Source organism: Mesoplodon densirostris, chromosome 17 (genome assembly GCF_025265405.1).
Source record: "Mesoplodon densirostris isolate mMesDen1 chromosome 17, mMesDen1 primary haplotype, whole genome shotgun sequence".
NCBI lineage: Eukaryota > Metazoa > Chordata > Mammalia > Artiodactyla > Ziphiidae > Mesoplodon > Mesoplodon densirostris.
In genome coordinates, this window is record NC_082677.1 from 44,302,433 (window position 1) to 44,879,148 (window position 576,716).

The 576,716-nt window shown below is 34.7% G+C and overlaps 2 pseudogenes; both read left to right on the plus strand.

Annotated features, from left to right (window-relative positions):
- Nucleotides 1-329,315: 329,315 nt before the first annotated feature.
- Nucleotides 329,316-329,901, plus strand: LOC132477429 (heterogeneous nuclear ribonucleoprotein H3-like; annotated as a pseudogene).
- A 549-nt stretch (nucleotides 329,902-330,450) lies between these two features.
- On the plus strand, nucleotides 330,451-331,284 carry LOC132477762 (transcription factor TFIIIB component B'' homolog; annotated as a pseudogene).
- The last annotated feature ends 245,432 nt before the right edge of the window (nucleotides 331,285-576,716 follow it).

Consider the following 576,716-nt stretch of genomic DNA (forward strand, 5'->3'; position numbering starts at 1 on the left):
TTTCTCTTTTACTGCATTTTTGCCCCTGCCCTGTTCACTCTCCATCCAGCACTAAATGTTTTTGTTTTTGTTTTTAAATGTAAGTCAGGTTATATTATTCTTTAGCTAAAGTCTGCTTGATAACTTTCTATTGCCTTGAGAGTAACATCCATATTGCCTAGAAGTACCTGCATGATTTGCACATTTTTCTGTATTTCTATCTCATCTCTCACCACTATCTCCTTTGTTTTCTACATTCCAGGCATAGGGGCCTTCATTCAGTGATTTGAAAATCAAGTTCTTCCCTACCTTGGGGTCAGCACACAACAGTCTTCTACCTTGAATGTGCTTCCTCTAACCTCTTCACCTAATTAACCATGTTCAGATCTTAGCTTGTATATCATCTTCTCAGGACATACTTCCTTTCAACTCTGAACTACATTATGTCCCCACATTCTATGCTCTCTGAAAACCATAAACCTCTTTGTCCCAGTCATATGACATACATCTATTTATTTGTTGTTCATAAAATATCTGTATTTCCAACTAGAATATGAGCTTACTGATGTCAATAATTATGTCTATCTCATTTAATGCTGTATCCCCAATACCTGGTACAGTAGCTGGCACGTGGTAGACCTTCAGTAAATAATATTTTTAATTCCTAAATGAATGAGTGCTCATTCTATCACTGTTAGATAATGTAGATAAGGAGAGAATATAATAGCTAAACTCATTTCAACACCTTGAGTTCCCATTCATTCTACCACTCACTATAAATTAATACTTTTATATTCTGTTTTATATACTTCATGCTTTATTAACTTCTTAAACTGAAACAGTGTCTGGGGCATGGTCAACTTTGGGTCAGTAACAGAAACAATTTTCTCAGCCTCAAGACTCAGACTATGGACAATGGTAAATTTCCCAAGTTAGATGTAACCATGTGTGGACTATTCTCAATGGCCAGCTGTCCTTCTAGGAAGAAAGTCAGTCTTCTCATTGAACATTTATTAGAAACTCTACAGTATATTATAGATGTAGTAGAAATTTCTTTGATGGTTTGGGTATATAAATATTACCTAATAGACCACTTCTACAGTGATACATACTCCCGATTCAACAAAGAACATTTAAAACCTTGTTAGAACGCAACATTTCACAGTTCTTCAATCTAACTAAAAGGGATTTTCCCACAGCCCCTTAGGCAGAAAGAAAAACTTGCTAACAAAGAAATTAGCATTAAAATTTTGTGCTTTCTCTCTGACTCTGGGAGCTAAATGAGAATAGAGTGACATCTACTAACTAATGAGAGAAAGGGTCAGAAATCTAAACTGTATAACCAGTCAGTTAACAGTCAAGATAATATTTACCTGTCTTTGTGAAAAAAACCTTCCAGGCTATATGCAAGGACTCAAAGCATATTTCATTTGTGCATCTTATCTAAGGAGAATACTTGGAAAAGGATACTGGCACAAATTAATTCTTCCTGAAACTACAGATTGAGGAAAATAAAGTTGTAAATAACAAAACTTTATTATATATATGTATATATATATATGTGTGTGTGTGTGTGTGTGTGTGTGTATAGTGTGTATGTACATATAAATTAAAATTCTATGTCTATGGAATGTATAATATAATCATTAAATAAGGATTCTTAAATAAAAATGACACACTGGGGAAAAGAATATACTATTAAAATACACTAAACAAAAGTAGATATTTCCAGAGATTTCAACCACAGTTACACAACTGAATTCCTTTTGGAGCTTCTAAAAATTTTACCTGTCCTACTAGATATACTAAAACTGAATCTCTTAGGGTTGGGCCATGGATGTGTGATTTGTCATCTTAACTTCTCCACTGTACCACCAATCTGCTTTTTTAACAGACTTTGTCACCTGTGTAAATGGACATAAATCCACACTTAGAAACCACATCTCTAGGTGGTTTCTGTTCTCTCACTGATGCTAACTAGTTGTCTTGTTTTTCCAAGTTGCTCCCTGGTGATTATCTGTGTCTTCCCTCCTCTCCAGCTGTGTGCTGTCTGGTGGCCCTTGCCCCTCTCATTCTTCAACCACTTATATAAATTCACAGTCCACTTTCCTATAGTTCAGCATGTCTCTGGGTGAGATTCAGAAATATATTTGATATCGTCCAGAGCTATCATTCTCTATAAGTAGGTGTAATGAAAGTTATTGACTTAGATGTCAAAAGTCCTATATTAAGATTTAAGTTTTAAGACTAAAGCGACTTTAGACTATATTCTAAATCACATAAGGGAAGTGGAAACAAAGAGGCAAGAATAATCCAACTATCTTGGCAAACTAGAAAGCACCCTACAACAGATTTATACCCACTTTCATACTTTTCCACCTTGAGAACAGAAGTAGCTAAGAGTTATTTTGTGCTCTCTCTGTGCCAAGCTAAGGTTTACTAGATGTCCAGTTAAATTTGCATTTCAGATATACAACCAATATATATTTTAATATAAGTGTGTCCCAAATATTTCATGGGACATAACTAAAATATTTTTTGTTGTTTATCTGAAATGCAATTTTAATTGTGTCATATATTTTTATCTGCTAAATCTGGCAACCCTATGTCAAGCTCTATTACAAAGCAATACAAGGAAGCAGAGAGAAAACAGAAATAAGTTCTATTCTAGAAGGGTCTATGGTCAGAAAAATCAATCTGCATGTCTATTCTGATTATAGTGGTGATGGATGATGGAATTTTCAGATGTGTGTCTGGTTAATAGGAGGCACATTGCTGTGCCTAAAATTATTTTAATATAAGGGATTTGGAAGGTTAAAGTAGAGAAAGGAAACAAGCAATTGGCAAAGAAGAGATTTTTATAATTATGTCTGGAGAGTCAAAATTAAACTAAGACGAAATACACCTTAGCCTTTAAAGATGCTCCTGCATCTATTAGGTCTATGTCATTGTGTATGAGGCCTGCTCCAAGTGATTGGTTATATATTTGAAAGTTTAAAACTTAGAATAAAACTCTCTCTATCGGGAAAGGAATCCATATGGGTCAAAGTAGCTAATACATTTTTACTAATTAATTTTCATTTTCAGTTCTTCAAACTATTGCCCTCTTCAAGGGAAATGATAGAAATAAAGGCAGAGACTACTCTAGTCATGATGCTGGAGTCGCATTCAGGCATCTTTAGCAAGGTACCATGCTTTCCGTCTCCCTATTTTGTTATTTGACTATCAACACATAAATAAAGGATTTCTTTTTAAAACAATATATACTGGCTTACAAAGGATTAACATTTACAGAGGAGATCCTAAGGCTATCAGGGCTCAGAAATTTAGGTTTAAATTTGAAAAACAACACTGTCAAATATCAACTCAGCAGAATCCCTTGTGTACATCCCAATAAAACATTCAATGAATGGTACTGGTTTAAAAATACCTGCTTTTTTTTGTCCCGGCATAAAAACACAAGGGAAAGGAAGTTCAATTTTTTTTCCCCTGATGCTAAAACTCTAAAGCTTCAGGAAATTTCTTTATTACTTAGTACTATATGTTCTAATCAAGCATAAAGCAGGAAAGTGACTACTATCAAAGGACCCATAAAGAGTTTATGATGTTTCAGAATCAGACAACATAAAAAAGGACATATTCAAATTAGAAACACTATTATAAAGTGTGATTCTATAAGGAATCTCCATAACAGTCTTAATAATGTGATTAAAGAGACAAAGTAATAACAATATACACAAGTACTAATTAGAACATTGAAACTACTACGCCTCATGTGGGAGGCAAGTCATAAAATTCAAAGAATATTTGTAAGAAACGCTATCAGACTGGCTTTTAAGTTTTTAGTGCCTGAGGCTGATTTTGTGAACTTGTATGAGTTGAAAATGTTTAAGAGAATTCAATTGGCCTAATAATGCATACTTGTTTCAGAATCTTATTATAATACAAAAAAATAATTTAGAGAGATATACTTTTTCTCCACTTGGTTCAATGGCACAGTTTATGCAAAGTCTAAAAATTAAACCAAATTCCACAATATTACAAACAATGAAACTTCACTTTAAAAATATCTATATATACTATTACTACATGGCCATGAATTCTCAAAGGCTAGAGGTGATGAGAAATAAGAGAAGTTATATAATTAAAACTTGGTTAGAACAACACATTTATTGTATTATCAATTTTTAAATTTTTATTTGAAAACTATATCAAAAGTATTTAAGTACATAACATAAAATAAAGAAAATGAAGTTGAAAATATTTGAGAAATTCTGAGCAAGAAACAACAAAAATACAGAGCTAGGATTCATATGTAGTCATTTCTTAATATGGGGCCATAACTTAGGCTATCTGCTTTCTTGCAGTTAGTTTAAAGAGAAACATAATCAATGAAATCAGTTTCACCAATATTAGTTGATATGCTGAGAAAAAGAGGGAATTCCTTAATCAGGTAAAATTTTATTTTCAATAAACATTATACTCTTCTCTAGGAGGCTCAAATTTCACATAGTAAAGATTTTTAAAACCTGGAAAAAAACTGACCTATATTAACTTTACTTCTTGTTTAAGTTAACAGACTTCTTAGTGAAAGGGATTTTTTTTTTACCCTAAAACACCTATTAACAATATTCAGAAAAGACTTTCCTCAAAGGGCATTTGGAAAACCTGAATTAAATTATTCACAATTACCAGAAGGAGAAACAAACTAGTTACTCAAAAAAAGGACAAATTATCTGCCGTGAAAGGCAGAAATTTCTCGTGTGTATTTTTATAAAGATGATAAAATAACATACAGACAGCCCCTGACTTATAATGGTTCAATTTACGAATTTTTTTTTTCTTTTTTTTTTCTTTTTGCGGTATGCGGGCCTCTCACTGTTGTGGCCTCTCCCGTTGTGGAGCACAGGCTCCGGATGCGCAGGCCCAGCGGCCATGGCTCACGGGCCCAGCCGCGAGCGGCATATGGGATCCTCCCAGACCGGGGCACGAACCCGTATCCCCTGCATCGGCAGGCGGACTCTTAACCACTGCGCCACCAGGGAGGCCCAATTTACGAATTTTTTTAACTTTATAAATGGTGGGAAATCTATACACGTTCAGTAGAAACCATGTTCTGCATTCTGAATTTTGATCCTTTCCCAGACTGGTGATATGTAGTATGATACTCTCTCCTGATGCTGGGCAGTGGCTGCAAGTCACAGTGCCCCCGTCAGCCACGTGATTGTGAGGGTAAACAACCAATACTCTTACAGCCACTCTGTACCCATGCAACCTTTCTGTTTTTCACTTTCAGTAGGTTATTCAATAAGTTACATGAGATACTCAACAGCCTCTTTTAAAATAGGATTTGTGTTAGATGATTTTTTCCCAACTGTGGACTAATGTTCTCAGCATGTTTAAGGTAGGCAAGCTAAGCTATGACATTAGGCGGGTTAGGTGTATTAAGTGCATTTTCAACTCACAATATTTTCAACTGATTATGGGTGTATTGGGCTGTAAATCTACCTTAACTGAAGGAAGATCTGTACTTAAAGATAGTCTCAAGAAGTCAATTCTAGAGTACAGTCAAGTGGTTTTATAAGGGATGTTATACTGTAATTCTCAAGAAGCCAATTCTAGAGTACAGTGAAGTGGTTTTATAAGGGATGTTATACTGTAATTCTCACAGTATTTACAATTATAGCAAAGAGTTTCACAGAGCTCTTTTAATAAGAGCTTTCAAAATAGTCAATAATATAAAGGTTGAGTGCAAGTCATCAAAAACAATATTAAGAGAAGCAAAATAATGAAGTCTATGTTGTAAGGTTTCTGTTGGTCTTGAACAAGGTGGAGAAAAACAACTGTATGGTACACATCGATTTAAAGGCTGGACTGAATGTCCATCAGGCTGACCTCTATATACTGTGTTTCTCTAAACCACAGAGATAAATAAAAGTGATCTGTGCCCTCATCAGCTACTGCATGCAGCTGGTTAATAACAGATCTATATGCTTTAAAGTCAGCTCATCTGGAGATAGGGCTAATATTTCATAAAATTTGAGGAGTCTGATAAAAATATTCTTCTGAAAAAAAAGACCCCAATTGACATTCAGACTTCATAACTTACTCTATGTTGCTCATCACTAGGGCTCTGGTGATGATTAAATGGAGTCGATGGCTGTGCCTGGAAGGGAGCAAATGCTATGGATGTTTTTCTAATGATGATGCTGATGATGATGGTGATAATGACAGTGGTGGTGGTGGTGGTAATGGCAGTAGAGAAAAAAATAACCTGAAATACAGACAAGATTTCAAACAAAAATAATATTCTAAATATCTTGTCAATTTCATACAAAAAGGTAGAAGGTTTTTTCATGGACATGTAGGTGAGTAGTTTGCCATGGCACAGTGGTGACCTTGTATGTCTCCATAAAGGCCAGATAGGCAAAGCTCAACAGCAATCTCACCCAAGACTTGGTGGATGCCCTCTGATTCTCCCAGGAACCTGGCAAGATAGGCAGTCTTGTGAGAAGCTATCACAAGGACCATTTTACATCTACCTCTATATCTCGTGCGAGACTCCCTCTCTTACAGTATACTGCTATGAAGCACTTTAAGGTATGGGAATTTATATCTCCCTTATAAAACCACTTCACTGTAGTCTCGAATTAGCTTCTTGGTGACAGAGCAAACCACTGTCTCATGGTACCAACTATCTGGTCCCTCTGGTTCAATGTCATCCCATCCCCAGTGACATAGGTCATGGACACCATGTTGATCTTGCTTATACTCTCTGTGTAAGTGATAAACTATCTCAGGACATTTAGTCAAGTCATCCCCTTACAGGCTGGATATATAGAAGACTGGGAAAGCCACCCAGCATCTTCATTAGTCACTTCTGCTTAGGGACTACTTGATCTCTTGACAAGACAAAGATTTCACCCCAACTTAGGACAGCTGTGTAACAAGATGAAAATTCTGCAGTATATTGAATGGAATGAAAGAATGTTGTCTCTATAAATGACACAGCATATATTTATAACTATTACCTGAAAAACAACTCACATCATTATGTTGATGGAATAATGATAGAAACAATATGATAATAAAACAATATTTTCAAAATGCCCTCTGCTAAATCTTTAACATACATTTGTTATTTCATCATCTGCATAAACCCAGGAGTTATTATTAAATGACATTTAAAAAAATAACAGGGTCAGACAGCTAGCAACTCACTTGCAGTCTGTGAACCCAAGCTATCAGACTTTATTGTTTTGAGATTGAGCAATATATTTCATCATCTCCCAGAATGTGTAAAGCAGTTTTACTGGAACTTAATTGAAGAGACCATTTACTAAAATAAATTCATAATTATGAAAGGACAAAAAATTGAATACTAAAACATACTGCTAAGTTTGGGATTAATTGAAGCATTTAAACACAATTATTAAACTCTTGGACTTCATTAAAAATGGACAGATATATACCATATGTCCTTATTTATCATTCACTTCTCCACATATTCTGGTCTTCTGGTCTGAAGAAGCATACACCACAGAAAACATAAAAGGATCAAACTAGGATTTTCAAACAGAGTCTTTATTTAAATTATAACTTTGGTGTACTCTTAAATGACCATCTGCCTTATATACTAATTAGACCTGTACCATTTAAAATATAAAACTTAAGGACATTATTGGAAAAACAAATTTATGGTTTGAAAATTTGAGATCACAGTACTTTTTTAGTTTGAGAAATATTTTATCATACTAATAATGCTATTTTAAATCTGCACTATAGAAAATGTTAGGACAGAAAATAAATTGATACGTAAAAAGAATGTGTTAAATGCAGTTTTATTTTTCAAGTATAAATTTTAGTTCAAACAAACTAAATAGATATATCTGGAAATAGGGATTTATGTGGAAAACATTCTTCTGCAAAGAATTTTATTTCCAATACACAGTGAGTGCATAGGGGTATATCATTAGAAGCATATATTGTGGAAAATTTTGAAGGCATAATACCATATAAATGTAGTGCTATTTAAGTTATCTATTTATTTCTGGGTTAGCTTTGATAGTTCATGTCTTTCAAGTCATTTAAATATGTTAAGTGTATAGTTATAATATCATAATATTCCCTTATTATTGTTTTTAATATCAGTAAGATACTTACTGGTATCACCCCCACTTCCCTATCTGATTTTTTGTGTATATCCTTTCTTATGTCTATAGGTTTATCAGTTTTATTGATTATTTTAAAGAACCAGCTTTGATTCCATAGAATTTTCTTTATTGTTTATTTTCTATTTTATTTATATTCATATTTTTATTTACTTCATTCTGTTTATATTGGGTTTAATGCAACTTCCTTTTTGTTTTAGTTTCTTAAAGTGGATGTTATGACCATTAAATTATAATACTTTTAATATAAAGACTTAATATCTACAAATTTCTCTCTTATTCTCTATCACTTTACACTGAAATGCTGTTATTAAGTGAGTACATACTTAGAACTGTTATGTCTCTTGAAGAATTGGTGATCTTATCATTATGAAATAACCCACTTTATCCCAGATACTATTTATTAACTGAAGTCCACTTTGCCTGATATTATCACCATTCAAAATTTCCTTGAGTTATTATTTTTATGGCAGTTTTTCTTCATTTTTACTTTTAATGTATATCTTTATATATAAAGTGAGTCTCTCATAAGCTGCATACAGTTATTTCTAATGTATCAATCCAACCTTATATTTACTGCCTTATAATTACAGCATTTAGACCATTTACATTTTCTGGAATTGCTGATACGGTTTTTTTAAAATTAATTTTAATTATTTATTTTTTATAGAGCAAGTTCTTATTAGTTATCTATTTTATACATATTAGTGTATATATGTCAATCCCAATCTCCCAGTTCATCCCACCACAACCCCTCTCCGCACTGCCACTTTCCCCCTAGGTGTCCACATGTTTGTTCTCTACATCTGTGTTTCTATTTCGGCCTTGCAAAGCAGGTCATCTGTACCATCTTTCTAGATTCCACACATATGCGTTAATATACAATACCTGTTTTTCTCTTTCTGACTTACTTCACTCTGTATGACAGTCTCTAGATCCATCTAACTCTCTCCAAATTACCCAATTCCATTCCTTTTTATGGCTGAGAAATATTTCATTGCACACATGTACCACATCTTCTTTATCCATTTGTCTGTCGGACATTTAGGTAGCTTCCATGACCTGGCTATTGTAAATAGTGCTTCAATGAACATAGGGGTGCATGTGTCTTTTGGAATTATGGTTTTCTCTGGTTATATGCCCTCTAGTGGGATTGCTGGCTCATATAGTGATTCTATTTTTAGTTTTTTAAGGAACCTCCCTACTGTTCTCCATAGTGGCTATATGAATTTACATTCCCACCAACAGTGCAAGAGGGTTCTCCTTTCTCCACACCCTCTCCAGCATTTATTATTTGTAGACTTTTTGATGATGGCCATTCTAAACAGTGTGAGTGATACCTCACTGCAGTTTTCATTTACTTTTCTCTAATAATTAGTGCTGTTGAGCAGCTTTTCATGTGCTTCTTGGCAATCTGTATGTCTTCTTTGGAGGAATGTCTATTTAGGTCTTCTGCCCATTTTTTGATTGGGTTTTTTTTTTTAAACATTGAGCTGCATGAGATATTTGTATATTTTGGAGATTAATCCTTCCTCCATTGATTTGTTTGCAAATATGTTCTCCCATTCTGAGGGTTATCTTTTCATCTTGTTTGTAGTCTCCTTTGCTGTGCAAAAGCTTTTAAGTTTCATTATGTCCTGTTTATTTTGGTTTTTATTTCCATTACTCTAGGAGGTGGGTCAAAAAAGATCTTTCTGTGATTTATGTCAAAGAGTGTTCTTCCTATGTTTTCCTCTAAGAGTTTTATAGTGTCTGGTCTTATATTTTAGTCTTTAATCCATTTTGAGTTTGTTTTTGTGTATGGTGTTAGGGAGTGTTCTAATTTCATTCTTTTACATGCACCTGTCCAGTTGTCCCAGCACCACTTATTGAAGACTGTCTTTTCTACATTGTATATCCTTGCCTCTTTTATCATAGATTAGTTGACCATATATGTGTGCGCTTAGCTCTGGGCCTTCTATCCTGTTCCATTGATCTAAATTTCTGTTTTTGTGCCAGTGCCATGTTGCCTTGATTACTGTAGCTTTGTAATATAGTCTGAAGTCAGGGAGTCTGATTCCTCTAGCTCCATTTTTTTCCCCTGAAGACTGCTTTGGATATTCAGGGTCTTTTTTGTCTCCATACAAATTTTAAAATTTTTTGTTCTATTTCTGTAAAAAATGTCATTGATAATTTGATAGGGATTGCATTGAATCTGTAGGTTGCTTTGTGTATTATAGTAATTTTCACAATATTCCAATCCAAGAACATGGTATATCTCTCCATCTGTTTGTGTCATCTTTGATTTCATTCATCAGTGTCTTACAGTTTTCTGAATACAGATCTTTTACATCCTTAGGTAGGTTTATTCTGAAGTATTTTATTCTTTTTGATGCAATGGTGAATAGGATTGTTTCCTTTATTTCTCTTTCTGATCTTTCATTGTTATTGTATAGGAATGCAAGAGATTTCTGTGTATTAATTTTGTAACCTGCTACATTACCACATTCATTGATTAGGTCTAGTAATTTTCTAGTGGCATCTTTAGGATTCTCTATGTATAGTATCATGTCATCTACATAGAGTGACTGTTTTACTTCTTCTTTTCCAATCTAGATTCTTTTATTTCTTTTTTTTTCTCTAATTGTCATGGCTAGGACTTCCAAAACTCTGTTGAATAATAGTGGCGAGAGTGGACAACCTTGTCTTTTTTCTGATCTGACAGGAAATGCTTTCACTTTTTCACCATTGAGAATGATATTTGCTATGGGTTTGTCATATATGCTCTTTATTATTTTGAGGTAGGTTCCCTTTATGCCCACGTTCTGGAGAGTTTTTATCATAAATTGGTGTTGAACTTCTCAAAAGCTTTTTCTGTACCTACTGAGATGATCATATGGTTTGTATTCTTCAGTTTGTTAATATGGTGTATCACATTGATTGATTTGCATATATTGAAGAATCCTTGCATCCTTGAGATAAATCCCACTTGGTCATGGAGTATGATCCTTTTAATGTGTTATTAGATTCTGTGTGCTAGAATTTTCTTGAGGATTTTTGCATCTATATTCTTCAGTGATATTGGTCTGTAATTTTCTTTTTTTTTAGTATCTGTGTCTGGTTTTGGTATCAAGATTGTGGTGGCCTCATAGAATGAGTTTGGGAGTGCTCCTTCCTCTGCAATTTTTTGGAAGAGTTTGAGAAGGATGGGTGTTATCTCTTCTCTAAATGTTTGATAGAATTCACCTGTGAAGCCACCTGTCTTGGGCTTTTGTTTGTTGGAAGATTTTTATTCACAGTTTCAGTTTCATTACTTGTGATTGGTTTGTTCATATTTTCTATTTCTTCCTGGTTCAGTCTTGGAAAGTTATACCTTTCTAAGAATTTGTCCATTTATTCCAGGTTGTCCATTTTATTGACATGGATTTGCTTGTAGTAGTCTCTTATGATGCTTTGTATTTCTGTGGTGTCCATTGTAACTTTACCATTTTCATTTCTAACTTTTTTGATTTGAGTCCTCTCCCTCTTTTTCTTGATGAGTCTGGCTAAAGGTTTATCAATTTTGTTTATCTTCTCAAAGAGCCAGCTTTTAGTTTTATTGATCTTTGCTATTGTTTTCTTTGTTTCTATTGCATTTATTTCTGCTCTTATCTTTATGATTTCTTTCCTTCTACTAACTTTGGTTTCTTTGTTCTTCTTTCTCTAGTTGCTTTAGGTGTAAATTTAGATTGTTTATGTGAGGTTTGTCTTGTTTCTTGAGGAAGGATTGTATTGCAATAAACTTCCTTCTTAGAGCTGTTGTGCTGCATCCCATAGGTTTTGGATCATCATGTTTTGTTGTAATTTGTCTTGAGGTATGTTTTGATTTCCTCTTTGACTTCTTCAGTGACCTCTTGGTTATTTAGTAATGCATTGTTTAGCCTCCATGTGTTTGTGGTTTTTACGTTTTTTTCCCTGTAGTTGATTTCTAATCTCATAGCGTTGTGTTCAGAAAAGATGCTTGATATGATTTCAATTTCTTAAATTTACCGAGGCTTGATTTGTGACACAAGATGTGATTTATCCTGGAGAATGTTCCATGTGCACTTGAGAAGAAAGTGTAATCTTCTGTTTTTGAATGGCATGTCCTATAAATATTATTGAATCTATCTGGTCTATTGTGTCATTTCAAGCTTGTGTTTCCTTATTAATTATCTATGTGGATGATCTTTCCATTGGTGTAAGTGAGGTGTTAAGTCCTCCACAATTTTTGTGTTACTGTCAATTTCCTCTTTTATAGCTGTTAAGCATATGCCTTATGTATTGAATTTGCTCCTATGTTGGGTGCATATATATTAATAATTGTTATATCTTCTTCTTGGATTGATCCCTTGATTTTTATGTATGTAGTGTCTTGTTTTGTCTCTTGTAACATTCTTTTTCTTTAAGTCTACTTTGCCTGATATGAATATTGATACTCCAGCTTTCATTTGATTTCCATTTATAGGAAATATCCTTTTCCATCCCCTCACTTTCAGTCTGTATGTGTCTCTAGGTCGAAAGTGGGTCTCATGTAGATAGCATATATATGAGTTTTGTTTTTGTATCCATTCAGTGAGCCTGTGTCTTTTGGTTGGAGCATTTAATCCATTCACTTTTAAGGTAATTATCAATATGTATGTTCCTATTACCACCTTCTTAACTGTTATTGGTGAGTTTTATTCTAGGTCCTTTTCTTCTCTTGTATTTCCCACTTAGAGAAGTTCCTTTAGCATTTGTTGTAGAGCTGGTTTGGTGATGCTGAATTCTCTTAGCTTTTGCTGGTCTGTAAAGCTTTTGATTTCTCCATTGAATCTGAATGAGATCCTTGATGGATAGAGTAACCTTGGTTGTAGGTTTTTCCCTTTCATCACTTCAAATATATTGTGCCACTCCCTTCTTGCTTGTAAAGTTTCTGCTGAGAAATATGCTGTTAACCTTAGGGGAGTTCCCTTGTATGTTATGTGTTATTTTTCCCTTGTTGCTTTCAGTAATTTTTCTTTGTCTTTAATTTTTGTCAATTTGATTGCTATGTGTCTTGGTGTGTTTCTCCTTGGGTTTATCCCACCTGGGACTCTCTGCACTTCCTGGACTTGGGTGGTTATTCTCTTTCCCATGTTAGGGAAGTTTTCAACTATATATCTTCAAATATTTTCTCAGGTTCTTTCTCTCTCTCTTCTCCTTCTGGAACCCTTATCATGTGCATGTTGTTGCATTTAATGTTGTCCCAGAGGTCTCTTAGGCTGTCTTCATTTCTTTTCATTCTTTTTTCTTGGTTTGTTCAATGGCAGTGAATTCCACCATCCTGTCTTCCAGGTCACTTATCAGTTCTTCTGCCTCAGTTATTCTGTTATTGGTTCCGTCTAGTGTATTTTTTCATTTCAGTTATTATATTGTTCATCTTTGTTTTTCCTTTAATTCTTCTAGGTCTTTGTTAAACATTTCTTCCATCTTCTCAATCTTTGCCTCTATTCTTTTTCCGTGGTCCTAGATCATCTTCACTATCATTATTCTGAATTATTTTTCTAGAAGGTTGCCTATCTCCACTTCATTTAGTTGTTTTTCTGGAGTTTTATCTTGTTCCTTCATCTGTACATAGTCCTCTGCCTTTTCATTTTGTCTTTCTGTGAATGTGGTTTCATTCCACAGGCTGCAGAATTGTAGTTCTTCTTGCTTCTGCTCTCTGCCCTCTGGTGGATGAGGCTATCTAAGAGGCTTGTGCAAGCTTCCTGATGGGTGGGCCTCATGGTGGGTAGATCTGGGTGTTTTTCTGGTGAGCAGAGTTCCTTAAAACTTAATCCACTTGTCTGCTGGTGGGTGGGGCTGCATTTCCTTCCTGTTGGTTGTTTGGCCTGAGGTGAACCAGCACTGGTGGCTACCCAGCTCTTTGGTGGGGCTAATGGTGGTGGACTGTGGGAGGGCTCCCACCAAGGAGTACTTCCCAGAACTTCTGCTGCCAGTGTTCTTGTCCCCATGGTAAGCCACAGCCACCCCCTTCCTCTGCAGGAGACCTTACAACACTAGCAGGTAGGTCTGGTTCAGTCTCCTATGGGGTCACTGCTCCATCCCCTGTGTTCTTATATGCATACTACTTTGTGTGTGCCCTCCAAGTGTGGAGTCTCTGTTTCCCCCTGTCCTGTCAGAGTCCTGAAATCAAATACCCCTAGACTTCAAAATCTGATTCTCTAGGAATTCATCCTCCCATTGCTGGACCCCCAGGATGAGAAGCCTGACATGGGGCTCAGAACTTTCACTCTAGTGGGTGGACTTCTGTGGTATAAGTGTTCTCCAGTTTGTGAGTCACCCACCCAGCATTTATGGGATTTGATTTTATTGTGATTATGCCTCTCCTACCAACTCATTGCAGCTTCTCCTTTGTCTTTGGGTGTGAGGTATCTTTTTTGGTGAGTTCCAGTGTCTTCCTGTTGATGATTGTTCAGCAATTATTTGTGATTCTGGTGCTCTTGCAAGAGGGAGTGAGAGCATGTCCTTCCACTCTGCCATCTTGAACCAATCTCAGGGTTGGGTTTCAATACACATTCTTGTCCTTTTTTGTTGTTGTGGTATCTATTTTTGTTTCCTTTGCTTTCTTTTTCTGTATTCCTGTTGATTAATTGATCTTTTTTTATGGTTGTATGTTTTTTTCAAATTACCTTTTTAGTTATACACCTTGTTTTATTTTTTTAGTGGTTATTATACTGTTTGTGAAACACGTCTTTAATTTATCCCAATCTACCTTCAAATAATAAATCAGCATTGTCTAAAAATATTAAAAAGTACACTCTTATTTTTCCCTTCTCATTATCCTTGTGCTTTTCTGTCACATATGTCCCTTCTACATATGTGATTAACGTTACAGTACATTTTTATTAATTTTACCTTAAGCAGCCAATTATTTGTAAAAGAGAGTTAAAAATAAAGAATTGTATTTTATGTTTCTCACATATTTACCATTTTGACACTGTTTATTATTTTACACATATTCAAATTTCTATTTACCATCTATTTACCATTTCTTAGAATGCAGTTTTGCTAGTAATTAATGCTCTCACCTCTTGCTGGTTTGGAATGATTTTTATGTCATCTTCATTTTTGTAAGATATTTCCAGTGAATACAGGCATAACTCATTTTATTACACTTCCCTTTATTTCACTTTGCAGATACTGCATTTTTCACATACTGAATGTTTTTGCCAACCCTGCATCAAGCAAGTCTATCGCCGCCATTTTTCCAATTACATTTGCTCACTTCATGTATCTGTGTTGCATTTTGTTAATTCTCACAGTACTTCAAACTTTTTTCATTGTTATTATATTTGTTATGGTGATATGTGATCAGTGATCTTTGAAGTTACTACTAAGACTAGCTGAAGGCTCAGATGATGGTTGACAATTTTTAGCAATAAATAATTTTTAATTAAGGTATGTACATTTTTAGACATAATGCTATTGCACACTTTATAGAGTACAGTGTAGTGTAAACATAACTTTTACATGCACTGGAAAACCCAAAAAACTGTGTGATTAACTTAATTGTGATATTTGCTTTATTATGTTGGTCTAGAACTGAACCCACAATATCTCTGAGGTATTTAATTTTACAATGACAAGGTTATGCTTTGTTTTGTTTTTCAGTACTGCAAAGACTGTCCTTGGACATATATGTATAATTTCTGATAAAACATTTGCTGTAATTTTGTTTGTTTGTTTCTCTGTGTGTGGCATTTCCTTTTGTTCTGGCTCTTTTGAAATCTATCTCTTCATCAATGTGTTGTTAGCAATTTGCCATGTGCTTTGGTATGTCTTTAATTATATGATCCTTCTGCTTCAGGTTTGTTAGGCTCCTTGGATCTCTAAAGATATGTTGCCTTTTGAATCCTAGATTTGGAATTGACACAGCATCACTCCTGCCACTTTTTAGTAAGTGAAAGGGTTGTTATTTAAACCCAGCTTTATCAGACATGTAAAGTTCATTAAAAGAAGACACCAAGATTAAAAGTTAAAAGAAAATTTAAATATTCATGTTTGTGCATTTAATAGCAAGTTATTTAATCCTCTTACTGTACTCATCTTTGAAATATGGATGTTTGTTCCAAGAGGTTCAGGAAGTAATAATATTAAATGTTAAAAATAGATATTTAGTTAATATTTACTAAATGTGTTTTTGTAATTCCTTTGTATTATTCCATTACATTATTGAGAATGTCTCTGTAAAATTGTAAATATAGGATTCTTTAGTTTAAGGCAGACATACCACATATTTATTGAGGATTCTTCCATTAAAAAAATATCAGAAACAACCCTGGTATAGATGTGAGACACAAAGTGAAGAGCAAATTAGTCCTGACATCTGCTTTCATGGAGATTACAGCTGTAAGCACATATTGATTGAATAATTACTTAAGTAATTTTGATAAGAACTTTAAAGAAAATCATGAGAGCACAAATCAGGGGACATATGACGAAGTCTGGAAATTAGAAAAGTTTCCCTGAGGAAGTGATATCTCTGATAAAATTTATTGGGCAAGTAAGAGGTAATCTGGCAAAGTGAGGAGAGATAAACAACTTTGTGCAATCCTTAAAATAAGACAGAGGAATGGCACAAATAAGGTCAATGTGAGTGGTCAGCCAAGAGGGAAAGAGAGACTGATTAACAAGTATTCTGCAGAAATAGACAGAAACCAGATCATATGAAACATTGTAAAGGAATAAAATATTTTGATTTTTATATTAAGATATGTGAAGACTATTAACAAAGAAAGAGAAGCAACCTGAGTACATCTGAATTAAAAAAAATAATAATCTTTGGCTGCAACGTAACTGAGAGATGGAAAGGGTCAAGGACCTTTTTACCAGAAAAATTTTTCCATGCATTATCATTTTTGATGTCATTCTACCTAATATATTTATTATAGTATATATTCTAATATATAGTTTATATAGTATTGTATTATACTTTATTATATTATTATATTTTCATTATATTTAACATATATTAAAATATTTATATTTAATGTTTTGAATGGGAAGTTTGATTTCATTTATTTTTAACTTTAAGTATTTATGTGTCACTTTAAAATTCTAATTTTATGAAAATAATCATATTTCAATGAGTAAAATACCATCACCTCATATTATAACATGCCTCTTTGAAGCTTCATATGAAATTATATTTGGATTTAGAAGAATTGGCTCTATGCCTGTGAAAACCAGGAGAGGAAATATTCTGTCACCCTTATAGAGTCACCAAGGCAGTACATAACTTGCCAAGAGATCAATTTCGTTAATGAAAAATATGTAAGCTATTCTTAAAACAAATGATCATGGTATATCCTTCAACTTATGAGTTTCATATTAAAAAGTAAATCTTGCTGTGAAATAAACCCGCCTTGTCACAAAGTAAAATTTGAATATATTTTCATATGTATCTAATTTGTTACATTCAATTATCATAAGAAACCTCAAGGATTCCCGTAGTTATCCAATAACCCAGATAACAGCCAAAGGAATAAAGACAATCTTTAAAAGATTCAAAGCCATTCCTAACATTTCTGTAATTATTTTTAGCATAATAGATTATAAGGTCATCTCAAAATTGTAAAGTTTTACCTACTGCTACTAATGAAAATCAGAAAAGTTAAGTAACTTGTCTAAAGTTACAAAGATTTAAGGATCTGGTGTAAGATTACAAAGGTTTTGCCAAAGCAAAATTTCAGGTAACATGCCACTTCCCGGACAATAACAATTCCTTGTGATTAGAAAGCTATTGCATTTTATATTGCCTGCTTGGAGATTCATAAGGATTAGACTGTTAAGAGCTTGGATAAGTTCTAAAGTTATAATACCTGTTTAACTTTATGTTAACACATTTGTTTTATTTTGTTTAAGCTTTAAACAAAATTATTTGACAATTAATTTCAGTTTTTTTAATAACATCTATCAGATTGTCCATTGTGTGGGAGAAAAAGTTCTGTTAAATGCACTGCAGGAAAATTGATTTATTATTTATCCATAATTTATGGAACAAATGGAACACTAGTCTCAAGATTTATCTTACCAAACTATAATAATAATAGCTTAAAAGACTAATAGATAATTTGTAATTTCTTACATGGATTTTGAGTAATTAAACAAGAATAAAATAACCTGCAGGGCAGAGATCATTTCTTTTTTACCTCCTTTAACACCTGGTAAACTGCCAGGCTCTTAAATGGAACTCAAAGATTATTTTTCATTATGAATTTAAAATTTGGCAAAGCATTAAAACCCAAATAGGACCTGTTTCTGTTTTATTTCTATAATTATTTTAATTAATACCATTAACTCTCAGATTTCTTTAGTATTCATTACTTGCCTCAACTATAAAAAGTAGTATTTCTAACATAAGATTCTGTTATATTTAGTGGTGCATTTTAATATTAATCCCCAAGTTCAAGGGTGCTGCATGTCACCAGATGTGGATCTATATTTTTATTTGTGTGTGCTTTCCATACTGTAAGAAATAAAATATAAATGAGTTTAGCCTTCTTGCTCCTTTATTACTTAACCTCCACTCAAGCAATATTATACTGAATAAAATGTCCTGGACCAGGAATCAGGAAGTGGGGGTTCTATATCTGATTCTGCCCTATGTAATTATGTTATATAAATCAAGTTAATTCTGTTTCTGGAATCACTGTTTCTTCTTCTGCAATTGGGGTTAATGTTGCTCTGCTTAACTTACATTGTTGTAAGACAGCAAATGAGACAATGACTAATGAAAAAGAAAGTAATGTACCAATATCTTTACAAATGGAAAGTGTTATTATATGTTTGTATTTTCAGGATGCTTATTATTTGTGAATTGTGGTTGTTTCTATAAAAATTATTTTTTAAAGCATGTTCTCCAGAAGTTGTGCATTTCTAACAGATGCTTTTAGGGTAACATTTACAAGATGGCTTTTAAGACTTTGGGATGGAGAAGTGGATTAATGTGAAAAGAGCACCAGGGGTTGAGTGGGAGTGGGGAGGTGAGTCGGATTTCTCCCCACTGCAGGCTGGCTTGTCCTCCAAACACACACTTCAGAATGTTGCTGCCCATTATCTGACAGTTTGCATGGAGCTGAGGTTATAGTCCTATTCGTTCACCCCCATGACAAACATGGGTGTGTCTGGAGAGGGTGCACAGATGACCGCACACTGGGCACCTGCCTAGATGCGGGCCTAGCAAAGGTGCACAGGTGTCATGAGGTGCTTTGAGTGCCACACCCCCCAGGCAGCCCTGGGCACTTCTCCCCCACTTACTGTAGTTTCCTCTAATGACAGGTACATCCCTGTGGCCTCCACCACAATGGGGCTGCCAATGGAATTCCAGGAGATATGTTTGGGCTGCTTGCTGGGGAGGGGAGGCAGCACCATGAGTCAGTCTCTCCCCTGCATGACCTCCTCTTCATAGTCCATGGCCTTCACCATTTGAAAGGTTGACCAGACAACTTCCTGCCTGGCCAACTGTTCCCCCCAATCCCACAAATCTCTACCTGCCCCACATGGGTCCAACCCTGCTGGTCTTACCTCTCATCCCTAACCCCCTTAGTGGGCCACTTTTCTTTTCTTGGCTGTACCTGCTATGCCTGGCTACAAGCCGCCACATTTCCAACTCAGCCCACAAGCGCCCCCCCAAACAGGGGACCATCTAGACTACCCCCAGTCAGGTCAGGCCCTTTCTATATATGCTGCCCAGGATGTAGACCCTGGGAGGGCAAAACCTGCCTTGCTGCTTTAGGCTCCAGCCCTGGCAACCTTGTCACAGCCCTCCTAGCCCTCTTCTCTTTATTACTCAGCTTCTGCAACAGGGATCCTGCTACCAGAGGCCAGACAAGTCCCTGAAATCACACACCACATCCAGAGAGCAGCTCCCAAGCCTTGAGGCAGCCCTGGGGCCAGCATTGGCTGGTGGTTCATATTGGAAAAGTAAAGAAAATTTTCTGTTTCCTGTTCTATAAATATACATTTTTCACTTGATATCTTATCAAATGTTTGTGTTTGAAACATATTAAACATCTAGTATTGCTGTTTTCTACTTGGCTTTAGCAAACAAACAATAAAAGAATAAACTCTAAAATAATTAAAGTATTTCTAAGATAAAATTTTATATATCTTTTACCAATCAGCTTCTTTCACCTTGCTTTGATTAAATATATTGAAACATGTTTCTTACTTGTCTGCTTATAAGATTTCCCATCAGGTTTGTCTTTCTAAAAGGAAGAAAATTTGTGAGATGAAACCCGGATGAGCAGAAAAGGAAATCTACTAATTCTAATAATTCTATAAAATTTTTAAAGAGGTTAAAAATTTATTTTTATAAAATTTTTAAAGAGGTTAAATTTTTTTTAAATAAAAGGAAGAAATTCCCCTTAAATCCTTTTATACTTTATATGTCCTTCATCAGTTTCTTCTTCTCATCCCTAGATCCTCCCCCAAATTATTTTACCCAGTGTCTCAAAAGGACCAAAATTAGTTGTTGTTTTTTTTTTTGATATTTGTTCTTCTATTTTATTTCTCCACTTCTGCTTTAATGAATAATATCAACATTCTCAGAAATTGGGACACTTTTGAATTCATAAGAGAAACTACCTATTTGCAAAGGATCCGAGCACTGTCATAAAGTTTGTTCCATAATGATGTGTCAGTGTGTCATTTACATGATTCACATGGGGTTGGATGGCTGTTATTGAGGATTTCACCCTGGCAGTCTAGAATGGGGAAACTCATTTTAGGCGAGTTATAGCTCACATGACTAACATGTGAATTTCTTATTCATGTTAGCAAAGAATAACATGGAGGATGTGTAAGCACAAAATAAATTAGGTTATAACAAAACTCAGAGAGGAAATTGACTAATTTTAAATGCCATTGATATGCATATGGTAATTCTTGGCACAGGTCTTTAAATATTAATAGGTTACCAGCTTCCTTAAGAGATTAATGTATTACAAATCCTCCTGCTTTTAGACTGTTTCAAGGTTCCTTTTTTCTATTAGCAAGAGAAGATTTTAATAAAGCAAGATGCAAACTTTCTACTGGTGCTCTGAGCCAAGTAAAATACCATTAGCACAGTAGAGCCTTTTTCTAGATACTTCTACTTGTTTTCTGGAAAGGGTAAATTTGTCTAGTTCCACCTATTGCCTTCACCGTGCTTCCCCTATCTTTCCTAGAGTTTGTTGCAGGATTTGATTCACTCTTTGTCTCCAGGCATATTATGTAAATAGCAATTGTCTGTAATGATAAGTAATCAAATTCCATCTTTTACAGGGAAAGTTCATCAAAGGCATTTCTCTCTTCCTTTGAGTAATATATAAAGCTTTTTTTTTCTTCCATCTTGGGAAACATGTACAGATACAAGTGTTAGAATCAATAATGAATTTGATGAGAAATGACAGAATTATAACAATGATGAGTTTGTTTTTACCATCTGTTACAGACGTGCCTGAGTTCATCTTCTGCTTCAACCGTCAATTTTTAATGTTATTTTTATTCTCTATTTCTTAAACATTAAAAATTAAATGAAGAAACTCTGTAATGACAGAATTTACTCATTATTTAGCTTGTTTAATTATACCAAAATAAAACTGTAAGCAAGAATATCATAAATTATCCTATCAGTTTTAGGATTTGTGAATAAAACTTTTCTTATTCAATTTTAGGAACTTCTTTTAAATAGGATGGCATGTTAGTCAGTTAATAAATATTTACTTACAATGTGTCAGACACTGCCCTACATATCAGGAAGTTGAACAAGATAGAGCTTATAAGTTCCTTATAATGGTAAATAGAGAAAATGACAAATTTATGGACTGAGTATCTACTGCTTTATAGAACCACAACCTTCTTTGGGGGCTCTCTTCTAACTTCTGTGTTGACTGAGAAAAATTAAATACAAATGTCCTTCTTCGAGTATTGAAAACAATCTAGTTACAGCTTGCCCTATCAACTCCCAGTAAAGTCAAAGTGGGCATGTGACCTGAGCTTGGCCAGTTGGGTCCTTAGCACTCAAACCTTGAGTGAACAACAAAGGGAAAGACAAAGCAGCAGCGATTCATTCACCCAATGCCTGCACCTTGACTGAGCTGTTCCTTACTCTCTCCATCTGAACTCTCTGGAGGCTCTCTGGATCCTTCTCGTATTGAGGCCTGCTTTAACCAGCCTTTCTATCCATCCCGTGTGTTCCTTATTTCTTTCCAATAAATTCAGTTTTGCTTAAGTTGACTCAAAATTTTTTTTTTTTACTTTTTGTAATTGAAGCACAAAACTTCCATTTTTTTCTAATTGAGAACAGAAAATAGATAGAAAAATTAAAATATTCCAGACTTTCTTATTACCAATGAGTGAAGACTTTAAAATGTCTCCCTCTCAGTTCCTACCAGCACTTGTACTAGAAATATCATATTTCTCACTATGTTTTTATCATACATTTATGAGCAAAACATTTCCACTCCAGTCCATAGTCATATTTGGGTGCTTTGAGCTTCCATAGTATAAAATAGAAAAAAATTTAATTGCTTCAAAGTAGCAGGCCTCGAACAAGCTTGATCAATTTAGAAGAAAATAAAGAGTGATCCCCCAGGAATACAAAATGTTTATGAAACAAAAAATAAAACTACTTGAAAGTAGCAGAATGTGTTTAAGCAGGTGATGGAGTATTTCCTATTGAAGGAATGAGACTATGACACATAAAAATTGTGAGTTTGTGGCTTTTTATACCTGAAGGTGCTTTCACTTCCATCAGATCTTTCAGAGAAACCCACAATTTCCTAGATTTAGGTGGTGAGGACAGGGTTCTGAATTAGCAGACCTGATGGAAAAACCCTGGGAATGGGATCAAAACCCTAAGTATAAACTCTGCCCAGCTCCTTAACTGAACCCCAAACTATGAATGTGTGGACAGCACAGTCGGGAGAAAGGAGTCTATATCTGGAAAATCTAACTGCCCCAGGGACACTTGTTAGTTTGCATCTCTTTGGTTAGGTAGGATCCCCCACCTTCTGTGTTAGCTTAGCCAGCAGAATGACGGAAGTTAGAAAAGACTTCAAAGCATATATTATGAGTATCTTCAAAGAAACATTAGAAATCATATTTAAATTATTAAAAGAAATATGGTTTAACAGCTTTTACAAACCATAAACTTCTTCCATTTTAAGTGGATATTTTGATGATGTCTAGTGAATTTATAATTACACAACCATCACCACAATCTAGTTATAGATCACTTCCATCACACCACAGAGTTCACTCTGTCTTTTGCAGTCAATCATCCTGCCCATTCCCTGTCCTAGACAAATAATCTGCTCTCATTTTCTGGAAATTTGCCTTCCCTAGAAATTTCATATAAATGAAATTATTCATTTTGTAGTTTTTTTGTCTGGCTATTATTTTACTTAAAATATCATTGAGATTCTTTCATGTTTTAGCATTTCTGATTTTATACCACATTTTGTTTATCCATTTACCAGTTGATGGACATTTAGATTGTTTTCTGGTTTTGACTATTATAAATAATGCTGTTATACTCATTCATATTCAAGAATTTGTGGCCAAATATTTTCTTTTCTTTTGAAGGGAGGAATTCTTGGATTGTATGTTGCTATACAATATTTTTAACTTTTTCAGAAAAGGCCAAATGGTAGTCCAAGGTGGTTGTACTATTTTACATCCTCACCTGATTCTCCACATCTTTGCCACCATCTGTTACCATCAGCTCTCGATTATAACCATTTTATTAGATGTGTAATGGTATCTCACTGTTGTTGTAATTTGAATTTCCCTAGTGACTAAGGATGTTGAACATTTCCCATGTGCTTATTAGCTACTGACTTATGTATAGACAAAATATCTATATATTATCAACTAATAATTTAAACATAAAATCAAGGAAGCTTTCATTTTACAATAGCATCAAACAAATAAAATAATTGGGAATAAATGTAACAAAAGAAGTGTAAGATATGTACCCTGGAAACAACAAAACATTGTTGAGAGAAAGTAAAGAAAATCTAAAGAAACTGAGAGACATACCATGTTCATGGGTTGGAAAACTCTGTATTACTAAGATGACAGCTGTCTCTCAAATTGATCTATGGGACTCAATGTAATATCTGTCAAAGTCCCAGCAGGATTTATGTAGAACTTTTCAAGATGATCCCAAAATTGGTATGGAAGTGCACAGGAACAAGAGTAGCTAGTATTAGTTTTTAAAAGATGAATAAAATTATAAAACTTACATTATTCTATTTCAAAGCTGATTATAAAACTACAGTATTCAAAACACTGATGTATTAGCATAATGATAGATCTATATTCTGTATGCAAATCCTCTGTCAGATACATGATTTTCTATTGTTTCCTTCCAATCTGTGGCTTGCTTTGTCTTCTCATTTTCAAAGGTAAATAGATAGATAAATTGATTTTTGTATATTAATCTTGTATCCTGACACATTTGAAGAAGGCAGATGTCACTGCCTTGTTCCTGACCTTAGAAGGAAATCATTCATTTGCATGATCAAGTATGATTTAGGTGTAATTTTTTCATAAGTATCATGTCAGAATGATGAAGTTCCTTTCTTTTCCTAGTTTATTGAGAGTTTTTATCATAAATGGATATTTAATTTTACCAAAACTTTTTGTGTCTATTGGGGTGGTCAGGGTTTTTTTCTCCCTATATTCTCTCAAGGTGGTTTACTGTATTAATTTTGGATGTTAAAACAAACTTACTTTCCTAAGATACTTGCTAATTTTTATTAAAATCTACTAATATTTTGTCAAGTATTTTTGTGTTTGTGTTCATAAGGGATATTGCTCTGTTTTTTATGTTTTGATGTAGTTTTTATTGTGATATTTTTTCCTGGCTTTGGTAATACTGGTCTCATAAAATATATTGGTAAACAGTGTCTCAATATATTTTTTAAGCACTGTTATTATTTCTTTCTTAAATATTTGATAGAATTCACCAGTGAAGTCATCTGAGCCTGGAGTTTTTATTCAATATCTGCATTGTTTATAGGTTTATTCCCTTTTTTTAATTTCTTGAGTCAATTTTTATATCTTTCTAAGAATTTTGCCATTTATCAAATTTGTTTGCATAAAGAGGTTCATAATAATCTATTAATTTTTTAAAATTTCCATCAGGTTGGTAGTGATGTATGTTCTTTAACTGGATATATTGATAATTTGTGTCTTCTATTTTTCTTCATCAAATTAAGATTTTTCAATTTTGTTGATTTTTTCAGTAACTTGATTTTACTGATTTACTGCATTCTTTTTCTATTTTCTCTTTTATTGGTTTATGCCATATAGTAGTTATCTGCTACATGATAGCTTCATTACATATTTTCTCCACATTGCATATACCATCTACAAGATTATCTTCAAACAGAAATTAAAATTCAAATGTAAACTTCAAACTTTCATTTCAATATTTGAATTTTAATGATTATTTGGATAAAATTTTTGTTAAGATAGAATTCAAATAATTAAGTTGATCAGTACTGTCTGGCAGCATAATTGCTGCCTTCCCTCTTCAACCAAGCTTTTTCATCATTCTTTGACCCCTACTAACACTAAATTTATTTCTAGTTAAAAAATTGAAATTCTTTGCTTAATATTATTTTTCCTATGTTATACAATAAACACAATAAAGTCATAAAGTATTCATATATTGCTTTAATGGATATGATTTTTAAAGTGCTTTCTACAGAGGAAGCGTACAGTGATATTTTATTTATTGATAGAATAATGAATATAATTGAAATGGGAAGATAAGAAAATCACACTAATGACATCAAAGAAAAATTTTATACAATATTGGAAATTAGAAACAAGTTTGAAATTTTAGATTATTTTTTATAAAAAGAAAGTAAAAAGTGTCAAGTGGCAGCACTGCCAATCCAATCATGTCCAATTGTTCTTTGTTGTTCCTGATACCACACGTTATTCACTTTGACACCAAAACTCACTCTGGTGTTATAATGACTCTGGGCCCAACCAAATTTCTGTTGTTAAGAATGTGAAGTAGCAATAAGACAACTGGACAATGATCAGTTAAATGGCATTTTTCTATATGTCAAGAATTGTGAGACTTGTCACTTAAATCTTAGTTACAGAAAAAAAATAAATCATTGACAGATACTACAGCTCTATAGGGAAATTGGATCACAAGACAGAAGAGATTCACATAAATTAATTGAGTCATATAATACAAATAGTCCAGAATTGACTAAGATAATACAAATAGTCCAAGAGAAAATCATACCTATAAGAGATTTCAACCATTCATTTGAAAGAAAAGGACTCTTCTATTGAAAAGAAAATATATTATAGATTGGGCAGGGAGAAAGGTGATCACTGAATAATAGAATACCTTGACCAAGAAGCTATCTATATATCTTCTTTGGAGAAATGTCTACTTAGGTCTTCCACCTACTTTTTTAATATCTTTATTGGAATATAATTGCTTTACAATGGTGTTCCCCACATTTTTGGATTCAGTTGTTTGTTTTTTTGATATTAAGCTGCATGAACTGCTTGTGTATTTTGGAGACTAATCTCGTCAGGTGCTCTGTTTGCAAATATTTTCTCCCATCCTGAGGGCTGTCTTTTCATCTTGTTTATGGTTTCTTTCACTGTGAAGAAGCTTTTAAGTTTCATTAGGTGCCATTTGTTTATTTTTGTTTTTTTTCCATTTCTCTAGGAGGTGGGTCAATAAAAGACCTTGTGGTGATTTATGTCATAGAGTGTTCTGCCTATGTTTTCCTTGAAGAGTTTTATCGTGTCTGATCTTACATTTAGGTCTTTTATCCATTTTGAGTTTATTTTTCTGTATGGTGTTAGGGAGTGTTTTAATTTCATTCTTTTATATGGAGCTGTCCAATATTCCCAGCACCATTTATTGAAGAGACTGTCTTTTCTCCATTGTAAATTCTTGCCCCCATTATCAAAGATAAGGTGACCATATGTGCATGGGTTTATCTCTGCGCTTTGTATCCTGTTCCATTGATCTATATTTCTGTTTCTGTGCCAGTACCATACTGTCTTGATTACTGTAGCTTTGTAGTATAGTCTGAAGTCAGGGAACCTGATTCCTCCAGCTCTGTTTTTCTTTATCAAAATTGCTTTGGCTATTCGGGGTGTTTTGTGTTCCATACAAATTGTGAAATGTTTTGTTCTAGTTCTGTAAAAAATTCCATTGGTAGTTTGATAGGGATTGCACTGAATCTGTAGATTGCTATGTGTAGTATAGTCATTTTCACAATGTTGAAATTCTTCCCATCCAAGAACATGGTTTATCTCTCCTTGTGTTTGTATCATCTTTAATTTCTTCAGTAGTTGTTCTGTAGGAGTTGTTCCACATGTAGTTGTATTTCTGATATATTTGTGGGGAGGAAGGTGATCTCCACATCTTACTCCTCTGCCATCTTGAAGGTCTCACAGCTCCTCCTTTATTGACACAAAATCACAGCTAGAATACTTTATATTCTCACGGACAATCATGACCAAGATTCAAATAAATAAGTTAATAAGTAAATAACTATGTATGTAATCAATTTTAGATTTTTTCCAATGTTAGATTGGAATATATTAGCATATACATATGTATATACTTATATACATATTTATATAGTTTGAATATATGTATAGTTAGAATGTGTTTTTCATGTGTTTATGTTACTATATAAATTCACTTTCCATCCATTCTCAAGAGGATATCATTCCCTAAGGAGAAAGAGAAATGTTATTTCTTGTTTTGAGATATTATGTAAGGTAAAATCTACATCCCATCATAAATTTTAATGGATTTTCTTCTATACCCTATGCATAATTTGTACAAATTGCCAATTTCAATACATTACTACAAATCTATAGATTTATACAATACACAGTAGACTTCCATGCCTGTAAGTGTTCTCTGGCATCTGGATTTCACTCTGTGAATGGCCAGAGAATCATCAGCACCACTCCCCTTCTTGGCTTTCCCCAGAACAGCCCTCATGCAATGACTAAGGGAATTTACTCTATAAATACACAGCTTTCTTGCACCTCAAGTGGGATAACTCTCAAAGATTTATTCTGCAGTGACTCCCAGAGTCCATCAGTATGATTGTTTTTTAGCTAGCTACAATAATAAATATCTTGATAATGCACACTATTCTAAGCTAAGAGTCCCCTTCAAGAGCAGAGGACTGGGGCTTCCCTTGTGGTGCAGTGGTTAAGAATCCACCTGCCAATGCAGGGGACATGGTTTTGAGCCCTGCACCTGGAAGATCCCACATGCCACGGAGCAGCTTGAGCCCACGTGCTGCAACTAATGAAGCCCATGCACCCAGAGCCCATGCTCCAGAACAAGAGAATCCACTGCAATGAGAAGCCCAAGAACCACAAGGAAGAGTAGCCTGCACTGCCACAACTAAAGAAAGCTTGCACGCAGCAATGAAGACCCAACACAGCCAAAAAAAAAAAAAAAAAAAAAAGAAAAAAAAGAACACAGGACTTATTCCTCCAGTTGCTTGGACATTTGTCAGCTGGAATTCCTCAGCTCTCAGCCATCTGGAGAATTTGTCCTTGGATAAAGATTGGTGCTTCTCTCAATGTTAATCCCTTCTTTGTGGCAACTGTATCCAATAGTAGAAAATACAGACATTGAAGACTCATTTTATTGCACTCAAGTCAGAAAAATCTAAAGGATGACAATATTACTCTTCCTTTAAAATTTCCTGCATATCAATCTCCACCCAGGGCCTCTTTTCCAGAACAGGCATTCTCTAAGTTTGGAGACAAGAGTAGTCTGAGAGAGAAGATGCTGAGGTGGGATATTGCAACTGATTAGCTCCCAGCCACCTGTTAATGAGGACTTCATTCTTTGTTATAGGAGGGAGATAGATATCCCCTAAGACAATTTCAAAATGTACCATAGAACCTTCACTGATGGTGAAGTAGAGTAGTATAGCAGTGGAAAGAACTGTGCTAATGAGGGCAATGTATTAGGTCTTCATTAAGCAAAGGAAGAATTGTAATTATAAGGACAATGGGATAGGATAACGTTGGCCATTGATGCTTTGGAAAAATACTTTAAGAAAGGCTGTAAGGACTTCCGGGTAAGATGGCGGAAGAGTAAGACGCGGAGATCACCTTCCTCCCCACAGATACACCAGAAATACAGCTACGCGTGCAACAACTCCTACAGAACACCTACTGAACGCTGGCAGAAGACCCCAGTCCTCCCAAAAGGCAAGAAACTCCCCAAATACCTGGGTAGGGCAAAGCAGAGAGATTCCCGCAGAGATGAGCGGTGCCGAGCGGCACTCACCAGCCCGAGAGGCTTGTCTGCTCCCTCGCCAGGGCGGGCGGCGCTGGAGCTGAGGCTCGGGCTTCGGTCAGAGCGCAGGGAGAGGACTGGGACTGGCGGCGAGAACTCAGCCTGAAGGGGGCTAATGTGCCACAGCTAGCCGGGAGGGAGTCCGGGAAAACTCTGGAGCTGCCGAAGAGGCAGGAGACTTTTTCTTCCCTCTTGGTTTCCTGGTGCGCGAGGAGAGGGAATTAAGAGCGCCGCGTAAAGGAGCTCCAGAGACGGGCGCGAGTCGCGGCTGAAAGCGCGGAGCCCAGAGACGGGCGTGGGACGCTGGGGCTGCTGCTGCCGCCGCCAAGAAGCCTGTGTGCGAGCGCAGGACACTGTCCACACCGCCCTTCCGGGAGCCTGTGCAGCCTGCCACTGCCGGGGTCCCGGGATCCAGGGGCGGCTTCCCTGGGAGAACGCACGGCGCGCCTCGGGCTGGTGCAACGTCACGCCGACCTCTGCCGCTGCAGGCTCGCCCCGCACTCCGTGCCCCTCCCTCCCGCCCGGCCTGAGTGAGCCAGAGTCCCCGAAGAGGCTGCTCCTTTAACCCTGTCCTGTCTGAGCGAAGAACAGACGCCCTCCGGCGACCTACACGCAGAGGCGGGGCCAAATCCAAAGCTGAGGCCCAGGAGCTGTGAGAACAAAGAAGAGAAAGGGAAACCTCTCCCAGCAGCCTCAGAAGCAGCGGATTAAAGCTCCACAATCAACTTCATGTACCCTGCATCTGTGGAATACATAAATAGACAACAAATCATCCCAAATTGAGGAGCCAGGAGTCAGTGCTGTGCCTCTGAGGTGGGAGAGCGAACTTCAGGACACTGGTCCACAAGAGACCTCCCAGCTCCACATAATATCAAACGGCGAAAATCTTCCAGAGACCTCCATCTCAACACCAGCACCCAGCTTCACTCAACGACCAGCAAGCTACAGTGCTGGACACCCTATGCCAAACAACTAGCAAGACAGGAACACAACACCACCCATTAGCAGAGAGGCTGCCTCAAATCATAAAAAGTCCGCAAACACCCCAAAACACACCACCAGACGTGGACCTGCCCACCAGAAAGACAAGATCCAGCCTCATCCACCAGAACACAGGCAGTAGTCCCCTCCACCAAGAAGCCTACACAACCCACTAAACCAACCTTAGCCACTGGGGACAGACACCAAAAATAACGGGAACTACAAACCTGCAGCCTGCAAAGAGGAGACCCCAAACACAGTAACATAAGCAAAATGAGAAGACAGAAAAACACACAGCAGGAGAAGGAGCAAGATAAAAACCCACCAGACCTAACAAATGAAGAGGTAATAGGCAGTCTATCTGAAAAAGAATTCAGAATAATGATGGTAAAGATGATCCAAAATCTTGGAAATAGAATAGACAAAATGCAAGAAACAGTTAACAAGGACCTAGAAGAACTAAAGACGAATCAAGCATCGATTAAAAACACAATAAATGAAATAAAAAATACTCTAGATGGGATCAATAGCAGAATAACTGAGGCAGAAGAACGGATAAGTGAGGTGGAAGATAAAATAGTGGAAATAACTGCTGCACAGCAAAATAAAGAAAAAAGAATGAAAAGAACAGAGGACAGTCTCAGAGACCTCTGGGACAACATTAAACGCACCAACATTCGAATTATAGGGGTTCCAGAAGAAGAAGAGAAAAAGAAAGGGACTGAGAAAATATTTGAAGAGATTATAGTTGAAAACTTCCCTAATATGGGAAAGGAAATAGTTAATCAAGTCCAGGAGGCACAGAGAGTCCCATACAGAATAAATCCAAGGAGAAATACACCAAGACACATATTAATCAAACTGTCAAAAATTAAACACAAAGAAATCATATTAAAAGCAGCAAGGCAAAAACAACAAATAACACACAAGGGAATCGCCATCAGGATAACAGCTGAACTCTCAGCAGAAACTCTACAAGCCAGAAGGGAGTGGCAGGACATACTTAAAGTGATGAAGGAGAAAAACCTGCAACCAAGATTACTCTACCCAGCAAGGATCTCATTCAGATTTGATGGAGAAATTAAAACCTTTACAGACAAGAAAAGCTGAGAGAGTTCAGCACCACCAAACCAGCTTTACAACAAATGCTAAAGGAACTTCTCTAGGCAAGAAACACAACAGAAGGAAAAGAACTACAATAACGAACCCAAAACAATTAAGAAAATGGGAATAGGAACATACATATCAATAATTACCTTAAATGTAAATGGACTAAATGCTCCCACCAAAAGACACAGACTGGCTGAATGGATACAAAAACAAGACCCATATATATGCTGTCTACAAGAGACCCACTTCAGACCTAGAGATACATACAGACTGAAAGTAAGGGGATGGAAAAAGATATTCCATGCAAATGGAAACCAAAAGAAAGCTGGAGTAGCAATTCTCATATCAGACAAAATAGACTTTAAAATAAAGACTACTAGAAGAGACAAAGAAGGACACTACATAATGATCAAGGGATCAATCCAAGAAGAAGATATAACAATTGTAAATATTTATGCACCAAACATAGGAGCACCTCAATACATAAGGGAAATATTAACAGCCATAAAAGGAGAAATCGACAGTAACACAATCATAGTAGGGGACTTTAACACCCCACTTTCACCAATGGACAGGTCATCCAAAATGAAAATAAATAAGGAAACACAAGCTTTAAATGATACATTAAACAAGATGGACTTAATTGATATTTATAGGACATTCCATCCAAAAACAACAGAATACACATTTTTCTCAAGTGCTCATGGAACATTCTCCAGGATAGATCATATCTTGGGTCACAAATCAAGCCTTGGTAAATTTAAGAAAATTGAAATTGTATCAAGTATCTTTTCCGACCACAATGCTATGAGACTAGATATCAATTACAGGAAAAGAGCTGTAAAACATACAAACACATGGAGGCTAAACAATACACTACTTAATAACGAAGTGATCACTGAAGAAATCGAAATTAAAAAATACCTAGAAACAAATGACAATGGAGACACGACGACCCAAAACCTATGGGATGCAGCAAAAGCAGTTCTAAGAGGGAAGTTTATGGCAATACAATCCCACCTTAAGAAACAGGAAATATCTCGAATAAACAACCTAACCTTGCACCTAAAGCAATTAGAGAAAGAAGAACAAAAACATCCCAAAGTTAGCAGAAGGAAAGAAATCATAAAAATCAGATCAGAAATAAATGAAAAAGAAATGAAGGAAACGATAGCAAAGATCAATAAAACTAAAAGCTGGTTCTTTGAGAAGATAAACAAAATTGATAAACCATTAGCCAGACTCATCAAGAAAAAAAGGGAGAAGACTCAAATCAATAGAATTAGAAATGAAAAAGGAGAAGTAACAACTGACACTGCAGAAATACAAAAGATCATGAGAGATTACTATAAGCAACTCTATGCCAATAAAATGGACAACCTGGAAGAAATGGACAAATTCTTAGAAATGCACAACCTGCCAAGACTGAATCAGGAAGAAATAGAAAATATGAACAGACCAATCACAAGCACTGAAATTGAAACTGTGATTAAAAATCTTCCAACAAACAAAAGCCCAGGACCAGATGGCTTCACAGGCGAATTCTATCAAGCATTTAGAGAAGAGCTAACACCTATCCTTCTCAAACTCTTCCAAAATATAGCAGAGGGAGGAACACTCCCAAACTCATTCTACGAGGCCACCATCACCTTGATACCAAAACCAGACAAGGATGTCACAAAGAAAGAAAACTACAGGCCAATATCACTGATGAACATAGATGCAAAAATCCTCAACAAAATACTAGCAAACAGAATCCAACAGCACATTAAAAGGATCATACACCATGATCAAGTGGGGTTTATTCCAGGAATGCAAGGATTCTTCAATATACGCAAATCAATCAATGTGATACACCATATTAACAAGTTGAAGGAGAAAAACCATATGATCATCTCAATAGATGCAGAGAAAGCTTTTGACAAAATTCAACACCCATTTATGATAAAAACCCTGCAGAAAGTAGGCATAGAGGGAACTTTCCTCAACATAATAAAGGCCATATATGACAAACCCACAGCCAGCATCGTCCTCAATGGTGAAAAACTGAAAACATTTCCACTAAGATCAGGAACAAGACAAGGTTGCCCACTCTCACCACTCTTATTCAACATAGTTTTGGAAGTTTTAGCCACAGCAATCAGAGAAGAAAAGGAAATAAAAGGAATCCAAATTGGAAAAGAAGAAGTAAAGCTGTCACTGTTTGCAGATGACATGATACTATACATAGAGAATCCTAAAGATGCTACCAGAAAACTAGTAGAGCTAATCAATGAATTTGGTAAAGTTGCAGGATACAAAATTAATGCACAGAAATCTCTGGCATTCCTATATACTAATGATGAAAAATCTGAAAGTGAAATCAAGGAAACACTCCCATTTACCATTGCAACAAAAAGAATAAAATATCTAGGAATAAACCTACCTAAGGAGACAAAAGACCTGTATGCAGAAAATTATAAGACACTGATGAAAGAAATTAAAGATGATACAAATAGATGGAGAGATGTACCATGTTCTTGGATTGGAAGAATCAACATTGTGAAAATGACTCTACTACCCAAAGCAATCTACAGATTCAATGCAATCCCTATCAAACTACCAATGGCATTTTTCACAGAACTAGAACAAAAAATTTCACAATTTGTATGGAAACACAAAAGACCCCGAATAGCCAAAGCAATCTTGAGAACGAAAAATGGAGCTGGAGGAATCAGGCTCCCTGACTTCAGACTATACTACAAAGCTACAGTAATCAAGACAGTATGGTACTGGCACAAAAACAGAAAGATAGATCAATGGAACAGGATAGAAAGCGCAGAGATAAACCCACAGACATATGGTCACCTTATCTTTGATAAAGGAGGCAGGAATGTACAGTGGAGAAAGGACAGTCTCTTCAATAAGTGGTGCTGGGAAAACTGGACAGGGACATGTAAAAGTATGAGATTAGATCACTCCCTAACACCATACACAAAAATTAGCTCAAAATGGATTAAAGACCTAAATGTAAGGCCAGACACTATCAAACTCCTAGAGGAAAACATAGGCAGAACACTCTATGACATAAATCACAGCAAGATCCTTTTTGACCCACCTCCTAGAGAAATGGAAATAAAGACAAAAATAAACACATGGGACCTAATGAAACTTCAAAGCTTTTGCACAGCAAAGGAAACCATAAACAAGACCAAAAGACAACCCTCAGAATGGGAGAAAATATTTGCAAATGAAGCAACTGACAAAGGATTAATCTCCAAAATTTATAAGCAGCTCATGCAGCTCAATAGCAAAAAAACAAACAACCCAATCCAAAAATGGGCAGAAGACCTAAATAGACATTTCTCCACAGAAGATATACAGACAGCCAACAAACACATGAAAGGATGCTCAACATCTTTACTCATTAGAGAAATGCAAATCAAAACTACAATGAGATATCATCTCACACCAGTCAGAATGGCCATCATCAAAAAATCTAGAAACAATAAATGCTGGAGAGGGTGTGGAAAAAAGGGAACACTCTTGCACTGCTGGTGGGAATGTGAATTGGTACAGCCACTATGGAGAACAGTATGGAGGTTCCTTAAAAAACTACAAATAGAACTACCATATGACCCAGCAATCCCACTACTGGGCATATACCCTGAGAAAACCATAATTCAAAAAGAGACATGTACCAAAATGTTCATAGCAGCCCTATTTACAATAGCCCGGAGATGGAAACAACCTAAGTGTCCATCATCGGATGAATGGATAAAGAAGATGTGGCACATATATACAATGGAATATTACTCAGCCATAAAAAGAAATGAAATTGAGCTATTTGTAATGAGGTGGATGGACCTAGAGTCTGTCATACAGAGTGAAGTAAGTCAGAAAGAGAAAGACAAATACTGTATGCTGACACATATATATGGAATTTAAGAAAAAAATGTCATCAAGAACATAGGGGTAAGACAGGAATAAAGACACAGACCTACTAGAGCATGGACTTGAGGATATGGGGAGGGGGAAGGGTAAGCTGTGACAAAGTGAAAGAGCGGCATGGATATATATACACTACCAAATGTAAGGTAGGTAGCTAGTGGGAAGCAGCCGCATAGCACAGGGAGATCAGCTCGGTTCTTTGTGACCGCCTGGAGGGGTGGGATAGGGAGGGTGGGAGGGAGACGCAAAAGGGAGGGGATATGGGAACATATGTATATGTATAACTGATTAAATTTGTAAAATTAAAAAAAAAAAAAAAAAAAAAAGACATCCTGCCAGAGGAGAGAAGATTTGCTTTCATGTGTGGACACTGGGGCTTGTGGGCATGACCCAAAAGGAGGTCAGAGCTGTCTGCACATTACTCTTGTTTAGTGCCATTGTGAACTTGTTGATAGGATGTTTTTTAATTGTTCTCAAGTCAGCCAGTATATGAATATTTTGTTTCTGAGTCAGTAAGGAACAGAATTTTCATCACATGTTTCTTTAGGATTTCCTCTCTTTTCTTCACCTATAAGTGTCTAATAAAATATTTTGTTTGGTAAAAAAAAAAAAAAAAAAAAGAAAAAGAAAGGCTGTAAGTGATTAATTGGCAATTAAAAGCCAAGTATGATAGCCAGAGAGCCTCATTAGTAGTAAATAAAAAGATGCTCATTGTCTTCAGTCAAGGGAAGCGGGAGCTGAGGGACAAGCCAGAGACTTAATCATTGATGTAGAAAAACTCCAAAGAAAGTTAAAATCTCAATCTAGGCAGATTGGTTATGCCAAGATCAGGTCCTGCTTAGGAAGAATGGGGCTAAGTAATAGGATGAGGACATCTAGGTTGGCATTGCACTTTGGAATATGGTGGAACAAGGTATTAGAGGCAGAGAGAAGTGATTATGTTAAAGTGGATTTCATGTAAGGCTGCGAAACTCATGAAATGCCTTTGTTCCATGAGAGTGCTTAGAGGACATACTGCTTACTGAAGGAAAAACAACATATTGATGAGAAGGGCAACACTATCACTAGGAAGCTCAGTAAAGGCTTCCCTCTCTAGGCTATGGTTGACCAGAAAAGATGCTGATATAGAACTGGGTTCATTAGTAACAATGGGAATAATGGGACCCAAAACAAGAGAGGTCGAGTTTTGGTACTTGAAGATCAGAAGTCATGTCATTTGCCTACTCACTCTTCATATCTTTTATTATAAATATAAAGTCCTTTCCAGCTAACTATCTTAACCTAGGTATCTATCTTAACCTTAAGAATTCCATTTACTATTAGCCATCATCATAGATTCTTACAAGTTAACCTCCCTTCTTTCCATCCTTGCCCTTGCTCATTAAGGCCGTTATGATGATTATTTCCAGTTCACTCTGAAGATAGTGGTGCTGCCACCCAGCCTTTGCTATTCCAGAATTCTATGTTAACAGTAGGAAATCCAGTTCCAAGACAGTATACTCTGCTCTCAGCCTCATCCTATAGAGCACAACTACTACTGATCTCAACGACAATGCTAGAGTCCTCTCACTAGTACATTTCTTAACACTTTAGTGAGGGGAGTAAGTCCTGTGATCACCCAACGGACACAGACACATGCTATTTTCCTGGGTCTTAATAGATTCATTCTAGCGTGCATACTTAACACTGCTTTTTGGTCCCTTCCTCAACCCTGTACCAAGGGAGACATGACATCTCCATTTCACTTAATGTGGGTCAACAATTTTTCCCAAACTTTCAGGAGGCAACCCAAGAATATATTAGGACTAGCTCCAGGTGCCCTTGGCAGGATGTTAAATCCTGAGCCATGGGAGCATGCTCTGATATCAACAAACTGTCCTTCATCCAGGTTTAAATTTGGCCCTCCAGACTAGCAATCTCAAGATCTATTTGAAAGCATACTCTGTGAGTTCCTGCCAGTACACATTATCCAGATTTCTGTAGCTCCTTTATGAACATTCTTCCTTTTCTTAGTAGAACATGCTGAGAATTGACCCAATAAATATGAGATGATGCTCATTATTTCTAGAAATTAGAGATGTATGTTTCAACATATTAAAAAGATGCATCTTTTACCTGACTAGTTCACAAAGTGAAAAAAATGGAGACATAACAGTATTGAAAAGAGTGTGGAAAAAAAGGATACATATTGTCATTCACACAACTTAGTGGTTGCAATTTTTTTTGCAGTTTCTTTAAAGACCCAATGTGCAGGTTCCATCAAGTTTTAAAATGCACATAGTTTATTGATTCATTATTTCTAGGTGTATATTTCTCACAAGAAGTTGAACATGTGCCCAAAGACATATGCAATGATCTTCATTGCTAGAGTGACTGTAAAATCCAATAAATGAAAAGAATCTCAGTGTTCATTAATAGGTAAACAGTTAACCAGATAGAATAAAAGAAAAGAAAGGAGAAAGGATGAAAAGGAAGAAGAAAGGAAGGAAAGAAGGAAGGAAGGGAGAGAGGGAAACAAAAATTAAAACAGTGGGCTTCCCTGGTGGTGCAGTGGTTGAGAGTCCACCTGCTGATGCAGGAGACATGGGTTCATGCCCTGGTCCGGGAGGATCCCACATGCCACATAGCGACTGGGCCCGTGAGACATGGCCACTGAGCCTGTGCGTCTGGAGCCTTGCTCTACAACAGGAGAGACAACAACAGCAAGAGTCCCGCATACCGCAAAAAAAAAAAAAAAAAAGAAAAAAGAAAAAGTAAAACAGTATCATTCTTCTCACTAAATTTTCTTTTCCTTTAGAATATATATCTCAAGTTTTCTTTTGCTGTGCCATAATTTTCAGGATTTGTTATCATTGCTATTGTTGTTTATAAAATGTGTAAATTTTCCTTATTTTTTTTATACTCCGGAATAGTTTATGTAACAATGGAATTACCTGATCTATTATAGATCATTAAAATACCCTGGGAAACTTCCTGTCTTATGGTTTTTCTGCTTTTGTTTTTGTTTCTGCCTGGTAATCTTTTATGTATTTCCAGTTCTTCTCTGGAAGTTTTCTGTTGAGACATTCTAACATTACTGAGGTAGTATTGTGGTAAAATATATTTTCTTGGATGTTTTCAAGGCTTTCAAATTTATATGCATAAAGTTGTTTAATATTGTCATTTTTTAAATGTTTATTTTTTGATGACAATTTTTCCTTTGTTATTTAAAATTTTTGTTTTGCTGTTTTTGCATTCTCCCTTGAAGCTTTCAGTGAAGTTGGCTAGGATTTTGACTGTTTATTCAATAGTTTTCCAAAAGTGCTTTATAATTATTTTAGTTAGCATTGTTTTCAAATCATTAGTTTTGATTTTTTTATTAATTTATAATTTCTTCTTTTATTTTCCACTACTGATCTGTTATAAATTGAGTTTTTTGTTTAACCATTTTTCTCCTTTTGAATTGTAGAAGTATAGATTACTGTGAATCATTTCTAGACATTGATTTAGCAATGTCCTATAGATTCTCCCACATATGGCATTTTTATTTATTTTTTTCTAGATATTTTCAAATTTCATTTTTGTAACAATAATTTTTTACTAGTATTTTTTAAATTTCCAATTCAAAGGAGATTTTTGTTGTTGTGGAGGTTGTTAATCAGTAGTTTCAGAAATGAATTTTAATTTTTATTACATTGTGATTAAATAGTGCTGGTTGTAAAATTTATATCTAGGGGATTATAGTTTCTCTTTTACTTAATATACTTTCAGTTTTTGTGAATATTCTGTGTGCAATTGAAAAGATATGTTTAACAGAGCCTGGGTTCAGAGTTAGATAAGTATCACTATTGATATCTACCATATTGATTATGCTGTTGGGTCTTTTACATCCTTATTAATATGTTGACAACTCAATCCATTTTGTTCTGAGAGAGGTGAGTTAACACCTCATATAATTATTGTGTTTGTGTATTTCTCCTTGCCTATCTGGTACTTTCTGTTACATGAATTGTATTGGTATGTTTTCTTCATGAATTGTAGCTTTTACCACTGTAAAATATCTTTCTTTGTCTTGTTTAATTATTTTTTGAGAGAGTTGTATTTTATCCTATGTCAAGATCATTATCTTATTTTATTTTAATTTTCATTTCCTGAATATCCTTGCACATCCTTTTATTTCTTTACTCTTATAGATTTTGTGATTTGTTTCATTTTATCTATGTCTTATCATGTAATATGAAGTATAAGATGGGGTTGGATTTTGCTTTGTTAGCAACCTATAAATATTTTTTTCTTTATTGGTAAGAAAAGACCACTTATATTCATTAATAAGAACAATTTGTTGGCTTGAATTAACTGTCCCTCTTTTTGGTTGTCATTGTATCCATTTGTATTTATAGTTTTTTTTTTTCAAAATTATAATTCTACTAATTAGCATTATAGATAGTGCTTTTAATATTTCATATATCCACACTACGTACAATATTTAAACCTGTTATCAATTTATTCCCCACTTTCTCTTTTTCCTCATTTATTTTAAAGTAATATTTTACTCCCAAGCTAATTCCTATGAGACAATCAGCAGTCTTTTTTCAGTTTTATTGAAGTATAATTGACAAATAAAAAATGTGTATTAAAAAATTCCAAAATTCTGCTACTTTTACCCCTGTAATTTAGTTTACATACAATTCAAATATCCTGCCAGATATTTTGTTGAACTTTGCTCTAGGTATTTTCTTGGTTGTCTGAAGTTCATTCCTAGGGAGTGGCTCAAGAAGCACTCAAGAGAAAAATCCTTTAATTTTGACATGTTCATAACTTACTAAATATTGGTCTCTGGCCTTTATACTTAAAGTCAGTTTGGCTAAAATAAAAATCTTAGCTCATATTTCCATTTCTTGACTACTTTAAATATGTTATTCCATTATGTTTTGAAATGAAGTGTTGTTATAAGGATTTTTTTCTTTATAAGAGATGTAGATGTTTGCCTTAGTTGATATATAAAATCTAATCAGTTTAAGTTTTGTCCTAGGGCAATTTTCCTGTACACAGTATGCCCTATCAATATGAACGGTCTATTCCCCCACCCTTCCTTCTCCTCTTCCTCCCTCTCCTTCTCCTCCTCTCCCTCCAGAAAAATATACTAACATACACAAACAGACACACACACAGACATTTTAATTTTTTTTCTTTTTAATTGCTTTACATTTTCCTTCTTTACATGAATTCTATGTTCCTCTTAATTTATTCATTTATTAATCTGTTGATTTTTTTATTCTTGTTCTCTATGTTTTGTTTCCTTTATATTTGCCATAATGTCTATTCACTTTTGTATTCTATCTAGTTTAATCCTTATGAAATGATTTACTTTCATTTTGTTATTAATCTGTCTTTTACATATCCTATCTTTGTTTATCCATCTTATTTTTTGAGCTTTTGTCTTTGTGATTGATCAAAATTTTCTTGTAGCTTCAATAATTTTCTTAATTTCTTTTAGCTCATTATGAATTCATCTGCTTTATATTTATATTTTTCTCTCATGTATTTATTGATTTAAGACTCAGTTCATTTACATGTATTTCCTTAACATATCCTTGCATGAAGTTTCACCATAGTATTTTTAGGTGCCTATCTTGAAATGAGATTGGTTTTTCTGTACTTTTAGGTAAACATTTCTACATACCTTTGGTTTGAGCCCCTGTATTCTTCCCAATTTAACTCTTCAAGTCCTCCCTCCTATGTAATTTGTTTACAATTTGGAAAATAAGATTCTAAGATCTGACTTCAGTGGACACACCTTCATCATTATCTGAATATCTCTATACTTTAGGTCCAATGTTGCCACTTTGCCTCATTTGCATACTATGTTCAGTAGTTTTTACTTAAGTTTACTCTCTCTCCTCCTGAATAGGAATTACAGTAGCTCTCAATGTCTCAGGCTTCATCTTCCTATGGCTTCTGTGTGGGTACCTATGATCTGTTCTACTTGCTCACAATTTGCTAATTATGATACTTTGGAATTGTCAGACATAGTTTTTTTTTTATTTCCTAATTTTGTGAGAACAAGAATGTGAATATTATTCTGTGGCAGAATAAACAAGATTTTACAAACTTTGTAACTTTTAATGTAGCAATTACATGTTTTTGTTTTTTTACCCTTATGAGGATGTATATTTCTATGATTTAGCCTGCAATCTTCATCAGGCTAGATTTAGGTAAATATGTATTCTGTGCTTTCATCCAGGTCTGTGATAGTAGTATGAAGAGTTATTTTTAAGGGGGTGTTAGCAGGATGTTCTCAGAAATCACCCTCAGGATTAACTACCATACACATGTGCTAGTATATACACTTTTGGCTTCAGCTCATCTAACAGCACACCTAAGTAAACTATAATAATGTCCTCCTTTCTCAACTTTTGTTAGTAAATTGTAAGATAATTTATTTATTGGTGCAAACAGCAATTATATAGTTAAGGCAATTATCTAGGTATAATGCTTTAAATATTAAGAGTATAAATATCTCAAAAGAGAGCAATAAATTATTCTTATTTTAATATATAAAATATTTTAATACAAATACACACATATATATTTTTAACAAAAGCCAAACTTTAAGGATGTATAGTAAGCACTTAACTACAAAAAAAAGGTAGCACATAATTCCTCAGTTTTAATTTCCAACATATTATGCATTCATAATGTGAAATAGAATGGAAGAAGAAAGGTATTTGCATTGAAAAAAGTAGATCATTCGAAACCTAGAAAGTTTATATTTAGTAAAGAATTAACAAAGTAGAGTAATAAAAAATTCTATCCCAACATGAATTAAGATTATTTTAGTCTATAGTTTTTGCTGTCTGATTTTTTTTTCCCAGATCAGTAACTTAGAACTAATTTTCCCTTGGATTCTGGCCAAATTGACAAGACATTTCATTTAAAAAAAAAGCATTGGGGGGACCTTCAAGATTATGGAGGAGCAAGATGTGGAGATCATCTTCCTTCCCACAAACACATCAGAAATATATCTACATGTGGAACAACTCCTACAGAACACCTACTGAACACTGGCAGAAGACCTCTGTCTTACCAAAAGGCAAGAAGCTCCCCACGTACTAGGGTAGGGAAAAAGAAAAAAGAAAAAAGAGTCAAAAGAATAGGGATGGGGTCTGCATCTCTGGGAGGGAGCTGTCAACGAGGAAACATTTCCACACACTAGGACGCCCCTTCACTGGCAGGGATGGGGGGTTAGTGGTGGGGAGCTTTGGAGCCATGGAGGACAGTGCAGGAACAAGGGTAGATATGGTAAAGTGGAGAGATTCCTGAACAGAAGTTTGGTGACTACTAGCACTCACCATCCTGAGAGGCTTGTCTGCTCACCTGCCAGGGCAGGTGCGGGCTGGGAGCTGAGTTTCAGAGTTATTATCAGAGGGAGATGACTGGGGTTGGCTGCATGAAAACAACCTGAAGGGAGCTAGTGCACGACAGCCAGCCAGGAGGGAGTCCAGGAAAAAGGCTGGAACTGCCTAAGAGTCAAGAGACCATTGTTTCAGGGTGCCCGAGGAGAGGAGATTCAGAGCACAACCTAAACAAGCTTCAGATATGGGCGTGAGCTGTGGCTATCAGCAAAGACACCAGAGACAGGCATGAAATGCTAACGCTGCTGCTGCAGCCACCAAGAATCTTGTGTGCAACCACAGGTCACTATCCACACCTCCCCTGCTGGGAGCCTGTGCAGCCCGCCAGTACCAGGATCCTGTGATGGAAGAAAAAGTTCCTAAGGAGAACACATGGCATGCCTCAGGTTGTTGCAACATCACGTCAGCATCTGCTGCCACAGGCACGCCCTGCATTATGTACACTTCCCTCCCCCCGGGACTGATGAGCCAGAGCTCCCTAATCAGCCACTGCTTTAACCTCCTCCTGTCTGGGTGAAGAATAGACGCCAGAGGGCGACCTACATGCAGAGGTGGTGCCAAACCCAAAGCTGAACCCCAAGAGCTGTGTGAACAAAAAAGAGAAAGGGAAATTTCCCCATGCAGCTTCAAGAGCAGCAGATTAAATCTCCACATTCAACTTGATGTACCCTGCATCTGTGGAATCCCTAAATAGACAATGAATCATCCAAAAATTGAGGGAGTGGACTTTGGGAGCAACTGTAGACTTGGAGTTTGCAGTATGTGATGAACTAGTTTCTGATTTTTACCTTTATCTTCATTTAGTTTTTAAGCACTTGTTATAATTGGTGCATTTGTTTATTGGTTTTGTTGCTCTCTTTCTTTTTATTACATTCTTTAATTTTAATAAGTTATTTATCTATTATTTTAATAACTTTATTTTATTTTATTTCTTTTGTTCTTGCTTTTCTTCTGAGTGATGTGGCTGGCAGGGTCTTGGTGCTCTGGTCAGGTATTAGGCCTGATCCACAGGAGGGAGAGATGATTTCAGGACATTGTACCACCAGAGACTTCCCGGCCCCATGTATTGTCAATCACCAAGAGCACTCCCAAAGATCTCCATTTCAATGCTAAGACCAAGCTCCACTGAACAACTAGAAAGCTCCTGTGCAGGACAACCCATGCCAAAATCTAGCAAGACAGGAAAAAAGTCCCACCCATTAACAGAAAGGCTGCCCAAAACCATAAGAAGTTCATAGACACCCCAGAACACCCCACCATGGGCGGTACTGCATACCAGAAAGACAAGATCCAGACTCATCCACAAGAACACAGGCATCAGTCCCCCCCACCAGGAAGCCTACACAACCCCCTGAACAAACCTTATACACTGGAGAGAGACATCAAAAACAATAGGAACTATGAACCTGCAGACTGAGAAAAGAAGGTCCCTAATAGAGTAAGTTAAGCAAAAAGAAAAGACAGAGAAATACACAACAGATGAAGGAGCAGGTAAAAACCCATCAGATTAAACAAATGAAGAGGAAATAGGCAGTCTACTTGAAAAAGAATTCAGAGTAATGATAGTAAAGATGATCCAAAATCTTGGAAATACAATGGAGAAAATACAAGAAACATTTACCAAGGACCTAAAAGAACTAAAAAGCAAACAAACAATGATGAACAAAACAATAAATGAAATTAAAATTCTCTAGAAGGAATCAATAGCAGAATAACTGAGGCAGAAGAATGGATAAGTGACCTGGAAGATAAAATAGTGGAAATAAATACCACAAAGCAGAATAATGAAAAAAAAATGAAAAGAATTGAGGACAATCTCAGAGACCTTTGGGAAACTTTAAACATACCAACCTTCGAATTATAGGGGTCCCAGAAGAAGAAGTGAAAAAAAAAAAAGGACTGAGAAAATATTTCAAGAGATTATGGTCAAAAACTTCCCTAATATGGGAAACGAAAGAGTCAATCAAGTCCAGGAAGCACACAGAGTAACATACAGGATAAATCCAAGGAAAAAAATGCTAAGTCACATATTAATCAAACTATCAAAAATTGAATACAAAGAAAAAATATTAAAAGCAGCAAGGGAAAAGCAACAAATAATATAGAAGGGAATCCCCATAAGGTTAACAGCTGATCTTTCAGCAAAAACTCTGAAAGTCAAAAGGGAGTGGCAGGACATTTAAAGTGATGAAAGTAAAAAAATCAAACCAAGAATACTCTACCCAGCAAGGGTCTCATTCAGATACGATAGAGAAATTTAAAACTTTAGAGACAAGCAAAAGCTAAGATTATCCAGCACCACCAAAACAGCATTACAACAAATGCCAAAGGAACTTCTCTAGGTAGGAAACACAAAAGAAGGAAAAGACCTACAATAACAAACCCAAAACAATTAAGAAAATGGTAATAGGAGCATACATATTGATAATTACCTTAAATGTAAATGGATTTAATGCTCCAACCAAAAGACAAAAAATGACTGAATTGGTACAAAACAAGACCTGTATATATGCTATCTACAAGAGACCCACTTCAGACCTAGGACACAAACAGACTGAAAGTGAGGGGATGGAAAAATATATTCCATGCAAATGGAAATCAAAAGAAAGCTGGAGTAGCAATTCTCATATCAGAAAAAAATAGACCTTAAAATAAAGACTCTTACAAGAGACAGAGAAAGACACTACATAAAGATCAAGGGATCAATCCAAAAAGAAAATATAACAATTATAAATATTTATGCACTCATCATAGGAGTACCTCAATGCATAAGGAAAATGCTAAGAGCCATAAATGGGGAAATAAACAGCAAAAAAATAATAGTAGGGGGCTTTAACACCTACATTCACCAATAAACAGATCATCCCAAATGAAAATAAGTAAGGAAACACAAGCTTTAAATGACATATAACAAGAAGGACTTAATTGATATTTATAGAACATTCCATCCAAAAACAACAGAATACACTTTCTTCTCAAGTGCTCATGGAACATTCTGAAAGATAAATCATATCTAGGGTCACAAATCAAGCCTTGGTAAATTTAAGAAAATTGAAATTGTATCAAGTATCATTTCCTACCACAATGCTATGAGACTAGATATCAATTACAGGAAAAAAAATCTGTAAAAATACAAACACATAGGGCCTAAGCAATACACTACTTAATCACAAAGAGATCACTGAAGAAATCAAAAAATACCTAGAAACAAATGACAATGAAACATGATGGCCCAAAACCTATGGGGTGCAGCAAAAGCAGTTCTAAGAGGGAAGTTTATAGCAATATAATTGTACCTCAAGAAACAAGAAATGTCTCAAATAAACAACCTAACATTATACCTAGAGCAATTAGAGAAAGAAGAAAACAAAAAAACCAAGTTAGCAGGAGGAAAGTAATCATAAAAATCAGATCAGAAATAAATGAAAAAGAAACGAAGGAAACAATAGCAAAGATCAATAAAACTAAAAGGTGGTTCTTTGAGAAGATTAACAAAATTGATAAACCATTAGCCAGGCTTATCAAGAGAAAAAGGGACATGGGGAGGTGGAAGGGTAATTTGGGACGAAGTGAGAGAGTGACATGGACATATATAAACTACAAAATGTAAAATCGAGTTAGTGGGAAGCAGCCACATTGCACAGGGAGATCAGCTCGGTGCATTGTAATTACCTAGAGGGGTGGCATAGAGAGGGTGGAAGGCAGACGCAAGAGGGAGGAGATAGGGGGATACATGTATATGTATAGCTAATTCACTTTGTTATAAAGCAGAAATTAATACACCATTGTAAAGCAACTATACTCCAATAAAGGTGTTAAAAAAGAAACAGAAAAAAGGGAGAAGACTCAAATGAACAGAATTAAAAATGAAAAAGAAGTAACAATTGACACAGCAGAACTAGAAAGGATCATGAGGGATTACTGCACACAACTTTAAGCCAATAAAATGGACAACCTGGAAAAAATGGACAAATTTTTAGAAAAGCACAACCTTCTCAGACTGAACCAGGAAAAACTAGAAAATATAAACAGACCAATCACAAACACCGAAATTAAAACTGTGATCAAAAATCTTCCAACAAACAAAAGTCCAACACCAGATGACTTCACAGGCGAATTCTATCAAACATTTAGAGAAAAACTAACACCTATCCTTCTCAAAATCTTCCAAAATATAGCAGAGGGAGGAAAACATCCAAACTCATTCTTTGAGGCCACCATCACCCTGATACCAGAACCAGACAAAGATGTCACAAAAAGAGAAAACTCCGGGGCAATATAATTGATGGACATAGATGCAAAAATCCTCAAGAAAATACTAGCAAACAGAATCCAACAGCACATTAAAAGGATCGTACACCATGATCAAAAGGGGTTTATCCCAGGAATGCATGGATTCTTCAATATAAAGAAATCAATCAGTGTGATACACTATATTAACAAATAGAAGGATAAAACAATATGATCATCTCAATAGATTTAGAAAAAGCTTTCAACAAAATTCATCACCCATTTGTCATAAAAATTCTCCAGAAAGTAGGCATAGAGGGAACCTACCTCAACATAGTAAATGCCATATATGACAAACCAGCAGCCAACATCATTCTCAATGGTGAAAAACTGAAACCATTTCCTCTAAGATCAGAAACAAGACAAGGTTGCTCACTCTCACCACTATTTTGCAACATAGTTTTAGAACTTTTAGCCATAGTGTTCAGAGAAGAAAAAGAAATAAAGGAATCCAAGTCAGAAAAGAAATTAAACTGTCACTGTTTGCAGATGACATGATATTATACATAGAGAATCCTAAAGATTCTATGAGATAACTACTAGAGCTAATCAATGAATTTGGTAGAGTAGAAGGATACAAAATTAATGCACAGATATCTTTTTCATTCCTATACACTAATGATGAAAAATCTGAAAGAGAAATTAAGGAAACAATCCCTTTTACCATTTCAATGAAAAGAATAAGATACTTAGGAAAAAACCTACATAAGGAAACAAAAGACCTGTACACAGAAAACTATAAGACACTGATGAAAGAAATGAAAGATGATACAAACAGATGGAGAGATATACCATGTTCTTGGGTTGGAAGAATTACCTTTGTGAAAATGACTATACTACCCAAAGCAATCTACAGATTCAATTCAATCTGTATTAAACTAGCAATTGCATTTTTCACAGAAGGACAACAAAAAATTTCACAATTTGTATGGAAACACAAAAGGCCCCGAATAGCAAAAGCAAACTTGAGAAAGAAAAATGGAGCTGGAGGAATCAGGCTCCCTGACTTCAGACTATACTACAAAGCTACAGTAATCAAGACAGTATAGTAATGCCACAAAAAAAGAAATATAGATCAATGGAACAGGATAGAAAACCCAGAGATAAACCCATGCACATATGGTCACTTTATCTTTGATAAAGGAGGCAAGAGTATACAATGGAGAAAAAACAACCTCTTCAATAAGTGGTGCTGGGAAAACTGGACAGCTACATGCAAAAGAATGAAATTAGAACACTCCCTAACACCATAAACAAAATCAAATTCAAAATTGATTAGAGACCTAAATGTAAGGCCAGACACTATAAAACTCTTCAAGGAAAACATAGGCAGAACACTCTATGACATAAATCACGGCATGATCCTTTTTGAGCCACCTCCTAGAGAAATAGAAATAAAAATAAAAATAAACAAATGGGATCTAGTGAAACTTAAAGGCCTTGTACAACAAAGGGAACCATAAACAAGGCCAAAAGGCCACCCTCAGAATGGGAGAAAATATTTGTAAATGAAGCAACTGACAAAGGATTAATCTCCAAAATATACAAGCAGCTCATGCAGCTCAATATCAAAAAAACAAACAACCGAATCCAAAAATGGGCAAAAAACCAAAATAGACATTTCTCCAAAGAAGATATACAGATTTCCAACAAACTCATGAAAGGATGCTCAACATCACTATTCATTAGAAAAATGAAAATCAAAACCACAATGAGGTACCACCTCACACCTGTCAGAATGGGCATCATAAAAACAAACAATAAATGCTGGAGAAGGTGTGGAGAAAAGGGAACCCTCTTGCACTTTTGGTGGGAATGTAAATTGATACAGCCACTGTGAGAACTGTATGAACATTCCTTAAAAATCTAAAAATAGAATTACCATATGACACAGCAATCCCACTACTGGGCATATACTGAGAAAACCATAATTCAAAAAGAGTCATGTACCACAATGTTCATTGCCACACTATTTACAATAGCCAGGACATGGAAGCAACCTAAGTATCCATCAACATATGAATGGATAAAGAAGATGTGGCATGTATATACAATGGAATATTGCTCAGCCATAAAAAAATGAAATTGAGTTATTTGTAGTGAGGTGGATGGATCTAGAGTCTGTCATACAGAGTGAAGTAAGTCAGAAAGAGAAAAGTACCGTATGCTAAGACATATATATGGAATTAAAAAAAAAACGGTTTTGATGAACCTAGGGGCAGGACAGTAAAAAAGACACAGACGTAGAGAACGGGCTTGAGGATGAGAGGAGGAAGAAGGGTAAGCTGGGACAAAGTGAGAGAGTGGCCTGGACATATATACTCTGCCAAATATGAAATAGATGACTGGTGGGACATATATACAGTACCAAATGTAAAATAGATAACTAGTGGGAAGATAGCACAGGGAGATCAGCTCGGTGCTTTGTGACCACCTAGAGGGGTGGGATAGGGAATTTGGGAGGGAGCCACAAGAGGGAGGGGATATATGGGGATATATGTACATGTATAGTTGATTCACTTTGTTATACAGCAGTAACTAACACAACATTGTAAAGCAATTATAGTCCAATAAATATGTTTAAAAAAAGAGCATTACTGTTCATAATACCATATCAAAAAGACTGATTTGCACACCATTTATTATAGGCTAAAAAAATGTTAAAGTTGCACAGTCCATACAGTTGCCTCAGGTAAAACTTTGCCAGAATCATTCGTTCAACTGATAATAAATCAAGCCAGCATTTGTAAAGAAGAACATATATGTATATGTGTATATACATATATATATATATGTATATACATACATATATTTAACATAATTCTGTAAATGAACCTGAGCTAAAATAATTTTAACTAAGAATACTATAATAACTTTTAAATTTCAAATTGTGTGTAATTTTAACACTTTTGTTTTAAAAATAAAATATTAAAAGTAAAATAACATATTTTGAAAGTTTTTATTGTATAAAATACACATAACATGCGATTACCATTTTAACCATTTTTAAGTGTATGGTTCAGAGGGATTAAGTGCATTCATTGTGTTGTGTAACCATCATCATCCATCTCCAGAACTTTTTCATCATCCCTAACTGAAACTATCTGCCCATTGAATGATAACTACACGTTATCTCTGTCCCTCAGTCCCTGGGAACTATTGTTTTACTTTCTGTCTCTATGAATTTGCATATTCTATGTGTTTCTTATAAGTAGAATCATATAATTTTTAACTTTTGCGTCTGGTCTTTTTCATTTAGCATAACAGTTTCAAAGGTCATCCATGTTGTAGCATGTATCAGGATTTCATTCCATTTTAAAAGCTGAATAATATTTCTTATATCTATATACAGCATTTTGTTTATCTATTAGCCTGTTGATGGGCATTTAGGCTGTTTGTACCTTTTGAGTAGTGGGATTGGCTGCTCTAAATATTGGTGTACAAGTATCCATTTAATTCCCAGATTTCAAGTATTTTTGATACATATCTAGAAGTGGAATTGCTGAGTTATATGGGAACTCTATGTTTAACTTTCTGAGGAAAAGCTACACTTTTTAAATATATACATATATTTAAATTTTTATTTTATATTGGAGTATAGTTGATTAACAATGTTGTGTTAGTTTCAGATGTACAGCAAAGTGATTCAGTTATACATATACATGTATCTATTTTTTTCAAATTCTTAAAAATATATTTTCAAATATAGTTGTGTCATCATATTTTTACTTTAATGGCTAGGATATATTATCAATAAGTTAATTGAATGAAAATAATGTACAGAGTTTTAGAATTAAATTATGTTTATTGTTTACAGAAAAACAAATTAAGTATTTAAATGTTCAATCATATTGTTTTCCCTCATCCTGCCTGGCCAAATTGCCACTAGGGTCTTTGAAAGTGGACATAATTTCATGTACAAATCATGATAAACAAAAATGAAAAAATCTGCTGTTATTTCACCCAAAATATATACAGGCCTATTTTTAAAATTTTTTAATCTCTAATGACAACCTAATTCATCTTTAGGATTTTGTTATTACAAATAATACCACATTTAATATTCTTACAGAAATGTATTTGTCATGTGTGATTATTTTTCTAGATGAAAAATGATGAGGAAAATTCATGGGTAAGGGTTCTATGTACTCCAAATTTTGCTAAGTTTTTATAAATTTATGTTTTTTCATTAGAATTTTTTTTCTATATAGTATCATGCTAAGAGAAGCCTTTAATGATCCAAGATTATGAAAATAGTTTGTATAATTTCTCTTATATTTTAAAGTTATAAACTTTAATATAGCTGAAATTTATTTTTTCATGGTTCTGGGTAGGAATCAAACAATTTATATTTTCCAAATGGCTTCAGAATATATTGATGAAAAATTTAGTCTATAGGATATTAGAAATATCTTTTAACCAGCTTCACTTGACCTAAATTGATATGTAGTAAAACTTATTGAAAATCATGTTATGTGAGTCTCGGTTTCTTATTTTGGATGCAGATAAATTCTATGATTGTTCCTTAATGTCTGAATATGGTTAAACAAATTGAGTTTAAGTAAGCTCAAGTAAGATAAGCATGGTAAAAATTATTTGTGTGGGAAAATTGAAAGTTATAGAATCAGAACATAAGTTTTACTGTAAAATACAAAATGAATGAATTCATTTTGAGAGAAGGTTTTAAATTCAACCAAATAAGGTTAGTTACTTTAACAGGCCAATAGAGTATATTATTAATTCTTGTTCTCAAATATATATATTTGTGAAATTAATGTATATTAACATTTATTAATGTATACCAAATCTAAAGAAATATTCGTTAAATACATGCCATTTAAAAGTTCCCAAAAAAGTATAAATATAGGCTGACCATTGAAGTTGTTCATTAATCTTCCAAATTATAATTTAGCACATTATCAAGGTTTTAACTCATGTGTTTTTTCATTCATTCAATTTATAAACACTTTTTGATTTATACATATATATACACACAGAGGAGGCACATAATGGGATATAAAAATGAATATTAACCAATAATCCTTTTAGGAAAATTAGAATCTTCTTTAATAGCTCATCATATTTCCATAGTTTAATAATAATCAAAGAACAGCTAATAAATTTACATGTAAGACAAGGTCATACTCCTCAAGGTATATCATACTTACTTACAATATGAACAGTTGGGGAAATATAAATCACTGTTTTCAAATTTTCTCTTTCAGAAGAATTTCATAAATTATGTAATTAATTTATGCATTTTAGAGATCATGATCTAGGATATTTTCCCATTTTTGTCTCCTATGTATGAAACTTTATTTCTTGGATAATTAACTACTTTTAAAATGATATCATGTTCATAGGATCGTATGCCTTCATATGCTGAAATAAAACCAATGCTTGGGTACCCATTAACTTAAGTATCATCTTCTCTTTGTGTTGTCCCTTTTGTACTGTTGAAAAAATGATGATATAATGGAGTTCATCATCAGCCTAAATCAACTTATAGATGGAAGTTAATGACAGAAAAATAATATATCACAGAGTTCTTTGTGTGTTATTACCTTAATGCAAAAAATAAATTGCATTGTAGTTTTCAGTTTCAATGATGTTGGTTATGATTTCTCTGAGTAAGCATAACATTGTTAAGTAAACTTGATTCATAGCAGAAGCCAGACAATAGCTGTCAACTTAAAGCATCCATTGAATCTTTCTATCTGCCACTAATATTCTAGCCATCCTTAAGATGATTCTTACATCTCAGCTTTCAGAAAATTAGTGATTACATCTTCATACCCTTTCTCTTCATCTTTATAGGATGGACGGAATTACTTAATAGGTCTTGTTCTGCCCTTTGAATTCCATGTCTGAATTCTCTTCTGAACTATCTAAGAGTCTTAAAAATAAATTCTCAATGAAGTCATAGCTCACATTTCTCTTTGAACTTTTATACAAATGTCACAATGCCTTATTACATAAAATTAATTCAAAACATAATGTACGTGTACTCTTACCCTTTAGTTAGCTTTCAACTTCAGTGATTCCTTAATGCCATTGTTATGAATTTCAGAGACATAGAAAAATGGAATAACAAAATTACTAATAAATATATATATATATAGTTTTTTCTGAAAAATAAGTAATATATCATTTTTGAAAAAAAAGATAAAATAGGCTTTGATTATAGTTTTATGCTTTCAATAGTACTATTTCAAAGATAATTAGTCCAGCTTTGTGATAGAAAGCATATAATCAAGTAATAAAGCAAAATTTGACACCAAGTAATTGAGTTCTGGAAATAAAATGGTGGTAAGATGAAATCCATAATGTTTAATGGCATTACCATATTATATGTGTAAAACATATTTTTATTTCTTAGGTGCAAGTTATATATCTTTGAAATTATGCAGACAAAATATTATCCAAATTACCTGAAACAAATAATGATAAAAACAGATTGTGCTATAATAAAAAAAGAGAACAAATAGAAAGCTCACAGACCTTTACTTGTGGATGTGACTTCAGTAATATTATCAGCCAATTGTGTCATTTTAAAATGGGAAAAATATACCCCCCAAAAAGAAAATAAGTCAGAATGCCATAGGAACTAGACCTAAGAACTCATATTCTTTATCATATTATCAAATTACTAAGCCAATATCATTCAAGAGAAAAGATCATTTATTTTTCTTTGGCAATTCATTCAATTCCCTTTTGTTGTTCTCTTTTGCTATAATTAAATACACCATACACCATGACTATAATATGAAAACAATAAATTTTTACCTGTAAATTTTGAAGCTAGTTTTGTTTTGTGTTTTATACCCTATGAATATTATTGACACTAGGTTCATATTTAATTAGGATATCTCTATATGAAAGTTTCACCTGCAGAAATAACATTTAAAGGAAAGAGAAGGAAAAGTAATTAGAAATGAGAATAAAATTTGGTAGTGAGAAATGACAGAAAATCAATATGAAAGGGTAGAAGAATAAAGCAGGATGTATAGAGTGTGTACAAAAGAGAAATGGATAATTATACTTCCAACTGAAACAATGATTTTTAAATGCAATATGTACACAACTAAATACTTTTAAATCTCAATGTGCTTTCAAGGGAAAACATCTTTGTGAGTTAGATAGTTGATACATTTCCCCAGTCTTAAAGTTTGTTATCAATGTCCAGCTGGTTGGAATATTAGCCCAAATCTCATTTTCATCAGTGATCACTCCTACGGTAATGTTGTATATTTTTCTCTAGTCTACAACTTCTCTACACACATTGAAGAAAAGAGGTGTTCTACTCGAGATGGAGATAATAGCAGCAACCCCTCATTTTCTAACTTTCTCTACCACTTCAAATTATTGGCCTGATATATATTTTTTTACATAAAGTAAGAGCTGGAAAAGCAGCTTATTTAACAAACCAAAACAAAACAATCAGGGTCTTATTTCTTTTTAAAAAATATTTATTTATTTTATTTAGGCTGCGTTGGGTCTTCCTTGCTGTGCATGGGCTTTTCTCTACTTGTGGTGAGCTGGGGTTACTCTGCGTTGAGGTGCATGAGCTTCTTATTGTGGTGGCTTCCCTTGTTGCAGAGCATGAGCTCTAGGCATACAGGCTTCAGTAATTGTTGCACGTGGGCTCAGTACTTGTGGCTCGTGGGCTCTAGAGTGCAGACTCAGTAGTTGTGGTGCATGAGCTTAGCTGCTCTGCAGCATGTGGGACCTTCCCAGACCAGGGATTGAACCCGTGTCCCCTGCATTGGCAAGTGGATTCTTTTTTTTTTTTTTTGTGGTACGCGGGCCTCTCACTGCTGTGGCCTCTCCTGCCACCGAGCACAGGCTCCAGACATGAAGGTTCAGCGGCCATGGCTCACGGGCCCAGGTGCTCCATGGCATGCAGGATCTTCCCGGACCGGGGCACGAACCCATGTCCCCTGCATTGGCAGGCGGACTCCCAACCACTGTGCCACCAGGGAAGACCAGCAAGTGGATTCTTAACCACTGCACCACCAAAGAAATCCCAATCAGGGCCTAATTACAACAGGAGAAATAACTGGGCCAGAATATTGAACAAAACCCCATTAAATTCTATTTTCTGTGGTCTATTCATGAGGAGAATCTGGAGAGTATTTCAGATGGCTAAACTGAATGCTATCCATGTCACCAATGTTTACTGAGGAACTATTATCTGCAGGTCATTGTTCTAGGCCCTGGATTTGCAGAGGTGAGTAAAACAGATTTAGTCTTTCTCCTCCCTATGATGGAAATGTAATTTTAAATAAAACACATTGATTAACTTCACACTTGTGGTAAGTGTCATGAGATCATATTAGAGAGAAAACTAGCCAAATTTGGGAACTGAGAAACAGTATACCAATAGGATCAACATCTCTAAGGACAAAGATGAATTCACAGTAAGGATCTATAAAGAAAAAGAAATATGAGGGACTAAGAGAACAGAGAGGATTTTAGAACAAATAGCAAAGAACTTATGTCAAGCTTTCTTGTCAGTGTATCTTGTCATGTTATCATTGACTACTGTTAGATTAAATAATAAGATATTCAATATTTCTGGTGCCCTAAGCTGGATACCATGTCAAAGTCCAGTTTTTCAGTCGCCTACTCCACTTGCATTTAAGGTCAAAAACAAATTACTTTAAAGTTGTTGTCCTTGTTGATGCCTGTGTTACTACAAATAATGAATCCTATTTTAAAAGTATACTTTAGGGGATCAAATTATGTCAGCATTATTAGCTTTCAAGAAAGAAAAACATATGAAAAGTTAAATATGTCTTATAGATCTTTTAACAAGTAATGCTTTATGTTGGACCTGTTCACTATTGACAGGTAAGAAAGAATGATTAATCAATTTGAAGGGAGAAAAAAAGGAAAAACAAAAACAAAACAGTCTGCCTATTCTAGAGTTACACATTTTCTACCTTATAAATTATTTGGATTAAAGTTCACTAGCATGAAGTTGGTGAGTGTCTTTGAAATGCCTGCGTACTTCTCTGAAACCTTTCATCTGTAAGATCTTTGAGAATAATATAATTGTATGAATGTACACAGAAGGGTCACTGAAAACTTCCAATCCATTCCTAAAAGAATGTCTAGGGATTATCTTTCCTTATCCAACAGAGGCAAGACTTTTAAGTCTTTGGATAAGATAGAAGACTTGGAAGCTACATTAATTTAGGGGTTTCAGATTTTCAGTAATCTGATTAAAACAATGGAATAAAACAACTTTCATTTTTCTAATGGATCCTGCAAGAAAGAAAATAATCACTTCCCTCATATGGTTTTTCCAGCTATGGTTGAAGGAAAAAAAAAAAGACACACAGCAAACTTGTTGCTGGATCCAAATCTTGGGCTTCTCTGGATTTGGATGATAGTCATGTGCTTACCTTTGCTTTTACTTTTTGTTATCTTTCCCCTTTCATATTTATTGATACAAAAAGTTGGCTAAGTTTAAATCAGGTCTAGACTTATTGATTGCAACTTCACATTTAATTGTATTTCTGTTATATAGTAATAACAGGAAAGCATTCTGAGATGTTTGCATGAAGGGTGTCATGCATAGCAAATATAAATGATGGATGGATGATGTTTTTAAAAGTATTAGCTAACCTCTTACTAAACCACTTAAAATATTTTTTAAAAAATCTTGGGATCTGGGGAGACAAAGAACATTGGAGGGAAACAAATGCTATATTGATTATTTTTAAAAGTTAGAAAGAGTGACCTCAAATAACTTGAGAGAATGACATCAATACTTAATTAAAAAAAATGGAGCAGACATTCAGAGAGGAAATGTTAAGTCCAGGGGCAATAAAATCAAGAACAATAAAAAAGATGACTCTTCAGGTAAAAATTATGACAGGTTATCAATATTAATTCCCAATAGAATTGGAGAAAAAACTAGCAGGTAGAAGAAAGAAAACACCCTGTATATGTGCATACAATTCTGTTAATAAATGAGGTCTAGAAAGACTGATGATTTTATTAAGTATTCTCAAAGTCATATTCAAGTACACTTATTCTTATACTAACCAGTACTTTTTTTTATTAAGAAAAAATTTATTGTGGAAAAATATTCATTAACATAAAATTTGCCATTTTAACCATTTTTAATGTACAACTCAGGGGCACTGAGTACATTCACAGTGTTGTGTAACCCTCACCACGTTCCATCTACAGAATCTTTCATCATCTCAAACTGAAACTCTGTACCTGTTAAACAATAACTTTCCATCATCCTCTTCCTATAGCCTCTGGTAACCACTATTTAACCTTCTGCATCTATAAATGTGCCTATTCTGGGTACCTCATACAAGTCGAAGCATATGATAATTGTTCTTCTGTGTCTGGCTTATTTCACTTAGCATAGTGTCTTCAGGGTTCATCCATGTTGTAGCATGTTGTCAGTAGTCCCTTCCTTTTAAGGCTGAATAATATTCCATTTTACCTATGGACTACATTTTGTTTATCTCTCCATCTGTCCATGGACATTTGGGTTGTTTCCATCTCTTGGCTGTTGTGGATAATTCTGCCATAAACAGAGGTGTACGAATACCTGTTTGAGTCGCTGCTTTCAATTCTTTTGGTGCATACCCAGAAGTGGACTTGATGGATCATAATCACAGGGTATTTTTGGTTTTGGGGGGTATTTTGGGCATACAACAGCACACCACATGGCTTGCAGGATTTAGTTCCCTGACCAGGGATTAAACCCACGCCCTCAGCAGGGATAGTGTGGAGTCTTAACCACTGGACTGCCAGGGAATTCCCCATAATCACAGTTTTTTGTTTTGTTTTCTTAAATTAAAAAAAAGTTTTTTGGCTATGTTGGGTCTTCATTGCTCTGCGTGGGCTTTCTCTAGTTGTGGTGAGCGGGGGCTACTCTTAGTTGTGGTGCATAGGCTTCTCATTGTGGTGGCTACTCTTTTTGGAGAGCACGGGCTCTAGGTGTACAGGGTTCAGTAGTTGTGGCACGCAGGCTCAGTTGCTGTGGCTCACAGGCTCCACGACATGTGGGATCTTCCGGGAACAGGGCTTGAACCCATGTCCCCTGCATTGTCAGGTGGATTCTTAACCACTTGCCACCAGGGAAGCCCAGTCACAGTTTTTTAAACATGCTCATGTAAAGTCTTTGTTTCATCAAGTTAACCATTTTGCAGCATCATTCTTTTTTTCATCTCCAAGAGTTTGTGAAAACTGTACCTCCCTGTAAGGAAAGTAGTGTGTGTGCAACATCAGGTTTTTGTTTGTTGGGTTTTGGTTGTTTTCGTTTTTGGTTTTAGTTTTTTTTGTTTTTTGTTTTTTGTTTTTTTTTTTGTCACACCACGGGGCATTCAGGATCTTCCCTAACCAGATATCAAACCTGAGCCCCTTTTTCTGTTTTTGTTTTTTTAACATCTTTATTGGAGTATAATTGCTTGACAATGTTGTGTTAGTTTCTGATGTATAACAAAGTGAATCAGCTATAAGCATACATATATCACCATACACGCTCCCTTTGTGTCTCCCTCTCACCTTCTTTATCTCACCCCTGTAGTTGGTTGCAAAGCACCGAGCTGATCACCCTGTGCTATGCAGCTGCTTCCCACTAGATAACTATTTTACATTTGGTAGTGTATATATGTCAATGTTACTCTCTCACTTCATCCCAGCTTACCTTTCCCCATCCCAGTGTCCTCAAGTTCATTTTCTACATGTGTCTCTTTATTCCTGTCCTGCCCCTAGGTTCATCAGAACGTTTTTTGTTTGTTTGTTTGATTCCATATATATGTGTTAGCATACGGAATTAGTTTTTCCCTTTCTGACTTACTTCATACTGTATGACAGACTCTAGGTCCATCTACCTCACTACTAATTTCATTTCTTTTTATGACTGAGTTTTATTCCATTGTATATATATGCCATATCTTCTTTATCCATTCATCTGTCGAGGGACACTTTGTTTGCTTCTATGTCCTGGCTATTGTAAATACGGCTGCAATGAATATTGCAGTACATGGCTCTTTTTAAATTATGGTTTTCTCAGGGTATATGCCCAGTAGTGGGATTGCTGGGTCATATGGTAGTTCTATTTTTAGGTTTTTTGTCTGTTTGTTTGTTTGTTTTTTGTGGAACATGGGCCTCTCACTGTTGGGGCCTCTCCCGTTGTGGAGCACAGTCTCCATATGCACAGGCTCAGTGGCCATGGCTCACGGGCCCCGCCACTCCACAGCATGTGGGATCTTCCCAGACCGGCGCCCGAACCCGTGTCCCCTGCATCGGCAGGCAGACTCTCAACCACTGCACCACAAGGGAAGCCCTAGTTTTAGTTTTTTAAGAAACCTCCATACTGTTCTCCATACTGGCTGTATCAATTTACATTCTCACCAACAGTGAAAGAGGATTCCCTTCTCTCCACAACCTCTCCAGTATTTATTGTTTGTAGATTTTCTAATGATGACCATTCTGACTAGTGTGAGGTGATACCATATTGTAGTTTTGATTTGCATTTCTCTAATGATTAGGGATGTTGAGCATCATTTCATGTGTTTGTTGGCAATCTGTATATCTTCTTTGGAGAACTATCTATTTAGGTTTTCTGCCCATTTTTGGATAGGGGTGTTTGTTTTTTGATATTGAGCTGCATAAGCTGCTTATATATTTTGGAGATTAATCCTTTGTCAGATTCTTCATTTGCAAATATTTTCTCCCATTCTGAGGGTTGTCTTTTGGTCTTGTTTATGGTTTCCTTTGCTGTGCAAAAGCTTTTAAGTTTCATTGGGTCCCATGTGTTTATTTTTGTTTTTATTTCCATTTCTCTAGGAGGTGGGTCAAAAAGAATCTTGCTGTGATTTATGTCATAGAGTGTTCTGCCTATTTTTTCCTTGAAGAGTTTTAGAGTATCTGGCCTTATATTTAGGTCTTTGATTCATTTTGAGTTTGTTTTTGTGTATGGTGTTAGGAAGTGTTCTAATTTCATTCTTTTACATGTAGCTTTCCTGTTTTCCCAGCACCACTTACTGAAGAGGCTGTTTTTTTCTCCATTGTGTACTCTTGCCTCCTTTATCAAACATAAGGTGACCCTAGATGCATGGGTTTATCTCTGGACTTTCTATCCTGTTCCATTGATCTATATTTCTGTTTGTGACTCAGTACCATACTGTCTTGATTACTGTAGCTTTGTCGTATAGTCTGAAGCCCAGGTGCCTGATTCTTCCAGCTCCACTTTTCTTTCTCAAGATTGCTTTGGCTATTTGGGGTCTTTTGTGTTTCCATACAAGTTATGAAATTTTTTGTTCTACTTCTGTGAAAAATGCAATTGGTAGTTTCATAGGGATTGTATTGAATCTGTATATTGCTTCAGGTAGTATAGTCATTTTCACAAGATTGATTCTTCCAACCCAAGAACATGGTATATCTTTCCATTTGTTTGTATCATCTTTAATTTATTTCATCAGTGTCTTATAGTTTTTTGAATACAGGTCTTTTTCTCCTTAGGTAGGTGTATTCCTAGGTATTCTTTCTGTTGCAATGGTAAATGAGAGTGTTTCCTTAATTTCTCTTTCAGATTTTTCATCATTAGTATATAGGAATGCAAGAGATTTCTGTGCATTAATTTTGTATTTTGCTACTTTACCCAATTCATTGATTAGCTCTAGCAGTTTTCTGGTAGGATTTTTAGGATTATCTATGTATAGTATCATGTCATCTGCAAACAGTGACAGTTTTACTTCTTTTCTGATTTGTATTCCTTTTATTTCTTTTTCTTTTCTGATTGCTGTGGCTAAAACCTCCAAAATTATGTTGAATAATAGTGGTGAGGGTGGGCAACCTTGTCTTGTTCCTTGTCTTAGAGGAAATGGTTTCAGTTTTTCACCACTGAGAAGGATGTTGGCAGTGGGTTTGTCATATATGGCCTTTACTATGTTGAGGTAGGTTCCCTCTATGATCACTTTCTGGAGAGTTTTTATCATAAATGGGTGTTGAATTTGTGAACGTTTCTTCTGGAACTATTGAGATGATTATATTGGTTTTATCCTTCAGTTTGTTAATGTGTTGTATCCATTCTTTGATTTACGTATACTGAAAAATCTTGCATTTCTGGGATAAACCTCACTTGATCATGGTGTATGATCCTTTTAATGTGCTGTTGGATTCTGTTTGCTAGTGTTTTGTTGAGGATTTTTGCATCTATGTTCATCAGAGATATTGGCCTGTAGTTTTCTTTTTTTATGGCATCTTTGTCTGGTTTTAGTGTCAGGGTGATGGTGGCCTCATAGAATGAGTTTGGGAGTGTTCCTCCCTCTGATATATTTTAGAAGAATTTGAGAAGGATAGGTGTTAGCTCTTCTCTAAATGTTTGGTAGAATTCTCCTAAGTCATCTGGTCCTGGCTTTTCATTTCTTGGAAAATTTTTAATCACAGTTTCAGCTTTAGTGCTTTTGATCGGTCTTTTTTATTTTTATTTTTTCCCGGTTTAGTCTCATAAGGTGTGCTTTTCTAAGAATGTGTGCATTTATTCCAGGTTGTCATTTTATTGGCCTATAGTTGATTGTAGTAATTTCTCATGATCCTTTGTATTTCTGCAGTGTCTGTTGTTACTTCTCCTTTTTCATTTCTAATTCTATTGATTTGAGTCTTCTCCCATTTTTTCTTGAGGAGTCTGGTTAAAAGTTTATCAATTTTCTTTATAATCTCAAATAACCAGCTTTTACTTTTATTGATGTTTGCTATTGTTTCCTTCATTTCTTTTTTCATTTATTTATGATCTTATATTTATGATTTTGTTCCTTCTGTTAACTTTGGGGTTTTTGGCTCTTCTCTCTCTAGTTGTTTTAGCTGTAATGTTAGGTTGTTTATTTGAGATGTTTCTTGTTTCTTGAGGTAGGATTGTATTGCTGTAAACTTCCCTCTTAGAACTGCTCTTGCTGCATCCCATAGGTTTTGGATCATCGTGTTTTCATTATCATTTGTTTCTAGGTGTTTTTTGATTACCTCTTTTAATTCTTCAGTGATCTCGTGGTTATTAAGTAATGTATTGTTTAGCCTCCATGTGTCTGTATTTTTTACAGTTTTTTTTCTTGTAAATGATACCTAGTCTCATAACATTGTCGTCGGGAAAGATACTTGATACAATTTCAATTTTCTTAAATTTACCAAGACTTGATTTGTGACCCAATATATGGTCTGTCCTGGAGAATGTTCCATGAAACACTTGAGAAGAAAATGTATTCTGTTGTTCTCAGATTCAATGCCCTATAAATATCATTAAATCCATCTTGTTTAATGTGTCATTTAAAGCTTGTGTTTCCTTATTTATTTTCATTTTGGATGTGTCCATTGGTGAAATTGGGGTGTTAAACACCCCTATTATTTTTGTGTTATCATCAATTTCCTCTTTTATGGCTGTTAGCATTTGCCTTTTGTATTGAGGTGCTCCTATGTTGAGTGCATAAATATTTACAAGTGTTATATCTTCTCCTTGGATTGCTCCCTTTATCGTTATGTAGTGTCCTTCTTTGTCGCTTGTAATAGTCTTTATTTTAAAGTCTATTTTGTCTAATATGAGAATTGCTACTCTTGCTGTCTTTTAATTTCCATTTGTATGTAATAACATTTTCCATTCCCTCACTTTCAGTCTGTATGTGTCTCTAAGTCTGAAGTGTGTCTCTTGTAGATATATATACAGGTCTTGTTTTTGTATCTATTCAGTTAGTGTATGTCTTGTGGTTGGAGCATTTAATCCATTTACATCTAAGGTAATTATCAATAGGTATATTCCTATTACCATTTTCTTAATTTTGGGGGCTTTGTTATTGTAGGTCTATTCCTTCTCTTGTGTCTCCTTCCTAGAGAAGTTCCTTTAGCATTTGTTGTTAAGCTGGTTTGGTGGTGTTGAATTCTCTTAGCTTTCACTTCTCTGCAAAGTTTTTAATTTCTCTGTCAAATCTTGATGAGATCCTTGCTGGGTAGAGTAATCTTGGTTGTAGTTTTTTTTCCCTTTCATCACTTTGAATATGTCTTGCCAGTCCCTTATGGCTTGCAGGGATTCTGCTGAAAGATCAGCTGTTAGCTTTATGGGTATTCCATTGTATGTTATTTGTTGCTTCTCCCTTGCTGGTTTTAATATTTTTCTTTGTATTTAATTTTTGATAGTTTCATTAATATGTGTTTCAGCCTATTTCTCTTTGGGTTTTTTCCTGTATGGTACTGTCTGCTTCCTGGACTTGATTGACTATTTCCTTTCCCATATTAAGGAAGTTTTTGACCATAATCTCTTCAAATATTTTCTCAGACCCTTTCTTTTTTTCTTCTTCTTCCTGGACACCTATATTTCAAATGCCTGTGTGTTTAATGTTTTCCCAGAAGTCTTGGAGACTCTCCTCATTTCTTTTCATTCTTTTTTTCTTTATTCTGCTGCCTGGCAGTTATTTACACATTTTATCTTCCAACTAACTTATCCGTTCTTCTGCCTCAGTTATTCTGCTATTGATTCCTTCTAGAGTATTTTTAATTTCAGTAATTGTGTTTTTCATCACAGTTTGTGTGTGCTTTAGTTATTCTAGATCATTGTTAAACGTTTCTTATATTTTCTCCATTCTGTTTCTGAGATTTGGGATCACCTTTACTATCATTACTCTGAATTCTTTTTAAGGCAAGCTGCCTATTTTGTCTTCATTTATTTGGTCTTGTAGGTTTTTACCTTGCTCCTTCATCTGTAACATATTTTTGGGTCATTTCATTTTTCTTTTTTTTTCTTTTTTTTTTTTTTGATGTGTGGTGCTGGATTCCTGTCTTACTATAACCAGTAATTTTCATTTATACTTTTAGCTTTAATTCTTATGTGCCCTATTGAACTGTAAAGATTCTAAGCAGAGTAGAGAGCTCTTGAGAGAAAATATATGAAAATAATATGTGTCATACAATATTAAATTTCACCATCTCCATCTCTGTTGAGGGGCACTAGGATATAAAGTTATGCTTGTACATATTGGACCCATGAAACCTTGGTTAAATTTTGGCCCTTCTAATATTCTAGATACATAACCATAAGCAATCTACTTAATTTTTATAACTTCAGTGTGTCATCCATATAAAAGGGGTTGTAATACATTCTCCTCGATTTTTGTGAGTACAGTAAGTCCCCTACATATGAATGAGTTCCATTCCTAGAGAGCTTTCTTAAGTCCAATTTGTTTGTAAGTCCAGCAAATTTAGCCTAGGTAGCCAACTAACACAATTGGCTATGTAGTATTGTACTGTAATAGGTTTATAATACTTTTCACACAAATAATACATTAAAAAACACAAACAATAAAGAAAACATTTTAATCTTACAGTATAGTACCTTGAAAAGTACAGTAATACAGTACAACAGCTAGCATACAAGGGCTGACATCGAGTGAACAGGCAAGACGAGTTACTGACTGGAGGAGGGAGAGAGGTGGAAGATGGTAGAGCTGAAGGATCATCAGCAATAGGAGATGAAGGGCAAGCTGCAATTTCACTCACTCCTGACATTGGTGGCACATGTTCTGGTTGCTTGCTGGATTCAATTCTATTTACCCTCTTGAAAAACTATCCAGTGATGTCTGGACAGTATCACGTTCCCACCTTTGAAAGTTTGCAACTTGAAGGTTCATATGTAGGCAAATTACTGTATTGTATGTAAACTGTCTAAATTATAATAAGTACTATATCATTGTAGTTTTGTAAAAAATAACTCATTTAAAATAATTGTAAACCTTCCTATCACCTTAAGAACTGCTGTTCAATAATGAATTTTAGTGAAGAAACTGCTTAGTTCCAAGTACTCTGCTGGGCACCAGGAGTGCAATAGTTAGTTAAAGAGATCAAGATTTAAACTAACAGGAATTTGGCTTAGTGGTGGAGTCAAACTTAAAATTACAGCAACAAGGATAACAACAACTCAGTTAAATAAACAACTCAAATAAATAAATAAAATTTGAGCTTCTGTTGACTCTGAAAAATATTTATATGAATTTCGTTTTTAAAGTCATGCTCTTTCTTTTCCTGTCACCTGCTTTCTTACAGGTTCTGGCTCTTTGATCTTTATAGGATAATCCATTTTTTACAATAGCTACCTCCTCAATCTCCCACACAATCTTTTTTCTCCACAAGGCTGGGACACTAGTGCCTTAAGGGTACATGACCCATGTCCCCATCCTCAAGTATCGCTTGATATTGAAAGTTTTGACATTTGATAAATGTGGTATTCACAACTCACTGTCCTTCCTTTTTTGCCTTTTTATCATTTAACATAATTTACTCTTTAATATCCTCCCCCCAACTAAAATGAAAGCTCCACAAGGATTTTCTCTCTGTAATTTATTTATTTTGCTGTTCTATCCCAAGTATTAACACGTACCAGGATCATACTGGAGCCTAATAAGTGTTTAATACATATTTTGTAATCAGTGAATAAAGACTAGATATGAATGAATGTAAACCAAAACCAAAGATGGTAACAAGACTAAGAAAAATAAAATAAATATTTTTTTTACAACTTGCATATATTTCCCCTCTTCTCTTTTTATCAATTTCCTTTCCTCTTTATTCCTGTTGACTTTCTTCCTCTGATGTTTACCCCTTCTCTGCTACATATTCAGTAAATAGTGGATGATGATTGGAAAAAAGGATAATGGGAAAGAAAGAAACAAACAAACGAAGAAACTAAGAAAAAAGAAAGAAGAAAGAAAGAAAAAAAACAGAAGGAGGGGAGGACGGAAGGAAGTGAGGGAGGGAGGGAAGTAATCCCTGAGGAAACTGGAAAAAGTGCAGAGGTTCTAGGGCCCCCATGAAATGACCAGAAGCTGGAGAAGTAAGGAGGCTGAAGCATATGCAGGCCTTCCAGACCCTCTGAAGGAGTTAGAACTTTTCTTAAGGATAATAGAAGACATAGAAGGGTTCTTTTGGAAGAACAGCATGATCAGAACTGTGTTTGTATCACTCTAAACTACTAACATTTGTCCCACTTTTGAACTCCCTGTTTTTTCACTGTACTCACAGCAATTCCATTTTATTGTGAACAAAAATGCACACAGCAACCCGCACATCATATCTTTGGGTTTAGACACCAGCTCCTTCCCTTAGACAAGGTTTCCTTATTAGCCTTCTCTAGTGCAGGCTTTTCCTTCCTTCGATATCGCTGTAGGGAGCAGGGATGATATTCTCCAACCTCCCCACTGCTGTTTCTCCTCTTCCCTCTGCTATAAACCCTCTTCTCTTTTCCTGTGAGCAACCTGAAGTCTTCCACAGTGTTCTTCCCTTAATCTTCATGCTGCTGTCTATTAATTTCACAGCAATATTCTTGATATCTTCTTTGCCAACTAAAAATTGGCATTGCCACCTATCTCTACAGGGATTAAATCATGAGCTGCTGAAGCTGCTAACTTTCGACACCTCCTGAAACGGCTTCAGGGTGGAGATCATGAATGAGGAACTCTGTGCTCTGGGAAAAACTGGTAGAACAGGCCTTTAGATAGTTATCTATTTTCAGGAGATTTTATGAGTTCAATTCTTGCATCTCTTCATATCTAGAAAAGCACTAAAATCATTAACGGTGACATCTGCTCCTCATGACTAGCAGCCAGCCTCTGCCAAAATGTGTGCTTGACTACACGTCCCCCCTTCACTAAAGTCATGCATAACGTTGACCTTCCCTCTACCTCTTTGGAGCAGTTTCTCAGAGCTTTCTGAAATGCTGTCTCCTGTCTATAATCCTCATTTTACCCCAAATAAAACTTAACTCACAACTCTCATGTTGTACTTTTTTTTTCAGTTGGTATCCTTATTAATTAAGGATATGATACATATTTCATAGTAAATCATCAAATCTTATTACCAATCTGGAGAGGTCCAATGTTTATGTGAACAGCTTCTCCAACCTCATGGTCAAAGTGATCTTTATCAAACATAAATCAGAATATATTACACTACTCCTTAGAATCTTTCACAATCTTATTTTTCTCTCCTACATTAAAAACTGTATACTCTGTAGTCTGTAACAGTCATTCTCAACTGGGTAATTTTTCCCCCAGGGAATATTTAGCAAGACCTGGAGACATTTTTGACTGTCACAGCTGGAAGAGTGCCACTATCTATCCAATCTATCCAGCAGCCCAGGGATGCTGCTAAACGTCCTAAAATACACATGGCCATAATTCACAACAAATCATTATCTGGTCCAACATGACTATAGTGGTAAGGTTGAGATCTTCTGGCCTAAAAAGTCTCCAGTAACTTGGAGCCTTCCTATCAATCAGAGTCTTTACTGTTCTGCTCACTCACTTAGTCCACTTAAGCCACACCAGCCTCCTTTCTGGTTCTCTATATTGCTATGCTTTTTCCTACCTGCTGGGCTTTGGTCATTATTGTTGCCTAGAACAGTTGCTTCTGTCACATTTCAGATGGAGAGAAGTGCACTGTGGTACCTATACAAATAGCATGAATGGGCCAGGGCTCAGGTGTGAGTCTAGAGCATTAATTCAGGACATTATTAGGTATGGTAAAGAGTTGAGATTTTTACATAAGGATAATAGAAACCAGGGATCAAATGTAAGCAGGTGGATAGCATAAAGAAATTTCTGTTTTGATATAACAATAATATTTCTAGGAAATAACAGTTATTGTTTATATTTCAAGATTCAGAATTTGGGTATTTTGAAAAAGCATGTGTATCATATAACATTCCAATAATCCCATGGCAAAGTGAATATAACTATTCACATTTACAGATTAAAAAAAATAGTTGAGCCTATTTCTTCAGGGTCACACAAGCTTTGAAGTAGGGTAGGCAGGATTGAGTCACAAAACTAGTCTGATTCCATATTTAGTGCTCTTACCACTAAAGAGCTGAACCTGAGAAAGAATGAGACAGGTAAGATGAGATAGTAATTCTGTGTAACAGTCTAGGGCTGGGGCAGATTGAGAGGTACTGGGAATATGAATCCAGAGAATGAAGAGAGATAGAGAATCAGATGGATTTAAGAGAAAAGTCAGAACATGCAATTGAATACTGAATATGAGGGTGAGGGAATAGGAAAATTCACAACTGAATTGGTTTCAGGCTGGGGTAACAGGGTATATGGTGATATTATCCTTTATTTTTTCTTATTATTGAAAATGACAATGAGGGGAATGATGAATGGTTAATGAAGATAATAATTTTTGTTTTGTGACTATGGAGCAGTTCAATAGCTATATATTGGTTCAGGAGAGAGGTAAGTCCTCTGAGTTAGAGATTAGTTAACAGCTTATAGATGGTAATAGATACAAGGACTTGGATGACATCCATCTGGGGCACTGTGTAGACAGAAGGAGAGGTTATAATCCAGAGAAACACCAACAAGTATGAAAGAAGAGGCAGATAACTCTGCAAAAGGGTGACCAAGAAGAGGCAGCTAGAGTAGCAGGAAAAATTTAGACAAGTCTAATATCTTGGATGTGAAAGAAAGAGAATTTCAAAAAGAGAAACAGGCGAGCAATGTTTAGTGTTGTTAGAGCTCAAGTATGATCAGGACTGAAATATTAAAATTTGATTAAGACCTGGTCCTCAGTGAGAATCTAGGTGAAAATAGTTCTTGTGGAGTAGTGGGAACAGAAGAGATATTATAGTAAGCTGAAGTAAAAATAAATAAATAAATAAAAAGTGAAGATAAATATATGCAGAATGAGGATAGAATAGGAAGGGATCTGTCTGTAATGAAGAAAAGTGTCTTAAGTAATATGGATAATAAAACTTTATCAGAAGAAAAGGAGAGGTTGAAGGCATGGAGGAGAGAGAGAGAGAACAGATCCATGTTCTAACGCAACTGGAGTACAGATAACAAGATCAAGCTGAGGAGAGCACAGATTTTTCTGCTTCATCTGGAAATAAACGAGGGAAGGCAAATGCAGATGACTGAATCAGTGGAATTACTTATAGGATTTTAAGGTGTGCTTCTCTGTATGTCATATATTTTCAGTGCTGTGGGTGTTGAAACCATCTACTGAGAGCAAGAGTAATGTGGGAAGGTAAGGCAGAGGAATCTAAGAAATGGAGAAAGTGTCTGAAACAGCCGTAGCAGATGGAAGATAGAGCAGACTAAAGACTATAATAGTTGGTTCTGTGGGATGGTAGAGCATGCACTGGAGAAGATGCTGATGTGTGGGGATCTTCAATTTTCTCTAGCAAGGCTTCAACCCCTGAGTATAGGCCAACACAAGGCAGAAATTTGGATCTTTTCAAAGTTGAGAAGATGTGAGAAAATAAGACTGAAAAAGTAATGGAACAAGTTGTTGACATTTAGAGAAGATTTGAATATAAGCTGAAGATGGAATCAAGATCTTGTTGAGGTCCAAAAGTAGTTAAATGAAAAAGCTAGAAGGATAATAGGATATGGTTAAGTACTGAAATGTTTGAATATAGCATTTTTGAGATTAAAGAAATCTGGTGGATGACTAGGTTCCTGTATGGTCATGAGTAGAAGGAAAGAGTAGAGTGGATAATAAAATCAAATAAATGTAAGACCGGGTGTAGAAAGGTTATCCATCCATTGGTTCCTGACTTCACTCTGGATGACAGCAGGACTTGTGTAGAATATCAGCCAGATGCCAGGGATTTCTAGATATTAGCACTGCCTGTGACTCGACCTCTCTCTTTACTATATCAATCACCTCCTCTCCTTTGTATTTTATAATCATTTTATACATAGTTTATTTCATTTAACTACATATATTCAAATGTTTTCAACAAGAAAAGGTCCTACTTTTTCACTAGTTTGACTGAGAACACATTTATATCACAAAATTCTTTAAAATGGTGTAAATTTTTAGACAGCTATAACTGAGAAATTATCATTGGCTTAATTATATATGTAATTAAACATATATATATATCAAACCATCTTGGCACTAGTGAAGAATACTGATGATAAGTTGCTTATGTAGAAGGAGGTGTGATAGAACACAGATGTTTTGAAATCCATATAGTTTATCATGAATCCCAGTTTCACAGTAACTATAATTTAAAAAAAAAGTAGCTATCAATACTTTTCTTTCTCTATAAAATGAACATTCAATGTTTACACATTGGAGATAATATTTATTAAGTGAAAACCTGCATTAAAAATTCTATCCCCCTGAATAGAAAACAGGATATATATCAAATATTTGTTTTCAACAATTAATATTTATTGCAGAAAAAAAAGAACCAAAGGGAGACAAAGCGATCTTTAATAAACAGGTGAGTGCAAAAAGATTTGAAAATCAATGAGATAAAATTACCTTCCTCTTAAAATGAATTAAGTTAAAATCAATTTATTGCCAAACCATGGACTATAATTTAACCATTACCTTCAGGATTCAGAGGACCCAGGCATTAGCTCTGACAGATTACAGAACTCAGAGACTTTGGCAGATGTCACCAAGGGCTTGGTGTACTTATTGATGGGGAAGACATAAAATGAGGATGATCCTAGGCATTCTCATCAATGTAAATGTGTTTTAGAAGAATTTCAGATGATGTTGTCAATCCTGGGTTGAAAAATAGGTTTTATCTTTTCTTTTCAAATAACATTATTGAGAGATAAGCTTGTACAATAAACTTCATGTATTGAAACCGTACAATTCTACATTTTGACAAAGGTACACATCTGTGGAACCATTGCCAGGATAAAGATAATGAACATACCCATTGTTCCCAAAAGTTTCTTTGTGTCCCTTAATAATCCTTCCTCCATCCTCTTCCCACCAACAGTTCTTTATAACCCTTGAACTACTTTCTGGTACCGTAAATTAATTTGCATTTTCCAGAGTTTCATAAAAATGGCGTCACACAGTGTATACTCATTTTGTCTGAACTTTTAAAAAAATCTGTATAAAAACCCATCAATATAATTTACCATGTTAACAAGCTAAATAAAGACAAAAACTGAAAACAACCCAAAAGTCCACCAATAGGTGAAAATGAACAATTTGTGATCTATCTACAGAATGAAATATTACTTGACAAGAAAATGGAATGAACTAATGATACATGCTACAAAATGGATGAATCTCAAAATAATTGTGCTTAGTGAAAGAAAAAGTCAATTATATAACACATGACTTCTTTTGATAAAATTCTAGAAATATTTGCAAATAATAAATCTGTTAATAATCTACTATTCAGAACGTGTTCTGAGTTTTTCCATGGTAAATGTTAATGACATTTTATTTTATATTATGTCAAGAAAAATCCCAATTATTCCTATTTTCCTGAGTGTTTTTGAATTAAGCATATATTTTGAAATTTGTCACTTTTAGTAGTTATTAGTATTATAATTTTTTTAAATGAACATTTATTTGGCAACTTTGCATCATTCATAAACTTCCAGAGTCTATTCTGGAATCTATTTATTAAGATATTGCTGAATTTTGTTTCCTATTATTTTACTTAAGAACTTTACATTTAATTTTCTGTGATTTTCTATTTTTGTTGAATCTTTGTCAGTTTTTACGTGTGATATTGTGATTTATAATAAGAAATATATATTTGATCCTCTTCCCATTCCTGGCACAGAGCTTCTATTTTCCTAAATGATAAGAGCTATGGGAGCATCATTTGTTATGATATCTCATCTTTTGTCCTCAGATTCTGAAATAGGTATTTGTTAGTTTGAAAGTCACAGACAATTTATCTCTCTATAGTTAGATTAGGAGAAAAATGAAAAACCCACTGGTATACGGTAACAGAAAGAATTCAGTATTTTCTAGGGTCTGGCATTTCATGAGATATTCAATTATTGTGCATTTCCATTGTTTGTCCATGGTAGAACACATGGCAGAGAATTGAGAATGGACATGACTGAACAGGTTATGCTTATGTTCCATAACTGTGATGCTTGCTGCTTGCAGGGCTCTTGTTGCCACAGTAGTTGGCTGTGTCTCACTCATAAGTCATTCATATATATGTAGGTGAATAAATATATATAAATATATATATATATACATATATATGTAGACAATGAGTCTATGATTCCATTAACTATAGTGGTTAATTATTACTTTAATTGTGTAGAATTTTCATCCATCTCTCCATTTGGAACTAACATTCTTCACCCAGATACCATCCACATAGTTACTGTTGAAACTGATATATTAAGAGTATAGTGGTGCGCACACGACCCAGGCTTAGCTAGCTCCTACCGGGAAGTGTACAGATGAAATTGTGACATATAACAGTCTCTCTAGCTGAATTATAAATTTTGAAGCTACAAGAGACCAGATTTATTTAATGTAGTGTGGAAAACCAGAGGAAGTGGGCTTGTTGAGAGACGAAAATTGAAGGGCATATACAAGAGCATCAGAAAAGAAAAAAATAGAGTCCTAATGATACTTGAAACAATGGATCCAGTTTTATGAGTTCCTATAGAATACCTGACATCAAATTACATAAAACCCATCAATTTCTTCTCTGAAATTGTGTTTATTTACTTGGAATCATCAGAACAATAACTGACCTACTATTAAATATCATTTAAGCCAATATTCTTGAAGAAGGATTGGTGATGTAGATATAAAATCACAAAACGAACCCTCCATTGTTTTTCAAAAAAGGGATACAGTAACAAGATAGATACAGAAAAAAAATATTTCAGTAACACTCAAACTAAGGGAAACTGAGTTGTATATGAAAAAAATATCAGATTATAGGAATCAATTCATTTCCTATATCACTCTTCAAACATGGTGGAGGGAGTGAAAAGAAAGTAAACACACAAAAAATTCGTAACTTTCTCTTAGAGTAAAGATGAAATGCATACTCAAGGGTACAATCATTTCAACCTGGCTATTTTAGCCAGTTATCTAAGTACGTGGTCTTATTACATATGATTATACTTTTATGGAATAAGATATATGTGGCACATAGTTATTTTTAATGTATCTGATGGAAATAAAACAATTATCTTTTTGCCAAGATAAAGTGGTATATTTAAACCAATGCCTAGAAATGCCTGCTAGTCTGGAGATCACAATTATGCAGAAATGTTTTTTTTTCTAACAGAATAATGTTTTAGATAAATATAGGTCACCTTGAAATATATACATACCTTTCAATATTTTAAAGTAAAATGAGTTTCCTCTTGAAATAAAAATAAATTACTTAATGTTTTAACAGATTAATAGTGTAAATAAAACAGAAGGAAAAGAAACACAACTTATACATTCAAGGTGATGCTTCAATAGTCATACTTTCTCCCTTACCATAAATTGTTTAATAAATTTGCATTGAATGCAGAGTTATCCAGGTATATTCAAGGGGTCAATATGTCATTTTGGCTAGTTGCAATTTAGAAAACTTGGGAGAATTTATGAACTCTTTCAAACTATGAAGGAAGTATGTATTAATGTAGATAATTTGTGTCCAATTATATATATTTTTAAAAAAGGATAATTTGTTTCTGAGAAAATACTCATAAGAAGGAGTAACTCACTTAATTTGTAGTATCTGGTCAAATTAACTGTTTTAAATTCTATGTATCATCCAGTTTATTCACTAAGGATGTTGGCCTTTCAATCTTTGGATGTCTTCTGAAATAATTTTGTCCAGTCAATTATGCAACATTTGGTCATGCAAGGAAAAAGAGCCCTATAAAATAACAAACCATGCAAAGGAAATACTGATGAGCTGCTTCTATATTGCTTTCTCCCACTGATGTTATACTAGTAATTTTGTCTCTGTGTTTAAGATGGTTAACCTGGCACTTATTATGATAACAACATATGCGAATAAAAGAATAAATTACGAAGTGCGTGATTCCTATTGATGTAAGCATTTGTTCCCTATCAGGAATGTGCCTGGTAACAACAGTCAAACAATGCTCTTTACCTTCCAAATTGAATGCTGTACACTGCCTGACTTTAGATATAATTACTTCACATAATTGTTTCTGTCAAGAATAAATGAAGCCTTAAAAGAGCAATGCAATCATTATAAGTAGAGCATCTTAAGATATATATTACACTGGGCCTTTTACCCTTAGTGTTTTCTGGCTTGATATTAATGACTAAAGATTCTTAAAGCATGCATCTTCAGGCACCAAAAACAGATATCTGAGTGCCTGAGCTATTCATGGGTAATTTTAAAAACACTCTTGTTGCTCAGTGAAAACCTAGTAAAAGCAATATTTGTTTGCAGTTAATTTGTTCAGCCCGAGTGGAAACATGTTGACGGTGCAGGGATAGAATAGAATGTGGAGGCAACATCCATATTTTTAACACCAAGTAGTGTGTATTTTGCACTGATAAAAGAAGTGGTTTCTTCCCATCATTGAGCTTTACCTTAGAATATCTGGTTTGCAAAGTGTACTTATATATCCTCCTCTTAGATTTAAATGTGTTGAATGGAAAAATGCATAAGATAGCTTACATGCAAGTATAAACCTGAGACATTTAATTAATTAACCCAGTAACACATGGAACTGCTCCTGCAGAGGTGAGATTCAAAGATCATCAAAATTTATCACTCTTGAAGGCATTTTACCACTCTATTTGCTCTAAAGCAGGAAAGAGACCAAACTTAAAAATTTCTGGGTCTCTACATCTGCATCTCTATTCCTGCATAGAGAAGGGACATGTGGACATGGGGGGTGGGGGAAGGGAGGATGGGATGAATTGGGAGATTGGGATTGATATATATACACTACCATGTGGAAAACAGATAGCTAGTGGGAACCTGCTGTATAACGCAGGGAGCTCAGCTCGGTGCTCTGTGGAGACCTAGATGGGTGGGACGTTGCAGGGGAGATACATGAGATGGGATATATGTATATATATAGCTGATTCACTTCGTTGTACAGCATAAACTAATACTACATTGTAAAGCAATTATACCTCAATAAAAAAAAAACTAGGTCTCCAAAACATTTCTATGTCATTAATTATAAACATATATTATATATACACATATGTATATATATAAATTACATTTTTCAGAAAAATCTGTGGATTATCTGTCATTAATTCCTTACCTTATTCAATTAAAAAAAACACTGGGAACCCTGGCCTCATGAAGTTTTCACTCTATTATGAAAAATAAGTATTGGGAAATATATGTGTAAAATTTAATTAAGTGTCATGGAATAAAATAGAGGGTGCTCTGAATGTTCTATAAAAATGGTTGGGAGGGGCTTGCTGAAACTACTTGATTTCTTAGGAAACGGGAGATGGGGAAGAAAAAGGAGCTTCTTAAAATTTCAAAGGTCAGCCTTGAGTAAATGCTTGAAAATTTAATAATTGATGAGTGTAATTTATATCAAGCCAGAGAGCTAGATAGATAACACTTTGAAGTCCCTATGACCCACAGTCAACTATTCCAATAGTCTTGTGACCACTTCTGTGATAAATTCCCATCTCTCCTCCAGAAAAATCTCATACTAGATTCAAAATTTCATCATTATCCTCTCCTCACACCCCAGCCCCACAAAAGGAATCCAAGCTGAAGAACTTTATCTCAGACATGATGCACACATTTCCTCATACTCATACAAACACACGCACCTAAAATTATCTGCATCACCTATAGTTTTTATTTATCCTCTCAGAATTTATAGTCACAAGTGATGCCTAAAGTGTGGATTTTTAACGCTTAGGAAATATCAGTGTAAGGTAGTAGATAAATGCTTTCTAAATGAAAAAAGCTTATTTTTCTAACCTCTTTTCATTACTTGATTCTGTTGATCTTTTCCTCCTTGAAAAATTCTACTCTACTTGTGCTTTTGTACCGCTATTTTCTCTTTCCTCTGTTTCTTAAGTTCTCTTTCCCTGGATGCCCTTCCTCTGGTTTCCTAAAAGTTATAAATGTTCAGTGATTTGTCTGTGGCCCTCTCCTCCCTTAACTCTCTCCACTGGTGATCTCATTCATTCCAGTAGGTTCAAGAGTTTCCTGTATACGAATGACAGTATAGAGATGAGGGGACAGTGGTATAATGAAAGGCACTTAAGTTTGGCATTATCTTATGGTATAAATTCCAGTACTACTACTTCCTAAAAGTTTTTTTTTCATATCTCTAAGTATCAATTTTCTCATTAATAAAATATATATCACATTATGGTATATGAATATAGTAAAATCCTTGTATGGATTTTCGGAGAACCTAAAATGACACCTAGTGGGCATTCAAGGAAGGATTTGTCTTACTACTAAATCCAGCCCACCCTTAACCCAGAACCCTTATGGATTCCAGATGTCTATATCCAGTTGCATTACTTACTTTTTGCCTAACTTTAAAACTTCATTCCTCTAAACCTTAATGTTATCTCTAGCCATTCTGAAATATGTACAGTTTCCAGATCACAGTGTAGACTCTTAAGCCTCTGTTTTTCTGACTAGAATATTTATATTCTCACACTCACTCTACTCCCACAGATTTATAACTCAAATCAAATGTCACCTTCCCTGAATCATCCTCATTTTGGTTAAGATCTAAATCACTGTGTTTCTTTAAAAGTTATATTGTTCAACACTGCCAATATTTACTTAGAAGTTTTTATTTCCCCTTTATTTGCTTATGTTACCTTCAATGTTTAGATCTTGAGTTAGTTTTCCCATTCTAGGAACATAATAGTTATAAAAAATGTGTTTTAATGAATTAACTAATGAATAAACAATAAATGTGCCATTTTTTTCTTAAAAAAAGTACAGTGTGGGTAAGCTTCAAGATGGCAGAGGAGTAAGATGTGGAGATCACATTCTTCCCCACAAATACATCAAAAATACATTTACACGTGGAAAAACTCCTATAGAACACTTAATGAACACTGGCAGAGGACCTCAGACTTCCCAAAATGCCAGAAAATACACATGTACCTGGGTAAGGCAACAGAAAAAAGAAAAAACAGAAACAAAAGAATAGGGATGGTATCTAGACGTCTGAGACAGAGCTGTGAAGGTGGAAAAGTTTCCACACACTAGGAAGCTCCTTCATTGGTGGGGACAGGGAGTGGGTGGCAGGGAAGCTTTGGAGCCATGGAGGAGAGTGCAGTAACATGGGTGCAGAGGGCAAAGCAGAGAGATTCCCACACAGAGGATTGGTGCCAACCAGCACTCAGTAGCTTGAGAGGCTTGTCTGCTCACCCACCAGGACAGGTGGGAGCTGGGAGCTGAGGCTTGGGCTTCAGAGGTCAGATCCCAGGGAGAGGATGGGGGCTGGCTGTGTGAACATAGCTTAAAGCGGGTTAGTGTGCCACAGATAGCCAGGAGGGAGTCTGGGGAAAAATATGGACCTGCCTAAGAAGCAAGAGACCATTGTTTCAAGGTGTGCAAGGAGAGGGGATTCCTTTCCTGTCTGCCCACAGAAGGAAGAGCACCACTTAACTGAGCTCCAGAGATGGGTGTGAGCCACAGGTATCTCCTCAGACACCAGAAACAGGCATGAAGCACTAATGCTGCTGCTGGAGCCCCCAAATATCCTGTGTGCAAACACAGGTCACTCTCCACACCACCAGGGAGCCTGTGCAGTCCACCACTGTCAGGATTCTGTGATCCAGGGACAACTTACCAGGGAGAACACCCAACATGTTTCAGGCTGTTGCAATGTCATGCTGGCCTCTGCCTCCACAGGCTCATCCTGCATTCCAATTATAACTACAGTACCCCTCCCTCTCCCTGGCCTGAGTGAGCCAGAGCCCTCTAATCAGCAGCTGATTTAAAATCCTCCTGTCTGGGTGGGGAACAGATGCCAGAGGGCAACCTACACAGAGAGGTGGGGCCAAAAGCAAAGCTGAACCCCAGGAGCTGTGCAAACGAAAAAGAGAAAGGGAAATTTCTCTGTGAAGCCTCAAGAGCAGCGGATAAAACCCCCACAGTCAACTTGATATACCCTGCATCTGTGGAACACCTGAATAGACAACGAATCATCCCAAAATTAAGGCAGCGGACTTTTGGAGCAACTGTAGACTTGGGGTTTGCTGTCTGTGACTGACTTGTTTCTGAATTTTATATTTATCTTAGTATAGTTTTTGGCGTGTGTTATCATTGGTGACTTTGTTTCTTGCTTCATGGTTCTCTCTTTTTAATTATTATTACTTTTTTATTTTAATAAATTTATTTTTATACTATTATTTTCTTTCTTATTTTTGCCTTTTTCTTCTGAGCTGTGTGGCTGACAGGGTTTGGTGCTCCAGTCTGGTGTCAGGCCTGAGCCTCTGAAGTAGGAGAGCCGAGTTCAGTACATTGGACCACCAGAGACCTCTCAGCCCCACATAAAACCAATCAGCCAGAGCTCTCCCAGAGACCTCCATTTCAGAGCTAAGACCCAGTTCTACCCAACGACCAGCAAGCTCCAGTGCTAGAAGTCCCATGCAAAACAACTAGCAAGACAGGAACACAAACCCAGCCAATAGCAGAGAGGATAACTAAAAACATACTAAATTCACAGACACCCCAAAACACACCACTGGATTTGGAGCAGCCCACGAGGAAGACAATATCCAGCCCCACCCACCAGAACAAAGACACTAATCACCTCTACCAAGAAGCCTACAAAAGCCACTGAACTAACCTTACTCACTGGGGGCAGACACCAAAAACAGCAGGAACTATGAAAATGCAGCCTGCAAAGGGAGATCCCAAATGCAGTAGTTAAGCAAAATGAGAAGACAAAGAAATATGCAGCAGATGAAGTAGAAAGGTAAAAACCCATGAGACAAAACAAACGAAGAGGAAATTGGCAGTCAACCTGAAAAAGATTTTCAGAGTAATGATAGTAAAGATGATCCAAAATCTTGGAAATAGAATGGAGAAACTACAAGAAAGGTTTAACAAGGACCTAGAAGAACTAAGGAGCAAAGAAAAAAATGATGAACAACATAATAAATGAAACAAAATTTCTCTAGAAGGAATCAATAGCAGAATAACTGAGGCAGAAGAACGGATAAGTGTCCTGGAAGATAAAATATTGGAAATAAGTACGGCAGAGTGGAATAAAGAAAAAAGAATGAAAAGAATTGAGGACAGTCTCAGAGACTTCTGGGACAACAAAATACATTCGAATTATAGGAGTCCAAGAAGAAGAGAAAAAGAAAGGGTCTGAGAAAATATTTGAAGAGATTATAGGTGAAAACTTCCCTAATATGAGAAAGGAAATAGTCAATAAAGTCCAAGAAGTGCAGGGAGTCCCATACAGAAAAAATCCAAGAGGACACACACCAAGACACATAGTAATCAAACTATCAAGAATTAAATACAAAGAAAAATATTAAAAACAGCAAGGGAAAAGAAACAAATAACATAAAAGGGAATCCCCATAAGCTTAACAGCTGACGGCTCAGCAGAAACTCGGCAAGCCAGAAGGGAGTGGCAGGATATACTTAAAGAAATGAAAGGGGAAAACCTATAACCAGGATTACTCTACCATGCAAGAATCTCATTCAGACTCGACAGAGAAATTAAAACATTTACAGACAAGTAAGAGCTAAGAAAATTCAGCACCACAAAAACAGCTTTACACTAAATGCTAAAGGAACTTTTTTAGGCAGGAAACACAAGAAAAGGAAAAGACCTACAATAACAAACCCAAAACAATTAAGAAAATTGTAATAGGAACATACATATTGATAATTATTTTAAATGTAAATGGATTAAATGCACCAACCAAAAGACATAGATTGGCTGAATGGATACAAAAGCAAGACTTATATATATCTTGTCTATAACATACCCACTTCAGACCTAGGGACACATACAGACTGAAAGTGAGGGGATGGAAAAAGATATTCCATGCAAATGGAAATCAAAAGAAAGATGGATTAGCAATTCTCATATCAGACAAAATTGACTTTAAAATAAAGACTATTATAAGAGACAAAGAAGGACACTACATGATGATCAAGTTATCAATCCAAGAAGAATATATAACAATTGTAAAAATTTATGTACCCAACCAAGGAGCACCTCAAAACATAAGCCAAGTGCTAACAGCCATAAAGAGGAAAATGACAGTAACACAATACTAGTAGGGGACTTTAACACCTCACTTCCACTAAAGGACAGAACATCCCAAATGAATAAGGAAATACAAGCTTTAAATGTCACATTAGACAAGATGGACTTAATTAATACTTAAAGGACTTTCCTTCCAAAAACAACAGAATAAACTTTCTTCTCAACTGTGCATGGATATTCTCCATGATAGATCATATCTTGGGTCACAAATCAAGCCTTAGTAAATTTAAGAAAATTGAAATTGTATCAAATATTATTTTCGACCACAAAGGTATGAGACTAGATATCAGTACAGGAAAAAAATACTTAGAAATACAAACACATAGAGACTAAACTATACGCTACTAAATAACCAAGAGATCACTGAAGAAATCAAAGAGGAAATCAAAATATACCTAGAAACAAATGACAATGAAAACACGATGACCCAAAACCTATGGGATGCAGCAAAAGCAGTTCTAAGAGGGAAGTTTATAGCAATACCTACCTCAAGAAACAAGAAACATCTCAGATAAGCAACCTAACCATATATCTAAAGCAATTAGAGAAAGAAGAACAAAAAAAATCCAAAGTTAGCCAAAGGAAAGAAATCATAAAGATTATATCAGAAATAATTGAAAAAGAAACAAAAGAAACAATAGCAAAGATCAGTAAAACTAAAAGCTGGTTCTTTGAGAAGATAAACAAAATTGATAAACCATTAACCAGACTCATCAAGAAAAAAAGGAGATGACTCAAATCAAAAGAATTAGAAATGAAAAAGGAGAGGTAACAACTTGACACTACAGAAATACAAAGTATCATGCGAGATTACTACAAGCAACTGTATGCCAATAAAATGGACAACCTGGAAGAATGGACAAATACTCAGAAAAGTACAACCTTCCAAGACTGAACCAGGAAGAAATAGGAAATATAAACAGACCAATCACAAATACTGAAATTGAAACTGTGATTGAAATCTTCAAACAAACAAAAGCCCAGGACCAGATGGCTTCAGAGGTGAATTCTATCAAACATTTAGAGAAGAGCTAACATTGATCCTTCTCAAACTCTTCCAAAATATAGCAAATGGAGAAACACACCCAAACTCATTCTATGAGGCCAGCATAAGCCTGATACCAAAACCAGACAAAGATATCAAAAAAATAAAACTACAGCCCAATATTACTGATGAAAATACATGCAAAAATCATCAACAAAATACTAGCAAATAGAATCCAAGAGCACAGTAAAAGGGTCATACACCATGATCAAGTGGGGTTTATCTCAGAAATGCAAGGATTCTTCAAAATATGCAAATCAATCAATGTGATGCACCATATTAACAAATGGAATGATAAAAAACATATGATCATCTCAATAGATGCAGAAAAAGCTTTGGACAAAATTCAACACCCATTTATAATAAAAAACTCTCTAGAAAGTAGTCATAGAGGAAACCGACCTCATCATAATGAAAGCCATATATGACAAACCCACAGCCAACATTGTTCTCAATTTTGAAAAACTGAAGGCATTTCCACTAAGATCAGGAACAAGACAAGGTTGCCCACTCTCACAACTATTATTCAACATAGTTTTGGAAGTTTTAGTTACAGCAATCATAGAAGAAAAAGAAATAAAAGTAATCCAAATCAGAAAAGAAGAAGTAAAACTGTCACTGTTTGCAGAAGACATGCTACTGTACATAGAGAATCCTAAAAATCCTACCAGAAAACTACTAGAACTAATCAATGAATTGTGTAAAGCAGCAGTTTACAAAATTAGTGTACAGAAAACTCTTGCATTCCTATACACTAATGATGAAAATTGTGAAAGATAAATTAAGAAAACACTCTCATTTACCATTGCAACAAAAAGAATAAAATACCTAGGAATAAACCTACCTAAGGAGAAAAAGACATGTATGCAGAAAACTATAAGACACTGATGAAATAAATTAAAGATGACACAAACAGATGGAAAGATATACCATGTTCTTGGTTGGAAGAATTAACCTTGTGAAAATGACTATATTACCCAAAGCAATCTACAGATTCAGTGCAATCCCTGTGAAACTACCAATTACATTTTTCACAGAACTAGAACAAAAAAATTCACAATTTGTATGGAAACACAAAAGGCCCCGAATAGTGAAAACAATCTTGAGAAAGAAAAACAGAGCTGAAGGAATCAGGATCCTTGACTTCAGACTATACTGCAAATCTACAGTAATAAATACAGTATGGTACTGCCACAAGAACAGAAATATAGATCAATAGAACAGGATAGAAAGCCCAGAGATAAACCCATGCACATGTGGTCACCTTATGTTTGATAAAGGAGGCAAGAGTATCCAATGGAGAAAAGACAACCTCTTCAGTAAGTGGTGCTGGGAAAACTGAACAGCTACATGTTAAATAATGAAATTAGAACACTCCTAACACCATACAATAAAAAAAAAAAGAAACTCAAAATGAATTAAAGACCTAAATGTAAGGCCAGATGCTATAAAACTCTTCAAGGAAAACATAGGCAGAACATTCTATGACATAAATCACAGCAAGACCTTTTTGACCGACCTCCTAGAGAAATGGAAATAAAAACAAATTGGACCTAACAAAACTTAAAAGCTTTTGCACAGCAAAGGAAACCAGAAACAAGATGAAAAGTCCACCGTCAGAATGGGAGAAAATATTTGCAAATGTAGAATCTGATAAAGGATTAATCTCTGAAATATACAAGCAGCTCATGCAGCTCAATATCAAAAAGCAAACAACCTAATCCAAAAGTGGGCAGAAGACCTAAATAGACATTTCTCCAAAGAAGATGTACAGATTGCCAGCAAACACGTGAAAGGATTCTCAACATCATTAATCATTAGAGAAATGCAAGTCAAAACTACAATGAGGTATCACCCACACATTTCAAAATGGACATCATCAAAAAATCTACAAACAATAAATGCTGGAGAAGGTGTAGAGAAAAGGGAACACTCTTGCACAGTTGTTGGGAATGTAACTTGATACAGCCACTATGGAGAACAGTATGGAGGTTCCTTAAAAAAACTTAAAATAGAGCTACCATATGATCCAGCAAACCCACTACTGGACATATACCCTGAGAAAACCACAATTCAAAAAGAGTCATGTACCACAATGTTCATTGCCGCACTATTTACAATAGCCAGTACATGGAAACAGCCTAAGTGTCCATCAACAGATGAATGGATAAAGAAGATGTGGCCAATATTTACAATGGAATAATACTCAGCCATATAAAGAAACGAAACTGAGTTATTTGTAGTGATGTGGATGGACCTAGAGTCTGTCACACAGAATGAAGTAAGTCAGAAAGAGAAAAATAAATTCCATATGCTAACACATATATATGGAAAAAAATTGATTCTGATAAAACTAGGGGCAGGACAGGAATAATGATTCAGAGGTAGAGAATGGACTTGAGGTCATGGGGTGGGAGAAGGGTTAGCTGGGGTGAAGTGAGAGAGTAACATTGACATATATACACTATGAAATGTTAAATAGATAGCTAGTGGGAAGCAGCTGCATGGCACAGGGAGGTCAGCTTGGTGTTTTTTGGGCACCTGGAGGGGTGGGATAGGGGGAGTGAGAGGGAGACACAAGAGGGAGGGGATATGGGTATATATGTATACATGTGGCTGATTCACTTTGTTGTATGGTAGAAACTATCACATCATTGTAAGGCAATTATACTCCAATAAAGATGTTAAAAAAATACCATATCATTTCTGTGTTTGTATCTTCTCATGATGTTAGAGCATTTTTTCATTTCTTTGCTTTATTTTTACCGGTAATTTGAGTGTATGGGCCCTGAAACCAGAATAACTAGAAGCAGACCACAGCTCTGCCATTGAATGTATGTGTGACCCTTGTCAAGTTATGCAGCATGTCTGTGCCTCAGTTTCCTTATATATAGACTCTGAATAATAAGCTCATGGATGTGTTTTGTAAACTTTCTGTAATATTTTTTGGGAAGGATCTAGGACATTCAGTGTTCAGTATTTATTATTATCATTACTATCTTCAATACTGCTGCTAACAAAGAAGATGCTAAAAGTGATGCTGTCCTCAAAATCTTACTTTTCACCCAAATGCAAAATAAATAGATCTAGTAATTTGATAAATTCTTGTCTACAGAACAAAGGACTTACATGTTTACATACAGCTATTGCCCGTATATTTGGGGTATCATTCAAAACTCCATAATAAAGGAGAATATCTTGAAAATATATCAAGTACTATAAAATTCCAGTCTAAGAATTTTCTCTCATGAAAGAGACTCCATGTGTCATAATGTCTCCCAATTTCTTCAAGTGACAACATGCCAGAAAAAAATCAATAAGAATGTTTTCAATACATTTAATTAAAACTTAATCTGAGAATTTCTAGTACTTTTATGGGCAGATTGTTATATCTACATATGAAGTATAGTGAGCCTACAGAAAAATACTCTAGATTCATAGTCATAGTTCTTGAATTTTTGAGCCTTTAAACAAGCAAATTATTTAATTCCATCAATGTAAATTATCATAGGTGATGATCATAATAATCTCCAAATTAATCTTTAGGAATATATAGCACAATTGCCCAGGGATTTATTTAGGAAATAAGCAAAGGGTTATACACTCAGTTGCTTTGAAAGGTAAATATAATTTTGGAAACTAAGGTGAGGCATGTGCTTAACTCTATATTATACTTGACCATTGAAACACCTGAGATATTTCAGATACACAGAATAGGGAGAAGCCCACTGTTCATTCCTTAGGTAAGGTAAAATCTTTCCAAGGTATCATTCTTGAAAATATAGTTGACATATGATTTTTTACAAATAAATTATCTTATGAAAAAAGTACTATTTTCTCAAATCCAAATTTAGACATGTAGACATTGTGCTTTGTTTTATTCTTAGAAGAAAGCCAAATGGCCATGCTGTAGCTGGGAATATAGTACCATAAACAGGACATGCTGATAATCTTTGTATGTGACATGTTTACAACCACTGACTTGCATACTAATGTTTGTTTCTAAATTTAATTAGAATGACTGGCATATAATATAAAGTCATAAAGATAGGAACTCCTGAATATTGTTTCCATCTAACCTCTTAGTAAATCTGCCCTCTATGTTTTGAATTGTCATTGTGTAAATATAGTCAAGATACAATTTTATCTTAGTATAAAATATAAATGACCCTGACTTTTAACAAATGACAACCATTATGTGAAATTTGCAGAATTAACAAAACTACTTATTAGATAGAAGATGAGGTGGTCTTTTTACAGAGTTGAGCTGTTAACTGTGTGTTAATAAGATAATATTAATGCTAATTTTGGAGCATTTCAAGAGGAAAGAGTTAGCAATCACCTTTTCATTTTAAAAACAATAGTAGTGCTACTTGGTCTTAGAATATGATAATTTTTGAATGCCAGAGGATGAGTCATTCGTAATTTAACATTTTAATCATTTCAAGGTGATTTGCTTTTACTGTGAGAAACCCTGTGTTGGCACTTTCCCCACATGTTTCCTAGGCATAATCTCATATTAGTTGTAATTTTCTCTGCAACATAAGACTTAATTATGCTAAAGAAAAATGCTTCTTTTTAAATAAAAGGTGTAAAATACCACAGGTATCCAGTTTGAGCTAATACTCAGATTGGAAACTCATTACCCCTAAAAATGTCAGTTCTGATGAAGCATTTTAAAAGATTGCAAGAATCAAATTCAAAATGTCTTTACTAAGCTGTTTTATGGTAGCATGTACCATTGGAAATGTGATGAGTCTTCATGTAAAAATGCTGATTTGAATTAAATTTAGAATGTATGTCATCCTCAATTAGCCTTTCCTTCATCAAAATGATCTCACAAACACGGAGAATGAATCTTTATTTCCTCCTTTGCACATGGGAGGTCATTTGTCAGATTTAATATACTTCTACCTATGTCTTCCTACATGCTTGGAGTTCAAGATGGATGACCATAGACTTTCAGAAAAAGTTTCTAGCTTAAAACTTAAATTTAATTTTAATATAATGCCAAAACTATTCATATTGAGGCTAAAATTAAAATAACATTTACTAAAATAACATTGATTTATTTCCATTTGAGAGGATAAAACAACTTTTTAATCCATGTGCCCCTCCTATAAGGGCAAGTTCATATACTAGTAATTATTGAGATAATCCAAGGCAAGAAACATTATATAGTAATTTTTTCTTGAATCATTCAGATACTTTTATGACCTAGATTTGAATTAATATTACTGTCTGTGATATTATAGAAATGCAGTCACTTGTTTTATGGTTGTTTGTTTAAAATCAATTAACCTAAGGAATTTTAAAAATTAATGTCCCAATAGTTGGACAATTACAGTGACCTTATAATATAGATATCAATTTAGAGATAATGAAGCCCATGAAAAATGCAATTTTCTTAGACTGTTGGTAGAAGATTCATACACTGAATGATTTCCAAAGGAACCCCCAATACATGATTATGACTGTCCTTTAAAGAAAGTAATATCCATTGATTAACAGGCTATTTGCAGAGCCCATTCTTGTGATTATAACTAAGAACTTTACTTCTGCTGTGGAACATCTGTACCTTGGCAAACAGTTAAAAATAGCTATGCTGGTTGGCTTGAAGGGGAAAACATTACTTCCTTTTGCAAGGCCTCATCAGTGTCTTGGTTTTTATGCTTAATAGGATTTCAAGGTTAGAATGTAGAACAGCATAATAGGAAAACCTTGTTCCCAACTTTGACAATAAAAATGGTGGCTGCAAAATTTGATTTTATACAATAGCTTCTATTCATCTCTTATATAAGTAGTTACAAGATAATCCTACATACTGCATATTTATGAAACTTTCAGTTCTCTAACGCCAGTAAAAATTTGTAAGAAATTTTAGCATGTTACAACACAATACTTTGAAAAGTTCAATGGAAGATTCAAAGGAAATAAAAATAAAATACTTTGTTTTCTCTATGGGGATAACAAAAGGGTATATAGAACAGTATATATATAAAGTTTTATCATTCTCTTTAGAAAATATGCTTTATAAATATGATGGTAAGAACAATTATTTCTCAATAGGCATTTTGATTGGATTAGGATTATAATGTTCAGAGTAATTCCTTTTCTAATTTCAAGTGAAATAGTTAGAAAAGAATCCCAAAGTCTCTGCTCTAACAAGTAATGTATTAAAATCTATCAAACTCCAGTTGCATTTTAAGCTTCTGTTTGAAATTAATGAAAATATAAATATTGTGTTATAATTTATATTTCATAGTAATAATATTAATATATATTAATGTTAACATAATTTACAGAGAGTGCAATTGTAGTAATTCCATGTTTAACTATTAAACTACTTTATAGGGTTTTTTTTTGTTTTGTTAATCTTATCAGTTACTAATTTTATACTGTAACCAATTTAGATACTCACATGCATCAGCTTAATATATAAAAGTTAATTAGGGAAAATCTTTAGTAGAATATGAACATCACATTTTGGAAAACAAAAGGTGGCCTGTGGTGAATGTTGCAATAGAGGATTAAGGTAAAATTTGAAGATAAATTATCTTGGTGTCATTGTTTCTTGGATTTGAAAAAAATGTATTTGAGTATAACATGTAATACAAAAATGGCATTGTATTTTCTTGTATTATTTCAAACATAATACTTTCTTTTGAATTATATCACATATAATAGAAAGGAAGACTTTCTATATAGTAGATAATTATATACTTAAGTGTGAAATATTCCATTAGACTTCTTAAATAAAAATTTCTGGGTTCTAGAGTTTGAAATAAATTCAAGTACTTTCCTTTCAATATAAATATGAGAGGATCCCATCAAATAGCTCATAATCCACAACCTCACCATCAGGAGAAATCAATATTGCCTCAATATTAGAAAGTGTTTTTAGATAAATACAAAGGAAGATCATGAAGATACTTGGTAGAGGGAACTCTTTGAAAGATGAAATGAAAAAAATGATAAATAAAATGTGTTAATTATAACTTTTTAATTCCTTATGATTATTATGGTAACAGGGACTGTCTCAGTCTTGTCCAATCCCACAGCCATTTTTTAGAGTCTCTGCTTTCATGGAATTCATGAAAGGAGGCAGCTGACACATAAAATAATCAGTAAGTGAGATAACTTCAGTAGTAGGAAGTACTACTGTGAAAATAAAACCTTATAAGAAGGTAGAGGATGGGTGTCGATGGTAGGCAGAGAAGGCCTATGTGGAAGTTACCATTAAGCCAAGGCGGAAAGTGGTCAAAAACGAACCCAGGTAAAAATTGCTGACTGGCAACCCTGGCACAGGACCCTGGGATAGAGAGGTCCTGAGAGCAAGGAGGTGGATATGGGGGAGGCACAGAGGGAAGGCCAGTGTGGCCAGAAGAGAACAGGAGAAAGAAGATGAGGTAAGAGGCAAGCAGGGCTCAAACAGCAGTGATGATAACAGTAACAGCTCTTCTAACTTGCACAGAACATTTGATAAGTGCCAGCCTTGATTTTCATGTTTAACATGCTGATTTTGTTGGGCTTTATCTCTAAGGTAACACTTTTAGTTTATATTCAAATTGAGATGGGAAAAAGCAATGTCTTTACGGGATATCCTTTAAAGTTAACTCTTATGAGGTAAATTGTGCTACAAAGCAGAGGAAATAGAGGAAAACATGGTTTGAGGGAGTTTTTCTTTTGTTAAGGATGATTTATTTTAAGGTACATTTAAATGAAAATGGGTGAAAAAAAAGAAAAAAAAAGCCTAGTGAAGGAAAGGCATAACTCAGTTTCTTTACTATTAAAATGGAGAAAATAAAAATCATGGTTGTGAAAATTGAGTAAAATTTGTGCATGTGTATGTGTATTACCTGGCTTATAGTAAATAATCAGTAGCTATGAAGATGATGATGACAATGAGGATGATGATGATAAAGAAGGAGGAGAAGGAATATCTGAGGAGGAAAAAGGAAGAAATTACCATCACAAATCCTTGGATAAAAGTGAGAGTACAATTTATTGTCACTATACATTTTGGTCTGAAGAGAAGGGAAGGCAAATATGAGTAAAAATATCATGAATTTGATTAATTTGAACATGTAAAGTTGAGCTAGCGCTCACTTACTTGTTTCTGTTTTTATGAAAGCATAGTTTTCAGATTCAAAGACCCTATTGAATGAGGGAACAAGGTGACTGAGATGTGAACAAAGGAGAATGCTGAACTATCATCTCACAATGTGGGGAATGGAAACAAGGGAGATCGGAAATGTTGAGCACTTTTGTCTCATTATTATTAAGGTATTTAAGGCTTAGGCCTCTCTTTAGTAAAAGTAACTCATTAGGTGTAATTGACTTAAGTTATGTCAAGTGGCTGCAAAAATACTTAAAAGAATCCTGTGTGACTTAGAGAATGGACTTGAGGACACAGGGAGGGGGAAGGGTAAGTTGGGACGAAGTGAGGGAGTGGCATGGACTTATATATACTACCAAAAGTAAAAGAGATAGCTAGTGGGAAGATGCCACATAGCACAGGGAGATCAGTTTGGTGCTTTGTGACCACATAGAGGGGTGGGATAGGGAGGGTAGGAGGGAGATGCAAGAAGGGGTAGATATGGGGATATATGTATATGTATAGCTGATTCACTTTGTTATAAAGCAGAAACGAACACACCATTGTAAAGCAATTATACTCCAATAGAGATGCTGAAAATAAATAAAGAGGAAAAGAAAAAAGAATCCTGTGTGTTAGGGTTCCAGAAAGAGTAAACATAGACAATCAACCAAAACAAACAAACAAACAAACAGAAACCAAAAAAAAAACCAGATAATTAAAAAGACAAATTGTGAAAATTAGTCAAATAATCTAAAAATTCTTTCAGGATTATGTTCCTCAAAATATTTGCTTTATATTGGTATCTCACTTCCTGTTCCACATCTATAGCATCAAAGTATAAGCGTCTATTTTATAACCTTAATAAAATGCATTTTGTTAGATAGAAGAAAAACATCTCCATTGATTGTATGCCTCTTAGGTCTCAGAAATCAAAATCTAGACAGAACATGCCTCTGACTTCATTAATAATAAAAGAACAAAAACTGAAAAAGTCAAGTGATATGATTACTGCATAGTCATATTATCTTCAACTAAAGTGCAAATACAAAATGTTTGGTTTTGCTGTAAGTTTCTAAGTCTCCTGACTTAAAAATATAATCACATATGAAATGAATATCATCAGAGCTTCTAGCAAAAGAGGGACAGGAGCTTAAACTATATGATATACAATTAAGAACTTGTCCTTTTAAAAAACCTGCCATAAAAATAAAACAAACAAAAAAATGAATCACATAATGTAAAACAGAATGTAGTTACTTCTGACTGATCTAGGAAAAAAAGCAGATTAAACTATACAGAAAGTACAACATTTCTAAAATAGTCTTGATTCCCTCAAATCTGATTTGCAGTTTGGCAATATATGATAATATATGAATTACTGAAAGTAAATGCAGAGGTCTGAGCCATTGAAAATTAGGCTCTTGAAGATAACTTTTAGAAACTATGAATGTGATATATTTATCAAATATCTTGCTAAAAACTTTCATTGTAGTCAATATACTAAAATATAATAGCAGTTTAGAGAAATGACAATTAAGAATAAAAAATGAGAGACTACCACCAATAGCTTTCTTTTAAGATTTGTTTGGATAAAACAACAAAATAACTTGAAAATCATAGTTTCCTCCTGCCTGCCAGGTATCTTTTTGGTCACTGCTACTTCACTAACATATCTTCTTTTTCTTACCTTCTACTGTGTTTAGATTTCTCTAAATGAGAGTACTAGAGCTAGATTTGAAGACGGTGGTAAAGCTGAGGCCGTCTTTCTGTAGCTATTTGTTCTAAAAAACGACATCATGTAGTGGTGGGTGAAGAGTGGTCAGACTGTTCCAATTATGAGTAACAGACTCTTAATGAAAAAAGCAGTTGTGTCAAGAATGGATTTAGCAGCATTGTAACATCAGTGCTGGTGGTAACAGAAGCAACTGCCTGGAGTATATGACATAGATGAAGAAAATGAGAATCAACTTAAAAGGATAGCCAGTGTGTATTCAACAAAATTTGCTAAATAAAAACCATGTAGAGAAAACTCTGCCAAGTGATTTATATTTATAATCCTTGATACACATAATGATCCTCTTTTGCAGTTATTATTGCCATCATTTTACTGATTTGGAAACTGAGACAAAGAATGATTAAGTAATGTCTCCAAAAGTCACCCAGTTAGTAAGTGGCATATGTATAATTCACCCTCATGTCTGTCTAATTCCAAAGGATACATTTTTTTACCAATAAGATACACAGATTTCAGGGGACACCCAATTATGGAGGTTGAGGAGGAGAGGAAGATGGTGAGCAAGGGAAGAATTGATGTGTATAGTGAAAATGCCTGAATGTCTTAGACTTATTCCACTCAAATTCTTGTCCAATGCTTTCTACCTTTGCCATTTAGGTAACTTAACTATTAATTCAGCTTCCACATCTGAAGAAAGTGAACAGTTATTTCTATAGAATTATTGTAAGAGTTAAACAAAATCACATACATGTATTTCCTAGATCCGAGGAGGAACACATATTGGTTCCTTTTCCATCTCCCCACTGCTCAAGAGCAAATATTAGCAAGTTGCTATGTCATTTTTAAGAGTATAGGATATATATTGCTGGCAAGTCAATGTACACAATGTTAAACATATCTGTTTAGTAAACTTATATTGGGATGCTTCTTTGTTATCTTTTCATAATCACCTCAACACTTGTTAGCTTAACAAAACAATGTTGCAAACTTGTGTAAGTCTTCTGATTGCCAAAATAAATAGAGTGGTAGTGGAGGGGATAAAAGGAAAATAATTTTAATTTATCAAACCCAAAGCAAGAGCAACAAAAAAAAAATCCCAAAAACAAAAAACAAAATACCAATGATATTAATTTCAATGCAGATGAATTAGTATAGCTTACTACTATTATAAATGAACACCAAATGATATTTGGCTTTAATAATGAATAAATGTAGACACTGAAATTAATAAAGTTAAAAACAAATATATTGTCTTCACTCTAATTTCTAATGAAAATTTATAGATTATAATTTAAAAGAAATGTCGTTTTACCTGCAGGAGGGTTGAGTGGGGGTAGGAAGTAGATTTACACATCAGACTAATATGAGTAGTTGTTTCAAGTTATGTACTGCTGGGTGCTTTGTCTTGTTTTTCATCAGATCATAAACATGGTTATGAAAATTAGCTTTACCTTTCCACTTCCATATCTGCCTAAACATTAACCAAAGCCACTTTAGTTTTAGGTTATAGAGGATTTTTCAGTATAAAACAGCTAAAAATTCCAGCTTTGGAATCCAATAAATCTGGATTTTATTCCTGGCTCCAACACTGATTAGTTTCATGACATTGGGAAACTAATTTAAACTCTATGATTCTCAGATTCTTCTCTGTAAATGGAGATGATAGCTCTGCCTCCCAATATGCCATAGATTAACTGAGGTCATATGTATACATCACTTAATATTAATATATTTATAAAGTATAGTAATATTAAGATTCAAATTTTTGCAATGCTCTAAAAAATTTATTTTACTATGTCCTTTTCTACTGATTCTCTAGAGGAGGATTTATTAGAGTTTATAGAGGAAAGGATTACTTTTATTTCTTAGATTTCCAAAATTGGAGGATAATGGAATAGCTATGGGGAAGTTAGTGTTGATTTCAATTACTCTTCTTAACATGATTAAGAGGGTGATAATATATGGTTAGGTGAAATCCTGGTGGCTTCTGTCCAGGGAGTAACATTGAAGGGAACTTTCTGATCATATGCTTGACAACCTTTGCTCTGGTGAGTTTTTTTTTTCTTTGCGGTACGCAGGCCTCTCACTGCTGTGGCCTCTCCTGTTGGGGAGCACAGGCTCTGGATGCTCAGGCTCAGTGGCCATGGCTCATGGGCCCAGCCGCTCTGCGGCATATGGGATCCTCCCGGACCGGGGCATGAACCCGTGTCCCCCTACACCAGCAGGTGGACTCCCAACCACTGCGCCACCAGGGAAGCCCAGCTCTGGTGAGTTTTTAAAATGATAAATAAACAGAATTGTAATACCAGATATAGAATATTTATTTTTACTAGAGACATCCATTGTTCACAATCTAACTTATTACAATAATACAAAATCTAGTACAATTTAGGTTATCCAAATCTTACTGCTAAGCAGTTATCAATACTTTCCCTTATTTCATGGCAATAATCACTTACATTCAATTAACATTTATTTTGATACTCACATTTGCCATTAAGACATTTTTGTGACCCACCTAAATGCATTACACAACTTAAAAATGACCCTTATTTTCACATGAAAAAGTTAATGTTAAGCCATTTAAAGATATTCAATAAGTTGTATCTTTCCCTTCTAGTGTTGTCAATTTCTTTTTATGTTTTTTAATGATATAGTTTAAATCTTGATTTTCCAATGCTATGGCATCCGAAATACCTATTGGTTAGATCACTGATAAATACTGATTAGCTAGACAGCAGTCCTTGCTAAAGCAGTCAGTGTCAATCATAGTTGAAACTAACATTAAGAAATCTAGGGTTCCTTACTTATTTTGCAAGTCTTCATAAGAACAACTCTTTTGTCATCACTGATACACAGAGAGAAGAAAGGCGAGAGAAAGAGGAAGTAAGAGTAAAAGAGGAAGAAGTGAATGAAAAATGAAGAAAAATATAGATACCTACAGCCAACTCCCAGTTCTCCAGAGGAGACAGAATACAGCTTGCAGTCAATATATATTCATGAGTTACCTGGTTGGTGAATTTGGAAGGCACAGGCAGATACATTCAGTTCCACTCTTGCCTGTCCCATTTTTTTCTAGAGCTACCCGACAGAGAACTGGTAGCATCCTCCTTTGAACTGTGCCCCTGAGTGGGGAAGCCTAATGGAGGGCTTCCTCTCGCTGGCCTGAAACGCTGAGTACTTCAAAAATTATCACTGTTTCCTGCCCAAACTTGGGCAGGAAAACTCAACAGTAGATTTCTAGAGCAGGGTTATTTTCTACAGGATTAATGTATTTTCATTGAAAATAGAACTGATGGCTTAAAAAGAGCACCTGCTTGAGATGTAGAAGAATTGTTTCTTAGTCCACTCTCTTCTAAAGTAACTGTGTGCTCTTAAATATTTCACCTAATCTCTCTGGACCTCACTTTTTTCAACTACACATTGAATTTACTAGATTCATTCTATATAATTCAATAGACCTCTCAAATGACACACTTAATTTTAAATGTTACATATGTACTCATTTGATACATTTCAAAATAGGTGAATAAATAATATGGAATCTCATTATACTATTAATAAAGAAGTATTCCAGCATATGAGAATGCAAAAGTATATAAATTCTGTAATAATCAATTTTTCTATGATTGAGACTGCATGTAAGTGGTGAATTCTATATTGCATACAAGAATGCAAGAATACATAAATGCTATAATAATCCATTTTTCTATAATTGAGACTGCATGTAAGTGGTGAATCCTATATTAACATTTTAACAGAATGTATTTAACTAGCTCCTTTAAGATACTTTCTACTTTCAAAAATCCAGATATATAAATAAACTATTGAGCTAAGTAAATAAGAAAAAGAAAAAAGAAAAAAGCCCCCAAAGATGGAATTTCTCTCTGGCCTAAATTTAGCTTGAATTTATGTACTACTGAATGTCTTGGGGTTATGTATTACTGTCCACAGTGTACCCTACTTTGTGACAGTGACATATAAATTGTAACTAAGAAATGATCCTTAAGAGGAAAATCTATTGTATCCAGGATGCATTTTATGTAGTCAGTCTAAATGAGGAGGCAGTTGATTATCATGTCAAAAGCAGAGAAGTAGGTATACCACTTCTGATTACCAACAGGTAGAACCACTATGATAGCCTCAGAGAAAAAAATCTTTGTTTGAATGAATGAATGAGGTAAATATTTAACTTTTATAAGGTAACACTTTTTCTACATAACTTCCACGGAAAGTAAAATTGTGTAAAATTAAGACATATGTGATTGACTTAAGAGTTAATAGACTTAAGATTCACCAGCAGAGTTAATATTCAAATGGCTACATTGTCTCCAAGGCAATATCAAAAAGGAAGAGGAGATTTTATTGATCTGGGAAATGGCACCAGGTTATGCTTATTGTATATAATAAAGACTATTGATTTTGTTAAGCAGAAAAGTGGCACTTTAAAATACCCATTTTAGATCAACTGCAACTGAATGGTCCTTTCTGCCAGACTAGAATTTTTCAGAATTATTTTTATTGGAGCAAAATGTATAATTTGTCAGGAACATCCTTTATATCAACAGAATGGGAGTTCATTGTTATAATGAAGGTTTTCCTCTAACATCTAAATTGAAATTGCAATCTATTAAACTAAGTTTAAATTGTAGGCAATGTTCTCACTGTAATAATAGGACATTATACTAAAAAATAATGTCTTTAGCTTACACCACCTAAGGAGTTTGAAGGGGAAGAGATTTCTTCCTAAACAAATATGGATATGTTCAAAAGTTGATGATGATACTTGAACAGAAAGCCAATACACATTATTTCGGTAAATTGTAATTATTTCAGTGAGTAATAAACCCCAAGCTGTAGGTTTAGAAGTTACTGAAAACCACCACCGAATCACTGTTTATTGATGTTTTATAATGTGCTGATGGATGTGACTGAGTTTACTACCACTTTTATACAATATTTTGAAATAACAGTAATATTTTTTGTGTAGTTCTATAAACTACTTAGTGTAAGATACTCAATATGGTCACTAGAATGTAAATATTTTGCTTTTATTTATTTGTTTTATAATTCACAGATTTATTATAAGTTGTTAGTAGCTAGATTAGCAACTTAGTTTCACTTAATTCACCAAATATGTGGTTATCTCTGAAAATGATCTCAAATTCTGCCAGGGGACACAGTTACACTACACTGTGCAGACGCACTGACAATGTGGCTGAGATCTAGCTAATAGAATGTGAGAAAATATGCCAATTTCTGTGCTGGGCCACCAAATATTTCCCTAGGTACTTACCCCTGTTCCCTTTTCAGTTGGCTGCAATGAAGATGTCCAAGGTAAAAGTGAAAGACAAATGTTGAAGATGGCATAATATTTACCTTCCTAAATTCCTGATTGATGACATGAAGGAGAACTTCCCTGCCCTGTTATCTTTTCTGCTCATTCAGAACAATTATAACAGCAAGGAATAAACTGATTATGTTTGAGCTATTTAGATTTGACCTATTATTTGTAAGAATAGCTAGCACTATCTTTACTAATACAGAATGTTCCACCTTAAATAGGATATTGCTATAAAAACAATCCAAAATTATGAATGTTGACGTGTCTTATGCCTTGAAAGTCAGGCAGTATATAACAAGGAAACAGATATAGTAGACTGGAAAGCTTGAGTGGTTTGTTATACTCTTGCAAAATATGTGCCAAAATTGATGCTATCAACAATTTGAAAGAAAGATAAGTGTTTGCCATGTCTGTGGCTCTAGAGGAATGTGTTGGAAAAAGCCAGAATGGTACTATGCATTGTTTATACTTTATACTTTCTTCAACATATTACAAGAAGAAATGGCTAAAAAGGGAACAAAAATCTTCATTCACCTCTTCAGCTTGGGCACCCAACTAGACTTATTCCTCAGCCACACCTGCAGTTAGGTATAGACATATGACTGACTTCTACCTTGAAGAATATGCACAGAAGTGATGTGTACCACTTCGAGACCTGGCTCATAAAACATCCCTGGCATACTCTCCTATAGTCTTTTTTTCTGTCTGATAGCCTGACCATTGGTAGATCACCATTAAGTTTTAGAAGTCACAGTTAGAGATGAAAGAATATCTCTTATCCTGGGTTTCTGCATAGTTTTGTGGAAAAGAGCCTCTCTTCTGACCTCTAACTCTATCTGCCCAGGATGTTCCATGAGCAAAAGGAACTTCTAATGTTTATAAACAATAAAGACTTATGAACCAGGATTTTTAAGCACTCAGCATTAATCTAGTACCCATGTTCCTTGTTTTTCCTCTTTTGAAAAATACTATAAAAATATGATAGAAAAGAAATTTTTTAAATAAAAATAATAGGACTCAAGTCTAACACCTTTATCTGGTGATTAACTTTCTACTTCAATTAAGAAAGAAGCTATAAAGAAAAACTGATACAAGTACTGAAGCAGTCGTAAAATGCCAAATATTTTTGTCTTTATATATACCTGCAATTCGGAATTTGGGGGAAATGCTGAAATAAATAAGAAATGTGATGTATGGAAAGATGTACAATTTGACTTCCTTTAGATTTGAATCTCATTTTTTTAACCTCTAGAACACATTGAGTAGAAGTTCTTCCCCAAATTTTAAATTAAAAAATTTTCTATTAGTTTGTTATTTCTCATTTTTTGTTGTTATATAATACCTTTTGCAATTTTATATGGAAATTCCACCTAGGAATCTATTTTATTGCATTTATAGGAAGTTACAAACATTATTGCTTGCTAAAATGCATTTCTTATTCTCAGTCCAGTTTGAATAGATTAGTTCCATGATTATGCCAGCTAAGCTAGTTACGTCCTCCTGAACTTCGATGGCAATTTGTAATATCACTTTATACTTTCTGCTGTATATCATAGTTATTTGTATAGATCTCTTTATTAATATTATAGAAACTCTGAATGTTTTCACTCTTTGTTCATCCTTTATCTTCAAACCTCTACAACATATTAAAATTATAAATTTTGCTTTACTCAATAAAATAATATATGTTAATGAACACATTTATTCCTTTATGAGGCCTCTTTCAGGTCCCTCTACCAGGGAGCTAAAACTTTGAGAATATCATTGCAGAACAATCACAAAGGATAAGTTCTGTGTAATGATTGGTTGCACCACAGCTATTAACATGGCTTACCTTGGCCTGAGTTTTCTATCTAATGTAAAGTTTGCATGTCTGTTACTACTTATTGTTCCCATTTCCTAGGTTTGGCAGCCACCAGCTCCCTGTGGTCTGTCCGGTCTAAATTCCCACTTGGTTAAATGCAATATGCAAAATGGAAGTATATTTCAATTTACTAAGCATAAGGGCCATTTATAACAACACAAAACTGTTTAAAATAATATTTGTGTATGTAAAGAATTAGCAAAAAATAATTTAATATGTTTATTTTCCCTGTATCTAACAAATCTGATATTCCTTTGATTTTAGATGTAATAAGTTCAATTCTCAAGGAGTTAATAGCTTTAAAAACAAACAAACAAACAAAAACCCATGAGTCTTTTCAGAAAAGAACCATAAACCTAAACAAGATAAATAGAATTAGCCCTTGTTTTTTCTAAGAGGATGCATTTAGAGTCAGATAGGCGGGATGTACAAAAGGAAAATAACTTTTCTGAGGAATGGGACTGTATGAAAATCTGTCTCTGAGGATCACATGGTATGTATAGGGCTATCACAAACATAATTTATGTCTGTAATATGTAATATATGTAATTTTACATTATATATATTATGAGTTAAGCATATATTTCTACACTAATGTCTTTCATAATTATCAGTAGAAACTGTAAGCATATATTCATTATGATTCTCAGAGAAATAAAAATGAATAAATATATTTGCCTTTTTATAGCTCAACATTTGACAATTATAAGGCAATAGCTATGCTTTTCTTTCTAAAATCCTTTTCTAAAGTTAAGAAATAACGGTTAATGGGTCTCTTTTTTTAAATAAAGCTGGTGAGGGAAGTATATAAAGGAAAGGAGGAAGGAGAGGAAACTGGGGGTTATGAAGAGGCATTCATCACTCTGGCACCAATGTTAGTAGATGAAAACAGTTGATCCCTTTCTAGGTTACAGGAGAAAGAACATATTGTGCAATGTCCTGGGCTGAATATATTGTTGGCATTCAACCAATTAATAATAACAAGAATGAAAACATCTCTGTCTGCGATAAGAATAAGGCTTCCAATATTAGTCACAGTCTGCTTGGCTTTACGCTGGCTTAGATAAATGTAGTAAAGACAAGGAAAACATCCCACTCCACACTTTTTGGCTAATTTAATATCTTTGCTAAGTGCTTAGGTAGTACGGCAACAGACACAAAGAAAAATGCATGAATTGATTGCACTGATAGATAAATAGAGTCCATTTTAGCACAAAGAAAAACCCTTATAATTATATGTGAATACCTGGTTTCTTGCCATCCATCACACGTGCAAGTTTAGAAAGTATTTTTGTAATGAATTAGAAATAAGTAATATTTCATAATGCTCACGATGTATTATACATATCCTGCCATAAATGGCTTTGTCTGTACTGACAATTATAAGATTCAGAAATGGTTCAACTCTTTTCAAAGACATTTCCACATATCTCTCTGCCAAAAAGTTTTGAAAAACTTAGCATTTTTAAAACACTTGACTCATCCAAATTTTACAAGTGTTTCATAAAACTTTCCTGCAGCAACTACTGAAGTCCTACACAAGTTGTTAGCAAATAGAAATCCAATGATAGGTATTTATTCCATCAGTTTAGGAGATACAGACCACACTTAAATGTTTTATGCCTCTATTTTAGCTAGATAATACCACTAAAAATAAGCTAATATGGCAAAGTATGCATTTTAAATAGAATTTTGTTTAATGAAAAAAGCAACCATATGTATTTTAGTTTATACTCAGACCTTATCACTGAGCTAAGAGCAGAATCAAATAATTACACATTGTGGTTCCTGATTTTATAAGAAATAAAACAAAAACAAGGAGAGAGAGAAGAGAGGAGAGAGGAAGGAGTGAGAGAAAGACTAAATAAGGGAGGGAAGGTAGACAGAGAGTGGAGACTAAGCATGTGCTGAGATGTTTGATTAATTCTACCCTGATTTGATCAGCATGAGAGGCATCGATCAGGTACACCAAGTGCACCAGAGTCAAATGATGAGTGGAATAAATAAGGAACAAACCTATAGTCTAAAGCAAGATTGATATTTTATTATTATTCTGGAGCAGGGAGTGAATACCTTTAAAATTGTGAAATAAAAAGAGTAATCTTGAGAATATATAAAGTTAGGGAACAGGACTAAATGTTTTCTCTATGTCTGGCTGTAGCCTCTCAAGTTTGTCCTACAGAATAAGGGAAAGTAAAGAGCCATTTTACCACAAATGTTTGTGTTTATTTCTTAAATATTCCCACCCAAGTTCCAAAGTAAATGAAGCCAAATGGCAGTGACTGTGATGTTGAAAAACAAGAAAACAGCAGATTATAACTAAGAAAATTTGTTTAGTACAAGTAAGACAATTTGCTTGCTACCTTTTCCCTTAAACTTCTAGCTACCATTGGAGCAATGAGGTAGGATTCATGAAGTCCTATTTTTAATATGTTCATTTCTTATGAGGAATAGATAAGGACAATTTGCTTATTTTTATTCCATTTCACAAGGATTTGGAGAAATATTTAAAAGATTAGTTGAAAAAAATTTTATTTATAAATTTGTCTTCATCTTTAGGAAGTAATTACTAAAATGACACAAAATAATTAATGAAGCTGGTGCATAAAATTATTGATGAATCTAAATTGCCTTGTATCCTTATAACTCCTTGTGTCAGGTAAACATTTGACAATAAAAATGAATAAAGTACATTTGGACAATTAGAAAATAATGAAAAACATTAGAGAATGACATTTGATAAAGGCAAATAAAGGAATATTGTCCTTGAAAAAATAAGCATTTATAGATCAGCTGCCCCTGCTGTGATATATCATAGATTATTAAGAAAATTGTGCACCAGTGTATTGAATCACTTGCAATTAGTTTGGGGGCAAAAGGAAAATGGACTATACCTAATTAATGATGACAATGAAAGATGTTGCTTCAATGGAAGATCTTTATAAATTATAAATGAGATAAAACATATAAAACTAAGAAAATAACTTTACATTTATCATAGATGTTTAAGCCCAGCAAGGAAGCAATTATAGAAAGACTACTATTGAAAGAAAAAATACATTGAACAAAGAGAAAAAATGTATAACATAGAATGAGCTATGAAGAACATGTGAAAGCAATGCATCATGGAGTTGCACAAGTATAGTGTCAATGACCAGATGTGCTTTACCCATGGCCTTTAGAGTAACACAGAGCTGAGTTTAGAATCCCACTTTTTATTTAATAGAAGCAGGAAAGTCTGAAAACATATTGGTTTAAACAATGCATACATATTAAAAGGGGAACATGAGAGATAGTCCAATAACCATCTATCTTAATTATGGTTAATTAATTATAACTGTTATAACCATTTAAAATACTATTTAAAATTGTAAAACTTAAATAAGAAAGGCTAGAGAAGGTATTTTATGTAAATGTAATTAAAAATAACCTCTTTAAAATATTTTAAAATTTGTCTTATTTATGCCCATACATTAAAGGTATTTCTTACAATAAAATTAAGATGTATTTTTAATTATTTTTCTTGATACTAAAAAAATCTTCTGATTCAATGGATAACAGTCTTCTTTTAATCCTTTCCATGCACAAAAGTTGGTCTTTTTCAAATGATTATTATTTTTCCTTTGTAATATCTACATGCTGATTTCAAAATTGTATTTGTTTATTTGTTTTAGGTCATAAGTTTTAGAAGTAATATTTAAAAAGGTCTTTATGAAAAATTTACAAAGGAATGGCAAAAAGCAACAGTACATTATATCTATTTTGTTTTGTTTGTTATAACATATTGCATTAATCAAGGCTTCATTCGGATAAATTGAAACTGGTTCAATTTCCCCTTGTCATAAGGAAGAATATAAATGTCACACAATTGTATAATTGATTTTGTGATTCAAAAGGGGCTCTTTGGTAGAGATAATCTATCAAGGCTGATGAAATTGGTAAATGAATATTTCCATGGAATTTGGAGATTTTTCTCCTTGAAATATTGAATTTACAAATGTTCAATGGTAAAATGATCAAAGATTTTTCTCACAAAATATGTTCCTCAAAGCTTTCCTCATATTTACAATTTTTAATTCAATTCAATTCTTCAACTTTATCTTAATATTTGGTTTTCTTTCATTTTTAAAAAAATGAACCATGACGGAAGGACATTGATATGGATATATTAAATAAAGAGAACATTGCTAATAAATTAGTTAAGCTTCACTATTAATCCTTCAAAACCTATACAGATTGCCCATTTGGGTTGTAGCTTACACATTCTTGAGAAAAAGAATACTTGCTGTCAGGAAATTGAAATAATAACATTATTGAAATTTATTTATGTGTCACATGCCTTATTACAATAATATATTAATCAAGAACTCTCATATACATGAAATTTCTTCTGGTTTATCAATCTCATTTTGTTTCTATAGCCATATATAGTTTCACTGTGTCTATAATAATAATATTGGGAAAATAATAACCTTCCAGGCATCAGATGGAGTCTCTTGTGATGTCACATTCACTCTGACATTTATACTGACTTCATTTATGACAGACTGAAGGTGATGAACAGGTCCAAGCAAGAGGTCACCTTGTGTCAAGACTGTTATACAATCTGTCAAATGCAGTGACTGTGAGTCTGCTAATGAGAAATTAACTAGACAGAATGTTGTTATTTGACTGTTTTCATGCACTCCAGACCTGTTAAACAATGCTAATCAGGTGTTTATTAAGTGAAACCATTATGCCAAACTTGCTGCAAAACTCACTATATGTCAGAGAGGTTGTAACATATTATTCATCCATTTTAGAGTTAGATTAATAAGAGTCATTCACTGAACTTTTCTTTTCTTAGCCTTTGGCTACACCTTGGAATCAAGGTTATACTTTTATTTCAATTTTTCTTTAAATGGACACACTTAATTCCACAAAACTCTTTTTTTGGGGGGGCTAGACTGTGTCTCTTGGTGAAAAGTTCTGTTCATTTACTATTACATTGAAAACTAACTTTTTTCATAAGGAGAGTAAAAGAAAGAAAATGTCATTTTAAGCAAAATTGATCAAACTAATAAAATTTTTGAAAATGGAATAAGATAATAAAATTATTATTATATAGAATGACACATTTTAGGCTTATAGCAGACACTTCAGTTTTTTGGGGTCTTCACTTTACAAATGAGTTAGAAATAAGGAGGCAGTTGCAAATAATTCCTGAATTGGGTACAACGGTACTTGAAGATGTATAAGGACTACTTCTAATCTAATATTTTATGAGCTAGCAGCTCCTTTACATAAAGTACATTAATTATGAGCACCCTTGTAAATGAATACAAAATGGATAAAATATTTCCTACCCTAACTTGATAGTATCTTCCTGTTTTCTAAGACCAGTGTTAATATTTACTTATTCCATATGAACCTGCTAGATCTTATTGCACATGAACCTTCTAGTTATTTATGTACTCTCTGAATTTTACCATTATCTTTTCATTTTATGAGAATGAAAATAGCCTTTAAATCAGAAGATCTGAGTTTACATGTAGAAGCATCAACCTACCAGTCATATGACCTTGAACAAGCCATGTTATCTATCAATTGTCAAATTTTAATCAAAATATTTTCTCTGCATGATTTTTGAGTGAAACAAAGTAAATTGATATATAATGCAAAATTTAATTTAAAAGCATTTTAAAGTTAAAGCTAAAATAAAGGTTCATATTAGTATCTAACATAAATGTTTTAAATGTGTGTGAAAGCATTTTATAATCACTTATGCTTGAACAATATCATTTTAAAAACTGACATTATGATCATACTCCTCCTCTTTGTCACTATCCTCTGCATCTCACACATTCTATGTGCTTAGGTATTTCTATCCAACTAGATCTTAAGCTAAAATAAAAACTACATGTTCAGCACCTTTAAAAAATTGTCTATAAAAATCACCTGAAGTAATAATGTATTATTTACAGAAGGAAATAAATAATATTTTATTGGTTGTATACATATAGAGGATATTTAGTGTCCAATTTTGCAGCCTCAGCTTCATTTTTTCAGGCCATTGATACCTCCTGAAGAAAATCCACAATTTCTAGGAAATTTGCAAAGACTCTTTCAATTTCAAAATTAGAATTAGATGTTCTTTCTGTGGATTCCCATAACATTGTACTTCTTTTATCAAGCACTTTGAATATCTCACTAAATATAAGTTCTGTGAGAAGTAAGGACTCTATATACATTTAGCCTCGAACAAGAGCTGGAACATAGTATGAGTTCAATATAAATATTCTTCAATTTGCTGACTTAAAGAGTGGTTGATGCCCAATTTTTATAGCTGTTGGAAAAAAATCTTTAAACAGTTTAGACTGAGAAAAAAACAAAAAACAAGTTAAAAATGTGGACAAAGGTTTCTTTTAGTTTGGCTTTTATGTGTCCTTTTGCCTGATAATGATGGATGGAGATTGTCCCTATTCATGCTTCCATGCTCTCCAATAATTTGGACACTGAAGCAAATTATGGATTGTGTAAATAATCATAAACATGTAAGAACAGCCTCAAAATAATTTAAATTTTAGAATGGATATTTTTAGAGAGCCATGGAGTTCCAAAGGCAAATTAAATATGAAGGTTTATGTAGCCTAGCTTCCAAACTGTGTTAAAGTTATTCATTCTATAGAAGCTGCTACAAACGGATGCTCATTTTCTATTTGAATATTTCTAGTACCAAGATACTCATTCCTTTGAAATTAATTGTATCTCAAATAATTTTATTCATAAGTTTCGTTTCTGCTATCTGACACAAACTAAGGATTTAAATTGTTCTCCATGAGAGCACTTCCATACTTGATCACAGCACTGTTAACTTGTTTTCTTAAAACTTTAGCTTTTTCAATCACTCTACAACATTGTACATTTTTAGACCCTTTCAATATCATCACTGTATATATCTGAAGCAAGAGTCCTATTTCTTTCCTATCATTAACCTTGTTATATTTAAGGATATAATTACTGTTGACCTTAGAATCATAATATTTCTGCTTCTACTAGCTTAAGATTATTTTATGAAGTTTATGGTATTCTTTTGAATTCATGTAAATTCTTTGCTCTCTCTTCCATCTTTAGAATATATCTTTTCAAAAATCTAATCTTATTACATGGGAGAGCACTCCAAAATTTGTCTTCATTATGTGTTAACTCCTTTGCTTAAAAAAATCTCATTTATTCCTCAGCCTTAACCTTCAAAGAAGGTAATGTTTCCTCAAATGAGCACTATTTGAGGTAGTTGATGAATCTTAGAAGCCATGTTATATCTAAACAAACACATCAACCAAACAACAAACCAAAAAAATAATAACTAAATATACAAACCCCAAACAATAGTGATCTTCAATATGACTTCCCTCAACAAGGGAGTAGTGTAGAATCTGAAATACTTTGAGAGGGAGAAGAAAGAAGTTCTCCTAGTTTATTTTCATTATAAGACATTTGCATGAAAATTGTTTATTCTTGGATGTTCTGCTTTGCTTGGTTTATGTGGCTTTTGCTAAATGGATATAGTTGAATTATTTGGGCTAATACATCTATAAGGGAAAGCTATTGTACCATTACTCTCCACTGCATTTTATAAGTTAAAATGCAGAAAAAAAATGTAGAGTCACATGGCTAGATTTGCATTAGCCAAACACCTGCACAACTGTGACTAGTGTATGGACTTCTTTGGAGGAAGGACTCTGAGTCATGCACTTTTGTGAATGAACACATACCTACCCCAAAACAATTTCAATGAATGAAGACATAAATGAATCCAGGAAATCTGAATAAATTAGGAGAATGAAGGAAAAAAAGAGCACAGATTTGATAATTAAGTGAACACTGGAGGGGAATAATAATAGCTTCCATTTATTATTGTTCTATGACTTGTGAGGCTCTTTTCATACACATCCTTTATGTCATTTATAAAAAAAACCCCTAAAACTAGGCAAGTTGTATATTAATGTCTCTACGTTTCAGATGAGGAAACTTTGGCTTAGGGAATTCACACAGTGAGAAAAAGTTAAGCCAGATTCAAAACCAATAGTCTTTGCTCTAAGATCTAAACTGTTTATATTCCCAATACCTTTCTCCACTGAAAAAATTGGTAAATAGTGCATTTTGGAATCTGTTTTCATTATAGGCACAGGAATTGGGTATTTTAAAGGAATCTAACTGATGATATTTCAACATTTACAAATTGTGTGTTTTAGTAAGTGATAATTCTTTATAAATGATATCTATATGGTTGAAGCCTCTCATTATTATTACATATGAACACAGAATTCACAGCTGTTTCATCCTATTTGAGTATTTTCTATGGATTTACATTCATGAATATGCTCCAGTCATGTATGATGATATACGTCTGAGGTAAATGTTAAACATGTCTTGAGGAAGACAGCTTCTACCATTGCCATATTTTAGTACTGAGCACCATGTCATCAATTTCCAGCCGTAAGAAAAGTTTAATAAAAAGCATCTAATTTACTTGGGTTAATATCCATGTTCTTGCCTTGGATTCTGGCCATGATAAACCATAAGCATTTTTATGCATCTCTTTCTTTTCTCATTTCTTATTACATCCTGTGATAATAATTCCAGCTGCTTTCCATTATGTTTGGTTTGTTTTACCTGGATTTTGTTTTTCCATTTGATTCTAATCTCACTGTAAAGACTTCATGGCCTTGCCAGTAAGACACATGCTTGCTTTATTTTGCCCCTCTATGTGTGTGTACATACACACTTATATACACATGTGTGTGTAAAACAAAAAAAGATGCAGCTTTTAATACCTTATAGGTTTTACTATATGCTATTTCTTCTAAAGGTATCTTTAACATGAATAAGGTGTGAAAACAGGACATCTGAATTGAAATTTTTAAATTACTATTCAAAATTTTACAGTCATGGGTGATAAATCTTAACTGTCTTATTGTGTATTATAAAATCAAATAACTTTATACAGATGCTCTCACACTCTTTGTAGCATTTTTATGTTTCTGTCCTATAAATACAGGAGTGGGATGCTTTCTATTTTAGGTGATTCCCATCCAAAAAAAATTGAAATTCAGACATTATATCAACATATTTTAATTTTAGAACTTTGGGAAAATATATAATTATGTGAGCATAGGACCCATAGCAATGTTCAGGGCCCAGGCAATTGAAAGTTACTGACGATTAAGCTTTTTAACTTCACAGTAAATCAGTCTTGTGATGTTTTAAAGTTTTCTCCTTGTATTAAGGTTGTGGCATTATGATGTAATGGAAAATACATGGGATTTAAAGTCTGATATTCTTGAGTAAAAATTGCAATCCTCACAGTTGCAAACTGTATGAAGTTATAACTCTCAAATCCTGTTCCCTTCCATTATAGTAACACCCATCTGATATAGTCTTTTTGAAAGGTAATTAAAATAATATATCTAAATATCATAACTCAAAGCAGTTATATGTATATATATTAGTTATACATTATATAAATATATATATATAAATATATATATATATATATATATATATATATATATATATTAGTTCTTTCACTTTCAACAACTTTTGTCAACTCAGGAGAATTGTCCCTTATAAATAAAAGGTTAAACTATCTAACAAAATGTTTATAGAAATGTGGATACTTTCACACTATAGAATATTGTTGTTCAATATTAAAGTCATTTTATTTTTCCTATTCCCCTGAGCTCTTAACTCAATTGAACTTAAACAATGATGAAGAATTAAAGGTTGTTTTTCACATATTTCAGCATTGTTCCTTTGTTTTTCCTAACATTTAATGAATGTAAATGTGTTGCTTACACGATAGGTCTCTTTGCTACTTATCTTGCATTTGTTTCAAAGTGAATATAAACAAGGCACTTTTTTTGTCTTTTCTTTTTTTCTTAATAGATCTTTATTGGAGTATAATTGCTTCACAATACTGTGTTAGTTTCTGTTGCACAACAAAGCAAATCAGCCACATGCATACACATGTCCCCATATCCCCTCCCTCTTAAGCCTAACTCCCATCCTCCCTATCCCACCCCTCTAGGTTATCTCCCTGTGCTATGCGACTGCTTCCCACCAGCCAGCTACTTTACATTCGATAGTGTATATATGTCGATGCTACTCTCACTTAGCCCCAGCTACGCCCTCCCACCCCATGTCCTCAAGTCCATTCTCTATGTCTACCTCTTTATTCCTGCCTGCAACTAGGTTCATCAGCACCTTTATTTTATTATTATTATTATTATTATTATTATTTTTTTGCGGTACACGGGCCTCTCACTGTTGTGGCCTCTCCCGTTGCGGAGCACAGGCTCCAGACGCACAGGCTCAGTGGCCATGACTCACGAGCCCAGCCACTCCATGGCATGTGGGATCTTCCCGGACTGGGGCACGAACCTGTGTCCCCTGCATTGGCAGGCGGACTCTCAACCACTCCGCCACCAGGGAAGCCCATCAATACCATTTTTTTTTAATTCCATATATATGTGTTAGCACACGGTATTTGTTTTTTTCTTTCTGACTTACTTCACTCTGTATGGCAGACTCATAAAACAGAGGAAAACACAGGAAAAACACCCTTTGACATAAACCACAGCAATATCTTTTTTGACCCACCTCCTAGAGTAATGGAAATAAAAACAACAACAAAAAGAACCAAATGGGATGTAATTAAACTTAAAATCTTTTGCACAGCAAAGGAAACCATAAACAAGACAAAAGGACAACATTCAGAATGGGAGAAAATATTTGCAAATGAAACAACAAAGGATAAATCTCCAACATATACAAACAGATCATTGAGCTCAATATCAAAAAAAACCCAAACAATCCAGTTAAAAAATGGGCACTTTCTTTTAAGTTAGTAGAAACTCAGTGACCATACAGATCCTCTGAGTATAGAACAAGGAGAGAAAGAGGCTTTTGATTGTTTAAGGGAAAAGTTGACAGAAATTTAGAAAACCCAAACTGACAAGATATTAGAGTTTTATACCCTGAAGCAAAAATATTAAAAATATTTCCCTTTACATATAAGCCCACAAATATGGCACAGGAGATAAACTAACTATATGTAGTCTTCCTTTTGATTTACAGCTTCTATTACCTTTATTGTTAGTTTATCTTGATGTTGAGTTTTTATTTTCAAATGTATAAGCACATGTTAATTATTTTTTGTAGAAGTAAAATTGTAGCCACTTGCTTGTGATTCAACCTATATTTTCTAGAGGAGTTAAAATTGATATTAGCACATTATGATATTAGTGTTTCCAAATTCAGATATTTTTGTAACATGGTAGGAAATAAAATAATTTATAGATTTTCATGCAGTAGAGTATTTAACAATGTAGACATTCAAGTTTCAAATTGAATATCAATTTTTTTTACCTGATTCTGAAAATTTTATCAATGTTATAGTCACTTGAATTTGTCAACATGTAACCTGCTATACATACTATTCTATTTATTTTAACTATCAATTTATTCAAATTATTAATTTATATCATCATACAGGGCAGAGGTTTAGACATAAAAATATGAACATTAGTATAATCAAGAATAAATTTAAAACATTTTAATGATTTCATTATTTTTTTTAATTTATACTAACATTACTGAGAAATTACTGAGGGCTGTATGGAGGGGAAAAAAAGACCAACTTAAAATCTTGCATTTTTTGCTGAAAACATATCTACCTGCATAGTTTCCATTTGTAACCTTCTGAAAAAGCTTCCAGTAATGTAGTTATCAATGCAAATAACAAATGTTAAAAAAGTTGGATGAAAGCCAAATCCATCAAATACTCCCTCCAAAAGATAACTTCCCATTGTCCATCCCAGATGACAGTGCCTTGAACATCTTTAACTTTTCCATCAGAACCATTTAGCATTACTATGCTCCTGAGCAGCTGGAACATCACTACCATTGTCAGAACCAGGCAAACAAATTTATGATGATGTTCCTGGGAATATGGAACTAATGCAAAGGGGATTTCTCTGTAGTTCTTCATTAACATTTTATTCATTACAACAAGGGAGTTTTAAGAGTTTCCTTTTAAGCAAATTAGGTCACTGGATAAAAAACACACAGCATGGAAACACAGTGTATTACTACATAGAACAAAAGATCTGGTTAATAAATTATGATAATGGGATTAGTCACTTGCTCGTGTTGAAAGGCACATTTAAATATTTTGGAATTAACTTATACAGAGGATGATTTCTTTCATGTATTTATGTTTTCCTTGTCTATGTTTTTCATGATTGTTTTTAGCCATTATTTCTCTGAGTGTATGTAGAGCTCTTTAGATATTTTGAATCATTTAAAATGAGAAAAATCATTTAAGTAGGCAGAGTTATGTGTTTTAATCCTTAAGTAAGAATAACCAAAAGGTTGAGGAAAGCAATACAAGTAGATTGAGAAACATGGTCTAAGTGATGGTCTTCTTCATGAGAAATCTTTTTGTTTTTCACATAAATATTAAAAGATTTGTTAAAGATGGTTTTCCCCAAAAACAAACATGTCAGTTTTCTGTGTATCTTCCTTGATCAAGATATAGTTTTATTTTTTCATCATTTTTGAAAGTTCTTTGAAATGTTGGACATTCTAGGTGAGAGCTTTGACATTTTTTCTTAAGTTCCTATTTAGATGTTCCAAAATGCTCTGCTGTCTCCAACATTGTTTCAGTATTTATTTACCAAGTAGATTAAGAGACTTAGGAGAAAATAGAGGAGGATGGGGGGGGTGCTTCTAATTCACATAAAGCACTACCTTAGATTGGGTTCCCCAGAACTAGACCCTGAGATAAGAGCTAAAAAGCATGTGATATATTCAAGGCCTGCTATTGGGAGAAAAGGAGTGAAAAAAGCAGGATAGAACAGGTGAAGGAGCTGAGCGGGGGTGGGGACTCCACATGTGAATTTCATCCCACAGTTAGTCTCACCCTGAAGCAAGGAGACCCTGTATTTTACACCACCTTGTCCATCAGTTATTGTATGCAGGCTGGGGAGGATGGTGTCTAAGCTCTCAAGAAGAGCTGTTCTTGTTCAGCCTGAGGTCGAATTTACAGAGACAGGGCCAGGTCAAGGCTGCCATTAACAGCCAACACTCATAGCAGATGGTGTATGGTATACTGTCCATCTGATACCCTGGGAATCTAAAGAGGGCGCCAACATAGCAACTACAACTACCACTGAAATATTAAACCAAAATGTCTAGTGATATTGTATTTCCATAATGCTTTATAACATGCAAGGTGTTTTTATGTTCATTATGTTATTAGACACTGATAATACTACATGTATGGTATATACTATTACCATATTTGATATATGAATATGCTATAAGTCAAAGATGAATTCACCCCCCTCATTTTACATGACATTAAATTTGAATAGGACTCAATCATATGTCACTATTATTGTTGTCTATTTTGTTTGCATAATATCTTTCACTGATTTTTAAGAATGAAAAAAATTGAGGTAATATGAAATCATAGAACTTGTCCAAAGTTACAGAGATAATAAGTAAAACTAAGGTTCGTATTCACTTATTATTGAAACATTATGATGTTTCAATAAGTAATATTTGTACATTATTAAGTTTTTATACTTATACATAATATTAGAAATCACAAATTTCAGAGAAAATTTAACATACTCTAACATATTTTCTCTTTGTAAAATATTAAATTATATAACAAAATGCCAGTTACACACACAAAAAAAGATGTTTATATTACAAAGTGAGCAAAGGAAATGATCATATTACCCAGTCTGGCAGAGGAAAGGCAAACAATTAGGAAAGCCTTCCTTGGTGAAGTGATGCTAGGAAAACAAGAACTTGCAAAGCAAAATTTTGGAGGATGAAAGAAGAATAAGCATTCCTAGTACCTTATATTATGCCCAACACATAGATGACTTCAATATATATATTTGAATGAATGAGTCACTAATTTAGACAAGCAAGCCAGAAAACCAAAACTCAGATGACAAATACCATGAAGCATGTATGTGAAGGAAAAAGGGTGAGGTTGAGGTGAGAATGAAGAGGTAGGTAAGGGTCAGACCATGATGGTTTTGTGAGAGGATTAAGGTGTTTCCTGTGTTTTGAAGCAATGGAAACATTGAAGTTCTCTAAGGGAGGGAGTATCATTTTAGGGTTTGCTTATATTGTATAGATCAATCTGGTGGCTTTCTAGAGATTAACATAGACAATGGGACTAGAGACAAGGCTATCAGTGATGAAGATGAACCACAATCCTGGTATATATGGCCTGAATGAGGACAGTGACAGATGAGTTAGAAATGAGTGGATATAAATGATAAATGTTTGGAATCAAAATGACTAATTTTAATTCAAATGCAAACCATCATTGATGGAGCTACAATGTTGATTGACTAGTGATCTGAGTCTTTGGAAAGGTGGCATCTCTACATCTATGGATCTTGATTTAGTGTTTACATCAATGTTCCCCAGTTTTAATATGATGGGAGAGGCACAGAGTGGGAGGACCCAAGATTAATGATCTAGGTTAATGAGTTGCATACCTAAATGCATGGGGTTCTGCTATTTGACTGTAAACATGTAGAGACTGAAAGGATACAAGAATGTTGATTCCAGCTTCGAAGGTCATAGACATTAAATGCCTGTGAGAGATACTTGCAAAATCATAAATATTCTGGAATGAATTGAATGAATATGCATGTAAACTTATGTTAAGTGCCACATAAAATTTAAATGATTTTTAAAATATGAAAAAAAATGAACAATTCCTTAATGCCTGTTTCTCTAGACAAGTGATGGAAAACATATAGACCAGTGCTATACATTTCTCAAATATAGAGCATTAATCACAGCTCTGTCCCACTCTACTAGAACAAGGACTCACAATCTCCAATCCAAGGTTTTGGGAAACTCCTAATAATCACTTAGAGTGGAAACGTGATTTGAACCTGGTTTGACATTCGTGGTCTTGCTACATCAAGTTTTTTGAAAACAAAGGAAAACAATTATATAATACTATTTTTTCTTGGAGAAATATATTAATACATATACTTTTGATTTCCATAGGCAAAGATGCACACATTATATATGTAGTATATATATGTATGTGTGTATAAATATGTATTATATATATATACACACACACACAGAGAAATGGGAAATATGTGTTTTTGAATATATGTATATATACATATTGTGTATGCACATATATATCAGAATATATCCTCTAAAAATAAATAATAAACATGATTAGAATACCCCAGTGCAGAATCATTTCACAATGAAAGCACAGACCTTGTACAACAAATAAGGCAGACGGAAGCTAGTATGGAAACAATCTAGGAGTAATAATTCTGCTGGGATTACATATTGTTTCAATAATTTTCTCATTCTTTCTCCCCTCCCCTGCTGTTTTCCCTGACACCTATCATCTCAAACACCCTAAAATACAGCCACTCATATGGTAGAAACCCCACAAAATAATGCAAGCATACAAAATAGATAGCAGGGCCATAGGCCCATCAGTTATGCTCCTCCTATCTCTTAAATAAATCGACCTTACCTTTGAGTGAAAAAAAAAATAAATCCCTTGAACTCAGTCTATTCTTGAGAACTAGAGCAAATGAAACTTAGAATATTACTAAGATAACAAAAGCTAACACTGCTTTCTGTAATCTCAGTTTTCTACTTTCATATAAATGGACTTTTCATCTTAATTGTCTGAATTGACTGAGCCAAAGACAAAGAACCAAATTCACAGGCCAGGCTCCTATCAGCTTTATTAGAAAATGGACTTTATTGTCCAGCACAAAAAAGATTTGTTGAAGTGAAAGAGTGGAAAAAAGTTCCCAACACAGTAAGATAAAGTCACATCCAGAAAAATGTTACACAGCCTTATCATAAACAGAGTGGGCCAGGTAAGAAATAGAAATCCAGAAACACATTTTATGGAGGAGCTGATCATCAGAGACTAAGCACATACCTTTTTCATACAGTGTCTTCTTCTCCTGTCCTATATGCTAAATTTAAATTTTAGCCTCTTTATTTCTACAACCTTTATATTTGTTGTTTAGAAAAGAAGTGGCCTGTACTAAGTTTAAATATTTCTACCCTCAGATACATTATATTCACAAAAATTATATAGAATACATACTTAAGAAAACACTTCCCATTAATAATACACAAAAAATATTAAAGTTATAATAGATGAGATATCATAAAAGTATTTATTTTATACAAATAACTATATGTAATATAGGGTAAAATAATCCTCAAATTCTTATTTTAATCTGAATTTTTAATTATTTAAAAATGCATACTTTTTTCTCAATTCAAAAATTGAGACCTACAACATCAGTTATTAGGAATTTTAATAGTCATTATGTGGATTTTCAGTGATAGAATTTCCCTGTTTATTTTATTTTGTTTAAAGTTTAAGAGATTTCAACCAATTTATGCAAGCTCAAGTGAAGAGGGGGATTTATATTCTTTAATAAATGAAAATCTGTGGAAATACTGGATTCAAGAACTCAACAGATGTTACATATTACCTTTTTCCTCCTCCCTCCCTTTCTCCTTTTCCCTACTCTTCCACCTCTTTACCTCCCTCTCCATAGTTTTGTTCTGCTTTCTCCTTGCTGGCTTAACTCAGAGAAGCTCAGAAAGTTAAGAGCTTCTCTTTTTTCTTCAGAAAATATACAGGCTTAACTCTATTTCAGTCACGTCTCCATATATGAACCAATCGCTTTGGCAAAATGAAGGTGATTGATGAGTTAGCCATACATAGGGTTTGTACCAGCTTCTGAAACCAAGTGTAGAATGAGCTCCACTCAACTTTCATGGCCAGGAACTGGGGAATTAGAGGTTTCCCATGGCATATCTGACAGCTATAATGAAATCAAGATATTGGGAAGGCAGGCAAATAGCATAGGTCTCCAACAAGGTTCAGAAAGTTTGGAGTGTAGTGGAAAGGTATTTTCAACACCACTAAAAGCAAAAACAAAGGCACAATAATGAGAAAGTGTGAAGATTTAGGGAAAATAACAAGTGATAAGTAAACCTTAATGGATGAAAACTTGACTATGCATATGGAAACTGGGCAAGGGATTTAGCTACTCAGAGAGACCAAAATAAATGTTTGATAGACTAAGTCATAAAGCACCATGAATGCCAGGCTAAAGATTTGAGAGTGTGAAGCCATTCAAGCTTTATAAGAAGGGACAGCCTTGATCTAAATTTTCCCTTAGGGAAGTGGATTTTCAGTGGTAGGCTAACTAGGTTGTAGCTGAAATTACTAGAGACAGGGATATAAATTAAGTAACATTAAGCTAAAGTAAGTAGAGATCTGGGGTTATGATTGGGATGGACTGTGAGAAATGCAAGAAAAGTAAACATTATTAGTAACAGAATAAATATGGAGATGGGTAAACAAGAGAAATAGGGAGCTGAAAGTGATCAAAGATTTAAAACTTTATCATTAGTAAAACAGTGGAAACATCAGTCTAAAATATGAAAATACTGAATCACTATTCTGTACACCTGAAATTTATACAATATTGTAAATCAAATATACTTCGATTAAAAGAAAATGTAAAACAAGCAAAAATATTGATAATGTGTTCAGCAATGTCTGAGTACATCTCTATTTATTCATTCAACGGAACTTCCAATTGTGTTTTAAATGGCAGGGGAAATAAAAGTCCTATTCAAGATCATTAGAATAAGTAATGATGCATGCAAGAGAACATGGAGCATGTTGGCCTTCAAAGCTACCTACAAGAAACTTATTCTTTTTGGTAAACTCAGGAAAAAATATGTAGAATATATATATACACTAGCAACACTAATATTAACATTTCTTTCTTTTTTTAAAAAATATACATTAGCTTCTTTCTTTCTTTCTATCTTTCTTTCTTTCTATCTATCTTTATTTCTTTCTTTTTAACATCTTTGTTGGAGTATAATTGCTTTACAATGGTGTGTTAGTTTCTCCTTTATAACAAACTGAATAAGCTATACATATACATATATACCCATATCTCTTCCCTCTTGTGTCTCCCTCCCACCCTCCCTATCCCACTGCTCTAGGTGGTCACAAAGCACCGAGCTGATCTCCCTGTGCTATGTGGCTGCTTCCCACTAGCTACCTATTTTATGTTTAGTAGTGTGTATATGTCCATACCACTCTCTCACTTCATCCCAGCTTAACCTTACCCTTCCCCATGTCCTCAAGTCCATTCTCTATGTCTGCATTTTTATTCCTGTCCTACCCTAGATTCTTCAAAACGTTTTTACTCATTTTTTTTTTAGATTCCACATATATGTGTTGGCATACAGAATTTTTTTTCTCTTTCTGACTTACTTCACTCTGTATGACAGACTCTAATCCATCCACCTCACTACCAACAACTCAATTTCGTTTCTTTTTGTGGCTGAGTAATATTCCATTGTATATATGTGCCACATCTTCTTTATCCATTCATCTGTCAATGGACACTTAGGTTGCTTACATGTCCTGGCTATTGTAAATAGAGCTGCAAGGAACATTGTCATACATGACCCTTTTTGAATTATGGTTTCTCAGGGTATATGCCCAGGAGTGGGATTGCTGGGTCCTATGATAGTTCTACTTTTAGTTTTTTGAGGAACCTCCATACTCTTCTCCATAGTGGCTGTATCAATTTACATTCCCACCAACAGTGCAGAAGGCTATTTTTTTCCACACCCGCTCCAGCATTTATTGTTTGTAGATTTTTTGATGATGGCCATTCTGACTGGTGTGGGGTGATACCCCACTGTAGTTTTGATTTGCATTTCTCTAATGATTAGTGACGCTGAGCATCCTTTCATGTGTTTGTTGGCAGTCTGTATATCTTCTTTGGAGAAATGTTTAGTTAGGTCTTCTGCTCATTATTGTATTGGGTTGTTTGTTTTTTTGATATTGAGCTTCATGAGTTGTTTGTAAATTTTGGAGATTAATCCTTTGTCAGTTTCTTCATTTGCAAATATTTTCTCCCATTCTGACAGTGGTCTTTTCATCTTGTTTATGGTTTCCTTTGCTATGTAAAAAAGTTTAAGTTTCATTAGGTCCCATTAGTTTATTTTTGTTTTTATTTCCATTTCTTTGGAGGTGGGTCAAAAAGGATCTTGCTGTGATTTTTCTCACAGAGTGTTCTGCCTAAGTTTGCCTCAAAGACTTTTAAAGTGTCTGGCCTTACACTTAGGTCTTTTATCCATTTTGAGTTTTTTTGTGTGTATGGTGTTAGGGAGTTTTCTAATTTCATTCTATTACATGAAGCCCTCCAGTTTTCCCAGCACCACTTATTGAAGAGGCTGTCTTTTCTCCATTGTAGATTTTTGCCTCCCTTATAAAAAATAAGGTGACCATATGTACGTGGGTTATCTCTGGGCTTTCTATCCTGTTCCATTGATCTATGTTTCTTTTTCTTTTTTTTTTTTTTTTTTTTGGCCAGTACCATACTGTCTTGATTACTGTAACTTTGTAGTATAGTCTGAAGTCAGGGAGCCTGATTCCATCAGCTCCGTTTTTCTATCTCAAGATTGATTTGGCTATTTGTAATCTTTTGTGTTTCCATACAAACTATGAATTTGTTTATTCTAGTTCTGTGAAAAATACCATTGGTAGTTTGATAGGGATTACATTGAATCTGTAGATTGCTTTGGATAGCAGAGTCATTTTCACAATGTTGATTCTTCCAATCCAAGAACATGGTATATCTCTCTATCTGTTTGTATCACCTTTACTTTCTTTCATCAGTGTCTTATATTATAGTTTTCTGCATACAGGTCTTTTGTCTCCCTAGGTAGGTTTGTTCCTAGGTATTTTATTGTCTTTGCTGCAATGGTAAATGGGAGTGTTTCCTTAATTTCTCTACAAGAGTTTTCATTATTAGTATATTGGAATGCAAGAGATTTCTGTGTGTTCACTTTGTAAACTGCTACTTTACCAAATTCATTGATTAGCTCTAGTAGTTTTCTGGTAGCATCTTTAGGATTCTCTACATATAGTATCATGTCATCTGCAAACAGTGACAGTTTTACTTCTTCTTTTCTTGTTTGGATTCCTTTTATTTCTTTTCTTCTCTGATTGCTGTGGCTAAAACTTCCAAAGCTATTTTGAATAGTAGTGGTAGGAGTGGGCAAATTTGTTTTGTTCCTGATCTTAGAGGAAATGATTTCAGTTTTTCACCTTTGAGAATGGTGTTAGCTGTGGGTTTGTCATATATAGCCTTTATTATGTTGAGATAAGTTCCCTCTATGACTACTTTCTAGAGGGTTTTCATCATAAATGGGTGTTGAACTTTTTCCAAAGCTTTTTCTGCATCTATTGAGATGATCATATGTTTTTTTTTCTTCAATTTGTTAACATGGTGTATCACATTGGTTGATTTCTGTATACTGAAGAATCCTTCTATTACTGTGATAAACCAAGCTTGATTATGGTGTATGATCCTTTTAATGTGCTGTTGGATTCTGTTTGCTGGTATTTAGTTGAGGATTTTTGCATCTCTGTTCATCAGTGATATTACCCTGTAGTTTTCCTTTTTTGTGGGATCTTTGTCTGGCTGATGGTGGCCGTGTAGAATGAGTTTGGGAAGGTTCCTCCCTCTGCTATATTTTGGAAGATTTTGAGAAGGACATGTCTTAGCTCTTCTCTAAATGTTTGATAGAATTTGCCTGTGAAGCCATCTGGTTCTGGGCTTTTGTTTGTTGGAAGATTTTTAATCACAGTTTCCATTTCAGTGCTTGTGATTGGTCGGTTCATATTTTCTATTTCTTCCTGATTCAGTCTTGGTAGGTTGTGCATTTCTAAGAATTTGTCCATTTCTTCCAGGTTGTCCATTTTATTGGCATAGAGTTTCTTATAGTAATCCATCATGATCTTTAGAATTTCTGCAGTGTCAGTTGTTACTTCTCCTTTCTCATTTCTAATTCTATTGATTTGAGTCTTCTCCCTTTTTTTCTTGATGAGTCTTGCTAATGGTTTATCAATTTTTTTATCTTCTCAAAGAGCCATCTTTTATTCTTATTGATCTTTGCTATCATTTCCTTCATTTCTTTTTCATTTATTATTGATCTGATCTTTATGATTTCTTTCTTTCTGCTAAATTTGGGGTTTTTTGTTCTTCTTTCTCTAATTGCTTTAGGTGTAAGGTTAGGTTGTTTATTTGAGATGTTTCCTGTTTCTTGAGGTAGGATTGTATTGTTTAAACTTCCCTCTTAGAACTGTTGTTGCTGCATCCCATAGGTTTTGGATCACTGTGTTTTCATTGTCATTTGTTTCTAGATATTTTTTGATTTCCTCTTTGATTTCTTCAGTGATCTCTTGGTTATTTAGTATTGTATTGTTGAGTCTCCATGTGTTTTTATTTTTTACAGATTTTTTTCCTGTAATTGATATTTAGTCTCATAGCATTGTGTACAGAAAAGGTACTTCATACAATTTCAATTTTCTTAAATTTACCAAGGTTTGATTTGTGAACTGAGATATGGTCTCTCATGGAGAATGTTCCATGAGCCCTTGAGAAGAAAATGTATTCTGTTGTTTTTGGTTGGAATGTCTTATAAATATCAATTAAGTCCATCTTGTTTAATGTGTCATTTAAAGCTTGTGTTTCCTTATTTATTTTCATTTTCGATCACCAGTCTATTGGTGAAAGTGGGTTGTTAAAGTCCCTACTATTATCATATCAATGTCGATTTCCCCTTTTATGGCTGTTTGTTAGCATTTGCCTTATGTACTGTGGTGTTCCTATGTTGGGTGCATAAATATTTACAATTATTATATCTTCTTCTTGGATTGATCTCTTGATCATTATGTAGTGTCCTTCTTTGTCTCTTGTAATAGTCTTTATTTTAAAGTCTATTTTGTCTGATATGAGAATTGCTACTCCTGCTTTCTTTTGATTTCCATTTGCATGAAATATCTTTTACCATCCCCTCACTTTCAGTCTGTATGTGTCTCTAGGTCTATAGTGGTCTCTAATAGACAGCATATATATGGGCCTTGTTCTTGTATCCATTCAGCCAGTCTATATCTTTTGATTGGAGCATTGAATCCATTTACATTTAAAGTAGTTATTGATATGTATGTTCCTATTACCATTTTCTTAATTGTTTTGAGTTTGTCATTGTAAGCCTTTTCATTCTCTTGTGTTTCCTTCCTAGAGAATTTCCTTTAACATCTGTTGTAGAGCTGGTTTGTTGGTGCTATATTCTTTTAGCCTTTGCTTCTCTGTAAAGATTTTATTTTCTCCATTGCATTTTAATGGGATGCTTGCTGGGTAGAATAATCTTGGTTCTAAGTTTTTCCCTTCATCACTTTAAATATGTCCTGCCACTCCCTTCTGGCTTGCAGAGTTTCTGATGAAGGATCAGCTGTTAAACTTATGGGGATTCCTTTGTATGTTAATTGTTGCTTTTCCTTTGCTGCTTTTAATAATTTTTTTTTATATTTAAGTTCTTGATAGTTTGATTAATGTGTCTTGGCCTGTTTCTCCTTGCATTTATCCAGTATGGGACTCTCTGCACTTCCTGGACTTGATTGCCTATTTCCTTACCCATATTAGGAAAGTTTTTCAACTATAATCTCTTCAAATATTATCTCAGTCCCTTTTTATTCTCCACCTCTTCTGGACACCTATAGTGTGAATGTTGGTGCATTTAATGTTGTCCCAGAAGTCTCTGAGATTGTGCTCACTTCTTTTCATTCTTTTTTCTTTATTCTTCTCTGCAGTAGTTATTTCCACTATTTTATCTTCCAGGTCACTTATCTGTTCTTCTGCCTCAGTCATTGTACTATTGGTTCCTTCTAGAGAATTTTTAATTTCATTTATTGTGTTGTTCATCTTTCTTTGTTTGCTGTTTAGTTCTTCTAGGTCCTTGTTAAGCATTTCTTGTATTTTCTCCATTCTATTTCCAAGATTTTGGATCATCTTTACTATCATTACTCTGATTTCTTTTTCAGGTAGACTGCCTATGTCCTCTTCATTTGTTTGGTGGTGTGTTTTTACCTTGCTCCTTCATCTGCTATGTGTTTCTCTGTCTTCTCATTTTGCTTAACCTACTGTGTTTGGGGTCTCCTTTTCACAGGCTGCAGGTTTGTATTTCCCATTGTTTTTGGTGTCTGCTCCCAGTGACTAATGTTGGTTCCGTGGGTTGTGTAGTCTTCCTGGTGGAGGGGACTGTTGCCTGTTTTCTGGTGGATGAAGCTAGACCTTGTCTTTCTGGTGGGCAGGACTGCATCCAGTGATTTGTTTTGAGGTGGCTCTGGGCTTTTTATGACTTTAGTTAGCCTCTCTGCTAATGGGTGAGTTTGCGTTCCTGTCTTGCTAGTTGTTTGGCATAGGGTGTCCATCACTGTAGCTTGCTGGTCGTTGAGTGGAGCTGGGTCTTAGCTTTGAGATGGAAGTCTCTCACAGAGCTTTCACCATTTGTTATTACATTGGGTCGGGAGGTCTCTCGTGGACTAATGTTTTGAACTCGGCTCTCTCACCTCGGAGGCTTACTCCTGACACCTGGCCAGAGCACTAAGAGCCTGTCAGTCAGCCACATGTCTCAGAAGAAGAGGGAGAAAAAGAAAGAAAGAAGGAGAGAAAGAAAGAAAGAAAGATAAATAAAATAAAATAGTTATTAAGATAGAAAAAATTATTAAAAATAAAAAGTAATGAAAAAAAGAGAGAAAGAAAGAAGAGAGCAACCAAACCAAAAACAAATCCATCAAGGATAACAAGCAGTAAAATCTATACTTAAAAAAGAAAACAAAAGAAAACATAGAAACGGACAGTCAGAACCTTAGGACAAATGGCAAAAGCAAAGCTATACAGACAAAATCACACAAAGAAGCATGCACATACACACAAAAAGGAGCAAAAGGAAAAAATATATATATATATATTATATATATATATATATAATTTAAGAAGGAACAAAGCATGAAATCAATAAACAAATCTACCAATAATAATAAGCCCTAAATACTAAACAAAGATAAACATAAAATCAGAACCAAATAAGATGCAGAAAGCAAACCTCAAGTCTATAGTGGCTCGCAAAGTCCACGCCTCAATTTTGGGATGATTTATTGTCTATTCAGATATTCCACAGACACAGGGTACAAGTTGACTGTGGAGATTTAATCTGCTGCTCCTGATACTGTTGGGAGAAATTTCCCTTTCTCTTCTTTGTTCGCACAACTCCTGTGGTTCAGCTTTGGATTTGGCCCTGCCTCTGTGCATAGGCCCCCTGAGGGCATCTGTTCCACACCCAGAGAGGACGGGTTTAAGCAAGAGGCTTATTAGGGGGTTCTGGTTCAGTCAGGCCTGGGGAAGGGACCGGTATGGAATGCGGGGTGAGCCTGCAGCAGAGGCCGTTATGACGTTGCAACAGCCTGAGGTGTGCCGTGTGATCTTCCAGGAAAGTTGTCCCTGGATCAGAGGACCCTGGCAGTGGCTGGCTTCACAGGCTCCTGGGAGGGGAGGTGTTGATAGTGACCTGTGCTTGTGCACAGGCTTCTTGATGGCTGCAGCAGAAGCCTTAACATTTCATGCCCCCCTCTGTTGTCCACACTGATAGCCGGGGCTCGCACCCATCTCTGGAGCTTGTATAGGTGGTGCTCTGAATCCCTTCTCCTTGCTCAACTCAAAACAATAGTCTCTTGCCTCTCCAGCAGGTCCAAACTTTTTCCTGGACTCCCTCCCTGCTAGCTGTGGCTCACTAACCCCCTTCAGGCTATGTTCACTCAGCCAACCCCAGTCCTCTCCCTGGGATCTGAACTCCAAAGCCCGAGCCTCAGCACCTAGCTGCTGCCTGCCCCCATGGGTGAGCAGACAAACCTTTCAAGCTGGTGAGTACTGGTCGGCACCAATCCTCTGTCCGGGAATCTCTCCACTTTGCCCTCTTCACCCCTGTTGCTGTGCTCTCCTCCATGGCTCCAAAGCTTCCCCCCACGCCGCCCAACCCCTGTCTCTGCCAATGAATGGGCTTCCTACTGTGTGGAAACTTTTCCTCCTTCACAGCTCCCTCAGAGGTGCAGGTCCCATCCCTATTCTTTTTTCTCTGTTTTTCCTTCTTTCTTTTGCCCTATCCAGGTACATGGGGAGTTTCTTGCCTTTTAGGAAGTCTGAGGTCTTCTGTCAGTGTTCAGTAGGTGTTCTGTAGGAGTTGTTCCACATGTAGATGTAGTTTTGTTGAATTTGTGGGGAGGAAGGTGATCTCCACGTCTTACTCCTCTGTCATCTTGAAGACACCCCCAATTTTAACATTTCTAATACATAAACTTAATTCCATCAAGACTGTCTTCTGAAACCATAAACCACTTTCAATACTGAATTACTAACACTGTGGCTTTTTGGAGCAATATGAATTTTAATTTATGATATGTGTGTGAAATTATGTTGCTCAATAAATCTTTGATGATTTTAAAATTCACATTTAGATTAAAATGAAAGTATCACATAACAGAATAAAGACATTTTGCTTTCTTCTTCTTGCCTGAAATCTACTAAAAAAAGTAAGATTACATAACATACAAATAGCCCATTGTACAAATATATTCCATATATGATATCAATAAGATCAATAAAATGTCCAAGGATAAACCAAATAAAAAGGTTTAAGACTTCTATGGCAAAAACTATGCATCTTTAATGTCAGAAAATCAAAGAAGACTGAATGAATGGTGAGATAAACCCCAACAATGTATAAGAGAATTCAAAATTTTATTAATGAGAATTCTTGATTAATTAATCTATTACATCAATGTCATTCCAATCTAAATCCAGGAGTTTATATATATACATATATATGACTCAAAATTATATTTGAAAGTAAATTTGAAACAAATTAAAAATATAAATGTATATCATATTTCAAACAGGTGACAAACATAGAAATTAAAATATGACAATTAAGAATAGACATTAATAATGAGAAACATAGAGCATAGACTTTGATATATGGGTAGTGGGAATTTAGTATATAATAAAGGTGCTCTTTCCAACCAACTATAAAACACTGAACAATGAATAATGTTGAATTAATAGGGTATTTATTTAAGAAAATAAATAATAATCTCAAACCTTACCTCATTTTTCTCACAGTAATGAATTCTAAATGTTTTAAAAATGAACTTTAAAAATAAAAATGAATATTAAAACAAAACAAAACTACAAATTTTTAGAAGATATAGAGTAGAATATATGCATAATCTTGGGGTGAGGGTTGCCTTTTTAGGTATCCTCAACCCCTTCAAAATGAGAAAAATACATAACAGAAAATATTGATGAAATGAGGACATCAACACAAACCTGATTGATAAATAAATAAATACGAAGCAATAAGAGAAGTAAGAGCAACATTTTACTCTTGGCCTTTTTGCTGTTCCTCCCATTAAGTACACTGTAGTTAGGACAACTGTTCTTCTCAGACTACAATTCTAGAACGTTGTTCCCTCAGATATTTTCTGGGCTAACTTTCTTATTTCAATCTTTTCTCTGTTCTAAGTTTGCCTCCAGAAGGTGGTCTGTGTATACCCTATCTAAAATATTATCATCTCTGTATTTTTTTCTTTTTATCCCTGACCCAATTATTATTTTCTGACTGGAACTGAAGTCTACTTGTATTATTACATAATTTTTCATGTCTTGAGACCTTCCATATTCAAATTCAGGGTTCACTAAAGCATGGATATTATGTTGTTCTCCACCATATCACAGGATCCTAGAATTCCTGGCATAGAATAGGCACTCTGAATATTTATTGAATGAATAAAAAGAGAAATGATTAGAAAATAATGACAGATGAGAATATCTAACAAAAATCACATGTGCAATTTTGTGCTTAACAAATATTCCCTTTTGTTTCTTTTTTTCCATCTAGAAAGTTTGTCTAGTAGGTGAGTAAGACAAATACACAAATAACTGAAAAATATATTCCTTCATTGTATCAAGTTATATTTACTTCAATGTTATAATTTCTATGTAATATGATATTGCAATAACTCATATTATAAAAAGGTGTTCAGTGCACTGCTTTGTATTCCTTGGTCATAAGGAAAAAGAAATAAAATCAGTTTAATTGAGAATAAAAACCAGAATACCTGAACTTTTTCTAACAGTAATTTACATAAGATTTCTTTCTTTCTCTCTTTTTCTTTCTTTTTTTCTAACTTTGAGTTTATTGTGCATCTCAAAAGAACAATATGGAAACTGTGGGAATGAGAAAGAAACTCTATTCTTAAATTCTATGTGCCATTAGGAGGTACCATACTACCCCACATGTTCTAGGCAAGAAACTTAAAAGGATAACTATTCACAAATGAATCTTTATTTCTCTTACTAATTAATAAACCCCATGCTGTGAATACATGGTGATAACGTACTACTAAGAAAAATCAATAAATTTACACTGAGGGACAAATTAATTGGTGTTGCAGAATAGAAAATGATGTATTGTGCATTGATCCTTCAGCAATCTTTTAACTAAAAAGAAGAGAAGAGAAATCTAATTACTTTAGCAGGTACCTGAAAATGATAAGATTAAAACAAGCTAATTATATTTTCCTGAATAATGACTTAACTTTGATGAAAGTAAGTTGAGGAAAGAAATACTGTGATCAGGCAAAGAAATGTTAGATTTCACTAATTATAGCATAATCCTGATTCATTTAACTGTCCTTAACCTATTTTAAAGAAGCCAAAATAAAAAGAGCAAACATTTTTGAACAGAAATATATAGGACATTTCTGCATAGTATGCAAGATAAACTGAAATTCCAAAGATATTTGTAAATGTGACTCTGAAATTAAAATGTATCAGGTAAAATGGCAAAAAAAAATTTACCTTTTTTTCCTAACAGCAATAGTTTAAAAGTAATTTTCTATATAAATGTTTACTTACTTCAGACAATGTTAGAGAAATAAAACTGCATAAGATGATCAAGTTTTTTTTTTTTTTTTTTTTTTTTTTTGCTGTACGCGGGCCTCTCACTGCTGTGGCCTCTCCCGTTGCGGAGCACAGGCTCCGGACACACAGGCTCCGCGGCCATGGCTCGCGGGCCCAGCCGCTCCGCGGCATGTGGGATCTTCCGGGATCGGGGCACGAACCCGTGTCCCCTGCATCGGCAGGCGGACTCTCAACCACTGCGCCACCAGGGAAGCACGATGATCAAGTTTTGAAGATTCATTTATGTAAATACTACTTCAGATTAAGATTTATAGACATATCACCAAATCTGGAAATATTTAGTTATATTAATGCTTTTTAATTTGCATTTTCTCTCATATGAATATTTTTAAATGAATACTGAAAGCTGCATAGCTATAGAATTTGACCCATGTTGGTTCATTTAAAAGCCTGTTTTTTCCATTATTACTTAACTATCCTTTTTTTCCTCCCATCAAAATTCAATATGTGAAAAGTTCAACTTAAATCCATCTCTATTCCTCCCATCTATAACATTCAGTAATACAAATACTACTACTAATAATAATGTCACCTAATTTTCAGACTCTTTAAGTGGATTAGAGTCAGTATGAGTATTCACCTGGCATGCAGAAGGTGCTTATAAATTGTACTGGTTGGTGTAATTAGTAGAATTATTAAGTTACATACCAACTCCAGTTCTTGAGAATGGTCAGTATACTTCTCACAGTCAGAAAATGTGCAGGGAATTTGGAATACTTCCTACCTCATTCATCATGGATCTCTCTTGGGGCTTTTCACAACTCCTAACTTTTTTAAATCTGAGAGAACACCTGCATGGATCCCAGAAAAGGTAATGGGGTTAAAGGCAATATACAAAGCCTCTTCTCATGTATGGTTGGGGAGAAACTCAGATCAACTTAAAGCAGTGGTAAAACCTAAGTCCTTTACAAATTTCCATAACGCAACAAAGGAATGTTATGGAAAAAATTCAGAGAAAAGTCAAAATTAAAGGAAGTAATAAGATGAAAAACTCCAAACTAGACCAAATCACAGAAACAAATCAAAACAACAACAAAAGCCTCAGAGGAAATAACCAGATTAAATAAACGCTGAAGGATAGGATTAAATTCTGTATAAAAGGCACATATTTGTAATGCAAACTACATAATACAGAAGACCATGGATGCACAGTTCACACTTGAAAAATGTTTATAGAATTCAAATAGCCTAAGAAAAATGATAAATATATAAAAATTATGAGGAAAGAATAGATCTCAATGACAGAAAGTAAAAGTCTATCTGGGTAAAATAATATTTCTGATAAGAAAAGTAAGAATAAATAGAAAAAGAGCAAATCTATAACAAAAGAAAATATTCCTGAGCTTAAAAGTGTCCCAAGAATTCACGAAAATGGAACTATTTAACTTTGGCAAAATCAATGAAAATGATTCACATCTAGAAACTACTAAGCCTGTACGGGATTCTAAGATCAGAGGAGAAAAGATCTGCAAAACGCCTAATACAAAACATATAAAATAACCCAAATTCAAGCCAACTTTATATTTCTATGAAAACTCAATTCTAAAAAATAAAGAACAAAAACAAGTTTTATAATCCAATAGTCTTACTAAATAGCTTCAGATATTCTAAAGTTCATAAAATATAGTGATATAAACCTTACTGCCATTTGAGTTATTTTTTTCTGCTCTCTGCAACGAAGGTTTACCAGCTTTAAATTTCTGGAAATTTTGTTAATTTTTACTATTCATGTGGTATCACATTTAGATCTCTAGTACTACTATAATATTTATGCAATCAAAATAAAATGTTCTCAGCTAAAATAAATCATATGAGTTTATTATACATTAATCTAAGCTCTGAAATTTTTTAAAAGCTTGTGCAATGGTTTAAATTTGCAACTCAGCAAGACAAGTTGAATTTCATTTTCGCTACAGTATAATTTTTTTAAGAGAGTTAAATGATATAAGCTTTCATATCTATTACATGGTGTGAATTTAAGGAAGGTCTCTAGGGAGAGATTATATACATGCCAAAATTGTGAGTTCTTACCAGGATAAACTGCTAGGAGTTCAACTTGCATAAGGATAAAGTTAATCTCTAGGCAAAAAAAGGAGTTTGTCACTGATGAGTGAAGCCTGGGACACTGGTACTATTTTTCCCAAATAAGAGGTGAAGTGAAGGTAGCCCTCAATTTGGTATAGGGAAGCCTGCTCTGTTCATAACATTCAACAATCACTGGTTGAGTACTTGGATATAGTAGAGGTGCTGGATATGCCAAGATAAAGAGCATCATTTCTTGCTCTCTGGGAGTTTATAGTCCAGTAGTGAGGGAAGACAATAGAAAGAAAATTAAAATCCTAGGTAGAGAGTGTGTGCTACAGCAGAGTTATTCACAGATTATTATGAGAGCCAGTAGATGTGGTCCCCAAACTGCGAGTGAGAGTCTCTGAGGATGACAGATCACGGAAGTTGGCTTACCTCCCTCTGGCTCTGAACCCTATGCTGTCAATTTTCTTATGTTATGGTATATGAACTGGATCACATGATCCAAATTTGGAGCAGAGAGAGTGAATATATATATATATATATATATATATATATATATATATATATATATATATATAATTACCTTAGTTTTGTCTCTGTTTTTTTATTCATTTATTTGTTCACTAATTGCCTTGAAAAAACAAATACTACTGGACTTCCCTGGTGGTCCAGTGGTTAAGATTCCATGCTTCCAATGCAGGGGGCATGGGTTCAATCCCTGTTTGGGGAAGTTCTGCATGCCACACGGCATGGCCAAAAAACGAACAAACAAAAAACAACTACTTGATTGAGGTATGATTGACACTCAAAAACTGTACAGATTTAATGTATGCAATGAGTTTGAAGATAAATACATACCCATGAAATCATCACCATAATCTATGCTATAAACATATGCACCATGTCCTATTTATTTACTTTATTATGATGATGATGATGATGACAATGATGATGATAATTGACTATTATTGTTTGCTGTGGGTAGAATTTAAATTTGGGGTCTACACACTAACTGGCAGAACGAATTTCTATATGATACATTTTGTTTTTCTCCTCATTTCCCCTTGGTAGTAATTTTAAAACTATATGTTCCCTGGAAGTTATGTGTAATATTTTAAGTACATTTTGTAATAAGACAGGGAAAAAATAGTACTTTAATAGTTACTATTATTGCTAAAGTGCCTAACCATATTATCTTATAACAAGACCAAAAATTTTACATCTGCACTAGAACAATACCTGAATATGAACAGTTCTGAGACTTTAGAACCAAAATTTAAAAGAAGATTAGCAATCTTAGACAAAGACTAAAAATATATATAAATAGAGGAGATCAATTAAGATGGTGAAGGAGAAAGACAGCACTTACTTCCTCCCATGATAACATCAAAATTACATCTACACGTGGAACAGTCCTCACTGAAAACTAACTGGAAACTAGCAGAAAGACTCCTGTAAAACCAAGGCTGTAAGAATGATCCACACATATAATCAGGTAGGAAGAGAAGAGAAGTGACAAGTTCAGGACCTGGGCTTCTGGGAGGGGGCTCAGAGGAAAAAGGAGATTACATGGGCAGAGACTGTCCTTGGGGAGGGAGTTTGGACCAAAGATAGGGCACCCCAGCTCTGGGGTCCTACACAGGAAAGAGGAGCACCCTCGGGTGGTTGGAGGACTGCTGAGACTAACAGGAAGGCTGTTGGACTCCACTTGTGAGGAGCATGTGTGTGCTGACCTGCCCCTAGGCAGGGTGGAGAGAGCAGATTGAAGACTATGCTAGTGGTTGTAGGTTTCTCCCAACTGCCTCAGCATGCACACCAGCCCAAGCCAAGTGAATGTTCCAGGCCCACTTGCTCCACATCACAGCATGGCACTGGATATAAGACTGCCATGACCAAGGAGAAAATTCAGCTGTGGAACACAGAGGTGACCTGATGCCAGAGTGACACCTGGGTGGAGTGGTGAAGGCCATTGTTGGCATTTATTCAAGCAGTGCATCAGAAGCACCCACCCCAGAATTCTGACAGCAGTCAGTCAACCCACAGTCAACAGCTCACCCCACAATACATGCCAAGAGTCCATGCATGTCCTGCCTGCATTGAGATGCAGATCCACAATGGGGGAAGGGCAGCAGAGGCTGTGGGGAGTGATTGGCTGTGAGAGACAAAGGGGACTTGGACCCAAAGCTGCATCTGATCAGGGTAAGGGAAAGAATTTCTGGTGCCTGCACAGGCAGTGTATCAGAGGCAGCTTGGATATCTGTCTGTGGCTGGCATGAGCTAAGAGGCCACATATGCCCCCTTGCTTCAGCACGCTCCACCTCTGGGGCAAGGGTCCTGGTGTTGGGAGAGGGAAAGCACACACTTGAAGGGAAGAGAGCCAGCTTGAGGCTAAATCTCAGGGCTTCTGCTCCAGCAACTCGGGATCAGACACCACCCCTGATAGGGCAGCAATGGTCACCGAGCAGAGAGGAAGCCCTGCTTCATGCCAGCTCCAGCTCTAGCCACTCCACATCCAGTCCCACCTCCTACCAAGGTGATAGCTGCCAGTACACCCTGATAAAAGATGTGACCTGAATACACATCAAATCCAATTCTCCCACCAAAGGCATTGGGCACACGCAATCTGTATAGGGATGCTCCCTCATAAGGACAACCCTTCAAGACTGCAATAGGTAACTGTTTTACCTAAATTCATTGAGGAAAGAAAGTTAAGTAAAATGAAAAGCAGAGGAATTAGTCTCAATTGAAAGGCAAGAGAAAAACCCTGAAAAAATAAAGAAACAGAAATAGCAATTTATCAGATAAAGAATTCAAAGAATTAGTAATAAGAATATTAACTGAATTAAGGAAAAGAATAGATGAACATAGTGAGAATTTTAACAAGAAAGTAGAAAATATAAAGACTCAATCAGAAATTAAGAAAGTGATCTAGAAGCTAGAATACTGAAAATTACCCAATCAAAACAGCAAAAAAAAAAAAAAAAAACCAAATTAAAAAAAATGAGAACAGTTTAAAAGATCTCTGGGAAAACATTACGTGTGCAAATATTTGCATTTATAGGAGTCCGAGAAGGAGAGGAGAGAGAGAAAGGGACTAAAAATGTATTTGAAAATGTGTTTGAGAAAATTATGGCTGAAAGCTTCACAAACCTGAAAAAGGAAACAGATATCCAGGTACAGGAAGCACAGAGAGGCCAAACAGACCCACATCAAGGTGTATCATAATTAAAATGGCAAATGTTATAGATAGAGAGCATTCTAAAGGCAGCAAAAGAAAAACAAAGAGTCATATACAAGGGAATCCAATAAGGCTATCATCCGTTTTTCTACAGAAACTTTGCAAACCAGAAGGGAGCAGCATGACATATTCAAAGTAGTGAAAGGGAAAACATTCAAACTAGGACACTCTACCCAGCAAGATTAGCAGTTAGAATTGAAGAAGAGATAAAGAACTTCTCAGACAAACAAAAAATTAAACAGTTCATTATAACCTACCCCCCAAAATTGTTAGAGGGTCTTCTCTAAGTGGAAAAAAGTAATCTATAGGAAAGGGAACATCTCAGTAGGAAAAGCAAATATATAGTAAAGTCTGAGGATCAAGCACTTAAATAAGCTAGTAAGAAGGATTAAAAGTTAAAAAATTGTAAAAGTAACTATAACTACAAAACAATTAAGGGATAAACATAAAGATGTAAAATATGACATCAAAAGCAAAAAAATGTGTGGGAGGGGAGTAAAAATGTCTATCTTTTGGAATGTGTTTGAACTTAAAATGTGTTTGAATGAGTACCAGTTTTCAAAAAAAAATAGATATATTTATAGGTCAACATATATGAGCCCCATGGTAACCACAAGTAAAAAATCTACAACAGACACACAAAAGCTAAAAAGAAAGTAACAACAAGCAAACTACTAAAGGAAATTATCAAATCACAAGGAAAGAAGCAGAAAGAAGAAAAATAAAGAGAGAAGAACTACAAAAACTACTGGAAAACAAGGAATAAAATGGCAATAAGTACATACCTATCAATGATTACTTTAAAAGTTAATCGACTAAATTCTCTAATCAAAAGACGTAGGGTGGCTGACTGGAGTTAATTTTTAAAAAGAGAGAGAGAGACAACACCCATCTATATGCTGCATACAAGAGATTCACTTCAGAGCTATAGACACAAACAGCCTAAAAGTAAGGGGGTGGAAATATATATTTTATGTAAATAGAACTGACAAGAAAGCAATACTTAGACAAAATAGACTTTAAAATAATGGCTATAACAAAAGGCAAAGAAGAGCATATTATAATGATAAAGGGATCAATAAAAAAGAGGATATTGCACTCATTAATATATATGCACCCAATAGAGTAGCATCTAAATATATAAAGCAAATACAACAGGCATAGAGGGAAAAAATGACAATAACAAAATAATAATATGGTATTTTAACAAACCACTTATCAACAAACAGATCATCCAGACAGAAAATCAATAAGGCAACAGTGATTTTAAGGACATAATAGATCAGTTATACTTAAAAGATATCTAGAGGATATTATAACCAAAAGCAGCAAAATACAAATTGTTTTCAAGTGCACATGGTATGTTCTCTAGGATGGATCACATGCTAGGCCAGAAGAGAGGTCTCAACAAATTTAAGAGGGTAGAGATTATATCAAGTATTTTTTTCAGACTGCAACGGTATGAAATCAGAATCAATTACAGAAAGAAAAAATGAGAAAAGAACAAACATGTGGAGACTAAATATCCTGCTGCTAAAGTAACAAAGGGTGAATTAAGAAATCAAAGAGGAAACCAGAAAATAACTAGAGAGAAATGAAAATGGAAATAAACTCTCCAAAATCTATAAGATGCAGCAAAAGCAGTTCTAAGAGGGAAGTTTATAGCAATACAGGCCTTCCTCAAGAAACAAGAAAAATCTCAAGCAACTTAAGCTACCATGTGAAAGAATTAGAAAAAGAAGAACAAATAAAGCCCAAAGTCAGGAGAAAGAAGGAAATACTACAGACCCAAGAGGAAATAAATAAAACAGAGACCAAAAAAAAAAAAAATAAAAAAAAATAATAGAAAAGATCAGTGAAACTAAGAGCTGAGAGCTGGTTTTTTGAAAAGATAAACAAAATTGATAAAACTTTAGCTTGGCTCACCAAGAAGAAAAGAGAAAGAACCCAAATAAACAAAATAGGAAATGAGAGAGGAGAAATAACAACTGATACCACAGAGATAAAAAAAAGAAAATCATAAGAGGGTACTATAATAGTTACATGCCAAAAAATTGGACAACCAAGGAGAAATGCACAAATTTCTAGAAGCATACAACCTGCCAAGATTGAATAAGAAGAAACAGACAATTTGAAGAGACCAATCACTAGTAGTGAAATTCAATTTGTAATAAAAAATAACTCCTAGCAAACAAAAGTCCAAGACTGGACAGCTTCACCGAGAAGTTCTACCAAACATAGAGAGAAGAACTAACACCTATACTTTTCAAACTATTCCAAAAAATTGAAGAGGATGGAACATCCCCAAATACATTCTACAAGGCCACCATTGCTTTGATACCAAAACTAGACAAAAAATTGAAAATTACAGGCCAATAACTCTAATAAATTTAGATGCAAAATTCCTCAACAAAATATTAGCAAATGAAATCCAACAATATATAAAAAGGATCATATGATATTATCAAGTGACATTTATTCCAGGGATACAAGAATTGTTCAGTGTTTGCAAATCAATCAGTGTGATATACTACATTAATTAAAGAGGGATAAAAATACCTGATTATCTCAATAGACACAGAAAAAGGATTTGACAAAATTCAATATCCATTCATGATAAAAATCTCTTATCAAAGTGGGTATACAGGGAACATACCTCAAAATAATAAAGTTCATTTATGACAAACCCTCAACTAACATCATGCTAAATGGTGAAAAGCTGAAAGCCTTTCCTCTAAATTCAGGAACAAGACAAGTATGCCCACTTTCAACAATTCTATTTAACATAGTATTGGAAGCCTTAGCCACAGCAGTCAGATAAGAAAAAGAAATAAAACGCATCCACATTGGAAGAGAGAAAATAAAACTGTCACTATTTGCAGGTGACATGATCCTAGGTATAGAAAATCCTAAAGTCTTCCAAAAAACTATTAGAACAAATGAATTTAGTAAAGTTGCAGGATACAACATTAATACACAGAAACATGTTGCTTTTCTACACACCAATAATGAACTATCAGAAAGAAAAAACCAAGAAAAAACAATCTCATTTAAAATCTCATCATAAGGAACAAAATACAAAGACATAAACTTAACCAAGCAGGTGAAATACCTATACTCTGAAAACTGTAAAACATTGAAGAAGGAAATTGAAGATGATACAAAGAAATTGAAATATATCTCGTACTCTTGGATTGAAAGAACTAATATTTTTAAAATGGCCAAACTACTCAAAGCAATCTACAGATTTAATGCAATCCTTATCAAAACACCCATGACATTTTTAACAAAACTAGAACAAATAATCCCAAAGTTTACATGGAACAAGAAAAGACCCCAAGTTGCCAAAACAATCTTGAGAAAAAAGAATAAAGCTGGAGGCATCACCCTCCCTGACTTCAGACTATACTACAGAGCTAAATAATCAAAACAGCACAGTACTGGCACAAAAACAGACACATAGATCAATGGAACAGAATAGACAGCACAGAAATAATCCCACACAACTATGGTCAATTATTCTACAACAAAAGAGGCAAGAATATACAATGAAGAAAAGACAGTCTCTTCAATAAGTGGTGTTCAGAAAATTGGACAGCTACATGTAAAAGAATGAGATTACAACGTTTCCTCACACCATATACAAAAATAAAATCAAAATGGATTAAACACCTAAATGTAATACTCAAAATTGTAAAACTCCTAGATGCAAACATAGGCAGAACACTCTTTGACATAAATCATAACAATATTTTTTATCTATCTCCCAGGCAACAGAAATAAGAACAAAAATAAATAAATGGGACCCAATTAAACCTAAAAGCTTTTGCACAACAAAGGAAACCATTGAAGAAACAAAAAGATATTCTACTAAATTGGAGAAAATATAAGCAAATGATATGACTGACAAGGGGTTAATATCTGAAATATAAAAACAGCTCATACAACTTAATATCAAAAAAAACAACAACAATAAAAAATTGGTGGAAGACCTGAATGGATATTTTTCTAAAGAAGACATCCAGATGGCTAACAGACACATGAAAAGGTGCTCCACACCACTAATTATTTGAGAAATGCAAATCAAAACAAGAATGAGATACCACCTCATACCTGTCAAAATGGCTATCATCAAAAAGTCTATAAATGACTAGAGAGGATGTGGAGAAAAGGGGACCCTTGTATACTGTTGGTGGGAAAGTGTATTGGTGCAGTCACTATGGAAAACTGTATAACAGTTCCTCATAAAATAAAAACAGAACTACCATATGATCCAGCAATTCCAATCCTGGGCATATATCTGGAAAAATGAAACCACTAGTTCAAAAAGATTCATGTTCTCCAAAGTTCATAGCATCATTATTTACAATAGCCATATATGTAAGCAAACCAAGTGTTTATCAATAGACAAATGATAAAGAAGATGTGGAATACATATATAATGGAATATTACTCAGTTATAAAAAATGAAGAATGAATTATCCCATTACCTCACACTGGGAAGTAATTTTGATACTGTGGTTTGCAGGATATCATTCAAGACAGGAAAAGAAATTCTAGTAAATAATAAGTGCCTATTATAGTAAGGAAACATTGCTAACTGTGACCTCCTCCTGATGGAAGGGTCTAGTATAATCAATCTGCTAAAGACTGGCAGTGTAGAACTATGTCAGGAACTCTGGGCTTCTCAATGTTTGGAACTCATCAATGAGTCTAGTGAACTCACCCTTGGCCATGAAATATTTGTGTTCATTTATATATATATATTTATATTTTTATTATATATATATATATATATATTATATATATATATATATATATATATATATATATATATATATATATATATATACACATATATGAAGAGATGAAAAACAATGAGCATTCCTTAAAGAGAACTTAAAATATTTTGAAATTCCATTACCTTTCATACTAGTTTGAAACTCTCTTTTGCTGAAGTCTTATGGAAAACATGTTTATTATTAATATAATATTATTTTGCAAAGATCTTTTATTTTGATTAGAGAAAGATCTTTCAAAATCTTTTGTAATTTTAATATAATGTAATGTTCAAATACTTGAGAAAGTATGTCAGAATATAATAAATTTATAATAATTAAAGTCCCACCTGAATCTTCCCTACTGTAGCCATTAGGTGGCAAGTATCAGCAGCAGACCCTGTTAAAAATGTGGATTCTCCACCACTGCCCCTTTGTGATTCTCATTTATTTGGTCTCAGATGGGCTCTGTCACGGTCAGCTAGTATGCAACTGTTTGTTTCTGAGTTAGGTGGCCCACAGTGTACACCTTGAGAAGTGATGCTAAGAAGAGCCTCAACAACCCTTTGAGAGGGCTTTTATTTTTTACATTGTGTACATTTATACAGTGGTAAAAAGATGTAAGATTTATACGAATTAAAGATTGGAATCTAGAGTTTTAAATATGATGATCATAGTACAAATGAGCAAATATTATTCAGCATCACTTAGATTTGATATTTGGATCTTTTATTTTACATAGAGTCTTCTGGGATCAACAGTTGCTCATATTTTTCAAAATGATTTACAAACTATATTTAGTATAGGCTAATACTCTATTGTATTTTTTGTGTGTCACTTGCTCTTAGCTTTGTTTTATTTTCACGCTTTTGATGACATCTTAATTGCCAGCATGGACTCACAAAAGTACACATAATGAAAATATGTATTTGATCATGACTGAGTTATTAACATAACTAGATTTTGTGTGCTGTAAAACTTTTTGCTGCAACATAACACAGGTGACTTTCTTTGTCTGCTTTCATTCCTCAGTCTCTGTAATAACAATCAGTTTTTCTGCAAGTGGAAATGCCTTTTAGTTTGTTTAATTCTGTACTGCAATATTGCACCACATTGAAATATATGAAATTTTTGTTTAAGATGAATAGGTGATAAAATGTTTTACAAGGTTTATTTTTTCCATTGCTACCATAATGATTTGTTGCAAAAATAAACAATGAAAAACATCATCATCAACACTAAGAAAGCACCATAAGGTTAACATGTTTGCTTTTACTGTGATATACTGTATATAATTTGGCATTATAAAGTAAAAAGTAAATGAAAACTAAAATAATGAAGAATTTTCTCCACTCTCATGGAGAACCCAAACAAAGCAGAACATAACTTTCACAGCACCTTTGCTAAAATCACTTACCTTGTTTTCAAATTAATTTTCCAGAATAGCTTTGAAAACAACTAAGAAAGATAAGCTTGAATATATAGACTTTCATTTTGCTTCTTATGAATATTCTTCTAATGCCTTTTTTCATAAAAACAAATATTTGGAAGTATGTATTTACATTTCAAATCTGCATTGTAGAGTTCTATTTTTTCATAGTATAATTATTTTCAGAAATCTGAGCTTTTGTCCACAAGGTGAAACAGAACAAAGAAGTCAAATTAGAATCTGACAATAAGTATTTCTGGCATAAGAGAGATAACTGAAGTAAACAAATTTTTAAACATAAATGAGTGACTGACTAGACAATGATTGCCAGAAGTAAGTGAATTAATACTTAGTGCCATTAATCCTCTTGTGAGACAGCTCCAGGCTCCTTTCTTCCATGTCACCAGAGTTCCCACAGCATTAATATCCAGTTACCTTCAGTATCAACTTGCTTGACAGCACACATTTTGCTTTTTCTTATATCTTCCCTCTCCAAATTTCCCACTTCTCTACCAGTTTTTCCTAAACCTCATCTTATACCTGCTTCTAGAAAACCCAAACAAAGGATGAGAAGAATAGAAGCTGAAAAGATGAAGAAGTATGCAAACCATATGCCTTTGCAAAAGGCATAGAATTGAAAAAAGAAAATGATTCAAAATTCAAGTAATTCAATATAACTGGTAATGAAGAAGCTAGAGAATTTGGGTGCAGACCAAATAATGATATGCTTCATATTTCATACTTAAGAATTTTGGTTTTATGTGAAAGTCAACTTACTAATTTTAATAAAATATAATTATATTTATATTTTCCAAATTATGAAAAACTTATTGATATATTTTGGGGTATCAAAACAGAATGCTTTCAAATTCCCTTCTCTTGTAATGCTACACTTCCTTCTCTTCTACTAATCATGAGTGTGATACAGTTGCCTCTTTTTTCTTTTCTGCTTGCCCTCTCTGCTACACTAATAGTTGGTCTCAGTGGTTAGTTGGCAGATATACATGTCTATGGCTCAACAGTGTCAATATAGAAAGAAGATATGAAGCATATAATCACAGGCAGAGTATTTGTTTCCATTGTTAAATAACACGCCATTTCACCATATCCAAATATTTGGGACCTTCCACATATTCTTCCTTAGTTGTATCATTATTTGGAAACTTGTCAAGTACAAAAGCATGTTGAAATTGAGGGAAAACACATTTCTAAAATAGGCTTTATTGTGGTTCATTGTTTTTTAGGCAGAGAAAACAACTTTGAAAGGAATTATAGTTCCAATTCAATACAATGCAGCAAACATGGAAAGGTAAAAAGTGGAAAAATGGATAAATCTTGATCATAGCTTTCTAAGACTTCATAATTGTGTGTGTGTGTCAGGGGGTGATATACAGTCTAAAATGGAAGAGGAATATTTTCAATATAAACAGAGTGAAATGAAATAGTGTTTATTTATCATACAGAAATAAAGAGTTGAAATTTCCTCTGAGCTACTGGAGAGGGTATAAGGCAAAAAGTGAGGAGCACCTATTGTTTTTGTTTGTCTAAAAGATGAATACAGAGTCCTTCCTCAAGGAACATGCCTACTCTTTATTCAAGAACTCTGGATTGTGAAGTGACTCAAGTGCAGTGTCTGAAGTCTTCTGTTTGCCAAAACTGGAAGACGTTTTATATTTTTCCTTTTATTTTGGTTGTTATGTAAATCATATGAGGCCTTGGTACTCTGCTTGTTGGATTTATTTCTGGGAACCCCATAATTCATTGGCCATAACCAAAAATCTCAGTATCAATTTATTCCCAGCAATGTGACTGTTAAAATCTGTCCTATGTCACTTAATCTCTGACAACCAGGTTCTTCCATTAAGTTAAAGAAACCATATCAATTCCAGCTTATCAGGTAAGTTTCCTCTGGCATGCAAAAACAACAATAAACTTCTAGAAGTTTTCTCTCCAATCGTCACATCAGGAATTTACTTCTATCCAAAATCTTGACAATGAAAAAAATAAATAAATAAAGTCTTTGAATAATAAACCAGCATTAAAGCCCAAATTCTGGAGCCTGTACAGACTAGTGAAGGAAGAAATCTTCTAAATGAGCATAACTGCAAGTGTATATAATTATTAAGTTATTTAAAAAGACAGGATGGGATAGAGCTATACATAGATTCTTGGGCAATAGCCAGTGTTGTATGATGATTAGTTTTAAGAAAGATGGGGAAGGGATCTATAGTTTGAACACTTTGGAATGGCCTGGGGTCTCAGAATATCCATTTATCTTGTGAATTCTTACCTAAAGACATGCACCAAGGATGATATATATTTTTTAAATAATAGAAAGATCAGGATAACCCATACTAAGAATGATTGTTATTTGCCTTTTCTGTCAGCCTATTTATACCAAAAACTGGATTCAAAAACAAAGCACCCATGGACACAAAGATTAGCATCATTAATTCAACAAATCTTTATTGAGTTCCTATCACATGCCAGACCCTGGTCCAAGCTTTAATGATGCAGCAATGAAAGTAATAAAAAACACAAAACAAAAAAGAAGGTTGTTCTCACAGAAATTATATGCTGGTAGTTAAGGATAATGTGAAAAACACAAATATTTCATGGCCAAGGGTGAGTTCACTAGACTCATTGATGAGTTCCAAACATTGAGAAGCCCAGAGTTCCTGACATAGTTCTACACTGCCAGTCTTTAGCAGATTGATTATACTAGACCCTTCCATCAGGAGGAGGTCACAGTTAGCAATGTTTCCTTACTATAATAGGCACTTATTATTTACTAGAATTTCTTTTCCTGTCTTGAATGATATCCTGCAAACCACAGTATCAAAATTACTTCCCAGTGTGAGGTAATGGGATAATTCCTTTGTAATTCACTGGTCTTAGCATGCACTTGATTATCTAATGGTTATCTTGGCTATTTTAGAATCAAAGGACCTTGCAGAAGAGTAGAAAAGCCTATTCAATAGAGCTACTGTTAAGGATGAAAAATTTCTTATGAGGATGAAGTGTTCTTATAACATATGATATATGCTTTGTGACAGAGTAAAATGTATGATGTTTATTTGTTCCAGATACAGATAACAAGGGGTGAAAGTGTGGGTGATGTCTCTCATGATTATATCTAGTTACAAGCTTTGAGACTTATTTGAGTGTTCCAGGGAGGAAGAATTTGATGGGCCCAATAATAATTCCACTGAACTCGGGATTTCTTGAAACTGGCCTAAGGTCAATTTGTGCTCCTCATACCACTGGTAAAATAAACAAAAAATAAAGTTATTATGATGGCTCAGAAACATTCTGTCTATCAAAGGGAAATAATGTTAATGCTACACAGTGAATTTCAGAAAGATTATGAATTTCAACTAATGTGTTCTTTGGAATATTTCACTCTATAATCATGAAAGAAAAGGCAGTCTATCACAATTCAGTTACCTTCAATTGATCAAACATTATAATTTGTACATGTCACCTCTCATTAATTCACATATTGGCTTTGACTATTTTATTATAAAGAGCTTACCCACCACAATGTTCCCACCACAGATTTAACGTTGCATTCATCCATTCACCCATTCCACAAACATTTCTTTGTACTGATTACCAAGATAAAGTTCTGATTTCTACAAAGATTCAAAAAATAAATTCCTGCCCTCAGTAAACTTACAAATTTTAGTTATAAGAAGGGTGAATTAGAAAACAGTTACAATAAAATGTGGTAATAGATATATTAGAAGATGGGGCTCAGTGGATAATCTGATGGGTAGCAGGCAGGAATGGAAGATGCCATCATAAAGAAGTGATCTTGAGTTGTATTGAAAAATTTATTGAAGATCAAGCACAAGACTTCTTGCAGAGAATCTCTGCCTAGGAGAAACATCATCTCCAAAGACACAGAGGTAAGAGAACATGGCATAATCTGGAGATTGTAAAAGCATACATTGGCTAGAGAGGAGGGTGTAGAGAGATAATATTAATACACACTCCTGTGTGTATGACACAGTGCTCAAAAAATGAATATGTGGACTAGAGAAGAAGGCAAATTTGAAGTCCCTGAAGATTACCTTTCTTTCTATATTTAATGTTATTCTTGTGAATTAAGGCCACATCTTCGGGAAAACTCTGTGTGACTGACAGATACTACCTATAAAAACAGAATACACTTTAAATTATGAACAGACACTCAAAATTAACAATGCAAATTTATCAAATTAACTCTCAAATAAGAAAATGCAGGGTTCTCAAGGATGGAGACATACAGCAGATAGTTTAATTCAGGGAAGAGAAAGGAAGACATTAGGAATGTTCTACTGAATAAACTATATTCCTGAAGGCCAATAAGACTGAAGTGTGCCTGAGTAGTAGGTAGCAGTGAGCTCTGAATATCTAGAAATTGAGGACAAAGATGGAATAAGACACAAAGAAAGGATTGGGTTTCTTTATTATTGGATTTGAACCTGATTGTAACTAGTCCCCAAAATATGTGTTTGTTTTATATGTTTATTTTCCCAGAGCTATTGTGACAAAAGTCATCTATGGTGCCATGAACAAGCAAACAGATAATCTGCACTCATTTAGGAGAAAGTACTTTGCGATACGTGACTTTCTAATGATCTGTATTTTTGCAATTTTATTTTATATAAATATTTAATTTTTCTTAAAATGTTCTTACATTTTTAATTTCATATTTCTTAACACAAGAACTGCACAAATCCATAAATTTGAACTTCACCTTGAGAATTTTATGAGTTTCAGGGCCTATATTTATCATTTTACCCCAATGGACTAGTGATTAATCAATGCACACTTATCACTTTTATTAAGTCACTTCCGATTCTCTTGGAGGGAAAGCTTTTATTTGTAAGTAGTAACTGTTTTTCTCTTAAAAACCACACAGCATTCCTTGAATAAATTAAATTATAATCTTTATCAATCCCCACATTATCTATTGTAAACTGGCCAACAGAATTAGTCACAGCATTAATGTTCTTGGTTCTTCCTGATATGCTGCAATGCCCCCATAGAGGAAATGCTTTCTCCTTCCTACATCATGGCCTTGGTCACAAACTGGCATTGCTTTTGCAATGCATATGATTAGCCTAAGAAATGCCAGCTTTTGTAACCAATAGACCCCCAAAATGTACATCTCAAACAGTAGTTTATTTTTTTTTCTCATATAACAATTCAAATGGTGTGTTCAGGACAAGTAAGCAGGTTTCCTACATGCGTGATTCATGCACCTGTGGCTCCAGCACTCTCAGGGAATTAATATAAGCAGAGGGAGGTGATCAAGGAAACTCCCCCTGGCCAGGGAAGTTGCCTTACAATGCCTGCCCAGAAGCATTTCATTATTACTAACAGACAGAGACTTCTTTGGGTCCACAACTTTCTCTTTCCTGAAAAATAGTTTTAGTTGTATTTTTTTGTCCCTGGTTGACATTTGAGAGTATAGAGGGACTGGAGAGTATAATGTTGGGAGTAGATAACAAATCTTTAACTTAACTTAAGAGAACCCATATTCAGATCTCTTGGAGAAAACTGTGATGCTTGACACTGAACTGCATTCATAAAATCAATGCAATTTTTGATTGTGTACTTTGGAGAAAGGATGAGTATTTCCTGTCTATGGAAAGTATAGTTTGTGCAGATATTTGTGAGCAACTGTGACAGAGATTGTTAAATCTCTATCAAGATCAGCATTTCTCCCTTCTTCATGGAACACAGTTACATTACATTTTCCAGTTCCCCTGTATTAAATGTGGCCATGATGTTGCCAGTGAAATATGAGTGGAAGAAATTTGTGTCTATGTTGGCCAAAAATTTGGAAGAGTCACAAGATGAAATGATACTAAGTTTTCTAAAAAATTATATGGAGGAAAGCTTCTCACCCATCAGCTACACCAACTTTAACTATGTAACTGGAAAATAAAATTCCATTGTATTAAGTCACTCAGATTTGGTGACTTATAAATGCTAGCTTACCTAAAGTAAAACATGTACCAATAACAGACATGGAAACGTAACTCTAAGAAGTTGTAAAGGAGATTACTAGTGAAGTGTATTAAGAATTAGGCTAAGAGTTAGGGTCCAAGTTGGATAGAAAGGGAAAAAATATTCACTATCTCATTTTTACATTTCTTCAGTGAGTTCTATTAACTAAATTGTATAACAAAGTCTTTAACATAGCCATTAAAACTTTCCTGATTCATACTTCTTGGAATTCAGTGGTTAGGACTCCATGCTTGCAATACAAGGGGTGTGGGGTCAATCCCTGGTTGGGGAACTAGGATCCCACATGCCCTGCAGTGTGGCCAAAAAATAAAATTTAAAATAAAAAAAGCTTTCCTGATTTGACTCCTGCTTAACTCTACAGTCTCTTCCTGCCTCACAATTTTATTAGTTATAATCTGACCACACTAGATTTTATTTTCAATTACTTGAATGTGACATGGTCTTCTCACACCATATATTACAGCATTAAGAGACATTTTCTTGCCTGAAATGTAATATATTTAATTTCCCCAATCACTACTCAAACTTCGGGTTCTAACTTAATGTTACTTCCTCCAGGAATGTAATAATAATCCCCAGGTTATTAGACTAGAGCAGATCCCTATGATATAAGATATCACAGATCCCTATGATATAAGATATCACAGCACCTGCTTTGCATTCTTCCATTTAAAAAGTACTTACTAACTTTCTCCCATGCACCAGGCATAGTGTTTGTGTTTGGGGATACTTGAGGATATGATGTAACAGATATGGTGCCCACTTTCCTGGGACTTATGAGAAGGTAATGTTAAAAGACTCATACAAAAATATATTAATTTTAGACAGATATTTTGATCTGAAGGAAAGTTACAAGAGAACTTGTAAACTAAATTGGCATTTAAAGATGTTTTCACAGAGGAAATATTAATGGAGATGAAATTAGGATGAGGAATATTTAAGTAACGTGGTACAGTGCAGGTAAGAGTCTATCTCCTTGTGGCACATCTATTTTGCTTGTCTAGCACCTGTGTTCCTGAGCTGGGATTGATAATAAAATACATGAGATACAATAGATTTCACCCAACACCAATTTATTTTGCTTTAAGAGAGATAACAGGGTAGGCAAACATACAAATTTCATGACAAAGGCATAGTAGCGGCCTCATGACACTCAGGAACTCTACACTGGAGATACTTACAGTGCCAAAGAGTAAGAATAGGTGAGTGCAAGCCACCTCATGATAGGGGATCAATAAGTCATGAGTCCCATTGGATTTTATGTTCTACTAGTCCTATATCCCTCGGAGATAATGTGAATAGAATCCATTCTCCAGTGCAGATGCATCTCATTAATAACAGGTACTGGTTTTGCAATAAATTACAAGTAAGGTACAGGTGCTTACTTCTGTACATAGTATTCTTAATCAGATTCTCATTTATCAAGGATCCCGTTTCTTGTCTATTGATGCCTTGATTTAATGTTACATTGAAGGTTAGCTCAAGAGTCATATCCTCAGGCTTCCATGAAGCTAGAGAAATGGCCTCAAAACCAGTTGTCAGGGCTTCCCTGGTGGCGCAGTGTTTGAGAGTCTGCCTGCCAATGCAGGGGACACGGGTTCGTGCCCCGGTCCAGGAAGATCCCACATGCCGCGGAGCAGCTGGGCCCGTGAGCCATGGCTGCTGAGCCTGCGTGTCCGGAGCCTGTGCTCCGCAACGGGAGAGGCCACAACAGTGAGAGGCCTGTGTACCAAAAAAAAAAAAAAAAACAGTTGTTAGCACTTGACTTCTACCCTGACAGAGTCTGCCGACAATATGGGAAGACCTTGGTATTGGCGGAAGGTGTGGGAAGCATACATGTTATATATTTCTAGAAATCAGAATGAATTCCTAGAGCCCAGATGGCAAAGTGGAATAAGTGAAGTGGCACAAGAGAAGACTAAAAAGATAAATATGGTTGTGATCACAAAAGTCATCCTCGCCTGTGTTAAGGAATTTATTCAATGAAAAATGGAAATTCACTGAAGGATATAATGTGTGTGGTGTCTAATGGTCAGCTTTGATTTTGAAAATTTAAGTCCAGCTGCGGCATAGGTACTTAGATGAAGAGGGGAAATGCCAGGCTACAGGGACAATCTAAGCAAATGTTATTGTTAGGTAAGACTATGGTTATGGATGTGGTGATGGAGAGATGTGTAAATTTAGGAGATAGTTAAAAGGTAAAATTGACAGGACTTGCTGAGATATTGGGTATTGAATAGAAGAGGTATGTGTTAGGAGTTAGTTCTAATTGGATATTTTGTGTTGTCACTCACTGGTTTAGAAGAGCACCAGAAAACCAGTGTTGGGACGAAAATCATGGTTTTTGTCTTAGACTTGTTAGGTTTGAGATGTCTTTGAGAAATCCAAGTAGAAATATCCATTAGCCAGGAGATATCCATTTCTGGAGCTCAGAGGAATACTATGTAATGAGACTATGGCTTTGGAAGCTATGAACCCATAGATAATAATTGAAACCATGGGCATGGATGAAATTGCCTAGAGAGTATCTAGAAGAGAGGAAAATATGGAATAAAATCAAGCTTCAAAGATCTTCACTATGTACTGGTCAGGTTACAGAGAATGAATCTGCAAAGAAATGTGCAATGTTGTAGTCATGAAGAATTAGGGAAACCTGTAGAGTATAGTGTCAAAGTAACCAAGAGAAGAGACTACTTTACAAAAAAAATAGTTGAAGCATGAGTAATATACTCAGGATTTAGAGTTATGGAAGTAATCAGTGGCCCTAGTGAGAACTGATTCAATGGAGTGATACAGTAGAAGCCAGTTTTGTCTAGAGGCTGGTGAGCGAAAGAGTAACTATAGCCAACTCTTCAGAGTAGTTTGGCTATACAGGGGGGAAAAAGCAGGAAGCTGGAAGAGTATAACACAACAAGATATAACCTTTTTTATTATTAATTAATTTATTTATTTTTGCTGTGTTGGGTCTTCGTTTCTGTGCGAGGGATTTCTCTAGTTGTGGCAAGGGGGGGCCACTCCTCATCATGGTGCACGGGCCTCTCATCATCACGGCCTCCAATATATAACTCTTTAAATGATAAATATAATGGATTTGTGAAGTTCTTGAGCAGGAAAGAGGAGCTAAAAGAACATTTAAAGTTCATTAAAAGACTGAGAGTAAGTTTCTATTTGACTAGAGACCACTCTGGATGGTCCTAAGAGTCTATTTCCTACACTCTTTGGTTTCTTAACAGAGATTTGGCTCAGTTGATCTAAGCCAGTCTGCAGAGAGTCAGGGCCTTGAACTGATTTCATCATTCCTGGCAGGCATGATAAGCACAATAAATCTATAAGATCCTTAGTGGTGTTTCTGGGTATGGATACTCCTTGATGATAGATATCTTTTATTCAAGTGTCCTCTAACCTCTTAGGCTCATCTATAAGTATATAAAACAATGGAGTAAGGGAGGGAGAGAGGCTGGTCCCTTCTGGGATTGCCCCTCCCTTCATCACATTCCATCTCCAGGCTGCTGGTTAAGGCAGGCCTCCTCTGCTGGAATCTTGGCCCTGACATGTAGAATATCTATGCCTTGCTTATGCTATGGAGTAATGGAACTTCACAGGACTGTGTGCATCCTGCTACTTCTGTGCATATACGTTTTTTTTTTCCCCTAATAAATTCTATGTTCTATTCATAGCACTAGAGTTATGTATCTGTGACCCTCTCACAGGACAGTATTTCAGAATTTAACTGCAGCAGATAAAATAGTCAAATCATCTGCCTATGACTAAATCTTATAAAGTCTTCAAGTCTTTCTGAGGATTGAGAAAATGAAAAATTTTACATGTTTAGCCAAAAAACAACCAAAAAGTCAATCAAGCAAAATCGGTTCCATTGACCACTTGCTGCCTACAAATTACCCACAGGGAAAAAAAAAAAATCTCAAGATATTCTAGAACACCTTAACCACATCTGTAACATAATTTATATACTTTCACAAAGTCTGTATGCAAGTTTGTATAAGGCTCCACCAACTTTAAATTTTTCTTTCTTCTGGGTTAGTAAAATTACCTAAGTTCCTTTTAGTTCTAGAAGGATACCTTTTTGGTTGCTAATAACATATATAAGAAATCATAAGGATTCATTAACATTTAAGAGAAAATACCTGACTTATTTTTATTGTATTTTCCCCTCTTTTATCAGAAGCTCTAGAAAGGTGGGTGATAACATGTTATTGAAGTAATGTATAATATCATTTTTTGTCAGAGCAATACTGGTAGCCATTGAATGTTTCCACAGTCATAGCCATTGAGTGGAAACATGAATTTCCTTAATATGTCCCAAATATTTAACTATAAGCAATGAAATATGTTCCTTTTGATCAAATGCCAACTATGTATTTAGGAATTTGTTATGAAAGCTGTTAATTGGTATATGATCAGACAGAAATTGCTTTTAAAATAATCCTTGACATTTCTGTCATAAATCATCATGTCACATTCAGCTCTATCATGGTAGTTTATAAGAAAAGAGCATAAACATGATGCAATTTGTCAATAAAATCTAACACAGTAGAGTACCATATGATATGCCATAAGATTGAAGAAGGAAATCCACAACTTCAGGTTAAAGAGTGATGGCCAATTGCCATAAGAACTTAACCTGACTTTTCTGTGACAATAACTATTCTAATGCTGAATTAAATGAAAACATACTTTAGTAAATATTTTACTTTCTTCAAGTGGAATAAATAGAAGGCTTTTTCTCTCTTCCCCAAAATAAGAAAATTTAATTGCATATATCTTATTAATCAAAATATCATTCTAAAATAGACATTGAGAATACAGTGTGTACAGAAACGCATAAAGTGTTTTATGCTAGACGCCTGATGACAAAATATGTTTCTCAAGGATGTTTGATTTTATCTAATTTTATAGGTGTGCTCATGGGGATGTGGGGAGGTCAATTATCACACGGACTTACAGAAAGAATTATTTCAATCCTTTCATAGTTGAAGGTAAAATGTTGTATGTTTTATCTATTTGTCTAGCTTTACTGAATATATTATTCTGTCCTTCTCTTTCTGGCTTAAATGAAGAGCTAACCTCAAATTGTATAAAGAATACTGGCTTGTGAATGCACCAGATGTTTGATGCAATATGTAAAACCTGTCACGCAAAGTAGGAGAAAAGTTACTTTTAAAAGAATATTTGAGTATATAACTCTGATTCATCTGCTTTTTTTCAGATCATACACAGACTTCTATATAAATTATAAAAGGTGGTTCCATAGATGAAAGCTGTTTGTAATTTGTAGAGACCATTTTCTTGTCAACTTTCTCATAGCAGTTTCATTATTAGGCAAACCAATTAAGTGTGCCCAGAGTAAGCCACATATGCTAAGTACACAATTTGTATAAAATTCTAATCTGTTCATTACCTTTATACCAGTAAATTTTTCCCTGACTTGGGGTAGTGGGTTCATTTTTTTAATAAGAATTTTGTGTTAAAAATGGCATGTTGAAATGCCTGACATGAGAATTCTCAAACTGTCTTAACTAGATTTCAGCACTTAATAAGCTGTAAACTGCTGAAGCTATTTGCAGATGAAGTCTCATTTTTGTCCATCAGCAGGGGGCTGGAAGCATAATTAATTGAGTGAAAGTAAAAAGACGGACAGCACGGTTACATTTATGCAAATATTGCAGCAGAACATCTAACGAAAGAGAAAAATAGCTTGAAACCAATTGGTTTGGTTTTGGACCAAAATCCACAGGGTCCATTTAAACATTGCAGACTGTGCATCTGACAGTTAAGGCTTGTAGTGTTTTTTAATACTAGCTGTGATGGTAGGAATAGCAGGCAAAAAGTTGAAGTCCAGAGAGACAATTCTATTTCTGTTTCATCTTTTTTACCTCTCATGAATGTTAAAATATCCTTGCAAAAAATCAAATATCAAATGATGCATGTGTGTGCAACCATATGCCAGGCTCTGCTGTTTGTTTCTTTTATTCATATCCCAGGCATATGTATCCTTGCACACCAAAGGTTCCACTTAATTAAAGTTAGTTAAAAGCGTAGACCACAGAGATCAGGACAGCTGCTTGAGATATTAACCTGGTTGCTGTTTGGAGACAGCATAAAGCCTTTCCTGGTATTCTGTCTCCTATCACATATTTTGGTGGGGCTTTTCCCAGTAGCTGTTTGCCTCAGAAGACTACTGACTTTTCCTTAAATGGTTGGGAAACATTAGCTTCTCCAATGATCAAAGGAAATTTCAAATTGAAATTTTGCATATTACTCATTTATATGGTTTTCCTCATGACTGTAAGGACGTGCATGACTAACTTAGTGATTGATTTTGAACTCTTTGTTTGTGTGTTTGATTTGTTGGCTATTCAGCAAGACACTGCTTCCCACAGAGAAATTCCTTAAGATCTCTTTTGTTTTTTCTTCTCATACTTCTGTTCTTAGGGCAGGTCTCATTTGGGTAGCTGAGGTTTAATTATTTCCTTTATTTCTCTTTTTTCAATGCTACAGAAGTTGGATTTGTTAGCAAAACAAGAATGGGTTCTATGTGTGTGTCATAGAATTCTGCGTGTGCCTCTCTTTGGAGAATTAGAAAAACACAACTTTTAGAAACATTTCAAAATATCATTTTCTTCAGTTAGAAATATCACTAATCTTTCTATTAAAAGTTTTATGAAAAAACGTTTAATCCTAAAAATGAATAGAATACAAAATTTTTTGAGGCTTATCAGGAGATGGTGCTAAATATAAAAACAAATTAAAACCCCAAAAAAACTAACACAAAAAAATGTCCATGGCATGTTGCTAGTGAATTATTGTAAAATATTTTTTAAATAACCTAAATTCAAAGGTTGGTAAGAGTTAAAATATGAGAGCATAGAAAACTTCAAGTAAGTGAATTCACATGGAGGCCATCCAGATTTAACAGAACTTCCTATATTATTTTTGTCTTATGAAATTCTACTCCTTATTATAAAATGTATTGCTATATAATTCTGTTTCATTTAAGGTAAGACATTAAGCCCATGGTGAAAATATTTTTTATATATTGACATATTTTTCATAAAAATATTTTTAATTAATCCTCAGAAGTTTAATTTCAAATATGGAATATGACTGCATAATTTCCAGTGTTATCAACCACTTTAAATTTCTAAAAATTATGACCCTTTATAAGCATATAGCTATTGTATACGTTGTTTTTTGCAATCTAAACACTGAAAATATTTTAGGATTTATATTCTGAAGAATGACACTGCACAATATTTATCAATAATCCCTTTCAAATGCTAACATAAACTGTTGTAAGTTTTAATATGATCATGCTTAGCAAAAACAAGTGCATTATATGTATACATAAAATAAATATATATATACATATATAAAAACTATTTACTATATATATATATATATATATATATATATATATATATATATATATATAACTGAATATAAAATAGATACAGGGCTTCCCTGGTGGTGCAGTGGTTGAGAGTCCACTTGCCGATGCAAGGGACACGGGTTCGTGCCCCGGTCCGGGAAAATCTCACATTCCATGGAGCAGCTAGGTCATTGAGCCATGGCTGCTGAGCCTGTGCATCCGGAGCCGGTCTCCACAACGGGAAAAGCCACAACAGTGAGAGGCCTGCGTATCATCAAAAAAAAAAAAAAGATACAATCGTGAGAAGTTTTTGCTTGCTTTATTTCATTATGTAAGTGGGGAATCAGGAAAATATTTCTAAGGAAAGAATCCTCAGTTTAAGACAAATATTTATCCAAACAAAAACAATTTTTCGAGCAGAAGCAAAAGAACTTCAATCCTGCAGCCTGTGGAACAAAAATCACATTCACAGAAAGATAGACAAGATGAAAAGGAAGAGGGCTATGTACCAGATGAAGGAACAAGATAAAACCCTTGAAAAACAACTAAATGAAGTGGAGATAGGCAAACTTCCAGAAAAAGAATTGAGAATAATGATAGTGAAGACGATTTAGTACCATGGAAAAAGAATGGAGGCAAAGATCAAGAAGATGTAGAAATGTTTAACAAAGACCTAGAAGAATTAAAGAGCAAACACCTAGAAGAATTAAAGAACAAACAAACAGAGATGAACAATACAATAACAGAAATGAAAAATACAGTAGAAGGAATCAATAGCAGAATAACTGAGGCAGAAGAATGGATAAGTGACCTGGAACACAGAATGGTGGAATTCACTTCCGTGGAACAGAATGAAGAAAAGAGAATGAAAAGAAATGAAGACAGCCTAAGGGACCTCTGGGACAACATTAAATGCAACAACATTCACATTATACAGGTCCCAGAAGGAGAAGAGAGAGAGAAAGTCACTGAGAAAATATTTGAAAAGATTATAGTCGAAAAATTCCCTAACATGGGAAAGGAAATAAACACCCAAGTCCAGGAAGCACAGAGAGTCTCAGGAAGGATAAACACAAGGAGAAACACACCAAAACACATAGTAAGCAAACTGAAAAAAAATTAAAGACAAAGAAAAATTATTGAAAGCATCAAGGGAAAAATGACAAATAACATACAAGGGAACTCCCATAAGGTTAACAGCTGATTTCTCAGCAGAAATTCTACAAGCCAGAAGGGAGTGGCATGATATACTTAAACTGATGAAAGGGAAGAATCTACAACCAAGATTACCCTACCTGGCAAGGATCTCATTCAGATTCTACAGAGAAATTAAAACCTTTACAGACAAACAAAAGCTAAAAGAATTCAGCACCACCAATCAAGCTCTAAAACAAATGGTTAAGGAACTTCTCTAAGCAGGAAACACAAGAGAAGAAAGGGACCTACACAAACAAACACAAAAAAATTAAGAAAATGGTAATAGGAAGATACATATAGATAATTACCTTAAATGTAAATGGATTAAATGCTCCAACCAAAAGACACAGACCAAGTGAATGGATACAAAAACAAGACCATATATATGCTGTCTACAAGAGACCCATTTGAGACTTAGGGACACATACAGACTGAAAGTAAGTGGATGGAAAAAGATATCCCATGCAAATGGAAATCAAAAGAAAGCTGGAGTAGCAATATTCATATCAGATAAAATTGATTTAAAATAAAGAAAGAAGAGACAAGGATGGACACTACATAATGATCAAGGGATTACTCCAAGAAGAACATATAACAATTATAAATATATATGCACCCAACATAAGAGCACCTCAATACATAAGGCAACTGCTAACAGCTCTAAAAGAGGAAATTGACAGTAACATAGTAATAGTTGGGGACTTTAACACCTCAATTACACCAATGGACAGATCATCCAAACAGAAAATTAATAAAGAAACACAAGCTTTAAATGACACAATAGACAAGATAGATTTAATTGATATTTATAGGACAGTCCATCAAAAAACAGCAGATTACTCTTTCTTCTCAAGTGCACATGGAACATTCTCCAGGATAGACCACATCTTGGGTCACAAATCAAACCTCAGTAAAATTAAGAAAATTGAAATCATATCAAGCATCTTTTCAGACCACGATGCTGAGATTAGAAATCAATTACAAGGGGGAAAAAAACTTAAGAAACACAAACACATGGAGGCCAAACAATATGTTATTAAATAACGAAGAGATCACTGAAGAAATCAAAGAGGAAATCAAAAAATACCTTGGGAAAAATTACAATGAAAACACGACAACTTGAAACCTATGGAATTCACCAAAAGCAGTTCTAAGAGGGAAGTTTATAGCAATACAAGCCTACCTCAAGAAACAGGAAAAATCTCAAATAAACAATCTACACTTACACCTAAAGTAACTAGATAAGGAAGAGCAAACAAAATCCAAAGTTAGTAGAAGGAAAGAAATCATAATGATCAGAGCACAAATAAATGAAATAAAAACAAAGAAAACAATAGCAAATATCAATAAAAGTAAAAGCTGTTTCTTTGAGAAGATAAATAATTTGAAAAACCATTAGCCAGACTCATCAAGAAAAAGAGTTTCTTTTAAAGCAATAAAATTAGAAGTTACAACAGACACCACAGAAATAAAAGGCATCCTTAGAGACTACTACAAGTAACTCTATGCCAATAAAATGGACAGCCTGGGAGAAATAGACAAATCATTAGACAGTTGTAACCTTCCAAGACTGAACCAGGAAGAAATAGAAAATATGAACAGACCAATCGTAAGCACTGAAATTGAAACTGTGATTTAAAATCTTCCAACAAACAGAAGCCCAGGTCCAGATGGTTTCAGAGGTGAATGCTATCAAACATCTAGAGAAGAGCTAACACACATCCTTCTCAAACTCTTCCAAAAAATTGCAGAGGAAGGAACACTCTCAAACTCATTCTATGAGGCCACCATCACCCTGATACCAAAACCAGACAAAGATACTACAAAGATACTACAAAAAAAGAAAATTACAGACCAATATCACTGATGAACATAGATACAAAAATCCTCAGAAAAATACTAGCAAACAGAATCCAATAACACATAAAAAGGATCATACACCATGAACAAGTGGAATTTATCCCAGGGATGCAAGGGTTCTTCAATATATGCAAATCAATCAATGTGATACACCATATTAACAAATTGAAGAAGAAAAACCATATGATCATCTCAATAGATGCAGAAAAAGCTTTTGACAAAATTCTACAACTATTATGACAAAAACTCTCCAGAAAGTAGGCAGAGAGGGAACCTACCTCAACTTAATAAAGGCCATATATGACAAACCCACAGCAAACATCATTCTCAATGGTGAAAAACTGAAAGCATTTCCTCCAAGATCAGGAACAAGACAAGGATGTCCACTATTGCCACTATTATTCAACATAGTTTGGAAGTCCTAGCCATAGTAATCAGAGAAGAAGAAATAAAAGGAATACAAACTGGTAAAGAAGAGTGAAACAGTCACTGTTTGCAGACGACATGATACTATACATTGAGAATCCTAAAAATCCCACCAGAAAACTACCAGAGCTAATCAGTGAATTTGATAAAGTTGCAGGATACAAGATTAACGCCCAGAAATCTCTTGTATTCCTATACACTAATGATGAAATATCTGAAAGAGAAATTCGGGAAACACTCCCGTTTACCACTGCAACAAAAAGAATAAAATACCTAGGCATACACCTACCTAGGGAGACAAAACACCTGTATGCAGAAAACTATAAGACACTGATGAAAGAAACTAAAGATGATACAAAGAGATAGAGAGATATACCATGCTCTTGGATTGGAAGAATCAATATTGTGAAAATGACTATACTACCCAAAGCAATCTACAGATTCAATGCAATTCTTATCAAATTAACAATGGCATTTTTTACAGAACAAGACCAGAAAATCTTAAAATTTGTATGGAGACAAAAAAGACCCTGAATAGCCAAAGCAGTCTTGATGGAAAAAAATGGAGCTGGAGGAATCAGACTCCCTGACTTCAGACTATACTACAAAGCTACAGTAATCAAGACAATATGGTACTGGTACAAAAACAGAAATATAGATCAATGGACCAGAATGGAAAACCCAGAGATAAACCTACACACCTATGGTCACCTTATTTTTGATAAAGGAGGCAAGAATATACAATGGAGAAAAGAGAGCCCCTTCAATAAGTGGTGCTGGGAAAATTGGACAGCTAAAGTAAAAGAATGAAATTAGAACACTCCCTAACACTATACACAAAAATAAACTCAAAATGGATTAGAGATCTAAATGTAAGACCAGACACTATAAAACTCTTAAAGGAAAGCTCAAGAATAACACTCTTTGAAATAAATCACAGCAAGATCTTTTTTGATCCACCTCCTAGAGTAATGGAAATAAAAACAAAAATAAACAAATGGGACCTAATGAAACTTAAAAGCTTTTACAAAGCAAAGCAAACCACAGACAAGATGAAAAGACACCCCTCAGAATGGGAGAGAATATTTTCAGATGAATCAATGGACAAAGGAGTAATCTCCAAAATATATAATCAGCCAATGCAGCTCAATATTTAATAAAACAAAAAACCCAATCAAAAGTGGGCAGAAGACCTAAATTGACATTTCTCCAAAGAAGACATACAGATGGCCAAGAAGCATATGAAAAGCTGCTCAACATCACTAACTATTAGAGAAAGCTAATCCAAACTACAATGAGGTATCACCTCACACTGGTTAGAATGAGCATCATCAGAAAACCTACAAAGAATAAATGCTGGAGAGGGTGTGGAGAAAAGGGAACGTTCTTGCCCTGTTGGTGGGAATGTAACCTGATACAGCCACTATGGAGAACAATATGGAGGTTCCTTAAAAAACTATAAATAGAATCACCATATGACCCAGCAATCCCACTACTGGGCACATACCCAGAGAAAACCATAATTCAAAAAGACACATGCACCCCAATGTTTATTGCAGCACTATTTACAATAGCCAGGTCATGGAAGCAACCTAAATGCCCATCGACAGACAAATGGATAAAGGAGATATGGCACATATATACAATGGAATATGACTCAGCCATTAAAAGTAACGAAATTGGGTCATTTGTAGAGACATGGATGGATCTGGAGACTGTCATACAGAATGAAGTAAGTCAGAAAGAGAAAAACAAATATCACATATTAACGCATATATGTGGAACCTAGAAAAATGGTACAGATGAACTGATTTGAAGGGCAGAAATAGAGGCACAGATATAGAGAACAAGTGTATGGACACCAAGAGGGGGAAGTGGTCGAGGGTGGGGGTGGTTGTGGGATGAATTGGGAGATTAGGATTGACATATATACACTAATATGTATTGAATGGATAACTAATAAGAACCTGCTGTATAAAAAAATAAATAAAATTCTAAAATTAAAAAAAAGAATTTTTCACTATCCTTATTATCATGCTTTTATATACATTTTGTAAGTGAAATTCTCTTCATAAAGCACAAGTTTGTTGTTGTTGTTTAGTGTAGGCTTTACGTCAATAATAATTTTATCTTTATTCTGGTAAAGGAGAGCTGACTTTGATTTATTAAGACACTCCTGAATTTAACATCATCAAAATGTTTGAGCTGCATTCTTTAGAATAGCCCTTTCCATTAATGCAGAGTTTTAATGTTTCATAATGTGAATGTTTCATTACACACACACGCACACACACAAACACACAAACATAAGTTGTCTATGTTGATTTAGAACTATTCTTTGGTTGAGAAATGAAAAGCACTATGCTTGTTTGTTTCCAAAGGATAAATACTCTTTCTCACCTGAAAATATTAGAAAGGATCATCTACTTTGTTATTATTTTAACATTTTTATTTACATTTCTATGTGTTCTGAATTAAATTACACAAAAATTCTTCTCTTGATTATAAAAGAGAAATTATAATATCAAATGAGAATTTTATGCTAAATAAATTCAGAAGACATTTATCTTAAAACTATAAACCTAAACATTTGAAGAGAAAATATGTATTTTGTCTGCTAACTAGTTCAAACAATAAACAATTTTATGCTAAACTAAAGTAATGAAAGCCATATCTTTTGTTCCTTGTTTTCAAATATGACAGAATTTGAAAAGATAAAGAAAAAAGGTATACAGTTTTAGAATCTCTAGGTAGTAATTACTTAGCATATATGTTACTCTTGACTCATAGTAAATTTTCTAGCTAAGGAAAAGGAAACAAAAGTAAAGAAAAAAGTTAAGCAACATCTGTCTTTTAGTACACATCCCTCTGGAATAAGTACCAGTTAAGACTACTAAAGAAGAATGGCAATAAAATTTCTGCTGGTTGTGAGTTAGTCAAGCTTGTAACCCCCTTTTCTTGGAAACCTCATGAAAAATGAACATGATAAACACAAAACCACTTCTAACAGAGTTGTTTCCCAAATTTACTCTACCAAGTTAGAGTATGAAATGAAATAGACAGTATAGGATTTAATACTACACTTATGGGAACAATTAGATTTCTGCTAGTATTTACTTTATTTAAGCTAGAGTGTTTCCAGAAGCAAATCTGAATGAAAGGTCCAAGCACTAAGGAAGAATTTTTTTTTTTTGCTTTTTTACTTATATTATTCAGCTTATTCAACCATCTCTAATTGATTTGTTCAAACATTGTCATTAATAGGGGAGCGACTGTAAAACTTAAGAATAAAAATATGTCACATAAGTCTCCAAATTTGCTTTCCCAGGGAGTTAAAGAGTGTAGACATAGTAATCCATTTTATAGTGTTTATAATGTCTCAGATATAGAAAGAATTGTCTATACTTCAGAAAGAATAAATCCTTTTTATTGGAAAGTGTGAGTCAATGACTACAAAAATTTAACATTCCTTTTTTTTTCTGGTAGAAACGTATAATGGAACAAGGGAAGAGCAAAACATATTTGCATATTGATCAGTTTCTTTTTTTAATACAAGAGAAATATGTCTTAAATAAATAAAATAATAATGATACTAAGATGAAATTCTTACACATTTAGCACACATCAAACTTTGTGTGTTCTAAGTTTATTTTCTCATTTAATAGTAGTTTTACAAATGAGAAAACTGAAGCAGAAACAGGTTAAGTTATTAGGTTTAAGGTAACATACCTAAGAGGAGGAAGAGGCAGGATTTGAACTCAGATCTGTTGGACCTCAAACTTAAAGCTCTTAAATATATTAAGAGCTACCAATGTCATGTTTCTAATGGAAAATTAAATATCATCATTTTGTTTGGGCATATAGGGCAGTTTCCTATATTTTAGATATTTTTAAGAAGTTCTTATTTCTTCTTCCCTACTGACCAAAATTATGCTGTAAGGATATTGGCCATTGGAGTTTTGCTCTGACCATGGTACATATTAGATGAATGGTTTTGAGTAAAGATTAATATTCGATTTTCATAGAGGTTATGACACTTTAGGGAAACTAAAATGGCTACATATATATTGATTAGAGTCTCTCAGTATAGAAGCATATTTTACTTTTATAGGTGTTTGACTAGAGTGAGGCAGGCAGAAACCAAGATGCATGCCTTCATTGAACTTGTGGTCTAATGTTAGAAGGCAGAAAGTGTTATTGAAATCCATGCATCCAAAGAGACAGGAATCTAAATCCAGAGTCGCAGATTCTCCAACCATAAGGAAACATACTAAGAGGTAGATCCTAAAAAACACTAGGTCCCACCTTTTGTAGAGCATATTAATGATTTGTTACTCTTTATACCAATATGCCACTCATGCTTTCAAGGAACTGGCTAAAGACAGGAAGAATTCATGATATATAAATACTGGAATATCTGACCAACAAGAAAACCAAAAATCACATAGTCAGGTTACACAGAAACACAAAATCCAAAGGCAGGGCAAGTATTAAAAAAAAAAGTAAAAAATTACAGATGGACAATGCAGAAGTCGAGGAGTTCACACTAGTCATTTGAGTGAAAGACACTGATGGTTCTCTAATTGATGGTTTAAAGTTAAATATCACCTCCAAGCAACTTTCTTTTCTTTTCTTTAATTAGAAACCAATTTCAGTTATGAAACCTAGAGCTAACAAGTAATACAAAGTGAATGGGTACAAATAGCCAAAAGGAAAAAGGAAAATATTTTGACAAATAGTATATCTTGATCCATGTTATAGTTACTAAATTTTCTCGCCCGTGGGAAAAAAAATCTGGATTATTTGTAAAACTTAGTTGGAAAAGTCATCGTGAGTAATAGTAATATTACCAAACTCCTATTGGATTTTGAAATCTAATTCTTGATTATCACTGCATCCATGTGATGTGATATCACTATGTGATATTAACAAATTTACTACTGAAGGAATTAAGTGAGAGTTTTCTTGGTGGCACAGTGGTTAAGAATCCACCTGCCAATTCAGGGGACATGGGTTCGAGCCCTGGTCCAGGAAGATCACACATGTCATGGAGCAATTAAGCTTGTGTGCCACAACTATTGACCCCGTGAGCCTAGACCCTGTGCTCCACAACAAGAGAAGCCACCGCAATGAGAAACCCGTGCACCACAACGAAGAGTAGCCCCTGCTCACCAAAACTAGAGAAAGCCTGTGCAGCAACAAAGACCCAACAAAGCCAAAAATAAAATTAAATAAATAAATACATTTATTTTAAAAAAATAATTAAGTGAGTTAAAATCATTCAGTATAGATATAAACTACACTAACTTAATTTCTACATTGTCATACCTTATCAAAAAATTAAATACAGAGAAAAGAAATATTTCTTCATAAATAAATATAAAAATCTTTAATTGGCAAATGCAAAGAGGCTAATCAGTCCCAGGTTTGAAATTCTTCTGCATGTATATTGGTTACTTTTGGTAAGGATTATTTGAAAACAAAGTTGAAAGCCAAGATTTCACTAATGCATTGGAACTTAGTCTACATTTTTCTACACATAGTAAAGAAAAAATGGTTTCTGTTCTGTGATGAGTTTCTCCATTTTCTTTCCCTTTCATTTCTAGCCCTATTCCCTAAGAAAATCAGTTTCCAGAAATCCTATTTCCAAACTATCTGCAGTGAAGAATCTGTTCAACTGTGACATACTAACATGAGACTGAAATCAGGATAGTGAGCAAATTGGAAGTATGATCACATGTTTCTATATTAGTATTTCTGGAAAGAATCTTGGATGAGGAAACTGAGACCCATGAACTTCCTAGAGAGTGAGGTCTGGGACTCAGAACCATCTCTCTCTATTTCTAGGCCAAGGCTGTATCATGGGAGCCTGAGTGGAGCAAAAGAAAACGACATCTTAAGCTTAACTCCAAGAAAGTCAGAAGAAATTCTAAGATAATATTCAGCAAATGAAAGGGAATATATACAGTAGAAATAGAGAAAAATATGTGTTTTAATTGGATCAAGATAATAGGATTTAGAGGTATATAATTGAAGTGGGAGTTTGTGACACATGTATATATGTATATATATTAATATAAATAATATCATATATAAATATATCATATATAAATAATATCATACCACAGAAGATTAAACATGCTTTTTGAAAATGTCTTCTTGTTTTAAGAACTGTCCTTTATTTTTTAATTTATTTACTTTTTTAATTGAAGTATAGTTGATTTACAATGTCATGTTAGTTTCAGGCATACAGCACAATGATTCAGTTATAAGATAGATATAGACAGATAGATATATACATACATAGATTCCTTTTTAGATTCTTTTCCCTTATAGGTTATTACAAAATATTTAGTTCCCTTTGCTATACAGTAGGTCCTTGTTGGTTATCTATTTTATATATAGTAGTGTGTATATGTTAATCTCAACAACTGTTCTTTAAATTGGATTGTTTTCATTAATTGCATTGAAGAATGCATAGCAGAAAACCTCCATATCAAGTCTTCATATATGACATACTGTCAGTTCAGACCTGGTACCTTTTGGCAGTAAGTTAAATATGGTAGAATGATTCAAACTTGAGTATTTAATACCTACTTTAACTGAATAAGATTAGCTTTCTAGACTTACCCTTTCCATATAGAATAAATACGTCCTAAACTGCTAAATAATTCAGTAGAATTTAATGAAATAAAAGCAAATGCTTCATTATAGTTTTATAGTTAGAGTGGTGTGCTTTTGTACAAAATAAAAAATTACGCTTAGTCCACTCACAGACAATGAATTGTTGTCTTTGGAAAAGCAGTAAAAGATTCAACATGAAAAGAACAACACATCTGGTGCTAAGCTCAGTTGCCTAAGTGAGTATGCAAGAAATTATTATACAAGGGAAATATACTGTACATTCATGGTAAGTGCAGTATATCAAAGGTCACTGGTGTAAAGGACTGAGAAGGTATATGATTAAGATGATTTCACATTAACTGTGAAGTTGATTGTTTAGAAATCCCTCACTTACTTTCTATAATTTCTGTTGAATAATCTGGAGACCAACTGATAATTCCATGATACTATAATACTAGTTTTAATTTTCTGACTGTCTTATTCTAGCTTAAATGCTCTCCATGTGTTTACATATTAATAATATTGTTCAGATTCCAAAACGGGCTGAAATGGAAAAAAAATTTTCCCTCCCAGCACCTGTTGATGTGTCCCAAAGAAGTAAAAACAAAATTTAAAAACAGAATAAAGCAGAAAACAAGATATGATAATATAATAATGAATTTATATAAACCATTTAAGATTCCATTATTTGATGGAACTACTGATTACTATTGGTACAATGGACACTTTAACAACTAAAACTGGCTGAATGCTACTAGATGCCTGACAATGTGTTGTACACTTTATATAGATTATATTATACAAACAATAATAATCCAAGGAGGATATATTTCTTCTATCAGTCTCATTTTGTAGGAGATTGAAAGTGAGTTATAAACAGCAAATTACAAAGGTTATTCATATTATAAAAAACAGACCAAACTCTTATCTATTGCACTAATCTTTATTAAATTTTAATACCCTGCACAATTTTATATTTGCTTCTTTTCAACATAAGGCATGAAATGGAAGTTGTAGAACTTGTCCTGAAGTACATACATTTAAGAGATGGATGTAAATAATCTAGAGCAGTGTTGTCCAATAAAACTTTGCAAGTGATGGAAAATTTTGGCCCTGTCTGATATGGTAACCACTAGCCACATGTGGCTATTGAGAACTTGAAATATTTCAAATAAGACTGAAAAACTTACCTTTAAATTCTATTAAAGTTTAATTAATTTTAATGCAAATAGCCACATGTATTATATTATACAGCACTGATCTAGAGAAGTAACAATTAGGCTATATACCTATTCTAATAAGTAAAATAACCTTTGGATTAGTGAGAATATTCTATTTCCTCTGCAACCTTAAAAATAGAAAATTGAGTAAAAGGACCACATATGATTTATTGTAGTAAAATACTCTTGACATTTCAAGATGATAAGTCATTACTGAGTAAAAAAGTATTATTTTCCATTAACAAACTAAAGATTGTCATTTTTGACACTATCATTTTTTTTCCTGCTAAATATGCTCAAATTTAATAAAACCTGAAGCACTCCCATGTAAATGACATAGTGCATTTTAAAGTACTTTTTAAAATGGGCTCCAACTTAAATTTAAAATTTGTATTTCATAATGAGGATTTAGGATGAGGTAAAGACAATATTCATAAGAACTGTATTATTTATATGACATGGTGGATACATATGTTTATATAGATAGTTTGTGATGACACATTTGGGTTTGAAGAATAGGCAACTTTAAAAGGGATAAAAGAAAGTTGACAAATTATATGGGTATTATCCCTTTTTTGGGGGGGCATGCTACATTTAGGCTGTCCAAATATTCTTTTTAAAGAAGAGAAAAGTTGGCTTCTCTATATGCTTTACTTAATGTGTTATTATTAGCTAACATAAGCCCTTTCATGTGTAGTATCATGTAATTCCACTCTTTCCATATTCTATGTCAAAATGGCTTATGGATGTGTCACAAAACATACTATTATATAATAGAAAATAACAATAAAGTTACCTTCTGCAATCTTTTTTCCATGATAAACAACATGTTATTTTGCTCTATTTAGAAGCTTACTTGGTGTCTTGCTTTTTGGTAGTTTAATTTGGTAGTTATATTCTATTTACTTTCTAGGATTCAAATTATATATGGTATATCTATGAAAATAAATGGTTAACATAGTTTCTCTGTGCACAATTTTATTATCATTCGTAGTTCAAATTTTAATATGAAAATTTTGAGTAGCAACAGTAAATAAGGAATAGGTAGGGTCCAGTGGAAACATTTAATCTAGAGTTAAGAGGACATAATTCATGGTGACTAGAGAAAACACCATATATTTCCAACCTTTTCCTTTCTTTAAGAATTCAATAACTTGAGCCCAGGCTGCTGGACAGAAAATGTTAATCATACAGAAGCATAACAATTGTGAGAGTGAATAACAAGATTTAAAATCGATAGAAGAACATTTGTTCTCGCCCTTCCTATGAACAAAAGAGGTCCCCTGATATCATAGCTGCAGAGGTCAAGCAAGATTAAAAATGTGGAACAAATCTTTAAAAAAAAGCAAAGTCACCAAAAACAAAGTATTTGAAAAATATTAAAAATATACTAGCTTATTTTAGAGTATTCTGATAATTTTCTTCCTTCATTTTGATGAAAAATTGAGAAAGTCAAGAAAAACTACATATAACTAAAACCTTGACTCTCAATGTAACTTTAAGGGCATACACAATCCATGTAAATATTTTATGAACAATTTAATACACACAAGAGAAAATAGTAGTTATACCTTGTTGATACTTATGTTTCCCAAACTGAAACTGAGCAAACTGCCAACAAGACACAGGTGCATCAAAGATGAACAGGTGAAAGAAATAAAATACTGTTGTGGAGAAAATATTATCTTTGTCCATTATGCATTTACATTAGGACACATTGGCACATCTGTTATGTATTTTCTAAAGATATAGGTTTATATGAACAAGTTTTATTAAGTTATAATTCCAAATCTATATTTTCCCCAGACCTATGTATATGACACCAAAATTATAATATCTGAGTTATGGCGATAAATACATTTCAATGAACTGCACTGAAAAGTTTACTAGGAATCTGATTCAACTGTGAATTCATTCCAAGATCCTTAAGTTGAATATTTAGAATAGAAAACATTATCATGTGGTTTTGAAATAATATTGTCATGTTGTTATTATTTTGGGTTTGAGTCTAACCACTAACCACTCTGACTGATAACTCTTCTAATTCATTTTTACAAACCCTAAAGGAGGAGTGCTATGTGGACAAACTGGACTTGTGTCCATTGGGTATACAGCAAACCTTGAAAGCAATTAGAAATGAGATTTAAGTTTTAAAAAGTAAAATATTATTGTACTTACTGTCTGTTTGTTTTAAAAATTATTTCAGTTCTTACCCTCAAGTACCCAGCAACCTCATTTTGTAAGAAAAAATTATACATATAGGCAAAATTTAAAAAAAAAAGTACTTTACTCATGTGGTAGAATTGAAAAGGAGCTATACTTAAATCTAAAGGTAAAGACTTTTATTATTGGGTCTGTCAACTTTGGGCTTCTTGACCTTGAGAGTGTCTTTTAATTTCTCCATGTACAGATTTGAATTAGTTGATTTCTAAGAACCACTTCAGCTATGTATACACACATACACAAACTCATACATATATTCTCATATACATATGCATACTTTTATATGTAAACTATATTTTAATTTTAAATACAATTTTAATTAGAGTTAACTTTCTTTCTATAAAAAGGTGTTTATTGCAGAAAATTGGGTTAAAACAGACATAAGAGGGCTTCCCTGGTGGTGCAGTGGTTGAGAGTCTGCCTGCTGATGCAGGGGACATGGGTTCATGCCCCGGTCCGGGAAGATCCCACATGCTGCAGAGTGGCTGGGCCCGTGAGCCATGGCCACTGAGCCTTTGCGTCCGGAGCCTGTGCTCCACAACGGAGAGGCCACAACAGTGAGAGGCCTGCATACCGCAAAAAAAAAAAAAAAAAAAAAAAAAAAAAAAAAAAATACATAAGAAAAATAAGTTTTAAATATAATAACACTTTGAAATGATAATTGTATGTATATATTAGTCATATTTCTGCACAACACATCCATATATCTTTAAAAGTTTATATCATTATATCACTAGTAAGAAGACTGAATCAGTAATCAAAAACCTCCCACAAAACAAAAGTCCAGAATCAGAAGGCTTCACTGGTGAATTCTACCAAACATTCAAAGAATTGCTCCCAATCCTTCTAAAACTCTCCCAAAAATAGAAGAGGAGGGAACACTTCTAAACTCATTTTATGTGGCTAGTATCACTTTGATACCAAAACCAAACAAGGACACTATAAGAAAAGAAAATTACAGGCCAATATCCCTCATAAACATAGATGCAAAAATCTTCAACAAAAAATTAACAAAATAAATTCAACAATACATTAAAAGAATCATATGCCATGATTAAGTGGAATTTATTCCAGGGATGCAAGGATGGTTCAACACCCACAAATCAAGCAACGTGATATACCACTTTAAAGTAATAAAGGATAAAACCCACATGATCATCTCAATAGACACAGAAAAAGTGTTTGACAAAATTCAATATCCATTTGTGATTAAAAAACTCTCAACAAGGTGGGTATAAAAGGAAACACACCTCAACATAATAAGGGCCATATATGATAAGCCTGCAGCTAACACCATACTCAGTGGTGAAAAGCTGAAAGCTTTTCCCCTAAGACCAGGAAAAAGACAAAGAAGCCCACTTTGCCACATTGTTTAAAATAGTATTGGAATTCCTAGCCAGAGTGATTGGGCAAAATAAAAAATAAAAAAATAACAGAAAGAAATTAAAAGGCAATCAATTTGGAAAAGGGGAAGTAAAACTGCCATGGTTTGCAGATAACATATTATCAATATGTATAGAAAACCCTAAAGATTCCACCAAAAAATTCAGTAAAGTTGCAGAATATAAAATCAATATACAAAAATCTGTTGTGATTCTATACACTCATAATGAACTATCCAAAATAGAAATTAAGAAAACAATTTCATTTACAATTGCATCAAAAATGATAAAATATCTAGGAATAAATTTAACTAAGGAGGTGAAAGACCTGCACACTGAAAACTATAAGACACTGATAAAATAAATAGAAGGAAACACAAAAAAATGGGAAGATACCCCATGCTCAGGGACTGGAAGAATTAACATTGCTAAAATATCCATACTACCCAAACCAGTCTACAGATTCAGTGCAATCCCTATCAAAATACCAATGGCATTTTCCTTAGAAATAGAACAAAGAATCCTAAAATTTCTATGGAATCAAAATGACCCTGAATAGCCAAAGTAATCTTGAGAAAGAAGAACAAAGCTGGAGGCATCTTGCTTCATGATTTCAAACTATATTACAAAGCTATAGTAATCAAAACAGTATGGTACTCACACAGAAACAGTCAGATTAATGGAACAGAATAGGGGCCCCAGATATAAACCCATACACCTATGGTTTTATTAAAACAAAGGAACCAATAATATACAATGGGGAAAGGACAGTCTCTTCAATAACTGGTGTTAGGAAAACTGGACAATCATATATAAAATAATGCAACTAGACAACTATCTCATACCACTCACAAAAATTAACTCAAAATTGATTAAATACTTGAATGTAAGACCTGAAATCATAAAACTCCTAGAAGGAAACAGGTAGTAAGCTCCTTGATGTAGGACTTACCAATATTTTTTTTTGGATATGACTCCAAAAACAAAGACAACAGAAACAAAAATAAACAGATGGGACTACATTAAACTAAAATATTTCTGTACAGCAAAGGAAATTATCAGCAAAATGAAAAGGCAGCCTACTGAATGGGAGAAAATATTTGCACAACATATATCTGATAAGGAGTTAATATCCAAAATATATAAAGAACTCAAAGAGCTCCATAGCAAAAAAAAAAAAAAAAAAAAATCTAATTGAAAAATGGGCAGACGATCTGATAGACATTTTTCCAAAGAAGATCTTCATATGGCCAATAGGTACTTGAAAAAGTGCTAAAGATCATTAATCATGAGGGAAATGCAAATCAAATACCACAATGAAATAGTACCTCACACCTGTTAGAATGTTTATTTTCAAAAAGACAAGACATGACAAGTGTTGGTGAGGATGTGGAGAAAAGGGTACCCTTGTGCACTGTCAGTGCGAATGTAAAACTGGTGCAGCCACTATGGAAAACAGTATGGATGTTCCTCAAAAACTTAAAAATAGAAATATCATAAGATCCAGCAATTCCACTTCTGGGTATTTATCCTAAGAAAATAATAACACTAATTCCAAAAGATATATGCACCCCACCATGTGCACTGTAGCATTATTTATGATATCAAAGATATGGAAAAGACCTGTGTTCATCAAGAAGTGAATGGATAAAAAAGATGCAGTGTATACATATATACAACATGGAGGGACCTTGAGTGTATTATGCTAAGTGAAATAAGTCAGAGAAAGTCAAATACCATATGCTCTCACTTATGTGTGGAATTAAAAACAAAAACAAATACAAAAAACAACCTAAAAAGCTCATAGATACAGGGAATAGATTGGTGGTTGCCAGAGGCAGTGGAGTGGAGGGTGGATGAAATGGGTGAAGGGAATCAAAAGTACAAACTTCAAGTTATACGATAAATGCAATAGGAATATAATGCGCAACACAGTGGTTATAGTTAACAATGTGGTATTGCATATTTGAAAGTTGCTAAGAGAATAAATCTTAAAAGCTCCCACTGCCAGAAAAAAAAATGCTGCAACTATGTAACATGTATGGTGATAGATGCTAACTAGAGTTATTGTGGTGATCATTCTGAAATATATACAAATATCAATTCATTACTTTATACACCTGAAACTAATATGTTATTTGTAAATTATACTTCAATAAAAATGAAGTTGACTACAATGTTGACTTTTTCATTTGACTTTCTAAGTCATTTACACTTTCTATATTTTTATGAATTCTTCCAGAATATAATTTTTGATAATGTCAGTTTATTCCATCATATAGATTTAAGCAATACTGATACGACTCTGATTTAATGAATTCCCTATTGATTATCTTCCAGTAGATAAGAATCACTTTCCTATAACTCTACTTAGTTTGATTTTATTCCTTCTCTCCAACCACAAGGTTCCAGATGTTTCTGAGCTCAGGCACATTCTAAAACCCTATATCATCTCAATATATTTATTTCAGTGCTTATACCAGACAAAGTAATTTCCTGTCACATAATACCAAAATAGTAATTATAATAATTATAACAGCTTCCTGACACTGACACTAGCTATAGTTATCTGGCCATGCTTGAGTATCTGACCCAATGTGGGACAATAAGCTCTTGTACAGACTGGGTTCTGGACCAAGAAAGGACTGTGTGAGTCTCACAGGAAAGAAGCTCTGAAGCTGAGACATGCAAAACTCCCACCCTTATGTGTGAAGGGAAATGGTTTGCAAGGAGAGAAAGGGAGATGAAGGGAATGGAAAGAGACTTTTGTTGACAGCCAAGAGTCTGGCTTCAGATTTTGTTGACTCTCAGGTGTATTCCTGTTCATGGTTGTGAAATATCCTTGTGCTTTTATTTCAGCTGGAACAGGGTGGGGCTGGGGAAGTATGGAGGAAAGGGGGATGGTGTGGGGGGAGGAAGGTGGTGGTAAGTGGGTAGAAATGAGGAGAGGAAGATTTGTGTATGATAAAACATTTATGTGCATCTACAGATACTGTGTATATATAAAAAATGAATAAAACTACTTTGTCCAATTTTGGTCAAGATGGGACTATGTGATCCAAGGAGGAAAAGATGAATTTAGAGCCAAACTTTACAAAATGAATTGCATATGATATTTTAAATAATAAGACACAGGGAACTCTACTCAATATCTTGTAATAACCTATAATGGAAAAGAATCTAAAAAAGAATATATATGCATGTGTGCATGTGTGTGTGTGTGTGTGTGTGTTACTAGTAGGAGGTAGAACTAGAATTAATTCAAAAGAGTTCTTAAAAGTACCAACAGGTTATCTTCTATATCATACTTTCAGAAGATGTCCCTCTAAGAAACTGATGGAAAATTCTCCAATCAGTACAGAATTTCCCACTGGTAGAAGATTATTTCTGAACTATAAACACATCAAGTCACATGTAGACAAAGACAAAAACATGGAGTTCTACTTATGATAGAAACTGTCAATGGAAAAAAGTTGAAATATTTCCTCCTATATGAATTTTTAAGAATTGATTTTAGAAAAAATATATATAATAAGATAGGGATATTGAATTATAATAAATAAATAAATAATAGTAGTAGCTACATGCAAAATTATCTGAAATTAAATTACCAATTTCAAAAATTACATTTACAATTTTTAAGTAATAGAGAGAAACAAATCACTCAAAAACAATAACAATTTATTTCCAACATACAGACTTATAGAAGAGGAAACACTGAGTTTTTGACACTACATTTAGATAGTTTGTGGAAGGATATTTTTATAACTTGTTCCAAACAATAAAACATCTCAAGAAAACTAAATAGAGACTATGCATTTATATATTTTCATTGATTTTACTTAGCACAAGAAGGGTGTGGTTCAGCAAATTTAAAAAAATATTTTTGAAATACAGTTGATTTACAATGTCACAATATATATATATATATATATATATATATATATATATATATATATATATATATATTCTTTTTTAGGTTCTTTTCCACTGTAGGTTATTACAAGATATTGAGTAGAGTTCCCTGTGCTATACAGGAGGTCCTTGTTGGTTATCTATTTTATATATAGTAGTGTGTAAATTTTAATCCCAGACTCTGAATTTATCTCTCTCCTCCTTTCCCCTTTGGTAACCATAAGTTTGTTTTTTATGTCTATGAGCCTATTTCTATTTTGTAAATAAGTTCAGCAATTTTAGAATAAGTCACTCTAACCATTGTCAGATAACCATGTTCCTATTTTTCTAATTATTAAATACACATTTGAACAGAGCACATTTTATTTCACAGATTTGGTGTTCCAATGAGATTATAGATTTTATAATAAAAATCATCACTGTGCTTCAGAAAAGAAAGTCCATTAATGTAACGAATATAGTAAATCAGGTGTCTTAGAAAATTTACCTTTCCTTGTTGGACACACAGGGGCTGCCCCCATGTCCATATTATTGGATTTTGCATTTACAGTCGTAGCTGAATGAATACATTTGAGGGGATATTTTGCCTAGGATAAACTAATCAAATGTTTTTCCTTGCAATTTGGTATTTCAAATACAGTTAAGTTAAATACAGTGTTTTAAAACATCAGTCTTTTAAATTTTTAGACAGGGACTACAGTAAGAAATATATAACACAATAGACCTTGTACATGTAGCTATATATTAAGAAAAACAAGTTTTACAAAACAGTAATTATTCTGGTTATTATATGTTTTCCTATTTTCTATTCTATTCTATGATTTTTTTAAACTTTTTATTTTATATTGGAGTATAGCTGATTAACAATGTTGTGACAGCTTCAGGCGCACAACAAAGAGACTCAGCCATACATATACATGTTCCCATTCTCCCCCAAACTCCCCTCCCATCCAGGCTGCCACATAACGTTGAGCAGAGTTCCCTGTGTTGGTTATCCATTTTAAATATAGTAGTGTGTACATATCTATCCCAAACTCCCTAACTATCCCTCCCCCCCACGCTTCCTCCCTGGTAAACATAAGTTCATTCCCTAAGTCTGTGAGTCTGTTTCTGTTTTGTAAATAAGTTCATCTGTATCGTTTCTTTTTAGATTCTGCATATAAGCGATATCATAGGATATTTCGCTTTCTCTGTCTGACATACTTCACTCGGTATTACAATCTCTAGCTCCATCCATGTTGCTGCAAATGGCATTATTTCATTCTTTCTAATGGCTGAGTAATATTGCATTTTATATATGTACTACATCTGTATCCATTCCTCTGTCGATGGACACTTAAGTTGCTTTCATGTCTTGGCTATTGTAAATAGTGCTGCAATGAATATTGGGAAGCATGTATCCTTTCGGACCATGTTTTTCTCCGGATATATGCCCAGGAGTGGGGTTGCAGGGTCATATGGTAGCTCTATTTTTAGTTTTTTAAGGAACCTCCATACTGTTTTCCATGGTGGCTGTACCAATTTACATTTCCACTAACAGTGTAGACGGGTTCCCTTCTCTCCACACCCTCTCCAGCAGTTTTTGATGATGCATTTTTTTGATGATAGCCATTTTGACTGGTATGAGGATCACCTCATACCATCTCATTGTAATTTTGATTGGCATATCTCTAATAATTTGTGATGTTGAACATCTTTTCATGTGCCTCTTGGCCATCTGTATGTCTTCTTTGGAGAGGCGACCGAGAAAGGATTAACCTGCAAAATTTACAAACAGCTCATGCAGCTTAATATCAATAAAACAAAACAACCCAATCAAAAAATGGGCAGAAGACTTAAATAGATATTTCTCCAAAGAAGACATATAGTTGTATTATATTAAGTACTGATAATGACCCACTAAGCAGAATTCAGGAACCACTAATGGACATAAACCAAAACACAGCTTTGGAAAGAGCTCTATGAATTTTTGCTGCTGAAACCCTGCTCATCCTTGGCTCCTTCACTTCTTAAATCTTGGTTGCTCAACTCTTCCTGCATTTGTAAAATAGTCTGGTATACTTCCAAAAAGTTTCACTTTTAATTTATGACAAACAGAGTCTGCTTTCCCCACCCACAAGTCAGATCACAAATCAGATCGTAACTCTTCTCAGGACGCTTATTAATTTTCCTCAATTTCCTCTTTCTTTTGAATCTGCCAAAGGTGTCTATAAGCGGAGAAATTCAAATAAAATAAAGGAGGGTAGTAATAATCTCTCACTCTTAGGGCTGACTTTTGGTGTACCATATTAAGAGTTAGGAGAAGAAGAGGAATGCTTGGATCACTGGCTTTTACTGAACTGTAGAGTTTTAGATTGAAAAATGTGCTGTTAGAAATGTATTTTATTTGATAACAATTAGATTTAATAAATTGTTAAGCTGCCTCTGTGCTTTAAGATATGGCAGTTTAAGGGTTAAAAATAGTTCCTGGGGAGTGACAATCACTTTGGACCCGTTTACATTTGTTGACACCAACATTATTTTATATATTAATTCTTACCAATTTTACAAATGTGTATTACATTCTTACTACTAAAACTTTAAAAAACATAAATTTAAAACATCTGATACATTATATAGGTACATAATAAAGATTACATCTAGCATTTGTTAAAAAGTATATATGGATTCACATCAAGGGTGTGAACATACTATGAACACACTAGAGCTTGAGAGAAGAGGCTACAGAGAAGGAAACATATGTTTTACTTCCATACAATTATCATGTAAAACTAAAAAGGAAAATAAATTTGTTATAAACAACGATTCTTCTTTAAGTTTCTTAATTGATTATCCTCTTTTAAAAGTTCAGCCTGTCCTCTTAAAATTTGGTCTTCAATATAAGATGGATCTCTGAGAGTTATTGCCAAGTTCTGAGATCATTCACCCTAACCAATTTCTCTTTATCAACTTTAAGAATCTTTAAAGTCAGTAGTCAATCAAAAGTCAATAAAGGGGCTTCCCTGGTGGCGCAGTGGTTGAGAATCTGCCTGCTAATGCAGGGGACACGGGTTCGAGCTCTGGTCAGGGAGGATCCCACATGCCCCAGAGCAACTAGGTTCGTGAGCCACAACTACTGAGCCTGTGCGTCTGGAGCCTGAGCTCTGCAACAAGAGAGGTCGCAATAGTGAGAGGCCCGCACACCGTGATGAAGAGTGGCCCCGCTTGCCACAACTAAAGAAAGCCCTCGCACAGAAACACAGCAAAAATAAATAAATTAATTAATAAACTCCTACCCCCAACATCTAAAAAAAAAAAAAAAGTCAATAAAGATTAGCATGCATCTACATGAAGTCAGGAAGATCAAATGAAACCCCAAATCCTTATTCAATCTTGTCAATATATAATCCTGTGCTCAATATGCAAAGGTCATTCTCAGGGAAATCAAATCTTCCCTTGTCTTCAAAGGTCAGAACCATAATTTCTATTTCAGAAAAATAGTTGATTAAAATAAAAATATTGGGTTTTTTTCAGGACAGTCAAATGAAATAATCTTCCAGTTGTATTTCATCCTATTAACAATGTGTATACATATATGGGCTGAATGAGGATCTTGTCAAATTAAACACATTATTTGGGCTATCTTAAATAGAATTTGCCATTTTGTGAGATGCCATTTCCAAGGTCATGAAAAGCTAAACTGATCATAGAATAGATTGCTATATATGGCACTCTGAAAAATTCTAAGCGGTGAAAAACAATTTTTGAGTTCTACATTTGTAACATCTTTATCTTTCACAACCATTATGTGTCAATGATTACTGACCTTTACTTAATGTTGGCTCTATCATTTTGGGAAGCCTAAGCAGTGGTAGCAAATAGACTCAATAGGTATAATGACTCAAACACAATTGATGATCCTTCTTGCTTTCATAATAGTACAAGTACATGTTCCCAATCTGTAGTGACCCCTTACAAAGATTCCAGTGTCTTTATTTCTTCTGTTTTATAGCTTTACTCTTCCTAATGTCATCTACATCCATTCAGAGGAAGGGAAAAACGGCATGAGGTGGCACAGCCACTCCTTATATGTCTTGGTCTAGAAATGCTACAAACCACTTACTTTCACATTCTTTTACCTAGAAATTGCCACACCTAATCACAAGACAGAAGGAACATGCAATCTTGCAGTAAGCAAGATGAATATATCTTGAGCAGTTTGCAGTATCTGCCATAAACACACATTAAAATTTTTTTTCTCAAGTAGAGTTTTTTGTTGATATTAGTTTTGAAAATAAAGATATTATAATATCTTAAATTTACCACTGTGAGATAATTTTTAAATGTGGCAAGTTCCAGTAAGGCTTAATAACAAAAGAAGTAAACACAGGTTTGTGCCTACTTCAATTGTGATTAGAATTTCACCCTTTTAGGGATTGGTGATTCTTTTCTGTTTTTATTTGTTCAGAGAGTAAACAATTATATTATTAATGTTCAATCTAATATGCATCTCTTATTGCCTAGGATGAAACACTTTCAAGTTATTTTTGCTGTAAAGAAGACCAGACTGTATTGACTTCTTACAGCTTAATTAAATGGCAAAACCTTACCACGATAAAGGGAAAATCGACCATGTACCTATAATCCAAAAAGTTGCCTATCCAGATAAATACATATATTCAAAAAAGTAGAATCTTGATTTTCACTTTTAAAATTTGAAATATTTTCCCATTTCTTTTTTGATGTGCTCCGTACATCAAAATATTTTTGAAATTTGTGAACAGAACTTCCCTCATCTAGATATAATTTCAGAAATATCCCCTTCGTGAGTGAAACACTTTTTTAAAAAAAACTTACTTGATTGATAAAAGATAACTGCAGTGGATATTTCAAATAAAATGTTTAATTAAAAAAACACAACAAAGATATTATGGGCATTTAAGGTGTGAGGCTTCATGCTGTATTCCATTTGGTTCAGAGTGTAGTTTTCATGATTTATTGACAGCTGCCATAGATGGTTCTTTATTTTCAACTCATCCCAACCTAGTCAAACAATACAACCCTCTTGCTTTTTCAATATTTTCCTAATATCTCAGCTCATTTAATTCTATTGATCCACTGAAGAGTACAATGGCACTGAAACTGGAATTAATAACACCTCCCTTTCCTAGTGCTAAGAGCTTTCCTATTGAGTTTGTGGACCATCACACGAAATCATAAAAGGAGACTAAAAAGTAGAGTGACCTTTATTGGTTACTGTTGTACTGAAAAATTCAGCAAACCTCAGAACATCATTTTCAATTTTATGGCACTGTTTTCTTAAATAATAAGAGAAGGGGGAAAAAAAGGAACAACTGACCCTTGCTCAGCATTTACTTAAGCAGAATTGGCATTAATAGAGTATTCTGTCAAAAATTCAAGCTCAAGAAAATGTATGGCTTTGTCCACAGCAGCAGCTATCTTAGCCGATTGCACTGTCACTGCTTCACACAAAGCGCATTGCAACACCATTAGTGGCCATAAATAATGCACAAGCTCTTATGCAGTACTCAGCTAAGTGCATGGAAACCTTGGGCTCCTGTTGTCAGAAATTCAATGGATTAGTACCTAGATTTATTTTAAGTCTGTAAAGCACTTTGTTCTTGACAGCGTTCAAAGTAGAAAGACTGCTATCCTGAATGTGCATCTTAATACTGTCATTCCTGTCTTGTAAGAGTAGATGATATATGGGCTGCAATATTTCGTTTTAATATTTAAAGTTTTCACTGTGCAGATGCAAAGAAATATATTAATAGTTATCTGCTGTTACTTTATTGAGCTGGAAAGAACAAAGATAACCTGTAAAGTTTCACATGGAGGCTAGTAAAATGGAGGCGTTACAATTATTTAGTAAAACAGATACAAATTATAAATGTTATATATCACCTTCAGAAAATAAGGGCATTTGGACATTGGATTTCTTCTTTCTGAATGAATATTGTATATTCGAAATAATGTTTAGGGGAAATTTCAGCACATGTTAACCTAATTAGCTGTTATTCACAGTTATATAGCTCCTTCAACTGCATGACTATTGTTTCTTTTTTGAAGGCTAAGTGATTTTACATGGTTAACATTTTGCTTAGCAAGGGATATTCTAAAATGTTACTCAGAATTTCTTCTCTATAACTCCAGAGATTGAGGGCAGTTCCTGCCTGTAGGTAAGTTCAGGATTTAAGCCTGATAATCTCCCATGCATTGAAAGGATAAAAGACACTCTTGTATAGATTAAAAACAGTTTTCTATTGATATTGGGGATGTAATAGAAGTACGGAGATATCTCATGTGAAGGTCAATCTTTCTCAATTCTGTGAAGACATACAATCTTATGTTAAAAGAATAACAGTTACCTTTACACTCAGCCTACATGGTCCATGAATTTTAATACAATTTGTTGAAATGTCACTCAGTGAATTAACTATTCATTATCGAGTCCTCAGATTTTAAAGTTAAATATGTAACAAATGACTATAATTGCATACATTAAACACATTTATTAAGCTACATGCATGATGTCATGTCAAGCAAATCCTATTTGACCATATCTGACTCTTTGATTAAAATCTGATTTTTTAAACACCCGTTCCCCAAACTTATGAACACTCATTTTATTCTACTTACGAAGTTCATTGTTGAATAAAAAGGAAATATGTTTATGTTCCATTATTTCAGAGACAGTTCATCAAACATACTGCTGAGAGGTTTGTGATTTGCTGCTCATAAAGACAATATGATGAAAAGGACAGTTGAAACGAGGTTTTGAGATGTATTGAATATACACTTAAATGGAAAGATCATATTCTTCAGAATAAAAGGGACTTAAAAAATTTATGTTGAGGAGATAAAGTCTTCAACCTAGTAAATTCTTTTACTCCATGCAGTTTACAAAGCTAAAAGTTCAAAGACCAACAAATAATTTGCATATTCTGATCAATAGGTGGCGCTTTCCCCCTTTCTCATAGGCTTGAACACAGAATTCTGGTAGAGTACAACTTTTTATAAAGTGTTGTGAATTTTCAATACTACCTATAAAATACCAAATACTTCAACTAGTTGAAAGTTAATTTTTTAATCTTTGCAAGTTTACAAGGATTTACATTATTGCAGGCTTTTTGAAATTATCTTTTGATGCATCATCAAATTTTGCTACCAGTAATCATATTTAAAGAGAGAGCTCTCCATTATTTTTACTATTCAGAGATTCATAAAATAGCACTCAGTTTCTTTAATCTTTGAATTATTTCCTATTTGTCCAAGTAGAAAACTTCTGGAAAGTAGCATATGGAATACCTGATATATAAGGTATCTTAAAATATTGCTGTCATGATAAATATACTTTATTTATGATTTATAGGACATTTGTCAAAAATGAAACATGAATTTATATGTTCATAAAATGCATCTTAAATATGTAGTGAAAATAATAAACATAAGCAAAAAATTCAGCAAGAGATACACTGTAAAAGACACAAATCTTTATATATTGATAGTGTATAAGAATTTGATTTCTTTACACTGGTTCTTATTTAAGTAAACCTAAGTATTATAAGCCATCCAAAGATTTTGTCAATGGTAGTTAAGAGTTTTTTATAATTTGAAATAGGGAGGGATTTATAAAAAATATTTCAGACAACATTTATCTAAATTTATGTTAAAAATCATGTCTCTGAATTGCTTTCCTTTCAATAAACCATCAAGTCATGTATAAATATATAGCAACTAGCTTATAATATCTAGATAATATACTGTAAAAATGTAGTCTCACTTTTATTATGTAAAAGATGATCACCAGTGACAAGTAGTTTAAGATAGGAGCAATGTGACCACTTTCTGATTAAAATGACAACATTCAAGTTTTAAAAATATTATATCTTGATTAAACACAAATGTTTGAGTGAAATAAAGGCACTAGATATTCTTAATGCATACTAAAATTATGACTAGATCTTTTTCAGATTTTATTCCTATTTTTACCTGTCTCTGTTCTTATTTCATCCATTTGTCTTCACTACCTTTCCTTCTTCAGTTCAATAGTGTACTTGTTTTGATATACTGAGATCAGAAATTCTTACCTTACAAAATACTCTGACAAGCATATAACCAGTCAGAAAATTAAAATAAAGTTTGCATAGATACTTTTTTCTAAGTAGTGTGACCCCTTTTGACATTATTGAGCTAAACTAGGTTTATGTGAATTGTATAACAAAAATAAACTTTTTATTTTCCCCACATATATATACAGTGTAACACTTCCTCTCTAACTACAGCAAAAAAAAAAAAAAACCAAAAACAAAAACACATTTTACAACTAAATTAGGTTTCTAACAGATTAGTTTAAGTTTTCTCCTCTAAAGAAATGTTATCATATAAGTGACTGGAAACAGTTTTTCTTTTGATATGTCCTTAGCTGTATTCCCTTCCTGCGAGTGACTGTTCCCAGAACCCTATGAGGGACTGTGAATGAGGACCCAACCACTCCCCTTCCATCCACCTAAGTGTCCTTGGTTATTTTAGAGTTCCCTTACCTCTCTATGCCTCATCCTCTCTCCCTTCCTCAAGGTAGAGTGAGGTAATATCAAATTGAAAACAAGTTTATCTTTGCTTTCTCCTAGAATTTAAGTCTTTTCTAGAAGAAATTACATTCTGGAATTGATGTTATTTTATGGTAAAGATGCAGGAAGTTTTGTTGATATGAGGCACTACATTTTAGGTATCTTAATAAAGTTTCCTGAAGCTCTTTTGGGAGAAGAACATATCAGACTGTAGAGCACAGCTTTGGGAGGTTCATTATACAGAGGCTAGACTTTAAATAACATTGCTTTTTGTGTAATTTTGGGTTGTGCTTCTATACAGCTGGATGTTATTAGGCAACAGTATAAGATAGATCAAGCAAAAATTCTATACTCTCCAAATTTAAAAGGATCACTGTAACACTGATAAATGACAAGTATCAATAGTATAAGCTTAAACAGTCCTGAAGAGACAAAAACTGATACGATAGGCACAGCTCTGCATTATCAAGACAGCAATGATGAAGTATAACACTTTAGAGATTTTACTAACAGTTTAAGAGTTCTGGCACACTATAGCCGGTATAATGAGGCTTCTAAACTTTCAGCTCACAGAACTTGCATTTGAAGAGATAAAATACTTTACAAACTCTATTTCATTAATCTTTGCAGTATCTCTGTGAAGAATTATGAACACCAATCAACAGACTACAGAGTGACAGCACTGAAATACTGAATGAATTGCCAGTCCTCTCAAGACTTGAAGATTCTCCTTAAAATGAAAAGGTTGTTTTTTTTTTCCTTGTTGTTGTTTGTTAGTTTTTTTTTAAACTACCAGTCCTCTAAGACAAAGTTAATACGTTAAATCCTGTAAAGTATCAACATCTTGTACCTTCCTGGGCAGATGGAAAAGTAGAGAAGGTCTAAAATCTCAGCATTTGGAATTTAATAATAGGTTAAATCAATATTTTAATGCCAAAATACTTGAATACACAAAAGCGTAGTTTTTAAAGAGGCAGTGTGTGTAACTGTGACTCTCTTTTAGGCCTACACTGTAGTCTGCATTAACACCAGATAAGAATTTCAATCTTGCAGCAAATCTGTCTAATCATATTATTAAATATCCCATTCGAGTGACTTCAACAGCACATGGTTTGCACTGTATTATTAACAGCTCTTCAAAGGGCAAAAAACATCACCACCATCAATAAATAGCTATTGACCACTTATTGTGTATATCTTGAGTTTTTGAAAGATCATATTATTTCCAATTTGTTAAGCTAATCTTTTATAGAATTTTTTCATGTTGAGAAACAAAACTCATATCATATCCATAGAGCAAGTATTAATCCAGGGGATCCAGAATATTTAAAAGCAATTTTAATAAATGAATTTAAGAAATTATTCTACTGTTCATGACAATAGTGTATGTAAAAAAAGAAAGTATAGAAGCAGTCAAGAATTAAGAAATACCACCAATATCTGTCAATATGAATTCTCCCATTTCTCTCCACGAAAGTCCATATAATTAAAAAGCTTAATTTATTCTATTCTCTCTATGTATTGATTCTGCCAAGTCTCTCCTTCTCCACTACTACCATACCACTCCAAGAAGGATCATCCTATACAGTTTTACAGTTTTTCATTATGCAACTCTAAAGAGAACTATTCACTTTGCAGTCTATGAGAATGGCGCCACCTATAGGTGAGCTGTACAAGAACAGCACAATCGCACACAGCAGCCCTGCTTCCAAGTCACCATCCTCTCTCATCGGGACTACTGCAATTGTTTCCCATTTCATCTGCTTCCATTATTACTTCCTCCAATCACTGTCTACAGTGAAGCTAAAGTGATAATTTTGTGTGTGTGGTACGCGGGGCTCTCACTACTGTGGCCTCTCCCGTTGTGGAGCACAGACTCTGGACACGCAGGCCCAGTGGCCACGGATCACGGGCCCAGCCGCTCCGCGGGTGGGATCCTCCTGGACCGGGGCACGAACCCGTGTCCCCTGAATCGGCAGGCGGACTCTCAACCACTGTGCCACCAGGGAAGCCCCTAAAGTGATACTTTAAAAGTGTACAATATACCATAATATTTTCCTATTTAAAACACTTCAAATAGCTTTCCATTGCATTTCATACGCAATTAAAGTTCCTTACTTTTGTATTTGCTGTCTCCCTGCCTTAAGTTCACTTGCCATGTTTAACTCTCAACTCAATTCAAATGCCCCCTCATCAAAGTAGCATTATCTGACCACTCATTTTTAATTAGCAGCTCTTTCCTCTTCAATTTATTCTGCCTGAACAACAGTTTTGTTTTCTTTGTGGTACTTCTTGGAATTAAAAATTCATCTTCTATTTGTTCATTTACTTTGGCGGGCAGGGTGTCTATCTTATTCTTTAAACACTAGGTTTAAGGAAAAGAATGGGAAATATTCCTTTGTGAGCAATTGACAATGCCTGACACACTGAATGACTTCATATGTATTTTTGAATGAATAAGTGAATGAGTGCAATATTTAAAATTATGTATGTTAATATTGTGCATTATCAAAATGTATTAAATTTTATGTATGGTGACTGATAAAATTTGTTTCAACTGAGGAAGAAATTAAATTATTGCCATTACAAGAATAGCAAAGTTTGAATAAAAATATAAAAGGAACTATCAGGAGAAACATATGAAGTAATATAATTGTCCTTGTATACATACCATGGAAAATTCACCAATTTTCTCTAAGCTTCAGTTTTCTCATATGGAAAATGAGAAAGAGTAAATAATCACTTTTTTTTTTTCAGTTACCAAACTCGATGATTTTATGATCTTGGGCAATTATTTAGACTCTGTCTCAGTTTGCTCACAGATCTAATATAGGTAACTGTTTTGTAACTCACATACCATTGGCAAAAGTAAAAGGAAAATGATTTACATACACTAAATTGTTACATAAACATAATGGGTTACCAACGTTATTCTCTGCGTAAGGGCAAATTGAGCCCATAGTGGAAGTAATTCCATTAATGTTAGTGAAACTCTCATTTATGTAGTCCATCAAGATTTACAGAGTACTTTTATATTTACCATTGCTTCTATAGATTTCCACATCCTATGCATGAGACACAGAAACTGTTATTATCCCCATTTCACAGATCACAAAACTGAGTTTCAGTAATACTAGTTTCCTGCCCAAAGTCACTCAGATAGTAAAACTCTGGTTTGTGACTTGAATTCATGACACTTTTGAGTCCATATCTAGAAATCTTTCTATTGGGGTACTAAAGTTCTAAACAGCAAATCAGTTGATTCCTTTGAATGGCCAAGATACAGAAGTATGGCATTGTATGCTCAGCCTACAAAGAATGTGTTAATCTTATAAAAGAATGAAATGATACTATGATCTTACAAAATATAGATTACATTATAATAAACATTGAATATAGTACTAAATTTGCACTGCAACTAGACAGATGAGTTCTTAAGGTCACTTATCTTTCAAAAACTGTCAATTGCTAAAGTAGTCTTCATATCAGTAAAAGTAAACTGAATTATATTGAATACTTAATATAAAAAGTGCATATAGCACCCTCTGTCAATTACTTAATCTCATTTTAAATAATAATTCTGTGTATTTGACACCTGTCAAAAATTTAGTAGACAGACTTCTTTTTTCAATCTATTACACCTTCTAAGAATCTAATCAATGTGTCCAATTTACTATTCATAATTTGCATAGCATACTATGGCTTTATTCCATATTTATCTTCTAGTTTCTCATCACCAATTTTCAGCATTCATCAGAAAGATTAATGAAAATCCTATTACTTCAACCATACATTTGGGTATATAATAATGCATTTATTAATTTTTACAAAATTAAAAACAAAACTAAGGAGGCTTTCTTAATTTGAAAAAATAATCAAAATGAGAAAAATATGTGTTTGATTTTACTGGGAATATTGTAGTAGTAATTGTACAAATTTGCCACATAATGCACCTTAAAAAGGAGAAGAATCTTTATAATAATATAAACATAACATTCTGAGGTTTGTATCAGATCCAGGCACACAAATTTTAGGCCACTGTTCAAAAATGAATATGCCCAATGCTTTGTTCAAATAACAGGAAAAAGGTACCACAAAAGGTATTTATAATACTTGTTTCCTTTTGTCCCTGGTATCTCCATTCCTTCCCCAGCCCCTCTCCCTCCCCTTGCCTCTCTCAATTTGTCATGGTGTTTTTTGCTATTTAGTATTGTTCTAAGGAAAGAACAATTAAAATTTTAAATTATTAACATGGATTTTACCTTTCATCTTTATATTGGTCAATGACAGTTTTAGATGGAAATATCAGGGTATTTCACTCATACGTGGAATTATTGAAATGACCCTATTCTTATATCCTGGCTCATCCCTAGGAGTGCCTCAAGCTGTGCAAAAAGAGACAAATACAAGCCAGACTCAGGAGGTTTGGAAGGAGAAAGAGATGTTTCCCATTACTGGGTCCAAACCCCGCCATTCCTCATGCACCATTGTCCCACTTCACTTAAAAAGCACCATTTCAAGGATAAAATTACTAAGTATTTCCAGACATAAATACAGAATATTAGACCCTAGTTGTGAAGCCTTTTTGACCAACTGTACTGGTTGCATACCCCTGAAGTAGCCTTGGCTCTTATGCTCAGTAAGTAGATAGATACTATCATCCCCATAGAACCAAAGGAAAATATTGTGACATAATGAAATTTAATAATTGGCCCAATGTCTCAAAACTAGATACTAATATTCTCAGAGGATTATTTTCATCTTAAGTATGAACAATGTCTACGTACATGAATCATTGCATTAGATTTAACCTAAATACATTTAACTAATTTTTCTATCTGTAGTATATTGCATGTGCACCCACACATGTGTGTATGTGTATATATATGCGTATGTGTGTATGTATACACACACACTATCTCCAACTAAAGTATAAGTAAATTTGTATATAATTTTGCATAAATATAATCTGTAAATACACAAGTAGGTGTATATATGTTTACACACACACACACACACACATACACCGGAAATATCCTGTAATAAATTGGCTGAATGTCTTCACAATTTATGTATAAATTTTATTCTTGTAAATATATTGATTGGGAATAATCTTTAGAAGTTTCAGAAGAGAATATTTCCCTTTAAAGAAGTCATGTTATCAATACTTTATGCAGTATGCTTCTATTGCAGCTAAATAACATAATAATTAAATTTAAAGTTTTATATATGTAAAACTTAAAGCTTCTGTCATTTTTCTTCCTGACTATTTAATATTACATAGCCTTCACACTATTATATTTCAGGGTATGGTAAAATTTCTATATGTATACATTCATACATTTAAAAAATATATATAATCTTACCAAAGTTATAGAATGTACATATTCATTTTAATAAATTTAAAATTTCAACATGTCTGTACGATAAGGAAATCAAGAGATATTTTTCTTTTAGTTATGATTTGTATTTGGAACAGATACATTCAATGCTATGTATATTAATAACTTTTATGCTGGAACAAGACTTAAGCATTCAAGGAAAAGTTTTCAATGTTTTAGAATCTAAGAACTGAAATTTACGTTATTATGCTTAAAAGGTACACTTGGAAATCTGTGAAACCTTAGAAAATGCATACTTTAATATAGAATGAATTAAAACAGCAACCATAAACAAGACCAAAAGACAACCATCATAATGGGAGAAAATATTTGCAAATGAAGCAACTGACAAAGGATTAATGTCCAAAATTTATAAGCAGCTCATGCAGCTCAATAGCAAAAAGAACAAACAACACAATCCAAAAATGGGCAGAAGACCTAAATAGACATTTCTCCAAAAACATATACAGACTGCCAACAAACACATGAAAGAATGCTCAACATCATTAATCATTAGAGAAATGAAAGTCAAAACTACAATAAGATATCATCTCACACCAGTCAGAATGGCCATCATCAAAAAATCTAGAGACAATAAATGCTGGAGAGGGTGTGGAGAAAAGGGAACACTCTTGTACTGCTGGTGGGAATGTGAATTGGTACAGCCACTATGGAGAACAGTATGGAGGTTCCTTAAAAAACTACAAATAGAGCTTCCATATGACCCAGCAATCCCACTACAGGGCATATACCCTGAGAAAACCATAATTCAAAAAGAGTCATGTACCACAATGTTCATTGCAGCTCCATTTACAATAGCCCAGAGATGGAAACAACCTAAGTGTCCATCATCCAATGAATGGATAAAGAAGATGTGGCACTATATACAATGGAATATTACTCAGCCATAAAAAGAAATGAAATTGAGCTATTTGTAATGAGGTGGATAGACCTAGAATCTGTCATACAGAATGAAGGAAGTCAGAAAGAGAAAGACAAATACCATATGCTAACACATATATATGGAATTTAAGAAAAAAAATGTCATGAAGAACCTAGGGGTAAAACAGGAATAAAGACACAGACCTACTTGAGAATGGACTTGAGGATAAGGGTAGGGGGAAGGGTTAGCTGTGACAAAGCGAGAGAGAGGCATGGACATATATATACTACCAAACTTAAGGTAGATAGCTAGTGGGAGCAGCCCCATAACACAGGGAGATCAGCTCAGTGCTTTGTGACCGACTGGAGGGGTGGAATAGGGAGGGTGGAAGGGAGGGAGACGCAAGAGGGAAGGGATATGGGAACAGATGTATATGTATAACTGCTTCACTTTGTTATAAATCAGAAACTAAAAAAAATAAATAAAAAAAAAACCTAGTATGTCTAGTGTGCTGACTTTCATAATAGCTGGAGGCAAATGAACAGATTTCATGTTTTTGAAAAATATATATATATAATAGTAAAAAACAAAAAAACAAAAAAAAAAAACAATAACATGTAGCCTTTGCTTTGCAACTTCACCATCATAGACCAAAACTGTCCCACCATGGACTTGTTTCATTGAAGTTCCCAGTTAAGGATATGTTTTATTCTTATAAATGAGTTGTTTGGGGGGAGATTCCTAACGGAATTCAGTCTTGTACTGCATAACACATCTGAGGATCTGTGTTATTCCTACATTACAGTACACACTGTCAGGTCTAATTGCTTAATTATATTCTGACAGAATAGAATGTGGAGAGGGAGAGAACCTGTTCAGTACATTCCTGCTAATGTCAGGAATCTGATGTCAGGCCTCTCTCTGTTGCAGCCTCTCCTGTTGCGGAGCACAGGCTCTGGACGTGCAGGCCCAGTGGCCATGGCTCACGGACCCAGCCACTCTGCGGCATGTGGGATCCTCCCGGACCAGGGCATGAGCCCGCGTCCCCTGCATCTGCAGGTGGATTCTCAACCACCGCGCCACAAGGGAAGCCCCCTCGTAAACAATTTTGAATTCCAAAGGACATACTTCTCTTTGTATAAAAACTAATATTTTATTAAGAAATCAATGACATATATTCAACTACGTAAAAGCATATATAAAATATGCAAAGACATCCCTGACATAAGGAAACCCATTTTATGAAATTTCATATGTGATATACTGATGATGCTTGGATTATAAATATATATGTATAAATATTACATGTTTGTTTATTCTTCTCTAAGTGGAATTATTTAGAAACTTTGAAAAAATGGTCTTAAAATTATATAGAGTTCTAGTTCCTTTTTCTTCCCTGCTGAAAGAAATTGTAAAATGTACATCAAATGAATTTTTCCCCAAAGTGAAATGATACATATTTTTGAGTAAACAGGTTTCTTAGAAAAAATGCTCAGTGTCATCTCACTTGGTCAAATGGGGACAAAGTTACACCTACTAATCTTGATGTTTCAATAATATAATTAGCAACTATTTGCACAACCACATTTCCTATTTCACTAGTGGTGAAGGAGTGAAAGAAAACACATTCTGCACTTTCTAAGCTTTCCAAAAAGAGATTTATAGCATTGATAGATTTATGGTTCTTGCATATTAAACATTAACTTTGGAGCTGAGAGTTTGTTTATCAGCTCTAAATCTTTGTTGATATTTTAAAATATATTTTCAGTTTAAATTAAAAGAAAAATTAAAGATTTGTCTTCACGTAAAGTCATTCTTTATGCTGATGAAAGTGTCTTCATAACTTATCCCAAAATATTTCAAAGACATGTTAATAACTAGATTCCCAAGTATTACTTGTTAAAAGCTAAAGAAACAATGCATTATTTAGTATTGTTAAACTAATAAAATTGCAAGAAGTTTAAAGTCAGCTTATAGCTCCATATTTATTTTAAATTAGAAATGTAACATATCAAAATATCCCTGAGTATTTCAGTTCAACTCACAGTTTTAAAACTGGCATATAGTAAAGAAATGATACTCATTGTATGGAGTATTCGATCCACTGAAGAATATTGATAAAGGAAAGAATACCAATATATTGGAAATGCTACTAAAGTGAGGGGTTTTACAGTATCAGTGTGTGGTAATAACTATATTTTCCTTGGTATGGTTTAGTCTGTCTTGAATAATTGTTATATTTTTAAACCATGGTTCCTGTGATGACCTCTTGACCCAAACATAAAAATTTAGAAGATTATAATATCATAATGCAATAATACATTCATATTTTAAAATGCATTATTTACTAATTCCATAACTGGCAACAACTATACAACATAAGTTTAATATTGTACCTACTGTACTCTGTTATTGTTAGGAAGTTTTTAAAGAAGAAAAAAGTAAAAACTGATGAAAAAACTTCTTTGTTTAAATACAAAACTACTCTAATTTTTCATTGCTATAGACAATGCTTGTGTTCCCCTCAAATTTGTATGTTGTAATCTAATTGCCAGTATGGTGGTATTTCGAGGTAGGACCTTTGGGAGGTGAGTAGGTCAGTCATAAGGGCAGAGCCCTCATGAATGGTAGTCGTGCCTTAGAAAGGAGATTCCAGAGAGGTTCCTCACCTCTTCCACCCTATGAGGACCCCATGAAAAAACAGCCACCTATGAACCAAGAAGCAGGCTCTCCCCAGACACTGAATCTGCTGGCACCTTGGTCTGTACTTCCCAATCTCTAGAACTATGAGAAATAAATATATTGTTTTTAAGCCACCCAGTCAATGATATTTTGTTATTGTAGCTTGAATGGACTATAAGAAATTGACACTGAGAAGTGGAGGTGTTGCTATAACAAATACCTAAAAATGTTGAAGCTATAATGGGTAGAAGCTGGAAGAGTTTTGAGATGTGTATTGGAAAAAGCTACATTGCCTTGAATGAACCACAATGGTTGATTCTGATGAGGGCTCAGCAAGAGGAAAGGAGAACTGTAGAGAAAACCTCGGTCTTCTTAGAAAATTCCTAACTAATAATGAATGGAATGTTGGTAGAAATGTGGATGGTAAAGGCCATGCTGATGAACCTCAGATGAAAATGAGAAACATGCTATTGGAAACTGGAGGAAAGGCAGTCCTTGTGATACAGTGCCATAGAACTTAACTGGATTGTGTCTGTGTCTTAATGTTAAATCCTAATTCACCTAACTTCTACTCAAGCAACACTCTTTCTAGGAAGCCACCCGTGACCTTGCAGTCTGATAGGGAAACCCATATTCTATGTATTAATAGCATTTATCACTATGTAATGTACAACTGATTTATTTGCATGCTCCATCTGTGCTATATTGTAAACTACTTAGTTCAAAACCTAAGATTGGGAAGAATAATAAGTATGTAAGATAATAAGATAAAAAAAAAGATGGTCATGAGCTCAACATTCTTGTAAGAATGGAAATAAATTTAAAAATGAAATAAAAAGGAATAAATGTGTAACTGCTCTCTCTCTCAAAGAAAGGTTATAAGTATACAGGCTGAAAACAGTCTAACCAGATACGTTTCAATCAGCGAAACCAGTTGCCACAACATTCTGAACCGTTTTTAATACCACGTCTTGTCTATATTATGGGATTTAATAAATTCGTTTTCGAGGGCAAGTTAAAGTTAAATGTATTTAGATATGGACTAATTACTTTTTTAAAAAATGTATATGGGGCTTCCCTGGTGGCACAGTGGTTGAGAGTCCACTTGCCGATGCAGGGGACACGGGTTCGTGCCCTGGTCCGGGAAGATCCCACATGATGAGGAGCGGCTGGGCCCGTGAGCCATGGCTGCTGAGCCTACGCTTCCAGAGCCTATGCTCCGCAACAGGAGAGGCCACAACAGTGAGAGGCCCGTGTATCAAAAAAAAAAAAAAAAAAAAAAAAAGTATATGGACAACTCAATAATAAGAAGGAGTACTACAAAAATAGGGAGAACTCTGAATACAACTTTAATTGGAAAATAGAGGAAGGAACTGGAGATCTTGAAGCCAGAAATGGGAAAACATGAACATATTTTCTAATGAATTAAAAGCCCAATATATATAATGAATTGATGTAATTTCTAGAGCTTCAGAAAGCAAACACAAAAAACTTTATGAAAGTTCAAAAAATGAAATTAAGAACCTTTAAAGACTAGGTTGGGGAACTAATATTTTTCACATTTCTGCATAGCCAAAACTTTCTGAGCAAAGAGCTTTGGCACCTGAGTTAGAGGATGATTGAAAGTCAGAGATTGTGTATTGCTCTGGAGAGATTTAAAGCATCCTTGCCCCCAGGCCCATTTTTTTCCATTCCAGGGTGGTGAAGGAAAGCTGGAAAGATGTTCTCTTCCCCCTTTACATTCCAGAGCAAAGCTCTCCCTTTCACTCTCCTGAGGGTCAGAGGACCCGATAAGCTAGCCACCCTATACAAGCTTTGAGTTTCATAAGTTTGGGGTTCCTTTCCTATTTCCACCCTTGTTCATGCAGGTGATATCAAGCCCTCATCATGTTGTTCCCTGGAGAATTAGAGGAACTGGTGTCGCTAAGATTGTTTTCTGAGTTTTCTTCTCTTGTAAAAAAGTCTGCTGTTCCTCTAAGCTAATTTGTTAGCTTGAAGACAGAATGACATGTCAGATCCTTCACACTTGCAGATGTGATAAAAGAATCCTTTATAAATTGTCTAAATATTTTAGTCAGTCAGTATTTGCTGTATGTTATCTATGGGCATATATGTTGGGAAAATAAAGAAGAATATGATATAGCCCTGGCCTCAAGATGTCCACACTCTAGCCAGGTAAACAGACATGCAGAGAGCTAAGTATATCACAATATCATGTGTCTCTATTAGAAGAATATATAAAATGTACTAAGGGATTAGAATAATCAATAAAAACAATGCATTTTTAAAAGAAGTTGAGGAATTCAATGGACATATAACACATTATAAAAAAGAATTATGTTTTGGTTAAGAAGTTGAATAGATATACCTTAAATTTTCTACATGTTCTGAGAATCTAGGATTAAATGATTCATTGTAAAAGCAAAGAGGGATGAAATGCTTGTTAATGGGTCTATTCAGAGCTAACTCATCCATCAGGTACTCACTGAGTACATTTGTATGTCATTATATGGTTAGACAAGTTTTTCCCTCTGCCAAAAGAACACATTGGCTCCCACTCTTATTGGCCCCTTGAAGCGGCTTGGATTAGGTTAACCCTATTACAAAATTCATCACACAATGCTATAATGGCTTACTTATTTGTGTCGTTCTACATTGGACTCTAAACTTTGAGGCCATGGAATATACCTTTTCCATCCCAATTCACCCAGTGCTAAGTAAAGTGCATGGTGAGCTGTGGCTGATACCTCTTATTGTCCCACTGTATTCATTTTCCTTTTTACACACTTAGTAATACATTTACAAATATTTAACTGGGCACATGGATTCTCAGCTCAACACTTTATTTCCTAGTTTCTTTCACAGTTAAGTACATCTACGTAATTAAGCTCTTATCTTGTGTTGTGAGTAAGTATTATGACTGAAATTTCTGAATATTACACTTAACATGATCAAGGATACATTTCCTTCTTTTCCTCTCCTTCTCTTACAGGCTGAATGCAGATGTGGTCAAACATTTCACTTTTGTAAGGACTGAGGTAAGAGGGCACATGGAGATTCACATACCACATGTATAAATATTTAAAAAATACATGTCAAGATAACAGTTACATAAAGTATGCTCTATCCTTCTAACTAGAGGATTTCACCTTCCTAACAACCTGGAAAACCCAGTTTAAATATAGAATTTTCAGAATCATCTAAGTTTTGTGTGAGAACTTGGGAATACTAGAAAACCTGGCACTTAGCCGAAGGCCCATGACTGATTACCACTCTCTTCCAGCCTCACGTTCTATTCTGCACAGTGAGATCAACTGCAAACAAGCATGGGTACTTCCGATCCCAAGTCCAAGCTCCATCTATACTCCAAGTAAATGGGCATCCTTTGGGTTCATGGGTACCCACACTGATGTCATCTCAACCTTCAGAAGCACAGTCATGACCTGGAGGCAAGGGATTTGGGGACAGGGAATTCTGAGGTCCCTGGTACTCTGACTGTAGTCTAAAAGTAGAGCACAGATTTCAGGCCAGCATATACCCCTGTTCTTCGGTTTACCTCTGTATGCTGAGAAGCACAGAGTGATGAAGTCCAGAGCAGGACCCTCTGAAGCATGGAACCCAAGGAAGTTGTCCCTCTTGCCCAGGTCTCAGGATGACACTGGGCAAGTGTCAGTGATAATGAGCCAATTTCTACCCCTCAGATAAGTACAGCACTCTCTAGCTGCACAGGCCAATATGGCAGACATTAGTCCAAGTTGAATGTCTAGTCCAAATTGACATGAGCTGTAAGGATAAAATATATAACCAGTTTTGAAGATATTGGATGAAAAAATAGTTAAGTATCTCATTAATAATTGGTTTTTATTACATGTTAAATTATAATATCTTAAATATACTGGGATAAATAAAATACCCTATTAATTTTATCTCTCTACTTTAAAAAAATATGGTTCCTAGAAAATGTTAAAATGTATTTGCTTTTGTTTATGGCTTGCATTATATTTCTAATGGGCACTGCTGCTCAAAAGAATGGTGTGTTGACAATATGAATAGAACCTGAGTCTCTGGGCAATCTTGTGGAGCAAAATCTACTATTTGCCAGGAATTTCCCATCTTCCTCTCTCTATTATTACTTAGAGAAATAAGCCACTGTCTTGTTTGACATTATATTCTTGGAGCTCTTTGTTGTATCAGTTGAAGCCACATACTAACTAATGGAACTTAATATTGAGTTTCATGATGGTAAGCAGACCTCTTAGAGAATAAGAAAATATTTAACATGGAAGTTTCTATGGGGGAATAGTGAAGCAATAACAGGAAAAGTTTAACAATAAATGTTTGTTTATTAGTGTGATATACACATTAGTAAATTTATACTTTTCTACTATCCCACCCCAATATACTCTATAACTTAGAAACATATGTTCTTGTATGTACTGTCTTTAGGTGTAATGTGGATCTACACAATGTACTAGAAGTAACATCACTCTTTATTATATGATGATATTAGGTGTCTTATGTTGTTTTTTAAGCAACTTCCATCAATACTCACAAATAATTATCAACAATACTATTCTGAAAATATTACTATATTATTCCAAAATCACGATAGTGTAATTTTAGTGGAACTAGTCTGTTTTGTCATCTTTATTTTAAATCAAAGGGATTTCAAAAGTGCATGAGATTTACAATTTTTTTGTGGTTATCTAGTAGCTTTTATGGCATTTCTTCACATAGAGCATTTGAGAAAAACAAAACCAAAAAAAAAAAAGTTAAGACAAAGTTTTAAAAGATAGTTCTAAATTATCTATTATTTGACTGGAGTATTATTTTTTAATACTTGAGCATTGGAACAGTCTGTGTAAAATAGGTGCACTTAGATTACTTCTTTTGTGGTTGATATGGATTTACTTGATAAAAGTATGCAATTATATTTTTCAATACCCTTCAAAATTCTTGATTTATACAGGACTTTTTTTTAATACTGAAGAGTTGTAAAGACTATAAAAGTGTTAGTGGTGTAAAATTCTTTAAATTTAAATAAATAGACTACTTGATATGACTTTTAGAAAAGTTGCTGAATAGAAAATTTTACTAATATTAAAAATGTATGAATTCTAAACATTCTTTGTGCTGCTGTAAACATGTAAAACAAACAATGTTTAAATTAAAATAAACATAGAATTTGTTTTCAATTGTTTAGGTTTTATTTTTTCAGATAAACTGTAAGTAATTACTGAAATTTTAAATTTTTTGAAATTGTCTTTAAAAATGTGAGCGATGTCACTAGGCACACAGCCAATGTACCTGATGTGATTAATTTGAACTCTTTTGGCTTTTTACTTCACTAAACATGATGATGAATCTTTTAAAAAAATCCAGTGAAATCTGCTGCCAACAAACTAAGAAATTCTTACAGTCTTAGAGAAGAAAGACAAAGGTATCCTTTGAGAACTGTGAATGATATTATTAAAGAAAATGAACCAATAGAACCTGAATATGTTCTTGAAAAATCAACAGACTCAACATTGGTATTTCTTAAAAGATTGCTAGCTAAAGTATCACTGGAAAGTAATGATGTAAACAGACAAACAAAAAGAGCATTGTGCTTTCATTTCTTATCACAAATAGTAAATAGAAAATGCATAATTTCTTTAAATTTCCTTACAAAATTCTTTCTATAGTGCTTTAGCTTCACAAAAGAATGTTTTTGTGTCTTATTTGAGTCACTGATATAGATTTATCATTATTACTATTCTTTAAAATGGCAAAATTCTATTGGCATTAATTTCAATTTTGATTAACAAATTTTTGGTTGTCTCCAATCCTAAAAAAAATTCTTATCCACACTCTGCTTCTTTCCTTGTCTCTCTCCTCCTTGCCTCTCTCTGTATATGACTATGCTAGCCAGAATATGTACAAGTAAAAAAGTTTTGAATAGAAACATCACTGAAGGGTAATAATCCTAGATTCTTAAAATAGTGTTGTAAATTTTACAAATTCTCTATGCACTTTTAATTTCATAAACCCTCAGGAAATTCCTTTTGATTTTATGGGAACTGTATGTGAGCTCATTATCTAAATCTGATTCAAAACTATTTCTAAAATCAAATGTCTAAACAGAAGCCAAAAATTATTCATACACCATGAAGAAGAAAATAAAAATTAAATCTAAGGTGACTTCAATGTGAGCCAAATGGCATAATGAACCTATAAAATGAACCTAGTGAAATGCAGTCAGGCTTGTAGATGTGTTTACCAAAAAGGAATGTTCTGCCTTCATATTTATTATGGTTATTCACTGATTTAAGACACTTATATACTGAAACTCAGTAAGCATCTTTAATTTACATAAACCACAGCATAAAAAAACCTACTATAAGAATGAATTCTAAAAGCAGTAGTTTATTGTACCAGCCTCAGAAATTAGAAAAAGAGAGATGTTATTGAGCCTAAGGAATATTTAATAAAGAGTATTATTGATATATATTTCCTTAAGAGTTAATAATACTGCAGTGGGATTCATAAATGCCATCTACCTACATTTCATTTCTTGAAATCAATGAACTGAATCATCTGAGTAAAATTTCAATAACATATTTAAGAACCAAATAAGCATCATTTTTTACTTCTATTAAGTTGAAAGGAAAAAGGAGGGTCTAGTTTACTTGTAGGGAGTTTGTTCTAAGTAAGATTTTACTTTTCAGACTGTTGGGCTAATGATTAATGTCACATACTGTACATCTTCGTCTAGAAACTATGGTGCCTATTAAATGTAATTACCTTTCCCCATGGCTTTAAATTGATGGCAGATTCAAAATGAAGGTGGCTTCTATTAAATTTAATTACTTCCCCCTGAAGCTTACTTGGCAAAAATGTGACTAGTAATGAAAGTGGATTCTATAAAAAAAGCTGCATGGTCAAGTTGTGGTTATTAAATTAGCAACGTTGCTAATGAAAACAATGTGAAACAATACATGAAATGGGATATTTTATCATTCATGTGTATTTTTGTGATGACCGGTAAATTAAGTTCTCAGTTTTTTGATCACTTGTTTCAACTTTCAACCAACAGACGATAACATATCGGTTGATTATATTAATAATTATGGAAAAATGCCAACTTTCAAAAGCAAATTCATCTAGTGTTTCCATGTACACAAAATAGTGACATTTTTATCGTTTTAATTCAATGGATATTTTAAATCAGCATGGTGTAATATGAGAGGAAAAGGCAAAGAGTTTGAAAAGCAAATTCTGTTCTTACTGACAATGTATTTAGTTCTTTCTTGCTGAGCTGATTACCTAATCTGTAAGATAGAGCTAATAATATATCTTATATACATAAGGGAAATATTAAGAAAATTAGAGAAAAAGGTATTATCTATTATTGCTTTGCAAATAATCTTGCCTATTTTTTTATTATTATTATTTTTGGGCTGTATTGAGTCTTCATTGCTACGCAAGGGCTTTCTGTAGTTGTGGCAAGTGGAGGCTACTCTTTGCTGTGGTGCTCAGGCTTCTCACTGCAGTGGCCTCTCTTGTTGTGGAGCACAGGCTCCAGGCATGCAGGCTTCAGTAGTTGCTACACATGGGCTTAGTAGTTGTGGCACATGGGCTCTAGAGCACAGGCTCAGTAGTTGTGGCACACAGGCTTAGTTGCCCCGCTGCATGTGGGATCTTCCTGGACCAGGGATCGAACCCATGTCCCCTGCATTGGCAAGCGGATTCTTAAGCACTGCACCACCAAGGAAGTCCCTAACCTTGCCTTTTTTTTTTTAAACCATTGTTTTTGGATTAGCTTATTTTAGGTGGTTATTTTTCTGAATCTAAATCTATCATTATTTTTCTGAATCTAAATCTCTCTCTCAACTTCTCATATATTCATTCATCATTCAGTGTCCAATTTACTACATATTCACAATGTGCCAGCCACGTGTGAGGGGTACAAGTATACAATATCTATAGAATTCTATAGTCAAGTGAGTGTGATGTAAAGACAAAAGACAATAAATATCTGTCACTATGGGAAGAACCTTCAATGGCTCCAGAGCCACTCTCCTGATCCATGGGAAATATTCACATCCTTTGACTCATCATTTGATAGAATGTACTCTAGCCAAACTTAGCATCTACCCACTCATTTAGCCACAGTGCAGGCCCACAATTTCTCACTATTCTTGAGGTAGGGAGACAGTAACATCCATCCTTCTCCCTGGGTATGGGGGATGCTCTCAGCAGAACTTCTCAAGGAAGTTCTGATATCTAATTATCCCACTTTCATCACACAAATATATTTTATACTATGCTATGATACTTTAAAAAGTTATATGTTATTTATATTTGACTTAGTTATTAACTTGTTCTCAGATATTTCCTTTTTATGTTCTAAATATCTGTTTCTGTCTCACACTTATTTTTGCATCTGTTTTCTATTATGTGCTCATGAAATTTTTCATTTTAATGTGTGTTTAAAATGTTATAGTAATAAGCATTATAAATAGTGGGAGCATAAACATAACTAGATAATATAGGCTCATAAGAGGATAAGAGAAGCTTCTCTGATGCAGTAAAATCTGAGGGGAAATGAAAAAGAAGAATGCATAAGAGTTTGCCAAGTGAAAAGCACAGGGAAGAGCACATCACCCAGAAGGAACAGTACATGTAAAGACCCAGAGACACAAAGGAGTATCACTTATTGGGAGAACCTGGCTTGAACATAGAATAAAATTTAGAGGAGTGAAAGTTACACAAATAGGTCAATTTTGCAACTGAAATTTAGTGTGACTGAAAGATTTTTCTGCCCAACGTCCTCAGATTTGCTCCAGTAAATCTTCCTCTATATCAACAAAATTTTCAAAATTAACTGACATTTTCAGGACTGCACTTTCATTCTTTTATATAAAGTACTATATCCAATGAGCTTGCTTGTATGTTTAATAATAAAGTTAATATGCAGGAAATTCTATGTTATTATGTATTCAATGAGCATGAGTAGTATTTCTGTTTGATTATCCCACCTTGAATTTCTAGCAAAATGTTTTAAATCTGGTATCAGATAGCTTCTCAGTGTTTATTAGTACATTTCTAGACAATACTGATGAAATGTGGTAAATATTGAGAGTAAACATTTCACATAATACACTGACAGGTACCCTGCATTAGTTTTCTCTGTAACAAATCACCACTAACTTTAACCATTTTGTAATATATACTTGTATCAAATCATGTTATTCACCTTAAACTTACACAATATTATATGTCAATTATACATCAATAAAGCTGGGAATTTAAAAAAGAAAAAGACATACACAAATTACCACAAACTAAGTGGCTTAAAACGACACCAATTTAAATGTGTTATCTTACCTTTCTGGAGGTCAGAAGCCTTATCTCATGTATCAAGGGCTTAAACTCAACTTGTCCACAGAGCTGCTTTCCTTTCTGGAGGCTGTAGGGGAGATTCTATTTCCTGCCTTTTCCAGCTTCTACCAGCTATTCCTTGGAATGACTCCATCTTCAAATCCAACACTGCATCTCCCTGAACACTCTCCTGTGGTAATGACTCTATCTGATTCGCTTCTTCTGCTTTACTCTTCTACTTTTAATAATCCCACTTTTAAGAATGCACTGGGCCCTCTTTGGTAATTCAGGGTATTCTATTTTTTTAAGGTTAGCTGATTAACAAAATTAATTGCATCTGCTACGTTAATTCCCCTTTTCCATGTAACCTAAAAGTTTTAGCTTCCAGGTTCAAAAGTTGCCGGGAATTGGATGTGAGCATTTGGGGTGGGGGGAGGGGTAGAGTTCTGCCTACCACAAACAAAAATGGTAAAACCATTTGTTTGATTTGCAATTTGATCTCTACCTCTATGATGGCCATATCAGCCAAGATATGCTGCCATCCCAAAGAAACACCAAAAATAGAAGCTTATTTCATTCTAACACTGTATCATTCTATGACTCATTCTGACAAAGCAGTTATTATTTCATTCTTTGCTTGTTGCCGTGGCGAGAATAAAAAAGTACTTGGGAGATGAGAGAGTTTCTCACGCCAGGGAATGAAAACTCTGTCTCAGAAGTGACACACATTATGCCTGCTCAAAATTCATTCATCAAAACTATAAAAAATTCTCCACCCATGGAAGGAGACAAGGAAATGCAATCTTAACCAGGTGGCCACAGGGCAGAGAGCTGAAAATGTCTGGTGTGTATTACTAATGACAAACATTTCGCTCCTGATTCCTATAACCTATATCCAAAGAAGAAAATTACCAGTGTGTTGGTAGATGATTTTGGAAGCACAATAAAAATATTATATTAAATGTGATTGTTCAATTCTAACTGTCTTATAATCTAAATCAATTGATGAAGACAATTATTTTTATTAAGTAGAGAAATACCCTGGTTTACCACAAACTGTAGAGAACAGAGAAATAAAATTTAAATGCCAGAGAAAGAACCTCAAAACAGTTGCTTCTTAAATACTTTTAAAAAGTAAAATTCCATTTCAGAAGTTATTTTGTTGTGATTAATACATGTTAAATGCAGTTATCTGTAGCTAACAGGAATTTGACTGGGTCGTTACATTGCATACTTGGAGAAACTTTTGCATGTAAAACAAGTCAGCTGAGGCAATTTAATTAGGCAAGTTGAGTCTAATTTAACAATCTGATATTTTGCTAAATTTGAATTATTGTAGAGAAATTGAAAATGTTCCTTAAAAAAGGATTAGGGGATAAAATTTTAAATGCATTGAATGAGATTAAAAGTACATTTTTTTTCCTCTGTGTTGATGTAGTCTGCTTTACTTTGTTCTTTAGATTTTCATTGGATACAAATCCTGGCTTTAGGTTTTGAAATCTATTTTGAGAGATTAGATATCTCATGTTACTTTCCACATTGAAACAAATAAAATCCTGAAAGAGTAGTAAGAAATAATTAAATATAAATAAAATTCATTTCTAGTTTGGCACACACATGCACAAAAGTAAAATCTATTCTGAGCCCCCGAATGTGTAACCTGGAACCCTGCAAGTTAAAAAAGAACCAAATCCATTTTTTAATCTTGAAGATTCACCCTGAGGCTACCTGCTGAATGCAGGAGACCTTCAGCTTCTGTTTTGAAGACTATTTTAAAGACCATAGGGAACAGGAAATAAATCTCTAGGCACACATAGCATGGAAAATCTTAACAGGAGACATCTGTGTAAAACTAGCACATCAAAGGGCTACATCCTCTGAATAATGATTAATTAAAGATAACTATTTTTACTAAAAAGAACAGCAAGAAAATGCACCATTTTTAATTCTGGAACAAGGTGGAAAGGGACAAATCTCTGGAAAATCTGTAGCCACAGATGGCTTTCATACATATTTGTTTTATGAAATTATAATAGTTATATGTGTCTAAAACCTTGAGAGAGAATTTAGAAATGTGACTGGTATAAGCAAATGTATATCCTTTGGGGGAAAGTTAACATCAACTCAAGTTTCCAAAAATAATGTTTCTAGGGAAACGATCAGTTCACAGTCAAACATCAAAAAACATGAGAGAAAATAAGGCTCTCAGAGTCAAAACCAGCATAAGCAGACATACATTATTACTGAAATTATTAGACAAAAAGTAAAATTTTATAAATGTATATATCAGTTACATATAACATATACATATATAGAGTTGAAATAAATATAATAAAGTCTTGAAAATAAGAGCAGAAAACCAGCACATTTAAAAACCATTCAACATAACCCCAAAATGGATAATTTTTTAATTGAAATGTAAAACTCTAGGTTTGCATCAGCAAGCAGATTAATCACACCTAAGGAGAATTTTAGAAACCTAGAGGAATAAATGTAAAATATGTAATGTGGAAGACAGAGTAAGAGAGAATAACTAAGTCCACGTAATGGTGTGCTAAGACCAGCTCTGATTCACTTATGAAAGCTGACTGTGCATATCTTTTTCCAACTCTGGATTTAAGAACATCACTGTGGTAGCTTGAAACTGACCATAAGGAGAATATTCACACCATGGAAATGTGCAAATGCTACAATCAGGGTTATTATTTTGAAAAACCAATTGTTAAACATTTACCAACACATCAAAAGGTCCATAACAAATTCCAAACCATCTAATACAAAGAAGAAGGAAAATAACAGTATCCAGAGACAATGGATTATAACTTTCCATTATTGTTAAAAGATATCAACCCTGGAAGGCCCAGCCATTCTAAAGCAGGAAACATAAAAAGAAACCCATGCCTAGATAAAGTATAGTGAAGACACTGAAGACAAATAGAATATCTTAAAAGTAGAGAGAATAAAAAGCAAACTACCTGAAAGGAATGGAGATTATACACATTGCTGAAATCTTATCAGCAACAATAAGAGAAGAAAGAGAATTCATACCTGTAAAGAAGTTAGAGATAATTATCAACTTGGAATTTTATACCCAGTAAAAATATTGTTTAAGAATGAGGCTTAGCTGATACAGCCACTATGGAGAACAGTATGGAGGTTTCTTAAAAAACTAAAAATAGAACTACCATATGACCTAGCAATCCCACTACTGGGTATACACCCTGAGAAAACCATAATTCAAAAAGAGTCATGTACCACAATGTTCACTGCAGCTCTATTTACAATAGCCAGGACATGGAAGCAACCTAAGTGTCCATTGACAGATGAACGGATAAAGAAGATGTGACACATGTATACAATGGAATATTACTCAGCCATAAAAAGAAATAAAATTGAGTTTTTTGTAGTTAGGTGGATGGACCTAGAGTCTGTCATACAGTGTGAAATAAGTCAGAAAGAGAAAAACAAATACCATATGCTAACACACACACACACACACACACACACACACACACACACACACACACACATATATATATATATATATATATATATATATATATATATGGATTCTAAAAAAAAGGGAAAAAATGGTTCTGAAGAACCTAGGGGCAGGACAAGAATAAAGATGCAGACGTAGAGAATGGACTTCAGGACATGGGATGGGTGAAGGGTAAGCTGGGAAGAAGTGAGAGAGAGGCATGGACATATATACACTACCAAATGTAAAATAGATAGCTAGTGGGAAGAAGCCACATGGCACAGGGAGATCAGCACGGTGCTTTGTGTCCACCTAGAGGGGTGGGATAGGGAGGGTGGGAGGGAGATGCAAGAGGGAGGAGAAATGGGAATATATGTATATGTATAGCTGATTCACTTTGTTATAGCACAAACTAACACACCATTGTAAAGCAACTATACTACAATAAAGATGTTAAAAAAATGAATGAGGGTTAAGTGAAGATATTATCATCCAGGAAAATATAAAAATAAAGGAATAAGGAAATTCAAAGGGAAACATATAAGCAGAAAGTAAAATTTCAGAGTCTCACATTGAAATTTCACATGTTTAAACAAAAAAATGGTCATAGAAAAAAGTGATAACTGGATACTTTTGGTAAAGCTATTTAACTATGCTTTTACTTATTTAATTATTATAGACTTTTTCTAAGAAATTCACCTATACCAAAGGGGGAGCCAGCAAATATTTCCAATGACTCTCCATGCAGATATATTTTTTTCCTTTTCTGTTTGAGCTATTGAGCTATTTTAAAGGGTGTCCAATTCAACCTCCCACTTAACTCAGACAACAGACTAAAATCATCAAAGAAATGTCTAGTCCATTCTTATCTCTTTAGGTTAAGACTTTTTAAAATCTTAATTGATATCCTCAATCCAGTCAAAACTTTTGTTGGTTTGGGACTGGATTGCAGTTTTGGTAGTCAATTATTAGTTTATCCTTGTTTCTAGAGCATGACTATTCTTTGTTCCTTCAGCCTGGAAAGGCAATAATGTAACAGAGAAGAACAAACCTGACTCCACATTGGATTTATTCCTTTAACTTTAAACTTTGTACTCTATTGCATGTGCCTAGTCATCCTGGCTCTGCATCCTTGTAAAAAAAAGTCATCTATATCCTGAAATATACATTACAGCCCTTTCTCAAGGCTCTGTCTCCCAGGCTTGACCTCCATTCCTATAGAGATAAATAGTGGTAGAACAGAAGATAACATTTATCTTGTTGGAGGTCTTCAGGAACTCTGTGACCAGATAGATGGGTAGCTGCAAGAACAGAGGATTATCACATCCCCTCAGGGGTTTGGCAGTCACAAAGTCGTCTGCAACAACCAGCCACACTACCTCCCCTTTTAGTATAAAAGAAGCCTGAATTCTAACTCTGGGTAAGATGGGTTTTGGGGACACTAGTCCAATATCTCCTCAATCTGCTGACTTTCCTGAATAAAATTGCTATTACATGCCTCAAAACCTCATCTCTTGATTTATCGGCCTGTCATGTGATGAGCATCAGGTGTTTGTAACAATAAGAGACTCTTCTATCTTTCAAAAGTTTTTAGTTGCACCACGCAGCTTCAAAACACAAATGTCTTGATGTATAGATACACTACATATTTCATAATCATCCAGTTTTACCTCTGCAAGCCAGAGAGAATACAAAATCTCTACTGATTTCCTCTTTCCTCAACAAAAAACTTCTGTTAAAGAGCAAGCCTAGATTCTAAGTCTCCATCTACACCCAGAATCAGGAAGTTCCTCCAAGGGAAATGTGGCAAGGGCACCTTGCACAAGAATGCATGATTGAAGCCACAGCTTAATTATTTTTCTTTGTTATCCCTCCTTTTTATAATTGATAGTTGTATTATTTTCTCTGAATCCTCTTCACTGGCCAAAAGTTGCAAGATAGAGGCTACTCCCAGGCCAATGAGCTTTATATTCTGTGTAAAAAGAGGAAAGGGATGTAAAAAAACTCCACTGCATTTAACTACAAAAAAAAAAAGTTTTTGTTTGGTTAAAAAAAATGTTTTTCATCATATTAATGAAGAACCTCAGTCCATTCAACTCACCTTCTAGGACTTTAATCTTTTTTGTTGAAGTTCTCCACCCACCCCAACTTTATCCCTCACCATGGATCTTTGTTTTTTAAACACCAGTGAACTTTATAAGATTTTTGCTCTAATTTTCAGTTTTCTTTCTACCTAGCATTTTAACCCTCAGCATAGCCTTAGAATACAGAGAATATCTTGTGGAGGAAAGGAACAGACCTTTGAGTACACTTGGTTCTCTAGTTTGTCACTTTAGCCCCAAGTGACCACTAAAAAATCCTGTTGGTTTTGCTTTCCCCTAAAGAGATTCCACCTGGACCAGGTCATGCTTAATTTTTATTTTAAACCAGAAGAGGTAACTGTGTCCTCACTTTGGAATGAATCTCCCTTCTGTGGATTATTAGTCCATCTAGTTCTCAGCCTCATTTCTCTGTGATGCTTTTAAAATTTTTGTGATTAATAGTGATTTTTTCTAATTGTTTTCAGCAGGAACATTGGGCTGCCACATCCTACCATAAATAACCAGGAAGCACAAGCACATTTAATTATTAATACTATTCTTTAGAATGTACAGGCACATTATGTATAGTCTTGTTTTTGAAATATCACAAATTAAACAGGTTACAGATGAGCAAGTGAAATATACAAATCCCTAAAAAACAAACAAGCAAAACCTATCAAATAATTTGTCAATAAAGCAAAGCTGAGGTCATTGCTTCTTAGAGTAGAAGAAACCGCTAGCTTAGAGTTTTAGTGCCTTTTTGGAAGTGGCAAGATAAGGGTAGGATATTTACAGTCTAGTATAAGGTCAATTTTTTAACTAGGGGTTTGATCGAGATTGGGAAATATTTTTTAGATGATCGTAGAATTGTGCATAGAATGAAGTAAGGGGGTTTTGATGAAGTGTTTTGAAGAACTCTTGAAGCATTGTCTCTGAATTCCTTTGAACAATCTATTGCTCTGGTAAGGATCTTTGATGAGGACTTGTTCTATTGTAAGATAAATAGATTTTCAGGAAATTCCTAAAATAAATGATAATGTTTTCTGTAACTTATAAATATAATTGTTTCTGTAATAGTCATACCAATATCATATCAATAATTAATGAAGACAGTTGAATATTAAAGTCATATAAAGACATTCTCTTGGTCCTTAATGTTATTAAGATGTGAGATTTTACTTCCTAAGAAAGAGAAACCAATGGTGACATTCCAAAGAATCATTTTTGTAGGATGATAACAAGAATTTAGGTATATGTCAATAAGAAAGGGAACGATTATTTTCAAGAATTTTTAAATTATTTTCTATTTTCACAACAAAGGGGAAAGAAACTGATAATACCAAAATGTTTAGAAGTGTTGAAATATATTTTTGTTATTTATTTTGGTTTGGAATCCTATTCCCTTGAGAAATTGCATTTGCCCTTGATTATTAAGGATATACTAAATATAACTTTGTGCTTACTGAAGGCACTTTTCCCTCAGGGAGGGTATATGAAGAGTGTCTTAGAATGACCACTGATCCTTCACCTCACCTTCAGATAGAATAGATTTGTCATCTCAAAATCATTTACAAGATCTTCCTTAGAACAATAACAAAAACAAAAAGCAGCCACTGAGTTTACAGAATAGAATCTCTTGAGGAGGGAGGTGGAGAACCCCCTGGAAGAATGGGTTGCATGATTTTGGTGTTTTAATGAGTCTTCACACAGTCCTGGATGGATGTGGAGCTAGAGGTAAAAGACTTTTTGTTTTTCCTTGATTTTAAAGTAAAACTTGTCAAAGCATTGGATGTGGATCTCAAAGGGAGAAAGGGATGCTTTTAAGGTTCCAAATAGTAGCTAATTCTAACTTAGACATCCTCTGGTTGAGAAACTCTCTAGAAGATAGTTACAGTGGGAATGGATAGAGCTGAACACCGAAAGCTGAAATCCTAAAACTTTTGACCATGTTTAATATTGAGGGAGTAAGATCATTCTCCCAGAGAGAAAAATTCCTGTAAGGTGTTCTGGTATCTGGAGGGAAAAAAACTGAATCATAGCAGTTCAATAGCAACAACTGATGCTTTAGTTCCAAATCAGAATTAAAACACCACAGCAACTATGTAAGACAAACTACACAGAAATATAAAGAATATGTTAAGATTTCTGTTTTTTAATTTTTTATTTTAAAAATTATGAATCCATTTCGGTGTTAAACTTTTAGTGGACTAATTGACCTGGCAAGCTTTCTAAAGTCTTATTTCATGTCAGTTGTTGCATTTATAATGGAAGGTTTGAGAGAAGAGCCAGATTTCCACAAGGCAGAAGAGTTAAAGGAACTATCCTCATGGGTTTGTTGTACGACAGAATATTTCAAAAATATTTCCACAATTAAATGGATTTGCTACTTAATCATCCAGTTTTAACTGAACTAACCCAAGCACAATGGACAAATGGGTTAAACAGGATTTCTACATGATATGGGTTGATGATAGTCCCAATGATTTAAGCCTAGGAGGGCAACAGGATCACAGAAGATTTGACAGTTTACTGTCCAGTGTTCTCTTTATCTGTCTCATTCTGAGTAAAAGCATTTGTGACATAACCGTATCTAACAAGTTGTTCAAAATAATTCAGAATTATCAGGAATACCAACTAAAAAGTAGATCTACCATATGCATTAATAGCCTTGCCTGAAGTGTATATTTTCCCTCGAGATATTAATTATTGATAATATTAAGCCATTATTATTAGGAAGACATCTTACCAATTCATACATATGAGAGTGCTTTCCTAGAAATATCATATATTACTATAAAAGTTCATATATATACTTTATACAACAACAAATATACACATAATATATTGGAGGTATCTAAAAGTGTGGATACCTATTTAGAATATTTAGACAATATAGAAAAGCATAAAATTTCTCATTTCCAGCCTCTAGGTTAGTGGTATAGACTAGATAAATGGATCAGAGCCACAGCTGGCAGTATTACCTTTAATTTGCATGTTACTGGATTCAAAATGCTTTACATACACTATCCTTCAAATAATTGTTATTGATATCACTTCCCTATCACCACCAGGACCATTACTACCACTATCACCACCAGCAAAATATGTATGGGATATTGTAAAATGTCTAAAGTAATACAGATAAATGACATACACAGGGTTTTAGACTAAGTCTCTCCAGCTTCGATCCTCATTATTTTCAACAACACCAGCCAGTGCCTTAGCTGTCGTGCCAAGACCCAGGTGTCCTCAGGAAATCCTTTAAGCAGTGCTATGATGGTGGGAGGAAGTAAGTCTATTACAATTAACTTGACTTTCTCTCTGGTCATTTTTACTAGCATAATTCACTTTGATATTAGATTGTAATTTTCACATTACTAATGCTGAAATTAAGGGTACTGTTTCTGATAGTATGTAGTAACTTAATTCTTTCCAAGTCCTACTCCTCCTATATACACTAGAAATAATTTCCTTGCAAAAATTAAATGAATGGATAAAAAAAGTGTTTGCTAGGCACACATTTCTCAGTATTTAGAAACTGAAAACCTAAAGATATTGATAAGAAAATGAATACTGCACACATCTCTAATGAGGTTTTCTAAGAAATATAATCTCAGAAAACAATGCCATTGAAGGTGCTTAATTTTATCATGAAATAAGCCAAAACTTAATAATGTATTATTAAGTAAACTACCCTATACTTCTCTTCTTTATATGGTACTTATATTACATATTCTGACTGCCACTCGTAAAGTAATTACGCGTATTTTCTCTTCTATCTCTACTGACAGAAGTTTTCAGTTAAATTCAATTGGACAATAAAGCAAAAAAAAAAAAATAATATATATCAAATGTTTGAAAATACCCTCTAAGTTTAAATACTCAATTTAGAAAAGCATAAAATTTCTCATTTCCATGCAAACATTTTCAGGCTGCAAATGGATATTAAAGATGCTTATTTTAGAAATATTCAACTAAGGTCGAAAAATATCGGCAGTTTTCAAAGATAAGAAATGGATGTAAATCTTTGAAGCACGTTGTTAGAAAGTCATTAAAACTAACAAAACAGGTGGCTACATCATCCTGAAATTCAGTTCATTTGCAAATCTTCGATAAAATGTTTTTTACATAAACCTTTACGTTCTCTTTAAAACTAATATCAGAGAAACTATCTGCTTTTACTAGATTATATATTAAAATGGGAGATGTAGAAAATCAGTAAATGAGGTTACATTACTAATTAGCATACTGTCTCCACCACCTATAATACACTACAAAAAATGTGGCTTCCATTTTATCACATAGATGAAACAGTTATCTTTCAGGGTTTGAAATTTCTGTGATCTTTATGCTTAATAAGCTCAGTAAAAGGCATTCAAATTACATAACTTTTGTCTTGGAAGTTAAATTGGGAAATATTGCATTCTCTGAGATGATAAACTCCGCAGAAGATAAATTATCATGAGAAATAGTTTTAATTGATTTACCATAATAAAAGTTATGTGACTTTGAAGTGCAAATGACACATTAAAATGAATCTACAGTATGTTGATAATAAAGTGGCTTCTTTGTTAATGGAATTACTGACACTGCAGATGCTTTCAGGAGTGATGTCTTCTACTGTTAATCAAGAGACATCAATGTAAAATGAATACACTGTTTATTTAAATCCCAGCCCACCTTTCTCACTTATTGCTTCAGAGTAGCTCAATACTAAGGTCCGAATGTTGGAGATTCTGGTCATAATATAGAGTCAATAGTATTTTAGCTGTTCCATTTCTGCTTTTTCCTGTACATCTTAATGCATGCTCAAGTTCTCCCTGTGTATGTAACTCAGAAAGACTATCAGAGCAGAGGCATGTGACAAAGTCCAAGATGAAGTTCATGTTTAGATGCTTATATACATATAAACTAATAAAATTTTTTTTCTCACACATAAACGTTTACAACATATGTTCCCAAAGTTTCTGAACAATAAGATTCAAAGGAAGTTTGTGAATGTTTTAGAGGTTTCTTTCTTTGTTTGTTGTTTTTTTTTAAGACAGGAATAAAACATTTCAAATTTGCCTGATAGTTCAATAAAACAAGGTAAAGTAACTGCATTTCATAATCTGTGACTCTTCTTCAATTATCTTCTACAAAAAATCCATTTTTCACTGAACTGTAGGAATAGTTTGAACCCTATTGTTTGCTTATTTGACAATCACTGTATTAGTCATAGAATTTATCAGTTATCAGTCTATGATTCTACTTAATCAGTAACAGTCTCTACAAGTAACATTTAGTACCCTTGACCTCTGATTTGTAACTGAAGAGCAAATTAAAGTCCCCTGTCATTCTCATCTTCTGTGATGTGGTTTGGCTGGAGAGGTGTGGAAAGAGATGAGACAAAAATGCAGGACTACAATACATTATGGTTGTTTCAGTGCTGGGCTTACTGAGTGTTACTGGAACAACATAGGATACACAAGATTAAACATAAGTTTATTTGCTCCAGGAAATTCTGAAGAACATTATACAGTGATATAAAAGGGGTTAATATCAATAGGAATTATAAATATGAGAGCCATAAAATTTAAAAAGATACATTAAATACCTAACTCTGACATTCACATTCCTCTGTCTCAATAATTAGCACAACCTTTCTTATTTACTAAATTCTTTAGACTAAATTTAACATAAGGTGTTCACTTACCCTACTTTACATATATTAGTAATGAATTATATGATTCTATGTTTAAAGGCTTAATGGCAAGCAAGAGAAAAATACAAATTTTGCAAGTAACATTGTTATTTGAACAATAATTTAACATGCTATGTGAACAGATTTTAAGACAAATAAGCCAGATGAAAGTAGTAATGCTTATATAATTGTAAAATAGCTATAAAGAAAAAAACATTTTAAAAATGTGTTATTTTAAATGTGATTTGTAAAACTAAGTAACAATAATTTTAGGAGATTTATTTTTAAACAAAATAATATGACTTTTAGTAATAGTATTTGACTAAAACTGGAATACTCTTCAAATGCAGGAAAAAGCAAATATTTGATATTGCAATTTAGCAGAAATTGTTTATATGAGTATTGTTTGATTTTTTTAAAATTCTGTTAATAAAGATTGTTGATAATTCTATCATCTTGACAGAATTTATTCTTTGAATACTTATTCTTTAATCCCAGAAAATACTGAGCTGTGGTTAAAAACGTAGAGGCAAACATCAGAAATTTTCCAGAGTGCATTCATTTACCAATTTGCAACAGTTGTGCATTCTTTACCCTTTCAATCTGGAAAGCTTCTGATTTTTTACTGGCTGTTTAAACAAAAATAGATGTTTATCTCTTTAAAATTTTGCCAGGAAGCTGTCACTTTCCCATTTACTCAAGCAATGTTGTGACAGAATGTGTCAGCTTCTCACAAAAATGAAGAGATATAGACCTGTATTTACTTTAGCTGAAAAATAAGTAGTCATCAATTCAGAGAAAAATGTTTTCCCATCTGAAAAGATGAAGTAAATAGGAGTGGTTGAGAGAAGTATTTCCTAATACTTAAAAGGCAGATGTTAACCAAACATACAACACTGATTCATTTTTGGTTATCATCCTGGAATGGATAATCTCATGGTATGTAGGAGCTGGTACTTCACCATGTGTCTTTTTGCGGTATGTGATTTTGTTTTAAAAATGATAAATTTGTTTGCAGTTAACCTTCCTACATTCTCTCCTATGCAAGCTAAAAGCTTTGGAAATTTCAATGAAGACAAGAAAAAAATCATCTTTAAGAAACTGCTTTTAGAATCATGTTAGATTCAAAACAAATGTAATTGGCAGAGATTGGCCCAAAACTCTATACTTCCTTAGGGTACTTGAATTGATAGTAATGATCTTACCAGATATTGAACATTAAATATACATTTCAGTATATATATATTTTTCCATTAAAATATTCTTTTATTTTTGTTTAAAATTTCATAGGATAAAGTTTCATTAAATATAGTACTGAATGCACTGAAATTAACAAAATTGACACTGAACAGAAGGAGATATGCAGTGATATAAACTTTTACTCAGAAGTGATTAGAGTGGTGCAATTAAATCGAAAGCAACCATCTTTAATAGAACAGAGGGAACAAACTAGCCTACCAGAAAAATGTAAAGTTAGGCCCTTTAGAGTATAACTATCTGTCTCTGGCTAGACGTTTGACTCCTGTAGATTACTTAACTACAAGATACTTAAATTCTTTTATTCTGTTTCCAATCTGCTAAAGGAGCAAAATGAAACCTATTTAATAGAATTTGTGTGAGAATTCTGTAAATCTAAAAATATCTTAAATCTTGTTTACTTTTAATATATAAAAATGTTGTTTACTTGAAATTCAAATTTAACAGGTCATCCTGTATTATATTTGACAGTCCTATCCTTCCACAGTCTTTTCAATTATCTTTATATAAATGTTTGATGAAATCATCATTTATTGGGGATATAACTATAACCCTGTATTCACAAATAAGCCTTACATTTGCAATGATTATTTTGTGTGCAATATTCTGTTTTCTCTGAAACTCTATTTTGTGTAGATTTTAAACCTAATTTACAGCCAAACTTTCCTTAATAGACTAAATCTTCTCAGTTCCTTCATATGCCTCAAGTAGTCCATCATATTTCTTTCTTAGAGATGAGCCTCCTTTACCATTTTTGATGCACAGCATACAGTATAACTACTTCCTTCATTATCACCCTAGCAGTTATTCTGCCACTTTCTTGAAATAGATCCTCTTTTTACTGTTTTTACTGATTTACTTCCTCATTTGGGGGGAGCACCTCTTCCAGTAGCTTTCTAATTTAGGGTGCATAGGAAGGACATATTTCTGAGATCTTAAATGTCTGAAAATGGTATTTAGCTAACCTTACATTTAATAAAGAGATCACCTTGCTATGTAACTACAGGCTTGAAATATTTTCTCTATCAACTATAGGTCTTCTTCCATAGTTAGGGACCAGAGAAGAATGCATTCCTGCAAGACAAAACTTCACTGAGTGAGATTTTTGAGTTTTTGTTGTTTTTTATTTGTTTTTTAAGTGAGTACATTTCCAGTCTCTGCAGAGCTTGGGCAGCAGGAAGATAAATACTCACTCTTTGAGGTATGAGAAGACAGACCAAGAAGACAAGTAGCTAGAAATTTATGAGGCATTGCATAGAAACAAACAGACAAAAGAAAGGGATAGCCCCCAAAATGCATATAAACTGTACCCAAATACTTGGCTGAACACCACACTCTGCAGGTACACAGGAAAATTCTAGAGTGCCAGAATGAAAATACAATAGACTAAAACAAGCAGAAGGCAAGAACTGAGCAGATATCACCTACAATATACTGTGGAAGAAAAATAGAGTCTACAGTTTGAGTCTAGGAAGTCAAAGCCTGCCAGAACAAAAAGTTGAGAATCCTATGAAAAGGATAGCAGCCTCTGAGTCACTATTACACTTTATCTATATTGTCCACTTTACCACCAATATTTTACAGTGATCCAAAGAAATGGAAGCAAGACCTGTATTCAGGGTAAAAAGCAGTCTACAGAAACTGATTCCAAGTAAGTCATCACAGATATTGGACATAACAAATCAAGGCTTCAAAACAGCTTTTACAAGAATATTCAAATAATTTAAGAGGAAAGAAAGGCCATAGTGAGGGGAGATACAAAGGATCTAAACAGAGATATAGAAACTATAAAAAATAGAAATGCTAAAGCTGATCAGTTCGATAACTGAAATAAAATACTTATTAGATTGTTTCAACAGAGATTGGAAACAATAGAAGGAATTAGTATTTTAAGATAGATCAAAAGAAATTTTTTAACCTGGAGAACAGAGAGAAAAGATTTAAGGATACTAAAATGAGTCTGAGAGACCCATGTGAAAATATCAGGTAATTAAAAAAAAAAAAAAAAAAGCAAGTGAACTTTGATTCTCAGAATGAAAGAAGACAGAAAAGAAGAGAGAAAAAAATTGAAAAAATAATGACAAAATTTTTCCTAAATAATTAAACCCTAAACAAAATAAAAACAAAGAAAACCACTCCTGGGTACAGCTGAAAACCAATGATAGGATCATCTTGAAAGTAGCTAGAGATAAACACTTCATATATGGAGGAAAACACTTTATATACAGGAGAAAACAATATGATTAATGGCTGATTCTTATTACAAACAACTATAACATGATATCCTATAAACTGAAAGAAAAATATATAAAATCTGCCAAAAAAACTTTCTTTATCCAGCACATTTATTTTTTAAAATAATGAAAATGATATAAAGACATATTCATATAAACAAAAAGCTGAAAGAATTAATCATTAGCAGACCTACAGTCTCCTATAGTGTTATAGGAATTGCTAAAGTAAGTTCTCCAAGCTGACGAAAATGACCCCAGATGACAAGATGAATGTGAATAAAAAGGACTTAAAGGTTGGAAATGGTAGGTGAGAAAACACATACATACTTTTGTCTTTTCCTTAAAGCCACATTATTGTTTAAAGTAAAAAAAAATATAGCAGTATATTGTTATGCCTATAACATTTATGAAGATACTAGCAATAGAATAAGGGTATAAATGGAAATATATCATTGCAAGCACATTTCCAACATTTTAGCAGAAGTAATTCAAAATTAACTGTAAGGAAATTGAAACAAATTTAAAAAGCATATTTTAATCCCCAAAACAATCACAAAAAATATATTTTCTATAGAAGAAAAGTACAGTATACAGTTTGAGTAGGAAGTCAAAGCCTGCCAGAACAAAAAACTGAGAATTCGTTGAAAAGGATAACAGAATCTGAGTCACATTCTATCAACTAGAATGCCGATAAGGAATTTAAAAAGTGTGTTACATATTTTGATTAACACAAAATAAAGAAAGAAGAAACAGGAGCAATAAAAAAAAACAAAAAACTGAAGGCAAAAGGGAAAACATATATCAAAATGTCAGGCATAAATACAACAGTATCATTGACTGCATTAAATGTAAATGGACTAGACATTCCATTCAAAAGGCTGAGATGAGGTTTGAAATAAACAAGAACATAATATGCTGTCTACAAGATACACACTTCTTAAGTGTGTATACATACTTAAGTAAGTTGAATGTAAACAGGGGGAAAATACCAAACAAAGAAAAAAAGCATAAAACATGTGGACTGGTTAAATAAATATCAGAAAAATAAATCTTAAATACAAAGAATATGATTAGAAGCAGAACACTTAATCATGATACAATTTCTACATATCCCAAAGATATGATAATTATAAATATAGATATACCTTACATCTGAGCTTTAAACTATGTAAAACAAAAACTAATGGAACTCGAGGGAGACATATAATTAGAGTTGGAAATTTTAACATATTTGGCTCAGTAATTGTTAGAAAAACTATGCCAAAAAAAAATCTACAGGAATATACAATACATCTTCACCTAATTGCCACATAAATTGCATGATATACATTATTTTTAAGTGCACATGGGATATTAATCAATATAGATCATATTTTAGTCCATAAATAAGTTTTAATAAATTTAAAAAGATAGAAATAATGTGAAATATGTTCTCTGAGCAAAGCATAATTAATTTTGAGATCAGCAACAATTTGAAAAGGACTCTAAATATTTATACATTAATCAAGACCCTCTAAACAACTCATGAGTCAAATAAAAAAGGCCAAGGAAAATTAGACAAAATCTTGAATGGTATAAAAACCCAGAACATATGAAAATTTGTGGTATTAAGCTGAAGAAATTCTTAGAGAGTAATTTACAAACTTAAATGTTTTTACTAGAAAGAAAATAGTCTAAAACCACAAATCTAGCTTACACCTCAGGAGTCTAGAAAAAGAAGAGCAATTTAAGACTAAAGTAAGTATGAGGAAAGAAAAATATAAACAGTGGAAATCAATTAAATAGAAAAGTGATCAGCAATAAAGAGATAAGCAATAAAGAGAATTACTAAAACCCAAAGCTGTTTATTTGAAAATATCAACAAAATTAAAACACCATTGGCTACACAGACCAAGAAATGAGAGAGAGAGAAGGCCTTGCTATTCATAAACTACCCAATTTGTGGCATTTTATTATAGCAACCCAAACAAACTAAGAGAGTCGACACTGCAGAAGCTATTCATTTTCAAATGAGTTCTCTGTGTTATTAAATATAAGAAACAGTGGCATAGAATGATGCTTCCCAGCCAGTTTTGGGATTGACCCTAAAGGGTCAAACACATTTTCACAGCAGTCACAAAAACTCTTTCAGCTTAGTTCCAGCCAGCTGTTTAATGAGGACAGCTATAAACTTCAGACTACATAAATGCGGTGCATTAGCCTTCTTCAGTATCTTAGTATATTCATGTCCTCCATAAATCTTCTGTTCCAAGCTGTTCAAATTACCTTCCAAAGAGAAAATATGAGTTGTCCAGCTTAGAACAGTTCATGGATAATGATGACTCTTGTAAAATGAGTGTTTGAAAGTGTAGTGAAAGAATATAGAGAGATTTTGAGACGAAGTCAAATGTAAAGCCACTCAGTGGAGAATAAACATTTCATAATGCCATCATATTGCTACAGTGAAAGTAAACTTGATTTGGAAACAATGTTAACTGGATCTTTTCAGTTTTTCTACATCTATTCAGCAAATTTTTTCAGGTGTTCTGAATTGACAGTCTGGGAAACCTCCCAAAGATTATTTGGGAGAAAGAGTGAAGATAAAGGAAACCCAAACATACAGGCTCTAATACCCCATTCAAGCTTCGAATATAGGAAAGTTTTTTAATACAGTAAACTGAAATTTATTATAAAATTACTTCTAAATATGGGTTCTGGGTCCAAAAAAATGAAAAATATTGTTACTTATCCTCAAGAAAATATTTTTCTGAAGTTCTAATTTTTGTATATCTAAATATTAGGAATAAGATCTTATTATCTCCCAATTTTGTTGATACCAATGTACAAAGAATCAAATAGCTTATTAGATGTTTATAAAGTCTTCCTTTCTAGTTTTCACATCTTTGCAGTTTGATTTGTTTTTTTTTTAAACAGGATTTCTGAAGGTGGTTTTTGTAATTGCTTTTTCTACTGTGCTTTATCTTTCAACTTTATGCCCTGTCGGCTAGTCCTCTTAATTTAAGTACTACACTACATTTTATATATCTCCTTTGATTTGAATTTAATGAATATATTTAGAACACTTTATTGGTTTGAAGAATAGAAGTATCAGTTAATTTTAAACCAGTCAAAGGAGAGATATAATCATAAGCAAATATTACAATAAATATATTCAAATGAAGAAATTACAATCTATTTTAACATGCTGTGGAAATAAAAAGGCTTATTTTTGAGCAGTAGAATGCTAGCATCCATTATATTACAATTTTTACATTGTTCTACTTTACTCTCAGTACATTTGTATAAAGCAATTATGAAGCGTGTCTGGAAGTTCTGTAAAAATAAGCAAAACTAAATTTCCAAGAGCATCAGAAAGACCAATTGTGTATCTGCTTTTAATAAATACTGATCTTACCTCTGAGGGTAATCTATAATGTCTTAAAATTTTACTGAATATATATTTATGTACATACATTCATGAAAACATGATTATATTTTATTCAAATTAAATAAAATAATTACCAACAGTTGTCATTATGCAATTTTCCATCAGAGAAAAAGGGTGTTCATAGAAAGGTACTTAGTAATCAAAGTGGTTACTACATTTTCAAATGAGTAGAAAGTGAGGTATGGCAGACTAAGTTAAAGGAATAAGTAAATGTTTAAGCAAGTAGAAAAAAAATGTCTTGATGCTTGGCTTAAAATCTAAGACTGTGATTATAAGAGCAAGCTAGTTCAAAGATTCAAATAGCTATGTCATATAAATGAGTTGTACTGTGTCAAGCTCACAGGATTTAAGCTGCAGTTCATTCCCTTTACCACACATAGATGTGCTCTTAGCCTACCATCCTATCCATTACACTCTCCTGCCTTTTAAGCAATTCAAGTTCAGCAATATACTTAGAACAGACAGATCTCAGATATAGAGAGCTCATGCCCTGGACTCACAAATCACAATACCCAAGGATAATTTGTAAATATAAACTCTTGAAATTGAATGCATTTTAGGTTAGGGGTAATCTATTAGAATTATACAAATAATCTAAGTGCTTGTGAAAACATATGGTTGTATGCCAACCTCACAGAGGTTCCAATTTGCTCTCTAGGTCACCCCAAAGAAATTCTCCCTATGGAATTTTGCCTTTAGAGAGACAAAGTGAATTGATTCTGTTGAAATATTCATTAAATTAAAAGGCTTCATTTACTATTCTAAAAGCAATTAATCAGTTCTTCTCATTCTGCATAGTACAGTATTAGCTACCACTCCACAAAAGGGCATTACTGCTCTAGGGAAAATGCAATGTACTGAAAAAAAAAAATTGATAAGATCAGTTAAGAAAGTTAGTTACAGACATAAAAACTTAAATTTTTATGGGAATATAGAAAACTTTGCAACAGCCTGATTAATAAAATTGCTTGCAGATAGCAATTGAAAATAAAAATAAATAAGAAAAAGAAAACATGGCTTTTATGGATACCATTGAAGAGTTTAAGATTTATTAGATATAATATAAATCCAAGCATAGGGAAAAGCAACTTCATAAAAAAAAAAGTAAATATTTACTTTGATCAAGAAAGTTCCCCCAAATATTTGTAACAATGATAACAGCAAGTACTCTTGATCATGAGGAAATGCCTATTTCTGTAAAATTTCTTTACGTTCACATATTCATAATCATTCTGGTAGCAATGTCTGGAGCCCATCAACCTTAGGTCGCCAGTTGAATACAGCCTAGATCAACAGTTAATGATGTTGTAAACCGAAGACATATTTCTTTGACAGCATTTCAGTGCAATATATGTAAATTATTGTATGATATATAATGAAAAATTAATGCACTTTTGCTAACTTAAGCAGAAACTCTCAATACAAAATTATAATTTTAAAATTTTCAATAAAGAAAAGATGTATCTACGGAAATATGTAAAAGTTTATATATATATATATATATTTATAAAATAGAACTGGGCCAAAGGAAAGCAAAAATGATACAAAAGAGTCTTACCTTAAAATATGTGAATCTAAATTAATTATCTTTGATCTTATAATAAAGAAAAGTTTACTAAAGTTACTTTTAAGAAGAATGTCCAGATGCCACAGTTCCAGAATAACTCTTACCACAGAGAATAGTTGAACAAGTGAGTCACCAGCCAGTGTGCTGTCCTCTATGATCTATTTTTTTTGTAAATATCCAAAGGGTACTTATCCTACCTTAAAACCTACAAACATGTCTTGCACATCTAATCAATTTCTTTGAGGTAGATGAATAATGATGTTAAATGTACACCAGTAAATTTCATACATTTAGAAATTTTGAAGCCTCTACAATAAGTTTACTTCCAAAAAGACTTTCAAAACATTAGTTAACATAGAATTACAAAGGAAAATTTAAGATGGTGAAAGAACTGACTTTAAAAAGTAAATTAAAATAGACATTTCAAGATGAAATCAGTGTCCGTCTATTAAGAGCTTTCTAAATCAGATGAAATAGTGGGTGTGTAGGTACATGTTGAGAGGCAGTGGCCCAGAGTGAACCCTCCAAAATGCCTTCATGGAAATCCAAGTTCTATCATGTGCCAGCGGCATAATCCTGGGTGGCTTACTAAACTCTCAGGATCTCAGTTTTCACAGCTGTGTGATGGGGATAATAATAGCATTTATCTTGTGAGAATGAAAAGGGGTGTCTTTAATGTGCTGAGCACAGTGCTTGTCATGCAAGAAGCACAAACCAGTGTTAAATTTTTATTGCTCATATTATTGCTTAAGGTTTTAAAAATACTATGTGAGATATTAAAATAGAAATAAGCACAAGACAGCTTTATAATACTGTCTGTATAGGCAAAAATATATAGACCATGGTTAGAAAAAGCTATAATGGAAGAATGAAACTATTTTCCAACACAAAGATTTTGTACCCAGCTCTCAATTATAATAGCCAAAAGAGTCAAGCCAAGAGTCGCTAAATGAACTATCATCAATTAAATGCTGACCTAGCTCTAATTATCTAGGTGGGATCATGTTCATTATCCTACTTCAACTTTATTAACCTATGACATGGGCATTATGGTTCCCACCTTGCAGAAAACTAAGGCTTAAATTGCTTAGGAGACTTGTTGAAGATCATAAATTTAGAAGTAGCAAGCCTAGGATTAATAGAGAAATTTATATCATCTACATCACAATAATTCCAGCTATTCCTCAGGGTAACAGAATGTCACCAGTACTTAGGGAATCATTTGAAATATGTAGTTATAACTCTTAGAATATTACAAATTCCATGTTCTCTCCCAGTTTTTGCACATGTATTTTCCATTGCCTGAAATATCACTCTGCTCCCAGCAGGGCTGCTGAGACTGGAATGAGGCAAGTAAAGCACTTGCCCAGGTACAAATCTTAATGGAATTCCAAAAAAACCTTCGGACTAATAATATTTTAATGAGATTTTTTCAAAAATCAAAATTAATGCAAAACTCTGTGATAAAACATATCAAAATTTTAGAGACAGGATAAACTGGTCCATATAGGAGCTTGAGGAAAAAGGGAAAAATCAGTCATATGGTATAATTTCTGTCCTTTCAGCAGGTCTCAGCTTAAACATTACTTACAGTCAGAAACACTATCAGACTGGTGTAGATGCTGTACTTCCAAGCTTTCATTGCATCCTATGCTTACCTCTCCAACAGAACTTATCCACTCTATGATAATGTATTAGTTGTCTATTGCTGCATAAAAAAAAAAAAAAAAACTTCGAGTTTCAGTGTCTTAAAACAGCAAACTTTTATCATCTCACAGTCACTGTGCGTCAGGAGTTTAGGAGTAGTCTACTTAAGTTTTGGCTCAAAGCAGCTGAGGCTGGAGGATCTGCTTCCAAAATGGCTTACTCACATTGCTATTGGCAGAAGGCTTCATGTCCTTCCTACATGGATCTCTCGAGTTGCTTGAACGTTCTCTTGACATAGTCATTATCTTCCCTAGAGTAGCAAACACAGAAAGAAAGCAAGAATGAAGCTGTTGGGCCTTTTATCATCAACTTTCCAAAGTCTCATACCATCACTTCTACAGTTGACCCTTGAACAACAGGAATTTGAACTGCACAGATCCACCTATGTGCAGATTTTTTTACGTTCTGTTTGTTTTGTTTTGTTTTGTTTTAATTGAAGGTTTACAATGTTGTGTTAGTTTCTGGTGTACAACAAAGTGATTCAGATTAGATAGATAGAGAGATAGATAGATAGATAGATAGTTTTTAATATTCTTCTCCATTATGGTTTACCACAGAATATTGAATATAGTTCTCTGTGCTATACAGTAGGACTTTGTTGTTTATCCATTCTATACATAATAGTTTACATCTGTTAGTCCCAAACTCCCAATCCAACTCTCCCTGGCAACCACAAGTCTGGTCTCTATGTCTATGAGTCTGTTTCTGTCTCATAGATAAATTCATTTGTGTCATAGTTTAGCTTCCACATGTAAGTGATATCATATGGTATTTGTCTCTCATTCTGACATACTTTGCCCTACATAGTACAGGACTACACAGTCTAAGGTTGGTTGAATCCACAGATGTGGAACAGCAGACTTGAAGGGCCAAACTGTGAAGTTATACACAGATTTTCAACTGTGCAGAGGATCGGAGGACCTAACCCTCACATTATTCAAAGGTCAATTGTACTTTATTTTATTGTTTGGAAATGAGTACAAATGTAGCCCAAACTCAAGTGTTAGAGAATTTGTCTTTACCTCTTCTCACCACAAAGAGCTACCTGTTACTTGGTTATCTCTGATGCTAGACTATAAATTCTGTGAAAAGAGAGACCATGGCTGAATTGTTTGCCACTTGATCTCCTGGTCACTACACTGTGTTGACATATACTGGGTACTCAATAAATAATGTTTTAATCATTAATGGAATTTATGAAAACACCTCACCAATGATAACATGTAAAATAATTTGATAAAAAAGCCACAAAATTATTAATGAAATGACATGAGAATGGTGAAGCTTCCTAGGAAGAATAAATACTATCATCCTTGATATAAGATAATAGGAATATGACAAAAGTTTTGACATCATAAATGAAAGAGATACCTAAAAAAATATAAACTCTCACCAAATTTGAATATTGAAATAAATTCTTAGGCTTAAAAGATAATTTGAAGGAGGAAAAGTCAACTGAAGTACTGTTATTTTCCAATGTGAGTTTCAACCCAAACTTCAAAGAAAAATCTCATTTGACTGGAATTAAAATTCTTCAAAGATGTGACTGAGAACTGTTTATATCTATAATTATATATATGATACATATGATATTTATATTATATATAATATATATGCCTGGCACTTAAGTCATACTTTTTCTATTGTATCATGTTGTTATATAATAGAATTAAAAAATAGAGACCCAAGAAGATTTTCCAAATTTATGAAAACACACTTGCTAAGATGGAAAATTAGATTTTATTTTTCCTTTTTATTAAGTTTTTATGATTTTTGAATATTCAGTGTTTACAAACTGTATGGATAGTTTGTTGGAATAGTTTGGTTGTGCTATTTTTTAAATCTTTATTTCATAATGTATATTACTCAATGTTGACAATTTAAATTTTTAAAGTTGTGATAGAAAATGCTATTGATTCATACAGTTTTCACATTTGAAGACATTACTATGAAGATTATTTGAATTGGGGATAGCAGTTAATTAATAATTGAATCTGTGCTCACAAGTAAATGATTTTCTATTATAGATCAACATTTCTCTAATAATGGTCTGTGGATTCCCTGGTACCCCTGAGAGGGGGAGGAGGACATATGAGACCCTTTCAGGTAGTCTTGGAGGACAAAACTGTTTTCATAATAATATTATAATGTTATTTGCCTTTTTACCATGTTGATATTTGTGCAGATGATGCCAAAACAATGGTGGATTAAATTGCTGGCTCCTTAGTATGAATCAAGGCAGTGACACCAAACTCTAATAATACTTACTATTTTCTTCATTGCCACAAACTTGCAGGAAAGGAAAATCAAGTTGTACCTAATAATTTCTTAATAGAGTAGTAAATATTCTTAATTTTATTAAATCCTCTTGAATTACATCTTTCTAATATTCTGTGTGATAAAATGAGAAGTACCCTTAAAATACTTTTGCTGCATTCCAAAGTATGATTATTGTTTTGAGGAAAAAAGCAGCTGTTTAATTGTCTGAGTTATTAGCCTAACTAGCCACTTTTATTATAGAACACTATTGTTAATTGAAAGAGAAACTGAGAAGGAATCTATAGGTATTCAGACTTGGGTATTTAATAGTTTTTTGACAATGAACAAGAAGAATCTGCTATTCATGGAAAACAAATGATAGTATTTATTGCCTATGAAAAATTTCAAGTTTTTAAGTGAAAATAGAAATTTGAGAAACTTGTACCTGTTTGTTACCTAGAGCTTAACAGATTCAGAACTGTGATGAGATTACTGTTGTTATTAATAAATAGTATTTCTCTACATTATATTATAAGATGTTTCAACATTTGGAAATGTTGAATGTTCCAAATGTTTCAACATTTGGAAGGTATGCATAACTCTATAAACCAATATTTTCCAAAACACCAATGCATAGTTTACAAATTATGCTTGAGCAAATATCTGTTCAAAGTACAAAACAGACCCATAGATTTCAATGTAAGTATATAAAGTTCATTAATATTGTTTCAGATTCCAGATCTCAACCAACTTTTAATAAATTACCATTTATGAGTTTGATGTAGTTTGGTGTAGTGTCAAAGAAGAATACTTACAATTTTCAGAAAAGACAATTAAAATAAGTCAAATTTCCCCATATATATATCATGTTGCTTGAAATTAAACAAGTTGGTAATTCCAGAATTGGAACTACCAATTTGAATTATATACATACCAATTACTATATATATATATATATATATATATATATCAGTGTGAGGTAGGATTCTCTTTATATACTTCAACCAAAAAAAAAAAAGAGAGAGAGAGAGAGAAAGAGAGAGAACTCAATATGTTGAAAGTAAAAGGACATGCCAAATTCCAGTTGTCTTGTATTAAGACAGATTTTACAAGGGATTTACCAAAGAATACTATTTTTCTCACCAATTTTTTTAGAAATATTATTTCCCATTAAACTATGTTATTTATATTCACACCTAGTTGGTTTACTTCTCTTTAAAAATAATAAATATATATTTTTAAATTTCAGTTTTAGTTTCTATTATGGTAAATATATATATATATATATATATATATATATATATGCTATGTGGTTTACATAAATATATGTAAACCACATAAACAAAAGCTCTTCAAGGTCCTTGATAAATTTTAAATGTATAAAGGGGTCCTCAGACCAAAAGCTTGAGAACTGCTTCCAAAGATTATTTAAAACAGGACCAATTTTTTCACAACAAAAAATAGAATTGAAGGGAGGAAATATGCTGCAAAAGGCTAACTTTAAAATACTCCTACATATTAGCTAGAACAAACTGTGGCTTAAGTCACAGTTGCAAGTAAATGTAAGAAGCTGTGTAGAGTCAAGGTCAAAGGTACTTGAAGTAACTCAAGAATAAATGATTGGTGTTTGATATAATTTATTTACTGACACTGAAATGTCATCCCTGATCATAATGCTTCATCTCTGTCTAGTGTTCCTAGCTTTGTGAGAATATATTTAGGGTGCTCTAAATGCACGCAAGAATATGCATATACTATTTTAAGTAGATCTAATAAAGTGATATAAAGAAAAACAATAATTTAATATTTCAGAATGAAGCTTGTCTTAATGATTCATATTAACATAAATGATGTGGTACTTCCAATTGAATTTTATTATCACATAGTTTTGAACTTAATTTCCCAAAACTTCATATTGCTTCCTTTTGCCCTAGAGCACTGACCTAATAAAAATGTGATCACCTTACAGGTAGAAATATATTACTTTACCAGTGATTCTTTATGTGAACACATAGCACAGGAGAAGATAATTTGTATATTAAAGAGTGAAATTAATTAACATAAAACAAAGACTAAATAAAATTTACTACTACAGTGAAATACTACAACATTTGGGTCTGCCAATGGGACCCAAACTTTGGGTCTCATTGGAGAATGAGATTGATAGTTTTGCTTAAATTAAACCCTGAGCCTTAAGACAATCTCTAACTTACATTAGAGTGTACTTAAAAGTAAAGAGTATAAATTCTATACTTGTGAGAAACATAGGAAAATCTGAATGAATCTGGAAACAAGTTGGCATAATACATTTTGATACCCCACTCCTCCTGTCTCCATTAGACAAAAATTACCTATCTGAGTGATAGGAAAAATATCTGTTAGGTGAAAATTTTACCAATCTCATGGAACTTCTGAAAAATATATAAAATTATTCTAAAGAATGAACTAAAATAAAATAAGAAATTATTTGAACAAATTTTCTAATATTGTATCTATATTTAAAAATAAAGTAAAATAGTCAAGGTAAACAGCTAGACATCATGTGTCCTTAACGTACCTTTATACTGAGAGCTTAAAAATTAATATTGATCTAATTTATCCTGATTTTGATACCATACATATGATATCAACTCTTCAGTTTGCTCTGAAAATAGAGCATCTAGGTACATTTCAAAATTTCAATACACTATATTTGAAATTTTATAACATTAATTTTATGATACTCGTTCCATTATAATTATCTGAAACATTTATTAATGTGTTATAAATAATTTGATTACAGGTCCATTCCCAAATGTTATTTTTTGTTTATTTTATTACCTTCTACAAATATCACAGGTATTTGAAGTATTTCTTATATATTTATATTTATCTTGAAAGAAAAAGCAATAAATTGTGGTCAGATATAAGGCATTAATAGGTATCATAATCCAAAGCATTTATAGAAGCCATACTGTTTACATACTCCAACACAAATCTGCTTTAGCCAGGCTTCCCACTCCCTCCTCCAAATACCATATTCTTTCTTGCTTCATGATTTGTTAATTTATTATTTTCCTCCAGTGAGTGTTTCTTCCCTTCTTTGATTTTTCACGTCAAGCTGCAATCCCTGTTAAAGATTTTCTTGATTATTTGTGGGTGAAGTGATCTTTCCTTTCTTTTTACATTCTTTTTATTCCTTTGTGTTCTAGTTATCTGCACATATGTCCCATATATTAAGGATGTTTGAATTCCTAAAGGTCATAGATAAAACTTTATTTTTGAATCCTTCTTTCAGAATACAGATAGCATTAATGGCCACAATTGTTCACACTTACTTGCATTTAAACCTTTCATTAGTGCCCTCCCATATTGACTCTGGACTTGGACATGTGACTTAACTTTGACCAATGGGGCAGTAGCCAATAAAGTAGTTTGAGCATACCAGATTCCTGCTACCTCCATAAAAACATGTCTATGTAGCCTGACAGAGGGATGTGTGAGCAGAGCCAAGAACTCTGTTCTACAGCATGCCTACTCCCAAATCCATCAGCTCCCAAGTAGCAGCCAGTGGACCCCAACTTATATGAGTGAGCACTGCCAAGACCAGGATAGTCCAACTTGAATTACTGAACTGCAATTTTGTGATTCAAATAAATGTTATTGTTTTGAGCCACTAAGTGTTGACATAGTGTTTTACACAGAATTATTATGCAGTTAGACAACTGATACACTATTCCTGGAGCCAAATCACAGCAGCCTCACAGTACTTTGCACATGTTCAAAACTTAATGAGAATTGAATGAATGCATTCTATATTATGCTTAAAGTTGGCTCCAACACATTCACAAATTGGTTGGCAATAATAAGCAAAGGGAGCTGGCTTCTTACTTAGTAATATGCTAAGTAAGATGTGTAGAGTTACATTTCTATCCACTTACTCCCTGTCACAAATATATGGAATAGGTGTTAAAAAACTTATTTTATGGATATTAAAATTGAGACTTAGAGAGATAATGTAGCTCATTGACTTAGTACATAGAATTTAAAAAGGGATTAAATGATAGCGTGCCAATGTGATGGTAAAGTTTATGATTGTTATTGTTAGAATTATAGCACAGGCTCCTGGGAGGAAGTGGATATTAAATACATAATAATTTTTTAACTACTTTTTAGATACTCTGTAACTGGCATTTTTTAAATGACACTTCTCTTCTTTGGAATGGAATTTGATGATATGAAAGGGAATAAGTCTACCTGTAAGTACTTTTACACTTTTATCTTGCTTCTCACATCATCCTACAATTTTTTTCTATTGTTCAACAAATTCTTTATCAATTGCTTACTCTATGTTCAGTACCATACTAGGTACTAAGTAGATGGTTGTGGACAAAACAGATACTGGTCCATACAGGCTATGAGTCAGTAGTATACATCATTTCAATGATAGAAGTTTGAAATCAGTCATGAGGGTGAATTTCCATTACAGCATTTGGCAAATACTACAAATTGAGGCAATTTCTTTTCTTTTCTTTTTTCTTTTTTCTTGTGACGTTATTGTTAAACATTTATCAGCATGCATTTAGTAGACTTTGACCCATATAAAGAAGGAAATTTGGGCTTAAATTGCATTCAAAAACTTACATACAATGATTATAAAAAAATAACTCAGTTAATGAAAAAATTTCAGATGAGGAGCAAAAATAAATATAATAGTTATAACAGACACAAATAATACATAAGGACACTCCTACAACACAAAGAAATAGAAAGAAGGATGTGAAAATATAATCAGGCAAATGAGATATACAGGCAAGCATCAAACTAAATATATGTTAAGGTATAAACTAGTGCTAGAAATGAGGACAGTTACTTCATACTGATAAAAGAGGAAATTGACTGTGTATTTAAAAACAATTCTGGAGGAAGACCTTTAAGATGGCAGAGGAGTAAGATGTGAGATCAACTTCCTCCACACAAATATATCAAAAATATATCTACATGTGGAACAACTCCTACAGAGCACCTCCTGAATGCTGGCAGAAGACCTCAGACTTCCAAAAAGTTAGAAAATCTCCACGTAACTGGGTAGGGCAAAAGAAAAAAGAAAAAAAGAGAGAGAAGAGAGAGAGAGACAAAGGAATTGGGATGGGATCTGTGCCTCTGGGAGGGAGCTGTGAAGGGGGAAAAGTTTCCACACACTAGGAAACCCCCTCACTGGCTGGAATGGGGGGGAACTTCGAAGCCCCAGAGGAGAGGACAGCATGAGGGGTGTGGAGGGCAAAGCAGAGAGATTCACACACAGAGGATCGGTGCCGACCAGCACTCACCAGCCTGAGAAGCTTGTTTACTCACCTGTCGGGGTGGGTGGGGGCTGGGTGCTGAGGTTCAGGCCTCGGAGGTCAGAACCCAGGGAGAGGACTGGGGTTGGCTGCATGAAGACATGCTGAGGAGGCTAATGCACTACAGATAGCCGGGAGGGAGTCTGGGAAAAGTTTGGACCTGCTGGAGAAGCAAGAGACCATTGTTGCAGGATGTGCAAGGAGAGGGGTGGGCCCTCCATAGGAACTTCTTGCTCCATACACTCACAGACAGCAGGGCACGGCCTACAAGAGCTCCAGAGGTGGGCATGAACGGTGGCTGTTATCTCGGTCCCCAGAGGAGGAGGCGATGGCTGCTGCTGCTGCCACAAAGGATCCTGTGAGCAAACACAGGATCACTGCCCATCCGGGAGCCTGTGCAGCCCACCACTGCTGAGGCTCCTGCGATCTGGGGCCAACTTCCCCAGAAGAAAGCACAGTGTGCCTAAGGCTGTTGCAACTTGTCAGCCTCAGCCACGGGCACTTCCCGCACATCCAAATTGTGATTGTTGTATCCCTCCCTCTCCGTGGCCTGAGTGAGCAAGTGAGCCCTAATCAGCTATTGCTTTCACCCTCTCTTGCCTGGGTGGGGAACGCATGCCTGAGGGTGACCCACATGCAGAGGTGCGGCCAAAACCAAAGCTGAACCCCAGGAGTTGTGACACCAAAGAAGAGGAAGGGTAATCATTCCGTACAGCTACACGAGCAGCAGATTAAATCCCCGCAACTGGCTTGGTAGACTCTGCATCTGCAGACTATCTGAATAGATAACGAGTGTTCCCACAGTTGAGGCTGTGGACCCTGGGAACAACTGCAGATGCTGGGGACAAGTACACCCTGGAGTAGGGCCAGATCAGAGTCTGAGCTGGTCCCACAGTGCCCACAGTGGGTCCAGAGACCTACCTAGAAGTATTGAAGAACTTGCTGGGTAGGTAAGGATTGGCAGTGGCTCACTCTGGGGGCAAGGAAATTTACAGCTGAGGCCACAAGAAAATATTATTATCATTACTACTTTTGCTTTGTCTTCTTCTGTTGTTGTTCTTTTTTTATTATTCTTTTTATTTTAATTTTATTTACTTTTCTTTTTTATGCTTCTATTTTTAATATATTTTTACTTTATTTTTTTCTTAGTTCTACTGTATTTTTTCATTATATTGTGTTTTGAACTTGTTTTGTTTTGGTTTTGGTTTCAGTTTTCCTTTGTTTTTATATATTTTTAACTATATTTTATATTTTTACTTTTTTGCTGTTTTGTACTTTTTTTTTTTTTTTTTTTCTTTTTGCGGTATGTGGGCCTCTCACTGTTGTGGCCTCTCCCGTTGCGGAGCACAGGCTCCGGATGCGCAGGCCCAGCGGCCATGGCTCACGGGCCCAGCCGCTCTGCGGCATATGGGATCCTCCCAGACCAGGACACGAACCCGTATCCCCTGCATCGGCAGGCGGACTCTTAACCACTTGCGCCACCAGGGAGGCCCTGTTTTGTACTTTTTTCCTTTTGTTTTCATCTTTCTTTTGTTTTTATACCTTTTTGGATTGTTTTTGTGTGTTTGCTTTATGCTTTATTTCCTTTTTTAGTTGCTTTCTGTGATTTGCTTTTGTTTTTTTTTGTTACTTTAGTTTTTAGTGTTAGTTTTGGTTTGGGGGTTTGTTTATTGGTTTGGTTACTCTCTCCTTTTTTTGTTTTCTCTCTTTTTTCTTTTTTTTTTCTTTTCTTTTTGTGAGAGAGTGTGTGTGTTTCTTTGTGTAATTTTGTCTGTTTAGTTTTGCTTTTATCATTTGTCTTGCAGTTTTGTCTGTTCATTTTCTTTTTTTTTTTCTCCTTTTCTCCCATGCTGTGTGGCTTGTGGGGTCTTGGTGCTCCAGCTTGGGGTCAGGCCTGAGCCTCCAAAATGGGAGAGCCAAGTTGAGGATGTTGGACCAAAGAGAACTCCCAGCACCATGAAATATTAACAGGTCAGAGATCTCCCAGAGATCTCATCTCAACACTAAGACCTGGCTCCACCTATACAAGCTCCGGTGCTGGATGCCTCATGCCAAACAACTAGTAAGACAGGAGCTCAAACACACCCCTTAGCAGACAGACTGCCTAAGATCATACTAAGCTCTCAGACACCCCAAAACACACCACCGGATGTGGCCCTGCCCATCAGAGGAACAAGATCCAGCTCCACCCAGCAGAACACAGGCATGAGTCCCCCTCACCCAGAAGCCTACACAAGCCACTGGACCAGCCTCACCCACTGGAGGCAGACAGCAGAAGAAAAAGTAACAACTACCCTGCAGCCTGTGGAAAGGAGACCCCAAACACAGTAAGTTAAACAAAATGAGAAGACAGAGAAATATGCAGCAGATGAAGGAGCAAGGTAAAAACCCACAAGACCAAACAAATGAAGAAGAAATAGGCAGTCTACCTGAAAAAGAATTCAGAGTAATGATAGTAAAGATAATCCAAACTCAGAAATAGAATGGGGAAAATACAAGAAACGTTTAACAAGGACCTAGAAGAACTAAAAAGAAAATCAACAGTGATAAACAACAGAATAATTGAAATTAACAATATTCTAGAAGGAATCAATAGCAGAATAACTGAAGCAGAAGAACCGATAAGTGAGCTGGAAGATAGAATGGTGAAAATAACGGCCATGGAGCAGAATAAAGAAAAAATAAGAAAAAGAATGAAAAGAATTGAAGACAGTCTCAGAGACCTCTGGGACAACATTAAATGCACCAACCTTCAAATTATAGGGGGTCCCAGAAGGAGAAGAGAAAGAGAATGGGTCTGAGAAAATATTTGAAGAGATTATAGTCAAAAACTTCCCTAACATGGGAAAGGAAATAATCAATAAACTCCAGGAAGTACAAAGAGTCCTGGATTATCTCCAGGATACATCCAAGGAGAAACATGCAAGACATGTATTAATCAAACTATCAAAAATTAAATACAAAGAAAAAATATTAAAAGCAACAAGGGAAAAGCAACAAACATCATACAAGGGAATACCCATAAGGTTGTCAGCTGATTTTTCAGCAGAAACTCTGCAAACCAGAAGGGAGTGGCAGTATATATTTAAAATGATGAAAGGGAAACACCTACAACCAAGATTACTCTACCGGGCAAGGATCTCATTCAGATTCAACAGAGAAATCAAAAGCATTACAGACAAGAAAAAGCTAAGAGAATTCAGCACCACAAAACCAGCTTTCAAACAATTGGTAAAGGAACTTCTCTAAGCAGAAAACACAAGAGAAGAAAAAGACCTACAAAAACAAATCCAAAACAATTAAGAAATGGTAATAGGAAGACACATATTGATAATTACCTTAAATGTGAATAGATTAAATGCTCCAACCAAAAGACACAGACCGAGTGAATGGATACAAAAAGACCATATATATGCTGTCTACAAAAGACCCACTTCAGACCTATGGACACATACAGACTGGAAGTGAGGGGATGGAACAATGTTCCATGCAAATGGAAAAAAAAGAAAGGTGAAGTAGTAGAACACATATCAGATAAAGATTTTAAAATAAAGAATGTTACAAGAGACAAGGAGAACACTACATAATGATCAAGGGACCAATCCAAGAAAAAAGGTATAACAATTATAAATATATATGCACCCAAAATAAGAGCCTCAATATATAAGGCAAATGCTAACAGTTATAAAAGGGGAAATTGACAGTAACACAATAATAGTGGGGGACTTTGACACCTTACTTACACCAATGGACAGGTAATCCAGACAGAAAATTAATAAGGAAACACAGCTTTAAATGAGACAATGGACCAGATAGATTTAATTAATATTTATAGAACATTCCATCCAAAAACAGCAGATTCTACTTTCTTCTACACATGGAACATTCTTCAAGACAGATCACATCAAGCCTTGGTAAATTTAAGAAAACTGAAATCATAACAAGCATCTTTTCTGACCACAACACTATGAGATTAGAAATCAGTTACAGGAAAAAAAAAACTGTAAAAAACACAAACACATGGAGGCTAAACAATATGCTAAATACTAAATAACCAAGAGATCACTGAAGAAATCAAAGAGGAGATAAATAAACACCTAGAGACAAATGGCAATGAAAACATGACAACCCAAAACCTATGGGATGCAGCAAAAGCAGTTCTAAGAGGGAAGTTTATAGCAATACAATCTTACCTCAGGAAACAAAAAGAATCTCAAATAAACCATCTAACAGTACACCTAAAGGAACTAAAGAAAAAAGAACAAACAAAACCCAAAGTGATTAGAAGGAATGGAAGCATTAGCATCAGAGCAGAAATAAATGACATAGAAACAAAGAAAACAGTAACAAAGATCAATAAAACTAAAAGCTGGTTCTTTTGAGGAGATAAACAAAATTCATAAACTATTAGCCAGACTCATCAAGAAAAAGAGGGAGAGGTCTCAAATCAATAAAATTAGAAATGAAAAAATAGAAGTTACAACAGACACCACAGAAACACAAAGCATCATAAGAGACTACTATAAGCAACACCATGCAAATAGAATGGGCAACCTGGAAGAATTGGACAAATTCTCAGAAAGGTATAACCTTCCAAGACTGAACCAGGAAGAAATAGAAAATATGAACAAACCAATCACAAGTAATGAAATTGAAACTGTGATTAAAAATCTTCCAGCAAACCAAAGTCCAGGAACAGATGGCTTCACAGGTGAATTGTATCAAACATTTAGAGAAGAGCTAACACCCATCCTTCTCAAACTCTTCCACGAAATTGCAGAGGAAGGAAACTACCCAAATTCATTCTACAAGGCCACCATCACCCTGATACCAAAACCAGACAAAGATATTACAAAAAAAGAAGATTGCAGATGAATATCACTGATGAATATAAATGCAAAAATTCTCAACAAAATACTAGCAAATGAATCCAACAACATGTTAAAAGGATCATGCACCATGATCAAGTGGGATTTATCCCAGGGCTGCAAGGATTCTTCAATATATGCAAATCAATCAATATGATACACCACATTAACAAACTGAAGAATAAAACCTATGTTATCATCTCAATAGATGTAGAAAAGCTTTGGACAAAATTTAATATCCATTTATGATAAAAACTCTCCAGAAAGTGGGCATAGAGGAAACCTACCTCAACATAATAAAGGCCATATATGACAAACCCACAGCAAATATCATTCTCAATGGTGAAAAACTGAAAGTGTTTCCTCTAAGATCAGGAAAAAGACAAGGATGTCTCACCACTATTATTTTTTTATTATATTTTATTTTTTTTATTTTACAAATTTAATCAGTTATACATATACATATGTTCCCATATCACCTCCCTTTTGCGTCTCCCTCCCACCCTCCCTACCCCACCCCTCCAGGCAGTCACAAAGAACTGAGCTGATCTCCCTGTGCTATGCGGCTGCTTCCCACTAGCTATCTACCTTACGTTTGGTAGTGTATATATGTCCATGCCGCTCCTTCACTTTGTCACAGCTTACCCTTCCCCCTCCCCATATCCTCAAGTCCATGCTCTAGTAGGTCTGTGTCTTTATTCCTGTCTTACTCCTAGGTTCTTGATGACATTTTTTTTCTTAAATTCCATATATATGTGTCAGCATACAGTATTTGTCTTTCTCTTTCTGACTTACTTCACTCTGTATGACAGACTCTAGGTCCATCCACCTCATTACAAATAGCTCAATTTCGTTTCTTTTTATGGCTGAGTAATATTCCATTGTATATATGTGCCACATCTTCTTTACCCATTCATCCGATGATGGACACTTAGGTTGTTTCCATCTCCGGGCTATTGTAAATAGGGCTGCTATGAACATTTTGGTACATGTCTCTTTTTGAATTATGGTTTTCTCAGGGTATATGCCCAGTAGTGGGATTGCTGGGTCATATGGTAGTTCTATTTGTAGTTTTTTAAGGAACCTCCATACCGTTCTCCATAGTGGCTGTACCAATTGACATTCCCACCAGCAGTGCAAGAGTGTTCCCTTTTTTCCACACCCTCTCCAGCATTTATTGTTTCTAGATTTTTTGATGATGGACATTCTGACTGGTGTGAGATGATATCTCATTGTAGTTTTGATTTGCATTTCTCTAATGAGTAAAGATGTTGAGCATCCTTTCATGTGTTTGTTGGCAGTCTGTATATCTTCTGTGGAGAAATGTCTATTTAGGTCTTCTGCCCATTTTTGGATTGGGTTGTTTGTTTTTTTGATATTGAGCTGCATGAGCTGCTTATAAATTTTGGAGATTAATCCTTTGTCAGTTGCTTCATTTGCAAATATTTTCTCCCATTCTGAGGGTTGTCTTTTGGTCTTGTTTATGGTTTCCTTTGCTGTGCAAAAGCTTTTAAGTTTCATTAGGTCCCATGTGTTTATTTTTGTCTTTATTTCCATTTCTCTAGGAGGTGGGTCAAAAAGGATCTTGCTGTGATTTATGTCATAGAGTGTTCTGCCTATGTTTTCCTCTAGGAGTTTGATAGTGTCTGGCCTTACATTTAGGTCTTTAATCCATTTTGAGCTTATTTTTGTGTATGGTGTTAGGGAGTGATCTAATCTCATACTTTTACATGTCCCTGTCCAGTTTTCCCAGCACCACTTATTGAAGAGACTGTCCTTTCTCCACTGTACATTCCTGCCTCCTTTATCAAAGATAAGGTGACCATATGTCCGTGGGTTTATCTCTGGGCTTTCTATCCTGTTCCATTGATCTATCTTTCTGTTTTTGTGCCAGTACCATACTGTCTTGATTACTGTAGCTTTGTAGTATAGTCTGAAGTCAGGGAACCTGATTCCTCCAGGTCCATTTTTCGTTCTCAAGATTGCTTTGGCTATTCGGGGTCTTTTGTGTTTCCATACAAATTGTGAAATTTTTTGTTCTAGTTCTTTGAAAAATGCCATTGGTAGTTTGATAGGGATTGCATTGAATCTGTAGATTGCTTTGGGTAGTAGAGTCATTTTCACAATGTTGATTCTTCCAATCCAAGAACATGGTACATCTCTCCATCTATTTGTATCATCTTCAATTTCTTTCATCAGTGTCTTATAATTTTCTGCATACAGGTCTTTTGTCTCCTTAGGTAGGTTTATTCCTAGATATTTTATTCTTTTTGTTGCAATGGTAAATGGGAGTGTTTCCTTGATTTCACTTTCAGATTTTTCATCATTAGTATATAGGAATGCCAGAGATTTCTGTGCATTAATTTTGTATCCTGCAACTTTACCAAATTCATTGATTAGCTCTAGTAGTTTTCTGGTAGCATCTTTAGGATTCTCTATGTATAGTATCATGTCATCTGCAAACAGTGACAGCTTTACTTCTTCTTTTCCCATTTGGATTCCTTTTATTTCCTTTTCTTCTCTGATTGCTGTGGCTAAAACTTCCAAAACTATGTTGAATAAGAGTGGTGAGAGTGGGCAACCTTGTCTTGTTCCTGATCTTAGTGGAAATGGTTTCAATTTTTCACCATTGAGGACGATGCTGACTGTGGGTTTGTCATATATGGCCTTTATTATGTTGAGGAAAGTTCCCTCTATGCCTACTTTCTGCAGGGTTTTTATCATAAATGGCTGTTGAATTTTGTCAAAAGCTTTCTCTGCATCTATTGAGATGATCATATGGTTTTTCTCCTTCAGTTTGTTAATATGGTGTATCACGTTGATTGATTTGCCTATATTGAAGAATCCTTGCATTCCTGGAATAAACCCCACTTGATCATGGTGTATGATCCTTTTAATGTGCTGTTGGATTATGTTTGCTAGTATTTTGTTGAGGATTTTTGCATCTATGTTCATCAGTGATATTGGCCTGTAGTTTTCTTTCTTTGTGACATCCTTGTCTTGTTTTGGTATCAAGGTGATGGTGGCCTCGTAGAATGAGTTTGGGAGTGTTCCTCCCTCTGCTATATTTTGGAAGAGTTTGAGAAGGATAGGTGTTAGCTCTTCTCTAAATGCTTGATAGAATTCGCCTGTGAAGCCATCTGGTCCTGGGCTTTTGTTTGTTGGAAGATTTTTTATCACAGTTTCAATTTCAGTGCTTGTGATTGGTCTGTTCATATTTTCTATTTCTTCCTGATTCAGTCTTGGCAGGTTGTGCATTTCTAAGAATTTGTCCATTTATTCCAGGTTGTCCATTTTATTGGCATAGAGTTGCTTATAGTAATCTCTCATGATCTTTTGTATTTCTGCAGTGTCAGTTGTTACTTCTCCTTTTTCATTTCTAATTCTATTGATTTGAGTCTTCTCCCTTTTTTTCTTGATGAGTCTGGCTAATGGTTTATCAATTTTGTTTATCTTCTCAAAGAACCAGCTTTTAGTTTTATTGATCTTTGCTATCGTTTCCTTCATTTCTTTTTCATTTATTTCTGATCTGATTTTTATGATTTCTTTCCTTCTGCTAACTTTGGGATGTTTATGTTCTTCTTTCTCTAATTGCTTTAGGTGCAAGGTTAGGTTGTTTATTCGAGATGTTTCCTGTTTCTTAAGGTGGGATTGTATTGCCATAAACTTCCCTCTTAGAACTGCTTTTGCTGCATCCCATAGGTTTTAGGTCATCGTGTCTCCATTGTCATTTGTTTCTAGGTATTTTTTAATTTCCTCTTTGATTTCTTCAGTGATCACTTCGTTATTAAGTAGTGTATTGTTTAGCCTCCATGTGTTTGTATGTTTTACAGCTCTTTTCCTGTAATTGATATCTAGTCTCATAGCATTGTGGTCGGAAAAGATACTTGATACAATTTCAATTTTCTTAAATTTACCAAGGCTTGATTTGTGACCCAAGATATGATCTATCCTGGAGAATGTTCCATGAGCACTTGAGAAAAATGTGTATTCTGTTGTTTTTGGATGGAATGTCCTATAAATATCAATTAAGTCCATCTTGTTTAATGTATCATTTAAAGCTTGTGTTTCCTTATTTATTTTCATTTTGGATGACCTGTCCATTGGTGAAAGTGGGGTGTTAAAGTCCCCTACTATGATTGTGTTACTGTCGATTTCTCCTTTTATGGCTGTTAATATTTCCCTTTTGTATTGAGGTGCTCCTATGTTTGGTGCATAAATATTTACAATTGTTATATCTTCTTCTTGGATTGATCCCTTGATCATTATGTAGTGTCCTTCTTTGTCTCTTCTAGTAGTCTTTATTTTAAAGTCTATTTTTTCTAATATGAGAATTGCTACTCCAGCTTTCTTTTGGTTTCCATTTGCATGGAATATCTTTTTCCATCCCCTTACTTTCAGTCTGTATGTGTCTCTAGGTCTGAAGTGGGTCTCTTGTAGACAGCATATATATGGGTCTTGTTTTTGTATCCATTCAGCCACTCTGTGTCTTTTGGTGGGAGCATTTAGTCCATTTACATTTAAGGTAATTATTGATATGTATGTTCCTATTCCCATTTTCTTAATTCTTTTGGGTTCGTTATTGTAGTTCTTTTCCTTCTGTTGTGTTTCTTGCCTAGAGAAGTTCCTTTAGCATTTGTTGTAAAGCTGGTTTGGTGGTGCTGAACTCTCTCAGCTTTTGCTTCTCTGTAAACATTTTAATTTCTCCATCAAATCTGAATGAGATCCTTGTTGGGTAGAGTAATCTTGGTTGCAGGTTTTTCTCCTTCATCACTTTAATTATGTCCTGCCACTCCCTTCTGGCTTGTAGAGTTTCTACTGAGAGATCAGCTGTTATCCTGATGGGGATTCCCTTGTGTGTTATTTGTTGTTTTTCCCTTGCTGCTTTTAATATGATTTCTTTGTGTTTAATTTTTGACAGTTTGATTAATATGTGTCTTGGTGTATTTCTCCTTGGATTTATTCTGTATGGGACTCTCTGTGCCTCCTGGACTTGATTAACTATTTCCTTTCCCATATTAGGGAAGTTTTCAACTATAATCTCTTCAAATATTTTCTCAGTCCCTTTCTTTTTCTCTTCTTCTTCTGGAACCCCTATAATTCGAATGTTGGTGCGTTTAATGTTGTCCCAGAGGTCTCTGAGACTGTCCTCTGTTCTTTTCATTCTTTTTTCTTTATTTTGCTGTGCAGCAGTTATTTCCACTATTTTATCTTCCACCTCACTTATCCGTTCTTCTGCCTCAGTTATTCTGCTATTGATCCCATCTAGAGTATTTTTTATTTCATTTATTGTGTTTTTAATCGATGCTTGATTCATCTTTAGTTCTTCTAGGTCCTTGTTAACTGTTTCTTGCATTTTGTCTATTCTATTTCCAAGATTTTGGATCATCTTTACCATCATTATTCTGAATTCTTTTTCAGGTAGACTGCCTATTACCTCTTCATTTGTTAGGTCTGGTGAGTTTTTATCTTGCTCCTTCTCCTGCTGTGTGTTTGTCTGTCTTCTCATTTTGCTTATGTTACTGTGTTTGGAGTCTCCTTTTTGCAGGCTGCAGGTTCGTAGTTCCCGTTGTTTTTGGTGTCTGTCCCCAGTGGCTAAGGTTGGTTTAGTGGGTTGTGTAGGCTTCTTGGTGGAGGGGACTACTGCCTGTGTTCTGGTGGATGAGGCTGGATCTTGTCTTTCTGGTGGGCAGGTCCACGTCTGGTGGTGTGTTTTGGGGTGTCTGCGGACTTTTTATGATTTTAGGCCGCCTCTCTGCTAATGGGTGGCGTTGTGTTCCTGTCTTGCTAGTTGTTTGGCATAGGGTGTCCAGCACTATAGCTTGCTGGTCGTTGAGTGAAGCTGGGTGCTGCTGTTGAGATGGAGATCTCTGGAAGATTTTCGCCGTTTGATATTGTGTGGAGCTGGGAGGTCTCTTGTGGACCAGTGTCCTGAAGTTTGCTCTCCCACCTCAGAGGCACAGCACTGACTCCTGGCTCCTCAATTTGGGATGATTTGTTGTCTGTTCATGTATTCCACAGATGCAGTGTACATCAAGTTGATTGTGGAGCTTTAATCCGCTGCTTCTGAGGCTGCTGGGAGAGGTTTCCCTTTCTCTTCTTTGTTCTCACAGCTCCTGGGTCTCAGCTTTGGATTTGGCCCCGCCTCTGCATGTAGGTCGCCTGAGGGCGTCTGTTCTTCGCTCAGACAGGACAGGGTTAAAGGAGCAGCCTCTTCGGGGACTCTGGCTCACTCAGGCCGGGCGGGAGGGAGGGGCACGGAGTGCGGGGCGAGCCTGCAGCGGCAGAGGTCGGCGTGGCGTTGCACCAGCCCGAGGCGTGCCGTGCGTTCTCCCAGGGAAGCCGCCCCTGGATCCCGGGACCCCGGCAGTGGCAGGCTGCACAGGCTCCCGGAAGGGCGGTGTGGACAGTGACCTGCGCTCGCACACAGGCTTCTTGGCGGCGGTGGCAGCAGCAGCCCCAGCATCCCACGCCCGTCTCTGGGCTCCGCGCTTTCAGCCGACTCGCGCCCGTCTCTGGAGCTCCTTTATGCGGCGCTCTTAATCCCCTCTCCTCACGCACCAGGAAACCAAGAGGGAAGAAAAAGTCTCCTGCCTCTTCGGCAGCTCCAGAGTTTTCCCGGATTCCCTCCCGGCTAGCTGTGGCACATTAGCCCCCTTCAGGCTGAGTTCTCTCCGCCAGCCCCAGTCCTCTCCCTGCGCTCTGACCGAAGCCCGAGCCTCAGCTCCAGCGCCGCCCGCCCCGGCGGGGGAGCAGACAATCCTCTCTGGCTGGTGAGTGCCGCTCGGCACCGCTCCTCTGTGCAGGAATCTCTCCGCTTTGCCCTACCCAGGTATGTGGGGAGTTTCTTGCCTTTTGGGATGTCTGGGGTCTTCTGCCAGCGTTCAGTAGGTGTTCTGTAGGAGTTGTTCCACGTGTAGCTGTATTTCTGGTGTATCCGTGGGTAGGAAGGTGATCTCCGCGCCTTACTCTTCCGCCATCTTACCCGGAACCACCTCACCACTATTATTGAACATAATTTTGGAAGCCCTAGCCACTGCAATCAGAGAAGAAAAAAGATATAAAAGGAATCCAAATTGGAAAAGAAGAAGTAAAACTGTCACTCTTTGCAGATGACAAGATACTATACATAGAAAATCCTAAAGATGCCACCAGAAAACTACTAGAGCTAATCCATGAATTTGGTAATGTTTCAGGATACAAAGTTAACACACAAAAATCTCTTGCTTGCCTATACACTGACAAGGAAAGATCAGAAAGATAAATTAAGGAAACAATCCCCTTCACCACTGCAAAAAAAAAAAAAAAAGAATAAAATACCTAGGAATAAACTTACCTAAGGAGGCAAAAGACCTGTACACAGAAAACTATAAGACACTGATGAAAGAAATCAAAGATGACACCAACAGATGGAGAGATATACCATGTTCTTGGACTGGAAGAATCAATATTGTGAAATTTTCTATACTACCTAAAACAATCTACAGATCCAATGCACTCCCTATCAAATTACCAATGGAATTTTTCACAGAACTAGAACAAAAACTCTTAAAATTTGTATGGAGACACAAACGACCCTGAATAACTAAAGCAATCTTGAGAAAGAAAAATGGAGCTCGAGGAATCAGACTCCCTGACTTCAGACTGTACTGCAAAACTACAATAATCAAGACAATATGGTACTGGCACAAAAACAAAACTATGGATCAATGGAACAGCATGGAAAGCCCAGAGATAAACCTGCACCTATGGTCAACTAATGTGTGACAAAGGAGACAAGGATATACAATGGAGAAAAGACAGTCTCTTCAGTAATTGGTGCTGGGAAAACTGGGCAGTTACATGTAAAAAAATGAAATTAGAATACTCCCTAACACCATACACAAAAACAAACTCAAAATGGATTAAAGACCTAAATGTAAGACTGGACACTATAAAACTCTTAGAGGAAAACATAGGAAGAACACTCTTTGACATAAATCACAGCAAGATCTTTTTTGACCCACCTCCTAAAGTAGTGGAAATAAAAACAAAAATAAACAAATGGGACCTAATGAAACTCAAAAGCTTTTGCATAGCAAAGGAAAACATAAGCAAGACAAAAAGACAACCCTCAGAATTGGAGAAAGTAGTTGCAAAGGAAGCAACTGAAAAAGGATTAATCTCCAAAATATACAAGCAGCTCCTGCAGCTCAATATCAAAAAAAAAAAAAAAATCCAAAAATGGGCAGAAGACCTAAATAGACATGTCTCCACAGAAGACATACCGATGGCCAAGAAGTACATGGAAAGCTGCTCAACATCACTAATTAGTAGAGAAATGCAAATCAAATCTAAAATGAGGTATCAGCTCACACCAGTTAAAATGGGTATCATCAGAAAATCTACAAAGAATAAATGCCAGAGAGTGTGTGGATAAAAGGGAATCCTCTTTGCACTGTTGGTGGGAATGTAACTTGATACAGCCACTATGGAGAACAGTATGGAGGTTCCTTAAAAACCTAAAAATGGAATTACCATATGACCCAGCAATCCCACTACTGGGCATATACCCAGAGAAAACCATAATTTAAAAAGACACATGCTTGGGGCTTCCCTGGTGGTGCAGTGGTTGAGAATCTGCCTGCCGATGCAGGGAACATGGGTTCGAGCCCTGGCCTGGGAAGATCCCACATGCCACGGAGCAACTGGGCCCGTGAGCCACAACTACTGAGCTTGCACGTCTGGAGCCTGTGCTCTGCAACAAGAGAGGCCACGACAATGAAAGGCTGGTGCACCGCGATGAAGAGTGGCCCCCGCTTGCCACACTAGAGAAAGCCCTTGAACAGAAACGAAGACCCAACGCAGCCAAAAATAAATAAATAAATTTATATTAAAGAAAAAAGACACCGCAGTGTTTATTGCAGCACTATTCCAAGTCATGGAAGCAACCTAAATGTGTATGGACAGACGAATGGATAAAGAAGATATTGTACATATATACAATGGAATATTACCCAGCCATAAAAAGGAATAAAACTGGATCATTTGTAGAGATGTGGATGGACCTATGGACTGTCATACAGAGTGAAGCAAGTCAGAAAGAGAAAAACAAATATCATATATTAACCCATATATGTGGAATCTAGAAAAATAGTAGAGGTGAACCAATTTACAAGGCAGAAATAGAGACACAGTTGTAGAGAACAAATGTATGGACACTATGGGGGGAAGGGGAGGTGGTATGAATTGGGACATTGGGACTGACATATATACACTAATAGGTATAAAATAGATAACTAATGAGAACACACTGTATAGCACAGGGAACTCCACTGCACTGTACCATAGAAACTAACAGAACATTGTATAACAACTATGCCCCAGTAAAAACAAACAAAGAAACAAAAACAATTCTGAACTTTGGTGTACCTACTATAAAGCCTCATAAAATGTGAAGCAAAACCCAAACTAAAGAATATTATTAAGGAGATGTTTTAAAGCCATAATGATGGTATGGTATTTTAATATAAATTTCTTATTTATTTGTATATAAATCAGGCTAAAAATTGGCAAATAAGATTTTCAAAATGAGCAAGCATATTTATGGGATATGAGAATTCAGCCAAAATAATTCAAGAACGCCCCTTGATTCAAGTGAAAATGAAATTCATATACCATTGTAGATTGAGATTTCAGAAATAAATATTACCAGTGACAAGTGTTCATAATTAGAGAAATTCCCTGAAGCACTTTCTATCAGTAAATTTTTAAGCTTACATAAAAAAATGGACAAACTTCAGAACACTATACCTTCCTAAAATTAACTTATGAAATTTTAAAATGTTGAATTGATAATTTACTATCTTTATATATACCCTTAACAGCCAAAGTTTCTTACAAGCACTGTCAAAGTTTTAAGTTGTAGACAGTGTCAAATTTAAACACATTCTTTCATATAATGCAGGGATAAAATTGCCCCCCAATTTGTTTTATGACACTAGTATACCCTTGATACAAAATTAGAGGATACTATGTAAATTAATAAAATCTGTCATAAACATACATACAAAAATCCAACTTAAATATTAGCAAACAGGATTATCAAACAAAATAACATGGCATGACCAATTTTGGTTTATCTAGAAATATAACAGAATATCTAATTGAAAATCTATTAATGAAATCTGCTACATTACCAAATTAAATAACTACCTCAGAATATACAGAAAATGTATTTGAAATAATTTAAAACATATTCATACCTCATTACAAACTATGAGTAAAAAGAATCTTCTTAATCTGACAGAAGGAATTAACAAACAAATGCATATATTCCTTAGAGTAAAACAATGTAAGAGTTGTCTTTACAGTCAAGAAGAAAGAGCTTTATTCAACAATGCACTATAAATCCTAGATAACTCAACAAAATAAGGAAAATATATAAAATGTAAAATAATTGGAAAGGGTGGAAGAAGATATCATTGTTCATAAATAATGGTTGTCTTCATGAAATAATCAAAGAAAATAGACAAATTAAGAAATTAATGAGAGTTCAACCAATGGATGTAATAACAATATACAAAAATAAATTTAATACCTATGCATCAAGAATAAATTAGGAAACATACACTTTCTTTCTTTTTTTTTTTTTTTTTTGCGGTACGTGGGCCTCTCACTGTTGTGGCCTCTCCCGTCGTGGAGCACAGGCTCCGGACACGCAGGCCCAGCGGCCATGGCTCAGCGGCCATGGCTTACGGGCCCAGCTGCCCCGCGGCATGCGGGATCCTCCCGGACCGGGGCACGAACCCGTGTCCCCTGCATCGGCAGGCGGACTCTCAACCACTGTGCCACCAGGGAAGCCCCATACACTTTCTTGTGTCCTTATTAATTCAATGTAATTTTGGTACAGGAATTGACAGATTGGCAGAAGATAATAGAGCCACAGAAACCCCATTCACTTAGGCCTGGTAGAAAGAAAAGAGTTAACAGCAGGTTAGAAAAGGAAAGAAAGAAAAGGGCTGAGATTCATCATCAAACTCATGAGGCCGATGCTCCCAGAAAGGAAAGAAGGAAAGTGATCTTATCAAATTTCTTCATAAACAGTTTAATGAACAGTCTTTTGGCAAACACAGGAAAAATATTAGCTCATGAGGGAGGAAATGTTATTTTTTAATCTGTCTAGGTGACTTATGGGCAATCAGTTTGGAATATACGGAATTGGAGGCCTTGGATCCCTAGGAAGTGTAACTTTTTGAGTATAAAATGGAGCTGTTCCATGACTGATACAGCTCATCTTTGTAAGTGACATGACTGCCAACCACTTTGAGAGACCTCATAAATAATCATGGTCACAAGAACCATTCACATATCAGTTGCTTGTTTCACTTGAGTTACTGAATTATTGGTGTTTTTAGAATTATTTGTAAAGCTTCATCCTGGGTCAGATCTATGATTTAAGTAAGTCTGATTTGACAATGATCCTTTTTGTGTTTGCCCATAGGGACACCTGATAAATCAAAAACTTAGTGTTACAGATCAGTGGGAAAATAATACACTAGTCAATTATCTTAGTTATCCATGTGAACTAAATAACTTTGGAATCTTGTTTCAAGCCATAGGCAAAAATAAATTCCATATGGACTATAAGACCTAAATGTAAAACTAAGCTTTAAAACTTTTGTACAAATAACAGGAGAATATCTTGATAACCTCAGGAGATAAAGAAATTCTTAAACAAGATATAAAATGTACAAGCAATTAAAAAGATTGATAAACTTGATTGTTTTGAAATTAGAACTTCTTAATGATAAAATCATACAAAAAAAAGATCAGAGACAGATATTCACAATGCATAAAATAAAATACTGGTATCTGAATTTATGATGAACTCCCATAAATAATTTAAATAAGGGCTTTCCTGGTGGCACAGTGGTTGAGAGTCCACCTGCCAATGCAGGGGACACGGGTTCGTGCCCCGATCCAAGAAGATCCCACATGCTGCAGACCGGCTAGGCCCGTGAGCCATGGCCACTGAGCCTGCGCATCTGGAGCCTGTGCTCCACAACAGGAGAGGCCACAACAGTGAGAGGCCCGTGTACAGCAAAAAATATAATAATAATAATAATAATAATAATTTAAATAAGATAGACATTCTAATAGTAAAAATAAATAAAGTACATGATATTGTAATGAAAAAGTACAAAAAGCTCAGTCTTATAGTAAGTGTGGAAATTCAAGTTAACCACAATAAATATACTATTTCAGATTCATCAGATTGGTAAATTTTTAAAAGTATGACAATGTCTTGTTGATAAATCTGAAGAATGATAGAAAACTTTATGCACTGTTGGTTTGTAGTTGTAAATTGATTTAAAAACAACCTTGGAAAGTAATCTAGAAATAGCTAGTAAAGGTTAAAATTTATGTACTTTAGGGCTCAGCAATTATTAGGTATAAATACTAGAGAAACTCTTGTATACAAAGAAACTTATATAAGAATGTTCTTTGGAGCATTGAATTTAATATCAAAATGTGGTAATACCCTAAATGTCTACAAACAGAATATAAATAGATTGACAAATTGTGATATATTTATACAATAAAAAGCAATTTGGAAAATGGAAATGAATGACTAATGATACATGTATCAACATAATTTAATCTCACAGCTTTTTTTTTGGCAAATTAAAGTTGCAGAAAGAAATACACCATAAGTTACTATTATAGAAAAATGTGTATATTTGGGGGCTCAGAGACATGTGGTGATAGTATAAAAATCTCCATAAAATTTATAAATGTCAATTTCAGAATCAAGATAATGTCCTGATGAGCTGTCTTGATGACCACCAGTCTGAATGAGCTATCCTTAGTGAGTTTTGTTGCTCAAGGTCAGCTGTGAGAGCTGTCTGAGAATTTGCCCTTCTTTGCACAGCAGGTAAGCTAGACATTCTACCAATCTACCTGAAGAAACATTACAAAAAATGGCTTTGAAATTCTGCATTTTCCTGTGGATTAATCTCCATGAAAATATTGGATAGCACTCTAGTGAACTTTTAACAAGGAAAGGGGCAAGCAAACTTCAAAGTTGATCTTTCTCTCCCTCTCTTCCTTTCTTCCTCCTTCTTTTCTTTTCCCTTCTATTCTCCCCTCCTTTTCTTCCCCCAACTCTGTCTTTCTGTCTCTTGTGTTTTCTTTCCCACATAAACATACGTATGTATTCACAGACACACACAATCCCATTCATTTACTACTGAGTATGCACTGTGTGCAAGGTATCCTGCAAAGGAACTCAGACAACTTATTTTGGGATTATAGGCAAGAATATACTGATGATTTACATGTAGACTTTGCCATCAAGAAGCTTAAAGTATACTAAAAATGATTTTAATGCACAGAAATAATTTTAGTTAGAATATAATTCAGTTTAGAATGTTTCATACTTAAGAATTACTAACCTTTACCCAATGCTTATTATTTGTCAGGCTCTGCTCCAATATTTTACTGTATATTATCTCATTTAGTCCTTACCTCAATTATGTAAGGTGGAGAGATACTATTATTCTTTATACTTTTCCATCTGAAGAAACTGGGACTCTGATATTTGAGCTGTTTGTCCAAGATTGTATCTCTAATTGATAGCATACTTAGAAGTTTACCCAAGCAGCCCGACTCCATAGCTTTTGGGTGCACTTTGCTAAAAGTCAGCTTCAAGGATAATGGGGTACTTTTGTAGGAGGAAATAACATTGGGTTCAGTTTCAAATGATGGATTATCCTACCATATATGAAATAGTCTTAAATATCAACACCTATATTACTACTAAAATATGACTATTGAATTAGTTTTAAGATATTTTGCAACTATTTGTTCTTACACATACTTATAATATAATCATACTGAACTTGAATAGTATTTGGGTTGGCCTAAAAGTCCATTTGAGTTTTTTCTGTAACATCTTATAGAGGAACCTGAATGAACTTTTTGGCCAACCCATAAATACCACTATGAACTTATTTATTTCCTTTTAAAAATATGCATTAAAAAGACTTGAAAGCAATGACTACCTTATAGTAATAAACATCATCAACACCCAGATTATTGTCTCTAAATACCAGGGAACCAGAACTCCTTGAGAAGTGGCCGATTTTAGTTCTGGGGCTGGAAGAATACAAGACTTCTAAATATTGTTGCTCAAGAAAGCATGGAAAACATTCAAAAACCAATTGGTTATACAAAAAGATACAGAATTCAACATGAAGAGCTCACTCTAGCCAAAGATGAGACAATTTAAGCATTAAAAACTGATGATTACAAGTGATGGAAACAATGATTAATAAACCCCAGGAGTTTATATATATGCTTTTTAAAAAAGACAGAAAGGAAACAAAAAAGGCAACAACAACTGAACATAACTTGGGAACAAACTCCTTATGCTAAGACACCGAATAGAAAGAACAAAAACATCTATCTTATCTTATTTTTTTAAATTAATTTATTTATTTATGGCTGCGTTGGGTCTTCGTTGCTGCACAGGCTTTCTCTAGTTGCGGCGAGCAGGGGCTGCTCTTCGCTGTGGTGCGCAGGCTTCTCATTGCGGTGGCTTCTCTTGTTGCGGAGTACCGGCTCTAGGTGCGCACACAGGCTCAGTAGTTGTGGCACATGGGCTTAGTTGCTCCGTGGCATGTGAGATCTTCCTGGACCAGGGCTCAAACCCGTGTCCCCTGTATTGACAGGCGGATTCTTAACCACTGCGCCACCAGGGAAGCTGCCCTATCTTATCTTTTCTGAGTGAACTGCATTTCAGAGTTACCTAATAGCTCTAGATGATAAAGGAAAATTCTCTTTAGAGAGGAATGTTGAAGTAAACAAGTATCTATTTTGCAAACTTTAAAGAAATAATTAACACAGTCAATGAGCATAAATAGTTACAACCAATAAATAAAAGGTTTATAGTAGAGAATTTTAGGCTGGGAGTATGAGGGGCAATTTTATGTGTCAATTTGACTAGATCAGAGAGTGCTCAGACATTTGCTCGACCATTATTCTGGGTGTGTCTATGAGGATGTTTCCAGATGAGATTAACATTTGTTTTGTTTTTTTTTAACATCTTTATTGGAGTATAATTCCTTTCTAAGGGTGTGTTAGTTTCTGCAGTGAATCAGCTATACATATACATCAGTAGATTTAGACTGAATAAGATAGATTACCCTCACTAATGTGGATGAGCCTCAATTAAACAATTGAAAGTTTGAATAGAACAAAAAAGCTGAACCTCCCACGAGTAAGAAGAACTCCTGCTTGACCGCCTTGGAGCTGGGACGTCAGTTTTTCTTCCTGCCTTTGTACTCTATCTGAAACATCAGTTCTTCCAGGGCCTCAAGCCTTCCAGCACTTATACTGGGACTACATCATTGGTTCACCTGGCTCTCCAGTTTGCGAACTGCAAATATTAGGACTCATCAACCTCTATAACTGTGGGAACCAAGTTCTTATAATAAATAAATAAATAAATAAATAAATAAATAAATAAATAAATCTGTATAGAAAACCACGACTAATACAGATTTCGGTACTGGGAGAGATTGTAGAAGAACAATGTTAAGGCTGATTTTTCTGAATTGGTTCTATGGTTTCTGGAAGTGGCTCTCTAACCTGATGAAATTTACATACACTAATGAGTTTATTTTCAGTTGTAAAGAGAGCACTGATAGTCCATAGTGTGATCTGGTAATAAATAGAGTGTGACAAAATATCACCACTGTATACTACGAATCAAACTTTTATAAGAAGGAAGGATCTGTATATGATACTCTCAAACATTTTTGGCAAAATAATGAATATAATAAGATTGGCTGGTTGCTCCTAAAATCACTGGTGACTCAAATTCTTAGCTCAAGTACTGCATAAGTGACTGGAATGCTATTATGTGCCCTAAAGGAGACCTCCTTGGATTTTGGAGGCAGCATACTCCTTGTTTGTTTGTGTTATTCTTGCTCATTTAACAAATCACCCAAAATAGATGCTAGTTTTGAGTGAGGTCCAGAAGAAGAGAGAGCTCTGAAACAATTCCAGGCTATTGTGCAAACTGCCCTGATACTTGAGCCATAAGATTCAGCAGATACAACGGTGCTTAAAGTGTCAGTGGCAGATCTGAAGCCTCTGGCAGTACCCTTCAGGTGAATCACAGTGGAAGTCCTTAAAATTTTAGAAAAGAGTCCTGTCATTTTTTCTGTAGATAACTACTTTCTTTTTGAGAAATAGCTCTTGGCTTACCACTGGGCCTTAGTGGAATGCTTACCCATGAGCCAGCAAGTTACCATATGAAGTGAGCTACCCATAAGGAACTAGGTGTTATATGACTCACCAAGCCATAAAGTTGGGTGTACATGGTAGCAGTCAATCATCAAATAATGAGGTATAAATGAAATCTGGCCCAAACAGTCCCTAAAGGCACAAGTAAATTACATGAAGTGGCCCAAATGCCCATGGTCCCCACTCCTGCTAAACTACTTTCTCTCTCCTAGCCTGTGCCTATGGCCTCATAGGGAGTTCCCTACAATCAACTGATAGAGAAAGAAAAGACTTGAATGACTTTAATAATAAGGTGGAAAGATGACCCGTTATGTAGATACCAGTCAGTACCCTTCCCCAGTGACCCTCATCATCACCGAATAGTCCTATGAACAAAGTGGCCATAATGGCAGGGATGGAGGTTATACATGGATTCAGCAACATGACTTCCACTCCCCAAGGCTGACATAACTACAGCTACCACTGAGTGCCTAATCTGCCAACATTAGAGCTCAGCACTGAGTCTCTGATAGTGCACTACTTACCTGGGTGATTAGCCAGCAACTTGGTGACCAGTCGATTACACTGGACTGCTTCCATCATGGAGAGAACAGTAATCTTGAAGCCATGCAGGACCTTGTGGGGCCCTCCCAAATAAAAAGGCCTTTCATGTGTCCCCTATTTCTTGTTTGTAGGAAAAAGGTTTTAGCCTCCTAGATCCTTTCTGAGTTTCAAAGGGCAGATTCAGTTAGTAATTAGAGGCATGAGGAAATGCAGGAAAAAAATGAGTGCAGCAGTGGTGCCTGGTCCTGGTTTCTCTTCAGGGGATGTATATAACAATTTGATACTTATCTCTGCGTTCTTTTACAGGAACAAAGGCCCCTACCCAGGTGGAGGATAGTATCTTCAGGCTGAGCACAAGCATGTGGACCCCAGGCTGGATGGAACCAGAAGGCTGATGACTGAGATTCTTGAAACACCACCCAGTTACCTCTCCACCAACCAATCGGAGAAGGGGTTACACACCCTGAAACCCACCCCTCCTCTCAGTTTTGCCAATAAAATCTTTTTCTCTGAAACCCATCAGGGAGTTTGGGTTTTTTGAGCATTAGCTGCCCCAGACTCCTTGTCTGGCTCCTTACAATAAAAGCTGTACTTTCTTTCACCACAACTTGGTGGCGGTATATTGGCTTTACTGCACGTGCACAAGCAGAGCCAAGTTTTGTTCGGTAACGGTTTGTGCTTACTGGAATAGACAGTTATGAATTTTCCTCCCTTACCTGCACTGCTTCTGCACAAACTATCACTGTGGACTTAAAGAACGCCTTATCTATCAGCATGGTATTCCACACAACATTTCTTCTGATCTAGTAATTCACTTCATAGTGAATTAACATGGCAATCGGCCCATGCTCATGGAATTCACTGGTCTTATTGTTACTTACCCTCCAGAGTCATTCCTCAACAAGAGTCCTCCTGCACAAATAGAAGGAGACCAAGTTCGGTTCAGAAACAAGGGAAAGCTTTATTCTTGGATCAAAGAATGGAGAGGCAGAGGAGCTCAAGTTCCTTTCACAGGCCTCTCTTTAGCAGCTGCTCTCTTTCACAGGCCTTGGGTGGAGCTGCTTTTTAGGGTTCTCCTCAGCGGGGAGGGCTGGAGCTCTCATGGGCCAGGTGCAGGTGCAACTGCACTGCTCACACTCCAGATCGCAGTCCCGGTGCAGCGTCTCTGCCCACCTGCCACCGCCATCTTGAATTGAGTATGGTGCACCGCTGGCTCTTCTGCACACAGTCATGAATTGCATTGTAGGTGCAGCCATTCCACACTAGGAACTCAGGTCTGAAGTGCCAGGTGCAAAGCCTCTTCACGTTGTACCCTATGAGCAAGTGAGACTAGACTAAGCACAAAGGAAAAAAAGGTTGGACTTTATTACCTAGAATCTATTTTTACTCCCTGGAAATTGTTAATGAGTTTTGCTGGTGACTTTATCATGTTCCCCATCATGAGGCAGCTGGCTTGATAGAATGGCAGAGTGGCTTTTGGGAGACTCAGTTAGACTGACAGCTAGGTGGCACTACTTTGCAGGATGAGGGCAAGGTTCTCCAGAAGGCTGTATGTGCTCTAAGTCAGTGTCCAATATACGGTGTTGTTTCTCCTACAGCCAGGACTCATGGGAATCAGGAATCAGGGGGTACAAGTGGGAGTAGCATCAACTACTATTACCCCTAGTGACTCACTGGCAAATTTTTAATAGATTTTACTTTTTAGAAAATTTTCAGATTTATACCATGATTGAGTAGAAGATACAGGGGTTTCCCATATTCCCTCTGTTCCCACACATGCATAACTGCCCTTATTATTAACATCCCACACCAGAGTGGTATATTTATTACTGATGAACCTACAGTGATACATCATCACTCTAAGTCCATAGTTTACATCAGAATTCACTCTTCATGTTGTATATTCTATGAGTTTGACCCAATGTATAATAAGTATATGCCCTTATATTATCATAGTAGTTTCACTGCCCTAAACATCTGTTTTTTGCCTATTTATCCCTACCCTTCCCCCAATCCCTGGCAACCGTTATTCTTTTTACTGTCTTCATAATTTTGCCTTTTACAGAATGTCATATAATTGGAGTCATACAGTGTATAGTCTTTTGAGATTAGTGTCTTTTCTCTTAGTAATATGCATTTAAGTTTCCTCTATGTCTTTTCGTGGCTTGTTAGTTCATTTCTTTATGGTGTTAAATAATATATTATTAGGATGTATAATAGTTTATTTATTCATTCACCTACTGAAAGATATTTTGGTTGCTTCCAAGTTTTGGCAATTATGAATAAAGCTGCTATAATCCTCCATGTGCAGGTTTTATGTGAACATAAACTTTCAACTCGTTTGGGCAATAACAAGGAGCATAACTATAGTATCATATGGTAAGAATATATTTAGTTTTATAAGAACTGCTAAATTGTCTTCCAAAGTGGCTGTACCACTTTGCATTCTTGCCATCAGTGAATGAGAGTTTCTGTTATTCTATGTCCCCACTATCATTTAAGTGTCATCAGTGTTCCAGATTTTCCCATTCTAATAGTTATATAACAATATCTCATTGATGTTTTAATTTGCATTTCTGATGACAAATGATGTGGAGCATCATTTCATATGTTTGTCATCTATATATATTGTTTGTTGAGATGTTTGTTAAGGTCTTTAACCAATTTTTAATTGCTTGTTTACTTTTTTATTGTTGAGTTTTAAGAGTTCTTATGTATATATTGTATATCAGTTATTTATCAGATATATTTGTAAATGTTTTCTCTAAAATTGTGACATATTTTTATTCTCTTGCCAGTATCTTTCACAGCACATAAACTTTTAACTCGAATGAGGTCTAGCTTATTAATTCTTTCTTCATGGATTATGTCTATGGTGTTGTACCTAAAAAGTCATCATTAAATCCAAGGCCATCTAAATTTTCTCTCATGTTAATCTTCTAGGAATTTTATAGTTTTTCATTTTACATTTAGATTTGTGATCCATTTAGAATTAGGTTTCATGAAAGGTATAAGGAATGTATCTAGATTCATTTGATTGCATGTGGATGTCCAGTTGCTCCAGCACCATTTTTTGAAGATAATATCCTTGTTCCATCATATTGCCTTTGCTCCTTTGTCAGAGATCAGTTGACTATGTTTATGTGGGTCTATTTCTGGGCTCTTTATTATGTTCCATTGATCTATTTCTCAGTAACCACAAAATAACTTACTGGGATTTTGACTGAGATTGCACTGAATCTATAGATAAAGTTGGAAAGAACTGACATCTTGACATTATTGAGTCTTCCTATCCATGAACATGAAATAGCTCTCCAATTATTTAGTTCTTCTTTGCTTTCTTTCATCAGAGTTTTGTAGTTTTCCTTTTGTAGATTTTGTACATATTAGGTTAGATTTATACCTAAGTATTTCTTTTTTGGGGGTTACACTAGCTAATGTAAATGGCATTATGGTTTTAGTTGTACTTGTTCATTGCTGGTTTATAGGAAAGTGATTGATTTTTGTAACATTAACCTTGTGTCCTGCTCTAAGCATTTCTTTGTTCCGAGAGATGCTGTTGATGATTTTGGATTTTTTACATAGACACACCTTCATCTGCAAACAATGACAGTATTATCTCTTCATTCTCAATCAGTACACCCTCTGATTAATTATCACTAAAAGTGAGATAATCAGATACTATGTACTTTCTGATGTGAGGCAACATGTAGCACACACCTTAGGTTGTTCTTGATGAAAAAAAGCAAGTTAACCTGAAGCAACACCAAGCCTCTGGATTTAATTTTTCATTTTATTAAATTTGGAAGATAGAGAAACAAAGTAAATATACCACAAAGTACCATAGTCACAAATGCAGAATGTGAGACATTCCATAGAAAAACTAATGCAGTTTCTGCCTAAAGCCAATGGTATGAAAAAAGAAGAGAGATAAACTGCTCTAGATTAAAAAGTACCTGGCTCTTTAGGGCCCAGGGGGATCCAGGAGGCAAGTCTCACTAGAGTAGTTTCACCAAAGGTGAGAGTGGTATGGAAGGGGCACCCTGAAATTGATTTCAAAGTTATACCAACTTGATTCCTTACAGTTTTAAAATTTCAAACTTAATGTCGCCTAAATATTACCTTATAGGCAACAGCTTGGAAGAAGAAATTGAAAGTTTTTCAATGACAGGTTAAGATGTTTAAATTTAAACAGTGTTATATTTATGAGTTATTTAATTTAATCATTTCATTTGACAACAAGCATTCTTTAGTGAAGTGATATTGCCACCTAGGAGAGGAAAGTGATTCTTGGAAGAAGAAAGATATTATGATAATCTGTGGCCCTCCAAAGGGTTACAGTACATGAATAGATATATAGTCTATCTGTGATATTAAACTTTCCTGATGGTGAGAATGATTAGGACAAAAATAATGAAAACTTCTCCTTAGGGTGCAACAATGAAAACAAGTTTGAAAAAAAATACTGCTCTAAAAAAATGTAAATTTATAATAACAAACTACATGCAAATTACACAGTTTATAAACTTTCTATCATATATTAATAAAACCTCTGTCTGTTTAAAAATTTTAGTCATGATCTAAAAAGAAATTTCTTTGGACTCATTCTCTTTTCATACCCCATGAATCAAGATATTATGTATTTTGATCTATTTGTCTGTCTACCCCAAAACTTCTTGCTCTGAACCCCTGACTTTCAAATCCCAATTTGATATGGCACATGAGGTCACGTTCAGTTCTAACTGATATATTTTTGCTATGAACTGAATGTTTTTGCTGCCTCCCACCTGCCCAATTCATAAAATGAAGTCCTAATCCCCAGTACGATGGTATTTGGACTTGGGGCCTTTGGAAGGCAATTACATTAAGATTAGGTCATGAGAATGAGACCATTGTGATAAAATTAATTCTCTTGTAAAAAGAAGAAGAGACCTGAGAACTCTTTCTAGGCCACTGAACAATACTGCCAGAAGGCAGACATCTGCAAATCAGGAAGAGAGCCCTCACCCGGCAAGGAATTGCTGGCTCCTTGATGTTGTACTTTTGAGCCTCCAGAACTGTGAGAAATAAGTGCAAATGGTACAAATGAAACTATTTACAGAACAGAAGTTGAGGCACAAATATAGAAAACAAACATGTAGAAGGAAACTGGGATTGGAGACTGGGATTGACATATACACACTATTATATATAGAATAGATAACTAATAAAAACCTACTGAATAGCACAGGGAACTCTATTCAATACTCTATAATGACCTATATGGGACTAGAATCTAAAAAAGAGTGGATATATGTGTATGTATAACTGACTCACTTTGGTGTACAAAAGAAACTAATACAACATTGTAAATCAACTATACTACAATAAAACAATTAATCTATTTTTTTTTAAAAAAGTAAAAGCAGCCTAGAGTGTAAATAAATAAATAAATACTTGTTTAATCCACTGAGTCTATTACGTTTTGTTATAGCAGCCTGAACCGAGGCAGTTCCTAATCGAGGTTTTACTGTCCCCACATTAGTTAAGCTAAACTTTCTTTGAAGTCAGAAATTGAGTTTAGAATTCAAATTTGAAGAAAATGTTTACCTTTACTGATTGAGCAGGAAAAGTTTTTAAAATATATGGTTTTTACAAAGCTGTTGAGGGAGAGCAAAAATAAAACTGTGAAGATGACATGGAAAAGGCTTTTTTGGAATGTGATCATACTGAAGGAAAACAAAGGAGAAAGAGATATTAGGTTGATTCACTGAGGGAATGCCAGATAAGGTTTAGTACTATTTTGTTCCAAAGTATTCAACTTCTCCTCACCACAGGCAAAACTTAGTAAAGACTTTTTTTACCAGGTTTTGGAGTTCAGTCATATTTGATGTAAATAGTGCTTTCAGAAAGGACTATTCGATCATGAAAACACTGAATAGGATTAACCTCTCTTAAAGTTTACAGATGAGTAGAAGGGATAAGAGAGTAGAAAATGCCCTGACAAATGATGGAAGAACTATGATAGGAACACCAAGAGCTAGAGGAACACAGAAGAGAAGAGATTCCTTCCATGAGGGACTAACAAGAAGACATAGAAGGTAATGGTGAAAAACCTAAGCTCAGCTTCTAAATATGAATAGCCTGACTTTGGAAAACAAGAAGTAACAAAATTGAAAGGCTGAAAAGAAGGAACTATAGTAATAATGGTGCATTTAAAGAAGGTTTGGCAGTAGTAAAACCTGTAAATTGTGGAAAAGGAGGCTGAAAAGCTAAGGCAAGGCTTATTTTAGAAGCCTCCATAGTCATGTTGATAATTTGACACTTACTGTCTTGTCAAAGGGAAATTACTTTTTTGTTTGTGTACAAGAGACTGATGGCTACCTTTCCTTCTCCATGTTCCTCTTCTTCCTTTAACAACTGAGCCCCTGTTGTGTGGCTACCCAAAATAAAAACTACGTTTCCTAGCCTCCCTTGTAGCTGGAAGCCATCATATGACTACATTACTTCCAATGATAGAAAGGCAAATCCTAAGAAGTGTTCTCAAAGAAAGAGCTATGCCCTTCTTTGTCCTTTCCTCTCCTTGTTGCCTGTATATGGATCAGAAATCTCGATCTGTACTATCCATATTCTTCCATGAGACAAAGGCTATACTATAAGAGCAAAATAGTGAATTGGAAGTAGTCTGGATCCCTGAGAGCTTCATGAAACAGAGCTCTGAACTGTTTTAGACACTGTTGTGTTGTTTTGTGTCACTTGCAGATAAAAGTAATTCAGAGATAAATTGTTTTTCATTTGCCTCTTTTTTTGTTTGTTAAGCCAGGGAATGACATAGTCAGGGGTTTGTGTGCATAGACCAGACTGGACTAAAAGAGATCCTTTTGAAAAACACACAAGTAAGCCTCTAAAACAGGACCGGTGACAATAAGGTTAATGCCTGAGGGACAGGATGAATATATATATGGTTTTGAGCCTAGGTGACTAGAATAGTACTGGAGCCTAAAAGTTTGGGAAAATAATGAGGGGTGTGTGTGTGTGTATGTGTGAGTGTGTGTGCATGACCTGATTATGACGGCTATTAGAATTGCAACAATTTGTTATAATTTACCCATTTCCTTGGTGAAAGCAACTGGGTCATAAAAATGGTTGAATCACAATAGCACCAAACCTGTACTTTAGGAATATTTACCCAAATTCACACATCTAGTAGGTAGAATAGCAGGAATATTTGAGTTCTTGGTCTCTGTGGTCCATTACCTGAGTAATTGTGGAGTATAACAGAGATGACACAGGTATCAAAGCAGCTTAATAACAGGCTTCTTTTAAACCAGGGTTGCTCAACCTTGGCATCTGGGCCAGATGCTGTTTGTTGTGGGGACTTTCCTGCACACAGTAGGATGTTTAGCATCATCCTGGTCCCTACCCACTAGATGCCTAACATTCTTCCTTTCCCCTCCCCACAGTTGTGGCAACCAAAAATATCTCCAGAAAGTGCCAAATCTGCTTTCAGGGACAACACTGTCCCCTGTCCAGACCCACCGGTTACAAGGTATAGAAGAAAGAATGTGTCTTTTTACTTAGTTTGATTCCTTTTTTTGTTTGTTTTTTTACTTCAGTCTTACTTTTGCTCTTGATCCTATAACTTAATGTGTGAACTCAAACAAGATACCCATCTGTAAATTAGAAATAACAATCCACTACTTCATCTCTACCTGCATTATCTCTAACAATGATAGGGATAAAAAGATAATGTACACAAAGCCTGCAGTATGCCCTTAACAAAGAGTAACCATCATCATTGATTATATTTCCTAAGAAAAGGAGAAAATACACCAAAGTAGATTTTTTGCCTTCCTCATTTGTGCTGAAACTTTTGAGATATTTAGTTATCTATTTCTAAGGCCTTCTATTGAGTGTCCACTTCTCCACTCTCTGGTTTTAGATTGTGACCTCCTACCGAAAAGAAGTACATTTATTGAAAATCTTTTGCACACAGTCTATACAGCGTCATATGCTCATGGGCCTCTTCATAACATCAGCTACACTGACAGCAGTGGTGTTGGTCTGCTTTTCACCTCTTTGTTGTAGCATCTACCACTGTGCATGATGCATTGTTCATTTTTATAACTATTTCTGTTCTAGAATAGAATTCTATAGCTTCAAAGCTAAGTAAGATTCTTGAGTCTCACACAAAAGGTGTGATCAAAGACACAATTGTGTCTTGCCTTGGGTCTTACTTTGAGTCAGGACTAGGAATTACAATGTTATATGTTTATGAAGTACTTGACATCCTCTGCTCAGAGTAATTATTGTTTTCTTTACTTATAGCTAAAGTTGATATAGGGAACAAACCAGACAAAAATTATACTGAGACATCCGGATTTCTCTAGAGAATTTTGAGAATCTGTTTTGCCATGTTCCAAAGAGGTTCTATAGTGACTTTCTTACTTTAGGCTGACAATGCCATAAGCAAGTACTACAGCTTGGCAGTCACTATAGAAAGATCTCTAGCCTTTTTCCAAAGGTTTATGATCAGTTATTGAAATACATTTTCTCCCACGTAGGTATGCATGGAATTCTATTACTCCAAATGCCCTACTTACAAAATTTTGCTCAAGTAGAAAATTCCCATCTTCTTCTGTTGAGATATTTGCACACTGGTTTATCCACTGCTAACAGAGTACCCGCTAAGTGAGCTGTCTTGTTCAGCAACTTCCTCTGAGAGTAAATATTAGTGTTTTTCTCCACAGATAATCTCTACTAACCAAGGTTGCAGCACAAAGAATCACAATGTGTTAACATCTGGGCAGGTGCTTTCATGACCTTTCCAGTGCTACATAGATTTCCCCGTGGTGACAATTTCATTCAGGCAACAGTTAAATCTGGATTCAGTGATGCAATCATTTATGAATTTTACATACAAAGCCATGCATGAGAATAGTTTCAAGAAGGGAGAAAAAGGAAGTGGACATTTTTATTCAGAGCTAGTGTTTCAGAGACTGCCTGAAAGAATCTATTAAAAGAAAAAAAAATCTTATTTGACTTGCTCTTGCCCATCCTCTTTTTTTTTTTTTAGCAAATAGATTTGGGTTTTGAACTTAAAATGTTTCTAACAAGCATTCCACCCTATCTAATTTCTGAGTGATTTAAAGGGAAATTACAAATTATAACATTTCTTTGTATATAAGACTTTAAACAGTTAATTGAATCAGTGACTTATATAAAGACAACCTATAGTAAATACAAATGGTATCTGGTGAAGCAAAGTTTAAAAAGAAACACCCAATAAAATGCAGAACACCTTAAGTGAAGGTGTTAAGTTTGAATTTCAGATAAACTACACATTTCGTATTTTAGTATAAATATGTCCCAAATATTGCATGGAACATACTGTTACTAAAATCATTTTTTATCATAAATTCAAATTTAACTGGGAATTTTGTATTTTTATTCATTAAATTTGACAACTCTACTCAATGAAGGCAAATGAAAGACGAAGATATTAAAATATCACCACCCTACTACGCTAGAGCCACTGTATTTAAACATCTGAAGTTTCTTCCTTTATTTTCAAGCTCCATAATATAAAATATTTAGAACAAATAAAAGGAGATGCTTCACTCAGCAGGCAGTCACCTTGTGAAATTCACTGTCACCATAGGTCACTGGGCTGGATAATTTTATGACCAATAATAACATTTGTCTGAATGCATGCTGAGAAAAGGTAATCACATCTCACACTTTAGGGAATAAGTTGCTCATTGCAGAAATTGGGAGGGAATGACTTGCTGCACAATTGACTGGGAGTATTATGAGGGTTACAGTCATTGTCAGAGAGGCCACCTGACTCCATGGATCAGTACAGAGGCTGACGCATCACTGAGTTTAGTCCCAAAAATGGATGCAAAATTCATTAATAATAATGAGGATGATCATGATGACAGAAATAATGATGCACAGGTTTATTTAAAAGAGAAAACTCATGTAATTATGATGAAAGATGTTTAATTTGAGGTTATTTTACATGCTACAAGTTACATAAACATATTAATTTTTTCAGTCTGTTTTTCCCTTTTGGTTCAGAATTATAGAAGGTAGAGAGAAGTGAGGACTGTTCGCTAGCTCCAGAGGAAATTCCCTCCCCTCTTGCACAAGTTATCTGCCTTTCTTTAGAGCCCCATTGTGTCCACAAGTTAATCTCAGTTTTACAGCATCAAGGTGGGAAATGATTCTAATCCAAACTGAAGTCATATTAAGAAAGTTTCACAAAATTATGAAAAAGCAAATTTAGCCTATTCTTTCTAGCTATAAGCACAGTCTTTTTTCTGCCTCTTAAGAATCTGAACTTGTTATGCTCTCTTGGTTTCCTATATCACAATGAAAATGGTATGATAAATTAATTCATTCTAAAGTGAAATCAATTCCTTTGAGTGGAGTCTTGGGAAAGTTCTGGTGAGGAGAGGTGAGAAGAAGCAATGATTTACCTAAAGTGATGAATATCTAAAGGTAGAATTTGAGGAGCTGTGGGAGAAATTCCTCAGTGTCCTTCATATCATTTCATATCCAAGCCTTTCTATTTCACTTACTTGGAAGGCTATTAATACATTTTGAGCCCTTCAACTGTTTCCAAGGTTTGATTGTGTTGGTGAGCCTGAGGAGTAATATAAGACAAAAAAAAAAAAAAAGAGTAGAAAGATATGTGCCATCTACTTGTCAGATTCTGAGAGGTCACAGATTAACCAAACTAAGCAAAAACAAAGTGATGACTTTTGGTTTTGATTTTTGTTACCAATTAACATTTATCATTGAATTGTAATTCAACAGCAATATATTGCTGTTGTAAATTGCAAGCTAATTTCCACAGACTCAATTATTGAGTTTAAGAAAAAAAAATCTGTGGGGAAATAGCAATTAGTAGGTTTAATATATACATTTTCCAAGTTCTAAAGATTAATATAATCCACAAAAAAACATTTGAAGGAAAGAAGGAAAAAATGCACTTGAGTAAATATAATGATTACCTCCAGACACAATTAGGTAATTATCCAATGACTCCATCAAAATAAGAAGGTATTTATTTTTTGTTCTAAAATACATCTAGTTATTTATATATTGACTATTCTTTGTTACTGGAAACAAGCTAAAATGCAAAGTATTGTATGTAGCTAAAATCTGAGATAAAGTAGATAAACAAGGAAAAAAGTTAATTATAAATAGGTACATAATTTTCTATTTCTATGATGAAATTTGACCGCTAAACATAGAGGCATAAATGATAAAATCAAAGAAATTGAAATCATGGTTAAAATCTCAATGACTCGTTTAAAGTTGTTTGTTGTTGAGAAAAAGAGAAATATTTGGATTAAAAATAAAAAGTTCACTATTAAAATTTTAATGGGTCTCACATCAAGCAATGAGGTTTAAATGCAAACTGATAATAGCAACATTTTTAGCAAATATAGCTGATTGCTTTGATTTTTCTTCATGTTTCATTGTTACCCCAATAATAAATGAATCTGATATTTTCCATTACATTTCTGTTTAGTTTCTGTCTCAGCTATTGAATCAATTATTTCTGTATATATCATTTACCAATACCATAAATCTGGAGGCCAAATTTTATACTGATGATTTCTCTGAAAGTTAACCATGTCTTTTGTATAGTATGATTGTCTCTCTTCTTTCTTCCTTAAGTTAAATCATTTTGAAACAATCCAGATGTTTGAAATCTTGCAACCAAAAATGCTTAAATTAATTAATTTTATGTTTTAGGAACAAGCATAGCTTCTCCATTAGAATTCCCTCTGTTTGTCTGGCAACAATTAATGTTGAATTGGAAAGAAATTAGCATAATAAGCCAGTGGATTTTTTAAATGTTTCATTGTTATCATGTTAAAGAAAATGTATTCCTTTTAAAATATGTGTCTGCCTAAAAGTCACTTTATTTACATAAAGGCATGAAAAACACCAAATAGTTTAAATATATGTCAGATTATGTCAAATAACTTCAATTTTAAACCTTTTCCTTTTTTCTTTTCATTTCCTTAGATTATACTTAGCAAAATATTTTCTTTGATCTTGCTGAAAAATTGGAGGCAAATTCTGGATTTGGTCTCCAAAGATTGTATAATTTTTCACTGAAGTAAACAAGCCTAATTTTAGAAGCATATTATTGTGGTCATTAAAGTACTCCATATGTAGCTATATTATAAAATATCTACAGGGAATGGATTTTGTTTATCATCTACAAGTACTTCATTTTATAGATATTTTCCACCAACACACACAAACATACTTCAGCCTTATGGCTGGTAACAGTATCTTGCCATCTGTGTGTTTGTATTTTAAGTAGAACATACCATGAAAATGTAGTAAAAATATACAACAGAAAAGAAAACTGAAGCCAGTTTTAAGTAGACTACTTCTTGGCTTGAGAAAGTTAGAGCACCAAACATCATCTGTGCTCTTATAAAATAATATTGTTAAAGAAATACAGATGAATACTTGTTTTTGAGAATGAACAAATAGAGTGAAAATAAATGAAATGGCTAAAACTTTCCTGTTTTGGGGAAAAGACCATTATTTATTTGAAGATTAGTCATATATATTCCCTAATATATTTTTCTTTATATTAAAATATTATAATTACAGTTATTGTCTATGTTTAATGAAAAAAATTCTTATTAGGTGTAAGGACTATTTTGCTGTTTGTAGTTATGTTCACTATTTACAGATTTCCCACCACTATCTCTAAACTTAAGTTCCAAAGACTATCTAATTTTTTTCCTGTATCAAAGAACAAGAATGGTTAATATTAATAGCTCAGTTGGTATCAGATATTTTCTGTTTTCTTGAAAATTATTTTGTCAGTTGCTAATATCAAATTTCTGGGTAGAAATAGAATATTTGGTAAATTATTTTCACATTTGTATATCACTATATCTAAGTATTTAAAAGAATCACAAAATTTGATTAAAGTTTTCATTTTTTCTAAATGTTTAATACTTTAAATTTATAGGTTCAGATGTGTTTATGATACATTTGAGAAAATTAATTTTTAAAAACTCCAGCTCTATTTATATTCTGTGGGTCATTTAAAGTTTCCTAATAATATCCACATCTAACTTTACATTTACTTATCATTTTATAAAAATTGACCATTAGAAAATTAAAATATAAGTACTGCCCATACTTCAAAACACAGAAAACAATCTAATGTTTGCAATGTTCCTAGAAAATACTAATATTTATGACATATACGAATGACCTGCAACTATAATACAACTGTACTTGTCCTGGTTTCAAATGCAACAAACAAATGAGCAAACAAACAGATTCAAAACCAGATTTAGAAGATGGAGTGATAGATACTGGATTTAACTTCCCACCTGAAACACCACAAAAAGAAAAAAAGGACAAAATAAATAAAACAATTGTTTTGAAAACACTAACAGAAAAATGATCCCTGAGAGATATGAAAAAACCTCATTGAGACTTATGATTGCTCCAGCAATCAATTCTTTGAAAGAATTTCCATGTTAAGGAGCAGGAAAGAGGAACACAGAAGGAGTCAGTGCACTGTCTGAATTGAGAAAACAGAGTTGAGATCTGAGGAAATCAAGGTGGCTAGAGTTTGCTGAACAGAGAGTCAGAGAGAAAAAGCACTTCAGGAAGATAGAAATGTGACTGCAGAGGGTTCCCCTTGTGTATTCAACTAAGTATTAATCAGTGTATTTGTGTAACTAAAGTGCCTCAGGCCAAGGAAACAATCATCTAAAAAGATTAGAGGAACAGTTCACAACAGTCACACAAGGCTAGGAACAGTCTTTTCCCACCATCTGATAGGGAAACTTGATTCACAAAGCATTGACGGTATTCCAGATCATTTTGTCTCAGTAGTGAGAAACAATTAGCCTTAGCCTAAGCACTGCTCTTGTTCTACCTAACAAATCTTAAAAGCAAGACCCAAAATGATCAACCTGTTTCCACATAACTTAACTATGACCCAGAACAATGCTAAAGAATATTAATATGAGCACAAAAACATCCAGCATATAAAAATATTGATCACCTAAGAAGTTGAAATTTACAATGAGTGGTTTCCAATCAAATATTACAAGGAATGCAAAGAAGTAGGAAACTACAAACCATAATAAGGAGAAAAATCAATCAGTCATAATCAACTCAGAACTGACACAGATAATAAACTTAACAGACAAGGGCACTAAAACAGTCATTATGAACTCCATTTGTTCAAAAATTAAGATGGAAGATTTAAAAAGACACAAATCAAACTTCTAGAGAGGAAAACTACAATGTCTGGATTGAAAAATACAATTGATAAGACTAATGGCAGATTAGACATAACACAATAAATGGTAGTGAACTTGGGTACATAGCAATAGAAATTATCCAAACTAAAACACAGAGAAAAAAATAAAATTAAACAAAATAATAATAAAGAAAAGAACATCAGTGAAATGTGGAACAACTTTAAGCAGTCTGCTCTAAATATAATTGTCAATACCAAAAGGGAGAAAAGGAACAGAGAAATATTTGAAAAAATAATGTCTAAAATTTTACAATTTGCAAAAATCCAGTAAATAAAATAATCACACAGACAGATCTAAGAAACTCAACAAACCCCAAGCACAAGGAACATTAAAAAAAAAGTACATCATAATAAAATTTCCCCAAACTAGTGAAAAAAGAAAATATTAAAAGCAACCAGAAAACAAAAATACATGTTATGTAAAGAGCAGCAAAGATAAGGATGACAGCATTACATTATAAACAATGTAAATGAAAACAGAATAGAGCAAGCAGGAAGACAGTGGAAAAAAACATCTGAAAATCCCTAAATATGTGGACACTAAAACAAACAAACAAACAAAAACTTATAAATGATACATTGGTAAAAGAAGGCTTTTTTTTTTTTTTTTTTTTTTTTTTTTTGCAGTACACGGGCCTCTCACTGCCGCGGCCTCTCCAACCATGGAGCACAGGCTCCAGACATGCAGGCTCAACGGCCATGGTTCACGGACCCAGCCACTCTGCGGCATGCGGGATCCTCCCAGACCAGGGCACGAACCCATGTCCCCTGCATCGGCAGGCGGACTCTCAACCACTGCACCACCAGGGAAACCCCCCAAAGCAGGCATTTTTAAAAGAAATTAAACAGCATTTTGAATTGAATGAAAAGCAAAAACTATATCAAAAGTAGTGTGATAAGATGATGCTACTAAAGTAGCACTATGGGCAAAGTTTTAGCACTAACTGCTTATATTAGAAAAGGAATATCTCAGTTCAGTAATCTGATTCCACTTTAAGAAACGAAAATTTAAAATAAAAAAAGTAAATCTAAAATAAGCTGACAAAAAATAAAGCTTAGAACAAAAATTAAAAACAGAAAAACAGGAAAAAGCAATGAAATCAAAGCTGGTTATTTTAGAAGATCAATTAAATTGATAAACCTTTAGTCAGATTGATCTTCAAAAGAAGAGAAAATCCACAAATTACCAATATAAGAAATGAGAGAGCTGACCCAGGTATTAAAAGGGTAATAAGAGGGTATCATCAACAACCCTATGAACTTATACGTAAAGGACAAATCCTTGAAAAACTCACACTACCAAAGCTCATTCAAGAAGAAATATATTAATTGAATAGTCCTTTAACTATTAAAGAATTTGATACATAGTTAAAAACCTTCCCATGTGAATACTGAGAAAACTCTTAAGATCAGAAAGCTTTACTGGTAAATTCTACCAAACATTTAAGAAAAAAATATTACCAATTCTACACAAACTCTCATACATGGCTAATGGGAATGTAAAATTATATAACCTCTATGGAAACAGTTTGATAGTTTCTTTAAAATTGCCATGTAATCCAGCCTTTCCATTCTTAGCCATCCCACTCCATTTCTTTTTATTCAAAAGAAAAGAAAGCAAATTTTAAAACAAAGACTGGTTTGCAAACGTTTATAGCAGCTTTATTTGCAATGGGCAAAAACTGAAAACAACCTAAATCTTAAATGGATAAACAAATTTGGTTATATCTCACAAAGGAATACTATTTAGCCATTAAATGAACTATTGCTATATCATCATACTGGATGAATCTCAAAATAATTATACAACAGAGGTGAGAGAGATAAATGGTACATCGTATATAATTCCATTTATATAAAATTCTATAAATGTAAACTAATCTATTTTGATAGGGAGCCTATCAGTGAATGTGTGGGGAAAGGGAGAGACGTAGGGTGGGGATGGGTGGGAGTGAAAGCTTACAAAGAGGCAAAAGAAAATTTGAAGGAAAAAAATCACATTTACATGAACAGAGTTTTGTATGTCCTGATGCCTCCATCTTTAAACCAGATCCTGAAGCTCATATTCAACATAGTAATAACACTTATTTAAAGTATTCTTTATGTAAATATGATTGTATGATTTTAAGTTTACTAAAGATCAATGGCAACAGATTAGAAGATCCTTTTGTCTCTTAATTAGCTATTGTGGCAGAAGATCTAAAAAAGTAAGTTGATATTGACAGGTAAAGACGTAAAAATGCATGTGTATCTCGGTATTAGAGCATGACTTAAATGCATGCATCTATGATAATGGCCTTGAGTCATAAGAGCAGGTCTATTCTTGTAAAGCATTTACCTTGACATCTACGTACTGGGGATTCAACTAATTACTCTCTATGCATTGTCTCATTTAATACTCACAGCAAGCCTATGAATTAGCTGAAGATTAATGAATTAAGCTACATGTTAAGAATACATAGTTCTAAGTAGCAGAGAGAAGATTTGAACCCAGTTCATTCTGAATGCAAAGTCATTTACTAACCACTCCATTCTACCACCTTTGAGAATAAATGCAATCTTGTATTTGTCTTAAATAAATATACAAAACAAAAATATTTAGAGAATCAATTACTTTTCTTTTAAGAAACAAAAATAATGACTCAAAACTGTGGCTGTGTCAGTTTTTCTGAAAATAAAATGAGATCATTATTATCATAGAGAGATGGAATAAAGGCAGATGAAAAACAACAGTTCAGCCATAATGATTTCATTAGGACAAATCTGTGGAGAGATGAAAGGAACAGATCACTAACAGATTGCTAGTGAAATGGAGAGTGTGTTGAAGTCATTGAATGTGATAACATTTACAGAAATGAAAGTTAAAATGCTTTAAAGCAATGAAAAAAAAAGAAAGCAATATTTCTTATCTGTCTTAGGTAACACATCAGCAAAAGGGAAAATGCATATTTTGTCAATTCAGCCAAGTCATTGATCTCTTTTGAATGCTGAGTCTAATGAGGCAAGTATGGTAAATGCATAATGGTCCTTACACATGTGTTTTGCTGGGTTCAGATTATTGTGCACAATTAAATAGGTTTTTAGAAGTAAACAAATAACAACAAAACAAAACAAAAAACCTAAAACTTTTAGTTCACCTCTGCTGCTTTCTGTAATACCAATTTTTTATATATTTTGAGGATGATTCTGTTATTTCATAATAATAAAAATGCAACTTTTGCATTTGAGAACTTCTGCAAGTGGGAAGTCATTCTTTATACTCACCATCAATCATTCTTTATAAAAGCACTAGATTATGTCACAATTAATTGGATGCAGATCAATTATTGCAAAAAAATATAATAGTAACACATACACACACTTCTGAAACACAAGCTAGATTTTAGGTACATCAAAAGAGAATTGTTAGTGTAATATTTAACAAAGATATATTTTCTTACCAAATATAATTAGTTCCCTTTCACCATTTTAACTGAAGTTGCCAGCACATTGCTAGACATTTAATAAGCACTTAATTTAAAATACTGGATTTGTAAAATACAGGAACTCTTTAAAGTGTGGAAAAGTATAAATTGAAAAATTAAAATATTCATTGCACACAATACTGTCATTGAAACAGAACCTTGTTATTATATTGGTGTATATCTTTCCAATCTTTCACACTATATATAGCAATATTTTTATATTACAAATAGTTTATATTTTGCCTCTATTAATCACACAGAATTGAAAACATTTTCCCTGCTCTTAAAATTGCTTTAAAAAAAGGATGGTAACAGACATATATGTCATGGCCAAATTTCCCTATTATAAATATAACCTCAGTACATGTAGTTGTTTACTCCCCCATGTAATTCTAAATCTTTCTTTTAATATACCTAGGGTAAAGCGTTTGAATTTCTTTAGAATTATTGATAAAAATTTCCTAAATACTCTTAAATTCTTTTTAAATCAATTCAATCTCCCAGGAAATATCACTTTCCTTAAAATTTCTTGCTCCCAAATCTCTATGAGGAGTAAATCCATTTCAAGTTTTATTTATTTTAAATGGAAATAACAAAACAAGGAAGCTTCTCCTTTGTATTATCATTTTGTGAAATATCAATGACATTTTGAAAAATCCTTAAATTTCTGTTAAATTCTTTTTCTTTTTATGGTTTTAGGGAAGTCTGAATTTTTTTCAGGAACTTCTCCCTTGGAGTTCTTTTCCTCTTTTAGGTGTAACAAAAGATTGGGATCTGATTCATGATGATTTTTATCACTTAGTGACATGAACAAAATTGACATTTAAAAATATTTTTTTTCTAAGACCATTAAATAAAGTTAGATATTTTATATGGCTGTAACCTAAACCACACTTCCATGAGTGATTATGTGACAAAGAATAACTAAATAAGTTTCTCTCTTCACTACTCATTTTGAATGATTTTGTAAATCCTTTTTAAAATTAAGCCATTCATTTCAGAAGACACATCACTGGAGATCACAAAGGGGTGATTTCCCCCCTGTATATAGTTCTGCCATGTGTGGAAAGTTATTGAGAACAACTAAAAAAGAAAGAAAGAAAAAGAAAGAAAGAAAGGAAGGAAGGAAGGAAGGAAGGAAGAAAGAAAAGAAAAGAAAAGAAAGAAAGAAAGAAAAAGAAAATGTGTAGTGCCTGATGCTCTTTACTTTTGATGCACAAAAAATAAAAATTACAGTTAGTTATGGTGGACAGGGCACCTTTAGGCTGATGCAAATCAACATTTTCTAAAGCATACTATCATCACCATACCAAGCAGTTGTAAAATATTTTAGAGTTTACAGACCACTGTATACACAAGTCTGGGAGCATCCTGTTTCCAAGTTTACAAAGAAATTTCAGGGAAAGTTTCAGTTACAAATTTCCCTGTTGAGCAAAAGGACTTGGAGAGGTTAAGTAACCTCATTAGTGTTATATACCCCATTACAGAACAGTCAGCTTCAGAACCCAAATTTTCAGATTCCAGGATTAGTGCTCTTGCCATTATTTTACACCTATTTGGATAGCAAAAATAAGTAGTAAAACTGGAAATACCTTCATTATGGAGAATATATGTGGAAGTATATATATATATATATATATATATATATATATATATATATATATATATATATATATATATATATATATATATGGAAGTATATATATAAAAGTATATACATATATAATTTTTATTGTTTGGTTTTGATTTGCTGCAAGTTTAGGTTGCAGTGAACTAATGTGCCTACAATAGCCCCTGTGCATGGCATAAATCTCATTTTCTTTTAAAATCCACATTTCCATAATCACTATCCTAAAGTATGATCTTATTGAGGCTTATTCGAAACCCAGCTGCCATGAGAATTTTGACTCAATCTCCCATCTTCTGTTTTTTTTTTAACATTCTCTCACCTACCCCTTTGTTTTCTCTTCATTATTTATTTATTTTCTTTTCTTCCTCTTTTTCCAATTCCAATACTAAACACGTTTTTGACCTCTTTGAGCCAATGTTCCTGGAGCCAACAGTCCTGAAGACAAGACAAATAATTGCATTACCAGAGACTCAGAGCAATCCTACTTAATCTGAAGAATATTCTCCAGTTCATGACCCAGTCAATAATTTGAGTATTAAAGAGGGAGAAGAGCTTGGACTGCTTGCATGTAAGACTCTTGGTCCTTTGTGAGTAGGGCACAACACCTTTAAGCTAAAGCTTCCAGATTTATTGCCCCTTGCTAGCATTAAGGAACATTTAACTCCTTGGCATTCTTGCCAATGTAGAGATTCAAGTGTCCTGTAAAAATTAAAAAGTAAAATTACACATCTTTACAATACAAAATCTAAAATTCAGAGTAAAAACCACATATAATGCTGTACTACACGCACACACACACATATTCTAATTAATAGTACTTTGATACTTCAATTCTCACATCTGCACTGTTATGCCTCTAATGTGATTTCTATATAACAGATCAAAGTGTGCTTGTAATGCATCACCTTTATGGGGTTACTATTTTCTTTTAAAAGGTTTAAACTTCTACCCTATATACACACAGAGCGCCTCTCTCTGTCATGAATAAGAGTTTTCACCAATTTGTTAAGATGTGTTTCATCTAACGTAGTGCAGGCAGAAGTATATTGTGTTGTGTTTAGCTATTAAGCTCATTTGAGATTCCCAAAGGCAAGGTCAGCATTTTATTTATGATTCTATTATCAGTTCCTAATATAGTGCTGGTTCCTAATTTGAAAACTTTCTCTTTCTGGAATGAACAATCTTTAAATTCATGATTCATGCTTGTATTCTATAATTAATTAAAATTTATCTCTATAGATTATAAAACTCCTAGGATACATTGACATTATTTCTAAAGGTATAATTTAATGAAGAGTTGAAAAAAGTTCTGGTTTATGCACATTTACAGCTCTTCTCAAAACCACAAAGTTTAACTTTTATCCTTTTCATAGACAACCAAAGATTACTCAGTAATTTTATAATCTAATATAAATTAGAATAAAGACAACTATTATTTTAAAATACAAAAGCATTTCTTCAGATCACAAAAAAAACCCAAACATCATAAAAAAATAAGCCGGGGTATTTTTTCTGCATAATAAAGAAAAATAGGAAATCAATTTTCCAATTCAGAAATTGTCATAATATAAAAATTTAGATTTAAATACCACTTGTTTATATAGTTATTCTTCACAATCCTTTTATCTGGATTATTTAAACTGCCTGCTTACTGAAATATATAGCAGTATTCAAAGCAAGTTATCTTCAAAAAGAAGATGTAGTGAATTAATTGTTTAAAAATTTGCTACAAATATGTTTTCAGCTTCAGTTCTGGCACTGAATGTAATATAGTGATATCAGCTTACGTGGGGCTCCACTTGTCACTCCCAGCAGCAACTCCTCCTCTGTTGAACCTGGAATATGCCAAAGCACAATGAACTGTCCCATCAAAAGTCCCTTTATTAGATGACACCATACATGTATGTGTCACCTGGCAAAAATATATCCTTGCCTCCCTAACTCTTCTCTTTCCTCAGTGCAAATTTAGTTTTTGCTTAAGGTTTTCTTCTGAGGACCCATCTTGTTACAACATACCAGCCTCAAGGAGTTCTTGCTCAGTTTTTCTTGCATATGGTGGCATGAATATTCATGACAATAAATGCTTCTTGTATGCAGTTTATGCTCTACCAATAATTTCTTCTTTCTCAATATTCCCACAGAATGCTGTTTTTGTATTGATTCTGTTTCTCCTGTTGCAGGCAACTGATTCCTTTCTATCCTTTTTGTTTATTTGTTTGCTCTCTATCTTTTTGGCCTTTCAAGAAGGCTGGAGCTTAGTGATTTTAGTAGCCCTGAATTTTACCATGCTATGCAGATTTGATTTTCTGAAAATGTGATCTTACTGGAAAAAGATGACACATAAAATACCAATGAATCTATTATAGTTAATTCCTTTTTATTCCAGGAATATTGCTTCCTAGCAGTTCCTAGTTCTGTTTTCTTGTTCTCTATCTATCTCTCCCTCCCTCGATCTCTCTGATTCTTTCTGCTTTATCATATGTCAATTATTATATTGACATGTGGACAGCATAAATCTAGAAGTATGCAGAACTTATTTGCTGTCATATGTTAATATTAAAAGACAAAACTCTGATAATAATCAATTTCAAAGTATTGTGCTTACTATCATTTCTCATATAAAGGGAATACATGTGAGATTGAATCTTACTTAGTAAATGATATAAAATTATTTTTGGTTTACCTTGAATTAATGTCATGTTATTATATTAGTTTTTTCCTTAATTAGCACATAAGAATGATAGTTCATGCAATTTAAAAATAAAAATGTATCATGAATGTTATTGCTTTCTCCTAAAAATATGTTGAATAAATTAATAACATGTTAGGGATAATTTATGCTTATGTATTGTGTCTTACTGAACTAATGATTTTTATATACTCTTCTACATAGTTTGTCTTATCTATAGTTTTTAAAAGCAAATCAAAACTGTAACATTGCCATGTCATTAACAAGGTCAAATACATAATTAACATTTGTATAATATATATCATTATGTAATGAAGTTGTGTTAACACCACTTAAAAAGGATATAGGCTGGATGGACTTGAAGTTGACAGATGGGAGCACAGAATTTAAAAGCTTGCAATCTGCAAATGAAAGGTTTTGCAAAATGCCAATCTAATGTTCAGCTCAATAATATGGTAGCAAATATTGCAACTAAAGAATCAATTATTCTAATCATCAATTTTCAAACATTGATGTAAAAATGGCATTTTATAAATGACAAGATTTACTTTCCATCATTTGTTTTGATGTTACTTTCATAATATGGACTTCCTGACTCTTCCACCTCAGCATAGGTATTATCTATAAATTAATACAAATATTAATTAAATTTACATATTCATTTTTATAAGAATAACAATAGAGCAAATATCTAATACTTTTTAGCCTTAAGTTTTGAATCTGTGGGTCACTGAGCAGATCAAATTTACAGGTGGAAGAAAACATAATAAATTTAAGCAAGAAAATAGGAAGGAAGAATTAATATATTGCCCAATAATTAGGTACCATTATTTTTTGCCTAAAATATGTGTTTGAAATGTGTCCAAAGAATTCTTATTCCTCATTCTATATTCCCTTCCTTAGTAAATGACTTAATTATTCAATTAGATATTTATATTTTATATTTAGTTTCCTCCTACAACCCAATTGCCCAGTACTTTTGAGTCTTTCTCTTGCCTATTTTTCTACATTATTTTCCAAATAACTTCATATATTTTACCACCATTTTACACTTGCATTAATGAGAAAATTTGTTTTATTCATCATCAGATTTCCTCTAATCTAATTCTTTAACCTCCCAGAAAATACCCAGAGATATTTTCTATCTTGCAAAATTCTTAAACATCTTTCATGGGTTTGCAGTTGGATGCCCTTAGAAGAAATCTGTCCTCATCACATTGCCCACCCCCCCTGCTTACCAGGGTCCTCTCCTGTCTCAATGGCTCAGGCCACCCTCTGACAAACACCATTTTTCCTAACTGCTCTCAGAGCTGTAATTAAAATTAAGACATCTCCTTTCATTTCCAGAGTCCCATGATCTAATGATAACTGACTGGATGGCAGCAGCTGGAAGGAAATTAATCTTTCAAAAATATCTGTTACCGGGGGCTTCCCTGGTGGTGCAGTGGTTGAGAGTCCGCCTGCTGATGCAGGGGACATGGGTTCGTTCCCCAGTCCGGGAAGATCCCACGTGCCACGGAGTGGCTGAGCCCGTCAGCCATGGCCGCTGAGCCTACGCGTCCGGAGTCTGTGCTCCCCAACAGGAGAGGCCACAGCAGTGAGAGGCCCGAGTACCAAAAAAAAAAAAAAAATCTGTTAATTACCTACTATGTTTAAGGTGTTAAGTCAAAAATTATAGAAGTTAAAAATCCTTCAGAAATAATAGTTACCAATTACTAAGTACTTACCTTCTGCCAGACCTATGTTTACAGTATCATAAATTCAGTATTGTATTATATCCTAAGATTTTTTTGCTTCTAAAATTATTTATTAATTCAGATAAATGTAAAAGTAAACATAGGATTTATATCTTTCTTTATTGTGGTAAAACACCTAACCTGTGTTCAGGGCTCTTAAAACTTTTAAGTGTATGATACATTCTTGTTGACTATAGATACAATGTTGTACCACGGACCTCTCGAGCTTATTCATCTTAACCAAAACTTTATGCCTATTGATTAATAACTCCCCAGCATCTGGTAATCCCCATTCTAATCTTTGATTTTATGAATTTGACTATTTTTGATATCTTATATAAGTGGAACCACCCAGTGTCTGTCTTTGTCTGGTTTATTTCACTTAGCATAATGTCCTCAAGGTCCACCCATGTTGTTGGCATATTGCAGAATTTTATTCTTTCTTTAAGGCTGAACAGGATTCTCTTGTATGTATATACCACATTTTCTTTATCCATTTGTCTGTCACTGGACGTTTAGATTATTTCCATATCTTAACTATTGTGAATAGTGCTGTAAGACACATGGGAATGCTAATATCTCTTCAAGATCCTGATTTCAAATCTCTTGCATTCACACCCAGAGGTGGGATTGCTGGATCATATGGTAGTTCTATCTTAAGTATTTTGAGGAACCTCCATAGTGTTTTCCATACTGATGGCACCATTTTGTATTTCCACCCAGTGTGCAAAGGATCCTATTTCTAACAATTTTATAAAAGTTGTACTTAATCTCCTTTTACAAATGAACATACAGAGTATTAGAGACTTTAATAATTTTATGCTATTCAACTAAAACAGAGCAAAGCCCATGCATTGAACCACTGCAGTTTGAGAATGCCAAAACCATAGATGTCTTTTAGTTTGCTGTCTGGCCCAAGGTTGCTGCTCAACAAAGGTTTTTGAATGAATAACTGAGAGAAGACAAATCACTATGTGGCCTCCCTGAAACTCCTCTCTTCAAGGAGTTTACTATCTATCTAATGAGCTGGGAATAACATAGGAAATTGTTACTTAGCATTTCATTTACCAAATATTTATTGAATGCCCACTTGTGGTAGACATTACTGGGAGCACTAGTAATACAGCAGTAGAGATAGATTAGATACATAGATGAGAGAGAGAAAGGGAGAAACCCTTCCCCTCATGGAACTTACAATATGGAAAAAATTGAGAAAATAACTAAACTATATAAAACATTATAAAGTGATGCTTCTAATATGAATACACATAAAGCAGGGTAAGGGAAAGTAGTGTAATAAAAGCCATAAGCAGAAAATACAATAGAAATCCAATAGTTCTATAGCTACAATTTTTAAATGAAATAATGAAAAGGAAGCTTAATTTTTCTGGTTTAAAAATTTTTTAGAAACACATATGAAAATAAACTTATTTTCTGAATATATCATGTAAAACATACCACTTAGTTCTAAATTATCTATGTATATTCATTGGGTCATTTTTGATTACTTTATTTTTATCCTAAATGTGTGCAATCTATTTCATGGGTACTTAAAACTTCATAATGAGCATATTCAGTTTTTGATTCTGAGTTTTTATGTAACTTAGATTTTGCTGAGAATTCCATCCAGAACAACAATGTACATGTAAGAAATATTTAGAATTTGAAGTCCTACACATTTTCAGGGTAATGAAAATAAGAATTAAAAAAATCCAGTTCCAGATATTTCTTCTCTCTTAGACAGTTTGATATCTCATTTATTTAGTGGCTAGAAGGTAGAAAATGTGACCTTAAAGTATATGGAACATTTGGAACTTGTGATTTCAGGGGACGAATAAGTTCAAAATTCTATCTCCTTGAAATTTGTTTCCAGAATGTTAACTGCAAGTTATATATAGCAGTAAATGCATGCTTAATTTGTGCAGAAATCATGGTGTGATAAATACAATTAAGAGCCTCAGAGGGAATAATTATATTACTGCATAAAGCTGGTAGTTCTCAAATTGCTTGGTGCCTGGACTTTAAATTGGCCTGATTTCCTGTTGTGAAAGTCATCCATAGCAGCAACACAACTGCAGCAGGAATGGTGGAGTTTCAAAGTCAAACAAAAAGCATATTCTTTCTGATCGATCACCATATTATTTCTTAACTATCTTTATTAGAGTATAATTGCTTTAAAATGGTGTGTTTCTACTGTATAAGAAAGTGGGTCAGTTATATATATATACATATATCCCCTTATCTCCTCCCTCTTGCATCTCCCTCCCACCCTCCCTATCCCACCCCTCTAGGTGGACACAAAGCCCTGAGGTGGTATCCCTGTGCTATGCAGCTACTTCCCACTAGCTATCTATTTTACATTTGGTAGCACATGTATGTCCATGACAATCTCTCACTTCATGCCAGCTTACCCTTCCCCTTCCCCATGTACTCAAATCCATTCTCTATGTCTGCGTCTCTTTTTCTGTCCTGCCCCAAGGTTCTTCAGAAATATATATATATATATATATAAAGATTACATATATATGTATTAGCATGCAGTGTTTGTTTTTCTCTTTCAGACTTACTTCATTGTGTATGACAGTCTCTACGTCCATCCATCTCATTACAAATAACTCAATTTCTTTTCTTTTTATGGCTGAGTAATATTCCATTGTATATATGGGCCACATCTTCTTTATCCATTCATTTGTCAATGGACATTTAGGTTTTAGTTTTTTAAGGAACCTCCATACTGTTCTCTATAGTGGCTGTATCAATTTACATTCCCACCAACAGTGTATGAGGGTTCCCTTTTCTCCACATCCTCTCTAGCACTTATTGTTTGTAGATTTTTTTGATGATAGCCATTCGGACTGGTTTGAGGTGGTACCTCATTGTAGGTTTTTTGTTTTTTCTTTGTTTTTTTTTTTTGCCTCTCACTGTTGTGGCCTCTCCTGCTGTGTAACACAGGCTCTGGACATGCAGGCCCAGCGGCCATGGCTCACAGGCCTAGCCACTCAGTGGCATGTGGGATCCTCCCAGACTGGGACACGAACCCCCGTCCCCTGGATTGGCAGGCAGACTCTCAACCACTGCCCCACCAGGGAAGCCTCTCATTGTAGATTTGATTTGCATTTCTCTAATGATTAGTGATGTTCAGCATCCTTTCATGTGTTTGTTGACAATCTGTATATCTTCTTTAGAGAAATGTTTAGTTTGGTCTTCTGCCCATTTTTGGATTGAGTTGTTTGTTTTTTTGATATTGAGCTGCATGAGCTGCTTGTAAATTTTGGAGATTATCCTTTGTCAGTTGCTTCGTTTGCAAATATTTTCTCCCATTCTGAGAGTTGTCTTTTTGCCTTGTTTATGGTTTCCTTTGTTGTGCAAAAGCTTTTAAGTTTCATTAGATGCCATTTGTTTATTTTTGTTTTTATTTCCAGTTCTCTAGGAGGTGGGTCAAAAAGGATCTTGCTGTGATTTATGTCATAGAGTGTTCTGCCTATGATTTCCTTTAAGAGTTTTATAGTGTCTGTCCTTACATTTAGGTCTTAAATCCATTTTGAGTTTATTTTTGTGTATGGTGTTAGGGAGTGTTCTAATTTCATTCTTTTACATGTAGCTGTCCACTTTTCTCAGCTCAAGTTATGGAAGAGGCTGTCTTTTCTCCAATGTATATTCTTGCCTCATTTATCAAAGATAAGGTGACCATAGGTGGGTCGGTTTATCTCTGGGCTTTCTATCCTGTTCCATTGATCTATATTTCTGTTTTTGTGCCAGTATCATACTGTCTTGATTACAGTAGCTTTGTAGTCTAGTCTGAAATCAGGGAGCCTGATTATTTCAGCTCCATTTTTCTTCCTCAAGGTTGCTTTGGCTATTTGGGGTCTTTTGTGTTTCCATGCAAATTGTGAAATTTTTTGTTCTAGTTCTCTGAAAAAAGCCATTGGTAGCTTGATAGGGATTGCATTGAACCTGTGGATAGCTTTGGGTAGTACAGTCATTTTCAGAATATTGATTCTTCCAATTCAAGAACATGATATATCTTTCCATCTGTTTGTATCACATTTAATTTCTTTCATCAGTGTCTTATAGTTTTCTGCATACATGTCTTTCATCTCCTTAGGTAGGTTTATTCCTAGGTGTCTTATTCTTTTTGTTGCAGTGGTTAATGGGAGTGTTTCCTGAATTTCTCTTTCAGATTTTTCACCATTAGTGTATAAGAATGCAAGAGATTTCTGTGCATTAATTTTGTATCCTGCTACTTTACCAAATTCATTGTTTAGTTCTAGTAGTTTTCTGGTAGGATTGTTAGGTTTCTCTATGTACAGTATCATGTCATGTGCAAACAGTGACAGTTTCACTTCTTCTTTTCTGATTTGGATTTGTCTTATTTCTTTTTCTTCTCTGATTGCTGTGGCTAAAACTTCCAAAACTATGTTGAATAATACTGGTGAGAGTGGGAAACCTTGTCCTGTTCCTGATCTTAGTGAAAATGGTTTCAATTTTCACCTTTGAGAATGATGTTGGCTGTGGGTTTGTCATTCATGGCCTTTATTATGTTGAGATAAGTTCCCTATAAACCTACATTTGGTAGGCTTTTTATCATAAATAGGTGTTGAATTTTGTCAAAAGTTTTTTCTGCATCTACTGAGATGATCATAGAGTTGTTCTCCTTCTATCTGTTAATATGGTGTATTATATTGATTGATTTGCATATATTGAAGAATCTTTGCATTCCTGGGATAAATCCCATTTGATCATGGTGTATAATCCTTTGATGTACTGTTGGATTCTGTTTGCTAGTATATGCTGAGGATTTTTTCATCTATGTTCATCGGTGATATTGGCCTGTAATATTCTTTTTTTGTGACATATTTGTCTGGTTGGTATCAGGCTGATGGTGACCTCGTACAGTGAGTTTGGGAGTGTTTCTACCTCTCCTATATTTTGGAAGAGTTTGAGAAGAATAGGTGTTAGCTCTTCTCTAAATGGTTGATAGAATTCACCTGTGAAGCCATCTGGTCCTGGGCTTTTGCTTGTTGGAAGATTTTTATCACAGTTTCAATTTCAGTGCTTTTTATTGTCCTGTTTATATTTTCTATTTCTTCCTGGTTCATTCTCAGAGGTTGTGCTTTTCTAAGAATTTGTCCATTTCTTCCATGTTGCACATTTTTTTGGCATATAGTTGCTTGTAGTAATCTCTCATGATCCTTTGTATTTCTGCAGTGTCAGTTGTTACTTCTTTTTCATTTCTAATTCCATTGATTTGAGTCTTCTCCCCTTTTTTCTTGATGAGTCTGGCTAATGGTTTATCAATTTTGTTTATCTTCTCAAAGAACCAGCTTTTATTTTTTATTGATCTTTGTTATCATTTCCTTCAGTTCTTTTTCCTTTATTTCTAATCTGATCTTTATGATTTCTTTCCTTCTGCTAACAGTGGGGGCTTTTTTGTTCATCTTTCTCTAATTGCTTTAGATTTAAGGTTAGGTTGTTTATTTGAGGTGTTTCTTGTTTCTTAAGGTAGGATTTTATTGCTATAAACTTCCCTCTTACAACTGCTTTGGCTGCTTTCCATAGGTTTTGGGTCATCGTGTTTTCATTGTCATTTGTTTCTAGGTATTTTTTGATTTCATCTTTGATTTCTTCAGTGCTCTCTTGGTTATTTAGTAGTGTATTATTTAGCCTCCATACGTTTTCATTTATTTCCTGTAATTGATATCTCTTCTCACTGCATTGTGGTCAGAAAAGATACTTGATATGATTTCAATTTTCTTAAATTTACTGAGGTTTGATTTGTGACTCAGGGTATGATCTATCCTGGAGAATGTTCCATGAGCACTTGAGAGAAAAGAGTATTCTGTTGTTTTTGGATGGAATGTCCTGTAAATATCAATTAAGTCCATCTTGTTTAATGTATCATTTAAAGCTGTGTTTCATTTTTCATTTTCATTTCGGACGATCTGTCCACTGGTGAAAGTGGGGTATTAAAGTCCCCTACTATGATTGTGTTACTGTTGATTTCCCATTTTATGGCTGTTACCATTTGCCTTATGTATTGCGGTGCTCCTATGTTGGGTGCATAAATATGTATGTTTGTTATCTCTTCTTCTTGGATGGATCCCTTGATCATTATGTAGTGTCCTTCTTTCTCTCTTGTAATAGAGTTTATTTTAAAGTCTATTTTGTCCGATATGAGAATTGCTACTCTGGCTTTCTTTTGTTTTCCATTTTCATGGAATATCTTTTTCCATCCCCTCACTTGCAGTCTATATGTGTCCCTAGGTCTGAAGCCGGTCTTTTGTAGACAGCATATACATGGGTCTTATTTATGTATGCATTCTGCCAGTTTATGTCTTTTGCTTTGAGCTTTTAATCTGTTTACATTTAAGGTAATTATCAATATGTATTTTCCTATTACCATTTTCCTAATTGTGTTGGGTTTGTTATTGTAGGTCTTTTCCTTCTCTTGCGTTTCCTGCCTAGAGAAGTTCCTTTAGCATTTGTTGTACAGCTGGTTTGGTGGTGCTGAAGTCTCTTAGCTTTTACTTGTCTGTAAAGGTTTTAATTTCTCCATTGAATCTGAATTACATCCTTGTTGGGTAGAGTAATCTTGGTTGTAGGTTTTTTCCTTTCATTACTTTAAGTATGTCCTGCAACTCCTTTCTGGCTTGCAGAGTTTCTGCTGAAAGATCAACTGTTAACCTATTGGGATTCCCTTGTATGTTATATGTAGCTTTTCCCTTCCAGCTTTTAATATTTTTCTTTGTATTTAATTTTTGGTAGTTTGATTAATATGTGTCTTGTTGTGTTTCTCTTGGATTTATCCTGGAAGGAACTCTCTTTGCTTCCTGGACTTGATTGACTTTTTCCTTTCCCATATTAGGGAAGCTTTCAACTATAATCTCTTCAAATATTTTCTCAGTACCTTTTTTTTTTCTATTCTTCTGGGGCTCCTATAATTCAAATGTTCATGCATTTAATGTTGTCCCAGAGGTCTCTGATATTGTCCTCAATTCTTGTCATTCTTTTTCCTTTTTTCTTCTCTGTGGTAGTTATTTCCACTATTTTATCTTCCAGGTCACTTATCCGTTCTTCTGCTTCTGTTATTCTGTTATTAATTCCTTCTAGAGAATTTTTAATTTCATTTATTGTGTTGTTCATCATTGTTTGTTTGCTCTTTAGTTTTTCTAGGTCCTTAGTAAATGTTTCTTGTATTTTCTCCATTCTATTTCCAAGATTTTGGATCATCTTTACTATCATTACTCTTAATTCTTTTTCAGGGAGACTGCTTATTTCCTCTTCATTTGTTTGGTCTAGTGGGTTTTCACCTTGCTCCATCATCTGCTTTATATTTCCAGCCTTCTCATTTTGCTTAACTTACTATGTTTGGGGTCTCCTTTTTACAGGCTGCAAGTTTGTAGTTCCCATTGTTTTTGGTGTCTGCTCCCAGTGGGTAAAGTTGGTTCAATGTGTTGTGTACAATTCCTGGTGGAGGGTAGTGGTGCCTGTGTTCTGGGGGATGAGGCTGGATCTTGGCTTTATAGTGGGCAGGACCACGTCCAGTGGTGTGTTTTGGGGTGTCTGTGAACTTATAATTTTAGCCATCCTCTCTCTTAATGGACTTGCCTGGTGGCACAGTGGTTGGGAGTCCACCTGCCAATGCAGGGGACAAGGCTTTGAGTCCTGGTCCAGGAAATTTCCACATGCCATGGAGCAACTAAGCCTGTGTACCACAACTACTGAGCCCCTGTACCATAACTTTTGAAGTCTGTGTGCCTAGAGCCTGTCCTCCACACCCAGAGAACTCACTGCAATGGAACACCAGTACACCATAACAAAGAGTAGCCTCCACTCACCACAACTAGAGAAAGCCTGCATGCAGAAACAGGGACCCAATGCAGCCAAATAATTAATTAATTAATTAATTAATTAATTAAAAAAATTTGTTTTGTCCAAATTTGTTCCTGTCATGCTAGTTGTTTGGCATAGGGTGTCAATCGCTGTAGTTTGCTGGTCGTTGAGTGGAGCTGGGTCTTAGTGCTGAGATGGAGATCTCTGGGAGAGCTTTCACTATTTGATATTATGTGAGGCCGGGAGGTCTCTGGTGGTCCAATGTCCTTAACTCAGCTCTCCCACCTCAGAGGCTCAGACCTGACACCTGGTTAGAGCATCAAGACCCTTTTGGGGAGTCTGAGGTCTTCTGCCAGTGTTCAGTAGGTGTTCTGCAGGAGTTGTTCCACATGTAGATGTAGTTTGATGTATCTGTGGGGTGGAAGGTGATCTCCACATCTTACGCCTCCACCAACTTGAAGGCACCCCCACATTACTTCTTATACCTTCACCTAGGCTGAATCTTGCTAGTGTTGGAGGGTCTCCTGAAGTGGCAGGGGGTGACTGTGGCTCACTTTGGGGACAAGGACACTGGCAGCAGAAGTTCTGGGAAGTACTTCTTGGCATGAGCCCACCTAGAGTCCACCATTAGCTCCACCAAAGACCATATATTCTTGTTTAAAGAGAAAACATTGGCAGCATGCATACCAAAGTTGATTAAACTGATAAATTAAAATGCATTAGAACTAGTACATTGTTATGTCTGTTAGAAGATAATTTTTGTAACAAGATTGACTAAACTATTTGTAATAGCAGCTTTTTATGCATATACATGTGCAAGCTACCTACATGTGTAAAAGTTTGAACTGAATTGATTAATGTTAATAACATTCTCATTTCATGCTACGTGGATTACTAGTGCCTTGAAATAAATAGATAATAGTTTAAGGTAACCTTCCCAGGAACATAATCAATTATAGTAAAACCTGAATATAACTTTTAATCCTATATGAAAACTCTACATTATATTAGAATTACCCATTGCTTAATGTTATCAAATAACTAATTAACTTTATGTGACTGTGGAAGCATTATATGATCTCAAATAATTTTGCATCTTATTAAATAGACAATAAATCACTTTTCTAGCACTAAACAGTTTTAGTTGCTTTACATGAGATTGTTTATATCAGAGACTTAAAATAGTAATTTCTCATCTATGATAACCAAACAATAAAAGGCAACATCAGATGGAACTTTGTCATTTAACCAGTGATCAGTTTGGAACCTCTGTCCTGAAAAGGTTCAAGTGAAAGTAGTAAGTAGTGGGTGATGACAAGAGGTAAAGGGGTAAGAGAAGCATTTTCAGCCGAAAGAAACAATAGTTAAAGAAGTGACAGGAAACATGGAAAATGCTCAAAAACTTCTAGCTCATGGATGCCATCATTCCCACAGGCCCATGACAGGCATTACTAACCAAACATCCACAGTTTGACTGTTTGTTACATGAAGTGGTGGGCTTAGAATCACTATTGAATCTCCTGGCTCTTGCAGTCACTATGCTTCTACCAGAACTGATGAGGATATCAAGACCTGGACAAGTCTATGATTTATCAAACACTTAACTGCAGCACTGCAGCTAGAAACTCATCCTTCACTGTTAGCACACAGCTAATTCTCTTGCCAATGCTATGATATCTTTGCCAATAAGTAAGGTTGTTCATTCTGTATATGTTTTCCTGCCCTTTTTTTCATTGTTCTCTTCATCTCTATAGATGATTCAATGTAATTTAAATACCTCATATCCTATTTCTTTGTTCATTTTTTTTTCATTTATTCTCCTTTTTCTCCATTCAGTAAACCTTCTTTGTAAATGTCAGCATACACAATGCTTGATGCTTGGGGAGTTACAGGATTACTTTGACCCTATTTTGGATGCAACCCAGAAAAAAAACATGATTACAAGCTCTATTCTTACTATATATCTAATAGATTTGGTTTGTATGCAAAGTACAGAGATTATGCATCTGGAAAACTTGGAGCAATTCCTATCCAATAAAAAGCAGGGGGTTGAATATATGGGTAGCCACAGGACTGTGGATTCCAGTAATCTAATTTGGGCTCTCTTCAGCGACTTTGAAAACCCTAGAGAGTTTGCAAGTAGAAATCTTGATTTAACAGAAAAACTATTTGGGGAACGTTCCACATGCTAAATAATGTTTTCTTTCTTTTTCAGAAGTATTTAAGTTCTGCCTCATTTTCAGCTACTGTGTAAGCACACACATGCACAAAACACACACATATAATCTATAATACTGAAGTAAAAACACTACTGATTTATTTATTTATTTTGGGGGTGTGTGGAGGAGAAAGGATTCATTTTCAGTTGTAACAACTTAGTACTCACACTAGATTGTCAAGTGTATCTTATGACCAATGTCACATATTTCCAAAACTGCCTCCTAGATTTAGTGTTACATCTCTTGACCAAAAAATTAAATAGTTTAAATGGGGATTTAGAGCTTGGATCTGGTCTTATTGATATTATTTCTCTAACCACATAAATTAAAACCAACTAAATTAAAAGAAAATGAGCAATAAATCTCAGCACATATTTGATTTTATAAGTAGAAAAAAATATGATATTCAGCATAAATAATTTTATTTATTTTGCTTTGAAATTATTATTTTACCATTAGAAACTGATATTATTATTATTTTTAATTATCAGGATGTTGGCACATTGAAAGAAAATGGTTCTGTTAGATGTAAATAAATAAACAAACAAATAAATAAATCTTATTGCTTAGAAGATATGGAATGTAGCAGATCTACATTTATATTTAAAAACATAATTTTTCTTTAATCTGTTAGTACTGGGATGTTGCTCTTCATAAAACAGGTAGAAAATTATAAGTGGTATGTATTTGAAATTATGTAAAAATATAGTAAACTCCTGGACAGAAAAAGCCCATTCTTAATTTTTGAATCAACTCCAGCAGTTTCTTAATGCCTTAAACATAATAGGCCAACTAGGATTGATTAAATTATACTTTTTTAATACACAACTTCCTGAATTTCAAATAATCAAATGCCAGGTACAGCTTATTAGAATATTTAATCATATACTTTCATTACCAAATACTGATTTTTTATTTTAAAATCATGTTGAAGATTATTCATTGAAAGACATATATTATAATCAATCTCAGTTTCCTAGATTTACACATAAGTATTCCTGTAGAATATGATGATGTAAATTCTGCATGGCAAAATATAATTATCTGATATATAGGGGTATGTTTTGCAAATATTCATTTATTTTTATATACACTTTATCTTTGTCCAACAGAAATACTCTTCTAAAAAATAAAGATTATACGATCATTTCAGATAAACACATTATTCTGTCTGGTGTCAATATTAACTCCTGTCTTGTCCATTTAATCTCGGACTTATTCAGTGTTTTCCAATGGATAAATGTTCTTCCCTATGGAGACTATTTTACATTAGAAGCAAATACTAGAATTCGAAAGCCTGCAAGTCTTACATCTCACTACAGGTACAGGCATGCAAAGAGCAGAGGCTTCCATTTATGATCTCTTCATCTCCAGAAAGTTATACTGAACACATGGTCATATATAACCCTTACTTTCCTTCAAAACCTCAAATATAATATATGTTATTGTAACCCTTGTAATGGGTAACTGTCTTCATGGATGTGATCACTGACAAGGAGGAATATCGCCTTCAAGGTCCAGCCTGTTGGTGTTTGTTAATTAATTTTAAAAATATTATAAATATTACTTTTTTATAATACATACAACATTTAGGTAAGGACACTGCATTCCCCTCTACAAAGTTCTGCTTGCCCTCATTCTTTCTGGATTGTGAGACCAGATGCTGAGCTGAGAAAATTCTCTTTCCAGCAATAGCATCTGGCTCCTTGGCAGCCTCTGCTTGCTCTTGGGCTGGCTACACTGCAGTTGTCTTCAGGTTGTGAAATGGTAAGGATGCTGATGTGATATCTTATTCACTTGGATGCTCTGCCTTTTAACTTTCTTATGTTATCCCCGCGTGGGTATTTTTCACACTTACAATCTTCTATGAATAAAATTTATTGGGAAAAAGATTGATACCTGATATAACTTTCAATAACAAATTTCTGAAATTATTTTTGTCTGTATAAGGTGAACCAGCCAGATGATGGCACAAATCTAATATTTCTCTCATTGTAGTTTTTAAAATCATTCTCATTGCCTTGTTCCTTGGCCTTCTCTGTATATAAATATATGTAATTTTGACTCTTTATATTTCCTCTGGTGAACTGTATAAAATAATAATTATAATGATATTAATAACAATAATAACTATTATTTCTAAGCCAGGGACTATACTAAGTTCTCATATTTAATTTCATTTAATTCTCACAACATTATACCATATCTATCACATTCTTCACTTGAAATTGAGAAAAAAATTTTTAAGATCTGTAATATTTGATCAGGAGACTGACCAGGAACAAAGACAGTCATTATCAAAGGCAAAATTGTAGAAACTGGTCCTAGAGCTGGGGTTCAGTGACTTTTAAATGTTTTCACTATGACAATTATACTGGTCACAGTTTAATGCCAGCCTACCTTTCTCACCTTATTGCCAACCTTCCCCTGTGCCCTAGACTTTAGTCTCATGAGAACAATCATGCCCAAGCATTTCAGCTGCCATCCTACATGGCATGTCCCTCCATGCCATGCCCCAGATTCATGCCTCTCCTCACTCTCTCACTCTCATTGCATTCCTCTAAAAGCCAACTAACTCCCAAATTTCAAATAAAGCAGAAGGATTGCTATATATGAGGAAGGTGTGGAAAAAGTCTCTTTTAGAAAGGCTTAAGATGGGATAATAACAGTAATAATACAACCAGATATTCACTGAGCATTTACTGCATGCCAAACTTTCTGCAGTGAACTTTACATGTATTAATTTATCCATCCTCACAACACCCTATAGGGTGGAGATTATTATATGCCATATTTTATATATAAGTAGAAAGAGACATAGAATAGTTGTGTCACTGCCAGTGAACCCAGTCACCATGTATCCAGAGTCCACCCTCTTAATACCCATACTATGTGACTTCTCACTCTTTCCTTAGTCCCCCAGGAGAAGTGCTTAAACCTTGGCTGTAGGTAATGCAGAGTTACTTTGTTTTCATTTTCATTTTTGCTACACCAATTCACCATAGAAAATCTCTGAGGTTTGTTCCAGATACTTTGTATTTTAAAACATCATACTTTCTCTAATAGTGTGTTTTGAACGTTTTCAGATGATGGAAAGGATACCAAATAGAAGTCGAATTCTTTCTCCTTCCCTCTCTGTATGTATGCATACATATATATATATATATATATATATATATATATATATATATATGCACACACATAAGTATATATGTAAACACACACACCTATACTCTTTAGGTATGCCCATTATTTTGTTTTTTATCTATATGTACAGATAATAGGTAAATACATGATTGATTTATAAATAGAAAGATAGATAAACAAACATAAAAGGGAAAGAATTCCACTTCTATTTGATATATATTTATATACCACTTTTTTGTACAAGCTACTGAATATTATTTATGTTATTGAATTCCAGATAAAAGATTTTATATGTGTCTAGAGCAACATCTGTTTATAAATAACATTTTCCAGAAACCATTTTAAATGATATCTCTATATGCATCAAATAAATGAGAAGAAAACTTATGTTAAACTAAAAGTAGAGAAAATTAAAATAGAAACTAATGTGCCACAAAAAAAAAACATGATTTAAAAGAAGAAAAGTGTCAGGTGTGCTCACATCAAACCTTGAGACCAAATGTGCTAACTGCAAGCTGACACTCTTACTAGAGAGAATCTAAACCACAGAGTGTGAAAATGGAAATAACAATGATGTAAATGTCTGTCAGAAGTAAAACAATTATATAAGATAGAGGGGGTTCAAAATTTCCACATAATGACTAGAATAGTAGACTATATAACTGAATATCCCTCAGTAAATCTGAGATTTTTCAAGTAGGTGGTAGAAACAATGAAGAGAGAGAGGTGAAGAAAATTAGGCAGACCTTTTAATGTGGGGGAGAAGCAAGGATTCCATCTCTATTTGTTATATATTTATATGTCCTAAATGAATTTGTATCAATATAATTATCACTATTATTCTTTCCTAAATATTTAATTCTCAAAATACAATTTTCTTTTACCTTAAGTTAAAGATTAATGACATTGTGGCATAAAGGAGACACAATACATGGCCATATGACCAGAACAACTACTTCAAAGGGATGACCAAGAACTGAAAAGAGGAAAAGTTCCTTGTGACACCTACAAAATATCTAAATTATATATGAACTATGTTGCAAAAGCTATTAAATATTATTTATGCCATTGCCCTCAAGATAAAAGATTATTTTGCTATGCCAGTAATTTAATTTCCTAAAAAATAAGCCAAACTAACAATTCCTTTTGAAATATTAAAGTGATTGAGCATTTTTTTCTTGGATAGACTCTGCTGAATAATTGCCTCAGATGTCCACTTAATTTTGAATAGCGTTCAGAGTCTTATTTCATGAGTTGTCTTAAATCTCAAAGAAGTGAATACCAGTGACAACTGGCAAAACATATTTACAGCACTTGACACAGAGCTAATACCTTCAATTTACAAAGAGCCCATACAAATTTAAAAGGAAAGGATGATTGAATCAATACAAAATCAACCAAGGATAGGAATATGTAGTTCACGAAAAAGAATAAGTGGCCCACAAATTTATGAAAAACTATTTATATGGTGGGTTTGTGTATAAAATTTATAAATATATATATTATATTCATTAAACTGTTACTAGGAGTAGCAAAAGAAAACAATGAAAATACCTAAAGAGCCCATCAAGAGATACCTAGATGCTTAGTTATTATATTTTATATAATGGAATACTCTGCAAACATTAGAAAGAACAAGGACTGATATGGAAAAATCTACAAAAAATACTAAGTGAAAAATACAAAGATCTAAGATGTATCTCTATTTGTGCTCACATTTGTGTTTAGAAAAACACAGATGAAACACACACCTATTCATAATACTCATATTAGGGTATGTAAATGTTTTTCTAGAAGAAATCACAATATAATTTGTGATGTAAATCAAGATTCTATTAAATAATACTTTTTTTCAGAAAAATTTCACAAAAGGATCAGATATATTGAAAAAAAAAAAAAAGAGTTCTGAAAACTCTGAGTTATCATGTCAAAAAGCCCTGGTTCTTCCAACATAAAGTTATGTTTCAGCTAATTTGTGTACACTTAGCATTATAAATAAAAAATATATTTAACAGCTGCTATAGACTGAATGTTTATATCCCTCTGAAATTCATATGTTAAGACTTAATCCCCAATTTGATGGTACTTGGAGGTGGGGCCTTCGGGAACTGATTAAGTCATGAAGGCAGAGCACCCCATGAATGGGATTAGTACCCTTACAAAAGAGACTACAGAGAGATCTTTTGCCCTTTCTGCCATGTGAGGACACAGCATGAAGATGGCCATCTATGAACCAGGGAGCAGGGCCTCACTAGACACCACATCTGCCAGCAACTTGATCTTAACTTCCCATTCTCCAGAACACTGAGAATTACAATTTTATTATTTATAAGCTATTTATGTTATTCTGTTATAGCAGCCTGAATAGACTAAGGCAACACTACAAAAGAATATATGATCTCCAGGTCCAGGCAGAAGATCTCTAAATTGGGAGCTCGGGTATACAAGCAAAATTTGTCATCAACTAACTAGAGCTTTTGACTAAGAAGCAAGGTATCTGGGCCTCAGTTTATCTGCATTTTCACTGTGAATGAGGTCGATTAAACTAATCAACAAGTTCTCATTGTAATTACTGTGAGCTGGTTTAGTGGAGTCAAGTTTCACAGATAAGAAGGATTTAGACAACCTTTGAGAGTAGATAAGATACAGATGGGCAGAGATGAACAAAAGAACTCAGAATATGAAAAAAATTTTACACACGTTCAGAGTTGATAATTTTGAGAGTGTACTTCAGGAGTAGAGGATATAAAACAGGCTTGAGAGAGAGGCATTAAAACAGTGAAATGGAGGTAGATTAGGAAGGATTTGGAATCCAACTTGACCTTAGCACAGTAATAATATAGAAATTTTGAAATGAAAGAAACCCTAGAGATTATAGAATTCAACCCTTCATTAAAGTACAAGTAAAGAGAGTTTACATAATGTACACATTTTTCACATTATAAGTATTTTGTATCTAAGACTATATCTCTACAAGTGCCAAGCCTATCTTACTGGGCACTGTATCTCTAGTCTTTGGTATGCTTGTGCAAAAAGGTCACTGATTAAGTGGTTTCTGAATTAATTGCTTCATGCAAGTATTTATTGAGCATCTATTGTATGCCAGGCATTGTTCTAGGATCTAGAGATTATACCATAAGCAAATCACACACAGAGTCTGTGTCTCATAGAGTTTATATTCCAGAAAAGAGGATAAGAAAATAAACAAATAAATATATATAAATTCAATCAAGATGCTTGGGAAGAGCTTGGGGAAAAATTAAAGCAGGATGAGAAAGAGAGAGTTCGTTCTTGCAGATGGACTCAATTTTTCATTAAGTTGGCAAGGAAATCCTTGATGAGAGGTTCATTAGATTAAAAAAACTGAAGGAGGGCTTCCCTGGTGGTGCAGTGGTTGAGAGTCCACCTGCCGATGCAGGAAACATGGGTTTGTGCCCTGGTCCGGGAAGATCCCACATGCCACGGAGTGGCTGGGCCCGTGAGCCATGGCTGCTGAGCCTGCGCATCCAGAGCCTGCATGTCCGGAGCCAATGCTCCGCAACGGGAGAGGCCACGACAGTGAGAGGCCTGCATACCACACACACACACACACACACACACACACACACACACACACACACAAAACTGAAGGAAGTGAAAACACCTGAAGTGAGAATGATCCAGGCAGAAGAAATTGCAAAGCTGAGGCTGGAGTATACTTGGTATGTTCAGGAAAGAGTAAGGAAGCTACTGTGACTAGAGACGAGTGAATGAGGAGGACAAGAGTAAAATGAATGTTTATAAATAGAATTACTACAGTCCCAGATCAGGCAGGAACTGGGAGACAGCTGTAAAATGTTAAACTTTGAATTACTTATCCAAGGTCATTTAATTAGCTAATGCAATAGCTCAAAATCACCATGCTTAATTTTCTCTGAGTTATCATTACATTTCGATTTTTTGTTCTTTTTAACATTTTTATTGGAGTATAATTGCTTTACAATGGTGTGTTAGTTTCTGCTTTATAACAAAGTGAATCAGTTATTCATATACATATATCCCTATATCTCTTCCCTCTTGTGTCTCCCTCCCACCATCCCTATCCCACCCCTCTAGGTGGTCACAGAGCAATGAGCTGATCTCCCTGTGCTATGCAACTGTTTCCCACTAGCTATCTATTTTACATTTGGTAGTGTATATAAGTCCATAAATACACTACCACACTCTCATTTTGTCCCAGCTTACCCTTCACCCACCCCATGTCCTCAAGTACATTCTCTAGTAGGATGGCATCTTTATTCCCATCTTGCCCCTAGGTTCTTCATGATCTTTTATTTTTTTTAGATTCCATACATATGTGTTAGCATACGGTATTTGTTTTTCAATTTCTGACTTACTTCACTCTGTATGACAGTCTCTAGGTCCACCAACCTCACTACAAATAACTTAATTTCGTTCCTTTTTATCACTGAGTAATATTCCATTGTATATATGTGCCACAGCTTCTTTATCCATTCATCTCTCGATGGACACAGGTTGCTTCCATGTCCTGGCTATTGTAAATAGAGCTGCAATGAACATTGCGGTACATGACTCTTTTTGAATTTTGATTTTCTCAGGGTATATGCCCAGGAGAGGGATTGCTGGGTCCTATGGTAGTTCTATTTTTAGTTTTTAAAGGAACCTCCATACTGTTCTCCATAGTGGCTGTATCAATTTACATTCCCACCAACAGTGTATGAGAGTTCCCTTTTCTCCACACCCTCTCCAGTATTAATTGTTTGTAGATTTTTTGATGATGACCATTCTGACTGGTGTGAAATGATATCTCATTATAGTTTTGATTTGCATTTCTCTAATGATTAGTGATGTTCAGCATCCTTTCATGTGTTTGTTGGCAATCTGTATATCTTCTTTGGAAAAATGTTTAGTTTGGTCTTCTGCCCATTTTTGGATGGGGTTGTTTGTTTTCTGATATTGAGCTGCATGAGCTGCTTGTAAATTTTGGAGATTAATCCTTTGTCAGTTGCTTCATTTGCAAATATTTTCTCCCATTCTAAGGGGTGTCTTTTTATCTTGTTTATGGTTTCCTTTGCTGTGCAAAAGCTTTTAAGTTTCATTAGATGCCATTTGTTTATTTTTGTTTTTATCTCCAGTTCTCTAGGAGGTGGGTCAAAAAGGATCTTGCTGTGATTTATGTCATAGAGTGTTCTGCCTATGTGTTCCTCTAAGAGTTTTATAGTGTCTGTCCTTACATTTAGGTCTTAAATGCATTTTGAGTTTATTTTTGTGTATGGTGTTAGGGAGTGTTCTAATTTAATTCTTTTACATGTAGCTTTCCAGTTTTCCCAGCACCACTTACTGAAGAGGTTGTCTCTTCTCCACTGCATATTCATGCCTCCTTTATCAAAGATAAGGTGACCATATGTGTGTGGGTTTATCTCTGCGCTTTTTATCCTGTTCCATTGATCTATTTTTCTGTTTTTGTGCCAGTACCATACTGTCTTGTTTACTGTATCTTTGTAGTATAGTCTGAAGTCTGGGAGCCTGATTCCTCCAGCTCTGTTTTTCTTTCTCAAGATTGCTTAGGCTGTTCGTGGTCTTTTGTGTTTCCATACAGATTGTGAAATTTTTCGTTCTAGTTCTCTAAAAAATGCCATTGGTAGTTTTATAGGGATTGCATTGAACCTGTAGATTGTTTTGGGTTGTAGAGTCATTTTCACAATGTTGTTTCTTCTAATCCAAGAACTTGATATATCTCTCCATCTATTTGTACCATTTTTAATTTCTTTCATCAGTGTCTTATAATTTTCTGCATAAGATCTTTTTTTTTCTGTAGGTAGGTTTATTCCTAGATATTTTATTCTTTTTGTTGCAGTGGTAAATGGGAGTGTTTTCTTAATTTCACTTTCAGATGTTTCATCATTAGCGTATAGGGGTACAAGAGATTTCTGTGAATTAATTTTGTATCCTGCTACTTTACCAAAATCACTGATCAGCTCTAATAGTTTTCTGGCAGCATCTTTAGGTTTCTCTATGTATAGTATCACGTCATCTGCAAAGACTGACAGTTTTACTTTTTTGTTTCTGATTTGGATTCCTTTTATTTCTTTTTCTTCTCTGATTGTTGTGGCTAAAACTTCCAAAACTATGTGGAATAATAGTAGTGAGAGTGGGCAACCTTGTCTTGTTCCTGATCTTAGTGGAAATGGTTTCAGTTTTTCACCATTGAGGACGATGTTGTCTGTGGGTTTGTCATATATGGCCTTTATTATGTTGAGGAAAGTTCATTCTATGCCTATTTTCTGGAGGGTTTTTATCTCAAATTGGTGTTGAATTTTTTCGAAAACTTTCTTTGGATCTATTGAGATGATCATATGTTTTTTCTCCTTCAGTTTGTTAATATGGTGTTCTACATTGATTGATTTGCATGTATTGAAGGATCCTTGCATTCCTGGGAAAAACCCCACTTGATCATGGTGTATGATCCTTTTACTGTGCTGTTGGATTCTGCTTGCTAGTATTTTGTTGAGGATTTTTGCATCTATGTTCATCAGTGATATTGCTCTGTAGTTTTCTTTCTTTGTGACATCCTTGTCTGGTTTTGGTATCAGGGTGATGGTGGTCTCGTAGAATGAGTTTGGGAGTGTTCCTCCCTCTGCTATATTTTGGAAGAGTTTGAGAAGGATAGGTGTTAGCTCTTTTCTATATATTTGATAGAATTTGCCTGTGAAGCCATCTGGTCCTGGGCTTTTGTTTGTTGGAAGATTTTTCAACACAGTATCAATTTCAGTGCTTGCGATTCGTCTTTTCATATTTTCTATTTCTTCCTGGTTTAGTCTCAGAATTCTGAAATGCATTTCTAAATGTGCATTTCTAAAAATGTGTCCATTTCTTCCAGGTGACCATTTTATTTTCATATAGTTGTTTGCAGTTATCTCTTATCATCCTTTGTATTTCTGCAGTGTCAGTTGTTACTTCTCCTTTTTCTTTTCTAATTTTATTGATTTGAGTCTTCTCCGTTTTTTTCTTGATGAGTCTGGCTAATGGTTTATCAATTTTGTTTATCTTCTCAAAGAACCAGTTTTTTGTTTTATTGATCTTTCCTATTGTTTCCTTTATTTATTTTTCATCTATTTCTGATCTGATCTTTATGATTTCTTTCCTTCTGCTAACTTTGGGGTTTTTTTGTTCTTCTTTCTCTAATTTCCTTAGGTGTAAGTTTAGGTTGTTTATTTGAGATGTTTCTTGTTTCTTAAGGTAGGACTGTATTGGTATAAACTTCCCTCGTAGAACTGCTTTTGCTGCATCCCATAGGTTTTGGGACATCATATTTTCATTGTCATTTCTTTCTAGGTATTTTTTGATTTACCCTTTGATTTCTGCAGTGATCTCTTGGTTATTTAGTAGTGTATTGTTTAGCCTCCATGTGTTTGTATTTTTCACATTTTTTTCCCTGTAATTGATATCTAGTCTCATAATGTTGTGGTTAGAAAAGATACTTGATATGATTTCAATTTTCTTAAATTTACTAAGGCTTGATTTTTGACCCAAGATATGGTCTATCCTGGAGAATGTTCTAGGAGCACTTGAGAAGAAAGTGTATTCTGATTTTTTTTTTTGATGGAATGTCCTGGAAATATCAATTAAGTCCATCTTGTTTTATGTATCATTTAGAGCTTGTGTTTCCTTATTTAGTTTCATTTTGGATGATCTGTCCATTGGTGAAAGTGGGGTGTTAAAGTCCCCTACTATGATTGTGTTACTGTCAATTTCCCCTTTTAAGGCTGTTAGAATTTGCCTTATGTCTTGAGGTGCTCCTATGTTGGCTGCATAAATATTTACAATTGTTATATCTTCTTCTTGGATTGATCCCTTGACCATTATGTAGTGTCCTTCTTTGTCTCTTGTAATAATCATTGTTTTAAAGTCTATTTTGTCTGATATGAGAATTGCTCCTGCAGATTTCTTTTGATTTCCATTTGCTTGGAATATCTTTTTCCATTTCCTCCCTTTCAGCCTGTATGTGTCCCTAGGTCTGAAGTGAGTCTCTTGTAGACACCATTTATGCGGGTCTTGTTTTTGTATCCATTCAGCCAGTTTATGTCTTTTGGTTGGAGCATTTAATCCATTTAGTTTGAATGTTCCTATTACCTTTTTCTTAATTGTTCTGGGTTTGTTACTGTAGGTCTTTTCCTTCTGTTGTGTTTCCTGCCTAGAGAAGTTCCTTTAGTATTTGTTGTAAAGCTGGTTTTGTTGTGCTGAATTCTCTTAGCTTTTGTTTATCTGTAAAGGTTTTAATTTCTCCATCAAATCTGAATGAGGTCCTTCCTGGGTAGAGTAATCTTGGTTGTAGGTTTTTCTCCTTCATCACTTTAATTATGTCCTGCCAGTCCCTTCTGGCTTGCAGAGTTTCTGCTGAAAGTTCAGATGTTAACCTTATGGAGATTCCCTTTTATGTTATTTGTTATTTTTCCCTTGCTGCTTTTAATTTTTTTTGTATTTATTTTTTGATAGTTTGATTAATATGTGTCTTGGTGTGTTTCTTCTTGGATTTATCCTGTATGGGACTCTCTGTGCTTTCTGGACTTGATTAAGTATTTCCTTTCCTATATTAGGGAAGTTTTCAACTATAATCTTTTCAAATATTTTCTCAGTCCCTTTCTTTTGCTCTTCTTCTGGGACCCCTATAATTCAAATGTTGGTGCATTTAATGTTCTCCCAGAGGTCTCTGAGATTGTCCTCACTTCTTTTCATTATTTTTTCTTTGTTCTGCTCTGCAGTAATTATTTCCACTATTTTACCTTCCAGGTCACTTATCCATTCTTCTGCTTCATTTATTCTACTATTGATCCGTTCTAGAGAGTTTTTAATTTCATTTATTGTGTTTTTCATGAATGTTCGTTTGCTCTTTAGTTCTTTTCAGTCTTTTTAAAATGTTTCTTGTATTTTCTCCATTCTATTTCCAAGATTTTAGATCATCTGTACTATCATTATTCTGAATTTTTTCCAGGTAGAATGCATATTTCCTCTTCATTTGTTAGGTCTGGTGTGTTTTTCCCTTATGCCTTCATCCTCTGTGTGTTTCTTTGTCCTCTCATTTTGCTTAACTTACTGTGTTTGGCGTCTCCTTTTTGCAGATTGCAGGTTAGTATTTCCCATTGTTTTTGGTGTCTTCCTCCAGTGGCTAAGGTTTGTTCAGTGGGGTGTGTAGACTTCCTAGTGGAGGGGATTAGTGCCTGTGTTCTGGTGGATGAGGCTGGATCTTGTCTTTCTGGTTGGCAGGTCCACATCTGGTGGTGTGTTTTGGGGTGTCTGTGACCTTATTATGATATTAGTTAGGCTCTCTGCTAATGGATGGGGCTGTGTTCCTGTCTTGCTAGTTGTTTGGCATAGGGTGTCCAGCACTGTAGCTTGCTGGTCGTTGACTGGACCTGGGTCTTTGCTTTGAGATGGAGATCTCTGGGAGATTTTTGCCATTTGATATTACATGGAGCTGGGAGGTCTCTGGTGGACCAATGTTGTGAACTTTGCTCTCCCATTGCAGAGGCATAGCTCTGATGCCTGGCTGGACCACCAAGAGCCTGTCATACACATGGCTCAGAATAAAAGGGACAAAAAGACAAAGAAAGAAGGAAAAAGAAAAAGTAAAGTAAAATAAAAGTTATTAAAATAAAAAAAATAATCTTTAAGTAATTAAAAAGAAAGAAATAAGAGAACAACCATACCAAAAAACAAATCCACCAATGATAACAAGCGCTGAAAACTATACTATTAAAAAAAAAAACTGACAGACAGAACCCTAGGACAACTGGTAAAAGCAAAGCTATACAGACAATATCACATGCAGAAGCATATGCATACACACTCACAAAAAGGGAAAAAGAAAAGAAAAAAAAAATATATATATATATATATATCATTGTTTCCAAAGTCCACCTCGTCAAGTTGGGATGATCTGTTGTCTATTCAGGTATTCCACAGATGCAGGGTACATCAAGTTGTTTGTGGAGATTTAATCCGCTGCTTCTGAGGCTGCTGGGAGAGATTTCCCTTTCTCTTCTTTGTTCCCACAGCTCCCGGGGTTCAGCTTTGGATTTCGACCCACCTCTGCGTGTAGGTTGCCTGAGGCCGTCTGTTCTTTGCTCAGACAGGATGGGGTTAAAGGAGCAGCTGCTTTGGGCGCTCTGGCTCACTCAGGAAGGGGGGAGGGAGAGTCACGGATGTGGGGTGAGCCTGCAGCAGCAGAAGCTGGCATGATGTTGCACTAGCCTGAGGCACACCTTGTGTTCTCCCGGGGAAGTTGTCCCTGGATCACGGGACCCTGGCAGTGGTGGACTGTACAGGCTCCCGGGAGGGGAGGGGAGGATAGTGACCTGTGCTTGCACACAGGCTTCTTGGTGGTGGCAGCAGCAGCCTTAGCATCTCATGACCATCTCTGGGGTCTGCGCTTTCAGCCGCAGCTCGCACCCGTCTCTGGAGCTCCTTTAAGCAGCGCTCTTAATCCCCTCTCCTTGCACACCAGGAAACAAAGAGGGAAGAAAAAGTCTCTTTCCTCTTTGGCAGCTCCAGACTTTTCCCGGATTCCCTCCCGGCTAGCCGTGGTGCACTAACCCCCTGCAGGCTGTGTTCACGCTGCCAACCCCATTTCTCTCCATGCGCTCTGACCGAAGCCCAAGCCTCAGCTCCCAGCCCCCACCCACCCCAGCGGGTGAGCAGACAAGCCTCTCGGGCTAGTAAGTGCTGGTCTGCACCGATCCTCTTTGCGGGAATCTCTCCACTTTACCCTCCGCACCCCTGTTGCTGTGCTCTCCTCCGCGGCTCCAAAGCTTCCCCCCTCCACCACCCGCAGTCTCCACCCACGAAGGGGCTTCTAGTGTGTGGAAACATTTCCTCCTTCATAGATCCCTTCCCCTGGTGCAGGTCCCGTCCCTATTCTTTGGTCTCTGTTTTTTCTGTTTTCTTTTACCCTTCCCAGGTACGTGGGGGATTTTCTTGCCTTTTGGGAGGTCTGAGGTCTTCTGCCAGCGTTCAGTATGTGTTCTGTAGGGGTTGTTCCACGTGTAGATGTATTTCTGATGTATCTGTGGGGAGGAATGTGATCTCTGTGTCTTACTCTTCCACCATCTTTAAGCTCCTCCCCTATCATTATATTTAAATAATCAAATAAATAGTAATGATGAAAATAACATTTTAGACATGTTACTTTGTTAGATTCTTGAATATTTTTGCAAATGTTGCTTATGATGACTAGGCTCAAGTTTTAGCTACTCTCTTTTCTCAAGAATGAGCCATTTCTTTACCCATCTCTTGCCTGGGCCCCTACCAGTCTTTCCCAAAAGAATCCCAGTTTTGACTTGCTCCCAGCATGACTTAATTTCTTACTTCTCATTCTCCCAAATTAAGAGCAACAGAATTGCTTCAAGGAAGCATAAGTTAATCTCCTGTATATAATATTAATATTTGGGGCTCTATTTAAACATTAAAAATACTAACAAATTGAAATACAAGCTTACAAAAGAAACCTTAATGTAAGTTGTGATCTTTGGTGAAGAAAGGCAAAGAACAACTCAAAAATTATGTCTAGATTTCAAGTCAACAGAGTGTACAGTTGTCTTGGCTCCAAACCCCCATGGATACCAAAATCCAAGAATGCTCAACCCCTTGTATAAAATGGTGTAGTATTTGCATATAAACTACACACATTCTCCTGTATTCTTTGTCATCTCTAGATTACTTATAATAACGAATACAATGTAAGTGACATGTAAATAGTTACTGGCTGGTCTGTGACAAAATCAAGTTTTGCTTTTTGGAACTTTCAGGAATTTTTTTTCCAAATATTTTCCATCAGTGGTTCAATCAGTGAATGCAGAACCTGCAGATATGGAGAGCCAACTCTGCATAATTTCTTTGAGGCTCTATAGTTTTCATGGCCAGTTTAGTAATCATGCAAAGTACTTAGTTTGAAGAAATGATTATTAAATCATCATAAGGATGTTAATAGTACAAACAGCAAGTTACAGCAATCTCTGTAATATATGTATGGTCCCTATTAAAAATTTACATGCCTTAGTCTGATTATGCTCAGGATAAAATCTCTTTTCCTACTACCAAAGGAAGATGCAATCAAATCTAAAATTAGTCTTACTAAATTAAACAGAAATACTTCGACTATACTATGCTATATTTCATATTTCAAGCTATATTTCATATTCAACATGCTTCACCATCTAGGTATACAATAAGAGAAACAATTCCACTGCTATGAGAGAAACAGATGGTGAAAGGTAACTGCTGACCAAACAGGAGCAGCAGGGTGGAATCAGGGTGGGTCAGTTCATCTGGAAAGGATGTTCGCAATTGTCATTGTACACATCAATTATTTCTGATACTACTGTATGTCATGCAGTGCCCAGGGGCCGTATGGCTTTCCTTGAAACATATAACATAAAACTGCTGAAATATAATTTTGGCCTCACATCTTGAAAAGTGTTGCTAAATACCCACAATAAGAAGTTAATATTGCCAGCATTATATTATTTTAATTAAGCATCTCTCCCATCTGTAAAGATACAGGAGCGTTGTTTGATATATTTCCAATTTGTCTGCTAATTTATAAAAGTAAAATGATACTACATTATTGTTATGAAGTTAATCAAGACTTTAATGGGACAGTTATGTTACTATCAAGGATTTTTTATTATTTTTTCTTACTATAATATATGTGTTCAATGAGCTGATTATGCAGTGTGACAATGATTCCACTAATTACAAAGTTATTACTGTATCTCTGATGGGATGAAATTCCAGCTTCCTAAGTTTCAGATTTAAACATGGACATCTAATTCTTAGGGAAAATTAGCAAACCAACATATATTTTAAAAACCCAGTAAAATATTAATTTAGATTGTTTATCTATATCTATATACCATTTTGTTCTCAGTCTTTTTGTTTGTCACACAATGCAAATTTTATTTTGCAGTTATAAAATTTCAAGTGATCTATACAATTATAACTATAAATAAGCAGTTTTCTATAAAATGTAACAATTAACATTGGCCTGTTATACTTAAAAATACATAAAACATCTAAGAAAGAATGTAGAACATATGCTATGTCTGTTATGTGTTTTATATATATATGTATATACATATATATATATATATTTCCATTAAAATAGAATAAGTTCACAAGTTTATATTTTAGTGCTTAAATTTTACTTGTCACATATTTCATTAATAGTTATAAAATGCATTTTCTAGGAAATCTTATTAAAGAAAAAGCATTTGACAAGAGATTGCAGTGTGTGAGATTTTTGTTATTTGAATATTCTAGAGTGTTCACAAAATCACAGCAGTCATAGTTCAGTATTATGACAAGGGTTTTCTGTGTACTTACAACTGCTACCACAGCAAAGATAAACTGCTTTGTCTATCCTGGTGGCCCATAATATAGCAGGGTGTTGATGTGCATTTTGAAAAGCATCAAAATGCTTAAAATATATCTTCTTCACCTGTCCTGATACTTAAAATACTGACCTTTGAAGTCACTCTTTTGCTTTCAGTCACAGAAAAATATCCTCTGGAAAAAAAAGTGGAAATCCAAATCCAAATAATTAAAGCATCAGGAAAAATCTTGGAATTTGGAATATCCCTCTAAAATTCATTCAAAATATCTCCTAAAGTCATCTGAAATAATTATAATTTATACCAATTGTCAGGGCTCAATAAATTGAAATAAAATATTTAAAAAGTAAGAGTGAGAAAGAAGGAAAGAAAGAGGAGGTGATCTAAAAACTACACATATATAGTTAATATAAAAACTTTGAGGCAAACCAATTTCAGGAAATTTATTTCCCAGTAGTAACAAAGATCTCATAAGTTGGCTAAAATTTATTATTGAAGATTCAATAGATAAAAATAAATAAAATATAATTAAAATAATATAGGAAATAATTCATATTAATTTAAAGAAAAATACATACTTATTCAATATGTGTTTCAAATTTGATATTTATTACTTTTCATCCCCTCATCCTCACCAAACTTTGAATATAATTCCCAGAAATGCAGGGTTTTGGTCTGTTTTATATACCATCTGGTATTTGGAAAACACTCAATATTTTTTGAATGATAGTTCTTATTTTAAGCATCTCACCCTAAATGTAATACTGACAAATAAAATACATAATTTACCCAAAGATTTTCCCTGTTAACATATTACTAAACCTTCTATTAATAAATTGGCACTTGGTGATATGTTCAAGAGAGGAACTGTGCACTATAGACATTGCTGTGGAAAGTTCTAAGTATATATTACACAACCATTTTCTAAGTCTATATTATACCACCATGTTCTAAGTCTATATTATGCAACTATTTACTGTCCGGTGTCCTAATTCTCCCAGAAATGGTCTTTATTTGAATTTCTGCTGAGCCGTCCCTGAAGCAGTACATCAGCATATCATTTAGTCTTTATTTGACAAAGACACACTGTTTCTTACTTTTAAAAAAATTATGCATCATTTATTATACACCTGCATGGCACTAGTTTTATGGTGTTTTACATGTCTCAAATTATTAAGTAACACAAACAACTAAGAAATTATTCTACAAAAAATGGAAGTTTTTGGTGATTCATCATTTCTAGTTGCATGGCTATATCATTTAGATCCTCCTCACCATGATTTATTTTCTATCCACTTATTGTTTTGTGGGTTTACATTGTGAAGTAGGACTACTAATGCCTATTAATAATACCCTATTTCTGTCCATACATTTTGCATGTTTTATGTTTGATATTTGTGCATTTATGTTGTTTGTTTAAACATAATTAAGCCAGTTTTATCTTCTTTCTTTGTTTTCGAGTTCACTTTTGATTTTAGTTTTATTATGGTCCTGATGTTAGTGTTAAGAGTATAAAGCACTCATTGAACACCTAAAAAATTGATTAGATAACAATTTAGATAGTAAATCAATGCAACAAAATTAGAAGTCATAGTAAATATAAACAAATAAAAACCTTTCTACTTAGAAATGAACAAAAAAGTAAGACTACTTCTAGATTTAAAAAATCAAAGCTTGAAGAAAGGGATATTTATCAAATAAACAACCATATCACTATATATTATCATTTATCAAATATAACCAAAATACTGCTCAGAAGAAAAATTATTTTAACTTATCAGAAGCTAAAAAATATTTAACAAAACTGTTTAGGATCATAAAAGCTTGGAGTTCATCTAACTTCAAATGTCTATTTTAAAGTATAGATAAGATAATGTTTAAAAATAAAACCTTTTGGGTATTATGATATTTTGGTAATATTTTAGATAATGTTTTAAATGCAATTTATTGTCATATATCTATAAAAAAATTTTCTAGTTGAAGTCAGCAAGATGGAGAAGTAGGCAATTCCAGCCTTTCTCCCCTTAAGAAAACCATCCACAAACAGAAAATACCCTTGGGAGAGCTCGAGTCCATTTAGACTCTGCAGCAGCACAGAGGAGTGAAAAACAAAGAACAACTTCATACAAAGTATTGTTGGGAGACTGGTATAGCTGAGATGTCTGCAGACCGCTAAAAATCAAGAAAAAGGGCAGGAGCTATCAGTATCAGTCATGCAGAAGGTGCCACTCTGGTTTCCAGTGGCCTGCTGTGTAAAGGACCCTCACAGCCTTTACCTCTGAGGACCTCAACAGCCCTTATGACAGATGGCAGCCATGGACTCCCCACAGGTTCCATAGCAGAGGACCCTATAATGTTCATCAGTGTGAACTCCATCAGCTCATTTGTAGATTACACCAACAGCTTTTACCACTGAAATAATCAATATTCATCATTACTACCCACCCCCAAAGAAGGAGACATTGCCACACCACTCTTCTCCCAAAGAAGAAGCTGCTGTTGTGACATCCAAGGACCAGGGTCACTACCTCCACAACCCTGCACATGGCTCAGACCTCCATGACTGCTCTGTGAACACCCATGCCTAGTACACCCACCAGAGCCACTGCTGCAGTGAGAATGCTCATGGACCCTGGTGTGTAGCTCTGTGTGCACCCACATTTTGGATCCCAGCTCCATGACTGCACCAAGGGTATTCACACTCCAGATATCAGCTCCATAGCCACTCCACAGGTGCCTGAGCATCAGACACTGATACTACTGCCACTGCAAGTACACTTGCAAGCTCCACCCAGCTCCAAGTGGAAGCTTCTCAGTCATGACAGCTTCCATGGAAGAAAAAGGCATCAGGAGGACTCCAGCAATCTTTGCCACTGAAGACCTAATAGTTTTTGCCACTGCTGCAGACACTTGCAGTCTTAACTGTCCAGGACCCCTGCAATCTTCACTGATGCTGAACTCACATCAGATGCACAGAGCTATAGCTGCACAAACACTACACTGCTGCACTATCCCTGGAGCCAGAACTGCCACACCCCACCCAGCTGTTGTTTCACACCCACCTGTAGATAAAGATCTTTTCCCACTGAAACCAGTCTGTAAAGTTTGGAAGAGGTGACTTCTGCATCAAATGTACAGACATTAAAGCAAAGCTACAGATACAAGAAAATCAAGGAAGCATGACACCATCAAAGGAATACAGTAATTTTCCAGTACAACCACAAAAAAATGGAGATATATGAATTGCTGGAGGAAGCTCAGAGAGCTACTAGAGAACATAGATAAACAACTCAACAATGTTAGGAAAACAATACAGAAACAAAATGAGAATTTCAACAGCTAGATAAAAATTATAAAAAAGAACCAAAAAGAAATTCTGGAGCTAAAGAATACAATGAATGTAAAGAAAACTGCAATAGAGATTGTCAACATCAGAGTATTGATCAACCTGTAGAAAAATTCTGCAAATTCAAACATAGGTCATTTGAAATTATCCAGTTAGAGGAACAAATAGAAAAAAGAGAATGAAAAAGAGTTGGATACCATCAAGTGAGAAATACATGCATTATGAGAGTTCTAGAAGGAGAAAGAGAGCTTCAGGAAAATTATTAAAAGAAATAATGACTGAAAACTTCCCAAAACTGGGCAGAGATACAGGCAATCAGTTATATGAAACTCATAAACCTCCAAACAGATTCAACCCAAAGAGAACTTCGCCAAGACACATTATAATAAAATTGTCAAAAATCAAAGACAGAGAAAGAAATTTGAAAGCAGCAAGAGAAAAGAAGCTCATCACATACAAGAGAACCCCCATGAGGATATCCGCAGATTTCTCAGCACTATAAGAAAAGAAAATTACAGGCTAACATCTTTCACGAAGATAGATGCAAAAATCCTCAACATAACGTTAGCAAACTGATTTCAGCAGCACACTAAAATGGTCCTACATCACAATCAAGTTGCACTTATTCCTGGGATGCAAGGCTGGTTTAACATATGCAAATCAATAAGCGTGATACACCATTTTAACAAAATGAAGAATAAAAATCATATGATCATCACAATAGACACAAAAAATTGATAAATTCAACTTTCTTATCATAAATATTCTCAACAAATTAAGTATAGAAGGAATGTACCTCCATATTAAAAATCCATTTGTGACAAGCCTACAGCTAACATCATACTCAACGGTGAAAAGTGTAAAGCTTTTCTTCTAAGATTAGGAAGAAGAGAGGGTGTTTAGTCTCACCACTTCTATTTAACTTAGTACTGGAAGCCCTAGCCAGAGCAGTTAGGCAAAGAAAAGGCATAAAGTCCATCTTAAATGGAGAATTAAATTGTCTGTTTGAAGATAATTTGATCTTATAACAGAAAACCCTAAAGACTCTACCAAAATACTGTTAATACTAATAAACACATTCAGTAAAATGTCGGGATACAAAATCAACATACAAAAATAGTTGCATTTCTATACACTAACAACAATTACTAAAAATAATTTATTTACTTAGTAATAAACTTAACCAAGGATGTGAAACATCTGTACACTAAAAACTATATAACATTGATTAAAGAAATTAAAGAGTGCACAAGTAAATGGAAGACATCTCGTGGACTGGAAAAATAAATATTGCTAGAAGGTCCACACTACCCAAAATGATCTACAGATTCAATGTAATCCGCATTTAAATTCCAATGACATTTTTCACAAAAATAGAAAAAAAACCTTGAAACTCTAATACCATAAATCTCCTGGAAGAAAACTCCTTGTCACTGTCCTGACAAAAATTTTTTGGATTTGGCATCAAAAACACAGTTAACAGAAGCAAAAATAAACAAGTGGGACTACACCAAATTAAACACCTTCTGCAAAGCAAAAGAAACAATCAAAATACTAAAAAGGCAACCTCTAAAATGGGAGAAAATATTTGCAAATTATATCTCTTATAAGGGGTTGATATCCAAAATATATAAGGAATACATATAATATAATTGCAAAAATCAAATACCTAATTAATGAATGAGTAAAGACCTGAATAGACATTTTTCCAAAGAAGACATACCAATGGCCAAAAGGTTCTTGAAGAGATGATCAACACCATTGATTTTCAGAGAAATGCAAATCAAAACCACATGAGATATCACCTCACACCTCTCAAAATGGCTGATATCAAAAAGTCAAAAGATCATAAGTGTAGGCAAGGATGTGGAGAAAAGGGAACCCTTGTGCACTGTTGGTGGAAATGTAAATTGGTACAGTCATTATGAAAAACAATTTGGAAGTTCCTCAAAAACTTACAAATAGAACTACCATATGATTCAGCAAACCCCTTCTGGGTATATGTCCAAAAGAAATAACATTATTATCTGGAAGAGATATTTGGACTCCCATATTCATCACAGCATTATTCATGATATCTAAGTGTCCACCGACAGATAAATCAATTAAGAAAATGTGGTGTTTATATAATGAAGTAAGCCAGACATAGAAAGTATAATCTCACTTATATGTAGAATCAAAAAATAAAGAAGTTGAGCTCATTAACAGAAGGTAGAATGGTAGTTACCAGGGTCTCCACCATGGGGTAGAGGGCTGACGTTGGTCGTTAGGTACAAATTTCAGTTATATGATTAATAAATTCTGGAGACCTAATGTATAGCATGATGACTATAGTTAATAATAATGTTTTATATATTTGAAATTTGCTAACAGCAGGTCTCAAGTGTTCTCACCACAAAAAGAATGGGGGAGTAACTATTTGGGGTAATGAATGTGTTATTAAGTTGATTTTAGTAATCATTTCACAATATATACTATATCAACACATATATTGTACAACCTAAATATATACAATTCTTGTTTATAAAAAAGAAAATCAATGAAATGAGTGGGTGAGAACCCGCAAAAAGTAGAGAATGACAGAAAATATCAATGAGTAAAACTGTGAATTTGTTTTACGTCCTACTTGTGACAAAATTCAACATTCCCTAGTATAATAAAGACAAAATTTTAAATTAATAAAAAGAATTTTCTAGGTGACAATATATTATATACACTAGTGTTGTATGTGACAAATATTTATATCCTGTTGATAGTTTTATATATACAGATCTTCCTCAACTTACAATGGGATTACATCTGATAAACCCATCATAAGTTGAAAATATCATAATCAAAATGCATTTAATACACCTAACCCACTGGACATCATAGCTTAGCCTAGCCCACCTTAAAGGTGCTCAGGACACTTACGTTAGCCTACACTTGGTTAACATCACCTAACACAAAGCCTATTGTATAATAAAATGTTGAATATCTCAGGTAATTTATTGAATGCTGTATTGAAAGTGAAAAACAGAATGGTTGTATGAGTACAGAACGACTGTAAGTGTATTGGTTGTTTACCCTCATGATCACCTGGCTGACTTGGAGAGCTAAGGCTTGCTTCAGCTGCCAGCCATCACAAGAGAGTATATATAGTACTGCACATCACTACCCCAGGAAAATATCAAAATTCAGAATGGGAAGTATGGTTTCCACTGGAGGCCTATTGCCTTCACACAGTTGTAAAGAGAAAATCTTAAGTTAAACCATTATCAGTTGGGACCATCTCTAATTACATAATCATACAATATAACAGTTTTTAGAAAGTAATTATTCATGTTTATAACTTTTCACCTACTAATTCCATTTATTGGATTATATATGTATACATGCTTATTGTCAATTTTTTAACTTAAATTTTTAAATTAACATTTTTCAAAATTATAAGTTATTTCTACTAATTATAATAAACTATAATTGTGATAAAACTATCTAATGTGAGTTATTATGATATAATGTTGAGTGGAATACTTATAAGTCATCTGTAACAACATAACAATGTAAATTGTCAAGAAATCTGAAAATTTCATAAAAATATATCAATATGTACCAAGATTAAAAAGCCAGAGGGGAATGAACATGAAAATAAAAGGGTGTGTACAGTTTTAATTTTTAATGCTTTCCATATGATTATAGTATTGTTCTTTAATGATGATAGTATTGTTCTTTATGAATAGATGGCTAAACAAATGGTACTGTATCAGTCAAAGTTCTCCAGAGAAAGAGAAAAATTTGGATATGCGTGGATGTGGAAAAAAGATTTATTAAGGAAATGGCTTACATGACTATGGAGACTGGAAAATCCAAAACCTCAAGCAGGTTGGAGACCCAGGAGAGCTGATGTTCCAGCTTGAGTCTGAAGACCGTACACAAAGAACTGATGTTGCAGATGAAGGAAGTTCAAAGGCAGTCAGCTGAAGAATTCTCTTTCTTAGGGGAGGTCTTAGTTTTGTTCTATTGAGGCCTTCAACCAATTGGATGAGGCCTACCCACTTTGTAAGTACAGTCTGCTTTACTAAAAGTCCACTAATTTAAATGTCAATCTTATCCAAAACACCCTTATAGAAATTCCCAGAATAATTTTTGACCAAATATATAGGCATCTTGTGGTCCAGTCAAGTTGACACAGAAAATTAACCATCACATGTACTATTTTACCTGGCAAGGAAAATACATCCATTCATCACCTGGATAATAGGGGATCAGAAATAAGGCTTATCTAGAGGGGTCACCCTGTGGAAGATCAGGGATGGGAAGAAAAACAAATCTGTGGGAATATGTCAATATCAGGTCACAGGAGGGCAGTTATAGGTGTAAGAATTAAGGGATAATTTGAATGTAGTTTGAAAAATGGAATTTGGGTAGAAACAGTTTTCAAAAACTTAAGCTGTGTCCAAATGCAAGATATGTTTTTGTGGAGAAGGAGGATAGATGGTCAGAGGCACACATCAGGGATCTCCCAGCAGAGCTAATTTGAAGGCTAAAAATTCAGGAAAAAATCAGTCACTGGGGAACCAGAGAGGATGGTGGCTCTGAGGAAAGAGAGGGCAGATACAAGAGCAAAATGTCACCAGTGATGTTATGAGTTACTAACCTAAATCTCCTTATCTTGCTTTTCCAGGAAACAATTGGCTAAAGGGGTAAGACAGGACTCCACCAACATATGAATATTATGTGACCAATGTTGAAAAACGAGAGGATGCTGCATTGAGAGCCTATCAGGTCATTAGTGAGAATTCTCATCACACATTAATGCACAATAGTTTCTACATTATTGCTTTGAAGAATGAAGAAAATAACTGAATCATAAATCCATGAAATGATGACCCATTTCATTATTGGTCTTTGAACTGTGATTAAATTCATGGATTAAACTGATTTTGATCTGAGATAGTCTTCTTCCTTTTACCCATCTTCTAATAATGAATTAATTTTTTCTCTTAGAAGTTTTGATTCCCCATAGTTGCTCAGTTAGAGATTGTCACAAGAGTCATTTTCTTCCTTCTGTTTTTCTCGCTCTCGTAGAAAACATTGACACTGTGCTATTTTCCCAAAGATGTTATTTTAATGGACATTACACTGGTGAATTTGGCAACAACAAGGCAAACAGCAGAGTTGGGAGAGATGTAGCTGTTTCTATTGCATCTTTTGGCAGAGTTCCAGACTTTAGATTTACTATCCTCAGATGCCGCATCTGACTTGTTTTTATTATTTTTACAACCCAGGAAGATGCTTTGGTGTCCATAGGCCAAACTTCAACTTGCCATAAGCCCTATCCCAAAGGCCTCTGCACTTGGGTTTGTCCTGATCCTTGAAGCTACTGAAAACTCTTTAATAAAATCACAATAAAAAAGGCCTTAAAATACAGTGGTACACTGAAAATGCATCCTTTTCCTTGCTCCTGATCCAATCTGTGCTTTAGGGATGCTCCCAGTGCTAAATCCGGTGCCTTTGGAGTGGGTCCCCAAAGATTTCTGAGCTTTCTATTCTATCTCTTTGAATAAATGAGACAGTTAGAATTGGCAGGACTTAGTCTTCAACCTCGAAGCCTCAGGGAATGAGAGTACCAGTCTCTTCCTGGTGTTAGCTTTTGAAGTCCTTTGTTTGTTTTGTTTTGTTTAAATATTGATGCCTTGGAATCAGAGGACATGAGTTTGATTCCTTATACTACAATTTACCCTAGAATTCAAAAAAATCATTTAGAGTCCTTAAATATATGTTTCCTCAGCCACAAGGAGAAAATATTTCTTGCCTGGCTGCTGAGATGACTTAATAGCACAATAAAGGTTGAAATATGTTGAAAAATGCAAAGAAGAACATAAATGTTAAGTACTATCAACATCAATTCCATTGTGATTTATGTGTAACAGAAAAATAAGCTTAGATTTTCTGAGGAAAGATTATTCATTAAATAATTGATTTTTGATTAATTGATTTAACAATCACCTGGTTTCCCTTTACACGTTTAATGTCATACTAAAAAACAAATCTAAAGGAAATATAGTCATTGAGGACGTCTGGTTCAAATGGCTTATTTCAAAGGATTTTATAGGGAACACTGTATATATTTGAAAAGAATAAACCATAGTTACTCACAGGTGATTGTATTCTTAATACAGAAATGTTATTCAATAGCTGGATTTGTGTATATAGCATGTCCTCAGACAGAAATGAGAAAAAAAAAGAAACTTCAGTGTGATTTATTTGTATGTTATCATCATACATATTGACACAGAAAATACTGCAAGTCAAAGAACACTTATTGATGAGCAATTTCTCGTTCAGAGGGAGAACCAGAAATATGTCCCCAAAATTTTGTTATTTAATATTCATTCATTCATCCATTTAGCATCTAATTCATGCTAATTCCAAGAAGGAATTGAAGTGACTGTCCACTTTCAAAAATCTCTAACGTTGTTGGGATATATGCATAGCATTTTTATATAGTTTCTCATTTATTGAAATTCAGTCACTGTTCATTGAATTTTCAAGATATACATTGATATAATAGAGGTTCAGAGATTCTTTCCCTCAGACACTACATATTTGGTTAAGGAAAGTCAGGCCCCTTGAATGCAGAATGTACCTTCCTTCTATCACCTACCATCAGACACTGGACACTTCAGAGACAAGGACCACAGTGTTGACTACAAATCCTTTCAGTGTTTGTCTTGGTTTTACTGGCACTAATTTTAGGATAAAAACCAAGAGGCTCAATCTCAGAGCGATGATTTTAAAGGAAAATCTTTGCTACACGGCATACAAGTAATGAATGAAAATCCAAGTAATTAACATTCTGGAGGTAGAAAATTGAAAGCATGAGCCACAGAAAGTCATCTCTGGAAATACCAAAGACCAAGGCCACTCATATTCCATAAGCCTCTAATCCAACATGGTCTCTACTATAGCTGCGTGAAGGCAGGAGATGATATGTCTGTTCAATTTCATCCCTCTAAAAGTCTAACATAGTTCTTTACACATAGGAGAAGCCAGATCGATGTATTTCTAAAATCAAATTAAATACAAATACAACCAAATCTCAGTGACCCAGCCCTATTCTGAACTTGAATTTACCTGTCTGAATCAAGCAGAAAAGGAAAAGTGCTTCAAAATCATGTTAAAATATACTACATATACAAATATCTATTATAACATGAACAGGTTTAAATTTTACAATTTATCAGAAAAATGAAAGAAAATTGCAGCAAGAAAACAAAGAAGCCTCTTTATTCAGAAAAATAAACCAAGAAAGGGGCATTGAATTCTAAAAAAAATTACCATGGGGTCAGATAAAATACAAATGGTCTTTTATTTCTACTTATTTCTACTTTTAAACCTAAGTACTCTGAATCATAGTCATTTTAATTCATAGGTCTTAAAAATATTAAAACTTTTAGTGCAGAATGAGCCACTTTTCCTATAATGTGTCTCAGAAAGTGCTAAGCATGTGATATATTTCAATAATTATCTTTTTGGCCTCTTTCACTCTACTCACTGTGCTAGGTATTGAGGAAAACATAAGAATAAAAATGTATTATAAAAACGTATAGAATGGTTCATTTTAAATGTAAACTCAAAAGCAATTTCAATACATTGTACAAAGAAGAATTGATTAGAACCTGTTTATGTGGACTTTGGAGAAGCAATCAAGAGGAGATGACATTTGAGTTGAATTCTGTATGATGAATATGTCGGTGCCTAGTAGTAATGGAGGAGAAGAGAATCCCCAAAAGAGGAAACATTATATGATAAGGAAAAAAGATTGAAAATGCAGGGCCTCCCTGGTGGCGCAGTGGTTAAGAGTCCGCCTGCCGATGCAGGGGATACGGGTTCGTGCCCCGGTCTGGGAGGATCCCATATGCCGCGGAGCGGCTGGGCCCGTGAGCCATGGCCGCTGGGCCTGCGCATCCGGAGCCTGTGCTCCGCAACGGGAGAGGCCACAACAGTGAGAGGCCCGCATACCGCAAAAAGAAAAAAAAAAAAAAAAAAAAAGATTGAAAATGCAGGTTCATTTAGAGAGCTCAGTTCTCCTGGGTATTAATATACTCCATATATTTTGTGTGATAGGTAGAAGAATTCAAAAGAATGAAATCTTTGTATAGCATGTGAAGGAGCTTGGATGTTATTCTCAGTGTAATAAGGGATTCATAGTAAGGATTTCAACAGGGAAAATGATATGATTATATTTGCATTTCAGAAAGAAAACTAGCAGAGACAGTTTAGTTGTTTGCCAAACATGATGAAGCTGTCCGATTCTGCCAGTCTGTGTCCCTATAAATGAATGGAGTTTTCTCCACTGCATACTATGGACTTATTGTGAGCACATGTGAAACTTTTATTGCATTAAGCCACTGAAATTTAGGAATTCATCTGTTACAGTAGTTAATACTACCTTCATTAAGTAATAAACATTGGTACCTTAAAGTTGAGCGATACTGAAATAAGAATCTGAACACATGACATTGGTTTTGTTAGTCAGTAGTTATTAGAAGGAAAAGAAAATCTTGTATGAGAATTGTTTAATTTGGAAACAAAGTAGTAAAGGAATGATGGAGATCAGATTCTTGCAGTTTTTCAGGATTTGGAAAAAACAATGCTTCTAGATCCCAAACAGTAAAAGATGATGTATCTTAGTCCTTTCAGGGTACTATAACAGAATACCACAAACTGGGTGTCTTATAAAGAACAGAAATATCTCTCACAGTTCTGGAGGCTGGGAAGTCCAAGACCAAGGTGCGAGTAGATTGAATGTCTGGTGAAGCCCTGCTTCCTGGTTTACAGATGGTTGTCTTCTCACTGTGGCCTTACATGGCAGGAGTGAGGGAGCTCTCTGGGGTCTCTTTTATAGGGGCAATAATCCCATCCATAGGGGCTCCATCCTCATGATCTAATCACCGCCTGCAGGCCTTGCCTCTTAATACTATTACATTGAGATTAGGATTTCAACACATGAATTTTGAGGAAACACAAAGATTTCATCCACCTCCCAAATTTATGTTATTCTCACATGCAAAACACATTAAATACATCCCAATAGCCCCCAAAATCTTAACTTATTCCATCATCAATTTTAAAGCCTAAAATCCAAAGTCTCATCTAAATATCCAAATCAGATATGGGTGAGACTCAAGGTAGGGTTCATCCTGAAGCAATTTGCTCTCCAGATGTGAACCTATGAAATAAAACATTATGTGCTTTGAAAATACAATTGTTGGACAGGCATAGGATAGGAATTCTTATTCCAAAAGAGAGATATAGGAAAGAAATAAGGGGTAACAGGTCCCAAGTAAGTCCAACTACAAGGCAAATGCCATATGAGCTCTTAGGGCTCCAGAATAATCCTCTTTGGCTTGATGCTCCATCTTTCCATCCAGGTCAAGGTCCTGCCTTCTGGACACACTAGAGAAGATGCTCTCACCGTCTGGACCCACTGGGTTAAGTGTCCTACTCCTTCAGCTTTCTGGGCAGGGATTGGGCATCAAGACTCTCAGCGGCCTCACCCTTATGGCTTAGGGCAGAAGTCACCTAGCCTGTTGAAAATAAGGCAATCAATCGTCCTCCCTTTTTAAACTGAAAGTGGTAGCCCCAATGATCTCTGAATCACCTTCTGGGTCATTATTCCCTTGTCTGGAAGAATGGAACCTGGTTTCTGTTGAGATGGCTGTTTCGGACCATGATTCACACCCACACAAATCTCCTTAACAAATGGTTGCCTGGCCACACCCTTAGCTCTTCAGGCTGTTATAATAGAATACCATAGACTGGGTGACTTATAAACAACAGAAATTTATTTCTTATACTTCTGGAGGCTGGGTAGTTCAAGACCAAGTTACCAGCAGATTTGGTGTATTGTGAGAGTCCACTTCCAGGTTCATAGATAGCTATCGTCTTGTTGTGTCCTCAAATGGCAGAAGGAGAGAGAGAGCTCTCTGTGACCTCTTTTATAAATGGACTAATCCCATCATGTGAGATTTTTAACTACTAATTTAATTTATTTACTTGTTACAGATGTATTCAGATTTTCTATTTCTTCTTCAGTCAGTTTTGGTAATTTGATTCTTTCTAGTAATTTTAAACTTGTTTATATTATTTCCTTATAATTATTTTCATTCTGTAGAGTTTCTTCTTTCATTCTTGATTTTCAAATTTTGTGTCTTCAGTGTAGATATTTCTGGTGCATTTTTCATTTAAATATTTGCGCTTTTAACACCAGAATTCCCACTGGCTTCTTTTCTATAATTTCTATCGCTTTATTGGTATTCACTCTTTGATAAGTGATTATCATACTTCCCTTTAATTCTTTAAACATGATTTCCTTTAGTTCCCTGAACATATTATAACAGCTTCTTTAATATCTTTGTGAAGTCCAACATCTGGACTTGTATAAATAATAGTTTATATTGATTTTTTTTGTATGTATGTGTCACATATTCCTGTTTCTTCACATGTTTTACAATATGTTGTTGAAAACTCAACATTTTAAGTAATATGTTATAGCAACTCTGGATTCTGGTGCTCATCCTACTGAATCTGCAGGTTCTTGCTGTTTATTAGTTAATATTTGTATCCACTTACCTGGACTAATTCTGCAGAGTTCGCCTGTTCTGCAGTATGTAACCAGTGATCTCTCTTTTTAATTTATCTATTTATTTGTTTATTTTTCTTATGAAGCTTGAGATTCTAGTGGTCACATGTGGGCTAGTATAACTTAATAGTCAAGAAATGTCTGGCCAGAGATAGTGCTTTAAACACCTTGATTCAGTAAAGTTTACACTCTTTGTGACACATGTGTGTAAAGATTGAGCTGAAATTCATATTTCATGAAGTTTACAAATCTGTCCCAGTTTTTACCTTTTGTTGGGTCTTGTCATGTCTTCTATGTACCTGCACATGGCCTCATGTTCATCCAGGAACATGGAGATAACTAGATCTCTCTCCAGTTTCTCCTAAGTTTTTGTGCATCCTTGTGAATATATATGCACAGCCCTTGAGACCACCTAGGATATGTGGTAGCTTATCAAGCCCACTATGGCTGTCTCATTCTCCAGATCTCCTTGATAAATTCCTAGCATGTCTGCTCATCTGTTGCTTAACCCCACCAGTATCCCAGCTTCAGGTAGCTGTAAGGTTGGCTGCCATCAAGATCAATAAAGTTTTCAGTAATGATCTTGGTCATGGAGATTTTGTGTGCTCTGCTACTAATCAAGTTGGTGCTGTCTAGCAATAAAATTGATAGTTTTTATGGCTTTCTTAGCTCCCAGAACACTATTTCTGATAGTTTAGGGGCAGGGTTAGTGGATTTGGGGGGAGAGGAGTGAGATCCGTCTTACACCAAAACCCCATCGATCGCCACTGTTCTTACAGAAGTTTTGGTAATTTTTCTTAACTTAAATACATGTTTCATAATTTGTTGTATTTTTTTTAATTTCAGACAACCAAAATGGTTGTTTTTGAGAAATTTTTTTCTGTTTATTGTTTTTGTGGGGAGATATTTTGCAGATCTCCTCATTCTACCATTCTACAAGTGTTATTTCTCATTGATATGGTATATCACATCATGTCACCTTGCACCAAGGGACTTATTTTACAGTGAAGTTAATATGGCAGTACACTCACAACCATGGGATCCTCTACCCACCACCTTATCCTGAAGATACTTGCCTGAAAGAACAGTAGACTAAACTCCTAAAAAATGAAGAAATAATTCCCTGCAAAGAAAGGGTGCTAATCTTTAGAATGAGTTATAGTCCTTAAAATATAAGCATTATGTGTCATTGTAGCCCCAAGAGATAGAACATGTGTGTCTGGAACACAAGTTGTGAAAGCAAAATTGGGCCCATGATAGGGCTGTGGTAAAAAATATTACAGACTGGGTGACTTAAAAAATAGACATTTATTTTTCACAGTTCTGGATGGTAGAAGTCTAAGATCAAGTTATGAGCAGGTTTGGTTTCTTCTAAGGACACTGTCCTTGACTTGCAGGTGGCCACATTCTTGCTATGTCCTCACATAGTTTTTTTCATAGGGCACACACATCATTGTTATCTCTTTTTGTGTCCAAATCTCCTCTTTTTTATAAAAATGCTAGTCAGGTTAGATTAGGGACCCCCCCTAACAGCCTCAAAATTGCCTTATTAAAGTTCTTATGCCCAAAACAGCCACATTCTGAAGTACTGGGGCTTAGGACTTCTGGGGGACCACATTTCAGCCCATAACACCCCATCTACCTATCCCTCTAGGTATCAACTTGATAATTCATGAGCCTTTTCTCTAAAACTCTAGGATCTGTGAGTCCAGACATTTTCATTCTCAGAGGAATGATCCTTCTAACAAGGGATATAGTAACACTAAATCTAAGACTAATATAGGGTAACTTTGGGATTCTTATGTTAGCCTACAGTCTGACAGAGATAATAGACCCTGACTATTTAGGTAGGATTGCTGTTTTATAATTAGGGGAGGAAGAAATGTATTTGATATTCAGTTGCCATTGAGGCAAATGGTAGTATTCACACGGCCAATTTTAACTGTAAGTGAGCAATTACAGCATCTACATCTGATAAGTGCATGGTAACCTGAGGCCCAGGTACCGAAAATCTGCAAGATTGGGGTCTGAGTCATCCTATTTTGCCAGTCTCTAGTCCAGCAAAAGTTTTATCCAAGAGTGAGGGGAATCTGGAAGGAGGAGTAAAAGAGGGAAGCAATAGTGCTAGTTACAGTCCTGGTACTAACTGAAGGATCCATGTCAAGTGGACTGTAGTTTTCCCAGTAACTCTACTATTGTAAGTTGTCTCAGGAATTTTGACCAGAGAATTCTAGGTAAGCTATGCCTGGATGATTCCCCATCCAGATTCCCTTTCTTAGTTTTGTGTTCATCGTTCATTTCCAGCTGCTGTATTAACTGCTACAAAATAGTAGACACCACTCCTATGGAAAATTGTTTTTGTCTGATTGGAGCTACCTTACACCAGAAGTTATACACACCTGCCCAAACCTGAAGGAAGCTCACAGTGAGTGACTTCTTAATATGGGAGCTTAAATGCTGAACCTTTTGCTTCAAATGTAGATAATGTAGCAGAGCAGTTTGTTCTCCTAGCCTCCCTCCTTCCACCAAGTAGTTCAGGCAAAGACTAGGCTTGACCCGAACCCACATTTTTACGTGGCACCTTCCCCTTCCTTATTTTAGTCCACTTCCTCCCTTAAAGTTTTCTTGAAAAGTTCTCCCTCAATAAATAATATGCACTCAGACCCCTGCCTCAGGCTTTGCCTCTCAGGAACTTGATCTAAGACATTACATCTGGGATGGAGGCAACATATCTGGGGAAATAAAGGATTTGTGTTTTTAATGATAAGAGCAACATCAAGTTGCATATGGGCTCAGGTGAAGGAAACAGGCACACATTGAACCCCAGTCAGGAGATGAGACACTTTCCACCTTGATTTGAGATAAGATATTTACCTGCAATTTGAGGAAAAATAAAGTTGGAAGAGTTATTCTTTATCTTCATGATAAAAGATTATGTTAATAGTATAATGTACTGTTTTTATATAGAAAAATGATTTGTAAGTTGAGTGGCATTATGCAATCTAACCAATGATTAGACATTAGAGATACTGTCACTTTTGAGATACATACATAAGTGTGTAGATTTCCTATGCTTAAATGTCACAGGTAGGCAATCTCTCTAATTTGCTTTTTAATCTATAATTTTGAGGAAATTTTCTAAGACTTTTCATTATCTATTTTTCCATTAAACCCTGTTTAAACAACATTGTAACCTGTCTATAAATACTTTCTACTTACTATATCAAATTTAGTGCTTATCAGAAAATATTAAAGCCACTGTTTGGCTGAAAATACAACTGCTATTAAGGCAAAATTCCTAATACCTCTTGCTAGTTCTTATGACTGCATATCTTATCACATCGTCTACATGGGCATTGATGGAAACTGTCTAATACATATATCAAAGCAGCTAAGAGTGAGTCATAGATCTTTATTAGGCAATGTAAAAAGACCAGAGTGGTAGAATGCAGAGCAAAAAAATACGGAGTTGCTAAAGTCCATGAACAATCAGGAAATTAGTAGATGTGCAAATGTTGACACTTCAGTTCTTAATTATCCTAATTAGAGACCATCAGAACAGCAAAATAATGTTTATTGAGCCTGGCAAAGTGAAACATTTTCATTGTGTTTATTGCTTGTTTTGGCAGCCATGTTACTTTGTTGACTCACATGCTGTGTAGTTAACAAAATCTCATAAGCTATTTTATATGAACTGTGGTTAAGTCAGGCCTCTCTCTTCCTACCCTTTTAATATTGCTATTTTGAGCCCAAACATAAGAATTTACATTTTCTATCTACCTTTATCTTATTAATTTTGGCTAGCTGCACATAGTCAAGTCCATCTCTTAGTCGATATAATTATAAATAGTATTTCTTCATTAAATAACAGCACAGGACACATTTATTGTATTCAACATTTTCACAGCCTAGAGGGAGAAGGTAACATTTAGATAGATTATCATAAAATAATGTGCTATATAAGTTATAATGAAGTCTGGACAGAATTTTGTGGAAGGTGATATTTGAATTGAGTCTTGTAGGATGAGAAAAATATATGTAGAACAAAAAGAAAAAGAAGGAAAAGTCATTTCAAGTTGACCTATTGAGGGAACAATCTATGCAAAGTATTCTAGGGCAAAAAAAACACTTAGCATTCTGAAAGTTATAGATTTTTTTGGCTATATTCTCTTTTTTTAATAACCAATTCAGCTAAATTATTTGACTCAACATCCCATACTGAATTATGGCTTTTTCACTTTCTTCTACAATCAATATTATGATTGGAAAACAACACTAAAAAATAACTCATCGTTACAAAATTAGAGAGGTATATTAAGAAGTGAAAGTTACTCTTTCTTCCCTTGAAATACTTGATTAGGTAAACTTTATAGGAAAGGTAAATGGGTAATGCATTATTTTGGAGGAAGGGTATACTTTATAATGGGAAAGATTCTCAAACTACAGTGGCCAAAAAACTAAAAGTTTTATCATTTTATTACTCTCTCCTTAGATTTCAGAAATATACCTAGATATGCATCCATATGTGTTTCTCTTCCTTGATGCTGCCTGGAACTAGACCTGCCCATTTAAGCTAACAAGCAAGAACCCCTCCTTTGGGGTCAGGTGTTTTCTTTACTGCATTGATGCGAACTTTCTAGGTTTGTAAGGCATCTCTGCTCCGGAAAGTTGATCAGTGACCCAGTTTCTTTTTTTTTTTTTTTTTTTTTTTGCGTTATGTGGGCCTCTCACTGCTGTGGCCTCTCCCGTTGCGGAGCACAGGCTCCGGACACACAGGCTCAACGTCCATGGCTCATGGGCCCAGCGCTCCGCGGCATGTGGGATCCTCCCAGACAGGGGCACGAACCCGTGTCCCCTGCATTGGCAGGCGGACTCTCAACCACTGCGCCACCAGGGAAGCCCCCCCAGTTTCTTTTTAAATACGCCTGGGCACTGAGTTTTCGAGGTGGTAGGAACTGAGAAAGGAAGAGGGTGTGGTGAACAAAGCACATCCAAGCATCTTAAGCCATGGACCTAGTACATTTCACATCTGTTCCTATCTCACTGTCAAGAATCTAGTCACAGGCTTCAGCTAACCAGAGTGGTAGGGAAGTGTGCAGTGACGGAGCAGTCCTGGGCCCAGATGTAAATGCAGTGCCATGGAAGAAGTCAGCAGTCTCCACCACAAGTGGGGGGTTCCTTCAGATGCTTTGTGTTTCCCTCACAAAAACATGCACAGTCTTCTAGATATACAACCATTTCTATTATAAGTCCATAAACATTGGTCCATGTACTTTAAATTTCACTTTAAAAGCAATGGCTGTCTGGTTCTCATTCTTCGTAGGTAACCTATTTTGTCTGACAACAAGCTTCTAGAATTTTCTCTTTATTGTTAGTTTATACATTCATTTATAGTACAGTATTTATATATCTATTGATTATTTTTTCTATAGTCTTTTCATTTCCATTGAACTTTTATTATTCAATTGTAAGACTCTCTGGATTTTTCTTTCATACGTATTTTTTATTCTCACTGATAATGCCCAATTCTTTGGATTTTTGTTTTGAACTGTCAAGTACTCCCACAGGTTTTAGACATATAGCAGCAATGAACAAAAAAGTCCCATCTCACCAAAAAAGTTCTTTCTTACAGTTTATATTACATTAGATACTGTAGATTAGAAATAAGAAAAATATATTTCATGTCAGATAGTATTAAGTGCTATGAAGAAATATAAATTAGGGGAGGGAAAGAAGTATGGAGAGAGAGGTAGTTACTACTATAGGGCAGTCAATATAAAGGCCTGATTGTAAAGGTGATATTGGATCAAAGGCCTGAATTAGGTGAGGGAGCAACCCGTGTGGATTTTTTGGAGAAGCCAGTAAAGGAAACACCAAAGACCTAAGGCCAGAAGCATGGCTACCTGCTTTGAGGATCAGAATGAGCAAGAGGGAAGGGTAGAAGGGTGGTGGTTAGATAAGTAACAGGTGGCCATGTGGTAGGGAGTCTTGTGGGACTTAATAAGAAGTGAGTTTACTGGGTGTGGTAAAGAGCCACTGACATTTTTTGAGCAGAGCAGTGATGTGATCTGCCTGATGTTTTAAATGGATCACTCTGAGGTGATATTGAGAATAGACTGTGGGGAGACATAGGGGAAAGCAAAGAGGCATGTTATTAGGTATGGTAACATCAGATTAAAGAATGTGTTGTCTATTTCACGGTATTAGCAGTGGAGATGGTAGGGAGTGGTTAAACTCTGTATATATTTGGAATGCAGTTCCAAGTGGATTTGTGAATAATTGTGTATAAAATGTGAAAGACAGAGAGAAGTATTCAGGGGCCAACTGGCAGTTGTGGAAGAATATAGCCATTTTCCCCCAAGATGGAATCTATTTTATTTTGTTTTTCCTCTTGATTTGTTTACATTTCATAAGTCACACTTTGGACCACCTGGACAACAGATGAGTCAATAAGTGGTGAGGTGTAGGGAGAAGATTTTGTTTTATTTTTTTCTCCAGCCTGCCAAATAAGCTAGAACTCTGGTACTTTTCCATTTTGGAGTGGTTGTATGTTAGAATTCTGGGTCAGTGTTTTTCAACTTGTGGTTCCCAGATGATCAGCCTCAACATAACCTGGGAATTTGTCAGAAATTCAAATTCAAAGGACCCTTCTCAGACCTAATGAATCAGTCTGGGGATGAAGCCCAAGACTCTTTATATTAACAAGTCATTTTGTATATGCTCAAGTTTGAGGAAAATTTCTCTAGCTCTCTGCTACTCAAAGTGTGGTTCATAGAATAGCAGCAGCATTACTTGAGAGCTTGTTAGAGATGCAAAAGCATGGTCCACTCCAGACATATTGAATTAGAATACACTTTTCAACAATATCTTTTGGTGATTTGTAGGTACCTTAATATTGAAATGCACTGCCTAGGTTTTCAAGCTTCCCCAGGTGTAAGCAAGTAACACTCAACAACTACAGAAAAAGACAATACTTCAGTGAATAATGCAGCCTCTGTCAGCAGAAGCAGAGCTCTTCACTAAAAAGGCTTGCACCATGGTCCTTTCTATTTTTTCTTATCTAAGACATCAACTGTGGAAGAGGAAAGCCACTCCTGCCTTATCCCCTTAGAAGGCAGAAGTTTCCATGTCCTATAGCTGAGTCACTCAGACAAGGAATTACATATTAGCCACAGAGAGAGAGAAAGGTCAAGAACTTTCCCTTTTAGTTCTTATTGTTGAAATTTTCAACAAATCCTATCATGTACTTGGGAAAATTTACCTGATTCTACAATTCATCCTGAAAAACAAAAGACTTAGACTAGCCAATATAATACTGAAAAACAAAAATGTTGGAGGACTTACACAAGCTGATTTCAAGACTTACTTTAAAGGTATCACAATCAAGAGAGCATGGCATCGGCGAAAGAATAGACACAAAGATCAATGGAACAGAATAGAGGGTCCAGAAAAACACCCACAACATCCACACAAATATAGTCAACTAAATTTTGACAAAGGAGACAAGGTAATTCAACAAAGAATGCCTAATCTTTTCAATAAGTGGTGCTGTAATAATTGGAAGACCACATGCAAAAATAAATAAATGTTACAATTTTCAAAAAAGTTATTAAAAATGGATCACGGACCTAAATGTTAAATGAAATACTACCAAACTTCTGGAGGAAAACATAAGAGAACTTCTAGGTGACCATGAGACTGGCGATGAGTTTCAGAGACTGTTATGGGTTATATTGAGTCTCCCCAAATTCATGTTAAAGTTCTCATCCCAGCACCTCAGAATATGGCCTTATTTTAAAATAGGGGTGTGGAAAATACAATTGTTTAAGTAAAGATGAGGTTGTTCTGGAGTAAGGTGAGCCCCTAATTCAATAGGACTAGTGTCCTTATATAAAGAGAAAATTTGGACACAGGGAGAATGCCAAGTGAAGATGGGAGTTAAACCACTACAAGCCAAAGAACTACCAAAAACTAGGAGAGAGGCCTGGAGCACATACTTCCACAGCACTTTCTGAGGAAGTGTGGCCCTACTGACCCCTTGATCTTGGATTTCTAGACTCTAGAACCATGAGACAATACATTTTGTTGTTAAAGCCACTCAGGTTGTGGTACATTGTTAGAACAGGCCTAGAAAAATAATACAGATGCAACACCAAAGTCACCATCTGTGAAAGAAAAAGTTGATCACTTATATTTATTTAAGTTAAAAACTTATTTTCAGCAAAAGCCTGTTAAGAAAAACAAGATACAACCACAGACTATGAGAAAATATTTCCAAATCACACATTTGATAAAAGAATGTATACAAATTATATAAGCAACTCTTAAAACACAACAAGAACATAAACAAGTTAATTTAAAAATGCACAACTGATCTAACACATACATTACCAAAGAAGACATATAGATGGGAAATAAGAATATAAAAAAGATGTGCAATATAATTTGTTATTAATAATTGCAAAATAGGGCTTCGCTGGTGGCGCAGTGGTTGAGAGTCCGCCTGCCGATGCAGGGGACACGGGTTCGTGCCCTGGTCTGGGAGGATCCCACGTGCCGTGGAGCGGCTGGGCCCGTGAGCCATGGCTGCTGAGCCTGTGCGTCCGGAGCCTGCGCTCCGCAACGGGAGAGACCACAACAGTGAGAGGCCCACGTACCGCAAAAAAAAAAAAAAAAAAAAAAAAAATTGCAAAATAAAACAACAATGAAATACCCCTGTATATTGATTACAATGACAAAATCCAAGAAACTACAATTCCAATGGCTGACAGCAATGTGGTGCAGGAGGAACCCAGATTCATTACTGGTGCCAATATAAAATATACAGCCACTTTGGAAGACAGCTTGTCAGTTTCTTAAAAAACTAATTATAGGGCTTCCCTGGTGGCGCAGTGGTTGAGAGTCCACATGCCGATGCAGGGGACGCGGGTTCGTGCCCCAGTCTGGGAAGATCCCACATGCCGCAGAGCGGCTGGGACCATGAGCCATGGCCACTGAGCCTGTTCATCCGGAGCCTGTGCTCCACAACGGGAGAGGCCACAACATTGAGAGGCCTGCGTACCGCAAAAACAAAACAAAAAACAAAACTAATTATAGTCTAACCATACACTCCAACAATCACTGTTCTAGATATTTACCCAACAGATCTGATAACTAATGTCCACATAAAAATCTGCATACAGGGCTTCCCTGGTGGCGCAGTGGTTGAGAGTCCACCTGCCGATGCAGGGGACACGGGTTCGTGCCCCGATCCCGGAAGATCCCACATGCCGCGGAGCGGCTGGGCCCGCGAGCCATGGCCGCGGAGCCTGTGTGTCCGGAGCCTGTGCTCCGCAATGGGAGAGGCCACAGCAGTGAGAGGCCCGCGTACAGCAAAAAAAAAAAAAAAAAAAAAAAAAAAAAAAAAAAATCTGCATACAAATGCGTATAGCAACTTTATACATAATTGCTTGAAACTTTCACAATATCCAGTATGTTAAAGGAACCCAGGAGCTAACTGTGAGACCTTCCAAGGGCCAAAGCTGGAAGAATTTGAGCAATAAAATAATTCATTGTTAGATTATAACCCAAAGTATAAAATAAATATGCACGAGTCCATACTGATATAAATAAATGATTGAATAAATAACTAAGTGGAGGAGAATGGATATATCTACCATGCAGAAGAATTTCAGATAATTATGTAGATATTCTGCCTTCAAAGAAGTAGAGCATAGCTTCCCTATGCTTAATCGTGGGCTGTGCATAGTGAATTTCTTCTAACAGTGGAAATTCATGGAAAGGAGAAAAGTTGATAAAGTTTTGGTTGATAAATGGCTATCTCTTCATAGCTGAGAACTCTGACATACACAGCCTCAGCCAGGCGATCAAAGTTAACATAAACAATGATAAATCACGCTTGTATTATGTACTCTTTTTGCAGTATGCGGGCCTCTCACTGTTGTGGCCTCTCCCGTTGCGGAGCACAGGCTGCAGACACGCAGGCTCAGCGGCCATGGGTCACGGGCCCAGCCGCTCCACGGCATGTGGGATCTTCCCGGACTGGGGCACGAACCCGCATCCCCTGCATCGGCAGGCTGACTCTCAACCACTGCGCCACCAGGGAAGCCCTGTATTATGTACTCTTGATATGATGTGATGGTATTAGCACTTTGCCCCTGTGGTCTTCCTTCCAAACACACATAATTACTGTCTAATCATGAGAAAAACATTAAACAAATCCCAATTCTACAAATACCTAACGAACACTCCTCCAAACTGTCAATGTCATCAAAAACAAGGAAAATCTGAGAAACTTGTTTAGCCAAGAGGAGCCTAAAAGTCATGACTACTGAATGTAATGTGGTGTCATGAATGAGATCCTAGAACAGAAAAAGAACATTTGGTACAAACTAAGGAAATCAGAATAACTTATGAACTTTAGTTCATAATAGTGTATCACTATTAGTTCATTTATTATAAAAAATGCACCAAAATAGTGGAAACTGGGTATGTAGGGTGTGTAGAAACTCTGTACTATTTCCCTAATTTTCCTGTAACACTAATACTGCTTTAATATAACATACTTATGTTTTATAATGTTATAAAATGTATGAGTCATGAATTTTTAAAAGTCATAATATGTTTTATTACAATATGTATAGGTGTTTTTAGGTATTATATTCACTTTTACTTCTTGAGTTTCTCCTCATATTGGCCAATTAAGATTTTCTTGGAATATTTAAAAAATCAACCTGAAAGTCAAAGCTTCAATTAAAAATGCACAATCACAATAGTTAAACAGAATGGTGTACACAATAATCAGCTGTTTTAGAGATATCAGATTGTGCACTGTATTCATGTTTAACTCGTCAAGTGCAATAACATTTTTAATTGATAAACTTCATTTTTTAGAACATTTTTAGGTTCACTGCAATAACTTTTAGATATAATTTTGCAACTGAAAAGAGTCAATAACAGGTGCTTGCTTGGTTGATTATATGATAAATATTTTGTTCCCTACTATGTAACACTTACCAATAAATGCCAATAGTAATTGCAACAAAAACTTTTGCTTTAAAAGCTAGGTAAAAGGCAGAAGTAATCATGTAATCATCTTGTAATTATATGGTACTTACTATGCAATTACATAGTAAATACATTGTAAATTCAAAATAATTACATGGTTATTTGCATTATGCATAGTATCTAATCCAATTTCGACACATAAAACAGTGGTAGCATCCAAAGGGTTACCCAAATTTCTCCCACCTACACCACAGGATCAGGAATAATAGAAGTAATTAAAGGAAGTCCTTTAACAAATGCATGATAATATATGATTGGAAACTATCCATTCATATTTATGACATAGGTAGAATTATAAATTAGTGCAGAATGGGATTAGCAATTAGACTATAAATTATCAATTAAAGTTTATGCTAACAGTGATTTTGGTGTTGGTGATAGCAAACAATATTTTATCAAAAACAATTAAATGAAGACTCTTTAGAAAAAAAATTGCTATAATGGCATCATGTGTCTTATAATGGTTGCTAAAGGGCCGTCATTTTGCAATTTTAATCATCAAGATAGTAATTTTAACAGAAACATTTGAATGTATTTAGTAATATTTACAGAAGCTTGTAATATGAGTCCCTAAAGTGTTTATGCCCATAAATGAATATTTTGGCTTTTGAAAATAGAAACAAAGTAGTTATCTTTAGAAATAAGTTGCTTGAGAGACTGACTTCTTCTGGAATTGTGGAATAAGAAGCACAATAGACTCTCTATCCAACAAAACAACCATTTATATACAGAAAATTTTATTAAAAAAACTAATTTAAGTCTCTGTAAATTATCCTAAGGACATACAGCAAGTGGGAAAATATTCATTCAATAAAATCTACAAAATTTTAAGTAATAACAGTGAGAGTCTGTGGCATTTGAGCCACAACTCATTGCCTCCCCACACTCAGAAAACTTCATTGTACAGGGCTCCCTCTTCTTCTGGTTGCCAGTCTAAGAAATCATATTATCACAAGATGGCTAGACTCCTGGTATTTCTCATTTCCCCCAACTCTATATTGCTGAAGTTGTATCTTGGGCCCACATGGCCAAGAGGGCCAAGGCTCCCTTCTATCACCAAGTTCCCACTCTCTCAGCAAAAACACAGGCACCAGAAAACCAGAATACTGGGCCCCATTCACCCTCACTTCACCTTGCTTCTAGGGTGGAGGTTCCAGGGAAGGGAAAAGCCAAGAAGACTAGGGAACAATCCCCACCCTCTGCCCAGCACCTGGTCTTAGAGCAAGGGTGTAACTCCAGGAGAAATGGGTCATTGTCCCTGGTCCCAGATCTTGTGCAGTTATGCAAAGGTTATATCCTATAGGGTATAAGACACACTATAGGACAAAAAATCTTCCCAGTCCTGCCTGAGGAATTGATTTTATTTGGAAGAATGTGAAGAATCCTGTGCCTATGAGAAAAAGGGGAGATGTCACAAACAACAGTGATCTTGGTTGAGAGCAGCTAGAAGGGTGCACATAGCTTTACCAGCGGCAAAAAGTTGAGATGGTGGAGCAGTCACAAGTTTAACAGAGAGAACCAGGGATCCCGTCTAACCTCAGGGTACAGCAACACTCTGCACACATTTCAGGTTGAACCAACCAAGGAGCAATCAGAGCAGAAGAGAAGACAGAAATTAAAACATTCCCCAAGTCACACACATAGCTAAGGGCAGAAGCCTCATGGAAACTAGGAGCTTAAGCACGACTTCTAACCAAACATTGGCTGGACAGTAAACTACTGTGACAAAAAGTAATTATTAATAAGCCAGGTTTAAAAATAAAATCACACCCATCCTAGGCAGACTGGAAAACTGTGTGAATGCCCAAGTAGTCTAAAGAGTGATCATACAGGGAAAACCCACACTACTACTTCTGGAATGAATGAGGTCAGGTCGGGCTGCAAACATGTAAACTCTTTGAACTGTGGAAGCAGCCTCTAACCATACATGCATTGAATTGCAAAAGGCAAATGTCTAACAGGCCAAGGGGACTTAAGCACATCTTTTGACCAATAAGTGACTTATGCCGACCCGGGACAATTTCTGGGTAATCAGGTAAAAACGATAAAAACCACCTGAGCTGGGTTGTCAGAGACAGCACATTGCAATGGAAATAGACTTCATAGAGTCAGTTCCACCAACTTACTGAGCAAATAAATAGTAATTAAACAAACAACAGCAACCTTCAGGGGCAGGGAGAGTTAAGATCCTGAATCGTTACAATATATTACCTAAAATGTCCAATTTTCAAGAGAAGTTATGAGGCATGCCCAAAAAGAAGAAAATGTGACATGTACACGTGGAAAAAAAGGTAATTCAAGGAGGAAACAATAGTGTTTTCAACAAATGGTGCTGAGACAATATCTACATGCAAAAGAATGAATTTGGACTCCTACCTCACACCATAAAAGAAAAAAAATTCACTCAAAATGGATTGTAGATCTAAATTTAAAAGATAACAGTATAAAACCTTTAGAGGAATACGTAAGTTCTTATGACCTTGGATTAGATAATGATTTCTTAGTTAGACAATGATTTCTTAGATATAATACCAAGCACACAAAAAGAGAGATAGTGTAATTTAAACCCAGGCAGATGATTTGAATAGTCATTTCTCAACAAGGACGTGCAATGTTTAATAAGCTCATGAAAAGATGCATAACAATGTTAGCTATTAGGGAAATGCAAATCAAAACCACAGTGATTTAACAGTTCACAACTACTAAGATAGCTACAGTCAAAACGACAGATAAAACATATTGTCGGGCTTCCCTGGTGGCGCAGTGGTTGAGAGTCCACCTGCCGATGCAGGGGACACGGGTTCGTGCCCCGGTCTGGGAAGATCCCACATGCTGTGGAGCGGCTAGGCCCGTGAGCCATGGCCGCTGAGTCTGCGCATCCAGAGCCTGTGCTCCACAACGGGAGAGGCCACAACAGTGAGAGGCCCACGTACAGCAAAAAAAAAAAAAAAAAAAAAAAAAGAATGAATAAAATATCAATACATGTTACAGAATGGATGAACCTCTAAAATAAAGTGCTAAGTGTAAGAAGCCAGATGCAAAAGACCCTGTTTTGTATGATTTTATTTATGTGAAATGTCCAGAAAAAGTAAATCTTTAGAGACAGTAAGTATATTAGTAATTCCAACTCTGGGACTGGAGTTGGAAACAGGGAGTGACTGCAGTGGGCACCAGGTATCTTTTTGGGGTAATGGAAATCTTCTAAAATTAGAACATGGTAATGTTTGCACAACTCCGTCAGTAAAAAATATATATATATTTAATAAAAATCAATGACTCGTACTCTTAAACCAAGTGAATTTATGGTACATATATGATACTTCAATAAACTTTTTTTAAAGTAGTTTCCTTGGTAAATATCTATAGTTATTATATATCATATCTCAAGTCAGAGATAGCTACTCATGCTAAATACAGAATGACATAGATATATATACCCCCTCTTTGCTTCCCACTTCATCACACCTTCTCTCAATTATTTGGGAAATATTGGGTATCAGTCACCATAGAAAACTGAAACTAAAAATTGTGATCCTATATTCTGATCTATTCTAAGCAATAGGAACAAATCCATTTTAAGTATAGTAAAAGGATATGCAAATGTTATATTTTTGTTTGATTTTTCTCATAGATGTTAGATAAATTTCCAAGTGTCATGAGAATTGTTACCTCAAATTTTTTTTTATTCTTAGAGAGAATTCTGCACTTAATTCCAGTAAGCAATGTGATCTAATATCAACTTTTAGTGAATTTTTGCTGCTGTCTTAAAAATACGTCTTGCATAATGTATTAAAATATGGATTAAATCAAAAGGCGTAATGTTAACATCCAACCCTGTTGTTTATTCAAGTCAATCTACTTATATATACAAATCTGATATTTACTTCTTAAAATATTTAACAGGCATAAGTGCCCATAAATCAGCTATGACAATCACTGTTAAAGCAATCAATAGTAAGGAATATGCATTAATTCAAATAATATTGACAGGCTCATGAACCTGCATCAGTCTTCCGTGAAGTAAGAAAAATGAGACATCTTCCAAAAAATCAATATTTTCCTTTTTATGTCATTTACTCGAAGATTATCAATAATACATTACTTTTTTACCTTATGTGTCAGGGTTCTAATTTTTAAATACAGGCATCTTTACATTTCAATGTAAAATGATAATCTACAAGAAACTGAGAGGCTAAAAATCATTTGATGGAAATATTTTTGGAAGTTTAATCATTGTTTAAAAACAAGTATGTGTATATATACTTACACTTTTACATATACATATACACTTAAACATACATATACATGTACTGTTGATGTATTTTTGTGTGCAGTAGAATAAGAAAGCTCTATGCTTTTTTTTAAAATGCTCCTTCGTTTCATTCTAAAGGTAAATTGTGTGAAAAAAATAGCAGAAATATCAACGCACATCTTTTTTAACCCTTGTGAACTGAGATGTTACACAGGTACGTACTTAGGTAAAAATACAAAATGTGAAATTACCACACTCATTCATCAAAAAAGAAACATTTTAATTGGTTATAGGTGGAAAATATCTACTTGACAGTCAGTTTCTCACTTTTCATGTAAGTGCTTTGCTGCTTGGATGCCTAATCTTGTTTAGTGTAAGAAAAGTAATTTGACATGAAAGTACCTAGATGGCTGCCGAAAATTAATTGCCAATTAAAAAAGAAAAATGTTTGTGATACTCTATAAACAAGCCAACATATAAACCTTTCAGTCTTGTTGCTTTATTTATGTCTTTATAGATCTGGTTTCAAGCTATTTGCATACAATTTACAAATTCATATTATAATTCTCCAGTATATTTATGATTTTATAGTTGTATATATTTTACCTCCATGAGAAATATTTATTTCTGTCTGCTTCTGTTGCTTATTATTTTAACAAAAACATCACATTGCATTTGATAGTTTATCTTCTTTAGAATAAGACATTTTTATTTGTAAAGGAGAAAGAAAATATTTTACCACCCCAAAGAGGCACAAATGAGTACATGCGTGTATGCAGACTCAACACACCACACACACCACACACCACACACACACACACACACACACACACACACAGAATCCCAATTTTAGAAAATGCTCTGTACCCTTTAGCTCTATGTTGGTCTCCAAAATATTGAGGACAATAATTTTTAGAGGTAAGAGGAAGAGCTTTCTCAGGAAACTGTCTTTGAAAAATGAATGGATTCTGCTTAAGTTCCAGTACCTGAGTTCTTGTAAACTATTGTTCATTTGGAAATCTAAATTGGCAAAAAGGAAAGATATTCAAATTCTTTGTTCTCTCCTCTAATAGGATAATTTGAGATTAAAGATAAAATCTGGAGCCACATTGTAAGAGAAAATCAAATGAGGAGAGAAAAATACCAATGTTCTAAAAATGTTAGAAGGGAAACCAATAAAAAATATATGTGTGGGGGCTTCCCTGGTGGTGCAGTTGTTGAGAGTCAGCCTGCCGATGCAGGGGACACGGGTTCGTGGCTCAGTCCGGGAAGATCCCACATGCCGCAGAGCGTCTGGGACCGTGAGCTATGACCACTAAGCCTGTGCGTCTGGAGCCTGTGCTCCACAACGGGACAGGCCACAACAGTGAGAGGCCCACGTACTGCAAGAAAAAAAATATATATATATATATATGTGTGTGTGTGTGTGTGTGTGTGTGTGTACTATATATATTTATATATGAAGGATGGAGAAATATTGAAGGAATAATGCTGCTTGAGCCTAGATATGAGTAAGTTAGATGATTCCAGTAGTATAAAATATTATAAAAAATAAAAGACAAGACTTAATCCAGGTTTCTACAACATTGAGTTATGTGATGCACAGGAGTTCAAATCCTGTGCAATCTGATTGCTGCATTGACTTCAGAAGTCCAACTATACTCTCTCTTAGTAAAGAATTGTAATTTTATTTTTTAAAATAACTGTCAAGACCATTTTATATTTGTATCAAAATTTTGTAGGGTTGTATATCTCATTAACACTATCCTGCTTACTATCTGTCATATTTTTATACTTTATATTTTAACATTTCAGCAGCTTTTTCTGGCTATGTAAAATTACCAGTGAGATGAAAGGGGTGATTTGTTCCAGATCAAATATTCATCAAAGCTATCATACTGCGCCGGGGGTGGGCGATGGATGACGAAAATAATATATTTGTTTTATCTCTGGTATCTGTCCTGCCTTTTTCTTCCCTAATACCCTGGTTATGGAGGTTGTGATGACTATGGTGGCTATAATAATTTTGGTTATGGGCATGATGGCTTTGATGATAGAGTGAGAGATGGAAGAGGTATGGGAGTTCCAGGCTATGGTGGAGCTGCTGATGTAAGTTCAGATTTTCATGGTGGTCATATTGTATATATGAGAAGATTACATTTTCTTTCAACTGAAGATGACATTGTTAATTTCTTCCCAGCACTAAATCCAATACTAGTTTATACTGATATTGGAGCTGATGGCAGAGCAACTAGAGAAGCAGATGTACAGTTTATGACACATGAAGTTGCAGTAGCTTGTCATGTCTAGAGATATGAATAACATACAACCTCAGTACATTGAATTCTTCTTGAATTTTAGTCCTGAGGTGGCTTTGGAATGGGAGGTTCTGGAATGGGATGCTATGGCAGAGATGGAATGTACAAAAACGGAGATTATGTATCTATTGGGAGAATGGGAATGATGAACAATTTACAATGGAAGATACAGTATTCCTGATGGCTTAGGTGGTGGTGGATGCAGTGGATGTTACCATGGGCAAGATGGCAAGAATGAGGTGAATGGTGTGTGATGTACCAAAGCATAAGCACCAATGTACAGAGTTCTGACCACAGAATCTGGTCTACAAGGCTTTCTTATAGATTTAACTTCTTTTGTATTTTAGGAACTTTATACTGAGTGAAAGAATATGTTTTCAAAGTATTATTTGAAAAAGCAACAGATTGTGATGAAAAAAATTTTTCTGTAGGTTTTAATTATTGCATACTTTGACTTAAAAGTAAAATTTCATATAAAAAAAAAAAGAAAAGAAGTATGTTATATGGCCCTCATTACTTCTAAACTGAACTACTGTAAAAGCAGTCAAGAATATATATCTTGAACAAGGTACCAGGGGAAACTTAGCTATTAGTGTAGCAGGGTCATGAAGAAGAGGTGGCGGCAGGAGGCGGCAGGAGATCTGAGGCGGCGGCAGGGGCGTGGAACTGCGGTAACTGCCCGCTGGGCTGTTGGTGTGGCTTTGTGGGAAGGGCGTAGCTCCTAAAGCCCTCTCCTGGCAGCAACCGGGGCTCGGGGTAGAGAGCGGCCGTGGGGTCGCCTCCCCGGGCCCCCTGTCTCCACCATGCTCCGCAGGGCACGCCTTAGTGTGAAGCCCAATGTCAGGCTTAGAGCAGGCCCTGGGGGTTCCACCACCCCCAATCCACAGCGTGAACGAGAGGCTCCCAGGCCGCCGAAGCCTGCAGCGGCCTCTGTCCCGAAGCCAGCAGAGTCCACAGACGTGCCCCCGGTGGATTGCAGGGAAGCGGAGCCCAGAGAAAAGACTCCCAAGAGCAGTGATGAAAAGACAGATGGTGGGAAGGTTGTTGAAGAATCCAGTAAATCTTCCTCTACTGTTTCACAGAGAAGAAAGCAAGTATCAAGTACTTTTAGTCTGGTTAAACCTAGTGTCAGTTCCTTCAGAACCTCATCCTTTGTCTACAGTTAATCAAGAAGCTCCACAGACACACCCTGTTCCAACAAAAGAGAAACAGCCATGCTCAGACAGATACCGAACATATAAAGCCCAGAAACTGAGAGAAATGTTAAAAGAAAAATTGCGGAAAGAGAAGAAGCAATGGAAAAACAAATATGCTGTAAATTAAAGTCAGAGGCCACCAGATCATTCCAAAATGACTATGAGAGACTTCATATATTACCTGCCAGATAACGATCCAATGACTTCTTCACTGGAGCAAGAAAAGAAAACTGAAAAATCATTGACACCAGTCCAGCAAGAGAGCAAGAAGGTAAGAGTACTCCTGATGGTGAAGATAATGAAAAAATAGAAAAGGAGATGGATGATGGGCCATTGCTGGTTCCTCAAGTAAAAGTGGCAGAAGATGGTTCTATTATTTTGGATGAAGAAAGTTTAACTGTAGAAGTTTTAAGGATGAAAGGCCCCTGTTTTGTTGAGGAAAATGACCCCATATTTTAGCGTGGTTCTACAACTACATACTCCACCTTTAGGAAAAACTATTACTCTAAACCATGGTCAAATAAAGAAACAGATATGTGTTTTTTTAGCCATCAGCATGGTAGGAACTGACTTTTCTATGATTGGACAGCTTTTTACTCAGAGCCAGGATAGAAATTAAGGGCTTCCCTGGTGGTGCAGTGGTTAAGAATCTGCCTGCCAATGCAGGGGACACGGGTTCAAGCCCTGGTCCGGGAAGATCCCACATGCCGTGGAGCAAGTAAACCCATGTTCCACAACTACTGGGCCTGCACTCTAGAGCCCGCAAGCCACAACTACTGAGCCCACGTGCCACAACTACTGAAGCCTGCATGCCAAGAGCCTGTGCTCTGCAACAAGAGAAGCCACTGCAATGAGAAGCCCGTGCACCACAACGAAGAGTAACCCCTGCTCACCACAACTAGAGAAAGCCTGCGCGCAGCAACGAAGACCCAACCCAACCAAAAGTAAAAGAAACAAACAAATAAATATTTTTTTAAAAATAATAAAATAAAATAAAAAAGAATATATATCTTAATATTTGTTGATTTCCTATTATATGTTCTATACTCTGAAAGGTACATTTACCTAGATGATCTTATTACTCTTCTGCAAGGTAGATATTAATAGCTCTAATAATGTGAACAAGAACGTAGTAAGTCCTCTCTAAATACAATATTATTTTGCTGTTGCATTCATGGGTCTTCAGAACAGTTTCTTATCTATATCTGCAGTTTTAGTTTTATTTTTAAAATATTTTAAAATAATGCTACAGCTGAAATAATTGCTCGCCGTTCCCCAAAGAAGTCTCAGTAGAACATCTGCTCCAATAATCAATTTTACTTAAAACAGTGGGGCCAAGTGAAAACTAATGTCTTCATCGTATTACGGTATATTAGTAATAAATTGTTGCTATATGGTATAAATACATATTTATATATTATTAGATAATGCAAAATTTCAGATATTTTTGAACTAAATAAGAAACTTCAAATAAATTTCTAGCTTCAGTTGACATTTTCTAGATAGATGAAGAAGGGTCGGGACATTGTTAATTGTTCACAAGACCTCTGCTTTCAGGCAGATGGAGTTGTGTGTTCCATTTGCAGGATGTATGGTGTCCCAGTTCTATCACTTCATATCTGTGCAATGGCACCTATATTTACACAACCTTATCTGCAGCACTGAAAATAACTTCTCATTCATAAGGGTTCTTTAAATAGTACCTGAATGAATGAATACTTGAATGGAAAATGCTTATTTGATTAATATTGGTGTCCATTACTAGATTCTAAGCTTCTTGAATGGAGGAGTAGTAATGAATAGTAATGTTCACTGTTTTATTGCATTTTGGGGATTCAGTTGGAACTTGGCATATCAGGCACCATGTAAGTGAGAAAAAATATATACACATGCACACACTTACAGAGAAACACCTAGGTCTTTATCTTTTACCATGTTCATTTTTTGTTTTTAGAAGTATTTCCAATATTTGTTTGTTAAAAGGCTGCAAGTTATCCTACTCTCTACATGGTTTATCATACCACTAACATAATTACCATCCAAGTAGGAAGCCCATTGTGTACTCATTTGACCCCATGATGCCCTGTGGAATAGATATTTCAGGATGTTGATTGATCTAAAAGCAAAATAAGTTCATAGCCAGTATTAATTAATCTAGAAGAATTTTCACATATTTGACATTTAACAAAATTATGATATACATTATATCTTGATGAATTATATGTTTTCAACCTTCTCACAAGAGCACATGTAACAGAAAGAAGTCTGTAATTAATATTTGAAAACTTTTATCTACATCCTGAATCTGCTACTGTGTGTCCATGTGAGAATCACTTAAATTCTCTCATTCTTCTTCTACTTTTGAACTTGCAGAATATAATATGTGATGTACCAATGTATCTGGGTTGGTGTGAGGAAGAAATGAGATCATGTGTGGTAAAATGCTTTGTGAATTATAAAGCACAGTGTCCATATGCCGCTCTGTTACTTGGTGGTTCCTGGCTAGGCATGTTCCTGTCAGTTTGACCAGTTGTTCTAACAGATTTGAAAAGCTGAGCTTCAAACAAAAGATATAAAGCTAAAATGGGTTGCTTTAGACATCTTTGCGTTTAGTCTTTCTAACGATTGACATATTATCTAATGTAGCAATGGGAGCAAAGTCTCCCTTGGTCATCAACTCCAAAAGTTTTCATTCCATATAGAAAAGAGAAGCTTTCTCCAAAGTTGCTCTACAATTCCTACTCACTGCTATGCTAGATTAGTTAGCATAGATTCGTGTTAATGATCAATTGATCACATGCTTATATGAAGTCTCTTTTTGTAAGTTTGCTGCTGTTCTATAAAGGTTTCTACCATGAATTAAGATGTAATAACAAATTGTTATAACAAAATGTTAAAAACATTTTAAAGACATGTTTCAAAACCAAAAAATTACTATTGTTGTGGTGATGACAGATTTTTTTTTTTTTAGATTTATTTTATTTATTTATTTTTTGGCTGTGTTGGGTCTTCGTTGCTGCGCACGGGCTTTCTCTAGTTACTGCGAGCTGGGGCTACTCTTTGTTGCGGTGCGAGGGCTTCTCATTGCTGTGGCTTCTCTCATTGCCAAGCACAGGCTCTAGGCATGCAGGCTTCAGTAGTTGTGGCATGTGGGCTTCAGTAGTTATGGCTTGCCAGCTCTAGAGCACAGGCTCAGTAGTTGTGGCGCACGGACTTAGTTGCTCCGTGGCATGTGGGACCTTCCCAGATCAGGGCATGAACTCGTGTCCCCTGTGTTGGCAGGCGGATTCTTAACCACTGCACCACCAGGGAAGCCCCAGATATTTTTAAGGTGTTTATTTCTTAGTTCATTAGAGTAATGCATATACTGGAGACTCTTAACTGCTTTTGAAAAATTAGGAACTTACAAATATACAGATGGCAAGGCTCCACTTTTAAAAATAGCTTTGAGGTTGTACTCAGTTTTCTGTATTTTTTTACTGTTCCATAATTGATTCTGATGGCTTAGTGTCAAACACAGATTTTGTGTGTGCGTTATCTGAAAATGATAATTATACATAAAACACATTATTTTGATGCTTATTATTACAAATTTACTTCTGTAAAGCTTTTTCCCTTAGACAAATGAATTTGGAGAATGCAACATGCTAGCAAAAGGAGTAAATGTTTTAAATCCACAGAAGTATAAATGATTTGTAACTTTTAAGAAAATGACACATTTAAATTTTACTTCGTGAAAATATAGTAACTTCATTTAGATGTATCAATAATATATTTAAGCCATCACATACCCTTTGACAAGCAGTTGGGCTGAGGTAGCAGTAGACATTAAAATATTTCAAGTACTTTTGTATTTCTCAGATATCAACCATTAGTGGGTGGTTGAATATTTTACATATGCTATTTTAACTATCTCAAAATAGACAGTAAAATTCAATTTAGAACATTAAAACTATCTTTCCCTACTAAATAAACCATAGGTGTCCCTTACACTTCTGACACTAATGTAATTATTATTAGCTTGTAATTCTTATCTGAGACAGTTATATAGATAAAGTAAGCCCTGCGTAGCATTAAATCGGCCAATTTGACATTCTTATCAGTAATGACCCTTACATGGCTATTTTGTTGTAGAATACGGTATGATTCAGTAATAGCAGGTGGGTCATTACTGACATTAGTTATTTACAAGTCAATTATCCTTATTTTATCTGAGCTCTTTAGGTCATACATAATGAATATTTATTAACCTTTTGCAAATTCTCAAGATATATATATGTATACATATATATATATATCTTAATATATATAAATATTTGTAGACTACAGGCTATCACAAAAAATACGTTACAATGAGGTTATTTCAGAAAATTGAAGTATTTTATGTAACCATAAATAAGTTTCATTCAGAGACATTTTTCTCAAAATGTTATTTGAAAATTAGAGTTTTATTTATTGACAGAATGGTTTTCTAAAAAAAGAAAATTTCTCGTTATCTAAGGAACATTTCCCATGCTCACGTTGGAACAAACTTTAGCATGTTACTTTTCTTATCAGTTTATAATTTGATTCCTCACTGTTCTTTATATGTAAAATGGAGCTACTAATATACTCTTCTTGATTATTTTATAGTATTCTTGTAGTAATACTTTTAAATATAAAGGGGCATATGAAAACAGTTTGGAAATAAAATGTTTCTACTTTGAATTGGAAGATTTGAAGATTTTCATTTTAGAACTTGAAGCAATTACACAGGAACTGGATTAGCAATTTTAAAAGCTTCATTTTAACAGATATTGTTAGTGAATTCCACCTTTTAATTAGGAGGTCTTAAGGTTGCAATTTAGTTTCCCTGCTTAGGGAGCTACATTTCACAGGCACAGGTTTTAGTTCTCATATGCGTATGACTGAGGTGAAGAGAAATGTCACACAGATCCCAAGTAAGGAACTAGATTTGAGTAGTGAAAGTCACACCCAGTTTGGGAGAAAAATTTCTGAAAAATTCCTTATTTGGAGCAACATAGGAGCTAATTCCCATGAAAACTCAGGAATCTGCACCTAAATAAATATTTTGGATGTCCAGTGGTCTGGGGTATAACAACATATTCTGCACAAAAAGAGTTCTAAAATCTCAGTGGTCTACTACACACACATTTCTTTCTTGCACCCTGTGGAGTGGGTGTAATATCTCTGTTTCAGGCTGTAGATCAGGCTCAGATCAGCTCTTCATAACTTTCATTTCAGGACTAAAGCTGAAGAAGCAATCGTTATTTACGATGTATTTATTTTTCAAGGTGCAGAGCAGGATAGCTAGAGGGCAAGGCAAACCAGGCAAGTCCATACAACCATATTTAAAGTGAGCTTACCTTCCACTGGACAAAACAAGTTACGTGGCCACGCCCAAAGTCAACAAGCCTGGGAACTTTGGCAACAGCGAAGGTAAAGAGAGAATTCTAAACACTACCGCAATACCGTTATCCCCTCAAAGGTGAAAGACAAGTTGGTGCACTTGTATGCTCCTAAGGAGAAAGAAAAAGTCAAAATACTTGTGGTAAGTCTTTTAGGATCTCAGAGGCAACATATACATTACATTTGATGCTATGACTTTAAAACAATCTGAAACTGCCATCTTTCAGCGGGGTCATTGTTGAGAGAAAATTCTCTAGGAGTCTTTTGAATTTCTTTACTTCCTGTAAGCAAGGCACTGACTGCCCTTTATTCCAGGATAATCTTTCAAAGAATTTTTGTATAGCAAACAATGTTGGAAGTTAGAGATACACTCTCTTACATATATCTTACATTAAAGTATCCTTCTTATTATTTATTACTTTTCAGAATTATATATGTCCAGTCAAGCTTGTTAATTACGTTGTTCTTACAGATTTTTTTGTCTGCTTGACCTATCAACTACTGAAGAGAGGTACACTAAAATTATTATGATGGTACATTTGTCTGTTTTTCCTTGTGATTATATCTCTTTTTGAGCTGTGTGTTTTAAGGATACATCACTAGGTTCATAAAAGTTTAGAATTGTAATATCTTCCTGTTGAAATAAATGTTTTTGCTATGTACTGACTTGCTTTGTAATAATGCTCTTTTTATTAGCCTTTTGTGGCAAAATTTCTGCAGCCTCTGTTCACAAATTGACTCATCCAGTTCTAAGTTTCTTGTTGGAAAGTGGTATAAACAAACACTGCAGGTGGCTCACAAAACCTCAGGCAGATATTTCTTTTATAGCTGAGGTCCCAACAGTGACAATGTAATCCAGAAGTCTGAAGTTGTGATGATAGCTTCTTGATTCGCCAGATTTCAGAAGTGATAGAGCTTGGAGCTCCTTTGGGAAGTCAATTCAGAGATGTTGTTCTGGCAGTCATTCCCAGATTCTATACTATATCACCCAACAATTTTAAACACCTAATTAATTCCCTCTGTTAAATTTCTTTCTTTTTAAACTATCTATAGTAGATTCTGTCACTGAAACTCACATAATATAGTAACTGGTAACACCACTCTAGTGATTGGAATCTGGGCTTGATGCCTGGTTGGTCTTGAAAATAGCATATTCATTTATTTCCAGGTAGAGTACCAGTAGTTTGTACATGAAAATTGCAAATAAGTTGCCTAAATTTTCCCTCTTGATTCCCCTTTGGCAGACCAAATGCATGCTGCCACACCACCATGCTGAGAATGAAGAATGTAGTAAGACCATGAGAGTGAATGACTGTTTCATCCACTGGAAAATTTAAAGCTGCTATAACAGGATAGGCTTTAAATCTTAAGTTCTTGACTAAAGGCATAGTAGAAAGAAGGAAGTTTCTCTGACTGCCCTAAAAGACAATCAGAGCCAGATGCCCTGGGTTGAGAAATTACAGCATATTCAGAGAGATTTCTGTTATCTTAAATACTAATTGGAGCACACACTGGAAAAGAATTAAAGGCTGATATTGAGAATATTGATAGTTTAAAGGATTTATCTGATTCAGCTTGCCTTCAACCCCCCACCCCACCTGTCAGCGCCTGTAGGGCCTTCACCAGAGTCAGATGTCAGCGTGCCATATCCCAGGAGACCTGACATTTACACATCATGAGAAATGCAAGATTATGCTAATATACATTGGGAAAAAATTTCAAAATATTGTGTGAGAGTCATTGATAGAATACAAGACCATAAAAGAAAACACATAGATTTGGATTGGTTGAATTTATTGATGTGAAAATATATGTCAGACCTCTGTGCTGTCCAATAGAAATGTAATGTGAACTCTATATATGTAATTTGACTTTTCTAGTAGCCACATAAAAAGTAAAAAACAATAGGGAAATGAATTTTAGTATTATGTTTTATCTATCCAATGTATACAAAATACTCTCATTTCCAAATAGAATCAATATAAAATATTAAACATATATTTTACATTGTTTTAACTACCTCTTCAAAATCCAGCATGATTTTCCACTTACAGCATATCTCAATTCCAGTGGTAAGTTTTCATCAGAAATATTTGATTTGTTTAAATATAATAAAACTTATAGTTGAGAAAGTAGAATCATATCCCCCAAGGTTTTCCAAATATACTTAAAAGTTTCATAACAGAATCAAATACCAAAATATTATTTTCATTAGTATTTACATCAATTTTAACAAAACTAATTTATCATTATTGCAAGAATTGTTTTGACTTTGAAGCAAAAGCATATAATTTTCAAAATTACTTCTATCCAAGTTAAATAAATTCAATAATTCTTGTACCAAAATAACATTATTATTGATTTGTACAATGAAAATTTTTAATTTCAATATAAATCTGTGTACCAGGCTAGCTAAGACACAGATAAGCTCTTCCTTTTCTTGGAACTTTAAATTTAGCTTGTTCATGAGCAGTATGATGTTGGTGAAATATGTAAATCACACTGCCCTTTTTTCTTTGATGATTCAGTATATAGAAAGCATTTCTTTTGTTCCAAGAACATCTTGACTTGTAATGAATAGTTCAATAAATCACAGTACATTTTTAATACGTTTTAGAAGCTCTATTTTTTCTTCCCCTTTGCTTTCTTTTTCCAAGAGGAAAGAGAAGGGAAAGAAAGGTGCAATTTGTAGTGATTGGCAAAAGCCTCCATATATTCACATAATTTTATTTTTATTTTTAAATAAATTATTTAATTTAATAAAATAAATTCCTATTTTTAAATTTGCAATGATAATTTTAAAAGCTCTCATGTGAGAATCTTCTCTTCAAGTGAAAGATCGGGAAAAAAAGTGAGACAGGGATAACCAAGCTGTCTCAAAATGAAGAGATGTCTCAGTCAAAAACTAATATTACCCAGCAGAACTTCTAGAAGTGTTCAAAAGTCTAGAATTTTTTACTTAAGGAGTTGGGATCCAGTCAACAAGCCCCAAATCAGTCCTTCTATATTAAAAAGAGACAAAAGGAGAGTCTAATGAGATTAAACTCATAGCCACAGAGATGATGAGAGCCAGAGACCTAGGTCTGTAAACAGCAACTCCCTTTGTTTCACACTGAATACCCTCATCTAGTTATTAGTTCTTCCTCCAGTAATCTGTCAAACAATGAGGGACTGGAGTTTTAAAAGGTGCATGGCCACAGAAAGCGAGCTAGTGCTGAGCCAGTGAAAAGGTGAGATAATGAGATTGACATTGCTGACATCAAAAACCTGGTGAGAGAAAGATTAGTTTACAATCAAATTACTCTCATATTCACTTACAGCCAAATAAGTAAAGAGGCCACCTGTATTTTCCTCACGAGTAATGGCACGGAGGCGACTATAATAAACACATGTTTTAGGCAGAAATGCATCCAGTGGAAGTTGCTAGACATACGGGTTGTTTGAGGCTAGGCAAGATTCTCCTAAATGAATGATTCACCCATAGTAATGACGCTAAGCCATTATTGAGTTTCAGTTTATATCTATTTTCATTTTTTCCAATCTGTTGCAGTGCAATTGAAGTGGCGGTATACTGTGTTGTTGTTCTAAAATATTGTTTTAAGTACATAATTCTACTCCGTTTGTGCCGGGAAAATGCCCAGACACCTTCATTAGAAATAAAGCAAATCTGTTCAACAGTACTCTGAACAGCAGTCACTGTATGCTTTATGGAACAGAAAAGCTTTAACAAACCTTATCTTGTACAATATTCATTCTGTCTATGTCTGTTTATGTTCTCAAACTTTCTGAAAATGTGGATGCAACAACAAAGTAGTGTTTAGCTACCCGCCTCTCTTGGCCAGGTGGTTGATTGCATGGTTGGGCATCTTTTTTGCAGGTGGTATACAAAATCATATACACCAGCTGCTCAGCCTACTGAGTGATACTTTGCTAAATGACACAGCCCCAGCCATACATAACAACATCTAATGATGCTACACTGATATCTTCACTAGATTCATTTAGCTCTGAAAAGAATTCTCTAAGAAAGACATTTCTATGCCTTCATTTCTGTTTCATGCTGGGTAATGTTGGCAAGAATTATTCATGACACATGTGAACAATTCAAAAAAATATTGTAAAAAAACAAGGCAGCTTTGCAGAGGTACGCTATCCACTTGATGACTTGGCATGCTGCCCCTGGTGCTTGGCATGACACCCTGGCGACTGGCACAAGGGATGCTATATACCCCTGCCATTGGGCCTCTGCTATGCTACTTGCTGTGCACGATCAATATCGACCAACTGCATAAACAACCGGATGAACCTTGTATCTGAGGGATAGCAAATAGCATTTGAATCATTTTACATAAATCTGAAAATGTAATCGCAGTTGACATTCCTATTAGTATTATATCTGAGTGCGATGATCATAATTGAATAACATTAAATTTAATTTATTGAACAGCAGTCCACTGCCCGCTTTACTGTGACTATGATCTGTGTAATGAAACCAGCAGTATGAAAAATTCTCTCAGTTTGTACACTTCCTGGACAGCAGCCAAAGTATTTATTGCTATTTATGCAATTAATGGTTATATTGATTCTTTTATTTCCCCTAGTAAATAGTAAAGTTGTGTTATGTTTTCTTAGCTCTTCAAGGTTTGTTTCAGCTGTAATTAATATGACTAGAAGAATAATACTCAATTGTTCTTAGTAACTGGTTTTCGTGTCTGCAACATTTGCAACTTACACATTGGTTTCTGGTTTGAGATGATTAAATTGATAGTGGCTCTATTGCCAAAATAGTCCCATATGCTGAAGTATGATTTATTAATGTGCAAAAATCAGAAGGTAAAACTTCACTAGCCAAAAGTCTGTGGTGGTTAATCATCTGTTCTTCCAGCTACTTCCATAATCCTCAATGTGACAATTCATCATGCTGAAATAGCAAATTCATATAAATCATATTTCCAAGTTCTACATGCAGTCAATAAAATACATTGCATATTTCCCATAAATTATGTGATATAATGTTAGTTTATTTTTCAAATTAAAAACTTTAACTACCCTATGTCTTTATCCATTGTGCCTATAAAGTAATGAGCCTCATATTGACGTATCTAGAAAATCACAGCATGCACAGGAAAGAAGGTTTGACGTCTTCTGACTTGAGAAGAATTCATAGGAATAATAGACATTCCATCTCATCTAAGATAACCAAATGTTTGAATATCATTTCCTACTTTGTTCTCATTCCTTACTGGCTAGAATTCAAATATATTTCTTAGTATATTTTCCAACTTGGAAGAGGGAGGTATAAGGAGGAAGATCAGAATTAACATCCTTTTGCATTTGCTTGCTACTGAAGCAATTAGAATAATCTGCATCCCAGTGTATATGCTCTTGTATTTTTCTTTTCTTTCAGTCCTACCCATCGCCCTAATATCAGGGGTTAGAGTGAACACTTTACATCTCCTTTCTTTCTTTTTAAACTTCTTCTCTAAAATCTATTTAGTGTCCATAATAAGAACTTAAATATGATAATATAGAGTTCCAAGCCACCTCAGTTGGTCACATGATTCATAATCATGGTTTTCTTCTCTACATAACAGAATTGTGGAGAGAAGAGATTTTCTATACTTAGTAGATACAATCCTTAAATTCTTAAATATGAAATTTGTATGAGTCAGTCTAACTTTATTTTATAAATCAAAATAAATGTATTAAATTATGCAGCATTTCAGAACACTGAGTTCTCCCTACAGGAGGATCTGTCCAAACATATACTTAGTGCTAGGAAATTCAGCAGGAAGAACATGATATTTAATGAAAATAGTCTGAATCGTGAGCTTATTCCCCTCCTTTTTCTGTTTTCTGTCTGCTATTTCTGATAAACCCGTTGTAGTATCATACTTTGCTTTTGAAATTTAGATCAACTATCATCCTTCTAAACATAGCACATCACTTGAGTGATTCATCATCTACTTCAATGTCCTGGTGGTCCTTGGGTCTGACACATAATTCTTCTTGTTGGGAGGAGAGCCCATGACTCAGTTTCTGCCAAGTTCCTTTATGAAAAAAGTAACGCAACACCTGCCATACATAGTCTGATTTTGTTGAAAATAAAAAGAAGGAAGACATTTCAGAGTCGTATGTGGAATCGTGAGTATAATTAACATATTTTGTGGTAGCACATTGCCATTCAACAAGTTGTTCCTTTCTCAAAATGCAATTACTAATACTTATATAAGAGAAATAATATTTTTTTCTGGAAAAGGACATTTGTCTTAAAGTTAGATTACCTTTAAGGCTCAAAAACATTATGTTGCAAGGGTAACATTTAGTTCAGTTATTTCTACACTGTATAAAAACTGGGAAAAGAAGACAGTTTAGGGGCAAAAACCAGGCACAGACTGACAGACCAGAGTTGAAGCACTTGATGGGCACACTGGGATACAGGCTCTAACTTCATAAGGAGCAGAAGGATGGAGACATTCTATCTTAGCTTGAGATGTAGCATAAGCTGATTCATAGTATCACTGACCTAGAAAAGGCCAGGAATGCAAACTCCTTATCACAGGATGGACTAACTCTACAACATTGCATGTTGTAAAGCAGTATCAGAGCTGGAGTGGAACTATTCCCCCCATTCACAGATTCCTGCTCTTCTGGGCAGGCAAGGTTTTCATAATTATGATTTCCTGTGAATATGGGTAAGAAAGGCTAGGGTATGCATATCTGAACATCTTTCTTGTTCACAACATCTCAGTGGCTCCTGATAACATTAATCCTGAAAAATAAAGATCTGGGATTTCAATCATAGCACAAAGGAGGGGGGTGGAATGGAGCTGCATTGGAGCCTGGGTTCTATATTTTACCAGAAATAAGTTAATGTTATTCTGAAATAAATTGTGATAATGTAATACACATATTGTAATTGCTAGAGGAACCACTAAAAATTAAGTCAAAATTATGTAGTTAAAATAATCAACAGAAGAATAAATTGTTACAATAAAAAGATTTAATAACAAAATAAGGCAATAGAGAAGCTAAGAGGAACAACAAAGACGCAGAGCAAATTGAAAACAAATACTAAAATGGTAGATGTAAATTCAACAATATAAATTAACTAAAAAGACAGAGATTTTCAGATCAGATAAAAACCAAGACTCAACTATATGATGTTTGCAAAATACATACCATAGATTCAAAATCACCAGTAAGTTGAAAGTCAAAAGGATGGCTAGATATAGAGATAGAGATAGAGATAGATTTGTGATATATAGCCAAGAACATCCATAGTAGAGCTGGAGTTGCTACATTAATATGGGATAAAATAGACTTTAGGACAAGAAATATTACTATAGACAAAGAGTGACATTTCATAATGACATAAGGATAAACCCATGAAGAACATATAGATGTTTATGCACCTAACGACTGAGCCCAAAATATTTGAAGCAAAAGCTGATAGAATTGAAAGTAGAAATAGGAAATTCATCAATATTCCTCACTCTAAATAGTTTAGAAAACACCTAGACAAAACTAGGCAAAAATCAGCAAGGATATAGAAGACTGAACAACATTATTAACCAAATTGATAAACTGTAAAAACTGATATTTTAAAACAATTCACCCAAAGACTGCAGGATATAAATTCTTTTAACTGTGTATGACATATTCAACTGGATGGCCTACATGTTGGACAACACAACAAGTGTGGATATATTTTAAAAGACTGAAATTGTATAAAATATGCTTTACCAACCAGAATTAAACAGCTTCTACAAAAGGAGAAATTAAGTACACTCCAGTATTCTACTTTAATTTTTCCCCAAAACCTATATTTGTGAGTAAATTACAAGCCAATTTGCTGAAAGTGATGTTCATTTCACCTTAAGGAGGTATTACAGGGAGAAGCTAAAATGGTAGGCTGGTTAGAAAAGAGAAGCAATTTTTATGTAGAGTAATGTGGGAAGACTCAGTGGCATAATTTTGAAATTTGAGGCTCCAAGGACTATTGTGCCAACACTACTCACCTAAACTTCTGCACCCAGAATTGTTCTTTATGTGCACGTTGCCTCTTTGCAAGTCTCTAAATTCCACAGGGAACATTGACCTATACAATAAGAGTTTTGATTGGAATAACTATAAATTAAGAAGAAAAGTTTGTCTCTAATTAGTGGTTGAGGTTCCATTGACTTACCTGTACCTTATATATAATGTTAGAAATGCAAAAGAGTTTTCTAGAGATCTAATATATATAAAAAAACTATTTCAAAGATTTTTGATTCATTATTGTTTAATATAGATGACTATACTGAAATTGGAAATCAGGAAGCTGTTAGATGTTGAGTATTTGCAAATATTAAAAAATAAAATATGTACATGTGAGGAAAAATGTAATTCAGCAGGTCTGTTTTATTCTGTTCTTGCTTATCCCTGTAGCCATGGTGATCACACTTAGTCAAACTCTGAGAAGTAGTCAACTGGAATTTTCCCATAGTTACTGGCAGATGATGTTATTCTATTTACCCAAAATGGTACATCAAGATGGACCAGGTTGTTAGCTGTTCAGAGTGAACATAAAGATTCAGGGCTGTGCCTATGATGCCTGGATTGGGGTTTGCACCATGGCTGGTCACATGGTAGGTAGGTGACCAGCTCCTTTTAAGAAATTTGAACCCAAAGACTAAGCAGGCTTTCCTGGGCAAGGACAGCTCACACAATTACCTGCATTTTCATGGTGGAGAAAAAAGATACGTCTTTGGAGGAAGGACAAGAAAGCCCGTGTTTGACTACTTCAGTCTTTGCCTATGTATCTTTTCCTGGATGTTCCTTTATTGTATCTTTTCTATAATAAATATGAGTTATGAGTATTATTATTATTTTGAGTATTATTATTTTGAGTATTATTGTTATTTTGAGTAACATAAGTTTTACAAGCTAGTGGGGCCATGGGACCACTGAGACAGTAAATTTCATAATTTCATAAATTGTTTTTTATAATTAGAGTGGTATAGTAGAATATATATACTTCATAGAATTATTCCTAGTTAATTTTTCTTTCAAAACCATTAAATTGCTCATATGACATACTTAGAGTAGCCGAATTCACAGATACAGAAAGTAGCATGGGTGTTGCCAGGGACTGGGGAGAGAGGAGTCACAGGGAGTTGTTGTAAAATGGATACAGAATTTCAGTTTAGCAAGACAAAAAAAGTTCTATGGATATATGGTGGCAACCGTTGCACAGCAATGTGAATATACTTAATGTCACTGATATGTATGCTGAAAAATGGTTATAATGGTAAATTTCATGTAATCTATATTTTATCACAATTTTAAAATATACTTTATAATTTAAAAATTAATAATATTTTAATATCAAAATGCTTAATATTGGTTGGAGTCACTGAATAAATAGCTTTTCTTTCCTGTATTTAATCACTTTTACTTCAATTCCAGTGACTGATTAGCTAAGGTCCCATATGTTAACTAATGTGTTTGAATAATTAAAACTTTCCAAGAATGAATAGCTCACCCTTTCTCAGTTCTACTTTGTCTCCCCTATTTCAGGCCTACATCTACTTCCTGAGGGTGCTTTCTAACTGCCTCCTACATCACATGTCCCTATGAGACCAGAGGGTCTGGTTAAGTCCGTGTCCCTTTCTTGTTTAAATAGCTCCTTTGACTCCTCAAAGCCAATTGTAATCTATTCTAATCCCTATAGTCTAGTCTTCAAAAATGTTTATTATCTGGCCTCATGTTACTATTTTTTCCTTCTGCGAAATATTCTATTTCCAGTCCTGAACTTCTCACTGTTACCCAAGCATGCTATTCTCAATTTATGCCTCCAAGACTTCCTCTGAATGTCTGTAGAGAATTAATTTTTCTCATTTAATGATGTGAGATAAGGTAATATATGATAGGGTACATTAATGTACCAGACCTGCTTCAATTGTCACTTCCTCTGTGAAGCCCTCCTTACACTAGTTTCTTCCAGAATTAGCACAGATTTGCACACTATCTTCCAAAAGCTTGTGGTTTATTCTTACTTTAAAGTACTATAACAGCTGCATGATTATTCTCAATTTTTTTTTCTTTAACCTTACAAAAGGAGAATTATTCTTTTCCACCAGGTTGTTGTTAGTCTTGGTCATGTTATTTGGTCTGGCCAGTAAAATATAAGTGGAATTGACATGTATCCCTTCCAGGCAGAAAGTTTAAAGTCAGAAATATTCCACAGAGAGGCTGTTCCTTTAGCTCAAGTTCCATAGTGAAAATGACTTAGAGGAAAACCACAGACTTAGTTGTGGAGATGACAGCCTTAGTTGTTATAAACCACTACGATTTGGAGGCCATTTGTTATGACTTAGATACAAGTCTTATCAATGTTCTGTTTTATTTATTTGTTTATATGGCCGGCTTTTCACACTAAACCATGAGCTTCAGAGTATCAGAAATTGTTTTTTTTTTTATTTTTGTTATTTCAGTGCCTAGCACTTTGTTCATAGATATTAAATACATTTTTTTTGTATGAGTGGACAAATAGATGAAAGAAGGGATAAAGCTTTGGAGTGACTTCAGTCATTAGTGTTCTGTTCAATTACTTGGAGTTATTTTTCACTGCAACAGAAATGTTGCTTACTCAGTATTCATATATATGAGTGTTTTCATCAACTGGTTTGTTGGGTTAATTATTTGGTCATTCCTTGAAGAGGCAGTGATTTAACCTCATAGAGATCAAAGCTACTGATGTTGCCTGAATTTAGATTAGATATGTATTGTACCTTTCTAGTGTGTGTTTCACCATTTTCTTTATGGAGTGTGAAATATATAGCCTTGTGCTATTTCTGCACCCTTCAGCCATGCATAGCCAACAAGATACTGTACGCCCTATTTCTGCTAACCTTGGCAAATTAGCAGAGGTATTTGGGTAATCAGGCAGTTGAGTGTTTGTGTATTTTATCACTTTTTATGAAAAGGGAAATGTGTTAAGGAGGATTAAACAGAAGGATAACTATAAGTGGCTTGTATCTAGAAAATTGCTGTGGTAAAAAGAAAAAAATAAAAGTGATGTCAATTACTTTATTAAAATATTGAATTTCATTCATAAGATGATAGGACAAAACCAAAATTATACAGGGTTTTTTTTTTTTGTCATTGAGAGAGAAGAGAAATATTTGTTTCCCTTTTGTCTTTTATATTTGAGAGCACTGGACCACATTTAATTCCCTGTGACTAGCTATCTGTATTTTTTTAGCTAAGATTGCAGTCCTTTGAGAACAAAGTTGACAGCTTTGAGCTGACAAAGAATCATTATAATCAGTGCTGAAGATATGAAATCACAATGAGAAAGAATTCATGTTTACAGTAGAAGGGACCACACACTGTGATAGTTTGCGTTAGAAACTCAGCAGGTGTAGTATGCAAAACTGAATCACAGTAGAGGATTTGAAGACCTCCTGATATGAAAAGGTCATTTTTGTTCAAGCATCTGTCTACTGTGTTAACATGGAAATACAATATTTCTGTCAGACTCTGCAGAAGATAACAAATTGTATATCCATGAACTCAAAGTTTCCATAGCGTTTGTGCAAAATTATATTAATTATTTACCTTAATGTTAACATCATTTGAGTGCTAGATACAAAAGAAGTTGATGAAAAGCATTATAGATGACATTACATATGTGCAAGAAAGAAAAGAATAAATTATAGACAGTAGATCTTGAAAATATATAAGAAAACAAAATCACTCAAGCGTTCTTCAGTTGTGGACCAGGCTATAGATATGAAGGTGTGACAAAGTTTAAAAAAGAGAGTGAAGCCCTATGTTCAAGTGATAACAACTCACCGTAACCATTAGGGTGCATCGAATGTAATGGCATCGTGTAAATTCTACTTTTCTTACCTGGCAAAGGGAAAGCGGCTATGTAAGGAAACTTAGATTAGTTGTCCTTAAAAAAAAAAAAAATCATCAAGTAAATGAATTGTCATTCTGTTTGAAATTTGAGTAATATTTCTTTTTTTTAATTTTTATTTTATATTGGAGTGCAGTTGAGTAACAATGCCTTATTAGTTTCAGGTGTACAGCAAAGTGATTCAGTTTTTCATATACATGTATCTATTCTTTTTAAAATTCTTTTCCCATTTAGGTTATTACAGAATATTGAGCAGAGTTCCCTGTGCTGTACAGTAAGTCTTTGTTGGTTATCTACTTTAAATATAGCAGTAATATTTTTCTTCTTCTCTTTCACTCATTCATTGTTCATCAATGGTTTATAAAAGACTTGCTATATCCAAGCACTAGAGAATCATGGAGGTATAGAATATGATCTCTCCGTATGAGGAACCGACAGACTAATGAAAGGGATGAACATATAAACATAACTACAACAATGTCATTAGAGACATAGGAGCCACGAAGAACAGATCACCTAACTCTGCCAGAGCTGCCAAAGATCCACAGAGGTGCCGGCATTAGAGTGGAGGATTTTTCTGTGGGTCCTTGCTCACCAGGTAAAGAAATGGGTCATTTACAGCTGAGAGAACATTATATAAAACGCATAGAGAAAGCAGTAAGCAGTTTATCGAAACTGGCTTTTAGAGTGTGTGTGGAAACGGCTACATGGAAAAAGAAGAGCAGATGGAAGCCAGATGACAATTTTTATTCTGTTCAATGAAAAGTCATGGTAGCGTATTAAGCAGGGAAGCGATTTTAACAAGTTTTCCATTTTTAAGAATTTGAAAGATTTTTCAGAGGAAACTAAAAATTGCAGGTAAGAAGAGCACTGGAAACCTCATACTCTCATTTTCTCCACTGCTAACTTTTTCAGTCTTGAAAGTACTTCAGAAATATTCCTTTTAAAGTTCGGTTGCCTAACAACAGCTTGAAAGTATTATTATTCTTTCACTAACATATCCTATGCAATAATGATTCAAGCCAAGGAAAAACTAATAGTGAAATATCTGGTACTAACCTTTTGGTAAGGTTGGTAATTTCCAGGTAACTAAAGTCAAAAAAAAAAAAAATCCACCAGAGCATAGCTTAGATTATCTGTAAGATACTTAACACGCCGGTCTTAGTAGAAGGATGAAGAGGTATAGTGAGAAATGGCCTTGAATTATTCCTGGGACATTCTAATTCCTTAGCCCACTGTCCCTAAAAAACTACATGCCATCCTGTAGTGTTGGACACAGGGATCTTTTGTCATCTTTTCTCCTGCGCCTGTTGCTTTGGATCAGTTTTTAAATCAAATTCCAAGCTTTGTTAACTATTATTAGTATATTTTTTCTCTTTTTTTTGCGGTACGCGGGCCTCTCACTGTTGTGGCCTCTCCCATTGCGGAGTACAGGATCCTGACGCACAGGCTCAGCGGCCATAGCTAACGGGCCCAGCCACTCCACAGCATGTGGGATCTTCCCGAACCAGGGCACGAACCCGTGTCCCCTGCATCGGCAGGCGGACTCTCAACTACTGCGCCACCAGGGAAGCCCTATTATTATTTTAGGTGGGCTACAAAGTCCATTTAAAAAGGCTCCATTGGCCAAATGATGTCTTTAAATATTTGTAAGATTATTATAGTGCTGCTTTTACCTCTTTTACCCATTAGTGAGTCTAAGTTCTCAGTCTAGCTGCATTTCTGAAAATTATAATATCCACTTAGATACCAAACACTGCACTCTCCTCAACCCTACCTCTTGAGTATCAGATTATTTACTCTCCTGGGCCAATGCTACATGTCCCTATTCAATAATTTGGCATATAATACTTTTTCCAGTTTAAAAATCTAATAAAAAATTTGAAGATTTTCACAATGTGGTGGGGGAAAATTTATGAGCATGAGAAAATATAAACACTTCTTATAGTAATAACACAATTATTAAGATTTGACTGTTTTAACCATATGGAAGACATTAATGAAATGTTATCATTTTTCATCATTAATGAAAATTATCAATGGAAATCACAAATTCACTTTTCAAACTTCTCCTTTCTTGTAGTTTTCAGTTTGACACAGTTCCTTAATCCATTCCTAAACATTCAGTTAAAACATTAACACATTACAGTAAAGTGAAGAACAACATTAATTTCAACTTTCCGTTTTTCTCTCTCTTAATGAAAGTGAATTCAGTTGTATTTAATGAGAAATTAATACTTTTACCATATTCAAAACTAGTTTGAAGTTCTTATAAAGTGCACTTTCTAATATTCAAGCAGATTTTTTAAAAGACTATTAATCTATGGCTTCATTAGGTATTTCTAAGATCAGTATATTTGAACTGGAAATATGTTTGAAAAGGAGACACAGTATGGCTGCCTGCTTTTATTAACATATGTGAATTTCATACTTTTTCTCATTCCTTCATTCAACATCCATTTGACACTCAGGGGTCAAACATTATGCCAGGTACTTCTTGAGAGAGTTTATCCTAGTAAAGGAAGATACAAATGAACACAAATACCTCTAATAAAATCTTATAGGTGAATACTAGGATATTGTAGGAGCACAGTTAGTTCTTTTTTCCATATAGTCTAATAGGAAATAAAAGCTTAAAAATAACTAGAAAATAAATTATTACACTTGTGGTAATACCAAAAGGAGAAATGCAAAGTATTAGTAAATCATTTTAAAGAGAACCAGTTAAGTAATGTATAAGTTGCATTGTATAATTCACAATAAAATTTTGTATATAACATCTCTCTTTTTTTCCTAATTGTCGATACTCTTAAGTGTCAGATGCTCTATGACTTAACAATCACTGGTGTAGTTGTTAATAATCATTATCCCATTTCATTCCTACTTCAGATCTCTGAGGTAGCCATTACTATAGCCATGTTACTGATGACCAAATGCAAGATTAGAAAAATTAAACAATTTGTGAAAATTCACTTAACTATTGGTATTAAAACAGAGATCCAAATCCAAAAGTATCTGACTCCAAATCTTATTCTCCTCCCACTGATTATAAAGTGAACAAGGTAGAGATTATTCATCTTCTATTTACAAACGAGGAAACAGATTTAGACTAATTAATTTGTCCAAAGTAAATTAGAAGGTATGTATGAAACCTGGCTTTCTGACTTAGCATTTAAAGACTTTTCATTTCAACTCATCAGCTCTACTGATTTTTCTGTGTTGTATGTTAGCATTTTAAGTAAACTAATGAGGTGAATAAAACTTGACATACATTTTCTTATGTAGATTACCTGAATGCAAAGTAATGAAATTTCTTAGCATTTAATGTATTTATCACATATGAACATTTGAAAATTTCCACTCTACTTCTATAGAACAAATAAACAAAGCTAAGAACAACTCTCCTACTCACAAAAATGAATAATTAATAATCAGTTTTTATTCATAACACTTCACAGTTGATACCAAACTATCATGAAACCATGTTCCAATAATGATTTATTTTCAAACCCAAGTTACTGGGTTTCATGAAGAGCAAATGAAGTTTTAACCTAGATTTAAAATTTTTGAAAATCAGAAGTCAGAGCACAGTAGAATTAAGTGGGTACCCATATGAAGGGTCAGCCTGGTGAGGAATATAAGAGCCCAAGAAGAGTAAAAGGCGTGCCCACAGGGGGACATGGTCTGGAGTGCTGGTGCCCAAGGGGTGTTAGAAGAGTGTCCTCACAGCTGTAAGACCCAGGTCAGAATCCAAGAACAGTAATAAGAACATCTACTGAAGGGCTATGGTGGCATTCAAATAAAAAAATGATAGTAATGATTGTAACCTTTGAATTAAAAAAGGAAACCTAAAGTCCAATCTTAACAATAAATAAATAAATGAATAAATTGAAAGTTTGCTGACAGATGTGATAATTACATATTTCTAAGTACTCCTTACAAAACTCTTATGAATTACCAAAGGAACAATAGTAAATTCACAGTTCGAGAAGCCTGGAAGACAGTACAATACTCAGTCAGAGTGAATATCATCAGTAGTGGTGAAAATCAAATTCATTCTCCATCTGATAAATGCAATGAGAAGCACCATCGTATCACTTCTGTGGTATTCTGCCAAATGCACTGTACCTAAATCTAATCATGTGGACATTTAAGACAAACCCACATTGAAGGGCATTCTAATCTGCCTGCAATCTTCAAAAGTGTTTAAGGTCATGAAAGTCAGTAGAAGACTGAGCAACTTACAAAATAAAGTCAACTAAAGATATATGGCAGTTAAATGGAGCATGTGATTTTGAATTTTATTAGGTTTCATTTGCTGCCATATAAACTACCACAAACTTAGTGGCTTAGAGTGCCTTAAATTTATTATCTTCTATAGGTCAGAATTCCAACACAGGTTCATCCCAGCCAAACTCAAGATATTGGCTTTTTTTTTTTCCTTTTTGAAGGCTGTAGGGGAGGATCCAGTTCCTTGTTCATTCAGTTGTTGGCAGAATGTAGTTCCTTACACACAGCCGCCTACATCTCAGAATCAGCAACTGGATGTGGTCAAAGTTAAATCCTTCTCCTGCTGCCATCTCTTACTCTCTGACCACAGCTGGAAAAGGTTCTCCACTGTTAAGGATTCGTGAGATTAAGTTGAGTTTACCTGGGTCGTTCTGGTTAATATTCTTGTTGTAGCAAAAATTGAGGAGAGACAGAATGATCATGTCCCAGGTCTTGGGTGAGTCCCTAGGATGGGCCATGTCGAGTGAGGGTCCTTGGCTTTGCACAGGGAAGAATTCAAGAGCAAGTCACAGTAAAGTGAAAGCAGGTTTATTTAGAGAGGTACACATTCTATAGACAGAGCGTGGGCTATCTCGGAAGGCGAGAGGCAGCCCCAGGGCATGAGGTCTTCTCAGAAAGTGAGAGTGTCCCAAGGTGTGGAAGTGGTTAGTTTTTATGGGCTGGGTAATTTCAGAGGAATATTCTAACTCACTTGGAGAAGGGGTGGGGATTTCCAGGAACTGAGGCATCATCCACTTTTTGGCCTTTTATTGTCGGGCTCAGAACTGTCCTGGTGCCTATGGGGATGTCATTTAGTATGCTAAGGCATTATAATGAGTGTATAATGAGGCTCAATGTCTACTGGAAGTAGAATTTTCCACCATCTTGGGCCTAGGAGGTTCTAATTGGTTTTTATGGTATCCTGTTCTTCTTAATGGTTGTGTCATTCTTTTAATGGTTGTGCCCTGTTCCCTTCCTTCCTGTCTCATTCTCACTTCAAGTTCCCTAACCTTAATCACATTTTGCTCCATTTTGTTATTTAAGAAAATATATTCACAGGTTCCAGCCATTACCCAGAACATACTTGAAGGCAGGTGTGTGTGGGGTGGGAGGCAGAGGGGAATTCTGTTCACTACAGGCATCTCTTTGCTCTAAAGAACATCATTGGGTAAATTGGCAAGAGTATAGGCAGTTTTAAAATTTTAAGCAAGTCCCACTGATATTGAGTGACTGTGGTCAAATAGATAGTCTTCTGAGGGATACACCAAGATGACTTGATCTTTGTAAGGGACAGGAGAGTACCAGAGATCAGTTTTGCCTCATGCCCATATATTTGTAGTATAAGCTTAAGCAGCATGAGCTAGCTAACCTGTTTATTGACACTAACTGCTAGCTTATATTTTTAGAACTTTTTAGATTCATTTTATCCAACTTTTATACAATAAGTTTTGTTGTGGAAAGGTAAGATAAGAATAACTATATTGGCATTGACATGTATACACTGATGTGTATAAAATTGATGACTAATAAGAACCTGCAGTATAAAAAAAACAAACAAACAAAACAAAAAATACTAAACTTTCATTGGGTTATTTGTATGGAAATATGTTAATATAAATGTTTCAGACATTACATGTAATTTCTAAAAATCTTACCTGATCCAGTATAATGTTATAAGTCATAATACTAGTTATTACTTTAAAATGTATATCTCAGAAATAACTAAAAAAAAAAAAAAAAGAAAAACTATAGCCACTCATTCTTATCTCTTATGCTGAGATTTCAATTCAAATTCTATATCTGAATTAGAGGATTTACACAGCAGACTTGGCTTACAAAATTCCTGTAAGAAGGTATATTAAATCTGGGAAAAACTTTTGGTTGGTTTCTTTTATTTAGTGTCATACCTATATTAGAGAAGAGTAAACTCTTAGAGTAGACAGACTTTGCTTTTGTTTTTTACAATTTGCTTTAGCTATTTACACTGGATATTCATTTACAGGCAAGAACGGTTTCACTAATCCCAATTTTCACTGTATTTTGCCAACTGAAATAGAAATCAGGTCCAAAACCCCAGAAGAATAAAGTAATTAACCTGAATATCACATTTAATCAGCTTTTCTAATACAGGTGCCCTGTAAATAATGCATGATTTCTTAAAAGAGATCAAACCAAAAATGAGTAAAGTAGACAATTACCCACTTATAGATGTGTAAGTTGGTGGGGTCTGTCTGTAAGTGTTTGCATGTGGGGTGTGTGTGCATGTATGTGTCTGTACAACAAAAGTCATAAAAATTTATATGCTGTTAAATACTATAAATGTCTAAGTTTTGGATCTGAAGAGGCTTCCTCATAATTGCTTCAAATCATTAGCAAAGAGAAATTAAATAAAACATCTAATATTACAAAAATAACTTGTTATTCACCAGGAAAAGAGAAATGATTAGGACAATTTGCTTTCAACATTCTAATTTGTATCTTAATTTCTGCTTAAGTATAATAATATACAAACCATTCATTAATTTTTTAATGTGTTGATTACACACTTTCCCTGTTTTATTTACTTCATTTATTTTTAAAATATTTATTTATTTATTTTTGGCTGTGTTGGGTCTTAGTTGTTGCTCGCAGACTTTCTCTAGTTTCGGCGAATGGGGGCTACTCTTCGTTGCAGTGCACGGGCTTCTCATTGCAGTGGCTTCTCTTGTTGCAGAGCATGGGCTCTAGGCACGCGGGCTTCAATAGTTGTGGCGCACAGGCTGAGTTGCTCCACAGCATGTGGGATCTTCCCAGACCAGAGCTCGAACCTGTGTCCCCTGAATTGGCAGGTGGATTCTTAACCACTGCACCAGCAGGGAAGCCCACTTTGCCTGTTTTAGCTTTTAAATATTTTACAAGAGATATTGTTCCAAAGATAATCATTTCAGAAGCCATATTAGAATCACTGAAAAACAGAGTAAAAAGTAAATTTCAAAGAAATAAAGTGATTTATTTGATGTTATGTTTAATAAACACCTGAATTGATAAGAGCATTTTTAAAATTCCAACCCTATATTTTTTCCACTAAATCATAAAATTGTGAAGCAAAAACTGAATACAGAAACTATAACCAAGCTTTTTGTATGACTAGTAATTAAGCTAATTTAGAAAATGAATTTTCTTTCTAAATGGTCAACGTTTTTGACAATTTTTTGCTAGCATGATTTCATTGAAATTTTGACTATAGTGTATTTTAAGTTTTTAAAAGTTTGGCTCTGTTATTCACTTTCTGTGATGGAAATCATAAAGAATGATAAAAATCACACGTTTTGTAAAGAAGAGTGGAAAATCTAGTTATATTTTGCTCATATTTCATGATCTTGTTATCAGTTGGTGTCACTAAGGTAATCATATTAGTGCTATTAAGAGAAAAAAAGTCCTTTGATAGCTTTTTGGTCCTAGGTATAATTTGAATAATCCTTATCAAAGAAAGCATTCTCTAGTAGCAAATAACAGAGTTACCTTAACTCATTCTGTTGGGACTCAAGAGACTTAAAGGATTAATGTATAATCTTAGCTCACAATTGACTGATCAGGTAAATAACAATTTTAACAAATATCTGCAAGACATAAAGTCAATTTATCACTAAGGAAATAATTTTAAACTGCACTAGTTCCTTTTTGCCATTTCACCCCTGCCAGATATTTTGCAATTCAGAGTAGGAAAATTAGAGGTAAAATATAGGAAGAAAAGGGGAGGATTTAGAATGACTAGGTTGATACATACAAACAAAAAACCTAGGAATGGTGAGAGAGTGATAGAGAAGCAAATATGACAATGTGGGAAGGAAAGATCAGCCAAATGTACAAAAGAATTTGGAAGTATAAGAAGAGATTATGAGAAATATTTCTGGAGGTATAAGTTAAATTCCTTAATTTTTTTAAAGTGTTGCAGGTTTGTGTTGGATTTGTTTTAAGATTAGACACTTTCTTAACCATCCTCCATTTCCCTGATTTGTTATCATTCTCAATATCCTCTGTGAATCAAACTTATAGATACTAATGGCACAATGGACCCTTTTGTCTAGTTGGTCATGCCCTAGTTTACACACATGGTTTTGTCACCAATGTTAAATTGTATTTGTCCTTGAAGGTATAACTTAATTAATCATTATGTAAACAGCAATGGCAACATGTAAGAGAAAGAGCATTTTTTGTTTTTATGGAAATTATATTGACTGCTCTGGATTAATACAAATAAAGTTAAGTTTCCTAAAATAATTGCACTTGAGTTAGGTGTAGACATGCTAACTGTAAAAAATTGTAAGTTACTGTAAGTCTTCTAATTATAGTGCTTTGTAGGTTTACTTAATTTATTGATCCACATGAAAGAAAAGGAAACTGAAAATCTAAGGTAATGAATTATGAGTACCTTTTATGTGTGAAAGATGACAAGGAAATACAATCAACAAACTTATACAAAAATAAAATAACTTGGCCTTAGATCAAAGAGAGGCAAAAGGATTAACATTTATGTATTGTAATTAAAAGAAAATGCCTAAATTGTTATGCACATCTTTTATGATATTCTGATATAACCAAAGGTGTTGATGAAAGACCCAATGCTGTTTCAATACTGGTACTAATGATATCCAATATGCCATTAAAGGGTTTCTTCTTCTACTACTACTATTGTTGTTGCTGTTATTATTATTATCTGGTGGCTGGGTGAGTGGGAAACTCTGCAAAGACTAAGCCAAGTAGACAACAACATTTGGGGGATATATATATTTTTAGCATTTTATGAATGACCTCTCTACCACTCTTTTTTTGTGTGTGTGGTATGCGGGCCTCTCACTGCTGTGGCCTCTCCCATTGCAGAGCACAGGCTCCAGATGCTCAGGCTCAGTGGCCATGGCTCATGGGCCCAGCCACTCTGTGGCATGTGGGATCCTCCTGGACCGGGGTACGAACCCATGTCCCCTGCATCGGCAGGCGTACTCTCAACCACTGCGCCACCAGGGAAGCCCCCTACACCATTCTTAATGGCAAAAAATTCATAAACATACATTTCTATCCTGTAAACAGAGTAGACCAACATCATTGCCATCACCTGGGAATGAGTTTCAAACTCTGATTTACTGAATCAAAATCTGCATTTTAAAAAGACCTCCCCCAAGCGATTTGTCTTAAAGTTTGAAAAGTCATGGGCCTAGAGTTTTCTGAGTGAGCATAAATAACTGATAGCATTTCAGTTATAAATGGCCAGTTTTGAAAAGATTTGAAGGGAAGATTGGGATAATGAATCTATGAGAACATAATTAACTCATATTGTATAAATTGTATGAAACTGGGGTGGATATGATTCTAAGGAAAAAGGTTAACTCTAAGGGAAAAGGTGATTTACAGAGCTCATCTTTGGGCTTAATATATATCATATCCCCAAAGATCTTAATTGAGAGTAAATATTGTTAAGGATATTAAATTCTTAGTAATTTTCTTGCTTTTTGGAGAATTGATTTGAATATACAATTGGTCACAACATGATATAAACATATTTATTCATTGAAATAAAAGAAGTACAATTGCAATATTTATTTGCAACAACAGAAACATTAATATTTAAAGCCATTTTTTGCCTTTGTCTGCTGCCGATAACTGTTTTCCTTAAAAGCACTACAAAAGACATTTTGAACAGATGGTGGCTGGTTTTCTCTATCCTGCATCCCCTCACAACTGCCACTGAGCCCCACCATTCATTAATCTTCCATAGACTTCCAGTAGCAAAGCAACTAAATTACACACATACACACACTGAGGCCAGCATTTCTGTCAAGCTTAAAATTAAACTGAAGAGCACTGTGCCAAGTCTTTTAACCAAACTTTACTATAAAACAGTTAGAAAAATAAACATTTAACTTGGAGGCTGATCCAGGAATGTGCAATCTTAAATGGGAAATTCTGGCTGGTCATTACATCTTGGACAGTCTCTATGCCCAGTGTGTCCCGAAAATTTTGGAGTGAAATTAAACCCTCAAAACATCTGGTTTGAATTCACCTTGACTCAGAACAGTTCTAAAAGAGAACTATTTCCTTAATCTTTGAAATAAGTAAAAGAACCAAAAAAATCACAAACAATAATGCTTTCACCAAAATGATCACTTGCTGTGATATCACCTACATATAAAATAATATTACATATTCTTAAATTAGTCTTGGAACGTATTATCCACACTACATATTTTCTAATGAAAGAAGTGGGTTTATCAAATATTTAAAATACTCTCTATATTTTAAATATATAGTTTTACCTTACAAGGGTAAATAATGTACATTTTCCAGGCACCTATGTTTATGGTAATTTTAACATTTTGATATAATTTCAAATTTAAACAAAATTTGCAAGAATAGTACAGAGTTTCTGCCCTTTTTACCCAGATTCATCTAATTGTTTACATTTTACCCAAATTGCTTTATTACTATTTGTCTGTATATTTTTGATATATGCATTTTATTTTTTAATACTGTTTGATTAAGTTGGAAACATGGTGACCTATATCTCTAAATTCTCCCGTGTATATTTCCTAAGACCAAAGGTTTTTTTTTTTTTTTTTTTTTTACATGATGATAGTACAGTTTTCAAAATTAAGAGATATAATATTGGTGCAATGCTATACCTAAAGTTTACTCCATATTCAAATTTAATGTCATCAGCTTGTCCAAATAATGTCTTTAGAGCTATTTTTATCTCCTGATTTAAGATCAGATTCAGCATCTCACAGCGCATTTAGCTGACATGTCTCTGGGTTCATTCACTCTGGAAAAGTTCCTCAATTGTACCTCAACAGTCCTGACCTCCACATTTTTGAAGATTTCAGGAAGTTGTTTCATAGGATGACCCTCAGTTTGGATTTATATAACTTTTTCTCATGAATTTTGGGTATTTCTCTGTATCATATCCAGAGACACATGATGTTGATTTTTCCTGTTAGGGATGATACTAACTTTGATTACTTAGTTTAGGTGGTGTTCACCATATCTTCAATGAAAAGTTACTATTTTTTCTTTGTGATTAATTTCAGACAACTTTTGAAACACATTTATACGTCATTGAAAATATTAGCAAAATTACAATCATATTTACAAAACACCAAATATCGATGATTATAATATTCTGGTTATCAGCTTTTCAGTTTTACCAAAAGTATACTTAATCACACTAGAATATAAAAAAAATCAAATGCTGTATGTGGCAAGATTTTTTTTTTTTTTTTTTTTTTTTTTGCGGTACGCAGGCCTCTCACTGTTGTGGCCTCCCCCATTGTGGAGCACAGGCTCCGGATGTGCAGGCTCAGTGGCCATGGCTCATGGGCCCAGCCACTCCATGGCATGTGGGATCATCCCGGACTGGGGAACGAACCCGTGTCACCTGCATCGGCAGGCGGACTCTCAACCACTGCATCACCAGGGAAGCCCCTGGCAACATCTTTTTGACTGTGAGGGTTTTTTTTTTTTTTTTTTTTTTTTTGTCAAATGACAAACTACAAAAGAGAAGAAACAGTTTGAAACTAAATAAAATTTCTTTATATTTCTATATTTGGGGATCACTTCTTCAAAACCATAATATATTTGATTTAAGGTAAAAAGAATAAAAAAATGAATACAAATTAGAAAGGAAGAAGTAAAACTGTCACTGCAGATGACATGATGCTATACATAGAAAATCCTACAGATGCCACCAAAAAGACAACTAGAACTCATCAATGAATTTAGTAAAGTTTCAGTATACAAAATTAATGTACAGAAATTTGTTGCATTTCTATACACTAACAACAAACCATAAGAAATAGAAATTAAAAACCAATCCTATTTACAATGACATCAAAAAGAATAAAATACTTAGGAATAAATCTAACTAACACAGTAAAGACCTGTATTTGAAAACCTTAAGGTACTGATGAAAGAAGTTGAAGACAACACAAACAGATGGAAGATATATTGTGTTCTTGGATTGGAAGAATCAATATTGTTAAAATGACCATATACCCAAGGCAAACTACAGATTCAGTGTAATACCTATCAAATTACCAAAGGCATTTTTCACAGAGCTAGAACAAATTTTTTTTTTGTATGGAAACACAAAAGACCTTGAATAGCCAAAACAATCTTGAGAAAGAAGGGCAGAGCTGGAGTAATCAAGCTCTCTGACTTCAGACTATACTACAAATCTACAGTCATCAAAACAGTATGTTACTGGCACAAAAACAGACAAATAGATCAATGTAACAGGATAGAAAGCCCAGAAATAACCCCACGGACTTATGGTCAATTAATCTATGACAAAGGAGGTAAGACTATACAATGGAAAAAAGACTGTCTCTTCAGTAAGTGGTGTTGGGAAAACTGGACAGCTAAAAGAATGAAGTTAGAACATTCTTTAACACCACACACAAAAGTAAACTCAAAATGGATTAAGGACCTAAATGTAAGGCCAGATACTGTAAAACTCCTAGAGGAAAACATAGGAAGAACACTCTTTGACATAAATTGCAGCAAAAATTTTTTGGAACTGCCTCCTAGACTAATGGAAATAAACACAAAAATAAACAAATGTGACTTAATTAAACTTAAAAGCTTTTGCATAACAAAGGAAAACATAAACAAAATGAAAAGACAACCTAGGGACTGGGAGAAAATATTTCCAAATGATGTTACCAACAAGGGATTTATTTCCAAAATATACAAACAGCTCATACAACTTAATATAAAAAAAAAAAAAAACTGAACAACCCAATCAAAAAATAGGCAGAAGACCTAAATAGACATTTCTCCAAAGAAGACATAAAGATGGCCAAAAGGCACATGAAAAGATGCTCAATATCACTAATTATCAGAGAAATGCAAATCAAAACTAAAATGAGGTATCACTTCACACCAGTCAGAATGGTCATAATTTAAATGTCTACAAGTAATAAATGCTGGAGAGGGTATGGAGAAAAAGGAACCCTCCTACACTGTTGGTAGGAATGTAAATTGGTGTAGCCACTATGGAGAATAATATGGAGGTTCCTTAAAAAACTAAAAATAGAATTACCATATGATCCTTCAATCCCATTCTTGGGCATATATCTGGAGAAAACTCAATTTTGGAAAGATACATGCACCTTGATGTTCATAGCAGCACTATTTCCAATAGCCAAAGCATGGAAGCAACCTAAATGTCCATCAACAGATGAATGGATAAATAATATATGGTATATATAGTGGAATATTACTCAGCCATGAAAAAGGATGAAATAATGCCACTTGCAGCATGATAGATGGACCTAAAGATTATCACATTAAGTGAAGGAAGTCAAACAAAGACAAATATTATATGATATCACTTATATGTGAAATCTAAAAAATGATACAAATGAACTTACTTACAAAACAGAAATAGACTCACAGACATATAAAATGAACCTATGATTACCAAAGGGGATAGCAAGGTTGAGGGGGTGAGAGATAAATTAGGAGTTTGGGATTAGAATATACACACTACTATGTATAAAACAGATAAACAACAAGGACCTACCATATAGCACAGAGAACTATATTCAATATCTTGTAATAATTTTAATGGAAAAGTATCTGAAAAAGAATATAGATAAATGGATGGATAGAGAGAGAGAGATAGACAGATATCTGAATCACTTTGCTGTACACCTGAAACTAACACAACATTGTAAATTAAATTTGTGATTGTAATTTAGAGCTAAAACTATCTTTTAGATGCACCAACTTTAGTAGAGAATTAGCATTAATGATAATTTCCCCAATCTCCATAATTATAATAATTATGGAGATTTCTACCATTGGACTAAAAAGCCCAGGATATTACATGCTTATCTTCTTCCACTGCTCTTCATATACCTTTTTATTACATATTAACTACATATCTGTTATAAAATCATGTTAAATAGCTGTCTTATGGGGCTTATGGCTTTAAATATTCAAAATATTATATTTTCACATTAATCTAAGCAGTTTTTTCCTGTAGGAAAGAATTTCATGGTTCTTCATAGAAAGGGGCAGATAAACTAACATTTATTAAGTATCTACTTTGTATCAATCTCTGTGTTAAAGGCATTTTACAACATTTTTTTTTTTTTTTTGTGTGTGTTACGCAGACCTCTCACTGTTGTGGCCTCTCCCGTTGCGGAGCACAGGCTCCGGACACACAGGCTCAGTGGCCATGGTTCCTCCACATGCTCCATGGCATGTGGGTTCTTCCCGGACCGGGGCACGAACCCATGTCCCCTGCATCGGCAGGTGGACTCTCAACCACTGCGCCACCAGGGAATCCCTACAACATAAATATTTTTAAAGGTTATCTGTGGAAATAATGAGTACATTTGAAACTAAAGAAATGGGAGCTTGCACCTAAGGTGTGTTTATAATTTGGTTTTACTGTGCACGGTTTTATTTTAGAGAACTAGTAGCATAAAGCCCAAAAGAAATCTATGAAGATGAGGAAATGAATAGTTTGTTTTTAAGAAAAAATCTTACATTAGAGAAGAAGTGGTTGTGAGTATAGCACAGGATCAACCCAGATATTGAACAGACTGGTGGATATGTTTTAATGAGGATGCTCAGAAAAGGATGGGTGAAAAGTGAAAGAGTTTTTCACAAAAACCTTTGAGACACTGAGAACTTAAGTACCTGAGTAGTACTTATATCAGCAACATGTGAAAATGAAAAATTTTGCACAGGCTTGTGTGTTTCTGAAATGGGTTGTGGACAACCAAGGAAAAGATAGTCATTAGCACTGTGGTGGTGCCTTTACAAACAATGTCTCAACAGTACTTCAGTGCTCTCATCACTGGTTATCTCCACTTATTTAGTCCATAAAGATTTTAGAGACAAAATCACACAGCAGGCACTATACTATGCACCAAAGTTCTAGCATTGAATAAAACTTCTAAGAAGAGACATTAGGTTTTGATTATGTATTGCAAAGTTCAAAGTGGTCCATGCTAAAAGCTGAGTGTATATTTATTGGACTAATGGTATACGAACACAGCTTAATGACCCGTGTCTTTGGCTGAAGCTGATGGAGTAGGAAGTTGGCCACATTGAATGTAAATTGTGAAAATCTATACTGTTATCTGAGATTTCCTAAAAGCATATATATACATATGGAGATAGCTATTGATATAAGAATCGGTAATGCTTCATGCCTATCCATGTGGCAAAAAGGTCATCTCTGAAATTTACATACTAGAAATAAAAAAGCAAAAAGTGTAAATTGATATTTCTATAAGATTTCCAACTTCACCCTACATTGCTCTATCTTTAGCCAAAGAATAAATGTTCAGCAGCAATATTATGCAATAAACATCACTTAGTGTACAACTTCCTGTTGCTGTTGTAACAAGTTGCCACAAACTTAGTGGCTCAGATCAATGCAAATGTATGGTCTTACTGTCCTAGGAAACATAAATCGGAAATGGGTCTCACTGGGCTAAAATCAAGTTGTTCGTAGGGTTGTGTTCTGTTCTGGAGGCTCTCAGGACAATCTACTCTCTTTTCCAGGTTCTAGAAGCCACCCACATTCTTTGGCTTGTGGTCCCCTTTTATCTTCAAAGTTAGCAATAGCATCTTAAGTCTTTCCCACACTGCCTCACTGTAACATGTTTCTGCCTCCTCTTCCACTTTTAAGGGCCCTGTGATTACACTGGGCCTAAGTTGGTAAACCAGGATAATCTCCCTACTTTAAAGTCTGGTGATCAGCAATCTTAATTTTACCAGCTACTTTAATTCTTTTTTTTTTTTTTTTTTTTTTTGCCATGAAGCCTAATATATTCACAGGTTCTGGGGATTAGGACGTGACCATATTTGGGTTGGGGGAGGGAGTCACTGGTCTGCCTTATCACACATATGTTGCTTAGTTGACATAGAGAGTACTAACTTGCTAAGAGATTCAGATTGCAAGTTTCATTCTGCACTTAAAAAAATGAAATTTTCTCTTGTTATTTTTCTGATCATTTAGAGACTTAAATGACAATATTATGAAATTTTATATTGTCTATAGAGCTCCGTTTGGATACTCCTACAGAACTGTTTTCCTTGGGTTAGAATTCTCAATGTGTTCAAATAAAGTAAAGCCTATGGGAATTTTTGCTTATTGCAGCAGAAAATATCATAACAATCCAGTAATAAATCCCAATTAAATTGCAAATTAATAGATGATGTATAAGTCTCTTAGACCATTTGATATGCTAGAACAGCTCAATGGGTGGCCTATAACAAGAGAAGTTTATTTGTCACAGCTCTGGAGGCTGGTTAGTCCACCAAGATCAAGGTGCTGGCAGACGTGGTGTGTGGTGAGGGCCCACTTCTGGTTCATAGACAGTCTTCTTTTACTTTGTCCTCATATGGCAGAAGCGGGGAGGGAACTTTCTGGGGCTTCCTTTATAAAAGCCTTAATATCATACATGAAGGCTTCATCCTCATGACCTAATTACCTTCCAAAGGCCCCACCTCCAAACACCAATAATTTGGAGACTAGGTTTCAATATGTGAATTTTGGGTGATACAAACATTCAGTCTATAGCAACAAACCACATCAAATATTTTCTTAAAACTGGCATGTTTCTAAGATATTTATAATTAAGACATTAGTTTGGACAACTTATCCCTCAAGGTCTGCATAAAGTCCAACAACATTTTAACTCCAAATATTGTAGTAAGTGTACAGCCATCCCAATAGTCATTCAAATTCTTAGAAGTCGAGAGATGGGGAAAGAGGCGGTCTCTGATCTCTTGGTCACTGTGGCTCCTGCTTCCTGCTTCAACAGAAGAATTGTTGCTTGGAAATTGTTTCCCCATTCTGCCATTTTTTATTATTTGTGAATATGAGTGTACATACACAGAGAAACAAAAAATTCAAAAAAATATCTCTCTATATATCATATATATGTATATATACACATAAACACTTTACTGAAGATTGGAAAGGGAAGTATAGCTAATATATACATATACAATATTTATATATATGATAGAGCTGTTGGTTTATAGCATGCAATCAATAACTACTTTTAAATTTATTTCAATTCTGAAAGCTCATTAAATTGGTTAATAATTTGATTTTTAGTTGATCAGAATTCAGTGTGTTAGAATGATCGTCTCTGAACCAAGATAGACCTGGTCTGACATCCTGGCTCTGACCCTCTGGCTCCATAATGACTCTGGTCCTTCTCGCTTTCCAGTGTCCAGCTGCCCATCTGGAAACTCAGGCCCTACTCAGGCTATGCCATCCATAGGTATACATCCAGCAGGATGGCAGGGGGGATTGATAGGCCACTGGAGCCTCCATCTGTGTAGGGTCTGATTGATGAGAGTGATCTGGAGTAATTTTTCCTCATCTGTAAAATGGGAATACTTAATCTTGTATGGGTTTCCTCCGGAATCAATGAAGTAGCTCCTGGAAATTGACTAGCAAATATAGAATTCTCACTATATAGTCTCTCTTTTTTTGCTCAAAGCTTGTGGGTACTGTTTTTTGTTATTGTTTGCAAATAACCTCATAAAATTGTTTTTATTGTTACAAGACATTCAACTGTCAACCCAACGTTTTATGCTTCACTCTTAAAAACATAAATCTAGGATTTGTCAAATTATTTAAATGTGCATGTACTATATAGAGAGAATTGTTGTAAATAGTGTGAATCAAGTCTAAAGTCATACAAATTACTGGAGCTGGAAGGTAGGGAGACTGTTAATTGGGAACACTATTGTTATTGCTTAGATGGTTTTGATACACACCTGCTGTGAATCTTGGTTTTGCCTGTCTTGCCAACCTAACAGTTTGTGCTTACCTAACTAATGAAATTCCAGGGTTCTTACAGATAATGCTGGGTGCACATGGCTCAAAAGGATTCTTATGACAAATAGGCCTTTGGGGTCCACAAACAGGACTATACATTCCCTAAAATTATAAGATTCCTTGGGGCAGTTATTGACAGCTGCTATGCGTCCATGAGTGGACTAATTGCCAATTAAATGACCCATATTGGGTGGTGCAGAAAGACTTGGGAGAAAAATCACACCCCACTGAGCTACCTTGGCATCTTAAATAGTTAGTAAACTACCTTTAATTTTAGAAAATGCATTAGGGTATGCCGAATAATAAAAAGTTCAACAAATTTTTTACCACAGTAGAGCTGGAATGTTTCCTTGACTCTGCAAAAATGGACTGGTCAAAACCAGTAATAATCTTTTATTTAAAATGATCTGTCTGGTTAAGCCTGACAATTTGGGTCAATGACCTATATAACATTATAAGTGGTGAATTACAGTTTGTGGGTGTGGGTGTGTGTCTGTGAGAGAGAGAGAGAAAGAGAGAGAGAGAGAAATACTTTAATTAGTTCTTTCAGATTTTAAACAGCTAAAATATGAGGTTAATTTAAAAAAAAAAAACTAACTTGAGTATAACTTTACAGTATTATTTCTAGTTGGTAATGTTAACTAATAAAACTGAAGCACTTTAGCTGTAGGCAATTCAACATGAAACAAAGGAAAACATTGGGGCTTCCCTGGTGGCGCAGTGGTTGAGAGTCCGCCTGCTGATGCAGGGGACACGTGTTCATGCCCCGGTCCGGGAGGATCCCACGTGCCGTGGAGTGGCTGGGCCCATGAGCCATGGCCTAGAACCTTATAGGTTTTGTTTAAAAGAATTATAAAATAGGATCAGAAGGAAAAGAATATAAATAAAATGTTATCTCACTCAAGGCATACTGATAGTACTATTCTTGGCAAAATACATATAAATACACACAAACACACACACACACACACACACACGGATGACAGGAAAAGTTGCATGAGTAAAATACATAGAATTTATTCCTACATTTAACATCAACTAACTTCTGTGTTCAATTGTGTGTTGAAAATAATTATAGGTTACAAGTTTGAAGAAATTGAAAATCATATATTACAAGATTATACTGAAAATAAATGACATTACACAGTTGACAAAAAATTAAAGTGAGAGGCTAATTGTAAACAAGACTAAAATCTGTTTAATTGTGGGAAAATGGAGAAAATTTAAAAGGCAAGTCAGGGATGCTCGCCACACTGATCACACCCCAGGAGCCCAATGTTTATCACCATCTAGGCATTTTCAAACCGTGCACAGTAATGGAAAACATTGCAGGCGAGTCACAAACTGAGATCAAGACTGTAAACAAATAGAAATACAACTTGAAGGAAAATGTGTTAGAGAAAGGTTTTAATTATTCAAAAATATTTAGAGCTGGTTAATTAAACCTAGAAAATATTATGATGTAAAGACATTTGCTGAACAAAAGTAGAATAATTGGGAACTTATTTACAGAACTTTTTATCTACAACATCAATGGTAATAAAACAAGTTATACTTAAATTAGTTTTGCAACATATTTACCCTTCAACAATTGCTAAAATAGTACGTTAGTTACATATTTAGAATTCGGTATCTCAGTTTCAATATATTTTTATTTTTTGGTAAAATTAAAACTTATTTATATCAGACATTGAATATGGTCAAGCAAAGTAGGAGGAAAGGACCTAAGGGATGGGTTACAGGCATGGAACTATACAATCTAAACCTAGGAGGAGAAAGGTATGAATATAGACAGAGAAAGTATGACACAGTTCAAAATGTGCTTTGAAGTAGGATAAATTTCTCAGGGGGGAGCTACTATTAGAAAAACATTAATTCCCTCAAAATTGATTGTAAATTTAAGAGAAATCCTCAAGATTGTGACTGAAAAACAGTATTATCTTGGTTAAAATGCAAATGTGAGTTTATATTAATGGATAATTTGGAATGCAACTAAGTGGCTTTTTTTTTACTTTAAAATATAAAGAACTATTTTAAGCTCAGCGTGAAAATAAAATCTCATATGTAAGAGAGAGAGAGGAAGTTATTGCCTTCCTCCATCTACTTTCTTCTCTCATTCCCCTAGATCCTTTTAAATAAATCTCCACCTTTCTTGGAAATGAGCCAAGTCTATTTTGGAGGAGGAGCATGGTGACTGTATATTGATAGGTTATATTCATTTCTCTCTTCCTCCTCCCTTGTTTGCTATCTCCTTGGTAAACTATAGTCTCCTGATTAGAAAGATGACTGGATTTAGGTTTCAAGTTATAAGAAGTTATAAATAGAGGGAATTGAGAGATTATAAGAGAAGGGATCTATCTAAATGGTAAAGCTCTAGTTTCTGTGCATGATGGGGAAAGTAAAAGTGGTAGTAAAAGAGTATTCAGTCATTCAATCTGATCAGGGAAGCAGATATTGATGGTGATGGTCAAGTAAACTATGACGAGTTTATAAGAATGAAGACAGCAAAATAAACACATTGTACAGAATGTGTGAAAGTTCTTGTACAAAATTATTTATTTTCCTTTTCTTTGTTTGAAATGTATCTGTAAAAGACTTCCCATTGTCAAAAAAGATGCATGTATAGTAATTAGGACTTCATTCCTCTATGTTTTCTTCCCTTATCTTACTGTCACTGTCCTGAAATATTATTTTAGAAAATTGATCAGATAACATGTTTCATATGACTTACTCTGGATATATCTAAGCTCTTCTGCACATCTAAACTTAGATGGAGATGGTCAAATGAGGGAATATCTGGGTTATGCCTTTTTTAAAGTAGTTTTCTTTCGGAACTGTCAGCATGTTGTTGAAATGTGGAATGGTAACTCTGGGTGGCCTATGAACAGTCAACAATATGTATTTAAAAGTTGCACTATTGCCAAATGGGTGTATCACCCAGTTACTCATACACTACGTTTCTGTACTGCTGGTCCTATACTAGAACCATTTTCTTTTATTGTTACTTGCTTTTTAAACTTTGTTTAAAAGAAAATCCGATTACAGCACAATTTGCCTCAAATCCATTCAAAACTGTATATTTGTTTTCCAGTTATAATTTACCACACATCCCAATTTTTATTCAAGCAGTATATCTGGAGAGTCCATGATATGCCAGACAATGCTGTAAACACTGGGAACACCAAAGAGAAGAGGGTAGACAGCAGTTCTGCTCTTATGCAGATTATATTTCAAAGGCAGAGACAAACAATATGAAGGAAATGAATAAACTGGTAAAATATTTGAAGTGGAAATAGTACTATGAAGAAAAGTGAAATAGATTAAGTGATACAGTGGGGTAATGTAAGAGACTCTACCATACTAAAAATTGTTCAGTCTGTTCTATGCATTGTCTTCTTTCTTCCTATCCTTATCGATAATCCTGAATTGCCCAATAAGTGGCTACTAAGCCACAAGAATAATTTCCCCCTATTTGGAACCATCTTTATTTATTTTATTTATTTATTTTTTTAATCGACCTTTTCATTCTTTTTAAGATTTTTTTTGATGTGGCCAATTTTTAAAGTCTTTATTGAATTTGTTACAATATTGCTTCTGTTTCATGTTTTGGTTTTTTGACCACGAGGCATGTGGGATCCTAGCTCCCTGACCAGGGATCAAACCTGCACCCCCTGCACTGAAAAGTGAAGTCTTACCCACTGAACCACCAGGGAAGTCCTGGGAACCATCTTTAAATATTTGTTTCCCAAACTTGTGAAACTTCATCTGACCACTCATGCTAAAGCTATGTAAAAATTCTGTCCTTCTTCCTCAAAGTAAAACACCTCTTTGAAGTTGTTCTCATGCACCAGCATTGTAAATAAAAGATTATGCCTAAAAGTATGACATGAAAGTAAATAGATAAATTAAAGTGGAATTCTAAAATCATTCAAATAATTTAACTGAAGTCAGGAAATGAGAAACAGAGGAACAAAAATCAGAGGAAACAAAGAACAGCAGTAAAACTGTAGACCTAAATCTTACTTTACAAGAATCTACATTTAATGTTATCATATAAACACTCCAATTACAAGGCAAAGATTACCAAAAAGTAAGACCCAACTATATGCTGTGTGCAGGGCCACTTTAATTAAAAAGTTATACATAAGTTGAAAATAAATAGGAAGGATAAATACATAGTTGGCAAACACTAAAGTTAGGACAACTTTAGTGGTTATATTAATATCAGAAAATATATTTCAAGATAAAAATTATTACTAGAGATAAAAAGAAACATTTCATAAAGGCAAACAGTAATTCATAAGGATGAAGCAACAATTATGATGGATATGTTCTGTGCCTAATAATAGAGACTGAAAATACGTAAAGCAAAAACTCACAAAATAGATAATTTCCCAATTAGAACAGGATATTTTAATACACCTCTCTCAGCAATTGACAGAACAACTATATAAAGAATCAGCAAATATACAAATTACCTAAAACACACTATTAAGCACCCTGTATTAACTGATATTTATGGAACTTTGCTCAGTAACCAACAACTGCAAAATACAAATTATTTTCAAGTAAATACATGTACATGGTTCATTCACCAAAGAAACTGTATGCTGATCATTAAAATAAGTTGCAGTAAACTTAAAATTATTGCCATCATACAGAGTCTATTCTCTGACTGCAATAGAACTAAATTAGAAACAAATATCAATTAAGATATGTGAAACTCCCCTCGAAAATTTTTTTTGAAAATTTAGCAACATACTTATAAATAATATGTGTTAAAAAAAGAAATCACAAAGAAAATAATATATTATAATAAATATAAAACATATTAAAATTTGTGGACTGCAGCTAAAATAGTACCAAGAGGGAAATTTATAGCTTGGAAAGGTAATATTTAAAAAGAAAAAAAAAGATCTGAGCTCAATAATCTAAAACTCCCTTAGGGGACTTACCTGGTGGTGCAATGGTGAAGAATCTGCCTGCCAATGCAAGGGACAGGGGTTCGATCCCTGGTCCAGGAAGGTCTCATATTCTGTGGAGCAACTAATCCCATGTACCACAACTACTGAGACTGCACTCTAGAGCCCGAGAGCCACAACTACTGAGTCCACATGACATGACTACTGAAGCCCGCATGCCTAGAGCCTGTGCTCCACAACAAGAGAAGCCACCACAATGAGAAGCCCGCACACTGCAACAAAGAGTAGCTCCCACTTGCCACAACTAGAGAAAGCCCACACGCAGCAACAAAAACCCAATGTATCCAAAAATAAATAAATAAATTTTAAAAATAAATTAAAAAAATAAAATTCCCTTAGGAAGCTAAACAAAACAAAACAATAAAAAACAACTAGGGTCAAAATAAAGTTAAAATAATAGATGAAACTAAATATTTAAAAGCAGAACTTAGTAGAATATAAGAGATAAATATAGAGAAAATGAACAATGCCAAAAACTAGACATTTAAAAAGATTAAAAAATTTATAAACTCCTAACTAAAATGATCAAGGAAAGAAGAACAAAAAATAGAAATATCAATTTTGAGGGACGGATCACTACTGCGGATCCTATAAAACATGAAAATGATAAGGGAAGTGTGAATAAATTTAGGCTAACAAATTTTAAAACTTAGAATATATGTACAAATTTCTTGAGAAATAAATCTTGTCCAAACTGGCAGAGATGAAACAGACTATCTGAATATCTCTAAAGCCATTGAAGAAATGAATTCATTATATTTTTGCATAAGAACACAACCAAAACACACACAAAAAAACTGCAAAACTAAAAAATAAACTCTAGGCCTTGATGGCTCTTCTAGAAACACATTTCCTGGGTGACTCAGAAGTTCACATATACAGCAAATATTTGGGGAAAAGGTGAGGGCTTGACAGTTATTAAAGAAGAGAATCTGGCAGTGCCCTTTCTTCCCTATTCATGTTTCTTATATAAAAGAGGCCTATGTTAGGAGAAGGTCATCATGTGAGTGAAGTATAAAGAATTTGGACTATGAACACAGTTGAACATTCAGATGACTCCAATCTTAGCCACTATCTAATCGAAATGTTTTGGAGACTCCAATGGACGAGATGTGCTGTCAAGCCATAGAACTATGGAAGATAAAACTAATTTTTTTAATACACTTTTGTTTTCTTTTCTCAGAAAGAAAAGAGATCTGATAACTTGAACAGAATTTCTTACCAGGAAAGGAGTATTTCCATCACAAAAACCTAGAATATGTAGTATGAACTTTGGGATCTTGTCAAGAGCTTAGACCTAAAGGCCTCCAAGAAGAGGATTAAAGATTGAAGGACAATAAGGAAACCATTATTGGAATCTGGCAAAAGGAAGACAGGTGTCACATATGGCTGAAAAGTTGTCAAATTCCGGAAAATAGAAATATACCTAATGAACTAATGAATTTGGTCAAGGAAATTTCCACTCAGTGTGTTGAAAGTGCAATGGATTTCTTTTAGCTGTATGTGATAAAGGATGACTACTGAGATAAACTAAAAAAGGAGATGTTCAATTTCCAGTCATGCCTAGAGGAAACATTTTTGAGTTAAAACTTGGTGGGTTCAAAATTAAAACGTTCTCATCCCTAGTCTTTCCTAGAAAAAGAATCTCAACTTAAGAAATGACCTCATCCTTCAAGACCCTTTGTTAATCTCTCAAAAAATTGTATGGCAGTGTCTAACAGATCTTCAGAAAGAGAGAAAAAGATCTCTAAGAATCTTAAGGATATTGTTCCACAGTACCCTAATTCTCAGTTTAAGGTAGAGAGAGATCTATCCTCAAAAAAGATTTCTGATTATCACTTCTGTCTGAATGGATTAAAATATAATACACAGGAGACCCAAGACATGTTTAAAGGAATTATATCAACTTGGTCTGAAAATGACAGAGCCAGTTCAAAATGAAAATAGGTTCTTTAGGCCCTAGAACTTCTAGGACCTAAAATAAGCCCTAGAACTTCTAGGGTCTAAAATAGGCCAGAAAATAGGATACGAAAGCAACTCAGCAACAAACATGGTTACTTTTCTATAGAAAAGAAAGAATGACTCAGAAAGTGGAGCTGAGAGCTCAGCAGATGCAACTAAAAAGCCACAGAGAACCATTTCCAGGAACAAGGCTATGCCTTAATCAGGAAACCAGTGATATGGACATGGCAGGATTTTGGAAATGTTATGGACTATTAATAGCTGTGTGGTCTCCCTTGTCCTTTTTTATTTTTTCTTCTTCTTTTGAATGAGAGTGTCTATTGAAGTTTTCCTAGCCAAACCTTATAATTGCATGTTGTGTGTGGAAGGCAGATAACTTTATTTTATGAAGTTTTCAGGTCACAAAGAGTCATATCCAAGGAATTAAACCCAAGGAATTGCACCAAAAACGTTCAACCCACACTTGGACCAATTTAGATGATAAGTTCCCAGGCTAGAATTTAATGACATAATGGGATGAGACTTTGGGGTATCATAGGAGAGGCTGAGTGCATTCAGAAAGTAGGAGGAATGTAAGGAACATGTGGTCAGGGGTAGCTGCAAATTCTTTACCATCCTTCCCTTTCATAGACAGAATATGGTTCCGGGATTGTTTATGTTTAAGCCAACAGAACATCGTGGAAGTAATGATGTGTCCATTCTTGGCTTATGTCTATAAAAGGATCGACAACATTTGCTTCTTCCTCTTGGAAGACAGCTACCATGTTGAACTATTTTGAGATCCCCATACGCAGAAGACCAACCTAGTCAAGTAACAGAGATCTTACAAGGAAAACACTGAGATATCAGACATGTGAGTGAAGCCTTCCTAGACTTTCCAGCCTAGAAGCTAAAATTAAGAACTGAGGTCCCAGAGGAATATCTCCAAATGACCATAACAGCTCTTTGAGCCACCTCAGGTTAGTTTATAGGCATCATGGAACTGAGACAAGCAATCCTCATATACTCTTTCTGAATTCTGGAAAAAAATTAAAAGGTGTGGTTAAACAAGTGAGAGGTGGAAGTTTATAAGGGGACATGTGCCTAAAAGGAAATTGGAGATGCCACTGAACAGAACTTGGCCAACATGAAAATTTATCCATAAGAATACTCTGTTTTTCCTAACAGGTTTTAAATTTCAAGTAAATAATCTGCAAAATTTTAGTTCCAGGATAGTAACCAAAAAAGGCTATTTCTTGAAGGGGAGGAAAGGAAATTGCAGTCATTTTTCTTTTACCAAGTGTATTTTTATTCTGACTCCTAGATTTTTATTTAGTATAAAAAGTTGTCTCATTTTAATATGACCCTTTCTAATCACCACATTAAGGAAAAAAACTAACAAGGTTGGATTAAGATCCATCATCATACTTGGTTCCAGTAATCCAACTAATCATTACAACCTGATTAGATATTCTTTTTCACATTACAATTGATCCTAAGCACTAGTAGTTTCTCATGCAATGGGGATGGAAAATCATCACACTCATTTCTAGCACATGAGTTTTCATAGAGTTCTTGGCACTGTACAAGTGTTTTAATTAGGCATGTTTTCTCATGGGAAAACATGATAAAGAAATGAAAAATACAGAGTACACGAGGAGTACATATGAAGGGTACAATACATAAGTAGGAGAAAAGGTTACAAGGGACCAAAGGGATTTCTTAGTAATTGGTTTTCTAATAATCACAAAGGGAATTCTAGAGAAAATTTCACGAATTGTGTCCTGAAGGAGTGAATAAGAATGTTTTTCCTTTAAATTCTGGAAATATCCATGGCTATTTGATACCATCGGTGAAATTTCAGATAATTATTTGCCAGTCTGGATAAATGGTTTGCAATGTAATTGTAGGTTGATGGAGACTATTTTTCTTTTTCTTTGCTGAAAACTTACTTTCTTCCAACCGAGGTTTTCACATTTGTTGAAATTACTTATGTAATTTCAATGTCAGATATAAAAATTGTCAAAATCTCTCTTTATTAAAAATAAATTAATTACTACATAATTTTAAAAATAAAATCACTATACTTATTAACATGCAATTAAATGAAGTCAAATATCACCTGGTGAAGAATGCATTCACATTTCTGTTCATACTTTCTATTTCATTTCTCAAATACAACTTCTACTTCAGTTAATTACAACAAAGTTTGTCCTAATCTCTCTGTTTTACCAGATGGAGAATACATATACTGTATTTAATATTTTTCCTTAAAAATTCTGTTTTTTCTTTACTAAATAATTATTCTTCCTTACACTTACAGGTGTGATTTAGTTTATCTTAGATAACTAAATAAGTAGAACTTCAGATAATTATTAGCATTTTAATAAATCAATAAATTGGTAAACACACTTTATTTTTTATGTGCATCTAAATTTGATCCAGATAAGAAATAACTATTATAATATTCAAATTTATAACAAGCAGATTTCTTCATTGAAGCTATTGACTTCTTTCATCACCATTTCATAAGTTGTTTTATACTTTCATTAATTAATCATGATATACAATACCTATAAACTACATTATTGGAGAATAGGACAAAATATCAATAAATTCAAACATATATACCATTTTTTAACAAATTGAACATTCTTAAGCCATATATATATATATATATATATATATATATATATGATTGTAAAATTTATGCCTGATGTCTCTATTTCCAGATAATTAAAAATGATATGTTTAATTGTCTGGAGAAGAGATGCTCTCCACTACTGTATAGTCTTCATTTCTCTAATGAATAGTGTCTAAGCAGACTGAGGAAATTTTATCAGGTAGGCTAGAACAAGCGATGAAGATTCAATTATTTTTCAATTATATTCTCTCAAAAATGTACAATGAGATGAGAAGGACTGAGAAGAAAAATTCAAACCAGCATAATTTTTACACAGACTTTCTTCTCTCAGAAAAATGTAGAATCTGAGAATACCTTTAAGCTAAAGAAGATCAGAGAAGTGTGTTATATAAGTTGTGCTTTTTTTTTCTTTCTTTCTTTTTTTTAATACTGACTTGTCACACTATACAAAGATAGTTCAAAGAAAAGAGAACTTACCAATATCTGGTTCCCAGTTTGTAAAAGAGAGTGCACTGTTTTGGGGATCCAGGTTAGTGATGACAATGGGAATTTATTTGTGTTAATCTTAAGTCGATAAGGATATTAAACTTACATTTTTTGTGTGTAAAAACCAGCAATTTATAAATATGTTTTATGAAGAGAGGATATTGTCAAAATACATTATTTTTTACATATTTATATCATATTTTTTATTTTCTCTTATAATCTTATAATTGATCTCCAACTCTACTCAGTAGCAACATTCCTCACAAAAAAAATCTTCACAAAGGATCAACTGGACTCATTTCTTCCCATGACAAACAATTTAAAAGGCATATATTCATACTTCAGGGTTATTTTCTATGTGAAGTAAATGTTTATCTTCCTGTGACTTCTACACATTTCTTCTGGGATCAAACAAAATAAGTTTTAAGTCCTTTTTCATATTGTAGGTATTTAAATATTGAAGACGATTATGATGCCTGTCTCTAGGTGTAACATACTCAATTATTTTTATAATTTGTGAAGTGACGTGTTTTGGTTACCAATACAACTTATAAAAAATATGCAATCTATAAATACTTGTTGAACAAAACAGAGAATGAAGTATTTTGTGTGGGGGAAGATAAGGAGTTAGAAAGATTAAATATATGGCCTAAAACTTTGAGGCTTGAAGGAGGCAGAACATAGTTGTAGACTCAGATCTTGCCAATGTACTCTGCTGGCTTTCCTTCACATAAGGCTGGACTTTAAATAGTGTTCATGTCAGAAGATAGGAAATGCGTTGCCATGGAGTCTACTGAAGCAAAACCATGATATCTTCTTTCTTTGCCTCATGTAACTATGCTATTTTTATAGTAATTTAGAGTTAAAAAGCATTTTCTCATACACTATTTCATTCATAGTAGAAAGATTCTAGAGTACAGGAATTCGATTCATAATCTTATTTTTTAAAGTAAATACAGGTATATATCTCTACACCAGCATGCCTATGCTGTATTAACAAAGAACATATTCACTTTTTTTAACAACAGTGTGAATAATCATATGTATTGAAATCCAGATGGTAATTGAAAGAATTATCTGTTACTGTATGTGATCTCATTTTTAGGCACTTTTTAAAAAGAAGGCATTGAAGCATGACACCCCCTTTTTCTGCCTTTGCTTTCTGTATGTTTTATGTAGGCAAAGAGTGCTTAGCAGAGCAGTGGCTTGTTCACAGGGGAATAGGGAGTTTAATGAATCATACATACTTTATTTGAAAAATATCAATAACCATTCACTGGTCTATTCTTGCATAAACTGAATAAAAATCCCCATGTAAATGGTGCACAGCTTTTTTTATGAATCATGCGCTATTTTTTAGTACAATGTTAAATCATCTTAAAACATGTAGTTTTACCTGCCAAGCCTAAGATAAATTTCCATCAGTGATTAAAAGACTAGTTCCATTCCCTATAATCCTTGTCAATTATATGAATAGGCAGTAATGGAACACTTTATTTTCTCTGGTTATTAAAACACAAAATAGTAATGCAAATGCACTGTACAATGTCTCCTTACTAGATTGGCAGTGTAATTTATTTAATCAAATACAGAAGTCAAAGACAGAGAAGCAGGAGTTAGTCTCAAAGTCTATGCGGGACAAAAATGTATTCAGTTAAGAAATGCCCACAAAAGATCAGAATGCAAATTTTAAGTCTTTCAGAGATCTCTCTCAGCCTAACAGTTGCACGTAATTTCTATTCTATGAACATTTCAATTTCATTGGTAAGGCTATAACTTTTTCATTTCTCCTCCAACATAGACCATTCACGTTTATTCTGAAGGAAGAACATGTATCCTTAATATAGATGGCTACAGGGACCGTTCATTTTAAGTTTTTAAGTCACAAAGAATAGAAATGAGTCAGATTTGAATTCATAGTGAAAGTTAAATAAAATGCATATAACAGTGTCACAAGAAGAAGATATGGAGCCCCTCCCTTTCGAATGGGGCTTATGAGGAAGGAGGGAATGAATCAGGTTTTGGTAAAACTGGGTAATGTTGCTGCCATTATCTCCATGATTCTCATGACTGGAGCTTTGAGTGAAATTTTAATAAAATTAACACTACTTTCTTGATTTATTTATTTTTTCTTTTCTTCTTAATCTTCTCTTCAAGATTAAACTCATCAGCACTTGACAAAAACTGCAAATAACAGCCAGATGCAGGAGTTGGTTTTATCTTTTTATGCAAGTATGTGGTGCTAATTAGTGCAAATTGATTAAACTTTAATTGCCTGATCCATGGCTAATTAATATTTATAAGATGAATGAGCAGGAAAACCAGACATTTATTAAAACACTTTAATGATTTTTCATATGTTTTGACAAAGCAAATCAAATAGATGTTATGAGTACAGATGTGCTAGACTAGGGGACTGTATCTGTTGCCTTCTTCTACCTGTGAATGCCCTGAAAATGTACATTAACTTTTAAATACATAAGTTGTAAACTTATTTTTCTTTAGAGTGTTTTTTCAAATTATTTTCAAACATTTTTGGTATGAGGTCAGCACATCATGTGTGACACCAATTATTGCAGTGATATATATTATTAGCACGTGTAAAATTACATGTTTGACTAGTATTATATTTTGTGTATCCATGTATTATAATAATATGTTAATGCAGTATACAATTGTAGATTTTGTAAACAATGAAATACATGACAAAATTTGTTATTTCTAAGATTTTAATCTTTTGGAAAAATAATGAATATCAATTAAGAGCATTAATTATTTGAAATTGAAAATTAAATAGACCTGATATGTTTCTATTTAACTACCTGATGCCTAAAGTTGTAATTCAGAACTCATTCTTAGTTGTGCAAAATTAATTTTACACTGTGAAAGAAGTTCACGTGTGAGGTGCACATTGTTTTAAAGAATATAAATATTTGCTTCTAAAAATGTTATTTTATGCTTGACTACTAAAGGAACTTCTATATATAATGATTTATTATAATAGAGGCTTATTTAGAAATTAAATGTCTTTGGTCATTATCTTGATAATACAGTATTCCCCTCTTGTCCATGAGAGATATGTTCCAGGACCCCCAGTGGATGCCTGAAACTGTGGGTAGTAGCAAGCCTCATATATTCTATGTTTTTTCTTATATGTACATATCTCTGATAAAGCTTAATTTATAAATTAGGCATAGTAAGAGATTAACAGCATAACAAATAATAAAATAATTATAACAATATCCTGTATTAAAAGTTATGTGACTGTGGTCTCTCTCAAAATATCTTATTGTACAAATTTCATATCTATTCCATCTTAACTAAGCACTTATTATGCACTGCAGCCATAACTTTTATAGTTTGAGGTGCAACAGAAACAGGATTTCTTTTTCCTTCTTCACAATTACATGGATAGAAGATTCATTCTTATCATAGATCTTAGAAAACTAAGCATACAATTTCTTTATTAAGTCAAGAACTTCCACAGTTTACTTAAAGGGAGCACTGTGTAGCTCCTCTTTGGCATGTCCAAATTGCCAATATCACTACCCTTGTGCTTTGGGGTCATTATTAAATAAAATAAGGGTCGCTTGAACACAAGCACTGCGATACCAAGACAGTCAAGCCCATAACCCAGAAGGCTACTAAGCGGTTAATGGATGGGATGCTTTAGACAAAAAGATGATTCGTGCCTAGAGCAGGATGGAGTGGAATGGCAGCAGGTTTCATCATGTTACTCAGAAAGATGCCCAATTTAAAATTTATGAATTTTTTATTTCTGGAATTTTCCATTTAATATTTTCAGATTGCACTTGACTGCAGGCAACTGAAACTGCAGAAAGCAAAACCACAAATAAGGGGGGGCTAATGTATTTTACAATTAATTCACACAATCAATATACCTTTGGTGAAAATATTTTATCAAAGAAAAATGTTTTGAAAAATTGTTTGTGAATGTTTATTTCCCACATTTTACATTTAAATTCTATACTTAATTCTCAACCATATCAAACCAGACAATATTTCATATTTTCTTGCATATGTACCTCCACACATTCCACTATTTTAAACAATTCTAATGAACTCAATATTTTGTAAAATGTTATTTACTGTAGTCTTAACAAAATGATTCAATGATCTTCTATATTGAATAGTTTAAAAATGTCAAAATAATCAATTACATAATTGTTACTCACTTTTAAGTTAAGGTGTAATCAATTCTAAATATAAAAGTTAGCCCCTCTTCCTTTTTTTCGGTTCTCCCATACTAAAATATTTCAGATTGTATTAAAGTTATATTAGCAGCTGTGATGGTCTTTTGATGTGTCCACTTGACTAGGCTGTAGTCCACAATTTACTTAATCACACTGTGATCTTGGTGTCATTATGAAAGTATTTTGAAGATGTGATTAAAGTTAATCATCAGTTGATAATCAGTAAATATAATCATAATTGTAAATGAGATAATCCTAGATATTCTGGCTGGACCTTATCCAAACAATTGAAAAGCCTTAAGAACAGAGCTCAGGTTTCCAAGTTGAAGAAGATATTTTACCTCTGAAAAGCAGCTTCAGCCAGGTCCCAAGAGTTCCAGTCTGCCCTCTTTACTCCTAGCCCTAGAGATTTGGGACTGACTTAGCCGTCTTCCCAATCATGTAAGCTAATTCCTTACCATAATTCTTTTAATACATATTTCCTACTGATTCTGTTTTTTTGTGGAACTCTGACTGATACAACAAGCAATATATTTTATAACTTCAGTAAGAAATCAGGGGAACAGATATGTGTGCAAATAATCACAAAACAATGAGATTAGTACTAAGCAGGTATGGACCAAGTCACACAGGGATATAAAGAATGCTCTAAAATGGGCAGAAGGACAGTATGCATGGCGTAATACTAGCATTTACACTTCGAGTGAGTAGTGGACAAGTAGAGTTGAGTAGAGCATTTCTGGCAGAGAGAACAAAGGTACCAGTGCATGAAACAAATGGAGAATAACATTCCTGTATTGATATTATGTATATTTCTTGAAGAAAAAGATAGTTTATGGAGTCTGCAACTATAGGCTTAGTTCAGATGACAAGGTGCCTGTATACCAAGAAAGGTTTGTGAACCTGTTTCTAGAAGGGTTATGATGATTAGATATATTTAGAAGGGGAAAGACAAAATCAGACTTATGTTTAGGAAAATCATTCTGGCAGAACTATGAAGGAAGGACTGACTAGATAAAGAAGGATGAGTTAAGTGGGTTTTTGGTTTGTTTGTTTGTTTTACTTTTTAAAAAAGCTATAGAGATACTAAAGTTTCAAACCAAGATAATGACCATGGGGATAGATGGTAAAGAATGAATTTGAGAGATATCAGTTAGTAGGACTAATTGAGTGTAGGCAATGAAGTTGGAGAGAAAAACTTAAACTCCTAGTGTTCTGATTTGGGCAATTATATAGTAGATTATGTTTTGCATCAAGACAGAAAATACTAAGGAATAAAGCAACATTATAGAAAAAAGATGATCGCGTTCACTGCTGAAATCTTTAACTTTTACCAGCTTAGAGATTTTCAACTGGAGATTTCTAAAAGAAAGTTCAGAAGCTCAGAAATAAGGTTATATTGGGACATGAATTTGAGGCTCATATAATAGAATGGCTGAAGATATGTAGACATAACAGTGATTTCTAATGGTGTAAATGTGTATTAGAAAAATGAATGGACAGACGAGTTTATTTTGACTCCAAACTAAGTATTCATGTTAAATACAATTTCAAGTATTCTGCATTTCTCTCAGACCATGTATTAGGATTGAAACCAATTTTATTTTATTACACTTTAAAATTTAAACCAAACTACCTGTGTTCCTTTTTTATTATTATAATATTCAAAATAGATGACCAGGTAAGACAATTTTTTATGTATTCAATATTCATCCATAACTTGGTTAATAAATTCACTCATTTTTTATTCAACTAATATTTAGCATCTAACATGTACTAAGCTGTGTGCTAGACACCAAGCATAAAATGGAGAATAAAAACCTACACCTGTGATGCTTTCAGGACACTTTTGTCTAAATATTGAAAAAAATCAACCTCTGACTAAAGAAAATAGGTAGGCATTTTAACTGTAAATAATAATTTTAATGTTAAAATGTTTTCTATACTATATCTATCCTGCCCTCATCTAGTGGGAAATTGTAGATTTCAGTCAAAGCTCTTTTGTCACAAAATTTCAGCTAAAGGAAATAATGGAGGACCTCAAAGAAGAAAGATTCTCACTTTAAGGAAGTGGATTGGAGTGGACAGGCATGGATTTCAGATCTGGAATTCAGACTTTCCTCTGTTCTTGATAACATGGGACCTTAAACATGAAACTTAACTCTCTAGTCCTCAATTTCCTCTGTTTTCATGTTGAGAATAAGACCTATCGCATTCTGGTTTTGTGAGAAGCAAATTAAATAAAAAGTATAACCCAGGACAATGTTTCATTTTTACTTGATAATCAGCTGCAAACATTACATAATGAGGAGGAGAAGGCAGAAGAGGAGGAATAGCAGAGGCAACGAAAGGAAGAGCCCCAGGGACTATGTCTCAGAAAGTCAAAAGCATCTGTGTATCTACCAAGAGAGACATAAATATACTGAAAAGATATGACATGACTCACAGAAATTAATGCTGAGAGATCCCATGTAGATGAGGATCTAGTTTCTCAGGTAAGGTCAGAATCTACTTAACCATCTGCTGAGTTTGCTTCTGATAAAGGGGACTAGTCCAGATTTTGATAAAACACTTCTCACTTTTTTCTAGAGCTCCTGGTTGGAGAAGCAAGATTCCTTTATAATTATTCTGAGCATTTCGGGCAAAGCATCCCTTATTTGCTCTACTGGACTGAATTCTTCACTATGGCAATACTTGAGTCTGTTGTAATACCTCTAAACATTTACCACTCAGAGTGTGGTCCAGTGACCAGCAACATGGCATCACCTAGGAGCTTGTTAGAAAGTCAGAACCTCAAGTTTCCCTCCCAGGTCTACTGGATCTAATTAACATGTTAACAAACCCAGGAGCTGATTTGTATACACATCAAAGTTTGAGAAGCACTGTCTAAACAACTTTTATTTCTACCTTGCCAAACATCTCTGTTTAAGGCCAATGACATCATGCCATGCAACTTGTTTAATTTATTCCCTAGCTAGATGCTTCCCTGATATAGATAGGTCCAATTAGGGTGAGAAGGCTGAGGCTTGCTAAAGTGTTATATATATTAGAAAATTCAGGTTGTGCCTCATCAAAGAAAATGAATGACTTACCAAAGAGGTTTAAAATATCCAATTGTATTGACACAATCTCTCTAAAATTTCTGAAGATTACACAAAAACAATAAAAGATAACTTAATTGTTTAATCCTTATAATTATTCTAAGTTGCAAATGTATTTTAGGCTCTTTCTCTCTTTTTTTTAGTAGGAACATTAATTATTTTTTTATTGGAGTATAATTGCTTTAAAGTGTTGTGTTGGTTTCTGCTGTACAGTGAAGTGAATCCACTATATATATACATATATCCCTTCCATCTTGGACTCCCCCCCATCCCACCCATCTAGGTCATCACAGAGCACTGAGCTGAGCTCCCTGTGCTATACAGCAGGTTCCCACTAGCTATCTATTTTACACATGGTAGTGTATTTATGTCAAGACTAATCCCCCAATTCATCCCACCCTCCCTGTTCCCCCGCTATGTCCACATGTCCGTTTTTTCATCTGCCATTCTATTCCTGCTCTGCAAATAGGTTCATCTGTACCATTTTTCTAGATTCCATCATATATGCATTAATATATGATATTTGTTTTTCTCTTTCTGACTTACTTCACTGTGTATGACAGACTCTAGGTCCATCCACATCTCTACAAATGACCCAATTTCATTTCTTTTTATGGCTGAGTAATATTCCATTATATATATGTACCACATCTTCTTTATCCATTCATCTGTCAATGGACATTTAGATTGCTTCCATGTCCTGACTATTGTAAATAGTGCTGAAATGAACATTGGGGTACATGACTCTTTTTGAATTATGGTTTTCTCAGGGTATATGCTCAGTAATGGGATGTCTGGGTCATATAATAGTTCAATTTTTAGTTTTTTAAAGAATCTCCATACTGTTCTCCACAGTGGCTGTATCAGTTTACATTCCCACCAAAAGTACAAGAGGGTTCCCTTTTCTCCACACCCTCTCCAGAATTTATTCTTTGTAGATTTTTTGATGACTGCCATTCTGACTGGTGTGAGGTGATACCTATCAGGCTCCCCCAACTTCAGACTATACTACAAAGCTACAGTAATCAAGACAGTATGGTACTGGCACAAAAACAGATCAATGGTACAAGATAGGAAGCCCAGAGATAAACCCACACACCTATGGTCACCTAATCTATGACAAAGGAGGGAAGAATATACAATGAAGATAAGACAGCCCCTTCAATAAATGGTGCTGGGAAAACTGGACAACTACATGTAAAAGAATGAAAATAGAACACTACCTAACACCATACACAAAAATGAACCCAAAATGGATTAAAGACCAAAATGTAAGATTAGACACTATACAACTCTTAGAGGAAAACACAGGGAAAACAGTCATCGACATAAATCACAGCAAGATCTTTTATGACCCACCTCCTAGAGTAATGAAAATAAAAACAAAAGTAAGTGAATGGGACCTAATTAAACTTAAAAGCTTTTGCACAGCAAAGGAAACCATAAACAAGATGAAAAGACAACTCACACAATGGGAGAAAATATTTGCAGATGAAGCAACAGACAAAGCAGCTCGATATCAAAAAACAAACAACCCAATCAAAAAATGGGCAGAAGACCTAAATAGACATTTCAGCAAAGAAGACATACAGATGGCCAAGAGGCACATGAAACAATGCTCAACAGCACTAATTATTAGACTTTACATTTTAAAAGTAATGTTCAACCTAGAGATTAAACCTAGGATCCCCCAATAAATAAAAAGAAATAATCCATGCTTTCTAACAAATCAGAAAATAAATAAAAAGGTAAGTGTCATAGTATGAAACAAGGCATATATCAAACAAAGATGTGAATTTAGTTCATTGTACTTCTACTTTCTTCATCATACAAGGACTTTCCATCATTAACTTACATTATCTTTGAAATTGCTTCTAAATCTGTGCATTACATTTCTAGAAGTTACAAACACTTAAAGAGGAATATTTCATTTTGACAATGGCTTGATGTTTGACTTACTGATTTGTACTTGTAATTTCAAAAACTGTGAAAAACCATCATGAATTGACAATTGCATTAATTAGATGAAGACTTCTCTTCCCTTAACTCTATTTGATTAGTAGCATTTTCATATTATTTTATGCATGCCCTGAGTTTGTGCATCACTACTTCATTCTTACTGTAAAATGTAGGTATTTTTTTACTTTATGTGATTTTACACATGGAGAGATAAGTAGTATTCTTGAGAATAACTGTAATTTTAGGAATGTTTCATTGATTTGCACAGGGAGTAACATCATAGCAAGAGATGGGAGGTCTGTTCTTGTTACCTAATGCTTTATAACAAACTGCTCTATAACACGGTGGTTTAAAACAACATCAACGTTTATTTTGAACAGGAATCTGCAATTTGAGTAGAGCTTGGTCGGGAGAGCTCAATTCTGTTTCAACTGTTATCAAGTGAGGTGGCTCAAAATCTATGTTCTAGAATCATCTGAATGCTCATTGACTTACATTTCTGTTAGTTGGTACTGGTTGTTGGTTGGCTGGATGTTGGCTAGGACCTTAGCTGGGCAGTTGGTTGGAACCTTTATACATGACCTCTGCACATGGTTGAGGCTTCCTTGCAGCAGTATGATACCTAGGATATAGGTTCCATGAGCGAGAGTAGAGAGAGAGAGAGAGAGACTATCATTGTTTATGATCCAGGATTGAAAGTCACATAACACCACTTTATCACATTCTATCCAATGAGGCAACCACAAAGTCCTGTCCAGTTGCAAGGGGAGACTCATCTCCTTGTTGGAGCAGTAACAAGGTTTTGGAAGAATATGTAAAAAGAGAATATTGCTGTGGTCTTTTTTGAAAAATATAAATTTCACAGGGGCAAATTCCACTTCTTAATCTAAGCAAAAGTAGAGCCTTTTACAAAAGAGTTTAATCTTCCTCCTCTATCTGGTAGCAGGAGAGAATTCTCACACACACACTGGTCCTCAGTCTTCATTAAAGACACTAAACTCACAGCATAGACTCAAAACTTTTCATAATCAGTAATACTAGGGTTTCTATGGTAGATTGTTACACTGATGGCTTCCAGTGTATGGTGTGTAGACCTCACCCACATTGATTCTGTACTTGGGCATGTAACTTAATGTGATCAATGAGATATTACAGTTGTGATCCATTCAGAGACTTGAAAAGTATTTGCACATTGGGCCTTGCCTTCTTTTGCTGCTGGGAACCTTCTGTCATGTATTTTTAAAAAGTCTAGTCTAGTATGTCAGAGGATGAGAGAGGATATGAAGAGAAAGGTCCCAGACTTTTCCATTCTACTCAAGGTCCAAATGTATGAGTAAGTGCAATCGAACCCAACACAAATTCCTGACCCACAGTATCATGAGCAAATAAATGGCAAATAAACATTGTATCAAGCTGGGAGGTTAAACATTACATTACTGTAGATTAGATAATACCAGGCATTGTGTGACAGAAACAACATACAGTGCACAAAAGAGGATTCCTTTGTCATTCAACCAATATTGTGGGGTGTTTCCACTATATAGAGTGCTAGGAAATGGCAGTTAAAATACATGCAATCTTGGAACTAAAAAAATTTCAGATTGTTTTTCCGATCAGTCGATAGGAATACTGATATTAGAAGCTCTTATCCCAGAAATCAGCTATGGCTTTTTTGCTCCTCAGAGATTTAGGTTAACTTTTACAACCTCCAAATTTACAAACCGGGAGAATCCCGAGTCTGCCACACCATTCTGAAAACTACACGCAGTTTATACTTTCTTTGTGCTCTTTGCTTCCCCGAAGACCCCATGTTGCCCACCTTTTCCAACTCGGCTTGCCTCCATCTAGATGCAAAACTTAGCCCCTTCTTTTTTCTCTGCATACAGTCCACATATTTCAATCATTTCGTGATTTTAATGACTTTATTAAATATCTGAAGGTCATAGGGAAGAATTATACTTCAGAGCATAAAGTCTTTAGTGATTAAGATGGTTCCATTGCCTCACTGCACACTTTTTCTTTTCACTTCTTTTCCATGTACTTCCTCTTCTTCTTGATAAATGTCAAATATCTCTCTTATTCTAATCCCTCAGGATGTCACTTTCAATTGGCAAACACTTATAATACTTTTTAAAAATAGATTATCCTTATACAAGGAATCTAGTGACAGTTATTTATGAACATATTCTCTCTTATTTCATAAGACCAGAAACTAGCTTAAAACTCTTCTCATCACCTCATGGCAGAAATAGCTTTAGCTAGTCAAATTCATTTAGCAAAGCAAAATAAATAAAGAGACTTGGGTTGGGGTAAAGGCATGAGTCCCAGGGGCCAAAGACATAGATGCTCAAAAAAAAAAAAAAAAAAGGCAAAAAAATTTGCAAGATCCTGTTTTCCTCCTTCCAGTGAAAATTATTAATCTTTCTGTGTGCTTTCATTGGAACAATCAAGGCAAACACAGCGGGTCATGTAGGTGGAAAACAAGATTCATGCTGAGCCAATCAGATTCCCCTGACACTTTTCCCTAAAGCTAACAAGTAAAGCTGTCTGTTAACTTTGGAATACGGACCTACGTCTGTGGGCTTGGGGCTCAGCAGCTATTTTTCACATTGTATGGAGAGAGTCGTACTTGGACAGGGAAAAATGAGGTCAGCATGCAAAGAGAAGGAGAGATAAGGAAAGCTGAAATTTAGGGGAGAAATTCATTACTTTTGTACAGATCCCCTTTGGATTTCACAAGTATGTGATCCAGTGAAATGTCTATTTTTGTAAGAATTAGAATGAGTTGAGCTCTGTAACTAAACTAACAAAAGTGCTTACTCTTGTAGCCATAGATAGTTCATGTTTAGTGTACAGGATCAAGGAAAGATTCCCTGGACAAGTAAAGAGAAACACAAAAGGTGTTCCTACTGCATGCAGTACCTAAGAAGTGGGTTCCAAGTATATACAGAGAACGCTAAGCCTTGAAGCTGTGACCCTGACGACTTAGGTAATCTTAGTGGTTTGTAAACTCATATCCACCTCAAGCCAACATTTGCATGACTTGGTGTTGTTTTCAATTCACATAGTATTAGGCAGGTTCACTTTCAGTTAGAATTAGTTTCCCATCAGATTTCTAAAAAAGAATTTAGGAACGGAAACTTTGATATCCATCTTGGGTTAATTCATATTTGCATAAAAAACTAAGAGCAACAGCTTCTCACAGTTTTAAAAATCATTATGTCTCTATATCACTCCCTATCCCAAACTCATTCTTGGCAAATTTTTAAAACCTTATTTTCCTGTATCTATCAACTGTCAACATTTACAGAAATAGCAGAACGAAAGAGCATTTTCTACACCAACAAACAGCCCAAAGGTTTTAGTGGCTTATAGCAGCAAGTGTTTGTTTCTTGCTCGTGTCTTATTAGAGCTGTGTTTTTAGGAGATTGGCTGGCTGCTGTTGGATTTGGCTGGGATCCATTAGGTTTGACTGGACTTGGCTGGACTGGACTGTATTCACCTGAGCTCTGCTATTCTTGGTTTGGCTTCATGTGTGTTCACATTCCATTAGCCAAGGAGAGTCAGATGACCAAGCTCAACAGCAGTAGAATAGAGAAGCATTCTCTGCCTAGAGATAAGACAATGAAAAGTTCCATGACAAAGGTATGAATATATAAACTACTTACAAAGAAGAAGAGAAGTGATGGGAAAATAATATAATCTACAACAGAAATAGAAGGGTTGCAGAGGTGAGGTTGGGTGGGGAAGCTGACAACTTAGATCTATTTTTATAGACCCAGCAGACATCAAGAGTTGGCAATTAGAAATCTAACCCAAATTTTGAAACCTACAGATAGAAAGAGCAAATGAATGGGAGGTACTCAGGAAATATGAAGTAGCCGTGTCATTTTCACAGGAAGATGAATCATGTACTCTAACCCTATTCCCCAGGGTATTCTAGGTAGTCACTGGGAGGTAATCTTTAACTGCATTAACTCATTCATGTTTATAATCTGCACATGCTTATAGTCTCTTTCCCCTTACATTCTTCAGTGTCTTAAAATATCCCTCTGCTCCCCTGCTAGTCACTTAACACTACTGTCAAATTCAGCATAGCAGTGGATTGTCAGCATAATAAAATAAACATTTAGGAAAGCAGACATTTTAAAGTAGACAAGTAGGTCTCTGCAGAGTAAGAGCAGACATTTCTTGCTTACTTGATGCTCTTTTTTTTAAGTATGTTAAAATTATTTGGAAAGAACATCAGATATATCAAATTTTTCATTTTTGAAAAAATGGAGAAGTACAAGTTCCTTTTAGGGATTTGAATAATTTTGAGCCTATGCAAAGAGCTTTATTCATTGAATTATCTTTCTTCCTTCTAAACTCAGCTTTACTTTTAAGTATCTGTAGGAAAATGTCATGATAGCCTTCAAGTTCACTCAGATGAAACATGCAAATAAAAGCTTCCTTTCTCTCCTGATCTTATATCCCAGCTCTGCTTTATTCTTCTCCTTTCCATCATTCACCCAGACTTCAATGGAGAAGTTCATTGAGGATCAAACAATCCAGCTGTTGTTTTCAACGTTTGCTATTTTAATGTTTATTTTCCAAATCATTCCCTATTTTTCTTCTAAAAATATACTGCCAAATCATTATTTTTTTTGGAGCAACTCTAATGCTTTCTGTTGCTAGATATCTGATCCAAATCCAATATTTTTCTTGGCAGTTAGTGAACATAATAATAAGTAGGGATTTTTTTTTTTCTCTCTACATTTACAGTTGGGGAAAAAAGACACAGTTCACAATTAAAACAAATTTAAATACTGAGGGAAATTCACACCTTAACATACATTCACAAATATTGCTCAAAGGGAGAACAACATGTTAAAGGGATGCTCTTAATGTATATTTGCACGTAGGTTTATCCTCCTCAATACCCTTTTCTTTTTTTGGATATATTTTGTGATTTAAGTAAAGATGTGCTTTCCATAGCTTTTTTTCGTTATTTTAAAAATATTTGTCAAAATGATAGTATGAACATAGAAAACAAAAAGTTTCAATGTTTAGGATGACAGTGAAAAGCGAAAGAAAATCATTTCATTCCACTCCGCCATGTTAATCCTGAAACCCAGTTTTTAATGACTCCTGGCCTTGTTCTTTTTCCTTGATTTTTTTTATAACATTAGAAAACATTTTTATATATCTGTTCACTGATTTATCGACTTAGGTCATATTTATGGCCCAAAGAACAGATTTACATTACTTAAACTATCCCCACCATCTTTTTCTAATTTCTAATAGATCTTTTAATATTTTCTCTTTTTCTGAAATTTTAATTTTTCAAGACTTTAAAAATTTTTTGTTTCCTCTAAAATAAAATTTCTTATCTCCCTCAAATTAAATATATTGAGGATTTTTTATGTTTCTACTCTTCCCTCAACCTTTTCTTTCTCCTTCTATTTCCCAATTTCTGTCCACCAGCCATTTACATCTACATTATCAAGACTGATATTTTCACTTCACTTCTTGTCAGTCATTAACTATCAAGTTTGTTTGTAACAGTGTGTCTAAAAAGTCAAGGAACATATGATTTTTAAAGAGTATATCAGTTCCATTTTCAAATTATATGGTTACATTCAACACTCAGGCATCATTTTTGGTGAAGTTCTCTGCATTTTAAGCAATGGCTTTCACTGTTAAATTAAAAACTCAAAAAGTTGGGAAATATAGGACAATATTTTTGTCTGTAATTTTATTTTAAGATTAACAACATTAACCTTTCTTCCGGTGAACCATTTAATTATTACTTTAAACTTAAAGGAGCTTCACCTCATAGGTTTTAGCTGAATTTGTTATTTTGGAGCCAAATACGTACCATTAGATGATTTAAATAACCTCCCAGGCAATTAATAAATAGTTTTATAGAAAAGCCTCCAAAACAAACCAATGAAACATGAAGTCCTGTTGCGAAATTAATAGTTAATTAAAATTAATAGGATTTAATTTTTAATAGAGTCTACATGAATTTGGTGACGAACAGTTTATCAGAGAAAAACCTGACCTACCAAAATGTAGTTTTCTGCCTAAGTGCAAAGTTTATATTTTGTTTCAACCCCAAATATATCTCGATTCTCCATACCAAAATAAGCTTACAACAGAGAATGCAGATGTATGTTTGAGTAAAAATATTAGAGAACAATAGAGAAATAATTCTTAGATTAGCATATAAATTTTAGCAGGCATTTACTGAGCACACGAGAAGAAACAAAACTCCAAAGATATTAAAAACAAAGTCTTATTATTTAAAATAATCTTTGAAGTTATTTTAGCCATAAATATGAATAATCTGCAAATAGTAATAAGTGCTCTTAAGCCAGGAACTGTTATTTAATCATCTACTCTTTCAACAAATATTTAACCTGAAGAAAAAGAGCACAAATGCCCCTGCCCTCGTGCACTTTACACTTAGTGAGGCAGACGAGTAATTATGAAATAAATAAGGAAAATTCATAGTGTGTCAGGTGGTGATTAATGTTATGAAGAAAATACAATGCAAGAAAGTGGATGGGAAAGGAGTGTACTTTGAATAAGGTGGTAAAAGTAGGTATTACTTGAGAAGAGACACTTGAAAAAAGTCCTTAAGGAAATTAGGGAATGAGTTAAGGCACGTGAGAGAATCGCCTGCAGGCAGAGGGAATAGCCAGTGTGATGGCCCTGAGGCAGATGCATGCCAAAACTGTCTAAAAAAAGCATCAAGAAAGGCAGGATCAGTGTAGCTAAATGTACATTGTGGCAGCTTGGGTATTTTCCCTCACAATTTGCCCCATATTTCTCACCACATTAATGTAGGCTATGCACAGTGTAACCAAGAATAACTTAAGGGCATTGTAAGGATTTGACTGTCACTCTAAATGAGATGGAAAGCCCTTGATAGTTTTGAGCAGAGGAGAAACCTGGTCTGTCTTAGATATTTAAAAGTTTGCTAGCTTTGAACAGGGACACCAATGAGAAGATCTGTGCAATAGTCACGTTGAAAGATGTTGTTAACTTGCATCAGTGTAGCAACATTCAAGGTTGCAAATGGTTGGATTCTTCATATATTTTGAAGGTAGAGACAGTATGATTTTCTGACAGGTTAAATGTGGGGTAAAGAGAGAAAACTCAAGGATGATTCAAACATTGTTGTCAGTAACTGGAAGAATGGAGCTACCATTTTTTTAGATGTGGGAGATTATGGATGAGACCTTTCACTCCTAAGCTAGAAAGATAGATCAGGTGTTAAATTTTGGTGATGCTAATATGGAGATATCTTATAGCAAACTGCATAGTGATGGCAAGTAGGCAATTAAATATACAATTCTAGAGTCCAGGTGAGTAGTGTAGGCTGGGAATATCAATGTATGGAGCATACTTAAAACGATGAGAAATAATCAGATCACCAAGGCAATGCAGCCAAATAAAGAAGAGAAAAGCTCTGAGTTACTCCAAATATTTAAGGTCAAGGAGAAGTGTTTACTAAAGAAGAAGGAACCAGGAGTATGTGGTATCTGGGAAGCCATAGAGATTTTTAAAAATGTATTAAGGCTTCACTGGTGGTGCAGTGGTTGAGAATCTGCCTGCTAATGCAGGGGACATGCGTTCGAGCCCTGGTCTGTGAAGATCCCACATGCCGCGGAGCAACTAGGCCCGTGAGCCACAACTACTGAGCCTGTGTTTCTGGAGCCTGTGCTCCGCAACAAGAGAGGCTGCGACAGTAAGAAGCCCGAGCACCGCGATGAAGAGTGACACCCGCTTGCCACGACTAGAGAAAGCCCTCGCACAGAAACGAAGACCCAACACAACCAAAAATAAATAAATATTTATTTTAAATGTATTAATGAAGAAAGAGTGATCAACTGTATCAAAGATTGATGGTCAGTAAGATAAATCAGACCATTGATTACCATGACAAGAGTATTTTCAGTAAAGTAGTTGGGACAAAAGCTTGATTGGAATATGGAATAGGACAAAACAGTTCGGTTATGGAAATTATAAACAACTTTTTGAGGAAATTTGCTGTGAAAAATAGCAGAGAAGTAGGATAGTAGCTAGAGGAGGGTGCGGAGTTATAAGAGATTTTGTTTTGGAGTTGAAATTTTAGTATCTCTGGATTATAGTGAGGACGATCCAATAAAGAGGGAAAATGTATGATTATTCAACATAGAGATGGAAAGATGGCTGGAGCAATGTCGCTAGAAAAGACAAGAGGGGATGGGATTTGTTGCATTAGGGATGCCATCATGTGAAGGACAACTATGAAACACAGGGATGAAGAATAGCAGAGTCTGTATAATGAGTGATTCAGACAAGAGCTCTTTACAGACTTACGTGAATGTTCAGTTCCACATAATGGTTTAGGATTACTCCTTTGTAGTACAGAGCAGATATATAACAAAACCCACTTTTTAATATTACTTCTAGTTGAACTTCCTGTGGTCAGGTTAATACACTGAAAATAGATATATAATTATCAGTGGGGGATATAAATAGTTTCTCCTAACTGATCCTCTTTTTAATTCACAAAACTCAGTTTGTAAATGACCCTTTAAAAACAGTATTTTGGGTTGAGTTAAAAGTGTCTCATGAAATACAATGAAATGTTGTAACATTAAAGTCGTTACAGTGACATGCTATGCCCTGCTGTTGTCATGCCAAGCAAGTAGCCTCCCACCCACTGATGGTCCACATTATTGAATGTTGGACAGGGAAACGAGTTTCAGTATCAACAAATCAGAGACTGAATTTTTCAAAGTGTGTGTGTGTGTGCACTCACACACATGTGCATTTATGCTATTTCAGATATTAATGTGCAGAAGGCAAAAACTTCTTGTTCTTTGCTTTCCCCATCTGTCCTCTATAGTGGAGAGATAGTCTAAAGATAGGAGATTTCACAGAGTCCTCAAAAGAATAAGGAAATTTTCATACTCACTTTCTGTAGACTAAATAGAGAATTCTCTCAGACCCAGGCAAATAGAGATTCCCTATGTGTGTGTGGGTAAATTTGAATGCATACAGACATCAGATAAATTTCCTGAAGCTGTCAAAGTAAGGGAAATCTTAAATTAATAGATTTTCTGAGAGAATACTGAACAGTTTTCGAAATATAACCATTGTCTACATTAGGAAGACTCCAGTTTTCTAACTACTTTGTTTTCACAACAAAAATCTAGCATGGCAATTGAAGCAGGAGGAACTGAAGTTATTGTGAAAAGAAACCAATAGTGCTTTAATTCCATAAATTGTCTTTCTTCTTTTTCTGCTAATTCTCAGGTAAGCTCAATACTTCATCAAACACTGATAGAGCCTTTATCCTGTGTCAGATCCCAAAAATAGACAAATGAAAAGAAAGAAAAGAAAATGGGCTTTTCCCATTTCAGTGGGGAAAGCCTGGAAACAGTTTCTCATACTCTTGGGTGACATGTAGTTGGACGGAGTAAGTGTTCAGAGTCAGGAGGAAATGGGAAAATAAGAGGAATGATCTCTGCAAAACTTATTATCAGAATGAAGATACAAGTCTTCCTTTGAGAAATGCCTCAATCCATTCCCCATCCCCCCACCAAAAGCAACACAATGTGTATTCAGTTGTCACTGCAGAGAATGCTCCATTTATTCAAAGTAGGGTCAGAATAGGAGCAACAAGCATTGGCTCTGATTCTTTCACAGGATAAAATATGCAGTCACTTAACAAAGTTCTCCAGGATCTGGTGTCAGTTCCTCTGACCTAAACTCTCCCAGACTCATTCACTCTGCTCCAGCCACACGGACTTCTGGCTGCCAAGCCTTCCAAGCACATTTCTTGGTTAGAGCCCTTGGCAATCTCCTCCTTTTTCCTGGAAGGCGCTTGTCCCAGATTATACCTAGCTCCTCTCCTCACTTGCTCCAAGTCTTTGCTCAAATCCCTTTACAAAGAGTCTTTTCTAACCATGATTCTTTAAATTGATGCCATGCCCCCTGCCCTACCGGGAAAACTCTTTATACTGATCTAGTCACGTTTTAACCTACTACTACATGTTTCATCTCTTATAATGATTTAACCTACTATATCACTTTGTAAATTATGTTTTTATGTGTTTCCTCTCATTACACTAAGCTCCACAAGGATAGGAGTTTCTCTCCAGTATATTTGTTGGTGCACCCCTAGTGCTCCGAACAGTGCCAAGCACATAACAGGACATGATCAAGTTGTTAAATGAATAAATGCTGTAAAAACATTTTTTTCTGCCTTCTTATGTTAGTTGGTGAGAAACTCATGCTTCTCATAAGCATGTGACCAATGGTGCCTTGTGTTGTTATTTTAATCATGGTGAATTTAAAAGTGGTGTAAACCATGCAATACCCAGAGGTGAAAAAACAATGTCAAAACCTTATCAAACTGCTATGGAAAATATGTTTTAATAGTAGTAACTAATAGCTACTGTGTTATAACAATCAGCACAAAAGTATATTTATTATATTTACTATAAATATTCTCTCATTAACAATTCATAACTGGTTAATTCATAACTGGTTGTAGGGAAGAAAAATCAGACAGAAGCCAGGGTGAAATTCATGTATTCAGCAGATTTTTGAGTACCAAGTAGGTGCCAAGCAGTGTTTTGTCATAAGGACTAAAGTGGTGAGTAAGAAATACCTGTAAGGAACGTGTTCTATGGACTTTACATTCTGCGTGTTCCATGTTCTCTTTTGCTCTTGATTTTGTAAAAGAGATTGCTGTGCCAGTATTCAAGGCCAGGTCTGAGATCATGCATTTGGACGGCTCTGAGAAAGACAATGCCTAGCAAAACCACAAGGGGTGTGAGTAATAAGCAATATGGTGTTTAGTAAAAATTAAACAATGTTTTGAGCTCAGGATTTCCTTCCATACCTGCTATTCACATCAGTACTGATCGCAGAACAAGACTTGAGCCTATAAGACAAAGGAAAGTAGAGACACCTGCTGGAGTGACAGGGTGAGGAAACAGGAAGAAGCTGGTGACAAAGACATTTCATCTAAGGTCACAGAAAGCAAATGGTCAGAAATGTGAATAGACAAGAAAGTTCTGACTGCTAATCAAGAGCCTTAATAATTGGATATTACTAGTGTTTTTATTATAAAATATAAAAGGGTAATAAAGAACAATTTAATACTTGGAGTATTTAATTCCAAATTATCAAGTGTTAATTGAAAACCCATTATTTTTAGCTACTAACAATTAAAGCAATTATGGGAGAGTTCAATCTCCACTACAACATATTTTTTGAGGTAAAAGATACTGAAAAGGGTATTTTCCTTTTCAAAAAAATTAAATCTCCTATGTAAATTAGAAAACAAACACTTAGGCTTCAAGAAGCCCAGCCGTTTTCGATAGATTGGATTTATTTATTTTCTAAGAGATGTAACAATGAGATAGATCTATGAGGAATGGAGGATGAGGCCCCTGAGGTCATGGTGGACGTGTTTTCTCAGTTTGCTCATGCTGTGCTAAAAAGCTGTTGTCTAAGGCAAAGGCAGCAGAAGAAAATGCATTAAAAAAAAAAAAGGGCTCCTGTGAATTTATGAGAAGTGCATCACAGAGACAAATATTTCAGCCATGCAATTCCATTCGGCCTTTTCAGCTGTGTGTCCATAGCAAGTCAACGGCTAAATTGAAAAATCAATTCCAATTTAAATTATTGGAATAAAGAACACCAGGAGTCAGAGATAAAATGGCTTTGTTCTCTGAGATCCTTTTTAATTGGAAAGTTATTTCTTCAGGGTATTCTAATGGTTCTGAGGGAAGATTGCAAAATAAAGTTGATCGGCTGGGGGAAGGTTAATAGCTAATGTGCTTTCCTTGCTGTTCAGCCGCCTCCTGTCTTTATGACATCCCCCATCATATCTGGAAGGACTGAAGATTCTAAATCATTTGATACATGCAAGGACTGTATTTTCTTTTAGTCTTTCAAAAACAATCCTGAGGCTGGAACCTTGGCAGAACTTAATTTCTCTTTCAGCCTCTCTAACCGGACTCACTTTTGCTTACAAATGTCACAGGACCTTTGTCTTCTTTCTTTTCTTTCTTCTTCTTTTTTTTTTTTTTTAAATTTTCCTGATGGGGATGTTTCTCTAACAATGGAGTGGTAATTAATGGAAATAAAAGATACCTGAAGAGGATGCTAGTAAAAGCTTTGTTCTTCAATGACGGAAAAAGAAAGAAAACACTTTGTTGGCCTGTATTAAACAGAGGACAAAAAAATAGTTATAGACTTAGTAGATGGAGAACAAAGGTACAAAGACAGGGCAAAGGAAAAAAAAGGGTAGATGTAGAGAATGTGAATAAATATTATTATCAAAAAGTTAATATTGAATGCATTGAGAAACCAAAAGTCATACTTAGAAAGCTTCAAACCAAAGTTAAAAACTAAAATTAAATTAAACATTTAATAACCTTCTCTCTGCCTGTAGAAAATTGTTTGGGGCAGCTGTAGATTAAAAACCTTAAATGAGCATTTAATTTGAAATTAATATAACAGTTATGGTATGTGTTAGGAAAAGTTACTGAGGTTTGCTTAGTGTATTTAATTACTGTAAAAGAGATAAATCTCATTGCCAGGTAATGAACTCAGAAATGCAGATACAGTAAATATGTACTTACATTCTTGTTATTAATGCATTAAATTTGTGAGAATATTTAGAAATTTAATTAGCATTTAATAAGATAGCTATAGCAAATTACAGTAGTTAGATGTTAAATGTAAATTAATATTTTTACTATCTAATTGATATTAACTAATTAATTACTGTTTATTACATGGCAGCTAGATTTATCTTTTATGGTGTTATTAAATCTCAATTAAAATGCTCTTTTAAGATGGAGCATTCAATTAAAAATAATATTCTATAAGAATTTCATAACTCCCTTCTCATCAGGACTTGGGGTACAAAATGCACCAAATCAAATAACCAAGGTGGCTTAGAAAGGAACCCAATTGGGACTGTGCTTGAGTTGTTCAGGCAATTCCAGACATTTCCAAGTAAGAAGGATTAATTTATTGAACTTCATGGGGTTTTTTTACTATTAAAGTTATAAGCATGCATAGGCCTAGAAAGACCCTAACTTGAAAATCTCTCTCCACAGTTAATGATACTGGGTTCATGAATTATTTCCTCGAGAAAAGTGACTATGTGTTATTAAAATAAAAATGCTATTTGTTATTGTTATTTCTCCCTTGGTGTGACTTAATATATCAGTTACAACACTGCAATTAATTGGGAGCAGATTTTGCTAGAGGGAGGTTAAGTAACATCATGAATTCAATAAGGGGTCAATAATCAAACGTATTAGACTGGAGGAAAAAGAAAATGAAAAAGAAGGAAATATACAAGTTGAAATTTTATTTTTCTATCAGGGTCTGGTGGCTACTGTTAATTCCTTGAATGTAGTGTGCTCTCAATAAATGTTTTCTGAATGGAATCCATTAAATCTCCCATATTTGGCACCACATAATTCCTGCAGCAACTTTATAATTATTTTGAAATCTAATCTCAGACAGTATAGAGTAGAGGTTAATTATCCCCACAATTTTAAATCCTGACTCTACCTCATTCAAGGTGTGACACCTTTGAAAAATCATATTACTATTATCATTACTATATATTACTATTCTGTGCCTTGGTATCCTCTATAATTACAGATGATAGAGCCCATCTGAGGATTATCATGAGGGCTAATGGAGTTAATAAAAAGTAAGGCACTTGAGAACAATACCTAGCACATAGCAATAACTCAATGAATGCTGATTGTTATTATAACCTCCAATTTTAAAGGAATGGTGTTCTCTAGAGTTTGCAGCTGGAGAAGATACATTATGTTCTAGCACACTAAAAACACTTGGAGAACAAATTCGCTTATTTTTATCTAGTTTTCTCCCCTTGAATAATTAATCTCAGTTGTTGTAAATATTTATCATTACGCACAAGTCATTTTTTGGCAAATCTATAAATACTATGCGATTTTAATCTTTTTCTCATGAATCAATTCTCGAAGATCCTATGTCATTTTTGTTCCTACAATCTTCAAGCATAATGAAGATATTAAATAAAACCTATCTTACATTGATTCTTGCTTCACTCTACTTGATATCTAGCATCTCAGCTCAATAAATAGCCATTCATCATTATTTTTTTAGTCAGTGTTGGGTCTTGTGACAATATTCTTGCCTAAGCTAAGTGAAATTAGTTTTCAGTTAATATTGCCCAGAATTATTTTTAAAACACAATCATTACACTGCTTATAATGCTAACAACTCATGTTTACCTCCAATATGTGAAATTTGCTCATAAATTTATTACTCAAAAATTACTTGTTTATAATATAACTTAACACTTAAAATATATTTTTTACACTCAATTTCTGTTATTTTCTGAAACAATGAGCTTAAAATCAGGAGAAACAAATTCTGATACAAGCCACCTTAGGCACACCATTTATATAATCTTAACTTACTTTTACCCTTCTGTAAAAAAGGCTTTGATAGAATAACCTTTTGAAAAACCTCTAAATCTAGCATGCTATTAAATTACACTCAAACAATAAAATTCTCTATTACTTGTGTTTGGCTTAGCATTTTTCTTTTGCTTGGCGCTTCAAAATGTTGTGTTTTTTCCCCCCAGAAATGAACGTGCTAGAAGGAATAAATTTTAATATAAAAACCATTAGCCACAAATTTAAATTAAATGGGTGATGCTATCTCCTGTTCTGTGAGGTATAGCAATGAGGATTTTAATATACTCATGATTAAAAGAATAAAAAGCAGTGAAAATAATGGATGGAAAATGTAAGTCCATGGAGGTGTGGTGTCTTGTTTTTTTGATTCTTCATCAGTCTCAGCTGATTCAGACTTGGTCTTTAGATGTGTAAGACTAAGCTCTGTGGCAGTAAAGAACTAAAGGAGAAATGACACAGGATTTGACAGATGTGTAGAAAAAAATGATTTACACAAGAAGAAAAAGAGTAAAGATGAGAAGGAGAAAAAGAAAGCAAACATTCGATCAGAGAAGCTACTGGGGGGAAAATGAGGGGAAAAAAGTGGATACAGGATACAAGAGTTCTTTGAATGTTGAGATATGTGTTTCAAATTGACTGAAAGGCACATGGGGAGGACATTGATTTTAATCACTAATATTTTTAATGGATCCAATCAGAGTTTGACACAGAGGAAAAAATAGAACTAAAAACAATGAGCTAATCACTTTGAGGACCACCTAAAAATAGCTGCAAAGAGAAGGGTTCAGTAGACAAGAAGAAACTGAAGTCACCAATAATGACAGAATTGTCTAAGAGGGGACAAAATTGAATGTTTAACTTAGCGTGGCTCCTTTGACTACAAGGTCTTACTCTCACAGGACAGGAAGCAAAGAGGAACCCAAGGATTCACTTGGCTGACAGTATGTGATGAACCACATTTTTGGATGTATTCCTCAAGTTGTTCTCATTCTGCTCTTGGCTTTTGTATGTACCTGCTCATCTATTCTTATTCTCATTCTGTCCTTTAGGTTCAATGCATGATAATGTTATAACTGCTTCACCCTCAAATTCTCCCAATCTTCTGGTTCTTCACCTTAGCTCTGATGCTTCAGTGCCCCTCAAAGGATAGTCCCCATTTTTACACAACTCTTGAACACCTGTCATGCTAGTACATCCAAGAGGAAATGGAAAACACTATTTTATAATGCCTTGACTTGCCAGCCACAAAAAGCCTTCCATATTTCACATGATACCAGTGGTGGCAGCATTAAAGAAAGAAAATGCTGGAGAAATAAATACATGGCATTATTCAGACAACACCTATTGCAGAGAAACAGGCAATAACATATTCCTTACTGGAGATTAATCTCTGAGTGGGTATTCAGATATATTGTGCAGGAGGAATGGCACAGAGCATCCTTTCAAAGATACATGAAAACAGGGCTTCCCTGGTGGCGCAGTGGTTGAGAGTCCACCTGCCGATGCAAGGGACACGGGTTCGTGGCCCGGTCTGGGAAGATCCCACATGCCGCGGAGTGGCTGGGCCCATGAGCCATGGTCGCTGAGCCTGCACGTCCGGAGCCTCTGCTCCGCAAAGGGAGAGGTCACAACAGTGAGAGTCCCACGTACCGCAAAAAAAAAAAAAAAAAAAAAAGATACATGAAAACAGCCACTCCCTCACTGCTCTGCCCATGCTACTTACATGTCACAGATGTGCCTCTTACCAGTTCTGTATGACTAGCATGCAACATCCATTATTGGACCCACAATAGTAAGCAAGTGGTGAAATGCATATATTCTCCAGCCCCCATTCTCAGAATATTGACATAATTCTGTTTGAGGGAGGAACAGTCATCTAGGTTAACAAAGGCATGAGTCTCTTACATAGACTCATGTGACCAGGGTGCCAGATCCTCACCATGCCTTCTCTCCCTTTGCTTTTCCTTCTCTTTCCCTTTTCAACTTACTTTTCTTTTCTTCCTTTTTATTTTTTCTTCTTTTTTTTCTTGCTTATTATTCTGTCTCCAAAGAGCTGCTGTCACCTGTCTAATCCTCTGCAGTGCCTCTGCCACAGCCCCCTTAGGCATCCCTACTCTCACCTGGACAGTGACAGCTGCCTCCCATCTGGCTTCTCCTCCATGACCATTCCTTACACACATCTTTAGACATTGGAGTGTACTCTGAGGCTTAAGAGATTGGCTCAAGAGACTTGGACTCACATCAAAGCTTGGCCACTGGCCTAGGTGGAAGACCTTCAACAAGTTATTTAATCCCTCTGAGCCTTAGTTTGCTAACCTGTAAATTGGGGATGGCAACCTGGCTTGTTGTAAGGATTCAATTATACTTGATTAATATGAACTTAATACTGTTCTGGCATGGTAGCTGCTACTGTAATTTTCTTCTTTTTTAATTTTATTGATGTATAGTTGATATACAATGTTGTGTTAATTTCTTCTGTACGGCAAAGTGACTTGGTTATGTATATATAAAACCGAGGGGAAAATATATATATATATATATATACACATTTTTTCACATTCTTTCCGCTATGTCTTGTCACCAGATATTGAATATAGTTCCCTGGGTTATACAGTAGGTAATACATAGATTTTTAAATCTAGGAACAGTACGATTTTATTCACTTTATATTTTAATGGATTTCCTAGTTGCTTACTTGCTGTGGTTTTGAGATTGCAACCAAGGGACCAAGGGATTCCAGAGAGACAGTATTAGCCAGTGCCATTTGAAACTGATGAATAAAATCCAGAAAAAGACAGTGTGGGTTGGCTGCAGCAGTGGCTAAGCAAACCACAGAACTATGGGGGAAAGCTTGTCATGGCACTTGGACAAAATACCAGAGCTGAACGTCAGAGCCTGGGTTTTCTTTGAGGGTTGAGGATAGATATAAGACTTCTGACTGCTAGAAAGGAGTTTTGTATCTGAGAGTAGGTCAAGTGGGAACACCATGGCATCTGGGGAATAAATTTAGGGCTACTAAAACTGTGCACTTCATACATAGTATCTTTCTAAGCATTTGGAGACACGGAGAAGAGTTTTACCCTACCTCAAACTTTAACACCCATGGAGGTCTTCACAGATCATTCTGTTAAGAAAGACAATATGGAAACCAGTTTCCTTTTGGTGAGATACTCGCAGGTGATAGAAAATGAGAAATCAGGTAAGGGAATTTTAACATGGAAACTAAATTAGGCCTTGAATATCTATTTACATAATCAAAGGAGAGATTACATTTCTACCAAATTCATCCATTTTGTTACTCTTCAGTAGCCAAAACAGTTGTGCAGTATGATGCTGTGTAAAGGCACTGGGAGAGTAGTGGTGCTGTTTCTTGGGCGTCCCTCACATTCTAAATTTGAATGCGTCCTTTATTATAAAATGCATAATTGATTTGAAAATAGTTGGAACAGAGGAAGGAAATAGAAAAGATATTTCTCTGAGTTAAAGAAATACAGAAGTTATACCAAATGGAAGTTTTTTAGAGCACTGGTTCTGAAAATTTGTTGTGAATCCCTAGGTGACACACAGGAAACTGGGATGGGAAGGATTGACTTTCCCCTGTCTTTTTACAAAGTTTTACATAATATTCTGGTACAGATCAAACTTTGAGGAACACTGAATTAAAGAGAAAATGCTGTACAAACAACAAAATAAATACACTTAGCTCCATTTACTTTTGTTTATAATTAGGTACACTTTCAACGCCACATTAGTGTGACCATTCATCTTATCTGAGTGATCAATTTTGTTTGGAAATAAAATTTTCAGCCTCTAAGTAAATGAACATAAATATAGTGTCTCACTTCAATTTTGAGATACTAATTAATAGCAAGCATCATATTAACTCTAACTAGAATAGTTATAATATTAAAAAATGAATTTCTCAAAACCATAACATCTTTAGGTATGATTATTTTTAAGAATGTATATATTAGAACTCTGCTAAGGTATTTCACCTTTTAATCCTCTTTCAAAAATTTTAATGATAAATCTTTATCTAATATTATTTTTTAAGAATATATTTAAGATATTTTTTATTCTATACTTGACACATACATGTAACTTACCCATTAATATTAGTGGAAATAAAAATGTATGTGCATTCATTGGTAGGACAATAAAATTCTTCATATCATATTTCCAAATATAAAATTATAATTTCTGAAAATGTATTTGATCTGAGCAGAAAAGCAGCCTAATGAGTAACATTTGATTGATAATACATTGCAATTCATAATTGATACAATCTTAGACCTGCCAGTGCAACAAAAGGTCACTTCGAAATTTGATGGGGGTTAGAGAATGGGATAAGTTGGAAATTATATTGTATCATATAAAGAAAGGAGATACTGACACAAATCTACTAATTCATATTAAATTAAAAATATCTTGAAAAGCATAGTAATTAACAGCAAGTTCCCAGAACTTGACATTCCACACAAATGTCACTCCCCAGGGTATTACACAGGAATTAGAGTGTCCTTTCACTGTCAGACTGATATATACCACTGAACAAGTGCTGGGAAAAAGTCAGATTCTTGGTAATGTTTGGACTTTAAATCGTAGATTACCCCCCTTACTCCTGTTTCTGTCTTTAAAAAAATAATTCTAAATCTTACTCCTTTCTTTTTATATCTTGAAGATACTGTGTACTCATGTATTTTCCTTTGCATTAAAATAAATCAAAATATTGGAGAATAGCTAAAAATGTTTTTGCAAAGTTCTCTGCAGAATGAGGCAGAGTTTAAAGTGATATCTTTATCCTATTTGAGCACAATATTTTACCCTCTGGGAAGAAAAATTTCCTCATGTATTTGTACGAACATTGTCCCCTAAAACTTCCAACATTTTTTCAACCTAAAACTACAACCACCTGTACAGAGAGACAGAGCATCAATCTACAGCCAGCCCCAACAGTCACATAAAAACCAACCTAGAGAATGAAGGCTGGGTCTGTTAAGCTAGTGGTTAATACCTAAATTTTTTATGATCATGATCAATGTTTATCATTCTCAGTCACCCTTTCCTCTTTCTTATTATTTCCTCTTTCCTCTCTTATTAGTGAAGAACCCTTGACCACATATAAACAAAAGAAAACAAGCAAACACCAAAAAACTCCTGTGTTTGAAACAAACATGTAGATAGTGGAGCCATTGGTCTGAGACATCATCAGCACTGAATGCATCGGGCCTCAAGCACGTATTTACACTACTACTTTGTTTTGTTGTTGCCAAAACAAAGACATCCCTATCATAATTAACTCATTATCCTTCATCCCATAATACTTCGTGCATCTGTTCCTTTGACCCAAGGTCTCCACTTTTGCCTCCCTCTCGCACTCTACTGTTGTATTCCCTGAGCTCTGGATCTGTGTTCTTTCTACCCTTCTCATTTTAAAACTCTTTGAACACAATCACATCTTAGTGGAAATAAAACCGCTTCCTTGTATGCTTCTTAAATGGAAACTTTCTTCTTTACATTTGGTCTGAAAATGGTATTACTGTCATCTCTTCTGTTTATTGTCCCAGATCATGAAAATCTTATGAAATCCCAGTCTTATGAAAATCCCTGCCCCTTTTGTATGGAGAAAATGGAACCCTCCTCCACTGTTGGTGGGAATATAAATTGGTGCAGTCCCTATGGAGAACAGTATAGAGGTTCATTAAAAAACTAAAAATAGAGTTACTGTATGATCTAGCAATCGTACTCCTGGGTATACATCCAGAGAAACTCTAATTTGAAAAGATACATGCACCCCAATGTCCATAGCAGCACTATTTACAATAGTCAAGACATGGAACCTAAATGTCCAGCAACAGATGAGTGGATAAAGAAGGTGTAATGTATATGTATGCAATGGAATATTACTCAGCCATAAAAAGAATGAAATAATGTCATTTGTAATATGGGTGGATCTAGAGATTATCATACTGAGTGAAGTAAGTCAGATAGAGAAATACATCATATGATAACATTTATATGTGAAATCTAAAAAATGATACAGATGAACTTATTTACAAAACAAAAACAGACTCACAGACATACATAACCATCTTATGGTTACCAAAGGGGAAAGATGGTGAGGGGTAAATTAGGAGTTTGACATTAGCAGATACAGACTACTATATATAAAATAGATAAACAACAAGGCCCTACTATATAGCACAGGGAACTATATTCAATATCTTATAATAGCCTATAATGAAAAAAAATAAGAATATGTATATGTATAATTAAATCACTTTGCAGTGCACCAGAAAGTAACACAGCATTGTAAATCAACTGTATTTCAATTAAATAAAGAAAATTCATACTCTTTTGAACGTCAGTTTATTAGGCTCTTTCACAATTCTCCCTCCTCATTGCCATCATCTATGGACTATGTTATCCACATCTAATTCATTGAAAATAATTGTGATTGTTCTCCCTAACTCTTGATATCATCATGAAGATCTTCCAAGGCCATGAAAATAAATACCCATTTGCCTGAACCGTCCCTGGTGGTGTAGTGTTAGGATTCAGCACTCTCCTATTTGCCTGATCTCTCAGCTCCTTGCCTTCATCATCTCTAGGGACTTTACTTTCATTCCATCTATTTATTCCAAAGGATGTATTCACCACTATGACTAATCAACACAGTCTGCATTCTCTTTAAACCACATCCCTATCCCTTTCCCCCACTCAATTATTCTCTAATCTGAGAAGCTATCAGATGGAAACTTCCTCATCTTACTTCCAAAAATCTACAAGGCCCCCCTGCATTACACTAATTTTCTATGCCTTCCTTTTTTTTTCAATTTAAGAATTATCCCTTTTCCTAACAAAGACAAAACCCTTCATATTTGTTCTAGATGCCAGATCTTACTATCCTATCCTATCCTATCCTCATCTTTATCTCTTCACTCTTCTATATTTTCAACTTCTCACTTTGTATGGTTCTTTCCTGACAGCATTTAAACATTATTTTGATCATCACACATAAAGCTCTTATGGTTGTTCTACTTCTATTATAAAATCTAACCAGTTGTTGACTATATACACTGCTTTCTCTTCATCTCTCCTTCATTCTTCAATAAATTCCTATATTGATTTGATTGCCAATAGTTTATTAAAATCTGCTGTGGCTAAAATCCCTATAGACATTTTTTATGCTAAGATCACTGAACAATATTTTTTATATCTCATTTGAACCTGACCACTCAGCAGTATTCTATATAGTTAACTTTCCCTCTTTCTTGAAGATACCCTTATCTTGACTTCTATGACACATTCAGATGGTATTCCCTTTTTTTTTTTTTTTTTTTTTTTTGACTTTTGGGCCACACTATGCAGCTTACAGGATCCTAGTTCCCTGATTAAGGATCGAAACCACACCCTCAGAAGTGAAAGCATGGAGTCCTAACCACTGGACCACCAGGGAATTCCTTCAGCTGGTATCCTTTAAGTCACCACTTGCCCTACCTTTGCCAGTCTCCTTCGTTACTAATTTTCTTCTAACTATTCCCTTAAAATTATTCAGGTTTCATTCCATGACTCTATTCTTTCTTAGTTTTCATAATCTACACAGTAACCTCCTTACTCCCCACATTTGTATATTATCTACACATCAATAATTCAAAATATTTTAATTCTAAACTAAACTTTCCTTTTGAACTTTGGATTAATATGTACAACTGATTGCTTAATATATCTTTATCATGCATCTCATAGATAAAAATAAATTACTGATCTTCCACTTGAAATCTGCTGATTCTCCATGTTTATTTTTAATAATCTCAGAAATTGTCATGTGACGTGTCATACCAAAAAACCAAGAGACAATTGAGACAATACTCTTTATACCCAATGTCACCTAAAGCCATATAAATTCTACTTTCAAAATACAGTACAAGTCATTCATTTCTTCCCCTCTCCTTTCGTATCACTTTCGGTCTACCTGAAATGATTTATTTCTTGATTATTACAAGGTCCTTCCAACTTTAATCCACATTTCTCTTTTGCTTCTTCTAATATAGGCAACTATTCTAATTCAGCATATAGATATAGCTATACATGAGTATATCCCACTTTACTTGTAGAAAGTGAAAATATAATTGCACCATTTATTAATACTCATAAAATTTTACATTCTCATATAGTAAGCAACCATATCAAAAAACAGAACATTACTAACACTGGGGATACCCACCTTGAACTGGCTTTAATAGATTACCCTCTCTCCTAATTTCTAACAGCATGGAATAATTTTTTTTAAATTTATTAATTTATTTATTTTTGGCTGTGTTGGGTCTTCGTTTCTGTGTGAGGGCTTTCTCTAGTTGCAGCGAGCAAGGGCCACTCTTCATCATGGTGCGTGGGCCTCTCACTGTCGTGGCCTCTCTTGTTGCAGAGCACAAGCTCCAGACGCGCAAGCTCAGTAGTTGTGGCTCACGGGTCTAGTTGCTCTGAGGCATGTGGGGTCTTCCCAGACCGGGGCTTGAACCCGTGTCCCCTGAATTGGCAGGCAAATCCTCAACCACTGTGCCACCAGGGAAACCCCAGCAAGGAATAATTTTTCCTGTCTTATCATTTACCATTTTTTATATATAGCCTTTCATTGCTAAATTTGAAATCATTTTCCACAAAAATGAAATTTCGACACCTAAGGTTTGTGATTCTTGAAATAAAAACTGAGGATACAACTTCTAGATACTCCCCACAATCACATATTATCTCTTTATGAAAAAGAAATGTAAGCCAATGAGTAAGAGTGAGAAGTAAATAAAATAAAAATACAAAAAAAAGAGGAAAATATGACTCAATAATTGAAAAACACTTCTTAGACTTAAAGCTATGCTTTAAGTCTCATTGGGCATTACTTGATTCTTGTTTTGTCATTTATTACATTAATTTAAAAGCAGAAAGTGAAAATTAGTTTGTCTTATGTCATCCATGTCTACTATGGGATTATATGTCAGTATCAATTTAATTTTAATTTAACTTACAAGTGTTCCAGTTTTTCTTTCTTTTTTACCACAATGACAATTAAAGAAACTATATATAAAATAACTTTTGAAAGAAGAGATAGAATAAGTCACAATTTGAACATTTCTGGGGTAGTGATATGAATAAAAATTGTGACAAAGCCTTTATAGAGAACTAGTATGGACCAACTACAGATTTTCTGTCCACTTTCACACAACTTACACTTTTATGTCTATTATTCAAAATCCCTCTTCTACTGAGATGGTTTAACACACTTCCCAATGGCAAAATTGGGGGGTTAACTCAAGCTATACTTGAAAGGTGGAGTAGACTATAAATATCTATTTACATAATTTAGAGGCCAGGCAAAGATTTTAATTTTAGCAAATTCATTCAATTCTGGGTAATTTCACTTTATCAAGGCTTTCCTAACTAAATGGTTTTTGTACTTTGGCACAGCAAGAAGGTCCTGGACAAAAGGAGAATCAGAGCTGAAATCCAGTTATCATGTCATTCACCAACCTAAACCCCTGAATGAACACTGAAATGTATTTGAAATTTTTCCTGTGAAGAGGAAGAGATATAAAACCAAATGAAATGGGCAGTCTCAGGTGCCACCTACTACCAGGAAGATAGACTCTGAAACATGAGTCTACCCAAGTTAAGGGCCTGCTTTCATGAAAATCAAAACTTCTTAGAGACACATAACAAAATTCATATTTTCTACAGGGTGTCATTTATATTGCTCAAAATATATTTTAAAAATTAATGAAGACATGAAGAAATAGGAAACTGTGACTCAAAGGCAAGGAAAAAGGCAGTAACAATAAAGCAAACCTGAGAGGGATGGCTTCAAGACAGCGGAAGAGCAACACACAGAGATCACCTTTCTCCCCACAAATACATCAGAAATACATCTACACGTGGAACAACCCCTACAGAACACCTACTGAATGCTGGCAGAAGACCTCAGACCTCCCAAAAGACAAGAAAATCCCCACGTACATGGGTAGGGCAAAAGAAAAAAGAATAAATAGAGACAAAAGAATAGGGACGGGATCTGCACCAGTGGGAGGGAGCTGTGAAGGAGGAAAGGTTTCAACACACTAGGAAGCCCCTTTGTGGGCGGAGACTGCGGGTGGTGGAGTGGGGAAGCCTCAAAGCCACGGGGGAGAGCACAGCAACAGGGGTGCAGAGGGCAAAGCAGAGAGATTCCCGCACAGATGATCGGTGCCGACCAGCACTCACCAGCCCGAGAGGCTTGTCTGCTCACCCGCTGGGGTGGGTGGGGGCTGGGATCTGGGACCCTGGCTTCGGAGGTCGGATCCCAGGGAGAGGACTGGGGTTGGTGGTGTGAACACAGCCTGAAAGGGGCTAGTGCACCACGGCTAGCCAGGAGGGAGTCCAGGAAAAGGTCTGGAGCTGCTGAAGAGGCAAAAGACTTTTCCCTCCCTCTTTGTTTCCTGGTACGCAAGGAGAGGGGATAAAGGACGCTGCTTAAAGGAGCTCCAGAGACGGTCGTGAGTCGCAGCTATCAGCGCAGACCCCGGAGACGGGCATGAGATGCTAAGGCTGTTGCTACAGCCACCAAGAAGCCTGTGTGCAAGCACAGGTCACTATCCACACCTCCCCTCCCGGAAGCCTGTTCAGCCCGCCACTGCCAGGGTCCCGTGATCCAGGGACAACATCCCCAGGAGAACGCATGGCACGCCTCAGGCTGGTGCAACGTCACGCTGGCCTCTGCCGCAGCAGGCTCGCCCTGCATTCCGCACCCCTCCCTCCCCTGGCCTGAGTAAGCCACAACCGCTGAATCAGCTGCTCCCTTAACCCAGTCCTGTATGAGCAAAGAAAAGACGCCCTCAAGTGACCTACACGCAGAGGCAGGGCCAAATCCAAAGCTGAACCCCGGGAGCTGTGCGAACAAAGAAGAGAAAGGGAAATGTCTCCCAGCAGCCTCAGGAGCAGCAGATTAAATCTCCACAATCAACTAGAGGTACCCTGCATCTGTGGAATACGTGAAAAGAAAACAAACGATCCCAAACTGAGGAGGTCGAGGTTGGGAGCAACAGTATATATATATTTTTCCCCTTTTTCTCTTTCTCTGATTGTCTATGTGTATGCTTCTGCATGTGGCTTTATCTGTATACCTTTGTTTTTACAATTTGTCCTAGGGTTCTTTCTGTCCGTTTTTGGGGTTTTGTTTTTTGGTTTTTGGGTTTTTTGCTGTACACAGGCCTCTCGTTGATGTGGCCTCTCCCATTGTGGAGCACAGGCTCCGGATGTGCAGGCTCAGTGGCCATGGCTCACAGGCCCAGCCGCTCCTCAGCATGTGGGATCTTCCCAGACCGGGGCACAAATGATATCTCCTGCATCGGCACACAGACTCTCATCCACGGTGCCACCAGGGAAGCTCCTGTTTTTCTTTCTTTTTTTTAATAGTATAGTTTTTAGAACTTGTTATCGTTGGTGGATTTCTTTTTTGGTTTGGCTGCTCTCTTCTTTCTTTCTTTCTTCTTTTTTTTATTACTTTTTAAAAATTCTTTTTTTTAATACTTATATTTTACTTCCTATTTTAATAACATTTAATTTTACTTTATTTTATTTTATCTTCTTCTTTCTTTCTTTCTTTTTTTCCTCACTTTTATTCTGAGCCGTATGGATGAAAGGCTCTTGGTGCTGCAGTCAGGAATCAGTGCTGTGCCTCTGAGGTGGGAGAGCCAACTTCAGGACACTGGTCCACAAGAGAACTCTCAGCTCCACATAATATCAAACAACAAAAATCTCCCAGAGATCTCCACCTCAATGCCAAGACCCAGCTCCACTCAACGACCAGCAAGCTACAGTGCTGGACACCTTATGCCAAACAACTAGCAAGACAGGAACACAACCACACCCATTAGCCGAGAAGCTGCCTAAAATCATAATAAGGTCACAGACACCCCAAAACACACCACCAGATGTGGACCTGCCCACCAGAAAGACAAGATCCAGCCTCATCCACCACAACACAGGCACTAATCCCCTCCACCAGGATACCTACACAACCCACTGAACCAACCTTAGCCACTGGGGACAGACACCAGAAACAAAGGGAACTACGAACCTGCACCCTGTGAAAAGGAGACCCCAAACACAGTAAGTTAAGCAAAATGAGAAGACAGAGAAACACGCAGGGGATGAAGGAGCAAGGCAAAACCCCACCAGACCTAACAAATGAAAAGGAAATAGGCAGTCTACCTGGAAAAGAATTCAGAATAATGATAGTAAAGATTATCCAGCAGCTGGGAAATAGAATAGAGAAAATACAGGAAAGGTTTAACAAGGACCCAGAAGAAATAAAGAGCAAACAAACAGTGATGAACCACACAATAAATGAAATTAAAAATTCTCTCAAAGGGATCAATAGCAGAATAACTGAGGCAGAAAAAATGGATAAGTGACCTGGAAGATAAAGTAGTAGAAATAACTACTGCAGAGCAGAATAAAGAAAAAAGAATGAAAAGAATTGAGCACAGTCTCAGAGACCACTGGAACAACATTAAATGCAACAACATTTGAATCATAGGGGCCCCAGAAGAAGAAGAGAAAAAGAAATAGACTGAGAAAATATTTGAAGAGATTACAGTTGAAAACTTCCCCAGTATGGGAAAGGAAATAGTTAATCAAGTCCAGGAAGCACAGAGAGTCCCATACAGGATAAATCCAAGGAGAAAAATGTGAAGACACATAATAATCAAATGATCAAAAATTAAATACAAAGAAAAAATATTAAAAACAGCAAGTGAAAAACAACAAATAACAAACAAAGGAATCCCCATAAGGTTAACAGCTGAACTTTCAGCAAAAAGCTGCAAGACGGAAGGGAGTGACAGGACATATTTTAAGTGATGAAGGAGAAAAACTACAAACAAGATTACTGTACCAGCAAGGATCTCATTCAGATTTGACACAGAAATTAAAACCTTTACAGAAAAGAAAAAGCTAAGAGAATTCAGGACCACAAAACCAGCTTTACAACATATGCGAAAGGAACTTCTCTAGGCAGGAAACACGAGAGGAGGAAAAGACCTACAATTACAAACCCAAAACGACTAAGAAAATGGTAATAGGAACATACATATTGATAATTACCTTAAATGTAAATGGATTAAATGCTCCAACCAAATGACATAGACTGGCTGAATATATACAAGACAAGACCCATATATATGCTGTCTAAAAGAGACCCACTTCACACCTAGGGACACATACATACAGACCAAAAGTGAGGGGATGGAAAAAGATATTCCATGAAAATGGAAATCAAAAGAAAGCTGGAGTAGCAATTTTCATATCAGACAAAATAGACTTTAAAACAAAGACTATTACAAGAGACAAAGAAGGACATTACATAATGATCAAGGGGTCAATCCAAGAAGAAGATATAACAATTGTAAATATTTATGCACCCAACATAGAAGCACCTCAATACATAAGGCAAATACTAACAGCCATAAAAGGGGAAATTGACAGTAACACAATCATAGTAGGGGAATTTAACACCCCACTTTCACCAATGGACAGATCATCCAAAATGAAAATAAATAAGGAAACACACACTTTAAATGATACATTAAACAAGATAGACTTAATTGATATTTACAGGACATTCCATACAAAAACAACAGAATACACATTCTTCTCAGGTGCTCATGGAACATTCTCAGGATAGATCATATCTTGGATCACAAATCAAGCCTTGATAAATTTAAGAAAATTTAAATAAATAATCCCTTTATTATGTAGAGGGAACTTTCCTCCACATAATAAAGGCCATATATGACAAACCCACAGCCAACATGGTCCTCAGTGTTGAAAAACTGAAACCTTTTCCACTAAGATCAGGAACAAGACAAGGTTGCCCACTCTCACCACTATTATTCCACATAGCTTTGGAAGTTTTAGCCAAAGCAATCAGAGAAGAAAAAGAAATAAAAGGAATCCAAATTGAAAAAGAAGAAGTAAAGCTGTCACTGTTGCAGATGACATGATACCATACATAGAGAATCCTAAAGATGCTACCAGAAAACTACTAGAGCTAATCAATGAATTTGGTAAAGTAGCAGGAAACAAAATTAATGCACAGAAATCTCTGGCATTCCTATACACTAATGATGAAACATCTGAAAATGAAATTAAGAAAACTCTCCCATTTACTATTGCCACAAAAAGAATAAAATATCTAGGAATAAACCTACCTAAGGAGACAAAAGACCTACCTGTATGCAGAAAATTATAAGACACTGATGAAAGAAATTAAAGATGATACAAATAGATGGAGAGATATACCATGTTCGTGGATTGGAAGAATCAACATTGTGAAAATGGCTCTACTACCCAAAGGAATCTACAGATTCAGTGCCATCCCTATCAAACTACCACTGGCATTTTTCACAGAATTAGAACAAAAAATTTCACAATTTGTATGGAAACACAAAAGACCCCGAATAGCCAAAGAAATCTTGAGAAAAAAAAAACGGAGCTGAAGGAATCAGGCTCCCTGACTTCAGACTATGCTACAAAGCTACAGTAATCAAGACAGTATGGTGCTGGCATAAAAACAGAAATATAGATCAATGGAACAGGATAGAAAGCCCAGAGATAAACCCACGCATGTATGGTCACCTTATCTTTGATAAAGGACGCATGAATATACAGTGGAGAAAAGGCAGCTTCTTCAATAAGTGGTGCTGGAAAACCGGACAGCTACATGTAAAAGATTGAAATTAGAACACTCCCTAACACCATACACAAAAATAAACTCAAAATGGATTAAAGACCTAAATGTAAGGCCAGACACCATCAAACTCCTAGTGGAAAACATAGGCAGAACACTCTATGATATAAATCACAGCAAGTTCCTTTTTGACCCACCTCCTAGAGAAATGGAAATATAAACAAAAATAAACAAATGGGACCTAATGAAACTTAAAAGCTTTTGTACAGCAAAGGAAATCATTAACAAGACGCAAAGACTACTCTCAGAATGGGAGATAATATTTGCAAATGAAGCAACTGACAAAGGATTCATCTCCAAAATTTACAAGTAGCTCATTCAGCTCAATGTCAAAAATCAAACAACCCAATCCAAAAATGGACAGAAGACCTAAATAGACATTTCTCCAAAGAAGATATACAGATTGCCAACAAACACATAGAAGGATGCTCAACACCATTAATCATTAGAGAAATGCAAATCAAAACTACAATGAGATATCATCTCACACCAGTCAGAATAGCCATCATCAAAAAATCTACAGACAATAAATGCTGGAGAGGCTGTGGCGAAAAGAGAACCCTCTTGCACTGTTGATGGGAATGTAAATTGATACAGCTGCTATGGAGAACAGTATGGAGTTTCCTTAAAAAACAAAAAATAGAACTACCATATGACCCAGCAGTCCCACTACTGGGTATATACTCTGAGAAAACCATAATTCAAAAAGGGTCATCTACCACAGTGTTCATTGCAGCTGTATTTACAATAGCCAGGACATGGAAGCAACTAAGTGTCCAGCCACAGATGAATGGATAAAGAAGATCGGCACATATATACAATGGAATATTACTCCGCCATAAAAAGGAATAAAATTGAGTTATTTGTAGTAAGGTGGATGGCCCTAGAGTCTGTCATACAGAGTGAAGTAAATCAGAAAGAGAAAAGCAGATACTGCATGCTAACACATATATATGGAATCTAAAAAAAAAAAAAATGGTCATGAACAACCTAGGTGCAAGACGTGAATAGAAACGCAGACCTACTAGAGAATGGACTTGAGGATATGGGTAGGGGAAGGGGAAGGTGGGACAAACTGAGAGAGTGGCATGGACATATATACACTACCAAACGTAAAATAGATAGCTAGTGGGAAGCAGCCACATAACACAAGGAGATCAGCTCGGTGCTTTGTGACCACCTGAGAGGTGGGAAAGGGAGGTTTAGAGGGAGGGAGATGCAAGAGGGAAGAGCTATGGGGACATATGTGTATGTATAACTGATTCATTTTGTTATAAAGCAGCAACTAACACACTATTGTAAAGCAATTATACTCCAATAAAAATGTTAAAAAATAGAAAAAATGAAGTATAGTCCTGGACTTCCCTCGTGGCGCAGTGGTTAAGAATCCACCTGCCAAGGCAGGGGACACAATTTCGAGTCCTGGTCCAGGAAGATCCCACATGCCGTGGAGCAAATAAGCCTGTGTGACTTAACTACTGAAGCCCACATGCCTAGAGCCCATGCTCCGCAATAAGTGAAGCCACCACAATAAGAAGCCTGCACACCACAATGAAAGAGTAGCCCCCTCTCGCTGCAACTAGAGAAATCCCCCACACAGCACCAAAGACACAACGCACCCAAGAAGAAATAAATAAATAAATACATTAAAAAAAAAAAAAACCTGTGATTATCCTGATACTGAATTTTATAGAAAATAGGTTAAATTATCTATTTTTATATATCATAACATAAAGGAAAGTTGATGATAATTAATGAAGTGTCTATCAATATATTAAGGAATAAACAAAATGTGATATATACACGTGATGGAATATTACTTGGTCATAAAATAGAATACGTACGTACAACAACATTCATGAAACTCAAAAACTTTGTGCTCTATGAAAGAAACCAGACACAAAGGGACAGGTATTGCATTATTCTATTTATATTAAATATCTGGAATAGTTAAACCCATAGAGACAAAAAGCAAGTTAATGGTCTCTCCAGGGGCTGGAGAGTGGGAGGAATAGGGAGTTACTGTGCAATGAGCACAAGGCTTTCTTTTGGAGTGATGAAAATATTTTGGAGCTAGATAGAGGAGGTAGCTGCACAACATTCTGAATGTACTGAATACTACTTAATTTTACACTAAAGTGGATAATTTTATGTTATATGAATATCACATCAGTTAAAAAATGTAAAACAGAAATTAAAAGCTTCTGCTCACCAAAACAACATCATTCAGAAAATCCAAACACAAGCCATGGTCTGGAAAAAAATATTTACCTTGTACATATGTCAAAGAGTTTCCATCTTAGATAAAATATGTCTATGGCAATTATAATTATTGCTATAAAAGACAGCCCAATTTTTTAAAAGACTGGGTAAAACACTTGAACAGACACTTCAGAAAATAAAATGTGTGACAGCCAAAAATTGCATGGAGAAATGATCAAATAATTAGTCATCAGGGAACAGCAAATTCAAGCCATGAGTTACCACAACACACCAATAAGAATGGCTAAAATTAAAAGATTGACAACACCAAACATTGGCAAAACATGGAGTAGGGCAAATTTTCATACATTGTTGATAAGAATAAAGAAGAACTAGCACTATGCAAAATGGCTGGCAGTTCTCTTATAAAAAATAAATAATACTCCCCGATGGCCCAACAATTCCACTCTTAGGTTTCTATCTAAGAAAATTTAATGCCACCCATATAAAAAACAAATAAGCAAACAAAAAATACTTGACAGAGAATGTTCATAACAACTATATTCAAATGCCTCAAAACTGTAAAGAACCCTAATGCCCCTTGGGAAGAGAATGGATAACCAAATATAAATATTTGTATATTCACACAATGGAATACCACCTAGCAATAAAAATAACCAGTCTTCAAATACACACAATAATATGGGTGAATCTCCAAATGATATGCCAAGAAAAAGGAGAAAAATCTTTACCTAAAACAGTATATACCATAGGATTCCACTTATGTGAATTTCTAGAGCAGGCATAACTAATCTATGGCAAAGAAAAATCATAGCAACAGATGCTTCTATGGAGATGTAGGTTAATATTAACTGGAAAGAGGCAGGAGGGAACTTCCTTGGGTAATAATAAGAATTTGCACCCAGAAGAGGTTTAGGTTACACAGGCTATGCATTTGTTAAACATTTTATTAACCTGAAAAACTCACTGCTAATGAGAAGGTAAAATGTTTTAAACACTTATGTGAAATATTTCATAATGTTGAAAAAACATTTATGCTATGATCCACTAAATAATTATGTTTCCAAACATAGAACCATAAAAATACATCTTATATGCACCAAGATATATGTAAAAAAGAATATTCAGAGAAACATTGTTTATAATTGTCTGAAACTGGAAACAATTTTAATGGCCATCAGTAATAGAATAAAATGATAAATTATGCTACACAGTGAAATATATAGCAAAGTAAATGAATCAACTAGAACTACACCCAACAACATTGATGACTCTTACAAATGCAATTTTGAAAGGGTAAATCAAGACACAAAATATAATTACAATGTGATTCTACTTTTACAAGTTCTGAGAACAGGCAAAACTAAACCATATTATTTAAGGATATGTTCATAAATGCTAAAACTATTTTTTTGAAGAAAGTAAAAGTTTTCACGTAAAGTCCAATGCATTGGTGGGAAGGAATTAACTAAGAAAAAAAATACAGACTGTGGGAAAGCTACTGAACTGTACATAATTTCTTAATTATTCACCTTCTTGATATTTACTTGGATTAGTGTTGTGTGTATAAAATTTTAATCTATGACACTCATTTTAAAGAGAAAATCTTGGCAAAACACTTTTTTTACTTCTACAAACTTGTATTAACCATCTGCTTTCTGGAGACCACATCAGTATAATGTTAGCCTGTGGTTTAATATATGATATATGTAATATGTATATTATATATATTATGTGGTCTAATATATACAACATATACAGGCTTATATATTTTCCAATGACATACGTCAATTGCTACAATATGTACCATCATATACACTATTAAGATAATACTTAAATATAAAAAAATCAAATAAGTATTTTACTATTCAGTGGACTAAGCTATGAGACTTTTGTGCATGAGATGGAAGAAAGTAATTTTTGCCTTCTCAGCAAATTTGTTTTCTCAGGTTATACAGTAATTATGATCATGTACTGAAGCTCCTTTTAATACAGCTTGGTTTGCCTACTTTTGAATATATCTGGCAATAAAGTGTTTTAAAATGTGAAATGGAAGAAATCAAGTATGATTTTGAATGCTTGGTATTTCTGACTCCATCACCAATGTTAAAATTTTAAAGGAGGTGGACTGGGGAGCTTTCCACTGTTGTTTGCTTTTCATAGGAAAAGTACCTGCAAATAAACCTTCATATCTACTAGTTTGGTTCCTCAAGTCTATTCTTGAACTAATGGCTGTTTGACATTCCATGATGAATGGTATGTGCTCAGCTATTTCAGATTTTTCCGTTACTAAAATTACATTTGTAATGTAAGGATGGGTTATTATTAGCTAAAGCTTTTATTTCCTGGGATTAGGTAAAATGAAAGGGTTATTTCTGTTGATACACCCCATTTCACATTGCAATGCAACTATTCAACTGAAAACACCTTTAGATTTCTATTTGAATGGTCAAGGAATGACTGATTATGTGTTATTGGCCTTTAAAGGGCCAGTGTCACTAATAGCCAAAACAAAGTTATTCATTTAATAATTCTATAGAATTATTAATTCTGTAGAGAACTATTTAGATTTTTTTCTCAAAATTTTCCTGCAATATTACTGAAAGGCTTCAAGACATTTAACAAATATGTGAAATAGTATTTAACAAATATGTGAAATAGTATTAACTTTGGATAATGTCAGATGAAATTTTATATTCATATCTAAAAATAATACTTGCGGGGACTTCCCTGGTGTCACAGTGGTTAAGAATCCGCCTGCCAATTCAGGAGACTCGGGTTTGAGCCCTGGTCCGGGAAGATCTCACATACTGTGGAGTAACTAAGCCCACATGCCACAACTACTGAGCCTGTGCTATAGAGCCTGCGAGCCACAACTACTGAGCCCATGTGCCACAACTACTGAAGCCTGCATGCCTAAATCCTGCACTCCACAACAAGAGAAACCACTGCAATGAGAAGCCCGCACACCACAACAAAGAGTTGCCCCTGCTCGCTGCAACTAGAGAAAAGCACATATGCAGCAACGAAGACGCAACACAGACAAAAATAAATAAATAAAAATTTAAAAATAATAATAATACTTGCTTACAACATTAGTAAGATGTATTTTTTATTAATCATTCAGCAATTATCTCTGTTTAGGAATACTTATAAGCATGTGCCATCATTGGGATACACTACCTTATATAATATCATGTTGCTTACCATTGTTTGAGAAAGGATACAATTGATTCAGGAAATACCAAGGGATTTTTCATGGGAGTAAAAATGTAGCAACACAGTTTATGGTGAAGATGGTTTATGAGAACAAGAGTTATTCCTCTGAGAGTGAACAAACCTTTAGTTCTACACCTGCCATGTTTAGCACAAATAATTGGACCCACATGATGTCCATATTATTAAAAATCATCATGTTCCTACTGTTGTAGATAGTATTATACAAATATAATAAAATATAAGTTTCTGAAAAGAGAAAATATGTTGCAATTTTTCTGAATCATAATAAACTGGATATATAGAAATTACTACTAAACCTAGCACTTCTAAAGGAAGTAGTTATAATATATATTTATTTAATAATTTAATTAAATGATAACCTTAAGTGACATTTAGACAAGTCATAAAACATATATGAAGTGTGAAGAGTATACCCACAGTCATAGAAGTAGTTGAATGTATGCTATATTCTTATATTTAAAATCAAATAACTTTTTAAACAGTTGGGTGAATATATGAAAGTAGCTAGAAAATATAATATCTAGAAACTATTCAATAACCCTAAATTTTCTGGCAAGAGTAATGAAGAAAATTATTTCATAATAGCAAATCTGCATGTATAATGAATATAAAATGAAGCTCAGTTGCTGCATTGCTTCTCATATTTAAAACGATAAAAAATTCAGTCAGGAACAATGCATTGATAAGAGAAAGTTAACATAAGGATAAAATAGTAACTTGTTAAACATCATCCTAAATAACTTTAATGCGAGAGAGGGGCCCAAGTCTTCATCTCATGATTTTTTCCTTTTTTTTTTTTTTTGTTTAAATGTTGATTTGGCCGCTGAAAATGAGAGTTTAACATGGAAACACGATGGAGAAGTCTTCCTTACGAGAACAGTGACAGCTGTGCTTCTACTGTGCCTATCTAGTGCATCTGTCCTTTCCGGCTCCTGTCTATAACATGTGCTGGTTTCCTGCAGCTACTCTGCAAAGTTTGCTCTTGTAATCCATGTAGACAGAGGAAGAAAGAAAAAAAATCCCTTTTTAAGGAGTGTTAGCACCCAAGTCACCTAGTCTTTCTATGTGGATAACATGAAGAGACTGTTTTTCTCTTCAGTTTCTCCATATGAGAATTACAACCTCAGAGATCTGCAGAGTGTTTAGATTTCCACTAACCCCACTGCAGGCCACTGAGTTCTTCAGTTTTCTCTTTCTCAAATCTTTCTCTCTCCCCTCCCAACCTATCTGTGCACCTCTCTTTGACTCCTCATTTTCTCTTAGTAGAAATTAGCTAGCCCAGGATTTTAAGTACAGAAATGAGCATTTTTTTACAGTATGAATTTTATGTTTCCTGGCGTTTTTTAATGATATGCTAATTTGAGTCTCCTGTGTTGCTTTGAATGAGAGGCTACAGCTTTAAGGGTGACCCCTATTCTTCTAATCTGTTCTTTAATTGAAGTAGAGACCTAAAAAGCCTACATAAATGCAGAGGCAGATTGGGAAATGGAATTTCTTCTTTCCTTAGATAGTGTTAGGTTATTCACATATTTAGACAGTTACCTAGGCAATAAGCCCATATGGGCTACTATTTAAATATTATCTGACAGTCCTTGGGGCTGATGCAGACTCCCCCTTGCCTCCAAAATAATATTAACCATCTCTACTTCCCTTGACAAAAACATGGGAACAAAGCCTGGTAGCTGCTTTAACTATGCCTCTTCAGAACAAAGGTTAAGGTATTCTAGGAATGGGAAAAAATATTGTATTGAGGATTGCACGTGGAGTAATTCTTTTTTGTCTTTTTAATCTCTCCTTACATTCTAAATGAGAATAGGTGAGGACAAGCAATGAACATAGACTACGTGCCTAGTTGGGTTTCTATCTAACTGACTGTAACCCACAGGCCACACCATTATCCATCACTTTGCCTCAAGTACTATAGAAGACATTGCTTCCCCTATAACTATTACCTCACAATATCATACAATTAAAAATAAACAACCTAACTAACAAAATGAATTATAAGAAATTAAAACATATAATACTGTTTCAAACTATGTTCAACATTGTACTGTTCATACTTTTCTCCTTAGATCTTCTTTAGTAATAGGAAGGGCAATTTAAATGCAAAATGCCTTTTTTTTTTCAAAGAGGGCGTAAACCTATAAATGCATCATTGCACACGTGGATGAACCTTTCATAAAAATGGAAAGTGAGTAATGAGGTGCATCTATCTCCCCTATCCGATTACTTATGAAATTCTATGGCAGGCACATTCATCTATGATTAAATAATTCTCAACAGTTCTCTGCCAAATTTTGAAAAGTATCACACTTGGGTTTTATTTGTGAATGTTTTTATTCCAGATTCTATGAACTCAAATATTTCTCTTATCTCTCCATGAATGACCTCAAATATTTCTCTTATCACCTCTTACTAGTTACTTTCATAAATAATAACTAATATGAAGGGTGACAGTGCTCAAAAATACTTTGCCTATTTTGAGAGATTAATATAGCATTGGATTTTTAATATCTCCACCCCGAAATTGATTTATCATTTGAGTTAATATTCTTAAATATATATATATATATACTATACCTAACATCCTTGATATTTTTTGTATATATATATATATATTTATAGATAGATGATAGAGAGATAGATATTCAGAAAGTTCATGGGGATGTTCTCTACTCTTGAGGCATAGACTGAGCATGGTTATAGCAAAGTGTCCACTAGGGAGAGCTGCCTTACAGCATACCACAGCTAACAGCACGGCCACACTTGATAACGCTCCATCATCAGTAACAGTAATGGAAAAAATAACAGTAGATTTCCCAACCAGGTAAAGTTAGTAATAGTATCTTCCCAACATTCTATATCACTGTGTGATTATTTATGATTCACAGGTATCTGGAACAACATAAATCATCAACTTAGGAGTTTGCTCCCATTTCAATATGGAAAGCACCCTGTTCCAAACCATTTTTATTGTCCAAATCCTGTCTCCTCTTTGTCTGAGGAAAAATAAGTTTATGATAATATTCCCGATTATAAGAAAAAACAAATCACCATGTGCATCGCACTGAATATTATAAAAAGTTGTTATTTAAAATAAAATAGATTTATGTAAAGAACAAATAACAGTGAGAAGCAAAGCATTGCTTTTAAACATTTAAAAAACATTGATAAAAAACAACTGCAAAAACTAAGCAGTTTTAACTATGGAACAAGGCAAATAAACTCTGCCACAATTTTTAATAATGGAGGGAATATATTTTAAAGATTATAATATGATATCATCCTTATAATCAAGATTGTAGTTTCCAATTACTGTATCTATGTTAAAGAAAAGAGAAAATTTATATTGGATTTTGTTTGTGTTTTAAGTTTATTTAAGCACAAGCTGGTTCCACTTCAAAGGGGAATGAAAAAGCCAAGTCATTCAGATTATCTAGAAAAATAAAATTCCCTGCTAATATGCATCATTTAGACATACCTCATAAGACTATATGTGCTGAAAATCATAGCATTGGTGATTTTATATTAAATCTTCTAAATTATATTTTAATTACAATTTGAAACCTTTTTTATTGAATATATATGTATATACGTATACATATATATGTCATTCCTCAGTTACACTTGCCTATTAATATGTGTACAACCTTTACCAGTCCTTTCCTTTTCCTTTACTCTGATTTTACTTATAATCCTTCCACATCATTTAGCTTTGGTTCTAGCCTAACAATTTTTCTATTTTGCAATTGAGTTTAAAGGGAAATGTTATTAAATCAGGGAATTCCATAAATATTGGTTAAAAGTTATAAATAGGCTGTCTTCGGTATTTGTCAACATAGAGTTCTTTCAATTAAAATATTTCCTGGCTACCACAGCGTGGAAGCTGCGGAAATTGGCTCCACATCCAGCTGGCTGATTCAGTAAGAAATCAGCTGGCCTCAATTTAGATTTCTTTTCTTTTAAAGCAGTGCCAAATTGAGGATTAGTATATTGTGGAGAGGGAGGCGGGCAGCTCCACCCCTGATCGGCAGTTCTTCATTCCCTAGAATGGGCTTGCCATCCCAGCCCCAGCTGTGCACTGAATTAATCTACACAGGGAGCTTCTCTGTCTACACAGTTTTCAACAGGCTCATCAAGGTCCTCCACCACTTCTGACAAAAGTAAAATGTGGATCTGCTGACTCTGGATTAGGGAGTCTTTACACAGGCTTTAAACGTAGGCATTCACAAGCACACTCCAAATACACACACACAAACACACACACACATACAGCTTTTATTTGCATATTATGAAGACAGTCAACTGTTAACACTGAATCTTAGGCAAATTGGGTATGTGTATAACAGACAAGAGCAGTTCTTCAGAAACAGGTCCACCTCAGGGAATGGGTATGATTTTACTTCTCCTGAACTTGTTCTTCCAAACTAAGGGTATAATAATAATGTAGTTAGCAACTAGCCTGAGATGGGACACATCCTTTTCACTGCCACTTGCAAATATTTATGTCATTACCCCGTCACTGCCCCCTTCTTAGAGTAGCTTCTACTCAAACCCCCCAGGCCAAAGTCTATACCCTAGTATTTCCACGTTCTTCTTCGCAGCTTCTCAAATCCCATGAGTTAACTAAGTGACTTTATGAACGAATCTTGTTTTTCTACCACTAAGGAAGTATAGCACATGTATTCAATTTTATTGTGTGTTATTGTTCCTATAAATTGTGACCTTTTGTGAAAAATTCTCAGTCTTTATTTTTGAAGTATTGCTGATGATAATGTCTAAGAATATTGTTTAGGGTTATGACCTCACTCAAACTGTGAGCCAGCTAAACATGTTTGTTTAGGTTTTGTCTTGTTTTACATAATCTTCTATCTGTAGACCATGTATTTTCATAAATATCCAAAAAAGACATTATATTCATAATTAATTTAAAGTTTTTTCAAGGGCTTCCCTGGTGGCACAGTGGTTGAGAGTCCACCTGCCGATGCAGGGGACACGGGTTCGTGCCCCAGTCTGGGAAGATCTCACATGCTGTGGAGCAGCTGGGCCCGTGAGACATGGCCACTGAGCCTGCTCGTCCGGAGCATGTGCTCCACAACGGGAGAGGCCACAACATTGAGATGCCCACGTACCGCAAAAAAAAAAAAAAAAAAAAAAAATTTCAAAAAAAAGACAATTCAAAAAGAATTTTAGCACAAATATTTAGCAGATATCTCATTTCATCTCATTTTTCTGATAACTGAGGACTTGCTTTATAATTTGGATGAGTGAATAGAAATATACATCTAGAGGGGCTCTTGATTAGTCTCCTACAAGGATCTACAGCAATCATATTAGTGGAATTAACATTCTGACAAAAAAGATGTAAAAAAGATAGCAAAGATATTAATAATGATATATGTTGATAAATATATTTCAGGCCCTGGTCCTCTGTGTCTTTACCTATGAATATATTGCATACATTTCCTTAATTTAATTTCTTAATAACCACTGGCTTTTTAACATGTTCGAGGTCCAAGGTCAACTGCTGCAGCTTTCCAGCAGCAAAGCTAAGTCAATGAAACTTAACTTTCAGGATTTCCTCATGATTTCCATAAAATTTATAATAGTGGGTCATGAAGTTATCAAACCTTCATCTATGCAAAACTTGTCTGAAGTGGCTGAAAAAACAGGAAATGCACTTGAAAACATCAAGTTGTGTGTATAGAAATAAAATGAGGAATACATAAAGAAATGAAAAGTAGAATGTTGGTCACATTGTTGGTATCTGCCTATCATTCTTACAAATAAAAAAGCTGACTTGTAGATGTGAATGTTCACCCAGTTTATACAAAAGGCATACTTTCCTCCTCTCTTTTCAGAGGTGAATTTAAAAATCTGTATTATATGTGTGTGTTTGAAGAGAAACAAAAGCAATAGCAAGAATAAAACAGGAAAATAAATATATCTGTTGATCAAGAAGCAATTTCAATTGCAACTGCTTGTGTAGAGATGAAATGGTTTCTGGTGCCAGACTCACAGTAGGAAAACGTCATTTGGATCCTTTGCCACTGTTGTGTTGTATGGGATCCCGTAGGAAAACGAAGGGAAGTGCTTTTCATTTTTGGCCACAGTGCCTGAAAATATACAAGGAATGAGGAGGAAAACAGGGTGACATCAATGGTCATAAAAATATGACCTTCATCTTGATATAATAAGACAAATAAAAAGTTTCCACAGCACCTGGCATTTAAACATTAAAGGAAGTTGTAAGGACAACCTATTCTTTTACAATGGGCCTATTATTCTGTTTTTTCGAATATTCCCAATATTCACACTTTTGAGTCACTGAAAACTTGCTATGCTACCTCAGAGAAAGTTAAAATCTTCAGAAGCTAAACTAAACATAAGTCGTTTTTGCCACTTTAGGTAAAAGCACTGTGAATTTGTATTAAAGAACCATCTTTCTTCCATTGGTTGCAGTCTGGTCCTTCTGCCAGTCCAAGTGATTGTCCCTACCAAGGAGTGATGCTCAATAAACTAGTAGGTTTCTCTCTGCCTGGAACTGAAACTTCCTAGAGATTATCATACTAAGTGAAGTAAGCCAGACAAAGAAAGACAAATATCATATGATATAACTTGTAAGTGGAATCTTTACAAAAAGATACAAATGAATTTATTTACAAAACAGAAATAGACTCACAGACATAGAAAACAAACTTATGGTTACCAAAGTGGGAGGGATAAATTAGGAGTTTGGGATTAAAATATACACACTACAATATATAAAATAGATAACCAACAAGGACTTACGGTATAGCACAGGGAACTGTACTCAATGTCTTGTAATAACCTATAATGGATGAAAATGTAAAAAGAAGAATATATATATTTATACATATATGTACAACTGAATCACTTTAATGAACACCTGAAACTAACACAACATTGTATATTCCAATAAAAATTAAAAAACAAAAACAAAGCTAGAGACCTCGGGGCTGGTTTAATCTTAAAGAACTGTCCCTCAGTTGCCATTACCATCAACTTGGGAAGTGTACAGCTGTCCTGATTTCAAGACTTCTCCAACTTTTTCCCTCAGCTCTTCCTTCATTTATGCTCATAATTTTCCCATACATTTTTCTGTTTGCTTAAGTTATCCAGAGTGAAATTCTCCTAAAACCAAAGAACCAGAAGAGACATGAAGTGGTTAACTTTGTGTGCATAGATAAAATTACAGTGACAATTTTATTAAAGATAGAATGTGTGTGTGTTAACTCTACTCTAAATTGCATGTATTTATTTTATTTGAATTTAGTGCTCCCTCACTGAGTTTTTTAAAAAATGATAGTAATAATAATAAAATTAAAAAGCTAGTGTGCCTTTTTTTCTGTGATCTCACTTTGAATTGGGCCTCACCTAGCTATGTCCTCCTGATTTCCCAGACAGTCAGAAGAGGGTCCTCCTGGAGAAACCAAGAACCGGTGGATCTTGAGGAAAGTTGCCTTTTTCGGGATGTAGGATAGTTCTTACAGATTTTTTCCTTTATTAGAATTAGATTTCCTTATAATCCTTTATTTACACTATATTTAAATATAAGGAAATATACAGTTTGTTGGGTCTCACCTAAGGAGGAGAAAAAAAGACATGAAACATACAAATATACAGTTATGCATACATATTTACATATAGTTTTTAAAATAAAGCTCCCATAATTTTAGGCTTTGGGAAGAGTCTGTTGATTATTTACAAGATAAACATTCCCTCTTCCTGAAGTAAGTCAGAAAGGGAAAAACAAATATCGTATATTAACGCATATTTGTGGAGTCTAGAAAAATGGTACAGATGAACTGGTTTGAAAGGCAGAAATAGAGACAGAGATGTAGAGAACAAATGTATGGATACCAAGGAGGGAAAGGGGGGGTGGGATGGAATGGGATATTGGACTCACATATAGACACATATGTATAAAATAGATAACTATGAGACTCTGCTACATAGCAAAAAGTAATAATAATAAATTATGTCTGAAACCTCAAAAAAAATTTACTCTTCCTTCTTTACCAACACACGTTTTTGGGGTGAATGAATAAGAAACATGCCCACTGAAAAATAGTGTTTGACTCCTATCATTATAGATAGCAGTGGCCATGTGACTAACTTCTTGCTTGTATGAGATTGGTTAAGGTTTTAATGGGAGCTTCCTAGATAACTCCTTATAAAGGTATCTGACTTAGCCGAAATGTAGCTTTAGTCCCTCTATTTCTTTTTGATTTTAATCTTTCTTACTTGGAACGTGGATGTAATTACTTAAGATTCAGCAGCCATCTTGTAACCACAGATTGAATATAAAAGCCAGGCAGAGATAGAGATAGATAGATAGAGAGAAAAGACTGAAGGCACTCAGAACATTTATGAGGTCGGCCAGAAGAGCCTCCATATCAGTGCTGGACTGTCTACCTTTGCACTTATTTTACAAGATAAAAAATAAATAAATAAAAAACTCTGTCTTCTTTAAGCCACTATCTTCTTTAAACCATTATTTTTCATATCTTATATTTGCAGTTGAATTGCTGGAAGATAGAGCCACCAACATGTTTTGTTCATTTTTAGTACTTTATAATTGAATTTACCCTATTGCTATCTTTTCATAGCACTATTAAAAGTTTCTTGTTTTTACATTTGTTTTTGGTAGCAATAACTGTATAGTTCTAGTCAATAGGTTGGACATCACATTGGACAACATAGATTCACATCCCAGCTCTTTCACTGGTTAATTTTACAACATTGCTCAAATTTTAAAATGTTTCTAACCTGCTTTTTTTTCTTCCATAAATTGGAAAAAAATAATTATAATACCTATATCAGAGGATCATTCTGAGAATTAAAAAATGCTTTGCACAGTGTCTGACACATTATAAACACTTGATAGATGATATTCATTATAATAAATTATACTGTATATGCAAATGGTAGTACTAGTACTATCTCATAAGAAGCAGGAAATAAACAGTTTTTCAGAATAGGATGTTGGATTGTACCTATCTAAATGTGCCCTGTGGTCTAGTCACTCTTGAACAATATTTACAACATTTTAGAGTTATAAATTTGTATAATCAATGACTAACAAGAAAAAGTAAATAAAAATTATATGAGAATCAAATTCATAATTCTGGCATTCATAATTTTGTATCCTAATCAAGTGAGAGGTAACATAAATATATATTCTAAAAATAATGGAAATTGAGAATTGTGTCCCTTTCAAACTTCAAGCTACCTTTCTTTTCATCTCCCTACCATTTTTACCCACAAATTAAAAGGGTAATACCAGCTGCAAATTGCCAATAAGAAATTACCATTAGGGTCTATGAAAAAATGTATGTATTTCCATGAATTATACATATAAATATTGTTTCTTCTCAGATATGTATTTCTACCTCAGCTCTTTTCTTAAATTAACCCCTAATACACACAACTAGATACATATCTCAATGGCAAAAATCTTTTAAAACACCTTTCAAGCATTATTTTTAGCTCCACTGTTTGCTTTCAGATCTTTCTATCCCTTGTTCTGATGGGACCAAGAATATCTATTTACTTTGGTAGTCAGGTATATGGGCTATTATTTAAGTAGCATTTTCTGTGCACCAATCATTTATATAAAATGAAAAATTGATTGATATTATGAAGGTGCCAAAATACTGCTACTTGTTTGATTAAGAAAATTTGTTTTATTGCATTTTATCTAGAATGATTTAGAATTATCATTTTAATTACATTTCTCAGCCTCTGACCTGGGGTAGCTAGTAAAATCACTTTTCTTAAACTCTTTAAATTCAAGTGCCATGCTTTTATTTTCCTCAAGACTCTGTAAGATAGGTGTACCATTAAGAAGGCCAGTAGTAAGAGTAAAAACCCTGCTCCCTTTATAAACAGACATCTATAAAAGAAGAAAAAAATTATCAGAGTTAGAAGATCAAACTCTGTAGTTTATTCACATGTGAACCTTGCTAAGGTGGAAGTATTCCAACAGAGTCTAAAGTAAATAAAAATTTAGGCTGAGATAGGAGAAGAAATGAAAATTCTACTTCAGGGGAGGCTTGGGAAAACAGGATTTAGTGCACAACATTAGTGTGAGATTTGCTTATTTAAGGGACTTATTACATCTGCATTTTGATGACTCTTACTTCCACACTCTGCTTTCCTGACACTTTTTTACAAATAAGAAAGTGTGTTTTTCTGCACCTCTACACTTATGATTCCTCACTCAGCAAGGCTTGCACTTATTAAAGTTTTTTATTACCACTTTGTTTAAAGGGGTGTTTGGACTCTAGCAGGTAGGCAAATCTAGAGGGGAAATCCTTTTGAAAGTATTCATAATGGAATACAAGAATGAAAAACAAAGTTAATGCTGTGGGGGTTTTTTCCTGGTCTCTGCAGATACATCAGATTCAGATTCCCACACTTTGACTCAGTAATATGTGATAGATATTCTCTTAGGTTCAAATAACTAACAGTGTAAGAAATCCCTTTCCATTTATCATTGTGTGAATATAAACATTAATTTCGTATTAGGGGACTTCCTTGGTGGTGCAGTGGTTAAGAATCTGCCTGCTAATGCAGGGGACACGGGTTTGAGCCCTGGGCTGGGAAGATCCCACGTGCTGTGGAGCAACTAAGCCCATGTGCCGCAACTACTGACCCTGTACTCTAGAGCCAGCGAGCCACAACTAATGAAGCCTACAAGCCTAGAGCCCATGCTCTGCAACAAGAGAAGCCACCACAATGAGAAACCTGTGTACCGCAACAAAGAGAAGCCCCCTCTCGCCGCAACTAGAGAAAGCCCGCACACAGCACTGAAGAGCCAACACAGCCAAAAATAAATAAATAAATAAATAAATAAATTTATTTAAAAAAAAATTAGTATTAGGATATGACCTACTGAAGATAGAACAATGAAGATGCATTATTTCTTTCTCTTCAATAATAAAGTGTATTCTGAAGAAAATTCATGGTGCTAATACAAATCAGTTCTATCATTTTCTGACAAATGGTTTAGCCCATTTTCAATAATAGTGTTTTTTTAGTAATTTTTCTAATTTACAAGTTTTTTATTTTTATTTTCTATTGTTTTATTGATGAAACTTAGTGGAGTAATGGAAATAATAATAGATACACTAGTATTTTGCTGAATGTCTTTCTATTAATAAAGTTTTCCCTTCCCAGACTATGATGCCCTCATAGATGGACAAATGTACTTAGTCTTTAAAGAATGATGACAACTGTTAATTTTTATTTTAAGATGAGTCATGAGTGTTCCAAATCCATAGAATTATCTAGGCAGTAGAAATCTTGAGCTTCAGAAATTTTTTTTTATGGTATGACTTCCTTAGTTTTCAGCATTCAACTAGCATATATTGCACACTAATTTTAAATGATAAAAATGGGTCCATACTGTAAAAGTGAATGAAGCATGGTTGAAAAGCTGAAGGACCTTAGATATCACTAACTTGAACAAAAAATGATATGGTTACATTTTCAGAAAGAAGAAAGCACAGAGAAAGTGTTCCTACTTTGAGAGAGAATCCTAAGTTTTCACCAGGGACATGTTCAAGATGAGTAAGAAACCAAAAAAGAGCATTCAGTTCAAGAATTTTCAGAAAGAGAAGCTTCAAACTGCATTGCTTGTTCAGGAAATCAGGAGCTGCTCTTTCTTGCAGTACAGAGATTGTAACCAGGTTATAAGGCATAAGGAGAAAATGAAGGAAGTTTTGGAACAGGTTGTGAATTTTTCTGTTACTGCTGCCAAGTTTCTGATTTTCGTTTGTTTGTTTTTTTGTTTGATTTTGTGTCTTAGTCAATGCACATTACAGGTAAGATCAACTCAGGTGGTATTACAAAACTTTTTTTTTTTCATTTTAAGGGAGAGGTTCTATTTCTCCTTGTTTTATGTAAACAGGCAAAGGAACGTTTTCTGTCCAAATGGGTTATCATCTGCTCCTTATATTGTGTCAAACATGACAACTCTCTTCTGGGTTGGGAAGCTATTACTTCAGGAGGATCTAATGACCAGAATTTGGAGTGCTGCATAGTAGAGCAACATTTGGCCATTGACTAAATATTCCAAGTCAGTACAGGATTTTAAATATCAATCTTATATAGAGAGTTGTTCAAATGTAAAAAATACATGTGGAATTTGTTAATAAGAACATGTCAATACAAACTATCTCTCTTTTCTGAATTGGAGTACCATGTAGGTATCTAGATGCTTTGGATCTTTGAGTTCAGAACCATCCAGAATTTCTACTATTTGAGTCCTCCTAGGTCATTTGAGAAATCAGAGTTATCTTTGCCCCATGGAGTAAAACCTATTTGTTGCTTTTGCTTCCACATTGTTTTCCCTGCACTTCAATCCTAGTAAATAATTTACATAAAATAAACAAGAAATGGCTAATATTTCCTTTTCTTCCACAAGGAGAGGAAATTTAAACCCCATCGTTACCAACCTCCACTTTTCCCTGTTGTCTTAAATTGGCTGATTTATAACTATTTCTCAAATTCCTGTCTTCATTTGCTACTGCAGCTTTGTTAGTACACTCTTCTAAGTATTACTTCCAATATCATAGGTCTCTGGCAATCCCTGGAGGATACTATTCTGAATTCCAGTTCTCTCATTTAGTAGTAAATATTCATTCTCTATTGCCTTCTATAAACATCCTCAAATGCTCTATCCTCTTGGAGACCCCAAAAATGTGCTTTTCAAATGCTCATACCCACATAAATCCTTCCCTCTCACCTCAGAAGGCAAGACTCTGCATTCACTAAGGTTCGTTTAGATCTTTATTCTTTTGCAGAAACTTACCATATTCAGCACTAAATCATCTGCACACATGTAGACTTCTTAATAATAGAGGCAATGCTTACCTAATTTTGTATTCCCAACACTTTAGCACAATGTCAAGCACTTAATAAATGCCTAATAAAAAGACATAACATATATGTGGTAAAGTATATTTTATAATAAGCTTTTCAAGAAAAATCAGGTGTCATGTATGCATTCCATTACGTGGACTTCACCTAACATTTTCTAGAGCAAAGGTAACTGCTTCACATCTAAGATGGGAATAAACACTGACATAATCCCAATTTTAGACTGTTTTCTTATTATTTCTTAACACTGAAAATTAAAATATCAGAAAATAAGTTTTTCTTTCATGAAAGAACTAAGATGTTGAAAAGTCATTGAACATTATTTTTCCCATTACAATTAGTAAGAGGAATTTAGACCTATCACTTGACTTCTTGTGTGCAGATGATTTTTGGAACAGAGTTATTATTTTTGTAGAGGGAAGCTACAAAATTCAATTCATGGACAGTTGTTCTTTCCACATTATTACACTAGATATGCCTGTTATTCTCTGGAAGACTTGTCACTCTTATGACTCTCTAGAAACACTTTGTTTGAGGTCGGAGAAAGAGGTTGCATTCTGATGATTTGTTTTGCCTCCTATGGTTTCCTCCTTACTCTTGAAATACATTCTTTCCAACAATGGCATCACCGAAAGGGGCATTTAATGATGACAATAAGAATAAAATGTCTGATGAAATAGCTATTGGATTCTTCATATTTATAAAGACAATAATTATAACTTTGACATTAATTGCAGCCCATTGGTGGTTTTTTTACTCTGCCCTTGCCAATAAGCTCTAAATCCAGGCTTCAATTTCTTTTGCATTAACTCTGCCTTGAATATCATGATTACCATTTAACTTGGTGGTTACATAATCCTAGTGAGATTTTAATGTAGACATCTTGCCTTAACTTTCTTTCCTTTAACAACAACAAAAAAGGAAAAGGTGGCCCCTAAGTAAATGAAACTCAATTTCACGGCACATTATCTCTCTCAATTCTTTCCTCACAGCTTTCATTTTCATTAAAATCACAGACAACCATAAATTAATAATTACTTCAGGTTGACTAAATGCAGGCCGTACTACTTAGTTCTTGCTTTCCTACAGTGGCCCTTCTTGTTTGAGCTGGAAAAATGTTAATTTAGATAATGTGGTTTGCCCCTTGTCTTATAACTCTGTTTTGCAGTTTCACTGATCTATAATGGTCTGTTCTTATTAGATAGTATTAGCTTTATCTTTTGTTCAGTCAAGCTTTTACACTTTGCTTGGAAGATAACTATTGCAAACTCTCAGTTGAAATGTGTCATTATCTACATATCTATTATATTTCAGTGCTTCTCAAAATGCTTTCTGTGTTTACTAACTTATTTGTGATTCCACATATTCATAAATGTATTGTCCATTAGCTTACAGTGTATGCTAGAGACACTTAAAAGGAGAAATGAGATATACAGACAAAATTCTAACCCTTTATAATTATGAGAATTTCAAATAAGCTATATTATTTTACATTTCAAAAGATTCAGAAAGTATTTGTTTCACTTAAAGAAACAGTAACTAAAAATTCAATTCAACTGCTTCTTTTCTGATATTTGAAAATGCTGATTAGCCTTGACACATTATTATATTGTTTACTTAAAACTCTACTTCCTTAGACAGCTTTTTAAGATATATATCTATTTTTATAGAGGATCCAGAGGGAATGCAGTTACACAATTGTGCTTTAGTACACTAAGAACAATAAAATACAGGATCTGCCAGCTGAAGTGGAAGTTAACAGTTTAGTCTCTGGCAATGTTATTTTTGAAAATGCTTTCACTTTCTTAAGTTTAGGTAAAGCTAGTGGTTGATTTGAACTAGAACTCCCTCCATACTTTAGAACGCATGTTATAGTGAATGATGTTTTCATGTAAGTTAAATAATTTAGGTTATAGAAAAGAAAAAAAAACCTTTTGGTTAACAATCTATTAATATTTCTAAACTTATTTCAAGATTTTTGAAAATTAAATATTTACTTGGTTGAAGGTATGATAAGGAAACCTTCCTTTAGCGTAAAGTTCAAATCACTTACATCACAACACAACGGTGCTCTCAATGAAATTCTTAAATAAACATTCTCACCTTCTGCCCTATGTGACAAACATTCCTCTTTAAAATGTTTCTTTTTTCCTTTGGATTACCTATAAATAATCTTTATTTCTATCATCTAAATTGAAACCATATACTGCAGGATTGGAAGATATCATATCTACCTCTGCTCAGTTAGGGAAGGAAACAATTTGTAAAAACAAAATAAATTATTTTTCAAGGAATATACTGTAACTGATTCAGAAACTAAACTCATTCAGTGAGTATATTTTGACTCCATTCAAGTTATGGCCATTTTTAGAATAATAGCCTGGGTTGACATTCTTCAGTGTTAACTGATATATGTAATTGCCACCAAACTAATTTGAACTGATGTTATTAAGTTATAGAGAAACATGGCACTTTTATTAATCAATTTTCCAATGAATTTTTCCTTAACCAATGATTAATCACATAAGCCACATTCACTAATGATTATATCCTGAAAAGTTTCATGTGACTTGAAGGCATAGTTACCCTGAACCCCACAATCTAAATAGTCCCAGAAGAGACATTTGAAATGACTCATACAATACAATAGTTTGAAATTGATCTGGGAATCTCATTTCCCTCTTTGTACCAAAGCTCAACTCTGTTTGCTATAAATATTATGATACTATTTTGCACGTATTACTTCATTCAGTGCTTTAGCTAAAACATAACTTGCCTAATCATACAAATTAATTTTAGAGACATTGTACTTTTAACCCCATATTCCAAAATGCATTTTCATAGGGAAGCAATTGGAAGAATTTAAGTGTATTATGGTATATAAACTATTAATCTTTCTCTACGTTTAAAAAGAGAAAGATTTAAAAAGAAAAATGAATTAAACATATTAGAATTTTATCATTAAAGTTAACTAGATTAAGGGAATGATGTATAACAGATTTTATTTTCTTTTTAGTCTCAGGCTAAAGATTTATGTGTACATTTTCAATAAGTTCCTCCCCTGATATAGAAATATCACACTCTCTAATCATTTCTTTTTTGAGTCTATTTTGTATTCATATATATGTTTTATATTTTAATATATGACATTCATGTAAATCTTAAAAAGAAGCAAGTGACCTCTATTGCTTAAAGGGTTCATTTATTAATTGTTTATCTGTAACTGTGAAATTATGTGAAATGGGCTTTGTTGTCCAGCAGACCTTATATCTCTGACCCATCTTGTAGCCTTTCCTGGTGTTTTGACATGTTACTTTTATTCTTTGAACCTCAACAATTTCTTTGGTAAAATGAGAGTGCACTTACTTCATAGGATTATTTTGAACATTAAAGAATAAAATATTTTAAAGTGCTTGGAAAGTAACACCTCCAAAGAACATGTGTTTGTCCCTTTATTTTACTTTTCAAAATTATTGGCTAAATGGAATTTTAATTTTTAGTAAGACTAAATAGCAGTGGATTACTTAGAAAATAGCTCATATTTTTACAACATGAAAGGGATGTCTGTATTTTTTCTCGATTAGCTTAAGAAAGAAAATGTTATGTTCTATATTATAATGTACTGTTGCAAGAAATATGGCCTAAAGCTTATTCAAGCTGTAAGTAATGTTAATAAATTTCAAACAGTTATATTACTGTCTATGAGGGGTAACAGCAAGAGTTGAAGGACAGGAGAGAGGTTTAGAAAAATATTTGATTCCTTGAAACAAAAAAGTGAAAAGGTTTGTAATGGTCTTCAAGCAGGACAACTCTCCTAGGAACACTGCTGGAATTCTGGTGTCTCTGACTGGCTGGGAACCATGATAAAAGTCCACATAGCCAAGGGTATACTTCCACTAGAGCCCCTTGCTTAGAATAGATAATAGAAACTAGTCATGGAGGATAGGCAGAACATCAAACATAAACTGAAAAACTTAATTCAAGACACTCCCAACAAACAGTTGAGATTGGTTTAAGGGGGTCAATGACTTCCTTCTACCCCAAATCTCATGATATAACAGAAAGCATATTTTAAAGAAGAACAAATCCATACAGACTCTGATAAATAAGTACATTACATTTTCAGTAGTCCATAAATAATGAATTCTTAAAGTTAGAAAATCTATGAATATAAATATGTTGAAGAACAAAACTGGAGTAAACTTAAGTCCTAAACACATTCAGGCTGAAATATGACAAAGTAGAAACATTGGAGAAAGACCAGGTCTTGAATCAATAAGCAGTGTCACTGTCTTGTGGTGATAAACCAGAGAGATGCATTTGGAGCAGTTAGGTGGCCCAGATTCTTCTTCTTTCCCTGATTGTCCTTAGCATTAGTAATAGTGATATTTATAGACAAACTATAGCGGTGGATCTAGTGCATGTGGAAAAAAAAAAGTGGGACTATGGTTTAGGTAACCACTAATTCCTAGAAAAGATAATCCACACATCTACACTAGAGACTATTAGCCCATATTAAGAATTCCCAAAATTTCAGGAAAATCAGCAAACAACGATAGTTAATAGACATCAAAAATTTATGTGACAGGCACTATGCTATGTACTTTATATTCATTATCTGGTTTAACCTCTACAATAACTTATAACAAATATCAGTATTTCCACTTTATTTTATTTTAACTGGTGAGGAATTTTCTGCTTGAAAGTTGAAATAATAACACTCAGGTCATACAGCTGAGAAGCAGGAGAACTAATTGGCATTTGATTGTAAGTAATCCGACCCCAGAGTGTGTGCTCTTAGCAGCCATGCTTGATGGTGTATCAGAATTCTAGATCACCCCAGAAAGATTCAGAAAGGGAAAAGATGGAGAACATGATCATTTATTCTAACCTTTACCTCATAAAATTTCCAAAAGAATACTTACATATGATCCAGTAATCACACTTTGGGAATTTACCCAAAGTAGTTGAAAACTTATGTCCACACAAAAACTTGCATACAGATGTTTATAGCAGCTTTTTTTCATCACTGACAATACTTGGAAGCCACCAAGATGTCCTTTAGTAGGTGAATGCATGAATAAGCTCTGGTATATCCATATAGTGGAATATGATTCAGTACTAAAAATAAATGAGCTATCAAGCCATAAAAAGACATGGAGGAATCCTAAATGTATGTTACTAAGTGAAAGAAGTCAGTCTGAAAAGTCTACATACTTTATGATTCTAAGTATATGATGTTCTGGAAAAAGCAAAATGATGGAGATAGAAAAAATATCAGTGGTTGCCAGGGGTTGGGTTGAGTAGGGGAAAAATGAAAGGTGAAACACAGAGAATTTTTAAGGCAGTGAAAATCCTCTATATAAGACTATAATTATGATTACATATGTTTGTGCCAATCCATAGAATATACAACACCAAGAGAGAACCCTAAGGTAAACCACGGACTTAGGGTGGTGATAATGTGTCAATACAGGTTTGTTGATTGTAACAAACACTACTCTGTCGGGGGATGTTAATAAAAATGGAAGCTATGCATGTGTGGGAGCAAAGGCTATACAGAAAATTCTGTACCTTCTGCTCAGTTTTGCTATGAACTTAAAACTGCTCTCAAATGTGTTTTAAATAATTAGAAAATTAAAAGTCCCAAAAGGGAATAAAAGAGTAAAAATAATCAAGAAAATAATAGAAGAAAATAGTTGAGAACTAAAGCAAAAGTCTTCAGATTGAAGGATGCACAAAATACTGTACAGGATTAATAGAAAAGACACACAGTTAGATAAATCATGACATTTCAGCACTGCATGGATAAAGAGAACATCCTAAAAGCTTGTAGAGTGAAAAAAAAAGTTTTACAGGATTCTAAAAAAGCATTTAACAAATTTGTAAGAAACCATAATTTTAAACCTGTTTCATTAATTACTTAAACTTTCATTTACATGTGAAAACAACAAAAACAACAAAATAAAGATATTTCAGATTAAAAAATACTCAAGGTTAATACTCCATACAATAATCTGTTTAAACATTATTATAATTCTGTCACTAACTCTCCAGATGATCATGACTGGTGTTGGAGGCAGGATATGGGTGGAAGGTCTGGGGAAAAGGTTAATAGCAAAGTTCTTGTCTTATTCAGAAGAAAGACAGATGATTATTATTTATATATTGATCAAAAATATTTATCTGTTAAATGTTGGTAAATAGTGACAAGGAAACTATAAATAGGATATGCATCCCCTAAACCACTAGAAAATAAAAAATAAAGGGAAGAAAGAAACTGGTAAAAATGCAAAACCATAAAAGAAAATATAATAAAATGGTAGTACAGCATGTTAATAAACCCAAATTTATGAGTGATCCTAACAAATAAGACTGAGTTCATACCTTCATTAAAGATACAAATTATCCAACATTGTTAAAAGAAAATCCATAATGTGGGAAAATAAAAATCTAAATATGAAAAGTTTAAAAAAAGCAAAATTACATACATCTCAACATATAAATATAATTGATTTGAAAAAATATACCTATCAAGAAATATTTACTAACAGAAACCAATTTTAGCACTAGTAATGTCAGGCAAAATAGAATTCAGGTCAAAATTGGACTACACTTTATATTTTGCTAAAATTTATTATTCATCAATATATATTTTGAAATATAAAAGAGAAAAGAAAGGGGCCAAATAAATACATAATATATATACTGAAAGATGTGACAAATTTCCCTCTGCAACTGACATATCAAAACCCCAAAACTAAGGAAAACAAAGAAATATAAAGATATGAATAACAAAATTGTGTGGAACTAATATATACACTGCTCATTTTTAATGTGTCAAAGAAAATGCATTTATTCAAAACACATGAAATTGTTACAAAATTGACCTTAGAGTCCAAAGGAAAATCTCAATAAAATAATTTTTAAAAGCATATTTTAGGGCTTCCTTGGTGGCGCAGTGGTTGAGAGTCCGCCTGCCGATGCAGGGAACACGGGTTCGTGCCCCGCTCCGGGAAGATCCCACATGCCGCAGAGTGGCTAGGCCCGTGACCCATGGCCGCGGAGCCTGTGCTCCACAACGGGAGAGGCCACAACAGTGAGAGGCTCGCGTACCAAAAAAAAAAAAAAAAAAAGGCATATTTTATAAGCTATACATCAGGTAACAACTAATGGTGTTTCCCATTAAAAAAAAAAAAGCTGTATGATGTAGCCAAAATATTGCTTGTAATATGTTAAGACGTGTATTAATTTCAAACTAAGATGGACTGAAAATAAAGGAATCCACCTATTGTTCAAAATTTTGAAGAAAAGAAGCAAAAGCAATATAAAAAATAGAGATAAATACAAAAAATAATGGGACAGAAGATAATAAGGAAATTGGTTTCATGAATATCACCAAAAGCTGGTTCTTTGAAGAAGATCAATAAAACAGGTAAAATTTTGCAAACCAGAATAAGAGAGAATTGTAACAAGAAAAAAATAACATTAAAATTAGAAAGGATGTGTAACAGAAGAGGTTAAAACTCTAATATATTTTCGTGATGAAAATATTGGAATATTTTTAAAAATTACAAAGTAAGAATAATTCGAACAGAGCTCATCAGGAATAAAGAAATAATCCTATGACCTGCCAGAGGCAAAATAAGTGGGTACCACTTTAAGCAAATATGCTTTAAATATTCATTCAAATTTCATTTTGAAGAGAAGGGAAAGATTACTATATACTTACCACACACCAGGCACTATTCGAAGCATCATATATGGATAATCTAATTTAATCCTCACACACACACACACACACACAAAAAAAAAAAAAAAAAAAAAAAACTATGGGGCACACAACATTTATCTGCCATCACATAGCTAGGGTAAGCAAGGAAGCTAATATCCAAACATAAACTGTCTGGCTCCAGAGCCCACAGTTAGCTTCCATGCTATTCTGTCTTCTGTTAATAAAAGCATAAGCCTACTTCTTTAGGTGTGTGATTCATACGTGAGCATCCCATAGTCCTTTTCTTTAAGCTTGACCGAAAACAAACTTCACTATCATCGGAGTATAATCTCATCAGAGTATAATGAGCTATTTAAAAGTTGCTGAATCCTCTGTAAGCACAATGGAGCAAGGGGTTTATGATGTAGAGTACATGTAGAGTCTCTAAGTGTAGCAAAGAGCATTGTGCTTTTCTCAACACTTATCACAAAATATAGATACCCCAATCCACTCATTAAACATGTCTTAAAGCATGACAAAGGTCCTCATGCTAAAGGAATAAGTTTCTTTGCTATCAGAAAAACAATTACCTTTTAGGGGGATCCACAATTCTGTGTGTTTGACATGAATAAATTAAAGCTAAGAAACTATTCCATGTACTGATTAGGAGTATGATGGATTTAAATTGTATCAGTTGGATAAGAGGTCACTCTTGGAAAATGGAGTTATCAGCACCATATCTATATTTAATTCAGTGATATTGTATCACCCCATAGATTATGCCCTGCCTTGAAATCTCTCCTACTTCACTTTAATCCTTCTCTGTCTCTTGGTCAGTTTTGCTTATCAAGATAGCAAGAATAAAATAAGGACTTATAAACAAGAATAATTATAAATCTCCAATTATTCATATTTGGAAAATGAAAAGTTTTTTAGTAACCAAGAGAGAGTATAACATAAAAATTAAAAGTACAGAATCTAGATGCAGGCTGCTTGGTGTGAATCTTGGTTCAGCCATCCTTTCCTGTGTGACCAGCGGAAGTTTCTTAGCTCATCAGAGTTTCAGGCTTCTCCTCTATAAAGGGATGACGGTAGCCCTACTTCCGAGGAATGTTGAGATTAAATGAGATAATATGTGACTGCACTTAAGCATAAAGAAAGAGAGCTACAATTATTTTTCTGCTTTTTGAATCTTGCTTATATGTATTATGTACGAAACACAGCTTCTAATTTTCTCTTCTGTTGATTTTGTTTGTTTTCTGGAATCCTAAATTTATGGTGCTTTAAAATTTTTTTTCTGTTTCTTATGTACTTGATTCTTGGGTTATTCCATCTACTTTGAGAGTTTCAATGATAATTTGCCTGCAGATACCTCCCACATTGATGTTCCTTGGCCTTGCCTAGATCTTCAGCCCAAACCTAAAAGAATCTCTAATGTCTTAATAGATAAATGTACATAGGTACTTTATCCTCACCTCAAACTAAATGTACCCAATACTAAAATATAATCTTCTCAAAACCATTTATTTTGTTTTCTCTTTTTCCCTCAAGGGCACCTCTGCTCTCTCAACTATAATGACCCAACTTTTATTATTTAATTAATGCCTCCCTGTTCCTGATCTATAAAATATACTTAGCTAGTTTTAATTTATTCTATCTCCCTTAATATTCCTCACATTTGTCTTCTTGTTAATACCCTCTTCTCTAAACTCTTACGATAATATGTACTCTACTCAGGTCTGTTCTTTCCAGTGTCTTTCTTTTCCATGTTATTTTCTACCTAAGGAATTATGATTTACCTTGATAAACAATGATTTCATTCTTCCTCTCAATGACATACAGTGAATATCACCTACCTGATGAACAGCAAGCAAACTCCTCAACCTAACTTTATTTTATTCTGCTCCATCTACATGCCGCTCCACTGTGGACACCCTAAAACTCTAGCATTTGTAGTTTCTTGAAAAAAATCTTAAGATTTCCAACTTCTGGATTCTAGTTTAGTCTTCACTTTTTAAATATAATGTGAGTCCTCACTTGCACACTAAGGGAAAGTTGGGGGGAGAGATAAATTAGGAGGTTGAGATTAACATATACACAGTACTATATATAAAATAGATAACCAACAAGGATCTACTGTATAGCACAGGGAACTATACTCAATATTCTGTAATAACCTATGTGAGAGAAGAATCAGATAGGTACGTGTATAACCAAATCACTTTGCTCTACACCTGAAACTAACATTGTAAATCAACTATACTTCAATATAAAATAAAAATTTTTTAAAAACCCTACCAATATCAAGTACCACCACTTCCATGAACTACTTGTGATCAAACATGTAGATTTCTTTCCCTTTTTATCAATTCCTGTGGCATTTTCCTTGCAACTGTATTGGTAAGTATCCCCAGAATATTGTGTGAGGCTCCACAGTGTTTCACAGGCTTCCAACAGGCATTTGAATACTGGATCTATTTTAGAAAATCGTTAAACTCTTTTGAGTCTGTGCCTTTGTTTGTATTGTGGGGAAAATATAAACTTCCTTCATATAAAATAGCATAAAAATTTTAAAGTGCTAAAATCAGGACCAGGTATATAGTAAGTTCTCAATAAATATTAATTTTATTATACAGCTATGAGTTATAAAAATCACTGTCTTAATTATTTTATATGCCCTTATAAAATTATAACTTTCTTGAGCACAACATTATAATTTTGATATTCCTATATTTTTCTTTGTAGTCTCTGTGTAGGTCCTTACAGAGTTGGCGTTTACTAAAATTTATTACGTTAAATTCTAATGCTTAATAACCATCATAACAGTTAATGTTATAAATATAGATGATCCCTTAAACAGATCTGTTTGTTTTTTTAACTAGAATTTTACTGAAGTTAATTCAATCTCCGATTTTGAGCAGTATTAATGACATGAGAGGATAGGAATGCCTGACCTGCCGGTTAACACTGTACATGAGAACTACTGTTCATGGAAAAGTGCATGATTTTTCTGGAAAACAATTCCAGGAAATATACTGCTATATAGATTGGGTTATATCCATCCAGAATAGTATTGAATGTCTGCTATATCCATTGCTTTGTCCAAATTTAGATTATGAGTAATAGAGTCATGCAAAGTTTACTAACAGGAAAAAGTAATTGTTTGGACAATGTCCCTCCTCATTGTATCAAAATATTTCACACATAATTGCCCAGAGGAGATAGAATAAAGAAAGGTTAGTTTTGAAAGCATCCTTCAAAAACTAAAATGCTCAAGAAAAATCTTGCAGTGTGACTTTAATTTACTATTAAAAATGTCTGCGGTATACATTGCATTATTCCATTTTTCTATTGTCTATTTTGTGTGGTGCTATGTACTTTTTGTGTTATAAAGCATATGATATTCCAGAGAAATCTTAGGAGGATACATGAGTGTAAAGTAAGTGCAAAAATGGTTGGGTTGGCTAAATATTTTATTAAATGGCAGAACCATTTAATGTGCTATTATCACTGCTATGTTTCTTCTATAAAGTTTTGAAGCTATTTTTAATTCTAGAAAACAAATTTTGAGAAGTCAAAATTGAATATCATATATATCAACTAGGTGTTGAAATGAGATTAATGAGAAATGTGAGATATAGGTACAATGCCACCACAAACAGATGTCACAAATTAGTGAAATCCTAATACATGCATATTTCACACATTGTCTCTGAAAAGTGGGTATAAAATAATTTAAGTGTATATTAGGTCTAAAGTAAGTGAAATCCATGTTATATTTATCCATAATTTCCTTCTTTACTCTCCAAATATTTCGAATTCCCCTTTCTTCACTGAAGCCCAGAAGAGGTACTTGGCAAACTATATGCCAAAAATGTAAACCAAAAAGTAGCATGATGAATAAGTCATTAATGGTAAAATATTAAGCATGAGTGAGGAATGACAAAGATGGCAGAATAGGAAGACCATGAGCTTACCTCCTCCCTTGGGCACACCAAAATTACAGCTATTTACAGAGCAACAATTGATAACAAAGACTGAAATCTAGCAGAAAAAAATCTTCTACAACTAAAGATGTAAAGAAGGAACCACAGTGAGATGGGTAAGAGGGGCAGAGATGTGATATAGTCAAGACCTATACCCTCAGGCAGGTGAGCCACAACCAAGAGGATAATTACAATTGAGAGTTTCTCCCCAAGGAGCAAGGGGGTTCAATACCCACATTGGTTTCCCCAACCCAGGGGTCCTGCACCAAGAAGAAGAGCCCTCAGAATGTTTGGCTTTGACGGCAAGGGGTGCTTATTTTCAGTGGAGCCAGAGGTCTGTGGGAAATAGAGGCTCACTCATAAAGGGTATACACAAAATCTCACATGCTCTTGGACCCAGTTAAGAAGTAATACTTTGAAAGGAGCCTGGATACGACATATCTGCTTATCTTGGAAAGCCTCCTGGAGAGGCAGGAGGCAACTGGAGCTCACTCTGGTGACAGAGATGCTGGTGGCAGCCATATGGGGGAGCTTTTCCTACCACGTGGACACTGGTGCTGACAAGCACCATTTTGGAATCCTCCCTCTAGCTTATTAGCACCAGGACTCAGCCCCAACCACTAGCCTGTCAGCACCAGTACTGAGATGCCCTAAGCCAAACAACTATCCCAGTAGTGACACAACCCCACCCACGAGCAGACAGGCTTCCTTAAGAACCCCTGAGCCCAAAGCTGCCCCAGGACATGACCCTGTCCACCAGAGGGCCAAGGACAAGGCCCACAAACCAGTAAGCCCACACTAACCCAGGAACCTTTGGGTCCCAGGCCCACCCATCTGTGGGCCAACACACCAACAGTGGGAACCCTGGGCCCTGCAGCCAGAGATCCCAGGACTCAACTCCACTCCCCAGAGGACTGACATAGCCCTGGGTCCAGCCTCACACACCAGTGGGCTGGCATCAGCCCCAAGACCCCCTGTGCTTTGTCTCTATCCACCAGAGGGTAGACAACATTCCCAGGACTACCATAGCCCCTCAGCCGCCCTGGCAGGACACAGCCCACTCACCAGCAGGCCAGCACAAACCCCAGAAAACCCTGGGCCCTGGCCCTCCCTACTAGTGGCCAACATCAGCTTTAAGACACCTTGAGCTCCTTAGCCAACCACCATGGGATCTCGACCCACCTACCAGTGGGTCAATACTGGATCTGGGAATCCTGAACCCTGCAGCCAGGGACCCTCAGGACCTGACTCTGCCTGCCAGTAGGCTGGCACTAGCTCCAGGATACTTCTTCATCCACCAGTGGGTGGGCACCAGGCCTGGATTCCGGTGGGCCATGGCCCCACTCACCAGCAGGACAACCAACTCTACGACACCTTTAGGCCCTCAGCCAGACTTCCCAGGATGTAGCCCCATTCACCAAGGGGCCATAAATAGAGAATAGATAAACAAGATATGGAATATTACTCAGCCATAAAAAGGAATGAAATATTGCTATTTGTGACAACATGGGTGGACATAGAGGGTATTATGCTAAGTGAAATAAGTCATAAGAGAAAAACAAATACCATGTGACTTCACTTACATGTGTAGTCTAAAAAAACAAAACCGATGAACAAACATAACGAAACATAATCAAAGTTATAGATACATAGACAAAACAAGGGTTTGTGAAAGAGGAGGGGGTTAGGGGGAGGGGAGAAATAAGTGAGGGAGATTAAGAGGTACATACTTCCAGTTGCAAGATAAATGAGTAATGGGTATGTAATGTAAATTATGGGAAATACAGTCAATAATTATGTAATATCTTTGTATGGTGACATTTATTATTAGACTTGTGGTGATCAGTTTGAAATGCAAATATCGAATCTCTATGTTGTGTAACGGGAACTAACATAGTGTTGTAGGTCAATTATACTTCAAAAACAAACAAGCAAACTCATAGAAAAAGAAATCAGATTTGTAGTTACTAGGAACAGGGGGTGGGAGGAGAGGGAATTGTATGAAGGCAGTCAAAAAGTGCAAACTTCCAGTTATAAGATAAATAAGAATTTAAGGATGTAAAGTACAGCATGATAAATATAATTAACACTGTTGTATGTTATACATGAAAGATTTTGAGAGTAAATCCTAAGACTCCTCATCAAAAGAAGAAAAATGTTTTTTCTTTTTCTTTAATAATCTAAATTTATTGTGATAATCACTTCATGATGTATGTAAATCATATTATTGTGTTGTATACCTTAAACTTATACAGTGCTGTATGTCAGTCATATCTCAATAAAACTGGAAGAAAAAAAAAGCTCTAGTACAAGAGTTCCAACGATGACTGAGCTGGAATAAGCTCATTATAGCCTATCTTTCCCCATGATTGCAACAAAAAAACTCTGGGCAGAATACAAAGAATGACTATATTTACTCTGGAAAGTAAATGATGCAGATGAAATGGGAGGGAAGTCAAACTTGAAGAAGAAAGGAGAGGCCATGACTTTACTCATTTTTACCCTTCCCTCTTTATCTCCTGGCTTTTACCTGAGAACACAAGTAGAGATGGACAATAAACCTTAGGTGGAAAATTCTGTTTTTCAAAGCAAAAAGGCAGAGAGTGGATTGGAATGAGGATCTCCTTTTATTTATTTTCTATTTTAGCCCTGCCCTTAGGAAGCTCCAGTCATGAAGCAGCTCTGCTTCCATGATGGGATATCTAAACCTCAGGGTTAAAGCATAATTCCATCCAGAGGAATCAATAAAGTGGCCTCAATGGTCCAAAGAGTGTGTGGGATATCACCACTATTTTGTCTTGCTTTACCTGAGAATGGCCACAGTATTGCAAAATTGTTCACTAGCACAAAAGGCTAAACCCTGAGAGAAATTCTGGCTCCCATGTCAGGAGACTGGGAAAAAGGGGGCCCCAGGAAACCAAACAGTGGCTGGGAACCTGGGGAAGTGAGAGATAGGGTTGCCCAAATACTGTATCTGAACTAAATAAAAACGGGCTTAGCCCAGTCTGTGCACTAATAGGACAGACAACAGTAAACATGATTGAAGATTTGAGAACTGAATTATTGTTCACACCAAAACATAATTCCTAGGCAAATCCCTGAGTGAACAAGCACAAGAAAACTCAAACAGCATAGTATTAACTTGGAAACCCAAATTGACTTTGAAAGCATTGCCTACAGAAGGGAAATCAAAACTTCTGATCTGAACTTAACCATGCCAACTGTCTGCTAAAACAAACAAGAAAAAAAATGTACAGTTAATCTTCAAAGAATTTTAACAGGACTTGGATTTTTACAACATAATACACAAAATGTCCACGATATAATCCCAAATCACTTGACATTGAAAGAACCAAGAAAATCTGGCCAGACACTAGTGGAAAAAATAATTAAAATGCCAATCCCAAGATGACTCAGATGTTGAAATTACCAGGCAAAGCCTTAAAGCAGTTTATTATTTTGCCCCGTGAGCTATAGTTGATCACTCTCAAAAGTAATAATAATATAAAAATTTTCAGCAGAGAAATAGAAACCATATTATAGAATCAGGTGTCAAATGGAAATGTTATAACTGAAAAACACAATGTATCTGATAAAAGTTTCATTTCATGGGCTCAATAGCAGACATGGAAATTAAATAAGAAAGACTCAGTGAACTTAAAGATAAATCAGTAGAATTTTTCCAATCTTACCAACAGAAGAAAAAAAAAACTGAACAAAAATAAGCAGAGCTTAAGCACCTATGAGTTTAATATCAGAAGGTCTAATAATCATTTCATTAGCTTTTCAGAAAGAGAAGCCAAAGATTGTTGCAGAATGAAAAATAATTTGAAGAAATAATGGTCTGAAAACTGACTCCCAAAATCTTAACAGAGTTTCATCTTTACCTTCATTTCAGGTAAAAGTCTGTTTGTGTCCCAAAGTCCAATCTTTCTTTAGTGATGGAACTAAAATTTTGTATCTGGCTAAAATGAAGCCATCCTTTCTTTTTTCATTTGCACCAGATGTGGTTATGTAACTATGTGCTAGCCAATGGGGTGTAAATAGACATGATTTGAGTTACTTCAAGGAGATGCCTTTTCAACTTAATGGTGTGTGTTCCTTCTACATTTTCTTTTTCTCTCTGCCTGAAATGTAAATCTTTTAGATGTAATATTGACATGATGATGAAGACAATGTCTTGGGCGTGGAGCAAAAGATAGAAGAAAAATGGACCTCAACAATGTAGACTGATAATTCAAGGACTGTTACATGGCAGAGAAAAAACTGTTTAAACTATTATCATTCAGTTGGGACTTTGTTAGAGGAGCTATACATTTATCCTAATATAGGACCTTAGCTCAACAACAATTCAGGCAGTCCCTTGGCATGCTATCAAAAGTAGCCCCTCTCAAAATACTTTCTATCATATGATTTTACTTTATTGTCTTCATGGTACCTATCACCATCTCAATTATATTTTTAATGTATTTAACTGCAGATTATTTTCCCTGAATAGTATATGGATTTTCCCAAGCATTATGTATACATTTCTTTTACTATTTTAAAAATATTGAAGACTGAATGAGTCAGTATTTTTTTAAGGTTTTTCTTCCATGGAATTAATAATTTCCTTGCTTGCTATAATATCAGATCTAAAGAAATGATGAAGAATATCTGAAATTAAATATTATTCAGTTATTTTACAATTAATGACAATACATTTTAAAACTTAAAATACAATGTTTAATTTAAATGTTAAAATTTGTTAAAAATAAATACATAAGCTAAAAAACAAAAAAGCACAATACTTAACACTGAAAAGAGTAGGCTAAGCATTTGAATTTGCCATTTCTACAAAGCATAATGGACAACAGTTCATACTTTATTTAGTTCTCCAACAGATGGAAGGATGGAAGAAAACTAGTGTCACTAAGTAAGAGGTGGGAGACATCCAAAATTAATGACAGAAAATATAAGCACTTTATTCCGTGTCTTTCCCAAACTAAGAAAAAAAAAAAGAAAAAAACCAAGCCTGTATTTTATGAAACAGTAAATTATTAAAATGAGTATAACCTGGTGTAGATTAACAATTTAAAGAGTCATTGTGCATGGTGAAAACTAATTGAGCTACTGTTTCTTTGTATTTTATTTTAATACTGATTTTTATCTACATTTTAAATTTCATGTTAAATTTAAAATTCAATTAGGACAGTGATTTTAGTTGGGGTTTTTTTGTTTGTTTGGTTGTTTTTTGTTTTTTTTTTTTTTGAGGTACACGGGCCTCTCACTGTTGTGGCATCTCCCGTTGCGGAGCACAGGCTCCGGATGCACAGGCTCAGCAGCCATGGCTCACAGGCCCAGCTGCTCCGCAGCATGTGGGAACTTCCGGACAGGGGCACGAACCCGTGCCCCCTGCATCGGCAGGCGGACTCTCAACCACTGCACCACCATTGAAGCCCTTAACTGTTTTTGTTATTACTAATGCTTTCTAATTTGCTTTATTTCTTTGTCCCTTTTATTCAGAGGTACATATGCATTGGTTTTCCTGAATCACTAGCTTTACATGAGTCAATTACTTGCTAACTCTAAAACCACTTCTTTATCTACTACTAACAAAAGTATAGAGGAATATGAAGTCTGTTAGAGCAATCATATTTTATAGATAAACTCAAATCCTTCCTTGTGTACAAAATTATTCTTTCAAACTTGGATATTTTAATTATTAGCAGTAAGAAAACAGTAATGAGCCACTTCATATAAAAGTGTAACACCAATACATTGAAATATTAATTTAGCATTAATAAAATAACTGTGTATTCTACAATGAGCACACTATGAGATAATTCTTCTGAGTGGGAGGAGGAGGCTGGCAGTGAAAAATAGATAGTTGTCCCAAGCATGACTTCAGTTGGCTGCATGAAAAGAAACACCAGACCATATTGGACCAACAAATAGTGTCACATATCAAAAAGTCCAGAAGTTGGTGTCCAAGAATGCTTAATTAATTTAATGGAGTCAACCACATCCATAATTCCATATTTTTGCTTCACTTAGCTTATAATATTCATCCTCATATTTGTTTCCTCAAAGTGTAGCTTAAACCATTGCAAAAATATGGTTGCCCAACATTTCAGGTATCTTGACAATATTTTCAGCAAGAAGAAGGGAAGTATGCAAGAAGAAGTGGGCACATTTTTTTTCTAGAACTGTAGCAAAGAACCAGTTCTGCCTTTAAGGAAAGTTGTGAAATTTGGCTGGTTACATTGCACACAAAACAATAATGAGATTTTATTTTTAATGAAGAAAATGGAAAAAGAAGTTGTATCTTATCTAGGCAACTGTATCATGACTATATTTTTCCAAAGATCTTTGCCCTGAAGAAAATAAGCCTGTGAGAAGTCAAATAACTTAGGGAACACACTCAGCCACACACTGGTCCTCCTCCTCTAAACATGACACTGACAGTTAAAAGCATACATTCTAGTGTCTCATTCTTTTCCCAAGGTTAATATCCAAAATATATAATGATCCCATACAAATCAAAGGCAAAAAAACAAATAACACAATGGGCAAAGGAACAGAATAGACATTTTGCCAAAGAAGACTTTCAGATGGCTGATAAATACATGAAAAGGTGCTCAGTATCACCAATCAGGGAAATGGAAATCAAAACCAAACAAGATATCACCTCACATGTGTTAAGATGGTTATTATCATAAAGGAGATAAATGCTGACAAGTATGCGGAGAACAGGGAAGTGTTGTGCACTGTATGTGTGTGTGTGTGTGTGTGTGTGTGTGTAGTGGAATATTATTCAGCCATAAAAAGAGAATGGGATACTGCCATTTGCAACAACATGGATGAACATGGAGAACATAATGCTAATGAAGCTAGTCAGACAGAGAATGACAAATAATCTGTAATCTCACTTAATGTTGAATCCAAAAAAGTCAAACTCATAGAACCATATTATTCACTAGCAGGTGCTAGGGGGTGTGAAAAATGGGAAAATTTTGGTCAAAGAGTACAAAATTTTAGTTATAAGTTAGATAAATTCTCAGAATCTAATGTAAATGAGGGTGATTATAGTTAATAATAAGCTATTGTATAATCGAAATTTACTAATAGAGTAGATCTTAAGTGTACTCACTACACACTAACACACACACACAAGGTAAACTATGTGAGGTGATGAATGGGTTAATTAATTTGATTGTGGTAATCATTTGACAATGTATACACATATCTAACCATCATATTATACACCATAAATACATATAATTTTTATTAGTAAATTATATATTTATTCCTCAACATAGCTAGGAAAAAAGAGAAGCATCAAATTAGAAAGGGCACAGAGTACTTGAATACATACTTCAGGAAATGCTTATCTAAATGGTTATTAAATGAATAAAAAGGTACTTGACTTCTTTTGTAATAGGAGAAATGAAAATTGAACCCAAAATGAAATATACAAAAATATCAGAATAGCTAAAAAGAAAAAGATCAAATATTTACCAAGTATTGGAAAGGATGTGTACCAACTATAACTCCCATACATTGCCAATGGGTGTTTAAATTCAAAAACCAATTTGAAAACTACTTACTTAGGATCTATAATAGCTAAGCAAATGTATACCTTATAACCTAGCAATTGCACTCTTAGGTATACAGCCCATAGAAATGTATGCATATGTTTGGTAAAAGAAACATACAGAATATTCACAGCAGCTCTGTTTGTAATGGCCAGAAACTGGAAATGATTCAAATGTCCTTTAGCAGTTGAATGAATAATGTGTATTATTTTCATACAATTCAGTATTATACAACATGGATTTTCAACAAATTTTTGCAAAAGAATCAAATATGCAAGACAAACAACCAAATCAAGTATACAGAAACATCCCATTTATAGAAGTTCAAAATCAGGTGAAGCTAATCAGTGGTATTAAAAATCAGGATAGTGGTTTACATTTGAGAGGTATTATCTAGAAAAGGACATGAAAGAGATTTCTGTGGTTGCATTTCCTGATACAAGCAATGGATACATGGGCAAATACATGCTTTGGGCAAATTCATGCTTTGTGCAAATGTAAACAAGCTGAAAACATAGTTTGTGCACTTTTCTATACAGATGTTATACTTTAACAAAGAACTCAAAAATCTAGATATACAATTCATAAATATCTTCTCATTAAAATAAATCTAGAAATGCATAATTTTTTAAATAAAAAAATAAAAATTTCTCAACACATTAATTATCATCACACTTCTTCCACACCTCATATGCAATCATTTTAATAGTGTGGTGTGGAAGAGACTCATATCTTCATAGTTATAACTGTATGTAGAGATCTCTGTACTGAAGATGTTTTTATATCAATATTTATAAATTTATTTCATTCAGTTTAGTTTCTACATAAATTTCCACAGTATGATTACAACAATTACCTATTTCTACTTATAGATATTTAATTTCTTTCCTAGTCTGCTATTTTACACAAGGAGTCAGGTGCATTTATATATATATATATATATATATATATGTGTGTGTGTGTGTGTGTGTGTGTGTGTGTGTAAGTATTACTAGAAAGAAGATTTTCTAGATTTGGAATTGTTGGTCTAACAGATGAGCATATTTTACATATTGAAATATGCTACCAAATTGTTCCCTATGTGTGTAAACTACATATACCTTATAAAAATAATTAAAAGTTTAATTATAACTTTTGACTATACAAAATTATCCCATTAATGATAGATAAAAATTAAAATACTGTTTACCCTTTTAGAATTAACTCATGGACACAAAAGTTACTTAGTCTATGAAAACAGAAATTAGCTTCATTCAAAGATGCCAAAGAAGAAAGTCTGAGTCATAAAACTTCCAATTTTTTTTAACATCTTTATTAGAGTATAATTGCTTTACAATGGTGTGTCGAAGTCTGCTTTATAACAAAGTGAATCAGTTATACATATACATATGTCCCCATATTGCTTCCTTCTTGCATCTCCCTCTACCCAACCCTCCCTATCCCACCTCTCTAGGTGGTCAGAAAGCACTGAGCTAATCTTCCTGTGCTATGCAGCTGCTTTGAACTAGCTATCTATTTTAGGTTAAGTAGTGTATATATGTCCATGCCACTCTCTCACTTTTTCCCAGCTTACCCTTCACCCTCCCCGTATCTTCAAGTCCATTCACTACTAGGTCTACATATTTATTCCCATCTTACTCCTAGTTTCTTCTGACCATTTTCTTTTTCTTTTTCTTTTTCTTTTTTTTTAAATTCCATATATATGTGTTAGCATACGGCATTTGTTTTTCTCTTTCTGACTTACTTCACTCTGTAGGACAGTCTCTAGGTCCATCTGCCTCACTACAAATAACTCACTTTCATTCCTTTTTATGGCTGAATAATATCCCATTGTATATATATGCCACATCTTCTTTATCCATTCATCTGTCGATGGACACTTAGGTTGCTTCCATATTCTGGCTATTGTAACTAGAGCTGCAATGAACATTTTGGTACATGACTCTTTTATAATTATGGTTTTCTCAGGGTATATGCTCAGTAATGGGATTGCTGGGTCATATGGTAGTTCTATTTTAGTTTTGTAAGGTACCTCCATACTGTTCTCCATAGTGGCTGTATCAATTTATATTCCCACCAACAGTGCAAGAGGGCTCCCTTTTCTCCACACACTGTCCAGCATTTATTGTTTCTAGATTTTTTGATGATGGCCATTCTGACCGGTGTGAGATGATATCTCATTGTAGTTTTGATTTGCATTTCTCTAATGATTAATGATGTTGAGCATTCTTTCATGTGTTTGTTGGCAAACTGTATATCTTCTTTGGAGAAATGTTTATTTAGGTCTTCTGTCCATTTTGGGATTGGGTTGTTTGTTTTTTTGATATTGAGCTGAATGAGTTGCTTGTATGTTTTGGAGATAAATCCTTTGTCAGTTGCTTCATTTGCAAATATTTTCTCCCATTCTGAGGGTTGTCTTTTCATCTTGTTTATGATTTCCTTTGCTGTGCAAAATCGTTTAAGTTTCATTAGGTTCCATTTGTTTATTTTTGTTTTTATTTCCATTTCTCTAGGAGGTGGGTCAAAAAGGATCTTGCTGTGATTTATGTCATAGAGTGTTCTGCCTATGTTTTCGTCTAAGAGTTGGATAGTGTCTGGCCTTACATTTAGGTCATTAATCCATTTCGAGTTTATTTTTGTGTATGGTGTTAGGGAATGTTCTAATTTCATTCTTTTACATATAGCCACCCAGTTTTCCCAGCACCACTTATTGAAGAGACTGTCTTTTCTCCAATGTATATTCTTGCCTCCATTATCAAAGATACAGTGACCATATGTGCATGGGTTTATCTCTGGGCTTTCTATCCTCTTCCATTGATCTATATTTTTGTTTTTGTGCCAGTACCATACTGTCTTGGTTACTGTAGTTTTGTAGTATGGTCTGAAGTCTGGGAGCCTGATTCCTCCAGCTCCGTTTTTTCTTCTCAAGATTGCAATGGCTATATGGGGTCTTTTGTGTTTCCACACAAATTGTGAAATTTTTTGTTTTAATTCTGTGAAAAATGCCAGTGGTAGTTTGATAGGGATTGCATTAAATCTGTAGATTGCTTTGGGTAGTAGAGTCATTTTCACAATGCTTCTTCCAATCCAAGAACATGGTATATCTCTCCATCTATTTGTATCATCTTTAATTTCTTTCATCAGTGTCTTATAATTTTCTGCATACAGGTATTTTGTCTCCTTAGGTAGGTTTATTCTTAGATATTTTATTCTTTTTGTTGCAATGGTAAATGGGAGTGTTTTCTTAATTTTGCTTTCAGATGTTTCATCATTAGTGTATAAGAATGCAAGAGATTTCTGTGCATTAATTTTGTATCCTGCTACTTTACCAAATTCATTGATTAGCCCTAGTAGTTTTATGTTAGTATCTTTAGTAATCTCTATGTATAGTATCATGTCATCTGCCAAGAGTGACAGCTTTACTTCTTCTTTTCCGATTTGGATTCCTTTTATTTCCTTTTTCTTCTCTGATTGCTATGGCTAAAACTTCCAAATCTATGTGGAATAATAGTGGTAAGAGTGGGCAACCTTGTCTTCTTCCTGATCTTAGTGGAAATGGTTTCAGTTTTTCACCATTGAGGACAATGCTGGCTGTGGGTTTGTCATATATGGCCCTTATTATGTTGAGAAAAGTTCCCTCTATGGCTACTTTTTGGAGAGTTTTTATCATAAATGGGTGTTGAATTTTGTCAAAAGCTTCCTCTGCATCTATTGAGATGATCATATGGTTTTTTCTCCTTCAATTTTAAATATGGTGTATTACATTGATTGATTTTCATTTATTGAAGCATCTTTGCATTCCTGGGATATACCCCACTTGATTATAGTGTATGATCCTGTTAATGTGCTATTGGATTCTGTTTGCTAGTGTTTTGTTGAGGATTTTTGTATGTATGTTCATCAGTGATATTCTTTAGTTTTCTTTCTCTGTGACACCTTTGTCTAGTTTTGGTATCAGAGTGATGGTGGCCTCGTAGAATGAGTTTGGGAGTGTTCCTCCCTCTGCTATATTTTGGAAGTGTTTGAGAAGGATATGTGTTAACTTTTCTCTAAATGTTTGATAGAATTTGTCTGTGACACCATCTGGTCCTGGGCTTTTGTTTGTTGGAATATATTTAATTACAGTCTCAATTTCAGTGCTTGTGATTGGTCTATTCATATTTTCTATTTCTTCCTGAGTCAGTCTTGGCAGGTTGTGCATTTCTAAGAATTTGTCCATTTCTTCCAGGTTGTCCATTTTATTGGCATATACTTGCTTGTAGAAATCTGTCATGATCCTTTGTATTTCTGCAGTGTCAGTTGTTCCTTCTCCTTTTTCATTTCTAATTCTATTGATTTGAGTCTTCTCCCTTTTTTTCTTGATGAGTCTGGCTAATGGTTTATCAATTTTTTTTTATCTTCTCAAAGAACCAGCTTTTAGTTTTATTGATCTTTGCTATCGTTTCCTTCATTTCTTTTTCATTTATTTCTGATCTGACCTTTATGATCCCTTTCCTTTTGTTAACTTTGGGGGTTTTGTTGTTCTTCTTTCTCTAATTGTTTTGGGTGTAAATTTAGGTTGTTTATTTGAGATATTCCTTGTTTCTTGAGGTAGGCTTCTATAGGTATAAACTTCCCTCTTAGAACTGCTTTTGCTGCATCCCATAGGTTTTGGGTCATTGTGTTTTCATTTTCATTTGTTTGCAGGTATTTTTTTATTTACCCTTGATTTCTTCAGTGATCTCTTGGTTATAAAGTAGTGTGTTGTTTAGCCTCCATGTGTTTGTATTTCTTACAGTTTTTTTCCTGTAATTGATATCTAGTCTCATAGCACTGTGGTCGGATAAGATACTTGATGTGATTTCAATTTTCTTAAATTTACCAAGGCTTGATTTGTGACCCAATATATGATCTATCCTGGAGAATGTTCCATGCACATTTGAGATGAATGTGTATTCTGTTGTTTTTGGATGGAATGTCCTGTAAATATCAGTTAAGTCCATCTTGTTTAATGTATCATTTAAAGCTTGTGTTTCCTTATTTACTTTCATTTTGGATGATCTATCCATTGGTGAAAGTGGGTTGTCAAAGTCCCCTACTATGATTGTGTTACTGTTGATTTCCCCTTTTATGGCTGCTAGTATTTGCCTTATGTATTGAGGTGCTCCTGTGTTGGGTGCATAAATATTTACCATTGTTATATCTTCTTCTTGGATTGATCCCTTGATGATTAGGTAGTATTCTTCTTTGTCTCTTGTAATAGTCTTTATTTTAAAGTCTATTTGTCTGATATGAGAATTGCTACTCCAGCTTTCTTTTGATTTCTATTTGCATGGAATATCTTTTTCCATTCCCTCACTTTCAGTCTGTATGTGTCCCTAGGTCTGAAGTGGGTCTCTTGTAGACAGCATATATACAGATCTTGTTTTTGTATCCATTCACCAGTCTATGTCTTTTGGTTGGAGTATTTAATCCATTTATATTTAAGGTAATTATCGATATGTATGTGGCTATTACCATTTTCTTAATTGTTTTGGGTTTATTATTGTATGTTTTTTCCTTCTCTTGTGTTTCCTCCCTAGAGAACTTCCTTTAGCATTTGTTGTAAAGTTGGCTTTGTGATCCTGAATTCTCTTAGCTTTTGCTTGTCTGTAAAGCTTTTAGTTTCTCTGTCAAATCTGAATGAGATCTTTGCTGGGTAGAGTAATCTTTTTCTTTTTTTAATATTTATTTTATTTATTTATATTTGGCTGCATTGGTTCCTCATTGCTGCGCGGGCTTTCCCTGGTTGCAGCCAGACGGGGCTACTCTTTATCGCAGTGCTTGGCCTTCTCATTGCGGTGACTTCTCTTGTTGTGGAGCATGGGCTCTAGGCATGCGGGCTTCAGTAGTTGTGGCATGTGGGCTCAGTAGTTGTGTCTCACAGACTCTAGAATGCAGGCTCAGTAGTTGTGGCACAACGGCTTAGTTGCTCCATGGCATGTGGGATCTTCCTGGACCAGGGTTTGAACCTGTGTCTCCTGCATTGGCAGGCAGATTCTTATGCACTGAACCACCAGGGAAGCCCCTAGAGTAATCTTGGTTGTAGGTTTTTCTCTTTCATCACTCTTAATATGTCCTGACACTCCATTCTGGCTTGCAGAGTTTCTGCTGAAAGATCAGCTGTTAACCTGATGGGGATTCTCTTATGTTTTACTTGTTGTTTTTCCCTTGCTGCTTGTTCTTTGTATTTAATTTTTGATAGTTTGATTAATATGTGTCTTGGCATGTTTCTCCTTGGATTTATACTGTATGGAAGTCTCTGTGCTTCCTGGACTTGATTAACTATTTCCTTTCCAATATTAGGGAAGTTTTCAACTATAATCTCTTCAAATATCTTCTCAGTCCCTTTCTTTTTCTCTTCTACTTCTGGGACCCCTATAATTCTAATGTTGGTGTGTTTAGTGTTGTTTCAGATGTCTCTGAGACTGACCTCAATTCTTTTCATTCTTTTTTTCTTTATTCTGCTCTGCAGTAGTTATTTCCACTACTTTATCTTTCAGGTCACTTATCCATTCTTCTGCCTCAGTTATTCTGCTATTGATCACTTCTAGAGTATTTTTAATTTCATTTATTTTGTTGTTCATCACTGTTTATTTGTTCCTTAGTTCTTCTAGGTCCTTGTTAAATGTTTCTTGTATTTTCTCCATTCACTTTCCAAGATTTTGGAACATATTTACTATCATTATTCTGAATTCTTTTTCAGTTAGACTGCCTATTTCCTCTTCATTTGTTATGTCGGGTGGGTTTTTGCCTTGCTCCTTCATCTGCTGTGTGTTTCTCTGTGTTCTCATTTTGTGTAACTTACTGTGTTTGGGGTCTCCTTTTCATAGGCTGCAGGTTCGTAGTTTCCATTGTTTTTGGTGTCTGTCACCAGTGGCTAAGGTTGCTTCAGTGTGTTGTGTAAGTGTCCTGGTGCAGGGGACTAGTGCCTGTGTTCTGGTGGAAGAGGCTGGATCTTGTCTTTCTGGTCGACAGGTCCACATCTGGTGGTGTGTTTTAGGATGTCTGTGGCCTTATTATGATTTTAGGCAGCCTCTGTGCTAATGGATGGGGTTGTGTTCCTGTCTTGCTAGTTGTTTGGCATGGTGTGTCCAGCACTGTAGCTTGCTTGTCATTGAGTGGAGCTGGGTTTTGGTGTTGAGATAGATATCTCTGGGAGATTTTCACTGTTTCATTTTACATGGAGCTAGGAGCTCTCTTATGGACCAATGTCCTGAACTTGGCTCTCCCACCTCAGTGGCACAGCCCTGATGTCTGGCTGGAGCACCAAGAGCCTGTCCTACACACGGCTCAGAATAAAAGGGAGAAAAAAAGAATGAAAGAAAGAAGAAGATAAAATAAAATGAAATAAAATAAAGTAATATAACTAACATTAAATTAGTAAAATAAAAAATAATTATTAAGAAAAAAATGTTTAAGTAAAAAAAAAAACAAAATGGACAGACAGAACCCTAGGACAAATGGTAAAAGCAAAGCTATACAGACAAAATCACACACAGAAGTGTACACATACACACTCACCAAAAGACAAAAAGGGAAATATATATATATGTATATCATTGCTCCCAAAGTCCACATCCTCAATTTCAGAGGATTTGTTGTCTATTCATGTATTTCACCCATGCAGGGTACATCAAATTGATGGTGGAGATTTAATACGCTTCTCCTGAGGCTGCTGGGAGAGATTTCCCTTTCTCTTCTTTGTTTGCACAGCTCCCGGGGTTCAGCTTTGGATTTGGACACCCCTCTGCATGTAGGTTGCCTGAGGGTGACTCTGCTTCACTCAGACAGGATGGGGTTAAAGGAAGCGCTGATTCGGGGGCTCTGGCTCACTCAGGCCGGGGGGAGGGAGGGGGGTGGATGCGGGTCGAGCCTGTGGCAGCAGAGACCGTTGTAACGTTGCACCAACCTGAGGCACGCCGTGTGTTCTCCTGGGGAAGTTGTCCCTGGATCACGGGACCCAGGCACTGGCTGGCTGCACAGGGTCCCAGGAGGGGATGTGTGGAGAGTGACCTGTGCTCACACATAGGCTTCTTGGTGGCAGTAGCAGCAGCCTTAGTGTCTCATGCCCATCTCTGGGGTCCGTGTTGATAGCCAGGACTCGCACCCGTCTCTGGAGCTCCTTTAATGTCTCTGTTAATCTCCTCTCCTCTCGCACCAGGAAACAAAGACGGAAGAAAAAGTCTCATGCCTCTTTGGCAGGTCCAGACGTTTTCCCAGACTCCCTCCCGGCTAGCCGTGGCATATTAGCCCCTGCAGGCTGTGTTCACGCCACCAACCCCAGTCCTCTCCCTGGGATCCGACCAAAGCCCGAGCCTCAGCTCCCAGCCCCGTCCGCCCTGGTGGGTGAGCAGACAAGCTTCTTGGGTTGGTGAGTGCTGGTCAGCACCGATCCTCCGTGCGGGAATCTCTCCGCTTTGCCCTCTGCAACCCTGTTGCTGCGCTCTCTTCTGTGGCTTCGAAGCTCCCCCCCACCAACTCCGCCACCCACAGTCTCTGCCTGTGAAGGGGCTTCCTGGTGTGTGGCAACCTTTCTTCCTTCACAGCTCCCTCCCACTGGTGCAGGTCCCGTCCCTATTCTTTGTCTCTGTTCCTTCTTTTGCCCTACCCATGTTCGTGGGGAGTTTCTTGCCTTTTGGGAGGTCTGAGGTCTTTTGCCAGCATTCAGTAGGTGTTCTGTAGCAGCTGTTTCACATGTAGATGTATTTCTGATGTATTTGTTGGGAGGAAGGTGATCTCCACGCCTTACTCTTCCGCCATCTTGAAGCTTCCTCAAAACTTCCAAATCTTTATGCTGTATTTGAGGTTGATAGCTAGGGATTCCTAAAATAAATTGATATTCTTGAAGAATAAATTTAGGAGGAATACAAGTATAATACGTAATTGATAGAAATTACTGCAAGATGTTGATTTCCATGGTTATCATTCCAAAAATGATTATCTTCAATATTCTTCCCTGAGACAGAATTTTTCATGTTTTCTTGAAGAGAGTAAGCCTGCCAGATTCCACCATTTTTCTCACAGATACGTTCCAATTACGTAGAACCTGCCTCAAGTAGTCAATCTAGAGTTAGAAGTGTTTTGTACAAAAGCTCTGTCTAGTAGGGGTTGTGGAGATTAATGGGACCATTAGCTCTGAAATGGAGTTACCCTCTAGATAAAGAGTTAACTAGCTGGTATAAAAGAAACAGAAATCAAGACACATGGAGAGGGATAAAGGAAGAGAAAGTAGCTGAATCCTATAACGATGGAAGACTAGAGATGGAACAAAAGAGCACTGGCTTCTGAAGGAACCACTACTACTTTGGCAATTCAGTCACATGAGTTGCCAACAAATTCTTAACGTAATAAAATTGTAAGTAACGTGGTGCTTCGTTGAGATGCCTGTCTTCTTTACTTTTCCTTGTACCCTTATATGAAATCCTATTTATTATGGCTGTAAAGCAATATAGTGGGTTAGTTCAGTAATTCATAAAGATTTCATAGTCAAATATATGCTGTTGGTGTTTAAAGAGTTTCTGAAACAACTGAAATGTAATCATGGTGGTGAGAATGTTATTCCTGAGAAGAATAATTGAAAAGGGATTTTAACTAAAAAAATTAACTCAAATAAGTTAAATTCTACTCCTTGATGTAGGTGACAACACAAGGCATACAATCTTTATGACATCTGTAAAATGGACCCCAGTGTTAGTTTTTCTCTAATGTATTCAGGAAATAGATTTTTTGGTGCATATATGAAAGATACCAGCCTGCAGATACCATAGTTTGAAGAAAGAAACAAATGAGATGGTTATGTAAATTATAAATAGAAGAGGAAAACAACTGTCAATTAATGTTAAATAATAAATTACTTCAATTGATGTAGCTGTAACATACATTTTTTTTTTCTTTTTTTTTGTGGTATGCGGGCCTCTCACTGTTGTGGCCTCTCCCGTTGTGGAGCACAGGCTGCGGATGCGCAGGCTCCGGATGCGCAGGCCCAGCGGCCATGGCTCACGGGCCCAGCCACTCTGCGGCATATGGGATCCTCCCAGACCGGGGAACGAACCCGTATCCCCTGCATCGGCAGGCGGACTCTCAACCACTGCGCCACCAGGGAGGCCCCCTGTAACATACATTTTAACAGCTGGAGGACTCGTTATGTCAAAATTCTCAACATTCTCTCTAATGGTAATTTTCACACATTTTGAATTGATTATTTTTCAAGAGATGCTATTGGATTTGTAATTAATATTGTATCAATTAAAGAGATTGGTTTCATCACAATATTGAGTGTTTATTTCCATGAATAGGATATGTCTTCTCTTTTATTAAAATCTTCTGGATTAAAGTCCCTAGGTAGCATTTTTTAAAGTTTTATTTTAATAACACTTACACATTTCTTGTTTTTTTCTTCTTTCTGAGATATTATGCATATATCTTTGCTCCTGTGAGTAGAAGTTCATCTTCACTTATATTTTTTAGCTGATTTTTGGTTTATATATGACTGCTTTTTTTTTTTTTTACTTAAAATAGATTTGAAAAGAATAGCAATCTGTTATGATGTTGTGGTCTTACTTATATTTGTATTTTATAAATATATTTTATCTGTTCTTTCTGTGGAATAAGTTCTTGGAGTTGTTTGGCCAGTTAGGAGCAAGGAAGGAAGGAGTTAAATTCTATTATTTGTGCTAGGCAATGCTATTCTCTTCTCAATATCCTTTCTTCCTAATTAAAAGAAGTCCTACATATGACTGCTTTTTCACCATCAACCATACATATTTCTCATTGTTTTTATGTTTTCAGATGCTTGTTTTTACTTAGAAGTATAAAATATCATCAAAAGAATTTTGCCTGCTCCTTTAAAATTTTTATTTTTCTTGATACTCTTTGTGAACTAATTGCATTGATTCATACTTCCAGAACAATTTTAAATAATAGTGATCACAGTGAGCCTTTTTGTCTTGGTCTTGACTTCAGATGGACGATTTCAAGCTGATTCTTGCTATAAGACTTTTTTTTGTCTTATTACATAAGCAATTATTTAGTCTACTTTTAAGACTTACTGATTAATCACATATTGATTTTAAATTTTATCATGTCTTATCAGCATCTATAGAAATTATTATTTTATTCCTTTGTCATATTAACATGCTGAATTGTATGTTAGTATATTTTCTAATTTCAAACTACCTTTCTTTTCCTGGTACAAATCTCATTTATTCCTGTTAACATTCTTTGGAGTCTATTCACAGATATCTTCTAAAAGATATTTGCTTATATATTTATAATTGAGATTGGTCTTTTTTGCATTGTGATTGCTACCGGTGGATGTCATTTGTACACTGTGCAGGTAAAAAGTGTTCAGAGAGTCCTTTCTTCCTTAATTCTCTGTATTCTTAAATTTTTCAGGTTCTGAATGAGGTTCTGGTTTTTAAAGTTTGTATAAAATTAATTTACAGAGATGTTTGGTTCTAGTGTACTTTTGTAGCTAGCTATTTTCAAACTTATTCATTTCTTCTTGATTAATGAATTTCCTCAGTGTTTTTAATCTTTGAACCTAATTTAAAAAATATATATTTTCAAAATAAGTCATGTATTTCATAGAACTCTCTTTTTATAATATTTACTTGCCTGGATTTAAATAAATTGATCTCTTAAATCTAGTAACAACTATTTTATTTATTATTTTGTATATTTGTCAATAAACTATTAAATTCCATCTAAATTTGTTGACTATTATTTGTTTCTTTTGTTTTTCTAGGATAGTACTTTAATGATATTTAATGTCCCTAATAAAAACTTCTAATAAGTAGGAGCGTTTTCATTCATTGTACTCATATTATAATGAAGAAATCCTAATAAAATTGAATGTGTAATGGTTTATAAGAATTGTATAACTGCTGTGGAATCTAAAATATTACACAAATGAACTTATCTACGAAACAGAAACAGACTCACAGACATAAAGAACAGTCCTGTGATTGCCAAGGGGAAAGGGGAGTGGGGGAGGGATGGATTGGGAGTTTGGGATTAGCAAGTGCAAACTATTACATATAGAATGGATAAAAAACAAGGTCCTACTGTATAACACAGGGACAATATATTCAGTATCCTGTAATAAACCATAACAGAAAAGAATGTGAAAAAGAATGTATATATATGCATAACTGAATCACTTTGCTGTACAGAAGAAATTACAACATTGTAAATCAACTATACTTCAATTAAAAAAAGAGAAAAAAAGAATTATATAACTGCTTATGCATATCCTCCAATCCTTGTCCGGAGTTTTCTGCAACAGAGCCAATATAAGACCCATTACAGGATTTATGTCTTAGAAAAATGTATTGGATTCCTACCCTCAAACTTAATAACTTTGTAACCTTTGGCAAATTGCTTAACCTCTCTGTCCCTTTTTTTTTCACCTTTAAAACAAGGTAACAGTGTATTACTTGCCTTGTAGTGTTGTTAACAGAGTTTGGTACATAATTTTTGCCAAAAAATATTTTTTCTGAAAAAAAAAGATGGACCATAAACCTGTGCTTTAAGAACTACTTTGTATTTCATACAGCTTTATTTTATATATGTAAGCTGAACTGTCCTTGAGTTAACTTTTGTATTAAAATCCACATTTATATTTTTAAAAAGGTTTAAATAAAAATTTTCAAATCTAAACTGAAATGCCAAGTATAATATATTATAGATGTATATTATACTTGTATTACTTCATGTATTTTATCTACTACTTTATTATCATTTGAGATTGTTCATTATCCCTGTGAATATTCATTTTTTTTTCTTTTTAAAGTCTCTGCTTCAAAAATAATAACTCTCTAGTCTTTTCCTGTATCCTTTTCTCTGAACACATATTTTATCTTTGTTCCAGTGCAGTGTTCATGACCACATCAATAAGCCCGTTTGGTTTACTTTCTATCTTAATATAATTAATGGACCACTGTTTATATACTTTCCTGTTGCTTTTACTAACTATTCTGCTTGCCAGAATTGTGCTCTCTGTGAAGTATACATATCCTCCATGCACTGTAACATTTTGTACCCATGTCCCAGTTTCACTAATCTATTAATTGCATACTATTTACTGAACTTTATTACCCAGAATTACTCCTAAGTGTTAAAGAAGTCTGAACTATTTATGAACAAAATTGATCTAGACTCAATATTTGTTCTTAGAGTTCATTTGTAAAATAAAACATTTGTGTTTTTGGTTTTCTTTGAATTATGATCCTTAAGTGAATCTAATAAAGTATTTGATCAATTTATCTTGCCAGAACTAGGCCTTTTTGTAAGAAAAATTAACTATCCTTTCACTCCCTTTGAAAACAGTGAATTGATGATGATTTCAAAATGGATTATATAGATTCTGGCAAAAGCATAGTCCAGAATCTGTAGATAAGAGCTTTAGTTTCCTCTCTGTCTCTTAATAGATCTAGTAGTATTGAACATATCATTAAACCTCTCTGAGTCTCAATTTTTTACTTTGTAAATTTTAAATTGGCTTTTTAAAAATCTTTCCCATTAGGTGGCTTAAATAAGACTAAATTTAAATAAACTAACATGCAAGAAATTTCTTACACAGTGCCTGAAACTGTTTCTCCACTTATAGAATACAGAAATTAGACTATATGCCATTAAGTCTCTTTCTCTAATAATCCTTTCTTGCTCTGGTGTAAATTTTACATTTTGTAATATGAATATGAGTTTATAAGATATATTTACCTTTTTGGTAGCTATGAACTAGCTTTCCTGTCTCCCCAACAACGTTGTTTTCCAGAACTCCTTCTTTGTTGCCTCTTCCAGCTGTCAGTTACCAGTCCTCAGAGTATAAGTAATATTGAGGGTCAAACTTTGACTGAAAGGGACAAAATCTATATTTCTGATCCAGTTATAAAAAAGTTACCTCTTCATCTTCCACAAACGATTATTCTCTTAGACCATACAACTTTGACATTTGAAGCCAGACCTGGGTTTGAATCCTGGATCTGCTTATTATTTCAGCAATATTGGACAAGCACTTAAGTGCTCTGAAATATTTTGTCTTCTCTAGCAAGAAAATAATAAGATAAGAGATATTAATGTCTTTCCCTACTTCCACGCTTCTGTGAGAAACAAATATAGTACTGTTCTGCATTTTGTACATTAAAAAATGCCAAGAAAATATTAGGCATATTTATTTATATGCATTGTTAATTACCTGTCAATTATGGAAAAAGCAGAAGAGCCTAGTCATGAGGACTAGCCGTCTCTGGTGAAAATGGTTAGAGAAAAAAAATAAACTGTAAGCCTGGGCTGCATTATGTATAAGATGCCAGTGTACTCAGAGAATGAGGCAGGAAATTTGTCCTTCAAGCAGGGAGATAAGGTTCAAGTCCCCACAGATCTTGATCTCAAATGCTCTGTTTTAAGCTCTTGAGACATGTTGTCCCCAATGCAGGTGCTCAGCCAGGCTCTGAGAACCCTTACTCTAGGAGGGCATGGTAGTCAGTAGTTAGATTCTAAAGGGTGGTTACAGTTTAGTCTCTGATGCATTCAGGCAACTCAAGCTACTAATATTTTACCAGAAGTTATTAGAAGCAATATTTTGGAAGCTACCAGCACATTTAAGTTAAAGACAGAAAAAACTTACATAATTTATCCAAACAAACCTCTTGTGGTACCCTTACTCAATTTCTCTCTTGTCATTTTCCTTACTCAACTCTACCTAGAAGTAGGGGAAATAAACTCAGTTAGAACAGAAGCAAGCACAAGTCTAAGCCACAGGCATTGCTGAAGCCTCAGGTGTGCACAATAAAGCAAGATATTATAACCATCATGGAGCTGCAGTATGGGAGTTGGTGCTGGGTACCAACACACCCCCTAGTTCAGGCAGCTAAATGCAAACACAGAAATCTGCCTCACCTAACTTTAGTAAGATCTTAATGGACTTTAATTTATTACAAGTATAATTAAGCACTCACAAAATTAACAAGACTGGACAATAAGTTTTAGAAAATGAGCGGGAAGAAAAGGCTGGAAATAGGAACCACAGCAAGTGCACTTAAATTCCACTGGTTTCACAGAAGATGCTGCAATAAGTATGACATCTTACCATCCCCATGTTCTTGTGTCATTCACTAAAGATTCAAATTCACATGAGATAGAGTTTGATAGACTGAGCCTAAATCACCTAAGTGACCCCTGATGGACCAAGATAAGGATAGTGATGATATGATTCCTTCAGATTTCAGATTGAGGGCAGCCACTATCTTGTACCAAAGCTATACACAATTGGGGATTGCCTAGAGGAGAGAAGGATTTACTAACAAAAGGATCCAAGATTGACAAATTTCACTACACTGACCTAAACTGTGGCCTCTTACTATCCAATTCGAGCATGTTTCTTCCGGGAAAGTATTCTTAAGCATTTTCCTAAAATCATGATCAATAAATCAACAAATCCAATAGAGCCAATGCTATAAATCACAGCTGTGCAGCACTGTATTTTGCCAGCACCATGGACAGGGAGATAGGCAACCGGCTAGGGGAATGCCGGGAAGAAGGTGTTCAGTTCCTTCTCTAGCACATGATGGGGATTCTTACTGGCACTCAGCTGCAGGCAGCATACGAGATTTTTTTTTAACATCTTTATTGGAGTATAATTGCTTTACAATGGTGTGTTAGTTTCTGCTTTATAACAAAGTGAATCAGTTATACATATACATATGTTCCCATATCTCTTCCTTCTTGAGTGTCTCCCTCCCTCCCACCCCTCTAGGTGGTCAAAAAATACTGATCTGATCTCCCTGTGCTATGCGGCTGCTTCCCACTAGCTATCTATTTTACGTTTGGTAGTGTATATATGTCCATGCCACTCTCTCGCTTTGTCCCAGCTTACCCTTCACCCTCCCTGTATCCTCAAGTCCATTCTCTAGTAGGTCTGTGTCTTTATTCCTGTCTTACCCCTAGGTTCTTAGAGCCACTATGGAGAACAGTAAGCAGGTTCCTTAAAAACCTACAAATAGAACTACAGTATGACCCAGCAATCCCACTACTGGGCATATAACCTGAGAAAACCATAATTCAAAAATAGTCATGTACCAAAATGTTCATTGCATCTCTATTTAAAATAGCCGGAGATGGAAGCAACCTATGTCTATCAACAGATGAATGGATAAAGATGTGGCACATATATACAATGGAATATTACTCAGCCATAAAAAGAAATGAAATTGCACTATTTGTAATGAGGTGGATGGACCTAGAGTCTGTCATACAGAGTGAAGTAAGTCAGAAAGAGAAAGACAAATACCATATGCTAACACATATATATGGAATTTAAGAAAAAAAAATGCATACGAGATTTGAGGCAGTTGTTAGGTAAAAATGTACCTGTTCACAAGTTCCTACCAGAAACCAAAATACCACTGGATGGTTATTTGATTTAGAGTTGTGACAGACACTTATCTATTTGCCCCAAAGTAATTCACAGCCCAGCCTCTCTTCTTTGCTGCTAGATCTTACCTTTTTATTTAGAAACTGAAAGTGCCAAGTACTCATTTCCCCTGCCTCCCCTCTTTCATCTGGGGATGGACAAATGACTCAATAACTGCCACTGAAATTTCACAGAAGGTGACCTGGCTGGCCTCTTGGGAAGATTTTCCTTCTAATAAAAATGAGGTGTCCAAGGGGAAAAAAAAATCTACCCACTAATTCTTTTTTGATATTGTAATTTGAGACTGTGCTGCTTAGATTTGCTTTGGACATTCAAGTACCTTAAGAAAAAAGAGAAGTTAATCTTGGAAAAGCTACCACCTCTCTCTGGAATGCTTGTTATATGAGACAAAACTGTCCAGCCTTTAAGACATTTTAGACAAGTTTTCTATTGCTTATAACCAAAAGCACACTAAGTAATAAGTAATTTGTAGGTGGAATGTGGGTTGGTACAATTAAGAGATTCTAAAACAAGGAATTGTTGAGGTGGAAGATATAGAATTGAGAACTTAACTCTTCCAGGCTGGAAAGTTGGTGGTCATTATGAAGCAGTTAACTCTTAATTAAGCAGCCTTATTGAAATACCTTGGGATAGTAAGTCGCCTTTGAATCTTTAGTGCTACGAGAAATAGTAGGAAAATTCGGAATACTGGAATTTGTTGTCTATTTCTTGCAGTTTTCTTCTAGGTACTACAGAAGAGATAAACCTAATCTAAAGTCAGCTGGTCTGAAAGGAAGTGAACAAAGAAGAAAATATGGCCCCCTGATTGTGGAACTTCTCATATCTTGCCTTAAATTCCACTGTATTAATGAGTCTAAGCCTACTTAAATGATTGACATTTGGGCCAACTTCAACATGGCAATAGTGTCCCACTTATTTTCTGGCTTACAAGTGGCCCCAGTGGTATTCAGAGCAATGCTGTCTTCCAAATGCTTACCCATACTAGAGAAATCATTCAGGCCTGCCTTCTAGGGGTTCCTCAAAATATCTATCATTTTCACTGATAAAAAAAATTTGAATTTGTTATATGGGTGTTCCCTGACTTTAATACAAATGAATCTATATACTGAAAAAGCATACTATGCATCACACTTATAAAAAGATTTATGGCTTTAACAAAGAATTCAAACATAAGAACCATTAAATAATTGTTCAAGTAATAGTAAATGTACACAATATAAGATATATTTAAACCAAAAATAACTCAAAGGGTAATTATTCACTAAATAAAGGAATTATCATTTAGAAAACAGATTATACAACTTTCAACAGTCTTTTAAAAATATGATTTATAGGAATTTGATTTGCATTAATATACAATATATATACAAAATTAACTATTTCTTTGTTTTTTCCTTTAGATCAGAAATTATTTAAAACAGGGGTTGACAAACTATGACCCTCAGACCAGATGCCTGTTTTTGTAAATATATTTTATTGAATCTATTTGTTTCAAACTGCCTATAGCTGCTTTGGGGGCACAGTGGCAGAGTTACATAGCCGAGACACAGACAATAGGTCTGCAAGGCTTAAATCTGTCCTTTCGTGAAAAGTATGCAAAATGCAAACCCCTCGCATTTTTATAAGTGAATTTTAAAATATTTATATTTTTAAAAGTGAATTGATACCTATATTTAGGTGTCAAAATGGGTTTCTCTAGGGATCAACTAAAACTTGGGTCTTAAGCTCTGTTGATCCTAATCTGGAGATTTGAAACCCAAAACGTAAAGTATGATTTTGAAGAAATTGTTAACAAGTAGAGTTTTTAGCTTGTTCTATTCCCAAACGCAAGCCCCACCCCCCAACTTTACTAACTTCAACTGATTACAGAAATAGAAGTAAACATAACTGTGGCAGAGACTGGCCAGAAGCACACCAAGACCACCGTGGACAAGACAAGGTTTCACAGCTTCACTTGCAGTTAGTTTAGCACCGTATGACGGGGTCTGGCCAACGGAATATAAGTAGTACCGATGTGTGACCTTCCAGACCTATTCATAGTATGTTCCATGTAATACTCGAGTCTCTCCATGTCCCACTCACACGGCTGAAAGTTCAAGATGCTGACATGGCTGAAACACCTAATGGAAGGATCCTCGAGTCACTGATTGGAGGAGAGCCACCCAAAAGAGCCTCTCAGTCCACATTGAACTGTGGTGAAAGTAAAAAATAAACTTTCTATTGTACTGAGCAACTAAAAGTGGAGTCATTTGTTAAAACAACTAGCATCCATTATCTTGACTAATGTAATTGTACACAAATGTTTTGATTAATTGTATTATCTTCTTTTTGATATTTAAATAAAATTGATTATTCTCTGTCTCATTTTCTGGTATCACTTCACTTCCAAGTTGTTATTGAATTTCTAAACACATGTAATCTTATTTCCATCTCTTACTCTATTTTCTAGTTTCGCTGAATTTGATCTGGATTCTATTTTGCCTTTAGAAGATGCATTATTTTCTTCACCACCATGTTGACTCAGTTATAAAAACAGCCTATTGTCCATCATTATTTGAACTATCACTCACACAGCCTTTACTGAATGTTTTTAGATGAGGAATTACATTGCCATGAAATAAAGAAGTAAATTATGAGCACTAGGCAAATTTCTCAAAAGTCCTTTAGTCTCTCCCACCTCTAGAAATTTCTCACTGACTGATATTTCACCCACATTTTCCACTAGTTCTGTCATTTTCCCTTTCTCTTCTATTCTCTGCTCTCCTCATAAAAGAAATTCCTTTTAACCTTTTCTGCAGAAGTGTCCTCTTTGTCCAGCTTTACTTCATTCAAGTTCATATCCATAATCAAACATCTATTAGAATGTGTTCATAAAGAAGAGAATTATCCACTTGTCAAAAATTCTGTAAATGCCACTTAAAATAACATCTTTTTCTTCCCACTGTATATGCAGTTTCACATCTTCAAAGCCCCTCCAGTACCCCACACCCCCAAATCTGAAGATTTTTTGACATATGTTTCAAAGAATATGTTTCAGTACATAGGCCAAAAACCTTTGGGTAGTAAGATCTCTTAAAACTTACCTGTGTGAGGGATCCAGGGTTTGGAATCTGTGGTTATTATGTGATCCTTCATTTAGGCTCTCATACAGGGAATACCATGCATCCATTCTTTACAGCACATCTCAAATGTTCTAAATGCAACTTAATACCACCCAACTGTTAAGCCTATGCTTATTAAAATCAAACTCTGCCAGTGAATGTCTTATGTGGTTCATGAACTCAGATCCTTGAATGACTAAGAATAAAACAGAGAAAGTGTGCATTTATAGAGGGTAGGGAACATCTCAGATTACTTCTGTATTACACAAAAATTGTAAATTATGTCCATTAGAAACAACAGGAAAACAAGTACTAAATTAGGGAAGAAACAATAGAATTACACTGGATGGAATAGTGATTTTCTCAGCTAAGACTCATAAAACAAAAAGGAAACTAAACCAAAATAAACCCAAGCTTCGGAACTATTCTCCTGTATTCATTCAGACTGTGGCGGGCTGAGGCTTGTGTAAAAAGTCCTGACAGAGCCATATTATAATTCTCTATTGGATTCTTATGCAAGCTGGCATGAAGTTACCATTAATTGCTCAAGGGCTATATAACCCTTTTTATTGAGTTTATTGAAAAGAGTGTTTGAGAAATGCCTATCCAACTCTGATGAGCTGAGTAGGTTAAATAAACCTTAAACAAAGCTTCTTCCACCTCGAGCATCCAAGTTACTCGGCATTTTGGGGATTACAGTGGGACACAAGAGACAAGAGTCAACAAAACCAGGCCATAAAATCAAGAAAGCATTGAATCTTTGGTTTCAGGACTAGACAAGGGAAAATGAAAAGAATGCCTTTAAAACACACACTCTCTGAAACAAAGCAAAACCAATTTACAAACATTTATTTGAGATTGCAGAAGAGGGACACTGTGAAATGTTTTCAGAAAGCAAAAGAAACCTAAAGTATTTGCAAATCCCTTACATGTTCATTTGTTTTCTAAGGCTCTTTATACCTATTTCTGAGAACTGTAAGCCTAAATTTTAAATATTGGGCTTCCTCTTTAATCAGGTGGCCACCTAAACCATTGCTAGGACCCTTCTCAAAACCTTACTAATATCTTTACCAGTGTAGGTCCCTGAAGCTTCATCTTCATTAACTTCATGCCAAATCTGTCTTCCTTATTTCTTAGAAAGTTTCATTTTGTTGACCAGGAATTCTCTCACCAGGAAATTTGAAAGAAATTAAATCTCAAGTTTGAGGCAAGCATATGGTTTTTTTCTATTTTCAGAAACTCATAATAAATATTTTATGTTCTGTCATTTCCAAATTCATCTCATATTTGGATGAGTATTTAACCTAGATATATTTCATATTATATTTACCCCAGATACAACTTTATACATATCATTTCCTGAAATTATTGATTCAAAAAATTTTATTCTGGTTTTCCCTGTTTCTCCAGCTCAAACTCCAGCTCAATACTGACAAGTTTATGCTTTAACTTCAATAGGTAATAAATATTAAGTATTAGGTTTCAAAAAACAAACTTAATAGCCACATGTATACCAAGGTATTCATTATTTTTAAAATACATCTTATAAATTTTATGATGACTGCCACTTTTCCTGTTTTTCTGTTCCCCTTCTCTCTTCTCATTTCATATGGATTTGCCATATGGACTAGTTCCTTAGTAATATGTAAAATGAGCCTGGAACACCGATTTATTTAGACAGATTCTTGTCAACATCAATCAAAAACAGTAAATGCATATAACCACACATATTAATACTTTTAAAAGTACTTTATTAAGAAATACTTCCTTAAATATTAGTTTTAAAAAATCAATTCTCAAAAATTCTACTCTAGGGCTTCCCTGGTGGCGCAGTGGGTGAGAGCCTGCCTGCTGATGCAGGGGACATGGGTTCGTGCCCCGGTCCGGGAAGATCCCACATGCCGCAGAGCGGCTGGGCCCGTGAGCCATGGCCGTTGAGCCTGCGCGTCCAGAGCCTGTGCTCCACAACGGGAGAGGCCGCAACAGCACGAGGCCCACATACTGCAAAAAAAAAAAAAAAAAAAAAAAAAAAAAAAAAAAAAAAAAATTCTACTCTAAGATTCTGCATATTTTCTCCTACATTTTCTTCTAAAAGATTTTTAGTGTTTTTTTTTTTTTTTTTTTTTTTTTTTGCGGTACGCGGGCCTCTCACTGTTGCGGCCTCTCCCGTTGCGGAGCACAGGCTCCAGACACGCAGGCTCAGTGGCCATGGCTCACAGGCCCAGCCGCTCTGTGGCATGTGGGATCCTCCCGGACCGGGGCACGAACCCATGTCCCCTGCATCGGCAGGTGGACTCTCAACCACTGCGCCACCAGGGAAGCCCCAGATTTTTAGTTTTAATTTTCGTTTTTTAGTTCTATAATCAATTTTGAATTTGTGTGTGTGTGTGTGTATGTTGTGAATTAAGGGCTTAATTTTTAAGTGAATATTCAATTTTTCTTGCACCACAAGATTAAAGCACAATCCTTTCTCCTTTGAATTTACTTGACACCTTAGTTGAAATTCAGTTGAACATCTCCATGTGGGTCTATTTCTAAATATTTAGTCTATTCTTTTCACCTTGTGTCAGTTTAGGTAGTTTGTGTGTTTCTAGGAATCTGTATATTTTATCTAGTTATCTAATTTATTGGTGTATAATTGTTCATAGTGTTCTCTTATGATCTTTTTCATTTCTTTAAGGTCAGTAGTAACATCCTTACTTTCATTTCCCATTTTATTTATTTGTGGCTTCTCTCTCTTTTATTTTTTTTTCTTATTCAGTCTAGCTAAAGATTTTTTAACTTTGTTGATATTTTCAAGGAATCAATTTCTGGTTTTATTGAGTCTGTTGCTTTTCTATTGCCTATTTTATTTACCTCTACACTAATTTTTTTCCCTCCCTTCTGCTAGCTTTGGATATAGTTTGTTCTTTTGTTTCTTCTTCCTTAAAGTATAGAATTAGGTTATTAATTTTGTCTCTTTTATTTTAATACAAGCATTCATAGTTATAAATTTTCCACTGAGCATACATTTGCTGCATCACGTTAAGTTTTGTATGTTTTATTTTTGCTTCATTTGTCTCTAAATAGTTTTAATTTCCTTTGCAATTTCTTCTTGTATCCATTGGTTGTTTAAGAATATACTGTTAATTTCCACATATTTGTGAAATTTCCAGTTTTTCTTTTGCTATTAATTGAGCTTTATTCCACTGTGATCAAAACAGATACCTTATTGATGATCCCTTGACTTTAGCCAGTCATTTCTCTCTTGCTGCTTTCAATATTCTCTCTTTGTCTTTGGTTTTCAAAAGTCTGATTATAATGTATTTCCAGGTGAGTAAGTTTATCCTGTTTAGAGTTCATTGAGCCTCTTAGATGTGTAGATTCATGTCTTTCATCAATTTGGGAGACTTTTCAGCCATTATTTCTTCAAATACACTTTCTGCCCCTTGATTTGTCTCATCTCCTTCTGGTATTCATTCCCACAGTGAGCATGTTGGTCACCTTGATGGTCTCCAACTTATCTCCCAGGATCTCTTCACTTTTCTTTCTGGTCCTGAATAAATCATTTCAATTGTCCTATCTACATGTTCATTGGTTCTTTCTTATACCTGCTCAAATTTGACATTGAATCCCTCTAGTGAATTTTTCATTTAGTTATTGTACCTTTCAGCTCCAGAATTTCCATTTGTTTCTTTTTTGTAATTTCTACATCTCGATTGGTACTTTGATTTTGTTCACGTGTCATTTTCCTGATTTCTTTTAGTTCTTTACCTGTGTCTTCCTTTAGTCATTTGAGTATTCCTAAAACATTTGTTTCAAAGATTTTTCCTGGTAAGTCTTACCTTCTGTAGGGATGGATTTCTGTCAAATTTCTTTGTTCCTTAGAATGGGCCATTATTCCCTGTTTTGTTGTAAGCATTGCAATTTTTTTGTTGTTGTTGAAAATTGGGTATTTAAATCTTATCATATGGTAATTCTGGAAATAATTTTCTCCTTTCCCCAGGGTCTGCTGATTTTTCAATTCTTGAATACTATAGCAGTTTACCTGTCCAGTGACCCCAAACTATTCCTTCAAATACTGCATTCGTGCCATGTACAGTTGCCAATTCTGCTCCCCAGATTGTGTTCAGCTAGAGATTGACAGAGACATCGCTGAATGCTACAAGCCATAAAAAAGGAGTTAGTCCTTGCATATTGGTTCTGTGCCAGGGCTTTCATTCCACACTTACCCAGGCTTGCACAAGTCTATGGATCAGCCCAAAATGAAAACTGAGGATTTTCTCAAGCATTCTCTGAGCATGTATCATAGCCTGGGCATATGCACATATTTATAAATTTCCCTATATAGATGATGTTTTTGAGTGTTCTAATTTCCCAAAGAAACTCTCTCTGCTTTTGCTCCTGGATCTTAGGTGGTCTATTGTTTTATTGACTATAATCTTTTGTCCCAGTCATATGAGGATTGTTAGTTCACCTTGCAGTATTTCTGAGCAAATCCCACCACTTGATTTCCAGTTAGGCAATAGAGATAAGTGCCTTGCACCAGTCCTTCAGGTAGCTCCCAGACAGGTTAGAACAGATAAACACAATAACTTACACATAGTTCTGCTTTGTTTCCTCTGGAATCAGTGGGTTTCCCCTGATAATACAAGCTGCTTCCACTTTAAAACCAACACTTTCACCACCATGGTAAGAGCAAGGGTAAGTAAAAGCATGACAAAACTTTCCTATGATTTTATTTTATTTTATTTTATTTATTTTTTAACATCTTTATTGGAGTATAATTGCCTTACAATGGTGTGTTAGTTTCTGCTTTATAACAAAGTGAATCAACTATACATATACATATATCCCAATATCTCTTCCCTCTTGCTTCTCCCTACCACCCTCCTTATCCCACCCCTCTAGGTGGTCACAAAGCACTGATCTGATCTCCCTGTGCTATGTGGCTGCTTCCTATTAGCTATCTATTTTACATTTGGTAGTGTATATATATCCATGCCACTCTCTCACTTCATCCCAGCTTACCCTTCCCCCTCCCCATATCCTCAAGTCCATTCTCTACGTCTGCATCTTTATTCCTGTCCTGTCCCTAGGTTCTTTATAACCTTTTTTTTTTTTTACATTCCATATATATGTGTTAGCATACGGTATTTGTTTTTCTCTTTCTGACTTACTTCACTCTGTATGACAGACTCTAGGTCCACCAACCTCACTACAAATAACTTAATTTCTCTTTATGGTTGAGTAATATTCCATTGTATATATGTGCCACATCTTCTTTATCCATTCATCTGTCCATGGACACTTAGGTTGCTTCCATGTCTTGGCTATTGTAAATAGGGCTGCAATGAACATTGTGGTGCATGTCTCTTTTTGAATTATGGTTTTCTCAGGGTATATGCCCAGTAGTGGGATTGCTGGGTCATATGGTAGTTCTATTTTTAGTTTTTAAAGGAACCTCTATACTGTTCTCCATAGTGGCTGTAATAATCTACTTTCCCACCAACAGTGCAAGAGGCTTCCCTTTTCTCCACATGCTCTCCAGCATTTATTGTTTGTAGATTTTTTGATGATGGCCATTCTGACTGGTGTGAGGTGATATGATTTTACATTTACCTTTTTCTTGATTCAGCATTTACCTGGTTGCTGTAAACTTTTGACTGCTTTCCAGAGTTCTGACAAATTTGCTTCTGACAGTTTCTGCTTGTTTTTCAATATTTCTGTGGGAGTATTAGAGCAAGGCACTGCCTTCTACCACTTTGCTGTCACTTCCTTTATGCCCATTTTTGAAGGGACTGTTTGAAATGTTTTGTTGAAAAGGATTATTATGCCAAATCAAGTCAAGTGGGAGAAAATGTCAAGATTGATTTGTTATATCTGTTATAGCTATGGGAGAAAAGTATAACAGCAAATGGTCCACAAAATTCCCAACTCCAGACAAGCCCAAGTAAATACTACATGACTTGGTACACTGCAGTCCAGAACAGGATGATAATTTCTGATATGCCACTCTAGTACTGACTGAAGGTGTTCTATACCTGCACATGTACCTTCTGATGATGGGGCATATTACTGATTCACAAAGATATTCCTATCTTTAAAGAGGGGATGCTCTTAACAATGTGTCTTGGTAAATCAAGACAAGAACTTGTCATTAGACACACCAAGGTTCAGATTCTGATTTTATCCCTTCTATTGTGAATTTGAATAATTATTTTAACTCTTGACTTAAACAAGTTTATTTCAAAAATTGTTTATTAAATTCATTTTGAAAAATTTTCAACAGTTCGTTGAAAACAGCTAGCAAGGTATCTGTGAATATACTTTGATCTACTAATAAAGGTAATTACTATTATTATGCCAGAGTAACAGTAGTCCTAGCTGTAGACAACTGAGAGGGTAAATGACAGGAGGTAGTGAGGTAACAATACTCATATACTTTGATTTACCCAAGAGGATTCCAATTTATATCCATTGCTCCAACATATGAATACTGTCTTTTCTCAATCCTACAGTATCCTGATTTGGATCAATTAAAGGGATGCCCCTAAGATGTTATAGATAACACACTATAGTAATACTAATTTCCTATAAATGGTACCAACAACAATTTTCAAGTCATTTAGCCAGAGAAGAAAAGAACATCTTTATACTTCCTGTTTCAAAATAAATCTCTTCCATTCTGCTCATCTCTCCTTCCCCCTCTTATTTTCCTCTGTGAGCTGCCTATCTCGACCACCATTCTCTTCTTCCCTAGTAGCATAAACCCAATATTCAGATGGACGCATTGCCACCTAGAAAAAAGACAACTGTTCCTAACCCTCTTGGGGCTTTGCCAACCAGATGACTATGTTTGAACAATGATATATAAGTGTTTGGTGGAACAACTAGGAAGATTATTAAGCAAGATGACTCAAGTTAGAGGAACAAAAAAGGGGGACGCTTCCTAATTTGTCAGTTCCATTGAATAATTTCCTGCTTATGGTTTGTCATGTAGGCATAATGATCAGAATTGAAGCAGCCCCCTTGAGCCTTCAGTTGACCTTATGCATAAGTGTTATTCACTGGAATGATACACAATAAAGATAGAGACCAGGGCTCCTGATGGCATCATGGTCTTGTCCCCCAGCCCTGGACTACTTGATTATCAAAGAGAAATAAATCCATGTATTTTTTAAGGAACTACTTTCTGGGTCTCTGTTAGTCTCAGCCTATCACAATCCTAATATATACAGAATTTGTTACCTGAGCGTGAAACATTGAAATACTGGAACATTAAATGTGCCCCTGTTAAAGAACAAAATTCATCTGAGTAAACTTGAAAGATGTTATTGGCTTGATTCAGCTATTCGTGAATTGGGCAGCATCCAATCCAGCAGATAGAAAGGAACTCATAGGAGTTGTACAAGCACTTTTATAGACCAAAGTCAGCAGGAACGAGGAAGTTAAACTGAGCATTTGCTGATTGGTTAAAGCAGGGATAGTTTCCTTATAAGGAGCTAAGGAAAGTCTTAGGAGCCAGGTCAAATGACTTGAGCAGTCAAGTGCTGATTGGTTGACCTAGGCCTTCCTTTTCTTGGAGAGCTGAGCATAGATATTGTTGGTTTGCTGATATGGGGCTTATCATGAATGACATCATTTGGGCTTAATCTGGTTGCTTTAACATCCTCCATATCATAGGCTGGGAAGTTGGCAACATTTATCATTTAATACTAAAATATTTGGTCAAACCGCTGCCTACCTTTCCTTGGAAAGCAGGCGAAAAGCAAACTAAATGGCCTTAAGGGAAAATGTGGAAAAATTAGAATGTTGTCTACACTGGCTGCTTCTTGCTGATTTTAACAAAGTTTTAGGATCGATGAACTCAGACTAGATCCTGTTTATCAGCAGAGATGTTAGAGACATGTTCTCTCTCTGTGGTCCACAATCTAAATACATTAAATCTGGAGCCTTTCACATATATACACTAATATGTATAAAATAGATAACTAATGATAACCTGCTCTATATTACAGGGCACTCTACTTCACTTTTCTGTACAGTAGAAACTAACACAACATTGTAAAACAACTGTACCCCAAGAAAAAGATTTTTAAATCAAGTTGTACATTTAAAAATATATAATTATAGTTGACAATTATTCCCAATTATTCCTCAATAAAGTTTTTTAAAAGATAATAATAAAATTTTAAAACAAATTGGAAACTTTCAAGATTAAAAAAAAAAAAAAGACAACTGCTCTGTGTTCAAACTGAAGCATTTAGAAGTCTATTCTGAAAAAGCAGCCTTAGCAGGAGATAAACCACTGGCCCCAATGTTTTTTAAAAGGCCTTCCATTAATAGTTCTCTGTCAGACAATGGAAGGCAAGCTAGCGGCAAAGATTAGATGAAGTATGTTGTCTTCCTACCCAAGCTGATTCTTTTAAATGGTCTCAAGTTAGAATCAGGCTTAGAAACTACCAGATCTGAAAGCCAAAAGAAACCACAAACCTGGACTGCAACGGTTATTATTATTAAAACTTTAATAGTGCTTGAACCTGTCCTGGAAGGAAATGGTCTTCAGAATCTTTGCAAACTCCATGAAATGACAATTTCCATTTCTTACATTAGAAATACCTGTGGAGGGTTATGGAACAGGAAGAACTACCCACCCCCCACCTTCACCTTCCCCATCAGGAAGGTAAAACAAGGAACCAGAGAGGTCAATGGCAGGAGAGCTTCTCCAGAAAGCAGAAGTAGAACAGACAGATAATGTAATGGAGAATTCTGTTCTACAAGTAGTTTAAGGAGCCCCATTACTCCTGCCCATCATTTTGATGAGCTAATGATGTCAGTGTTTTCCACTCTATACTTGTTCTAAATGGAATTTTTATGTCATTCTCCCTACTCCTTCTCTTCTGGGTGTGTATCAGGTAGATAACTTTCCTTTTAGTTTAGTAAGTTACTAAAAAATAAAGAGCTATTGGATCTGGTAAAGAATCAGCAATCATCCAGAGACCCTGCCCATTAAGCTAAATATATAACTGGATGAGTTTCTTGTAGCTAGCTCTGGCCATGTGACTAATTTCCAGGTAATAAGTTATAAATTAAAGTGTTGAGTGCTTAAGAAAATTTCTTCAAAAGCATTGGGCACTTGCTCCCTTTCTAACTTCATCTTAATAACTGGGATACAGATGTGATGGCTGATGCTTCAGCAGCCATCTTAAATCAATGAGGGCTATAACTAAAGATGGCCAAGCAAAAATCTAGAGGACAGCAAGGGGCTGCCATAACAGCTCTGGACTACTTGTTTCAAACTTAATTTATTTGAAAGAAATCAGCTTCTCATCTGTTAAGTCATCATTATTTAGTGGTTTGTGTGGGTGTTTAATGTGGCCTATTTAATCCAAAAAGCATATTCTCTTACATGCATGAAGGAAAGAATGAGTGTGTGGATAATTTTTATTTGAGTTTCTTTTTTTTTTGTCCAAAGCTTAAAGCATAGAGGGGAGGAAGAGATTCATATTCACCGTTGTTATCTACCTACCAACAATTTTCAGTGCAATGGCCTTAATTCAAAGAGATTGCTTTGATCATTTCTCTATCTCCTCATTTTTCTAAAGATATTTAGCTTACCTAATTGCAAATGTATAGTTGTATGTTCAAATAAATTTTGTATCTGTCTTTTAAATTTCCAGTATTTTAAATGGTTACTTAACCACTTTGCTTTCATACAAAGCATATTTTCCTAAGTCTGTTGTTTTCTTAGTCTCTCAGAAATTTCCATAGCAGGAATTTCTACAAAGGTTTTATATTGCTGTATGTTGTGGCAAACCATGGTTAGTGAATGCTATGTAGTACTGTCCAGATTTCTCTTTACAAATATCAAGGTGCTTCTTATCCCAGAAGCCAGGCTCTTAGGGAAGTGGACCTGGGCACAGTGCTAAGGGATAGAGAAGACATACTTGGACTCTGGCTTGCAGCATGGAACTAAAGAAACCAGCCTCTTCTTTCCCAACCCTGTCTCCCCCTTCCAACCCTGCTACACAGGAATAGGACTGTAACAGGGACAGGTGCAGGAGGCCCTCTGCCTACAGGAAGTCTTCACTGCTGAATTCTGTGCTTTGAGAATGGCAATCAGTGGCCTAGGCATCTGGTTGTATTCATTCATTCATCTATCTATTCAACCATTTTCATTCTTAATTTACTCATTGCTCACTGACTTCTACTCTATGCTTTGGTGGGTTCTGGAGACAACTGAATGAATTTACCAGGACATCCTCTTTTGAAATTTAGTCTGGTGGGGACACCATGAAGTTGCTGCCGTCTTGGAGTCTAGAGAGAAGCCCAAGAAAGAAACATGTATACCTTTGTCCTTCATGGTCAGAGCTGCTCATGATTACCCCCAGTTGTGATGTCAAGAGAGGGAAGATCTTCATCACTGGGGGACAAAATTCAAATGAGAACTTCTCAGATGTGTACCCTATAGATGTGGCATCGGGTGTTTAGAAGCACCGGGCAGCCAGGAAATCAAGATTGTCTGCAAGTCCTAAAATTCTGAAGCCAGGACCTGGACCATTCTAGAGATGACCATAAGCCCTCTCACCACCCCCCACCATGACCAAAAACATTCCACCCCCTATTAGAAATCTTTGGAAACCTGTTGTATGTCTTCAGTTGAGGAAAGTAAGACAGTCAGTCCCTGAAAGATTGAATCTATATGTGTGGGATGCAAACATTCTGACCTGGTCTCAGAAAAAGACCCATTAAAAAACAATTTTCCTGGGAAAATCATATGAAGATGGTAGCAGGGACAAAGCTTTGCATCCACAGAGGCTCATCAGGTGAAAAATCAATGATAACCTTCATTGCACGGATATAAATGACATGAATTTGTGGAAGCCTAGTCACACTGGGACCCTTTATATAGGTTGTGCCACACATTTAGCTGTGATGGTAGAGAAACACATGTACATCATTAGAAAATGGCTCTCACAAGAGCACTGGACACAGTGTACCAATATCAGGTAGAACAGAAGCATTGGACCCTGCTTAAATTTGACATCTTCTCCTTCCTCCCTGCAATTGGACCATCTTATGTGTATTATTCCAAGGCTTGTGATGTCTACATCTGAGAAGGAAGAGTCAGTTTCTGTCACTCTTAACTGTGAAGCTGAGAAAGGGGATTTTATTGGCAAACCAAAGTTGTGACCCACATGAGGAAAATTAGACTGGCAGATAGCTCGGCTTTGTGTTTGGTGGGACAAATTAAAAAGGGAAATCTATAATGATCATATTATGACTGTAGCTGACTAATAAAACCCATATTTTATGAAAGAAAAGATTGATAAAATAAGTCTTGGAAATGTAATGTACAGCATGGTGACTATAGTTAACAACACCTTATTATATATTTGAAAGTTGCTAACAGAACATAATTTTCTAAATTTTTTAAAAATTTTTTTACAGTAGGTCATTGTTAATTATCAGTTTTAAATATAGCAGTGTGTACTTGTCAATCCCAAACTGCCAATCTATCCCTCCCTCCCACTATTCCCCCTGGTAATGATAAGTTTTTTCTCTAAGTCTGTGAGTCTGTTTCTGTTTTGTAAATAAGTTCATTCGTATCTTTTATTTTTTTTTAGATTCTGCATATAAACAATATCATATGATATCTGTCTTTGTCTGTCTAACTTACTTCACTTAGTATGATAATCTCCAGGTCCACCCATGTTGCTGCAAGTTGCATTATTTCATTCTTTTTAATGGCTGATTCATATTCCATTGTATATATGTACCACATCTTCTTTATCCATTCATCTGTCGATGGACATTTAGGAATTGGTACAGTCACTATAGAGTACAGTATGGAGGTTCCCCAAAAAACTAAAAATAGAGCTACCATATGACCCAGTAATTCCATTCCTGGGCATATATCTGGAGAAAATCGTGGTTTGAAAGGATACATGCTCCCCAATGTTCATTGCAGTGCTGTTTACAATAGCCAAGACATGGAAACAGAATATATCTTAAAAATTCTTACCATAGTGAAAAATAATTGTAACTATGTATGGTGATAGATGTTAACTAGACTTATTTTGGTGATGATTACACAATATGTACAAATATCTAATCATTTTGTTACACACCTGAAACATGAAATGTTATATGTCAATTATATGTCAATTTTAAAATTACTTGTAAATAAAGGAGAAAAAAAGAAAAATATTGCCTCTGCCTCACCCAAGGTTAAAAATCTCTCCCTTAAGACAGTTCTCATCCAATGACTAATCACAGCTCTGGTACCAAGGAACAATGCTGAAGGGCCATCACAGCTCCAGAGCCCTTGTGTGATGTTGAGACCCTTGTATCAACTACACTGCAGTTTAACTTCTCCCATTGTCCAGCCCTGTTACCTGACTCCCTCACAAGTATTAATCCTAAAAACATTCCCCAATAAACTTCCTGCCCTGGAGTCTCTATCTCCAAGTCTTTTTCCCAGAGAACACTATATTAGACATCACCGATCTGTTCAATTTAATGCAATTGCATATATTTGTCACATTTGTACACACAGTGTGAACTTCTCATAATAGAGAATGGGATTTGAATTTATTAGTTTAGCTTTACCTGAATTTTCAGTTGCCGTCATAAACCCTCAAAACTAGCACATAGAGAAGAATCAGAGATCAAACTATCAGTTGTATATATCTGTGGGCTATGTAACTAATCACCCTAAATTTATTGATTTTAAAGAGCAACCGCTTTATTTATCATGATTCTATGGATTGGCTGGGTGGTCCTTCTGCTGGTCTCACCTGAGCAAACTCACTTGGCTGTAGACAATTTGTTGGTCAACTGGGATCTGGGCTCTAGCTGGGATGACTGGACTTCTTGCTCCATGTAGCCTCCAGATAGGCTAGACTGGACTTCTTTACATGGTGGTCTCAGGAAAATTCCAAAAGCCCCATGTAGAAAGACTTTTCAAAATAGACTTGTTTCTCATTGCTGATGTCCCATTGGCTTAAGCAAGTCACAAGGCCAAGGCCAGAGTCAATGTAGGATGACCACATAAAGGCACCAGTTCATGGAGGTGTGTTGTTCTCTCTGTCTCACTCTTTCTCCGTGTGTGTGTACATGTGCCAACTTTTATGTAGTGATTTATATAGTACATCCTGATTTAAGTTAAACACACACATACACATAACACACATTTGGTAACAAAATATAGCCTTATGAAGCTGAAACTATTATTATCCCCAATTTACTGATGAAGAAATGAAAGTAAGGAGACGTAAGTAAATTGCTTAAGGGTATAGAGCTAAGTGGAGGAAATGGAATTTGAATCCTGGTGGTTTAACTCTAAAGACCATGTACTCATCTACAATGCAGTTTTCTCCCTCTCTTCCACATCTTCTTTTTTTTTTTTCCCCTCCTAGGGGTGGGGTGGAATGGGTGGTAATGCACAAGCAAGTAAGAAGAGGAAGAAATTTTAAACATGCTCAAACACTTTGATTTATAGATAACTTGGGGACCTAGAAATATGAGATAATTTCTCTCAAAACATGTAACTAATTAAAAGTAAAGCTCTGGCAAACCTTTGCTTCTATGTCAAAATATTGTAAAAAGTTAGAACATTCAGTTTTATAAAACTACAGATGAGACTGCATGGATTCAAACTTTGCCAGATCATGAAAGGTGAAGATGGATTCCTTTCACCAAATTAAAGTGCACCAGGACTAGAGGATGCCCAATGTAGGGTAAAAGATAAAAGGGATTTATGCTTTGTACTTTACACAGTTGGTAGTAAACATATGCAAGCCATTATCCCAGAAGGTTATATAGTCTGAAAATATAAATAGGTTCAGGAAAGGCTTAGATATATTCATGAATGGAGTTTATAGTGGGTTACCGAAAGGAAGCTAGGGATCACAGACTCCCCGAGGTTCGGGTGTGGAAGGCAACTAGCATGTTTTTCTGAGAAACATCAAAGAAACTATGCTGAATCTCTGGAGTTGATGTGACTCACTGTGACAGTTATATTCTCATATTCTTCCTATAAGATCCATGCAACGCTATTCATCTAAAGACATGATTAGACTTCTTTTATTTTACAAACATTTAAGAAAAATGACTCCTTTTCTCCTCTATCAACAAACTGTGTAATTTCTTTCTTAGACACTTTATGTCAATTTATTTTCTCTTCTGTTTTCTAGCTTCTTGCCTCCATCTCCTTTTTTATATCAAACCTTCTTTCCCCTCTTTCCTATTTCAGCTCTCTTAAAATTTTTTCCTCTACCTCCCTTTCATCTTTATTATTCTTCTATTTCCAACTCCCTTTTATCTCTATTTACCTTCAACCCTCTCTTTAAACTTTATGATACAGATGATAATATGTCAATAATTTGTTTTTGACTAACTCTCATCCTTTGTTACTATGAAGTAAGATGTGATCCAGTCAAAATCTCAAAGTAAATAAAAATAACTTTAGAAAAAATTGTAAATATTACAATAAAATAAATATGAAATAAACAGCAAACATATATGACAATCCATTAATATAAACAATTTCTATTGAGATAACATAAAAAAATGTTCTAAAAACAGTAGATCTAAAGTGATATAGTAAGTGTTGCTTGAAACAGATCCTTGTAGAAAATGTTGATTCTGTTTATTTAGAAAGAGACATTTGCATGATGAAATTTATCTAATAGTGTCTCTGCTACCAGAATAAGTAAATCAGTGAGAGACACTCAGGTTTTGCCTTGAAATTGTTGCTCTAAAGAAGGTTTATTTTCTTGTTAAAATACATTAATAATTTGAAGTGCATATTAAGCTAAAGTTATTCATCACAACTTTAAAAACATAAGTGATAATTTCTGATATATTAATTTCTAGAAAGTATACTCAAAGACCTATTTTCTATCTATATCACTGTGTATCATTTATATATGTGTGATACAACTTAAAATTCTCTACCATGCAAAGAAAATCAAACATTTGAAAAATTTGGAGCTGATCCAAAGTATTTTTAAAAATACTTTACAATTTTGCTGGAGTTACTAAAATTCCAATAATAAGCCATTGATAAGTTCGTTTTGCCCTTTATTTTCCATTGCTACTAAAATTGTTGTGTTGCTAATATATACAAAACTTCTAAATCTTAGTTTAAATGTGGGAATAGTTGCTTTTTATTCATGCACATTTTTAGGTTATTTTTATTATACATATTTATTGTATTTAATAGGTATTACCATCCTTTAATTATTTTGCAAACTTTTATTTAGTGACTACTATATTCAAAATACTTGCATTTTCTGCAATGGCTGTATCAATTAAATATTAAATCCCAATAACACAACCGGTGTTTTCAACATTCTATTTTGTTAGTTCTCTCGATTTCCTATAAATTATCTTCAGTCCTATTGTAGAAGATATTTGGATTTTTCCTAATTCATTGTTCCATGTTTTGTCAAACTGAAGCACACTCTTTTGAAACTAAAACACAGGCATCATACTCTTAAGTAGAAGCACCATGAAGAAACTGGAGCTGCCTGGAATTCATTCTATTAAGTATGTTGGCTGAGAAAGCCAGTTTTCTGTAGTAAAATGACGAGTCTTAAAGAGTAATACAAACCACCCAGCATCAGCAATGCTATCTGAAGGGTCTGTGACTAAATCCACATTAATATTGTTTCAGCCAAAGCCACTCTTCAGTGCAATTTATGTCTTTGTGATAGAGTAGCCTTCAAGTCTGATTTTCTGACTCTAAAAGAATTCTGTGGATTTTCTAATAAATTTTATTATATTATTTCCTTCTTACACTAGCTAAAATGGGTTTTACTCATTGCAGGTAAGGATTTTATCTAATAAATTAACTAATACCATAAGTACTATAAGGATAGTATTAGTGTTTTCTGCATGTTCTTTCTTTTCAAAGACTGTAGTCTCTCAACTATTCATTTCAATTATCTGCATTCTTGTTCTAGTTTTACACTCACCATACAAATCCCAAACCATGAATCAATCCAAGCATCTGACTTCTCCACTCTTAAGCCTGGGTAGAGATGAGCATGGATGAAGAATTCATTCAATCACTTGGAATTATTTGTATTTTTTTTTAAACAGAGCTAAAATATCCAAGTTATATTGTTGTACGAAAAAAGCAAGCTGCTGCAGATGTAGTTAGAGAGATGGATGGCTAAATAATAAATTAACTTTCTTAACACCCACCCTTCTCTTTTTCCAGAAGATACCAAACAGATTGAAAAGTACTTCTCAGAATTTCCTGCCATTGGATTCCAAATGTGATTGAAGTTCCACCAAAGAAATGAATTTGCTCCAAACATCAAGTTCAATCACAGTTAGGAAGGAAGAGAGAATTTTGGGGAAATGACTATTTTGCTGGTGCAGGTTATTGCAGAGGTTTCCTAATCTGGTAGATTTCTAAACAGAGGTAAGTGCTTTCCCAATCACAGCAAAGTAGTGAGATTACAAGAAATCAGAGCTGAATGTTGAGTCCATTCTTCTAGCCTATCAAAAGAATTCCTGGCAATAAATGTATGCTTAAATTAGATAAAGTGGTTTCTATAGTCTGGTACTGAACCCTAACCAATGTTGTATGATCATATTTGTATGGACTCCATTTGCTGACATTTTCTTGAGGGCTAATAAGAAACATGAAATCCAATTAGGTTTTATCTCCCTTGTTTCCATTTCAACTGGAAAAGTTCTACTCTTTATTAATTTATTTTGACAACCCATATTCTCAAATAATTTTTAAACAAATTGTCCTATTTTTAAAGAAAAAAATAAAGTATAGAAATGCTGGCATTCTTGAGGTTAATTATTGTAAATTGAATAAACAATTATCTTAATTCCCACATAAAATCTCACTAAAATGGCAGTGAAATAATCAACAAAAAAGTGTTACTGCACAAACATACAAAAGAATGGAAGAGGAGACACAAAAAGTCAAGATATTTCAACATTCTGGAAAATTGAGTATAGAAGAATGGATGGATGGATGGCAACTGAATCCAACAAAGATAAGAAAGTTGGAACATATGCAACAAGGCATGTTATGGTTTACACTGCACTATCGTGAAAGGTCCAGGCATCACAGACAGCAGGTATCTGTGAAGGAAGAGATTAGAGATTGAGTCAAACACAGAAGAGTAGGTGACATATCTGTAAACAAGCCTCCACCAGGTGTCCTCCCTTACCTAACATAGCAAGATGACTACCTGGAAAAATTAATCTTGGGGAAATTAAACCAGAGAAGCTCAGGTTATAGGGAAACCAGACACAGTTGAACAAAAAAGTAAGGTATGATATTGAACAGACAGGCACTGAGAGAAATTTTACACTCAAATAGTGAGATCCCTACTTCTTTTTTCGTATTCAATCCCCAGAAAGGTGGATGATGAAAGCTGGACATATTGTATCATGCAGGCAGGAGTCTAAGGTTTCCATTCAGGGAAGTTGCCAGATTCCAGGAGAAAAGACTGACAGATATATCATGAGGAATTTCCCAGTGATTTGTTCCATCTTTCTCTCCTGTGAAGAAGCCCATCATTCAGAAAGTCCCAAGCATGCATGCTCTAACAATCATCTGTTTAGTTTTGTATTCTTCATTACAAATTGTCAGCAAAACTCATCAGGCATTTGAAGAAAATCTCTAACATAAAAAAATGAAAACAAAAATAAACAAAAAAAAAGAAGTAAGAAAAAAATATAATTCAGGAAGAGAAAAAAATCTTTAGTGACTATGAAGTCTTGAAAAAGATAGATGTTTTAAGTATAAACAAGAAGAGGATACTATAAAAGGAAAGGAAAAAACAAATAAGATACTGTGTGTCCAACGAGGGACTCTTGTAATTAGAGAATATGATCATAGTAATACTTTGAATAAGTCAATAGAAGTTTTAAAGGAAAATTTGTGCATTTCCTTAAAATGATAAGAATGGTAAAAATGTATCATCCAAGACCCAACCAAAAGGAATACCCAAAATAGCTGAAAACTGGATGGAAGAATATTGTCAAAGAAACAATAAAAAAATATTTTTCTAAAGCACAGCTTTCTAAATTGAAAGGACCACTGAGTAGCTAGACAAATTAATGGAAAAAATCCATATTAAGGTAGAGCATTGAGAAATATGGGAGCAATGGCCACTGAAAAATGAAGAATTAAAAAGCTTCTGTGGAATGGATTGAGGAATGGATTTAGAGGGTTAAAATCAAAAACAAAAAAAATTATAAATTCTCAGTAATCAAATAGCATTAAACTCATTAATGGCAACACTGGCAGTTAAAAAAAATAAAAAATGTCCTTTGAAATGATAGAAAAATTATATTTAAATATGATATTAAAAATATTTTAAAAGAAGCAAGATCTCAAAACAAGATTTTAAAATTCCAATAAACTTTATCAAGAAGCTTCTTGAAGATGTGTTTCTTCAAAATACAAGGTAAACAAAGAAAAAGAAACAAAAGATACAATCAAGAGAGAAGGAATGGGGTTTCCTAGTGAAAGAGATGCCAGATAGACAAGCTCTTGTCAGCATCTTTGCAGAGCATCAAATGCAAAGAAAAAACATATACAGACACATAGACACACAAGGAAATGACAAACATCTTATGTATTTTACTATATTAATAGGGATTTTACAGTTCTTTTGTACCACATAGGTGAGGCAGGAGATACATGGGCCCCTGGGGCAAACGGTTGGTGTTTGTTCCCTCTGGACCAAAACTCCGAGATGAGATGAGAATAACAGGACAATTGAGAGAGAAGGGTGGGCCCTACCCAGATAGAAGATAAGGGACCACATATTTCTCATTCTCAAAGTCAGGAGACCTCCCTGACTACACATGTGCAGAAAGGCTCCTTGGAGGTCAAAAGTGAAGTGATGCTAAGTGCTGCTAAGTCTACCCATAGGCCTCTTCAGTAGAATACATATTGGTTAAGAGATGCACACGCACACATGGGAAGATCCTGAGACATACCAAATACGGACTTTGAACCAGGCAAATCAAAATGATGGGCCAAAGGAAACCTGGAACAAATGTCCCATAAAAGTGATTAAAACTGCCACGAGGCTGAGACTCTCTCTCTGAGCCTGCCTGTGTGCCTACCCACATGTACTGTACTCTTTTCTTCTCCTAATAAATACTTTACTTGTTTCACTACTTTCAGTCTTTGTGGGAATTCTTTTTCTGCAAAGCCATAGGGCCAGGGCCTTGTCACTGACCACTGGTCTAGTGGCTAGGATTCAGTGCTTTCATCTCCTCGACCTGATCTCAATCTCTGGCTGTGAACTGAAATCCTGCATCAAGACACTCTGCACGCCGAGACCACCTGAGATCATAGGGATGAATAATTAATGTCTTAGAATACCATCAAATTATAAAATGAAGTACTTGTTTATTCCATAAAACAAAAAAAGTTGGTGTAGGGAAGTTAATTAGTTTACTTTTTTAATTTTTTTAATTTTTAAAATTTTATTTTTTTTAATTTTTAAAAAAATTTTATTTTATATTGGAGCATAGTTGTTAACAATGTTGTGTTAGATTCAAGCATACAGCAAAGTGATTCAGTTATGTATATACATATATCTATTCTTTTTCAAATTCTTTTCCCATTTCGGTTATTACAGAATATTGAATAGTGTTCCCTGTACTATACAGTAGGTCCTTGTTGATTATCTGTTTTAAATATAGTAGTGGGTACATCTCAATCCCAAACTCCCAATCTATCCCTGCCCCCCATTCTTCCTCCCTGGTAACCATAAGTTTATTCTCTAAGTCTGTGAGTCTGTTTCTATTGTGTAAATAAGTTCATTTGTATCTTTTTCTTTTAGATTCTGCATATAAACAATATCATATGATATTTGTCTTTCTCTATCTGACTTACTTCACTTATGATAATCTCCAGGTCCATCCATGTTGTTGCAAATGGAATTATTTTATTTTTTTAATGGCTGAGTAATATTCTGTTGTATATATGCACCACATCTTCTTTATCCATTCATCTGTCGATGGACATTTAGGTTGCTTACATGTCTTGGCTATTGTAAACAGTACTGCAATGAACATTGGGGCACATCTATCCTTTCCAGCCATGTTTTTCTCCTGATATATACCCAGGGATTGCTGGATCATATGGTAGCTCTATTTTTAGTTTTTTTAAGGAACCTCCATACTGTTCTCCATAGTGGCTATACCAATCTACATTCCCACCAACAGTATAAGAGGGTTCCCTTGTCTCCACACCTTCTCTAGTATTTATTGTTTGTAGATTTGTTTTTTTCTTTATTTGGCCACACTGTGTAGCTTGTGGCATCTTAGTTCCCCAACCAGGGATTGAACGGGGGCCCACCAGCAATGAAAGCAACGTCCTAACCACTGGACCACCAGGGAATTCCCATGTTTGTAGATTTTTTGATGATGGCCATTATGACTAGTGCGAAGTGATATCTCATTGTAGTTTTGATTGACATTTCTCTAATAATTAGTGATGATGAGCATATTTGCATGTGCTTCTTGGCCATTTGTATGTCTTCTTTGGAGAAATGTCTATTTAGGTCTTCTGCCCCTTTTATGATTGGGTTGTTTGTTTTCTTGATATTGAGCCACATGGCCTGTTTGTAAATTTTAGAGACTAATCCCTTGGAAATATGAAGCATAGCTGAAAAAACAAGAGGAAATGTTAAAAGTGATTTACTCAGGGAACTAGAGATAGGTATGTGTGGAATGTTCAATTGCTATTTTTGCTGCATGTTTTTGTGTGTAGGGGTGTATAGATGAATATATACATATATGTGTATATATACATAATTTATCTATTATAATATATATAATATGACATAGACATATATACATATTTATTTAATAGACATAAAACTGAATATATAGACAATAAAAGACCACAAAAATGCCTTCAGGTTGATCGTATTATGCCCCTTTGTCATGGAAGACATTTAGAGAAGTCAGAAATGTTAGCTAATTATTTGACAAAGCCAAGATTTACACTCAAGTTTCCTGAGTCTAGGGCCGTGTACTTCCTACCATATTATACATGCTCCTTCAAAATTGTGATTATTTCTTTCCCCATGTCCAATTACAACCTTGAGGGTCAAGCTGAGAGCATATTTGTTGGGAGTTTTCTCAGGAGCAGAACCTGAGTCACACACAACTCAGTTCCCATCCTTGCAAAATCCCAGAAGGGGTTAATAGTAGCAGTGAGGAAAAAAATGTCTAGCTATCCTCATAAATGTAATTAGTCATGACCTAAATGTTTACATAATATCTACAATGATGTTTAAGTAGAACACATATTATTAAGTAGAACAAATATTATTGTGTGTTTTTTTGTTTTGTTTTTAAGTATGCTGGGGGGGAAGAGAATGTGTTAAAATAATTTGTCCTCTATACTTTAAGGATATCTCATGGAAGAGAGTGATAGAGAAAAAATGAATTAAACACAAACGTACATGTAACTGAAATAGCAGAATATATAAAGCAAAGAGAATCATTTTAAATTATACTATCAAATGCATTTTCTGCCTCAAACACAAAGGCCTTCTGAAACTTAGACATCTACTTTTTAAAGGTAACTTGTTTATAATGCAAAAAAAAATTGTAGGCACTATTTTCTAATACATAATTATTGAAAAGAAATTATCTACAAAGCATGAGAGTTCATATCTGTGTCCATGAGTAATCAAAAATGAGAAGGTACATATAGACCAGAGAAACACTTATCTCAGTATTGTTGCTTTTGATCCAAACACACATGAAAATGTCCATGATTGAAAGATTATATTGGCCTTTTTTCTTGCAACATTTTCATTTGCCCTGGGTATTAAAAAAAAAAAAGAAAAAAAAAAAAAACCTTCAGAAACAAGTAAAGCTTCCACAATTCGCAAAGTTGTGTGATTCTCTTTGGCGCCTGCTTCAGCCCGCAAGTGCAAAGAACTCATCTTTTATTCACTTGTATGATTCTCCTCTGTAGTTCCTGACATTCTTTTAATGCATCTTCTCAGGGACCACAAGAATGACATTCCTCTCCGAATCTTCATCATTGTTCTTTAAAGTCCCAGCTTTTGCCATAGTCTTTTGTGGAAAGAAGATTCCCGATCCCACAGCTACATTCCTCCGGGTCTGCTCATTATCACTTGGAGGCGGCCTCGGTCCCTTAGTATATTCGTCTTTCTTTGGTCCAGATCAATAGATCATTTTAAATCAGTGCACTGAAGATTGAAAGACCACCTTTTATTGCAGGCTGGTAGGTCAGATGTAAGAGAGTGAATGATTTCTTGGAGTTTGTGGTCCATAATTATATTAACCTTGATCCCACACGAAGCTATTTCAAACTTCTCACACTTCATTACCAGTCAATGCATCCCCCTCTGTATAAGAATTGCTTTGTTTAACTTTGAAAGACATGTTGTTAAAATCCCTTTACAGGTTCATGATGTTTCTTTAGAAGAGTGGAACAAATTTCATGGTCAAAGTCAAAATTTTAGCACACTTTTATCACAAGGATAACTAACCCTGTGAATCCCAGAACAGCCTATATTGTTGAAAGTGAGTTAGAGAAAAAGAAAATAGCAAATTGCTTTTACTGTTACCATATTAATTATATGCTTTACACTTCAGCAAGTGACTCTATTATATATAGTTGTGTTCAGCATTTTCTAAATTAAATGTATCACCTCAAATTATAAAAAGCAAATGAGTAATAATAATTATTGATTAATATATATTTTTAATTATTTTGCAATCTATAACCTTTATCCTGTCTTAAGTTTAAAAAGAGAAATAGTTTGGGGAGTGGGAAAACCTATATTAATGTGAATGAAATGGTTCCTCTTGGGATATTTCCTTGAGATTGTATTGGACATCTTTGAAACAAATTGAGAAGTTATGAATCCAGCTTAACTAATTAAAGTCTCATTAAAACAAACAAACAAAAAAACCCATTACATATATTTCACTAAACCCTACTAAGGTCATCAGTTTGCCTGTAGTTTAAAAATAATCTAAATGAGAGATTATATTTTTGACTTCAATTAAATAATCAGAGAGTCTAAAGCCAAAATGTCCTCTTTTGCTCTAAGAGGAAAGCTGATGACAAAAGGGGCAACCATATAAAGTCCCCACTGTCTCTTTTTATGAGGAAACAATCAGCCAAACACTGGATGAGCAAAAGGGCAACTGTTTGTATTGGGTATCACCCAGGGAATTCCTTTTAAAACTAGTGCATTCACTCAGCATGTGAAAGACTGAGCAATTTTTGTTTTACTAGATAGGGTTAATGATTTATCCTTGGAAGATCAATGACAAATCAAATCAGTGATAGAGTCAATATTAGAACTCACATAGTATGAAATATTTTAGGTCATGAACTGTCTTGAAGATATAAAAGTAATCAATATACTTGCAAAAACTTAGGAAAAAAGGACAAAAGTCTTATTAAACAAATTAATCATCTCCTGGCTCAACCTTTCACTAATTATCCCAATCACCTCTTGGGTATCCAGTTTTCCTGAGTAATAATAAGAGTTTTAATCATTAGGACAAAATTTTCTGAGACATATATACCATAGAGCAAAAATAAGTTCATCTTTCACTAAAATGGGTACTCTAATTCACAAAATTTTCTAATTAACCCAAGCATTATTTATGTTTTCATTTCACTGTATTAAAAAATCACTGTAAAATGTATTGGGTCAATTTCATTCCCAAGTAAGCAGAGTATGTTAATATATATTTTTAAGCAACTTATAGCGTCTTGAGGCCACCATATCAAACATAATTTTTCAAACTATAGCTCCATAAATTTAAAAATATACACATTTTAACATATACTTTAGACCATAGAAATGTTTACTTCTGACAATATCACCAGCAATGATTTAATGAAGATTTAATTTTTTTTTTTTTTTTTTTTTTTTTTTTTTTTGCGGTATGCAGGCCTCTCACAGTTGTGTCCTCTTCCATTGCGGAGCACAGGCTCTGGACGCGCAGGCTCAGTGGCCATGGCTCACGGGCCCAGCCGCTCCGCAGCATGTGGGATCCTCCCTGACCGGGACATGAACCCGTGTCCCCTGCATCGGCAGGTGGAATCTCAACCACTGCGCCACCAGGGAAGCCCAAGATTTAATATTTTAAGTTTCATTGTTCAACTCTGGATTAAATTTTGGGAATGTTTCCTTTCATAGTTATTTTATGAAGATGATATACACATATATCATATATATGTATCTTATATGTATCAAATATATATATACATATATGTATATATACATATATATTTATTTTGAAGCAATTTTTATCTCTTTCTGTATTTAAATACTTTCATAAGTACTAAATCATGGTTTGATTGAAACAATTGAGATGTCTACATTAGCACAAATCTGCTACTTGACCCTTTACCTTACTCCTCCAGTTTCCAGTATTGTCTAAGAGGAAAGGCTTAAAAAAAAAAAGAAAGCATTGCTTATGACTATTGTATAATTTTCTAGCCTCCCTAATATTATATTTTTTAATTCTGTTGGTGTCAAATGATGTTTGGACTCGTTGAGAATTTTGAAATAGTCACAAACTGCTTAGAGGAAAAGAATAGTTTCACTTAGTCTCTTATTCATAGGCATAAAACTTAGTTATTTGCCATCTAAAGCATAAAATAGCCTACTGTTCACACAGAAAAAAGTAAACACTTTTAGACATGAACTGAAACATTTTGATGTAGCTTTCTAGGATACTTGCTTATTATAAATAATTATTTGTGGAATTTTTCTTCATATGCCTATGGCATTTAGAAAATAATAAAACATATATAGTTATAGATCCAATACTATATTTTTTGAAGTATTACTTACTACCTAATAGTTCTTACTAGTCAGGTGTTGGATTTAGCAAATAAGTAATTGCAAGGATATTCTCAAGGTACTCTGACCTTTATGTACCTTTCCACTACTGGAAATTGTTACCATTTTGATGTGATTGTTTCAATGCATATGAAACCCCTATTGAATAAATAAATTTACAAAGACTAGAAAAAGAAGAAAGCATACTCTGCAAGTAATGTTGAGATTAGTGTGACATTATTACCACAATTAAGAAGTAAAGCATGAAAAATAAGAACTCAAAATATAGATATAAATAAGTAAATAAATACGAATTCAATGAACTTAACAATGTAATTTTAATTGACAAAAGCAAAAATTGTCTTAAAAATATTATATTTAGTAAACGTAGTTTTATCAATTTTTATCAAATTGATGATTTAAAAATCATTATTATCTCAATAAATACCAAAAAATTAAAACCCATATGCAGTTACACAGACATAAAACCACTGATCAATGCAGTATTCTCCAACAGGAAAATGGTACCTACCAAACTGTACAGCAAATGCATTATTAATTGTGAAAGTTTATGCTTATTATCTTTAAAATCAGGATGGATGGCTACTGTCACCATTTTTTAGTCAACATTGTATTTGAAGATCTAGGCAATACAATAAATCAAGAAAAAATATGACATTTAAGAACTATAAAGGAGGTAACAAATTTTCATGATTTATTAGACATATCCAGAGAAACTATGCAAAGGACATTTAATCGACTAGAACTAGTAAAAATTCAAAATTATTCTAGAAAAGCTCAATATATAAAAATGATAACATTCCTATAGTTCTACAGAAACAATTGGAGTATGTAATAAAGAGTATCTGAATTTCAATAACCAAAATATTAATATTAATAATATTAACAATGATAAAACACTTGTATTTTGGGATAAATCCAATAATAGATATGCAAGACTACAAAATAAAAATGTATGACTTTTTAAAAATGTGAAAATACACTTATATAAGGGCAAAGACATTTTATATAGAAAGATTAAATAGAAAGATTTACATAAAGAGTTAAGCCCTTCCCGACCTGTCAACAAAATCCCAAAAAGATCTGATAAGTTTAAGTTGATTCCAAAATTCATATGATGAAGTATGGGCATGATAATTTTGAGAGAGGAGAGAAAAGGAAGAGGTAGCAGAGAAGGAATGGGAGGAAGAGAGGTGAAGAAAAGTGGAGGAGGGGAGAACAAAGAAGGTGGAGGAAATAAAGAAAAGAAAGAAGGGGACTTCCCTGGTAGCACAGTGGTTAAGAATCCGCCTGCCAATGCAGGGGACATGGGTTTGAGCCCTGGTCTGGGAAGATCCCACATGCCATGGAACAGCTGAGCCTGTGTTCTAACACAATGAGAAGCCCACCCGTAGCAATGAAAACCCAATGCAGACAGAAATAAGTAAGTAAAATGAATAAACTTTAAAAAGTAAAATAAAAAGAAAAGAAAGTAGGAAGAGTACAAGAACTGTGAAAGAGAAGGGGGAAAAGGAGGAGGAGGGAAGAAAGTAGTAGTACAATTGGGATTCCATCTTCTAGCTGTCCAGAAAAATTATAAAACTACAATAGTTTAAAGATACTGATACAGGAAAAACAAATAAAATGCTAGAAACATTTAAATATTCATATGCATGTATATACATGTACACACATATATATGCATTATGTATTTTATATGTACATATATATTTTATATATACATATTATGTATGGTTGTTATATGCCAAAGTGGGGTTCTTACTCTGTAAGGAACTGATGTACTATTCAATAAATTGTAGTGGGACAATTGGTACTTCATTTATAGAAAAAAAATGTTACATAACACTCCTATAAGAAACAGTGTACAAATATAACTTATTGATAGAGTAAAGAAGTACAAGTACATAGAACAAGTTTAAAAATAAAGAGAAATAATGTTTTAGAACACTCAGAAAAACTGATTTTGCAAACAGCATATGTAAGATTTCATAACAAGATATTTCAATAATATCTAGTAAAATTTAAAATGCACATAAATTTAGCAATTTCATTGTTAGTTATATATTCCAGAGAACACTCACACATGTACAAAGAGACTTGTGCAAAAGAATTGATTGTGGCATTTTTTAGCAAGTTAATTAAACAACTTTAAATGTCACTCAATGATAGAATGGATGGAAAAATTGTATAATCTTTGGAATATTAAGCAGCAAATGTAACATACCAGTTCTACAAAAATCCTTGTGATGAATCTCTAGTACATTTTTGGGGTGATAACATCAAGTTACAAGTGATATAGTTTGATATAATTATAAAAATAAAAATGTAAAAAATTGATATGTTTTATATAAGAATATGTAATTTTACAGTAATAATTGAACATATTCAGGGGGATAATGCAAATCTAATTTGGGATATTTGTTTCCTTTTAGGCATGGATGATGCAAATAAAATAGAAAAGATCACTTCAAAGGCATCTCTAATATTTAATTCTTAAAAACCTAAATTCTGAAAAAGATGACAAAGTATTAATCTACATGGTGGGTAAATAAGTGCTTCAGTACCTTTATATATATTTGACAAATTACATAATTAAACTATTTTTAAAAGATTTATGTTTCCAAGTGTATACAAGAAGAATGTTAAACCAGCTTTTCAAAGAGTTTTCAAGAATTATTAGACCATGAAAGTTATATTTGGTTTCTCAAATGTTCATTGACCCAAATTAAATTACAAATGCCATTGCTTCAGCCTTCCATTCAACCATACTCTTTTAGTGTTCTAGTAATCAGCAGGTTAAAAGAAGACAAGCTCCTTCCTGCAACAAGTATTCTGAGTTCCAACAAAATGTAACTTGTTATAAAACCCAAGCTGACAGGAAATGTGAACAAAGTACACTAAATTTATTTTAGGCACTGAGCATATGGGTCAATGCTTATTTGCATGACTGTCAACAAAACAATCCTCCTTTGTTGCTACTTATAACTTTAATGTTTTCTTTGCCTTTGAATCAAATTGAATCTACCCTTTGTCAATCACCTTTCTTCTTTTTCATTATCAATTAATATATTTGAGCCTTCTGAACTGTTTCACTTTGTATTGAGTTTTCTGATAATGAGATACCAAATTGAGTCCTCAGTATGTTTTAAAAACTTGTTATAGATCTTCTCATTTGTCGATGTCTTCAAGAGCAGTCCAAGACTTACTACTCTGCCCGCTTTCTTCAAGATTAATTCAAAGCTTGCCACACCTAAATTGCTCTACAGTTGACCTGAGGGCATGCGCCTTCATCCTGGACTAATTTAATATCCATCCTCAGATTTACCTCATCAGCTTTAAAGGTATTTGTTACCACAAAAAGTAAGCAAACAATGATGGGTGGGGTGGAATTTGGAGGCTAATCATTTGAACATTTGGGAGGAGTTTCATGGAAAGTAAAGTTTATAGACAATTTTATAAGCATTATTTCTGCATGCAATTCCAAGTGCCTTAAGGAGAATTTTTCTCCGGTTATTTCTTCTCCTGCAGGCAAGCAAGGACTACTACCTACTGTTAAGTTTACATTCTGCCTCTTTATGTTTCCATCTTATATTTTGGCTGAAGACATTATAGCATTTTCAAAGCCCTCATTCCTGAACACAAATTCTAAATGCTGTTTGCTGTCTCCATTTTTGCAAATATATATTTAATAGAATGCAAAAGTATATAAATAGATTCCATCCATAGAGATAATCATGTAAACTGAGGTTATATTTGATTTCAGACTGAATATAGAAAGTGTCTGGGACATGGTACTCAATTAAAATTAGTTTTTGCTGCTCTTGTTGTTGCTGCTAGTGATTAGTCAAACCTGAGCACAATATAAGGTCACTGACTTATCTGGAAGAAGTAATTTTCAATTTTATTTAAAGTATATAAATTTGTATATAAATTGTTTATTGCAAATTTTATTTTGGAAACAAATATTCAACAACACATTTCCTGCCTATAATGAAAGATTCAAAAATTAACAAAAATAATATTCAGAATTTTCTTTTAATGTTTCTGTGCTACACCAAGCCCTAAGTTAACCCATCCTAGATCTCAATAAAGATAAACACTGCTCTTGTGGAAAAAAGAATATTCCTTTAGCCTGATTTGATAGGTCTTTACATAGAAAAGTAAAGAGAATAAATATTGTCCTTAAATATGGTCTCAAAGTGGAAGACCAGTTAAGGCTGACCATCAGGAATAAAAGCTAAGGAGTTCCACTTTAATACAGCCAATAGTGGGTAAAAAATGACTATAAACAATTTATAATATCTCTTGAGCCTTGTATCCCTTCCTTTTTAAAATATGTATGTTATCTCTTTTACTATTGGAATAAAAGCTAAGAGGTTTAAAATAGAAAAGGTATATATGATTTTAGGGCAGTAAAGATGGAGTTGATGAGAAAGTTATGTAGCCAGCCCTCCAGGAAGAAAAATTCAGTGTGATGAGGATGGCTCTCAGGAAGGGAAAATTAGCCAGATTTTCTAAGGCCAGACAAAGGAAGGAAAAAATTAGTGGAGGAATCAATTTGCACCTGAACTGGGACAGCCCCAACATGATCTATGTTGTAACTAAATTACTCCCAAATGATAGAGGGTATATACTATTGGGTTCCATGTATAACCCTATATTTTCAAAAAATTCTTAGGTGTTTTCACATATTTACATATATATGCCAAATATATATATATATATATATGTGTGTGTGTGTGTGTGTGTGTGTACATATATATAATAAAACTAATATTATGCTCTACATGTTATTATAAATTTTATTTTCACTTAATTTTATTTTCTCTGTCATTGAAACAGCTTTTTTTTTTTTTTTTTTTTTTTCTTTTTACGGTATGCGGGCCTCTCACTGTTGTGGCCTCTCCCGTTGCGGAGCACAGGCTCCGGATGCGCAGGCCCAGCGGCCATGGCTCACGGGCCCAGCCGCTCCGCGGCATATGGGATCCTCCCAGACCGGGGCACGAACCCGTATCCCCTGCATCGGCAGGCGGACTCTTAACCACTGCGCCACCAGGGAGGCCCTGAAACAGCTTTTTAACATCTGCCTTAATAATATATGGATAAAGCTTAATTTTCTTATTGTAAAATGTTTTATTGAGGTACGGTTGATTTATAATATGTTAGTTTTAGGTGTACAACATAGTGATTCAAAATTTTATAGATTATACTCCATTTGAAGTTATTATAAAATATTGGCTATATTTCCTGTGCTGTATAATAATGTCCTTGTAACGTTCATTTTATACATAATAGTTTGTACCTCTTAATCCTCTCTCCCTATCTTGTCCCTCCCTCCTTCTCTCTTTCCACTGGTAACCACTAGTTCGTTTTCTGTACCTGTGTTTCTGTTTTGTTATATTCATTCATTTTGATTTTTAGATTCCACAAATGAATGATAACATACACTATTTGTCTTTTTCTGTCTGACTTATTTCAATTAGCATAATACACTCTAGGTCTATCCAGGCTGTCACAAGTGGCAAAATTTCATTCTTTTTATGAGTGAGTAGTATTCTATTGTGTGTGTATATATATATATACCACATCACTGTGTGTGGTATATACATACACAATGGTATATATATATACATACACACACATTGTGTGTGTGTATACCACACATTCTTCTTTATTCATTCTTTATTCATTCATCTTCTTTATTCATTTATCTGTTGATGGACACTTAGATTGCTTCCATATCTTGGCTATTGTAAATAATGTTGCTATGAACATGGGGGGCATTTATTTTTTCTAATTAGAGTTTTGTTTTCTTCAGATATATTCCCAGGAGTGGAATTGCTGGATCATATGGTAGTTCTATTTTTAATTCTTTAAGGAAATTCCATACTGTTTTCCATAGTGCCTGCACCAATCTACATTCCCATCAACAGTGTACAAGGGTGCCTTTTTCTCCACATTCTTGCCAACATTTGTTATCTGTGGTCTTTTTGATGATAACCACTCTGACAGGTGTGAGGTGATATCTCACTGTGGTTTTGACTTGCATTTCTTTCATGATTAGCCACATTGAACATCTTTTCAGGTGTCTGTTGACCACCTGTATGTCTTCTTTGGAAAAATGTCTACTCAGGTCTTTAGTCCATTTTTTAATTGGGTTGTTTACGATAAGTGCATACGTTTACTTCTGGGTTTTCTATCCTGTTCCATTGATCTATATGTCTGTTTTTGTGCCAGTTCCATACTGTTTTTACTATTGTAGATTTATAACATATTCTGAAGTCAGGGAGCCTGATACCTCCAGTTCTGTTCTTCTTTCTCAATATTGTTTTGGCTATTCGGGATTTGTTTGTGGTTCCTTACAAATTTAAAAAATTTTTTATTATAGTTTTGTGAAAAATGTCATTGGTATTTTTATTGGAATTGCATTGAATCTGAAGATTGCCTTGGGTTGTATAGTCATTTTAACAATATAAGTTCTTCCAATCCATGAACACACTGTATCTTTCCATCTGTTTGTGTCATCTTCAGTTTCTTTCATCAGTGACTTATAATAGTTTTGAGTAGAGATCTTTCACCACCTTACTTAGGTTTATTCCTATGTATTTTACTCTTTTTGATGCAATGGTAAATGGGATTGTTTCCTTAATTTTTCTTTCTGATATTTTGTTGTTAGTTATGGAAATACAACAGATTTATGTATATTAATTTTGTATCCTGATACTTTACCAAATTCATTTAGGATCTCTAAGTTTTCTGTTGCACTCTTTAGAATTTTCTATGTATAGTATCATGTAATCTGCAAACAGTGACAGTTTTACTTCTTCCTTTCCCATTTGGATTCCTTTTATTCCTTTTTATTGTCTGATTGCTGTGTCTAGGACTTCCAATACTATGTTGAATAAAAGTGACAAAAGTAGACATGCTTGTCTTGTTCCTGTCCTTAGATGAGATGCTTTCAGCTTTCCATTCTTGAGAATTACGTTAGCTGTGGGCTTGTCATGTATGGCATTTATTATGTTGAGATATGTTCCCTCTATACCCACATTCTGGAGAATTTATCCAGAATCCATTTATCATAAATGGATGTTGAATTTTATCAAAAGCTTTTTCTGCATCTAGTGAGATGATCATATAATTTTTACTCTTCAATTTGTTACTGTGGTTTATCACATTGATTGGTTGGTGGACATTGAACCATGCTTGCATGCCTGGGTTTCATCCCATTTGCTCATGCTGTATGATCCTTTTAACGTGCTGTTCAATTTGGTTTGCAAAAATTTCGCTTAGGATTTTTGCATATATGTTCATCAGTGACATTGGCTTGTAATTTCATTTTTGTGTGTGATATTTTTTGTCTGGTTTTGGTATCAGACAATGCTGGCGTTTTGGAATGAGTTTAGAATCATTCTTTCCTCTGCAATTTTTTGGAATAGTTTGAGAAGGATAAGTGTTAGCTCTTCTCTAAATATTTGATAGAATTCACCTATGAAGCCATCTGGTCCTGGATAAAGCTTAATTTATTAAATTCATTTATTACTAACTTATTAAATAGCATTTAAGTTAAGGTTCCCAGAAAAAATACAGAATACCTACCTAGTTAAATTTAAATTTCAGATAAACAAGAACTAATATTTTTAGTATAAGTATGTGCCTCAAAAACAGGAATATAGATCAGTGGAACAGGATAGAAAGCCCAGAGATAAACTCATGCACATATGGTCACCTTATTTTTGATAAAGGAGGCAAGAATAAATGATGGAGAAAAGACAGCCTTTTCAATAAGTGATGCTGGGAAAATTGGACAGCCACATGTAAAAGAATGAAATTAGAACACTCCCTAACACCATACACAAAAATAAACTCAAAATGGATTAAAGACCTAAATATAAGGCCAGACACCATCAAACTCTTAGAGGAAAACATAGGCAGAACACTCTATGACATAAATCACAGCAAGATCCTTTTTGACCCACCTCCTAGAGAAATGGAAATAAAACCAAAAATAAACAAACAGGACCTAATGAAACTTAAAAGCTTTTGTACAGCAAAGGAAACCATAAACAAGACGAAAAGAGAACCCTCAGAATGGGAGAAAATATTTGCAAATGAAGCAACTGACAAAGGATTAATCTCCAAAATTTACAAGCAGCTCATGCAGCTCAATATCAAAAAAACAAACAACCCAATCCAAAAATGGGCAGGAGACCTAAATAGACATTTCTCCAAAGAAGATATACAGATTGCCAGGAAACACATGAAAGAATGCTCAACATCACTAAATCATTAGAGAAATGAAAATCAAAACTACAGTGAGGTATCACCTCACACCAGTCAGAATGGCCATCATCAAAAAATCTAGAAAAAATAAATGCTGGAGATGGTGTGGAGAAAAGGGAACCCTCTTGCACTGTTGGTGGGAATGTAAATTGATACAGCCACTATGGAGAACAGTATGGAGGTTCCTTAAAAAACTACAAATAGAACTATCATATGACCCAGCAATCCCACTACTGGGCATATACCCTGAGAAAGCCATAATTCAAAGACTCATGTACCACAATGTTCATTGCAGCTCTATTTACAATAGCCAGGAGATGGAAGCAACCTAAGTGTCCATCGACAGATGAATGGATTAAGAAGATGTGGCACATATATACAATAGAATATTACTCAGCCATAAAAAGAAATGAAATTGAGTTATTTGTAGTGAGGTGGATGGACCTAGAATCTGTCATACAGAGTGAAGTAAGTCAGAAAGAGAAAAACAAATACCGTATGCTAACACATATATAGGGAATCTAAAAAAAAAAAAAATGGTTCTGAAGAACGTAGGGTCAGGATAGTATCAAAGATGCAGATGTAGAGAATAGACTTGAGGACACGGGGAGGAGGAAGGGTAAGCTGGGACAAAGTGAGAGAGTGGCATGGACATATATACACTATCAAACGTAAAATAGATAGCTAGTGGGAAGCAGCCGCATAGCACAGGGAGATCAGCTAGGTCCTTTGTGTCCACCTAGAGGTGTGGGATAGGGAGGGTGGGAGGGAGATGCAAGAGGGAAGAGATATGGGGATATATGTATATGTGTACCTGATTCACTTTGTTATACAGCAGAAACTAACACACCATTTTAAAGCAATTATGCTCCAATAAAGATGTTAAAAAAATGTGCTAAATATCTTATGGGACCGACTCCTGAGAGAATTGTGACAATATATTGTGTGTGTTCTTAAAAATTTTTTTTAAATCTTTTGAATTTTATATAAAAATGATATCCATTATAATTTTAACTCACAATTTTTTATTACTGCCAAGGTGTAAGTAAAATGAAGGAAGGGATTTCTGTCTCTTTTGTCCAATGCTATGTCCTGTGCCTGTCATAAAGTAGGTGCTCATGAATATTGTTATGTGAATGAAATTAATGAGATTGAACTTTTTCTAGGAGCTTAAAGTTCATTTTAGTATTTTCTATAAATGATTTTAGATACCTTAAACACATTCTTTCTTCAATAAAATAAATGAAATGATTCAATATTTATTCAGCAGTAGAGAATCAAAAAATGACCAAGGCAAGTCCCAAACATCAGAGAGTTTTATATTGTATTCTTTGGGAAGGAATCATTAATAAATAATTACAAAAGAAGGCAGCACTTGAGTATCTCATAGAATCATAAGAAACATGATCTACAAGTTTAGAAGAAAGAGAACCTAACTCTAGTTACGGGCTGAGTTAGGCTTCCCAAAATGGTTGGATTTCAAATGGGACTTGCAATGGTGACAAATTCAATAGGTTCACAAGGTGAACAAATTTTAGCAGGTTGAAAAGGCATGAAATTCTGACAGCTTAAGGCACTTTCAGGGAATGGAGTAACTTAGCTGAGCTATAATTTATAAAGACAGAGTTAGTGGGACATGAGGCTGGAAAAAAGAGTGGGACTTGACAAAGGAAATTACATTCTAATTAACCAATTACTAGGGTGAGGATCATTAGTTGTCAGAAAATAACACGGGCCATAGGAATGAAATTCTATCTATATTTATAAGGCATTGCCAACTTGATAGGCAAAACAATCACTCTAGTTATTGGAATAAGAAGTAAATATTCTTAGCTATAAATTTAGAGAAAAAGCATTGGAAAAAAAATGAGCTTTGAATAAGGAGGAGTATCTTCCATTTTGGTGCCCCATTTTTTAATCATGTCCCAAATTCAAATGGAAGTGATGTCCTTACCATGACCCTTCAATTGTCTGTGCTTTAGTGCAAGCTTCTTGGAAAGTGTTTCCCCCAGCAACACAAGCTTAGGAAAAGTGTATGGATTGATGTATTTCATTTGTATTCCACTTGCAACACAATATGGCCTTCTGATTTTAAAGATGCACTGACAGAGTATGAAACATAATATCACCTTGTATTATAGAGGCTATTGATAGAATATGGCAACTTTAACTCAAAACACTGCAGCTTTTGTTAAACTATGCTTCATACTTCACCTCATTTTGATATACAGGATGGAAATAAAATTATATGTCAGTATTAGAGTTTTGCATTAAATTGTAGTTTTTTTTCTCTTTTTTTGCCCCCCTTGCTCCTGCAAAGGAAATATATTTGTAGAGGACAGCATTTTTCTCATCTGTGACATATCTGCACAAATTCAATATATAATTTTCGGTACAAATATCGTTCCATGTGAGGAAAACAACAATGCCCTGGGTTATTATTTCAACTTGCAAAGCTGGATGCTGTACTTTGATATTATTTATTTGAGTTTATGTAGCATGTATTACTTGAAATTTGAAAGCTGCTTCATTAATTCTAACAGTCAGAGCATTCTAAGCTAAGAAAAGCTGTCCTTCCACTTAGTTGAATCTCAAGTACAAAATTATTAAAAAACATCATGGGCACAAAATGCAGCAGTAAGCTGATTTGTGTGCACAAGAGGGCTGTTTGTCCTCAAAAGTACATTCTTAAATAAGAAGAGGGTTGGAAAGAAAAGGCAAACAGCACCTTGAAGTGAAAGAACAGGAGCAGATGTCCTTTAGCTGTGTGTTTTATTGATTTATAAACACTCACTTGGGCTCCCTCATCTTTGCAGAGTAATTTAGATATGGGAAAATATCTGTGAAATATATTGATTGTGTTATTGATTGAAAAGCCAATTGCTGTTGCACTCCTGTTTTACCATTTAAGTCCTGACACATTTTGACATATGAGCCAGCTGTGACTACTACCTCGATTCTGCAATAAGATAATGTGAAAGCTGTCATAACCACTTCTCGGTCAGCCTTGAGGATTTACAGCATGTCAGGGCTGCTATTTAGCCTGCTCTTTAACTACCTGAATAATGAGGATTTGTTAAAGCTTTCACTCTAGGACGCTCACTTGTGTGTGTTTGCATTGGGTGTGTCCATATATGCACACAAACCCTTACTCATGTTTGATTCATTTAGTGAACTGATACTTGGTGAATTAAAAAATAATAATAATAAGGGATCCATTTCTTGGTATCTCCATATTTAACATGCACATGAGAATGATTGAATCCATGAAAGTATTTTTCTCTTTTTCTTTGGAGAAATTTGAGTTCAGAACATTTCTCAGTATTTTTCACTTGTTATGAATTGGGTTTGTATTCTGCAGCAATGAATGAATTTGGAAAGAATGGGGGAGATCCATTCCTTTCTATTTACAGATTTGTCTTTGAGATATTTATTGCATGAAAAAGGAAAATAATATCTGCAAAATTTACTCAATATCCTTGATTTGAAAAGAAAAACAAACTAGCTTCTCAACTTACCTGTTAAATCTCGTAAAAATTCATATAAACATATCTCCACAGAGCACACTAAAAAAATCTACATTTTAGGACAGACCTCATTAGATGATTGAAACTGCAAATACTGTTTCCTGCTTCTAGTCATATAATCATAATACCCAAGAAAAACTCCTCTAAATCACCCTTTTGATACATTTAGTCAATATGGATCTTTTCCAAATAAGGCTGTTTAAATGTATACTCTACATTATTAAAGTTGGTGTCCATAATATTCCTCTTATATTCTGATGCATCTTCTCATTGTCATACAATCTCTCTGATTAATCACAAGCAGCATGTTGATTTGTTCTCTTCTGGGTTATTTAAAAGAATCCTTCAATTTATGTAAACCAATGTAACAGACCCATTGTAAGGGAGCAATGTTGATGTAAATAACCTGGGAACAATGCTCCATATTATAAGGATGGACAGCAGATTACTCCTCTGGGAAATGAAAATGTTCATTTAACGGTATGAATGGCACACCATTCTGGCAAAAGACTGACATATCAGCAGTGTTAAGCATTAGACTTGTGATTGATTTGGATCCAGCTTCGAAAAATCCAACATCTCTTTTCAATGTGCAGGTTTCCTATAATGTGGAATCTAACAGAAGTATATTTTAGAGCTTCAATATCATACCCTATAGCATATTTCACCTCCATATAAAATTGCAAGCAGGATTTTATGTAAGTTAACACAATATCAAATAGATTCTGACAAGCTAAAATCTTTAGTCCAAAGACACATAAGATTGCTTTAGAATATGGCACCAGTAAAGGGGAAGTGACAGGTAGACAAACTAAGATGGCAGGATTATACACATTCTGCAATGCAGACCCAACTATGTACATATTCTGCAGTGTACAGAACTGAACTATGATGCTGGAGTAGCAATTCTTTCTGTAACTGCCCACTCTCCCTCTCTACTTTGGAGGCAGTATTAGAGTAAGATCCATTCAGGAGAAGCTGTGTTCCAGGTTGTTCTTCAACCTCAGTGTGCAAAATGTTTGTCCAAGAAATGCATTGAATATGCATGTTCCTGGGCTCCCCAGTAGAGATTCTGATTTCGTAGCTCTAGAATAGAGCAAAGGAGCCTGGTTTTATTAAAAATAAACTTTTATATTTGAACTAATTTGACACATACAAAACTAGTAAAAATTGTATAGAGTCCCATTATTTCCCTCATCCCAATTCTTCTAGTACTAACATTTTTGCATAAACTCAGTATAACTTTTAGTATTAGAAAATCACCATTGGCACAATATTATTAGCCAATTTACAGACTTTGAGTTTCACTTATTTTTCTACTTGTGTGTTTTCCTTTTGCAGTTTCCCACACTGCATTTCATTATTTCTCCTTAGTCTTCTCCAGTCTGTAAGAGCCCCTCAGGATCTGCTTTTAATTAATCACTTAGGTTTATCTGATATCAGTTGGTTTGCAAAGAAAATTATGAGAAGCACTCATCGAGATGGTCACTTATGTTCATAAATCTGCTGCAAACATTAGCTGTTAAATTTTTTAAAGGGGACTATATTAAAGAATTTGAAAACTAAAACTGAAATATAGCCATGAATAAAAAAATCACGTTCCAGCCTCGAGACTATTCTATGCCTTTAGTAGTTTTTTTTTTCAATATTATTTAACTTGTTTTGTAGTTGTTTCAACATGTATTCCATACTGGCCCTTCAGTTCAGCCAACTGTCATTTCTTAGACCCTTGCCACTCAAAGTTGGTCTGCATCACCTGGGAGCTTATTAGAACTTCAGAATCTCAAGCCTTACCCCAAGCCCCTGGCTACAAAATCTGAATCTACATTTTGACTAGATCTGTAGGTGACGTGCTTGATCAAAAATGTTTGAGAAGAATTTGAGGATCTTTGTCTGTCACACCCAGAGGCTGAGAGGGGAAATCCCCTGGAGTCCCTCTGCATCACTACTAATTCTCAACCTACTGATACTATTATTTCTCTGAATTGGTTACAGTTGCCTCAGATAATTATGGGTTCCCTTTGTTTCTCTTTCCCTTTGCTTATGCTTGGTATAAATCCTACAATATGGTTCTATTTGAGATCTGATTTGTATTCCACATGTCCATCAGACTCACTGAGTGGGCTGTCATGCTGGACTGTATTCCACTGATATTACATTTCTGAATGGCAGACATATTTGATGCACTATTCCAACATTTCATGAGTTGGCTTATTCAGGTGGTTCATGTAAAATTGATTTTGTACAAAACATTTTGTGCACTTTGCCTGGATCTCTGTGCTCTAGTCCTGTGCACATCTCTCAAAATTAGCACTGACTTGCTGGATGAGCTTGGGCAAATAATTATCCTTTCTGCTTCTTATTTTCCAGCTGTTATATGGAGAGCTTTACATTGCCACAGAATGTTAGCTCTCAAGAGGATCTTAAATATTACTGAGTTCTTATTACAAATTTAACATGTAGAAAATTAAGACACAGTAAGAGTGTGTCTTGTATAAGGTCCACAGTCCATCACTAGGAAGAAAAACAAAGTCACATCTCAGGTCTTGTGACTATAGCTCTGAGTTTTTTCCATAGTACATGTCCTCCAATATAATGCATCATCACTACCCTTTGCATATTTTCTCAGAGTGAAAGGGATCCCTTTTTCTTTCCAAAGCTTTCCCTTTGACTTTACTTGAGATTCCCACCACTCCAACTTTGATCTCTTCATGTCTTTCTGCATCCACACACATCAAAGCTTTTTTTTAATTTAATAAATGACAACAACCATAATAAAACAAAAATACTTCCTACTACTTATCATTCATATTTCTGTATTTTCCACTTTTCCACAAATCCCTTGAATATCTCTGCTTCCTCAGTATCCAATTACTTTTCATTCCATCTTATTCTGCCTTCTTCCTTAAATCATTTACTGACATATCACTAATTGATATCATTGATAACCTGCACATTTACAAATTCAAAGGCCATTGTCCACTCTTCATCCTTCTTCACCTCTCCAAAGTGACTAAACTCTTAACCACATCCTATTTCTCAAAACTATGATCTCCTTGGCTTTTCTAGTACCTCACTTTCCTTGGTTCTCTGATCTTTCCATCATTCTTTCACACTGGCTCATCATTCTCTATCCACTTTTAAAATGTCCTGATCCATTTGGCTATATTATTTGTTGTCTTATATGCTACTTGTGATACTCTTCAAAGGTGATTATCTTAGTCTATATGCCAGGGATTGATTTGTTGGTGTTTGTTTCTTTTACCCTTTTTGTCTGCTCAGTGAAATGGATTTGATCCCTTAAATATTTCTCCTTTTCCAGCTGCCATAACTTTAAGCTTTGTCGGTAGAGGGAGCTGGAGTAGCCGAAGGAAAGTGCTTTTTCTTGGCTGCAGTGCTCAGTAGCCAGGCTCTTGCAACACAGGCATCTTCTCCAGTGTCCAGCTTCTACAGGACACTCAACTTTCCCAGGGCCCGATGCCTGCAGTATGTGCTTTTTTGTGGCACCAGGCTCCCACTGTGCACACAGATTCTTCAGCACCAAGTTTCCACAGCATCAATATCTTCTGTGGTGTCTTGTGATGCATGGTGGTCAGCAGGACTCACCAGCCAGGAACTTTTCCCAGTAACCCTCTTTGGTGTTTTTGTTTTGGGGTACCACTGATGAGCTACTTCCCTGTAAACAGCTTTCCCCAGCACCATAGAGGGCAGATTTCTGGAATGTCCTTATGGTGTGACACCACAGCAACTTCTCTGCCATTCGTTGAGCCAAGACTGTGCTTTCTCCAACAAAACCTTGATCTCGGCCTGGGAGAACTCCCTTGGTTTCTCTATCTCAGCCCCATAAGGAGTGGCTCCCTTGCTTTTATATCTGTTATCCCTATATTTTTTAGAATTATTTTTACTTCTTCCTCATCAATCCTTTATTACTGTAAGCTCCTGTAATAATTGATAATTATTCATATTACACTTTACCTGTTCAAATTACTGAGTGATTTCTGTCTCCCATTTGGGTTCAGAAATGATACAGCTTCCCCAGTGTGATATAGTCTAGTTTCCCCAGAGAGCAGTGCCTTAGATAAAGTCTTAATGTTACTATTCTATTAGAACATAGAATCTGAAGGAAGCAAGAATAAGTTAAAAGAAAAATGAGATAAGGCAGGAAGGAGAAACAGGATGAAGGGTTTCTAACTAAGATGGAGGTACCCATTGTTGCCAAACATAATTGGTTGATGGATTACATTGGGCCATGTTCTGCGAGTCTGTATGAACTAATGGAAGTCCATTTTGAGGAAAAAGGGGAAATAATTTACCTGCTGGCTCTTGACATCCATTGATCACAGTTTCACTCCACAGCATATTAAATTCCCTCTACTTCTAATCTGTGCATGCAAAGATGCCAAGATCTCTCCCATGCCTCATACCATATGAGCAAAATGGGTGTCTTGAGGCAAGAGGGAAAAGATACAAGGTGTGGGCATGTGACGCATCTGCACAAAGGTGGTCAGAGTCCACGCAGCACTGGTCCCTACAGTGGTGGCTTGCGTGGCAATGATGGTAAGTAGCTGAGGGTCCCAGAGACAGATAAGAATAGAATATATGAGGAGGTACCCAAGATATACCCGACACAGGATTTTATCCATAACATAAACTACATGCCATATGCAGATGTGTCACAAGTGTCTATCTCCAGCCACACTTTTCCTCCTGAGAACCATGCTGTAAGTCCAAATGTTTAATCAACATAACTGCGTATGTTAAAAGTGCCTTAAATTGAGTATATGCAAAACTGAATTTAATTTAATATTGTGAAACCAAACTCTGCCTAATGTTCTCCCTTAGTCAAGAGGGTCAGCTTTCATTTTTATATTCTTCCAAGATGGAAACTTGGATAATCTCTTGCATTTTGCCCACTCTCTCACTGGCTGAAATTTAAGTACTCAACACATCATTTCACATTTTTTCTTTAGAGATGCCTCTCAAGTCTGGCTTCTCTTCTCTTCTTCATTGTCATGGTCTTATTCCAAGTCCATCCTCATCATTCTCTCAAATTACTGCAGCAGTCTCTTGTCACAGCATCTCTCTAATACCTTCAACATGATGATTCTCTTTTAAAAAATGATTCTGTTACTTCCTTATATTAAAACCACCCTGCATGTCCATTGGCTACAAAATAAAATCCAAATTCCTGAGTTTGGCATACAAAGTCATTCACAGTGGGCACCCAATTGTCCATCCCTAACACCACAACTTCCATTCATTCTACACTTGGCCCATGCTCTTCTCATGTCCTAAGCTCCCATGCTTCCACTTTACAGAACTTTGCAACATATCACAGAATTTCCAAAATTTTCATGTTCCAGGACTTAACACAAATGTCTTTCCTAGTGCTTAGAATGGAAAAATCTATAATTCTCATAAAACTCAGGTCAAATGTCACCTCTTCAGTAAGTTTCCTAGAAGTAATTAACTGTTCTTTTCTCTAAGCGGATCCCACAGCACACTTCCTTTTCATTCTAAAAGTATTTATCATATTTTATTACAAGTTATTTGTTTTCACACCTGTATTACCCACCATATTATGATTTTCTCTAGTGCTAGGACCATGTATTATTCATTCTTGCCTCTCCAACACTCAGCATAGCACTTGTGCATAAACCACCCAATAAATGCATGTTGATTTGAATTTAAATGAAATCATAGGTGTAAAGGTATATATGTATAGTATTGTTATCACCAAAGCAGCATTTCACTATAGCTTGATGTGTATCTAATTTTAAACTTATAAAGATTCTGTGTTGATGCCACAGACACTTTGTCAGCCATCCAAAAAGCAGCAGAGCTTTTTGCCAATGAGCAAGAGCAGTGTATGTTGACAGTTTATTTCAGTACATTATGTGGCACTCAACCAAAATTGAACAGTAAGAAAAGATGGAAAGAAAATGACTATTTTCTAGGTCTCCATCACTGAATGTAGGACTAGATAGATTTCATGATGTTCATGTGCCTTGGTTTGCATCAGTCTTATGTGTAAATCAAATTGATCGTCCTAAGTTGTTTGGCCCAGGACTGTCATTCTAAGGCCTACAGTCATGCAGTGCTATGTTACACTCTATTATTGCATACTACATCACAGCATACTGTATCCATTACAGTCATCTCATGTGGAATTACCTCTTACAGAAGGATGGAACACACCCTAAATTATAATGGCCTCATCACTTGTACTAGCTTTAGTAGAAGAAGCCCTTTGAGCAACCATGTTATTACCTCTGGTATGATTAGAGAGAAGGTAGTAATTCATTCTAAGATGAAAATGCTTTCCTAGAAAAAAAATAAATCTCAATATTTTAAGATATTTAAGATTAGCTTTACAATTTACAGAACTATGTTCAGAAGTTTTCCTCTTAGAATGATATGATTTTATGTATGATGCTAGAGTAGAAGTTAACTTTCAGACTGATTTGTGAGCTAAGAGACTTGATTCATCAGATCATTGCACTTTTTATAAAGATACAAACTTCTTGTTTTTCTAGAAGTTTTGTATTTTCCTAGTCCAAAAATTATATGTTGAATATGTCCAATTATTTGGACCCAGTATTCTCTGCACTCAGACTGGAGAAATTTTTCTCAATTCTATCAGGAATAGTTGTGCTTCCTCATCTATTGGCTTATTTTATGTTATAGACTATGTAAACACTACAGATACTCATTTTTCTTTCTTTGCTTTGGCTGGACAAAACTTAGAGTGAAATTTGTGGCTTGTATTTAGCAAATGCATAAGTCTTTGTACATTGAATATTTAAAATCACCCCTCATTACAAATTCACCTTAATTTCCTACCCTTTTCCCTACCCTCTGTCTTCACTTAATTCAACTTTTTTTTTTTTTTTTTTTTTTTTTTTTTTTTTTTTTTTTTTTTTTTTTAGCATTCCAAAGCACCTATCTTTTTAAGACTGGGTTAATTCATTTTTAGGAACAAAGTGGAGAATTAATAAATAAATGCAGAAATAAAACTATTCCTTCCAATGAATTGTATAATTTTTATTCTTTGTCCCAGACTAACTATTTGCTGGGCTTCATATATCAGCAGAACTACATAATAGAAACATCAAATATTCTACTTCAATACCTCTTAATGTATCAGCATAACCTGAGAAAATATCTATTTAACATTTTAAATAATCATTCCTATGTCCCACACCTGAGAATTCTGACTCAAGTCTAGCATGAGCCCATTTAGCTGTATTTTTTGGACATCTTCACAGATGAATATGACATATAGTCTCATTTCACAAAAAAGAACATCTGGAGAAAATAGGATCTATCATCTCTTCAAAGTGAAAATGAAGGGGAGTAGGGATTCCCTGGTGGCTCAGTGGTTGAGAGTCTGCCTGCTGATGCAGGGGACACGGGTTCTTGCCCCTGTCTGGGAAGATCCCACATGTCACGGAGCGGCTAGGCCCGTGAGCCATGGTCGCTGAGCCTGCGCATCTGGAGCCTGTGCTCCACAACAGGAGAGGCCACAACAGTGAAAGGCCCGCGTACCACCAAAAAAAAAGGGGGGAGGGCGGTTAAACTTGCTTATGTATATTTATGATAGTTAGATAGACAGATAGATAGTAGATAGGACATTGTTTAACAAACTAAGAAGGGAGGGTAAAAAGGAAACAACATAAAAGATAGAGAAAATACATTAATTTAAATCACATGAATCTGGTAGAAATAGTATGCTAGAAACACATTAGGTTTGTGATGTAGTTTCAAAGATTACTGAAAAACAAAAATTCCTCCTCTCTTTTTTCAGGCCATCAAGATAGGTGAGTAAATATCATGTTTAAGCATTTGCCATATGTTAAGGAACGTAAGAAGTATTTTATAACCTGTACCTCATTTTATCCTAGGATACCCCTTTAAGCTAAATATGATCATCACCATTTTTTAGGTTAGCAAATTGATATCTATTTAGGTTGAACATCTGGCCACAGTTACACAAGCATAGGTTTGGAAGTGATGGAGGCTGGATGTAAATCCACATCTTTTTACTCCCAAATCTGTATATTTGCTTTCCATGTTTCATTGTGCTCCTTCAATATATTTGTTTTTTCTCTGGATAGAATTCTGGATAATGCAAAATAAACACATTTATCCTTTCCTAACTTCAAATATGGCAAGAGAAATGACTTAAATATATATGAGTTTGCAATGACTATTTCTTGAAGTGGGGGAAATCTAGGTAAACACTAGACTATGAATGGGGTCAGCGGCTGTTAAGGTTTTTCAGTTTTATATATTCTGAGATGTTATTTAAATAAAAGACATGGGTAGTTTTTTGTGTGATTAATGGAGCATATGCCCAGATTCATTTGATCCTAGATTCATTAACCCCTGCTCCACTGATTTTTACTCAGTATTTCTAACAAAAGAGATTTACACTTTGAAAGCAATGATGCAGATAAGCTTATATTCTGTATAGTGAAATAGCTCTCCTTGAGTTTGTTGGATTTTTTTCCCAAACGTCCTTTCTATGTGGGATGTAGTGTGAATTTAGTCTCACAAATTTTGTGCTAATTAGAGTTGGTTTGTTTTATTCTGAAAATATTTAACAAGGAAAAATCATATATCTAGACTATTCAATGTCATATGCATTTGGCAAAATTAGTTTGTAATCCTTTTAATCCTATAGTTATCAGATATGATTATTTTTAGAAACAGAGTGGCTAATTTGGTTTATTAAAAGTGGCAATACAATATCTTAATTCTTTACTTATTTTCTTTGCTAATTTTGAAATAAGTTGTTTATTATTTTGCAATCATTTTGGCAATGTATACCTTTTTAGTACTGTGTTCAAACTAAACAACAACAGAAATAGCAACTCAACTTTGTAAAGTCTTTAATGTTAAAACTAAAACTATACACAGAGTGTATTTAAATTGCCTAGGTCCAAGATTTTCAATTCTACTCAGGCAGCTTTCCTTGAACTAGTGGGTTGATTTTACTGTCAACTTTGGGCTGTCTGGGTACACTCACTTTCAACAGGAAATCAAATGAGATTTGAATTTCATAATTTATGTTGGGTCTCTGAATGTTCCATTTGTGCTGGAAAGATCCTATAAAAGCCTAGCAAGATAACTTCATTGGAAGGGAATATGATACAGCCAAAGCTGACATTATAGATAGTCACAACAAGTAGCTAATACAAGACACCTTTTCCAGCTCCACATACCTCTCATTAAATGTAAACATGCTAATAGATTTTTGGACAGAATACTGTGGATACTATTCATTCATTAATCAAAACAGAGTATATTATCATATTTACCAGTTTTAGAAAATGTGTGTCCTGAAGTCTAAACATATCTGTGAGTCTCCCTTCTCAGCTCCAACCACCAGTTAATTAAAATAAGTATAAGTTTTTGAGCGCTCACCTGGGACCAAACATTGTGTTTTAAATACTCAACATACACTCTAACTTTCTTTCTAACTTTCCTATGAAATAAGTGTGGTTTTCTCTGTTAAAACAATGAGAGATCTGAGGCTCAGAGCGGTAAACCTACTTGCCTTAGGTGAAACCGCTGATAAATCACAGAATCATGATTCCAACCCAGGCTTCAAATTCCAAAGTGCCCTTGATCACTGCTGTAATACTTCTCTCCTTCTCTGCTTCCCAAACAGAATCCTTTCTTTGTCAATAGATTTGTTAGAGGCCAGCACACTTGTATTTCTGCATCCTTCTTTCTATTTATATTATTGATGAAATATTTTAAGAATTCCAACTATAGCACATAAATCTGTTCTGGAGTTTAAAACGAGTTCATCCATTCTTGCTTGTTCCATTAGCAGAAAAGTAGGTTCGTTTTGTAGTCTTATGTTAATATTACCTTGAAATATGAAAGATCTCTATTTCTCATATGGGTGTAGAAATCTATGGAAAAGGCAGTAATATCATTTTGGCAGTGTATCATCCTGAATCAGAAACTAAAGCATGCAAACTGAAATTGATTTGTAACAGGTACCTTATTAGAAGCAAACATCAAGAAAACTAGAATCAATGTTGAAACAAAAATTTGTCTTGTAAGCATTCCTGAGTGAAATGTGTTGACACAGCATCACATTCTGTAGCCCCATTTTTGCATGCTTTTCAAAGCACAGCTATCTCAGGCTGAGGGAGATGAATAATTGACTGATCACTGCATAATTCAACATAGTGTTGTAAAAATTCAAGGTCTGGCAAATTTGAAGCTTTCCTTTTTTATTGAGACCGAGGTTAAAGTTTCAATCAACCTTGAAGAAACATTTAAATAACACAAGGATATATGATTTATTAAAGTGCATATTATTCTTTCTTATATTCCCTCCTTCTTCATTAAGCTACCTCACATAATGCACATATAAAGTTAAAAGACTATCTATGAAGTTTAGTGGGGTTTCCGCCTGTAGCGACTTCAAAAGCACTAACATAATCAATGTCTAAACACACTTATCAAGCAAATAAGCTCAAATATGTTACCTTCTATCTATCTCATTATATTTCTTTCATATTTTTATACACAAACTATTTTATAAATTTAATATGAAAAGGGGAAAGCAAAATTATTGTAAAATATGCTGACAATTGTATCCAATATATTATAAAATTTCCACAAAAGAAAAAAAAACAGCGTGTGGAGTAATTTTTCATTCAATTGATTTTCCTATAAAATTTTTTATTATCTATTATGTTTCAGAAACTCTCTTCAAAACCAGAATACACTTGGAAAGGGTAAAAACAGATGCTTTGTCAAGGAGAAAATGATAAGCTTTGACAGGAAAGTACAGAAAAATGAAAAAGCTGCTTTTGTTCAATTAAGTGCAACATATGAAATGAATTAGCATATTACTTTAAAATGCTATTATTGTATTTAGTTTCAAATAAAGAGTGCATTTTAAATTTTTAAGATTATAAAAATTCCCCCATTTAGTTTTTCTAAAAAAATTAGAAAAAACTCTTCCACATTACATTCCATATTAATGTATAATAATTATTTTATTCTATTGGCAATATTATAGATATTTGCAGAAATGTTTGGGGCATTGTTAACCTTTGGATATTTCTGTCTATATAAATAAACATGTGCTTTGTACAGAAGTTTGGTTTGGTACAAGATTTTTCCAATAAGTGAAAGGTGTGTTTTGCTAAGCTATGTCTATTTAGGAAGTTGGTTTTATTTATTTATTTTTTAAAAAATCATACTCAGTGTACGCTCAGAGAAAACAGGATGAGTGGCAAGTTATGTATGAACAGGTGTGATTGACTTTGCATTACAAATAGCCTTTATCATAAAATAACGTAAACTCCAATCTAAAGTACTTGAGAAAATTTAGTTCAATCCTATCTACTTAAGTAGAGTAAGAAGTTCAGCATAATTCTACTAACAAAATTCTATGTACAAAATTGTGTATGATATAACCACTATAACATATGAAATAAACAGAAGCCATGCATGTCCTCTTTGAAAATCTGATAGCCTCATTGGAAAGTAAAATGTTAGTATGTAAAACAATTAACAAATACATATGAGGATTTAATATTTTTTTTCCTTTCTAAATAATTTCCCAAATCCAAAATGAACAGAGCATGACATGGGGCCAAAGGTGAATTTTAAAATAAAGTGAACAAAACAGCTCAATAAATTGCCATGTTTTGAAGAATGATTTGGGAGACAAGATACTGCTATTGATAATTATGAACCTTTTAAAATATCATCATATACTTAAGCCCAAAACTGAAACATTCCTCTTTACCTAAGGTAACATAAATGCTGGAAATCCTTTGAACATCATAAGATCTAAGTCAGGAAGTCACATACTTGGGACACTATTTTTCAACTTCTTTAGTGACATAGATTACCCAGAATCACATAAAACTTTTTTGTCCTGAATTTTACTTAGCAGTTCCTTGGGCTGTCTAATGAACTAAAAGAATTCTCATTATTGTTAAGTGCACAGGACTGTAGGCTGCATGGCACACACTGTTGATTTGATACCCTTTATGATGACAGTCTATGGTTCACCAGCTTGGTTAAACAGCACATCAGAAGCAGTGATGGGTGATCAATCTCATTCCCCATAGCATTGCTCCCCAAAGAGTCATTATTAAGAATAAAATGAGGAAAGGCCATCAGAGGAAATCATTGGGTCTATAGCTTTTTTAAAAAATCTAAGAAATAAATGAATAGGAGTCTCAAGAAAATGCATTTTTAAAACCTTGTTTCAAAGGGAACTAAAGGGACTGACTAATATCTTGGAAATGGCAATTTTATTTTCATCCTTACTAGTACACATCAGTGTCAAATACTGAATAGGTGCATATTATGTAAGGATATTTAGATGGAACTTACATTTCATTTCCATATTCATTTGTAGGAATTAATTAAAAAAGCATACAAGGTATCAGAATCTTGACCTCATGACCAATAGTCAATATCTATAAATTGGTATAAACTGAAAACTAAGTTTTTGATAAATAAATTTTATTCTTAAGAATAACATCTTATAGGGAATTCCCCTGTTGTAGTCCAGTGGTTAGGACTTCATGCTCTCACTGCTGAGGGGTTCAATCCCTGGTGGGGGAACTATATCCCACAAGCCGCTCTGCATGGCCAAAATAAAAAAAATAAAAAATAAAATAATAATAATATCAATAAATTTTTGCTCTGCTATTTTATATTGAAGGATAGAAAATCAACAGTGCAACTAGAATAAAATTCAATTCTAAAATCTAAATTTATTTCTAAAATGATTTAATTGGAACAAATCTAATTTTAATTTCTTTCTTGTAAAATTATACAGATTGAGAATGTTTTAAAGCATACCTAGTAAGGTATAGTAAATGGGACTAACTTTATTCCCATGTAAATTTCCCTTGTAGGAACTTGATTGCATTGAAAGACAGAGAAAAATTAGTGGAGAATGTTGTAATTCAGAAAAATAAATTGTTATTTATAATAACAACTCACATTTATTAGTGCTTACAATGTTTCAGGTACCTGCTAAGAACTTTACATAGATTATCTCGTTTAATCTTCACAGTAACCCTGAAGTAGTTTCTATTACTCTTTTACATATGAAAAACTGAGAAATAGAAAATTAGATAACTTGTCTAAGGTCATTGTGTGTTAAGTGTTGGAAATAAGAAAGTTTGACTTCAGGTTCCACCTTATTAATTACTATGGATTCTTACTATCTATAAAATATTGCTTCAAAATTTTTACAAATTGCTGTTATTTCCAGGGCTCATTTTTTTTAATCTTATGGAGGGAAATACTCTCTATTTGATAAATGAAAGACATAACTGAAAAAATGATGTTAAATGTACCCATTGTTTTGTTTACACAATGGTTTGTGAGTCAAGTTAGTTACTCTCAAGAGCAAGTTACAGAAAACCTTATCAAAGAGTTTTCCAAATTGTCTACAAATAGTTAGAAAATGAGAGTGTTTCTGATAAAAAAAAAAAAAAAACCTCATAGAGCTGGTTCGATGATTAGATTAATTCAACAGCTCAGTGATATCATCCATATTACTCATCTGCCAAACTCATCATAACCCTCTTAGATTCACAAGATGGATGTTGAAATTCCAGATATCACACCCAGACAGAGTAATGTACAGTAGAAAAAGAGAAACCTTTTCAAAGAGAATCTGAAACTTCCCTCATGTCTCCTTGAGCAGAATTTTGTAATATATCCATTTCTAAACCAATTTCAAGCAAGGAGAAGATAAATGTCATGATCAGCTAGACCAAATATGATTCAGCTCCAGCTCAAGATGGATGAGCCCACTTCTCCTGAAGGATGTGACCACATTGAGCCAGGTGGATTCCTGAATTAAGTTAGGCTATTTTGCAAGGGAGAATAGTGGGGAGGAGTAAATAGTTGCTATCTAAGCATTAAAAAAAAAAATAACAGTGGCATCACTCCAACTTAAGAACAAGTATAAAGCTGAAAAATCAACAAATCTTCTTAGATTTATCAGAGAAGTGAAGTCATAGGGAAAGTGGCTGCCCCCGATATTGGAAATACCAACAGGTGAATACAGAAAATCAAATACAGAAAATCAAATTTTTGGATCAGAAACCCATAAGAAGAAACCTCTGTGGAAACCAGTGCTGAGTAGGAAAACCTGAATTGTAATTGATGAATTGTTGGAGGCTTAATGTAGACAAGTCTGAAAGGTAAAATCTCCAGGGTTCACAGTTATGGTGAGACCACACACTTGGAGTTTTACCTTCAGGAGTTTGACCAAGTTCTTAAAGTGAATACCAGAAAAATGTACGCTCTTACTTCTGGTGGATGGGGTGGGGGAGATACCATTTTGAAATATGTCAACAGCTTTCTGTCTTTCTTAATAAGATCTGCCCTCAAGAGGAAGTATATTACCAGAGGCTACACTATTGTTTTTTTTTTTTTCAGAGCCTAATCAACCTAAGGGAAGAAAAATACCCAACTCCAGTTCACTCTAGATTTCTTATCCCAGGTAAGGGGGGCAGGGGTGAAATGAGAAGGACTGGTGAAGTTCAGAGTCCAGAGGAAAACTCTCACTGAAAGACTGAGAACTAATCATAGATCTATAGAATGCTCCTGTTCCCCACCTACACATTACCCCTAAAGGCCTGTTTACTGCAGTTCCTCTTACCTAGGAGATCATGTCTGTCTATCAAGAAAAAAAAAATTATAAGGCATACTTAAAGACAAAGAAACAGTTTGAAGAGACAGAGCAAGCATCAGACCAGACTAAGGTCTAACAGGGATGTTGGAATTATCAGACTGGTAATTCAAAACTGTGATTAATATGTTATGGGCTCTAATGGATAAAATCTACAGCATGTAAGAATAGAAGGGCAATGTAAGCAGAGAGATGGAAATACTGAGAAAGAAAAAAACATAAACTCTAAAGATAAAGAATGCTCTAACTAAAATGAAGAATGCTCCTTAGTAGACTGGACACAGCTCAGGAAAGTATCTCTAAGCTTGAGGGTATCTCAATAGAAACTTCCAAAATTGATAAAGACTGGAAAATAAAAAAAGCAAAATGGAATATCCAAAAACTGTGGGACAACTACAAATAATGAGAATACCATAAAAAGAAGAAAGTAAAGAGTTAAAAAAAAGATTTGAAGGAATAATATTTTTGAATATTTGAAGCAATAATATTTGAAGTAAAACTGTAGAAAAAAAGATAAAAAAAGAATATTGAAAGAAGGTAGAGGTGCAGGGGATCACCTTTTCTAAAAAGGAGTGAAGATAAGAATTACATCTAACCTCTCCTCAGAAATCATGTAAGCAAGAAGAGAGTATAGTGAAATATTTAGTCTTGAGGGAAAAAACCACCAACCTAGAATTCTGTGCCCTTCAAAATTATCCTCCAAAAGTGAAGAAGAAATAAACACATTCTCAGACAAACAAAAATTGAGGGAATATGTTACCAGTAGACCACATTGCTCAAAATGTTAAAATAAGTTCTTCAGAGAAGGAAAATGATATAAGTCAGAAATTTGGGTCTATATAAAGTAAGGAAGAACATCAAAGAGGAACTAAGTAAAAGTAAAATAAAAACTTTCATTTTTCTTATTTTCAATTGATCTAACAGATAATAGCTTGTTCAAAATAGTAATAGCAACTATGTATTTGATTATGTATGCTTATGTATAAGTGAAACAAATCACAGCAATGATAAAAGGAATAGGAAGGAGAAATTAGAATTATTTTGTTATCATAAGGTACATGGACTACCTGTAAAGAGCAATACAGTGTTAATGGAATGTGAACTTGGATTAACTGTAAATATATATTGCAAACTCTAGGGCAATCACCAGAAAGCAAAAGAGAACCATAACTGATAGGCTAAGAAAGGAGAGAAAATGGAATCATGTAAAAGGCTTAATTAAAACCACAAAAGGGATTGTAAGTCAAATTTAACAATACTCAAAAGGATCAAATACCATGATCAAGTGGGATTTATCCAGGGGTGTAAAGAGGTTTCAATATCCATAAAATAAATCAATGTGATACACAACATTATCAAATTGAAGAATAAAAATCATATGATTATCTCAATAGATGCAGAAAAACTTTTGACAAAATTTAACTGTCATTTATGATAAAAACTCTTGACAAAGTGGGTATGAAGGGAACATATCTCAACATAATAAAGTCCATATGTGACAAACCTACAGCCAACATTATTCTCAATGGTGAAAAGCTGAAAGCATTTCCTTTAAGATTAGGAATGAAAGAAGAATGCCCACTCCCATCACTTTTATTCAAGATAAAATTAGAAGTCCTAGCCACAGCAATCAGACAAGAAAAAGAAATTTTAAAAATCCAAGTTTGAGGGCTTCCCTGGTGGCGCAGAGGTTGAGAGTCCGCCTGCCAATGCAGGGGACACGGGTTTGTGCCCTGGTCTGGGAAGATACCACATGCCGCAGAGCGGCTGGACCCGTGAGCCATGGTTGCTGAGCTTGCGCATCCACAGCCTGTGCTCCACAACAGGAGAGGCCACAACAGTGAGAGGCCCGCATACCACAAAATAAAATAAAATAAAATAAAAAATCCAAGTTTGAAAGGAAGAAGTAAAACTGTCAGTGTTTGCAGAAGACATGATACTATGCATAGAAAATCCTGGACTCCACCAAAAAGCTAGTAGAACAAATAAATGAATTCAGTAGTTGCAGAACACAAAATTAATATACAGAAATATGTTGCATTTCTATATACTAACAATGAACTACCAGAAAGAGAACTTAAGAAAACAATATCATTTATAATTGCATCAAAAAGAATAAAATAGCTAGGAATAAATCTGACCATGGAGGTAAAAGACTTGTACTCAGAAAATTGTAAGACATTGATGAAAGAAATTAAAGAACACAACAGATGGAAAGATATGCAGTGCTCGTGGTTTAGAATTAACATTGTTAAAACGACCACACTGCCCAAAGCAATGTACAGTTTCAACATAAGCTCTATCAAAGTAACAATGGCATTTTTCACAGAACTAGGACAAACAATTGTAAAATGTGTGTGGCAACACAAAAGACCCCAAATAGTCAAAAACATCTTGAGAAAGAATAGAGCTGAAAGTAGCATCCTTCTTGATATCAAACTATACTGCAAAGTTACAATAATCAAAACAATGTGGTACAGCACAAAAACTGACACATAGATAAATGGAACAGAATAAAAAGCCCAGAAATAAACCCATCCACATATAGTCAATTAATCTATGACAAAGGAGGCAAGAATATACAAAGGGGAAAAGATAGTCTCTTCAATAAATGGTGTTGGGAAAATTGGACTGCTATATTCAAAAGAATCAAACTAGACTACTTTCTCAAATCATACACAAAAATAAACTCAAAATGGATTAAAGACTTAAATGTTAAGGCCTGAAACCCTAAAGGTCCTAGAAGAAAATATAGGCAGTATGCTCTTTGACATCAGTCTAGCTATATTTCTTTGAAAAGTTCTCCTCAGGCAAAGGAAAAAAAGCAACAATAAACAAATGGGACAGCATCAAACTAAAACTCACAGAGAAGGAAACTATCAGCAAAATGAAAGAGCAGCCTACTAAATGGCAGAAGATATTTGCAAACAATATATATGTTAAGGGGTTAATATTTGAAATATACAAAGAACACATACAACTCAACATCAAAAACACAACCCCAATTTAAAAATAGGCAGAGGACCTAAATAGACGTTTTTCCAAAGAAAACTTACATATGGCCAAGAAACACATGAAAAGATGCAGTAATCATCAGGAAAAAACAAATCAATACCATAGTGAGATACTACCTCGCACCTATCAGAGTAGTTATCATCCAAAAGACAACAAATAACAAGTGTTGTTGAGGATGTGGAGAAAAGGGAAACTTCGTGCAGTATTGATTGACCTGTAAATTGGCACAGCCCTGTGGAAGACAGTATAGAGGTTTCTCAAAATTTTAAAATAGAACTGCCATATGACCCAGCAATTGCACTTCTGGGTATTTATCTGAAGAAAACAAAAATACATAACCATTATTATCAGTGTTATAAACAGTTTTCTTATCCTTTATAAATTTCATTATAATTTTGAAAAATATAACTTAATTTGAATTGCTACACTTGATTGCACAAGAAGTGTACTGAAAATTTTTATTACACTTGCTTTAAATTAGTCTCTACTGACTTTCACTTACTTTGAAACACTGGGGTGATGAATGAGATAAGCCCTGCTATCTGCCTATGAAGATTATATGATTGCAACATGACAAGACTTTAAATACCTAAATGCACAGTTAATTACTGAATTGCCATTGTGAGAACTGGCCATGAGGCCATTGGGAGCTTATAGCTGAGGAACTGGATGTAGTCTCTGGATTCAGGGCCCTGATATTTAGGTAAAGCCATGAAGCCTTAGGAATAATTCACTGGGAGAAGGTATGCTGGAGGTTGATCCAGAAGTCAGCATGCATGAAACCCTTCAGGGGAGATTAATGAACATAACATCCTGAAAATGTAGAATCCTCACAAAAAAGAAATAGCGTTAAGAGACAAGCCTGGCAAGGCTGAAAGAATGAGATCAAAGAGTCTTATGCAGCATGATGAGAAAACTTGGTTGTTATCCTACAAACAACAGCAATTTATTAAACTTTTTTTTAAACAGTAATATGACATATTCGTCAATGAATACTGATCTCTGTGTGAAGACTAATTTGAAGTGATCCAAGTCCACGTAGGATGATATTATGGTAGTTCTTCTGAGGGATAATAGTGTTTTGGACTAAGCTTTTTAAAGGTATAGGAAAATATCAAAGCAAAATCAGCAGATTTGTTGATTATCTGTGAAATATCGATGTACAGTATGGAAAAGTTATGCCTTACCCCCTTTGAGAAGAAGAATTAGATCCTTACTGATGCTTGAACAAACTTCAGGCTTCCCACTGTATGGCTATAACACTTCTGAAAACCATTATACCTCATCTCTTTGCAGCTGAAGCACCCCAAACATCCCACACCCATGTCACAAAGAATGCACTGACAAAGTACTCAGTGCACTGAGAATTTGCTAAAATGAGGAGAGCAAAGTCTTTTCAAATTTTGGCTAATCTAAGAAGTCTCAAAATTTCTAAGACATATGGGTAATTAAACTAATAACTTCATATTATCAATATGTCTAGTCAAAACCCAACATGTCTGTCTAGTTTTATATTAATAGTATGCCCCACTGTATGTGTCAGTTACTTTCACCTTAAAAATTCTGAGAAAAATGGAATACATTCATACAAATTAATAAAATAGTAATAAAGATAATAGAAGAAACTAATAAAATAATACACAAAGATATAATATTGAGGATCAAGAGAGTGAAAAGTCAGTTGTTTAAAAAGTCTAATGAAATGGATAAACTTCTGGAAACACTGATCAAGAAGAAAATAGCGCCAAGGCACAAGTAAGCAATATTCATAATGAAAGGGAGAATATGAGTATAGATCAGAAGAGACTAAACAATGCTTCTCAAAACTGAATGTGCTTACAAATAACTTGAGGGTGATATTAGTGTGCTAGGGCTGTCATGACAAAATATCACAGACTGGGAGGCTTTAAACAACAGAAATTTTTTTTCTCACATTTCTGGAAGCTAAAAATCCAACATCAAGGCACTGGCAGCTTTGATTTCTCTTGAGGCCTCTCTCCTTGGCTTGTGGATGGCCACCTTCCCCTGTGTCCTCACATGGGCTCTCTCTGTGTTCAGGCAACCCCCATGTCGCTACTTCTCCTTATAAGGCCACCGACTATATTTAATTAGAGCCCACTTGTATGACCTCATTTAACCTTAATTACTTCTACAAAGGCCCTTTCTACAATTACTGTAGTATTCTGGGGTATTGAAGATTAAGACTTCAATATATTAATTTAGGGGACACAATTCTGCCTGCAACAGGGACCTCGTTAAGTAGACCTGCAGTGGGACCTGAGGTTGTGCATTTCTGTAACACTCTCAGGTGATGCTAACTCTGCAGAACACACCTTGACCAACAAGGAGTTAAAAGGATAAAAAAAATATTTTGAATAACTTTAAGCCAATATAGTGAAAACCTTAGATGGAAAAAGAAATTACTAGAAAAATATACATTAACAAGCATGATTCAAGAAAAAACTAAAAGTCCTAAATGATGTTATCATCATGAACAATTTCAATTGATATTTAAAAATTGTTCAACAGAGAAAATGTTGGACCCACATAGCTTTACAGATGAGTACTTTCAAACACTCAAACGGAGAGCATTAGAACCCTATAGAAACATTTCATAGAATCCTATAGAAAAGAGAGTTAGTATTCCCCAACTAGTTTCATGAGGCTAGTACAAACTTGAAACCATAACCAGGTGAGGACAGCATAAGAAAGAAAACCTACAATCTAATTTCACTCACGAATATAGATGCTTAGTCATATATTAAATATTGGCCACACAAACCCAACAATATATAAAAGGAATAATATATCTTTTTCCCAGTTGAATTTATTCCAGGCACACAAATATATTTTTATCATAAGAAAATGTATTTTTAAATCAGGCACATAAACTGATTAAAAAGAAAATCTTAATACTCATCTCCAAAGAGGCAGAAAAGTAATTTGATAAAATTCAAAACGTGTTCATGAAAAATATTCTTAGAAAATTATGGAACGAAGAGTGATTCAGTAAGTCTGGGGTCAGGTATGAGAATTTGCATTTGTAACAAATTTCCAGGTGATGCCTGGAAATAACGAGATAACCCTCTGGGACCAGGGGTTCATGGTACAATAAGGCCTGTGTTGTCATTCAGTCCTCTCTGGGTTTAAAAATTCTGTACAGTCATTTCATGAGACTAGAATAAAAAGAGAAGTTAACACTCGTGTGTGTATGTGTGTATTTATTTTTTCAGAAAGTTCCCAGGAGCTGGCTCACATGATATATTTTTGAGTGTAGTTCTGATAAACTCCTTCACCCAGCTGTAGCCATCAGGTCTACCAATATTCCTAATGGGTTCTATGGAGTTCATCCTTTGCACAATTGATCCTGGTTGGATTGATCGGGGTACAGAGCAGGCCAATCCAAATGACTGAGTAATACAATGCAAGGTTATGCTCAAAAGCCTCCTTCCTTTATATCAGCCGTTCTCAACCAGTGTTGAGTTTGTCCCAGGGTACATCTAGCAATGTCTAGAGGCATTTTTGGTTGTCATAACTGGGGGTAGGAGGGAAGGCAGGGAGTGGAATTGATATCTAGCAGTAAATATCCTGCAGCTAAACATCCTACAATGCACAGGATAGCTCCTGCCAACCATCAATCAGTTGATTTCCCCATCACACACTTCTTTCTTTCCCTGTCTGTCTCTCTCCTTCCCTCCCTCTCCTTCCTCCACCCCCACCATCTTTTTTTTTTTTTTTTTTGCGGTACGCTAACCTCTCACCATTGTGGCCTCTCCCGTTGTGGAGCACAGGCTCCGGACACGCAGGCTCAGCGACCATGGCCCACGGGCCCAGCTGCTCCGCGGCATGTAGGATCTTCCCAGACCGGGACATGAACCCATGTCCCCTTCATCGGCAGGTGGACTCTCAACCACTGCACCACCAGGGAAGCCCCCACCATCTTTTATAGTAAATTTCATCTTAGGAGACTCTTCACGTAATTGTGCAAATATACTTACCACGCTGGCTCCTCCAAATATTTCCAGCATGTCTGAATTGAGAACTATAGCAGCACTTCATCTTTAAGTTTCTTGATAATGTGGGTCTTATTAGTTGTCTACGGTTCCAAAGACAGTGAGGGTAACTCAAGACTAACCAAAGCAATGCCACACAAGAATATAGAAAAGCAGTGACTCATTTGATCACGTCATGTTGAACTGAAGCGTACGTTAAATTTATGGTCACACTTTCTGCTTGCTCTTTCCCAAAAGTTTGTTTGAGATTCTCCTTGGCACCTGATAATACCTTTTATTTATAAAGAAACATTTTGAATACTACTTGATTTATTACCTTAAAAAATAAGGCTTTTATATAAGCTGTATTAATGATTATGCTATTGCATTTTAGACATTTTAGACAAACATATACCAAGGGAAAATATTTCAAGGACAGAAGGTAGATTAAATAATATAGAAATAATATAAGATTAGACACTTCTGGATAGTTTCTAAGTGATTTGATTAAGTTCCCTAAATTCAGATAAACTGAAATTCTGTTTTTTAATACAGCTCTTTATAAGTATTCATATGATGTGAATTAATAACGTTATTCTTAATATGCATCAATTATACACAGTCTTCATTTATCAGACGGAATTTTCTTTAAAAAATAAACAAAGAAAACCTTTCTGACTTTATTATGCAAAAACCATCAGACATTGTCAAACTAAGACAATCATCTTGATTATTTTTGGTTGTTTGGAGGATAAGTAAAATCCACCCAGACTTAAAAGTAGCTCTTGGGAGGCAAGCAATTTGGTTTTGTAATGAGGTGTGCTTTCTCAGAAGGTGATTATAATGGAGTCCGAGGGGATAGGGATGAAAGCTTTAGTATATTATCTTTTATTTCTTTAAGTCTTTTATATCAGAAAGCTCTGGAAATGTGGTCAAATAGTCTTTGGGGGTTGAAGTATCCTCCAGTGAGCTGCTTTGATACCAACAGGACTACATGCTCAGGACATGAACATCCTTGCACCTGCTCCTTCAGGCACTTTGTACCACATGTAAGTCACAGCTGGTTAAACCAGGTGATGCGGAACGGTCCAGTGAAAATCAGTGATTATTTTCACCCCGCTGGCCTTCTATTATCTCTAATGCCCAATGAAAAGATACTTTACTCCAGGTTATGCACGTGGAAATTTACGTGTATGCTTTCACAATGACAGAAGAGCCTTGCAGCTTTATGCACACTACAGATCCTAAGATCTCTTGTTTTTTTATTCAAAACGTAAGTCCAAAAGAGACCAGGTTTAAATATATTTTTCTCATCATTTATGGATACATTTTCAGTGGGAGAATCATCAATTTAATAATATTTAGGGAAGTTTATGATAAATCAATATAAAAAGACAATTAAACTTTATTTCTTGAAAAATAAAAGACATGCACATTGGAATTTGTTAGCGAGTTGGGAAATGAGATTCTGTTTTGGTGTAACCTTTTCTAAATAGTCTTTTTTGATCAACGTTTATATAAAACCAATTATCTTGCTACTTTTGCCAGATAAAAGAAACAGTGCAGCTGTTACTTGGAAAGTTAACTGAAGTTCGAAACTGGTTTTCATGGATGAAATTAAACAGAATGAGTTATGTTGCAAAATATTTTATAAAACTTATGATCAGCTGGTGAGGATATGGAAAAATGAAAAGGTGGACTTCTTTCTATAAGGAGAAAAAAATTCATAAAGATATATATTAGGGAGACTGCTGTTTGCAGTTATCATAAACAAATATACTATATTGGAGCTAATTTGTGCATTTAACAGAAATAGGATATTTACAATCAGACAATTTAAAAGAAATATCAAGAGAAAGAGACTAGTTATGAAAGAGGAAGGTGGTTAATGCTTATCTTCCTGCAATCAAAAGAGTGAAATAGGTTAAGAACACAGTTGGAATTCAATCATGTGTATTCAGGGACTTGATTGGACTGGATAAGGTAGGTGCCTCTCTTAATGGATCCAAGTATTGGGTCCTCTTTTCATGTTAATAATTCTGTAATGAAAATGTTACATGCAAACTAAGTAAGTAATAATAACCAAGGCCAGAGTTATAAGTTATTTAACTACTTTCACTGTAGGACAATCTTTGTGGAGTAGTTTAACTGAGGTTTGTGCACAAAGGGAGTTAACTTTTAAAGCGGTATTATATTTGATTAGAAAATAGAAGGAATAACACTGAAACTACAAGTTCAAAACTTCTTGGGCATTATCCGGTTGTGTCATTTGCTAAAGGCTTTGTAAATAAGTTTGTGTAATAAGTATTTGTAAATTTGTGTTGTCTCACTTATTCTATCTGGTAAATCGCTGCTGCCTAGGAGGAGAAACTATGCCTAAGAAATCCAAGAGTTTATTCCCTGGATGTTTTTTGTTGTTGTTGTTTTGTTTTTGTTTTGTGTTAACTTAGGTTATTAACAAATGGGTCACTTTGCTGCCATTTTTTCATGTTTCTTTTGTGAATTAGGTCAGTCAATGCTATCAAAATGAACACTTTTACTTATATATTCTTTAGGAATCAGAATAGTTAATGGATAAGGACAAGGCACAAATTTTAGAAACTTAAAATATTTAAATTACCACTTGCAAATTTTATCAGTTCTGAATAATGTATTTTATTTAGAAAGACACATTTTAAATATTATTTACTTTATTGCCTTAACAAGATTTATGTAATTTTCTATTAGTGACTATGGTTTTGCACTTGAACAAACATACACAATAGGAAAACATAATACCTCATGCTAATGTAGCAAAACTATGAATTTCTCTCTAACTTATATTTGTGTACACTGCGTCAGAGAAGTGTAAGTATTGTTCTGTTGATTATGATTATTATATCCTGAATATATTATAGTTATTCAATTTAAAAATGTGCCTTGCTTACATTATAAACAGATATTACAAAAATAATATTAGCAGAAGATATAAGAGAGGAATAAATATCTTATAGTTAATCAATATAATTTATGATATTACATTTTTTAAAAGCCATATGATCATCTCAATAAATGTAGAAAAGTGTATTTTACAAAATCCAACAAGTGATCCTGAAAGAAATGTCTCTTCACACTAGAAATAGAAGGAGAATTCTGCAAACTGGTGAGGAATACCCAATGAAACACTACAGCTGGCATCATATTAAATGGTGAAAAACTAAATATTCTCTCTTTAAGACCCTGAACAAGACAAAGATATTCACTTTCACAAGGATGATCAACATTGTACTATAGATTACAGATAGTGCAATAAAAATATTAAAATTAAAAGTATCTTTAGTTAAAAGAGGTATAAAACAGTCTTTGTTCATAGCCAAGTTGATTGTCTATGTAGAAAATTCCAAAGCATCTATTAAAAAAAAGCTACTGGAACTAATAAGTGAATTCAGAAAAGTTGAACGGTATAATATCATTATAAAAAAGACTGCGGTTCTATATGCTAGCATTGAATGATTACAACTGTGTTAGAAAAGAGCATTGGAAACTAAAAAGCTTTGCTGAGAAGAATTAAAGACCAAAATAAATAAAGAAATATACTGTAATCATTGACCAAAAACTTGATACTATTAAGATGTTAGAAATAGATGCACATATTTATGAACAACTGATTTCTGATCAAGATATAAATACATATCAACAAGTACATCTACTCTTGTTAATAATTGATGCTAGAAAAATTATATATCCATATTTTCAAAATGAGCCTTGATTCACACTTCACATCATATACAAAAATTAACTTAAAATGGAATATGGTCCCAAATATAAAAGTTAAAACCATAAATATCCCAGAAGAAAATAGAAGAAAGTTTTGTGACCTTGATTAGGCAAATAATTCTTATATAGGAAAAAAAGCCCAATTCTTATATAGGAAAATAAGTTAATTGTTTTATTGAAATCCATCAAAATTAAGTCTCTACTTTTTAAAAGATACTGTTAAGAGATAAAAATCAAACCAAAGACAAGGAGAAAATATTTGCAAATCATATATCTGATTTTAAAAAGCACACTTGTATTCAGAATTTATAAAGAACTCTAGAGATAAGAAAGAAGCACTTCCAAATGGCAGGGTAAGGACCTCCAAAATCCATTCCTCCACAAAAATATTAACACTAGAAACAACAGTTAAAATCAACTTTTCAGAACTCTCAAAATTAACCAAAGGCTTGAAACAGTTTACTAAGTGTTTATTCAAGAAAAAGAGCTGACTGTCAGTAAGAACAGCAAGAATTGCCACATTTTGAAACTTCCTATTCACCTATTCCTCTCCCCAGCTCCATGGTAGCCTTGAAAACCAGCAGCCTTGGAACAACAGCAGCTACGAAAAACAGCAGTCTAGCAGCCACTGGAGAAGGAATACGTTAGAGCTCTTCCCCCAAAAACCCCATCTCCAAAGAATTATCACTATTTGATTTGGAAGCTTCTAAAAGCCCCATTCACAGAGTTTGTCATTATTTAACCTGACTTAGCTCACTCAGTGAGTAAAGCCCCATCCTCAGAGTGTGTATCAAAAAAAAAATAAAGCAATGTCAGTTGTGTAACATTGCTGCTTCCTAATGCAGTGATAGGAGCTGGGATAAAGAAATGGGATAAAGAAATGGATGATCAAAGAGATGAAAAGGAAAATCAGGAGAATAAAAAGTCCATAGGAGCCTCTGAAAAGTTCTGACATTTTGGGAGCATCTAGAAGGCCATGTGCTTGTGAAAGGATGTGTGCATGCCCAGGAAAGACCTAAGAAAGACATCATTTCTTTTTTTAATTTCTTCCTGACCCTGAGGCTGTGCACAAGCTAGAAATGAAGGCTGAGGCAGGGTCATAAACTGCCAGAACATGGAAATGACGTCTGAACACACACAGAGTCCCTATGCAAACAGTGGGAGAGTTATTGCTTAAGGTATTTAAGGAAGTGTCTATCTAATTATCACCTGACCACTAAGCTATCAAGCAGTGGCTTCATCAGCTACACATGATATAGAACACAAATTTTAAAGAACTAGCCCAAGAAAGTCATTCAACAAATAAATAGCAACAAGAACAACAGTGTACAATATTAAAAACAAATCCTGGGAGCAGGAAGAATTTGACTTTCATTGTTGCCCAATTATATTACTTAAAACATCCAGTCTTCAGCATATAATAAGGACACATGAAAAGAAGCAAAAGCTATGCCTCATACTCAGGAACACAGAATAGAAAGTATCCCTGAGGAAGCCCAGATAGATGCTGGATTTACCAGACAAAGACTTGAGCTATTAAAAATATGTTCAAAGAACTAAAGGAAACCTCATCTAAAGAATTAAAGGAAAGTATGAGAACAGTGTCTCACCAGATGGAAAGTATCAATAAAAAGGTAAAAATTATAATAAAGGGCAACATAGAAGTTCTGAAATTAAAAAAGCATAACTAAAATGAAAAATTCACTAGAGGGGCTATACAGCATGATGAGCCAGAAGATGAAAGAACCAGTGAACTTGAAAATAGGTCAAATGAAGTTTTCTAGTCTGAAGAACAGAAAGAAAAAAACATGCAGAAAAAAGAACAGAGATCTGAGGGACATCATGAGAGTACTAACATCTGCACAGCTGGAGTCCTAGGAAAGGAAAGAAAGGGGCAGAAGGAATATTTCTGGAAACAATGGTCCCAAATTTCCCAGAAATAATGAAAACCATTACAATGCATATCCAACAAGCTCAATAAACTATGAGTAGGATAAATTCAAATAAATTGACCCCTTTGCCATGATTCTCAAGTAAGAACAAATGTATTACTCAGGAAAAAAAGCTTTCTGGGTAGTTACACAATTTTGCAAGCTTCTGACAGTGTATACTATGTAGGAAAAAGTGAAGTTACTCTCATAGATGTCCCCTGGTTCTAGTGACTTATAACAGAAAGCAAAACAATATGCACCAGCAAAGGAGACGGTAAAGGAACAGTCGTGATGATGGAAAGAGAAGCAAGAGAGAGAAGTTTCGTGAAAGTTGAAGAAAATACTTTAAATAAGTTGGTAATGCTGAAAGGTTTTAAGTGCAGTGAAATCTGTGTTACCTGTCTCACCTTTTATTATAGAGAAATGTGGCCCTAGTTATAGATGTGTTTGTAATAGAATTTTATGATGGTTTATACAAAGTGTCAGAAATAATAAAATGCATCTCTTCTGGCAAGGGTTTTGCTTATATGTAATCTCATGATAGTTTCAATTTCCTTGAAATATATGGCTTGCCTAACTAGCTTTTAGTTAAAAATCTAGAAAGTAAGCAAGCTTCTAGGTGGCAATGGCATCATCTATAATCCGTGTAAACACTTAGAAATTAGAAACACAAGCCTGAAGGAAAAGGATCATCCATATGTAAGATTACTTTAAAATTATTTGTAATTTGTACATTTAAAGAAATAATGTTAGGTATAACAAGATTTATTGTCAGAATTCTTTAGCTCTACCTAGAATATGTTGACTTGACCCTAAAACAGGTTGTTAAATTGAGCACAATTTATGATCCATGGAAAGTACTAAAATTTTTTCAGTCCATGCCGTTTATGTGTACACTCTCCTCCCTATATAAACGTGTTAAACATAACCCAAAGCGTATTGCCAAATATAAAATTTCTGTTTTTTCTATAGCTCTCCTGGGAGTAACGGTATGTCTTCATTTTATTTACTCCTGTAACAAAGAGCAAGGATGTGCACTGTAGATGTGTCTGAATGAAAAGTTTGATAGTTTTAGCTCACTCTATTTAGATGGAAAAAAAGTAAGTCTTCATTTTTTTTTAGTTGTGCCATTTTTACTGAAAACACACCAACTTTGAACTTAGAAGAAAATAAAATGTTTGCAAACATCGGACTGGAAAACAAAAGACCAGCAGATAATGTTCCATGTCATGTTTTGGTAGCTCGAATTCACTGTGCTGGCAGCTCACGGCAGGAGGACTATATCCCACCCCACAAGGGAGGATGGGATTTGTAAAAGAAAATCCGATGGAAAAACGTGCAAAATGGAAAAATCTAAGAAATACACTACTTTTTTCCTTTGATTTGGTTTAATTTTTCTCTCTGGTTAAAAATAATAAGAATAATAATTGTTATCTTAGATGTTTAAGATTCACAAATTAGTTGACTAAACACAATGTTAACTTTGCATAACAATATTACCTAGATGTTAATGCTGCTAAAATACGTGAAACATCCTATGATTTCCAGGAAAGGGGAAATCACTATAGTATTTAAACATTTACTTTCTTAAACATTTTAGTGACTCCATCTGTGTTTATACATTTGGAATAGTTTTGGGTAAAAATAATTAGGCTCAGTCATAAAATCTAACATCTGATCACTAAATCTACTGTATACCTGTAAATGTAAGAATGATTTCTGACTGGTTTAGTTTTCCTTGAATCAAATCTGTTGTAGAGATGTGTTAGCTCATTTAGGCTACCCAAGTACTGTTAAAAACAAACAAACAAACAAACAAAAAAACTGCTGGATTTGTGCTGGGGGACTTTTTTCCCTGAAAGAAATAATATACTTTTTAAATTGCTGAATTCAGATCCATTTTTATATGTACTGAAATAAATAACCTCATGACTCTGTACTACCAACGATCCTGTAGTACTCTCTAGCCTGAGATATACTATGAGTCCAAATTCCTTAGTCTCAACCACCTTCTCAAACAACTTCATCTTTGGATGCTTCCTTACACCTACCATTTCCTACCAGGCCCTCTAAAATCACTGTTCCCTGGGTTTGTGGTTACTTTTCACACTGTCCTTGCTCTAACCCATGCTTTCCCCTTGTCCAGGATGCTCTTTCCTGTCCCCTACTCCATCTTCATCAAACACTTATTAAATTTCCTTTACATCTCTCAAGCAGAGTTAGTTAAATATGTCTAGGACTCTTCTAAATGTCTGCAGACACAGCGGACAGGAAGAAAAGTCTACAATTCCAGGTAACCTTAGAATGCTATGGTGGAGGAACTCCGGTTCTCCATTATAGGCCTAAAGCTAAGAAAGTGTCTTAGTGTTGATGATTATCTTCAACACCCCCTGATTCTTTTACTCTCTTTTCCTCTAAGGGAAGAAACTTCATGCTGTCCCTTGGATATTTTGTGTCTCCCGCCAGAGAGGTCCAACCAAATCTTTTTAGCCTTGTAGTCTTTCATGCACCAGATTTAGGACTCTTCTGTAATCAACATTTCTTTAAAGTTTTAAGTTCCTCAATGTCTTGCTTTGTTCTAGGTGATGGCCACCTAGTTAATACAAGGGAGTCCCTGATAATATGTTAATGGACATTCCTGGGTAAACTGAGACAAACATCAGCACAACCCTCAGCAGATGCATTTTAAGCTTCAAGGTCCTTCACTTTGCTGTACACCAGAAAGTAACACAGCATCGTAAATCAACTATACTTCAATTTTTAAAAAAAATGAATAGAATACATAAGTTTCAATTTATGATACATATTTGTGTGATGTACAAAGTCCAGTTATTACTGGCTATACTGGCATAAAAAAGCTCTCAGCAATACTTAGACCTCCTGCTCTGAATCTCATCCCTGGTTGTGACAGGGTAAGAGGTGGCATTGAGATATGAGAGATATGAGGGAGTCTTAAGGAAAGAAGCACTGGAAGGAGGTAGGGACATTTAAGTCAGCAACTGCTTAAGGAAATTTAAACTGCCCTGAAAACTTTCCCAACTTTAACAGTAATCCTAACATTTACATGACATTACTAAAGAATTGTGAACCTGAAAGAAACTTTTTATAAACTTTCAGGAATAAAATAAACATTCTGAGCAACCATGAAAAAGAAAGACTGATACATTTCCATTCTCTGTAGAGAAGATAGTTTTAAATTATGGTCAAATGAATGAGTAGTCAGACAAAAAATGTAATATTAAGGTTACCAGGCAGATAATTATGTTTTTACATTTTTTGTGATTGCTGTAGTATTTATGACTTTTAAATTTGTCCTATTTATTTTATTTCTTATTCTAAAAGTACCCTGATCTAATTTTATATTCTTTTTTCTTAAAGTGGACTCTGCAAACCGTATAAGCTTCAGTTTCCACAAAACATGGATCTGCCTTTAATTGTTAGTTATTTCATTATTATTATTATTATTAATTCAATGTTTCTCCAGAGAACTTTTATATTTAATAAGAACTTTCTTTCTGGAAACAATGTTTTAACTCAAAGAAGTTACTCTAATGCAAGGAATTTCAAGCTCAGTAATAAATCAATAAAGGAATTGTTTCCTAATGTAGCTGGTACCTAGGGAAGAGGAAGTTACTAAAATTTTTCCAGTGAATTAACCATTCTTTGAGTCTTCCACTCTTTGAACGATTTCTCCCACTATGTCGTAACCTTGGCAAACTCTTTATGGAACCACTCTGTGACTTGAAAAAGACAGCCCTTTTCCAATAATTCTGGGTAGAAGAGATTGCCCCTGAATATGAAGTGGAGAAATTGATGAGGCCATGGCAGATTCTCAAATTAAAAAGATTTTAAATCTAAAATAAAATTAAGATGTTAAATTAAAAGTCTCATTATTGTCAGGATGCGTTAGGTACATTACAGTAACAATCAAACCTTGAAACCATGATGATTTAATACAGACAAGTGTTTCTTGCCCATGCAAACTCTGTGGGAAGTCTGCTGACATTGCAAGGTTACTCCCTTCTAGAACTGATGGTAGGATCAAGGGTATTTCATTTTGCAGTCTTGAGAACTATTGGGCAGGAGAGGAGTAAAAGACATTTCATGTAAGAAATGAAGACATACACAAGAGGTATTTCACACAAATGCATCAAAGCATCTGAACTAAAATGAAAAACATTTTTACATACCACATTATATATGTAATAAACATCTCTTCCTATCTTATCCCATTTCTAATTCTCCAACTTTAATCCCAGGTAAAGCTCACCAAAGGGGTAAGACTCAAGTAAGATATGGCTTGAGGTCTAATAAAAGGGGAGCTTTAGAGACAACTTAGGGACTTCCTTGGTGGTCCAGTGGTAAAGAATCTGCCTTCCAATTCAGGGGACATGGTTTCAATCCCTGGTCCGGGAACTAAGATCCCACATGCCACGGGGCAACTAAGCCCATGCGCCACAAATACTGAGCTCGTGTGCCTCAACAAGAGAGCCCCCATTCTGCAAACTACAGAGCCCACGAACCAGGGAGCCCACACACCACAACTAGAGAGAGAAAACCCACACACCACAACTAGAGAGAAGCCTATGCACAGCAATGAAGAGCCCATGCACTGCAACAACAAAAAGATCCCGCATGCCACAACTAAGACCCAATGCAGCCAAAAAATTAAAAAATAAATAAATAAATAGAGACAAATTAGATGAGATCTTTTGATCACTTGATTGTTTTTAAAAAACTGAAAGTGTAATGATTTGTTTTTTTATAAATCAAAGTGTCATAGATTTTTAAATGGCCATATCAAATTGCTATATATAAAGCCAAAAAATGTTATATCTGTGACTTATTTTATGAAGTTGATTATCGCTACTCCATCTTCAAGAAGGTGGAGCATGGCTTCCCATTCCTTAATTGTGCATTGCACATAAAGTCTTTCTCCAAATAGGACAGTATGGAAAATGGGTGGGGAGGAGGTGGTAACTTTATAGTGGAGAAACTTGGCAAACACTATCTCATCCAATGAAGGTTAACATCAACCATGATACATTATGTTGATCATATGTACCCTTAATGTGATGTGATGAAAATGGCACATTAATTCTTGTGGCTTTCCTTCTGACTACACATAACCAGAATCTAATCACAAGAAAAATATCAGACAAATCTTAACTGAGAGATATTCTACAGCATATCTAACCAGTTATCCTCAAAACTTTCAAGGTCATCAGATATAAGCAAAGTCTAAGAAACTGTCACAGCCAAGAGGAACCTAATGAGACAAGAGGATTGAATTTATTGTAGCATCCTGGACAAGGTACTGGAATAGAAAAAGGACATTAAGTTAAAGACTAAAAAAATCTGAACAAAATATGGACTTTTGCTAATCACAATGTGTTAATATTGGTTCATTAATTATAACAAATGCACCATACTAATGTTAGATATTAATAAATACAGAAAACAGTGGAAGGTCTATAGGAACACTGTTACTATCTTTGCAACTCTTCTGTAAATTTAAAGTTGTTCTTAAAAAGCTTATTTTAAAAAAATACAAAAAATGTAAAAAAAAATCTATAAACCATAAGTATAATACTCATTGTAAGCTAAACATTTTAAAATTGTGAAACAGTTATTTAGCATATGGTACTCAATAGCTCATACAAAATGTGTCTACATATGAAATCTAAATTCTGTCTATAATATGTAGTATTTAAAAGTCAAAACTAAATATTATACAACCAGTAACAAGCAATTATGGATGAATGGATAGATAGATAAATGGACAGGAGATAGAAAAATAGAAGATAGATAGATTGATAGAGATGATAAAGAATGTAATGAGGTTAAAAAAAATAAACACATCCTTCCATTTGTTTAAAAGTATAATTACTACAAAAATAAATAGCCGATAGCAGATTTTCAAGAAACTTCAAAGTATATTCACTAATAAGTGATACATTTAGTGAAGGAGCCTGAAGAGAAATCAACCAATCAACAAAACAAGTTAACAAACACACAAACGTCCATAAAGAAGAAAGGAGAAAAAATTAACAGATTTTTGAGAATATCCTAGTAGCTTCTAAAAGTTTTATTATCATCCTATTTTTGTTACAGTATTCTGCCCACATTTCTAAAATAAACCCCTTGGTGGTCCTACCAAAAATTTTGTGATACACATGTCAAAAAATACAAATCTACATTTATTTTATTAAAAGTCCAAATTATGCCTCAAATAAAGACTCTGTAATTTTCTTTTTTACTGGAAGAAAATAATGAAAGATCTTTCTCTGGATTGATAATAATTAGGTTAATGAAAATTGTACTTAAATTTATAGCTATAATATAATGACAGTCATTTTATAGTAAAATAGCAAAATTATATATCTAATATGTTATTGTTTCTTGTCAATATATTGAAGCTTTTGGCCTTAATTCAAAAATATCACCTTTACTAAACAAAATTTAAACACTCCTCTTTGGGAATAATCTTCAGAACCCCTCTCTAACTGATTTGAGTATTTTTAGTTTCTGTAATTTTTCCCATGAGAAGTTAAATTTTATTTTTGAAACTGTCAAAATATCCTTCAAAGTAAAGCTCTGTGATAAATTTGAGAATTTAAATAAATAATTGATAAAAAAACATGAAGGTGTGTGTGTGTGTTACATTAACTTTAACAGAGTTCTGATTTTTTTATGCAATGACCTCATAAATAAATGGAATTTCTTCCCAAAATAGTTTCTTTAAAATAAATGTGTCACTTTTGCTACTTACATTACTAACCACCTTTTATATGCTCCTCACGTAGATGTAGTGTTCTTAAAATAATCAGCCAAAACGATATGTTTAGTTTCCAAGAACTTATATAAATTTCATATTCTGATAATTTCTAGGTTCCTCATTATTTGTAAATTGGTTGTGGTCAATTAAGCTGACCACAATTTTGGACATATTCTACTTGATTGCATTTGTATTGAACCAAGCAAGGAAATACTGAAGAACCTTTAGAAAGTCATGAAAAGATACAAATTAAAATAATATAATGATAGATTTTTAGTCATAATTGTATTAATATATTAAATATAATGATAATAGATATTTTGTTGTAATTTAAGAAACACATTAAGTGGAATAAAGAGAATCATTTCAAAAACAAAATACTCAGTGTTAAGGAATAATGCTGATAATGTAGTTATTTCTGAATTTTTTTAACTGCAGTTTATTTAACAAGAAATAAGATAGTTGTTCAATCAAAATAAGTAAATTGTACATTGTCTCTCACTTAGAGACCTCATCTATTCTAAGCCATTGAGACATGCCTAATGTAGTAAGGAGCCATCACCAGTAGAGACCATCACCGGGGTTCCAAAACTCTTGCCACTTCATCTAAGCTTCTTGATTGCATGTATTCTTTTTATTTTTTTAAACATCTTTATTGGAGTATAATTGCTTTACAATGGGTGTTAGCTTCTGCTTTATAACAAAGTGAATCAGCTATACATATGATTAGTAACAGTTGATACTGGGTAGGATTTCTGATTTACATAAATCTGATTTAGCAATCCAATTCCACATATTAGCTAAAGTTGAAAAAGAAAAAACAAACTAAAAAGAAAAAAAAGTGGACTGAAGCCAGGAAATGTACAAAGATTTTTAGAATACTAAAAACAGTACAGAGACATCTGGAGTGTAGTAAAACGGTCCAATACAATGATGCAAAAGTGGAAAGAGAGGCAACAGAATGCAACGATTCAATATTTGAAGAGATAACAGCTATGTTTCAAAACTGACAAAACACATCAAGCTACAGATACAAGAAGCTCTATAAACACCAGTCTCAATTAAAACAAATAAAATCGTACCTAAAATGCTTGAAAAACAAAGGGAAAGAAAACAGTCTAATCGAGAAAGAGAGAAAATCAACAGTGCCTTCAAAGTAGCAACGCCGAAGCTAAAATCCCCACAGAGATTAAGTCACTGAAATGGCATTTTTAATGTGTGAAAATAAAATAACTGCTAATTGAAAATTCTATATTCAGTAAAAAAAAAAAAAAAAAATACCCTTCCAAGAATGAAGGCCAAATTCATTTTTAGAAAAACAACTGAAAAATTTGTCACCAGTATTAATATTATGTTATACTAATGGAGTTCTTCACATAGAAGAAAAATATTCTCGGATAAAATAAAAACAGAAAGAAATAAAGAGAAACAGAAATGATAAATTTATAGATACATTAATAAATATTTAATATAAAAAATAATAGAGTCCTTTGTCATCTAAAGTATATATAAACCTAACATATATTATGGTAATAAGGTTATATATATATATATATTTAGGGCATATATTTGTTTATATCTATTTAGAAGGGAATATATGCATTTAAGTGTTCCAGGGTCCTTGAATTTATCAGGAAGTGAAGAAAATATCAGGTTTTAATCAGCCAATTTTATACTGTAATTTTCTGCTGGCACAATATGTAACTAAAATGGTACAATATAAAGCAATTTTTAAAAATTTTAAAGTAAACAAAAAGAGATAGGAAAATGGTAGATTTAAACCTAAATATGTTAGAAATTATGTTTAAATTATCTAACTATTGTAATTAACAGACAAAGGTTGTCATATTAATTTTTTAAATGCAACTGTTTTGGCTGAAAGCATACACCTAAATATAAGGACACAGAAATGTTGAAGTAAAAAGATAGAAAAAATAAATAACAGGCTATTAATAACCAAAACAAACAAAGCAAAACAACACACACATAAAAATAACCTGTTATAGTTATTTCAGAGCTTTGAGGAGCAAATTTTAGAAATAAAAAATAGGATTAATCTGCCAAAATGAAAAGACAACTCTAAATTTGTATATACTTAATATCATAATCACAAAATATATAAATACACATACTCACAGTATGTTGTGTGTGTGTAAATTAGGCTGACTCCAAAATGTATATACAAATGCAAAGGGCCAATACTATCCAATGTAATGTTGAAGAAAAATAAGTTTTGATGACAAAATTTATCAAAATTATTTACTAATTTATCAAAATTTAGTAATTTATCAAAATTATTTACTAATTTAAAATTTATTACTAGACTACAGAATTAAGACAGTGTGGTTTTGGCTCAAGCATAGACAAATAGACCAGTGAGTCAAAAACAGAAACACATATATGTCAGTGGACTAAGAAAAAGAAGACACTACAAAGCAAAGAGCAAAGGCTGGTCTTTTTTAATAAAAAGTTCCAACTCAATTGGATGTCCTTAAGGGGGAAAAAAGGATCTTGATCTATAATTGTAACATATGGAAAAGTAGATTCTGTGTTTGTTGTGAATATATGTATGTGAAAGTTAAAAGACTAAATCTTGTAGAAAATAATATAAGATGTTATGGCTTTGGAGAAGACGAAGCTTTCTAAACCAGGATATGAAAAGGATTACTCCTAAAAGAAAAAATCAGGATGTGGAGCAACTGGATTGTTCATCCAGCACTGCCAGAAGAAAAAATTAGTACATCCACTATGGAATACTGTTTAGTAAGATCTCATAAAGCAGTAAACACATATACCCTATGTCTCATAATACCATCCGTGGTATATACACAAAGAAATGTGTACATGTATACACCTAAAGACTTGTACATGACAATTCATGGGGACAATACTCAAAATAGCTCAAAGTTAGAAACACTTCAAATGTCCTGTAATGTAGAAAGGATAAACATATTCACATAATAGAATATGAAACATCAGTGGAAATAAAAATCATGGCCACATGCAACAATATGGATAAATCATTCTGAGTCAAGGAAACCAACAAAAGAGTGTGTGTTATATGTGTATTTTCACACAGACAAAAATGGTCACTTTTAGGAAGGAAAGGGACATGATCACAGAGACAGAGGAAAATGTGGTATGGGAAATTTGCCAAAATGGTCCTGTCTCCTTTCAATAGAAAAATAAATGAAAAAAAACTGTTGTATACTGATACATGGAATAATGCACATCAGCTAAAGTAAATGGAGAAGACCTAAGATGCACTTGGGAAATAAATACTGAGTAGAATGATACAAATTGATCACTATATAATTTTAAGCATGCAAGACAATGTTATATACGATTTGCTATGTATAGAAAATATGAAAACATTCACAAGAATGATAATTCAGAACAGCAGACTCAGAAGAGGGAGACATGGAATATGAGTAAATTAAAAATATATCAGAATATTTTAATGTATCTAATGAAATTGACACAATATGGAAATAATAATATTTAATAAAGTTGGGAAATGGAAATGTGTCTTTTCTATATTATTCCTCATCACTGAGGGACACGTCAGTTAGGAATTTAGCTTAACAAACATCAGGGAGTCACAGACACAGAGCCATCCCAGCGCCAAGAGCCCTTACCATTCACCTTCTCTGTGTCTGCCCCTGAGCAGATGCAGAAAATCACTTCAGTCACGGTAAACCACTCCGTACCTATATTGTTTTAATTTGTAATAATGAAAGCAGGTATTACTGTCTATCTCTGTACGATGTTTCCCAGGTATTCAAATAGCCCCTGACACATGGTTGACCCTCATATACTGTGGACTATTGTTACACAAATGAACGATTGTAAAGATAGTGGGTATTTGATCCCTATATCTGGATAATTTGTCAGATCTCCTCTTGCCCCAGATGTATTTCCCTTTTCATTATTAACCAATTTTCTCATTTTCAACAATTAAATCACCAAGCTTATTTTGCTTTCATCTTTTCCTTCTTTCTTTCTGTTTTAAAGTAGTATTTCTTTCAAAATTCACTCAGCTCACTTGAGCTATGAATCCTATTTCCTCTTGCTTTCCTGTGGACTTAACTAATTTTATCACTCAAAAATCAAAATTTCCCCCATCTTTAATGAATCATCTCCACTTTTTTGAAAAACAACCCAGTATCTCCAACATTTGAAAACAAAGTCCCATAACCTCCTCAAAGTCTCCCAGTCACAGCTTAACTTTTTGGTTATTCTTCAGAGATAAATTTCCAAGAACAATTGTACATACTTGCCACCTCCTCTTTCTTGCCTGCATTCCCACTTTAACCAATCAAACTTGATTTTCTATTTAACACTCAGTTTAAACTTCTCTTTTCATATTCAGCAATGTCCAAACTGTTGCTATTGATACACTCAAAGAATATGTTTTTGTATTTATTTTATTCTGAATCGCTACCTCATCTGATACAGTTCATTGTTCTCTTTTATATTCCACGAGCCCACTCTACTATGTAACAAATCACTTTTCTTCTCCTCCACTCAGCCTCCAAATACTGATGTTCCCCTCCTTCTTTTGGTTCTCTTCTTGTCTCTCCAATCGTACCTTTCCATAAAGCTCCATACCAATATCTTTCAAATCATTATCTATTCCAATATTCTTCTTTGTATTGTAAAAGCTCATATCCATCTGCTCAGTTTGACCTCTTCATTAGGATAGATATTTTTCAAATTTAAAATGTTCAAAATTAAGTCACTTATTTCACAATAGCTCTAAGCTTCTCCCTTAAGAACTCCCCAATTCACTCCCAGATTTCCCAGTAAGTCAGTCTTTACTTCTCAGTTTGTGGATACCACGTTCCACCTAATTGCTTAAGTCGGAAATCCAGGGATCATTCTTGACTCTTCCCTTTTTTGTTTACTTGTCTTATAATATATTAGCATCTTCTGTAAATTCTATCATATTAAATTTTCTGAAACCTCTTTACTTCATGTTTCATCATCACTCCCCTTAATCTAATGTCTTCCCAGGCTTAGTACATCAGCTTCCTAACTGGCCTTCCCATTTTCACGTTACCTCTTTTATTTCTTTCACGAGTCCTAAATAAAATAATGTTGTTTCCCTGCTAAAATGATGTTCCAGAATTCTAAGGATATAAATTATATATTTTTAAATGGGTCTCAAAGTGCTGTGTAAACTGACTACAACCTATTTTTCTAGTCCCATCTCAAATATTTGTCACTGTTGATGTCTAGATACACCACCCTCCTTTCAATTCTTCCCAAACAAATTTTTTTTTTTTCCAATTCATGACCAATGCACATGCTATTTCTGCTTCCAGGTATACTGATATTCTCACTCTGCACTTAGATGGCTTCTTCTCATCTTTTTATTTTTATCTTAAAAGTCATCTCTTCAATAAAGCTTTTGTTAATTACCTTATAGAAAGATAACTTTAATTTGTATACAAAGCATTCAAGTATAAAAAAGGAGAGTCAAACAAAGGAGTATAAAGCATCCAAGTGTGAAAAGAGAGTATGGCTTCATATATACTTATACCAAATTACAATTCTGGTTTTTTGTCTATTTTTTACTTTAGAAGGTAAAGCAGGTCCACATTTTCCTTGTTCACCACTGATCATCAGCATTCAACTTAGTTGTTGAAATACACTAGGTATAACAGCAAATATTTGCTTCATGAATAAAATATGAAAGAAAGAATGAAAAGCTATTGAATAAAGAAGATTAATAAATTTAGCATAAAATCTCAGAAAATAATGGTTTCTTATTTGTGCAGTGCAAATTAGATAAAATTTAAAGTTTATTTTTTTCTATGTCATGCAAAATAAATATTCTTATGAATACCTAGATACCATATCTCATCCATATTCAGTTAGTCACCATAATGATTTTCCCTTCATAGCTGGTAAATAATGGTACCAATTAATAGAGTTATTATCCCATCAGGAACTTGTAGAAAACTTTTGGGCATCTAAAGAGCCCAAACAGAATACCAGCCCTAAGAACTCTAATTTGCATAAACATGTGCACTGGCACACACACACACACACACACACACACGAGTAATATGATGTATATAAATGACTTGGAAGAGGAAGTAAACTATGGAATAACAGCACTCGTAATCTGTTGCTGACATCCAATTACCCAAGTTAAGCAGAACAAGGCAGGCTTTTGCATAACCCTGGCAAGAGCAAACAAACCTGGGTAATTGGTACCTGAAGGCAGATGATTCACTGTAGACTCATGTAAGATATTGCTAATTTAACTGAACAATATAAGTTAAGTGTACATACTAATGGGTTCTAAATTAGCTGTAATTCCCTAAGAGAACATCAGGGTATTATTGTGAATAACTCAAAGAAGTTATCAACTCAATGTTTAGTTGGAGGCAAAAAGGCAAGTCAGATGTTAGGTCAGGTTAAGATCATTGAAACTCATCATGGAAAACATTCTGTCAGTAAATAAACCAATGATCATGAGCTACCTCAGGAAATGCATTTCCTTGAGATGATACCATGTTAAAATCATCTGAAATTTCCATTTAAAATAGTGTTAATGTGTCAGATTTATGTCAGTACCTTTTTATTTTTTAGGAAAATAAATAATTAATTAAGAAGCTGTGCATTGTGAGACACAACCATGATACAACATGCACAGTTCCCTGGTGATCTGCTAATGTCAGAAAAAAAAAGTACCGCATATGAGATTGGGTAGATAATAATGTAAGGAATAACTACTAATTTTCAAGGGGAGGAAAGAAAATCAAATGATGAGGACAGTTGTTAAGCAAGATGTGAGTTTGATGAGGTTGGTATGAGGCAAACAAATCTAGTTTACTGTGTTATTTATCTCAAGATATCTTTCTTCAGTTTTTTATGATTGTTTACTCATCCTGTCAAAAAAACTGTGAGCAAAAAATAAGCTGTGTGGCTGTGATTATACAATGCTAAAACAACTGATGGAAAGCTAAAGAGCTCCCATAGCTCTTATACTTGTTTTTATTAGAGAAATTATAAAATCATAGTAATTATTTTATATTGGTTCATCTCTTCCACTCTTCAGTGGGTTATTCAAAGCAAAACTCAATATTCAATAATATATGCCTAAGATCCCAGCTTCTGTGATCTGGCATTTGGGGATCAATAAACATTAGTTGGATATGTGAATGAATGAATGAGGTCACTTGCAAATGAATGAACTAGTTTCATTTTCATAGCAGGAAGGAAAAACTGTCACTGCTTCCTGAGGTATGAAACTATGTGCCTCAACTGGCGAATGAAAGAACTTGGAATAAAATAGCTCTGTTATGAATATAAATATTAGATACAGTGTATTAAGATGACCAAATAAATTATTAAGCTCTATGCTTGCTTATCTTTTTAGATCAGTATGTAATTTCCTTGCGAGATTTGATCTATAACTGTATTGTATATCTTCTCATACAGAGTTATGGATGCTATGGATTGAATGAAAAAAAAAACATGTATGGTCCCACAAGCATGGATCTTAAAAGCAAGCTGGAAAAATTGCACAAGCTATTAAAAATGTGATAACTCTTGCCGAAAGAGAAATACAGGTTAATATGAAAACATACGGCAAGATTCGTCCCAGTTAAGGAGGTCAGGAAAAGTTTCTTTTAAACCTGTTACAGTGAGGAACTCAAAGATGAGTTAGGTAGGTGAGCTGACAGAAGTAAGAGTAGAACTGGAAGTTTTGTAAGGGAAAAACTTGGAGAACAAAGAGGTGAGCAGTACTAGTAAGCAGTACTAGCAGTACTAGTAAGTAGTCAGCTTTCTGAACATACACACACTTGTGGACCACCTTGAGACTTTTGAACTTGATCTTTAGGATAATGGGTCATTGAATATTCTGATAAGGGGAGTAACATGTTCCAGCTCATGTTTATAAAATGATTACTCTAGTTGCCTCGTGCAGGATGGATTTGGATAGATATTCCAAGAGTGATACAAATTAGGGGACTATTGCATTCACATAAAATAGAGTAAGAGAGACTTATGAGCAATATAAAGTGCATAATATTCACAGTAGAATATAGGATGTATCAATTCTCAATGTCAAAAATGTAGTAATTATTTCAAAGCATACTAGAAGATATAATTAATATAATAGTCTTCTGATATGATGACAGGATAAAGTACCACTTATAAAGTTTCATTCTGTACATACTTTATACAGAGTTCTGCCATTTACTTCTTGATTATCATATTACTTCTCTATGAAGCTACCATCATACAGACTCAACTGTTCATTTAAACCCCCAGTCAGTTTAATAATCAGCTTATTGAAATTGGTGAAATTTTACTAATTGAAAATTTTACTTAATTGAATCAGTGAAAATTTTCATTAACTTGTCTGGTTAATTAAATTGGTAAAAATTAATTAGGTATCGGCCTCTTGGCTTTTGTTTGTTATTATTGTTTTGTTTTGTTTCATTTTGACAAAGACTTTAAATGGTTATGCTCTTATACAATAGAAATAAAAGTGAACATGTGAAATATGTCCTTATTCTGAGACACCTGAACCAGAAAACATTGGGGCATCAACAAGCCCAGTTTTCCCTTCACGTTACCTCCTTTTCCTCCATTCTTCTACACACTGGTATTTTCCACCATTTCAATACCTTCAATTATGGTAATAGCTACCAGGAACATAAACTTATAGTAAGACATATCATTTGTTTTCCATTATAGATATGATAAAAATTTGCTTCATAAAGAGAGGGAAGCATATTACTTTCTGAAAAGTAAGCATTGCCCTGTTCCCTTATGAATAAAAATATGCTATAGCAGTAGGCTGCCAAGAGTTACACTATATTTCCTTAGGATTAGAAGCAACACTTCACTTTTGATAATGTACTTGGAAAGATAAAATGCATCAGAAAACTCTATTCACTAAATTTATCATTCACATAGTTGGCCTATCATAGCTAGTCACATAATTCATAGACTGATTAAGTGCAAAGTGAATTAATCATGTAACTAAATATTTTCAAGGCAGTGCATGAATGATAGAGTTAATCAATAATGTTCCCAAACTCACTTTACTAGCTATTAGAACAGTATTCTTTATTTTGGCAAATGGTAGAAAATCTATATTTGGAAGTCACTCAGAATCAGAGGTCCAAGCCCAATACTAGGCATAATTATGAAGAATCAAATATTTCTTTACAAGTCTCCAGGCTTTTTAGATATTTTTCTGAATCTTTTTAGCCCATTTAACCTGACACTTAAATCCCTACAACACAATTTTGAAAGACCTATGGAAGTTGAGTTTATTTCAGGAAAATGCACGCCTTTCTCTTCTTTTATATAAAACTAATGATGGAAATTCTTTCCAAAAAACTCATTAGTTATTTAAAATTTTATTGAAGACTCATTATGAAGGACATCTACTAAAATTGAAGAGTAATTAAAAAACAATGAAGGGCTAAAGAAGTTGTGAGGAAACCAACTTGAATATTGTCTTGCTCATAACCGTTAAAACCCTTTATTAATACCATTCTGTCTGGATTGCTTTGTCTGCCATTTAAATCAAGTCTTCTGAGATATAAAACCATCTTATTCTGTCCATTAAAAAATACCAACTCTGCTGCCAGTTCTTGTAAATAAATAATCATGAATGTCCCCAGGAGACAGGCTCATCTAGTACCACCATCCTTTTAAAGAGAACAAACAAAAAAAACAACTCAGAGGCATTATTTCAAACTATATACACCTATTCACTCATTGACTCCTGGCCAATTTCCACATTTCTAAAGCCAGAGATAATTTATATGTTCAACCTAAATAGATAGAACAGGAAAAAAATGGGAATAAAACAAAACCAAAACAAGACAAAAAGCAACAACCTTTGTTCTTTCCATGTTCAGAAAACTGCCATATTCAAGAAAATGATGGGAGAGGGAATAGAATTGCCTTTCAATATTCCTTGAAGACATGATCCAAGGCAGAAAAGTAATCCCACAGCTGGAAATCACCCAGCAACCATGGCACCTCAGCAATAGCAGTGAGTTTGTATTTACTCCATCCTCCAACACTCCAAACTCACTAAGCTTACTGCTTCACCTGGTGTTTGACTACACTGCAAGAACTCACAACCATCCATTTCTAGCCAGAATCAGATCAAAAGCATGACCCTGACAAGCTCCCATTCTTGATTATGGCATAGTTTGTTATTTTTGAAGCTATAAATAAGGTCAAAATTATGACACAGGTAAACTTTGACTTGATGTCTTACCAAAGATTCTCACATCATTTCTTGATTGCCTAAAATCCCCCATGGTGAAGGCCATATGGGTGTGCACTTCCCATAGAGTTAAAATAAGTCATTTAACATAATTAAGATTATTCAGTAATAATCATCTTAATATCCTGATGTTCATCTTTGACCTTTTAATATGACCAAATATTCAAATACATGATTAATAATAGTTATAGTATTGAGGCCAAAGTATTGATTATTCCCTATACCTATATAATGTAGTGTTTTAATAGATATTTTACAATATATATTTTGCTATATAAATAGTGTAATTGACATCTTTGGCATTTTGGTCTGTTTCTTAGGATGTAGTCCACAAGTTAGAGTTATGAAATCAAAAGAAGGAACATATTTGAACTTATTTCCCAAAACTGTGCACATGTACATGCAGTACATGGGAAACAAATTTTAACTGCTCTTTAAACAATATTCTTTTCTCACAAATGTAAAATATTACCGTATCTTAACCCAAACAATAAACAACAATCACAAGGATTGTTGGTGTGTTTGCAGATCAATGAAAAGCAATCGACAGAAATGCAACAAATTCCATAATTTAATTATATATAGAGATGCTGAATATAACATACTAAAGTCTGTGATTACTATGTAATACTAGGCCAGGAAAACAATAACTTCAATCATTATAGGTGGTATGATGCCACTATAAATGTAATTAAGTTGTAAAATCCCCTAGTTTGAAAATATTTCTTTGACTACTTTATCAATTTGGAGTCTCTTAAATTGAGGAACTTATAAACATACCGGTTCCTACTTATTCTCAGCCAGAAATTTTGATTAATTTTTCTGGGATGGGCACATATATAGGTTTGGGTTTTTCAGAGGTATCTAAGTATTTATTTTTAGCAGCCACAGCTGAAAATTACAGCTTTAGATAAAGAAAACACTGTGTGTGTGTGTGTGTGTGTGTGTGTGTAAAAGCATGGGTTAAAGCAAATAAACACAGGTGAGTGATATAGAGACTGAAAATTCAGAGACCTTATACACAATTCCTGGCTCTCCAACTGATTTCTCTAAGAAGATATAATGGACCTCGAAAACTTCCAGAGAGAGGAAGCAAAACTGATGAGGACAGTGTGTGGGTAAGAGATAGTATTTGGTTTCCAGGAGTAGTTGCAATATTTTTGTCTTATGAGGATTAGTTTGGCCACAGTTACCAGAGAGTACAATATTCCCTGCTAAAAATAACTCATATATTCCACAAATTCAAAATTTCTTTTGCTTTAAAAGAAATGCTTGAGCACAAAAGTATAAAATAAAATCAGTCATGTATCAGCATTATTTTAGTCAAAACAACAGAAATAAAGCAAAAATTATAGTAATTGAGTTGGTTGTAAAGCCTAGTCCAATTCTTAGTAAATGGCATAGGAAGTTTGGACAGTCAGAAATCATTTTGAGCATGGATAATGGTTAACAAAAGAGCATGCAAAAAAAAAAAAAAAACAATTGAAAAAGAAAGATGGAAAATGCAGTTGAAAATCTTCCCCTTTTGGAATTTTGCTGAGGACTCCTGGCAGGAAACATTTCTTTAAATTAAGTGATTGGAAGATAGCAAAACTCAGCCTCAAATAATTTAGTTAATACACTCTGTTTAGGTGAGCCCTGTGTCTATGATACACCTTGTTTTTCACTCTTTCAGTGGTACAGGCAAGGGAATCTAGGCCATGTTCATCTCCCTCTTTAAAATCAGCACACAAGAGTACAATATCAAGAGTAAATGGTACTATAAAAAGCTTTTATTTTCCTCCAGAGTTACTTTTTACTAGTCGAAATATCAAAGGTTTATACTATATTCCTCCAGAGCTTACCATATTACTACAAATAAATATTTCTGCAAGTTCGTGTTTGCGTGGAATCATGGTGCATGTACACATGTCATTTATGTGTAGAGGATGAATGAAGTGAGCAATAGCAGTTGATGGATAAGAGCCACAGAATCAAATAACTCAGTTTCCACAACGATCTATATAAGACCATTTGAAATATAAGTAGCTATGGAAAATGCATTTATGATCATCAACATGTATTCAATGCAACTTGCATTTGAAAACTATGCTTAAATGAACCCAATATAAGTGATTTGGAAATGTGAATTTCTTCTCCCAGATCTTTTCTGTTAAAAAAGCTATTTAGCCACACGTAGTAAGTGCAAGGCCTGATAACACTGTATCCTTTATTCTATGTAATGTGATGACATAGACACACACACACAATGACGCACATGATCTAGTTCTTCCCTTTATATTTCTCTGAAATGATTCAGGTGAGCAGCAACTGCCAAATTTTACTTCAGATATGACCTGTCTCCTATGCAGTATCAACAGGACAAAAATACACCACCTCTTAAGTCAATCACTATTTTTATTATGCTTTACTAATGGCCCATAAAGTGTAGGAAAAAATATTTCAAATACATAGTGTGAATGGACTGACATTGTTAACGCAAAATGGAGAATAATATACAGGAAAATTTCTGTTGTAAGAGCAACCAATTCCATCTTTAGCATAAGTTGCTTGACTTATTCAAATGATGTTGCTTACATTTCATTTTCTCTTTTGTATGTTATGTTTAAAATATTCTTTTTTTCTAGAAATAAATCACAATTTATTATATACCTTTGGGGACATGTCTTTTACTTTATCATGTGTGATTTTATGATCATTTATGAGAATATATTAGAGGATATTTTAGAAATATTATATTTATGACATTAATGGTTTTAGTTCTGACTAACTAAGATATCAGAACTATCCCATGTTACTCACTGATATTCTAAATCAGGCATTGACAAATTTTTCAGAAAAAGATCAGATTTTTGGTTTTGGGGGTTAAACAATATCTGTAGCAATTACTCAACTCTGCTCCAGTAGCATCAAAGTAGCCACTGGTAGTAGTAAATGAATAAGCATGCGTTTCAAAAAAACTTTTGTTCACGAAAATAGGTGGTGATCTGGGTAAGACCTAAGGGCTGTAGTTTACCATCTTCATGTTTACTGTCCTCTAAGTGGTGACTCAGTGACCCAGGCTATTTAATCTGTTGATTACTACCTTCAAATGAGATCACTGTGTTTGCTATCATTGAGGAATAAATGGCAGAGGACCATGTACTCTGATCCCATGCTTTGGCCAAGAAGTGTCACATGTCCCTTCTGCCCACAGTCCATTGATCAGAACTAATATCATAGCCTTACCTAACTGTTAAGAGGCTGGGAAATCTGAGAAGAGATGGAATATTAAGTAAGCACGCTGTCTCTGCCACACTCAAGAATTATAGATAGTAATTCTCAGAGAGAGAGAGATGGGTAGATAGCAATTAATAAAGTATAAGTTTGTAGTAAGAGTAATAAGTTGGCCAAATCTTTTAAGAAATAAACATTATGTAATTTGTTTTGTCTTGTGCTTTCAATACTATGGGTTGTCATAAGTCTTACAGTGCTACAGCTATTCAGCTGACAAATGAAAAGAAAAAACAAATAGGAATGATACATTTTTTTTTATTTGTCCCTAGAAAAAGCATCATTCATAATATAAGGAAATATAACATTGTAGGAACATTGAAGGAAAATAGCATTGTAGAAACATTATTTTGATGAAAACTTTGTATATAACAGTTGAAGAAAGATTAAATGCAGACAAAAAAAAAAACCTGTGATTATAAAAACCATGTACAAAGTAGTGGTCAACCTGATCACCCCATCACAGGCTACTGTGAGAAAAAGAACAGTGAGGTACACACTGAGGAAAGAATCAACACAACTATGTTAATTGAAGAAGAGCTAAATCCAAAGCAGACCAAGGACAGAGAAAGGCTCTACATGGCTAAAGTTGTTTTTAATTATTCTTTAAAGAGAAACATTTTTAATTAATGTCTAAACTCAGATAAATATGATATATATCATATGTAATACATACAATATTTTATATATTATATATATAATGTGTGTGCTACATAGATGTTCCTGTTTATATTAGCTTTTAGTAAGATATATAGATGACATAGCTATAGATATAAATGTTATAGATACAGATATAGAGATATAGAGATAAAGGGTGTCACTGACTTCAATGCAATAATGTAGCTTTCAAATATTAAATATTAAGATATAGCACCATTAGAAGTTAGTTCTATATGATCCATATATCTCTCAAGCCATTTTTATTTTTAGAGCTAACAATAGAGCTATAACTACCTTCCTTTCAATATTTTGAAATACACATTCATAAAATCCTGAGCATGTGTCTGGTGACTTCTAGCCTTCATTTCTTTGGTTTTAATACACTCAAAAATGACATGGTTATTTAGTCCCAAAGATCATTTTGCTTCTACTCCCAGTTTTCTTTACTCATCATAATAGTGTCCAGAGTTGCAATTCCCCATATTGAGTCCTCAAAGTTTTTCATGATGAAATATTTAATAAGGCAAGTCAAGAATTTATCAGATGTTCTGTTTTTAGCAGAATAAAACTTCTAATAAATAAAGACCTCCATCATTACCAGTATTGTACTGTGCCTGTTTTATGATATGCATTAGGAAAACATTTTGAATATTGTTTGTCTGGCCTAGAAATCTGTAGAATTTTTATTTCTGCTTCTCTCATCTCTTATTCTCCCCCAAAATGTTTCAACTGCAATTCCATTTTCCTCTCTGTGAATTTCTATTCAAGAATACATCTTTCTGATATATAGTCTAATGTAGCAGGAAAAACATCAGCTTTGGAAACAGACAGGCCCAGGTCCACATCATAGGTGGCTTTTAACAAGTTACATTAACTCTTTGAACCATTATTCTTTACCTAAAATTACGATTATAAGTTTAACATAAAATCTTTCCAAATTTATTTGTGCATTTATCTCTATTAACTTGGAGTTTTATCTCCTCTCTATTTGAGTTGAGGAATCTATTGTTAAATACATTTTTAAAGAAACATTTTAATTCATTGAGTTTCAATAGTTTCATAATATTCTAGGTGTATTTTGTTATCCATTTCTTTGGAGAAACCGTGATGTTAAAAATAGAAAGAGAACAGCCCAAGCCTCAAATTACCAACCCATTCTCTTTTGTTTCTGGAATAAGAATGAAAGACAGTTGCTAAATTCTGTTTGGGGGAGATAATAAAAGGTGAATTACGTATGGTCCTAGTTTACAATCTAATTAAGCAACTTTACTTGCATTTTTTAAGATACATTTATTTTTTCTGAGTGAATGTCCCTGTTATGCAGCAACAATAAAAATTTTAAAATTAGAAACGTAGAATTTAATAACTACTCAAATAACTTACTGAATTTTTCATATTTTACCCCTGGATAAGTACTCATGAGATTTCCACTGAAGACTACTAAAACCAAGGGTAATTCAAAGTCAAAGAGTCAGCACATAAATTCTAATTTCCTTTCTTAGGAAAGTATTATCCTCTGTCTGTTGTTGCATAACTCTCACTAATGCTAAAAGTAGTTATTTTTACATCACAGGTAAAGTATGCCTTTTAGTTGACTAAAGAGTGGAATGGCCATTAAGCATTCTTTTTTTGTGATGGAGGGATTGCATTTACAGAACTTGTAGGATTTTTATTCACCCATTTGTCAAGTTTACTTCTCTAAGGTTGTCACTATTTTTCTTAGTTATCATTATTGGAAAACTCGCTTGTGATATAAGTTCATTAAATGTAGGATGACCAAATAAACATTGTGTAGTAGAGATAACCGGAAAGTCTGTCAAATGAGATTTATGCAAAAATATGGTGTTATGCAATGGCGTGACACTGTAGGTACTTGTCTCTTATGTCCCTGTTTTTCCTCCAAAAGAATTACTTTCCAGTTTCTTAAAATGCAAACTTCTTAGCCTTAAGAAAACTGTAGCAAGACTTTGTAAAGTATAAAATATTCTTATTGTATTGGTCTTAAACTGATTCAATGATTGAACAGATTCAATGACTTTAAGGAACACTTCTTTTTTTTTTTTTACTGGATGATGTTAATTAAGACCTATTACATAATCTTTTGATAAGCTGCATACAGGGTCCTCCCTATCTCCCTGAGTCTAAAATGTTGTTTTGTTTTTTAGTCTTGCACATAGTTCACTAGTCAAGTTCACAACGGACATGACTGTTCCTAGAATTATTCAATGAATAAGAGTTTCATTGTTGATAACAAGTCTGATCAGTTCTCTTCAAAGTAATGTTAGTCAACCCTGGAATTTCAACCTAAAAGGAGACCTCACTGTATAGAAGACAGGGAAGAAAAAAAAAAAGATATCACATTCATTAAACTGATTGAAAATAAACCCTATAAAAAGAGAGCCTAAATGGGACCACTACAAAGAGAAGAAAAACATGACTAGGTCTGCAAGATTTTATATAAATTGGGTAAATTTTTAAAAATCTCTTTAACATTACCTAAGCAATATGTGTTTATTAGTGAATTTTTTTAAAGGGAGGAGGGAGAGGTATTGAGTATTACGAATTGAGGTAATAAAACTCAAAATTGTACTATAGATCGAGTATAGTAAATGCTTCTTTCTCATTCACTGAGGGTGCAAAATGGGGTTTCAATATCTGCAGTTGACTCTTCTACACACAGTGGGATCCAGACACTCAGGCTCTTCCCCTGCTTCAGCCACGCCATCTTCAACACAGCCTTGTCTGCATCAAGCCCAGTGCAGAGAAGATGGCCGGGAGGACTTCAGTGGGCAAGGCTCCACAGGCTGGACTGGGCCTGGATGTGGTCCCTCACCTTGCTGACATTCCTTACAGCTAGGGCTTAGTTGTAAGGCCATACCCAACTACAAAGATGGCTTAGAAATGTAGTCTGGCTGTGCCCAAGGGAAAAAGGAAAGGATAGGGTAATGGGCCAGCAAACCCTGGTACACCAACAATCAAACATAAAGAAAAACACATAGGCAGGCATGCATACAATGCTATCTCAATCACTGTTATCAATTTGTTATATGCATTTTCTGACTTAAAATGATAGTACATGTATAAATTTATGAGATTCTGTATGACATGATAACTTTAGGGTTACTTATTAACTGAGAAAAATAGAGACATTTTAAGTTTTCATCAATAAGGGTAGACCTAAAATACAGTTGCATCCAGTTTATAGAATATTAAGTAGCTATTAAAAGAATGAAGTGGAGGTAAGTTTGTACTGCTTAAAATTGATGTTCATGATAGACTGATTACTTAAAAAAAAACCTAATACAGAAAAAATTCTCTTGTAAATTAAATTGAGTGTATTTGTTAATATGTGAATATACGTACGGTGCACAAAATACTGGGCAGATTTAAGATAATCTGATGCTGAAGTTAGGGAAAGCACAGGGCAAACTTTTACTTTATAACCTTCTGTATTATGGGAGTTTATTTTTCCTTTTCTTAAAAAGCATCCTATATTACTTGTGAAAGGACAAAAATAAAGAAACATTTCATTACCAAAAAAAAAAAAAAAAGGAATATCCAATACAAGGCAGGAGGAAGTGTACTTATCAGCTTGATAATGACACTTGTGACTTTCACATATGAATTGCCTAAGTCTCCTATTATGAAAAAAATAGAGCTAATAAATGCAGTTTCCATGTACATTGCTCAGGTGGCATGTTGATTTAGGGAGACTTTCTTCTCTCTTAAATCTGGACCCCAAGTCTCAAAAGCTGAAGCAGTAGCAAAACGAGTTAATTTCTTGGAATGGTACTACTTTTCAATAGCATCTTAAGGAAAAACTTCTTAAAATCACTTAAAGTTAATTATGTCTACCCAGTGTTGAGTAAGTTGAGGCCTTAAGATCCCTAAATCAAACTAATCTGTGTTCTTATTAAACTACTGCTTCCTAAGTGCCTTCTACTGTCCCCTTCCACTTTTAGAACCAAAGTATATGAACTTCTAACAAAAACCTCAAGCGATTCCTTTGCAGAGGCAAATCAGAGAATCTCTGGGGCAGATAGAATTTACCAACAGAGATCTGAAAGTTAAAGAGAAACAGACTTCCTTGAGTTCTTAGGTCACCTGTTGAACACCTCATTATTCTTGTCTGGAAAATGGTACAAGAGTTTACTTCTCTTCAAAATGGGGACAAAAATATTTTCAACTTCAAAGGGTTGTTTGAGGTTTGAATGAGACAATGCTTCCAAAGCGTTTTTACAAAGTTCCAAGCAATTTGCACTGTGTTAGCTTATATTATTATTTTTTTTCTGTTGTGGCTACTGTTGTTGTTTGAAGATTCCTGAGAAGCATTGGCCCTTAGGAGAAAGTAACAGAGAAGAAAAATGGGCTCCAAAGCTTTGTCTGCTTCACAAAGAGACCACCATGCTTGCAGTTTCACCTGCTATTGTGGCTACTGTCAGAGAAATTCTACTGGGATCTTCAGCATTGTTCCATGCTGCCATAAATATTTACTGGGCTGCTACTCTATGCTGGACACTTTGTATCTTGGGATTTAAAGATGAATAAGAATCTTTGTGGCTGAGTTTCTGCAGACCATTGGAATGCCTGGTACAGATCGAATGGGCTAAGCAGGGCTGCAGGTTTCTGAAACGAAGCGATCAAAGCTCTTTCTCTGAGCTAGCAGTGATCTATCTTTGGCCTCACACTACAGCTGCCTTCTGCAGTCTCTCACATTCCCTTTCTAAGTGCTCTGGGGCAGAGGTGGGAAAACTGCTGTATAAAATTGGTTCTCCCAGACTTGCCCTCTTGGCACATATTCATGAAAACACACACACACAAACCTTCACAGCCTATCCAGAGTGACTGTTGTGTTACAGGCCTTTTAAGTGGTCTGAGCAGTACAGATGATCTCTCCCCATCAATGTAATTGTATTTCAGGTGAACTCACAAATGAATAGTAACAGCCCCACGGCCTGATGCTTTTTCATCATTCATATTAATTTGTGAATGTATATATTTGGTTGCTGTAGTTCACAGATGAAAAGCAGAAAATCAAGGCAATTGTAGAATCATTTTGATTGCATGGGATGAAAACATTGGAAAGCAACAGATATTCAATATTCAGGTCAATTTCAATGCTAGTGTGACTGGCATATCAAAATCTAATCTTAATTAAAGTCCTGGAAAGATTAAGTATATAGAGAAGAAAGTAAGACAAGGGAATAAACAGTCTTCCAAAGAATCAAATAATTTTTTCAAATTTGTTCTGTCTAACTACCTGCACATAGAAATGCAAAAAAAGGAACATCATGGCATATGAGAGTAAGGTCTTACATTTCATGAATATGGGGAAACTTGGCATGTGTCCAGAAATGGGGAAATATTTATTGTGTTGTTTTGTCTTCCTCTTTTATAATTAATTCACTATTAGACGTGTAATTATAATTCAGAAACGGGCAAAATACATTCAGTAGTTTTAACCATTGGTAGATTTGTAAACAAAAGCAGCTGGACTGGAATTTCTTCAAGGAAATATTTACATGCCAACAGTTTATCAAACTGAAAGTCTGCTGATAAATCTACACATGGGCATTATGTTAATGATAGTGCAACAATGATTCATTCAGTGCCTCCTACTACTTTCACAAGGCAGCAGATGTAAAAGAATAAAATTTGGGTGCAAAAGGGGAAAAGGTCTCTGTGCTTTTAATCCTTTACCGCCTTTCAGCGGAGACCATCATTAATTTGGCTGTTATTATTTATTCCTTAAGCTACTTCATATTAAATCATTTCTTGAAGAGAAATTAAAAGAAACTAGGACAAAAGGACATTGATTCCAAACCATAGGACTTCAGGATTCCAGAATAACAAAAAACACTTTGTTTTAAATGTCCAATAAACTATCACTTTATTTTAACAAGATGGCAATGCAAATGACCACAGGGGATCTTATCCTAGGAATCTCAAAATTTCAATGCTTTTCAAATTTTTGTCACCAAGTAGCTAAGAGAACTGATGTCAAGTGATCTTCTTTCCCCATTGTGGGAAAGAGTGAGACTGGAAATAAAGCAATGCCAGGAGGGGAAAGATGTCTTCAGGAAAATAGAAGAAATGAGTGCTCTTACTAAAATTAAACATAGAAATGGGGCAGCATGGTAGAATGAAAACAGTAAACATCCAGTTTATAGAGACACATGGTTTAAATCTTTCTTTTCCTGGATTCCTAATATCTGTGGGATCTTGGACAATTTATTCAATCCCCCTGAGCCTCCACATGGTCCACTCTAAAAGACTGATATTCAGGCCTACTATTAGATTCCTTGAGTCATAGTACCAGGCACTGAGTTCAACCTGTTTTCATTTCACCTTCATATTCATCTCTAGCAATATCCTTATCTCCATTTCACAGAAAAGGAAAGCAAGGTCCCATAAAATTCCCTAACGTGCTCAATTCACAAATCAAGTAAATGGCAGAGTGGTGACTTGAAACTAGTCCAAGCATTTGGACACTATTCTACACTGGACAAGTGTACTCTCAGAGAAGAAACTTAAAAATCTAGTTATTAGATTCAGGAAGCAATGCTGATTTTGGAATCTGCATGCAACAGCCACTTGAAGTTGAATAACCGAGTAAGAGGCCTATTAAATCTTGTACTTTCCTAGTTTATGAATGACATTGGTTCCAGAGCCTGGAGAAAAACAGAACTAAAAGATGATGTTTATATAACCCAAGATAAAAAACTAAAGAATAATCATAAATGGGAGTCAGGAGGAGCATTTTAAAATATGAACTTCTGGAATTTATAAAGAAAAACAGGGGCTTCCCTTGTGGCGCAGTGGTTGAGAGTCCACCTGCCAATGCAGGGGACGCAGGTTCATGCCCCTGTACGGGAAGATCCCTCAAAAAAATAAAATAAAATAAAAAATAAAGAAAAACAACGTGTTTAATGTATATATAAAGGAGACTTCCAGCAGCAAGTAACAACCACAACAAAAGACTAAAACTGGTTCTAAACATACCGATACTTATAAAAGGAACAAAATATATGGGTATGGTTCAGCAACTCAGTGATGCCATTAAGGACCCAGACTTTTTTCCACTCTCTGTCCTCATGGGTTCAATTTTTGACCTAATGACTTCTGCCTTATGGTTGAAATATGGCTACTGCACCCCCAGCAACTCAAAAAAGGAAACAAGGAGTGTGAGGCAAAGTATTTTCTTCTCATGAACATATCCCCTGTTATTCTGGGTAAAGAACCACAGGAAGGAGATTTTGCCTGTCTCATTGGTCAGAACTCTCACATGCCTACCCCTTGACTAAAGTTGGGCTAAAGGGAATGGGATTCTCAGAATGTGATTATTCCCTGAGTATAATAATGGCACTGGGCAAGAACCTTTTCTTCCATAGAACTAAGAGATTTCTGTTCACCATCTGTTTATATATACAGTTTCTATAAGCAGAAGATGAGGGGTAGAATGGCTGCTTGGTAACCAATGAGCAGGGTCTGCTATACATATTAAATATGCATCTAAAGTGATTATCCATAGAAGATGATTCTTTTAACAAGATAAAAAATATCAGTGATGTCTAAGAGGTGTATTTCAATCCCTGAAAAAAAATACTACGTATATGTAATTTCAAAGCTAAAACATTGGGCTTCCCTGGTGGCGCAGTGGTTGAGAGTCCGCCTGCCAATGCAGGGGACACTGGTTTGTGCTCCGGTCCGGGAAGATCCCACATGCTGTGGAGAGGCTGGGCCCGTGTGCCATAGCCGCTGAGCCTGCGCGTCCGGAGCCTGTGCTCCGCAACGGGAGAGGCCACAACAGTGAGAGGCCCGCGTACAGCAAAAAAATTAAAAAAAAAAAAAAAAAAAAAAAAAGCTAAAACATTAACCAAAGTGTGAGAATTCTGTATCATCAGCCTCAAATAAATCAATGACAGTAGTAATTAGAGATGATGTGAATCGTTCATTCACTTTGCGAATTGTTCATAGTTGTAATTAAATAGGGAAAAAATAAGAAACAACAATAATAATAACTTTTTATTAGTCACGCTAAAGTAACAAACCAGTGGCATGGATAATTGAAAAGAGTGGATTATATGCATAATGATGAACTACTTAGGTTATTTGCTTCCCAGAGTTCATTTTATATTCCCAACACATATTATCGCCTATTTGAGGAAGTAATCACTAAGGATCTTGGGTGGAAAGTCCTATAAATCTAGGTCAGACAAATTTTTTATGGTTAAAATACAATGAGAATGTAAAATTCACTATAAAAATTGAGATGAATATTTATTATCCAAATGGTCTCTGCTGAGCAATATCAATGAATGCAGTTTGGGAATGATAGAGAATTTTAGAGAAGCTTGAAAAAATTAGGAATATAAAACTCCACCTGTTATCTTAAATTTAGAAAGACACTTTTTTTGTCTAGCTTTCTAAGGGTTCAGGTTACTTTTTCCAAACCATACTTTGCTATAAATTTATGAGGGGTCCAATACTTTATTGAATAGGCTCTGAGTAAATGTCAGATTTCAAGTCAAAATTAGAGGAATGCTTGTATTTAGTGCACCATTACTGTCAGTGCCACTTTATTTTATGTGTCTTCTCTTAGGCCTGCAACTATGCCTGACAATGATGGTGGTGGCATTTGATGTCTACTTGAGTTCCTTTAGTAGATTACATCTACTCTTATTGCCTAGTCTAGCTAGTGTTGTATTCTATTGTACATTCTGTTAGACGGGGACTGTCTTCTCCGTTATCTTTCCTGATCAATTAATTCGAGAACATTCACAAATAAACATGAGAATCATAATAAGTATTGCCTTTGTATATCTCATTAGGTTAACTAGAGTTTAGTGACAAGCATCTTTTGCATTATTCTCTTTAAAACAAATCCTATTTATCAAGTGCTACTGTTATACAAGAAATAACCCAAATAACAGAATGGCCAGAATGGTGTTACACATTTTAAATATAAGAAAATGGGCTGATTTTTTTCCTCCTCTTCTCCGTCATTTGGATTTTTGCTGCTCTGAAATATACAGTTGGCTGAGTAGTCGCCGAAGAATACATGTAGCACCTATTTGCTCTGAGAGGAGATTGACTTTAATAATTTATCACTTAAATCCAGACATTCTGGAGATTGAGGAAGGGGATACTATTAATAAATATCCTAGGAAAACAGGCATAAACTAGGACTTTTCTGGGTACAAAGGATGTATAATCACCCTAGAGATAAGTAACTGAAGCACTTTGTTCTTCTGCACTCATTAACTAGATCTTTTTTTGTACAGTTTAGAAAGCAAACTAGAATTAAAAAATAAAATCTCACAAATTTAACTTCTCAATAAAAATAATTCATGGAGATCAAACCATGCAATCATGTGAAATGAAAGAGAATTAAAGGAGACAGCAATTTTTACAATTTGGTACAGAAAAGGGAAAGTAAGGGAAAAACACAGGCTATTTTTATTTAAAATTTTTTTTTATTATTTTTTGTTATTGGGGTATAATTACTTTACAGTGTTGTGCTAGCTCTTGCTGCACAGTGAAGTGAACCAGGCATATGTATACACATATCCCCTCCCTTTTGGATTTCCCTCCCATCCAGGTCACCACAGAACACTGAATAGAGTTCCCTGTGCTATATAGCAGGTCCTCACTAGATATCTATTTCGCACCCAGCAGCGTATATATGTCAATCCCAATCTCCCAGTTCATCCCACCTGCCCCGCTTTAACCCCCTGGTGTCCACACATTTGTTCTCTACATCTATGTCTCTATTTCTGCTTTGCAAATAGGTTCATCTGTACCATTTCTCTAGATTCCACATATGTGCATTAATAGACGATAACTTTTTTCTCTTTCTGGCTTACGTCACTCAAAAAACAAGCCTTTAAATAGGATAACTTCACACAGCAGCACAAATGCAAGAAGAAAGGCCTCTTAAAATGTCCCTTGGCACAAATGTTCTTATTTGCTAGAGGGCAGTTTGCCTTGGCCAAATGCTTTCTGGTTTCAGTAAATCTACCTCTTCAACAATTTATGCAAGGATTTAAAGAAAGAAAATTACTTTGAACTGATCAAAAAATTAATCAGTTCAAACGTACAGTTTTGTTTTATCCTTGATTTATACAGCAGAGTAAAATAGTATTCTATTTGGTAAACTCCACTTAATGAAATACAATACTAAATCTAAGGATAGAAATTGTTTATGGTTGTAAGGAAATAATTCTATCATATTAACAACAGACTCGTTTCATAAGTATGTTATGATTGCTCATTTCAAAGGATATTAGAGAGCTAAAGTCCATTATAAAATATTTCTTAAGAATAAGGTGAGATTGACCTCCAAATGCATAACTCACCACTCAAACTTGAATAGCCTTCAGTGCTCTCCTATTTTACAATGTTTGTAACATTTGTCATGCCCAACATGTCCCGGCACACAATCCTCTCCCTGAATACTTCATAGGGGAGATTTAAATACCACAATCCCTGGCCAGTGTTATTTTTACTCCCCAAAAGTATTAGGTCCCCTAGTTTGCAAGTTAGTCAGTCATTGGATTTGTATGTCCAGTACTACACTGGATTCAGTAAAGAAATGCAATAAAAGCAAGATGCAGTATTCTGTTTTCAAAGATCTTACTCTCCAACTTAGGATAAAAATATAGAATAAGTGAGATAACTGGAACTTGGTTAAAAGCTTAACTCTAGTATCAACTGCCCCTTGGTTCTGAGAAATGTTTCATACAAAGTGTTGACTTGACTGAAGTCTCTGGAAGGGCAGGCAGCCCAAAACCATTTACAGAGAAAGAAGCTTATTTCTAAAAACTCTGTACCACATAGGGAAAAATAGGGTAGGAAAAAAAATCTAGAATCTCCTTTGACTAGGGTGAAGGATGCAAATTGCTGAAGGATGATTTAAAAAGAAAAAAGTAATTGACAGGTATAATGGTTAATTTCTGTGTCAACTTGACTGGGCACTGGGGTGTCCAGATTAAACATAATTTCTGGGTGTGTCTGTGAGGGTGTTTGATTATATTAGCATTTGAATCAATGGGCTAAATGAAAAAGATTGCCCTCCCCTATGTGGGTGGGCATCATCGAATCCACTGGAGGCCTGGATATGACAAAAAGGCAGAGGAAGGCAGAATTCCAGACTGGACTGGAATTTACATCACTGACCTTTCTGGGTCTTGAGTTTGCAGATGGCAGATTATGGGACTTCTCAGCCTCTATCATCATATGTCTGTTTATTAAATATGTATCCTATGGGTTCTTTTCCTCTGGAGACCATGACTTAACTCAGATTCCGGAACCGAGAATAGTTCTAAAAGAAAAATATTTAAGAAGAAGTTTTATGAATTGATTCTAGGGTTTCTGGAATTGGCTCTCTAACTGATTAGCTCTAAACATGGTGATGACTCATTTTCAGTAGTAAAGACAGCCCTGATGGTCCATCTCATCAAATGATAAGAGAGATATGTGAAATATCTGTATTGAATGCTTCTAACCAATGACTTATAAGAAGCCTAGAGTTGAGTGATCATATATAACACTTAAAAAAAAATGAAAACAAATAAACATAATGAAGTTGGCTGGTTGCTCTTACCATCCCTAGACAAAGTGGTGAAAAAAAAAGGATGAGCTCAGGAATTTGAATTCCCAGCTCAGGCACCATAAAAATGTCCTGAAAGTTTCTATGTATGCTCTGAAGGAGACCCTTATCTCCAGTAGCCCCAGAGCTAAAATTGCTGAAAATCAGATGTAGAATCTCATCCTGTGACTGGCTAAAGTACACCTCAGCCTGAACTCCCAGCATTGTAGGGTGTCTACTGTTAAAATGAGGGCCTTGTTTGAGAAAGAATGTGGTCTGATAAGTTTGGGTGGGGATGTATGGGAAGGCCCTAAAGAAGCTGGGGCCATTGAGCCCCTAAATTCTAATGAGTCTCTTTGGCAAGTGGCAGAGACCTCCACAACCCCCATGGAAGTGGCCTCCCCACACTCAGCAGCAGCAATACCCCTACCCCAGGAACATCTGCCTTTCCACCCCTGTCTGAGGGGATTAACCCTGCATTGCCTGAGAAAAAGTTAGTGGCTTCCCCAGAGACATTGTCTTTGCAAGACAGAGCTGACTCTTCACAGGACCTACTCTCACCACTCCTCCTTGTTTCCAGATTTATAACTAGACTCAAGTCCCAGCAAGCCTCTAAAGCTGAGGTACAAAGTTTGACCCAAGAGGAGGTATGCTACACTTCAAAAGAGCTCATTGAGTTTTCTGATTGATACAAGCAGAAACTCAGAGACATGTGTAGGAATGGATACTAAGGGTGTGGGATAATGGTGGAAGGAATTGTGTAAGCAGAAAAAGTTCTAAGTCAAGTGAACAAAAGTCTATCCTGAATCAAAAAAAAAAAAAAAAGTGACTTCAGTCAATTAATTCCCAGACTTGAGCCAGTTTACAGACTCAGAACCCCTGAATGAAGGGGAAACTGTGTCCCCGTAAGGAATGACCCTGGAACATTATCAAATTTTTTATACTGCTAATATTTTCCTCATCCTTTCCCAAAGAATATCTGGCTTAAGGAGATGTGTATGGGGGCTAGGTTGACAAGGAGTGGACTTGTGATGGTTAATTTTATGTATCAACTCAACTGGACCCCTGCTGTGCTCAGATCAAACATTATTTCTGAGAATATCTGTGAGGGTATTTCCAGATGAGGTCAGCATTTGAATCAGTGGGCTGAGTAAAGCAGACTGCCCTCCCCAATGTATGTTGGCATTATCCAATCTGTTGAGGGCCTGAACAGAACAAAAAGAAAGAGGAAAGAAGAATTTGCTCACTCTGCCTGAATGAGCTGTCACCCTTGTCTTACTATTCGACTAGGACTTACTTCATTGACCCTTTTGGTTCTTAGGCCTTCAGACTTGCACTGGAATTTACACCATTCGCTTTCCTGGATTTCCAGCTTGCAGATATCAGATAATGAGACTTCTCAGACTTCATATTCAAGTGAGCCAATTCCTTATAATAAATCTCATTCTAGATACATCCTATTGATTCTGTTCTTCTAGAGAACACAAAGAGTGAAAAATTCAAAGTCAAGAAAAAAAAGTTTTATAGCACAATACAGTCACTATGTTGTGTTAAAATATACTTAAGAATACTTAGAAATATGAGAAATTATCCTGATATAATATATTTTATAGCAGAGTATTAAATATTATAAATTCTATAATTATAAATAAATGTTAATGGGATTTATCTCTTTCTAGGATAGGTATTTTGAGTTCTAATTCTGAATCTCCACTAATCATTCTTAATTTTTAATATTTAAATTAAATTTTAATTTTTATCAATAATATATGTACCTCTTTTAAAGATATATGGATGCCATATATATAATGCCAGTCCCAACTCCATTCCTCCCCACACTTGTTCCACATATAGAAATTATATTAGCATTTGAACTGTTAATTTTAGTGTTTGGTTACATATTTCAAAATAATACATTTATGAAGCTTTCTTTTAAAAAGTTTATATTTATCTATTTACCTTCTACTAAGGAAGACAAGAATTTAGCTCCTTACATCAATTACCAAATTGGAATATATATCTCTTTATTCCATTTACCCAATGTATTTATAATACTACTTTTGTAAAATTAATCCTCATTTATTGAGCTGTAGAGATACTACCTGTTATTATACCATATGGTGTAATATAGCTATATATGCTTTCTTGTGCTTTTTAAATTTTTTCTAGAATTCATAATTCTCTCATTTATTTAATCTATTTTCTACATAATTATCATTAACATATCCTCAAACACTCCGATGGTAGTGTAAACTGTTCTTAGGTGTGATCAAATATATCTGATACTTTATCAATTCCCTTATTTTTAAAATTATTATTATCATTTGAGGACATCTCTTATAGATGCTATGCTTCATTTCCCCCATTTGATCAAAAATTTCTAGGTTTACTGCTACCTTTTCATTCTAGGACACCCTTTTATTATCATTCCGGAATTCCCTTGGCTTTTCTCTGTTCTAGATTCTATACTTCCTAAAGTCTGTGGATTACTTTTTTACATGAACTTTGTTGAAGTATAATTTATATACAGTAAGATGCACCATTTAAAGTATACGGTTAGACGAGTTTTGACAAATGTGTATATCTATGTCCTGTTCCTTTTATTTAGTGATGGATCTGGTTATTTATATAAGAAAGCACCCTAAAATTAAGAATCATAAAAAATTAGTTTTTCTCACATTTTCATCAAATGATAAATACATAACTTTGGTTTATGTGCATTTCTTTTTTTTACATCTTTATTGGAGTACAGTTGCTTTACAATGGTGTTTTAGTTTCTGCTTTATGACAAACTGAATCAGTTATGCATGTACATATGTTCCCATATCTCTTCCCTCTTGTGTCTCCCTCCCTCCCACCCTCCCTATCCCACCCCTCTAGGTGGTCACAAACCACCGAGCTGATCTCCCTGTGCTATGCAGTTGCTTCCCACTAGCTATCTATTTTACGTTTGGTAGTGTATATATGTCCATGCCCACGTTGTCCCAGCTTAACCTTCCCCCCTGCCTTATCCTCAAGTCCATTCTATAGTAGGCCTGTGTCTTTATTCCCATCATACCCCTAGGTTCTGCATGACCTTTTTTTTTCCCCCTTAGATTCCATATAAATGTGTTAGCATATGGTACTTGTTTTTCTCTTTCTGACTTACTTCCCTCTGTGTGACACACTCTAGGTCCATCCACCTCACTACAAATAACTCAGTTTCATTTCTTTTTATGGCTGAGTAATATTCCATTGTATATATGTGCCACATCTTCTTTATCCATTCATCTGTTGATAGACACTTAGGTTGCTTCCATGTTCTGGCTATTGTAATAGAGCTGCAATGAATATTTTGGCACATGACTCTTTTTCAAATATGGTTTTCTCAGGAAATATGCCCAGTAGTGGGATTGCTGGGTCGTATGGTAGTTCTATTTTCAGTTTTCTGAGGAAACTCCATACTGTTCTCCATAGTGGCTGTATCAATTTACATTCCCACCAACAGTGCAAGAGGGTTCCCTTTTCTCCACAGCCTCTCCAGCATTTATTGTTTCTAGATCTTTTGATGATGGTCATTCTGACTGGTGTGAGATGATATCTCATTGTAGCTTTGATTTCCATCTCTCTGATGATTAATTATGTTGAGCATTCTTTCATGTGTTTGTTGGCAATCTGTATATCTTCTTTGGAGAAATGTCTATTTAGGTCTTCTGCCCGTTTTTGGATTGGGTTGTTGTTTTTTTGTTATTGAACTGCATGAGCTGCTTGTAAATTTTGGAGATTAATCCTTTGTCAGTTGCTTCATTGGCAAATATTTTCTCCCATTCTGAGGGTTGTCTTCTGGTTTGTTTATGGTTTCCTTTGCTGTGCAAAAGCTTTGAAGTTTCATTAGGTCCCATTTGTTTATTTTTGTTTTTATTTCCATTTCTCTAGGAGGTGGGTCAAAAAGGATGTTGCTGTGATTTATGTCATAGAGTGTTCTGCCTATGTTTTTGTCTAAGAGTTTGATGGTGTCTGGCCTTACATTTAGTTCTATAATCCATCTTGAGTTTATTTTTGTGTGTGGTGTTAGGGAGTATTCTAATTTCATACTCTTACATGTACCTGTTCAGTTTTCCAGGCACCGCTTATTGAAGAGGCTGTCTTTTCTCCACTGTACATTCTTGCCTCCATTATCAAAGATAAGTTTACCATATGTGCATGGGTTTATCTCTGGGCTTTGTATCCTGTTCCATTGATCTATATTTCTGTTTTTGTGTCAGTACCATATTTTCTTGATTACTGTAGCTTTGTAGTATAGTCTGAAGTCAGGAAGCCTGATTCCTCCAGCTCCATTTTTCATTCTCAAGATTACTTTGGCTATTCGGGGTCTTTTGTGTTTCCATACAAATTGTGCAATTTTTTGTTCTAGTTCTGTGAAAAATGCCAGTGGTAGTTTGATAGGGATTGCATTGAATCTGTAGATTGCTTTGGGTAGTAGAGTCATTTTCACAATGTTGATTCTTCCAATCCAAGAACATAGTATATCTCTCCATCTATTTGTATCATCTTTAATTTCTTTCATCAATGTCTTATAATTTTCTGCATAGAGGTCTTTTGTCTCCTTAAGTAGGTTTATTCGTAGATATTTTATTCTTTTTGTTGCAATGGTAAATGGGAGTGTTTTCTTAATTTCACTTTCAGATGTTTCATCATTAGTGTATAGGAATGCCAGCGATGTCCATACATTAATTTTGTATCCTGCTAGTTTACCAAATTCATTGATTAGCTTTAGTAGTTTTCTGGTAGTATCTTTAGGATTCTCTCTATATATTATCATGTCATCTGCAAACAGTGACAGTCTGACTTCTTTTCCAATTTGGATTTCTTTTATTTCTTTTTCTTCTCTGAATGCTGTGGCTAAAACTTCCAAAACTATGTTGAATAATAGTGGTGAGAGTGGGCAACCTTATCTTTTTCCTGATCTTAGTGGAAATGGTTTCAGTTTTTCACCATTGAGGACGATGTTGGCTGTGGGTTTGTCATATATGGCCTTTATTATGTTGAGGAAAGTTCCCTCTATGCCTACTTTCTGCAGGGTTTTTATCATAAATCGATGTTGAATTTTGTCAAAAGCTTTCTCTGCATCTGTTCAGATGATCATATGGTTTTTCTCCTTCAATTTGTTAATATGGTGTATCACGTTGATTGATTTGTGTATATTGATGAATCCTTTCATTCCTGGAATAAATCCCACTTGATCACGGGGTATGATCCTTCTCATGTGCTGTTGGATTCTGTTTGCTAGTATTTTGTTGAAGATTTTTGCATCTGTGTTCATCAGTGATATTGGCCAGTAGTTTGCTTTCTTTGTGACATCCTTGTCTGGTTTTGGTATCAGGGTGATGGTGGACCCGTAGAATGAGTTTGGGAGTGTTCTGCTCTCTGCTATATTTTGGAAGAATTTGAGAGGAATAGATGTTAGCTCTTCTCTAAATGTTTGCTAGAATTCACCTGTGAAGCCATCTGGCCCAGGGCTTTTGTTTGTTGGAAGATTTTAAATCACAGCTTCAATTTCAGTCTGTGTGATTGGTCTGTTCATATTTTCTATTCTTCCTGGTTCAGTCTCAGCAGGTTGTGCATTTCTATGAATTTGTCCATTTCTTTCAGGTTGTCCATTTTATTGGCATAGAGTTGCTTGTAGTAATCTCTCATGATCTTTTGTATTTCTGCAGTGTGAGTTGTTACTTCTCCTTTCTCATTTCTAATTCTATTGATTTGACTCTTCTCCCTTTTTCTTGATAAGTCTGGCTAATGGTTTATCAATTTTGTTTATCTTCTCAAAGAACCAGCTTTTAGTTTTATTGATCTTTGCTGTCATTTCCTTCATTTCTTTTTCATTTATTTCTGATCTGATCTTTATGATTTCTTTCCTTCTGCTAACTTTGGGGTATTTTTGTTCTTCTTTCTCTAATTGCTTTAGGTACAAGGATAGGTTGTTTATTTGTGATGTTTCCTGTTTCTTAAGGTAGGATTGTATTGCTATAAACTTCTCTCTTAGAACTGCTTTTACTGCATCCCATAGATTTTCGGTCATCACGTCTCCATTGTCGTTTGTTTCTAGGTACTTTTTGATTTTCTCTTTGATTTCTTCAGTGATCACTTGGTTATTAAGTATTGTATTTTTTAGCCTCCATGTGTTTGTTTCTTTTACAGATCTTTTCCTGTAATTGATATCTAGTCTCATATCATTGTGGTCGGAAAAGATACTTGATACAAATTCAATTTTCTTACATTTACCAAGGCATGATTTTTGTCCCAAGATATGATCTATCCTGGAGAATGTTCCATGAGCACTTGAGAAGAATGTGTATTCTGTTATTTTTGGATGGAATGTCCTATAAATATCAATTAAGTCCATCTTGTTTAATGTATCATTTAAAACTTGTGTTTCCTTATTTATTTTCATTTTGGATGATCTGTCCATTGGTGAAAGTGGGGTGTTAAAGTCCCCTACTATGATTGTGTTACTGTCGATTTGTCCTTTTATGGCTGTTAGTATTTGCCTTATGTATTGAGGTGCTCCTATGTTGGGTGCATAAATATTTACAATTGTTATATCTTCTTCTTGGATCGATCCCTTGATCATTATGTAATGTCCTTCTTTGTCTCTTGTAATAGTCTTTCTTTTAAAGTCTATTTTGTCTGATATGAGAATCATTACTCCTGCTTTCTTTTGCTTTCCATTTGCATGGAATATCTTTTTCCATCCCCTTACTTTCAGTCTGTATGTGTCTCTAGGTCTGAAGTGGGTCTCTTGTAGAAAGCATATATATGGGTCTTGTTTTTGTATCCATTCAGCCATTCTGTGGCTTTTTTTTTTTTTTTTTTTTTTTTTTTGCAGTATGCGTGCCTCTCACTGTTGTGGCCTCTCCCGTTGTGGAGCACAGGCTCCGGAAGCACAAGCTCAGCAACCATGGCTCACAGGCCTAGCTGCTCCATGGCCTGTGGTACCTTCCTAGACCGGGGCATGAACCTGTGTCTCCTGTATCAGCAGGCAGACTCTCAACCACTGCACCACCACGGAATCCCATTCAGCCAGTCCGTGTGTTTTGGTGGGATCATTTAATCCATCTACTTTTAAGGTAATTATCAATATGTATGCTCGTATTCCCATTTTCTTATTTGTTTTGGGTTTGTTATTGTAGATCTTTTCCTTCTCTTGTGTTTCTTGCCTAGAGAAGTTCCTTTAGCATTTGTTGTAAAGCTGGTTTGGTGGTGCTGAACTCTCTCGGCTTTTGCTTGTCTGTAAAGGTTTTAATTTCTCCATCAAATCTGAATGAGATCCTTGCTGGGTAGAGTAATATTGGTTGTAGGTTTTTCCTCTTCATCACTATAAATATGTCCTGCCACTCCCTTCTGGTTTGCAGAGTTTCTGCTGAAAGATCAGCTGTTAACCTTATGGGGATTCTCTTGTGTGTTATTTGTTGCTTTTCCCTTACTGCTTTTAATATGTTTTCTTTGTAGTTAATTTTTGATAGTTTGATTAATATGTGTCTTGGCATGGTTCTCCTTGGATTTATCCTGTATGGGACTCTGTTTTTCCTGGACTTGATTAACTATTTCCTTTCCCATATTAGGGAAGTTTTCAACTGTAAAATCTTCAAATATTTTCTCAGTCTCTTTCTTTTTGTCTTCTTCTTCTGGGACCCCTATAATTCGAATGTTGGTGCATTTAGTGTTGTCCCAGAGGTCTCTGAGACTGTCCTCAATTATTTTCATTCTTTTTTCTTTATTCTGCTCTGCAGTAGTTATTTCCAGTACTTTATCTTCCAGGTCACTTATCCATTTTTCTGCGTCAGTTATTCTGCTATTGATCCCTTCTAGACTATTTTTAATTTCAATTATTGTGTTGTTCATCATTGCTTGTTTCCTCTTTAGTTCTTAGGTCATTGTTAAATGTTTCTTGCATTTTCTCTATTCTATTTCCAAGATGTTGTATCATCTTTACTATCATTATTCTGAATT